Source organism: Lissotriton vulgaris, chromosome 6, assembly GCF_964263255.1.
Source record: "Lissotriton vulgaris chromosome 6, aLisVul1.2, whole genome shotgun sequence".
Lineage (NCBI taxonomy): Eukaryota > Metazoa > Chordata > Amphibia > Caudata > Salamandridae > Lissotriton > Lissotriton vulgaris.
Genome location: NC_141694.1, coordinates 126,354,309 through 126,759,510, shown reverse-complemented (window position 1 = coordinate 126,759,510; position 405,202 = coordinate 126,354,309). Strand labels below are relative to the sequence as shown.

Genomic DNA, 405,202 nt, shown 5'->3' with positions numbered 1-405,202 from the left:
GAGTGCAGCGGCCGCGCACCGCTGGCATAATTACTGCGCAGGGCCTGTGAATTGTCAGAGTGGCGGGCCGCCAGGCCGTCGATATGGAGGTGGCGACCGGCGGCAAGCACAGAAGTACCTGTGCTGCTCTAGCTGTCTGGGATGAGACGAGCCACCCATAATATATAATGTATTATATTATAATATAATATAATCCACATTTGTAAAGCGCAAACAATCACCCGTAAGGGTCTCCAGGCGTTGGGAGCCGTCGGGAAGATTAAGCAAGCTATTGGCCAGAGTCACATGGTGCTGGGCTAATCTGCCGACGGTGCTGGGGATCGAACCGTGATCCCCAGATTCCAACGTCAGTCGCCCTGGCCGCGGCGCCAGACCTCTCCCATAAGAGTCTAATAAGGCCTGTCACAAGCCCTGCTATCCCAGGTACCTGAGGTGCATTGCCAGCAGGCGGGCTAATTGACCCTGGGTGGTGGCACATGTGGATTGGGGCCTGGAGCTGGTGTCGACGCAGCAGTGCTTAAGCGCTTTGGAGCACAGCGGTGAGAGGCATCCTTTACACCTGTAAGGCGAAACTTGGAACAGTGATGTATTGATAAGACTGCCCAGGTGCCGGGCCTCTGTCGAGGGGAAGGTTGCGGGGACCATCGCGCTGCATGTAGCGGAGACGCAGCTGTGGTGCGCTGCGCTTGCAGCATCCGGCCCGGTCGGGACATCCCTTGGGCTGGAAACCGGAACATTGAGGGAAACACCTGAGGTGCGCTGCCAGAATTGCCCAGTAGACAACACATGTCAATCAAACCTCGGAGGTATTGTATTGCGTGAGGGGAATCGGCCTTTGCCCTTGGTGGGGTGCACCAGTGCAGGGTTGGCGGCCCCCTTGAAGCTAACTGATCAAGCACAGCTGTCTGCTTTGGAGTGGGGTACCTGAGCCTCCCAAACTATCTACTGCCATGGGGAAGGCAGACAAACAGCAAACAAAATGTCCTTGGATTCTCGGACGTTGACCCGTCCGACAGGCGCACACTCTGATACGGAACTGGAGCAGCCGCTGCCACAGTCAACCTCCTTGGAGGCCTCTCTTCAGGCCATTCAGCAGAGCTTGCAAGCAATCAATGGTAAGATCGACGATCTGTCCTTACCAATGGACAAAATGCAGGCCATGCTGAATAAGCAGGAGGAGAAACTCACAACGGCTGAGTTGCGAATATCGGCGATGGGAAATGAATCGCACGCCACGGCGGGGCAATGCTGATAAATGGAGATGGTTCTGGAGGTTATTAGAGCTAAATCAGAGGATTTGGAGGCGCGCTCTCGGAGGTGTAATCTGCGAATAACTGGGGTTCCCGATAGTACGAACACGGGACGCCTTGAGGACTACGTGAAGGCAATGCTAAAAGAACTCCTTGGGGTGGAGAACTTCTCACAGGTGCTTACAGTACAGTGCGTGCAGTACTCACTGGCGCCCAGGCCCCCTCCGGGAGCTCTTCCATGCCCTATTGTCGCAAAGATCCTAAACTATAGAGATCAGGACGCGGTCCTCCGGATGGCTCGGGAGACGCAGACCACGAGTTATCAGGGCAACGTGGTTAAGGGCAACGTGTTTTTTTTTTCCTGACTTCACTATCGCAGTGCAAACGGCTCACAGGGAATACACTGAGGTGAAACGGAAATTACGCGCTTTGGAAATAACGTACGCAATGCTATACTCAGCCCAGCTGAAGATTACGATGGACGGCAAGGTAAAAGTGTTCCAGTCTCTGAAGGCTGCCCAGGATTTCATCAAGCAAATCTCGTCGCAACGGAAAGCCTCCAGGAGCAGTGCATCCCAGACTCATTTGGCAGGATCGGACACAGAAGACTAGAGAACGACCTCTGCCCCATGGATTTTTGGACTAATGTTGGTGTGGGGCGGGACCTCCTCCCTCTGCTGTCGTCTGCTGACCGGTGGGATGTTTCTACTGGAGAGGCAAGAGAACTGTGGGATATGCCCGTGTGGCAGGGGGCTCGCTTCTGAGACTGTAGGTTCTTGTCAGGACTATTGTAACTTTCATAACAGCACAGGAGCAGACCGATGCCGGTTCCCAACACTCCTCTCATACGTTCCTGCCAGGTTTGATTAATCCTTTACAGGTAGGTACCAAGGGGGGGGGGGAATGGAGAAGAGACTGCCCGTTGGTTCGTCTGTTAGTTTTCTGCCTCGTCTTCTTCTTTCTTCTTATGAGACTCTTGGCAAATACATTTCTATAATAACTCTTATTTTATAACTAAACAGAGGTATGCATAAATGTAATAACTTTTCTTACCAGGAACCTTTCATGGGCTTGCTTCTCTTCTAACTTCTCTTGTGTTGATTATCAGTATTCATTGGTGAGAAGTTTTTATTTTGTGTTGCTTATCTTTATTACATGAAGTGCCAGGACTCTTCTTTCACTGTGTCTCAATATGGAAGAAGAATAAGGTAAGTTTTCATTTACTGTAACTGTTACCTTTGTCTATTCGTTTAACTCTCTTTAACTTACTTTTGTAGAGTACTAGCTTTCTTCTTGTTAATCTTTTTAGTTCCTACTAAATTTGGTTAGAACAATTGGCCCAGAATGATTTTTATGCTGGTTCTTAACAGTGGAGTCAAAACTTAACGAATTTTCATAAACCTATTCTTAACTCTAGAGTTTTAACACTGAGTCGCGTGATAACTGCTCACATGCACTACAGTTATGACTCGATTCTTAAATGCCGGGCCAACTGTTGAGGAATGCTCACAAATACCTAATGAACAAGTTACTTACCTTCGGTAACGATATATCTGTAAGAAACAGTAGTTCGTATTAGATTCCTTACCTTAGAATATCTCCAGGCGTCAGACTGGATCCAGAAATTTTTGCGTAACAATACCCCTGCGCGTCGTCAGGCGCCGTCTCTGGCTCCGCGTCCGTCGTCTGCGCCGGAATGACGTCGGAGTACTTAGACGCCGCCCATGCGCGCTGACGTCAGTTCTTAGCCACAGCTTTTCCGCGCCAGATACGCAGAGCCATGCTAGAACCAACACTGGTGCCAAGAAATTAGGGCCCTGAAAGGGGGAGAACCTTAACCCTAGGTATCAGTTCGCAGAACGGGGAGGATGGGTGGGGTGGTAAGGAATCTAATACTAACTACTGTTTCTTACAGATATATCGTTACCAAAGGTAAGTAACTTGTTCATCTGAAAGAAACACGTTAGTATTAGATTCCTTACCTTAGAATAGATACCCCAGCAATATCAACCCCGGTGGTGGGTCTGCGAACCAATACTCACACCAGGAAGTCCTGGAGGACGGAACGGCCAAAGAAGCCATCCCTCCGGACCTGACTGTCCAGGCAGTAGTGCCTCCCAAAGGTGTGCAGCGAGGCCCACGTAGCCGCCTGGCAAATGTCCTGCAAGGGGACTCCCCGACCCAGGGCAGTAGTAGCCGCCGTGGCCCGAGTGGAATGGGCCCTCAGCCCAACTGGAGGCTCTTTTCTAGCCAAGGAGTAGCATGCCTTGATGCATAAGATGACCCACCGAGAGATGGTCCGTTTATGCACCGCCCGTCCCTTCTTCGCACCCACGTAGCCAACAAAGAGTTGGTCGTCCACCCGGAACTGGCGTGTGCGATCCACATAGAAGGAAAGCGCACGTTTTGGGTCCAGCCGATGGAGCCGCTCTTCTTCCTTTGAGGGATGCGGAGGCGGGAAGAAGGAGGGCAAGGTGATGGACCGCCCGATGTGGAAAGCAGAGACTACCTTGGGCAGGAAAGATGGTTTAGTACGCAACACCACTTTGTCCGGATGCACAGACAGGAAGGGAGGTTTGCAAGATAGAGCCTGGAGCTCACTCACCCTTCTGGCAGAGGTGATGGCAACCAGGAAGGCTGTCTTCAAGGTGAGAAGACGGAGAGGACAAGAGTGAAATGGCTCAAAGGGAGTGCACATCAGGAAAGTAAGAACTAGGTTCAAGTCCCACTGAGGCATCACAAAAGGGACAGGTGGAAACATGTGCGTGATGCCCTTCAGAAAACGAGTTACTATAGGGGACTTGAACAAAGAAGGTTGATCAGGTAGCCTTAGGAAGGCCGAAAGGGCGGAAAGGTAGCCCTTGAGAGTGCCCAGAGCAGAGCCCTGCTGGGCAAGAGAAAGAAGGAAGAGAAGAACTTCAGAAAGAGGGGCAGAAAGGGGATCCACAGCCTTTGCTGTGCACCATGCCACAAATTTGTTCCACCGGCAGGCGTATACCGTCTTAGTGGAGGGAAGCCTGGCTGCCAGAATAACATTACAAACTTCAGGAGGCAAGTCAAATGGCCTCAACTGCCGCCGCTCAATCTCCAAGCATGGAGGTGGAGACTGGACAGGTTCGGGTGGAGGACCGTCCCCTGCTGCTGCGACAGAAGGTCCTCCTGAAGAGGCAGACGGATCGGGGGACCGACTGACATGTTGAGTAGCTCGGGATACCAGAACCTTCGAGCCCAGTCCGGAGCCACAAGGATGACCTGGGCCCGGTCGCGCCTGATCTTCTTCAGCACTCTGGGCAGAAGTGGTATAGGCGGAAAGGCGTATAACAGACCGCAACTCCACTCGCGACGAAATGCGTCGCCGAGCGAGTGCCACCTTGGAAATTCCAACGCGCAGAACTGATGACATTGCGCGTTCTTTTCGGTGGCGAATAGATCTAACCAAGGCTCTCCCCAATTCAGAAAGATGCCTTGCGCCACGTGCGAGTTCAGACGCCATTCGTGATCCATCGAGCAGCGTCGGCTGAGTTCATCCGCCCTGGCAGTCAGAGAGCCTGCCAGGTGTTGAACCACCAGGGTCACGCCCTGATATTCCAGCCACTGCCAGAGGCGCAGAGCCTCCTGGCATAGGGTCCACGACCCCACCCCGCCCTGTTTGTTGCAGTACCACATGGCAATGGTGTTGTCCGTGAACACCTGCACCACACTCCCACGGACAGAGGGGAGGAATGCTTTCAGTGCTAGACAAATTGCCCGCAGCTCCAGAAGGTTGATATGGAGCTGGGACTCCGCCGGAGGCCAGAGGCCTCTGATCTCCGCCTCTCCCATGTGGCCTCCCCAGCCCTGGAGGATGCGTTCGTCACAACTACGTGCTCCGGTTGGGGAAGGGAGAGGGATCTGCCGTTGACCCAATCTCCGTCCGTGAGCCATCACTGCAACTGTCTCGCAGTGCCCTCCGAGATCAGGACATTGTCGGACAGGTTGCCCTGATGCTGGGCCCACTGAAACTTCAGGTCCCACTGCAGAGCCCGCATCCGCCACCGGGCGTGATGCACCAGAAGGATGCAGGAAGCCATCAGCCCCAGGAGCCGCAGCGTCAACCTGACTGAAACCCGGGATAGCGGCTGGAAGATGGGAATCAAAGCCTGAATATCCCGGACTCGCTGCTCGGGAGGAAAAACCCGAAACTGCGCCGAATCCAGAACAGCTCCGATGAAGAGGAGCTTTTGGGAGGGGCACAGGTGTGAGTTCGGCACGTTGATGGAAAACCCCAGCAGGTGCAGGAGATCTGCCGTAATCTGGAGGTGGTTGACGACTGTTTGGGGCGAGCCCGCCTTCAACAACCAGTCGTCGAGGTAGGGGAAGACTGAAACCCCTAACCTGCGCAGATGAGCTGCGACCACCGTCATCACTTTCGTGAACACCCGTGGGGCGCTGGTAAGGCCAAAGGGGAGCACGGTGAACTGAAAATGCTCGAGGCCTACCGTGAACCTCAGGTAACGTCGGTGGGCCGGCAGGACGGGGATGTGAAAGTAGGCGTCCTGCAAGTCCAACGCCACCATCCTGTCTTGCGGGCCTAGGGCAGCCAAGACTTGAGCTAAAGTCAACATTTTGAACTTCTCCTTCCGGAGGAAGCCGTTGACGCTCCGTAGGCCCCCTTTGCCCTTCTTGGGTACCAGAAAGTAGTGGGAGTAGCAACCACCCCCTACTTTTGGCCCAGGAACGCGCTCGATGGCCCCCTTGGCCAAGAGGGCCGTAACTTCCTCCTACAGAAGTTGCAAGTGGTCCCCCGACACGCGATTCGAAGGGGAGGGAGTAGCCCCTTCGGACGATTTGCAGCACCCACCTGTCCGATGTGACTGTGCGCCAGTGGAAGAGGTGATGGCGGACCCTGCCCCCCACTGGCGTCACATGGGCCTGAAAACTTGGACTAGGAAGGTTTTGAGGCGGGTGCTGCGGGAGCGGGTGCGGACTGGCCTTGCATTGGACCCCGACCGCCTCCCCGGCGGTTCCCACGGCCGCCACCGCGCTGGACATTTTGCTTCGGCGTTATGGCTGACGGTCCGTGTGGGGGCGCCCCTTCCTTGGCCACGAAAGGAGCGAAAGGCACCCATTTGCTGGCGCGGGGCCGAGAGGCCCAAGGACTTGGCCGTAGCCTTGGAGTCCTTAAAGCGCTCAAGCGCGTGGTCTGCCTGGTCGCCAAACAGGCGACGGCCATCAAACGGCATGTCCAGAAGCGTGGCCTGGACATCGGACGAAAAATTGGCGCGGCGTCTGACCGCCACTGTCGTGGCCATCACTCTGTCTAGCGTATCGGTGGTATCCAGTCCGCACCGGATAGAGTACTGTGCCGCATCTCGACCCTCCGCTAGGGCTTGGGCGAGTTTAGCCCTGACCTCCTCAGGGCATTGTGGCAGCACGTCCGCAACCGTGTCCCACAGGGTGTGGGTGTGGTGGCCCAAGAGGCATGCGGTGTTGACTGACCGCAGTCCCAGACTAAGAGACGAGAACACCTTCTTGCCAAATTGTTCAAACCTCTTGGATTCCTTGTCGGGAGGGGCCGACGGGAACGCGGTCTGGGAGTTAGAGGCCTGGATAACCAGGCTCTCGGGGGTTGGATGGGTTTACAGGAAGCTTGGGTCACCCGGAGCCGGGCGGTAGCGTCTGGCCACGTTCCTGTCCACAGGCTGTCCTGAGGCGGGCTTGGACCAGGTGCCCAGCAGAACGTCACATAAGGCCTCATTGAACGGCAGCAGAGGCTCGACCGAACTTGACTGCGGTTTGAGGACCTCGGTGAGGAGATTAGTCCTCACGGCCGCTGAGGGGAGCTTAAGGTTTAAGGCCGAACTACGCTATAGGCTGCCCCCTCCTCCGTAGCCACGGTTGGAGGGGAGACAAAACCAGTGTCCGGAGAGAGATCCAGGCCGCTGGCTTCCCCAAGCTCCTCTGTCCAGTCCGCTTGGTCTTGACACTCCTGTGTCAGAGGGTCCTCAGACCCCTCCTAGTCCTCTTCGTCACCCAATGCCTGGTAGCCAGGATCAACAATTGGGGCCCGTTCATTAAAGTAGAATGTACCCAAAGCCGTCTCGTACGGCACCCAACGGGGCCGTGTCGACGGCTGAACGGGATTGACAGAAGAACTGGGGCCGGCGTCGGCCGAAGTCGGCGCCGGTGGTGACACCCTTGGGGACGGCGGCGGTGAGGTTGTAAGTTCGACCGGCGTCGACCCGGACCCGGATCCGGCAAGGGGCCTGCGGCGCCGGGACCGAAGTCGCCGGCGGCGCCGAGGCCGAATCAGTCTGCGGCGTCGGTGCCGAAGCACGCGACCCGCCAGGCCCCGGAGCCGGACCCACGGGGCCCGAAGGCGCCGTGGGGTCCGGTGGAGAAGACAGCGACCTCATGGCCATGAGGTACCCTCGATCTCCTCCGGCGTCGCACCCTGTTCAGGGACCCAAAGGTGTGGGGCACGATGCGGCGCTAGCGACTGCTGCGGAGCCGCATGGGTGGTGCCACCCAAAACCCCGGCCGCATCGGGGGCGGTCGGAGGAGCGATGACGCCGCTCCGATCTCTCATGCCTCTTACCTGAGGAGGAACCAGAAGACCGATGCCGACTTCCGGAGCTGCGAGGGCTCCATCCCCGCGACCGATCCCTCGACCTCCCATGGGCCCGGGACCTCGAATGGCGCGGGCCGACTGTCGGAGCTTGAGTCGCTTGCGGGACCGTTCCCGCCTAGCCTTCGACGTCAGAGCTCGACAGTCGGAGCAGGAACGGTCGTCGTGGTCGAGGCCTAGGCACTGCAGACACCGGCGATGGGGGTCGGTACTCGACATCAGTCGACTACACTTCGAGCAGGGTTTGAACCCGGGCATCCCTACCGGCACCTGAAGAGTCGAGAGCGACTGGAAGAAGATCAAAAATGATCAAAAAAGTTGTCGTCAAAAAGTGACTATGGGGTAGAGCTTCTCCGGATCTGCGCTAGCTGGCGCAGAAAAAAGAAGAACTGACGTCAGCGCGCATGGGCGCCGTCTAAGTACTCCGACGTCATTCCGGCGCAGACGACGCGGATGATGGACGCGGAGCCAGAGACGACGCCTGACGACGCGCAGGGGTATTGCTACGCAAAAATTTCTGGATCCAGTCTGACGCCTGGGGATATTCTAAGGTAAGGAATCTAATACTAACGTGTTTCTTTCAGATTCCTCCAATAATGTACAAGTAAGTGTTCGAAGGGACAAGTGAGGAATAGCTTAGAATATCCCCTAACACACTAGGAACACTACTCTAGTTCCTGCAACAAGTTTTACTTCTATTACACAGCGTGAAGTAAACGTCTCACAAAAGAGACGCTACCGCTCTAGACTTGCGCGCTGCTCACTGACTGTCTTCTGAGCATGCGTCTACAGAATTCACTAACTTGGAATTCAGGAAGCTTGGGAACCCGACGCCTGAGGAACGACTTCTGACTAACTTCTTCATGATGCTAAAAAGGTAGGTCCGAACTGGGGAAAGCTCTCGGTGAAGTGCACCATAGAACGTTTGTACGCGCTTCCCCTGAGCTTCTCTTGCTGTGGGATAAAGACTAGACTGCTAAACTTGCAGGTATGCTGGTGGCCATCTTAGATGTCCAGCGTCACCAGCATACTCGCCAACTGAAAGTACAACGAGGTTTAAATGTGAAACACTTTGTGGAAGGGGCAGACATGAGGGCTACAACAGGGTCACGAGGAGGAAGCCTCCCGTGAACCCGGACTGTAACCCCTCCCAACGGGGTTTCCTCTGACCGTGGCTTAGGGGGGAACTTAGCATAGAAGGCTTTGATCAATCTGGGAGCATGGACATTAGAACTGTGTTCCCAGGAACGTTCATCAGGTCCATAGCCTTTCTAATCAATGAGATAGAAGAGATCATTGTAAATTTTCTTGGATTCTAAGATTCTCTTGAATTTGTATTCCATTTCACCATTAAAAACCAGAGGGGTAGGTGGATTTGTCTGTCGTAGTTCTGGATGGACTTTCTTAAGCAGGGAGATGTGAAAAGCTGAGTGAAATTTGGCAGTGCTTGGAAGGGTTAGCTGGTATGTAACTAGATTGATGACCTTTTCTATGGAATAAGGACGATAAAGCGTGGCTGGAATTTGCGGGTACCTTTCAACTTTAAATTTTTAGTACAGAGCCAGACTCTGTCTCCTACTTGGAGTTCAGGGTGTTGTTTACATTTTTGATCAGGAAAGTGTTTGTAACGATGCCGGTGGGCACATTTTTAGCATTATTATGTGCGTACTCTGCTGTCCAGAGATAATCGGGCCAGTCACCTTCCTCATCCAGTGGATAGAGTCAGAGGTATTGCTCCAACTCCTGATTGGTTCTCTCGGTTTGGCCGTTGGTTTCCGGATGCAAACTAGTGGAACAACGATGGTCAATACCTAGACCCTTAGTGTAGGCCTTCCAAAAGTGTGCCAAAAACTGAGAACCTCTATTTGTGATCAAAACCTTAGGAATGCCATGGGGGCAAATGAAATTTTGATTAAAAAGTTAGGAAATTTGATTTGCTGTAGGTTTGCCTTTATAGGGTATAAAATGTTCCATCCTACTAAAGGTGTCTACGCATACAAAGATGGTATTAAACCCATGGGAGGAGGGTAAGTCCACTATTAGATCTAAAGATACCGTGTGCCTGGGATGTGGTGGAGTGAGCAAGGGTTGTACAAGACCCTTGGGAGTCTGTTTGTCGGATTTTCCGCGTACACAAATCTCGCATCCCAAAACATATTGGCAGGTGTCTCGACACATGTGGCAACCAAAAGCGACGCTTGAGTAAATCTTCGGTTTTCAGTACACCTTTATGGCCTGCCAAAGGATGATCATTACATTCTCTCAGTGCTTGTACTTGGAGGTCTTTTGTAGGCAAAAACAATATGAGTCCCTGATAAGGTAAGCCATTCTGAATAGCACGCTGTGGATCTTCTGCAGCCCATGTTTTTATTTCAGTAGTAGTCATCGCACTCCGAACTTGGTCCTTAAAAGAAGTTTGGATGAGGGCTCCAACAATTTTATCATCCTGAATTATTGGTTGATTGTCGACGATTACCTTCTGATTGTCCGTATCCAACCTAGAAAGAGCGTCAGCTTTTCTACTCATTGATCCTGGTCGAAAGGTGATAACAAATCAAAATCTGCAAAGTAACGCGCCCAACAAAGTTGACGCAGGGTAAGTGTACGGGCAGGACTTAAAAATGTTAGATTGCTGTGGTCTGTGAACACTGTCACTGTGTGTTTGGATCCCATTAAATAGTGCCTCCAGTCCTTAAAAGCATCCTTGATGGCCAAGAGTTCTTTTTCTGTGATTGTATAATTACATTCAGCTGGATTTAGTTTTCATGAGCGGAAGGCCACTGGATGTAGCGGCCCAGTGTCTTTGTGTTGTTGTGAAAGTATACCCCCAATAGCTGAAGCCGATGCATCAGTTTCCACGTAGAACTGTTCAACGGGGTTCACGTGCAATAAAACTGGTGCAGAAGGGGAGGAGCTAAGACGGCAAACAAGATGGCTGCTTAGGTTCCCGGCTCCGCTGATCTCCGTATTCCGCCTCAAGATCCTGTACAATATCCTGACCTTACGCCCAGCCTCTGCGTGTATGAAGTGTTCCTCACTTTGATGGCGAAATCCCGACGTTTTTATCTGCTGATTTAACGAACTTACACCGTGTTGAAGATTGTGGCCTGGTCCGACGGTGAAGCTGGGGCATCGAGTATCCGCAAGGCTGGGCTGCAGTACAACAACATCGGCTAGGAACCTTGGCAGGGTCCGGTCGATCGCAGTTGAAACTTCATTTCTGCCCGAATTTGGAGGCAATTGTTTTCCTATCTCAGCATCGAGATAGAGGTTACCTGCTTGCTGACTGAGGGTGGGGATCCCCGTCCCGCGGACCCGGCATAGATTTCTGCGGGGTCTCGGCGGGTCGGGACCCTGGCCCGCGTGTTCCGCCGAGTCACCGCGGCTGTGGATAACGGCGGGTCACCGTTTACGCCTGCCCTCTCGTGATCTTGTTCGCCCCTCCTGGAAATACCAGTTTTCACCCGGGGAGCTGATTGATATTGGTGCCGAACTTGATAAAATGGATCAAACGATATCTGGGCTAATGTTAAGATCGATACTGTCGGAACTTTGGGAGTTTCGCTCGCAAATGGATGTGTCCTTGACTAAAATGGATGCATGTCTGACTGGGATTCTGCTCGCGTCCCCGGACCCGGCCATACGATTGAATCAGCAATCTACAGCCGTTCCAGCAGCGGCCATTTTGCCTTTGTGTGAGGACCCCGTGAGGGAACGAGTAGAGAAGCGAATATTGGAACCAACGGATGGCGCCCTGGAAGATTGTGTCCCAGAGGCCGTGAGTGTGTCACTGTACCTTACATCGTCATTGACTTCGGACGTATCGTATGGCGTTCCCCCTCCGGAGACCTATGCCATAGACTCTCCCCTCATCGTGTGGTGGTCTCTTCCTCCTTTGGATATTCTACGATCCCGGGATGAGAAATATCGAGTCGGTCCAGCGCGGGGAAGGACACTTTTAGTGCTTGAACTTTTAGTAGAGTTATCAGCTACAAGTTGTAATGGCTTGACTTTTGATGGCTTCCGTCTTATTTCTGACATGTATATGTGCTCATGGGTCTCGTTGGGGAGGGTCCGTGTGCTGGTTCGGAGGGGTCATGTTTAAGTTCGTTGCATTGGGATGATTTGGAACTACTGTTATTGGCGCCTGAATTGCAATTGTTTGATTAATGAGGCTGGGCGGTGTATCACGGTACCGCCTGTGATCCTTTGTAGGAGTAGCTCGACATCCGTCCTTGCGACAGGGGGGATCTGTGTTGGGCGGGGGGACTAAAGGGTCGGAAACATTGTATGACTATGCCCTCCTCCGTTCTTCTTCTTCTTTTCCCTTCTTTTAGGGTTTAGGTTAGTGGGCGACAGGCACGCTGCTAGTGGGGCTAGGCTATAGCCATCGGCAGGGGTGCAGGGTGGGGGGTGTGGGGGGGGGGTTATTTTGCCATTCTTATTTTCTATGGCCTTTCTTTTCTCCCTTCCCTTTATTCCTTTGGATCAGTATGTTTGTGCCTTCTTTTGACTTATCGAGCTCTGGTATGTAGTGCCCTTGATTTACGTTCGTTCGAACCTTGGGTGGACAGGCCCTGAGTACTGGCATCCACGGAAATGTATATTGCACTGTTGTGTTCTCTGAATCTTAAGTCCTAACGCCAGAATCCCATTAATGGTTCTTGTATCTGCATATCCTGATTTCTTGGCCTGTCCCCCGTGTCCTATTGTTCATATTGTATGGCACCTGATCCGCTCATTTAAATAATATAAAATGAAACCTTTATTATCTCCTGTAATGTATCAATGCGTACTAGTACAAGATCCATTCTGAATCGCTGCTGTACCTCAGGGTTGTCGGCTGAGGAGCTGTGTTAAATTCTGATAAATCAGGTTAAATCAGGTTTCGCTTCTGTCTAGCGGCCAGTCCCCGTGGTTGTAGGCCCATACTTGTACCTTCTGAATGTTGCAATAAAGGTTTTCCCAAAAAAAAAAAACTGGTGCAGAAGTGAAGCTTTTCTTTAATAAACTGAACACTGTTTCAGCTTCATCCGACCATTTGAATGGTACTCCTTTCTTCAATAATCGTGTAAGTGGGAGGATTTTCTAGGAAAAATCATGGATGAATCGTCGATAAAAATTAGAGAACCCAATGAAACTTTGCACCTCCTTTATGGTTGTGGAAGATTTCCAGTCCATCACCGCTTGCACTTTCTGTTGATCCATTGTGATCCCTGCGGGTGATAGTACAAATCCAAGAAACTCCACAGTGTCGGTTTTAAACAGTGGTGGTTTTTCAGTTGGGGCGTTGCCCCACTAATAATTATTGGTCAATTTATTGAGCCCGCTGATTTAAATTAATACAATTTTTATTGTCTTTCAATGTTTAATTGTATTAATTTAAAGCGGCGCTCCGTCGCGTGTCCGCATTACATCACGTGACATTACCGGCAGCCTGCCCTGCACTGTCTATCAAGTCAAGTACGAGTACCATAAGCTTTGTTGTTGACAATAATGTTGCAATGCACTGTGCACAGTATTCGTGGATGCGCACTGTGTGTGGCACAGAGCGCACTGCGCATGTTGGGTTTGGCCGGCTGCCTTTTCGTGGCAAGGAACCCAACGTGCGCAAAGTGATCTTTGGAAAGTAAGCACCGAGTGACTGGGGGTTTGCCCAAAACCACAGACCCCAATGGGTACAAAATGAGCAGCGCGTTTGCCTGCTCACTCCAATCGTGACGCTGCTCTCTTCAGAGAGCATCTCTCCTCTGAAGCGAGCAGCATCAAGATTGGCTACTGTTGCTGCCTCCTGACCCGCATGTAGACAGTGCCTGCTTGGTTGCCAGTCTAGTCTAGACTTGGCAGGCACCGCAGTGGTGGGAGGGTCCACCTAGAATCCAACGTAGCAATGCCCAATCACTGTAATGGCTTATTGTTAAACCATGCAGTGATTGGTCATTCTGCTGTTGCTGCGCACATCGGGCGGGCCAGTCGCCCTTCCTCCTCCTCTCTGCACGAGAGCACGTGCAGTCGACTCAAGATCCTTCTACAGACAGCGACTCTCTGTGTGACTGTCATTGACGACGACGCATAGAACTTGGAAGAAGTCAGAAGAGTGAGTGACTGTGAGCTGCTTAGCACAAGGTTTGTGTCACTCGTGTCACACTACACCACCCCGGCCCGACATGTTTGTGTCGAAATTACGAAACCATGATTCATGGTGTTCCCTGATGATGTTAGTTTCCAGCCCATCTCTGCCACCTGTAGTGTCTGATGTTGTCATTGTTGTGTGACCCCCACCACACCGCACAACCCGGTCTGCAGCCCAACAGGCTTCTGTAGAAAGAGACATTATGTTCCCTTCCGGCTCACCTCCAGTGTCTGATGCTTGTGTGGCCCTTTCACTGCACAACCCCGGCTCAACATGTTTGTGTCAACAGCGACACCACCATGTTTCCTTCCAGCTCACCCTACCTCTAGTCTAGTGTCAGTACAGTGTCAGTGAGTCGAATTTGTGCATGATTGTGAGGAAATATAAATTTTATGGTCAAGTTGTGTTCCCTAGCGTGTACCCCACCGTCTCCATGTACCAGCTTAAAGTGCATGTAACTTCCCTCCTGTGCCAGCTATGAAGACGCAAATAGATTTGCGTCCAACGTTAACATGTCCTCTTTCAGACCCACCCTGAATGGGTTAAATAGTCCGTTCCTAAGTATGCTATGCCAACGTCTTTTTGTAGTGTACCTTACACGTTTTCCAGCTCTGGCAAAGTAGGCCCTGAATTTCTGCCATCGAGCCTTTTTTCTGGCTTCTGACTCTGAAAGCCTCAGCCCAGGCTGCCTCTGTACCCGTGAACTCTGACTTACTCCCAGCGCGGCCCACCGCGCTTAGCTCAGCCTGCTGCCTGCCAAGACTGACTACAACCTTCGAATTATCTGCTCCGCTCCTCGAAAATACATTCCTGCCTACTAGTTTAAGTAAACATCCCCCAGCTGCAGAGCCAAAGGGCCGGCCTGTCTCCATGCAAGTAATTCATAGCCTCTGTTACCATGCTCCCCTGGAAGGCCCATGCCCCCACGCTTCTCATGCAGACACTCAGGCGCTTATACACGCACTCATAGTCAGTATAGAATAGCTTCTGCCCCAGAGACCTTTTCCGTTCAGATAATATGGTTCCCAAACATCAGATATCAGATATGATAGAAGTACGAGTTGATCTGACATGCCAGACTTCTGTCTCTTTCCGTCAGTGTAAATGTCAAGCCCCCTGCACCCTCCAGTTTCATGTCAATGACACGTCATGCAGCTGCGCGCGCATCCAAGCTTCCGATTTCTGCTGACATTGCAACATTTCTGTTTAGTGCCATCCCCTTGTGACACCTACCTGTGACGTTTCTAGCACACACCTCTAGTTCACGCCTAGTCCACGCCTTCTGATTACGTACTAGTAACACGTGGATGCTGTTATCTTGTCTTCTCTCAGCTGTTACACCTTCTATATTGGTTTCTATGGTGTAAATTAAGTATATAAGCTATGTATTGTCAATAAAATATTGCTCTATCCCTTCCTGGACCCTGTGTGGTGCCAGGAACCTGATATCCAGTTCCGGAACGATTCCTTTTTAAGGAATAAAACCCCTAAGAACTCTAACACCACGGACTCTGTTTCTTTCTTTCCGATTGAGTTATTATTGATTAAGTACTTACCTGCATAGAAATTAAGACGGTAAATTATATATTTACAACATTTTGGCGCCCGAATAGGGACCCCTCCCCCACCTCACGCGCCGGTTGGTGCGTTGCAAGCTCTGTCCCCTGCCATCAGTTAGAAGGAAACTACGCGTACCGGCAGGATTTCCTGTATCTCCCTCTGGCCCACGGAGGTGACGAAGACTGCGATCAGTACCCAGACGAGGCGGTGAGGAGTGCGGAGGATCCCGACCAGAGCCTAACCGAAAGAAGCAAGGTCCGAGGTGTCAAGAGGCCCACCAGTTTTCCGAAGTTTTCCGAAGTATCCACGTGTCGAGTCGAGTCCAGTCCAGTCGAGTTTTCCGAGGCCTTCTGTTTCCGTGCTTCCCGGTGAGTACCATTGCTGGGACGTATCTAGACGGGTTTGGGTACACAAGTCCGGTCTGCACTGTTTTTAGACAGTGTATCTGTACTGTTTAGCAGTACATCCGTTATTTCAAGTTTCTGCACTGTTTTAGCAGTGTATCTGTGCTGTTTAGCAGTACATCCGGTATAGGGGGTAGTCATATATGTCTCAAATGTCTTCTTCATGTGATTAATGTCGTGGTATGAGTGTGACTGTTTTCAATGTGTATTATTGTGTTCTTGTATAAATAGCTGTATCCAGTATTAAGTAGCAAGGATTGAGCATTCCGTACTAAGTAAACAAGATGCCGTTTTTCAATAAGTTAAAGCAGATAGGAACTAGGAAAGGGATACTAGAGGAAGAAATTCCTATCCCCCCTAGGGACACTGCAGGAAATTTTATGTACCACAAGCATGGCATAGATGCCATATTATATCTAGACTTATGGGCCGAGTATACTAAACATCTAGACGAAAGACACAGATGGCCTGTTACCGGAACATGGGATGCCGAGTGCATCATGAAGGTAGAGGAAGCACTATGGAAAAAGAAAGCCAGACAATCTCAGAAAGACGCCATAGAGTTTTGGCGTAAGGAATCACATAAGCGTGCTGAAAAAGAATTACGTAGAGAAGATAGACTTAGAGAATCAGATAAGGCCCAAGAAAACGAATTAGTTACTGAAGGGATCCGAGTAAAATCAGAGCAAGTAGACCGCGCACAAAACAATCTCGTAAACGGTATGTATCTCGCGGCCGAGGGTTCGCCTGAGGCCATTTCAGAAATACCGAAAAATCTGCCGCCACCATTGGTTCCAACTAAAGTAACTCATAGGACCACTAAAGACATATTCCTGAATTCCTATCTAGAGGATGTAGCACCCGCTTACACTAATCTGCCTGTCCGCGCCCTGCCTAACGACAGGGACGGGGGTGGTAACCCGCCCCAAGATCATATTCCGCCAGTACCACAACAGATTCCTCCTGTTCCACCACCTCCACCACTTCCCGTACCTAAAATTGATCTACCGAAACCACGTCTACCTGACCCTACTAAAAGACAAATTCAAGTTCAAATACAGACTCCACAGAGAGATAATGTTCAAGCTTCCGCTTCAGGAGGTGCGATGGGGGGTCTCAGGACCCCGCCATTAACACACAGAGTAAACCTTAGGGATATGCAGAGTCCTTTCACGTTCAAATCACCCCGCCTTGACATACTCAAAGAAAACCTTTCAGTTTGCAGATATGATCCAGTACCCGGCAAAGACGATAGAATGATGATGGCATCACTACGGTTAAGATCTGCTACTGATTTCCTGCTGTACTTTGCAGGAATGAAGGAGCGCCTAGATAGAATATATGAGTTTGTTCAGACTGGGAAAGACCCTGACAGTATTAAGGATGCCATGGAGCATCAGAAAGTTGACGTTCAAGCACAGATACTACGTTTTTTCATAAATTGCGTAATAAGAGAACGAGACAGGCCTGGGACAGATCAGAGCGAATTAGATGCACTGAACAAGTGGGGTCAAAATATATCTGAAGGAAAACACGACAAGGGGACTTGCATAGCCAGTATGTACAGAAAAATAAGAAAAGAAGTGATAGAAATACACAAAGAAGAGAAAGAAAAGGCTCCCTCCGAGGAGGAAGAAGAACCTGAAGAACAAGAAAGAACTACAGACACTATAGCGTATGTAGGTAAGGGAACCTACCTTAGGAAAGGCACTTGTCCAGAAAGCAAGAGAGTTTTTCTCTCTGCCTTAACAAACCCGAATTCTTCTGAACATCAGTTCCAGGAGACTGATAAAAGGCTCCGAGAGAGAATGGGGTACCATGTACTCAATTCTATGGATGAACAAGAACTAGCCCGGTCAGCCATATTATGGACTGAAAATCCGGATATATATAATGAGGACACCGTAGCGCAGACATTCCTGAACCTTTCCCCAGACGAGCAGAAATTAGCAGGTGTATACATGATTCAGCACCTCCTCACGAAATACAGAAACCAACATTCTGATCCAGGTCCCTTACACGAAACATTAGAAGCACTACTCATGGATAGATGGAGAGGTCTCAGTACCAAGCTAATACAAATAATTCTAGAACGACATAGATATAACACTTTCATAAGCTCTGAATATGTTCCCGCTCCACCCCCAGAAAGAAAAATGTATCATATGGAACGCCTGAGTGGCATTGAAAGTCAGAACCCCTTACGAGAAGTGCACCCAGTTATGGGTGAGGATCATAACTTGAAACGTGTGTATGTACACACGCCACTGACTAACTTAGAACTGTTAGAAATGAAGAAACTAGTCCCGTGCCATGATAAAGACCCTGCAGGTTTTCACCGAGAGCTTAAAGACATGTTACTAATGGGGGATTACACATATGAAGATATCATGAAAATGTTAAAGGTACTGCTGCCCACGGGCATCTACGAGAAATTAAAGGAAAAAGAATGGGAGGTGGGAGACAAAAAGATTGCATGGGCAGAAATAGAAGACGAAGAGAACAAACGTGTCCCAGGAGTAGGCCTTGGGGACAAAACTAAAGCATTACCAGGTTTGATAGTACAGGTTCTGCCAAGATTATTGACAACTAGAAAAGAAGACTGGGACGCAATCTCAGCATGTAAACAGAAACCCGACGAAGATACTAGTGACTTCTATTCAAGATTCGAGAAATGTTTTATTATTAATAGTGGTCTTAAACCAAGTAGCGAGTCGTACCCGCATCTTTTTGTATCCAAGTTAGTTGAGAATTCCCTGTTAGCAGTCAAGAATCGTGTATACAAGGTTGAGAGTACATGGCAAGCAAATACGCCATCACAGATGTTACAAATGTTACAATACCATCAGAACAGAATTAGAGAAGAACAGGATCAGGAACAAAAATGTATGAAAGACACGAAAATGAAAATGTTAGTAGCCCAGTCGGTCCCTACCGACGGCCACAGAAAGGGTACGACCCAGACAGGTCACGCCGCAGCTCCCGTTAAAGGGACATGCAATTATTGCAAGCAGCCAGGTCACTACGTACATGAATGTCCAGTTCTGAAACATAACATATCAACAGGTAAAACTAAAGAGAGACCGCATCCACCAAGACAAGATCAGGTCCAGCAACAGACCTCACAGAATGTACAGCCCATGCAGAACACACAGCCTATGCATGCTTCACCTCATACAGCACAGACAGTAGCGGTATCACAGCCACAGCCCATTGCCGCGACCCAACAAGTTTCTCAGCAGATGTACCAGTATGCCCAAGGTGCTTACCCCGATTACCAACGATACGCATGAAACAGCCTAGAGAGGGAGATGGGTTTGCCTCTTATTGAAATTCCTGTAGATCAAGAAGGTCCTTATGTACACAGTCAAGTATTGGGAAAAGACAGAAAGTTTTTAATTGACACAGGGGCAAGCCGCACCACCATAAGCCATGACGAAGTCCCAGGGGCACCCCTCTCAGGCTCACAGAATGTTTCCCTTGGTTTTTCAGGACAGCCCATTGTAAATGAAGTATCAGAACCAGTCCCCCTGGCTGTGGGTCCATTATCACGAGTTACAGACTTGTTACTTACGAAATCATGTCCAGAAAATCTGTTAGGAATTAAAACATTGAAGGCTCTAGGAGCCATAATTTGCTGTTCCCCGGAGGGAGTTAGACTCTTTCTGCGGGACTTCAAGGGTCATTACGTTTTACGAGAGTTTGACGTCAGATTGAAAAATGTACCAGATTACTTGTGGGCAAAAGGCCCAACTGATGTAGGTTGTATGCATATCACACCATACCGTGTTACACTCAAGACAGGAGTTGTTCTACCACGAATCAGACAATACAAGTTACCACCCGATGCTGTAGTGGCTTTACTGGAAATCATTGAAGAGCTCATTGCCCAAGGAGTGGTCGTAGAGACCGACTCCAATATCTGTAATTCACCCATCATTCCAATTCTTAAACGTACTGATCCCAATGCACCGCCAGTATATCGGCTGGTGATTGATCTGCGAGAGCTGAATAAATGTATTGTACCACAGTACCCTGTGGTCCCTGATATCTCTTCCCTATTGACTGCTATTGATTCAGAAGCAACGTTCTTTACTGTAATTGATCTCAAGAACGCTTTCTTCAGTGTACCTATTGATCCAGAGAGCCAATATCTCTTCGGATTCAGTTTAAATGGACGAAGTTTCAAATTTTCCCGCGCACCTCAAGGATTCACAGAAAGCCCCAGCATCTATAGTCAAGCACTGAAAAGACAACTAGATTGTATTCAAATGCCAGTTAACACCGCTTTACTGCAATACGTCTATGATCTATTGATCACCGCACGAAGTGAGCCCGAATGTGAACAAGCATCACTGACAGTTTTACATTTTCTGGCAGACAAGGGACACAAGGTGTCCCCTTCGAAGCTACAATTCTGTGTTCAGCAAGTTGTGTACTTGGGTCACTTGCTGTCCAAAGTGGGGAGACAGCTCACTCCCGATCGCATTCAGTTAATTGTAAATATGCCACAACCCCAGACACAAAAGGAAGTGCGGGCCTTTATAGGCCTCACCTCGTACTGCAGACAATGGATTCCTCAATATGCATTTCTAGCTAAACCACTCATCCAGTTAACGACACAGGAGGCAGCGACTTCGACTGTCCTCCCTTGGACTCAGGAACACACACAAGCCTTTGAGGAATTAAAGAAAGCATTATGCCGAGCACCAGTTTTAGCAACACCATGTTACAGCAAACCGTTTACACTTTTTGTTACAGAACGTGATGGCACAGCATTGTCTGTCCTCACTCAAGACCAAGCAGGTTCACATAAGCCTTGCGCTTATTTTTCAAGTACATTGGATTCAGTAGCCCAGGCACTCCCTGCGTGCTTAAAGTCAGTAGCAGCAACAGCACTAGCAATTAGACAGAGCGATTCAATTGTTTTAGGCCATCAGTTAACAGTACAAGTTCCACATTCTGTAGAGGTTCTTTTAAACAGAACCCAGACTCAGCACTTGACCATAGCACGACTGACAGGTTACGAATTAACGCTATTCCAGCCACACATAGAAATCAGACGCTGCAGCATTCTGAACCCCGCAACACTGTTACCTTCAATTAGGACAGATCCAGCCCCGCATGATTGTATAGAAATCATTAATGCAGTAACAAAGCCCCGACGAGACTTAACAGATGTTCCACTGACAAATCCAGACCTGACACTTTATGTGGATGGTTCATGTATGCGAACAAGTACAGGAGAATTAGTGGCCGCATATGCAGTGACCACTGAAACAGAAATAAAAGAAACACATCGTATTGACACACTGTCCGCTCAAGCGGCAGAGCTTATTGCTCTGACCCGAGCCTGTATACTAGCCAAGAACAGAAATGTCAACATATACACTGATTCCCGTTATGCGTTCGGAGTTGTACACGACTTCGGAATGTTATGGCAAGAACAAGGTTTTCTGACCTCTCATGGTGCCAAGATCCAACACGGTCCCCTCATTCAAGCACTGTTAGAAGCAATACATCTGCCTTCAGGCATATCCGTCATGAAGTGTAAAGCACATACTAAAGTTACAGATTCTGTTTCCCAGGGTAACGACCTGGCAGACCAGACAGCAAAACATACAGCATTGACTCACACTCAGACAACTGACATGACAAAGACAATAGGACCGACAAATTGTATGACAGTCAGGGATCCCACACTAGATGTTATCGATATTCAGACACATGCTACCCCAGATGAAATAAAGAAATGGATTGAACTAGGAGGGATCCAGACAGATCAAGGTTGGATGACGAAGGGAAAATCTACATGGTTTCTCCCTGATTCTATGGTTCAAGTCATGATCAATACAGCACATAGTCCAGCACATCTAGGAGAGAAAGCGATGTTAGACAGTTTACAAAATCTTTGGAGCAATAAACACTTACGAGCAGCAGCAAAACAGAAAGTGCGTACTTGCATGATCTGTTGTCAGTTCAATCCAGGTAAAAGCGTCCCTGTAGAGCAAGGTTGATTTCATCCTCCCGATCACCCTTTTGAAGTCCTCCAGATGGATTATATCCAGATGGACCGTTGTCGAGGATTCAAATATGTCCTCGTAATTGTTTGTGCACTGTCCCGTTGGACCGAAGCATATCCAGTCCCAGATTACACTGCTCCGACCACTGCCAGGCAGCTGGTTCGTGAATTCTTCCCACGGTACGGCATGCCTCGTGTCGTGTACTCAGATAACGGTCAGCCATTCTCATCCGAATTAATGAAGCAAGTTTCCTTGCTGCTAGGATATCAATGGAAATTCCATTGTGTCCGACATCCCGAAGCCGCAGGCCTTGTAGAGAGGCATAATCAGACATTAAAGACCCGCCTTGGAAAAATATGTCAAGAGAAAGGGGTCGACTGGATAGTCGCCCTGCCAGTGGCACTGTTCTATATGAGAATGGTTGCCCACTCGAGATCAGGACTATCCCCGTACGAAGTGGTCTTTGGTAGACCACCGAATATGTGGGGGACGCCCATTCCTAAGAAAATTACTGATGCTGATTGCAATATGTTGACAGATTACCTTGCCTCCTTGATGTCTGCACTCCAATCATGTCGTTCACAGGTTGCCGCAGCCTTCCCTGACAACACTGATGTAAAGCCGCATGATGTCCGACCAGGCGACCTGGTGTTAATAAGGAACTTTGACAGGAAAAGTCCGCTGGAGCCCCGCTGGAAAGCGCCGAAGACCGTTCTACTTACTACGAGGACAGCGGTGAAATTGGAGGGCCGAAAGGGGTGGATCCACACGAGCCATATTAAACTATGCAATGAACTGAAACCCGACCCAGGCTCGTCCACCCCTACCAAAGACTGTATCGAGCCCAGTGACTTTAAAGTTTCCGAACGAGAGAAAAATCCACAAGAGGAGTACAGATCAAAGCTCCGATCTAGCAAGTCAGACAGTTTAATTGTTTAAGTCCTCCCCTAGGTGAATCGGTTAAATAGTTTCTGACATGTATCCCCTAGATCGAGATAGAGAGAGAGAGAGACAATTCAAGAAACGTACATACTGCAAATCACTGCGTAGTCACTGTATAGTGACATTGCTAATAATGTTTTTTCTAAGTCTTCTGATTATTGTTGCAAGTATACTCCTTCCTATCTATTGTCCTATTTTCAAGCGTGAACAGTCTGCTTACAATGTTTCTGCTCAACATACTTTTAGCGAGTTACCTCCACATGAACTCTCTTACAGACTTGCGCTGCGCAACAACACATTCATTAGTATGTTACATCACTCCCATCAGACTAATAATGCTACAAATTGTTGGATATGTGGCCGACTCCCTCCCTATCAGAATTACAAGGGAGCTCTGCCCCTCTTTCCGTATCCGTTCACTCACAACGGCTCCTGTGGTGCATGGTTTAAAATAATTAACTCCTTAGATCCTGATATTGCTGTTTTCGACGGGAGCTGGGTTTGGGGAAACTTGAACTTAGTCCTGCTCGACGTCTGTTACCCTGATAAGGAGGGACTCCCCATTAAAATAGGAACTGATCTAGAAAATGAAGTATATGGATTAAGTAATTACACAATTAACCTTATGATTCTTACTGTTGAATCCGAAGCTGCACCAGTTCTGCCCGCTATGTCAGTATTACCCGTCACTGGTGAATTATGTGTCAGGAAGAAAGGTTCAGTACACTTGGGTCATAGTAAATGTACTACTGTGGTCGAATTCAGTGATCATGGTAAATCGTCCTTTAAAGCTATCCGTCATTCCTATTTTGTTTGTGGTCATACCGCATACATACGTTTACCTCCAGATTGGGATGGTACCTGTTATATTGCATTCCTTCTGCCACCTGTTTTCCTAGCTCCTCCTGATTATCACAGAAATACAAATCTAGTAAAGAATAGACTCAGAAGAGATATCCCACTTGTCGACTACACAGAAACGGCATGGGAACAGTACACCGATTTTAATAAAGGATTCTTTTTCTTTTTAGGCCCTGTCCAAAATAGTAAACTAATACGCAGATTAACTAGAACACTTGAAGCAGTAGTGAATGAAACTGCCTCCGCCCTAGGTAACTTAACCGAAGAGCAGTCCGCCATGCGGGTTGTTGTCCTTCAGAATCGTCTTGTTATTGACGTCATCTTGGCAGATAGAGGTGGAGCCTGTAAGGTCATCGGGTCAAGTTGCTGTGTTTTCAATCCAGAAAACGCGCCATCTGTATACAAAGCTATTACACGTCTTCATAAAATTGCTAATCTGATACATCAGAATCCAGGCACCTGGACTTGGTCCGGTTGGTTCTGGACAACGTTAACCGCTTGGGGATGGAAGATCCTATCCTTCCTATTGGCCTAGTCCTAGTATTCAGTTGCTGCCTGTGCTTGCAGTGTGGGCCAGCGATTTGTGGACTGTGTGCCACTTCATGCATTGAACATTCCAGTTTCCTTTCAAGACGTAAAAGAAAGAAAGAAGAGCAAATGATGTTACAAGAACAAACTGATCGATTCATGAGGATCGATATATCATGAAGGGTCCGTAGGGAACAAGGAGGGAATGAGGAAATATAAATTTTATGGTCAAGTTGTGTTCCCTAGCGTGTACCCCACCGTCTCCATGTACCAGCTTAAAGTGCATGTAACTTCCCTCCTGCGCCAGCTATGAAGACGCAAATACATTTGCGTCCAACGTTAACATGTCCTCTTTCAGACCCACCCTGAATGGGTTAAATAGTCCGTTCCTAAGTATGCTATGCCAACGTCTTTTTGTAGTGTACCTTACATGTTTTTCAGCTCTGGCAAAGTAGGCCCTGAATTTCTGCCATCGAGCCTTTTTTCTGGCTTCTGACTCTGAAAGCCTCAGCCCAGGCTGCCTCTGTACCCGTGAACTCTGACTTACTCCCAGCGCGGCCCACCGCGCTTAGCTCAGCCTGCTGCCTGCCAAGACTGACTACAACCTTCGAATTATCTGCTCCGCTCCTCGAAAATACATTCCTGCCTACTAGTTTAAGTAAACATCCCCCAGCTGCAGAGCCAAAGGGCCGGCCTGTCTCCATGCAAGTAATTCATAGCCTCTGTTACCATGCTCCCCTGGAAGGCCCATGCCCCCACGCTTCTCATGCAGACACTCAGGCGCTTATACACGCACTCATAGTCAGTATAGAATAGCTTCTGCCCCAGAGACCTTTTCCGTTCAGATAATATGGTTCCCAAACATCAGATATCAGATATGATAGAAGTACGAGTTGATCTGACATGCCAGACTTCTGTCTCTTTCCGTCAGTGTAAATGTCAAGCCCCCTGCACCCTCCAGTTTCATGTCAATGACACGTCATGCAGCTGCGCGCGCATCCAAGCTTCCGATTTCTGCTGACATTGCAACATTCCTGTTTAGTGCCACCCCCTTGTGACACCTACCTGTGACGTTTCTAGCACACACCTCTAGTTCACGCCTAGTCCACGCCTTCTGATTACGTACTAGTAACACGTGGATGCTGTTATCTTGTCTTCTCTCAGCTGTTACGCCTTCTATATTGGTTTCTATGGTGTAAATTAAGTATATAAGCTATGTATTGTCAATAAAATATTGCTCTATCCCTTCCTGGACCCTGTGTGGTGCCAGGAACCTGATATCCAGTTCCGGAACGATTCCTTTTTAAGGAATAAAACCCCTAAGAACTCTAACACCACGGACTCTGTTTCTTTCTTTCCGATTGAGTTATTATTGATTAAGTACTTACCTGCATAGAAATTAAGACAGTAAATTATATATTTACAACAATTGTTTCGTACCGGCGACGTCAAATACTTTGATCTTCTCACTCGCAGCCACCCCTGCTGTGATGTCTACCGTTGGCTCTCACAGTCTGTGGGTACTGTATGTGAGAGTCTGGTGTGTTTGCTTCTGCAGGGTCACTGTCTTCGAAGGTGCTGCCTTGCACATGAGCCCTGTGTCCCACCTACCGTCCCCCTCTCCACCCCACACACACACCGAGCAGTACTCCTACAGCCTTAACTTTAACTTTTCTCAGTCTGCTACGTGGGCCACACATTAGGCAGGCAGTCTTGCTACTTCCAGTCGCATCTTCTTTAGGTCCCAGTTCCTTTCAGACTAAAAGGGAGGAGAGAAAAAGTGAGATGAAGAGGCTGAGAGACAGATGGAGGGCTTGTGTGTTGGCCCAGAGGAAACGCCAGTCACGTTATAGAATTGTCAAATAAATGCATGGGCTGGAACATTGTGCGCATGCAGAATATGCTCGGTGTGAAGGTGCCCATCAGTCCGCCTCAGGCAAAATGCTGACGCTTGTATGTTGGTGGCAAAATTCTGGCACATTTTGGGAATTCATGGCCTGACATTGGCCATCTCTTGTACAAAACGCTTGCCCACTGACCCTCGAACATTGCGACCTCACTTTAGATGCATCATGCATCAAATAACAGGAGGTGCTCTGAACCTCGGTGGTCTATCCCGTGCCAAAATTACCCAAAGTATAATTAAAAAAAAATAACAGACGTGCGCACGCCAGCTCACACACACACCATTTTCCCTACATGAAACACAATGAAATTCAGAAAGGTAAAAGGTTTGAGTTTTTAGTTTCCTGTGGGGTAGGCAGTGCACCCACACCCCCTTTCCAGGCATTACATTGCACTGTGTACTAGGCCTTCAAGTGCTTGTAGTTGGCAGAAGAATGCTTCTAAAACGGTACTTTTCAGATTGTGGGTCACGACCAAAAGTGCAAGCAATAACAAAGATGCCTTTAAACCCTGTATTCTTCACATTCGCTGCACTCCTGGACACCTCCCAGTCTGGCTTCCGCAGTAACCACAGCACTAAGTCCGCCCTTCTCGCTGCAACCGACGACATCCGCATACTGCTTGACCAGGGCCACACCACAGCCCTTATCCTCTTAGACCTCTCTGCAGCCTTTGACACCCTCTCACATCGCACACTAGCCGCCAGACTCCACAACGCAGGAATACAGGGGTCCGCCCTCTACTGGATCCGATCCTTCCTCTCCGGCAGAACCCAGAGGGTCAAACTTCCCCCCTTCCACTCCGACCCCACTGACATCATCTGCGGAGTACCCAGAGGATCTTCACTAAGCCCGACACTCTTCAACATCTACATCGCCGACATCGTCAGACAGCATGGGCTCAGCATCGTATCCTACGCTGACGACACCCAACTCATCCCCCCCCTCACAAAGAACCCAGAAAGCACTGGACTCCGCTTCCAGGAAGGAATGAGAAACGTGGCAGCCTGGATGAAGGACAGCTGCCTGAACTCAACTCCGAGAAGACCGAGGTCCTCATCCTCGGACCCTGCACCTCCGCCTGGGACAACACCTGGTGCCCTCCGCCCTCGGGAGCCCACTCACCCCGACAGACCACGCTCGGAACCTCGGCATAATCCTCGACTCCTCCCTCTCCATGAACCGCCAAATCAACGCTGTCTCATCTGCCAGCTTCAACTGCCTCCGCATCCTCCGTAAGACCTTCAAATGGATCCCCCCCAACTGCAGAAAGACCGTCACCTGAGCACTCATCACCAGCAGACTTGACTATGGCAACGCCCTCTACGCCGGAATCAACAAAACTCTTGTACCCAAGCTCCAAACCATCCAGAACGCTGCCACCAGGCTCGTCCTAGGGACACCGCGCCACGAACATATGACCCAACACCTGCGAGACCTCCACTGGCTCCCCATCGAGAAGAGGGTCACCCACAAACTCCTCACTCATGCCTACAAATCCCTCAACAACATCAGACCCAAATACCTCAACGACCAAGTAGGTTTCCACACACCCAAGTGGAACCTCTGCTCCGCCGACCTCGCCCTGGCAGATGTCCCCCGCATCCACAGAAGTAGAACGGGCGGGAGGGCCTTCGCCTACATCGCAGCCAAAACATGGAACGCACTCCCTGTAAGCATCAGATGCTCCCCAACCTTGCACACGTTCAGGAAAGACCTCAAGACCTGGCTCTTCGACTGAACTGGAGCTGTTTTTCCCTCCCCCCAGCGACTTGAGACCCTCGCGGGTGAGTAGCACGCTCTACAGACCACTGATTGATTGATTGAAAGACAGAGGTCAACTGTCAGGCTGTGGCTGCTTATGTTTTTAATGCAGGGATTGGGGTTTACAAACTCCTCTCAGTTTACAGTCGGAGAAAGAAAGAAAAGTAAAGTAAACTGTGTGACAATTGTTCTGGAGTACAGGGGTATTGTTCAATTCCTCGTTGTGGTTGACTGTTGTTTGTGCACTAAGGGCTGGGTAATATCGCAGTAAAATGTGCACTAAGATATTGCCCCATTTCTGACATGAACATAAGATTGGGCCTTTCGTTCAAGATCCTTCTGTGGGAAAGCCTTCCTAGACAGTCACTATCTTCAGGACTCCATTGGAGACGAAAATGTGGACTTCAAATTAGATATGGACTAGCTTCCTTCTTTTAGAGTGTTGGTTTGGGATATGTGGGTTGAGAGCATCGAGTGTTCAGGTTTGCGAGAGAGCTATTTTCAAGAAAGGATGCCCTGTGTTGTTTTTATATTATCTAGCAGCTATTTGTGCTTTATGTCTTCCCTGAAAGCAAATGTCTCATCTTTAAGCTAACAAAAGGTGGAAACGTTAAGAGCGGAGGATAGTAAATAATGAATTGATTTATTTCTGTATCTATAGTTCATGTGGTATACTTCGAGATCAGACATTTTCATGATTGATAGCCGAACCTATTTCTATTCAGTACTGTAGTAGCGAACTGTTTCCCTATTATTAGTAATTAAACAAGCTATACTTCTTGCAGTCACTTCCCAAGTGCTCTGTTTGTGTAAATTCACATGAGGTGAGTTTGTGTTTTTAGACCTAACTGTAAAATATAGGAGCAGTTTACAAATGTTCATGCAAAAATACAAAATTGATTTTGCCAAAGATGTTGAATAGTTTTTTCAGGCATTGGATATCATACGTCAGGTTAAATGTATGACATGGTTGCAGAGAGTGAGTGAGTGAGTGAGTGAGTGAGTGAGTGAGTGAGTGAGTGAGTGCGTGCGTGCGTGCGTGCGTGTGTGTGTGTGTGTGCGCGCGCGCGCTACGGGCTCAGGGGTTACCCAGATTCTCAATGAAGAGATTGAGAGGCGTATAAAACACCTTGTTTGCAGGAAGGTTGGGGCATCACCATACCTTGGCACCGGGGAAGGCCCATGAGTTGGTAATGTTGCAATATTTATAAAATACCTATGTTTTGTTTGTATGAAAATGCATTCTTTGCAAACTGTAGCGCACCCTTGTTATGAATATTATAATAATTTTTTAACAATAAGGCTGTATTGGGCTTTGTTTCAGTGACTGTTTTTTATGAGTACTGAATAGCTCAAGTCTTTCCAAGGCAAACCTCTAAAGTTAGTGCCTGAATTATAGTCCGAGGCAGGCACTAGTGAGGCGGCGGCACATGAAATGGCCATACTGTGACCAGAGCCGGTCCCACCTCACACCTTGATATAATTTGCTCACTTGGGTAGGTATTCAATATGCCCCTCTTCAGGGAAGCAAGCAGGACACTGGCAATCGCTTTCAACACCTTGTCTGGAGTACTAAGCACTATATAAATGCAATGTCATTTAATTTCACAAAAAATGGAATTGCAATTCTAGGTGTGTCACTGCAGCAGGCAGCAGCCATACAAAAGGAAATATTCCTACATGTACACAAGTGGAAAAAGCACTGTCTTGGACGTAGTAAAGTAACAAAGCCATTAAATGAAAGTGGACCAGTCAACTCTCAAACAACGTATCTGTAGAGCTGTAAAAACTGTATCTGTTAGTGAAATAAAAATTAAAGTAAACCTACATTCCCAGCACGTGTACTTTCAGTGTGATGCATGTGGTTCAACATCACTCCTCCACACATTGAGAGCCTAATTCTGAGTTGTGGAGGTATTGTTTCCCTGTCTCGCAGCAGGCCACACACCAGCCCCCGGTATCACATATCCTTTCCTGATGTCTATGCACATTAATACTGCTCTAAACTGCGCATCACTGCATGGCAGGTTCGATGACTCCTTAACTCCTGGGTTTTTCAAAGGCAGCAGGCGTTTGTTTCTGTCACTCAATCCAGGGTCATCCAGATCCTGTGTGGGCCAGAGGCGCGCACGCTTAGAAGCCTGTAGGCCTTGAAACACATCAGTGAGGGCAATTAGTCGACAATTTTGTCACTACGCTTCACTAGCAGTGTTCACTTCACAACTTTAGCAATTGTATACAAAATGCATTGAGCTGGCTTCTTCATGTCATCTGTATACCTCACAAACAATTTTAACGCATGCAACTGCTCAGGGAAGTTTACGTATTATGATAATGTAGGGCGATGAGGATTTGTTTTTGGGACGCATCCCGTTTTCCTTTAAGGAAAACGGGCTGCATTTAAAAAGGAAATGATTGCTTTATTTAAAATAAATGGGCATTGGAATAGAGTATAAATGACACCAAATTATAGCATATTTTTGGGCATCTGTTGCCTGGATTGATTCCGAAGCAGATTTCTTACATTTCAATTCCAAGAGTCACTAAGATCTTACATTGATTCTTCTCATACCTTAACAAATAAGACAACGTGTATTGTGCAATGGTGGGTAGAAACGTCTGCACAACTTGACTCTGAAGTCACAAGATTAATCTGTTTTATGTATGATCCGAGACCTGGGGTTCTTTATGATTAAATTAACAGTCTGTGTGTTTGGTTGAGACAACTACATTTTGTTGTAGTTGCTTTTCAGCATCTGGTAAAGCCTCAGGCTGCCTACCTGTACCTAATTTTCGGGTAAATAAGGCAAAGAAGAAGAGGCACCAACCTCCGTTGCTGCTACAACACAGTCAAAACCCCCAGCGTTTAAGGTAAGGAAACTGCTGCTATATTTTACATTCTAGTAGTTAAGGGCTATATAACTTGTCTACATGGTGGGTGGCTGATAAATGCACCAAACCTCATATGTTGTACTTTGATTATTGACAGGTAACATTAACATTGGTAGACACCATGAATACAGTAGAGCAACTACTTGCAAAGCCATTCATTGGACTGAAACGTGAAGAGAAACTAATTGTAAAACAATTAGGACCTCACCAGCTAGACCTAAACCTACAACAAGGTCCCGGAGACAGAGGGAAGATTTACACACGTTCTTTCTCAAACACCTGGTACACAAAAGTTGATTGGCTTACAAGGTGTACTTCAAACAATTCTCTGTTCTGCTTCCCCTGCTTTCTGTTTGGTGGTGAAAATCCTTGGGCAAAAAAGTAGTAAAAGACTTGAAGCATTTGTCAGATAAAGTAAAGAAGCATGCACACTCAAAATTACATATCGTAAACCTGACGAGACTTGGAATGTTGGGAGTCACACCAATTGAAGCCCACATAAGCGACGCATACCGCAAAACAATAAAGAAACATAATGAAGCGGTTGATAGGAATATACACATACTATCAAAAATCATTGATTGCATTCGTTTCTGTGGTGCTTTTGAACTGGCATTACGGGGGCATGATGAATTGGAAGGTTCTGCAAATCCTGGGATATTCAGAGGCCTTGTGGACTTAACAGCAAGCATAGACCATGAAATGGAAGCACATCTATCAAATGCTACAGTCTTCAAGGGCACCTCTAAAATAATACAAAATGAACTGCTTGAGTGCATGCTAGAGATTGTAAAAAGCAATATTGTACAAGAAAAACACTGACTTTGTGGCTATTCAGGCTGATGACACCACTGATGTGGACACTAAAACACAGTCAGTATTCGTTTTTCGGTACCTTGACAGTGACAGCAAAGTTGTGGAAAGGTTTTTATGGTTTCACACATTTAAGAGACTCTAGTGCAGAAAGCATTTCTTCAGCTATTCTACATGAACTAAACTTAATTTTTCCAGAGCAGCCGCAAAAACAAAAACTGATTGCACAAAGCTAAGATGGTGCTGCAGTAATGAGTTGAACCTCCGGTGGAGTACAAACAAAATTAGAGATGTGTACCCTAATGCCCATTATGTGCACTGTTATGCCCACTAACTTAATCTGGTTATGCAACAAGAAGTAGGAAAGATCTCCGAGGCACAGATATTCTTTATGGATGTAGGAGGAATGGCAGCATTCTTCTCACGTTCCCCCAAAAGAACAGAGGTACTTCATATGATTGTCAACAGAAGGATTCCAAAGGGAGACCCAACTCGTTGGAATTTTCACATTCGTACAATCAGTCTGGTATACCAATATAGGGGTGACCTTGAAAAATGTTTTGACACCATAGAAGCCAATGAAGACTTTGACTACAAAAGTCGGAATGAGGCCCATGGCTTTGCGAGAACACTGCAAGACAGGGAATTCCAGTTTTTGCTGTTTTTTTTGTTTTATGGAATAATGCATCATGTTGACGCACTATATGAAAAGTTACAAAGACGTGAAATAGATACTGTCTATGTGGAAACAGCTACCACTGACTTTGTCACCAGCATGGACAAAGTCAGAGAAGGGATTGACAATTTAGAAAGCAGACTGCCAAATGATTCTAGTTTCTATAACCGCAGAAAAAACGTCAGCAGTCTGGTCCGAAGTGCAAAAGAGATATGTGACACTATAATTGTGCAGGCAAAGGAACATTTTTCTTTTACAAAGCATTTGGTGAGTGCCACATTACAGCGAAGTGATCGGTTTGCAAAAATGATAATTCCTTCCCAGAGCAAGCACTGAATAGGACTGTGGATGCTTACCCTATGCTCAACAAAGAGGATCTGAGAACAGAATTAACCGTACTTTACGGAATGCATGTATACAGGCTGGCCACTGGTGCAATTTCTTTGCTTGCTTTAATTCAGAACCTTAACATGGAAAAGTCACTTACAGAGATAGTGGCTTTACTAAAAAATAGTCATTACCACTCCGATGACAACAGCGGAGGCGGAACAATGTTTTTCTACTTTGAATAGAATTAAGACATTCCTGAGGAACACCATGATTCAGGAAAGACTGAATGCTTTAGCGATGCTCCCTATAGAGAGAGACTTAGTTAAAAGAATACCAGACTTTAATGTTAAAGTTATTGAGAAGTTTGCTCCTATTAAAGACAGACGTGCTGATTTTATCTACAAAAAGTGAACAATGTGCTGAATGCTGAGAGACTTTTTCCAAACCACGGGTACGGGCGTTACGCCGCCAGGCTCATCACACTTGGCTGCCTCGATTTTGAACTTTGGTGGCTCACCATAGGCACTACAACCTTCCTGCTTAATACTGTTGGAAGTTGGGTTCCTCATACAAGTAACCCTTGTGTTTTACATGGATTGCAGACCTACCTCACTTGAAACTTATATGGACATTTATAAACATATTGCATCGTCTGGATACAAATCCATGTTACTGCTCTAATTTCTGAACAAATTTGGGTCTGGAGTTTTGAACTGGTTGGCTCTATCTATATACCGAAGTAACCCATTGCAGCGTTTGAAATTTGGTTCTTAACTGACTTTACTACATGGATTTTTCCAAAAATTGATTTTGTGATGTGGGTAACATCCTGTATTCTTGTATTGGTCTTGACTTGAACAAACCGGGAACTTCCAACTACAGTTTGTGAAATAGATGGTCAGCAACTTTGTTAAAACAACATTTTGAATTGGAATTCATTAGGCGCCATCTGATCCGATTGCCTATCGTTTGGAATCCTGTGTGGTCCACTCATTATACTATCCGCCCTGACGAAGTTCCTATAACGGGAACAAAACGCGTTGGCTGTTGTCCTATTTCTTAAATAAGAAGAAGAATAAAGAATATTGACAAAGGTTACATTTGGTTGTTCTGTGACTTCATCCCTGGTGCTGCCTCCACGCTTTTTGAAGTTTTGTCTCTGGATATCCAGTGGGACCCAACCGCAGCAGGTCCCGGAGGCTGTGGGAACGATATCTTTGTTTCAATGTACTGAATGCTGCTAGTTTGCGTCCTGTTTAGTTGTTTGTGAAATACAATACATCTGTGAGGTACTCAGCAATGCATTGTATTTCGAAGTCTGTTATGAAGCTCTGTGGTTATACTGAATAGGCAGCTACCTATGTTATATGACACCCTTATTAATGTAATAACTGCACTTTCACAATTGCTTTATTAACCTTCCTGCTTTCTCAAATTTGCTTGAAAATGCACCATTTGTCCACTCTTTTAAAAAAAGTCTCGGGGATAAACTGCCCCGAACTACCCTTAGGCGGTTCGGGCTCGCTCGCTTCGGTGCAGTATGACAATCACTTTACGCCCACCACTTTGAAATGTCACCAGCCACCACTGGTTTTAAATAAGCATTTCTCCAGTTTTACATAAAGAGAATTCTCTCTCAAACGTTGCAGTACAGCTCACACCTGTGTCTGATGTTCTTCATTGTTGGAATAGATCAAGATGTCATCATCAATGTACACTGTGACACATTGGTCGATAAAATTGCTCAACACATCATTAATAAAGTATTGGAATGTGGCGGGTGCATTGCAAAGGCCATACTGCATTACTAAGTATTCGTAGAGGCCATACCTAGTCCTAAATGCCGTCTGCCGCTCGTTGCCTTCTCTGAGCTGAACTAAGTGGTAAGCTTCCCGCAGGTCTAATCGCGTGTAAATCTTGGCTTCCTTCACTTGATCGATGAGCACAGAAATAAGGGGCAACGGATATCGATTTTTTACTGTTATTTTGTTGATTCCTCTGTAGTCAATACAGGGCCTGAGATTCCCCCCCCTTTCTTCGGCACGAAAAAGAGTGGGGATGAAACCGGAGATTGTGATGGCCTGATAAAGCCATTTTTGAGATTTTTCTTTAAATACTCTTAGCCAAGAATTAACTGAAATTGGGGGTAGTCTATGAAGTTGAATTGTAGGATCTCTTGATGTCCCTTAACAATAATCAATTGCACTGGTTCGGTATGGTTAATTATTGGACCAGAAGTTAAATCGGTACCATTCACAGCTCTGACTCTTTCACTTTTTTCCTTCTTGATGGCTAACAAGCCTATGTATTTAGCAAATTTCTGGTCGCAGAAATTGCCCGTAGCCCCAGAGTCTACCATGGCCATGATTTCTGTTAATATAACATTCCTGAATTTCAACGTCACAGATAAGGTTAGATGTGGTAAGGAGCCTTGCAATGTGTTGGCTAACTGATGATTTACTGGAGTTGCACTTGCATCCACCAGTCCAACTCCCATCACTGTTGGTGCTGCAAGTTTTCCTTCTCCCTCATGGGTGTCTTTGGTCTTTTTTTTTAGAGGTTTTAACGTAATGCCCACTTCCCCCACAGTACATGCAAAGTTTATTCTGTTGCCTTTTCTCTTTTCCTTCTTTGGACAATGGCCCTCGAATTGCACCAAAATGCATGAGTTCCACTCCTGGAGCACCTTCAGTGGCACGCAAAGCTTCTGGTTTTATCCGATCAAATCGAGGGACACTAGGTTTTTTGCTCTTCTGTTCGCTCTGTCGAAAATCTATTTCCTACACCAAATCTACCACATAGATATTTCTGTAGGGCGGTTGGGAATTTGCGATAGGGTATCCTTTAATTCTTCCCATAGGCCTCGGTAGAAGACCGCCGCTCTCTTGTTTTCTGGCCAATTTGTCAATTTGCCTCAACCACCAACTTGTTGAACTGGGCAAGATAAGCGACTAGTACTCGGTTTCCCTGTCTAAACTCCAGCAACTCATTGTCTGTGGCCTGCGACACTCTTCTTCTATTGAAAATCCGGAGGAATTCTTTTTTGAAATCTTCAAGATTGTATAAAATTGGATCATCCGTGGTCACAAAGGGAATCAACGAGGAGGCCGCGTCCCCACTGAGGTAAGACAATATAAATGCGACATGAGACTGCGCATCGGGGAAAAACTTTGGTCGACACATGAAATGTAGGGAGCATTGAGTTAAGAAGGTTTGTGCTTTTTGCGGGTCGCAATTAAATCGTTCAGGTGGGGCAAGGGGAATTACCGGAGACAAGAAATGAATGACTTGTGTAGGAGCAAAAGATAAGGAACTAGTGTTGGGTCCTTCGATTTCAAAGGTGGAGGTTTTATGGCTAGTTCCAGAAACTGTTTCTCTCATCTTGAGACTAATCATCTCTTGCCTAAGAATCTGGTTTTCTTCCCTAACTGCCTCTAAAATTCTCTGTATATTACCCAGAATGTCTCCTAAGTTTTTTAAATCAAATTCTTCTGTCATTCTGATTGCGTGCTTGTACCAACTTGGGCACTTCACTCTGTCAGGACTATTGTAACTTTCCTAACAGCACAGGAGCAGAACGATGCTAGTTCCCAACTCTCCTCTCAATACGTTCCTGAAAGGTTTGAATAATCCTTTACATGTAAGTACCAAGGGGGAAAGCGGAATGGGATAGAGAAGAGACATTTCCCATTTGTTCTTCTGTTAGCTTTCTGCCTCGTCTTCTTCTTATGAGACTGTTGGCAAATACATTTCTATATTAATTCTTATTTTATAACTAAACACAAGTATGCATAAATGTAATGACTTATCTTACCAGGAACCTTTCATGGGCTTGCTACTCATAACTTCTCTTGTGTTGATTATCAGTATTCATAGGTGAGAAGTTTTTATTTAGTGTTTCTTATCTTTATTACAGGAAGTGCCAGGACTCTTCTTCCACGGTTTCTATGGAAGAAGAATAAGGTAAGTTTTCATTTACTGTAACTTTTACCCTTGTCTATTTGTTTAACTCTCTCCAACTTACTTTTGTAGAGTGCTAGCTTTCTTCTCGTAATCTAATTTTAGTTCCTTCTGAATTTGGTAAGAACAATTGGCCCTGAATGATTTTTATGCTGGTTCTTAACAGTGGAAAAACGTATTTTCATAAACCTATTCTTAACTCCAGAGTTTGAACACTGAGTTGCGTGGTAACTGCTGACACGCACTACAGTTATGACTCGATTCAACTGTTGAGGAATTCTCACAAATACCCAATTCCTCAAATAATGTACAAGTTATTGTTCGAAGGGACAAGTGAGGAATAGCTTGGAATATCACCTAACACTCTTGCCGGAGTAGAAACACTTCTTCTATTTCACAGCGTGAAGTAAACGTCTCAGAAAAGAGGCGCTTCTCACTGAATGTCTTCTGAGCATGCATCTACAGAATTCACTAACCTGGAATTCGAGAAATTTGGGAACCCGAAGCCAATGAACCCGACTCCCAAGGAACGACTCCTGACTAACTTCTTCACGACGCTGAAATTCTAGGTCCGTACAAGGGAAAGCTCTCGGTGAAGTGCGTCATAGAACGTTGGTGCTCGCTTCACCTGAGCTTCTCTTGCTGTGGGATAAAGACTAGACTGCTAAACTTGCGGGTATGCTGGCGGCCATCTTAGATGTCCAGTGTCGCCAGCATACTTGCCAACTGAACTTACAACGAGGTTTAAATGTGAAATGCTGTGTGGAAGGGGCAGACATGAGGGCTACAACAGGGTTACAAGGAGGAAACCTCCTGTGAACCCTGACAGTTGTTTAGTTCTTCATGCACATTTGACAAGGGCTCCCTGGGCAGTATGGTAGAGACTGGTGGGCTACGATCATTGTGCCTATGTTAGAGCTCTGGACAATACGCTACCCAACTGTGTTGCCTTCTTATGGCTGAAGGGAGTAACCCAGGTTTGGGGGGGGGTGTCGCCGCTCATCCATGATATATGACATGTCTTCTCTCTTTTGGCTGCTGTGAGGGCATGACTGTTATTCAATGAACTATTAGTTAGGCAGATAGTGCATACATTTGAATTTAGCAGCTCAGTCATGTCTTCTCGCATCTCTGTTTTCATGACTGTTCTGCACGGGACATGCTCTGTGCTCATATTGGGATTCTGAGCCGTAGTGGTGTGTGGTCTTGATTATACTGCAGGGCAGAAAATGCGAAGGGGAGGGTATCACACATGATCAGTGTATCTATAGAAATGTACTATATATTGTGGTGGAGAACTCCGCATTAGAGTTGACACCTACCGCTTGTGTGTGAAGATTAAGGGGGGCTATTCTTACTACTGGGTGGAAATAGCTTCAGTGTTACCACATATATGTGCACGGTGGGTCCATGGTCATTATGCTCGACCACGCCTGCTTGCAGGCAGGGAAGGGCTCCTGGATGTCCCCCATGTGGGTATTACCAAAGTTGGTTTCTTGTTTGTTGCAAATGTTGATGGGGACATGTCTTTGGCGTGATTGGGATGCTAAAGTGGGTGGGGGTGTTTTATCCGTTTTTAAAGTGTGACGTGATAGATATGCCAGGAACAGCTGTTTTGGTAGTGCATGGCGAGCGCAACAGTACACATACATCATTAACGCACAACAACAACTGGGGATGACAGACAGTGACATTCGTCTGATGACGTGGAATGTCAGGGGACTGAACAATCCCCAAAAAATTAGACAAGTGTTTGCCTATCTGGACAGACACCATGTCCAGTTGGTTCTGTTACAGGAGACGTACCTGACACGGGTGGGGGAGAGTCGGTTGGAAGGCAGGTGGGCCATCGTAAGGGCGGCGGCTTCCTATTCTAGCTATGTTAGAGGGGTGATGATATTGGTTAAAAAAGGAACGCCTTTCAAGCTACTGTCGACGGAATCAGACCATCTAAGATGATTCACCTTGGTGCGGGGGAACCTGGCGGGTACGGTTCTTACAATTATAAACACATATGGCCCCAATGTCGATGACCCCGAATTCTTCATGCCCTCAAAGTTAAATTATTTCAAACACAATCTGACCTAGTGATATGGGGGGGTGACATGAATACATACCTCGATCCGGACGCTGACAGAAGCGCAGACACGCCCCAGCAGGGGAAATAGTCCAGTAATGTAATACATGACATTATGCACACATTTCACATGAGGGATATCAACCACGATAGACATCCGACTGTGAGGGATGTCACATATACATCAGCAGTACACAAATCATGGTCCCGGCTAGATTATTGGATCCTCTCAGAGTCGCTGACAACTTGGGTGACTGGGGTTCAGCATATGCCTCGAACACTTTCTGATCCTGCTCCGATGGTGTTGGATATCAATATCCCGACTAGGCATCATCGGCCATTCCAGTGGCGCGTGCAGCCCTCTTCTTTACTGGATCAGATCTTTCGGGAATGGGTCCATCAAGCCATAGAACTGTTCTTTGAGGAAAACGTCGTTATGGTAGAAGGGGCCGGTACGCTTTGGGAAGCCTTCAAAGCGACCATTAGTGGGACATGTATTAGCTTCCAGGCTGGGGTTTTAAAGGCCCTACGCTCACGTATGAAACTCCTGGAGGGAGAGATAGGGCGCCATGAAAGAGAATATGAGCGGACGTTGGACGCACACGCGTTGGCGGCGATCTGGCCACTCGTAACAGAATATAATGAAATAGGGGAGCAAGATATACGGCACGTCACGGCATTGGCAGGCTCACTCGTATGGTGATGGTGGTCGCCCGGGCCATACGCTGGCAGCTAAACTCAAGAGGGGAGATCTCAGGCCTATGTCACTGAAGTAGAGGGGATCGATGGAACAATGCATCATCACTCTCCAGATATCTTGGACTGCTTCAGAGCCTACTGGCCTCGCTTTATGGTCCAGGAGAAGACGCAGCCAATGTTACGCTGCTCAAACACGGGAAACTGGCAGACAGCAGCGCTGAATATTGACACTTATATTATCAACAACATTATTGCCACTAATCTACGTCATTTATTGCCGGTCATGGTGCTACCGGATCAATCCGGATTCGTGCCCTCACGTTCAACGTCTCATAATTTGCACAAGCTGTTTGCGGTCTTGCACTAACTGGATCCGGAGTGCAGAGTGGTGGCAGTGTTTCTCAACGCCGCTAAGGCTTTTGATTCGGTCAGGTGGGGTTATATGTTTGCCACTTTACGTAGTATGTGCCTACCTCTTCCATTTATCAGATGGATAGAAGTTCTATACACGGCGCCGACAGCGAGGGTGCTCATCAATAATTGTCACCCGCAACCCTTTAAAATTCACAAGGGAACTAGACAGGGCTGCCCGCAGCCCCCCATCCCATTTGCCATTGTGATGGAACTGTTGGCCTGTGTCGTGAGACAGCGGTATGCAAGGCAGCTCTGCAGTTTAGCCAGTGTCCATTTATCATTTCCCTGTATGCAGATGACATGGTGGTTGTATATTCGTGAGCCAGAGGAAAACTTACATGCTCTTATTCGAGTATACTTGAAGTATAAGCATCTGTCTGGGCTCCAAATGAACTGGGGGAAGTCCTTTATCTTCCCTCTCACACCGAACACACTGCAATTTCAGATAGAGTATCCATTAGAGTGGACGACAGAGCCTGTGAAGTACCTCGGGGTTTGGGTGCACTCGGACCCAGTGATCGTGTTACAAGAGAATTATGGCAAGGCTATGTCGGCCACGGAGGACAAGGTGGCTAGATGGTTGGGTTGCCCTTCTCCTTGGCTGACTGAATAGCAGTTACAAAAATGGTAATTCTTCCCCAGTTTTAGGTCTTGCCTAGGCAGCGCACAAGCGGTGCATAGGATGGGACCTTTTGCAATCGATCACCACTTTTATCTAAAAGCGTGCATGTTTTGCATTGTTTTCTATTGCAACGTGTGCACGTTGGGTATTTTCCTTGCGGGAGCGAGCAGCGGCGCCACCTGTTAGCAAATATCGCGCCTGCTGCTGCTCGCTCCTGTAAGGTAAACGCCTGAGCCTGGAAGCCGCTTCTTTGAAGATGGCTCACCCTTGCTTTTCGCGCGCGTGCCCGCTCTCTCTCGCTGGTTTTCAATCAGTGTAAATTAGGTTTCTTATGGACTCGAATTGCTTGCTCCCTCTCTTTGGCCCCTCTTTCCATTCACCATCTCTCCCCCGTTGTTTGTATTTTACTCTCCTTCCGCCTGTATTTGTAGATGAAGTCTGCAGTTGGTTAAAACTGATCTGCCCTGGAAAATTAGTTTCCTTGCTGCTTTTGCACGAACGGCATCACGACTCGGAAGTGCCAGGATCAGAGATGGCACGGTACCCCCGCCCTCCCTCGAGCATGCCGGCTGCTGCTGGGAGGATGTGCATTGTAAGTGAACCTTCTTACTTTTTTTTGGTGCAAATGGTTTGTTTGCCCCCCTGCTATTCAAAAGGTCAACAACCGCCACGTGGTCCGCTTGGGGTAAATTTGTCCTTTCTCAGCGCTGCAGGCAAGGCCTTTAATTGAATCACTGCTATAACTGTTGGGTGGTGTGGTTCGTGCACAAGTCTGGTGACATCAGTTATGTGGCTGCACTCGTATATATTGTCAATTGTTTAGGTTTTAAAGGCTCACGAAGTACTGACTATCGTGAGAGTGAGTAGTGTTGTTTCGCGCTCACGCATTTGTCAAAGAATGCTATTGCATCCTTAACCGCTGGCAACAGTATCGATGGAGGTGTTTACGTTTGAGGGTTTTAGCGGGGGATGAAATGTGGTGGAGGGGTTTAAGGGAGGTGGCCTGGTAACGTGGGGCGACTTGGGGGCTGACATGTAACGTTTCAGTTGGATAACAATAAATCTGGTACCTTCGCCTACTACCCAGTCTGGTGTTTTCCTTTGGAGAGCAGCACGTGTGTTGGATACACTTAATAAAAAAAATTTGTAAGTAGAGTTATTAACCTGCTGCCGTCTGCGTTGGCAGTACTACATGAACGCTCACTTGTAACTGCATGGATTATTGTTCGGAGAAGATGTGGAAACAAATACGTAGGCTATTGTTAAAGTGCATTAACGCTGCTTAACTTGCTTCCTCCCAGTGACAGGAGCATGCTGGTAGACACATAGCGGTATCACAGATTATTTTGCGTATTTACATTAGATTTGGTTACCGTGCTGCCTCGCCAGTTGGCATTGAGAGCAGCCGCCACTGCACATGAACCGGCACTCATGCCGTTCTGTTTGTGGTTCACGCTGTCATCATTGGAGAAGGGTACCCTTACACAGAACAGCACAGGAGAGATGAGTCAGCAAACCGAATTGGCCATCGGAATGGTTTGGTCAGTCTTGACGTGCATATCCAGCTGAAAGAGGGGTCACACCGACAGCCAACAGCAGCTCGTGAGTTGATATGGTAAAGCGGTAACAAAGCTGAATTCAGAATAGGGCACACTTAAATAATGTTACAGCTTACTTAGGGAATGGGTCACCTGATAGCTGCTTTGTGAACTTTTATGGCAGAAATGTTTCGTGAAACAGAATAAGTTCAATGGTACGTATGATTTTTCTGTAAAAAATATATTTTTGAGTTTTATATATAATTTTTAATAGTGCTCCATTGCTCATATTGCCATATGGTATTTTGATAGTGACAAGATGGATTTTGCTGTCAGAGAATTGACATTATAAATGGAGTGTGTGCCTGTTGACTGTATAGAGATTAGCGGGTTGTGCGCGTATAATGTGAGGTTATTTGCATTTACATTCTCAGTTTGACATTATATGTTAAATATGGAAGAGGCAAGCATGCATTTCTGAATTACACTGCATGACTCAGTGTGTAGTAATTGAATAGCTATCCCTAGCAGCACATGACCCAGCATAATATGCTGCATGACTAAACAATTATAGAATACCATAGGCGAGACCTATTGGCTATGCCAATGCTTGTTTATACTTGTTCACTAATATAGTTATCAAATTAACAAAGGTTTTCTTCGCTCAACTCCGGTCGAATGTTCTACGCTTGACTGGGCCGAATAAGGCCCTCAGATGTAGCTGGAGAACATTCACCAGGCTGTATTCACAAGGAGGATTCGCGGCTCCTGATTTCTATTTTTATTACGTATGTGCACAAGCTCAATTTTCACACTATTGGTTCTATCCCCATTCATTTTTTCCGCATGTGGCGGTAGAGGCAGAGGACATGGCTCCGGATCCCTTGGTTACCCTCATCTCGAAGACAACGCTCACCCACCCAATCAGACTTGTGTCCTGCGGATTACACAGCGCGAGCGTGGCGGGCGATGGTTAAGTGTGCGGATGGACAGCTTGTGTATGTCAATGCTCTTCCAATAGTAAATCATCCTAATCTCTCAGTTACTCAGGAAAAACAAACGCTGGACACGCTTACTAAAATGGGGCTGGTTACAATGGGAGATGTCTATCCAGAGGGCAATTCTATCCTGTTGTCAGACAAAGAATAATCATGGCTCCGTCCCAATGTCTGTATTCGCCTATTACAGGCTGTAGGAAGCCCTAAAAGTTTTTAATGACAAACACCCTGCTGCACCAGACACATTACCTCCACTACAGACCTTACTATCGGGGTCATCACGTGGTAGATTGGTTACACAACTGTATAACGCTCTGCAAGCTGACAGAGTGTCCACCTCTTGCCCGGCGCGTGTGCACTAGGAACAGACCCTTGGTGAAACGCTGGACGAGACCAGCTGGGTCTTCTGTTGTGATATGACCAGGCGCCTTACGGCCAACTGTAATCTGCATATTATACACTTTAAATACCACCAACAAATATATTACACACCACTTCCACTTCACAGGTATGGGCTGCGGGAGGTAGACCACTGTAGACGTTATGGGATGCGTGAGGCTGATTTTCGCCATCTGGCTTGGGAGGGTGTCAGGGTGCATGACTTCTGGTGGTTGGTGATGCAAGCTTCAACAACCATGGTACTGGAGCCTGTGGACTGCTCGCCCTGGATCTGTTTGCTGGGGCTAGTGAAAAGCTTACAACCAAAAAACAGATGGCTGGTCCTGATGGCCCTCTTGCTGGCAAAAAGGAAAGTGGCTCAAATGTTGGACGGAAAACGGGCGCCGCAGTTCAAAGACTGGATCACAGACCTGGTGTTCTGCAGGGATCAGCTTGCATGCTACGCGAGAAGCTTCCTGCCGTCTCCCGGCCAAAAGATGTCTGGTCACCCCTCACCCCTGACCGCTTACTTGCTGTCTAGCCTCAGTTTGTGACGGGAGGTCTGGATTCACACGAGTGATATTGATGTGTACTGTGCTATATGCTGGATCGCTATGTAAATTGAATGTATGCTGCACTAAATGATATACTTTGCGCATATTGTCACACGGGGGGGTTGGTTCTGAGTTTTGCACTATTGTCATATCTCCTGTAAAATGTAAAAATAAAATAATTTTTTTTTAAAAAGTGCTTAAGGGTAAATTGTCAATCGCAAATGCTGTTGCATGGGGCACTCCTTGCTGCCACCCAGCAGACACCTCAAGTTTGTCACCATCATCTGTATTTTTCAAAACTTTGCCTGCAAACAAAGCCTGTGACTTTGTAGGTCACGAGGGCTTGCACCCCTCCTTCTTGGTCATTAATACCAGAAATATACAACCTAAGTCGCTGCAAGTAGGTCTCCAGACTGCCCTGGGGGGCATTGGGCATCATTTGGGTGTGGGGGTAATTTCCTCTCATTCACCGTCTGAAGGGGCGGAGGGCTCTGTGAGAGCAGCTGCGCTCCCTCCTGCCCGGTCTCTTCTCCATGGTTAGAAGTGTAGCTCCTCAAAGATTACACTGCGCATTTCTTCTCTAGGGGCTGCTTGGGTGGGTGGCAATTCTCAGCAGACTGCTGTTACGATCACAGGTTTAGGCCAATGATTGACTTTGAGGCAGATCTTGGTCTTTGACAGTTACAACAGTAGCTGTTTGCTTGCTTTTAATAGATTTTTTTTCCTGGAGCAAGTCTAAGTGAAGTGCTTGGGACTCACTGGGCGCCTTCCTCAGCATATCGGGTGTGGCCTTTTTCGGTCGAGCCTAGCGGCAGCACACATGCACTGCTCACTCTGCGAGACTGCTGTAGTAAAGTATGGGAGAGAAGCTGCGCCCACTGTCCTCCCATATTTTTTACTGGCTTGTGTCATGGTCTTTCATAAATGCTGCCTTAGGATTCGTTAATAGGCTAGTCCCTACCTAGTAAGGCCTTGTCTTCATTTGTACCCTCCCATGGCGACTGGCCCCTTTACTTTGGTTGTTTCAATGAACATGTTATTTAGTCTGTAAGCACTATTTACTTTGAGTTTCTCTTACTGCGGGCCGGACAAGCGCTGCTTCAGCTGAAACCGCTTGTGTTTTTTTAAGCAGCACTTGCGCCCCGTAACACAGGCGCCTGCTTTCAATCATTTTAATCCAGCATTATCTCGGGTCTGTTTCAACCCCCCTCCCTCCCCCCCTCCAAGTAAAATGGATTTAGGAATGAACAGCAAATTAAGTCATGTGAATTCCAGGTAGCACATAATCCTGTGCTAATGGGCTGAAACTGACTACAGCACATCTGTGTTACATGTCAGCTGTACTAAATCCACCTGACAGGTTGTTTTCAAAAGCCAGATTTATTAATACCAGCACTGCCAATGCCACCACTGCCAATGCCACCCTTACCAATACCAACACCATCAATACCACCACCAATACCACCATAGCCGACAATATCAACCCCCACAAAAACCACTGCCGCCAATGCCAATACCACCCTTACCAATACCAGTACCACCACCAAAACCAGTACCACCACCACCACTACTACAACCTCAAGGCCTCTCGCTCACTAGTAATAGCAGGGGCACAGTACGAGGACGGAGCTGCAGCAGAGACCATCCCTCTCTACATCTCTGCAATAAAGCACGGCCCGCCCTGCACCAGGAGGTGAAGCAAGGGCCCTACTACAACTGGAGTGTCTTTTATTAGGCCAAGGATAGCAATGACATTACGCAATGCCACACTGCACCCTCAAATCACGGAAAGGGCAAGAAATAGCCCCCCTCCTGCTCTTCCACCTGAGCCGCGACAGTGTAATCACAGAGCGAAAGGTGTTGGAGGGCTTTGTTAGTGTTTATAGCTCGGATCATATGTAAGAACAATAGCTACTTACCTGTAATCTGTGATACTCCAGTATTGGTGTCTTTCATAGATTCACATGCCTGAATCATTCCCCGTCGTCGGAGTGGGAGTCCCCCGGTACATAAAAAAGCAATAATATGCCATAATAACATAGAAAAAACCTGGTAATAACCAACCAGGAAGTAAAGTAGCCCAAGCTACAGGAGAAAAAACTTCCACACACATGACTATCCTAGTCATTTTGTATAGTCCAAACTACTGCCAATCAGGTGACAGCACCCACCAGAAAGTTCTCCCCAGAGGCTCAGGCTCTCAGATTTTCTCGCGCAGGAGTGATGGTAAGCCGATCTAGCCTATGAGCCTCTGAGGGGAGGTGGGCGGGTTGCATGTGAATCTATGAAAGACACCAATACTGGAAAACCACAGATTACAGGTAAGTTACTATTGTTTTTCTCCAGTATTGGGGTGTCTTTCATAGATTCACATGCTTGAATCAGAGTAGATAGCAGTATACACCTATGCTTGGAAGATGCATGGAAGATGCTATTTGTAGCATCAGTGTGTACATATGAAAAACACAATCATGTAATAAATGCCTCATTTCGAAGCATGAAAATTTGCAGTTACATGAGAAACGTACACAAACAGTTCTTCGCCCCAGCAGCACCTTCCAAACTTTTCACAAAGCGGTGCGCTTGCACGGCGGAACGGACGTTAGTTATTCCTTACACATGTTGTCCAGAGACGAAAGCGCGACTCCACAGAAGATTCAAGACACAGCTTTATTGATTGCAGGAGCATGACTGTGCATTCATGTTCGAAATTCAAAGTGGCCTGATGCATTTCGAGCCTCCTGCTCTTGTTCACAGGCTTTGCTGGTAAAACAGAAACCATCATTTTCGGCATTCTAACAGGTAACTTCCTCTTGGGGCCGCGCACTCTGATCATTGAAGTGCCTACAATAGAAAACAACCTTTCAGTAGGTCGTTCCGTTTGTCAGGAATGTTATTCAACAATGTTATAGCCCTCCAGTGGGCCTCCAAACATGCCTGCACAGTCCATTAAAATATCTCCTGTGGCCACCTTCCAAACTTTTCACAAGGCGGTGCGCTTTAACGGCGGGACGGCCGTTAGTTATTCTTTACACATGTTGTCCAGAGACGAAAGCTTGACTCCACAGAAGATTGAAGACACAGCTTTGTTGATTGCAGGAGCATGAATGTGCATTCATGTTCGAAATTCAAAGTGGGCTGATGAATTTTGAGCCTCCTGGCTCTTGTTCACAGGCTTTGCTGGCAAAACGGAAACCATCATTTTCGGCATTTTAACAGGTAACTTCCTCTTGGCGCCGTGCACTCTGATCATTTAAGTGCCTACAATAGAAAAAAACCTTTCAGTAGGTAGTTCCGTTTGTCAGGAATGTTATTCAACAATGTTATAGCCCTCCAGTGGGCCTCCAAACATGCCTGCACAGACTGTGGAATTTTAGTCTGAACATCGTCTGCGCCAGCCTGTCACCCACGTACAACATGCACGACAGCCATTTTAGGTATCATGGTCTCCCTGTCCACGATCGATCGCCAGCGTGCTCCCCAGACCCTGCGAGCATCCTCCGCGCACCCTGGCTCCCCCCTCCTCCCTCACATGGGCAAGTCATAAACCTTCTTCTTCTGCAAGACTCTGTCCTTGGGAGTCACGCTCGCGCCTGACCAAACACCTCCTTTCCTTTCATGAATACCCCTCTGTTGGTAAACTCTCCCTATGCGCCTGATTGTCCACGCGGCATGAATACCTCTCCTTTGATGACCCCTTCCACCGAGTCCGATTGTCCACACAGGTCCGAGGCCATCGCCTAAGCCGGGAGATACAGTTTACTGCCCCCTATTGCATGGAGTCATTCCTCTTCAAAGGACCCACTATTGATCATGGCCTCCCCACCCCCTGGGATACGATCAGGCGCACACATCCTAAGAATCGGCGGAACACTCAGCTGCGTGATAGCCCCCTCCTCTTATCAGCAGGTTGAGGACCTCTATTGTGGATGTATGTGGGGGTGGGATTGACACGAGGATTACGGGGATGTCTTTTTCCTTACTTCACAATGTCTTGATTGTAATAAAGAGTGGTCACATGCCATAAACCAGGGTATAAGAGGCCAGGCCTCAGAGAGGCTGCTAGAGCACCTCGAGACGATACCTTGTTGTCTGATCTGATGTGTTCTGCTCCGTCGGAATAAAAACTCCTGTTTCCTGCCTTCCAGTCTCCAGCCCTTGTCTCTTTGTTTGGTAACCAGAGTGGTATAGAGGCGGTTAACGCCGGGCAATCTTGAAACAGGCCGTCAGCCCTACCGTTTTTTCTACAATTGGCGCCCACGTGGGGCCCATCAGCGACACGTGGATCCAGTGGGAGAGGTCCCGACGACAGAGTGAACGACTGCAACGATCGGGAGAGCTCCTGTCCGATAGACCCTCGTCTGACAGCCGATCATCCGAACTTCACTAGTTCTGAACAGACCTCTCTCGAGTGATCTACGGTCCTGACTGGGAACCATCAGGAGTGCCGCGAACATCACGAAGAATAGAGGACGATCGGGCGCTGGATTCGGAAGACAGGAAACTGTCCATGCGGTCCGGGTAAGGTCGTGTAAACGCGACAAAATTACGAAATGATTGTTTGATTTGGATTATACTAGTATTACGCTTTGTTGATTCTTCTGGAGATTCACCGTCTGCAAACAGAGAAACAACAGGCTCTCTCTTTGCAAGCAGTGAAGGATAGGTAACGCAGACTTTTGTCCCCGTTGTAACCCGTCGTTCCTATCTTCCTCCCCCACTGTTTTCCCGAACTGTTGTTCGTGGATTGTTGTCTGGAGATTCTCTGTCTGCAAACAGGGAAGAACAAGGTCTCTCTTTGCAGGTAGAGAAAAAGTAGGTAACGCAAACTTTTAACCCGTCGTACCTACTTATTCTCCCCACTGATTGTTTGATTGACCGTACATTAAGTGTTCGGTATTGGTTCTTTTTGAGGTATTCACCGCCTGCAAACAACGAAGAATAGAAATATTCTATCTAGTCTTTGCACGCCGTGATAAGATAGGTAGTGCAGACCTTTGTCCCCGTTGTAACCCGTCATGCCTATCTTCTCCCCACTGATTGGTAGCCTGTTTAGCCCGGACCGCTTATTAGAGATGAACCATCCAGCTCCGCTGGAGGGCACCCCTAATAAGGACATGTTCACTAAGCATGGACTAGTCGCTATAGCTTATACTAAGTTATGGCATAAATACACAAAGAAGAACCCTGAAAGTCAGTGGCCACTGATAGGTTCCTTTGATGATCATAAAATAAAAACATTAGAAATAGCGCTCCAGAAAAATAAGACTACGCCCACTATGCTCGATAGTATCGGCATGTGGCGCAAAGAAACGGAACAAAGAAGAAAAAGAGAAGAAGCAAAAATAGGGAAAGAATTACGAAAGGCAGCCCACCTAGCCGCTAAGCAACTAGAAGAAGAAATAAAAGAAAGAAAAGAAGCTACACAAAAACAAGAATCAGGGCTGACAGGTCAATGTCCTGTTAGGACCCCTTCTACGCTCTACCGTGAATTGCCCTCCAAACAACGGGCGAACGATGAGTTACTGCTAGGTCCCCCAATCATCTACATGCCCCCTCCATACGCCCCCTGCCAACAACACCTACAAGCCCTGGGTGCGAATGAGAGTGACCTTAGCGCTAGTGCACCAGCCCTCGCGGCCTCCGCACCAGGCGCATTCGCAACAACACCAGGTGACCCCAAGGCTAGCGAGCAACCACCGGTCAGATCAAACAGACTGAGTAAAGATGAACGGGATGGGATTGACAAAATAGCAAAGACACTAGTCGAGCGGAAGGAGAGCGAAGAATACACAATGAACATGTATAATTCACAGGCCGACAGCCACAGACGGCATTTCATTTTACGATTCAGCTACCACACCCTGAACGCATATGAGGATAGGTATCAGAGTAAGGGCCCCGCTAAACTGACAACGCTATATAGAAAGATTGATGTTGGAGATGGGACCGAACGTGAGGCGACGGACCTCTTCATGCAAATGCTTGAGGTCTTCCGCCACCTCACGGAACAGAAACCAGAAGTCAAGGTTACGGTCCCTGAAACAACCGAGTCCTCAGTAGAAGTAGCCAACTCTATGATGCCCATCAGAGAGGCGGCCCCTTACTGGGTTCCGCCACGTGGACAGGGAACAAACGACGATATTAACCATGAAGATGCAAAGGGGAGGGTTGTGTACAATTGGGTTTACCAACCATGGGACCGACAAGACATCTTAACCTTTAGACAAACTCTGCCCGATTTAAGAAAGAACCCAACAGCATTCTATACCGAATTAGGCACAGCCTTGGGTTCGACGATAATGACTTTAGCGGACATTGACCTGTTTTTCGGGTTATGCCTGCCAGCTGACGTGTGGAAGCAAATCCGGAAGGCTGACCACACGGATCTGTTCGGACATACCTGGAAGCAACTCAGTGATCTAGATAGACAGCGAGAGCCCGGAAAGAAACCAGTAAAAGACATATTAGAACTCCCAGACAAATTAGTTCAGAAGTTAAAGACACTGATCCCAGAGAAAAAGGTAGACTGGTCGATAGTCACGGCCTGTCGTCAGAAACCCCAGGAAGATGTATCAGAATACTTCTCCCGATTCGAGACAGTGTTCTCCGACTACAGTGGCCAAGATATGACCACCGCAACCGGACAACACTGTTTGTACAAAATTATGTAAAGGGCCTATCACAAGAGGTCTCCCAAAAGCTGCAGACGAGTGAGAGTAGTTGGGGGGCCTCCAAACCCGCAGCTATCCTTCAGATGGCTCAGTATTACGAGCACCAGAAGAATGAGAGTGATAGGGCATCCGAGAAAAAGAAGAAAGATTTGAAAGAAAGGGTGATGATAGCCCAGATACAAGGTATAGCGGTCGGACGGGAACCCCACAGGGGGAACTACCAATCGACCACCCCTAGAAATCCACCTCCCAAAGACCACACCCCAACACCCCACATTGGACGTAGAGACATTAGCGAGGACCAATGTGCCTTCTGCAAAGGATTCGGTCATTGGAAATCCCAGTGTCCGGTCCTATTAGAGATGAACAGAAATAGGGACCCCAAGGACGTAGCGGGTGGGCCGAGAAATAGGGGACAAGGACGAGGGTACACAAACGACACCACCAATGACAGACCAGGGAGATCGAACACATTTGACCGTCCCCGACAGAACCAGTATCAACTATCCGACGGTGAGAATGCCCCCGATTTTGCATAGGACTGCCAGGGGCAAGGGAGGGATCCAGTCGAGCTCTGTGTTGACCAGCAAGGTCCTTACGTCACTGCTAAGGTCCTGGGTACAGAGTCTCCATTTTTGGTAGACACTGGGGCGACACGTAGTGTGTTATCGAAACGACTGATTCCAAGGGCACCCTTGTCTGGCTCACACATTACATCGATAGGTTTCGATGGGACACCCTCCACTAACCCCCTGTCCATGCCTATCACCTTTGACCTAGAAAGCAACACCACTGACACAACATTTCTGCTCTCCTCCAACTCCCCTGACGCCATTATGGGCATTGACTTACTGAAGCATTTTCGAGCTACCATTAGGTGTTCCCCAGATGGAGTCCGAGTCATCCTGTACGACAACCCAGGCATGCCCAAATCCTGCCCTGCACAACACGTGTGCTCCATAACTGACGCTGATCTGTCCTTGCTCGACACCCTGCCCCCGTACCTATGGGCCAAGAATGACTCTGATGTGGGACGAATGATGATTGACCCCATTCATATAACTGTAAGACAGGACGCTATGCTCCCGAAACTCCCACAGTATCGGATATCGCCCGAGGGCGAGAAGGCACTGGTAGCAATCATTCAGTCTCTGGTGGATGCAGGAGTGGTCGAAGAAGTGGTTAGCAATGTCTGCAACAGCCCTATCCTACCCATTGTTAAAAAGCAAGGCGAGGGAGATGAGAAAGCGTACCGCTTCATCATCGACCTGCGAGAGATTAACAAAGTGGTTGTACCCCAATACCCCGTAGTCTCAGACATCACCACCATTTTGACCCTCATTCCGTCCACTGCCACCACCTTCACTGTTATTGACCTCAAGAATGCGTTTTTCTCCATCCCCATCCACCCAGACAGCCGTTATCTCTTCGGCTTCACCCTAAAATCCCGCTCGTACCGATTTTGTAGAGCTCCCCAGGGGTACACTGAAAGTCCCAGCATTTACAGCCAGGCCCTCAAAAGACAGCTGGACGCCGTCCAGCTACCAGATGGAGTGGTGTTGGTCCAATATGTCGATGATATCCTTTTGGCGGCTGACACCACCCCACTTGCAATCACAGCCACTATCCAACTCCTACACTTTCTCGCAGAAAATGGCCACAAAGTCTCCAAAAAGAAACTACAGTTCTGCCAGCCACAAGTGACATACGTAGGCCATCTCCTGTCCAAAGAAGGGAGGAAACTTACGCCCGATCGAATCCAGACCATCCTAGATACCCCCATCCCAAAAACACAAAAGCAAGTCCGCTCTTTAGTTGGCCTTACCTCTTTTTGCAGACAATGGTTACCAAATTTCAGCCTCATTGTAAAACCCCTACTTGCCTTGCTGGCCAAAGATGCTCCCTTGGACCCCTGAGTGTCAAGCATCCTTTAAGGAGCTACGGGATGCCCTTTGCTCGGCCCCTGTCCTGGGAACACCGGATTACTCCAAGCCCTTTTCCCTTTTCATCCACAAAAGGGAGGGGTGTGCATTGTCCGTTCTAACACAGTCTATCGGTCCTAAGCAGCGCCCTTGTGCCTACTTCTCTGCCACTCTTGACCCTGTAGCCAGAGCTTTGCCTGCCTGCCTTCGAGCAGTAGCTGCCGCTGCTGTCTCTATCCGTCAGAGCGAGGGAATCGTACTTTCGAACTCCCTCACTGTGTTAGTACCCCATGCGGTCGACACCCTTTTGAACCAAACCAAGACTCAACACCTGACTAGCGCACGACTGACAGGGTACGAATTGACGCTACTTGCACCCCACATCACACTAAAGAGATGCACGACTTTGAATCCTGCCACACTGTTCCCCTGCCTGAAAATGACCCCGACGTGCCTCCCATACACGACTGTGTAACCCTCACGGACGAACAAACTAGGAGTAGAGTTGACCTCCGAGACACTGCTTTTGCAGACCCTGATGGAGAGCTGTGGGTAGACGGCTCATGCATCAAACACCCAGATGACACCACTTCAGCTGCCTATGCAGTAACGACAGCCCGAACAGTAGTTGAGACAGCCCGCATCACACAACGATCTGCACAGGCTGCAGAGCTGATAGCCCTCACACGAGCATGCATCATAGCCACAGGAACCACCGCGAATGTATATACGGACAGCCAGTATGCCTTCGGGGTGGTTCACCATTTTGGGCTCCTATGGAGGGAAAGGGGATTCCTGACATCACACGGCACACCCATCCTTCACGGAGATCTGGTTTCTGCTTTGATTGAAGCAGTTCTCCTCCCCAAACGATTAGCAGTAATCAAATGCCAGGCACACAAGAAGGTGACCGACTTAGTCGGACAAGGGAACGCACTGGCCGACATCACTGCACGAACCACAGCTGAGAACAAGACGATGACACGCATATATGTGACCAGGTCACAAGCAGAGAAATGGACTGACGCTAGGGAAATGATTAGAGACATCCAGTCGGCCAGCACCCCTCACAAACTGACCGAGTGGTCACGGGTGGGTTTGAAGGACGACAAGGGCTGCTGGCGGACAAAAGACGCAAACAGATGGCTGCTGCCTGACTCATACCTGATCCCGGTACTGACTATGGCACATTCCCCCGCAAACATAGGATCTGCACCCATGATCGAACTCATTTCCAAAGTCTGGTACAACGACAAAATCCCTGACTCAGCCAAACGCCTGGTCCAGCAGTGCCTTATCTGTTTGCAACACAACCCCGGGAAGGGAACTGTGGTGCCCCGGGGAGGGTTTGGGATCCCCGATCACCCCTTTGAGGTCCTCCAGATGGATTACATCCAGCTAGAGAGATGCCAAGGCTTGAAGTATGTACTAGTCATTGTATGTGCCTTCAGCAAATGGGTAGAGGCCTATCCAACCCGTGACAACACTGCCATGACTACTGCCAAAGTACTACTGAAAGAGTTTTTCCCTCGCTATGGCCTTTGTCGAATTTTATGGAGCGACAATGGCCCCCACTTCATAGCTGAGGTTATCCAATTAATCTTAAAAGGGTTGGGGGTGAAGCAAAGGTTTCATGCGGTCTTCCACCCCCAATCCGCCGGTCTGGTGGAGCGACATAACGCCACATTGAAGTTGAAATTGTCAAAAATAGTGGCCACCACCGGACTTAAGTGGCCAGATGCCCTCCCACTGGCTTTGCTGTCGATGCGCTCCACTCCCACCAAACACCATTACTTGGGCCTCTGTTGGGCACATAGTGTTCTCCAGTTGGGTTTGTAGCGCTTGAGAGGGCAAGCGGTCCTCTGCTGGAGACACTGAAAGCTTGTCCATTGGGAGGTGGTCAAGTTGAAAGTTTTTGCTGTTTTGGACGTTACAGGAGGACCCAAATATGTAAAACTCTGAATGCTCAATTGCCCTCGCGATATCAGGCGCCCAATGCTGCGCCGGGGCCAAGTTAAGCGACCCGGATTGGGCCAAATTAATCGAGCCTGGTTGCGCCAGAGGAGTGGTTGTTGATGCCTCCGAAGACTGCGCTCTTGGTTGAGGTGATTCCGCGAGCTTAGATGACGTTTTTTTGAAGAAGTCCCGAATGCTTAGCGGTTTTTGTGTTTTTAAAATGTGGCTGGCGTTGGTCGAGACCTCTGCGACATCGGGTTGTGTGGCTTTCCTTTTTTTGGGTGCTGTGTACTTTCTCTCTCTTCCTTATCTCATTGTCCCCGAAGGCTTGGGCTAGGGCTCTTCTAGTTTCTCTCGGGCCCAACACCAGTGATACTTTGTCGCGGCTTTGTTACAGCAGCAAATTTTTCAGAGTTGTAGCTTCTGGTTTCTGGCTTCTGGGATAGTATGCAGGTTTGAGTGTTAGGCGTTAGGCGTTGAGCGTCTGTGTTGGTGTATGGCACCCCCCTGCTCACCACATCCCTCCAGAATCCTGCTCCTCTCTGAACCTGAGGAACCTTTTTGATTGCTCCTTTTTTTACATCAAATTGATCTGGGAAAACAACTCTTTGAGATGAGCTGGAGGTGGGCCCTTTGGGGGGACGTTTGGAGGAACATTTTCAAATTCGAGGGCATGGCCCTTGGCCACAATGTCCAAGACCCACCTGTCTGACGTTATTGAGGACCATTTTGAGTAGAATTTTGAGATCTTTCCTCCAATTTTTATGTGAGACTGCGGCAGTAGCTGTGATGACATTCATTGTCTTTTATCTTTTCCGCGGTAGGCAGGCTTTCTTTTGTTTTGGGAATAATTAGTGTTGCGCTGGCCGTAAGACTGGTAGCGTTGGGTTTGGTAACGTTGATTCCCTTGCCTGTAGGAGGACTGCTAATTATAGCCTCCTCTAGTAGAGGACGATCCACGTCCTCTCGCACCTCGAAAGGGCGTTTTTCGAAATTGTAAGGTGCCAAGGGACCTGGCTGTCTCAGTGTCCTTTTTGATTGTCTGCAAGGCTTCCTCTACTTGCGGGCCAAACAAAAATTCCCAGTCGTAAGGCATGTCTAACACCTTAGCTTGAACCTCCTGGGGGAACAAATTTGCTCTTAGACAGCCTTGCCTGCGCAAAACAGCAGCTCCTGCTAACTGCCTGAATCAAGTTGAAGCCACATCAACTGCAGAGTCAATCATCTCAGCCGAGATCCTCTCACCTTCCTGCAAATTTTCAGGGCTTCTGTCTTGGAGGGCTCTGGAAGCATGTTGACATATGGCGAGATGTCAGAACACATTTGCCGGTCATATCTGCCCAGAATGGCTAATGAGTCGGCAGCCCGGACAGTAGTTGCTCCAATTGTAGGCACACGCTTACCAATAGCATCCAGACGCCTGCCGTTTCTATCCGGTGGGGCTGCGATTGGAGAGGAAGGATTTCTAGATCGCTTCTGTGCAGCCTGTATGATTACCGAATCCTATTTCGGGTGTCCTATAGGGCAAGTTGGGGACTTTCAGGAGCCTTATATTTTTTATCTATCCTCAGCAGTACTGGAGGGATAGATGCAGGAGTAGACATAACCGTATCTCCCTTTTTCCAGATGAAATCAATAATAGGTATTGACTTAACCTGCCTCCTTGGCTGGTCCTTGAAATCATAGAGGAAGCATTCCTGCTGTGTAGTCTCCATGTCAATACGGAAGCGTTTTGTAGCTCTCTCCATTAGAAGATGGAATCTTCCAACATCTACTGGAGGTGAATCAGCAGTAACCGGAGGTGAAGGAGAAGGTGTTTGGACCTGATAATCGTCCCACTCCGACATCATGGAACTGTCATCGACTTCACCTTCTTCTCTCTCTTCTTCGTCAGAAGAATGTTGTTCTTCAGGCTGATGGGAAGCTACAGGCGGAGGAGACCTTGGAGGTCTGAATCAGATATGGGCGTTTACACTACAGGTGTAGGAGGCAGAGTCTGCTGACGGTGGAAAACGTCTGTAATAGTCATTTAGCATGTGCTGTAGATTTGTTAGCAATGCTACTGGCATCTGAGCTAAGGGGACATTAGTAACAGCTGATATCACATGCTCAGGCGAATGTTGGTCATCTTGATCGTCCTCTTAGTATTTAATGTTCAATTCTGAAGGGCTTGTAGCTGTCCCAAACCTTTCATCCAGTCAGGGACCTGTAGGGGTACTGTTTGAGGTGACAGGCGTAGAGGAGGTAAAGGTTCTAGACCAGAACCGCGTCTCTGAAGCAAGGATGGCTTTGGCGTTGACGTAAAAGCCGTAGATGGTGACCAAACCAGCAAGGTGGTACATGTAGACAGTTGCGGCGTTGACGAAGGCCCCGTCGACGGGCTCGTCAATGGGGGTTTGGATCCAGACAATGAAAAGGTCGTCGTTGACGATTGAGTTGTCTTCGCCGACGAGGAAGGTTGTCGACGACGGTGTCTTCCTCGACGATGAGGTCTTCGTCGACGATGGAGTCTTCATCGCAATCTAGTCGTCGACGGTGCAGGAGTCGTCGACGAGCTCGTCGACAACGGGATGTTCGTCAACGACGATGGAGCAACCGTCGACGGTGGCGTCGACGAAGCTAACGTTGAAGAAATCCTATTTAGCTTGGCCGCCGACGGGGCGCTGACGATGGCAGATGAAGATTCTTTGTTCGACGAGATAGGCCTGACAGCGACATACCCCAACATCGACAGTGTAGACGCTGTCGACATTATCATCTCAGGCTTAGGTGAAGTGAAAGTAACCGTAGACGTAGATGTTGCGTCGACAGGGATCTTCGTCGACGAAGGAGTCAACTACGACATCGTAGACAACAGGGTCTGTTTGAGGTAATGTCTTCTCAGAAGTCGTCTTTTGAGGTAATTTTTTGGTTGTTCTTCTCAGGGGTGTGGATGTCCCAAGTTTGCTCTTAGTAGGGGGAGTAGCCTTAGAAGTGGAAGGCGTCTCAGACCCCTTAGAAGACTGTTGCCTCTTTACAATCTTGGCCCCAGGAGAAGACAACACCTCTTCAGCAGCTCTCTTTCTAGAAGCTGTAGTAGACCCATAGGCAATACGGCCTACCTCAGAAGCAGGATAATCTTGATCTTTGAGCTTTGGAAGCCACAAAAGCAGGCGGCCCTCTCTGTCCCTGAGGGTCTTCTGAGGGCAGGTCCTACATATCATGCAGTCCTTTACCTGATGGTCAGTGTACAGGCAGTAAATGCACTTCTTGTGGGGATCTTCTTTGAAAAGTCGGAGCTTACCACAAGAGTCACAAGGCCTGAATAAAGATTTCTTAGATGAAGACATCTTCAAATCCAGATTCCTGAAGCAAAATAGAGAAGTACTGAGCAGAGCTCAGGGAGACTCCCTTCACACGACGTGCGGTAGAAAATCTGAGAGCCTGAGCCTCTGGGGAGAACTTTCTGGTGGGTGCTGTCGCCGGTTTGGCTGCAGTTTGGACTATACAAAATGACTAGGATAGTCATGAATGTGGAAGTTTTTTCTCCTGTAGCTTGGGCTACTTTACTTCCTGGTTGGTTATTACCAGGTTTTTTCTATGTTATTATGGCATATTATTGCTTTTTTTATGTACTGTGGGACTCCCTCTCCAACGACGGGGAATGATTCAGGCATGTGAATCTATGAAAGACAACCCAATACTGGAGAACTCTCACTTCACGCTTTGTGTCTGTGTAATTTACAACACTTACACATCATCTTCACTGCACTATTTATCACTACTTGAAGACGTCACAGGCTGGTCTCTTCCTCTGATATTTACATTCTAACAAGAGGTCGAGAAGATCATTTATTGCAATGCAATAGGTCTCGCATTTGCGAGCGTTTAAGCTATTAGTATTATAAATGACAATGCCTTTTATTTATGTTTTAAAACCCAAAACATAAATAAAAGGCATTGTCATTTACAATGCCTATAGCTCAAACTCGTGTGAATGAGACCTATTGCATTGCAAATGCTTGTTTAGGAGGTCACGGTGGGTGTGTTTAATGGCATCAGGAAGTCACTCCAGTGCACTTTTGCGCTTGGATGGCACGAGAGGTGGCCTTTCATCAGGTTTTTCTCCTTGCCTTTACTCACTCTCACAAGTTCTTTGCTAGCGCTATACAAGGGTTAGAACTATCTCGCAGCCAGGTTTCAGTTAGGATCATAATATCCCAGGCATTCATCTTTAGATTAAGCCAAATATCATCAGCATGTTTTGGCAGTGATCTACGGTTGATAAGGCATACCTTATAAGCCACTGGTGGCCTTATTGGTGACCTTACATAATGAAATACCAAAAGTACTGCTTACATCAGGAGGGATTCAGCATAATCTATTTGGATCCTAACCATGCCAGTCACTGCTTTTATAGGATTATGCTGATTTGCAATGATCAAAATAAACACTGTCCATCTCAGTTTTTGTGTCAGTGCGCAGAGGTCACTTATCTTTGATCCCTTTATACAATTTACGGTAATGTTGGATAAGTAAACATGTGATCCATTTCTTTCTGGTCGCTATATAAATGTGAAAGCACCCACTACACTCCAAACCAAAACACATAGGTAAAAGACATGGTAATTTACAACACCAATAGCTCTAACTCTTCCAATTGCGAGATCTTGTGCATTGCAAATGCTTATATTTACACTTCTTAGTTCACAGTCTGATAGTTACCTGGCTGCAGGTGCACCGAGAACCAGCAGAGATGGTGAGCTTGTCTGATAGATAAGCAGGGGTACAGGCTATGATAGCTTTGTAATTAATTCAACTGGTTTGAAGATATTGAAGGCCAATAAGGGGAGCCCTATGGAAATCCATCAGCCATCTTCTTCCTATTCCACCCAAACAATGACAAGAAAACAGCCCTAGTTACCCCATCTTGGAGCATGCTTTGCCAGCGGGAAGTAGGTTGGCCATTTTCTACCACAGTGGAGATCCATAACATCAGATCAGTGGGTATTGAAGATCTAAGGACTATGGTTTCCAGAGGAATGGTTATTGCATATCAATCTGTTGGAATTGCGGGCAATACGTCTGGCTCTCAAGGCTTTCCTCCCTTCCATTCGCAGTCATTCCGTACAAGTCTTATCAGACAATGCTACCAGTATGTGGCAAGTAAAAAAGAGAAAGGTAGGGTCGCATTTGCTCTGCAGAGAAGCTCTTCGACTATGGTCCTGGGCTGAGGACGAGTACAAAAGGGGGTGGTGATGGACGGAGCATCTGAATCAATCAAACACTCACACCCAGTCAAAAGATCTGGGTTTAATCCATCACCGTTCTTTAGCCCACTCTGCCACCCCAGTTCAGACATGGCTATATGCAAATCAGTCTGACCCTGTGCCTCATGGGAACAGTCCTAAGTAACAGAAGAAGATGCCAGTACTGATAAACTTAGTTAAACAATGAGATAAATCTTCCACAAACAGAAAATCAAATTCCAGAAAGGGAATGCTCAATAGTCGCAATTTTATTTTATAAAGAATTTCAACAATAAAAGGTTCTTTTTACATTTACCGGGAAACACAGTGGGACAAGATCAAAATTGAGAACGGACACATAAAAATACAATCACCTGGAATGAACCATCATTCAAAACCACAGTCATGTCACATTCGCCACACATTCAACGCATACACACACAAGGGAAAGGAACCAAAAAGAACATATATCTTAATTATGGGAAAAACACAGAAATGACAGTTTAAGGTAGCACTTTTACACATCTGTATCTAGCATGATCACAGTGACACAATTAGCGTCTACACCAAGACTCTCAAGACTCAGTGAGAGCCCACTAGGTCGATCTATTCAATGGAACAGTGGGGCTCTAAGATGGAAGGTGGTTTTGAAATACAAACTGAGTGGTAGGATTAAGCAGGTCTCAGGGAAGGAGCTGAGGTCATATGGTTGTACCGTGTGATCATGCTAGATACAGATGTGTAAAAGTGCTACCTTAAACTGTCATTTCTGTGTTTTTCCTATAATTAAGATATATGTTCTTTTTGGTTCCTTTCCCTTGTACAGGCGGTAGGGAGACGGTGGCAGTGTCTCCCAGACCGCCGCTGACCGCTGCTGTGCCTGTGGGTGCTTTGTTTGAACTGCTGTATCAGCGAGGGCTGCGAGGACCATCAATTTAGCGGATTGCAACTGTTAGCGCATTTCTTTTAAAATTCATTTTATCCTTAGGTAGGACAGCCTTACTTGTCCCAATATCCGCTTTCTCTCCCCCGCTTCACCTGTGCTCGATACCATCGCCTGCCCGCCTCGGTCCGACTCGGCAACCAGTGCCGTTGAGCGGAGGGCGGACAGGCAGAGCCAGGCAGCAGCACTTCCGGTAGTCCCGGAGTAGAGGTTAGCGCTCTAGTGGCTACCTCACTCCGGGCTATTTAGGCCGACCTGACCCTCGGTCCTGCGCGGTAGGGAGACGGTGGCAGTGTCTCCCAGACCGCTGCTGTGCCTGTGGGTGCTTTGTTTGAACTGCTGTATCAGCGAGGGCTGCGAGGACCATCAATTTAGCGGATTGCAACTTTTAGCGCATTTCTTTTAAAATTCATTTTATCCTTAGGTAGGACAGCCTTACTTGTCCCAATATCCGCTTTCTCTCCCCCGCTTCACCTGTGCTCGATACCATCGCCTGCCCGCCTCGGTCCGACTCGGCAACCAGTGCCGTTGAGCGGAGGGCGGACAGGCAGAGCCAGGCAGCAGCACTTCCGGTAGTCCCGGAGTAGAGGTTAGCGCTCTAGTGGCTACCTCACTCCGGGCTATTTAGGCCGACCTGACCCTCGGTCCTGCGCGGTAGGGAGACGGTGGCAGTGTCTCCCAGACCGCTGCTGTGCCTGTGGGTGCTTTGTTTGAACTGCTGTATCAGCGAGGGCTGCGAGGACCATCAATTTAGCGGATTGCAACTTTTAGCGCATTTCTTTTAAAATTCATTTTATCCTTAGGTAGGACAGCCTTACTTGTCCCAATATCCGCTTTCTCTCCCCCGCTTCACCTGTGCTCGATACCATCGCCTGCCCGCTTCGGTCCGACTCGGCAACCAGTGCCGTTGAGCGGAGGGCGGACAGGCAGAGCCAGGCAGCAGCACTTCCGGTAGTCCCGGAGTAGAGGTTAGCGCTCTAGTGGCTACCTCACTCCGGGCTATTTAGCCACGCCCTTCCAAATAGCGCGCAGCGGTTGCGCGCAGGGGGCGCCTTCGAGCGCGCCTAAGAAGCGCCGAAGAAAAGCCCGTCTGCGCCCGTTCCGCGACAGGACGGGGCGAGGGGCGATGGACGCTGATCCTGCCTCACGAGCTCTGACCGGTAAGGATACACAGAAAATTAGTTACTCGGCCCAAACGCTTCTGTCCCTTAGACCATTATGGACATGCAGCACGAAAATCCCATGGCATTGTGTAGAGGGAGGTTTTTCCTGCCTGCAATGCCACCGTCTATCTGGAAATAGTACATCCCCCTCGGATCTTAAATCCTTTCCCTCGGGCCTTAGGAGTTTCCTTCTTAATGTACGGTCATTACCCAAACATCAACATCAAGTTTGGGATTTAATTCACTCTATGCAACCAGATATCTGCTTCCTGGTTGAAACATGGCTAAAACCACATACAGTTACTGCTATTGCCATGGGGATCCCTGCTGGGTATAAGATTAAACATCTAGACCGAGAAATAAGAACCGGAGGCGGTCTCGCTATTATACACAAAGACTGTATAAAAGTCACTATAAGTGAGCAACACATGCACTCACAGCTAGAAATAATGATTTTTAAATTTACCTTCATGAATCACATAACCTGGAAAGGTGCTTTGGTATACCGACCCCCAGGATCCAATACGAATTTTGCTCTTCATCTTCAAGAAATCTTAGCCCCTCACATTAAATGTAAAGAAGATTTTCTTCTTCTTGGAGACTTCAATACACATGTTGATCTACCTACACTTTCTGATGCCACTGCCCTGATTACAGACCTTGCTAATCTAGGTCTGGAATTACAAAATCATGGACCCACCCATCAAGGAGGACATACGCTGGATTTACTCTTTTGTAATTGTGCTAAAGTAATTTGTTCCTCGGCAAAAGAAATAGAATGGACAGACCACTCCATGCTTGAATTTTTTCTGGTAACCCCTGTAAGAACTGTTAAGAGTGTTCCTCTTCCCCCTATTTGGCGACGAGAGTGGCATAAAGTCACTGCCAATAAAATTCAGGAATTCTGGACAAATCCTGAAATTTTAGCAACTGACACCGCTGATATGGCCTTAACTAAGCTCAATGTCTCTATTAAACAAGCAATTGACATTGTAGCCCCATTAAAAAAACACAAACAGTATCCTGTGCTTAAACAAGATAGCTGGTACACCCACGAATTGAGGGTAGCTAAGCAAAACTGTAGACGAGCTGAGAAAGCTTGGAGAAAAGGGAAGACCGAAAGCAGTAGAGTAGCTTTCTTAGACACTCAATCCAAGTATTATAAAAACATCAAGCAAGCCAGGAAACAACATTTAACGCAGCAGATAGCACAGGCTGGCAACTGCTCCAAAGAGCTTTTTAACATTCTGCAGAATTTCATTAAGCCAACTGCTTGTGACAGTTCTGAGGACTTCTCACAGGAGCTATGCGATGAAGTCTCGAGATATTTTGAGGATAAAATAAACAACATTTATGCAAAAATAGTAACAGCCAATAACGCTATAAAAACTACTAACACAGGCCACCCCCATCCTCAAAAACTAGTATCTAGCAACAAACCTACCCTTTCATATTTTCCTCCAATCACCAACACAGAGCTCCTTTCCCTCTGCAGCCACATTAAATCTGGATCGCCTAATGACCTTATTCCAACTAAAATGGTCGGCCCCATGATTTCTCTTATGGGTCCGCACATGCTGGATGTGATTAACATCTCCCTAAAGAAAGGTCAGGTTCCTGCAGATTGGAAAAGGGCGGTGGTGAACCCGATTAGAAAAAAGGCATCTTCTCCTTGGACGGACCTCTCCAACTTACGACCTATCTCCCTCCTGCCTTACCTGGGCAAGGTCACAGAGAGGCACGTGAACACCTATCTTTCTCAACATCTGGAAGCGACGGATGGCCTGGACTATTCACAATCTGGTTTCAGGCCAAACCACAGCACAGAATCAGCCCTTCAGACAGTGACCAATAACATCAGAATGGCACTGGATGAGGGCAGCTCCGTGATTCTGGTGCTGTTGGACCTTTCCGCCGCTTTCGATACGGTGTCTCACACGGTGCTTCTTGATCGCCTAGGTGAGGTGGGTGTGGAGGGAGAGGCTCTGACATGGATGAAGAGCTTTCTGACTGGTCGTGTCCAAGAAGTTAGGCTGGGCTCCCACAAATCCACGCTAAGGGAGCTCAATAAGGGAGTGCCACAAGGCTCATGCCTCAGTCCTACACTTTTTAATGTGTATGTGGCACCCCTAGCCAACTTAGCTAGATCTTTCGGGTTCACCCCGGTGTCGTATGCCGACGACACCCAACTCCTTTTCCCTTTCAAAACTCTCACATCTGCAATAAAAAGATCCTTTGCAGATGGCATGAGAGCCATTGCAGACTGGATGTCAACTAACTGTCTGCAGTGTAATGTGGGGAAAACGGAGGTCATGTGTTTTGGACAAGCGGCAACATATTGGTCATCCGACTGGTGGCCCGTGGAGCTAGGTCCTGTCCCCACCCCTAAGAGCTCTGTTAGGAACCTGGGAGTGCTCTTCGACCAGCAACTTACCTTTAAGGGACATGTTAATCAAGTTGCTGGCACCTGCTTCCGGGCTATTGGGATGTTGAGACGAGTCTTCCCCTACATACCAGACCATCACAGAAAAACGCTGGTGCAGGCTCTGGTCATCAGCAGGGTGGATTACTGCAATGGGCTGCTCCTCGGAGCAAACGAGGAGCAGCTCAGTAAACTGCAAGTAATCCAAAATACAGCAGCAAGGATTGTCCTGAACGCTCCAGCAAGGACCCCTTCTAATCCCCTGCTGCTGAGACTCCACTGGCTCCCTGTGAGGAAGCGAGTCCAATTCAAAACTCTATGCACCATACACAAGAGCATGATAGGAGAGGGCCCTAAATACATGGCTAAGATCTTTCAGTCCTACATCCCTGGGCGACCTCTGCGCTCCAGTCATCAGCAGCTCTTGCAGACACCAAGAGTAAAAAAGGCCAGACAAGGTGGCCGTGCGTTAGCTTATGCCGGACCAGCACTCTGGAATTCTTTGCCGGCAGAACTCAGATCAATCCCCAGTCATCTGAGTTTTCGAAAGACTCTAAAAACGTATTTGTTTCCTGACAAATAACTGCCTTCCAGCTTCTGCACCCTATATCAGATACACACTCGGAATTTAGCACACTCTCATGGTACAGCAATAGCGCGGAGATACCCCTTCGGGGGTTTAGTCTGGCGCTTTATAAGAATATAAAATAAATAAATAAATAAATAAATACAGCTGCCTGAGGCCCTGATGAGAATCTCCACAGAATCCAAGGAGATTCGAAACGCGTAGGCCCCCCTTTCTTCACTGGACTGCCAATTTTTGATTCAATAACCAAACTTGTGTATAGACCTCACATTTAATTGTTGGAGAGTAATAATCTTTATTCATTTGCGCAAAGCCTTCTTTATATTGTAAAATCCTTGGCATTGTATTTCCAGTTAATCAAAAATGTGAACATTTTCGTTTAATTAATGCAGTTCCAGTTGTGTATATATATTTCTTGTCCCTTGTATAAATTGTATATATGGTACGCTTGAGCTAAGTGTGTGTATGCGTTGAATGTGTGGCGAATGTGACATGACTGTGGTTTTGAATGATGGTTCATTCCAGGTGATTGTATTTTTATGTGTCCGTTCTCAATTTTGATCTTGTCCCACTGTGTTTCCCGGTAAATGTAAAAAGAACCTTTTATTGTTGAAATTCTTTATAAAATAAAATTGCGACTATTGAGCATTCCCTTTCTGGAATTTGATTTTCTGTTTGTGGAAGATTTATCTCATTGTTTAACTAAGTTTATCAGTACTGGCATCTTCTTCTGTTACTTATGATATAGGCCCAGCCTTGCTGATTAGGGCCAACCCCATTTTGTTTTCATGGGAACAGTCCAGCCCGAACTGCCAAGCCATGTCTTCCCTGGACCAGAAACAAGCTTCGAGGACCAGTTTCTGGCATTCCAGCCGTCTTCAGCCCGGCTTGCTTGAATCCAGTGGCAAAGTGAGCAAGGTAGCGCACACTTTATCTTTAATGTCTATCAGAAAGCCATTATTCTGATTTTTAAATGTTTCGACAGCGGAGGTGTTTTTGATAAATTTCACTTTCTTTCGGTCCAGAGGAAAAGTCTGAAAGCGTTTTTTAAGGTCAGGCTAAGTTTGAACTCTTGTGCTCTGGGTAACGTTTGGAATTGACCTTTGCGCCACTACGGTCATGTATTTACGATAAGCTGTTTTGTACGTTATGGTCTTCAAATCTTTTTGTCTGTTTGCTGCATCACGGATAGTTGTTCATTCTGGGCCTCACAGATGCCTTTAAATCTCACCTGTAGGGCTTCATTCCTTTTAGGTCTCGCATGCACTGCTCTGGGGAGACATTTAGTAAGCGGGTTTCAAAGTGCTACCCACCACAGGCTTTTGCAGGCCACCATCTGTCTGTTATGAGCACAAGCACGCTCGACGTGCACCGCTGGCATCTGCCCTTCTCACTGCGCAATGTTTTTAATCACTTTCAGCTTTCGTTAATCCCCTTCCCTACCCCCTCCGATCTCCCACTCCCTCGTCAGCCTCATGCACACAACAGGATTGCTGCAAAACTATAGAATTTGAGGGGAAAAAAGCTATTTGTTTACTTTTGGTATAATCGCGGCACCTTACCTTTTTCTACTTTAAAAGTAAAGCACAGGTACCGCGATTATAGCAAAAGTAAACAAATAGATGTTTGTTTTGTTTGCGCTCTTGTTGTTTTTTTAGGCTCTGGGAAGTAAAGCGATTTGGCCAAAATCACAGGATGTTGAGTCGGTGCAGACACTGGAGCCTGGTCCCCTGTTCCGAACTCGGCAGCTCTGGAAGTTATGCCACATCCTCCCTCCCACTCCCCCCCCGGTTCCAGTTGGGCTGCCTGCGAATGATATTCCAGAAAGCGCTTTGATGTGAGATGCACAAACATGAAATTCTGCTCTGCAGGTACAGCCCTGATACCATGAAATCTGTGTAATCTGCAAACCTGTGTTCAATGCATGAGTCTATAAAATATATGTAATATAAGTGATGGCTTTGCTGTCTGAAACTGACTGTGAGATCGATCTAATATGACATTAACAATCTGTCTTCAGTCCAAGGATCTGCAAACACTATAACCTGAATAGCTGCTCTAGGGCCTGAACACACAACATCCCTGCAATCTGTAGTTTGCTGTTAGAGCTCATAACATACATATAACCCAAGCAACAAAGGCAATGTATAAACTTCTGGAGACGGTTTAAAATGCGCAGCACTGTGCTTGCAAAACAAGTAATACAAGGGTGCAAAGTATTGTGCACCTACCCCAGCACCGCGAGTAACAGTTCTGGGATCCTGAGTGCGGAACAGTCCCATGCTATTTCTCTTCACAATACATTGCTGAGTCCCAGTCCTTTCCATTGGGCATAGTATTGTCTTTTCTCCTGCATCACAAATATATATGCTTGCTGATCACCCAGGAGGAAGGGGTCCCAGCGTGAGTGTGTGATAATACAAACAATTCACAAAAATACTCACAGCGACAATGAATGCATCCACATTGTTTTAATCACAAAGCGAGTACGTATATTAAATATACTGAACACTTGATCAATATGTAAATGGTTGTACAGTGCCCCAGGGAGGGAGGGGGGGATTGTGATCAGGTGAGGATGGTGTAATGGGAGGGAATTAGTGACAGTAAAATCAACCAATTAACACAACTTGGTTGGCGAGTTATATGCTATATACAAAACAAAGGACCATAGGTTCAAATTATGGATCAGAGCATATCATACTTCACATAGTACAATCAATGTAAAACTAATGGCGTGAAGTTGATGATGAAAACAGGTAGTTGTCGACATTTCGACCCTCGAAATTACGCAGGGATTAGTAGTACCCTTGCAATGGGGTCTTCATCAGGACAAAACACGGGGCGGGCAACCTCTGTATGTAAATAGATTAGCACAGGTTCGAAGAATGTAGTAGTAGAGGGATCACTTCGCAGTGTCCAATAAATGAGTGTGACACTCGATCATCAGTTTAAATCTGGAATATCACGGAATACGGGTCCTCCGGTCAAAAGACTCCGATGTGTCCGGCAGGAGTTCCTTGCCAGATTGATTCGGTGCCGGACACATCAGAGTCGTTTGACCGGAGGACCCGTATTCTGTGGCATCCCAGATTTAAACTGATGATCGAGTGTACAAACATGTATCCCAAAATAATGCTCTGATATACTTGTGGCAATGTACGTAACACATTAAATTAAGCTCCTCAGTAAACAGTAGATTCAACAAGGTATAGATTTTAATAAATGCTGTTATTTTAACATACTAGCTATTCTTTACTCCATTGACTTGTACCCGCAGACTTCAAAAGGTCCACATACATATTGTGTAGGCGCTTTTAATGGGATTGGAAGATTCATCATTATTTCATTCATGCTAAGTGTTCTTTTGCATTTTTATTGTACCAGAACAGGCATAGGCAAATTCACAAAAGGGATGTGTGCAAACTATGCTTTGTGTGCACAAAGAATTGTGCACAGATTTTTACCATGTGAATAATGGGCCTTGCTTTGCCGATGGCTCAAATGTAGGTATGTCCCTTATACACAGATGCTTTCAGCTCTGCCCTGAATACTGCAGGGTAAGGAGTAATGCAGAGGACGCACCATGCCATAGTGCTTGTATTCTACCTAGTGCTTAGTCAAGCATCTTTGTACAGAATTTCATTTACACTGGGCTGGTAAGGCAATGTTTGGGAGATGCACTCCTTGGCCTACTTGTATAGAGGCCTGGGGTAGGTGAATATCGCACAAGTTACTACTTGTGTAACAATATATCTGTAAGAGACATTAGTTAGTGATAGATTCCTTACCTTAGAATATCCCCAGGTGTCAGACTGGATCCGTAGCAGTACCCTTGCGCGTCGGTAGGCGTCGTCTGCGGCTCCGCGTCCATCGTCGGCGCCGTGATGACATCGGAGTACTTAGACGCCGCCTCCGCGTGCTGACGTCACTTCTTAGACACAGCTTTCTCGCGCCAGAAACGCAGAGCCATGCTAAAAACCAACACTGGTGCCACTGAAACTAGGGCCCTGAAAGGGGATGACCTTAACCCTAGATATTGGTTCGCAAAACGGGGAGGATAGGCGGGTCGGTAAGGAATCTATCACTAACTAATGTCTCTTAGAGATATCGTTACACAAGTAGTAACTAGTGCATCTGAAAGAGACACATTAGTGATAGATATCTTACCTTAGAATAGATACCCCAGCAATACCAACCCCGGTGGTGGGTCTGCGAATCAATAATCACACAAGAAAGTCCGGGAGGACGGAACGGCCAAAGAAGCCATCCCTCCGGACTTGGCTGTCCAGGCAGTAGTGTCTTGCGAACGTGTGCAGCGAGGCCCACGTAGCTGCCTGACATATGTCCTGCAAGGGGACTTCTCGGCCCAGGGCAGTAGTAGTCGCCGTGGCCCGAGTGGAATGTGCCCTCAGCCAGCAGGAGGTTCCTTTTTAGCCAAAGAGTAGCACGCTTGGATGCACAACACGATCCACAGGGAGATGATCCGTTTGTGCACCGCCCGTCCTTTCTTAGCGCCCACGTAACCAACAAAGAGTAGATCATCCACCCGGAACTGGCATGTGCGATCCAAATAGAATGAAAGCGCACGTTTTGGATCCAGACTGTAGAGCCGCTCTTCCTCCTTTGAGGGATGCGGAGGCGGAAAGAAGGTGGGCAAGGTGATAGACTGCCCGATGTGGAAGGTTGTGACTACCTTAGGCAGGAAAGAGGGTTTTGTCCGCAACACAACCTTGTCCGGATGGACAGAAAGGAAAGGAGATTTAGAGGATAGAGCCTGGAGCTCACTCACTCTCCTGGCAGAGGTGATGGCAACCAGGAAAGCAGTCTTCAGAGTAAGAAGGCGTATAGGACATTTGTGAAGTGGCTCAAAGGGAGCGCACATCAGAAAAGTAAGAACCAGGTTCAAGTCACACTGAGGCATCACGAAGGGAACAGGTGGAAACGTGTGTGTGATGCCTTTCAGGAATCGATTAACAACAGGGGACTTGAACAAAGATGGTTGATCAGGCAGCCTTAGGAAGGCTGAAAGGGCAGAAAGATAGCCCTTGATAGTGCCCAGAGCAGAGCCCTGCTGGGCAAGAGAAAAAGGAAGAGAAGAACCTCATAGAGAGGGGCTGAGAGAGGATCCACAGCATTTGCTGTGCACCATACCACAAATCTGTTCGACCTGCAGGCGTATACCGACTTTGTGGAGGGACGCCTGGCTGCCAGAATGATGTTACAGACCTCAGGAGGCAAGTCAAATGGCCTCAACTATCGCCGCTCAATCTCCAAGCATGGAGGTGGAGACTGGACAGGTTCGGGTGGAGGACCGTCCCCTGCTGCTGCAACAGACGGTCCTCCTGAAGAGGCAGACGAACCGGGGGATCGACTGACATACTGAGTATCTCGGGATGCCAGTATCTTCGTGCCCAGACCGGAGCCACAAGGATGTCTTGTGCCCGGTCGCGCTTGATCTTCTTCACCACTCTGGGCAGAAGTGGTATAGGCGGAAAGGTGTACAACAGACCGCAACTCCACTCGCGACGAAAAGCGTCTCCGAGCGAGTGCCGCCTTGGAAATTCAAACGCGCAGAACTGATGACATTGTGCGTTCTCTTCGGTGGCGAATAGATCTAACCAAGGGTTTCCCCACTGCTGAAAGAGGCCTTGCGCCACGTCCGAGTTCAGACGCCATTCCTGATCCATCATGCACCGGCGGCTGAGTTCATCCGCCCTGGCGTTTAGAGAACCTGCCAGGTGTTGAACCACCAGGGTCACACCCTGATGTTCCAGCCACTGCCAAAGGCGCAGGGCCTCCTGGTAGAGGGTCCACGACCCCACCCCGCCCTGTTTTTGTTGCAGTACCTCATGGTGGTGGTGTTGTCCGTGAACACCTGCACTACACTCCCCCGGACAGAGGGGAGGAATGCCTTCAGTGCTAGACAAATCGCCCGCAGCTCCAAAAGGTTGATATGGAGCCGGGACTCCGCCGGAGACCAGAGGCCTCTGATCTCCGCCTCTCCCATGTGGCCTCCCCAGCCCTGGAGGGACGCGTTCGTCACAACTACGTGCTCCGGTTGGGGAAGGGAGAGGGATCTGCCGCTGACCCAATTGCGGTCTGTGACCCACCACTACAGCTGTCTCGCAGGGCCCTCCGAGATCAGGACATGGTCGGACAGGTTGCCCTGATGCTGGCCCACTGAAACTTCAGGTTCCACTGCAGAGCCCGCATCCACCAACGGGCGTGATGCACCAGAAGGATGCAGGAAGCCATCAGCCCCAGAAGCCGCAGCATCAACCTGACCGAGACTCGGGATAAAGGCTGAAAGATCGGAATCAGAGCCTGTATATCCCGAACCCGCTGTTCGGGTGGGTAAACCCGAAACTGCGCCGAGTCGAGAACCGCTCCAATGAAAAGGAGCTTCTGAGAGGGGCAAAGGTGTGACTTCGGCACATTGATGGAGAACCCCAGCTGGTGCAAGAGGTCTGCCGTCGTCTGGAGGTGGCTGACGACTGTCTGGGGCGAGCCTGCCTTCAACAACCAGTCGTCAAGGTAGGGGAAGACTGAAACCCATAACCTGTGCAGATGAGCTGTGACCACCGCCATCACTTTCGTGAACACCCGTGGGGCGCTGGTAAGGCCGAAGGGGAGCACGGTAAAGTGAAGGTGCTCGTGGCCTACCGTAAACCACAGGTAGCGTCGGTGGGCCGGCAGGACGGGGATGTGGAAATAAGCGTCCTGCAAGTCCAACGCTACCATCCAGTCTCCTGGGTCCAGGGCAGCTAAGACCTGAGCCAGAGTCAGCATTTTGAACTTCTCCTTCCGGAGTAAGTCGTTGACATTCCGTAGGCCTCCTTTGCCCTTCTTGGGTACCAGAAAGTATTGGGAGTAGCAACCACATCCTACTTCTGGCCCAGGAACGCTCTCGATGGCCCCCTTGGCCAAGATGGCCGAAACTTCCTCCTGCAGAAGCCGCAAATGATCCCCCGGTGGTGTTGCGGTGGCATGGCTTGAGGGGTCGTCTCGAAGGGGAGGGAGTAGCCCCTTCGGACGATTTGCAGCACCCACCTGTCCGATGTGACAGTGCGCCAGTGGGAGAATGTGATGGCTAACCCTGCCCCCCAGTGGAGTCACATGGGCCGAAAAGCACAAACTAGAAGGGTTTTGAGGCGGAAGCTGCGGGGCAGGGTGTGGACTGGCCTCGCCGTTGTCCCCGACCACCTCCGCAGTGATTTCCACGGCCGCCACCGCGTTGGAGTCTGCGGTGCGTGGCTGGCAGCACGTGTGGGGGCGCCCCTTCCTTGGCCACGAAAGGAGCGAAAAGCACCCGTTTGCTGGCGCAGGGCCGAGAGGCCCAAGGACTTGGCCGTAGCCCTGGAGTCCTTAAAGCACATGGTCTGCCTTGTCGCCACAAAGGCGACAGCCATCAAATGGCATGTCCATTAGTGTATTCTGGACATTGGCCGAAAAGTTGGCGGACCTCAACCAGGCGTGGCGATGAATCGCCACCGTCGTTGCCATCGCTCTGCCTAGTGAGTCGGTGGTATCCAGCGCACACCAGATAGAATATTTTGCTGCATCCCGGCCTTCCACAAGGGCTAGGCCCGTATCTCCAACGGACACTCTGGCAGCAATTCCGCAACCGTGTCCCACAGAGAGTGGGTGTAGCGGCCCAAGAGGCATGCGGTGTTGGAAGATCGCAGCCCAAGACTAAGGGATGAGAATACCTTTTTGCCGTACTGCTCATACCTCTTGGATTCCCTGTCCGGCGGAGCAGACGGGAATGCGGTCTGGGAATTCGAACCCTGGATGACCAGACTCTCGGGGTGGGGTGGGTGGACAGGAAACATGGGTCGCCCGGGGCCGGGCGGTGGCGTCTGGCCACATTCATATCTACGAGCGAACCCATAGCGGGCCTGGACCAAGGGCCCAAAAGAACGTCGGTCAAGGCCTCATTAAACGGCAGCAGAGGCTCGGCCGAGCTTGACTGCGGTTTAAGGACCTCAGTGAGGAGGTTAGTCCTCACGGCCGCGGCGGGGAGCTCAAGGCCCAAGGCCTTGGCCGCCCTCATCAACACCACACTGTAGGTTGCCCCCTCCTTCGTAGCCACGGTAGGAGGCAAGACAAAGCCAGTGTCTGGTGAGGTGTCCAGGCCACTGGCACCCCCAAGTCCACCTGTCCAGTCCTCTTGAGACTGACACTCTCGGGTCAGAGGGTCCTCAGACCCCTCCCAATACTCTTCATCACCCATCCCCTGATAATAAGGGTTGTCAAACGATGGGGCCGGTTCATAGAAGGTAAATTCCCCAAGCGGCGTCGAAAGCAGCGCCCAGCGGCGCTGTTCCGACGCTGGAACCGGAGCGAGGGAGGCATCGGGGACGGCGCCGCCAGAGGACAGCGCCAGAGGTAACACCTGAGGGACCGGCGCCGGTAAGGTCGTTAGGTCAATCGGCGACGACCCGGATCCCGAAGCGGATCCAGTGGGGCCCTGCGGCACCAGGGGAAGAGAGGGACCTCATGGCCATGAGGAAACGCTCGATCTCCCCCGGCGTCGCATTCTGCCCAGGGGCCGGAGGGTGTGGAGCAGGCTGCGACTCCCGCGACTCCGACGGAGCCGTGTGTGCGGTGTCACCCGAGCCCACAGCCGCGTCACGCGAGTGTCGGGGGGAGTCAGAAGAGCGATGACGTCTCTTCCACTTCTTGTGCTTACCGGACGACCACTTCGACCCAGAGGAGTGATGTCGACTCTCGGAGCTGTGATGGCTCCTACCCCACGACCTGTCCTTCGACCTCCGGTGGGACCGGGACCTCTCGCGGCGTGGGGCCGACTGCCGGAGTTCGAGTTGCTTGCGGGACCGCTCCCGCCTAGCTTTCGAAGTCAGGGCCCGGTAGTCGGGGCAGGTCTTGCCGTCGTGGTCGACGCCGAGACAGTAGAGACACCGACGGTGAGGGTCGGTGATCAACATCAGTTGGTCGCAATCCTCACAAGGCTTGATACCGGGCATCCCTATCGGCACCGTCCGGATTCGCAAGACTCAAGGAAAATGATCACAAGGGATCAAAAAGTCTAGTCAAAAAGTGACTAAAGTACTGCTTTTTCCAGATCTGCGCTTGCTGGCGCAGAAAAAAGAAAAACTGACGTCAGCACGCGGAGTCGCCGTCTAAGTACTCCGACGACGTCATCACGGCGCCCACAACGCCGAAAGACGGATGCGGAGCCGCAGACGACGCCTACCGACGGGCAAGGGTACTGCTAGGCAAAAGTTTCCGGATCCAGTTTGACGCCTGGGGATATTCTAAGGTAAGGAATCTAAGGTAAGGAATCTATCACTAACGTGTCTCTTTCAGATACTGAATATACTAAAGAAGCAGACATACAAGCAACTGCTGGTAAAGGCTCTAAAGAAAGGACTTGGGTAACACACTGGTAAAATGCATGCTCACCTATCCGGATAAGCTGAGTACCATTGCGGTCTACTGCTAACTTAATGCTTGTAGTTCCAGGCAGCTTGCAGGAGATTTGGTTGAATTGTATTATCTGGGATAATTATTAGCTTTAAAGCTGTAAATAATGGCCTCCAGTTCACAGAGATCGAGAGTACAGATCCAAATGTCAACTTTGCTTGTATAACCATATCTAAGGAGAAGGAAAGCTACTTACGGTCTTTTCAACAAGTGTCCAAATAATCAACATGAAATTAAACTTTTCCGCAAGTTCTTTTGGCCTACTCTCTTTCTAAATCTAAAACCACTGCGTGCATGCTTGCCTTTCTGATGGTTAACCTATTTCACATGCTCAATGAGTAAAGTTATCAGTATTAATAATTAGATATAAAATACGTGCTTATACCACTAGTCTTTTTAGTGGCATGAAGTAGAACATTTCAGCAAGCGGTAGTGACATTGTTTCCCCCCCATCGAATGGTTTATTTTAAAATATGGAAAAAAATCAGGATGCCCCCTTAGTTAACAGATCTGGGACCAGGGGAAAAAGTGCAGAAGAAATAGAGAGTGTCCCTATGTCATATATCTAATGGACGGTTGATATGGTCCAGAAGAATATATGCGTCCGAGATCGAACTTATGAACACACCTATTCTTTAGGTCTACCTAACAACCACAAAAACCGTGAGCTTACTCATATAAAGGGGAACTGAACAATCAAGTACATAAATCAATAATGTTGGTAATTAATAGACACAATTTGACAGAACACAAGGTGTGCAAGTAATCAAAAAACCGTCTTAGACAAAATTATGGTTAAAATTTTTTTAAAAACATGAATATGTTTATTCTGCTTCATGCAGTTATTTTATACACAATAACAATTACATACATCAATAAAAAAACAGTACATCACAATATCCATAAAGAAATAAAAAGAAAAAAAAAGGATTTACACATCCATGAAAAATTGTTCAAGAGAATAAATGTCGACGCAGCGTTTCGGTGTTGATAATAAGCACCTTCTTCAGGACTGTTTCTCTACAAAGAGACACACAATTACCGTACAGAAAATATAACAATTCAAAACTTAACAATGCATACCTAAGCTGAAAATGTTCTGTCTAGTTGGTAATTTTTTACTCCAAACATTTCTATATACCCCCTCATTATGAAAGAAACAATTAACTGATTTTACACATTTCAAATGTTTAAAATGTAATTTATCCCCTATATTTTCAGTTCACGTCGTGGTTCTATGTGGTTTTCTAGTTTATCGAAATCTTATAGAATCATCAGTTCCATTCCATCCAGAGACAGAGTAACAAAGTTGCTACGCCTCTTACCTTAAATATAAATGCTCTGGGTTTACTCTGAGTCACCTTAATGTCGCGTCCTCATGTGGCGTTGCGACCCTGCTTAAATACCCTTATCAATACTTCTACGTGGTACTTTTGGTTCAATTTCTAAACGGGTGATATTAGAAGCAAGTATTAATACTGCTAGTGGCCCTTTATCTAAAATCAAATGTGCTCTTAATTATAAAAGAGTACCTTCAGTACCGGTTTTGGTTTTCTCGAAAAGTCTACCCTGCCTGGGGGGGGGAGCCACCGATCTTAATTCAGGTGCTGGATATCTAAGAAGAACATACACATATCACTTGCTTTGTTGTCCTATTACTCTTCCATTATCTCCACTAACAGTATGGGCCACTCACCACGTATTTCCTGTTAATTCTGTAATCACTGTAGCCGGGCCTGTAATACCGTAGTCCACGGCACTGTTAAACTCAGGGGTTGACCTCAGGTTTAAAAGCGATCTGTAGAATGGAAAATATTATTGTTGCTTTTAGTGTCGCCTTATATTCATGCAAAAGGACATAACTTGCACAAGAACTTCATTTATTTTTCTAACCTTATTGTTGATCTATAGGTTTTAGCATTTAGTTATACTTTATATTTTTATAAAACTCATTTCTGCTCCCGCTGTTACTTCCATACATTAGTGCCTGAGAGATAAAAATGATAGTTTATGGCACCCTTGCAATAGTGATTTTAAGTATATATCAGTTGATTTCCTGAGGTAACCATATGTCAGTAGTATCTCACTTATTAAAGATATAGGTTATTCATTAAATACAAGCGCACACTATTACAAGCATTATTAAATACCGGCCGCTCTCTTATATTGGCCTCCCGCTATGGTTATTGCATGCGTCGGAGATCTATTCAAGCGGGCATGTAACAAAAAGTTAAGACTGTCGCTATTTTACTTAAACTCGTTTGATTAGCGCAAAGCTTATTACATCCATTTGTTTAAATAAATCATTGAGCAGGCAAATATCTAGAGTGGCACCGTATTTTCTGCTTCCAGGAGTAATGGTAATCATATCTCTTTGATCACAGTTTCTACAGTAGTATCTACAGCGGTATAGAGGCAATGGTAACGGGCAAGGTGGCTATCTATATACTGGTGTCAGAAGCAATTTGCGAGACAATTTATGGGCTTCACTTATTTCAGTCGTTTGCTTGTGTGCGCCCACTCGCAGTAATTTTCGAATATACACAAATTCTATCCCAGATCGGAGTACAAACGGTATACAATGACAAGAGTACAACGTAAGAAGATATAGTTTATCTATACTCTTGTCTGTTTATCCAGCAGTTTACTGTATACTTTGGTGCATTTTCGTGTATCGCTATTAAGATGGAGCACATTTATCTGATATTAAACATACCCTGAACTTGACATAAACAAGGCTCCCTCTCAGTCACTCTTACCTCGTTACAAATAGTTGGTCTCCCTGCTCCTCTGCAGGCAGCGTGTATGGGGTTCTGCGGCAATCGGTATAATACCGAATATAATGCCGGCTCCTGTTCCCATTTAAATAGAAACATGAGCACGATTGGTCGCGACTAAACATCCCCCTCATTGGTTGGTTCTAGTCACGCGGCGCACAATTTGTCGTTTTTTAAAAAAAAATAGAATTTTGCACTAAGGATAGTTATCACTGAACTTTATTCAGTCAATATTTCGAGACGCACAATCGGCACCTTTGGAACATTATGTATTATAAAAGTGCGCTCGATGTTCGACGAAGCAAAATAGGTATTTTGCTCATACATAAATAGTGATTATGTCGCTGTAGTGACATATTTAATTTATGTTGATATGTTTGATAATCACACAATAATGAGAGCACAACTATTTATCGCATTATTAAGCATTTTGTTTATCTACTAACATTCAGGAAGGGGTCAACTTAATATCTCTTATAAGTCAAGAATTCCTTATACTTGCTCATTGGTTACAAGCCGGCCATACTGGTCGCTATGATCAGTCTAATATTATGTCACTATATGCTCTATAAACTAGGATTCATTATTGCCTATAGGCTAATTGACTATATCTTACATGGAGTCCAACCTTGCTTATGTTCATTAATATGAAGGATGACGCCCGTCCGCGCCTGACCGTCGCCTGTCGCCCCAACCCCTGGCTGTCAGGCTATCGAATGGCCCCTTACACTCGCGAGCAATTGATCGCTATTGGTACACAGGCTAGATGCACGGCCCACCTATGGCATCCAGGCTCTCTCTGCCTGTCATACAATCAATGTGGCTTTAAGGCCACGGAGACTAATCAGCTACTAGTACCAGCTCAGCCGACAGCGAAGTCTATTACAAAACTACGCCTGGTGAGCCTTAACTGTAGATCACTAGTACAACACCATAAGGATGTCCATGAGCTTCTCGAAGACCACTTCCCTGACCTCCTTTTCCTGACTGAAACATGGTTAACCAATGATACCACTGCCATTTCCAACCTGGCGCTTCCCCCGGGGTACCTTATATGTTTCCAGAATAGACCTAAAGGTAGAGGAGGTGGCATAGCAGTGATCTTTAGAGAAAACTATTCCTGTACCCTTAAACCTACAAACATAACTAATTGTGAGAGTGCGGAATTTAAGGTACGGGTTTCTGATACTTTTACCCTTACGGGGATATTGATCTACCGCCCCTCCGGACCAGCCATCGCTTTTCAAGAGTCGCTGGTGGCAAATATCACTGCGCTGGCCTTACAACCAGCAAACTTCAGTGTTTTAGGGGACCTTAACCTTCATCTTGAATGTCGAGAATCTCCCGCCATACTGAGGTTTCTGGGAGACATGGAGGCGTGCCAGCTCAACCAGCTGGTCGAGGGGCCTTCACACATGGCAGGCCATTTATTGGACCCGGTGTTCACGAACATCCAGGAAGCCTCTGTCTCCACTCCCAGCCCCCTGAGTTGGACGGATCATTTCCCGGTTTTCATCTCAATTCAGATACCAGTTAGAAGCAGGGAAAAGCCCCCACCTCTGCTGCGAAGACGCCCCTGGAACAAACTCGACAACATAGAGTTTGCAGCCAGACTCCAGACTTCGTGCCCTATTTGGCCGAGCAATCTAGATAAGGCTGATACAGCCTATAGAGAGTGGATAGAGGAATCTCTGAATCATTTAATTCCTATGAAATGCATCAGGCCTAGACGGGGCCAAACTCATCCATGGTATTCCGAGGCTCTTACAATAAAGAAAAAACAATGCAAACAACTGGAGCGTTTATGGAGGAGGTCTTACGACCACCTAGCTAAAACCAATTTCAGAGTAGCTACTAAAGCATACCATAAACTTATAAAACGATCAAAAGCTGAATATTACACAAATCTGATCAACTCCAGTACTAACCGCTCCAAAACCATTTTTCCCCTAGTAAAGGATCTGACCAAAACTCCGGAGGGTCCTGGTAATCTCATTGTATCTGATACACAATGTGAAGAGCTGGCCTGTTTCTTTGTAGACAAAGTCAAAGGGATCTATAAATCCCTAATGTCAGAGGGACCCATTGTACATCCCAATTTGGAGGGTCCTGCTGACATGCCTTGTGCACTACAATACCTACCACTTATCGAGCAAACGGAGATGGACTCCCTGATAAAAAAAATAAAGTCAGGGTCCCCGGAAGATCCTGTTAAGCCAGAACTGTTCAGACTATTCCAGAATCCTATTCTGCGGGAAGGACTGAAGTTAATTAACAACGCACTTCAGTCGACCATCATTCCTTCATCCTGGAAACATGCTAAAGTGGTTCCCCTGTTAAAAAAAACCTTCATTAGACTCCACCAGACCGGACAGCTATAGACCCATCTCCTTGCTTCCCTACCTTTCCAAGGTGATGGAGGCCCATGTAAACTACATTCTAACTACATATTTGGAGTCGAATGGAGTTTTGGATGAATCTCAGAATGGATTTCGTGCTAGGCATAGCACAGAGTCTGCTCTGTTAGCCGTCACAGAACATCTGAGGGAGGGGCAGGACCAGGGCATGACATCGGCCCTGGTTCTACTGGATTTGAGTGCGGCCTTTGATACGGTCTCCCACAAGATCTTGCTTGCAAGACTGTGGGAGATCGGAATTAGGGAGAGCGCCTTGGAATGGTTTGCGTCGTTTCTATCTGACCGCTCCTTCCAAGTGCATGCCCCGCCGTACTCATCCAGCATACATCCCCTGGAGTGTGGAGTCCCGCAGGGCTCCGCGCTCAGCCCCACACTGTTTAATGTGTACGTCCGCCCCTTGGCCATGTTGGCTCGAGATCGGAACATCAAATTACAATCTTATGCGGACGATACACAACTCATTTTTACCTTTTCCAAAGACATAGGGGCTGACCAAGCGAAGTTCCAGGAAGATATCTTAGCCATATCAAACTGGCTAGCACAGAACTATCTCCAGCTTAACTCTGCTAAAACGGAGATACTTCTGGTAGGGAAAGATACTCAGAAATGGGATGAACACTGGTGGCCGCCAACTCTGGGCCGTCCTCCCGCTCCCAAAGAGGTTGTCAAAAATCTGGGTGTGATGTTAGACAATTCACTCTCCATGGAAATCCACGCTAAGAGAGTGGCAGGCAACTGTTATGGTCGCCTACGCTCTCTGAGACCTATTCTTGGCTTCTTTGAGCCTTGTGTCCGTCAGATTATATTCCAGGCTTTAGTCTTATCCCATCTAGACTACTGCAATGTTTTGATGCTGGGTTCTAGTCAGGCAGTGATACATAGGTTGCAGAGAGCTCAGAATGCTGCAGCTCGCATTCTGTTTGGGCTGCCAAAAAGATGCCATATTTCGCCTATTCTTCACCGGCTACACTGGTTGCCGATTAAACAACGTATCCAGTTTAAGAGCCTATGTCTCACCCATAAAATCTTGTATGGCACTGGTCCAAAAACCCTGCAGGGACTCTGCTTCTTCTATGTCCCTACGCGTGCCCTCAGATCGGCTGATCTATCTTTGGCACGCATGACCAAGATCCATAGATGCAGAGCAGGCGGTCGTGCTTTTAGGTATCTGGCGCCGAAACTGTGGAACTCGATCCCACTTACGGTTCGGGCCACTTCTAACCACTTTCTGTTTCGCAAACAAATTAAAACTTGGCTGTTTTCCTCCATTTAATCTCCCTGTTGTGTTGTCTGGTATCTAGGTCTGTCCGCAGCGCTGGGACGCCCCATTGCTGGGGTAGCCATGCGCTATACAAGCAGATTTAACATAACATAACATGACTGTTGGTAAAACTCCTATTTTTAGTATGGCTGGTTTTCAGCAACTATTTGGCTATACTCACATGAAGTGGGACTTTATTTGTGCTAATATATATGTGAAGGGTAGCCAATGATTAGTATACCTCCTTTAGATGCAACCGGTGAAATTTATTGCAATTCTCAGTCTATTATTTGTTCCCAGTCCTCTCTGCTGTTAAGACCGTCCCTGACGCTGTTAAATCTGGACATGTAATATTGCTCGAGTTTTTTCCTTTTTTGATTCATGTCTCCGCCGCGGGCATTAATTATCACAGTCTCTAGGCAGCACCATTTGAACTCATTAATTGTGTGGCTAGCTTCCTTCCAGTGGTCTATAAGTGGAGCTCCTTTTTTACTATTTCTAATTGCAGATTTGTGTTCATTCATGCGTGTGCGTACCTCACGGGGTGTTTCACCTATATAAATACGGTCACAAGGACACCTGATCAAATAAATAGCATTTTTAGTGCGGCAATTCATGAACTTTTTTATTTTAATCTCTACATTCTAATTTTTAATGGAGCTTCCTCAAATAATGTCCTTACAATTAGTGCAACCTGAGCAAGGAAAAGTGCCGGTTGGCAAAGGTAATCTATCAATGCAGGGCTAGCTCGAGGTTCTGACATCTCTATATGTATGAACAAGACTATTGCGGATGGTGCGATTTCTCCTGAATGAGAATATAGGCTTTGGTAAATTGTTCTGTCGTTTACCAGTTGCCAATTTCTATTGATAATGTTTTTAGTCTATTGCTAACCTGGTTGTAATTCGTGACAAAAATAATAGGTAAGGAATTGGCCTCAGCTTTCTGTTTATTCACAAGCAGACTATCTCTGCTATAGTATTTAGCACGTTTATATGCATGTCTCCCCATTCTCTTCTGATAACCTCTCAATGAATTTTGTTTTAAGGGCTGTAGCATGTTGATCATAATCCTTAATGGTTGTGCAGTTACGCTTTAATCTAAGGAATTGGGCAAAAGGAATATTTTTTTGGCAGGGGGGATGGTTGCTATCGAAATGGAGCATGGTATTCCTGTCGGTTGGTTTCGTATAGAGCTCAACATTCAGGCATCCGTCCGTGTGTTTAATTATTACATCAAGAAACTCACAACTCTCTCTATCAGTATGTGAGGTAAAGTTTAAATTTTTGTCACCTTGGTTCAACCAGTCAATGAACTCTGCTAGAATATCCGCTGGTCCGGTCCAGATAAAAAATACATTGTCGATGTAACTGGACCATTCGGATATGTTCTCATAGATAGGTGCCAATTGGTTGAAGATATGTTTTTCTTCAAACTGAGACATATAGGCAAGCCAGACTGGGGGCACAAGTGGCCCCCATGCTGGTCGCTTTTATAGAGGTCTTTGCCTAACAGAAATAAATTATTCTTTAATACCAAGGAGACACAATCTACAATAAATATTTCATGGGCTGTCAAGTCTCTCCTGTCTACACTGAGCAGGGATTCAATCATTCTAATAGTGGCTTCTTGAGGAATATTTGTATACAATGCCTCTATATCTAGTGTGACAAGAATCTGATTATTAAATTTGAGGAACTCTACTCTCTGGATGATAGCTGTGGTATCCTTAATATATGCCTTTTGAGCTACCCTTGATTATAACAGGATGCATTCTCTTTTAGACAATAGAGAACACTATATACCATCCAATAGAAATGAACTTGAAATGAAGAGACCATTAGTAGGCTATTATGTGAGGCAAGAGAGAATGAGGTGATCAGTGACGAAGAACTGGCTTTCCTTAATAATGACAACACCACGATCGCAGCGCTCTATGGACTTCCTAAAGTCCATAAGGACATAGTTAATCCACAAATGAGGCCAATTGTTTCCAGAATTAAAGAATAATGTATTCCTGTTTGGCAAAGACATCTATAAACAAGTCAAAGGGACCAGCATGGGGGCCACTTGTGCCCCCAGTCTGGCTTGCCTATATGTCTCTCAGTTTGAAGAAAAACATATCTTCAACCAATTGGCACCTTTCTATGAGAACATATCCGAATGGTCCCGTTACATCGACTATGTATTTTTTATCTGGACCGGACCAGCGGATATTCTAGCAGAGTTCATTGACTGGTTGAACCAAGGTGACACAAATTTAAACTTTACCTCACTTACTGATAGAGAGAGTTGAGTTGAGTTTCTTGATGTAATAATTAAACACACGGACGGATGCCTGAATGTTGAGCTCTATACGAAACCAACCGACAGGAATTCCAGGCTCCATTTCGATAGCAACCATCCCCCCTGCCAAAAAAATAATATTCCTTTTGGACAATTTCTTAGATTAAAGCGTAACTGCACAACCATTAAGGATTATGAAAAACAGGCTACAGCCCTTAAAACAAAATTCATGGAGAGAGGTTATCCGAAGAGAATGGGGAGACATGCATATAAACGTGCTAAATACTATAACAGAGATAGTCTGCTTGTGAATAAACAGAAAGCTGAGGCCAATTCCTTACCTATTATTTTTGTCACGAATTACAACCAGGTTAGCAATAGACTAAAAAACATCAATAGAAATTGGCACCTGGTAACTGGTAAACAACAGAACAATTTACCAAAGGCTATGTTCTCATTCAGGAGAAATCGCACCATCCGCAATAGTCTTGTTCATACATATAGAGATGTCAGAACCTCGAGCTAGCCCTGCATTGATAGATTACCTTTGCCAACCGGCACTTTTCCATGCTCAGGTTGCCCTAATTGTAAGGAAATTATTGGAGGAAGCTCCATTAAAAATCAGAATGTAGAGATTAAAATAAAAAATTTCATGATTTGCCGCACTAAATTTTTTATTTATTTGATCAGGTGTCCGTGTGACCGTATTTATATAGGTGAAACATCCCGTGAGGTACGCACACGGAGGAATGAACACAGATCTGCAATTAGAAATAGTAAAAAAGGAGCTCCACTTATAGATCACTGGAAGGAAGGTAGCCACATAATTAAGGAGTTCAAATGGTGCTGACTAGAGACTGTAATAATTAATGCCCGCGGCGGAGACATGAATCAAAAAAGGAAAAAACGCGAGCAATATTACATGCCCAGATTTAACAGCGTCAGGGACGGTCTTAACAGCAGAGAGGACTGGGAATGAATAATAGACTGAGAATTGCAATAAATTTCACCGGTTGCATCTAAAGGAGGTATACTAATCATTGGCTACCCTTCACATATATGAGCACAAGTAAAGTCGCACTTCGTGTGAGTATAGCCAAATAGTTTCTGAAAATCAGCCATACTAATAATATGAGTTTTACCAACAGTAATCCTTCGTATTAATGAACATAAGCAAGGTTAGACTCCATGTAAGATATAGTCAATTAGTCTATAGGCAATAATGAATCCTAGTTTATAGAGCATATAGTGACATAATATTAGACTGATCATAGCGGCCAGTATGGCCGGCTTGTAACCAATTGAACAAGTATAAGGAATACTTGACTTATAAGAGATATTAAGTTGACCCCTTCCTGAATGTTAGTAGATAAACAAAATGTTTAATAGTGCGATAAATAGTTGTGCTCTCATTATTGTGTCATTATCAAACATATCAACATAAATTAAATATGTCACTACAGCGCCATAATCACTATTTATGTATGAGCAACATACCCATTTTGCCTTGGTCGAACATCGAACGCACTTTTATAATACATAATGTTCCAAAGGCGCCGATTGTGCGTCTCGAAATATTGACTGAATAAAGTTTATTGATAACTATCCTTAGTGCAAAATCCTCTTTTTTTTTAAAAACGACAAAAATTGTGCGCCGCGTGACAAGAACCAACCAATGAGGGGGATGTTTAGTCGCAACCAATCATGCTCATGTTTCTATTTAAATGGGAACAGGAGCCGGCATCCGGTAATATACCGATTGCTGCAGAACCCCATGCACGCTGCCTGCGGAGGAGCACGGAGACCGACTATTTGTAACGAGGTAAGAGTGACTGAGAGGGAGCCTTGTTTATGTCAAGTTCAGGGTATGTTTAATATCAGATAAATGTGCTCCATCTTAATAGCGATACACGTAAATGCATCAAAGTATACGGTAAACTGCTGAATAAACAGACAAGAGTATAGATAAAGTATATCTTCTTAAGTTGTACTCTTGTCATTGTATACCGTTTGTACTCCGATCAGGGATAGAATTTGTGTATATTCGAAAATTACTGCGAGAGGGCGCACACAAGCAAACAACTATAGCAGTGTGCGGGGCACTAATGAAATAAGTGAAGCCCATAAATTGTCTCGCAAATTGCTTCTGACACCAGTATATAGATAGCCACCTTGCCCGTTAACATTGCCTCTATACCGCTGTAGACACTACTATAGAAACTGTGATCAAAGATATGATTACCATTACTCTTGGAAATAGACAAGCCTTAGCATGCAGAAAATGCGGTGCCACTCTAGATATTTGCCCACTCAATTTAATTAAACAAATGGATGTAATAAGCGTTGCGCTAATCAAACAAGTTTAAGTAAAATAGCGTCAGTCTTAACTTTTTGTTACATGCCCGCTTGAATAGATCTCAGACGCATGCAATAACCATAGCGGGAGGCCAATATAAGAGAGCGGACGGTTTTTAATAATGCTTGTAATAGTGTGCTCTTGTGTAGGAAGGTACATCCTGACTATGGTTGCCCCCAACTTTTTGCCCTGTGTTTTAGCTGGTTTTTGACATAGTCGACGTGTGATCCTGCCAATCAGGACCCCAGGCCTACTGCTCTCTCTTTAAAATGGATTCCATGTACCCTAGGTACATTTCCAATTGGTACTGGGCCACCCTATCAGACCCTGTAACTCAGGGCATGGGTGTACCCAGGGCTGCCAGGGGCTGAAGCATGTATTATGCCACCCCTGGCTGGCCTCCTAAATTTGACACAACTGGCTGCATGACAGCTGGGGCAAAGTCGTGTAATCACCCTTTGCTGTAGGTGTAGTATACCTATACCTAACCCTAAAATGGGCACACAGATTCCTATCAGTCACTCCTATGGCAGGCCTTGACAATCCTGAAGGCAGAGTGCTTGGAATCGTGTGAGATGGTGCTCTGGCATGAGCTGAGCCTGTCTGCAGCTTGCGGAACCAAGTCCTAATAGCTGTTCCATGATATCGCATACCATATACTCTTAAGTGCATTATAATCCTCGCGGTTAAATGCTAACTTTGGTATTGCTTTATCAAAACATGTCGAGTAAGGTGTCATACGAATTGGAATACTAACCCCTCGCCAATTCTGGCGACGGGGTTAGCATTCCACCCTTCTAGAGGGACACGACATGTATGTAACTGTGAACCCCGGTTAAAGTTAACTGAAGCCTCAGCTCCACAAAATGGATGCTGCCACCACAGACACGAGTCTGCCCTCCTGCTGCTGGGAGTCCTTCCAGCGAGGGAGGCCTGGACAAAGGGTTTCCTGTCCAGGGCGGTGCTAGCACCGTCCCAGACATGGTTTTGTGTATCCTGGGTAGGCAGGGCTTTTCAGGAAGGTGACTGCTGAGTGGCACCCCGGTGCTCACTACGCATAGGCCGGTCTGAACCAGTTCCAGGGGCACACCAGCCCCTGGCCTGGGGAAGTCCGGCATGGCAGAGGGGTGTAACCACCCCCCTCCTAGTCCCACCCATAGGCAGGACCTAGTCACCGGGTCAGCCCCCTTTTTTAGTATAAAGATGGGAGCGGGCCCCCTGTTCAAATTAGATCATCTTTGGAATCAAGACACGACTTTCTGCGAAAGGACTTCAAGATTTCTTCCATCAAGATTCTCCCTTGTGGCTAAGGAGTAGTCACCCTGCACCCGCAGGCACCATCCTAAAGAACACTGCGGTCTGCTGCAAGTCCTTCATCACGAATCCGACGACCCAGCTCGACGAGACCCGGCTTCCCTGGCACCTCTGACCTCTACTCACCTCTACAGCCAAGCTGAGAACCGCGAGTGCGACGAGACCTCGAGGGACCGACGATCGCCAAGACTGCACGACATCTTTACTGCAAGCCCACCGTGTCCTCCACGGGTGAGTGCTTTGGGGTCCGAGAAGCCCCGACCCTGCGCAGCTCCAGCACCCAAGATCAGCCTCCCTGCATCTCCACGATCTGCGTGGGGCCCTTCTGCTGTTTGCTGTGCACCGCGTTGTTTGGCTACTAGCCGGCTGGCTTGTGGCCTTCTGAACGACGCCCGACGACATCACTGCTGCTGGTCTGGTTGCTCCAGACTGGCCCTTGCTTCCTTCTTGAAGAGAGGCACCCCGGACCCTCCTGGTCCACTCCAGACGCCATTTTAGGTCCACCGCGTGGGCTTGAATTTGCCAAGGCTTTGTTGCCCAATCCTGGGTCCAGCGACGCCGACAGCTTCTATCTTCGTGGGACAGCTCGATCCTCCTTCCTGGTCGCCGACAACGCCTCCTGGTCCGTGAGATCTCCGAGCCCAGCGTCACCCACACGCCTTGTCGAGGTGGCTACCATCCGGTGCCCTCCTGGTGCCCACTGACTACTGGCTAGTAGTCTCGAACTTGGTCCCCTCTGCTTTCAGGTGTCATCTTCCATCGATCCAGGCTTGGATCCACCGAACTTTCTTCACTGGTCGCCTGCCAGCAACTTCTTCTTCCAGGCTCCTGGTCCGTCAACGAGGATTCCCGACGTCTTTTGAGTCCTATGCAGCTGCAGCCCCTGGGCTAGGTAACTTCGGCATTTCGGTGCCCCAGCATAGCCTCAGTATCCAAGGGTCAGAATCTACTTTCGTTTTCTCCCTACCAGGTCGGGTTCGCCCGAGAACACTAACTTTCCAAATTTTAGCTACCATAGACTTTGTCCCGCATCTCGCGTGAGAGTGCACACACTGCACCCGAGTCCCCTGGGTCTCCTAGAAGTAATCTAACGATTCTATAGTCAAGTCCTAGCGATTCCAAAGCCTATTAGTACTGTACTTACCTGCTAGTAATTTCGCATTCCACTTTTCAAGTATATGGTTTTCCGTGCCCCTCGGGCATTTGTATATACTGTGCTAACTTAAGTATTTTTGTAAGAGTTTTGGTTTGTGCTTAGTACCCTGTCCTCATAAAGAGTACAGGGCTGTTGTGATTCTTAATAAATAACTGTTTATTTTCATAACACTTGTGTGGTGTCCTTTCACTTGGTGTTCAAGGGGTATATGTGGTATAACAGCTGGCTTAACACGCCCTCTCGAGTCTTTAGCCTTAGACTGCTCGTATCCACGCTACTAGGATAGCTGGTCTATAAGGTTGACTTACAACCAATCATCAATAAGGGTTGCTGGACTGATACATAGTGTTCACTAGAATAGTGAGCACTGCATATCAGGCCACCTTCTCACATTGGTGAGCAGCGGTTGGGATTTGAGCTTGCTGTTGTTTTACCACACGTATCCTAAGAATATCTTGTTGAAAGATCACATAAGTACTGGTAGTACATATAACTAAGCTTAGCACACCTTGGCTGCAACTCTTAGCAAGGGATCAGTAGGCAAACACATAGTGTAGGTAGGTGCATCACTTACACCACACTAGAATCAGCATGTCAGAAAAAGGAGGAAACTCTGAGTCTCCCCTTGTGTCAGTGGACCCTCCACAGGTCACTTCCAAATATGCTGCTCTTAGCTTCCATGAGATGAGACAGGTGTGTACCCTCAGGAAGCTAAAACAGGGGCCTAACCCCACAACTTCCTTTCTGATTGGTCTCTTAGAGGCTTATGATACCAGTAGGGCTGGTAACCCAGACCCTTCTAATCTAGATGGGAGTTTGCCCTCCTTACAGGGACCCTTTGATAGCACTGACCATCCCCTCCAGGAAGCAGATGATGCTGAGGATGAGGATGAGGATCAGTTGTCAGGGGATGAGGCAGATAAGGGACAGGTAGAAGTCAGTAGACTAACCAGGTCCAACTTAAGCAGACATGAGCTTGGTACTGGGGGACCCCTGGGCCCACTCTCAGGTCAGCTTAACATTGGGAATGGACGAGTTAGGTCTCTATCAAGAGGCTCTAACAGATCCCTTCGAACCAATGGCTCTCTCAACTCTTCTCACAGAGGGATGTCTTCCCCTAAGAGGAGAGTGTATGAAGCTGAAGAAAGGGCAGTCAAACTGAGGATTGAAAGGGAAGAACTTGCCCTGGCCAAAGAGAGACTTGCCCTTGCTAGAGAGCAAGAATTATGTGGGCTACAGCCCACTGGTGGCAGCAATAAACCTAGCAATAGAGAAAGGAGTTTTGATACAAAGCACCTGAATAAGATAGTGCCCCCCTTTAAACAAGGGGATGACATCCACAAATGGATAACTGCTTTGGAGAGGGCCTGCACTGTGCAGGGTGTTCCCCAAAGTCAGTGGGCAGCTATCTTGTGGCTCTCCTTTGATGGTAAAGGTAGAGATAAGCTCCTCACTACAAGAGTGGAGGATGCTAACAATTACCAAATCTTGAAAAATACACTGGTTGATGGGTTTGGTTTAACCACTGAACAATACAGGATGCTGTTCAGAGACACCCGGAAAACTCAGTCTCAAGATTGGACTGACTTTGTTGATTGTGCCACTAAGGCTTTTGAAGGCTGGCTACTGGGTAGTAAGGTTACTGATTTTAAAGGATTGTATAATCTAATTATGAGGGAGCAAATCTTAAATAATTGTCAGAACCAGTTATTACATCAGCACCTGGTAGACTCTGATCTGCCTCTCCACAGGAATTGGGTAAGAGGGCAGACAAATGGGTCAGAACCAGGGTTATGCCTAAAAACCAGGGTGGTGACCAGAAAAAGGAATCAACCAAGCCTCAAGAGAAGGGTGGGGATAAATCCACAGAGAAGACTTCCCAAGGGCCCCAAAACTCCAACAAGGGTGGTGGGTCCCAGAACACTCCTTCAGAACAGAAGAAACCTTATTGCCATACCTGTAAACAGGTGGGTCATTACAAAAGTGATGCCAGTTGCCCTAAAAATGGTAATAAGGGGAATGTACCCCCAGGTAATACTCCTAAACCTCCTGTTACCACTAGTGGTAATCCCCCAGGTGGTGGGAGTGCCCCCAAGAATGTGGTGGGCATTACTTTGGGCAATCAGGAGGACTATGGCTTAGCCAGGTTCCCTGACCACACTCTTGTCTGTGAGACTGGCATGGGGTTTGCCAACTTCACTACTGGACCCCACATTTTGGGAAAGTATAGACAAGAAGTTTTAGTGAATGGTCAGAAAGTTGAGGCATTCAGAGACACAGGGGCCAGCCTCACCATGGTGAGTGACCATCTGGTCCCCTCTGCTCAACTGACCCCTGGTTTTACTTATCAGGTGACAGACATTCATGGAGTGAAGAGAAGGCATCCCATGGCAGTAGTCAAGCTCAGTTGGGGTAATGTCACAGGGCCCATGAGAGTGGCAGTGACAGATAACCTACCTGTAGATTGCTTACTGGGGAATGACCTGGAACTCTCAGCATGGGCTGAGGTGGAGCAAGAGACTCACTCCAGAATGATAGGCCTATCCAGACAGGTTAGTGGGGCAGTAATAGCTACAGCCCCAGTCCAAGCACCATTCCTCCCTGAAAAGGTTGGAAGGGCAGTGGTAGCCACTGCCCAGGCTCAGACAGACTTTCCAGAACAGGATAGGAGGGCTGTGACAGTCACAGCCCAAACACAAACTGAGTGCCCTCCTGAAAAGTTTGGCAAGGTTGAAATGGTCTCAGCCTCTACTCAAACAGATAGTGAGGTTGTGAAGCCTGAAACAATGGATCACTCCACTCAAACAGAGAGCATTGAGGAGGAAGAAGAGTCTTCCCCCTCCCAGACACTAGGTGAGAGCCAGCCTCCTCAGGGAACTGACTCTACCCCTGTTGAAGGAACTGCCCCAGAGGTAGTCAGGCCTAGCCTGGCAGAGCCCCTGATGACAGTGGACCCTTCCCAGGTGGGACCCAGTCTGGAGCAGGTAACCTGCACCTCTCTACCCTGCCTCAGTCAGCCCAGGGCTGAAGAGATCAGGGAGGCCAGTGGTGGACCCCAAAGGGCCCCCTGTCCAAAAGAACCCCTTAATCAGCAGATTAGGATCACTGAAGCTGGTAAACCTAGCCAAGTGAAAATAAGTCAGACTCCTGAGGGATCCCCCTTAAAGGTAGTTAGGGAACTCCCACAGCTGGACACTGTTGGGCACAGCCAAACATGGGGCCTAAAAACCCCAGACCTGACCTGTCCCTCCAGTAAGCCAAACAGAGGGACTCAGCCTCCAGCTTTAGGTAGCCAGAGGCTGACCCTGAGAGCTCAGTGCATCTCAGCTAAAGAAAGAAAGGCACACATGATGAATGGTGATTGGAGGAAGTTGAGCCCAAAGGTAGAGGAGCCTCACTTCAGTACTCCATCCCAGCATCAGCCTTTTACTTTCCCAAGACACACCAGAGACAGAGATTCCCTATGGTGGAGACCCTCAGATACCCTTAGGGTGAGGGGTTGCCTAGTGGACCATGACACAGGGGGAAACCAAGCCAGAGCTGGTCCTTCCTTATATGGCCACTTAGGTAATGGAGGCTTACCTGGACAAGGATAGCCTTATCTCCTTTCGTTTGGGGGGGGGGGGGGTTGTGTAGGAAGGTACATCCTGACTATGGTCGCCCCCAACTTTTTGCCCTGTGTTTTAGCTGGTTTTTGACATAGTCGACCTGTGATCCTGCCAATCAGGACCCCAGGCCTACTGCTCTCTCTTTAAAATGGATTCCATGTACCCTAGGTACATTTCCAATTGGTACTGGGCCACCCTATCAGACCCTGTAACTCAGGGCATGGGTGTACCCAGGGCTGCCAGGGGCTGAAGCATGTATTATGCCACCCCTGGCTGGCCTCCTAAATTTGACACAACTGGCTGCATGACAGCTGGGGCAAAGTCGTGTAATCACCCTTTGCTGTAGGTGTAGTATACCTATACCTAACCCTAAAATGGGCACACAGATTCCTATCAGTCACTCCTATGGCAGGCCTTGACAATCCTGAAGGCAGAGTGCTTGGAATCGTGTGAGATGGTGCTCTGGCATGAGCTGAGCCTGTCTGCAGCTTGCGGAACCAAGTCCTAATAGCTGTTCCATGATATCGCATACCATATACTCTTAAGTGCATTATAATCCTCGCGGTTAAATGCTAACTTTGGTATTGCTTTATCAAAACATGTCGAGTAAGGTGTCATACGAATTGGAATACTAACCCCTCGCCAATTCTGGCGACGGGGTTAGCATTCCACCCTTCTAGAGGGACACGACATGTATGTAACTGTGAACCCCGGTTAAAGTTAACTGAAGCCTCAGCTCCACAAAATGGATGCTGCCACCACAGACACGAGTCTGCCCTCCTGCTGCTGGGAGTCCTTCCAGCGAGGGAGGCCTGGACAAAGGGTTTCCTGTCCAGGGCGGTGCTAGCACCGTCCCAGACATGGTTTTGTGTATCCTGGGTAGGCAGGGCTTTTCAGGAAGGTGACTGCTGAGTGGCACCCCGGTGCTCACTACGCATAGGCCGGTCTGAACCAGTTCCAGGGGCACACCAGCCCCTGGCCTGGGGAAGTCCGGCATGGCAGAGGGGTGTAACCACCCCCCTCCTAGTCCCACCCATAGGCAGGACCTAGTCACCGGGTCAGCCCCCTTTTTTAGTATAAAGATGGGAGCGGGCCCCCTGTTCAAATTAGATCATCTTTGGAATCAAGACACGACTTTCTGCGAAAGGACTTCAAGATTTCTTCCATCAAGATTCTCCCTTGTGGCTAAGGAGTAGTCACCCTGCACCCGCAGGCACCATCCTAAAGAACACTGCGGTCTGCTGCAAGTCCTTCATCACGAATCCGACGACCCAGCTCGACGAGACCCGGCTTCCCTGGCACCTCTGACCTCTACAGCCAAGCTGAGAACCGTGAGTGCGACGAGACCTCGAGGGACCGACGATCGCCAAGACTGCACGACATCTTTACTGCAAGCCCACCGTGTCCTCCACGGGTGAGTGCTTTGGGGTCCGAGAAGCCCCGACCCTGCGCAGCTCCAGCACCCAAGATCAGCCTCCCTGCATCTCCACGATCTGCGTGGGGCCCTTCTGCTGTTTGCTGTGCACCGCGTTGTTTGGCTACTAGCCGGCTGGCTTGTGGCCTTCTGAACGACGCCCGACGACATCACTGCTGCTGGTCTGGTTGCTCCAGACTGGCCCTTGCTTCCTTCTTGAAGAGGCACCCCGGACCCTCCTGGTCCACTCCAGACGCCATTTTAGGTCCACCGCGTGGGCTTGAATTTGCCAAGGCTTTGTTGCCCAATCCTGGGTCCAGCGACGCCGACAGCTTCTATCTTCGTGGGACAGCTCGATCCTCCTTCCTGGTCGCCGACAACGCCTCCTGGTCCGTGAGATCTCCGAGCCCAGCGTCACCCACACGCCTTGTCGAGGTGGCTACCATCCGGTGCCCTCCTGGTGCCCACTGACTACTGGCTAGTAGTCTCGAACTTGGTCCCCTCTGCTTTCAGGTGTCATCTTCCATCGATCCAGGCTTGGATCCACCGAACTTTCTTCACTGGTCGCCTGCCAGCAACTTCTTCTTCCAGGCTCCTGGTCCGTCAACGAGGATTCCCGACGTCTTTTGAGTCCTATGCAGCTGCAGCCCCTGGGCTAGGTAACTTCGGCATTTCGGTGCCCCAGCATAGCCTCAGTATCTTAGGGTCAGAATCTACTTTCGTTTTCTCCCTACCAGGTCGGGTTCGCCCGAGAACACTAACTTTGCAAATTCTAGCTACCATAGACTTTGTCCCGCATCTCGCGTGAGAGTGCACACACTGCACCCGAGTCCCCTGGGTCTCCTAGAAGTAATCTAACGATTCTATAGTCAAGTCCTAGCGATTCCAAAGCCTATTAGTACTGTACTTACCTGCTAGTAATTTCGCATTCCACTTTTCAAGTATATGGTTTTCCGTGCCCCTCGGGCATTTGTATATACTGTGCTAACTTAAGTATTTTTGTAAGAGTTTTGGTTTGTGCTTAGTACCCTGTCCTCATAAAGAGTACAGGGCTGTTGTGATTCTTAATAAATAACTGTTTATTTTCATAACACTTGTGTGGTGTCCTTTCACTTGGTGTTCAAGGGGTATATGTGGTATAACAGCTGGCTTAACACGCCCTCTCGAGTCTTTAGCCTTAGACTGCTCGTATCCACGCTACTAGGATAGCTGGTCTATAAGGTTGACTTACAACCAATCATCAATAAGGGTTGCTGGACTGATTCATAGTGTTCACTAGAATAGTGAGCACTGCATATCAGGCCACCTTCTCACAGCTTGTATATAATGAATAACCTATATCTTTAATAAGTGAGATACTACTGACATATGGTTACCTCAGGAAATCAACTGATATATACTTAAAATCACTATTGCAAGGGTGCCATAAACTATCATTTTTATCTCTCAGGCACTAATGTATGGAAGTAACAGCGGGAGCAGAAATGAGTTTTATAAAAATATAAATTATAACTAAATGCTAAAACCCATAGATCAACAATAAGGTTAGAAATATAAATGAAGTTCTTGTGCAAGTTATGTCCTTTTGCAAGAATATAAGGCAACACTAAAAGCTACAATAATATTTTCCATTCTACAGATCGCTTTAAAACCGGAGGTCAACCCCTGAGTTTAACAGTGCCGTGGACTACAGTATTACAAGCCCGGCTACAGCGATTCCAGAATTAACAGGAAATAGGTGGTGAGTGGCCCATACTATTAGTTGAGATAATGGAAGAGTAATAGGACAACAAAGCAAGTGATATGTGTATGTTCTTCTTAGATATCCAGCACCTGAATTAAGATCGGTGGCTCCCCTCCTAGCAGGGTAGACCTTGAGAAAACCAAAACAGGTATTGGAGTTACCTTTTATAATTAAGAGCACATTTGATTTTAGATAAAGGGCCACTAGCAGTATTAATACTTGCTTCTAATATCACCCGTTTAGAAATTGAGTCAACAGTACCATGTAGAAGTATTGATACGGGTATTTAAGCAGGGTCGCAACGCCACATGAGGACGCGACATTAAGGTGACTCAGAGTAAACCCAGAGCATTGCTATGTAGCAACATTATGTTACTCTGTCTCTGTATGGAATGGAACTGATGATTCTCTAAGATTTAGATGAACTAGAAAACCACATAGGGGGGCGTGGCTTGGACGCCGATCGGGATGGCGGCGTGAGCTCGTAGCTCCGCGCGGAATCCCGCAAATTCTCCTGATTCCTGCACCCCGAGCGACCCGTGGTCGATAATTCTGCCCTACGAAGTGTAAGGGGGCCACTGGGCATCGGTGGCTGGCTGCTGGGGGTTCGCTGGCCCCGGGGAAACCTCGATGAACGACAACCGAGGTGTCGCCGAGAGTGTGAGGAAAATGGCGGCGGGGCGGACCGACTACTCCGGACGACGACATTGAGCAGTCTTGGCACCGACTGGAGGGGGGACCCACTGCTGTGAGATCGGCGCTGTGGGGACTGTGGAGACGGTCCCGAAGATTAGGGGACCGGTAACCCAACGCGGCTCGGGCTTCGGGGACGATTACTTGCTGCTATCCTTCCTCCTTCCCCTCCTCCCCCCGGACTTGAAGAGTGCGAACCGGATAGTGCCAACCCGCTTTGTCCCTGGAGTAGCAGGCATCAGAGGGGGCACTTGATCCTGTACATTATTGGGACGCCTGCCCTCCACACGGCAACTGCCGGGACTAGGTGAATCTCTTTGCCTGTGACGCAGTTACCTAAGATGGCGGCTTCGGGAGGTACGGCGGCCTTGGAGCTGGGACAGGAGGACTTGATGGCACTGTCCCAGGTGGGCGAGACCCCCCCGCAGACGGACCAGGAGCAGCGGCTGAATCGGCGCCTGGATGCCATATTGGACGCTATCGCCTCGACCAAGGAGGCGTTGCGGCAGGACATTGCACAAGTCGCCACGGGGCTGGGGCTACTGCGAGCGGACCATGCGAAGTTGGCAGACAAGGTCAAGGACCATGATCAGCTCCTATCGGACCTGAAACCGTCGGTGGTGACCGCGGAACACAAGATCACGGATATCCTGGCCCGGTTGGATTCGCTGGAGCGCAGAGCGGAGGATGCCGAAGGCCGCAATAGGCGGAACAACGTGCGGGTAGTAGGCCTGCCGGAGCGAATTGAAGGGGAGGATGCAGTGGCCTACATGGAGAACTGGTTTCGAACTGTGGTGGCACCGGAGGGGCTTACTCCTTTCTTTACCCTGGAACGAGCCCACAGGGTGCCGGCCCGCCCACCAACACTGGGCCGCCCTCCCCGACCGATGGTGGTGCGGCTCCTCCATTATAAGGACCGGGACCTCCTCATCCAGAGGGCTAGGGCGTCGGGCCCGTTTGAGGTGGAGAACAGCAGGGTTACGATTTTCCCGGACTACACCCAGGCGGTCCAGAAGAATAGAGCATCGTTTCTAGCGGTGAAGAAGGAACTGCGGGAAGAGGGCATCCAGTACTCCTTGCTCTTCCCGGCCAAGCTGCGGGTCATCCTGGATGAGACCACGCACTTCTTTCAGTCCCCGGACGAGGCTTGGCAGTGGCTGGAATCGTACAGGGCCGGGACGGACAGGTCACACAGGAGTAGACGGGTTCGGCCTAAAACACCTCAGGTCAGACAATCTCAACGGATCCGGTCCCGCAACAGGCGTCAGCGGGAGAAACGGGAGGCCCAAATGGCTGCGGACAAGAGAGAGGCTCTGGCGGCGACGGCGGCCATTACGGGGTCCCAGCAGGGTAGTGAACTGGCGGAGACGGACTCTGGCGACGAAGGTGGCAGGACTGGGGAGGACCTTTCGGAAGCGGAGAGTTCGAAGGGGCCGGTGGTCACCCCCCAGACTTCTGATGGAATTTTTTGTGGCTGATGTATCGTTGGAACTTGGACACGGTTTTGGTAGGGTGGTATCCTGTTGGAGATGGGTGGGTTGCCGGGCAGGGTGCCACTTGGGCATGACGGGATGGGGAGCGCGGGGCGTGGGCTCCGCTCGCTGGGATCGGCGATAACTCACCCCCCCAGGGCCCTTAAGGCCTTCTGTGGTGGCGACCGCAGGTTAGACGGATGTGTGTTTGGTTTGAGGTTTGGACCGGGGCTGACGTTGGGTTTGTAGGCTCTGTCCTGGGGAGTGGGGTTTGGGGTGTTTTCTTTTCCAATGTTTGTTTCCGGGGGGGCAACTGCTATGGTGTGTGCACGGACTGGCACTGTTTGACTTGGAATGTTCACTATCAGTATGGGGACGTTACCTAACTTAAAATGCCTGACGTGGAATGTCCGAGGGCTGCGAACTATGGTCAAGCGCCACAAGGTACATGCGTATTTAGTACGAAGGGGGGTTCAGGTTGCCATGCTACAGGAGACCCACTTGACGAAGCAGGAATGTGCAGCACTGCAAAAAAAGGTGGCGGGCCAGGTGTTTGGTACCACTTACTCAGCTTATGCCCGGGGGGTACTGATATGGGTGAGAGCGGGGATACCGTTTCAGGTGCTGAACCATGTGGTGGACCCTGAGGGCAGGTTTGTGGAGGTGGAGGGGCGGTTGTATGGCCGGGATGTGACTCTGTTGTGTGTATGCGCCAAATGTTGATCAGGCCCGATTCTTCGATGGCCTTTCCGGGTCCTTGGCCTCCTTTCTAGCGGGCCCGGTGATATTGGGAGGGGACTTTAATTCAATTACAGATGTGGTCCTGGACAGGTCTCACCCTCCCCTTGTTGATTCCCCGGTGCGCAAGTTGGCCATGCACAGGAAGGATTGGCAGGATAGATGGGGGTTGCTGGATGTATGGCGGGAACAACACGGGGATGTCAGGGATTATTCCTTTTTCTCAGCCCTCCATGCGCTACATGTGAGAATTGATTCGGTGCTCTGTAGCGGCCCCCTGGCCCCATTGATCTCTCAAACGGAATACCTAGCTAGAACTATATCAGATCATAATCCCCTATTGATACATGTCCAGTGGCAACGGGAGCGCTCGGCGATTCCAACATGGCGGCTCCAGCCAGACACGTTGGTGGACTCAGTGTTTAGTGATGCGGTCCAGCAGGGCATTGACCAGTACTTCGATGAAAATGAGGGTTCCACTGCGTGTAGGTCCACTGAGTGGGATGCGATGAAAGTGGTGGTGAGAGGGGTGTGCCTGGGCAGGTTTTCGAATGCGCGTACGACTGTGTTGAATGCACTTGCCAAAGAGGAAGTGAAACTAAGAGACCTGGAGCGGCGCAGGCCGACCCGACCGGACTTGCAGGCCCGGTTGCTGGAAGCGAAGGAGGCGGTCGCTACCGAAACGGAAAGGTTGAGGGGCTACGATTATCGGCTATACGCCATTAAAGCCCATGCTGAACGGGATAAGGTGGGCACGCTCCTGGCCAGACTTGCTAATCCTGATATTAGGGGCTGCCCGGTACTTAGCGCCGGTAACGCATTGGGGGAAACGGTATATTCTCAGGTGGCGATACTGGAGTGCTTCCGCGTGTATTATGAGGAATTGTATCGGAGTCAGTTGGGGGTGGAGGCCCACGATATTGCAGAGTATCTGGGGGCGAGGCAGCTTCCGGTCCTTGACGAAGAGGACGCGGCGGCTCTGGGCTGTCCGATCACATTGGCTGAGATAAGGGCGGCCATCAAGCATATGGCGCGGAATAAAACGCCCGGTGTAGATGGGTTGCCGTTAGAGTTCTACCAGCAGTTTGTGGATAGTTTGGCGCCCAGACTACTGGTGGTGTACACGGAGGCTTTTGGTTCGGGGGGTTTGCCTAGATCCATGAGGGAAGCCTTGATAGTGTCTCTGCTTAAGCCCGGCAGGGATGCGACGGATGTAAGGTCCTATCGTCCATTGTCCATGCTGACGGTGGACTACAAAATACTGAGCCGGATCTTGGCCACCAGGCTGGCTCCGCATATGACTGGCCTGGTGCACAGGGATCAGGCAGGGTTTATCCCCATGAGGAATACGGCGTTGAATATTCGTCGCTTGGTGGGGGTGATGGACGCTGTGGCGGAAGTGAACGGGGCCCCGGCAGTACTATCGGTGGACATTGAAAAGGCTTTTGACAGCTTGGAGTGGGTTTTTCTGGATGGAGTGTTGGAGAGGTTTGGTGTAGGTGAGGGGTTCCGCAGATGGACGAAGGTGCTGTATTCCTCAGCGACGGCATGAGTGCGCTTGGGTGGATTGGTGTCCGCGGCTTACCCGGTCGGTAGGGGCACGCGACAGGGGTGCTCCCTTTCCCCCCTTCTGTTCGCCCTGGCGATGGAACCCTTGGCGGCCCATGCTAGGTCGGGAGACAGGTACGAGGGGATAGACAGCGGTGGGCAGCTACACCACATCTCGCTATATGCGGACGATTTGTTGCTGTATTTGGGCGACACGGAGCGGGCGTTGGAAGGGGCAATGGACCTGTTAGCGGAATTTGGCCGGTTTTCGGGCCTCAAGGTCAATTGGGCGAAGACCTGTGTGTTCCCGCTACGAGCGGAGTCGCCCTGCCCTGCGCGTGATCTGGGGGTGGTTTGGGAGCCGTCTTGCTTCACTTATTTGGGAGTCCGTATCTACCACGTGACCGCGGACCTATTAGAGGGCAATATCGGACGGTGTGTACGGGCGCTGAGAGGTAGTATGGCTTTTTGGGCGACCCTTCCACTGACAGTACTAGGTAGGGTTGCTCTTTTGAAAATGGTGGCGCTCCCGCGGCTCCTGTACTTCTTTCGAACGCTGCCCATTTGGATTCCTCAGAGGATCTTTCGAGACCTGAGAACAACGGTTATTGGTTTCCTGTGGGGACATGGCCGCCGTAGAGTGGCACTGAGCATGTTGTTACGCCCTAAGATTGAGGGGGGGATGGCCGTCCCTGATTTTGAATTGTATTACTTGGCGGCGCAGCTCCAGGTTCTTACGCAACACGTGGCTCGGGTGTTTCGGGGACCGGAGTGTGATCGTGAGCGGGGGATACAGCGACATGTGCTGGCCTATATCGTTATGCAGCAGAGACTGGAGTTGCGCGGCCTCACTATGGAAGAACGGACGCTTAGGCTATGCTGGCAGAGGAGTCTCAGGAGGGCGAAGGCGACCCGCCCGTATGCGCCTGAGATACCGATTGGCATGCTGACGGCCCTACCGCACGGGGGCGATTGGTCCCCATTGCTGGAATGGGAGGAGGCGGGACTTCAAGTGGTGGGGGACCTGTATGTTGATGGGACCTTGGCGCCCTTCGGAGTACTACAAGAACAGTTTGGGCTACCTGACGGGGGGGTTCCTCTTACATGCGGCGGTGGTGGCAGCTATTCAGAAGCACTGGAAGGGAGGGCTCATCGAACCGGGCACGACCATGGCGTGCCAGTACGTAGTAATGGCAGCGGGCACCTTTAAGGCGGTGACCTGCCTCCATAATAGGATGTTACACGAGGGACTGGAACCGCTCCTGGGGCTCAAGGCGAAGTGGGAGGAAAGTGTGGGTAGGCCCATACCGGACGCGACGTGGAGCCATATATTACGGCATACGTGGAAAGGCACGAGGAATGCGCGTTTCCAGCAGGTGCACTTCTTTGTGTTACATAGGGCCTATCTGACTCCGGAAAAGATAAAACGGTACTTCCAGGTGCAGGACGCGCGGTGCCCGAGGTGCTTGTCGCCGGAGGCGGACATGGATCACCTGTTCTGGAGTTGCCCGAATCTGGAGGCCTACTGGGCTGAGGTGGGGGACCTCCTGAACGAAGTGTCTGACAGGGAGGTGGACTTTGATGTGGCGGCGTGCCTGCTGCTCTGGTTCCCGCACACTAAACATACTAAGGTGACGAGCAAATTCATTGACCTGGGGTTGATACTGGCACAAAGAGAGATTTCGTGGCATTGGAAATCCAAGGGAGGGCCGTCAGTGCGGAGGTGGAGGAATGAGTTGCTGCGGTGGTCAGAGTGTGAGAGTACGCTCCGAATGAAGCAGGCTGTCAAGCTTGATAATGAGAAAGCCTTGGATACAGCGCGTGCGTGGGAATTGGTGGTGCAGGCCTTGCGCGACTCGTTGGTGGAGGATGAGGACTGAGTGGATGGAGCCTGAGGACGCTGCGAGGCATACTAGTTCGGGGTTGCCATTGATACTGTAGTGGGATATATACTACAATCGGGAATAAGACACACACCATTAGCGGTTGCCGGGGAGTGGGCACTAGGGGGTTGTTCGAGGGTGTTTGGGGTGAGTTAGGAGCCAGAAGTTAGCTTGCCGCGGTGGTATTTACGGGACTGGGAATGGGCCTGTGGGGCATAGGTTGCTAGCGGGAGGGGGCAGTGGGGCACGGAGTAGACGCGGTGGGCCTCACGGAGCACAGGGGTGGAACGATAGCGGCTTGGTAGCATAGACCTGCTCTTGTAGGATGGCTGATGTTGTTATTGGTTGGGGTTGGGGGGGTAAAAGCAGATACGTAAAACGTTCTTTTCGACCATTGTCCCATGGGGACGCTCACCATGATGTCTTCCTGTTCTCTGGGACACTGCGCCGCCCGGCCTCCGGGATGCGGGCTGAATGGCTGTGTATGGTATACATTCTTACGATTGATGCGGGGGGACGCCATGAGTGGACTGGTTGTGCAATTGTATACTGTGGTTTCTAATTCTGCAATAAAAATATATTTAAAAAAAAAAACTAGAAAACCACATAGAACCACGACGTGAACTGAAAATATAGGGGATAAATTAAATTGTAAACATTTGAAATGTGTAAAATCAGTTAATTGTTTCTTTCACAATGAGGGGTATATAGAAATGTTTGGAGTAATAAATTACCAACTAGACAGAACATTTTCAGCTTAGGTATGCATTGTTAAGTTTTGAATAGTTATGTTTTCTGTACGGTAATTGTGTCTCTTTGTAGAGAAACAACCTGAAGAAGGTGCTTATTATCAACACCGAAACGCTGAGTCGACATTTGTTCTCTTGAACAATTTTTAAACATGCATGTGTAAATCTTTTTTTAAAAAAAATCTTTATGGATTATGATGTACTGTTTTTTTATTGATAATTGTTATTGTGTATAAAATAACTGCATGAAGCAGAATAAACATTCAGGTTTTTAAAAAAAATTTAACCATAATTTTGCCTAAGACGGTTTTTTGATGACTTGCACACCTTGTGTTCTGTCAAATTGTGTCTATTAATTACCAACATTATTGATTTATGTACTTGATTTTTCAGTTTCCCTTTATAGGAGTAAGCTCACGGTTTTTGTGGTTGTTAGGTAGACCTAAAGAATAGGTGTGTTCACAAGTCCGATCTCGGACGTATATATTCTTCTGGACCATATCAACCGTCCATTAGTTATTTTAAAATATAACATTGCAATTGTGTGCCTATTACCTCTGTTTGATCATTCATCTGGACCAAACAGATAACCTACTTTCAACAAGCATTGGCATAGCCAATAGGTCTTGCTATTGGGACCTTATAAGTATTTAGTTATGCAGCACAATATCCTTCGTGCAACATCAACTGTTACATGGCTATGCACTTATGAGGTCACAAAGGCGAGACCTATTGGTTATGCCAATGATTGTTCTGGTTGATGCTGCATCTACTTGTGGATTCCTCACTGACCCACACGCCTCCCCATTGCTGGGTTTGCATATACCGAAAGGAGTGTGTGTGTGTGTGTGTAGGAGTGTGTGTGTGTGTAGGAGAGTGCGATTGTGAGTGTGTGTGTATCTCTATTAGCCCTACCCGAATCATGACAACCAGCAGTACCTTCAGGATCATAACTGGATTCAGTAGGCAACACAAAGCAATTTATAAGATTATCAATCGCAATTGGCCCACTATCCTCAATGATCCTGTTATTGTCTCAACCCTCCCTCTCTTACGTTTAGCAAGGCCCCCTCATTGAAAGACCGGCTGGTGGATACCAGTCTGGAAATCATTGAGAAAACATCGTGGCTGCAGACCAACAGCAGCTTCTTTAGGTGCAAGATTTCAAGTCATGTGTACATGGTATTAATATGAAAACATACAAGGACGGGTTCAGTAATATAAAACACCGCATTACCAAAGTACTGACTTGCAAGACAGAATTTGCAATCTATGTGTTGCAATGTCCATTTATGTTGAGGTATGTAGGAAGTACAAAGTTAGCGGTTCATAAGCGCATACTTCAACATTTGCGAGGAATAGCCAACCAGGATAATACTTATCCGATGGCTAGACATTTCAGAGACTTGCACCAAAGTGACAATAGGAGCCTCAAATTCTACGTTATTGATGCAGTCAGCACCAGTAGGCGATAGAGAAACCAAGTTTCGCAAACTCGAGACAAGATACATATTACACCTCAATACTAAGCACCCAGGGGGGCTGAACGTGACTGAAGACATGTTCACGCGTTTACCTTAGATCAGAGCAGTACGGAGGTCAGATAGGCATAAATTGGATTTTTATTCTAGTAAGGCAGGCAACTGGCATTTCCTTACTGACATTTATTTATGATTTTAGATATTTATTCTTGGATCTATTTATTAGTCACCTCTATAGCCTATCCCCCGCTTGTGCTTGGTTTCCCCGGCTGGGGTTACCATTTATTTGATTTGTTCTAGGGTATTTACTTCAGTAACCTATGATATATGTGTCTCTTGTGAAATTGAAAATGTCTGAAAACTCTGATGGGTGATATATTGTGACTGTTTTCAAAAGAAATTAATGAAGTACAGCTGTTGATAAGTTTATAGTACTTTTAAAAAAAACACTATGGATGTTTTTGCACATTTGATTTATCAACTTTCTTGCCACTTCACGCTTCTTAGGATGGTTTTTATCATTAATTAGGAACACTGGGCCCGATGTAGGTAGGGCATTACCGATCGGTATCGGCCGAAAATACTGATTTTTGGCCCTTACCGATCGGTAAACAGCCATCGCGATGTAGGGAACCAAAAACAGAACGAATCGGACAGAAAACCGATTCGGAATGAGTACCGAATGGGAAAGAATCCGATACGTACATACCGAAAATCGGATATGTAACGAATCGGAAAAACACCGATTCGGTTACAAAGACCGAATCGGTCCATGTACCGATTCGTTAGTGACACCGAATCGGAAAATCACCGATTCGGTCCTACTACCGATTCGTTAGTGACACCGAATCGGAAAATTACCGATTCGGTCCTACTACCGATTCGTTAGTGACACCGAATCGGAAAATCACCGATTCGGTCCTACTACCGATTCGTTAGTGACACCGAATCGGAAAATCACCGATTCGGTCCATGTACCGAATCGGAAAAAATACCGAATCGGACATGAGCCGAATCGGAAATCATGCCGATTCGTATGATTCTCCGATCGGGAAATTCCCCGATTCCGACAGTTGGGGAGATGTAGGGAGGCACAGAAACACCGAAATCGGCTCAAAATCGGTAGAATTCACTCGGTATTTACCATGGATTGCAATCAGGTGGTAACCAACTCCAACCCATATAAACAGTCCCAAAATGCATTGCAACTTGCAGGATGGCAGCTTTCTATGTCATTGCGAGGCGGCTACGGCTACAGCAGGAAGGACAGAGGGAATGGCTAAGAAATGAACAGGTCTACAGACAGAGGATAACCCTGTTCATGCTCACTGAGGCTGAGATCCTACAGAGATACAGGCTGGACTCTGACACCATACTTGAGCTCATCAGGGACCTTAAGCCATACTTGGACCACCACACCCCAAGGGCACACGCCATCCCTGCGCACGTCCAGGTGCTATGCAGCCTACACCTGGTAGCGTCTGGTAGCTATCAAAGTGGAGCAGCAGCAGCAGGAGGGGTGAGCCAGAGCAGCCTGTCAAGGTTCTTCCACATATTCCTTGACGCCATGATAGACAGGATGGAGCAATACATCTCATTCCCTGCAACCCACGCAGAACTGCTACAAACCAAAGCAGACTTCTACCAGATGGCGCAGTTTCCCCAAATCATCGGTTGCATAGATGGCACGCATATTCCGATTTGCCCACCAGCGGACACCGAATACATATACCGCAATCGGAAATCGACACACACCATCAACGTGCAGGTGATCTGCAATGCCAAGTGCACCATCACAGACCTGGTAGCAAAATTTCCAGGGAGTACCCATGACTCCTATATATTCCAACAGAGCGGCATATATGCACGGCTGATGGCTGGCGATTTTGGAGAAGGATACCTCCTAGGTGAGCCACATCATCAGACCCCCATAACACATAGTAGGTAGGTGTAATACATGTATGCATGTGTCTAATGTGACCCCTTTCTCTTCCAGGCGACAGTGCATATGCCCTCCGCTCATTCATACTCACCCCCTACCTCAACCCCTCCACACCCAGCCAAAGGAGGTATAACCGGGCCCACATACGCACCAGGAATGTTGTTGAACGGACCTTTGGCATCTGGAAAAGTAGATTCAGATGCCTGCACAAGAGTGGAGGTGCAAGGCAGTATACCCCCATCACCTGCTGCAAGATCATAGCTGTATGTGCAATGTTACACAACCTTGCGGTCAAGAAGGGCACTGAGGTGGAGTTGTCTGACTACGAGGACTATGACGACGACGAAGCTGTGCCACTGACACAGCCAGCTGGGGTGTGTACGCCATGTGATGGCAGATACAGACGTGAGGAGATCACTGAGAACTATTTCTGACTGAGTACAGATGCAAAGACAGCTAAATGTTGCTTGGAAAATTAAATTTTTAATAGTGATGCACCACAGTTACATCACTGAAGTGCATCAAAAAATGGAGTCTGTAAAAACAAATAAAGTCCAGGGTTCTGGTTTGCTCATCCCCCCTTGCCAGCCTATTTTTTGGCCCGCTTTCCAGACCCACTGGGGTGTCCCTCGGCCCCCTCCGAATGGCCTGCAGCATCAGCGGATCGCCTGGTGCTCCTCCTTGGCTCTGATGCAGCGCTGGCCGGGCTGCTGCGGCTGCTGCTGTCTCCAGCATCACCCAGGTCCAGGGCAGGATTGGAGGCGGCGTTTGATATTAACATGGCCTCCATGGCCGTGGTGATCCTGGCCATCCCCCTGGTCAGCTCAGCCGTATGCTGACTGAGCACCGACTCCTGATTTGAGCTTCGATGGCACAGCTGTGCGGTCGCCGCTGCAAGGCGGGCCATGGCCCGGTTGAGCACCCGGGCATCCCTCCTGCGCGCAACCTCATGCTCCTCCTGCCTGGCAGAGGAGTGGGTGATGGCAGTGGTCAGCCTGCCCAACCCTGCTGCCACCTCCTTGTTGCTGTCCACAACAGCCTGGAAACCCTTCACCAACTCCCCCATCTGCAGGTTGTGCTGCAGGAGCTGGCGTTGGCAGGCCATGGTGGATCTGGCCTGTTGGCGCTGGATTTTGACCATCTGGCCCTCCAGGCCCAGGAACACACTGCCCTCCCGTGCTGGTGCAGCAGTGGTGGTGGTGGTGGTGGTGGCACGGCGTCTGGCACTGCTGCCTCCGGCCTGCTGAGTGGGCAGGGGTGCCACTGGTGGGGGTGTGGTGCTGGCCGGTCCCGGAGCCCCTGCTCCCAGGACAGGTAGGACGGGTGGCAAGGCCACGGTTGTGGCAGGTGCTGTTGTCGGCGGAATGGTCTGCCTTGTAGGGGAGTTTTCAGGTGAAAATTGCAAGGGGGGTGTGCTGGCCAGTACTGGGGAGTGCACTGCTTGGTAATCAATCACCAGGACTCCCTCCATTCCAAGCCCTGGGGTGTCTCCTTCCTCATCCTCATCCTCCTCCTCCTGGCCAGGCTGGCTGGTGCTCGGCCCTGCCACTGCAGTATTTGATGTTGAAGCTCCCTCTGCTGCCACAGTGGTGCCGCCTGATGGTGCCCCTAGGTACAAAGAAGCATTTGTAAACTGAGTGCCGATGTATTACAGTCAGTACAATTATGGCATTCCACATGTCCTTGCATCTCCTTACACCGTGTCACACTGTTTCCTGTCTTGTGATTCTGCACTGACATATTTGGCTAACTTCTGCTGACTACATGTACCATGATGCTTGTCTCTTGTATGTTGGTGACAGTACAGTGCTGGTGTTTGCCTATGCATTGTGTCTAATGGGGAGGTGTCTGGTAGGGTGTGTCATGATGCGCATGCTTCTTACCTGTAGCTGTGGCCCTCGCAGTGCTGTCCAGGGTCCCGATCCCTACGATGCTCTCCCTCTCGATGGTGCTGGAGACAATTTCCTCCAGCTCGGTGAGGGGTGGCGCCGGGTTCTTGCCTCCTCCGGTGTGTCCAGCCTGCCTTTGGAGGTCGGCCAGCTTCCTCTTCGTGAGGCTGCGGAGGTCGTAGAACCTTTTCTTAAGTTCCTCAATGGACCTGGGGGTGACTCCAGCAGCATTGACCTTCTGGGCGATGTCGGCCCACAATCTCCTCTTGGTGCTGTCTGGCACGTTGAGGGACAGCTTGCCAAAGAGCTGGCGGTGCACCCTCACCACCTCCTCAACCAGCACCTGAAGTTCTGTGGTGGTGAATTTGGGCTTCCTCTTTTGGGAGGACTTCTGGCTTCCTGCCTGATCTGCCATTTTCTCCTGCTCCTGCTCAGTCTGCAACCTCCTTCTCCCACTGCTGCTAACTGTGTGTTGGGCTCAGGCAGGCTTTCCAGAAACTTCTAGAAACTTCTTAATTGGCTGCACCTGCCAGGGTTGCCACTCCCTGTTTGGGTGGGGGAGGGGGAGCCACCTCATTGGCTGAATCGCCTATTGCCGAGTCGGCTTTTACCGATTCGGTAAAATCCGAATCGGTAAAATCCGATTCGGTATTATCCGATTCGGTAAAAGCCGAATCGGTTCATGCAATGCATTCCTATGGGCTTTTTCGCCATGGGTCTATGATTGCCGATTCGGTTTTTACCGAATCGGCTTTTACCGAATCGGTATTCGCCGAATCGGAAATATCCGATTCGGTGGTAGCCGATTCGGTGTTTTCCGATTCGTTGTTGGCCGATTCGGTAATTTCCGATTCGGACCGAGCTGAATCGGAACGTACCGAATCTCATTACCGATGCCGACCGAATCGGTTTTCATTCGGTATTTTTTTCCTACATCTCGTTTTCCGATTTCAGAATACCGATTCGGCCCGCCTCGGTATTTTGAAATCGGAAAATCCCGTTTACCTACATCGGGCCCACTATCTTTTCACTATTTTAGACTCGGATGTATTTAATATATATAATCCAATGGAGGAAAGTATATGCCCATTGTCAAGATTGTAACAGTGGGTACTGGCATTATGCGGATATTGCATTTTTGCACAATGTTGCACCCTGGCACTTTACATATTGTTCACATTACCATTTGGCACTGATCGCACATTTGCAATTTAAATGGCAGGGATCACAGAATATGTGTATTATGTTTACAGTGCGCTCTTGATTTGGCAATTAACATGAATTGGTTTTTATATCCGATCTAGGTGCTACTAGCATGCAATGACATTTTTAAATATTTATATTTAATTTAGTTTACAAAGCTATATTTGCACTAGATGCTGGTTTGCACTTTATTTCATGTTAACATACTTTGGTATATCTTACAATAGTTAACCCAAGGAGGCATCCATGCCTTACTTCTCAGAGCTATGTGCAATAGGTTTGCCTTGAAATTCAAGGCAGGGGAACTTTTAATATCAGTTACATCAGTTTGCATAGATTACACAATTGCAGGTTTCAGGGTAGTGTTTACTGCCCATGAGCACTATGCTCATATGTACTCTTGTTCTGGTAATCCAGCAGGTCTTCGCTGTTATGTTACTACCTCTTATTTTAAGCGACTTGCATTTAACATTCGTTTATTACGCAAAATTTGCACTGGGGGCACTTATGCAATTTACATTACGTAATGACACAGATGAGGGTCAACAATACGAGCTAACATATGGAGGCATTTAAGCCACAATTGTACTGAACGGTAATGTGGGTTCTAGCATTCTAACAAATTGCTCGATACGAATGTGCATTTGTGATCACTTGTAGCCTCATGACCAACATGCGACCTTGATTAATGATGCTGTTATGTGTTCATCAACATACCAAATGCTATTTCAGCGATATTACATCTGATGTATATAGTGAAATTTATTATTTTCATTTTTTAATGTATTAGTTATATTTTTTGCTTTTTAATACAAATATGAGCAGTGACTGTTGTACTAAGCTGATATAATTAGTACAATTGCAGTATTTATATGCTACTAGTCAAGGGCGGTTGACAATCAGGTCACATAGTGCTCAAATCTTTCTTCCATGTTTATGCTTTTTATACATCACGGGGTTTGACTTAATGGAACACTTTCCCTTTAAATACCAACACTGTGATTGCACTCGCTGTCATGTGAACAAGGCTCCACGAAGCCGAAAAGTCATGCAACTGTTCTACAATTTAAATAAAACTGCACTTACCTGGAGGTCCGTGTTCGAAGTTTCTGTTCCAGCTGGGCAGGAATCGTTGACTGTTGGATGATTTTATATATACAAACTGAAATTGAACGAGAAGGAATCCAACTTACCTGTGTGGCTCTTGTCTCTCAAGAAGTGGGGGACTGTTTGGACTTGGTGTGTAGTGCTGGCCACAAGCACTCGAGCCCCCATCCCTAAAGAGTGTGGAAATCAAATGTGTGGTGTGTCTCAAAGTGCTTGGGAAACCGCCAAACCACCTGGTCCCACAGCGATCGACTGGCTGGATTACACAGGGTCATGACTTCATGATGGTGCCCATGCTCACTGAAGCGGTGGGCACCTTGTGGGCAGTGCAGGTGGGATGAAGGTACGGGAATCCCGCTCCGTTCCTGCATTAGAAATCCGGGCTTTGGAGGTAGAGGTGCAGCTGCGGACAACGCCCACTGGGGCATGGACTACCACATGATTTTCTGTGGCGAAAAGACTCGAGCAGCGAGTCTGGAACATTGGCCCTCCAAAGCAGGCAAGAATGTCTCCTCCAATCCATGTGAGACACTTTGATTTTAAAAGTAGACAGTTAATACGAGTGAAAACGATACGAGACATCTGAGGAAGGCAGTGATGCCAAAATGCATTATGTCATTCGTTTTTTCCTGCAAACTGAAATTAAACGAGAAGGAATCCAACTTACCTGTGTTGCTCGTGTCTCTCAAGAAGTGGGGGACTGTTTGGACTTGAATTCCGTATCTCAGTGACATTTATTATGAAATACACTTTTTATAATGAATTTTGACACTTTCAGGCAGATCAGAGCTGAAATATATGAAGAGTGAAAAAATATATATATTTTCTCATAACACAGATATGAATTTATTATTCACTTATTCACCATTTAGCACTCTGCACTTATTCTTGGGGTTTTCGATGATGTATACGAGTCCCTAAATAGCACCTATCACTTTAGAGCACCGTCATTTTTGATAATACGCGAACGCACTAACTTGGCCATTTTGTATGTTATTGCAGAAATACATTTTTTAGGACAATTCATTTTTAAAAGCATTTGAGCCTAGCATTGTTCTTAATGCCCGTCGCAAACAGCTATCATAATGAATCTTTATTATGGTCGTTCTAAATGATAACATAAGTATATACGTTTAAATCGTGTATATGTGTACGTAAACAATTCAACAAGAGGACTTAGATCACCTTCGAACAGAAAATTAGACACTAGCCTGAGGGGTTCACACTGAATGTGGATAGATTTGTGATATAGCTTTAAGTTGTCTCATTGAGATGAAGGTGACATCTCAATGTCATTTGAGATGTCATCAGTGATGTCATGAGTGATGTCACTGACCATGTCATAAGTGATGTAATATGTGACGTCATCAGCAGTGCATTGCACGCGCAAGTTATAGTGAGTCCAACTAACTATAACGTGGGAATTTCAATGGTTTTATGCGAGTAAAATTTCCACCTAACTATAACTGGTGTGAAACCTATGGTTTTTTCAGTGGATTTAATAGGTTTTTTAAATGCTAATTCCTAACTATAACTGGTGTGAAACCTATGGTTTTTTCTGTGAATATATATATATATACGTATATATATATATGTATATATATATATATATATATATATATATATATATATATATATTAAATTTCTATGGCAAAATGAAACCCCTCATTTTGTTCCTTTTCAAATTGAATGTATTAAGTGTTACCACTTTATTCCAATCAAGATGACTTCAGGTGTGCCATACTTTTGTCATAAGTAAGACTGTTAGCGTTCTAGTTGTTCTTTAGAACACTCTAGGACATTTTGTCATTGGGCTATAGTTGGGCTACATTTGGGCTCTTTTGTCTCTGGTGGCCATCTTGGGAGACTGCATATTATTATTATTATTATTATTATTATTGCATTTATTGAGCGCACAGCTACCCGGAGGTTTCCCGGCGCTTGCCTTGGGAACCCATCCTGGCTTTTCCCTGTGAGATAGCCCCTACAGGGCATCCCCAAGGTGAAAGCCAGGCATCCCGCCGCAGGGGGGCCGTTGTGGAGATTAAGCAAGCTTAATGCCCAGAGTTGCAGAGTGAGAACCCATGATTAGAGCAGGCACCGAAGCGAGAATTATCGAGTCCGTGGACATTTGAGCTCAAGACCCTGCCGCGTCGGGAATTGAACCCTGGTCCCGGGTCTGACCTCAGCTTCCGGGTCTGCCTGCTCTACACCGTGAGCCACACTTCTCCACACATATCAGAATTTTTTTAATGAAATCTAAGAGGATTTGAGAAGTCACTCAAAATGTGCCCTAATTTTTCTTTCTTCAGCACTAATCATAATTTCTATGGCAAAATGAACCCCCTCATTTTGTTCCTTTGCAAATTAAATGTTTTAAGTGTTAACACTTTATTCCAATCAAGATGACTTCAGGTGTGCCATACTTTTGTCATAAGTAAGACTGTTAGCGTTCTAGTTGTTCTTTAGAACACTCTGGGACATTCTGTCATTGGGCTATAGTTGGGCTACATCCGGCTGATATTTGGGCTACATTTGTTTTTTTTGTCTCTGGTGGCTACATTGGGCTACATTTGGGCTCTAACATATATATAGCCCAATATATATTTTTTCAAAGTTAATTTTCGAAAAAACCACTGGAGCACATATCTTGAGACATGGCAAAGACACATCGGGCTACCAGTCCCTGTAATTTTGCCAAGTTTGGTGGAAATCCATTCAGCCGTTCGGGCTAAAAGTGAGGTCGACCGCCCTATGGAAATTAACATGGGGAAAACACGTTTTGGGACCCCCTTTTATCTCGGCCCCCGCTTGACGAATCCCCCCGAAACTTTCAGGGAAGGACCGGAGCTCCGCGAGGCAAATTTGAGGACATTTTCAGGCAGATTCGTCAACCGGCTCCAAAGTTATTCACAATAGAATTTTGAGATTTTGCATTGAAAAAAATCCTAACTATAACTACCTACTGGCGACCGCCAGTAGGTAATATATATATATATATATATATATATATATATATATATATATATATATATATATATATAAAAATAAATAATCCTCCAACGTACCACTAGTGGAGCGTTATTGAGTAAATGCGCTTTATTGAAACAAGCGGCCTGGACGTTGCTTTTGTTGTTTGAAAACAAAAATCAATTTGGTGGATGTATTGGGATTCCCAACCCCGTCCGGGCCCGCCACTGGCAGTGGCAGGCGTTTGATGCGATCATTTAGCGTTTTGGATAGAGATATATATATATATATATATATATCTCTATCCAAAACGCCAACAAGGCTTGCCAAACGATGAGCAAGGCTACACTGTTAGCCGAAACGAGTCATCCTGTCTGTTTTATTGCGCATCTGGTTAAAATAAGTTACTGTTGCCAGCAGTGAGAAGACTTATTTGGAGTCCGTTTGCACCGGAGTGGTAATTGGAGATATATATATATATATATATACACATATACACACACACGTACATGTATACATTTTGGATTTAACCTCTTCGCCGCAGCAGGAATTTAGCCGTGGTGCGAGGGGGGGCAGGGTTGGGCATGGCGCTCCGGTACTTATGACAGCTCCCGGCAGTCATAAATCACGGTGGGCGTGTGCACATGATGGCCAGGAGCAGTCAGAACTCCACCCACTGATTAATTCTCCCGCACAGGTGGGGAATTAACCGCGCGTGGACGGAGCGGCAACTTCTGATGGCTCCCGGCCATCATGAGCACACGTCTACTGTGACTCATGACAGCTGGGAGCGGTCAGGAGCACCAAACGAGTTACGGCTTAGCATGTTATTGTAGTCATGATGTTAGTTTCACCAATTTGCCTCAAAGGAACAAAAAAGAAAAAGGGTGGAAACAGACATGCATTCTTTTTACGCAGCCTACACTTCTCCTTTCAGACCTGAGGGTTCCTGTGTGTTTTGCTGAATGTATTAGGGGAGTTCACCCTCACTGGTCTTTAAACCTCCTCTGGCCCATTTTGTGTTCCTGGAAACTGCAGACATCACGCCGACGAGGGTTTCTTATGGCTCCATTGACGTCACACGGAGCAGCATGCAGAGCCATGGGTATTGTGAAGCCCTAGTGGACGTGGGAGAGCCATCAAGAAAAGTTTGCGGATTACTGGCGCATTAGGATATTTAAAAGGTGAGGAGCCCACAGGTACATACAGTATCCCCCGGGAAAATTTAGTGAATATAAGTAACTTGTTCTTCTGCAGTACCAAACATAATGAAGTCGAAATGCAAAACAATAAAAAATCCAAATTGAATAGGAAAGAGTAAGATTTCATAAACAAAATACCACCAAAACAAAAAACCAATAAGGGGTGTGAGAAGTTGGCCTGATATGCAGTGCTCACTATTCTAGTGATCACTATGTATCAGTCCAAACAACCCTTATTGATGATTGGTTGTAAGTCAACTGATAGACCAGCTATCCTAGTAGCATGGACAAGAGCAGTCTTTAGGCTAGACTCTAGAGGGCGTGTTAAGCTAGCTGTTATACCATCACATATACCCCTTGAACACCAAGTGAAAGGACACCACACAAGTGTAATGAAAATAAACAGTGTATTTATTTAGATCACAACAGCCCTGTACGCCTTATGAGGACAGGGTACTAAGCACACAACAAAACTCTTACGAAAATACTTTAAGTTGCACAATTTACACAAATGCCCGAGGGCCACGGAAAACCATATACTAAGAAAGTGAAATGCGAATTTACTAGCAGGTAAGTACTGGACTAATAGGCTTTGGAATCGCTAGGACTACAATACTGAACCTTCAGATTACTAGTAGGAGGCCTAGGGGACTCGGGTGCAGAGTGTGCACTCTCACGCGGGATGCGGGACAAAGTCTATGGAGGCTAGTAAAAGCAAAGTTAGTGTTCTCGGGCGAACCCGATAAGGTAGGCTGAAAACGAAAGTGGATCTGGACCCTTGGATAGTGAGGCTATGCTGGGGCACCGAAATGCCGAAGTTACCTAGCCCAGGGGCTGCGGCTGCATAGGTCTGAAAAGACGTCGGGAATCCTCGTTGACGAACCAGGAGTCTGAAAGAAGGAGTTGCTGGCAGGCGACCAGTGAAGATTGTTCGATGGATCCAAGCCTGGATCTAAGATGGAAGACACCTGTAAGCAGAGGGGACCAAGTCCTGAATCACTAGCCAGTGATCAGATGGGCACCAGGATGGCACCGGATGGTAGTCACCTCGACCAGGTGAGTGGGCGACGCTGGGCTCTGCAGTCTCACGGACCAGGAGGCGTTGTCGGCGACCAGGTTGGAGGTGCGAGCTGTCCCACGATGGTTAATGCTGTCGACGTCGCTGGACTCAGGATTGGGGCAACAAGTCTTGGCAAATTCAAGCCCACGCGGTGGACCTAAAATGGCGTCTGGAGTGGACCAGGAGGGTCCGGGGTGCTCCTCTTTTGGAAGGGAGCAAGGGCCAGTCTGGAGCAACCAGACTAGCAGTGGTGATGTCGTCGGTCGTCGTCGGGAAGGCCACAAGCCAGCGGGCTAGTAGCCAGACAACGCGGTGAGCAGCCAAAAAGCAGAAGGGCCCCACGCCGATCTCGTGGATGCTGGGGGGCTGATCTTCGGTGCTGGAGCTGCTCAGGGTCGGGGCTTCTCGGACCCCAAAGCACTCACCAGAGGATCCCTCGGCAGTCGTGCTGGATAGAAGTCGTGCAGTTCTGATGATGGCCGGTCCCTCGAAGTCTCGTTGCACCTACGGTTCTCAGCTTAGCTGTAGAGGTAGGTAGAGGTCAGAGGTGCCAGGGAAGCCAGGTCTCGTCGAGCTGGTCAGTCGGATTCCGAAGGAAGGACGTGCAGCAAACCGCAGAGTTCTTTGATGGTGCCTGCGGATGCAGGGTGACTACTCCTTAGCCACAAGGGAGAAATCTTGAGAAGAGTCGAGAGTTCCTTTCGTGGAAAGTAGTTTCTTGATTCAAAGATGATCTAATTTGGAAGGGTCCCCGCTCTGGCCTTTATCCTAAAGAAAGGGGTGGGTGCGCGGCTAGGTCCTGCCCTAGGGGTGGGACCAGGAAGGGGGGTGGTTACACCCCTCTCCCATGCCGGACTTTCCCCAGCTCAGGGGCTGGTGTGCCCCTGGAACTGGTTCTAGCCGGCAGATGCATAGTGAGCACCGGGGTGCCACTTGCAGTCACCTTCCTGTAAAGCACTGCCTACCCAGGATACACAAAACCCTGTCTGGGATGGTGCTAGTACCTCCCCTGACAGGAAACCCTTTGTCCAAGCTCCCCTCGCTGGAAGGACTCCCAGCTGCAGGGGGTCAGACTTGTGTCTGTGGTGGCAGCATCCATTTTGTGATGCTGAGGCTCGAGTTAACTTTAACCGGGGTTCACAGTTACATACATGTTGTGTCCCTCTAGAAGGGTGGAATGCTAACCCCGTCGCCAGAATTGACGAGGGGTTAGTATTCCAATTCGTATGACACCTTACTCGACATGTTTTGATAAAGCGATACCAAAGATAGCATTTAACAGCGAGGATTATAATGCACTTAAGAGTATATGGTATGCGTTATCATGGAACAGCTATTAGGACTTGGTTCCGCCAGCTGCAAACGGGCTCAGCTCATGCCAGAGCACCATCTCACACGATTCCAAGCACTCTGCCTTCAGGATTGTCAAGGCCTGCCATAGGAGTGACTGATAGGAAGCTGTGTGTCCATTTTAGGGTTAGATATAGGCATACTATATCTAAAGCAAAGGGTGATTACACCACCTTGCCCCAGCTGTCGGGCAGCCAGTTGTGTCAGATTTAGATGGCCAGCCAGGGGTAGCATGATACATGCTTCAGCCCCTGGTAGGCCCTGGGTACACCTATGCCCTGAGTTACAGGGTCTGAGAAGGTGGCCCAGTACTAATTGGTAAATGCACCTAGGGTACACGTTGTAATTTAGTGAGAGAACAGCTAGGCTGTGGGTCTGATTAGCAGGCCCACAGCCAAAGAAAGTCGTAAACCAGTGAAACAAAAGCAAAAAATCTGGGTGATCATAGGATTGCAGACCCTACTCTCCTACATGACCCCCCCAAACTTTGGGACAATAAACTAACCTTGACCAGGTGAGTCTTCTTGCTCTAATTGGAAATACCTGGAGAGCCCATCTGCATTGCCATGATCAGTGCCAGGTCTATGCTCCACTGTAAAATCCATCCCCTGTAGGGAAATGGACCACCTAAGCAGTTTGGGGTTTTCACCCTTCATCTGATTTAGCCACAAGAGGGGCTTATGGTCTGTCTGAATCTTGAAATGAGTGCCAAACAAGTATGGCCTCAGTTTCTTCAGGGCCCAAACCACAGCAAAGGCCTCCCTCTCAATAGCTGACCAATTTTTCTCTCTGGGGGTCAGCCTTCTGCTTATAAAAGCAATGGGCTGGTCATTACCATCAAAATTCAGTTGAGATAGAACAGCTCCCACACCCAACTCAGAAGCATCTGTTTGGACAATGAATGGTTTGGAGTAGTCTGGACTCTTTAGGATAGGTGCTGTGCACATGGCCTGCTTTAGGTCATCGAATGCTTTTTGACAGCTTGCTGTCCACTGAACTTTCTTTGGCATCTTTTTACTTGTCAGTTCATTAAGTGGAGTCACAATTGATCCATAATTTCTGACAAACTTTCTGTAGTAACCAGTCAGGCCCAAGAAAGCTCGAACCTGAGTCTGGGTGGTTGGAGGAGCCCAGTCCCTGATGGACTGTATCTTGCTCTCCAGTGGCTGAACTTGGCCTCCACCTACAAGGTGGCCCAAGTATACAACCTGTGTCTGCCCTATCTGGCACTTTGTGGCCTTGATAGTGAGACCTGCCTTCTGCAGAGCTTCTAACACTTTCCTCAGGTGGACCAGGTGATCCTCCCAGGTGGAACTAAAGACAGCTATATCATCAAGATATGCTGCGCAGAAGTCATCCAGCCCAGAGAGAACTTGATTCACCAGCCTTTGGAAGGTGGCAGGTGCATTTTTCAGACCAAAGGGCATTACCACAAATTGATAATGTCCACCAGGGGTTGAAAATGCTGTCTTGGGCTTGGCATCCTCAGCTAACCTGATTTGCCAATACCCAGCTGTCAGGTCAAATGTACTTAAGTAGTTGGCAGAAGCCAATCTATCTATAAGTTCATCTGCCCTTGGTATTGGGTGGGCATCAGTCTTAGTGACTGCATTGAGACCCCGGTAGTCTACGCAAAACCTCAGCTCTTTCTTACCACCCTGGGTGTGAGGCTTTGGCACTAGAACTACTGGACTAGCCCAAGGGCTTTCTGAGGGTTCAATGACTCCCAACTCCAACATTTTCTGCACTTCTGTCTTGATGCAGTCTCTAACATGATCAGGCTGCCTGTAGATTTTACTCTTGACTGGCAAGCTGTCACCAGTGTCAACCTCATGGGTGCACCAATTGGTTTGACTGGGTGTTAGAGAGAACATATGTCTGAAGGATTGAAGAACCTGTTTACAATCCTTCTGTTGATGTTCAGAGAGGCTGCCACAAAAGACAACACCATCTACTGATCCATCATCAGGATTCTGAGTGAGCAGGTCTGGGAGAGGGTCACTCTCTTCCTCCTGTCCCTCATCTGTGGCCATGAGCAAACTCATGTCCTTCCTGTCAACATATGCTTTGAGCCTGTTCACATGAAGCACCCTGTGGGGGCTTCTGGGAGTTCCAAGGTCCACCAGGTAGGTGACCTCTCCCTTCTGCTCAAGGATTGTGTGGGGCCCAGACCATTTGTCTTTGAGTGCTGCTGGGGCCACTGGCTCCAACACCCACACCTTCTGTCCAGGCTAATACACAGTCAGGACAGCCTTTTGGCCATGCCAAGCTTTTTGGAGTTCTTGACTGGCCTTAAGGTTTTCAGATGCCTTTTCCATATACTCAGCCATCCTGGAGCAGAGACCAAGTACATAGTCCACTATGCTGGTTGCAGGCTTTTTGAGAGGTCTCTCCCATCCTTCCTTCACCAAACACAGGGGTCCTCTTACAGGATGTCCATACAAAAGTTCAAAAGGGCTGTAGCCAACCCCCTTCTGTGGGACTTCTCTATAAGCAAATAAAAGGCAGGGTATCAGGACATCCCATCTACGCCTGAGCTTTTCAGGTAGTCCATGAATCATCCCTTTTAGGGTCCTGTTGAACCTTTCAACAAGCCCATTGCATTGTGGATGATAGGGTGTAGTGAACTTGTAGTTGACACCACATTCCTTCCACATAGCAGTTAAGTAGCTTGACATGAAGTTTGCACCTCTGTCAGAGACAACCTCCTTAGGGAAGCCCACCCTGGAGAACACTCCAACTAGGGCTCTTGCCACAACAGGTGCTGTAGTGGTCCTAAGGGGAATAGCTTCAGGATACCTGGTGGCATGGTCGACCACCACCAGTATAAACTTGTGCCCTGATGCTGTCTGGGGTTCCATTGGACCAACAATGTCAATCCCCACTCTTTCAAAGGGCACCCCCACCACAGGCATTGGTATAAGGGGGGCCTTTGTGGTGCCACCTGACTTACCACTGGCTTGGCAAGTGACACAGGAGCGACAAAACTCCTTGGTATCTTCATTCATGTGAGGCCAGTGAAAGTGTGAGACAATTCTGTCCCAAGTCTTGTTCTGGCCTAAGTGACCTGCAAGGGGAATCTCATGGGCCAAGGTGAGAAGGAAACCTCTCAGAGACAAGGGGATGACCAGCCTCCTGGTTGCACCAGGCTTGGGGTCTCTTGACTCAGAGTATAGGAGTCCATCTTCCCAGTATACCATGTGGGCACCTGTGGCGTTCCCTTCAGCCTCAGCAGCAGCCTGCTGTCTGAGGGGTTCAAGAGAAGGGCAGGCTAACTGTTCCTTCCCCAGGTCTGCTCTGGAGGGTCCCCCTGAGCCCTGAAATTCAACTTGATCAAGTTCAAATTCTTTAGGCTCAGTTTCCCTCAGCTCCTGTAGGTCAGCCTCCTCTGAGACTTGATCCTCAACCTGGGGCAAGGGGGAAGGCAATGCCTTAACCCTCCTGCTCTTCTTCTTGGATGGTGTCTGGTCCATTGTTCCAGGATCCAGCACCTGTTCAGTGGGGCATTTTCTGGCCTGTGACCTAGTCACAGCAAGCACATGTGCTGGCAAGCCTAACATCTCCATGTGAGTCCTCTTCTCCACTTCTGACCATTGTGATGACTCCAAATCATTGCCCAACAAACAATCCACTGGGAGGTCAACTAACTACAACCTTCTTTTGGCCATTTACCCCTCCCCAGGAGAAAGCAACAATTGCCATACTATGACTGGTAGTGACGTTGCTGGCATTGGTCACCAGAAAATCTGTACCTCGCATGATCTGTCCAGGGTCCACAAAGTTAGGTGTCACCATTGTGACACTGGCACAAGTGTCCCTATAGGCCTGAGCCATTTTGCCTTTTATCAAAGGTGTCTGCATGAATTTGCCCAAAGTATTGGGACTGACATCAGGGGATATATCCACATCCCCTGTACAGACAAGGACCGCCTGAGTGAGTGTGCCAACTAAGTTGCCATACCCCTCAGAACCCAAGGTAAACCCAACTAATCCCTTGGGAGGTGCACTACCACTGCTGGCTGTACTAGGGGGTGCAGTTGCCTTAGGGGCTGCAGTGGCAGGAGTTTGCCCTTCTTTCTTGGTGCACTCACTAAACTAGTGAGTTTTACTTTTACAGTATTGGCACCACCTTTTAGACTGGCCTTCTTGATTCTTCTTCTGGGAAGCCTGACCCCCACCCTCTTTGGGTTGTTGGGGAACTGTTGGAAGACTTCTGGTCATTTTGTTCACCTTTGGTATCTTTACCCTTCTGGTCTGCTTTCTTCTGACCACCCTGGTTCTGGCCCTGGTTCTGCTTAACCCTTGTTCTGACCCATCTGTCTGCCTTCTTTCCCAATTCTTGGGGAGAGGTCAGATCTGAGTCCACAAGGTGCTGATGCAACAACTGGTTCTGACAATTGTTTAAAATCTGTTCCCTCATGATCAGATTGTACAATCCTGTATAATCAGTAACCTTACTGCCCAGCAACCAGCCCTCCAAAGCCTTAGTGGCACAATCCACAAAGTCAGACCAATCCTGAGACTGAGTTTTCTGGGTATCCCTGAACAGCAATCTGTACTGCTCAGTGGTTAGGCCAAACCCATCTATCAGTGTATTTTTCAGGACTTGGTAATTGTTAGCATCCTCAGCTCTAGTAGTGAGGACTTGGTAATTGTTAGCATCCTCAGCTCTAGTAGTGAGGAGCTTGTCTCTACCTTCACCTTCAAAGGAGAGCCACAAGATAGCTGCCCACTGACTCTGGGGGACACACTGTACAGTGCAAGCCCTCTCCAAAGCAGTCATCCATTTGTGGATATCATCCCCTTGTTTAAAGGGGGGCACTATCTTACTCAGGTGTCTAGTGTCTAAACTCCTGTCTTTTTCTCTTGGGAGAATGCTGCCACCAGTGAGATCTAACCGACTTAACTTTTGCTCTCTAGCAAAGGCAAGCCTCTCTTTGGCAAGGACAAATTCTTCCCTTTCAATCCTCAGAGTGGCTTCCCTCATCTTAGCTTCATGCTCCCTCCTCTTAGGGGATGACATCCCTCTACGAGAAGAGGTCTGAGAGCCATTGTTTCGAATGGATCTGTTAGAGCCTCTGGATAGTGACCTATCTCGTCCATTCCCAATGTTAAGTCTGCCTGAGAGTGGCCCTGGAGGTCCCCCAAATCCATTCTCATGCCTACTTAAGTTGGTCCTAGTGAGTCTACTGACTTCTACCTGACCTTTGTCTGCCTAATCCCCTGATAACTCATCTTCATCCTCCTCCTCAGCATCATCTGCCTCCTGGAGGGGGTGGTCGTGGTTATCAAAGGGACCCTGTAAGGGGGGCATATTCCCATCTGGATGAGAAGGATCTGTGTTAGCAGCCCTCCTCGCATCATAAGTCTCTAAGAGACCAAACAGAAAAGGAATGGTAGGGTTGGAACCCTGTTTTAGCTTCCTGGATGTACAGATTTGTCTCATCTCTTGGAAGCTAAGAGCAGCATATCTGGAAGGGACCTGTGGAGGGTCCACAACCACAAGAGGGGTCTCTGAAGACTCTCCGTGGTTAGACATGCTTCTAGTGTGTTGTAAGTGATGCACCTACCTACACTATTTGTTTGCCTACTGATCCCTTGCTGAGAGTTGTAGTCCAGGTGTGCTAAGCCTTGTTAAACTACAACAGCTGGTTCAGTAGAACTCAGAGTATTCAAAGCTAAGTTATATGTACCTTAACTTATGTGATCTTTCACAAAGATATTCTTAGGATACGTGTGGTAAAACAACAGCAAGCTCAAATCCCAACCGCTGCTCACCAATGTGAGAAGTTGGCCTGATATGCAGTGCTCACTATTCTAGTGATCACTATGTATCAGTCCAAACAACCCTTATTGATGATAGGTTGTAAGTCAACCGATAGACCAGCTATCCTAGTAGCATGGACAAGAGCAGGCTTTAGGCTAGACTCTAGAGGGCGTGTTAAGCTAGCTGTTATACCATCACATATACCCCTTGAACACCAAGTGAAAGGACACCACACAAGTGTTATGAAAATAAACAGTGTATTTATTTAGATCACAACAGCCCTGTACTCTTTATGAGGACAGGGTACTAAGCACACAACAAAACTCTTACGAAAATACTTTAAGTTGCACAATTTACACAAATGCCCGAGGGCCACGGAAAACCATATACTAAGAAAGTGGAATGCGAAATTACTAGCAGGTAAGTACTGGACTAATAGGCTTTGGAATCGCTAGGACTACATTACTGAACCTTCAGATTACTAGTAGGAGGCCTAGGGGAGTCGGGTGCAGAGTGTGCACTCTCACGCGGGATGGGGGACAAAGTCTATGGAGGCTAGTAAAAGCAAAGTTAGTGTTCTCGGGCGAACCTGATAAGGTAGGCTGAAAACGAAAGTGGATCTGGACCCTTGGATAGTGAGGCTATGCTGGGGCACCGAAATGCCGAAGTTACCTAGCCCAGGGGCTGCAGCTGCATAGGTCTGAAAAGACGTCGGGAACCCTCGTTGACGAACCAGGAGCCTGAAAGAAGGAGTTGCTGGCAGGCGACCAGTGAAGATTGTTCGATGGATCCAAGCCTGGATCGAAGATGGAAGACACCTGTAAGCAGAGGGGACCAAGTCCTGAATCACTAGCCAGTGATCAGATGGGCACCAGGATGGCACCGGATGGTAGTCACCTCGACCAGGTGAGTGGGCGACGCTGGGCTCTGCAGTCTCACGGACCAGGAGGCGTTGTCGGCGACCAGGATGGAGGTGCGAGCTGTCCCACAATGGTTGATGCTGTCGACGTCGCTGGACCCAGGATTGGGGCAACAAGTCTTGGCAAATTCAAGCCCACGCGGTGGACCTAAAATGGCGTCTGGAGTGGACCAGGCTTTAGATATAGTATGCCTAGATATAGGCATACTATATCTAAAGCAAAGGGTGATTACACCACCTTGCCCCAGCTGTCGCGCAGCCAGTTGTGTCAGATTTAGATGGCCAGCCAGGGGTGGCATAATACATGCTTCAGGCCCTGGGTACACCTATGCCCTGAGTTACAGGGTCTGATAAGGTGGCCCAGTACCAATTGGTAAATGCACCTAGGGTACACGTTGTAATTTAGTGAGAGAACAGCTAGGCTGTGGGTCTGATTAGCAGGCCCACAGCCAGAGAAAGTCGTAAACCAGTGAAACAAAAGCAAAAAAATCTGGGTGATCATAGGATTGCAGACCCTACTCTCCTACAAGGGGAATCCGAGAGATGATTTTTTTCTTTAACGTTTTCAGTAGATATAGTGCCAAAAGCACAAAGTGTCAACGATACGGAAGTGGTAGACCGGGACATAGGCGCAATTTAAGGCTAACCGTGATGGAGCCCTGGTCAAATACAAGTGAACTGGTCCAGATGAAAATCAGAAAGTCAAAAGGTTTGAAGAAAAACATTGATATTTTGTATGGCGACTTCAGAGCACACTTTCAACTGCTAGACACCTGCCTAATCCCTTACCAGCGAAAATACAAAGGCGCACCCTTCTTGTGTTGGCTCCTCTGTTTGTGGGCCTTGGCTATGCTGACACAAGTGCAGTGTGACAAGCTAATTAACATGCAGATTACCTCCCCATCCATTCCTTTCCCAGGAATTGGTTCAAGCAATGTTCATGGATCTATTGTGTGGGGAGGCTGTTGATACTCCAGCTGGAGAGCAATTAACTTTGCAGTGAGTCATGGAATGAGATTGAACACATGACAATTCTTAAAGTGCCATAAGAAGTGTAGGTATGATGTCAGGAACTGTGGATCTGTACTTGGGGTGTGCATGTTTTCCCCTAGACTGATATCTTGCGGAACCCAGAGACTCAAATGGGGCAAAACAGTACTTTAGTGAAGATTTCCCCTACAATGTGTAATACAGTTTTAGCACCCTAGACCTATGGTAAGCATTGCAGACTTAAAATATAAATGCACACTTATGTTCTACAGTGTTCAAGGTCACAGATGCGCAGATACCAGGCTGCGCAAGACTGTAGTCTCACGCGCAGTGCACGCATTTGCTCAAATGTTCACATGTAATAGGAGGCCACTAGTGGTTAGCACTATGCCCATTTACTGTAAATTTCTCCATAATTGCTTCTGAGTCAGTTAATTTCCTTTTCTCTGTATAAAATGTGTTATCACCTAGACACTGCCCCCCAACCCCCCGTTAAAGATGTCCACAACTCGGGCCTCAGGTTCAAAGCCTGGCTCTTCCTTTCCACCCAGATAAACAAATTAACTTAGTTAACGTCAACCTCTATGGCTTCGGAGGAGGGGGGCCTTATTTCTTCCTCGGCTTCTCATCAACTTGTCACTGTCAATCATTCTCACTTCGCTGGATTATTAATTCTACTGGAGTCTTTGCAAAATATCAAATCCATCGCCTGATCTGTAATCAACAGCTGGTAGCTAGAATAGTTCTTCATCTTCCTAAATTCAGGTACATCTTGACTTAACTTTCTAAGTTTCACTGGCCTCTGACCCTGATTGTTTGTGGCTGAAATCCACGTGTCTAGCTCAAAGGGCTTTTCACATGACTAGTTTCTAAAAATTAAAAATCACAACCCTATTTTTCACCATGTTCACCTGGGCCACACTAAGATTTTTCCCAAGAATTCCCACTTGTTGTGTAATAGGCAACACAGTATAAACGTTCCCTTTATCGATGTTCGCTCACCTATTATGCATGCTGCTGACGAAAAGCATGCCTCTAAATTCCAGATTCTGTTTGGAGGTTTCTCACTCTATATAACGAAATGCAAATTATTAAGTTAAAAAAAAGTATGCTTAATAGGGCTTTCAAGGTTCCAACTAAATACTCTTGTTGGTCAGACTGCTATCCGGAAATCACCTCACATCACACAAAGAAGATCACAATCCTACAGTATCCCAACACTAACAATTCAACCAGATCCCTGGAGAAACATCGACATAACAAAAACATGAAGTCTTTCAGCCGGTGACTAACGGTTGAAGAATAAAGAACTTGCATAGACATTGTATCCATCAGCAAGCCTTTTCTGAATAAAAAGAGGATCAGGCATTTTAAACTAGATTTTCTAATTTTTGGGTATACCAATATCAATAAGCAATAGTGTCAGTAAGATTTAAAGTTTTTTCTAAAGCAGCCAATTTGCAAGATGGTTCAATCAACCATTAGTCATAAAAAAATCGAAGCGTGTCACTTCTGTTAATTCAAGCATTTAGAAATCCAAACCAATAGGCATTTATAGGGCATGCAGACTGCAGGCCACAGACAGCGAAAAAGAAAAAAACATCCATAGGCACAACAGACACACATGCATTCATGTTCAGAAAACACATTTGTGCAAATGGACGGGTCGGCAGATAAAGGAGAGGTACATGGATGACTGCCTGGATACAAGAAATGGCCTTTGGCATTATAACTACGGATACATGGATACATTTGGTGGGCAATAGAGAACAAAAATCAACCCCGGAAAATGTAGTCAAACTAGCCTCATATGCAGGAATATACCAGTGTCTTTGAAAAAAGTAATGAGTGGGCTGGATACCCAATGACAGTACTGCACATCCGCCTATAAAACAAGCGCTCTGGTGGTTTTCCTTGTGCCCCATGTGAGCAGTCAAGTTCAAACAAATGCATGGGCACATTATGTTTAAATATTTATAATCTGATATTTTGGTCTTACTTGCGCTGACTGTTACAACTGCAATACCAAACCTGCTCAAGCAAACTGCTAGTATTTTATGTGCACTAAATTTGCCATTAAAAGTTTCTGTAGTGAGTCAAAGGTGGTTTGGCTAAAGGAAGTTCATAGTCAATAGGACAAATCTCCTCACCTCAATCGTCCTCATTTGTTTAAGAAACATGCAAAAGTTATTTACATCTCCCCTGCATGTATAACCAGTGCAACAGAACAAATCAATGCAAAGTGAGAGGCAAGTAACAGCACAGAAAAGGAAAATGCTACTTACCACAGTATGCATCTGTTCTCGGCATGTAGAGCTGTAGATTCACATGCTGTACATAGTTCGCCATCTAGTGTTGGGTCCGGATGTTTGCACTTTGTTTTTCCTCAAAGAAGTCTTTCCAGTCACGAGGTAGGTGACTCCTCCTTTCGGTGATAGTGCGCATGGGCATCTACTCCATCTTTAGATTGTTTTGCCGCAGAGGGTGATGATGAAGTTGGTAAGAGTAGTAAAGAGAGATGTCCATGTATATTGTATCTAAGTAAGATAGTACTACAACATGCATAGTTACCCAGGGAAGCGGATGGGCGCATGTGAATCTACAGCTCTACATGCAGAGGACAGATGCATACTGTGGTAAGTAGCATTTTCGGTTCAAGGCATGTGAGCTGTAGATCACATGCTGTGCATAGACTATATAGCAGTTATCTCCCAACACGGTGGCTGACCTGTAGGTGTTGCCGCGGTTTGAAATAGTGCATGTAAAACTGCTTATCCCACCCTAGCTTGCTGTCTAGCTAAGACATTTACACAATGGTGTATTGTAAATGGGTGTGCTGTAGACCATGTTGCAGCTTTGTAAATGTTATCTATGGGTATATTTCCTAAGAATGCCATAGAGGCCCCTAGTTTGCAAGTGGAGAGCGCTCTGGGGGGGATTGTAAATGTGCGTTTTGCTTTAATATAGCATGTTTGAATGCACTTGACTATCCACCGTGCAATAACTGATTTTTATATATGATTGCCTTTATGTGGTGTAGCAAAAGCAACAAATAGTTGCTTGGCCTTAGGGAAATGTTTTGTCTTTCAATGTAGTAAAAGACTTAACTTAAAAGAGGCTAGACGTAGGTTCATCATTAACCATATTGACAACGCCAGTAACTCTTCAAAAATACTGTTTGGTATAGTGCAGGACTTTGTTTCTCCTAAAGTTTTCAGTCAGGCTCCTATTGAATCTCTGGATTTATGCAACTCCTTGGCGCCCTATTTCCAAGAGAAAATATCAAAAATGTATAAACTTTTCTCCACCAGTTTCCCATGATGTTGCATCCTCCACTACATTGGAGGACTAAAATAAGACCGATGTCTGTTCGCTGAACAGCTTTGAATTGATCACAACGGAAGAGGTCATTAAAGGTCTTGCTTCGCTAAATCCAGATCACCGTCTGATCTTTGCCCGCCAAAAATAATGGCACTGCTAGCCACAAGATGTGCCCCGGTAATCCAAGATATATTTAATCTGTCAATCCAAACTGGGACTATTCCACTTGGAAGGAGGCATTCGTTCACCCAATATTAAACAAAAACCACAGCTGATCCTTCAATTCTCGGTAAGTACCGTCCAATTTCCTTGCTACCACTGTTGGGTAAAATATTGGAAGGCATTATCAATCGACAAGCCTTTTAATTGGAGGAAAATCATCTGCTGGATCCCTCGTAGTCAGCTTTCCGGCCAGGTTTTAGCACAGAGACCGCTATTCTGGCCGTGACCGATTCTCTCAGACTATAGACGCAGGAGGCTCAGTAATTCTGATCCTCTTAGATCTCTCCGCGGCTTTTGACACCATCTCACATTCTAAGTTGGTGGAGAGATTTCTTACCTGTGGCCTTAAGGGGGTAGCACTCAAGTGGCTGAATCACTTTCGGAGAGAACGCAAACGATCATGCTGGGTCCGTATAGATTGGCGAAAATGCATCTTGACAAGGGCGTTCCGCAGGGCTCTTGCTTAAGCTTAACTCTTTTCAACCTATACATGGCTCCGTTGGCAGGGCTAGTCGAGCGGCTGGGTTTTGAGATCATCTCCTATGCCGATGATACGCAGCTTATGTTTACCATCGGACCAAACCCAGAGCTCGACAAAAACCGTCTTTCCACGGGTATGCTTGCCATCTCCAACTGGATGTCAGCAAATTGTCTCCAGTTAAATCCAGAAAAAATGGAGGTCCTGTTAATGGGTAAAGCCTCGGACACCTGGTCAGAGGACTGGTGGACTGCTCAGTTGGGCTTGGCCCCCTCCCCTAAACAGTCAGTGAAAAAACCTGGGTCTAAAATTGGACCAGGCCCTTACTACGAAGGATACGAAGGATAACATCGCTGCTACCTCAAGCTCATGCTATTATGGCTTTCGACTTCCTAGGAAAATTCTTCCTTACTTGCCTTCCTCCCACCGCAGAACAGTGGTCCAGGCGATGGTAATCAGTCGCGACTATGGAAATGTCATGTTGGCTGAAGTGGGAGAGGCACTCTTGGCCAAACTCCAAGTAGTACAGAATACCGCAGCACAAACTATCTTAAATCGTCCTTCAGGCGCATCTTCGGCCCACCCTGCTAAGGGAACTGCATTGGCGGTCAGTGAAGAAGAGATCCTTTTTCAAGATCTGCTGCCTTACATACAACGCACTGAACAGTAGAGGTTCCTTTATATCTGAAGGAAAAAACCTCTTAAAATACTCCCCTTGCAGGAATCTTAGATCTAGCACTCAGGATCTTCTTCATGTCCCTCGCACGAGGGGCAGAGCTTTTTCATTTCTGGCACCGACTTATTGGAATCGGCTCCCTCCCTTTTTGCGCAAAATTCCAAGTTACAGCATCTTCAGGAAGCAGCTGAACGACTTTCTCTTTTAATAAAGTAACTAATTACTACAGCCCTTGCTACAATCTCTCAGGACAATTTCCTAGTTGGCGAAGAGATGCCCCAGGGTGATTTGAGCGCTTCATACATATTTAACATAACATAGTAGAGTAATGCTCTTTTCACAACTAAGGTGCGTATAGCACGTTCCTCCACACAATCTGGTTGAGGGAAAAACACACGCAACTTAACAGATTGGTTGACATGAAAGGCAGAAATAACTTTAGGTAGGAACTTTGGGCTGGTCCGAAGAACCACTATATTTTGGTGTATTTGTAAAAAAGGGTTCTTCTATGGTTAGTGCCTGAAGCTCACCCACTCTCCTCAGTGATGTGATTGCTATGAGGACAGCTACCTTCCAAGTGAGAAACTGCAGTTCACAGCTATGCAATGGCTCAAAAGGCTGACCCATTAGTCTGGTAAGGACGATGTTCAAATTCCACACTGGAGCAGGTGGAATACTTAGGTTAATGATTCTTTTAAGTCCCTCGATAAATGCTTTAATAGCAGGCCCTCTAAAAAGAGAGATGTTGTCTATTCTGTAGATATGCAGCTATTACAGCACAACGTAAATGTATATATGTGTACGCTAAATTGGTATGCTGTAGATAAAATAGATAGCAAATTGTGTTTTGTACTGAAGCATCAAGCGGGTTTATTTGATTGTTATTACAGTATATCACAAACTACTTCCACGTTGCTGCATAGCATGCTCTTGTGGTAGGGCGCCTAGCCTCTGATGATATTCATGCAGTCTGGCGGAAGATTAAGGTAGCCAAACTAAAATTTCAGATGGCAAGGTTGAGATGACTGGGATCTGGATGCCGTATGTCTCCATGACTCTGAGTGAGAAGATTGGGAGTAAGATGTCATTTTTCGTGAGGAACTACTGACAACTCCAACAGGGTTGTGAACCAGGGTTGACGGGCCCATGTGGGAACAACTAGGATTAGTGTCAGGGACTGCTATCGGAGCTTCCAAACCAATGAGTAGGACAGGTGGAAAAGCATAGGCAAACATGCTGGACCAATTCATCATAGTGCATTACCTTTGGACAATGGGTGTGGATACCCGGATGCAAAGTTTGGGCATTTTGTGTTTAGGTGTGTGGCAAACAGATGTATCTCTGGGAAGCTCCACATGTGAAAGAATGGGAGGAGAACCGGAGGAGGAATTCCCATTAGTGGATCTGTTGTCGTTGACGACTGAGCAGATCTCTAATCTGGTGGTTTACTCCTGGAAGGTTTTCTGCAAGGAGATACATTTTGTGACTTATTGCCCATCTCCATATGGTCTAAGCTAGTTGTGACAGCTGGTGAGTGTGTCTTTCCCTGTGTTTGTATGTAGTACATTGCTGTCATGTTCTCCGTACGAATTAGGACAGCTTTGCCTACTAGATGAAGTTAAAACGCTTTGAGCACTAGAAATATCGCTACCAGCTCTAGATGGTTTATGTGGAGCTGCTTTTGTTAGAGTCCACATGCCCTGAATGGTATGTTTTTGGAGATGAGCCCCCCAGCCAGTGAGCGTTGCGTCTGCTGTTAGCACTATCTGTGGAACCAGGTCAATGAAGGGACCGCCCTTTTAAAAGGTTGCGTGTATTCCACCACTGCACAGAGCAATGTGTGCGGCCGTCCACCAACACTAGATCTGATAATCGACCCGGACCTTGGTTCCACTGACGTGCAAAGCATTCCTGAGGGGATGCAATTGAAATCTTGCATAAGGTACGATTAGGATGCAAGACGCTATGATTCCTAGTAACTGCATGAACACTCGAGCTGGTAAAGTGTTGGGGCCGAAACTGAGAGATTAGAGTCTGCATGTTGTGGATTCTGGCTGGGTTGGAACACGCTAGAGCATTGAGTGTTTACTGTGGCTCCTAGATACACCTGTATGTTGGATGGTTGTAGATGAGACGTGGTCAGGTTTACTGTGAACCCAAGGCCGTTGAGTAGTTGCACTGTTTTTTAGTGTGACGTAGGCAGCTTTGTTGCTAGCTGGCTTTTATGATCCAGTCGTCTAGGTATGGGAAGATGTGAATGTGGTGTCTTTGTAGATGAGCTGCAACTACTGCCAAGCACTTTGCAAACACTCCAGGTGCATTAGTAACTCCGAATGGGAGGACCTTGAATTGGTAATGCTGGCCCTCTACCACAAACTTGAGGTATTTTAGGTGAGCAGGGTTTATGGGAATATGGAAATATGTGTCCTTTAAGTCCAGATTGGATAGGAAATCGCCTTGTTGAAGTAGTGGGAGCACTTGCTGTAGTGTGACCATGTGAAAGTAGTACGACTGAATGTATAGATTTAGTTCTGAGGTCTAGTATAGGCCTGAGAGAACTGTCCTTTTTGGGAATTAAGAAGTACAGGGAGTATACCCCTGTCCCTTGGTATAGCATGTTTTTCCAAGAGAGAGAGAACCTCCTGCCTAATGAGTGTGATAGGATCTTTTGGAGGAATGTTTGTAAGCTCTAGGCAGTAACGAATAGTTTACCTGTCGGTGTAGTGTTGCAGCTTGAAGATCTCTCTGGATTCACTACGCTGTGCATTATTCCGCAGTCTAGTAGTTGGGTCCGGAATCGTAGTCTTTTCTTTTTTTTGTAGCCCAGATGGGCGTCGACGTCGGCATGTTTCCTGCGGAAGCTCCCACCCTTGGGCGCCATCTTCGGATTCTTTTTTTCCCCGTTTGTGTTTTGTTTTCGAATACTATGGCAATGTTTGAATATTTGTTTCACCGCTTTTTCCTTCAAGTATGTTCAAGTCTTTGCCCCGTTTTTACCACCTCTTATTCCAGTCTCATCTTTCTGGCGGAGGTGGGTGGGTTCGCTAGTGAATCCAGAAAGATCTTCAAGCTGCAAAACTACACCGACAGGTAAGAAACTATTCGTTTTGCAGCATGAATCTTTCTGGATTCACTGTGCTGTGCATCGACTTTGTAGCGGTTTGTCATCATTGTGGCGGCTGGGTGGAAGATGAGCTTTGGTTCTTGAATATGTGCTGAAGCCCCTTCTGTCCTACTTGTGCTTCTTTGTTCATTTGTATATCCAAACAGTAGTGTTTTGTGAACGTGTGCACTGAAGCCCATGTTGCCGCCAGGCATTTGTCCTGAATGGGAGTGTTAGCCAGAAAGGCTATTGTTGCTCCCTTTTTCCTGGTTGAATGGGCCCGAGGCCCCTCTGCTAGTTCTTGGCCAGCTTGTTTGTGGCAGAATTGTATTGCTTGCGCGATCCATCGTGCAATTGTCCCCTTAGTAACTGCTTTTCCCATGAAACTGTCTGCGAAAGACACAAACAATTGTTTTGTTTTGCTGTGATCTTTATGTAGTGCACGGCAGCTCGTCTGGCGTCCAGAGTGTGCAGTGCCCTTTCTGCCTTTATCGTTGGTTTTTGGAAGAAACTAGGTATTTGAATAGTTTTATTGATGTGGAACTTAGACACCACCTTTGGCATAAAATGTGGGTCCGTTCTCATCACCACCCTATCGTTGGGAATTTGAATGTAGGGTTCTTGTAGCGCTCACCCGGCGCAGCGAGGTTATTGCCACCAGGAAAGCTGTCTTCAAGGTTAGCATTTGTAGGGAGGCCTTATGGATCGGTTCAAAAGGCGCTTTCATGAGTTCCGTCAGTACTAGGTTGAGGTTCCACGCTAGCTGGTGGCCTCTTTGGCGGTGCGATCCTTTTAGTCCCTTCCAAGAATCTTTTTACAATTTGTGAAGTAAAAAAGCTTTTCCCTGTCTCTCCTCTAGTGTAAGCGACCATGGCTGCCAGGTGTACCCTTAGCGAGGATGAGCTCAAATTAGCCTCCAGCAGGTGCGTGAGGTATTTAAGCACTGTTGAGTCTCTTGTCATCTTGTTGTGCAGCTTTTCGTTTCTGCACCATAGTGTGAACCTCTTCCATTTGGCCATGTAGCACTTCCGCGTGCTAGGTCTTCTTGCCTCTCACAGTACCCCAAGGGTGCTCTCAGGTAATTTAAGGTGTGCAGATTCTATGTCCTCAGGAGCCAGGCTGAGGCTTTCTGGTTCTGGATGCAACACCTCTCCGTTCTGCATGGAGAGTAGGTCTTTCCTTCTCCCAAATCTGTGTGGTGCACTCTGTGTCATCTCCATAATCTGAGAGTACCAGGTCTGCCTGGCCCACTGTGGTGCCACCAGTATCAGGGTCATGTTGCTCGCTCTGCACTTGCTGAGTACCTTGTGTATCAGGGGGATCGGCGGAAAAGCGTAAGCAAATTTCTTTGACCAGCTTATCCATAGGGCATGCCCCAGTGACCCTTCTCCTGGTTGCGAAGTGCTGGCATTTTGCATTCTGGCGTGTTGCAAACAGGTCCATTGATGGAGTTACCCACCTGTTGAACAGTCTCCTTGTCTCTTGGGCATTGAGTTCCCATTCGTGTGAAGCCGATGTCTGTCTGCTAAGCCAGTCCGCTTCTACGTTGTCCCTCCTGGCAGGTGGATCGCCAGTAGCTCTATTTTTCGTATTTCCTGCGCTAGTTCTGACAGCGGGGGTGATTGTGTGCCTCCCTGCTTGTTTATGTAGAACATCGCTGTTGTGTTGTCTGTCTGGATCAGCACGGTTTGGTTGTACAGCTTCGTCTGGAATGCCTTTAGTGCGAGGAACACGGTCTTCAGTTCCAGGTAATTGATATGATGGACCGCATCCGCTGGTGTCCACAGACCCCTCACTCTGAGTTTTTTCATATGCGCTCCCCATCCCTTCTGGGATGTGTCTGTGGTGATGGTCACAGTTGGTGTTGGTGGTGTTAGAGGCTTCCCCTTTGTTGTTTCCTTTGTTCCACCACAATATCTCCTCTTGCACTGTGTGCGTTACAACCAATAGATCTTCCCAACAACCTGTAGCTTGTGACCATTGGTCCTGTAGCCACTCCTGGAGTGGTCTCATGTGGAGTCGTACATTTAACACTACGTGTATGCATGAGGCCATCATGCCCATCATCTTGCTCACCGTCCACACTGTCAGAGGAGGTCAGTTCTGGTACAGGCACGCCTCCTTCAACAGTGCCAGCGTTCTCTTCTCGCTGGGGAACACCTTCTCCTGTACGGTGTTGATCTGTGCACCCAGGAACATTTTCACTTGTTCTGGGTTCACTGAGGATTTCCTCCAGTGGATGGAGAAACCCAGGGCCATGAGTATCTGTCACTCGCTGTGCCTGCAGTTTGCATGTCTTGTATGATCTTGCCTTTACTAGCCAGTCGTCCAGGTAAGGGTATACGTGGATCGCTTCCCTCCTAAGTGTGCTGCGACTGCTCAAGGCACTTTGTAAATACTCTTGTGCGGATTTTAGTCCGAATGCCAGTGCCGTGAATTGATAGTGATTTTTGTTGATGACCAATCTTAGCAGATGTTTGTGCCGCCTGTTCATTGGGATGTGCAGGTAGGCATCTTTGAGGTCTATGGTGACCATGAAGTCCCTGCCTTGTATTTGTGGAAGGACCTCTTGCAGGGACGTTATTTTGAATTTTTTGGTTTTTATGTATTGGTTGAGGAACCTTCGGTCCAGGATGGGTCTCATTGTTTCGTCTACCTTTGGTACCAGGAAATACGTGGAGTATACCCCCTTGTTTCTCTCTACAGGTGGTACAGGCTCGATAGCCTCCTTCAACAGGAGTTCTTGTGCTTCCCTTTGAAGTAGCTCTAGTTCCTTCTTTGCTAGTGCTCCTTTTTGGTTTTCTGTTTGGTGGTGTTTATTCCAACTCTATGCAGTAGCCATACTGTGTGGTGTTGAGAATCCATCTGTCTGCAGTTATTTTCTTTCACTCCTGGAAGAAACGGTTCAATCGTCCTCCCACCGGTGTTACGTGCTCTTGGATGTTTAGTCTGAGCTACTCCTCTTTGTTGCATTTGTGCTCCACCCCTGGAGTTTTTGAAAGGGTGTGCACTGGTAGTGCGGCAACGTCACTTGGAGGTGGGTTGTTGTCCACCTCTTCTGTTTCCAGGTCCATTTCCTCTCCCACGAAAGGACTGGCCCCTCTGTTGGTATTGCCAGTGTTGTTTTTGCTGGCCTTGTTGCGTCTGGGTGTCGCCAATGTGGGACTGGTGGAAAGTCTGGTGCGACGTTCCGGCTGGTTGCCCCCTCTCCCGCCTGGTCTCCGTGATTGGGTTCCTCTCTTGGTGCCTCGGAATTGCAAGGCCCCCATGGATCTTGCAGTGCTGTTGTCCTTTTTCAGCTGGGTGAGCTTTTCGTCCACTGGTGCTCCGAACAGTGTTTTGCCGTTGAACGGTGTGTTCAGGATATTGTGTTGCACCTCCAGTTTAAAGCCTGATATTCTGAGCCAGGATGGTCTCCTTTCCGTGATGCCCAGCATCATAAGTCTGCTGGCTGTGTCTGCACCGTCCAGTGCGGTTTTCAGGCAAGAATTTGCCACGTTCTTCCCTTCCTCTACTAGGTGCGTCGCTCTTTGCTGGTATTCTTGTGGGAGGTGTTTGACCAACTGGCCCAGGTCGTCTAGGATCTGGTGTTGGATCTTTCTCCCAGTCAGGTCTATCCTCCTGCTCTAACTGTCTGGGGGTGGCCCCGAGGTTGTCGGGACATTGGCTCTTTTCCTTGCTGTTGCCGCAATGATAGTCTGCAGTGACCATTCCCTGGATGTAGGGTGGGTCCTTGGGAGAGTGCTTGTAGTTTTTCTCCGTTCTAGGTTCAAGTTCAGAAATTTGTATTGCGCACTACTCACCCAGAGGGTCTCAAGGTGCTTGAGGGAGGGGGGCGGGGGTGCTTTACTTATCGAATAACCAAGTTTTAAGTTGCTTTCTGAAGGAGAAGTGGTTCTGTGTAAGGCAGAGGTGGGTGGGGAGAGAATTCCAGGTCTTGACCGCTAAGTAGGAGAAGGATCTTCCCCCCATGGTGGATCTATGGATGCGCGGAATTGCGGCGAGGGCTTGATTGGATGATCGTAGTTGGAGGGAGGGGCTGTGTGTGTGTGTGTGGGTGAGGAGACGGAACGTTATTCTCTTGTTGACGGGGAGCCAATGGAGGTCTTTCAGGTGGACGGAAATGTGAGCTTGTCGAGGGATGTCCAATATAAGTCTGGCTGAGGGTTTACAAGTCGCAGGCTCTTTGAAGGCCTCTCTCCCTTGTCCTTCAATGCTTTCTAGCATTGGCAGGTACTGGCTCCTAATTTGTATTGGGAGCAGTGTTTCCACGAGGAAATCCGCCTTCGGCTGTTCCTCCTCTAGTTTTACTTTGAACGCTGCTGCTGCGTTCTTGACTGGTGGAGAGGGCCTCGCCGGATATGTGTCCACTCCCTCTTCTGGACTCTCGGCTTCGATGTCCTGCCACTCCTGGTCCTGTGGGTCAGAGTATGACGAGCCCTGAAAAGTCCTCTGGTCGTCCTCTTCTTCCTCCTCCTCGTAGTAGGGGGTCTCTTCTCGATAATCCAGAACTTCCTGGCTTTCCAACTGTCCTTCGACCTCAAACTCCTCTTCTTCCTCGACAAACTCGACCACCGGTGGCTTTGGCTTCAACAGGATTGTATACGCTTTCATCCAGTCGTCGAAATCTTTCTTTCGCTGCAGGATGTTCTCCATCTCTGCCTCGAGTCTTCTCTTCTTTCTTTCCATCTCGACCGCCTGTTCGGCGTCGATTAGTTGTGCCGGTCTCTTCGTCTGGCTTGATGGTGTCGAGACGTGTTTCGGCGTCGAGACGGGTTTCGGCGTCGAGACGGGTTTCGGCGTCGAGACGGGTTTCGGCGTCGAGACGGGTCTTGCGTCCTTTGTCAACGTCGAAGAGGTCTTCGGCAATGAGAGCTCCTTTTCGTGGACGCTTTGACGACTTTCGCTGGTCGCCGCCCGTCGGCGCCTGGGAGTCCTTCTGTGAGGATCCGTTGGCCCTGGGTGTTGCTGCGGACGCCGGAGCTTTCGGTGTCTGCGCTTTAGGGGTCTTGCCCTCGTTTTTTCGAGAGTCTTGGGTAGACTGTTGAGTCTTTTGAGCCTTTTTGGGGCGTCGAGTCTCCTTCTTTTTCTGGAGTCTTCGTATTATCGGTCTCTAGAACCGTGCAGCAGTCTTCTTCGGCGATGTAATCTTCCTCGTCGGTCGATAGTCCCAGGTCTCGAAGGGACGGAGGTTGGCCCTTGCCCTGCATGGCTAAGTTAACTCTTCTTTGCCTCTCTCTCACTCGAATGGTCTTCGGCATGATAGCGGAGTAGGCGTTGCAGTCCCGGCTTTCGTGGTCGACCGGCAGGCAGAGGTTGCAAACTGGGTGCTGGTCTTTCTGCGAGTATTTGTGGTGGCAGTTCTGGCAGAATTTGAATGGTGTGTTGTCCATCTCTTGCGTTCAGGGGGCCCCCTGATTGCCCATTCTCTTCTGGACGTCGAAGTTCCTCGAAGATCTTCTTCCTTCGTCGTCCCCTTCGATGTTGTAGTCTCACTTCGTCTTCTTAAGTCTTTTCTTCCCAACACCTTGGTTCTTGGCTTCTCTATTCTCCAAATCTCTGGAGCCCTCTCGGGAACGATCCAGACCCAACGGCGGTAAAAAAGAATCTGAAGATGGCGCCCAAGGGTGGGAGCTTCCGCAGGACGCATGCCGACGTCACAGGAAGGCCACCAGAAGGTGGGACGTTGACACCCACCTGGGCTACAAAAAAAAAAAGACTAAGATTCCGGACCCAACCACTAGACCGCGGAATAATGCACAGCATAGTGAATCCATAAAGATTCACCCTGCAAAAACATATTAGATAATTTGTAGTACCCACTTATCTGAGGTGATTGAATTCCAAACAGGTAGGAATTGAGAGAGACATCCCCTGACAGGAGTGGAATGATTGGGGGTAGGAGGGGGGGGTGACGGAAGGAAGTCACTGTTTGTTTGCAGGGGAAAAGCATGTGAAGTTGCCTCTTCCTTACCGCTAGTTCCACGAAAACCACTCTAAAATAGCCTCTTGATGCGGGCGATTGGGTGTTACCCTTGTAAGAAGAGGAGGGAGTTTCTTTGGATACATTTTTGGAGCCACCCCTGTATAAGGAGCGACAAAAGCCTATTTTGTAGATGACTGCGAAGCCCCCATGGACTTTTCGACCTGTCTTTTTTCATTTTCTCCAGTGAGGTATCAACTGCTGGGCCAAAGAGATGTTCCTTATCAAATGGTTCATTGAGAATGGAGGTTTCCACCTCAGGCTTGAATCCTGAGATTCTCAACCAAGCATGCCTGCGTAGTAGTACCCTAGTGTTTACTGCACGAGCTACCATGTCTGCAGCATCAAGGGCACATCTGATGGAAGTATTGGTAATGAGTTTGCCTTTCTGGATAAGATCATTAGCCCTAGAACTATGCTCCTCAGGGAGGAATTGCACGAGTTTTTCTAGCTCACCATAATTAGCCCTATCGTATCAGGCCAACAAAGCTTGAGTATTTGCAATGCACCAATGATTGGCCGCTTGAGGCATCAATTAGCTTGGACTCCTTGTCAAGATGAGGGCCTCGCCTGTGGTCTGTGAATTAGCTCTCTTGCGAGCATTGGAAACCACAAGAGTCTAAGGGCAACTGATCTTTGATGTAAGGGGGTCAATAGGTGCAGGTTTTTACTTTTTCTCCACCCTAGGTGAAATTATTCTTGCCTTTACAGGATCCTTAAGTATTTCATCTGCATGCTTTAACACCCCTTTAAGCACTGGCAGTGTATGAGTGGCCCTCTGAGTGGAACTTAGGGTCTCAAATAGAAAGTCCTCTTCTTGTGCCTCCTTATGCAGCTCCACCCTGTGATATTGAGCAGTCCTGTTAAGTAGCTCAATATAACCAATATTATCAGGTGTGAGTGTCTGGATCAATATAGCCAATACAAAGGGAGACCCCTGGGAGCAGATGATAGGCAGGAGAACAAGGGGAAATAAGTAGAACCAACAAGCACAAAAATCAACTGCCTATATATAATAAGCTACAAAAAGGCCCTACAAAAATGGGTCCCAGAATTATACACCAAACACCAGGGCTGACAATTGCATGTATTCAATATTCAAAAAACCCCATGTTGATTAAACAAAAATATTTAAAAAAAAATATTTTCATATCAGACATGAGTCATAAATAATTAAATATTCAACAATAAAAAAATATATATACTATGTCCCACACATCACATTCAAAACTATCGATCATACCTATACACATTCAAATTAGCACACACAATCATTCTGCAAAGAAAAACACAAATTACAAAATATCACAAATCAGTCAAAGTGATAGGACTGCCACATGATGTTCAGATGAAGTTCTTGTGAGTGGTCCGGGTGGTACATGGACACACAATCGAAGGACACAAGAAGGGTTAAAGGCTAACGCGTGTTTCGTTGTAAAGCCCATGCCAGGGCCTCACCTTCATCAGGGCGAAGATGGAACAGTGGTGTGGGACAGACAGGCACACCTAAAGACACAGGCATATGTCATCAACACATAAGTTTGCATAATTATATACAACATAATATATGTTCTTTTTCTTCAATACAACAATGTAGCAAAAGTCAGCCCTAGTGACCTACTGAATTCATTGTTAATTTTATTCAAGATAGAAAGACAAAATAGTCTAGGACGTGGAAAAGAGTGCACCAAAGAAATCAAACATCAAAGTAGAGATAAAGGCAGAAAACACACCTGTGTTTATCTATACATCTTTTAATAGTTTATGAAAGCACAGCTAGGGATCTGTGATGAGAATTAGACAAGTGCATATAGAAAGCCCGGACATACAAAAGATTTGGAGAGACCTTCTCACAAGCTCAAAGGCTACCTGAAAAATGATGCTACTCAGTTTCACTTAGAGAAAAAACCAAATATTCTAAATGGGTTTCATCTGAAACAGAAGTCAGTAAAAGCCAGTTTCTCAGATCTGAGGTAGCAGCTATGCCTAAGACAGAAGTACTGTTTGACCAAACAAAAGCCATACGGGCCATTATACCTACGAGTGGTCCAGCGGGTTGCCAAAAGTCGAAGTAAGCCTAGTGCCAACAACGTTCAAAACAGCCAAGAATGCCAGCAAAAAAGTGCTATTGGAGCTGCACAGGAGAAGGGTCAGCAGATTCAGATGAATAGATATTTCAATAAGGGATACAGCATGACCAGGATGGAAGAGAAAATAACGATATAACACTCCAAAGAAAACTGGGGAGAGAAAAAAATTACTTTTTTATACAGCTCCTAAGATGCTGATTCCCCCAAACGGGGAGACGAAAAGCCAAGAAGTATCTTAAAGATTTCCACGTTCCGGGTGTTTCTCTTACTTGCGAAACAGTCACAAGAACATAAGAGCGATAGTCGTGGTAGGGCCAAACAGAAGATCTCAATCTACTAAGAGGGGAACATATATCCACCCTCAGAGAGGATGCCAAACGCGCTACGCTTCAACAGCGTACGGGGTCGCCGAGATAGCCCACAAGATAACTAACGGTGAAAAATATATATGTGTATAAACCAACCTAGCGTCCTTACACAAATTACTAAATGGGCACAGTCCCAGAGGAACAACCACCGGAATTAAACAGATTAAGCGGGGAGGAGAAGACTTACCAAGTTTGGATAGCAGCTCCTTGCTGAGTAGTTTTTCCTCCGGTATACAGCGGGCGGGAAAACCCTGCAGTTGAAAACACAGAGGGGCTGGTAAATTTCAATAGTTCTCGACTCAGTAGCCGCAAATGGAGAGGCTTAGAATTTCGTGTTGGGAGATAGAAAACGGACTAGGGTCAAATCAATTCTAGAAAAGCAGGTGGCCATCTTGGAGAGGCAAATACGAGTATCAACTAGAGGAATGAATAATTAAATCCTCACCGGCATAAGTGAAGAAGAAAACAACATGTAAAAAACGTTAAAAAAAATCTATCAATTAAAGGGGCCCAAAGATCATACAAGGCAGTGACAGCAATCAAGGAGTTAGCAAAATTACAGTCTATATATTAGACAAATGAGCAACCTGATTGCCAACGTCAGGGATGGGTAGCTAAGGTTTAAATTACTGCATTATCCCAGGGACAGTGTTCATTTAAGCCTTTGTTTTCAGAATTGAGAAGGTAGATCCAGAATACCTCTTTTCTTTCTTGTCAAGGTAGGATCCTTTCCTGGAGTTGTACACATTTTTGCCCAGGATAGACTATTTAAGGTCAGTTTCAGAGTGATCCTTCCAAAGCCAATGACTGACCAGGGGAGTTGAAACCTTTTTTGTTCGAATATTCGATTTGTGCTCCCCTACTCTCTGATATAGACCAGGGTCATTATTGGTGTTTGGGTCAATGTGAATCCTCCCAGGGGTCAGTGTCCAGAGCCCTATCCTGAACCTCATCCCCATCCCAGTCATCCTGTAGGTCAGGTCATGGTGGTGGTGAATTTGTGGGTGTTATAAGTTGAGATCAATGGGGGAAGGAGATCGAATGTATAGCGGAGAAGTGTTAGTACCCACACTTTTCCTTTTGAGAGGAATGTGGTAATCCTCTGGCTGGTCTAGTTTTTTTTATTGGAATTGTGGCATTGATATGTCCCGTATATGTGTTTATCACCAGCTTTTTCTGTTTCGGATCCAAAGGAGGGGCCTCGGGCCGAAGCTCTTTAGACGTAGTGTCTTTTCCCTTACTCAACGGTTTCGACTCCGAACCTTTTGGTGCCGAAGGCGAATTCTTCGGTAACAATGGGATTGTCAAAGAGATGTTTCAGTTTGGGTTTCGGTGCTGAAGGAGTTGGTTGGGCACTGATATGGGGCGGAAGAACACAGAGAGTCCGCCTACCACCGTACAAGTCAGAGGCCTCCGAAGTCATCTGCGGCGTCCCCCAAGGATCATCTCTGAGCCCCACCCTCTTCAACGTCTACATGAGCCCCCTCGCGGCCATCGTACGCAAACACAACCTCAGCATAATCGCCTACGCCGACGACACCCAGCTGATCCTCTCCCTGACCAACGACCCCGCCGCCACCAGAGCCAACCTGCACGAAGGGATGAAAGAGGTAGCCGAGTGGATAACGACCAGCCGCCTGAAACTGAACTCGGACAAGACGGAGGTCCTCATCCTGGGCTCCTCTCCCTCCGCCTGGGACGACTCCTGGTGGCCTCCCGCCCTGGGCACCGCACCCAAACCGACAGACCATGCACGCAACCTGGGCTTCATCCTGGACCCCTCCCTCTCCATGACCAGGCAAGTCAACAACGTCTCCTCGGCGTGCTTCAACATCCTACGCATGCTACGGAAGATCTTCTGGTGGATCCCCACCGAGACCAGGAAGACCGTCACCCAGGCCCTCGTCACCAGCCGACTGGACTACGGCAACGCCCTCTACGCCGGTACCACCGCCAAGCTCCAGAAGAGACTCCAGCGGATCCAGAACGCCTCAGCCAGACTCATCCTCGACATCCCACGAACCAGCCACATCTCCGGACATCTGAGAGACCTTCACTGGCTCCCCGTCAACAAAAGAATCACCTTCCGCCTCCTCACCCACGCACACAAAGCCCTACACGACCAAGGCCCGAGCTACCTCAACAGCCGAGTCAACTTCTACGCTCCCAAACGCCACCTCCGATCAGCCAACCACGCCCTCGCCGCCGTCCCCCGCATCCGAAGAGCGACTACAGGAGGAAGGTCCTTCTCCTACCTGGCCGCCAAGACCTGGAACTCCCTCCCGACCGACCTGCGCCTGACCCAAGACCACCTCTCCTTCAGGAAGTAGCTGAAGACCTGGCTGTTCGAGCAGTAGCGGCACCCCCCCACCCCCCAGCGCCTTGAGACCCTACGGGTATGTAGCGCGCTTTATAAGTGTCACTGATTGAGTAAGGCTTTGTGTTTCAGGGCTGGGCCAGAGGGTGGGGCGTCAAACGTTTAGTCAGTGCTGACCTTAGCCCGAGGGCAGGAGGGACCAGAGCCTTTTTCTTTTTTGAGTGGGCTAGGGGGTATAGTACGCTGACCCGGAGTAACCTGCTCCTCTTCTTCCATGTTGGATTCAACTTCGGACACAGATATGCTGTTATTTTTCCTTTGCACCCGAGGGTGATGTTCTGTGTTGGAATCTTCACAGAGGCTGTACGATGCGGAGCTCCTTTGCTATTGCATCTCCTGACGTCGATTCAGACTGTCACGAGGAGTTTTCTTCAACTGGTATTTTATTTATTTAAATATGATTTTGGAACTCCTTGGAGATCCACATATTACAAAAATACGGATTAAACATATTAAAATAAGACCACATGTTATCAACTTATTCTACGGTAATGTACAAACTGACATGCCCTTCAACTAATACAATTCTAAGAAGCATTTAAAAAAATTAAAAATTCTATTACAGAAGATTTCATTCGGAGGACAAAAGATCGCATCAATCAAAGATCTAGCAGATAAAATACCAAACTGAATACATACGGGCTTTACCCACAGCCGATGATAAGCCATTAGTGCTGGACAAACTAACAAGACATGTATGGAGTCTTGGACTGAACTGTTACAGAAGTTACATATATTGGATGTGTCATGCCATTTGGCCAGCAGCTTATTCAATGGAAGTAGATCATACCTGAGAAGTAGCCAAAAGCGGCGCAAGCCATGGGGTATATCCCAAGAGACATAAGGTTGTATTTGTCTTAGTAAACAAGAGTCGACAGCTTGGTTTGTCCCCCTTTTTTGTAAAATCAGGTTACGATCCCTTTCATAGCTCACTTTCCAAGTGGCATGTTTTAATGTGAGCTTTAGTTGTTGTGTAGAAAGGTCTAGGAGGGTGACTTCTTCCAGATCCAGGAGTATGAGGGCTTTCCTATAGTTCTTTATAAGCATTGAATACTCTTTTAGTGGGCCCATCAACTCTTTTTTGATTAGGGATCTTAATGTTGCTGGCTTTCCCATGATCAGACATATTACCCAGCGAATGACTCCTGCCAAACCCTGTGCCCAGCTGCTTCTTAGCCCGAATTCCAAACGAAGGGCAGCTGTACTACAGCTATTAGCCGAGTTTAAGCTTCTCAGGAGGGATCCCTCAACAGTGTCTAAAAAGCCCCATTCAACTAGGTCGATAAACTCTATGCCATAAAGCAGAGTTGGGGGGACTTTTGACCGGAATGCCTCCAACAGATAACTAAAGTGCCTTTTACCAGTCGATTTGTATAGTGCTCTTAGGCCGTTTCCTTGTGATTTTGCCTTGTGGGTGCTGTTTTCAATACGAGATTTATTGCTTAGATTACTATTCACAACCTTGCCCAAAAATACGTAAGATGACACTCTTTCTAATTTTTGACCTCCCAGCTCCCAGCTGAAGTTTTCTAACTTCAGTTTTTTTCTCCCCTCCATACACATTACTTTACTTTTAGAGATATTTATTTTCAGGAAATGCTCTTCGGAGAAAGTGTGTAATGATTGAAGACGGTTATTGAGTCCTTTTGGGGTGAGGTCTAAAATCAATATATCATCCGCGTACATTAGGCAAGAGATATATGAGTCTCCCAAGCGTGGGGCAATGCCTTCACATGCGGATATAGTATGAGGAAGGTCACTAACGTAAAGGGAAAATAAGAGGGGCTAAAAGACAACCCTGCTTGAGGCCGTTTGCAGATGGAATGAGCTGGGATAAGCCTCTTTCCCCCCCCAATAATACACTGCACCATGTGTTATCGTGTAAGTCTTGTACCAAACCTAAGAGACCATGGGGCATTCCCAAAGCGTGTAGCTTTCTCCACAGTAATTGTCGGTCGACCTTATCAAAGGCCGTGGAGAAATCTATGAATGCCACATAGACTCTCCCCTTTCTGGCTCCAATATATTTGTCTGTTATCACCTGAAGGGCTGCCAAGTTATCCAGGGTACCGTGATTTTTCCTAAAGCCCGTCTGCTCAAGTGGAAGAACACCCGCGTGCTCCACCCAGATGTTTATCCGCTTGAGCAGACATCTTGTGAAAACTTTGCCGATTGCGTCCAGTAGTGCAATCTGGCGATAATTCTGAGGGGATAGGCGATCTCCTTTTTTAAACCACGGTACCAGGATACTTCCCTTCCAGGAAGGTAAAACCTTACCTCTTAATAAACAAATATTAAAGACTGGACAGAGTAACTTGCACCATTTAGCCCTGTTCTGTTTTAGTACGTTGATGGGCACTTCATCCGGGCCCATAGCCCCGGAGTATCGCATTTCACTGATAGACAAATCTATGTCTTTTTCTGTAAATGGATCTAATGGCGCACTCATTTCTTTTCGCCACACTTGAGGGTTTGCCGCATTATTACTTGCATAGAGGTTGGAAACAAAATCCCTCCATATTTGTTCCTTAATAGCAATGGGGGAGGGGCTTGTTCTCATTCCACACCCCTCGCCTATGAGGGACCAAAATTGCCTCATTTCCCCATGGATAGCTTCTCTTATTTTTACCCAAATGGTATCCTCTTTTTCTTTGCGTAATCTGGACAATAGCCTTCTCCTTTTTAGCTTAGTTATTTTTTGTGCTGTATCCATCGATCTATTTAGGTATTGAGCCCTTACTAGTTTGTTTATTTCTGTATTTAGAGGTCTCAAAGGGCTTGGGGAAATTCTAATAAATTTTTTCCTGTTGAGCTTTTTTGTCCCTGCTACCACTGACTTCATAAAAGGGCAAAAATTTTCGATTTCAAGACCACACCAGGACGGGAACTCAGAAATTGCTGTATCAAGCATTACTTCCAAATTTCGATGCGCCCTCGCGTTCCAGTAGCACCTTCCTGATTTGGAATTGAAATTTGTTTGGTCATTATTCAGCGACCACTGGTCACAACTTGGAGGCTTTACTTTCATCGAGATGGAAAGGATTTTGTGATCGCTTAGCGGTGCATCAATAATATTGAGGTCCTTCAACAACTCGAATGAATGGATCCCCATTATTACGTAATCCAAAATAGATTTCCCTCTATAGGATTTATGTGTAAAGTTAGCCGGGCAATCCGAGGGGAGTCTCTTCAATCGAAACGATCGACAAGCGTTGCAGTCTTTTTAGTCATGTTGTGGGAACAGGCAGAGGTTGCACACTTCGTGCAAGTCGGTGCATGGAAATTTAACACGACACCCTGGGCAGAGTTTAAAAGGAGTCCATTTCATAGACTGCTAGCTCTGTCGGCTTGGGTAGGCCAGACGGCCCACCACGAGTTTTCTGACGATACGCGAATAGGAAACCGCGATCGATAATACTGTTGAGGGTAGTGGATTGCGCATCGAAGGGTTCTGAGAAACGGTGCCCGGAGGGCAGCAATACACATCTGAACCGGATAGCAGAAAAAGATGGAGTCGATGCCCATGCACACTATCACCAAAAAGAGGAGTCACTACCTTGTGACTGGAAAGACTTCTTCGAAGAAAAACAAAGTGCAAACATCCGGACCCAACACTAGATGGCGAGCCATGCACAGCATGTGATCTACAGCTCACATGACTAATATAGACATTACATTAACTGAATCACTAGGCTAAAAAATTCCTCCAAGTAGTAATTTTGGTTTGGCTTTCAAAATGTACACTTTTCAGACAGGTCCAGTTGTGTTTTCTAGATGAGCAATTACAGAAAATTCTTGTCCAGCCCCCCACCCCTCTCTAAAAAATAAAAATAAAGATCCCCTGGACATATTAACATCATAAGGATATTGCACACCAATGGTGCGCAATCTTAAAGTTCACAGGTTCTGAACAAAGTGAATATTTTTTTTCCAATAAGAATCACAAAGCTTACGATTATGCATCAAGACCAGGTTATTTCAATATACATTCAACAGATTTGGTATCCACAGCTTTAGTGCACCACAAAGGCAAAATGTAAAGAGGAAATAAGAGGAAGCAAACAAGAGTGTGGGTAGAACTGATGTTCTACCCAGATGTATGCCAAATACTTTTTTTCTGCACTGTCCAAAAAATGCCATTAATCCTACAGTCTAGAAATACAAGAAACTGGGCAGTAACAATACAATTTTATGATTCAATTCCAGTTGGAAATACTGCAGCAGGCGAATGTGGTTAGTTTGCAAATCCAAGAGGGCCTTTCAATCGTGTTTATTCTAAAATCCAGCTGCTTTACGATGATCAGTCCTTTTGATTGTAGAGTTCTCTGCCATTAGAACAAGGCAAAAGTGTAGCATTCTGTGACATCCTGAAAATATTTTAGAATTCCCAAACTTAAACCAACATAAAATAATGTTTAAAGGAACTTGAGTGGTGTGTATAGACAACTATTGAAAAGTAATCTGGACACTGCAATATTTCAAGACTTTAAAAAAAACATTACATCACATCAATTAGACAACCTTTATTAATGGAAAAAACTACATTTAAAAGATGACAAAAGAAAAACTGAATTAGAAAAGAATTCTCTTGCAAGAACTGTTACACCGCTTTTTATCTATCGCTTGCAGCGCCAACCATGCTTTTCATAAAAAGTAGCATTTTTATCCTGACAACAATGAGCAAGGAGTTTCACGATCATTGGTATACAATTGGAGTCAAATCTTAAGAACCTCCAAAAAAACAATGTTAAATAAAACAATTCTAAATATTGTATGCATTTTGCAACTTAGATCAACCTACAAGTGTAAGAAAAGTCTGTGCCAGGCCACTGTCAATCTCAACCCTTTCAAATGGACAACAGGAAAAGATGACTTATAAGCTTGCAAAAGAACAAGGATTATTGCAACACTAGTTAAAGCCGAAAACAGAATGTGTATGTGAATTGAAAATAATCCACAGAATAAAATCACAAAATTCCACAATTACATACTGACAGGACACGTGAAAGAATCTGCATAAATCCAAACTAAAGTAAACCTAACTTTCAATGGTCAATGTAGCAGTTCATCACTCTTCAGTTGTAAAAATTAAGTCGGAAAGGGAAGACTGGTCGGACATCAAATAAAATGTCACAGTTGGTTCTGGTCTTTGGCAGAACGTAAGTAATGCCTGTTTAACCGCATTGCTGCGGCGGCTTTTCCCTCCGTGTGCGGCAAAATTCAAAGAGCTGAGCTCGTCATCCGCAGCGAAGAGGTTATACAAACATCCTGGCGGATTGAGCGGCTGGGGTTGGGTGGGGGTTGAGGTGGTGGGTGGGTGGGCGGATACAAAGAGTCCTTGCCTGTTAGACCAAGATTAGCTAAAATGCAAACGGGCAAAAAAATCATGACAACACAATATTTACTAGAATTTAATTAACTAATACTTTGCCAGTTAACTAAACAAAAGTGATTTGCAAGGCTCTATTCTGCTCATACATTGTGAAATATTTTAGTATACAACATTGTTGCCTTAAGATAATCCCATTATTGAAGAGCAATTGACAGAAACAATACTTGTGTTTTATATGGTCTCCCATTATTAAATTAATGGTACCAACATCTTGGAAATACTTCTCTTGTATAGTGGGTTTAATCCTTCCTGCCCTCAAATCCAATTTAGAAACACCTCAGATATCCTGGTAGCCAAGTCAGCACAAAAAATATTTGTCACCTCGGTTGTCAGTATCGTGGTACATCAGAAACTTTAAGAGGGTTGAAAGTTAACCCCTAAATAGGGGGGAAAACTGTAAAACTGCTACATATTTAGAGAAAGGGACCACCTCGACGTGTGCTTGATGAAGTGGCCAACGAAGTCTCCTCACTGCTACAAGAAAAACTACAGTTCATCAACTTGAGCATTGGTTTTCTTAACATGTGGAGGGTGTACCCTGATTTCAAATTACTCTGCTTATTTAATGTTAGTTTATTAAAAATAGTCTGGGGAACCACCCAATAAAAACCAGTCAGACCTCACTTGCATGTTCTGCACACTTAATTCTTGAAAAAAAAGCCATCTATTAGGGGCAAGACAATGCAAAAATAATTGGACAAATCACAGGTTTCAACTAAGACATGGTTCAACTTTAAAGCAATGACAGTAGTGAATTTGCTAACAAATTCATTAGCAAATCTGTACTTCTGATGGGCAATTGAAATTCATATTTTAGAGTTATTACAATGCAGCATTGTACCCTTTTTGTTTGCTAGAAAAAAGCATAGGTTCCTTTACCCGTCTCTTTAAAGTTAAAGGTGTGACATTTTTAAGGGTGTCAAATATCTAGATGAGTTTACAGTGCACGCTTATGTAACATGGAGTTTTGTCTTTGACTTGGTGTTTTGTTCACGTCTTCACCTCTTCTTCGGTGGATTAGCTGTGCGTGGAGGCGTGACTGGACGTCCAGAATTCAATCCTCCATATTGATACTTTGCTTTCTTTTCAGATGGTTTCAGTATCTGTAAAACATTTAATAGGCATAAAAAGACATTTGTAGGCAATAGAAATTAACAGAAGTATGAACTCCTTTGAAAGTTGCTCAAGACAGACTCCAATGTCTACATGAATGCAATTTCTAATAAAAGTGACTATTTGTAATGTTACCAACATCTGAAAAACAATCAAAACAAAGATGAACATGACAGATTTTTGGGCTGTTTAGGACAGCCAACCAGTCAGAAACAATACCCAGAGAACGAGCTACTTCCCTTCAGTAAGGCTTTATCTGGTAGCGACATCTATTTGCAGATTCCTCATATGAATAATTGGGGGGGTGGGGAGGGGGTTATATAGTGCAAACTATATACCCATAAGTATCTGAGCGCTTTACATGTGCACCAGTTGCGTTGCAGACACATTCATTTTTCTTTTGTTAGGTACAAGGAGATGGAGTGATTTCCCCAAAATCACAGGATATTGAGCGTCCTTGCCGAGACTCAAACCCCAGCTTCGAGGTCGACCGCTCTAGCAGTTAGGCCACATCCTCCATGTCCCAAGGGTCAGACTGATCTGGAAAATCTTGAGCAGTATGTCTGCAGGGCCGTTGGCCACATAAGAAGTGCCATTGTGGTGCCCATAATGAAATTCCAGTTTGCGAACATCAGTTTTTTTGTGTGCATATTTCCGCAACAAAAAATAGAGCCACGTAAAAAAAAAAAAAATACATCAAACAATGTACACTGTTGACCGGTGTGCAGAATCCAACTAGACCTTTTGGGGAAGAGCCTGTTCGCAGAGCGGGGAGGTTCGGTGGGCTGGTGAGAACTCTGCGGTTAGTCTCTCTACCAGATAAAGCTTTACCGAAGGTAACGAACATGTTCATCTCAGGACCAAGCAGGCAAAGTGCTGGTTATGCAGACCTGGCTATCAAGGGAACAGAGTTTGGTAAAAGTATGCAGGGATGCCCACGTACCTACCTGGTAGATATCCAAAACAGCTACCCAGAGCGCTAGCGCAGTGGTGGTAGCCTTGACCCTAGTGGAATGGGCTTGTAAGCCATGAGACAGTTGCTTCTTTGCTAATGCATAGCAGATCTCTATACAAAGCACAATCCATTAGGACAGGGTACGTTTCTGTGCAGAAAGCAGGCAGAATGACCTCTGATAAGAGTTGCAGAAAGGGGATTCACCTGGCATGATTAAAACCACACCACTAACTTATTAACTCAATGGCAGGCGTAGATGGTCTCGTTAGAGGGGCAACCAACTGCCAAGATATCATCATAGACTTTGGGAGGAAGATAAACCTTTAACTGTCGCTGCTAAATCTCCATGCATGAAGGTACAGAGCATGCAGGTTCAGGTGCAGAACCTTGCACTGCTCCACTAGAATGACTTGGGCCCAGTCGGTCCTCATCTTCCTGTGAACGCAGGGCAATAGTAGTATCAGTGGGAAAGCATATAGGAGTCCCGAGGTCCACTAAGGAACGGTTCTCTATCCGAAAGCCACCTTGGAAACTTTAGCACACAGAAGTGCAGACATTGCATATTCAGGCAGGGGCAAACAGAGGGCAACGGCTCTCCCCACTCTTGGAAGACACCTTGCACCACCAACAAATGCAGACTCCATTCATGATCCACTAATGTAGGAAACTGGCTCTATATATACACAATACCAAAATAAGGTATAATGTATATAGAGTCCAGGTGACCAGAGGTAGGCAGAGGTTAAAGTTGGTAAGAACCTTACTCTCTATTTGTGGTAGAGTGGTCGAGCAGTAAGGCAGTATCAGAGGACAGTGTTAAGTATTTGATGTACACAGTCAGCAAATGAATTCACACACTCAAGGACTGAACCCTAGAGCAATTGTTTTTGTATAAAAAAACTTTTATTTTTACAACCAAGCAAGCCTAGCACAGGTAAGCATTAAATACTTAACAGTAATAAGCTGCTGGGGGAAAGTGGTGTTAAGGGTGCTGACAGACTGAAGTCTGAATCTCTTTGAGCTCATTCGGTTCTAAAGTGGCAATGTTTACAGGCCTTTCAGACCATTATTAAGGGATACTGCTATTTAAAGGTTACAGTGGGACTTCAAACATGAGTTGGGGACAGATTTAAGCATTTGAATCTATTAAGGATCTAATTTTGGAGAACTCTTTCTGAAAACCTTCGGACTAAAGGCCCACCTGTTCAACTCTCCTTTAGGACTTGCCACACATTCATTCCTGCAGTCTATCTACTTCACAACTTGCTTCAGCGCCTCTTTAGCTAGTCAAATGCTTAAGACAGGCTATAGTTCCATGTTAAATTGGTACATATGCAAGATACACGTGCTAATAAACTTTGAGAACCTAAATGGTTATTTACCAGTAGGAGCAGCTTTGCAGCTTGCAGTTTTCTTGATTCACATGCTGTGCATTATTCTGCCATCTAGTGTTTGGGTCTGGAATTATCTCTTTCCCATGTATAAGGACAGACTGCACCCAGATATTCCTGTGCGTAGTCGCATCGCCGGATTCTTTAATTTGTATTTTGGCATTTTTACCCCGTTTAGTCCCCATTGTTCCTGCCTGGTTGCATCATCTACCATTTCTGGGGAAGCAGGTAGGTTGCATGTGAATCCAGAAAACTCTGCAAAATGCCTCCAACTGGTAAATAACTAATTTGTTTTGCAGCTTGCATCCTTTTCCGGGATTCACGTGCTGTGAATTAGATTATGTAGCGGTATCCCTTTCCTTGGGTTTGTTGGGATGAGATGAACAGTTTGCAAACAGGTGCTACAGTAATTTTTGTCCCACTTGTACTTCCTTGCTCATTTGAATGCCAACCAATGAATGTTTTGCAAATGTGTTTGAGGATGCCAATGTTGCTGCCATGCAGAGTGCCATTTGGGTGTGAGGGCAGGGTTATTCCTTGCCAAGTCACAATTTGTGTTGCTTCTACAATCCATTTTGAAATTATTCCCTTTAAGGCGACCCTTTGGTTGATTTTACGAATGATACAAACAACTGGTTTCCCTTGAAAAACTCTTGTTTCTTACAAATAGTATATTAAACCGCTCCTTAAATCCAGCGAATCTGCGCAAACACAGAACTATCCGTAGGATTATGGGACCTTAGTATATAGGGACTGAGTCATCCTACTGCCTTAGTACTCATGAGCCCAGGACCGACTAGCTATAGTGTCTCACTTACCCTCTTACTCACTTAGAGGAATAAGTGATTAGACACCCCAGAACATAACACTCCTGACTCTCTCAGGAATCGTGGTTACAAGACACACCCTTTCGCTCACACTTTTGTACTTGTCCACAATAAGATCTGAGAGACAAACAAGTTTAAAATATTTAATTTAACTAACGTGCTCTAATATGCAGTATACAAGCAACAGTAAGCAGAAAAATGCATAACACAACTACGGTCAGCATAGCAAGTAATCCGTAGGTCATAAAAGGAGCTGTGTGAGAGACAGAGTAGCCTAGCCTCCCTTCCCTAGCACAGAACACAATAATTATATATTAGAAGATCTATAGGTGTTATCTGCAGACCCCGTACCTCAGTCTATAGATGGTAGTTCTACATCATAGGTGCCGTCATGGTCGGCTACCTGGAAAGGTCCCTCTCAAAGTGTGTGCCACCTATCTGTGTATTCCAATAAGACCAACGTACGTATTCCCAAACAGCTGCATCTGTATGTTTTGTCTAGGTGTTAGGGCCTGACCAGACCGAACAACAAGGGTCAATGTTGTTGAACCTTGTTGGCAATGTTCCGACTAATCCCAGGAACCTGCAAAGCGTGAACACAACAGTGGGATCTCATGTAAAAATATCAAAATAAGCATTTGCAAAATAAGCTTGTGTACTCATGCTAACCTAGGGAAGACTACATTGTCCCCGCAGGCCACGTGACAGGGTGTGTAGCATTTTCCACTTGAGTTTGTGGTTCCTTGAAAACTGGTAGCTGTGTTTTGATTGAAGTGAAAACTGCTTAATACCTTGGGTAGGATTTGAGGATTAGTTCTGAGAACCACCTTGGCTTTGTGCATTTGTAGGTATGGCTCCTGTGTAGTTCGTGCTTGCAGTCCAGTCAGCAATTGCAATAAGGAATGCAGTTTTAGAGCGAGTGACTTGCGATTTGCTTTATGCATCGGCTCAAACAGCTTTGTCATAAATTGTATTAATACTGTGTTTAAGTTTTAAATTGGTGCTAAAACTGATCTTGGCGGAGTTTTTTTTTTTTTAAACACAGTTTTATATAGAACAAACTCGACCCGAATCGGGTATCAGAGCGCTTTACATATCACCAGTTGCATTACATGAGTACACATTCAATTTTGTTTTGATCCCTCTAAGAACGTCGTCATTACTGGCTGCCAATAGATCTATTGTCGGCCTTTCCCAGGCCTTGAATATCCTCTCCAGTATTAGTTTCAGCTCCTATTCGAGTGAGCTGTTTTGTCTCCTTAGTCTGTCCGCCTCTGTGTTTTACTTCCCTGGTAGGTGAAAGGTGTGCAGAGAGATCATCTTTGATATTGACCCAGTGCCATATTTCTTGGCCTAGTTTGCTTAGGGTGTATGATTTTGTGCCTCCCGGTTTGTTTAGGTGGAACATTGTTGTGTAGACTGTTTGTATTAGCACAGTTCTTCCTGTGATCTGTGTTAGGATGGCTTTCAGGGCTAGAAACACTGCCTTCATTTCCTGGAACAGGATGTGCTTCAGCGCATCTACGTTGTTCCATTGTCCCCGTACTTTCAGGTTCTCTGTGTTTGCTCCAACCCTTGTGAGATGCATCTGTTGTGATGGTCAGTGTTGTAGTTGGTGTCTTGAATGGTCCTCCTAAGGTCACTGGTCTTGATTTCCACCATTGTATCTATCCTTGCTGTGACAACCATTTAATCCTCCCAACTCCCTGTGGCTTGTGACTATTTGTTGCAGATCCATTCTTGGAAAAGTCATACGAGTCATCCATGTGGTATGCATGATGCAATCATGCCCATTAATTTCATGACTTTTCACTGTCAAACTGCCCCTTCTGGTATAGGCGCACTTGATCTGTCATTGCATTTTATCCTCCTTAGGGACAGGGCATGCTTTTACTGTCCTTGAGTTTAGGGTCGCTCCCAGGAACACCCTTTCCTGTTCCGGTACTATGAACTGGTAGTGTACTCTTGTCCAGTACAAATCTGAGGTTATTCTTGGGCCCCCGATTCATAGAGATATGTAGGTAAGCCTCCTTGAGGTCATGGAAAGCCTCGTTTTAGACTTGGGATCAATTAGTTCCTTATTTGGAACCAGCAAGTAAGGAGAGTAGTTTCCCTAGTTTCTTTCCCTCGGTGTTACACTTGCAAAGCGTTCTTTTGCAAAAGTTATTTCACCTACTTTAACTGCATATCCTCGCCTCAAAATATATATTATACATATTATATATTTATCTTATAGACCAGCTATCCTAGTGGTAGCGTGGACAAAGCAGTCTTAGGCTAAACTCTTTTGGCATGTGAAGCCAGCTGTATTACCATATGTAACCCCCTTGAACACCAAGTGAAAGGACACCACACAGGATATATATTCAAAATATATATGTATTTATTACTACAAATAGTCCCCTGAACTCTTTATGAGCACAGAAGCAAACACGTTAAAACAATACAATTGATAAGTATACAAAAGTGGCACAAATATGGATAGGCCCGGGTGGCCCCTAAAACCTTATACTAAAGAAGTGCTATAAGTACCACACGTCGAAAGGAAGTAAGGCCTAGGGCCTTGGGAATCGCTGGGGCTATGCTAGACTAACACAGGTTAGGAACTAGGAGGCCCACAGGATCTGGTTTGCAGTGCGCAAAGTTAGAAGCAGTTCACATTGGAATCAATGGATGCGTAAAAGTTTAAAAGGTAAAGGTAGGAAGTCTTCCGATCAGTCTAGGACTTAACCCTTTGGAATCTGGACCCTAGGAGTGTTAAACTACTCGGGGGCACCGGAGTGCCAGCGTTACCTCACCCATAGGAAGCGGGTGCAGTGGAGCCAAAGTGTGTCGGGATTCTGCAGGAGTCCAGATGGAGCCTTGGAGTGTTGATGCTGCAGGCGACCTGATGGGAAGAGTTCAGGTGGATCCCAGGGTGTATCTGAAGTGATGAAGACCTGAAAGCAGAGGGGACAATGTTCACAGTCACTAGCCAGTGACCGGCGTGGAACCAGGAAGGACGAATATGCCACTTACCAGTATGCATCTGTTCTTGGCATGTAGGGCTGCTGACATTCATATCTGTGCATAGATCGCCGCCTAGTGTTTGGTCCGGATGATTGCACATTGTTGTCCTGGAAGAGTCTTCGAAGTATCACGAGATAGGTGGCTCCTCCCCTGGACTACAGTGCGCATGGGCATCCTCTCCATCTTCAGATTGTTTTCGCCATTGTGACAGAGATGGAGTGTAATACAGTGAGTGATGGCCATGCTACATAGTAATTCTGAATGCTACAGCTGTACAGGCGCCGGGGAGGAGGGTGGGCGATATTAATTTCAGCAGCCCTACATGCCAAGAACAGATGCATACTGGTAAGTAGCATATTCGGTTCGAGGCATGTGGGCTGCTGAATTCATATCTGTGCATAGATTACATAGCAGTCCATCCTGTTAGCGGCGGCTGCCCGTGCCAGCTGCAGCAGTCTGAAAAAGTTTTGAGAACAGCCTGTCCTACAGCTGCCTGCTGTTTGGAATGCACATCTACGCAGGAGTGTTTCGTAAATGTATGTGTGGTGGACCAAGTGGCTGCCTAACATCAACATCTGTTGTGGAGAAAAGGCAACAAAAAGCTGTTTTGTTTTTCTGAAATCCTTTGTTCTGTCTATATAGTACATTAGAGCCCTTTTGACATCTAACGTGTGTAGGGATCTCTCCGCGACATTTTCCGGATTACGAAAGAAAACTGGCAGTTCTATGGTCTGGTTCATGTGGAACTGCGAAATCACCTTAGGCATAAAGGTAGGGTTGGTGCGTAATACGACCCTATTTGCGTGGACCTGTATGAATGGCTCTTGAATGGTTAGTGCCTGGAGTTCACTAACTCTCCTTAGTGAGGTAATGGCTACTAGAAAAGCAACTTTCCAGGTCAGAAATTGAATCTCACAAGAGTGTAGAGGTTCAAAAGGTGGTCCCATCAATCTGGTGAGGACCACATTCAAGTTCCAGACTGGTGACGGTGGGTGTCTGGGAGGGATCACTCTTTTAAGTCCTTCCAGAAAAGCTTTAATGGCAGGCACTCTGAATAATGAGAGGTGCTGCCTGTTCTGAAGATAGGCTGCTATGGCGGATAAATGTATACAAATGGAACTGTACGCTAGATTACATCTGTATAAATGCAACAAATAACAGATTATGTTTTGAATAGATGCATCCAGTGGGTTAATGTCATTGTTGGTACAATAAATGACAAACCTTTTCCATTTAGCCGCATAGCATGCTCTGGTTGTGGGCCGTCTTGCCTCCTTGATATTCATACATTCTGGCGACAAGTTGAGGTAGCCAAATTCTAGGACTTCAGGAGCCAGATCGCCAGGTTGAGCTGTTGCGGATCTGGATGCTGAATGTCGCCATGGCTCTGCGTCAAAAGCCTGGGTGTGAGGCGTAGCCTTTGATGCGGTACCACGGATAGTTCCAGAAACGTGGTGTACCATGGTTGGCGTGCCCACATTGGAGCAACCAGGATGAGGGTCATCGAGTGTTGCCGTAGTTTGCGCGCCACCAGCAGTATCAAAGGTGCAGGGGGAAAAGCGTAGGCAAATTTGCCTGACCAGTTCATCCATATCGCATTGCCCTGCGACTGTGGATGTGGGAACCTGCTTGCGAAGCTTCAGCATTTTGCGTTTTCCCTTGTGGCGAACAGGTCTATCTGTGGATGACCCCACTGCTGGAATTACGGTTGGAGCACTGATGGATGTATCTCCCACTCGTGCATCTGGTGGCTGTGTCTGCTGAGCAGATCCGCCATATGGTTGTCCTTGCCCGGGAGGTGTTCCGCCATGAGGAAGACGTTCCTCTGAATGGCCCACTTCCACATGCTCTGAGCCAGATGAGACAACGGTGGAGAGTGTTCCTCCCTGCTTCTGTATGTAGTACATGGCAGTCATGTTGTCCGTCCGGATCAACACGACCTTGTTGCACAAGTGTACCTTGAAAGCTTTCATCGCCATGAAGATTGCCATCAGTTCCAGAAGGTTGATGTGCATCTTCTTTTGCTGTGCTGTCCGTAGTCCCTACACTGTGTAGTGGAGTACATGAGCTCCCCATCCCTGGAGAGACGCGTCTGCCGTCAGTACAATTTGTGGTACAGGCTCTTGGAACGGTCGGCCCTTGCAAAGGTTTCGTGGGTTCCACCAATGCAGAGAGTTGAATGCCCGACCGCTCACCAACACTAGGTCTTTTAACTGTCCTTGAGCCGGATTCCACCGACGTGCTAAGCACTCCTGAAGCGGACGCATGTGTAGTCTCGCGTGCGGGACTATGAAAATACAGGAGGCCATCATGCCTATCAACTGCATGAACACTTTCGCTGGAAGCGAGTGTTGAGGTCTGAATTTTTGTATCAGCAATTGCATGCTGTTTATTCTCGCTGAATTTGGCTGAGCTTTGGCTGCCAGAGTGTTTGTCGCGCTCAGGTACTGTCGCACGTGGGCGGGCTGAAGATGTGACTTTGGATAATTCAGTGAGAATCCCAGACTGTGAAGAAGATGAATGGTGTGAGACATGTGGCTGGCACACTGCTGGGCCGTCTTTGCTTGAATAAGCCAGTCGTCCAGATAAGGGTAGACATGTATGTGCTGTCTCCTGAGGTGTGCGGCTACTGTTGCCAGGCACTTTGTGACTCCGAAAGGGAGGGCTTTGAACTGATAAATGTTGGTGTTGAATAGTGAACCTGAGATACTGTCTGTGTGATGGGTGTATGGATATATGGAAATACGCATCTTTGAGATCCAGTGTTGCGAGGAAGTCTCCCTGACTGAGTAGCGGCAGAACCTGCTGTAAGGTGAGCATATGAAAATGCTCTGACAGAATGTAACTGTTTAGAGGTCTGAGGTCCAGTATAGGTCTGAGAGACCCGTCCTTTTTGGGTATTAAAAAGTACAGAGAGTACACCCCTGACCCTTGGTCTTTTACAGGCACAAGCTCTATGGCCCCTTTTTGCAGCATGCTGACGACCTCCTGCTGCAATAAGTGCAAGTGCTCTACGGACATAGGACGGTGTCTTGGTGGGATGTTGGGTGGAGTGGACGTTAATTCCAGACAATACCCGTACTGTACAATGTCTCTCACCCACCTGTCTGTGGTGATGGACTTCCAGACTGGCAGGAACTGTTGTAGTCTCCCCCCGACAGGTGTTATATGGTCGGGGCAAGTGACAGGGCGTCACTGTTTGGTATTGGCAGAGGATCTGGAACGGTTGTTTGCTCTGCCTCTGCCCTTGATGTTGTTTCCACGATATCCACCCCGGTTGTTCTTATTGTAGGTGGATTGTGTACCTCCCGTATTGTGTCTGTTGTGTTGACTGGCCTCTTGAGGGGCCCCTAGTATTGGAGCGACGAAAGGAGCCACTCCTAAACTGCTGTGACTGCAGAGCCCCCAGACTTTGCAGTATGTGTCTTTTTTAAGTTTTTCAAGGGTGATGTCAACCTCAGGTCCGAATAAGAAGTCTGGGTTAACTGGCTGATTGAGGATAGAAGTTTGAATTTCAGGGTTGAATCCTGAAATTCTCAACCAGGCGTGTCTCCTTAACATAACGCTAGTGTTAATGGCCCTGGCTGCAGTGTCATATGAGTCTACAGCACATTTGATGGAAGCATTGGTTATCAGTTTCCCCTCCTGGATGAGTAGTTCTGTCCCCTCCTTGTACTGATCAGGTAGGTGTTGCAACAGTGTCTCAAGGGTATCATAATGTGACCTGTCGTATCTGGCCAAGAGTGCCTGAGTGTTGGCAATGCGCCAGATGTTAGCTGCCTGCGCAGCTACTCTTTTCCCTGAAGTTTCCATAACTTTTGACTCTTTGTCCGGAGGAGGAGCATCACCTGTAGTCTGGGAGTTTGCTCTCTTACGTGTGTTAGAAACAACCAATGAGTCCAGTGGCAACTGTCCCCTTATATAAGGAGGGTCGACAGGGGCCGGCCTATATTTCTTCTCAATCCTTGGGTTTAACACCCTGGCTCTAGTGGTGTCTTTAAAAATGTCACCAGCATGCTTGAGGACCCCTTTGAGCATGGGTAGGGTTTTTACTGCCCTTCTGAAGTGGAAAAAGTGTCTACCAGAAAGTCTTCATCCACAGGGGCAGCATGTAGCTCGACGTCATGATTACTGGCTGCCCTTTCAATAAGGGCGTTAAAGGCAGTTGTGTCCTCAGTAGGAGACGTTTTCACACTGTACACATGAGTGTCCAGGCCAGTCTGCGGATCCCTTGAGTCAGCAGGGTCCGTCCATTGTTGGTCTTGATCATCAGGATCAGTGTCCACATGATAGAGGTCATCCTCATGTTCACCATCCCCTGCCTCCACATCGGAGTATGTTGGGGAAAAACTTTGAGGTTCATGTCCATAGTGATGGAGGGGTTCCACAAGAGCTGGAGAAGTTGTAGAAACTCTTCTTCTTCAAGGGAATCTTATATGATTCCATGGGAGTTTCTGGCATTAATTTTCTTTTGTATATGGACAGTCTACCAGTGTCTGAGTCGATGAATTGTCTCGGCTCCTGGTCTTCAGGCTCTTCTGCAGCCTCCATTTCCGTCGACACATGTTTAGTGGCGCCGATAGATTGTTTCGGCTCGAACATCTTCGGACGCACCGAGGGTGGTAACCCGAACTTGATAGGTGTCGACGCGGTCTGAACTTGTGCGACCAGCTTCGGCGTCGGGGCCTTCTTCGGTCCGACCGATGTAGCCTTTTCCTTGATGCGTTAGAGCGACTCAGACACTTCTTTGGCTATGAACGGACTGGGACGCGTCGACTCGACAGAGTCCTTGGAGCCAGTCTTCGACTTGTCCGTAGGCCTCGACAGAGGATCGATCCAGTCTTTCGGTTCGAGCCTTTTGTGCGAATCGACTCCCTTCAGCGTCGGCCTTGGTGGTTCGACGGCCTTGACCTTGGTCTTCGGTGCCCCAACCATCGGCTCGACGACCTTCTTGAGCTTTCCGGCATCGACAGCCATTTTCTTTTTCTTCGGCTCAGAGGGGTTTGAGGCCTTGGAGCTGACTAGGGTCACTTGCACTTCCGGTTTCGGCAAAGATTCTGTCGGTTTAGATTTCTTTGTATCGACCGATGGCGGTTTCGAAACCGAAGGCTCTTTAGTAATGTTCGAAGCCGGGCCTTTATGCGGGGCTGTAGAACGAGATTGTAGATCTCGGGTAAGGCCTAGTGGCGATCCCTCGATCTGAGCCTTATTGAGTGCGTCATCTTCGGCCCCCGTATAGCCGGTTTGGCCTAGCTCTTCGCCCGAGCTATCTTCTACGGCCCCAAGGGCCTCCACGTCGTCTCCTACCTCATCGACGACGTTTTCGTCTTCGTCCTGCACCTCCTAGTCTTCGGCGCCATACTCCGAGTCATGGCCCGAAGCCTGATCGGAGCAGTGTTCCTGATCCTCCAGATCAACGACCTCTTCGTCTTCGGTCCCAAAGATGTTCACGGGAACAGGCGCTGACTTCTTCGACTCCAATCGAGCCGCGCGTCAAATCATGAGTTTTCTTCGACCTGAACCGGGCACAGTCCATACAGTTGGCTTCGTTGTGGTCTGGGGACAGGCACTTGTTGCACACCGGGTGGACATCGATGTGCGGGTATTTTGCATTGTAAAGGGGACACCTCTTGAATGGACTTCTTTCCATTTGAGATCGAAGATCGGGTCGAGTGTGGAAAGAAAAACTTGTTGAGTCCTCGATGTCCTGCAGAAGAAAGGCACCAATACCGAACAAAACGTTACCAACGCTATCGAAAGCCTTTGGCTTTGTAGAAATTTTTCTCAACTTGAGCTAAGATAGTAATATCCGAACCCAATGGCGGAAAAAAACAATCTGAAGATGGAGAGGATGCCCATGCGCACTGTAGTCCAGGGTAGGAGCCACCTATCTCGTGATACTTCGAAGACTCTTCCAGGACAACAATGTGCAATCATCCGGACCCAACACTAGGCGGCGATCTATGCAGATATGAATTCAGCAGCCCACATGCCTCGAACACCAGGCGTTGTCGGGTGCCAACAGGTGATGTCGTGTAGCTTGTCTCTTCAGAAGTGTGGACTAGGCGACGATGACCATGAGTCACTCACGAGCTGTCCCACGTAGGCTCTAGTTGATGGCTATGTCGGCTTCTTGATCGGAGCAAACAGGCCTTGGCTAATGCAAGCCACGCAGGAAAGAGAGAAGGCTTCTCACTCTAACCAGCAAGGTCAGAGGGGTTGCTGATTTTGGGAGCAGCAGGGGCCAGTCTGGAGCAACCAGACCAGCGTTGGAAAGTTGTTGTTTGGACGCCAAAATGGCCACTAGCCAACAGACTAGTAACCGGAAAGGCGCGTCTAGTGGAACAAAGCAAAAGGGCCCCACGCAGATCTCGTGAGAGCTGGAGGGCTGGTCCTTGGTGCAAATGTTGCTCGGTGGTGGGGCTTCTCAAGACCCCAAGCACAGCAATGAGGGTGCACCAGGTGCTGTGCAATCAGCTTCTCGTGGACTTGTCAAGAGGTCCGGTCCCACGTCTCAGGTCGCCTCCACTCGTCTCAGCTTAGCAGGGACTGTGGATGAAATGCGTTACTTACCTGTAACAGCAGTTATCCAGTATTGGTGTCTTTCATAGATTCACATGCCTGAATCATTCCCCGTCGTCGAGACGGGAGCCTCCGGTACATAAAAAAGTAATGTCCTATAGACATACATAGAGAAAATAGGCCTAAGGGCCTACCCTTAGTAGCCTTTCCTTGTCCTTATGTAAAATGGACCGAACTCTCACAGTCAACCAATCAGCTCCGACCTCCCTCTAGGACCTCCCTGGGAGGAGCCTCAGTCCCTCAGATTTTCGTACGCACCCAGTTAGGTTGGCGTAATGTTGTTAGAGAGGGATGTGAGACCTTCCAGGGGAGGCGGGAGGGTTGCATGTGAATCTATGAAAGACACCAGTACTGGATAACTGCTGTTACAGGTAAGTAACGCATTTCTTATCCAGTATTTGGGTGTCTTTCATAGATTCACATGCCTGAATCAGAATAGCCAGCAATCAGATATGCACAAGTGTGATGGAAATTCGCTCTGCAGTCATGTTAGACAATGCATGTGTTATTATACAACATGTGGACAGCATAATTGGAACATCACAAAAGCAAAGAATGTGCATACCTGGATGGCGGGATGTAGGAAGGCTCACCTCACTGAAAGAGATGGCGAAGCACCGCCTGGCCCACTGCCGCACCCTTCTGAAGTTCGATATCCAGGCAGTAATGTCTGGAGAAAGTGTGCGGTGACTTTCAGGTCGCCGCCCTGCATATGTCCAATATTGGCACCCCCGCGAACAGAGCTGCTGATGTGGACATCGCTCTGGTGGAATGAGCTGTAACCTGGGCAGTTAAAGGCTGACCGGCCTTGTCGTGGCAGAATGCGATCGCTGAAGAGATCCATCTCGTAATGCTTTGCTTCGTGAGAGGCAGGCCCAGTCTTGGTCTGCTGTATGCCACAAAGAGTTGTTAAGATATCCTGAGACCTTTAGTTTTATCCAGGTAGAACTTTAGGCATCTCTGGAGATCCAAAGAATGCAGCGCTCTTTCTGCTGCTGTGGACGGATTTGCAAAGAAGGACCTGAGGACAATTGGTTCATTGAGATGAAAGTCCGAAGGCACCTTAGGTATGAATTTAGGGTTCGGTCTCAGCACCACCCTATCTTGTCTGAATTGCAGATATGGTTCCTGAATGGACAAAGCTTGTAGCTCGCCAACTCTCCTGGCTGATGTGAGAGCGAGCAAGAGCGCAGTTTTCCACGAGATGTGTTTGATAGACGCTCGATGAATAGGTTCAAACGGATGTCTCATGAGCTGGTTGAGTACCAGATTCAGCTGCCATGTCGGAGGGACTTTCCGAGGCCTTGGAAAGGATCTGTAGAGCCCCTTCAGGAATTGCTTGACCAGTCTACTGGACCACAGAGAAGGGCCTGTGAAAGTCCTGGTGAACCTAGAGATAGCTGCCAGGTGAACCTTAATGGACGCATGTGCCAGTCCTGACTGAGCCAGATGTAGGAGGTATGGTAATATCTGTTCAGGGGTGACGGTGAGTGGTTGTAGGCCTTGGTCTGCGCACCAAACGCAGAACCTTTTCCATTTGAGAGAATAGGTTTTGTTCGTACTGTCCGCTCTCGCTTTTGCCAGGACCTCCCTGCAGTCTTGCGGGATGTTTATGCCACAGAACTCTCTGTGCTCAGGAGCCAGGCCGATAACCTGAGCGATTGGAGGTTCGGGTGCTGCACCTGCCCGTTGGACATAGTTATGAGGTTAGGGTGCTGCCTCAGACGAATCGGAGACCTGATGGAGAGTCGTATCAGCTCCGAGAACCAGTGTTGCCTCGGCCAGAACGGGGCAATCAGGATTAGGGTACAGGGCTCCGCCTTCATCTTCCTGAGGAGTCTCGGGATCATCAGGAACGGAGGAAAAGCGTATGCAAACACGCTGAACCAGCCGATGGAAAAAGCATTTCCCAGTGACCCTTGTTGGAGATGCCAGCTTGCGTAGCTTGGGCATTTGGCGTTCTCCTTGGTGGCAAACAGGTCGATGTTTGGGACTCCCCATTGAGAGAAGATGTGATCCAGGGCGTAGTCGCTCAGTTCCCACTCGTGGGAGAGGGATCGTTGCCTGCTCAGGGCGTCTGCGATGGTATTGTCCTTCCCAGGTACATAGTCCGCCTTGAGTGGGATTCCGTGTGACACCAGCCAGTTCCAAATTTTCTGCAATTCGCGTGATAGAGAGAGCGAACGCGTTCCCCCCTGTTTGTTGAGATAGTGCATCGTCGTGGTGTTGTCTGTTTTGACGAGCACTGGGGAGTTCTGGATGCGTGGCAGGAAGGCCTGTAGAGCAAGATATATAGCCCTCAGTTCCAAAAGGTTTATATGGAGCAGTTTTTCCTGAGAGTCCCACTTGCCGCTGATTCGAAGGTCCTGAAGAACAGCGCCCCATCCTTCCAGTGAGGCGTCCGTGGTGATCACCAGAGGTGTCGCTGGAAGGAGAAACGGCAATCCTACTGTCAGATTTTTGCGACACTTCCACATGTCAGACCCTTGGACATTTTTGGTGTTATTCGTATAGTGTCCTCGAAAGAGCCAGTACTTTGAGTCCATTGGCTCGTGAGAGCTTCCTGCAACGGGCGCATCCTGAGTCTGCAGTGAGGGATGAGGAGTATACAGGAAGACATCATTCCCAGGAGGGATGTGTAAGTCCGGACTTTGAGGTGTGTCTTCGCCGCCACAGCCGTGGCCAGAGACAATATCTTGTCCGTCCTTTCCTTTGAGGGGAAGGCCCTCGCGCACTCCGTGTCTAAGAAGGCCCAGAGGAAGGTTATTTTTGTAGTAGGGATAATGCAGGATTTTTTGAGATTGAGGGTCAACCCCAGCCTCTGAAAAAGATTGGTGCAGGCGCTGGAGGATTCGGCCGCGCCTTCGGGTAAGGGTGCTTTCACCAGCCAGTCGTCTAGGTAGGAGAAGACTTGGTGACCCAGTTGGCGCAGAAAGGCCGCCACCGGTGCAAGGCACTTTGTGAAGATCCTCGGCGCGGATTTGAGGCCGAACGGCAGGACTTTGAACTGAAAATGCTGGCCTGCAACCTCGAACCTCAGGAACTTCCTGTGACGCTTGAGGATGGGGATGTGGTAGTAGGCATCCTGGAGATCTAAGGATGTCATGAAATCTGCTTGTTCGAGAGTGCCCAGAATTTCTTGAATCGTGACCATCCTGAACGATTGGCTCCGCAGGAAGGTGTTGAGCGTCCGGAGGTCTAGAATGGGCCTCCACTTGTTCTCTTTCTGTCGCACAAGAAAGAAGTGGGAATAGAATCCCTTTCCCTTCAGAGACGCTGGAACTCGTTAGATTGCTTTCTTCTGTAGCATCACAGAAAGTTCTTGGAGAAGTAGGCGTAGGTGTTTGTGCGCCCTTCTTCGGGGAGGTGTGTTGGGAGGGATGGAGGTGAATTCGAGAGAATGGCCGAATCTTATAATTTGAAGAACCCACCTGTCCGTGGTGATGTGTTGCCAATTGTTGAGGAAATGGGTCAATTTTTCTCCAATTTGAAAGGATGGACAGGGTGTTAGGACTGGCTGGAGTAATCAGTCACTGGCGGCCGCCAGTGCCCCTCTTGGGATTCTTGCCTCTGAAGTTAGACCTTCCGTATGAAGATTGACGACCTTGTTGTTGCTTGTGCTGGTATTGGTTTTTGTTAGAATAGGAATACGAGGATCGGTTTTGGTAGGAACCGCGATAGGAGGACTGACCTCTGGATCTGTTCCCCCGAAAGGACTGGTTGCGCGACTATAAGGTGCCCAGTGCCCTGGCAGTATTGGTGTCCTTCTTTATGGTCTGCAGCGCCTAGTCGATCTTGTCCCCAAAAAGATGCTGGCCGTCGAAGGGCATGTCCAGCACCTTCAATTGCACCTCCTGGCGGAACGACGTCGCCTTTAGCCACCCTTGACGGCGTAGAACAGCAGCTCCCGCAAGCTGACGGAAGCCAGTCATGGCTGCCTCGATAGCACAGTCGATGATTTCCGCTGCTGAAGACTGACCTTCCAGAAGGAGAGCCTTGACCTCACCTTGGACTGCGTCTGGCAGTTCCGTCACGTAGGGGGCTATGTCCTCCCAGAGTTGGCGATTGTAACGTCCCAACAAGGCAATGGAGTTGGCCACCTTGATGGTCATGGCCGAAGTTGACGTGAACCTTTTTCCGATCGTGTCCAGCTTCCTGCCTTCTTTGTCCGGGGGAGCGGACAGGGGGGAGGAAGGGTTACGGGAGTTCTTCTGGGCCGCCTGCGTAACCACCAAATCAGGCTTGGGGTGTCCATTGAGGCAAGCCGCCGCTGTAAGCGGGGCTTTGTATTTCTTGTCCAGGCGTGGAACAACCGCCGGTACAGAGGCGGGTGTCAGCATTAATTTCTTGCCCTGCTCCCACAAGAACTCTATAATTGGAATAGATTTAGTTGACTTTTGTGTCTGCTCTTTAAAATCGTGCAAGAAGCAGTCCGTTTCAGTCGATTCCACCACCATATGGAATCTCTTCGCCGCCCTTTCCACAAGTTTGTGGAAGCCGTCAATGTCCACAGGCGGTGAATCCGCTTGTTGTGGGTGTGGTGAAGCTGGGGAGGATGCCACATACTCATCCTCCTCGTCCGAGTGGACATCCTGGACCTCTCCTTCCTCTAATTCGTCTTCATCCTCATCCTCGTCTGAGGAGTCCACCACCTGGGGCTGGGTCTTGTCACGGTGGGTTTGATGGAGAGGTTGAGACTGTTGTGGGGCTGGCGTAGGTACCACAGGTGTCTGAATCCCCTGGTCAGCCTCCGGGAATCGTTGTCTGTAATCCTGTACAAGGAATCGTAGGTCATTGACCAGAGCCGCCGGTAGGCATATCATGGGGGTGACCTCCGTGCGGACACTAGTGTGGACGGAGTGTTCCTGATAAGTGAGCTCCTCCTGCTCCTCATCAGTGCTTTGGCATTTGACATTAAGGTCCGAGATAGAAGTAGCGGGGCCCATGTGTTCATCCTCTTCAGATTCTTCGCTTTGGAAGATTTCCTGAGGTGGCTGCATTTCCACTTTGCTCGGAGACGTTGTTTCCGGGGTAATTTGTAGTTTGGCGGTCTTGCCAGACGTCGCATGTGAGTCAGTCGTCGTCGACGGCGGTAGCATGAGGGTCGACACTTCCACGAGTTTGGATTTTTTCCATGGTTCAGACAGAGCCATATGTGACGACGAGTCTCCCGTCGACGGCGTCTTCGTCGTCGACGAGTGTGTTGTCGACGATGTCTTCGTCGACGGTGTCGTCGCTGGTGCACTCATCGACGGCGAGCCCGTCGTCGACGTCTTCGTCGACGGTGTCTTCGTAGACGGCGTCTTCGTCCTCGTCGACGACTCCCTCGTCGACGTTTGTCGTCGACGGTGGGTTCTTTAGCAATGTCTTTGACGACGATGGGCTCGTCAATGACGACGTCGTCGACGGTGTAGTCCTCGTCGTCGACAGGGTCTTCGTCGTCGACGACGATTTTAGTAGTATAATAGAGAAAACAGGTCTACCTGACGATGACGTAGTCGTCGACGCTGAAGGCGACGACGCTGATGTCGTCGACACAGTGGTTGTGGTTGAGGTAGTCCTCTGAGCATGTCTGGCAGATGACGGAGCAGGCTTCTTGAAGGTTTGATCCTCATGAACAGACACTGAAGATGTCTTAGATCTTGCCTCTGAAGACTTCTTGTGTGTCTTCTTAGGAGGAGTGTCTGAGGGGCCAGGGGAAGTGACCCTAGGCCTCTTTCTAGAGAAGTCTGAGGCCTTGGAGACACTGCCCTCAGATGATTCCAGAGTGTCTGTCCTTAAGCCTGTCCAGCCAGATGAGAAGGCGCCCTTCCCTGTCTCTCACGGTCTTTTTTGGGAAAGACCTACATCTTGCAAATGCTACTTACTAGTATGCATCTGTTCTTGGCATGTAGGGCTGCTGACATTCATATCTGTGCATAGATCGCCGCCTAGTGTTGGGTCCGGATGATTGCACATTGTTGTCCTGGAAGAGTCTTCGAAGTATCACGAGATAGGTGGCTCCTCCCCTGGACTACAGTGAGCATGGGCATCGCCTCCATCCCCAGATTGTTTTTAGCCATTGGCAGAGATGGAGTGAACTATGTGAGTGATGACCATGCTATGAGCATATATATATATATATATATATATATATATATATATATATATATATATATATATATATGAATACTGCAGCTGCTACAGGCGCCGGGGAGGAGGGCGGGCGATATGAATGTCAGCAGCCCTACATGCCAAGAACAGATGCATACTGGTAAGTAGCATTTGCAGTTCGAGGCATGTGGGCTGCTGAATTCATATCTGTGCATAGAATACATAGCAGTCCCCCTCTTATTGGCGGCCGCCCGTGCCAGCTGCAGCAGTTTGAAAAAGTGTTCTGAGAACAGCCTGACCAACAGCTGCCTGCTGTTTAGAGTGCACGTCTACACAGTAATGTTTAGTAAAAGTGTGTGTGGTAGACCATGTGGCTGCTCTACAAATATCCTCTAAGGGAATGTTCCCAAGGAAAGCCATAGAGGCCCCCAACTTTCTGGTGGAGTGGGCTCTTGGTGGAATAGTGAGAGTGCGTTTAGCCTTAGCGTAACAGATCTGAATACATTTCACGATCCACCTAGCGATACCAGCTTTGGAAATAGCATTACCCTTGTGGTGTGAGGCAAATGCAACGAAGAGTTGCTTGGTCTTTCGAAAATCCTTTGTCCTGTCAATGTAGTACATTAAGGCTCTTTTAACATCAAGGGTGTGGAGCATCCGCTCCGCCAGCGACTCAGGGTTTTGAAAAAACACTGGCAACTCAATTGTCTGGTTTATGTGGAATTGAGATACAACCTTGGGTAGAAATTTAGGGTTAGTGCGGAGCACCACCCTGTTAGCATGTACTTGGAAAAATGGTTCTTGGATGGTGAGTGCCTGCAACTCACTAACCCTCCGTAGCGATGTAATTGCTACTAAGAAAGCCACCTTCCAAGTTAGAAACTGAAGCTCACAAGAGTGCAGTGGCTCAAAAGGAGGACCCATCAGCCTTGTAAGAACCACATTGAGGTTCCATTCAGGTGCTGGTGGTGTCCGTGGTGGAATGACCCTTTTGAGTCCTTCCAGAAATGCCTTGATAGCAGGAACCTTGAAAAGTGAAAGGTGTTGCCTATTCTGGAGGTATGCGGCCATAGCAGACAGGTGAATGCGGATGGAAGAATACGCCAAATTGCATTGGTACAGATGGAACAGGTAACAAATGATGTTCTGAATGGAAGCATCCAGCGGGTCAATGTCGTGGTTTACACAGTAAACGACAAACCGCTTCCATTTAGCCGCATAACATGCTCTAGTAGTGGGCTTCCTTGCCTCCCGAATGATGTCCATGCAATCGGGGGGAAGATGGAGGTAGCCAAACTCTAGGACTTCAGGAGCCAGATCGCCAGGTTGAGCTGTTGCGGATCTGGGTGCTGAATGTCGCCATGGCTCTGCGTCAGAAGGCTGGGTGTGAGATGAAGCCTTTGATGCGGTTCCACGGAAAGATCCAGAAACGTGGTGTACCATGGTTGGCGAGCCCACGTTGGAGCAACCAGGATGAGAGTCATCGAGTGCTGCCTGAGCTTGCGTGCCACCAGCGGTATCAGAGGTGCTGGGGAAAAAGCGTACGCAAATCTGCCTGACCAGTTCATCCAAATCGCATTGCCCTGCGATTGCGGGTGTGGGAACCTGGCGGCGAAGCTTTGGCATTTTGCGTTCTCCCTTGTGGCGAACAGGTCTATCTCTGGATGACCCCACCTTTGGAAGTACGGTTGGAGTACTGATGGATGTATCTCCCACTCGTGCATTTGGTGGCTGTGCCTGCTGAGCAGGTCCGCCATCGGATTGTCTTTGCCTGGGAGATGTTCTGCCATCAGGAAAATGTTCCTTTGAATGGCCCACTTCCACATGCTCTGAGCCAGATGAGACAGCTGCGGAGAGTGTGTGCCCCCCTGTTTCTGAATGTAGTACATGGCCGTCATGTTGTCCGTCCGGATCAACACGACCTTGTTGCACAGATGTACTTTGAATGCCTTTAAGGCCATGAAGATCGCCATCAGTTCCAATACGTTGATGTGCATCTTCCTTTGCTGTAGTATCCATAGTCCCTGCACTGTGTAGTGGAGTACATGCGCTCCCCATCCCTGGAGAGAAGCGTCCGTCGTCAGGATAATCTGTGGCACAGGCTCTTGGAACGGTCGGCCCTTGCAAAGGTTTTGTGGATTCCACCAATGCAGAGAGTTGTACGCCCGACCGCTCACCAACACTAGGTCTGTTGGTTGCCCGTGAGCCTGAGTCCACTGACATGCTAGGCACTCCTGAAGCGGACGCATATGTAACCTCGCGTGCGGGACAATGGAGATGCAGGAGGCCATCATGCCTATCAACTGCATGAACACCTTCGCTGGAAGCGAGTGCTGAGGTCTGAATCGTTGGATCAGCGTCTGAATACTGGCGACTCTCACTGAATTTGGCTGCGCAGTGGCTGCCAGAGTGTTTATTGTCGCGCCAAGATACTGCCGTATGTGGGCGGGATAAGAGATTTGACCCACCTGTCCGTGGTGATGGATTTCCACGCGGGCAGGAACTGCTGGAGTCTCCCCCCGACCGGTGTTGTGTGGTCGGGGGGCAGTGACAAGGCGTCACTGTTTGTTGGTGGTGGAGGGCCTGGAGCTGTTGTTTCCACGCCCCCTGCCTTTGACGTGGTTGCCCCTGTAACCACCTCTACCCTTGTTGGTGTATGAGGTCTGGGTGTTGCTCTTATAGTACTGCGTGGATTGCAATGCCTGACCCCTTGAGGTGCCCCTGTTATTGGAGCGGCGAAAGGAACCACCCCGAAACTGCTGGGACTGGAGAGCCCCCATAGACTTGGCAGTGTCCGTGTCTTTTTTCATTTTTTCAAGGGTTGCATCCACTTCAGGGCCAAACAGGTGGTCTGGATTAACTGTTTGATTTAAGATGGTTGTCTGAACGTCTGGTTTGAAGCCTGATATTCTAAGCCATGCATGCCTATGCAGTAACACGCTAGTGTTTATAGCCCTGGAGGCGGTATCAGCCACGTCCAGCGCACACCTAATGGAAGCATTAGTGATTAGCTTGCCCTCCTGAATTAACATTTCTGCTGCCTCTTTGTACTGATCAGGTAAGTGCTGTAGAAGTGTTTCTAGGGTGTCATAATGTGCCCTATCGTAGCGTGCGAGTAGGGCTTGCGTGTTTGAAATGCGCCAAATATTAGCTGCCTGCGCAGCAATACGTTTTCCTGAGGCTTCAAAGATTTTTGATTCTTTGTCTGGGGGAGGAGCATCACCCGTGGTCTGCGAGTTTGCCCGCTTGCGTGCGTTGGATACAACCAAAGAATCCAGTGGCAAGTGTCCCTTGATGTACGTTGGATCAGTGGGCGCTGCCTTGTATTTTTTGTCAATCCGAGGATTGATGACTCGCGCCCGAGTGGGCTCCCTGAAGACCTCTGGCGCGTGCTTTAGCACTCCCTTGAGCATGGGCAATGTTTTGACTGACTTTTCAGCCACTGAGAAAGTGTCAAACAGAAAGTCGACATCCACTGGATCCGCATGGAGGTCGACATCATGATTGGCCGCAGCTCTCTCAATTAGGGCGTTGAAGGCTGCAGAGTCCTCTGTTGGAGAAGTTTTTGCAGCAAAGAGCTGCGGCTCAGGGCCTGACTGAGGGTCCTCAGGGTCGCCTCCAGCAGACCATGGTTCATTGACCTCCTCTGGATCCGAGTACGCTGGATAATTGTACTCGTCCTCCTCATCTATATCACCTTCCCCAGCGTTGGAATGAGTTGGTGAGAGTCCCAGATTTCGTGGGGATGCAGGCTCGATAGGGGCAGAAGTACCCGCAGAGTCCAACTTCTTTTTGAGTGGAATACGATAATGTTCTAACACTGGCTCCGGGGTAATTTTCCTCTTCAGGAGAGAGAGTTTGCCCGTGTTGGCGTCGATGACAACCTCTCGACGCTCCTCGTCCGCGAGTGGCTGGAGCCGAGGCTTCGGCACTACCAAGGACGCTTTAGGCGTCGACACCATCTTCGAGGGCGCCCCGAGCCCGTGTTTTGGAGCGAAAGCCTTCGGTGTCGTCTTCGGCGGCAGCGTGAAATGGATTGGCGTCTGCGCCTTTGCTGGTTTCTGTGGAGGCTTCGGCACCACATCCTTCGGTCCGGGAGCCAAGGTGTCCTTCCGAATACGTTGAAGGGACTCCGTGACATTCTTGGTCAAGGCCGGTGAGGGCTGGACCGGCTCAAGCGATTCCCCCGAGTCCGGAGTCGGGTCGGCGATCAAAGGCACGGTCTTCGGAGCCGATACATCACCACCCTTGGCCTTGTCGACCGGAATCGGCGCAGCCAGAGCTTCGGGGTCGTCTTGACGAGTCTTCGAGGCTCTCTTCGGGTCGTCGACCTTCTTCGGCGCCGACGCAGCCGCGTCGGTCGTCTTCGCCTTTGGCTTCGACACCGGGGTCTTCGGGTCGGCCATCTTAGCACGGCTCTTGATGTCGGCGGCCATTTTGGACGTCTTAGGCGCTGAGGCCTTTGGAGCCTTTAGTTTCACCAGTGCGAGTTTCACTTTCGGTTTCGACACCGTTGGTGTGGACCCTGATGGCTTCACTTTCGGTTTCTGTACCGGGAGTGGCGCATCACAAATGTCCGTGGCCGGGCCCGTAGGCGGGGCCGTGGGACGAGTAGTAAGGTCTTGGGTAAGGCCCGAAGGCGATCCCTCGACCTGGGCCGTATAATGGGGATTGACCCCTGAGTCAGTCTGAGGATGCTCCTCCTCCGAGCTATCCTCCACGGTGGCAATGGCCCCGTCGTCGTCCCCTACCTCACCGACGACTTCCTCAAATTCCTCGTCCCCGCGTCATAGTTGTCATCCTCCGACGCCGGGCTAGAGTCCGAAACTTGTAGGACGGTGTCGTCATCAACGTCTTCCTCAAAGATGTTGTCCGGCGGGGGTGCCGATAACTGGGCCTGGAGCCTAGCGGCTCTACGAAGCTTGAGAGTTTTCTTGCACCGGAACTTGGAGCAGGCCATACACCTGGCCTCATCGTGGTCCGGCGACAAACATTTGTTGCACACTGGGTGCACGTCGAGGTGTGAATATTTTGAGGTGCACACCGGGCACCTCTTAAACGGAGTTCGTTCCATGTTGAGTAGTCTGGAGCGTCGTGTAGGCCCGTCCGCGCCGACAGCACACGGAAGGGCAGCAAGTGTTCGGAGCCGATGAATAAACAAACCCGAACGATTGACAATACCGACGCAAATCCTAAAGACCTTTTGGTCTCAAGTTATAAAAGTTAAACAACTATCGATTCCGACAGAGGGAACCGAAACACATCCGAACCCAATGGCGGAAAAAAACAATCTGGGGATGGAGGCGATGCCCATGCGCACTGTAGTCCAGGGGAGGAGCCACCTATCTCGTGATACTTCGAAGACTCTTCCAGGACAACAATGTGCAATCATCCGGACCCAACACTAGGCGGCGATCTATGCACAGATATGAATTCAGCAGCTCACATGCCTCGAACCTTGCATTTGTCAGAGTCGTGATCCGGGTAAAGGCAATATAAGCACAGGTCATGCTTATCCACATGGATCCTTTTCTTCCCACATGAAGAGCAGGCCCTGAAAAGGGTTTTCTTCTGTGACTCAGACATGGAAGAAAGCAGTGGAAAGAGTACACTTACAGCAAAACAGTGTAGTGAAGTAATCCTTGAAGAGTTGAGAGTGAGGAATCACTTTCAAAGATGTTTTAGATGAGTTTGAAGGAGTCCTGAGAAGAGCTCAGGCTGGAGACTCCCTAGCACAACGTGCGGTAGAAAATCTGAGGGACTGAGGCTCCTCCCAGGGAGGTCCTAGAGGGAGGTCGGAGCTGATTGGCTGACTGAGAGTTCGGTCCTTTTTACATAAGGACAAGGAAAGGCTACTAAGGGTAGAACCTTAGGCCTATTTTCTCTATGTATGTCTATAGGACATTACTTTTTTATGTACCGGAGGCTCCCGTCTCGACGACGGGGAATGATTCAGGCATGTGAATCTATGAAAGACACCCAAATACTGGATAACGGGCTGTTAGACGTCTGGTTCTGGTCAGGCTCTGGGCTCGGGCTCCGGCGGCGGCAAAGCAGTCGATTGCTGGATGGTGCCTGTGTTCACAGGGTGGCCACTCCTTGGCCACAAGGAAGATTCTTCAGTCTTCTGAGCAGCAGAACGCCGAAGGTCCAGAGTTTCTTCTTCTTGTAGTTGAATTTCAGGGTAATCTGCCGTCTTGGAACTCAGCTCCTACTTTTAATTTCAAAGTATTTTTATTGAGTGTCAAAGCAGAAGAAACAGGCAGGGTATAGCAATAGACAATCAGCAGGCAAAATTGGCAAGCGAGACAGACAAGCATGTCTTCTCTAATAAGCGTCAGGAAAGCAGGTTGAACATGCCCAGATGGAAAGGCATTGCCTGGAGATCGAGAAAAGCCCCTAGTCTGAGCAGCATGTGAAGAAGACAACTCTGAAAACCCGCCCCACTCCCCAACTCCCAACTCTAACGCCCTCCCCCCACCCTTACCAGTACGCCAGTTTTCCGTAGTGGTCATGTGAGCCATAGCTAGCCAGAGTGTGTCAAGGTGCCTCGGGCAGTGTTTGGTCCACCATACTGCCTGTGAGGCGTAGGATGCGAAGGTACTTCGGGCAGGCGATTTCATGGAATTCCCTGGATAGCAGCGTCAAGAGCGGTTGCCAGGTAGTTCGGAATGAGTCAGAGGTTTGTGTGAGCGTGGCCTGGATTCGTTCCATGCCTAGCGTGAACCATAGTTTGTGTAGCCAGCCTGTGTGGGTGGGTGAGATAGTAGAGCCCCATAGTGATAGGATGTGTTGTGACGCTGCCTGCATAGCGATGCCCATCTGTTTGCCGCAAGTTGATCTCAAGGGGAATGTAAGCGCGTTGGGGAGCCCTAGGAGCGTGTAAGCAGGGATGCGCGGGACCTCAGTGTCAAACGTGGAATCGATGTCGTCCAAGACAGCCCTCCAGTACTCCTGCAAGGCGGGACATTCCCACAGAAGGTGAGTCAGAGTGCCCCGGTCGCCACATCCCCTCCAACACAGCGCGCTCCGAGTCGGGTTACCTTGATTGAGTCTCGCTGGGGTAAGGTGCCAATAGATAGCTAGTTTTATCGCCGATTCCCTAGCCTTGGTGTTAAGCGTAGTGTGGGCGGCTCTGTAGTGTATGTGGTTCCATTCTATTGAGGAGAGAGTTCGTCCGAGCTCGGCTTCCCATCGTCGCTTACCAGCAGTTTTAGCCGGGTCGGCAGCAGGGGAGCGCATCCGATAAAGGTCCGAGATAAGGTGCTTATCTGAGTCCTTGGACACAAGCCAGCGTTCGAACGGCGTCATTTGCCGGCTGACCAGAGGGGCGATGTCCGGCTGCAAGAGCCAGTGGCGAATTTGGAAATATTGAAAAAGGTGAGGCTTATCCACTCCATAGTCTCGCGCGATGTCGGCGAGTCAATCAATGACATTTATAGAGCGCGCTACATACCCGTAGGGTCTCAAGGCGCTGGGGGTGGGGGGGGGGTGCCGCTACTGCTCGAACAGCCAGGTCTTCAGCTTCTTCCTGAAGGAGAGGTGGTCTTGGGTCAGGCGCAGGTCGGTCGGGAGGGAGTTCCAGGTCTTGGCGGCCAGGTAGGAGAAGGACCTTCCTCCTGTAGTCGCTCTTCGGATGCGGGGGACGGCGGCGAGGGCGTGGTTGGCTGATCGGAGGTGGCGTTTGGGAGCGTAGAAGTTGACTCGGCTGTTGAGGTAGCTCGGGCCTTGGTCGTGTAGGGCTTTGTGTGCGTGGGTGAGGAGGCGGAAGGTGATTCTTTTGTTGACGGGGAGCCAGTGAAGGTCTCTCAGATGTCCGGAGATGTGGCTGGTTCGTGGGATGTCGAGGATGAGTCTGGCTGAGGCGTTCTGGATCCGCTGGAGTCTCTTCTGGAGCTTGGCGGTGGTACCGGCGTAGAGGGCGTTGCCGTAGTCCAGTCGGCTGGTGACGAGGGCCTGGGTGACGGTCTTCCTGGTCTCGGTGGGGATCCACCAGAAGATCTTCCGTAGCATGCGTAGGATGTTGAAGCACGCCGAGGAGACGTTGTTGACTTGACTGGTCATGGAGAGGGAGGAGTCCAGGATGAAGCCCAGGTTGCGTGCATGGTCTGTCGGTTTGGGTGTGGTGCCCAGGGCGGGGGGCCACCAGGAGTCGTCCCAGGCAGAGGGTGAGGAGCCCAGGATGAGGACCTCCGTCTTGTCCGAGTTCAGTTTCAGGCGGCTGGTCGTCATCCACTCGGCTACCTCTTTCATCCCTTCGTGCAGGTTGGCTCTGGCGGCGGCGGGGTCGTTGGTCAGGGAGAGGATCAGCTGGGTGTCGTCGGCGTAGGAGATTATGTTGAGGTTGTGCTGGCGTGCGATGGCCGCGAGGGGGCTCATGTAGACATTGAAGAGGGTGGGGCTCAGAGAGGATCCTTGAGGGACGCCGCAGATGACTTCGGTGGCCTCTGACTTGTACGGTGGTAGGCGGACTCTCTGTGTTCTTCCGTCGAGGAAGGAGATGATCCATTCCAGCGCCTTGTCCTGGATTCCGACGTTGCTGAGGCGCTGTACTAGGGTGCGGTGGCAGACAGTGTCGAATGCCGTGGAGAGGTCGAGGAGGATGAGGGCCGCTGTTTCTCCGTTGTCCATCAGGGCTCGGATGTCATCGGGAGAGAGAAACCCCTCTAAATCAAAGAGGTGTCCAGCCGATCGGCAAGGTGTGTCGCGCCATTGCAGGAAAGCTCGAGCGTCCGTGCCGGGCGGGAACGCAGGGTTGTCAAAGAGAGGGGTAAGTGGGGATGGGAAAGTCGTGAGGCCCCTTTTGACCGCCACCATGTCCCAGGCTGCCGTAGTGGTTCGGGTGATAGGAGAGCGGAGGAGATAACGCGGTCTGTGCTGGCGGACAAGAAACGGTATCTTCCACAAGGAGGTCTGAGCCATTGCTCTATCCTGGAAGAGCCATCTCTTCTCGGATTCGGGTCGGTACCACTCCACCAGATATCGGATTTGCGAGGCCTGGAAATATCGCAACAGATTCGGGATCCCGAGGCCACCCTCGTCCACAGTTCTGTACGCCACTTGCTTATGTAACCTGGCGCGTTTCCTCTCCCACACAAATTGGTGAATGTCGTGTTGGAGGTCAGCTAACACCCCCGGTGGTGGTGATACCGGGAGAGTCTGGAAGATGTATAATATTTTGGGTAAGACCGACATCTTTAACGCCGCTATCCTGCCAAGCAGGGAGAGGGGTTGCTTTGACCAACGCGCGAGGTCGGTCCGGATCTGGGAAGATAAAGTAGAGTAATTGTGATTGACCGTCGAGGTCGTGGAAGATGTCAAGGTGATCCCCAGGTATGGAAGCCTGGCGGTGGACTGCAGGTTGCATCCGAAATTAAGTGACGGGCTGTTAGGAAGAGCATGACTGCCCAGAGGCAGTATAAGGGATTTTCCCTGGTTAACCTTGAAACCTGACACCGCGCCAAAATTCTCAAGCTCTACCAGGAACGCCGGTATTGAGCTGGACGGGCGGTCCAGAGCAGCGATTATGTCATCTGCGTACAATCCCACCGTGTGGGTCAGCTCCTACTTTTAAACTAATTCTAGGGGCTGGACTACCTACTAGGTCCCTCCTATGGGTGGGACCAGGAAGGGGGTGGTTATACCCCCTTTCCCTTGTCCAGTTTCACACCAGAGCTGGGGCTGGAGTGCCCCAGCACCGGTTTGAACTGGCCTATGCACGGGGACACCTAGTGTGCCCCGGGCATGTCTGATTCTATTCAGCCTTACCTAGGCAGATACACAAAATCCTGTCTGGGGCGGTGCTAGCACCGCCCAAGGCAGGAAACCCTTTGTCCAAGCCTCCCTCGCTGGAAGGACTCCCAGCAGCAGGAGGTCAGACTTGTGTCTGTGGTGGCAGCATCCATTTTGTGATGCTGAGGCTCTGTTTAACTTTAACCGGGGTTCAGATTCTGTACATGTTGTGTCCCTCTAGAATGGTGGAATGCTACCCCTGTCGCCAGAATTGGCGAGGGGGTAATATTCCAATTTGTATGACACCTTACTCGACATGTTTTGATAATGTCAAACCAGAGTTAGCATTTGACCGCGAGGTTCATAATGCACTTAAGAGTATATGGTATGACGCTATCAGGAAACAGCTGAAGGACATGGTTCCGAAAGCTGCAGACAGGCTCAGCTCACACATAACCAAGCACTCTGCCTCCAGGATTGATAAGGCCTGCCATAGGAGTGACTTCTAGGTTACTGTGTGTCCTTGTATAGGTTAGATATAGAGATACTATACCTAAAGCAAAGGGTGATTACACCACCTTGCCCCAGGTGAGTGATCAGCCAGTTGTGTCAAATAGTAAGGCCAGGCTAGGGGTGGCACAATGCGTGCTGCAGCCCCTGGTAGGCCTTGGATGCACCTATGCCCTGGGTACCTAGGGTACACTGTACAGGGGCTCACAAGGTGATCCATGTTCCAATTGGTATGTACCTAGAGTACATGGAGTCCATTTTAAGAGAGAGCAGAGGGCCTGGAGTCCTGAATAGTAGGGTCCCAGGTGAACTAAGTCGAAAACCAGCTTAACACTAGGCAAAAAGTTGGGGGTAACCATAGTCAGATGTCCACCTTCCTACAAGTTCTATGCAGTATCCTTGACGCATCAAGTTTAAAATCCATTTATCTAATGTTATTTGTGGAGAAGTGTGCTCAATGGTTAGAGCGGCAGAACCTGATGCAGAGGTCTGGCCCGGGACCAGGGTTCAATTCCCGCCTCGGCGGCTCTTGGGACTCAATTTCCCCGGACCTGATAATTCTCGCCTCGGTGCCTTGTCTAATCATGGGTCCCACTCTGACTCTGGGCAATAGCTTGCTTAATCTCCACAACGGCCCCAGCAGCGCTTGGATTCCTGGCTTCATTTTGGGGGTGCCCAGGAGTGGACATCTCACAGGAAAGCCAGGAAGGGTTCCACAGCGGTATGAGTGCCGAGCCGGGACGCCCCATTGCTGAGGCAGCCGTGCGCTTTACAAGTACAACTACATTTACATTTGTTCCCAATCCCTTGGGAAAAATCTTATACTGCCTCCCATTTGTGGTATGTGGGGGCCTGGCTTGCTGGGCAAGTCACTTGCTTGTTGCTTCACCCCCCCTCAGGGGTTTATCCCCTACCCTGCATCCGAAAGGGCTACCTGGCAGTTTGTTGCCACTGTTGAGAAGTCGGCTGTTGCTGTGGATTGATGGGAACTGCCTTGTGGGTGCTGCTGTTGCCCCGGTGTGAAAGGTGCTCTGCCTGTGGGTCTTCGGGTTGTGTTTCCCCCCCGTTCGAACGAGCCTCTGAATTGGAGAGTCCCAAAGCTTTGGCAGCTTCGCGGTCCATCTGCTGTAAGGACTCAGCGACTGCTTGGCCGAATAGGACATATTCTGTAAAAGGCATGTTGATTATGGAGGCTTGCACCTCTGGTTTATAGCCCGACACTCTTAACCATGTAGGACTCCTCAGTGTAGTGCTGGGACACACCTGCCTGCTGACAGTGTGACTTCAAGCATGTATTAGCTATGTTTCATTTTGCAGAGTTTTATATAGTGCGAACCTGACCCGATAGCAATCTGGTGGTGGGCCCAGATGATTACACTTTGTTGTCCTGGATGAGTCTTTGTATGGTAAATGAGGACTCCTCTGGAGCATAGTGCGCATGGGCATCGACTCCATCCTTAGATTGTTTTTTTACATTAGGGAAAATGGAGTTGAGAGAACAGAAAAGATGGCCATGTATATTGTATCTAATTAAGATATTACTGGAACAGATAGAGGTAGCCGGGGCGGGTGAACAGATGCATACTGTTAAATAACATTTTCCGTTCGAGGCATATGGGCTGCAGATCACACACCAGTGCATTGATCGCATAGCAGTTCTCTCCCTTAGCGGCGAGTACCAGTATCTGTTGTAGTGGTTTGGAAGAGTGTTTTGAGTACAGCCTGGCCCACACTAGCTTGTTGTGTTGCTTGCACATCTACACAGTAGTGCTTTGTAAAAGGGGGCGTTGTAGACCATGTAGTTGCTTTGCAGATATCATCTAAGGGAATAGTGCTTAAAAATGCCATAGATGTCCCAAGTTTACGGGTGGAGTTAGCCCTAGGGGGGAGGGATAGAGTGTGTTTTGCTTTCTGGTAGCAAATTTGAATGCATTTAATAATCCATCTTGCAATCCCAAGTTTTTGAGATGGGATTACCTTTATGGGGAGGAGAAAAGGACACAAAAATCTGTTTTGTTTTACGAAATGGCTTTGTCCTATCAATATAGTAGAGGAGAGCTCTTTTGACATTTAATGTATGGAGAGCTCCTTCAGCAACTGTTTGAGATTGGGAGAATAATATTGGCAAATCAATAGACTGATTGAAATGGAATGGTGAAATGACTTTTGGAAGGAATTTGGGATTTGTCCTTCGAACTAACCCTGGACGTAGTTCGTGAAGTAGTGCTACGCGTAGTGCACTACGCGTAGCACTGCGTAGTGCGCTGTTCGCGATGATTGCACAGTGCCGGACGCTTGTAAGCACTGTGCAATCACTAAAAACAGCATCTTGCACAGTGCAAGCTGTTTTTTACTGCCGCTCGAGTAGATTTTTACTCGAGCGGTAGCTTTCTCAACGCGGACTGGTAGTTTCTCAACACGAGCATACGCTACCACTCACAATGAGAAACCTGACCTCCCTGCGTTGAGAATCTCGCCGGGAGGTTTATTTTCCACGCTCGCGATCGGTAACTTGATGTTGCTGATAGCGAACGAGGAAAAAGTCTCGCCGGGATGTCATTTTGCTTGCTCGCGGTCGCAAACTTGATGTTGAGGACCGCAAGCAAGCAAAAAATTACTGCTGCACTACGCTACGAATGTTTTGAAATGAAATGAAATTTGATTTGTAGAGCGCATGGCTGCCCGAAAGCGTCCCAGCGCTTGCTTAGGGAACCCGTCCTGGTATTCCCCTGCGAGATAACCCATTACTGGGCATCCCCAAGGTGAAAGCCAGGCATCCCGCTGCGAGGGGCCGTTGTGGAGATTAAGCAAGCTATTGCCCAGAGTTACAGAGTGGGACTCCATGATTGGAATTGGCACGAGGCGAGAATTGTCAGGTCCGGGGAAATTTGAGCCCAAGACCCGCCGAGGCGGGGAATTGAACCCTGGTCCGGGCCAGACCTCTGCATCAGGGTCTGCCGCTCCAACCACTTGAGCCACACTTCTTTTGCGTAGTTGTGAAGTAGTGCAAACTACGCAAGCGTAGTGCTTTGCCCAGGGTTACTTAGAACCACTTTGTTGTGATGGAGTTGCAAAAATGGTTATGAATTGTTAATGCCTGGATTTCACTAACTCTTCTGAGTGAAGTAATAGCAATTAAAAAGGCAACTTTCCATTAAAGAAATTGTAGTTCACACTTATGCAAGGGTTCGAATGGAGGACCCATACGCCTAGTGAGAACAATGTTTAGATTCCATACAGGGGAGGGTGGTACCCTGGGAGGAATTATTCTTTTGAGGCCTTCCATGAAGGCTTTAATGGCAGGAACTCTAAATGACAGATGTTGTCTGTTTTGAAGGTAAGCTGCTATAGCAGCAAGATGTAACTTGATTGAGGAGTATGGAGTAGTTTCTGTCCTGTAACTCCAGTTCTGTAGTAGGGGTATCGGTTATAGTCATAATTTAGAGAATAGTCCAGCCCATGTGCGTGGACCCCGGAGCAATCAAAAATAATCTCTTAAGATGTCGAAAAATGCAGAACTGCACAGACACTTAAGAGAGCAGCCTATATCACCAGGCTACACTGTCCAGTACTTCAACTAGAAATTCCACCAAAAATCCACAAACAGCAAAGTCCGTCCAGATTTCCCTTGCTTTAGCAGCAAAAACCCTCTGGAATGATAGAGAGGAAGACATAGGCTGCCATTATGTGGCTCAGAACAGGATACTGTGCCTTTAAGAGAACTTTCCAGAACTTCACAGTATCCCAGAATGCACTGCAGGTCCCTTTTAATTTCAGTTCTTTTTGAAGGCGTAACACGCCAGACCTGTCTTATTCCTTACATGAACATCTCTCTCCACCGGGGATGAGGGCGGGCGCTTATGACTATAACAGAGATACCCCTACTACAGAACTGGAGTTACAGGACAGAAACTACTCCTTCTGTAGTAGGGGATCTCGGTGTATAGTCATAATCTAGTGACTAGAATGGCAAGCCCATCCCCACACCAAAGCGGCGGTGGAGAACGAGAAATAACACCACTATTGTGCGAACAGATTTCGCAGCGAAGCCTGCCCAACCTGAGCGTCTGCCCTGGCATCAGTGTCCAGGCAGTAATGCTTAGCAAAGTTATGGACTGACTTCCAAGTGGCCGCCTTGCATATTTCTGCAATTGGAACATTACGGAGCAAATCCGTCGTGGCAGCTTGCCCCTGGTGGAATGAGCCTTAGGTTTACCCCCTAAGGTCTTATTAGCCTTTTGATAACACAGTTGTATGCAGGACACAATCCACCTAGAGATGGACTGTTTAGAGGTAGCAAGACCCGTCCTGACTGATCCATAATTGATAAACAATTGGTCTGACCTACGAATATCCTTGGTCTTAGCCAGATAAAATTTCAACACCCTCCTAACATCCAGGGAATGCAGTGACCTTTCCGCTGGAGAGGAAGGATTCTGAAAAAACGTAGGTAAAGTTACGGTCTGGTTAACATGAAAATCAGATAACACCTTTGGAAGAAATTTAGGGTGAGTACGCATAACGACCGTAGCAGCATGAAATACAGTATAAGGTTCCTGGCAGCACAATGCCTGAATTTCACTCACCCTGTGGGCCCATGTAATGGCCACGAGGAACGCCGCCTTCCAGGACAGGTGCTGCAACGAAGCCTTATGAATAGGTTCAAAAGGCTCCTTCATCAATTTGGACAGCACCAAATTCAATTCCCATGAAGGCGAAGGAAGCCGGACAGGAGGGAACACTTTCTTCAAGCCTTCCCAAAAAATCTTTGATCACAGGGATCTGAAAGAAGGAAGTCTGTGAAGGGCATTTCCTGTAGGCAGTCAGCGCAGCAAGGTGAACCTTAATGGAATGGACATTAAGGCCAGACTGCGCCAGAAGCAAAAGATACAGAAGGATGACATCTTCCTTACACGTCGTTGGGTCATAATTCTTGGACTTGCACCAGATGCAAAACCTCTTCAACTTGTAAGCATAGGAAGTCCGAGTGGAGGGTCTCTTAGCCTTCAGTATGTCCATGCAATCTTCAGGTAGTCAAGTCAAGTCAGAAATTTGTATAGCGCGCTACATACCCAGAGGGTCTCAAGGCGCTTGAAGAAGGGTGGGAAATTATTTGTCAAATATCCACGTTTTAAGTTGTTTTCTAAATGCTAGGTGGTTCTGAGTGAGGCGAAGGTGAGTGGGAAGTGAGTTCCAGGTTTTTGCTGCCAGGTAGGAGAAGGATCTACCTCCCATGGTAGTTTTGTTGATGCGAGGTACAGTGGCAAGGGCTTGGTTGGAGGATCGTAGCTGGCGGGAGGGGGTGTAGAAGGACAGTCGTGTGTTGAGGCATTCGGGTCCGATTCCGTAGAGTGCTTTGTGTGCGTGGGTTAGGAGCCGGAAAGTAATCCTCTTATTGATAGGGAGCCAGTGGAGGTTTTTCAGGTGACCAGAGATGTGTTCTTTACGCGGGATGTTTAGTATGAGCCTGGCTGAAGCGTTCTGGATGCGTTGGAGTTTTTTCTGGAGTTTTGCGGTGGTACCGGCGTAAAGGGTGTTTCCGTAGTCCAGTCTGCTTGTGATCAGAGCGTGGGTGACCGTTTTTCTAGTTTCGGTGGGGATCCAACGAAATGTTTTTTTGAGCATGCGAAGAATGTTGAAACAAGATGAAGAGACGGCGTTGACTTGTCTGTTCATCGAGAGGGAGGAATCCAGGATGACGCCTAGGTTCCGTGCGTGGTCTGTCGGGATGGGTGCTTTTCCAAGGGCCTCAGGCCACCAAGAGTCATCCCAGGCGGAGGGGGAGGTGCCTAGGATGAGGATTTCTGTTTTGTCCGAGTTCAGTTTCAGACGGCTGTTTTTCATCCAGTCGGCTACTTTCATTCCTTCATGCAGGTTGGTTTTGGCAGTGTTAGGGTCTCTGGTGAGAGATAGGATCAGTTGAGTGTCGTCGGCGTAGGAGATGATGTTGAGGTTGTGTTGGCGTGCGATGGCCGCGAGGGGGCTCATGTATACGTTGAAGAGGGTGGGGCTAAGTGAGGATCCTTGTGGTACGCCGCAGATGACTTTCGTGGCCTCTGATTTGAATGGTGGGAAGCGGACTCTCTGGGTTCTTCCGGCAAGGTGATCCAGTCCAGTGCTTTTCCTTGGATTCCGATGTTTGAGGCGTTGTAGTAGGGTGCTGTGACAGACTGTGTCGAAGGCTGCGGAGAGGTCGAGGAGGATGAGGGCGATTCAAATGGCCATATTCAGGAGCCATGCCGTCAAACTCAAAGACGAGAGGTTGGGGTGAAACATCTGCCCCCCGAACTTCGTGAGAAGGTCCGGCCTGCACGGCAGCCGTATGTGCGGAAGGAGAGACCGGTGAAGCAGGTCCGTGAACCACCACTGCCTGGGCCATTCCGGGGTAATCAGGATCATCCGCACCCTGGACTGGGACAGCTTGATGAGCACCGCCGGAATCAGGGGAATGGGTGGAAAAGAGTACAGAAAGCTGTTCGACCAGTTGATCCATAGCGCATTCCCCAGCGTCCCCTGCTGGTAGTACCTGGAGGCGAAGTCTCGGCATTTGCTTTTTTCGGCGGTGGTGAACAGATCTACGTTTGGAGTCCCCACCTTGCGAAGACCTCTCCTAGTACTTAGTCGTTTATGACCCATTCGTGGTTTTCCTGAATCAGTCAGCTCAGTGCGTCCGCCTGAACAGTCTGCACACCTGGTAGATGGATAGCCGTTATCGTCAGTCCTCTGGCCAGAGGCCATCGCCAGATCGCCTGCGCCTCCTGTGACAGAGTGCGTGATCTCGAGCCCCCCTGCTTGTTGAGGTAATACATCGTGGTCGTATTGTCCGTCTGTACAAGCGGAGAGTTGGTCTGGAAGGACGGATGAAAGGCCTTCAGTGCCAAGTGAACAGCTCTGAGTTCCGGAAAATTGATTTGATACGTGGACTCCATCTGGGACCATGTTCCTTGAATCTGTAAGTCTTCGGAGAGCGCCCCCCAGCCGTGGAGAGAAGCATCCGTCACGATAGTCTGAGTGGGAATGTCCTTGTGGAAGGGAACCCCTCTGAGGAGATTCTCCGCTTAACACCACCACTTCAGAGACTGAAGAGCATGCAGAGACAGTCGTATCTTGTCGTCCCAAGACCCTTTCCTCTGATCCCACTGATCATCCAAGCACTCCTGCAACGGTCTCATGTGCAGCCGTGCGTGTGGCGTTAGGAAGATACAAGAGGCCATCGATCCCAGAAGAGAAGACACCGTCCTCACTGTTGTAGATGGAGCGGTCATAAGAGCCTGAGCCTTCCGAAGGAGTGATAATCGTCGCTCCTCCGAAGGAGACACGCTTGCTGACAGCGTATTGATGGAGGCTCCCAAGTACTGAATGCACTGGACCGGAGTCGGGACAGACTTGGACATGTTGATGTGCAACCCCAGCTTGTTCAAGAGAACGCACGTCTTCTGGAAGTGTGCTTGAGCTTCCGAGGAGGAGGATGCCTTGATCAACCAATCGTCCAGGTACGGGTAGACAAAGACCTTGTTCTTCCTTAGGTGTGCTGCTAAAACTGCCATGCACTTCGAGAATGTTCTTGGCGCAGACTTCAGTCCGAATGGCAGTACTGTGTACTGATAATGATTGGCGCCGACTTGGAATCGCAGGAACTTCCTGTGTTTCTGTGCAATGGGCACATGGAAGTACGCATCTTGTAGGTCTATAGCACATAGCCAGTCTCCCTGTTGCAACTGAGGATAAATCTGATGCGACAGCATGAGAAACTTCTCTCTGCGAATCCACTTGTTTGCCTGTCGCAAATCCAGAATGGGCCTGAACTCGTTCTTGTGAACCAGGAAGAACCGGGAGTACAGACCTCTTCTTCTTTGAGACAGAGGTACGTCTTCTATCGCCCTTTTCCTTAACAGGATATCGGCCTCCGCCTGGCGCTCGCGCAGCTGACACTGCGAGCTGACCGGAGGAATTGATGGAGGCGGGCTGGTGAACCGAAGACTGTATCCATTGCAAACAATACTCAGCACCCACTTGTCCCGAGTAATTTTTCTCCACTCTGCCAGAAAAAATTGAACGCTTCCCCCCACTGAAGTGGGTAACGTATGCAGGGAAGTAAACGCTCAGGGCCTAGACCCGGCCGGGCCTTTGGTCGCTGCTGCAGACTGTTAGCCGCCTCTGCCTTTCTGGCGCTTCTGGAAAGGTCTTCGGAACTGCTGCTGCTGTTGTTGCTGCTGCTGCTGCTGCTGTCCCGAAGTCTGGCCACGCCCTCTGCCCTGTCCACCGAACCGTCTCTGGAACAGGCGGTAAGATTTCTTGGTATCCATGGGCTTTTCCAGACCCACAGCCGTGAGCATTTCGGCCTCCGCCTTCATGCGGGCCATTTCGTCATCTGCATGTTTTCCATACAGGGTTTCGCCAGAAAATGGTTAATTGGCAACCCTTTGTTGTGCGTCAGGCTTCAGCGACGTGAGGCGGAGCCAGGCGTGTCGTCGGTGGTTAACTCCATGGCAGTAACCATGCGCCGCCAGGAGGGAAGAATCGGCTGCAGCACTGATGACATGATTCGCCACCAACAACCCCTCATTCAACACCTCTTGGAAATCTTCTCTCTTGTCACGAGGCAGGTGTTCTACAAACTGCTGGAGGGATTCCCAGAGGGCTCGGTCATACCGCCCTAATAAGGCAATTGGCACTCGCCGCCTTCATTGAAGTCGCCGATGTTCAACAGACCTTCCTCCCCGCCGAGTCCAGCCATCTAGATTCCTTATCTGGCGGGACTGTGGATGACGGAGTGGTGGCATGCTGCTTCCGAACCGCCGTCACTATCACAGAGTCTGGCGCAGGATCCACCCTCAGAAAAGCTGTATCCGAATCGGGAGCCCGGTACTTCTTCTGGAGTCTCGAGGGGGCCACCTTAGCAACCGCCAGGATGAGGAACAGGTCCATGGCCAGCTCCTCCAAGCGGTAGTAATGGCCGAGACAGATGTTTCTGGTGCAGCGTCTCGAAGATCACCAATGTTTTGGGCGTGGGCACCGTCAACGTGATGCCCAACTTCGCTGCACCCCTCAAAAGGACATCATGGAAAGACACAAGATAGTCAACCGGTGACACCCTTGTCCCCGGAGATCCCGACAACGTTGGTGAATAGTCTCTGAAGACCCCGTATGCGAACGGGACCTGCGCCTCCTGAGGTGTTGTCTCGACCGCGTCGATGACCTGTTGTGACTCCACGATCGCTCCCTCCTCCATGAACGAGATCGCGACCTCTCAGTTTGCGGCGCTCCCCAGGCCTCTACGGAGGTGTCTTCCGTGGCCTATCCAGGGGCTTCTGCGTCACCTTAGACGGTGTAGGGTAACGAGGCAGCGACACAGGCCTCGGCGGAACAGGAGGTACGTGCGGCCGAGGGACGTCATGCGGAGGAGGAGGTGGTGGGAGCCGTGGCAGCGAAGGCGGAAGTGGCTGAAGAGGAGGAATGCTGGGAGGAGCCTCCTTAGGTAGAGGTGGGGGCGTCTTCGGCCGAGGAGGTGTATAAACGACAGAGTACACCAATCCCGGAGACTTCTTCCGGGAGGGGACTGCTAACCAGCCCCTCCAGTCGGTGATCGCCGTCTCCGGCGTCCTCCCCCAGATCCAGAGTGACTACTGGCGCCAGAACTCCATCTGCGCCGCTTAGGAGAGTTGGAAAGCCTCCGAGACGCTGATCTTTCTTCTCGACGCCGAACGTCGCCTGCGCGATGTCGAGCGTCTCCTCTCCGGCGTCGAACGCCGCCTCCGCAACGTCATACGCCTCTTTCTCGATGACAAGCGTCGATTCCTTCGACGTCGACCGCTTTCTCGAGGTCCGTCGTCGAGGATCCCCTCAACGGCGACCGGTGGTGTCGCCTAGATGGCGAGCGCCGATGCCTGCCGCTCTCTCCGACGATGAAGAAACAGCCGACGGTGATCTTGACGGCGGCCTACCCAGGCCCTTTGACGTTGATCCTCCACGCCGTCTCGACACAGAGCCCTGGGGAGATGGGGAACACACCGTCGTCATCCCTCTTGACGTAGTCGATGCAATCGACGCCGACGGAGACCGGGAACGTTAACTGGGCTTCCTGCCTCTGGGGAGCCCCCCAGAGGCAGCTGCTCACCCGCCAACTACGATCATCCTATCAAGCCCTCGCCCCAATTCCGCGCATCCATAGATCCACCATGGGAGGAAGATCCTTCTCCTACTTAGCGGCCAAAACCTGGAATTCTCTCCCCACTCACCTCCGCCTTACACAGAACCACCTCTCCTTCAGAAAGCAGCTTAAAATCTGGCTTTTCGATAAGTAATGCACCCACCCTCCCCTCAAGCGCCTTGAGACCCTCTGGGTGAGTAGTGCGCTATACAAATTCTTGAACTTGAACATGTGGTCTGGATGCATGATCTCTCCATGGTTCTGTGTTTGCAGATGTGGATAGAGTTTTAGTTTGTGATGTGATACCACTGAGAGTTCTAGTAGTGTGGTATACCATGGTTGCCTTGCCCACGTTGGTGCAATGGGAATCACTGTGAGGAGTGTTGCTGTAGCTTGTGCACCACTTGGGAGAGGCGGAAAAGCATATGCCCATTTTTTCCGACCAACTCATCCATAGCGCATTGCCTTTGGACAATGGGTCTGGATACCTGGCGGCAAAGCTTGGGCATCTGGAGTTGAGGTGTGTGGCGAACTATCTATTTCTGGCTGTCCCCACTGTTGAAAGGAAGGTTGAAGAACTTGAGGATGAAGTTCCCACTCGTGAATCTGTTGGCTCTGACGACTTAACAGACACGCATCCTGAATGTGAACTACTGGTAGATGTGCTAATAGTAAGATATTTTGAGGAATGGCCTACCTTCATATGCTCTGCGCCAGTCGGGAGAGCTGTAAGGAGTGTGTTCCTCCCTGTTTTTGGATGTAGTACATGGCTGTCATATTGTCGGTGCAGACTAAGACAGCTTTGTGTGATAGGTAATGTTGTAATGAATTTAGAGCTAGAAAAATGGCTAGCAACTCCAGATGGTTTATGTGGAGTAGCTTTTTCTGTGGTGACCACTTGCCCTGTACTGTGTGCTGTGCTAAATGAGCTCCCCAGCAGGTCACGGATGTGTCCGTGGTTAGCACTACTTGTGGAACTGGCTCTATGAACGGCCGTCCTTTTTGAAAGGTTTTGGTGTTCCAACATTGCAGAGAGCGATGGGTCCGGCCATCTACCACCACCAGATTTGTTAATTGACCTTGAGCCTGGTTCCATTGACCTGCTAAGCACTCTTGCAGGGGGCGCATTTGGAGTCTTGCGTGCAGTATTATGAGAATGCAAGACGCCATCATCCCAATTAGTTACATGAACACTCAAGCTTGTAGGGTTGGAAGTTTTGTATGATAGCTTACATACGTTGTATTCTTGCTGGATTGGGGGATGCAAGTGCTTTGGAGGTATCTATTGTGGCACCCAGATACTGTTGATAGGGATGGTTGGAGATGTGACTGTTTTGTTTATAGTGAACCAGAGTTTATGTAACAGGTGAATGGTCTGGTGTGTGTGCTGCACACACCGATGGTATGACTTGGCTTTTATTAGCCGAGATACGGGAACAAATGGATGTTTTCCCTTCTCAAGTGTGCTGCTACTACTGCAAGACACTTTATGAAAACTCGAGGTGCTGTAGTTACTCCAAAAGGGAGGACTTTGAACTGGTAATGCTGACCGTCCAGTACAAACCGAAGGTACTTTCTGTGAGCTTGGTGGATGGGAATGTGGTAGTAGGGGTCCTTTAGATCTAGGGTAGCAAGGAAGTCGCCTTGCTTTAACAGAGGAAGGACCTGCTGTAATGTGACCATATGGAAGTGGTCTGACTGTATGTTAAGATTTAGGGGTCTCAAGTCTAGTATAGGTCTGAGGGAGCCGTCCTTCTTGGGGATACGGATATATAGGGAGTAAACTCCTGTGTTTTGATGGCATACTGGAACTGGTTCTATTGCGTTTTTGTGCAGTAGAGTGGCAACTTCTTGTTTCAGAAGTGCAAGATGCTCTTGTGACATTGGACGCTGTCTGGGTGGTATTGACGAGTGAACTCCAGGCAATAACCGGACAACTATTTGTCTCACCCACCTGTCTGTTGTGATGGAGTTCCAAACAGGTAGGAACTGTTGTAATCTCCCCCGACAGGAGTGAAATGAGCTGGGGGGGAGAGGAGGGAAGTCACTGTTTGGGAGTGGAGGCAGTACGGTTGTTGTTACCTCTGCCTCTACCTTTAGTGTTGTTGCCTCTATATCCTCCTCTGTAATAACCTCTATTGGGAGAGGATTGTGTGGGTGATTTGTAAGAAGAGGAGGGGGTATCTGTTGGAAATTATTTGGAGGCGCCCCTATAAGAGGAGCGAAGAAAGGACGCTCTCGGAGTCTGAGTTTGTAAAGCTCCCATGGACATTGCAGTGTCCGTATCCTTTTTCCTAGTGCTGTATCAACTGTAGGACCAAAAAGATGTTGCTGGTCAAAAGGTTGATTGAGAATACTGGTTTTTACTCAGCCAGGCATGCCTACGTAAAAGTAGGACATCTTTATTTCTATTTATTGAGGCTTTATCAGCAGTATCCAAAGCACAACGAATGAAAGTATTAGTAATGACCATACCTTCTTGTATTAAGTCAGAAGCCCTAGTCTTATATTTGTCTAGTAAATGTTGCATAAGGGTTTCAAGCTCATCGTAGTGAGCCCTATTATACCTTGCTAATAGAGTTTGGGTGTTGGCAGTTATCCAGACGTTGGCTGCCTGAGAAGTCATGCGTTTAACCTGAAGCATCTAGAAGTTTTGACACTATCAGGGAGGTGGAGCATCCCCTGTTGTCTGAATTTGCTCTTTTTCTGGCGTTTGAGACTACTAAAGAGTCTAGTGGCAGCTGGCCTTTGATATATGCTGGGTCATTAGGAGCTGCTTTGTACTTTTTTCCCCAACCTGGGATTACCCTGGCCCCGACTGGGTCTTCAAATACCTCAGGTACGTGCTTTAAAACCCCTTTAAGCATTGGTAGGATGGTTGTGGTTTTTTTGGGATTGTAATAATGTGTCCATAAGGAAGTCGTCCTCTACTGGATCAGTGTGTAGATCGACCCCATGAAAGGTTCCTGCTCTATGAATGAGTTGTGTAAACCCTATAGTGTCATCTGGAGGAGATGGCCTAGAAGGGTATGCATCATCTTGTGGGAGATCTGGGGCATCTGGTGCATTATAATCTTCCCAAGGATCATATGGTGGTTCTGGAATATTATCTGGGTCATCTAGTGGTTGGTCATCTTCTATTCCCCCCCCTGAGTAATCCTACTCATCATATGATGGATCAGGGCTGTGTGGGGTGAATGGTGAATGTACAGGGAAAATATCAAGGTCTCCTTCTGGAAGTGGTAAAGGTACCCTTATCGGAGAAGTTTCAGCAAGCTTTTTGAGGGGGACTGGAGGTGTGGTGGGAGGGTCCTGCTTCCTTTTAGCAGGAGCAGTAATGACATGTCCAGTTTTTGGATGAATAAGAAGTCTTGTTTTGGATCTGGACGGAAGATCTCTTCTGTGGAAGCATGCTTCTTCGGCGCAGACTCTTCCTGCTTGGAGCAGAGTGGTTTAGAAGTTTTGGCAGTGTCTATTACAGTCTTTGGAGCAGATTTCGGTTTTGAAGACTTGAGGTCGGAAGCTTTCTTTGGCTGTAGCTTTTTATCCGGATCGGATGTGGAGTTTTTGGATCCGCAGCTCGTTTCGGGTCAACAGCTTTAGGTGCCGAAGTGTGTTTCGTGCCGAAGTGGACTTTAGTTCGACTTGTTTCGGTACCGGAGTTGGCTTCGGTGCGATAGTTATCGTGGAACTTGGTTTAGATGCTGAGCTTGCTTTCGGCTCGACTGATTTGGGTACCGAGGTTAGTTTCAGTGCCGGAGTTAGTTTTGTCTTAAGTACTTTGTGTTTCTCGGGGCCGACAGGCTGACTCGAGCCCGAGTCGCCTAGAGGCTTTTTGGTAGTCTTTGTTGTGGAGTCGGAAGGTGGGGCGTCAGAAGTTTGTGATCGGTGTGCACCAGGACCCGGAGGTGGAACCAAAGCCTGGCCCGGTGTGGGGGTGTGAACAGGGTCGACATTTGTACTCGCGACCTGTTGACCAGCTGGAATGGGATGGTCATCGTCTGCTTGATCTTCGGCTCAGGAAGCTGAATCCTCTGCTCCGGAAACAACGACTTGTTCCTGCTGTTCTTCTTTGGACTCTACATCGATTTGAGTCTCTTCGACAATGAGGTCTGGTGCCGATGGAGAGGATTGTGCCATGACTCTTCGCACTAGTCAGTCCCGGATAGTTTCTTGGAACGGAAAAAAGCATAGGCCTGGCAATCATGGCTCTCGTGCTCCTCTGAGGACAAGCATTTCACACCTCATGTAGATCAGTGTGGGGGAATTTGTGTGCACACTGAGGGCACTTCTTGAAGCGTGTTCTTTCCATGAGCCGAAGGCCCAATGGCACAGTTGGGCCCAAAGGCCCCCGGAATCAAGAGGTGCAGGCTTTTTCGACGTGAGTATGAAGAAAGTCACGATCGAAAACTATACTGACGGTAGAAATCAAAGAATGGGCATCGAAAGGAGATCGTAACGGGACCGAGCGACAAACACCTCTGAGCCCGATGGCAGAAAAAAACAATCCAAGGATGGAGATGATGCCCATGCGCACTATGCTCCAGAGGAGGAGTCATTTACCATGCAAAGGCTCTTCCAGGACAACAACAAAGTGAAATCATCCGGGCCCACCACCATATGGGGATCTATGCACTTGTGTGTGATCTGCAGCCCATATGCCTCGAACATACAGGTTCCCCTTGTTGGCCGCCATTAGTGTTTCCAGGAGGAAACAAGAGTCTCCCTTTTCTTCCTCGAGCTGTACTCCACTGGTTTTAGCAGCCCTCTTAGGCTATTGTACATGGAGAGATAATCTGTTGGTGAATGCCTCAAAGGGTAATGGTTAGCTCCTACCTCAGGGGAATTGGTGTTTAAGTCGTTAAACGACTCTTCTTCAAACCCTCCTACCACTTCTGTCTCTTCAGGTTTGTAGAACTCCTCTTCTTATTCTTCCTGGGGCTCTGATGTTGCACCAGCCTCTAAGACACTGCTCTTGGCAAAGCTTTTGGTGGGATCCGAAATCCCTTAAGGAGTTGTCAAACTCCTTTTTTCCCTCTTTAGGCGAGCACTCATTACGACCTCGAGCCTTCACTTTTTCTTTACGACCTCCTGCCCTTTTTGTTTAGTATAGAGCATCGGCGAAGGTCTCTTCTTGGGCGAATACTTTGTGCCCTCCTTCACTCCCTCTCGTCAGGAAGGCCTTGACTGGGTCATGCCTGCATCACTATCTCAAAGTCGATACCTGTGGACCACTTTGGCTTTCGGCTGAGTTTAGGTCGATGTTTACTTAAAGCACCGAAGTTGCCTTTACAAACTTTGTGTATGAGGGATTAGGTTTGGTGCTTTTCTATGGCTTGATTACCTTGTGGGCTCTCTTTTTGGCCACACTTGCTGATTTCTTTGCCGTCTGTTTTCTCTTAGCTTCTACCACATAAGCTTCGGCATCCGACTCTCCATAGTGCGCTGTTTTGGCATTAACATTGTCATAGTCGCTGGACATGCCTAGGTCCTTCGGATACCTGTGATCTCTGGCTGGCCATGGTGTAGTGTTCAAGTCTCCGGATTCGACGTACCCTTAGGGTCTTTGGTATGAATGCAGGGCAGGTCTCGCAGTCCTCAAGGAGACAGAGGTTACAGATGTCGTGGGGGGTCTCTCCAAGCAAACGTGTGGTGGCAGTTGGGGTTAGAATTCAAAGGGGTTATTTCCATGTCCTCTACCTGCCCTCATTCTCCAAACATGTGGTTGGTTCCTGCAAGGTCTCTCACTGGGTAAGGGAGAGAAGGGTCCCCTAATCTCTCATCCTTTTTTTAAACTCCTGTTTTAAAAAAAACTGTAGGAACTCCTACGTGGCTTCCAGACCAGACATCAGAAGAATTAATCTGAAGATGGGCGCAGTCTGCCATCACATGTGACAGGCATTCCACCAAATGGCAGTTTACGCCCACGAAAACAAAAAAGGACAGTTCCAGACAAACACTAAATGGCAGAATAATGCACAGTATGCGTGTCCAATAAAAGGATTCATGCAGCAAAACAAGGTTTTGCACTTGTAAGGAAAACACAAAAGTTCTTGCAAAGGATTATCAGCCAAATCACTGACAACATTAGGAGACAGTGACCAAGCCAGCCCTATCTGGAGAGCCTGAACAGTAATTTCCTTGTGAAGCCGAAGAGCTATAAAGCTGCTGCTTAACAGCACAGAGTACTTAATGAAGGCATCAAATAAACACAACTCAGCATAAGTTAACTGTAAGAATTTTGCACACTATTTGAGAAAAGTATTTGCAAAGAATAGTACAGGACTAAAATGTACCATACCTGAAAGGAGCACATCAGTGTTTCATCCACACTCATCATGCCTCCAGCGTTATCAAACTCTCCACAGTAATTTGGAGCTGAAAATAGGGTAACCAGCTGTCGTTTGGCAAAAAATTCATAGCCATCTTCAACCACCTGTAAATGTAAAGGAAACAAACAGCTGATTACAATCAAGTATCACCTCTACATCAGGGGTAGAGTGCATGGAAGTGATTAGATTTCAGAGTCTGCTGCAGCAACGTGAGCTTTCTTTGCTGATTCAGGGTGGTAAAGTTCTAAGTAATGTGACAGGTTATGAAAATAGCTTTTGTTTGGCACAAATGTTTTCCAAATTAGAATGTGGAATTACCCACATCAACAGTCCTACATAGAATAAATGTAGCTTGCAGTGTTCACTACAATGTGGGCCCGTAATATTCTTTCCTCAAGAGCTGTTTTTAGTTCGGAACAAACAAGTTATTTCCTTGGGAGCAAATGCATTATGACAGGACCCAGTCCTTTCAAAAGAAAATGCTACCTAGTAGTATGCATCTGTTCTTGGCATGTAAAGCTGTAGATTTATATACTTGTGCATAGGTCGCCATCTGGTGTTAGGCTTGGATGTTTGCACTTTGTTTTTGTCTTCGAAGAAGTCTTTGTAGTAACGAGATAGGTGACTCATCCTTAGGGTGACAGTGTGAATGGGCATCGACTCCATCTTCAGATTGTTTTTCGCCATAAAGGGTGATGATTGAGTTCGTAAGAAATAGAAAAGAGATGCCCATGTGTGATGTATCTAAGGAAGATAGTACTGCAACAAATAGTGGTATCCGGGGAGGCGGGTGGGCGTATATGAATCCACAGCTCTACATGCCAAGAATAGATGCATACTGACTGGTAAGTAGCAATTTCCGTTCGAGGCATATGAGCTGTAGATCATATACTTGTGCATGGACTATAAAGCAGTTATATCCTTAGCAGTGGCTACCTGTATCTGTCAAGTGGTTTGAAAACGTTTTCTTAATATAGCCTGGCCCACACTAGCTTGTTGTCTTGCTTGCACATCTACAAAATAGTGTTTTGTCAAAGTGTGCGGTGTAGACCAAGTTGCTGCTTTGCAGATGTTATCTAAGGAAATGTTCCCTAAGAACGCCATAGAAGCCCATAGTTTATGTGGGTAATGTGCTCTAGGGGAAACTGGGATTTCAACAGACTGGTAAATGTGGAGGGCAGACACGACATTAGGTAAAAATTTAGGGTTCGTTCTAGGAACCACTTTGTTATGATGGATTTGCAAAAATGGTTCTTGTAAGGTTAATGACTGGAGTTCATCAACTCTTCTAAGAGATGTGATAGCAACTAGGAAGGCTACTTTCCAAGTGAGGAACTGTAATTTGCATTTGTGCAGAGGTTCAAATGGGGGGGGGGGGGGGGGGAGGGGGGGGGGGGGAAGTCTGGAAAGGACAGCATTTAGATTCCAAATGGGAGAGGGTGGCGCTCTAGATGGAATTATTCTTTAAAGTCCTTCCATAAATGCTTTGATAGCGGTTACTCAAAACAAAGACAAGTGTCTGTTTGGAGATAAGCTGCTATTGCAGCAAGATGTAGTCTTTTAGATGTATATGCCAGGTTACATCGTTGTAGGTGCAAGAGATAACCAATCATGTTCTGAATAAAAGCATCTAGTGGATTGATTTTATGTGTGCAGTAAATCACAAATAGTTTTCACTTTCCTGCGTAGCAGGCTCTGGTGATAGGACGTCTAGCTTCTTTAATGATGTTCATGCAGTCTGATGGGAGATTGAGGTAGCCAAACTCCAAGACTTCAGGTGCCAGATCGCAAGCTTGAGTTGACTGGGATCTTGATGCCTTATCTCTCGATGGTTTTGAGTAAGAAGCTTGGGTGAGAGGCGTAGCTTTTGATGCAGAAGGAAAATATTACTTACTTGTAAGAATAGTTTTGCAACATAAGACTCTTCTAGATTCACAAACTGTGCATATTCCGCCATCTAGTGGTTGGAGTCGGAAAGTGCTTTGTATATTTTTTTTTGCTTCGGGGGTTGCGAAACCTGATCCTCTCTGGTGAGGCTACAACCCCCATCGTGTGTGTGCAGGCTCTCAGATTATTTTCCCCCTTATGCATTGCGATTTGGTCTGCTTGTTTAATAAGTATAATATTGATTGCTTATAGGGCTGAGAGTGCAGAGACACCTCTTTATACACACACATATATATATATATATACATATACACACATATATATATATACACACATATACATATATACACACATATACATATACACACACATATATACATATACACACACATATATACATATACACACACATATATACATATACACATATACACACATATATACACACATATACACACATATATATATACATATACACACATATATATATATATATACATATACACACATATATATATATATACACACATATACACACATATATATATATATACACACATATATATATATACACACATATATATATATATACACACATATACACACATATATATATACACACACACATATATATATATACATACACACATATATACATATACACACATATATACATATACACACATATATACACACACACACATATATATACATACACACACATATATACACACACACACATATATACACACACACACATATATACACACACATATACACACACACACACACATATATATATATATATATATACATATATATATATATATATATCAACACACATATATATATATATATATATATACACAAAAGGGTGCCTGTAAGGAAGGGCCCACAGCAGGTGAGGAGAGCTGGATATCTTTGAGAGTTGCCGTATTTCAGGGAAGTGGATGTCACTCTATTTGCCCCACAGTCCGACGCGTTTCATGCTCCTCGCATTTCTTCAGGAACTTGGGCTTATGACTGTAAGGAAGCACACCGTTGATTAAAGCACCTGTGTTAAGTTCGAGACACCGCCTTGGTGGGCGTGGCTACAACTGTAGCATTCTCGAACTAGTTCTGCTGCTATATTTCCCCAGTGAGTCGTGTGCCTTTTGCAGCAGCTTGAATTTAAAATCCAAGTGGATTGTGGCATGCAACCTCCTCTTGGAACCGGCATCGTAACTCCCTCAATTGCGCTCCTGCTCCCAGCGCCATCATGCTGATTAGCACGTCAGCAGGTCTGTAAGTACAGCAGGGCTTCATCCGCGGCTCAGGCAGGCCGCCAACATCTGAACACAAATCTATATTTATTAACTTAACACAGGTGCTTTAATCAACGGTGTGCTTCCTTGCAGTCATAAGTCCAAGTTCCTGAAGAAATGTGAGGAGCATGAAACGCGTCGGACTGTGGGGCTAATCGAGTGACAGCCACTTCCCTGTAATACGGCAACTCTCAATAAAGATATCCAGCTCTACTCACCTGCTGTGGGCCCTTCCTTACAGGCACCCTTTTGTGTCCACACACATATATATATATATGCTTCAATTCCGGATAGCCCCTCTGGCCTCCGATTTCTTTTCCTGAAAGAAATGTTTGCTGATATTTTCTGCGCCGGCCAGAGACCGCTCACCTTCAACTCTTGTAGCACCGCTCCCCAGCCTTCTAGTGAGGCGTCCGTGGTTAGAAACATGGGATATGGAGGAAGCGTGAAGGTTAAACCTTTTGAGATTTTTTTTTACCAACCACCAGCTGCTTGCTTTTTTCATTGCACCGTGATTCTGTTTTCGAACGAGCCTTCCGCTTGGCACCATTGCCTGTCCAGTTGCTCTTGTAGTGGACGCATTTGAAGCCTGCAGTGCGGAATCAATGGTATGCAGGATGATATTGATCCAAGCAGGAACTTGTAGAGACGGACCGACAGTAATTTCCTCTTTTGCAAGAGACGCGCTGACAGAACAAGTTTGTTCTGATGTTCCTCCGATGGAAAGGCCTTGCAGCGATTTGTGTCCAGGATAGAGCTTAGAAACTTTGCTGACCTGGATGGAAGAAGAACCGATTTCTCCTTCTTGAGTTGAAAAGTTGAACGCAGCTTGTGACCGCCCAAGAAGCTGCCTGGAATAATTGAGCTTTTATCAGCCTATCGTCTAGGTAGGGAAAGACCTCTAGAGATTGTTTTCTGAGAAACGCAGCCACCGGAGCCAGTACTTTTGTAAATATCCTTGGTGCGGACAGACCAAAAAGGAAGCACTTTGAACTGAAAGTGGCTCTTGCCTACTGTGAAACGTAGGTTTTTCCTGTGAGCTGGGTGGATCGGCACATGGAAGTATGCATCCTCTAAATCCAGAGTCGCCATGTAGTCTCCTGGATTCAGTAGACGTAGAATATCCTGAAGGGTGACCATCCTGAAAGATATCTTTATGAGATAGGTGTTGAACTCCCTTAGATCTAATATTGGACGCCACTTTTCCTTTGTCTTGCGAACCAGGAAGAACCTGGAATAAAACCCTTTCCCCCTTTGATAGTGAGGTATAGGTTATATTGCCCCCTTGATGAAAAGTTGGTGGGCTTCGAGATGTAGAAGTCCTACATGTTTCGACTCGTTGGCGCCCGGGGCTCTGGTTGAAGGAAGCTGTTTAAACTCCAAAGTGTGGCCACCCTGAATGATATTCAGAACCCACTGGTCTGATGTAATAACCTTCCAGCTGCGTAGACAATGAGAAATCCTGCCCCCTACTGATGTTATCGGAGGGGTAGGAACAGTAGAAAGAGCCATGAAGCCGGTATTGTCGCTTAGAATTGTCTCTCCCTTGACGCCATCTTGATGGCTGGCGAGAGAAAGACTCAGACTGGCCTTGGCGCTGTGTGTATTGTGGCTTGTAAGATTGCGAGGACTGCGAGTACGAAGAGTAGCGCTGTTGATTGCCACCTCTGTACGAGGAAAAACCTTTCCCTCTGGCACCTCTGAAAGGAACTTTGCGGTAATTCAATGTCCCCAAGGACCATGCCGTGTCGGTGTCCTTCTTGATGCCTTGAAGGGCATCATCTACATGCTTTCCAAAAAGCATCTTTGTCGTAAGTTAAGTCCAAGATCTTATTTTGAACTTCCTGGCGAAACCAGGTTGCCCGTAGCCAGCCCTGACGCCTTAAAACTGCTGAACCCGCTAGTGCACGGAAAGCTGTAGTTGCTATGTCCATAGCACAATCTATCACCTCTGAAGAGGAACGCTCCCCTTCCACCAGTATCTTCCTTGCCTCATCTTTCGCTCCATCCAGAAGTTGGTCCACAAACTGGGATGAATCACACCACATCTGGCGATCATATATGCCCAAGATAGCAAGAGCATTAGCAGCTCTAACCAGGAGGCTGGCCATTGTAGAGAATCTTTTTCCCACATTGTCCAGACGTCTCCCTTCCTTGGCTGGCGGTGTTGTAAGTGGCGTCTATGGATTTTTGGACTTGCTTTGCGCCGCCTGGGAAATAACTGAGTCCGGCTTCGACTGACCAGTCAGGCAAGCGGGACTGCCTTCTGGAGCTTTATATTTCTTCTCCAGACGGGGAAGAACAGGGATGACTTTATTTATTCAAAGTTTTATATAGCGCGAACAAGATCTTTGCAGATATCAGAGCGCTTAACAGAAACAGGGGGTAGGGGCAAACAGGAGGGTGCCTAAACAGACTATTGGGTACACTATAATAGTCAGTAGCATAATAGGACAGCAGTCATGTACAGATAAGATACCAATAAACAATCAAGTAACCAGTACTATAAGACGGCGCAAAGTCTTTGGTCCAGCTACAATAGAGTTAAGGTGAACTTTGGCTGTAGGGATGGCTTATATCACTTTCTTAGAATTACAAGGGGTAGGGGCATCAAGAGCATGATTCAGACTAATGTGTACAATATAGTAGTCGATAGTAAGTGAGTAGCATAATAGGATCACAATCATGTAGGAGTATAATACCAATAGACAATCAGGTAACCAGTGATACCAAAGCGGTGCAAAGTCTCTGATCCAACAGCAATAATGTTCAGGTGAACTTGGCCATAAGGATGGCTTTCACCTCTTTCTTGAAGAATGCAGTGGAGGAGATAAGCTTGGTTTCAGGAGGGAGTGCATTCCAGATCCTGGGTGCCATTCCTGAGAAGGAGCGTTTGTATGTTTTTTCTTTCCGGAATCTACGAGGTTTCAGGAGTAGACTTTTTGTACTTCTATTGGATCTCTATTGGACTGTTGCAGGATTCTGCATCACTTTAGTACCTTCCGACCATACATGTTTCGATGATTGGAATTGAACGAATGGACTTTCTGTAAGGTTCCTTGAAGTCGTAAAGGAAACAGTCGGATTGTACTGTTGTAATAGGATGGCCAAATCTCTTGGACGCCCTTTCCATAAGATTATGGAAACCTCCAATGTCAGCTGGAGGGGAGGTAGCAGTATCCGGCACTGGTGGATCCGGATCCTGAATGACATTATCGCCCCAACCTCTATCCGGGTCATGAGGAGGAGCAACCTGATTATCTCCATCAGATGAGACATCATCATCCTGAACAGTCACAACCTCCTGATAGCTCTGTCTGGGTTCTGGTTCCGAAACTAGAAAAACCAAAGGCGTCACTGCACTTGCAGGAGTAGTAGGGATGGATGGAGCAGGAGGACGCTATTGCTGCTCCTCAATTTGAGACGGAAACCTCTTTTTGAAATCTTGTAGCATCAATTGTAAGTCAGTTATAAGAGAGGACGGCATTGCCACCATATCCTGACGTGATTTTTGTGGAGGCCTTTCTTTCTGAACAGACTGGCGCTCTTCAGCATAGCACTCATCAGAATCCGAACCCTGATACTTTACTTGTAATTCGGATGGGCTATAAGCATCTCCATAAGGACCATCCTCATAGTCATCAGACTCATCAAGAAGCAAAGTGGGAGGCAAAGGTGTTACACACCGAGGAGATGTCATCTCTGGGGTAATTTGCTGCCTCTTTATAGATATGTGGACCCTTTGAACCGTCGACGATTATCAAGGCTGCCGTTGTCGTTGTCCTTGTCGTCGACACTACCTTCGTCGTCATTATCATCGACGTCGAAAATGTATACACCATCGTCGGCGAACAGGAAACAGGTACCTTAAACGTCGACAAAAATATCAATGCCGCCGTTGACGAAGCTGTACCTGAACCCAAGTCTTTTTTGGAAGTTGTCGTCGACGTACCAGCTATTTTTGCCGTCGACAGACGTGGCTTCTTGTCCGATCTTCCTTCCTGAGGGACAGCAGAAGGTTTCTTGCATCCCTTCTCCTTTTCAGATGGTGGAAAAGTAACAAACACCTTTCTTCACCTTCTTAGCTGTCTGTGTCTCCTCTGTCTGTCCCAGCCTCTCCTTTACACCTCAGTGAGGAGATTTTATGGGACTAGCCCTTTCAAACCTATCCGAGGTCTTTTGCAAGGCTTTCACAGGGGGCTCAGTAGATGTTGAAGGGGATGACCTACCCCTCTTCTTGGATCTTCTGGAGGACGCAACTGAGGAAGAATCCTCACTGTCAGACGACATAACCTCCTTACGTGACTTCATTTTCTGCAGCCAAGTCAACAACCTGCCTTCCCGGTCTCTCAAGGTCTTTGTAGAGAATGTTCTGCAGATTTTACAATCTGTGGCCTTGTGGTCCGGGTACAAGCAGTTGATACAGTCCTCATGCTTGCCCTCCACAAACTGCCTCTTAGAACAGGTAGCACAAGCTCTAAATAACACCTTTTCCTTGTCAGATATATTAACGTTGAAGAAATGGAAAAAGAGTCCAATCTGAAGAGAAATCGGAGCAGAGCTCAGTGGAGACTCCCTAGCACAACATGCAGTAGAAAATCTGAGGCTCTGAGGCGCTCTCACGAGGGTTCTACGGGGTGAGGCTGTTCCCGATTGGTTGTTGCAGAATTTTGGTCTCTTTTACAAAAAGAGGTGGATAAGCTCCAAAATGAGATGAGGCCTAAGCCTAGTTTTCTCTTTTGTACTTCCTGCTATGGTATTTTTTATTTACCTAGGCTCCCATTCAGACGACGGGGGAATGATACAAAGCATGTTCCAATACTGGGGGCAATTTGTCTTACCCACTTGTCTGTTGTAATGGAATTCCAGACCGGTACGAACTGTGAGAGACGTCCCCCGACAGGAGTGGAATGATCGGGGGGAAGGGAAGTCACTGCTTGGTGGTAGGGGAGTTGCGGGTTTTGCTACAACCCCTTCCTTTATCGTGGTTACCCCGTAACTTCCTCGAAAATATCCTCTGGAGAAGGTGGTTTGATTGAGAATTTTGTATGAACAAGAGGGATGCTCTGAGCCAGTAGTTTTGAAGCCAGCCATGGACCTGGCAGCCTCAGTATCCTTTTTCATCTTTTCTAAGGATGTATCGACTGTGGGCCGAAAATTTTTCTTAGTCGAAAGGCTGATTAAGAATAGTGGATTGCTCCTCCTGCTTGAATCCGGAGATTGGAGCCAGGCATGCCTGTGTAATAAAATGATGGTATTAATAGCACAAGATGTGGTATCGGCCGCATCTAGGGCACATTTGTAAGATGTGTTGGTTATTAACTTACCGTCTTGCATAAGGGTTGTTAGCTTTGTTCTTACATTGGTCAGGAAGATGTTGCATAAGCTTTTCAAGCTCATCATAGTGAGCTCTGTCATATCTGACCAACAAAGCTTGGGCATTGGTGATCCGCCAATGATTTGCCACTTGTGACGCAATACGTTTACCGGATGCGTCTATCAGTTTCGATTCCTTATCAGGATGGGGGGGTGTCGCCTGTGCTTTGTGAATTAAACCTCTTGCATGCATTAGACACCACAAGAGAATCAAAAGGGAGCTGACCTCAGATGTAGATTGGGTCATTGGGAGCAGCCTTCGTTATTATCGTCAGACCTTGTGTTGAGGATCCTGGCTCTGACTGGGTCCTTCAACACTTCTCGTGCATGTTTCAGCATGCCTTTTAGCATTTGGCAGGGTGTGTGTAGACTTTTGTGAGGGTGCAATTGTGTCTAATAAGAAGTCCTCTTCTAAGGGATCAGAGTGTAATTGCACCCCATGGTATTGTGCAGCCCTATTAATTAATTGCGCAAACCCAATGCTATCATCTGCGGGTGATGACCTAGAGGGATAAAGGTCCAGGTCCTTGTGTGGATCTGGATTATAATCATCCGAAGGATCTGTATCGTATGGGATTGTATGCGCCTTCTCATCCGTATCTGTATCTGTGGCCCCATACCCACCCATATCATCATCATCATCCTCTTGTGGTTGAGGTGAAAATGTAGGATGAGGGGAGAGTGCTGGAGAAATTAACAAATTTGGATAAGGTGGAGAAGGAGAGGAAGGTGGAGAAGTGTTAGTGCCTATTTCCTTCTGTTTAATGGGTATTTCAAAGTCTTCTGAATGGTCCAGTTTCCTCTTTTTAGGAGGTTTGGTGGTAACATGACCGGTTTGAGGGTCAATGTGTAGAGTTTTTTGCTTTGGATCCGAAAAATCTGGCACAGATTGTTGTTTGGGTAGAATGTCCTTTTTCGGTGCCGAAGGCTTAGGGTCAGACTGTTCTTTCGACTGTGTCAGAAGCTTTCTGGGGGTCTTGGACTCTAGCTTTGGGTGTAGGAGTTTCTGGCTCCGAGACCTTTTCTCGGCTCCGAAATTTTCGATTTAATTTGTTTTGGCTCCTAAGGCTTGTCCTTTGTTTCGATGCCGAAGGCTTTGTCATCGGGGCTGTTTCCGGTGCTGACGAAGAAGGGTGTGGGCACATGTTTACATTTGGGCTTCAGTGCCGAAGTGGACTTCTCGGCACTGGGATGCGGTTGGGCTTTTCTTTCGGTTTCATAATCGGGTCCAAGGGCGGGGCGACTGAAGTGTGTTGCCAGTGTCTACCTGAGCCCAAAGGCGAAGGAGTTACTGGAGCCTTTTGTTTGGGGTTGGTTAGGAGAGGGGTCTCGGTACTCAAGGACCGTTGAGCCACAGTGACGGCCCGGGAATCTCGGGGCATGCTGACACCATCTGAGTAATTGACTCCAATGCCTGCGACCTTGGTGCAGTGTGAATGACATCTTTATGTCCTCGCACCTTCAATTTGGAGTCTGAAGGGGTTGAACCCCAAATGCATTTTGCGTTGGACTTACCAGAGAACTTTAAGTGGGAAGTGGAGCAGTTGTGGGGATGGTCCAGGGACCAATGCTGGGCGTGAGACTGAGTGGGATCTACGCAAAGCCCACAGCAAAATCTTGTGTTAGCTGACATGCAACTTTGTCTCCTAATCCTCAATGTCCTTTGGGTGCATGAAGGCATACTTATCACATGACGTTAGTGTCCGATACCAGGCACCAAAAGGCACACCTTATGCGGGTTCATAACAGTCGCCTGCTTCCTGCAGTTGTGGCATAGCTTGAATTATTTCATTTTCTCTAGCACACTATGGAAAGTTTAGTTGTTGTAAGAAAACTGACAGGACGGAGTAGCATGTAGGAAGGAGCACAAGCTCCACGATTATCTGTGGCTCCAATGAGCCCTCACTTCTGTGCGGATTGGCATCAGTGTGGAGCCGCACGACACCACAAAGGGGAGCGCAGAACTACTGCAAAAAAAAACAAAACCAAGAAACCTTGCTGGCTCTAGCCTGGTACCTGTGAGATATTCTTTTGCATGTAATTTACGGTTAAAATTATCCATAAGTATGCAACATTTTATGAGAGCCCCAAATTCGCAGTGGATCTCGCATTGGTATGGGTTATCCAAATTGCCTGATGTTAAAATCAAATCATTAATATAGTGATATACTAGAGTTTCCACGTGAACAATTTTTTTCTTAGTATAATCAATTAAAACATTGCATGAGAGTTAATATCCTGCCAGAGTCCAGGTAGCCTACAATTAGCGGGTTTTTGGAAGCCACTGTGAATATAGTGAAAAATTGATGGAACAAGTATTACTGGATTGAGCAATGTGCAATGAAACTGCATACACAAATTGACCTTTGGTGGTCTCAAAACAGTAAGGAGTTTTGGAAGGAAGAACAATTTAAAGAACCTACTTTTGGTTCATTTATAAGTCTAAGGAGGACATTACCAATTAACTTATGATAGATGAAGTGCTAAAAAAAGGTTTGAGATCTAGTCTGCTGCCTTGAGATACTTCAAGACAAGGAATGTGGAGGAATAAATATTCATTTGGAAATAAGTGTTTTACATTCTTAAACTACTTACCTGATGAGCACGACATATCAAGTCCAGATCATGACGGTTCAGAAATTTGCTTACAACATCAGCTCCAAATGTGAAGGAAACACCACGGTCATTCTCGCCCCAGCCTTGCACATCCTTATCAGGATCAGACCATAGCAAGTCACAAAGCAGACCTGTAAAATAATTTTCATATAGCATTCAAAAGTAATTTTAACACTATTAACGTAGCAATATACGGTCAATGCTAGATGAACACAGCATTACATCTGCCCATACTGAAAAGCAGTTTGTCAGGTGTTTCCTCTGAATCCATGAAAAGAAGGTTAGCGCTGCACGTAAAGAGGATATGTGGAACACTTAAATAGTGTTCACATGTAAAACAAATTAAAGAAAACATGCCAGTAAAAGGCGAACATTTCTAATTTGTCTTCGTTGGTTTCAAATAAAATTAAAAATATATATATAAAACACGTAGGCTCTAACAGTCCGTACACACCCAGAGCCATCTGAAACTGTACATGCCACAATTCTATAAGCTGCCAGAATCACATCATGCAGTGCACGTCAGGCGGAAATTTCAATTTTCAAGACTACAGCTTAAGGAGCAAGACAGCTTTACACTTTTGACAATGCTTATGGAATACAGGCAAGTTTGTATATGGATTCAGAGAAAATATCTATAACAGAAGTATTTTGGCAAGTGTGATGGGCCCAAGGCGCCCACAGCAGTGCCTTGTTCGCTTTTTGATTGCATGTAACTTAGGAGTCAGTCCATCTAGCTAGGCTTTAAGTCAGGACGGACAGAGATATAAAACTAGACCAGTAGTTAACAAATAACTTATGCCTAAGGCATTTTCACTTGCTTAAACAGTGTCTCCGAGCCCTTTTTACATACATAATGTGGAGAGACGTTTCTATGGGAGAAGGAACGAGGAGTTCAGAGTTCAGAAAGTACTTTATTCGACTTTAAAAAATTCATAAAAGTCATATTACAGGGTATCATAAAATTCCATTAAAAAGCTTATACAAATTCCTTGAAGTTTAAAATCAAATAATTTTGACAATTTGAGACAGACTAATTCATGGGGTTTCCATCATTTCTCGAGTGCGCATAATAAGTTTCAAAAAAGTGCTAGTGCGGAAGACATTCTTCAGTATCCAAATTGAGCAGCATCAAATATGAATGTTCCAAGGAAATAAGTCTATGTTTCCTAAAGTATGGGGTTAAAAACCATTTAACATTTTAAATAAAATTTACAGAAGAAAAAACGTAAATCATTTTGTGTGCTCACTCCATTTATAAGGACAGAGATTGCAATGCGTTTTTGGGTAATAACCCAGGGGAAAAGATAACAGAACTCTTACATTTCCAGCCCTTAGGCGAAACAAAAGCGCCCTTTTCCACTTAGACATTGGTAGGATGAGGTAGAGGATACCTGTGCATTCCAATATTTACATATGCTGCCACGGTTGATTTGCTAAGTGCCTTAGGTGTCCTCTCAGCTTTATAAAGTGCATATAGTGCAAGTTGTAGCTCCCTCTTATCACTGGGCATAATTCTGGTGACATCCAAGAAAAGGTGACCTTTGCCCACGCTACATAAACTTTTGTAGACTCCAGAGAGCCATGGGATCTCCATGCCTTTGTCACAACCCAGACAATCACTTATGACTTCTTGAGTCAAGGAGGCTAAATTGTTCCTCCAAACGGAGAGCCAGAAAAGCGCAGGTCTCGACCCAATGAAATCACACATAAAATGCAGGCTCAATTCCCTGTGGCAAATATACTCAGAGGTGGAAAATGGTGCACCCAGAATTTTCCTGCAGAACCGGGTTTCTTCTAACTGGATGCAGTGAGTGTTTGCCTGGCCCCATATCTCTGCCCCATATGTGGCTACTGGGACACATTGCAATTTAAAAAAATGTAAATAGCCTTAGTGGCACCTATTTTCCTTGGGCGGGGTAGGCTGAGGATTGAGTTGATGGCCTTTGAGAACTTGCTCGTGGAGAGGGCCAAATGCCCACTCCACGAGCCGTTCGCAGCAAAGACCATCCCTAAATATGGAAATTGGCTGGTAGATTGTAATATATTACCCCCCACTGAAATGGAATTGAGCTGTTGTTTCCCTGACCCACATGACATAATAAAGGATTTTTTAAAGTTTACATGTAGGTCCAGGTCAGCCATGTATTCAATGAAGGTTTTCACCAAGATGCACAGAGAATTAGGAGTGCAGCCCATAAGGACCGCATCGTCTGCGTAAAGTAAAGCCAGGAGTAATTTCCCATTAATTCTTGGTACATCTGGTGACGCCTGCCTTAATGAATTACTCAGCCAGTTAATAAAGATGATAAAAAGCAGGGGTGCTAAGACGCACCCCTGTCTAACACCTCGGCCCATCTTAATCCTGCCCGAGGTTTCCCCACCCAGTCCGATCTTTTCTTGGGCATTGAGATCAGTGTGTAGGAATGCCAGGAAGTGAACTAGGGATTTATCTAGTCCATAATCAGTGAGAGTGGCCCAAAGTTTCGCCCGATTAACTAGATCAAATGCGGACGATAGGTCCATAAAAGCTAGGTAGAGCGGCGAGGATCGAGCAATATTATATTTACCAATTACTAATTTAAGGTTCAAACACTGCTCGACCGTACCGATCTTGCTTCTAAATCCCATCTGGCCGGGGTCCAATATCCCGCTTCCCTTTGTCCATTCCAATATCCTATTGTAGAGTACCCTCCCCAGAATCTTAAGCGTGTTGTCCAATAGTGAGATCGGCCTATAGTTAATCGGGGCTGATCTATCTCCCTTTTTGTATATTGGCACAATAATGCTAGTTGTCCAGGTATCTGGCATGGGGACCAGGGGCACGCTGTTAAAAACATTTAATAAGATTGAGGCCCCGAAATCCGGCTCCAATTTAATGATGTCTATTGGGAGGCCGTCAGGGCCAGGCGCCTTGTCATTGAGGCTCTGTTTCATGGCTACCTCTACCTCCTGTAATGTAACTTGCAAACAACTTAATTGTCCCAATGTATAACATGATTTCTCTCCTGTTGGGGCTGCATACATGTTAGAAAAATGGTTCTCCCATGTTTCACTCGAGATGGTACAACAGTAGTCAAATGTCGGCCCGTATTCCGCATATTCTTAACTGCGGGCCAAAAAGATTTACCATTCTACCCACTAGCAGAGTAAACTAAGGCCTCCCAACTCTCGGCCAGTAGAGTAGCCTTTCGTTTGCCCGTCTTAATTTTGTATACCATTCTTATCTCCAACGGGCACCTTGGTTTGGAAGAAAGAGCCTTACGTAGGGCCCTATTTGCCTGTGAGCAGCTATCATCAAACCATCTAGGTTCCTTCTCTGCCTTGTGTGGAGGTACTGAAAGAAGGGATTTTATTATTGAACATAGTTGGACAAACTCGTCAATTTTGCTTGTGTGACGTCTGTAGATATGCAGGAATTAAGTTCCTGTGTTCTCCTAACATGGTTTCCATTATGCCCCCTGTTAGACCTGTCTGCTTCTGGGAAGACTCTAACCACCATGATTTAGTTTTGTCCCCCTTAGCCTCCCAGAATTTCTATTTTTATTTTTACATGTGTCCATCAGGAGTTTTTTATGCTGTCAGGGGGCTAGGTGTTCCTTGGCGATGACGCCATTTTTCCCTCATCACTTGTGAGGCCTAGTCACCCCCTTGAAACATTAGGGATCTCCAGAGACCTAAAATGGTGTCCACCAACTGTCATAACGGACACCACTGGAGGACAGGTCCATAGGATAGCATTAGGGAACTTTCTGGAATCTACTAGAGACTGCTGCAGGTCTCAGGCCAGCCTATATAAGGCCAGTGACCAGCAGCCATTTTGTGCTGACCCTAGAGTAGAGGAGTGAGGCAGTGGTGAGAGGAGGTGGACATACTGAGAGCAGCTAGTTTGTCACTGAGGCTGACAGTTACTTCAGAGGATTGTTCCCCCTTCAGCCTTTGACCGATCCCTCTCTCAAAACATCAACTATTGAAAAAGAAATCGAGCTACTTGAGGAAGCAGCCACTCACATATTGGAATCCCATCAAATCCACTCAGGATACCCCTAACTGAAGATATTCCTGGCTACCCCTAATCAGCGCTGAGCTTACCAGGGGACGTGGAGTAGCTGAAGTGAGTGCGGGGGTCTGGGGCACCCTGGCGACCTGTGGAGCGGGGGCGCCGTGTGTGGACATCCTTCCTGTGAAGCCCCAGTGAGAGACGACTGGAGGGAAGCAGCGACGTTGCTCTGATCGGCATCGGGACCCCGGGGGCACCGGCCGCGTCAGAAACGAAGAGATCAGCGCTTCCGCGCATGACCGGCAACTAGACGCTTTTTGTGAGGCAGGAGGGGCCTATGATCGGGCAGGCCCGGGAGAGCAGCGTCACCAGAAGACCAGCGTCCTCCCTGTGAAGTGAGTGCAGAGGCGGGAGAAGAGCGAGCGCTTCCGCGCATGCCCAACGGAGTAGCGCGACTGAGGAGAAGCCGAGCGCGACGGAGCACCGGTAGCTGTTTCCCCAGCCTGAGGAGGCAGAAGCGCCACTACAGTTGACCCAGTAAAGAGCCGGTGGGCCAAGAGAAGCTCCCTCGATCCCTCCCGACCGCCGACTGCTGCCAGGCTTCAACGCGAGTGAGAAGAGCCCTCGCAGCACTTCCAGGAAGCTTACAAGTAAGCCGGGTAGAGTGGGGACGGGAGGCAGCAGCACCAGGGGAAAGGATTGAGACAGTGGGACTGCAATTGAGAGACACACTGAACTGCACACAGAGGCATAAAGGAAGAGAACGGGCTAGTGCTCAGCCCAAACCCTACTAAAATAACCCCAACAAGTAACTGAACAGTGGAAAGCCTAATTGAAGGGAAAACAAACTAGTGAACTGGCCAATAAAGAGTAAAACCGATCCAATAACGGTGCAAGTGGGAGAGAGGTGAAAGTGGTAAAGGGAACCACAGGGTTCCTGGGCTAAAGCCCTTACAGAGCTTTTGTAGCGGAGGGAGTAGATCCTCTACCAGTTAGGTGTACCTTGCTAATATTATTGTGTCTTTCCTTCTAGTCACATTATTGGTGGGAAATGCTGTGAGGTTCTACAACCAGGTCATTCTGTTGGGCTGAACAGTGCTTAAGAGCTGTGGGGTAATGTACCTGCAAATGTGTCTTTAAAAACATATTACTCTGCCAGACTGTATTTTGCCTTCCTGTAAAATTATTAGTGAAGTGTCTTGTGTCCTAAATAACTACAGAACCTAAATGTACCTTTGATTCTCAAATTCTGAGCAGGAGAAATATTGAAGAGTGATTTAAATTTCATGTAGATGTGTAATTTGATTGTCTTTTATCCCTGACTAAAAAGCATAACAAGAAGAGCATATTATTTTTATAAAAGGTAACGGTATTTTTCCAAACAGAGGTGTTGTGTCTTTATTTTAGTGGTTCATCACTGAGTTACTGTGGGTAAGATTTGTAAGTACTTAGCCAACGCTTGGAGTTAGCTGTAGACCACTACTGTGCCAGGCTACCATATGTAGGCTTGGGTAATCTAGGTCCAACACCCCCACTATCTACTCACCTCCATTTTAACCTTAGGTTATTTGTTGAAGGTGTAATATCTCTTGCCCTTTGAGCAGTTGCATGCACAGGCCTACTGCCTACGCATAACGCTGCTAACAGCGGGTTGTGATCGCCAAAGCATGTGGTAAGCACTTTGGCCTCTAGAAGCTGATCAACTAAGCACGGGGACATAAAGATGTATTCTATAGTCGATAAGCAGTCTCTGCCTCTAAAGGTTGGTATATAATCTTCCGATATATGAAACAAATCCATAACATTGGTAAGGATATGATCGTTAATAAAGCACTTTAATTCTAGACCCCTATGTGTAGCTGAATCGACTTGAAGTTTGTTCATACCTTAAGATACCCCTGTAATTTTAGCATTAAAATCTCCTCTGAGAACAATCCCTATTTCGTCACCCAAGGAATGTTGTTGTACTAAGTGATATAGTTTTGAATAATTCAACAAAATTCTTATTGGGGACCGAATTAAAATCATTGTTATAAAAATTAATCCAATATAATGGAACCCTTCTCTTATATTCTGTTATTTGGATATTTAAACTTGTAGTCGTTAGTGCCCTGATACTTCCTCCGGCCGTTGTGCTGATACCAGTCAATAGCCCTCCAGAGGCACGACCAAAATCGGGTTTGTGTGCCAGCACACTAGTGCAATGGTATCCATCTATATGTAGGTCTGCTGTGGCCCATGTTTCCTGAAACATTATTAGGTCTATGCCACATAGGGTCTGTAACCAATCTGTGTCGGACAGTGGCGATTCAAGGCCTGCTACGTTCCAGCCTAACCCCTTCGATGCTCATGACTAGCTCAGCTCGTCATGAGGCACGGTGCTCGTGTGCTCATGACGAGCTGAGATCGTCATGACCACACCCATTTACATTAGGGCCGAGCACAGGAGGGGAATGAGTCAAGCAGCCAAGGTGTTAAAATTTTGAGGTCTTGAGTTTTACTGGGTTCTTTTAAATTTCGGGCGCTAACTGATTTGTTAGTTGTAATGGGTTCTGTGTGCCTTGAGTTGGCCACTGCTACAGAGCAAACAGTTACCTCTGATGTTAAACATTCCAGTGTATCTTCCTTTACCATACTACCCTCTGCTAGGCTTATTTGTGCATTTTGTGGGGTTTGCGCTACAGATCCTTCATTTTGACATCTTACGCTAAATGGTATAGTTTGGAGTCAATCTTGATCACTTGATCATCCAGGTTGGAAAACGCTTGTTCAAAGCGGTTGAAAGTTGGGACATTATAATTATATCTCCCGGGATTATGTACGGTGGGTTGATTTTTATTTCTATTGGCAGGTGTTATCTGTTGGTTACGGTAAAAAGAAACCCAAGGGTAGGATGTGAATATCCTTCCTTCCCATGTATGTTGTCCCAGCCCTTTCTAAAATAGTTCTCACTAACTCTGGAGAGCCAAAATTCAAAACTATACAATCGCCCTTTATGTGTTTATTGGAACTACCTATCCACGACACCCTGCGCACCATTTTGAACTGTTCGAACAGATGGTTGCCTAATCCAGATTTAATGTTTAGTAAATGTAGGGCTTCATTTTTTTTAAGGAAAACCAATGTTCCTCCATGTTCGATTTGATCGTCGGGACGTTGGAAAGCACAACAGTGTAGGGTGTGGATTCTGGTGGTAGGCTTAAGTTTCCTTTTCTTTGCTTAGCAAATGTTCCTTCACCGTCTTGTCTCTAAGCCGTTTTTGCCCCCTGATGTCTGCCCTGCCCGAGTAGAACTAACAGCTGGCAACTGTGCGTTATCATTGTTGGATTTAGTAGATTTGGTGGTCTGCAAGTTCTCAACTGTTCTGATAATTCCTGGAGCTGTGGCAGTATGGACCTCTATGACCGAATGTGCTGTTTGTCTATTTAGAGTTGGGGGCCCCCTATTTGTCACTTGGCTAGTGGGATGCAATATTTTTTGATCCATGATTTTCAGGCGATTTTCAATAGCCACAAGTTTATCAAATAGTGGCTTCAGCAGAGCGTTTAGCCTCCCCTCTATTTTAGTCATGATTGTATCTTCCAGCTCGTTTTGGTGTTGTTCGCTAGAATTTGTTGATGTATTTATAGGAATAGTAATGGGGCTACTGGCATGCGTATGTGTGTTCCTACCCTCCTTTTCAGGTATATTGCCCGCAGTTTTTGCCATTTTGCAGCTTTGGTGTATGGTAAGTGGTTCCTTCCCGGCCTTTCTTTTCCTTGCTACTTGCTGAGAGGTGCCCCCCTTGGCTTTGTGCTGTGTCTGTCGTGTCACTCTAGCTACTACTGGGGAGGGTGTTGGTGACGTAGTCATAGTAATGACTTGTGGTGTGAAGAATATGCTACTTACCAGTATGCATCTGTTCTTGGCATGTAGGGCTGCTGACATTCATATCTGTGCATAGATCGCCGCCTAGTGTTGGGTCCGGATGATTGCACATTGTTGTCCTGGAAGAGTCGAAGTATCACAAGATAGGTGGCTCCTCCCCTGGACTACAGTGCGCATGGGCATCCACTCCATCCTCAGATTGTTTTTCGCCATTGTGGCAAAGATAGCGTGTAATACCGTAAGTGATGACCATGCTAAGAGTAATTCTGAGTGCTGCAGCCGCTAGAGGCGCCGGGGAGGAGGGCGGGCGATATGAATGTCAGCAGCCCTACATGCAAAGAACAGATGCATACTGGTAAGTAGCATATTTGGTTTGAGGCATGTGGGCTGCTGAATTCATATCTGTGCATAGAATATATAGCAGTCCCTCCATTAGCGGCGGCCGCCCGTGCCAGCTGCAGCAGTCTGAAAAAGTGTTTTGAGAACACCCTGCCCTACAGCTGCCTGCTGTTTGGAGTGCACATCTATGCAGTAGTGTTTTGTAAATGTGTGTATGGTAGACCATGTGGCTGCTCTACATATTTCTTCTAAAGGAATGTTTCCAAGGAAAGCCATGGAGGCCCCCAACTTTCGCGTGGAGTGGGCTCTTGGAGGAACCGTTAATGTGCGCTTAGCCTTTTGATAGCAAATCTGTATGCACTTAACGATCCACCTGGCTATACCTGCTTTGGAAATGGGGTTGTCTTTGTGTTGTGGCGAAAAGGCAACAAACAGTTGTTTTGTTTTCCTAAAATCTTTTGTCCTATCTATGTAGTACATTAGAGCTCTTTTGACGTCTAGTGTGTGGAGCATTCTCTCGGCTACTGACTCTGGAAGAACACTGGCAGTTCTATAGTCCGATTCATATGGAACTGTGAAACCACTTTAGGCAGAAACTTAGGGTTTGTGCGTAGTACCAACCTATTAGAGTGAATCTGAATGAATGGCTCCTGGATAGTCAGTGCCTTACGTTCAGTAACTCGGCGTAGCGATGTGATTGCGATCAGGAAAGCCACTTTCCACGTCAAGAATTGAATCTCGCATGAGTGTAGAGGCTCAAAAGGTGGACCCATGAGGCTGGTGAGGACCACATTTAGGTTCCATACAGGTGCTGGTGGGTGTCTGGGAGGAATAACTCGTTTGAGTCCCTCCTGAAAAGCTTTGATGGCAGGCACTCTGAAAAGTGAGAGATGCTGCCTGTTTTGGAAATAAGCTGCTATTGCGGACAAATATATACGAATGGAAGCATAGGCCAGATTGCATTTGTATAGATGTAACAGATAACAAATGATGTTGTGGGTAGATGCATCTAGCGGATTGAAGTTGTGGTCAGCACAATAAATAACAAATCACTTCCATTTTGCCATTTTGCCGCATAACATGCTCTAGTGGTGGGCTTTCTTGCCTCCCTTATGATATCCATACAGTCAGAAGGCAAGTGGAGGTAGCCAAATTCTAAGACCTCAGGAGCAAGATCGCCAGGTTGAGCTGTTGCGGATCTGGATGCTGAAGGTCGCCATGGCTCTGCGTCAAAAGCCTGGGTGTGAGGTGCAGCTTTTGATGCGGTACCACGGAGAGTTCTAGAAACGTGGTGTACCATGGTTGGCATGCCCACGTAGGAGCAACCAGGATGAGAGTCATCGAGTGTTGCTTCAGCTTGCGTGCCACCAGCGGTATTAGAGGTGCTGGGGGAAAAGCGTACGAAAATATGCCTGACCAGTTCATCCATATCGCATTTCCCTGCGACTGTGGAAACCTGGCGGCAAAGCTTCGGCATTCTGCGTTTTCCCTTGCGGCGAACAGGTCTATCTCTGGATGACCCCATTGGTGGAAGTACGGTCGGAGTACTGATGGATGTATCTCTCACTCGTGCATCTGGTGGCTGTACCTGCTGAGCAGGTCCGCCATCTGATTGTCTTTGCCCGGGAGGTGTTCCGCCATGAGGAAGATGTTCCTCTGAATGACCCACTTCCACATGCTCTGAGCCAGATGAGAACTGTGGAGTGTGTACCTCCCTGCTTTTGTATGTAGTACATGGCCGTCATATTGTCTGTCCGGATCAACACAACCTTGTTGCACAAATGTACCTTGAATGCTTTCATCGCCATGAAGATAGCCATCAGTTCCAGAAGGTTGATGTGCATCTTCCTCTGCTGTACTGTCCATAGTCCCTGCACCGTGTAGTGGAATACATGAGCTCCCCATCCCTGGAGAGATGCGTCCGTTGTCAGTATAATCTGTGGCACAGGCTCCTGGAACTGTCGGCCCCTGCAAAGATTTTGTGGATTCCACCAATGCAGAGAGTTGTATGCGCGACCGGTCACCAACACTAGGTCATTCAATTGTCCGTGAGCCTGAGTCCACTGACGTGCTAAGCACTCCTGAAGCGGACGCATGTGTAGTCTCGCGTGCAGGACTATGAAGAAGCAGGAGGCCATCATGCCTATCAACTGCATGAACACTCGTGCTGGAAGCGAGTGTTGTGGTTTGAATTTTTGTATCAGCAATTGCATGCTGTTGATCCTCACTGAATTTGGCTGTGCTTTGGATGCCAGAGTATCTATTGTCGCGCCCAGATACTGCCGTACGTGGGCGGGCTGAAGGTGGGACTTTGGATAATTCAGTGAGAACCCCAGATCGTGAAGAAGGTGAATGGTGTGGGACATGTGGGCGGCACATTGCTGGGCCGACTTTGCCTGTACAAGCCAGTCGTCCAGATAAGGGTAGACGTGAATATTTTGTCTCCTTAGGTGTGCAGTCACTGTCGCCAGGCACTTGGTAAACACTCTGGGCGCTGTGGTCACTCCGAAAGGGAGGACCTTGAACTGATAATGCTGATCCTGAATGGTGAACCTGAGGTATTTCCTGTGTGACGGGTGTAGCGGTATATGGAAATATGCATCCTTCAGATCTAATGTTGCGAGGAAATCTCCCTGACTGAGTAACGGTAGAACCGGCTGTAATGTGAGCATGTGAAAGTGTTCTGAGAGAATGTACTGGTTTAGTGGCCTGAGGTCCAGTATGGGTCTGAGGGACCCGCCCTTTTTTGGGATCAAGAAGTACAGCGAGTACACCCCCTGTACCTTTTTCTTCCATAGGCACGAGCTCAATGGCTCCTTTTTGCAGCATGCCGACTACCTCCTGCTGCAATAATTGCAAATGCTCTGTGAACATAGGACGGTGTCTTGGGGGAATGTTGAGTGGATGTTCACTCCAGACAATAACCGTATTGGATAAGTTGCCTCACACACCTGTCCGTAGGTGATGGATTTCCAGACCGGCAGGCACTGTTGCAGTCTCCCCCCGACCGGTGTGGTATGGTCGGGGGGCAGTGACAAAACGTCACTGTTTGTTAGTGGCAGAGGATCGGGAGCTGTTTCCATGACCTCTGCCCTTGGTGCTGTTTCCAAGCTAGCCACCCCTACTGTGTTTGTTGTAGGTGGTCTGCGTGCCTCCTTTACTGTATTGTGTCTGCTGAGACAACTGGCCTCTGGAAGCTCCTCTATTGTTGGAGCGACGAAAGGAACCACCCCTGAACTGCTGCGACTGTAGAGCCCCCATAGACTTTGCAGTCTGTGTCCTTTTTTAGGTCTCGCCTGTCGATGCGCATGCGCATCGAGCAAGCGAGACTATGGGGGCTCATCGACTCTTTATCTAACTTGCAAGGAATCGTGGCGATTCCTTGCAGTGCCCGTGACTTTTAAGCTCAATGCGCATGCGCATTGAGCTTAAAAGCGCGTGCACATGGCCCCAGCCGCCTGCCTTGCCTACTCTCCCGCCCCCTCACTTCTTGATTGCACGGCCGCTAGGCCGTGCCTCCCCTACTCCTCCTACTCTCCTCCCGTCTGTTCCCGCACTCCTCCCACACCCCCGCTCCGCCCCCTCACTCTCTCTGCCCCCTCTAAAAAGAAATACAAAACAAGCGCTACCCGTTCTAACATTGAAGACTTTCTAAAAAAATATTATATTATATATACGTTTCTGACTATTAATGCATGATAGAACGCAGGCCTCGTTTATCCGAGTGCAGTCGAAGATGTTCGCTAGGACAGATTTAAAATTGTGAATCAAAGTATGGACAGACTGTTCCAAAAATTATAAACAAAGTAGGTACGGACCATTTAAAATCTGTTCCAGCTGGAAAGTTCGCCAAAGTAGACAGGCTCTAGGACCTCGCAAGAGAGGAATGTTCCGTTCCGCCGCAAACTCCAAAGTGGCCAATCTGTGCTGGATCTAAAGTGCTGACTCCGCCCCGGGCGTGTGTTCTTTTGTTGCTATTGTAACGCCGAGTCAGGCCCCCGGCTCAGGGTTGATTCCCAGGCGTGGCTCCATGCAGTGCGGGGCATTGCAGCTCTTGCCGGAACCGACTCTTTAGGAAAGCCTGCCTTACAGCAACGTTTCGATCATCAGGTGCTTTAATTAAAGCTAGTCCAATTTTTACCATAATGTAAAGTGAATATCTCGATCGTATGCCTCCTAGTGTGTCTGTAACACGTGTTATTGTGTAGAACAAAACGATACATATATATTTACAGATTATTTTGAATGGTTACCCACCATAGAAACATTTTTTTTCATTTTGTTGTGTAGTTTTTTGCTATCAGTGTTACAACCTTTGCTGAAGACGGACACCAGCACAATATAATTTCATTAGATTTATTAATGTTTTCCAGTTCCATAATTAAAACACATGTACGCAAAAGTAGGCATCATCTGTCAGTCATGTACTAATCATCATTGTATACACGAGGAGACATATAGCATAACAAAAAGCTAAAATAATATACCCATGAAATGAACAGTCATGGGTTCTGGGGTAAAAAATACCAATTCCCAAACATGTGCAGTGCAAAGGTGGAAGTGCCGGAACTCATAAAAGCAAATGCACTTTGTGAAATTGTTTTAACTTGTATTCTTTATAATTTTTAGTATCATGCTTTACGGTTGTAAAAAAACAAATATTTTTCTGTCTCTCATATAAACAAACTCTGAGAAGTGCTGAAACGCGCTCATAAGAGGTACTGCATTCTTGTGTGGAGTGCTAGTGATCTAGGGAAACCAGGCATACCGGAATAACCGTGACAGTCCAAGGTTACCATTGGCTCACCCTCAACACCTCACCCTCAACCTCAACCCCTCACCCTCACCCTCACTCACCCTCAACCCCTCACCCTCACTCACCCTCAACCCCTCACCCTCACACAGTGCAATAGGTCTCAGACCATTTCAGTTAGAGCTTTAAGAAATGTTCATGGCTTTTTTTATTTGTAATTCTTTAGCATTGGCTACAGGAAACAAAAATGCTAAACATTTACAAAAAAAACCCATAAACAATTCTAAAAGCACTAACTCTAATGGTGCGAGACCTATTGCATTTCCAATGCTTGTGATTTTTTCCAAGGTGGTGTCTACCTCTGGGCCAAATAAGTGATCAGGGTTAACAGGCTGATTTAGTATGGTGGTTTGTATCTCGGGCTTGAAACCGGAGATTCTCAGCCAGGCATGTCGCCGTAACATCACACTGGTATTAATTGCCCTGGCTGCGGTGTCTGCTGCGTCCAGCGCACACTTATAGATGCGTTTGATGTAAGTTTCCCTTCTTGTATTAGCATCTCTGCGGCCTCCTTATACTCATCTGGCAAGTGTTGTAACAGGGTTTCAAGTGTATCATAATTAGCCCTGTCATATCTGGCTAAGAGTGCCTGTGTGTTGGAGATTCGCCAGATAGTGGCCGCTTGAGCTGCCACCCTTTTCCCTGATGATACTAGCACTTTAGATTTTGTCAGGGGGAGGAGCATCACCCGTTGTTTGCGAGTTTGCTAGAGAGTCCAACGGCAACTGTCCCTTGATATACGTAGGGTCCACAGGTGCTGGTTTGTATTTTCTCTCAATTCAGGGGTTTATCACCCTTGCCCTTGTGGTCTCTTTAAAAATGTCTCCAGCATGTTTTAGGACACCCTTTAGCATTGGTAGAGTCTTGACAGTTCTTTCTGAGGTTGAGAAGGTGTCAAACAAAAAATCCTCTTCAATAGGGTCAGCAGGGAGCTGGACATCATGATTTTTTGCTGCCCTCTGAATAAGTGCATTAAACGCAGCCGTGTCTTCTGTAGGCGAGGTTTTAATAGCATAAACATGACTGTCTGGGGCAGTTTGAGGATCTCCTGGGTCAGCAGCGTCTGTCCAGGGTTCAGTGTGATCTTCTGGATCAGTGTCTACAGGATAACTGTAATCCTCATTGTCACCATCCCCTACTTCCACATCTGAGTATGTGGGTGAGATAGGAGCAGTGTCTTGTCCATGCGGTGTTATAGGTTCAAACAGAAGAGGTGACGTAGCAGAATCCCTCTTTTTCTTTAATGGAATTTTATATGACTCCATAGGCTGTTCCGGGGCGATCTTTCGCTTAAAAATGGAAAGTCTACCCGTCTCGGCGTCGATGAATTGCCTCGACTGATCTTCTGTCGGAGGCTGTCGATGCTTGGTGGCCACCTCCGTAGTTGTAGGCTTCGGCCCTATGGACACCTTCTTGGTCGCTTCGACTGCCGTCTTAGGGGCGAAGGCCTTAGGTACCACTTTCGGCGGCAGTGTGAACTGGATGGGCGCCGACGACTTTGGAGGTTTGCTGACCGGCTTCGGGGGTGGAGTAGCCTTTGGTCTGACAGTAGTAGCCTTCTCTTTAATGCGTTTCAACGAGTCAGACACCTGCTTCGAAAAGGAGGCGGATGGCTGTGTTGACTCGACGGGTTCCTTCGAGCCACTGCCAGTTGTGGACTCGAGGTCTATACTGCTTTTTGCCTTGTCAGGTCGACACTTAGGATCGAGAACTTTCTGAGTTCCGAGTCCCTTGTCTGTGTCGATGGGCTTTGGCACCAACTTCTACGGGTCGACGTCCTTGACCAGTTTCTTCGGTGGACCCGGTCTTCGGCTCGACACCCTTTAGCGACCTCACTGTGTCGATAACACTCTTCTGTTTTGTCGGTGCCGATGGTTCAGAGGTCTTCGAACCGACTAAAGTAATACGCACTTTCGGTTTCGATTTAGTGTCCAGTGCTTTCGGTTTTGTAGACACCGATACTTTTGATTTCGGTTGGTCAACCGATGGCTCGTTAGAAATGTACGTAGCCGGGCCTTGAGGCGAGGCTGTAGAACCAAGCGTACGATCTTGGGTAAGGCCATGTGGCGATCCCTCGACCTGAGCCTTATCGAGTGTTTTGGGTGCGGCCCCCGTAGTAACGGCTGGGCCTACCTCCTCGCTCGAGCTATCTTCCACGGCCCCAAAGGACTCATCGGCGTCTCCTACCTCGTCGACGATGTCTTCAGTATCGACAATTCCTACATCTGCGTCGTAACTGGAGTCGTTCTCCGATGCAGGATCAGCCAGGTTTTCTTGAACTTCCCGCTCTACTCCCTCATTCTCGGCATCGAAGAAGTTCACCGGGTCAGGTGCTGTCTGCTGGGCCTCCTTTCACGATGCGCGTCGAAGGCCAATCGTCTTCTTGGAGCGGAACCGAGAACAAGCCATACAGCTGGCTGCATCATAATCCGGAGACAGGAACTTGTTGCACACTGGGTGGACATCGATGTGAGGATACTTGGAGTTGCAAACGGGACATCTCTTGAACGGGTCGATAAGGCCTCTGGCGTCGACCGTGCCTTCAGTGCCGAAAAGCCACACGGCTCCTCTTGACGTCCGGCTCAGGGACAGAGCTGGAACAAATACTGGGCACCGATCGCAAAGACAATACCGACGATAACTAAAGGCCTTCTGGCCAAAAAGAAAGTTTATCGATTCCGAACTTGAGTTACCAAATATACATCCAAACCCAATGGCGGAAATAAAACAATCTAAGGATGGAGTGGATGCCCATGCGCACTGTAGTCCAGGGGAGGACCCACCTATCTCGTGATACTTTGAAGACTCTTCCAGGACAACAATATGCAATCATCCGGACCCAACACTAGGCGGCGATCTATGCACAGATATGAATTCAGCAGCCCACATGCCTCGAACCCGGAGTTTCGATGACAGTTATTAAAGGCTCTAGAGGGACCTGTGGGGTGAGGGTTGAACTAGAGTTGTCATTAAGCCTATCTTGTTTCATGTTGATAAGGGATCCTCCCAATGTGTTACATTCTATGGAATTCCTACGTTGTTCTAAAGATAGTCTACGCGGTTCTAAAGAGAGTCTTCTCTGTGTCAATTCAATTTCCTTTATTAGGACCGACTCGGCTTTGAGGAAGGCATCAAGGGTGCCCACTACCCCTTGGCCCGCCCTTTCCTTACGAGTCCCCATGCCAGAGGGTGTAAAGGCCACAATTAGTCAATAATATGCACGTTTACACTTTAAATATTTCAAGGAACGTAGACCAATACTTATTCTGAAGACCTTGTGATTAAACCAAGATTTACACAATGCCTATATAGAAAACAAGAGAGCAAGAGTCACTGACCATTACAGGATATTCACAATATTCATGTCTCTAGTCCGTCAAAATCCCAGTGGATAGATGATAGTATTGTGGCTCTGCCCTGCCTCGAACAGCCCCGGACGGCCACAGACAGCCCTCCCTTTGCCCGGGATTCGCCTGGCGCGACCCTCCGCGATCCCGCGACGCATGGGCTCTGGCGGATTGGCGGCAACGGCCGCAAACGATCCCGGAAGTTGTAGTATTCTCCCTCCACCCGGCGGCCGCAAGATGGTGTGCTGTGGCGGCGGGAGGGAGAACAGGGAAGCCAGCGAGGGTCAGGAGAGCAGGAGGACAAAGGTGAGCGTGTCCCCATAGCAAAAAGACTGTTTCCAAAGAGCGCCCGAGGAGTTAAAAAGTGGTTAGAATGGAAATCTCACGATTTCTAAAAGAAAGGTAACTTCTCACGGCAAATTTACTACACTGTAAAACGTGATGAGTTAATCTATGTAGAAATATTTAAGCTCACAAACCCATCTGACTAGAGTTACCACAAAGGAAGCTATTATAACAAATGCTGGAAGAAATGTTTAATTACAGGGATAGTGGGGGAAAGAGACTGGCTTTATGAGCAGGGATCTAAACCAAATGTACTTTAATTTTTCACATCTTGGCTATCAGATGGGAAGCGGAGGGTTAAGATGAAAAATCTAAGCACGTGTTCCACTGGTCCAGTAAAAAAATACACATTCCCTTTAGATCGGGGTTATGAGAAGCAGGATGTGAAGACGTTGCATTCACAAACGTTTCATCATAAAAGTCTATTTTAGCAGTAGATCAGGTGTGCGAGATCTGCATTGTGTTGCCAATAGTTGTCAGTTGTTCAGGTCCTCTTTCTTTTCTGGAGTCCTTGGAATGCACAGTTTTAAGAGAATGTTTCTAGCAAAAGATCACTTCCACATTGCAAGCGAGTCTCAACAGGATTCTGGATCAGACTCCCAAGTTTATTTAGATAATAGAATCATTGCATAGCATGTTTGCAGTGGGATAAACAATGTGGTAATGGATAAAATTGATGTCAGGACTGGGCGAACTGCCCTTGATTACAGCATATTTATAGGTGCCGACTGTCTGTCCAATACCATCTGTTTTGAGTAGAAAGATTACATAAGTGCACCCCCACCTCCCACCATCCACTGAAGGTATTACTACAATTTTTGGTTCCTAGAATGTAACACCTTGCAACACGTTTAATCTCCTGCATCAACATAAAAGGTACTAAATGGCGTTCCAAAAAACAAAAAAAAACAAAAAAAAAAAAGGTAAAACCTTTCACCCTGGCATCTGAGGCCACTGAACCTCTAGTTATTCATGAAGTGGTTGCATATATAGCCATGTTTTGGGAAGCATGGGGACAGACATGAACATGCTACTAAAAAATGGGTTGGTGTTATCAACAGGTTTAGATTAAAAGTTTCATTCCAAAGGAAACACTATTGCTAGATTTGGTTCAACTGTGGCTCCTAGATAGTTCTATACTTTTTACAGGTTAAAATAATGATTCTGACAATCTAATCCATTACCTTGAGTCAATGAGAATGTCTAGAGAAGTCTTCATATCCTGTTGAAGTTTTAGAGTATTACAGATCTTGACTAAAAAGCAGTTGCAGTGCAAACAGATCAATATGGCATTTAATTTTAGAGACAATCTAACAGCAGATTCCTAACCTTAGAATATCTCAGGAGTCCGGCTGTTTTTTGGCACGAGCATAGCAAATTTTGATGCAGACGAAGACCCATTGCGACATAGTTCTCTTCTGCACCGCATGACCTTTCTTTGATCCAACATACCCCACAAAGACTTTGTTGGTTGTCCACCCTGAATTCTTTAGTACAGTCAAAGTAGAATGACAACAATCTTTGGGTCCAGATGGTGGATTCGCTCCTCTTTTTTAGAGATATGCAGTGGAGTGTAGAAAGTGGGCAGGGTGACAGATTGACCAACATGGAATGTTGTAACCACTTTAGATAAGAAAGAGGCCCTAGTGCAAAGCACCAACTTGCCAGGAAAGATGGTCAGAAAAGGAGGCTTGGATGACAGAGCCTGCAATAAGCACCCTCTTGGCAGATGTGATTACAACTAAAAAAGGCACTTTTTATGATAAGCAGTAGAAGGAGGCAGTTGTGCAAAGGTTCAAATGGAGCACACATCAGGAAAGTGAGAATCAATCAGGGAATTGTAAGCGCGCTACCCACCTGTGAGAGTCTCAAGGTGCTGAGAGGAGGGGGGATTTCGGGTAAGCAGGTCTCTTAGCCGAAGAGCCAGGTCTTAAGGGTCTTCCTGAAGATGTTCACGGAGGGGGCGCATATGATGTGTGCCGGTAGCTCGTTCCAGGTCTTGTCTGTGACGTGAAAGAAGGATCTTCCGCCTGCTCTGGCTCTGTGGTTTCGGCCAGTGCGAGGTTGGCAGAGCTGAGGTTTCTTCTGGGTATGTGGAAGTTTATTCTGTTGTTGAGGTATTTGGGTCAGTTGTTGTGTAGGCATTTGTAGGTGTGGGTAAGGACCTTGAAAGTGACTCTTTTGTCCGAAGGGGAGCGCGTGTGTGCGTGTGCGTGCGTGTGTGTGTGTGTGTGTGTGCGCGCCAGGGGATGCTGAGGAAGAGTCTGGCAGCTGTATTTTGTTTTGTCTGTAGTTTTCAGAATAGGGACTTGTTGATACCGGCTACAGTGTGTTTCCGTAGTCCAGTCTACTGGTGATGAGTGCATGGGTGACTGTCTTCCTCGACTCAGGGGGGATCCATTTGAAGGTCTTGCGAAGGACGCGGAGGGTGTTGAAACAGCTGGCGCTGACGGCGTTGACCTGTCGGATCATGATGAGTGGAGTACGATGCCTAGGTTTTTGACGTGGTCTGAGGGAGTAGGTGGGCTTCCGAGGGCTGCCGGCCACCAGGTGTTGTCTCATGCTGAGGGGGTGGTCCCGAGGATGAGTACCTCCATCTTCTCTGCAGGCAGCTGTTGGTCATCCTGACTGCGAAGTCTTCCATTCGTTTCTGGAAGTTGTTTGGCTGTGGTGGAATCTTTGGTGAGAGAGACGATGAGCTGGGTGTTTGCGTAGGATAATATGCGGAGGCCGTGTTGTCGGACGATGGCTGTGAGGGGGGGCCATGTGGATGTTAAAGAGGGTCGGACTCAGTAAGGACCCTTGTGGACAATTTTCGTGAGCTTGGAGAGGAAGGGTGGTCCGTTGGCTTCTTCAGGTGAGAAATGATCAGATCCAGTCCAGGCGGTTCCTCGTATGCCTACGGATTGGCCTTGGTCAAGGAGGGTGAGGATGTAGTCTGTAGCAGAGAGTAGGGCGGTTTCTGTGCTGTGGTCGCTTCTGAATGTGGATTTGGATAGGTCGAGGATGGCGTTATCTTCCATGAATCGTGTCAGTTCCCTGTTGACTGGAATGTCTTCTCTGCCACTTTGGCTGTGAAGGGGAGGAGCGAGATGGGCCAGTAGTTCTTGAGGTCGGTGGGGTCGACTGAGGGCTCCCTGAGCAGGGGCCTGACTTCTGCGCGCTTCCATTCATCTGGGAAGGGGACTGTTGTGAAGGAGGGGTTGATGGTCCGTTGTAGTTCTGGTGCGATGGCGGCCGCGGCAATATGCAACATCAAAGGAACCACTGGACTCTTTACACAGTGTGAGAAAGTGCCTCTTCCCATGGTTAGCCCCCACTTTTTGCCTGGTTTTGAGGTCGTTTCAAATGTAGTGCACATGGTCCTTGTCAGCCAGGAACCCTCCACTCCAATACTGCTGGTGCCAGCCAGGAACCGAAAATCCAGCACACTCTGCACCCTCTGATCCCGGCCTGTGTCTGAGTGGACAAAGACCCAGAGGACGTCCCCCCGGCGATTCGGACATGGAATACAGTGTCCAAAGACTCTCCTAGACGACCCAGGTGACGCCTGCAGCCTCAGAACTAGGGACCCCTCCAACCGCGACCAGCAGAGGGAAGGATTTCCTGACGTCAAAAGACACCCCTGCACCCCCCTGTGCCCAAATCCGGGGTGCCTACCTATCCTCAAAGATCCCAACTTACCCCTTGAAGTGTTGGTCGCTTCTGAAGAATCCCCGAGCCTGTGGCCTTTGTTCACTTTCCAAGATCTCCATTGAATAACCTTGTGCGCCAGACGGCTCAAACGCACCCAGCCGCCAAAGTGCCCCATGGCATAGCAACCGTTGTCCTAATCTACTTCCCCATTTGCCCTGAGCAAGTGACCAGGAGCCCAGCTCCCACAGCCGTATGGCCTGCTTGCCAGCAGCCACCAACCGAAGGCCCCTTGCCTCTCATTGGATAACATTGGTCCTAACTACCTCTGCACCCGGCTGCCCGTGTGCCGCTGAGGGTGTACCAACTGTACCTACCTGACCCTGGGAGACCCCTGAGTCTATGCCCAGAACTTTAACTCTGCCAGTCGAGTACTTACCCAAAAGCTGATAACTCACTTTCCTTCTATTTTTTTTATATGTTTTATTGCATTTCTTATTTGTGGTTACATAAAAGCAATAATTTGTACAGGATAGCCTTATTTTTCATTTTCTCTCCTTTGTACATAATAAATGAAAAGTGAAGACAGTAATTCGAGTCACAAGTGTTCAGGGGTTTACACCATCAACAGTTCGCTAAGTCATCAGTTTTTGCTGCACATATCCTGCAAATCAAACATTCGGATTAGGGCACTTTTTCCAGAAAACAAAAGATCCTGGAGTAAATGAGGTCCCCTGAAAACAAATCGGAGTATGTCTATCAAACCAGATCAGGCACATACCAAATTACAGGAGCCATCCCATTTGGGTGGAAGTGCATGCAGATGGAGATCGGGATATATAGTGCGGTGTGGTGTACTTGGTCGTGTGCGTCACTCGTCAATGCCCCCATTTTTAAGGGTGTATTTCCCATTCCTAAAAGAAGCGCACCCATCCTATAGGGTTGGAGTGTCGACTTAATCTGATCATATTTACAACAAGGGGTGGTGAGGGACAGAGTCTCTGAATTAAGCAGAAAGCTCTCACCCAGTCAAGAGATCAGGGCTAGATCCAACACCGTTTTTTAGCTCACTGCACCATCCCAGTTTCAGAACCTGGCTGTATGCAAATTAGTCTGTTCCTGTCCCAGTGCATGATGGGAACAGGGCAAACCAAACTACAAAAGCCAATTCTTACACTGGGAAGGAAACAAGCTCCCGGGGACCGGTTTCTGGCATTACAGCCTTCTTCGGCCCGGTTTGCTTGAATCCTGATGGTGCAATGAGCAAGGGTCTCACATCTGAGAATACCCTTCCACGCTTAGGGTGGACAAAAATATTTACAACAAGGGGTGGTGAGGGACAGAGTCTCTGAATTAAGGAGAAAGCTCTCACCCAGTCAAGAGATCAGGGCTAGATCCAACACCGTTTTTTAGCTCACTGCACCATCCCAGTTTCAGAACCTGGCTGTATGCAAATTAGTCTGTTCCTGTCCCAGTGCATGATGGGAACAGGGCAAACCAAACTACAAAAGCCAATTCTTACACTGGGAAGGACTTAATCTGATCAGCATCTGTTGTCACCAGGGCAGGTTGAAAGGAATCTGCATGTCATCTGATATTCAACACCGTATACGTGTTATATTGAACATAGAACAATAACTTATTAAACAGGGATTGAGAACATAAGGGATAACACATCAAAAGGGAAAATAGCATTGGGTAGGATGAGTGTGTGTGGCGTTCTATCTTCGATGTGAGTCGTCTGGTGCGGGGCTCACTTTCGTTCTATAGGATAACATTGACTGGTTTCACTTGAAAAGTCTTCGAAGTGTGGAGTGCTGGAACTGAAAAACATTCATCTAAAATTAGCCGAACAACAAATTCCGATTTACTCACCTGTTATCAGGAGGGAACCCAGTGCTGCATCTTTTAGCCCAGCACCGACCCTGAAAAGTAATTTTGACCGTACTTACCAGTAACTTGAATTTCCTTCCATAGGAACCCATTGTCTGGTTTGAACCAGAAAAGTTTCATAGTGTCGATTTTCAGAAACTACAAATATTTCTTAAAAATTGCCTGTTTGACTTAAACATTCTTTCAACTGTTTACAGGAGATTCACCAGTCCTGGATCCATGATCCAACACTGAGTAAGAAAAAGTAATCACAACACTACTTACCTGCTAACTGCATTTCCTCCCATAGGATAACATTGGTGATTCTATGTGAAAAGGTTTCGAAATGTCAACTTTTAAAATACAAGAATATTCCTTAAAAATCCCTACTATAACCAAAACGCTTTTACTTAACTGTTTACAGGACAGGTCCCAGGAGTGAATCTGGGATCCAGTCCTGTGGTTAGGAAAGTAATCTACAAAGCAACTAATTGCATTTAACTAGAAATTCACATTGAGCTCAATGCTGCATTTTGTCTGAAATTGTGTTGCCTATTGCAACAACTAACTATTCTAATCAAAAAGTCTAATGCCTATTTAAAAAGTATTTCACTAACGTAATTCATTCTGAGAAAGTATATTTCTAAAATAAAACTATATATTTTGATACAAAACAATTGGCCTAGAGTTCAGTTCCTGAGTGTGTGAGACCATTTGCTGACTGAGTGTGCACAACAAATGCTTTACACTGTCCTCTGATACTGCCTTACTGCTCGACCAAGCTACCACCTCAAAGAGTAAGGTTATATCTAACTTTAGCCTCTGCCAAACCTCTGGTGACTGTGGACTCTGTACACACTGTACCTTACGTTGGTCCAGTATATACAGAGCCACTTTCTTACATGTGTTCCATGTTCTGAAGGTAAGCTGAAGCTAAATGAAGTCTTAGGGAGGAGTAACCGAGGCCTAATTTATACAAGTGATGCAGCTAATGTCTTGGACTGCTGCTTATAGATGGGTGATGTTTCTGGTACACAGTAGTGTACAAACCTTTTCCATTTCGCTGCTAGCCGGCTCTCGCAGGATTGCAGACATCATGCAAGAAGGTCATGCACTCTGGAGGTAGATTGAGGCAGCCAAATACTAAAATCTCAGAAGCCAAATCACAAGATTTAGCTGTTTGGAGTTTGGGTTTCTTAGCATCCCCCGGCTCAGAGTGAGGAGGTTGCGTCGCTTGGGCAGCTTCCAATGAGGAACTAAGGAAAGGTAAAGGAGGGTGGCGAACAAGGGATGTCTGGCCCAAGTCGGTGCCGCCAGAATAAAAGTGAGCGATGTTTGTTAAAGCCTCAACACCACAAATGGAATAAGTGGGTGGCAAGGAACAGCGTAGTGAAATATCCCTGACCAGTTCACCCATAGTGCATTGTACAGAGGCGAAGTTTGGGCAGTTTGCGTTTTTTGGCAGTGGCAAAAAGGTCTACGTCACAGAACCACCATAACAGAAATACAGGAGTAGGACCTGCGGGTTTAGTTCCCAGTCATGGACTTGTTCCTGCATTCTGCTGAGCAGGTCTGCAAAATCGCTGTCCACTCTCGGTAGATACTCCACCAGTACAAAGATTCAGTGATGAGCGCCCACAACCAAATGCCCTGGGCAAACGCTGACAAATTAACGGAGTACCGCATTGCTTCTGTAGGCAGAACATGACCGTAATGTATATGCAAATGAGGACTACCTTGTGCTGGATGTGGCAGAGGAACGCCTTGAGCACTAGTTATATGGCAAGTGGCTCTAGGTAGTTGATGTGGAGCCTGCTAATGGGGTGCCCACGTACCTTGAACTGACAAATCCTGTAGGTGCATCCCTATCCTGTGAGGGTGGCATCTGTTGTGATGGTCACCTTTGGACCTGGGTTGAAAAAGGGCTGGTCTTGCAACAGGCATTTGCTGTTCCACCACTGCAGAAAGCGATGAGCGCCCCCAAACCAACACCACATCCTTCCAGTCACCCTTGGCTTGTGACTACAGTGCAACCAGGCACTCCTGCAACGGGCGAATGTTTAACCTGGCAGGTGGAACTATTGCAATACAAGAGGCCATAGTCCAGAGGAAGCGCATAATCACTGACCGATCTGGCTCAAAAAGGGGAGCAGTGACTGGAAAGCTTGAAACTTTGCTGGTTTGGGATAGGCTTTCCCAGAGGCAGCGTTGAGTAATGCCCCAAGAGGGGCTGAACTTGAAGGGGTTGGAGGTGGGATTTTGTAGCATTGATGGTAAATCCTAGACTTTATAGAAAGTCTATGGTGGCCTGTGTTTGAGCCAATCACTGATGTTCAATTGCACTCTTGATAAACTAAGTAATGGAAGGCATGGACACAGTTCCACCTGAACTGAGGAGCTACCACAGCAAGAAAGACACTTTGTGAACATCCTGGGTTCAGTTGCAACCCAAAAGAGCAGCATTTTGAACGGACACTGCTGGCTATTTACCACGAATGGGAGGAATTAGCGATGTGCTAGGTGGATCGGCATGTGGAAGTAGGCATTCTGCAGGTTGAGGGAGGTCATGAAGTCACTTTGCCGTAGTAGAAGGATGACATCCTGGCATGTCACCAGGTGACAGTACTCTGACAGGATGGATCTGTTGAGGGGCCTGGGAGGGCCACTGTTCTCGAGAATGAAAAAGTACACTCTTGGTACGGTAGTGTAGTCGTATAGGTTCTCTACTTCCTCCTGAAGGAGGCGCTGATGTTCTGTGGAGAGGGTGTGTTTGCAGAGAGGAATGTTTGGTAGTGGTGTTAGAATGTCCAACATTAACCCTTGCCTAGGTCACGGAGGACCCATTGATCTGAAGGGATTTCCACCAACCATGGCAGAAACCCTTGTAGTCTTGTGGTGGGGCTTGAGCGTAAACGGATCCCTTTGAACCCCCACCTTTGCCTCTGCACCTAGGGTTGATGCCTTTGTAGCCCCTTCTGAAGTTGCTCCTGGGGATGTTGTCTCTGAAAGAAGGTTGAGGTCTCTGGAGAGGTAGTTGTGGATCCTCTGAGGTACTGAAACCTGCAAAAGGAACCGCGGATAGCTGTTTGGAGTGTCCCCGTGGCATTTGCGGTTTTGCTGTCCTTTTGAATTTTTTTTTAAGTATCTAGTCAACCTGCGACCCAAAGATGGATGTGCTTCCCATTAAAGAGCAGGTTGAGCAGATGCTGTACTTCTAGCATGAAGCTAGAAGCTGCAGCCAGGTGCGGCAGCAAATATGGACACTTAATTGATGCTGCATACTCTGGTACCACAGCGTCGTGGACACAGTGGATAGTTGGGTTTGATATTCACTCCAGCTTCCTCACCCTCTGCCACAGCCGCCCCTCCCCCCCACAACCTACAGCCAGAGTGTTGAGAGAGCCAGGAAGTGTGGAGAGTGAGGCAGGACAGACAGGAGGTGGGGAGGAAGGTAGAGGGGAGGAGGTGACAAAGGAGGCAGAGGTAGCAAAGAACTGGTGCCTCCGTCTTAGCACCTCTTCATCTTTTGCTGTGACTCCGCTGACATGTTGAGGACTTTCTTGAAAGTCAGTTTTCTTTGGGAGGAAGGAAGACTTGTCTTCAGTGGCGTTTAAGTAAGTATCCAACACGTCTGGGGTGAACCATGATGCGCTTTTGCTACACATGGAGTTCATGTTGGAGCCGTTTGGAGAATTGTTTGTCTTGTTCCTTGGAATCCAAGGATGGAGCCCTGTGTGTAGTACACCAAAGGCACTTTCTGCGCAGCAGGAACTCAAATGTGTTTCGGCGACAAAGATGTTATTTTGTGCTGCAGGTGCTAAGGTGGATTTTGCAGCTGATGGTTTCGAAACTGAAGATGGCCTTTAAATGACGCTTGATCTTCAATGGTGGGAACATTGGAAGGCCAGTAAAACTTGTATTTCAGGTAAGCCCCGCAATGCGTCTTTTCGAAAACGCTTAAATCGAGAGGGATTTTAAAACGATAATTGGATTAACTAATTCTGTGGTTTTCCCACAGCTAAAACACTAAAAAGACTGACACTGCGGAACCGAAGCGCCACAGCCTAGGACCGCAGGTAAACTGAAACCCTTTTGGGAGAATACTTGTTGACTAGTAAAACGATCATAACATTAACATAACACTCTCAACCTTTTAATAGGTTGGTGAGGGCTGCCTAATAACAAGAAGGATTCCGAAACGTCATACGCAACAGGTACAACAAGAATTTGTCACATGTAAACGCTAAATAGACAATATTCCTGTTATTTTAGGAAATCAGATTGCAACCTTATTTTTTGCTTTTCAGTATAAACTCAATTAAACTGGCTATAAAAGCGAGACCAACGCATCACGCATCGGCTCGCAGGTAATCATTTTTAACCATTCTATTCTTCCTTTTTTAAGACCTGATAAATATGCTGAAGCAAAGTTTAGATATAAGGTATTCTTAAATATCTCGTTCAATGTCATCCCTTTTGTACGTAGGAATATCGTTTTGTTCCAAACAACCTGCTAGTCACGGTAGGTAGGTTCAGATACAATTTAAATGAATAATGAATTCAAAATAACTATCTGAAATACATTTAATGAATAGATCGTTTTGTACAGGGAATAACATAAAAGCAGAAAGGAATATAATTCCATTGAAATTAAAAAGACTCGAATCTCAAATTTTGAGATACAGAAACTATCAAGTAATTAGAAATGGCTGAGTAACTTGTAAACATCAAAGCAATAGTTTGCTTTACACTAATTTTTTCTTTTATTCTATTTTTTTCTTTTTTTCAACAGACCCCTGACGAAGGGGCCACGAAAGGTCCCGAAATGCATTGGGTTCTTATGTGTTCATATTAAGTAACATTATTTTGTGTTATCCTTATGTTTAGTTGATGACTCAATGATTTGTAAAATACATACTGTGATTTATTGAAAGAAAGCATGTTCAAGGAATGTGTTTAACATGATGAAATAATGGTTGAAATATAAACGAAAAAGTCAAACGAATTAAGAGCTTGCTCAGTTTTATGTTGTGCACCTTAGAGCCCTGGCAGCCTTTCTGGTGTCAGGCTTAATACAAGTTTTATATGGTGTGGCAGGCATCAATCAAAGGTAGCACACTATTTTGATTAAACGCACTCAAATTTGATTACTGTGTGCAGTACCCACACACATACATTTTCAACTTGCGAAGAACCGGCATTTTGTGTTCTGAGCCGTCGCAAACAGATCCACTGCTGGAACTCCCCACCTGAAGAAGATGCTTTGCAGTATTTCCTGATTAAAATCGACCCGCCACGAGTGGGAGATCAGTCTGGAGAGTGCCGCTTTGACGTTCTGATCTCCTGGAAGGTGTTCCACCTTTAGAGATACTCCATGTTGGACAGCCCACTTCCATATCTTTTGTGATTCCCAAGACAGGGAGAGTGATCTTGTATTTCCCTGCTTGTTGAGATAGTGCATCGCGGTAGTGTTGTCTGTTCTCACCAGAACAGACATTCCCTGAATTATTGGTAGGAAAGTCAGTACTGCCAAGCCTACCGCATCGAGCTCAAGCCAGATGTGAAGCTGTTCTTGCAATTTCCACCAACCGCTGACCTGCAGGTCCTGAAGGAATGCTCCCCATCCTTCCAGAGATGCATCAGTGGGAAAACTCACCAAGGTTTTTTTTTGGTTTTTTCCCAGGTGCACTATGCCACTGCTTGCACCATAGCCTGGGTGACCTTCACCTGGTCGTCAAAGGATCCCTCTACCTGGTGCCATTGGCAATCTAGTTCCTCCTGTAATGGATGCATCCTTAGTCGGCATAAAGGAATCAGAGGTATGCAAGAGGACACTGCCCCTAGTAGCGACTTGTACATGCGCACTGAAAGACACTTTTTTCTGTGAAATTCTTGGCTAGAGTCATGAGAGCCTGTTGTCTCTCATGAATCCAGAATCGCTCCCAGAAACGTGATCTTTAACGGTTGAAGGGACAATTTCTCTATATTTAAAGTCAGTCCCAGTTTGGCGAACAACTGTATGCATGCCGAAGTGGACACCTGGGCTGAAGTTTGACGGTGCTTTTATCAACCAGTCGTCCAGGTAAGGAATACTTGGTGTCTGTGCTTTCTGAGAAAAGCTGCTACTGGCACCAGACACTTCATAAAGATTCTTGGGGCTGATTTGCGACCAAATGGTAGAACTTTGAAGTGGTAATGGTCCCCGGCTACTGCAAATCGAAGATACAATCCAAGAGAAGGATGAATGGAGAAAATATGCATCCTGTAAGTCTAGAGTGGTCGTATGATCCCCTGGGTTTAAGAGTAGCAGAATGTCTAGGAGGGTAATCATCCCGAAAAATTGCTTCTTAAGGTAAGTATTCAGAGCTCTCAGGTCTAGAATAGGACGCCATTGGAGAGCATTCTTTCAGACTAGGAAGAAACGGAATTAAAACGCTTTTCGTTTTTGGAAGATCGGCATCAGTACAATTGCTCCCTTTCGGAGCATTGTCTGAATCTCCAAACGCATCGGATAGTTGTTTAATCTTTTGACTTGTCGGCGGTGTCTAAGAGGGAATTGAAGAAAATTCAAGAGAGTGCAAAATATATTTTATTGAAGGCCCGTCTGTCAGTCGTTATTTTCTGTCCACAATGCAGATGGGAAGCAACTTGGAGAGGAATCGCAACATGTAGCCAGATCCAGGAGGTTGTTATTGTCTTTTACCATTGTTTTCCCCTTGACGACCTCCTTGTCCTCTAGGAGCAGACTTTGTATAGCTATTTGCTTGTTTTTTACCCTATTGCTGACGATATGGTTGTGATGATGAGGAATAAAAGGGGTTATCCTCCCTGTTGATAACCCCTTCTGTAGGATGAATGGCCTCTTTCCCTGGTGCCTCGAAAGGGCACCTTACAGTATTGTAGTGTACCCAGGGCATTTGTAGTATATATCTTTTTTGATACCTTGAAATGCCTCATCCACTTGTTTACCAATAAATCTTTTCCATCGAAAGGGAGATACAGGATCTCAATTTTGGACTTCTAGTCTAAAGGCAGTCGCTCATAACCACCCCTGACGCCTTAACACTGTTGCTCGCCTCCTGTCTATTGTCCTCTGGGAAGAAGTCCATGTTTGGTGGCATATCGCACCACATCTGCCTGTCTTATCTGCCCAGAATAGCAAGGGCATTATCTGCTTTGACAAAGCGAGCAGACATGGATGAGAATCTCTTTCCTGCGTTGTCCAAGCATCTCCCCTCTCTGACAGGAGGTGTTGATATAGGCGCAGAGGGATTCTTAGATTTTTGTTGCGCCGCTTGCGAAAACACAGAATCAGGTTTTGGATGGCCCAGTAAACACGATGGTGCGTCTAAAGGAACTTTATATGGTTTCTCCAACCTAGCGAGCACAGGCGTAACGGTCGCTGGTGTTTATCACTTTTAAACCTTCCTCCCACACATGGCTAACAATCGGGATAGTCTGGACTGATTTTTGGAATGGCTCCTTGAAATCGTATAGGAAGCATTCTGTTTGTATTATAGCCATAGGAAGCTGGAATATTTTGCAGCTCTGAGGTAGATGCTGGAGATGGAATCAAGTAATCATCCCATTTTTTTGGTCATCATCATCCTTGGTGACCCGATTCTGGTGGTGCCGGCTTAACTTCTTGTTGTGGCTTCCTGTTTCCAACTGGAGTAGTAGGGATGGGATTTCCTGAGAAGCTGGTGTCAGTGGAAATCTTTCTATAGTCTGCCAGCATAAACTGCAGATCCATCATCATGGAGATGGCATACCAACCATCATTCCTGGTACTCTTGGCGATAGTGCTGTTGCTGAGAATATTGGTACTCCTCCACATCCCTCCTCATAGTCATCTGTCGTCCTCTTCTTCCTAGGAATCCTGCTCTTCAAGCAGGTGCGTTGGCACCAGAAGTGTAATCTTACTTCGGGGAGGTGATTTCTGAAGTAATGCGCCTCTTCCGGATTATTTTTAATCTTGGAATTTCCCTCGTCGACGAGCCCGATGACGAGATAGCTGTTGACACCAGTGTCTTCGACGGCGCAGTCGACGACGGTATCGCCGACGGCGGTATAGTCGACAGTGCAGTCGACAACAGTATCGTCTACGGTGTCGTCGTCGACTGTGGTAGACAATGGCGTAGTCGACGCCGTAGACGATCTCGTCGACGACGGAGAGACTAATAGGCAATGATGTTTTTGATATGAGTTTCACCTCAATCCTCGATGACTATGGTTTCTTCGCCAACTATCCCGTTGACTATGTTGGTTTCTTAGTCTTTACCTCAGGAGGTATAGAAGACGGCTTCCTGAAGGGTTCTTTTACCAATGGAGGTGATTTTTGACGGCTCAGAAGTCTTCTTTTAAACAGGTTTTTTCCCCAAAAGCATGTCCTTTACTCTCCTTTTCCACAGAGTGAGGAGATTTTTAAGGACTGCGCCCAGAAGACCAATGAGTGGTCTTTTTGAGGGCCTTCTCAGGACGTTCCCCTGAGGAATGAGTTTGAGGAGATTTTCTTCTCTTGAGATTTCTTAGATGTTGAGGAGAACGCCTCATCACGGTCACTGGAGATAACCTCCTTACGGGCCATAGCGTTTGACACCATATTAAAAGGCACCCTTCACGATCTTTCAGAAACTTACTTGAGAAAGTGCAACATACCTTACAGTCTTTGACTGCATTTACTGTCTATACCCGCAGGCCAGTGTGAGGGTCATCAGTGTAGAGCAACTTCTTGGAACAAGTTACACAGGCTCTAAATAATCCTTTTGAAGATAATCCACAGTATAACAGAATCCAGTAGAATTCCTAAGAACAAAGTTCTTTAATGAAGTTGAAAACACAGAATTTGAGCAGAGCTCAAAGGAGACTCCTAGCACAAAGTGCGGTAGGAAATCTGAGGGGCAAAAGGTTCTCTCAGGAGTGTTCTAGAGGGTGAGGAGCTCTGATTGGTTCAGGGAAAAATGTGGTCCTTTTTTGCATAACAAAGGCTATGGGTTGCAAAGGGGAAATGGGCCTAGGCCTCTTTTCAGTTTGCTATACTGCTAAGCATTGCTTTTTTATGTACCGGAGACTCCCATCTCGATGACTGGGAATATGAAAATATATATATATATATATGAAAATATATATATATATATATATATATATATATATATATATATATATATATATATCTATCTATACATATACATTTCCATATACATTTCCAAGGGTTCAGAACAGTTTCGTTTCATCCTTAGAAACTCTCCATAAGGTACATTCTGTTTCAAAGATATCGGATGAAAACTAGTTCCATGGAGGATGCTATTAGTAGAAGTTTTTTTCCGAAATGGAACAAAAATTCGCAGAAACGGCACATCGATTTTCCCAAAGAGGATATAGTATGAAAACAATAAAATTGGGAGAAACGAGAGCACGACAAAAGACAAGAAGTGAGACATTGATAGTAAAGAAAAAAGTGGCCAATACAACAACAATTGAGGAGAAGCCACGCTTAATCTTGACATATATTGGAAACGTGATAGGAGATGCACCACTGATCTCCTTTAGAAAAGCACCATCAATTGGTGACACTCTAGTCAACAGCCATTTCATAAACAAGAGAGGAAACCTGGCTAGAAAAAAGACAAAGGTTTTACCAAATGTATATCGTGCAAGGCATGCAAGATTGGTAGAAACCTCAAATCCATAACGGATCCGAAAGGCCAACCATTTGAAGTCCGGAACAAGATCACATGTGAGTCCCATTATGTTGTCTATCTTCTCGAATGTGATTGTGGAAAGAGATATATTGGATCGACAATATGTGCCCTTAAAAAGAGAATGTTAGAACATATTAGGGCTATTCAAAACAAGGACCAAACGTATGCAATGGCCAAACACCTCATGACTCACAGAAACAAAACCTGGTTAAATGTAAGATATTCGGGGATAGCAATGATACCTGAAAATGAAAGATGAGGCAATCGCGTACAAAGACTCAGACGTTTGGAATCCAAACTAATAATTAAATTCAAGACAAAGACTCCCCAGGGATTGAATGGGGACGAGGAATTATATGTACATTTATGAACAAACTGAGATAAATAATCCAAGACAATCACACAAAAGTAAAATGAAAGTCTCCATTGATCAAGACATCTATCTCATAAGACAAGTTTGATAGAAATATCGATAGACATATGATATGTTAACTTGAAGCTGAAACCAGACGCATTAGTTTCTTTGAGTACATATGGTCTAGATTTTTGAAATGTAAAATAGGTCAACGAAGAATATAAGGAGAAATTTAAGTTTGTTGTTTGCAGCGTTGTTTTAAAGCATGTCAGGTTCCTGGACTTCGACACAAGCCAATGACTTTGGGATATAGCACTCAGCTATCACCCTACATTATGTACACATAAAATTGTACATAATTCTGCAAGAGAGTTGAGACACTCAGCTTGCCTTAGAGTAATTCATTCCTCTAAGCTATAAGGCACTCAGCCTACAATAGTGATACTATTATACTGTCATCTAACAAATGGCTTGCAACCTGGGAAAAGGTACCTGACATTGGTTTTTCAACCTAAAACTACCCCTCCCACAATGCATCCTAACTGCTAAATGGGCAGGAGGGTATATATACTGAAAAGTAAAAAAGGACTTGTTACTACCGTGATCAAGAACAGTAGTCTGTTCGAAACGCGCAGGTGAGGAAGTTTTCTCCATGATGGAATAAAGAAGCTTGACAAAATCCGAGAAGAGTGCGGTGTTTCTTTGAATTGCTCGAAAAGTTACGAGTCTTGTCCTTGACTCGTCACCGGCACCAGCTGATCAGCCGCTCCTCCTCCAGCAAGGGACAATTGTTTTGATTATATATATATATATATATATATATATATACACACATATACACACACACACACACAGTAGAGTTGTGTACAGACTCTCTAATCATATCATAAGGCGCTTGAGCCAAAGCTGCCTTTGCATAGATTCAAAACCCAAGATGAAAGATATGTCCAATTCAGCTGTATGCTAATGTAGTGGATGCATCGATGGTAGGAGTGAAGTAGTCCTTAAATGTACAATTCTATGTAAGGAACGGAGGCTCAGATTATGCCTTCTTCCTTTGCTTTATTTTAACAGCAGCATATTTCTAACACAATAACCAACTACATTTCCCATCACAATAGGGAAACATAGTTCCAACAGGAGTCCCTTCATGCGGTTTCCTCTTCCTTCACTGCTCAGCAGCAGATAAGTTTTTTTTTTCTCTATTCTCGTGTTACGGGGTTGTTAGTTGGCTAATTTGGTGGTGTTTGCTAGTGCTTTGTATATTTTTCTGTTTGCACAGATTCTATTTAGTCACGGGACATTTTTAAACGTACCTTACGTAACTGACTCCCTGCGTTGTGGTCCTACCGCTGCAAGGGGGCGTAGTACACTCTCTATGGGCAGCACGAGTCGGGCACTAGCATTACAGTCCTGACTAATACTGCCCGGTGAGAGCTCAGCCATGCCTCCTGCCACCCGGTTTTACGTCCTGTGTGGTCTGTATTTTCCCTGATTTTCATTGAACGCCCTTTGAGGGACTGTAAGACATCTTTGAACACCCTGCTCTGCCCATTAATCGTGTGTCCTTGGTCAACCTTATTAGTCTAGGCTCCCTCCCAGCTTGTAAACAGAGTGCCTGTAGTGCCTTTAAAATAGTGCTTTCAGCACCAAGCTGCCTGTGCTCCTAATATACTTACCTGTACTACCCCTATATACTTACCCAAGACTATGCAGTCGGAGTAAGATCAGTACCAGGATGAGGATCCCTTGGCGTACCTCCCCTGGAATTACTACTTTAACCAGGCAGTGGAGGACTCCATCTACAGGGCTGTCAACCAAGCCATGGAGCCTTTGCAGCAACGCCTATCGGCGCAGAAAGCGAAAGAGTGCGCCAAGCGGGCTGCTCCAGCGCCAGTTACCCCTTAGTCCCCTACTGCGCCTCAACCTTCTTGTTCTCCCTCTGCTAAGAAACTATGTCCTCAAGGAGTGGATGTAGATGTTTTTGACAGTCTGAAACAGGCTTTGCCGCAGGTGCCCCCGCAGCCTGACCGGGTGCCACCCCCCCCCCCTTTCAGCACCAAGCTGCCTGTGCTCCTAATATACTTACCTGTACTACCCCTATATACTTACCCAAGACTATGCAGTCGGAGTAAGATCAGTACCAGGATGAGGATCCCTTGGCGTACCTCCCCTGGAATTACTACTTTAACCAGGCAGTGGAGGACTCCATCTACAGGGCTGTCAACCAAGCCATGGAGCCTTTGCAGCAACGCCTATCGGCGCAGAAAGCGAAAGAGTGCGCCAAGCGGGCTGCTCCAGCGCCAGTTACCCCTTAGTCCCCTACTGCGCCTCAACCTTCTTGTTCTCCCTCTGCTAAGAAACTATGTCCTCAAGGAGTGGATGTAGATGTATTTGACAGTCTGAAACAGGCTTTGCCGCAGGTGCCCCCGCAGCCTGACCGGGTGCCACCCCCCCCCCCCCCCCCCCCCGGACTGCACCCCAATGCCTCTGCTAACCGCTTACCCTGACCCGTTTGATAATGGTGACTTCCCACGTGACACTGACGAGGAAGCGGGTTCCTCTAGGTTGTGGCTCCCCAGGAGGGACTCCGATATGTTGGACCCGGACGACATTGTCCACCCCAGGTCTACGTAGTGGGTTCCCAGGGGATAAAAGTGGCCCAGTATGTGGCAAGCCGTTTGCGCAAACCAATGGACAAGGACGCTCGCAACCACCTTCGGGTTGAGTATTCCCGCTCCAGTTTGGAGGGAAAGGTTGCCCCAACACCCGAAGTAGATCCCAAGATGGCAACCTTCCTGAGAAAATTCGAACAGGACCCTAAAAACTGCATTGATCGCTCCTGGCGGACGTGACAGAGCTGTTAGATGCAGTGAGACCTGTCACCAAAATTCTTGACATGGACAAAGAGGCCAAGGTGTCCGGTGCTCTTAACTCCCAGGAGGTTCCCTCCAGGTGGACGCACCTCGCGATATTGTTTATTGGAAACACGAATTGAGTGCTCTCCACGGAGAGAAGGTGGTCGCTCTTACTTAAGGTGGACACAAAGTTAGGTGACCTGGCTTCCTCGGAGGCAGGCGCTGTGGCTCAGGGGGGGCTTATTTGGTGATCCGTTTGTCAAGAATCATTGGCACGGTTCTTCCAGACTTTGGGTTCCCTCACGAGCGATGCTTGGGTGCTGCAGACGGTCCAGGGCTTCCGGTTGGAGTTTCATGGTCGTCCACATCAGTTAACCAGGACCCGTCCCATCTCCTTCTCGCAATAAGATACAGAGCTGGAACGCGAAGAGGTCTCCACCCTCCTCAAAAAGGGGCAATTTGCAGAGCAGAAGAGCATTCCGGCGTTCCATCAGCAATCTTTTCTTAGTCGACAAGGTCAATGGCGACCGGTCATCAACTTGAAGAGTTTCAACGAGTGGGTGGTTTACCGCCACTTCAAGATGGAGGGGATCCACCTCCTCAGAGATGTGCTGAGACCACTAAACTGGATGGTCCAGCTCGACCTGAAGGACGAGTACCTGACGGTCCCTATTTTTCCCCCCTCATTGACGTTTTCTGCAGTTTAAGTGAGAAGGTCAGGTTTTAGAGTTCACCACGCTCCGTTTCGGGCTATCCTTCGCTCCGTGGTGCTTCACAAAGGTTCTCAGACCAGTGGGGGAGTTCCTGCGCACGGAGGGTGTTCGAATGATCGTCTACTTGGACGACATGCTCTTTCTGGATCAGTGCCTCAGGAGGCTGTCCAACCAGTTGAAGACCGCGGTCGACCTCCTCCAGAGGCTGGGGTTTGTCATGAACAAGAAAAGTCCCTGTTGGTTCCGGTCCAGTGTGCAACCGTTTTATGCTTCAATGTGGACTGTCTTCCACTCGGAGTCTCCCCGCAAGGAAGATGGCAAAGATCAGGCACGAACTGCACCGGACCTTGGCGAAGACGCAGATTTGCTTGCGCCAACTGGCACGTCTCGTAGGTCTTCTCTCCTCCTCCATCCAGGCGATTTTTCCCGGGCCTGTGCACTACAGCACATGAAGGCGAATCACCTCAGGAAGGGTTTGACGTATTCCCAATCGATACCCCTGACTGACAATGTGAGGGACGAGATGGAATGGTGACTCACTGCTCCGGTTGGGGAGCAAGGTACAGAGAGTTCGACGAGTGGAGCCTGGTCCACTCACAAACAGTCATTGCACAGCAACTGTTTGGAACTGCTGGCAGGGTAATTTGCGATGCAATGCTGGACGAAAGACAGGGTACAATCGTGTGTCCTTCTCAGGATGGACAACATCTCTGCAGTCCGGTACATCAACCACCTAGGTAGCACCAGAATCAGGATGTTGGTGAACCTAGCCAGGGTCTTTTGGCACATCTGCCTAGACAACCAGATCTCAGTGACTGCGTAGTACCTTCCGGGGTGGGAGAACGGAGTGGCCGACTGTCACTCTTCTGACCTCCTGGATGCCATTGTGTGGCAGCTTGACCCTCAGTTGTCAGAGAAATGGGGCCCCTTCTCCGTAGAACTTTTTGCATCACAACTAATCATCAGTTACCGTGATACTTCAGTTGGATGTCAGATCCGCAGGCGGAGGCAACGGATACGTTTCTCCAGGACTGGCAGCGGGAGCACAGTTATGCCTCATCTCCGCTCTCTGTGATCACTCAAGTGTCCGCATTGCTTAGCCGCCAGCAGGCAGAGGTGCTGTTGATCACACCCTGGTGGAGTTCTCATGTCTGGTTTCCGGTTCTACTGGAACTTTCTTGGGATTTTCCAATCAGACTCCCCCCACTTTCCTTAGATTCTCCTCAATCCAGATCTCGTTCTCCATCAGCTGGTAGTGGAAGGAACGTTGAAGATGATGGCCTGGCGGATCCCGGCATCGCTGGTCGCTCCCAGGCCTTTTGAGAAAAGCTGAGGAATTGCTAAGCAAGGCATGGGCAGAGATCATGACCAAGAGATACCGGTCAGCCTGGCACAGATGACTGTGTGCGACGGAGTGTCGATCCCATGGGGCCAGATGCAGTCCATGTCCTTAATTTGGTCTTAATGGTCTGGCTTATAGGTCAATCAATAGCTTCCACTCAGCGATTTTAGCCGGTCCATTCAGGGCTCTCTGGTGGGTTAATACCCTTTGGTCTGCCGGCTTCTCAGAGGGATTCGCCTCTCTCCCTCGATACTCGGTCCTTTGGGACGTGAATCGAGACTTGAATCTTTTTCTTTCTTGGCAACCAAATAGGTTTCTGTTCCGTAAGGAAATGGCAATGCAGTTATGCCTAGTCTCATACAAACGAGTCTCAGATGTGAGGGCTTTGGACATTTCAGCCAGAGAGTTTTCCCCGGAAGAGGTATCGTTCACGGTAAGTAGAAGGACTGAGAGTAATACCAGGATCATGTCGTACCCAGCGTTTTCGGACTCCCCTAAACTGTGTGTAGTGCAGTGCCTCCGTGCTTAAGAGGAATTGACTGAGGAAACTGTCCCTCCGGGTGAGAAGCAACTGCTCATTGCGCTACATAAACCTCACAGAGCAGTCTGGTCCCCAACCATCGCAAGATGGGTGTGCGGTGTGATGCAGGAGGCAGGGATCGATACACAGCAGTTTGGTGCTCACTTGGCGAGAGGAGCGATTGCCTCCTAGGCTTTTTCGTTAGGTACGCGCTTGTTAGATCTGATGCACAAAGCCCATTGATCCTCTGACTCAGCCTTTAAGAGGTTTTATTGCAAACCAGTACTGGAAGTGGCAAGGCTAGTAGTAGACAAGCCATGAACTGGCATAATCTGAGCCTCCGGTCTGGACATAGAAGGAAAATTTGCCGATCTGTTCTGGTAAGTTTCAATTCTATTAAGGACATGGAGGCTAGGGTTATCCCGCCCAATGACCTCTGAAGATGTGGACACTCCCCGTTCTAATACAAGTAAGCAAGTCATGGGTCTTTACAAAGTGGAAATGAGTTGTTGAAGTTCTTCATAAAGTGTGGTTTGCTGGTGTTTTACTGCAATTGGTTCCAGCACAGTCCTCTGGCTCTACCCATTTTGAAAGAAATGATGGTTCCAACCAAGAAGCATGAAAACCGACAAGAAATGGTTCCCGCGAAGGAAGAGGAAACAGCGTGAAGGAACTAAGCTGGCTGGTTGGGGTGCTGACAGCAAGGAAGGACTCCTGTTGGAACTTTGTTTCCCTATTGTTCATGGGAAATGAGGTTGGTTAGTGTGTTGTTGGAAATATGCTGCTATTAGAATAAAGCAAAGGAAGACAGCATAATCCGCGCCTCCGAGTCGTTAATAGAATTGAAACTTACTAGCACAACAGCTAGGCAAATGTTCATGGATTCCCAAACTGAGGATACAACCTCACGTAATCACACTTCTGGAGGAGATTACCCCTGACTGAGCATCTCACTGGGCAAATGCCAGAGAGAAGAGCGTTCCGATCGATCGGGCAGAAGCGGATGTTCCAGAAAAGACAAATATCCTACGATGACTGGCTTTAACCAGCAATATCTCCAGATAATATCTCATCTTGCTTCTGCATCGCAGCTGGACGGACGTGGGCAACCTTGTGGCTCTTGGACAGTTTATCCATTAAGAGGACTTCACGCAGGGCCTTCCGAGTCAGGCTGGCCTTATATTGTGTTTCCATGGTTAGGTCATGTCTTAAAGCAGGTACATAGATTCTTAATTCTATCCTGAGATCATGCAGCAGGTTTCCCCAGATTTAAGGCTGGAAGGAGAATGGGAACACAGAGGTTGCACACCTAGCTCTTGCCATCTTATCTCCTATACTGGTAAACAGATCCACCACAATACTGGCTTATTCGGTTGAGGAGGAAGCCATTCAACTCTGATTTCCAAGATGGGCTACCACAGCCAGATGGTGCGAGACTCTCAAAAGTTGAAATGCTTCTCCAGACCTAGGGAGTATTTTTAAACTGTTGCCGATTATGTTTCATAGGCTTCCTCTCCACTGTTAGGGCTGGAACAGTTAAGGTGTATTCACCTCCTGCGCTGTGTGGAGGACCATTGTCAGAAGCAATCGCCACAAAATAGAAAACTGAACAGGGGAGGGTTTTACTCTTGCTAAACAAAACTGTACTAAGGCAAAATAATTGGTGGCCAAATAAACCCACCAGGACCACCAGTTTTGTGGCACTGGACAGGACTGTATATACATACATAATGCAATAAAATGTTGGGATACAACGCACACACACAGCCATCATAGCCCAAATGTTCTGTACTCTCCGCTCCGGGGAATAGGCACAAAATTGCAGTGTGTTCCTAAGGATACAATGAAGAAGAGCGTTTGCTAAAGTAGAACATGTGCACCCCTGTAGCTGTGAAAGTTTTTAATGGCAAGACACCATGCATTTTATTATGTTTTGTGATCATTACTGTGTGTTAAGACAATATATATTGCCTCTGTTAAAAAGGAAATGTTTCTCGAAATTAAGACCACCCTAATTTACCTTCAGAAGCTGCTGGGTTCTTTAATTTGTGTTAATGTATCGAGCTTCTCAGCAGGAGCGCCCAGAATCAGAAAGAAGCAAATTGCTCTGTCTCCCGGTCCTATGATAAGCTGATTTCATTTGGCTGTGATTTGGTTTTATTACTGTAAACAATACGAATTTGACTATTTAGTTTTAATTTGTTTTTATAAAGAGAAACACATTTAATTTAATTGATGTACTGGAAGCAATCTAATATGTTTTGATATTGTATTTAACAGGGTGTGGATCCTTTATGGTTTTAGTTAACTCAATCAAGAACCTTTGACTGACTGGGTATAGCGGCCCGATAGATAGCTAGCATTCACTGAAAGGAGGGCTAGGCTGATGGGGGGGAAAAAAACTCTTGCCAAAAGTTTCAATTCTTTTTGATTCCTTGTCTAGTGGAGAGGTAGGGAACAAATACAGGTTCATCTTAGCGGCTGATGCCTGTACTACAAGGCACTAAGAAGCAGGGTGCTGACTCCAGGAGCTGGACGCAGACATCTGACGACCAGATGCTTAACCGGGGGCCCCAAACACGTCTTAGTCCAGGGTGTCTGCCTCACTAAAAGTGAGACGGGGCAGACAGGGTTCTCAACTAGTTTGGCCTGGCTGCAGAACCGCAATCAATGCATTGGTCTTGACCCGAGTAGTGAGCTGGAGTTCAAGCACCTCTGCTGCCCTTATTTTTTATTTATTTTATTTTGAAAGTTTTATATAGCGCGAACAAGATCTTTTCAGATATCAGAGCGGTTTACAAAGCAGGGAATATCAACACAAGAGTGAAACTCAGGTCATCAAGTAAAACAGGTACATGGGGGGCGTGGCTAAGGCGCCGATGTAGGTGGAAGCGGGACTCCGGAGCTCCTCCGCGCCCGCCTCGCACCATCACATATCCCGAGTCCCGACTCGGACCCCGAGCCCACAAAAGTGCCCAGGAGGGTACCAGGAGTGCGTAGGGGGGACCTGGAGGTCTGGGGGCCCCTGTATCTGCCCTCATTGAACTTTTTGCGGAGAACGAGGCACCCGGGGAAGCGAGCGCCCAAAATGGCGGCCGCCGTCCCGACTTGAGACGCCTGGCGGCGGAGCCCTAGAAGAGACGAGGAGCCCTGGGGCGCTGTGGCGGCTGGTCGTTTGTCGGCGGGGCTCCCCGGGCATCCGTCGGAGGTGAGGAGCGCTGGCTGGCGCCACTGTATGCGAGACCGGAGGGCGAGGGACGGCCGGTTTGCCTGACCCTAAGATGGCGCCGCCCGAGTGCCTGTAACTGCCTTGTCGCCCGTCTGCGGAGCCCCTGGGACCTCGTGGGGCACTAAGTCCGCCCTCCTGGTGGCGGATTAGACACGGATCCAACACCACCAGCAGGCCAGTGGCGCTCGGCAAGTGACGGCGAGGGGAGCAGGGGAGAAGGCACCGGCTGCCCGCTCCCGCGAGACGCCTGTTCTGAAGGCGGGAAGGGGCACCTGCCTGGCCGGAGAAGCCCGCGCATCGGGTGCCACATCGGGACTGGGGCTTGCAGGCGCGAAATCACTCTGAAGACTCCCGGACGAAGGAGGCCTCGCCAGACGACCGGACACAGAGCGCTGGTGCCCCACGGTCCTGGTGGAGCGGGACCTGACCCGTGGGCTGCTTCTTGATTTAGACCCGCGTGAAGCAGGCCCGGAGGTACGAGGGAGCGGAGCGCCTATAACGGAGCTGGTGCGGAGAGCGGGAGCGCCGGCGGCCACCGCAGGGACACACGACGCTAGCTGCCCACCAGCATGGTGCGGGGAGGCAGAAAGAAGGGCTTCGAAGCCCTGAAGCTGGATGACCCGGGACACCTCGTGGAAGACGACCCGCCGGGGCCTGGGGCGGGGAGCTCGACCCACCCGCGGGATCCTTCCCTGGGGGACATCATGCAGGCGATCGTGGCGTTGCGGGAAGCTCTCGAAAAGCGCATGGATACCATCGGATCGGACCTGACCCTGCTGAGGGACGACCATAGGAAGCTAAAGGAGCGGGTGGCGACCTCGGAGGTTACCCTGAAAAGTCTGCCTGGGGACGTCGCACCGCTAAAGACATCACTGGCAGAGATGGCACAGAAGGTCCGAGTACTGGAGCTCAGGGCTGAGGACAGTGAAGGGCGCTCTCGGCGCAATAACCCCCGCCTCATGGGGGTCCCCAAAAAAGTGGAGGGGCAGGATGCGGTCTCCTACCTGGAGGGCTGGCTGCGGACTGAGGTGACCCCGGACGGACTTTCCCCGTTCTTTGCCATTGAACGGGCACACAGAGTCCCTGCGCGCCCCCCCAAGCCGGGGGGGCCGCCGCGCCCGATCGTACTGCGTCTCCTGCACTTTAGAGACGGGGACCATATCCTGCGGAGGGTGAGAGACCTCCCGGACCTGAGAATCGACAACAGCAGGGTCATGGTCTTCCCGGACTTCACTAGAGACGTGCAAAAACAAAGGGCCTCCTTCCTGGCGGTCAAGCGGAAACTGAGGTCGCTGCAGCTGCCCTACGCTATGCTGTTCCTGGCGCGGCTGCGGATGGTCGCTGGGGAGGGCACCCACTTCTTCCTAACACCACAGGAGGCTTGGAGCTGGTTGGATGCCGGGGGGGGAGCCGGGCCCAGGACCTGGGCGTGCTGGGGGGGTCACTGGGAGGGTAGATAGGACACGGTGGACTCTACCATGGGATCCGACTTAGGCTACAAATGTCTCACATGGAACGTAAGGGGGATGCACTCGATGCACAGGCGACACAAGATCCACTCCTATCTAGTCAGGCGGGGCATTCACATCGCCTTCCTTCAGGAAACGCATCTGCTAGCTAAGGAAGGGAAGGCGCTGCAGCGACGTTGGATGGGGCAGGTCTATCAGACTGGCTACTCTGCTTATGCTAGGGGGGTGGCCATTTGGATACGGGCGGGGGTACCTTTCCAGTGCACACAACAGGTAATTGACCCGGAGGGGAGATACATAATGATACGAGGCAAGCTGGATGGGAGGGACCTTAATCTGGGTTGTTTGTACGCCCCAAATGTGGACCAGCCTGCGTTTCTCTCTCTACTGTCCAACAAACTGGCCCCGTTCTTAGTGGAACCCTTGCTCCTGGGCGGCGACTTTAATAGCGTGACTGACACTGCCCTGGACAGATCACACCCCCCCATACCGAATGCACCAGCTGGCAAACTTGCACTTGCGCGCTCCGCCTGGCAACGCCAGTGGGGACTGGTCGACTCCTGGAGGGCTAACCACCCGTCGGAAAGGGACTACTCGTTCTTCTCCGCTCTCCATGAGTTGCACGTCCGCATAGATGCCTTCCTGTGTTCCCAGGACGTACACGCAGAGGTGTGCCACAGTGAGTATCTCACGCGCTCGATCTCTGACCATAACCCGCTTCTCGTGCGGATGCGCTGGTCGCAATTCCGCCCGAGGATCCCAGCCTGGAAACTCCGCCCTGAGGCACTAGACGACCAGCTCTTCCGAACCACAATAGCCTCGGGCATCGAAGCGTACTTCCGGGAGAACGCGGGCACGGCGGGCTCAGCTGCGACGGAATGGGACGCCTTCAAATCTGTGATGCGGGGCCAGTGCATTGCGACTGCATCGGGGGTGCGGAGAACGTTACTAGAGGAAATCCCGAAGGAGGACGAGACACTGCGGGGGCTGAAGAGGTCAAGGCCTGAACGGCCGGACACTCACGAGGCCCTGCTGGAGGCGCGAGAGGCGGTGGTGGCGATGGTGGAGCGCCTCCGGTGCTTTGACTACAAGGCCAACCTTACGCGAGCGCACTCGGAACGCGACAAGTCGGGAGCTCTTCTGGCCTGGCTAGCCAATCCGGCTCGCCGGAGCTCGGTCATCCTCGAGCTCAGGGGCCACGCGGGGGCGGCGCGATTTGATCAACAAGGGATCAATGAATTGTTCTATGACTACTACACGGAACTGTACCGCAGCAGGGTCCTCCCATCGCTGGAGGAGTTCCAGGCCTTTATGGAAGATCTTGAACTGCCGGAACTGGGGGGGGGGGGGGGGGGGGGGGGAGGAGGACGCGAAGCGGCTCGGGGATAAGATCGAGGAGAGAGAGGTGCGAGTCGCCATCAAGAGCATGGCGAGGAACAAGACGCCGGGCACCGACGGATTCCCAACGGAATTTTATCTCACCTATGCTGATCTCCTTGCGCCCCGGCTGACGTGGCTATACGAGTCGAAGCGGCTGGGACGTCTTCCTGCGACCACGGGGGAGGCGCTGATCGTCCCCCTGCTGAAACCGGGCAAGCAACCGTGGGACAGAACAGCGTACCGCCCACTATCCATGCTCAACCTGGACTACAAGATTTTAAGTAAGATCTTGGCGACGCGATTGCTTCCCCACATGCCCATGCTGGTTCACGCGGACCAGTCAGGCTTCATACCGACCCGCAATACGGCGCTTAATGTGCGGCGACTCCTGCATGTACTGGAGGCTGACACCTACAACGGCGACGAGGCAATGGTGTTTGCTGTCGATATGGAGAAGGCCTTTGACAGCCTGGAATGGCCTGATCTCTTCCATGTCCTGCGCACGCTGGGCCTCTGCGAAGGCTTCGTGCATTGGACGATGCTGCTCTACCAGAACGCGACGGCGAGGGTCAGAACTGGGAGGGTCATCTCTGAGATGTGCATGGTGGGCAGGGGCACCCGCCAGGGATGTCCTCTCTCTCCCCCCTGCTGTTTGCCCTGGCTGTCGAACCCCTTGCGGCGCGAGCCCGGCTGGGCCGGGCGTATCAGGGCCTGGACGTCTATGGTCAGGTACACCACATCGCATTGTACGCAGATCTGCTGTTCCTGGCAAACTCGGCGGACTCCCTGCGTGGAGCTAAGACCCTCCTACAATCGTTGAGCAGAGTATCGGGCCTCCGAGTGAACTGGGCGAAGTCCCACCTATTTCCGGCCCGCCCACGGAGAATGTGCCCACAAACCACGGAGGGGGTGATGTGGGAGGAGAGGAGCCTACGATACCTTGGCACCTCGATCTTCCATGATAGGACGGATATCCTCGAGGGAAATATTGGGTCGGCAATCAGGCACACTAAAGGGAACTTTGACTTTTGGAGCACGCTCCAGTTGTCACTCATGGGGAGAGTGGCGTTGCTCAAGATGGTGACCTTGCCGCCGCTGCTTTACTTATTCGGGACCCTCCCGATCTGGATCCCGGCGAGCTACTTTCGGCGGCTGCGATCGATGGTTATAGGCTTTCTATGGGGGGCGGGCAGGCGCAGGGTGGCGCATGCCACACTATGAGCTCTACTACCTGGCGGCGCAACTGCAATGGCTAACGCAATGGGTGGCAAGAGCCAGAAAGGGAGAGGACGGATCAGGAGAACCGGCGGGCCCGGTCCAGGTGTTGTCCCGGATTGTCCTGGGACTGCCGCTGGGAGATTTCCACCTCATTCAGGAATTTGCGACGGTCCGGAAATGCTGGAACAGATATCGCCGAAGGTGCGGTATTACGGTTCCGTACGCACCTGAGATCCCACTTAAACTCTGCGGGGCACTTCCGCATGGGGGCTCGTGGCACGGGCTAGATGGTTGGGACCACCAGGGGCTGTCATCCATGGGCGACCTTTACGAAAACGGGGCGCTGTTGCCCTTCGATCTCCTGAAGGACCGCTTTGAGCTGGCGGGGACTTCCTCCTTCACGCGGCACTAACGGCGGCGATCCGCAAACACTGGAAGGCGGGTATGTTGGAACCGCCGCTGTCTCTGGGCTGTCAGTACGTCGTGATGATGGCAGGGACGGTCAAGGCTGTCACGTGCCTATATCGACGCATGGTCTCGGAGTCCGTCGCTCCACTGCTGGCGAAATGGGAGGCTGACTTAGCGACTGAGATCCCCGAGGAGGCATGGGATGGCGTACTGTAAAGGGCCCGAAACTGGACGCACAACGCGAACTTCTAGCTGGTGCACTTTTATATCCTACACAGGGCCTACCTGACCCCTAACAAACTACATAAATACTTCCCGGCCCACCCGGCGTCCTGCCCACATTGCCCGGCAGATCTCGCCGATTTCCAGCATAGGTTCTGGTCCTGTCCTGAGCTGGGTTCCTTTTGGAGAGAGGTAGTGGAGGTTCTGAGGGAGGTAACGGAAAGGGACCTACAACTCACCATGGCACACTGCATCCTACACTGGTTCCCACACACATCAAAAAACAAGGTTACTAGCAAATTTCTGGACCTGGGGCTCCTCCTGGCGAAGCGGGCCATTACGTCCCAATGGAAGGCGAACAGGGGCCCCACGGTAGAGCGCTGGAAGGCTGAGCTGCATAAATGGGCCCGGTGTGAGGGAGAGCTTCGTCTGCAGGCCGCGCTCAGGGCAAGCAATGACGTGGCTCTGGAGAGGGCCAGGGCGTGGGAGGGACTGGTCCTGGACCTTACGCTCCTGGACATGGACGAGGAGGACACCCCGATGCATAGCCCAGCTCCGGCGGTGCGCCCGCCTGACGTGGAGATGCCTTAGGCCCCCACTGCTGCTCCCCTATTTGCATTCCATTGTGATGACTTACGGATAGTTGCTGATAAATCCTGGTGCTTTGCTTCGGATCTGGTTTAGCCGGGAGGGATGAGGACTCGATTTGGTGGTACTCTAGCACGCCTGGGGTGGGTGGGGGGTCCGGGTGGGGGGGGGGGGGGGCGGTTCTGGGAGGTTCTGGGCGAGGGGAGGGGGGTAGGCGGGGATGGGAGAGTTGAGGGGGGACGGGGGGTTGGTTGTTCAGCAAGGGTGAAGAGTGACTCTTGGTTCACCTGGACTTGGGGCACGGAAGAGGGAGCGTGAGGACTGAAAAGCAGCACTGCCATTTCCCGACCGCTTGGTAGTTATGAACCAACACAGTATTCTTCAGCGCAGTTTTTTCCCCATGATATTGCCGCTCAACCTCCGGGATGTGAGCTGAATGGCTGTGTGACACGGGAGTGGGGAAGGCGCGCATTAATTGAGCGCCAAGGGAAATGGCTCGAATATACTGTATGTTTCCTTGACCTTGCTGCAATAAAAAGATATTTATACAAAAAAAAACAAGTAAAACAGGTACATCAATAATGCAAGTATTACAGATAGACGTGTGCATAGATAGTCAAGTAAGTCAATAATACAGGTAAAACACAGTCGTAGGGATCATGCAGAATAATACAGATTGGTGCAGAGTCTTTACGGATAACGTTAATAGGTCAAGTGTATTTGGCCATGAGAATAGCTTTTACTTCTTTCTTAAAAAGCGTGATGGAGGAGATGAGCCTGGTTTCGGGAGGGAGTGAGTTCCAGATCCTGGGTGCCATTCCTGAGAAGGAGCGTTTATAAGTTTTTTTCCTTACGGAATCTTCGAGGTTTTAGCAGAAGATGGTTAGTGCCTCTAGTGTTTCTAGAGCCGCCTGAGATTGACAGCTTCTGAGCGAGGTATCCGGGAGAGCTCAGATGTACAGCCTTGTGTGTCATGCAGGCGATTTGCAGGTGAATTCTAGCTTCCAAAGGCAGCCAGTTCAAGGATTTCAAGTCAGGGGAGATATGAGAGTGTTTTTTTGACCCCATGATGAGTCTCGCTGCAGCGTTTAGAGAAGCTCTTAGGGGTGCAGTAGTGGTTAACGGAAAACCGCAAAGGGCGATGCTGCCGTATTCAATTTGCGGGATTACTAGAGCTTGTACTGCATTTTGGAAGTCTTTGGCTGGCAGGAAGGGTTTAAGTTTCCTCAGGGTATTGATTTGGAAGTTTGCTCCCTTAGTAGCCTTGCTGATATGATCCTGCATGTTGAGATTGGAGTCGAGAGTTATTCCTAGAGATTTTGCGGAGTCTACTATGGTGGGTTGGACATTGAGTGCAGTTAACTGTTTTAGCCAGGATTGAGTGGTAGTGATCTTCGCGGGAGGTGAGATCAGAAGGAACTCTGTTTTCAGAGCATTGAGTTTGAGATGATTATTGGCAAGCCAGGATTGAGTGCTTCTGATCGTTGAGTTCAGGAGTAAAATGCCATTGGGGGATTGTAATTTGAGATATAGTTGGGTGTCATCTGCGTACATGTGAAAAAGTACATTGGATGCTTGTAGCAAGGTAGTGAGAGGTTCCATAACTAGATTGAACAAAGTTGGTGATAGGGAGGATCCTTGGGGGACGCCTAACGAAACAGGTATTGGCGAGGACAACAAGTTGTTACTCTTGAATTTCTGCGACCTGTTATGTAAAAAGGAGGAGAACCACTTGAGAACAGTCCCAGATATACCCATTCTTGTGTTCAAAAGTTCGAGTAAATTCTCATGTTTAACAGTGTCGAATGCTGAAGAGATCAAGAAGGATGAGGAGGCAGGTATCGTTCTGATCTAGGATTTGAAGGGCATCGTCAATTATGTGAGTCATAGCAGTTTCAGTACTGTGTCCTGCTCGGAAGCCTGATTGGTGCAGGTTGAGGAGATCAAACTTATCAATGTGTTTAGTCAGTTGTAGTTGCGCGCATTTTTCCAATAATTTGGCGAGAGTGGGAATATTGGTAATTGGACGGTAGTTGTTTAGGTCGGATGGGTCGGCCGTGGGTTTCTTTAGTAAAGGTGTGACTTGTCCAACTTTGAGGGAGTCAGGGATGGTTCCTTGTTGGAGCGAGCTGTTGATAATTTTAGTCCAGAGTCGGAGGAGCCAAGGAGTGAACTCTTTGACAGCGTTAGCGGGGAGGGGATCCGTGAGGTGATTGGATGGTTTCAAGGTGCTGAGCAGTTTGCCTATTTCTTCTTCGGAGTAGGTGTCAAAGGAAGACCATGTAGCATTGTTTTTTGGTTCGGTGTGGCGAAGAGGCTTGCGTCAGTGCGGAGGTCACTCTTAATGTTGTCAGTTTTTTGGGTAAAGAAAGCGGCAAAGTCTTCACAGGACGGTACTTTGCACGAGGTGCTGAGCTGTTGAGGTTGCTCCTTGGCTTGTGTTCTGATTAGCTCAAACAGTTTTCTTGGGCGGTTTTTTGCTTGGTCGAGCTGGAGGCTGAAGAAGTTTGCTTTTGAGCGCTTTATTTTCCTGAAGTAGGCGTTTCTTTTTTTCTTCAGGCTTTTCAGATGAAGTGCAGAGGGAGCTGTTCTCCAGGTGCGCTCTGCCATTCGCATGGCTCGTCTATCTTCATTGAGACTCCCGTCGTACCATGGATTGGAGCTTTTAGCGGAGACTCTTTAGTTGCAAGGGAGCAGCCTCATTAATTATTGAGGTCATGGCGTTGAGATAGTGGTCAGTCAAGGATTGTACATCTGTGGCGCCCGTGGGAGGGAGCAGGAGGTCGCGGCTGTTCGGGGGTAGAGAGTATGGGTTGAGTTTTTTCAGGTCTCTTTTCCAGACTTTAGGTCTGGAGGATTGACCCGTGTTGAGTTTGACTTTTACATTGATGTTGAATGTGACAATATGATGGTCTGACCAGTCACAAGGTTGGATAGACTCAAGCTGGATGGCGTCCTCTTTGGCGATGATCAGGTCGAGGATAGAGCCTTTCTCGTGGGTCGGGCTGTTGCATATTTGGGTGAGGTCTAGGGCGTCGAGGAAGTTAAGACTATTTACCACCGCATCATTGTGGTCGTTCCAGTGGAGGTTGAAGTCACCAAGGTATATTTGGGTGAGCTGTCGTCCGGCGTTGGTTGAAATCATGTCCATGATTTGTTGGACGAAGGGGAGGTTGTCTCTGGGTGGGTGGTAAATGCCGTGAAGAGAGCATATCGGTTTGCCCTCACTGATAATGTCAAGGCAGATGTATTCGTAGGCATTTGGGTAGGGACGTTGCGGAAACTTTCAGCACTGAAAGGTTGTTCCTGTGTATGCATGCGATTCCTCCACCTATCTTGCCGGACCTGTCAAGCCTAATGATGTGGTAGTTGGGGGGAACCAGAATGTCCATTTTAGGTGTAGAGGATTCGGTTAGCCAGGTTTCAGTCAAGATGATTAGGTCAAGGTCTAATGTTAGGATTAGATCGGCGATGGCGGAGGAGTGTCTAGAGGCCGATCTACAGTTTAGGAGAGTGCATTTGAGACTGGGTGTGTCAGGGGAGGTAGAGGGTACTAGAGAGATGGGGACTTTTCTAAGGTTCTTCGGGACGGACATTCTGTTTAGTGTAGAGGGTCTACTGGGATTTGAGTGTATCGTGGGAATGGGGAGGTGCGAGGCGGTTGGGTTGTTTAGAGCAGCTGGATCGTAGGAGCGGATGAGGGTGAGAGTGTCGAGATCCGAAAGAGGGTTGCAAGTGTGACGGGGGCGGTTGTTGCGATTGTGGGCATGGATCGCGGTCCTGTGTGATGGATGCAGCTTGGGAGCGTCATCCGGACGAGTGGAGAGCAGTTTGAGAGGGGGGTGGTGGTGAGTGAGGTGTGTCTGGGGGGTGTGATGAGTAGCTCTTTGATGGTGTGAATGTCTTCTTTGATGGTGTGGATGTCTTCTTTGACCTGAAGGAGGAAGGACATAATCTTGTCCAGCGTGGGATAGGTGTGAGTGCTAGGGGTGTCAAACGTGGGTGTGTGGCTGACCTGGGGATTATCGTGCGGAAGGGAGGATGGGTTGGTGTTTGCGAGGGGCTTCGTGTTGTCGTCGTACGGGATGGTGCTAGGGAGGAGAGAGTGCATGGGGGCGATGGGCGTGGAAGAGGTGCGGGGGGTTTTGGAGGCGTAGAGGGGGGCATTGGTTGCAGTCAGATAGAGCGGGGTGGTGGTGGAGTGTATGTTGGTGGTGATGGGGGAGCCTGAAGGGTAGTGAGGGCTGAGAGTGGGGGGGGAAATGGGGTCGGGGATGGTCCTGTCGTGGGGAGGGGGAGTTATGTTAATTGTTGTGGATTGCCTTGCATGGTTGATAAGCGGGTGGTAGTGGGGACTGAGGGTGGGGGGGGGGACAAAGGGTGGGATTTGTCGTTATGCGTGTCGTTCTGGTGCTGATCTAGGTTAGAGGAGTTGTGGGTGGGAGTTGTTATGTCAGGGGAGAGAGGGATGGGAGTGGTATGTGTGGGAGTCCAGGGGTTAGTGTTAGTGGGGCGGCGAGTGTATGAGGGGGGAGCGATTTGTGACTGATTGAGGTATGTGGGGTGATAACAGCAGGTAGGTGATTGACTAGGGTGCTGGGGATAGAGGTGAGGTGCGTGTCGTTCTGATGCTGAGCTAGGTTAAAAGGGTTGTGGGTGGGGGCTGTGACGTCAGGAGTGATAGTGCTGGGGGAGTTATGAGTGGAGGTCCGCAGCTTGGAAAGGTGCTCTTTGAACTTGGGGAACAGGTTGTCTAGTAGTTCCAGGTTCTTATCTGTGGATTGAATTAGGACAATCCCGTTATTGTAGATAGTAATGGTGGTTCTGCCAGGGAAGAGTTGGGATAGTGTGATGGAGAGAGTTAAGCCATGGGCGGTTTTCCTGGTGGTGGAGACGGTGAGTAGGGTGAGGAACGCTTTTCTCCATTGAGCTCTGCGTGCGGTGTGGAAGATGATATCAATGTTCAGGGCTCCATTGACCGGTGAGAAGTAGGTGTCGGCAAAGGGGGTTTCAGGATGGGACTTCAGGAAGTTGTGTTTGTAGCGTTTAGCAGCTTTTCTGGTGAGAGTGGATGGGTAGTTGATTCTATATGTGTGCTTGCCGATGAGACCCATGTTGTGGTGGCTGTATAGGAGGGTGTGGGAGGAGGCACGGTAGTAATACACATGTGCAAAAACAAGTGTCAACCGTAGGCTACATAGCGCAAGAGAGACACTAGTGAGTGGCTAGAAGGAGCCAATATGAGAGGTAGTAATCGGTGCAGTCCGGGAGTAAACAGTGAGTGGATGCAGTTTACAAAAATGTACAGGATATATGAGGTAGCAATCAGTAAAATGGAACCAAAGCGACGTTAGTGCATGGCCAAGAGTAACCAAAATGTAAGAGGTAACATCGGTGTAATCCTGTAATAGAAAGTGAATGGGTGCAGCTTACAGATGGGCAAAGTATATGAGGTAGCAAACAGTGCAGAATAGGGATAAAAGTGAGATGGGTGCAACTTACAAATTATACAATATGCAAATAAGAATGTACTACTATAGATCTACTGGAATAAAATGCAAAAGATATACTGGAACCAATATAGGTGCAAACATAAGGCTACAATAGACACATATGACTCTAGTGAGCAACCGGTAAAATATGAGGTCGCGATCTGTGCACTACCGGTGGGGAAAAGTGAAAATGGGTGCAGGTTACACAAAACTTATAAAATACCATGAGGAGTATAATACTGCAGTAAAAGGCAGACACTTAATCACACGAAGATTTAGATGCAATGCTATGTAAAGTCTGTGGTGGGAGGTATTGGTATAAAAAGGCCAGTTCTTAGGTTATGTTAAGATGGCCGCCCGAGTAGCACATGCAGAAACAGGCGTCCTTTGTAGTAGTCCTTTGTCTGTTGTTGAAGTTTTTTTAGAGAGTTAGGTTTCCCTTTCTACTCTAGGGCAGGTCGGGTTAGTCCATCTGTGTTAGTTGTTGGGGAGGAGAAGGTCCAGCTCCAGTGTTGCAAGGAGGAGAGGAGCGCGTCTTATCTCTATATTGGTGACCCCTGAGCTCATTGGTATGTAGCCTCATGGTCATCTGGTGGGCAGTAGAGGCGATTTATGGCTCTTCTTTATGGCCCCCGCCATTTTAGTTAGTGGAGAGTGCAGGGACCGCTTCGTCCACAGAATTAATTCTGCATGCCAGTACCACTGTGATAGTACATTCAGAGCATTCACAGTAGTTATTTGTGTGCATAAAACTTCAGGAGCCTCATGAACATAGTGTTCACCATGCTGCAACAGTGTTAATCAGGACAGGTGATTCATCAACTCGCCTGTGCAGACGCGGCATTTGGGAGCAGACTCACTTAAATATTGGGGGGGGGGGGGGGGGGGGGGGGTGGCAGAAGGGCATCCGACTGAGAGACACGGTGTGAACAATGATCCACAATCTCACGGGGGTAGGGTTGCCCTCGCTCACTTGCACTCGTTCAGACCGCTCTCCCCCCCCCCCCCCCCCTCCCCCCATCTGCAAAGTAACATCCCCGATCGCGGCTCAGAGAGTGGAGTGGGGGGGGGGACGCAGAGCTCAGCTTGTAGAGTGGGGGGGGACACAGAGCTCACCTTGGCAAACAGTGCGCTTGCTTTCACTGGTGTCCAGAGTTGTGTAGATTCCGTCCCGGAGCCCTGGAGCCCCGGTGCAGCAGTCAGGCAGGAGCTCAGCGAGCAGGACAGCCTGTGGAGAAGTGTGGCTCAATGCTTAGAGCGGCAGACCTCGATGCAGAATGCTGGCCAGGGACCAGGGTTCGATTCCCGCCTCGGCGGGTTTCGGGCTTAAAGTCCTCTGACCGGATATTCTCGCCTCAGTGCCGATTCTAAGCATGGGTCCCACGCTGCAACTCTGGGCAATAGCTTGCTTAGTCTCCACAAAGGCCCCCTGATACACAAAGGATGCCTGGTTTCACCATGGGATGCCCAGGAGTGGACACCCCACAAGGAAAAGCCAGGAGGGGTTCCCTTGTGGTAGGAGTACAAGCGCCGGGATGCCTCCGGGTCACTGTTCGCACTATACAAATACACCACATTTACATTTACATTTACATGTGGGGCACCGGGGGTCTCGGCGGTGATTGCAGCTCACCTTGGCAGTAGGGTGCTTGCTTCCCCTGGTGTCGCCGCGTTGTGTAGCATCCGAGCCGGAGCCCTGGGGCCCCGGAGCAGCAGTCAGGCAGGAGCTCAGCGAGCAGGACAGCACAGCTCCCAACGGGGCACCGGGGGTCTTGATGGTGATTGCAGGCAAGCAGGAACACTCCGCAGCGGGGTTCCCGTCAGCAGCCCGGCGTCAGCATTTATCCCGGTCAGGCTCTAATTCCACGATGACTGGCGCCAGCGGTAATGATTGCAGGCGGGTCCGGCACCACATCCTCGTTGACCGGCGCTAGCTGTGGTGATTGCCGTCGGGTCGGATACCTCTGTTGCACAGCCACAGCTCGTCACGCAGGCAACCACTGGCTCACAAGCAGCCACAACGTGCACCAGTCTAGCGCGGCGGGCTCCGGCACTAGGCATCCGTGTCGTGCTCTGCAAAACTGGCCAGGGGGAGCCCAGGGACCGCAGAGGAAGGTGTGAGTGGCTCGTCTTCTCCTGCGAGGCTCAGCTTCCAGGCAGGTCGGGGATCCTCAGCAGCTTTCGTCCGCCGCCAGGCATGTAAGGAAGTTAGTTACTTCAAATCCAATTACTTGTTCCAGTTACTCTTGCGTTGCTTAGCACAAAACGGAGGGGCTGCAGCTGGGTGCTGACGGGGATAAAAACCAAAATTGGGATCCCCAGCACTTGGAGCTCTCAGCAGGAGCTCCTACCCGGCGGCCATCTTGCGCAGACATTGGCATCACTACAGCAAATAAGGCATTTTCCTCTGTGGCAGGGACCAGAGGTGAACCCAGACTAGTCTGGAGAAAAGTCCTGGCCACCGACATCCTGAATATCCTCCTAACAGTGGTCTAGTAGGGAGAACTGGCTAGCGGAAGCCCAGTTTGAGAGGCCCCTCCGCTTTTTGGGGCTCTAGCCGCAACAGAGGTAGCTGGTGTAATGTCGAAAATGTGCAACAATGCCTTGAAACTCCAGGGTTTGTTGTGGAATCGCCTCAAGCCCTGGGAATTCAAGCTGCCACTGGCGTGCTCCTGAATCTGCTCCTAGGAAAGTGTGTTGAACGTGTTCAGAAGGCACATGGTCACCCTTGAGCCCTCTCAGGAGATAGAGAGTGGCAGGAAGGGGGTAGAGTCCTGCTTGGACTTTTCGTTTTTCTTAAACTTACCTTAAGACTGAGACCTAAATAACAACCTGTTTTGAGAATGGCTTCGGGAGCGGGACCTCCCCTTCAACAGATCATGGTGTGGAGTCTTTCGTTGTTTCATGACAAAGTTTCCCTTTTAGCCAAGGTGGCCGTGGAGTCGTAGTCCGAAACCCAGGCAAACTGCAAGACATCTGTTTGTGACATTCCCCACAAGGTTTATTGCCTGTACATTTGGGAGGTATTATTTTCCTAGCACACCAACAGTTATTGAAAAATTGACTGATGCATTCTCAAAAATGAAGAGGTTTAGATCCAGATTCACATCTTTTGAAGCGGTAAGAAAGAAACTGACTTTAGCGAGCATTGATGAGCCAGTATATGGTCCCACCCATCAGCAAAGCAATGCTAGAGTGCAAGCATACAGCCTAATATTTTTCCTGATACAGTGCCTGGAGGAATAATAAAAAAGTAAGGAATCAAAAGGTGAGGAATCAAGTCGGAGAACGGAACTGAAAACCACAGCCAAGTACTTTTCTACTTGAACTAGGTATATTACCTACGCAGGCATTGTTGCTTAGCATTTCTTTAAAATAATGTAAGCATCTGTCTTCGGTCGAGCAGACAATTTACTAGCTTTAAAGCCAAGTAATGTAATCAATTTTGAGTCACGTACAGCTATTTACAAAAAACAAAACAAAAAAGAGAGAAAAGGATAATTATGTGCGTCTGATCTTCAGTGTCATGAATTAGCATTTGGCACTGCGATTCTCAGTAAAGGATTCCAAAGTAAACTAGTAAAATGTGTTAAAGTAAAAGTTTCCATGTAGCTGCTTAACCCATCTTCCCGGACCCTTACGAGTTACTCTACTTGCCATGATATTCCAAGCAAGCAAATACAGTTCAAGACTTCATTGTCACGTGTACAATAATTCAAAGCAGAATAAATATACATCCAGCTGCAGTTTGAGATGAAGAGCTCTCCATGACTCACCTGTGTCAGGCACATCTGTTGGTCTCATAATTCTACGAATCTGTTCCATGGATTGCAGATCCGGCGACAACCCTTAGATTAAGCAACAGAAAATTGCACAGACACATTAAAAATATCTGGAAAACCAGCATAAACCACACTATTTAAATTAGAAACAATACTTTTACTGTTTTAGCAACCAAGGATAGAGGACACTGAACTAATATTCAAATGGGTTACACTAAAATACCTTAAGCAGGTGCTTTACCTCGGAATATTCATACCAAACGCATTACGTTACACCGAAAACAAATTCTTAACCAGTTAGGAAAAACCAGCAAGAATAAGTTAATGACTTTCGGTAATGCTCTTTCTAGTGGATACTCCAGTTACCAGAGCTGTAGTAATATAAGTTTATTGTAATAATCAAACAATAAAAAAGGTACAAAACATCACAATCAGTACAAGTATCAGAAGAGGGATAAAACACTTCTAAAATATTAGTTATAGAATCATGGCATAAGAGAGACTAGCTTCTTTGCATGTGAACTCAGAACATAGGCATATAGATTAAGACAGGCTGTATAAAAACAAGTTCGTTGAATCCAGATACCAAAGAGGCACATGAGGATATAGAAATGTGTGATAAATCGTGCAAATAAGGCTTTATAAGCCTGATCTAAAAATGTGTTAACATTATTAATGCACGGTCTTCTTTAACGCTGAAACTGTACACAACAGCTTCCACAGTTGATCTTAATTTTGCCTTGTTGAATATGAGGCATAAATGCTTTTTTCTTGAATGCAACAGTTTAGGGCAAACACATATGATGTGCAAAAAGGATTTGGTTGCATGCCCACAACCACAACAGTTTTATCTTTAAAAGCTGGGTTCCATTCCTTCGAATACATGAATCGGGATATAAAAACAATCTGAACCTTAACATTTTCTTTTTAACATAGCCAGGTAAAATTGATGCTGGGTGTTCTTGACTCTGCAGAGAGTAGGTATCAAAGAACAAGTTACTTACCTTTGGGAACGATGTATCTGTGTGAGACCTAGGTTAGTTGTAGATTCCTTACCGTAGAATTTACACGAGGCAACAGTCTGGCTCCAGAGATTTTTCTTAGCAGTACCCCTGCACATCAGTAGGTGGCATCGGTCGACTGCGTCGGTTTTCGGCGCTGCCAAGATGATGTTGTGGTGCCTACCTAGATGCCGCCCAGGTGCGCTGATGTCAGTTCTGGCAGGACTTTACACGCAAGAAGCGCAGAAACATGACAGTCAGTGGTCACTGTCTTTCATGGCTCCGCGCTTCTGGCCCTAGTTGTGGGGCACCAGTGCGCCACAACTAGGACCCTGTAAGGGAGCCTCTATCCCTAGAAATCAGTTCGCAGATTGGGGAGGATGGGTGGGGCGATAAGGAATCTACAACTAACCTATGTCTCTTACCAAAGGTAAACAACTTGTTCATCTGAAAGAGACAGTTGTAGATTCCTTACCTTAGAATAGATATCCCTGCAATACCATCCCCAGAGGAGGGTCTGCAAACCAAGTTCAGGATAAAAAGTCCTGGAGGACCGAACGGGCAAAATAGCCGTCCCTCCGGACTTGGCTGTCCACGCAGTAATGTCTGGTGAACATGTACAAAGATGCCCACGTTGCCGCCTGGCAGATATCAAGGAATGGGACTCCACATGCCAAGGCAGTAACCCGTGTGGAATTTGCACACAGCCCCAATGGAGGATCCTTCTTCGCCAAAACGTAGCAGATCTTTATACAAAGGACAACCCATCTAGAGATGGTACGTTTTTGAATATTAAACAAGCAAAGAGTGTCTTATGGTTACACTAAACCACATTAGGGAGCAAAAAAAAAAAAAAAAAAAAAAAAAAATTAAAATAAAGAGGGAACAGCCTCACTTAGGACGTTAAAGAAAGCCCTCACTCACCACCTGGTGATGACATGCTTCATCATTGGGCTCCACCAAAGAGACAGAGTGTCTGTTTGGTGTGCTACAACGCCAGGTCTACTGCGGAGCAGGTTAGTGAGATTTAGGACGTGTTTGTGCAAACTAAACTAATGGGTGGTGAGGGTAATAAAAATTGTCTGTAGTGTATCAACAAGGAACTTTATTCTATGATCACTAAAGACATTATATTAAAATCTATGTGTATGGAAGCAGTCCACATTTAGTTGAGTGGTAGATTCCTAGATATCAGTCGACATGTTTCTTGCCACGAAACGGTGTAATTTTACCAGGCAATTCTTCAGGACTAAAAGTGTGTTTTAAACCCTGGCGGTATGGACGCGCTAAGGCCCACCCTTACCTAGGGACATGAAAGTAAAACTAAGGAAAACAGTGAAAAAGTGCAAAAAATATTAGGAAGAAAGGAATGTCTCCCTAATCACTCCTGGTTTAGGAGGCTTCAACTTTACGGTTTCTGTACCTGTAAATAAAGGGGACAGACATACATGTAGTACAGGACATACATTTAGTATTTGTTCTGATGATAACCGTAAATCTATGGTGCACCAAATGTGGTTCAGAGACAGTAGTGGCGAAAAATAACCATATAGTTATCACCACCTTAGCCCCTGGGTTTTTAGCTGCTATTCAGAAGCAAGTGCTATGTGCTATGCGTGGTACGAGCTAGGTGTGTAGATAAAGTAAAAACGGAAGCTTAACTTCCGATTTGCGATCAAATTAATAGTGCAGATCGATCGCGTACAAATAAATAAGTTAAAATGGACCCCGAAGATGTGGAAGCGGGGCCAGGACGCCGCATATGTTAAAACAGCAACGAGGTGGGGATAGTTTCCGGGATAGGCGTGGTCAGAGGAGGGGCAGGAGGTAACGCCCTTGAGTGAGCCAATCACCGGTTTTCCCTACCGGTATTAAACTCTGGGTTCCAGCCTTAGCGTCTCTCACAAACCGCAAGCTGGTAAAACGCTCCAGGTTGCGGAGCAACGATATGCTGATCATGTGACTACACCGTCACTTCACGGTGATTGGCTCACTCAAGGGCGTTACCTCCTGCCCCTCCTCTGACCACGCCTATCCCGGAAACTATCCCCGCCTCGTTGCGGTTTCAACATATACGGCGTCCTGGCCCCGCTTCCACATCTTCGGGGTCCAGTAGAGTGTGATGCAGGTACACTGAGGGTGCCGAGCGTCGAGGGCGTGAGTAGTACCTGTGATTCAACGATCGGCTCACCACTAAGTACCGATTCTAATGTCAATGACTCACTCTATGTCTCTTTACCTTTTTAGGACAAACGCGCAGGGTGTGCCAATTACGTTCACACCCCCCTCCTGTGACCCATGGTGTTCTTCCTTAACACCAACAAAGTGAGACATTTCAACTTTTCTATTTTTACGCGATCGATCTGCACTATTAATTTGATCGCAAATCGGAAGTTAAGCTTCCGTTTTTACTTTATCTACACACCTAGCTCGTACCACGCATAGCACATAGCACTTCCTTCTGAATAGCAGCTAAAAACCCAGGGGCTAAGGTGGTGATAACTATATGGTTATTTTTCGCCACTACTGTCTCTGAACCACATTTGGAGCACCATAGATTTACGGTTACCATCAGAACAAATACTAAATGTATGTCCTGTTCTACATGTATGTCTATGTCCCCTTTATTTACAGGTGCAGAAACCGTAAAGTTGAAATATCCTAAACCAGGAGTGATTAGGGAGACATTCCTTTCTTCCTAATATTTTTTGCACTTTCACTGTTTTCCTTATTTTCACTTTTACGTCCCTAGGTAAGGGTGGGCCTTAGCGCGTCAATACAGCCAGGGTTTAAAACACACTTTTAGTCCTGAAGAATTGCCTAGTAAAATTACACTGTTTCGTGGCAAGAAACATGTCGACTGATATCTAGGAATCTACCACTCAACTAAATGTGGACTGCTTCCATACACATAGATTTTAATATAATGTCTTTAGTGAACATAGAATAAAGTTCCTTTTTGATACACTACAGACAATTTTTATTACCCTCACCACCCATTAGTTTAGTTTGCACAAACACGTCCTAAATCTCACTAACCTGCTCCGCAGTAGACCTGGCGTTGTAGCACACCAAAGAGATACTCTGTCTCTTTGGTGGAGCCCAATGATGAAGCATGTCATCACCAGGTGGTGAGTGAGGGCTTTATTTAACGTGAGGCCGTTCCCTCTTTTTTTTTTTTGCTCCCTAATGTGGTTTAGTGTAACCATAAGACACTCTTTGCTTGTTTATTGATCATAACCGGGGAATAAGAGTGTCAGTCTACTCTCCCTACCTCTCTCTACCTCTCTCTTTGTTTAAAGACGTTTTTGAATATACCTGCCTTTCTTGGCACCTACATATCCAAGAAAGAGTTGATCATCCACCGCAAAACTTTTGTGCAGTCAAGGCAGAACGATAGCGCACGTTCCGGGTCTCGACAGTGTAGTCTCTACTCCTCCTTGGAAAGTTGCGGAGGTGGGATAAAGGTGGGCAAAGTATAGATTGTCCTACATAAAAGGGTGTAACCACTTTAGGAAGGAAGGCCTTGTTCTAACCACCATTTTAGTCTGGATGCACAGAGAAGAAGCAGGGGGGTGGGGCTTGAAAGACCATGGTTGCAGATCACTCACCCTGTGAGCCGAGGCGATGGCCATAAGGAAGGCATTTTTCAGAGTAAGGAGCCTAAGAGGACAGTTATGAACAGGCTCGAAGGAAGCACACAAGGTATGTTAAAAAAAAGTTCAATTCCCACTGGGGCATTATGAAAGGAGAGAGAGGAAAGAGATGAGTAAGGCCCTTAAAGAATCTATTTGCAATAGGGGACTTTAATAAGAATGGCTAATCTGGCAGCCTAAGAAAAGCAGAAAGATAGGTTTTAAAAGTGCCCAGAGCAGAGCTCTGCTAAGCCAAAGAAAGTATGCACAAGAGGACTTCAAAGAGGGTCAAAAAGGGGATCTACAGCCTTTGCTGTGCACCATGGCACAAATGTGTTCCATCTACAGGCATATACCGATTTAGTGGAGGGGCGCCTGGCTGCCAAAATGACATTACAGACTTCGGACAGAAGGTCGAAAGCCGTCAACTGTCGCTGCTCAATCTCCACGCAAGGAGGTGGAGGCTGGACCGGTTTGAGTGAAGAACCGTCCCCTGCTGCTGCGACAGAAGATCCTCCCCGCAGGGGAAGTCTGATAGGAGGATTGATGGCCGTACACAGGAGCTTGCGGTACTAGACTAATCGCGCCCAGTCCGGAGCCACAAGAACTAACTTGGGCCCAGTCGCGCTTGATCTTCTTGAGCACTCTGGGCAGAAGTGGTACAGGTGAAAAGGTGTACAAGAGGCCGCAGTTCCACACGCAAAAGGTGTCGCCGATAGAGTGCCTCCTTAAAAACTCCCAAAAACGTGCTTTACTGCTGACATTGCTTGTTCAATTCGGTGGCGAACAGTTCTAACTAGGGCTCGTCCCACCGCTGAAGGAGACCTTGCACTACCTCCGAATGAAGGCGCCATTCGTGATTGACCAAGCACTGACGGCTGAGTTTGTCTGCCCTGGCATTTAGAGAACCCGCCAAGCGTTGAACCACCAGAGTCATGCCCTGATGTTTTAGCTATGTCCAGAGGCGAAGAGCTTCCTGACAGTCTACAACCCCACCCCACCCTGTGTGTTGCAGTACCACATGGCGGTGGTGTTGTCCTAACACCTGCACCACTTTCCCTTTGAGAGAGGTAAGTAATGTCTTCAGTGCCAGTCAGATTGCCCAGAGCTCCAGCAGGTTGATATGGGAGCCCGGACTCCGCCGGAGACCAGACACCTCTGATCGCCACCTCTCCAGGATGGCCACCCCATCCCAGGAGTGACGTGTGTGTCACCATGTTTAGATCGGATTGTGGAAGGGAGAGGTATCTGCCTCTGACCCGTTTGGTTTGTTATCCACCACTGCAATTGTCGGGATCGGAGTTTGGTGTTGAGTGAGATCGACCTTCCCCAGGCCTGGATAAGTGGGAGTCCACCGGGGCCAGAGCAGCTGACATCGAAGGCCTAGAACACGCGCTCGCCAGCGGAGACAGGCAACCCAAAGACGAGGTGTAAGGCCTCTGAGAACTGTCGAAGTTGGGCAGACGAATAGCCAGACAACCAGAGGGTGTTATGTTATGCTATAACAAATTTATAAAGCGCACGTACACCAAGATTTCATGGCCCTATTCTGAACTGGTCGCGGCTGAGACAAGTATTAATCGTGTGCTTGTTTGAATAACCATGTTTTGAGAAGTTTCCTGAACCGCAATAGTTCTGTGCAAGACCGTATCTCCAAGGGGAACGGAATTCCACAGCTGTGGGGCCAGATATGCAAAATGACAACCTCCATGTCGTTTCCGGTTGAATTTAGGAGTGACTAGCAGGTGGAGATGTTTGGAGCGAAGATCCCCGGTAAGGATATACCTAGATAGCAGATTGTTAATTAATATGGGACTGTGGCAGTTTAAAGATTTAAAGATTAAGCAGCCTGTCTTAAAAGCAGAGCGTTGAGGCAGTGGGAGCCAGTGTAGTTTTTTTATGAGAGGTCTGGCTGATTGCCACCTGGGTGGCCCCACTGGGGATGCTGGTCAGTGACAGAGTGTGACTGACGGGATGATGCAGCGATGTCCTGCTCCTTCCTGGGATGAACAAGAGGACCAGAGTCATGACTGCCGTGCCTTTCCACTGAGGATCGGTCTCTGAAAGGCATGCTCACAAAACAGTTGACCGTGGGGACACACGATCTAGACCCCCTCCAAGTGACACTAGGCAACAGGAGGGGGCAGGGGACACTGATGGCCCAGCCATGAAGACGTTCATGGCTCTGGATTTTTCCTTCCTCCAAGAGGACCTACAGACAATGCAGATACAGCTCTCTGCAGATTTGAAAGAGGTACGAAGGGACCTGGAGAACGTAGGAGACCAGGTCGCTGCATTGGAGGATCACAAATCTGGAAGGGAAGAAGAGATGGAGCTGATGCAACAGGAGACTTTCAGGAGAAACATATAGAGCTACAAGCACAAACAGAAGATTTAGAAATGTGGTCCCAGCGAAATAGCGTATGAATCAGAGGAATATCAGCTCACGTGGAGGGAGAGGATTTGTGGGGTTATGTCCTAGTAGTGTCTCGTCACATCCTGGAGCACGACGACTGAACAAATATCCAAATCAACCACATCCACCACGTTGGGCTGCCCAGAGGGGGGAATGCGCCCCATGCGGACATCTTAGAATGTGTGCATGATTTTCAAATCAAAGTATCACTTATCTGCCGGGCGAGGGAGACCCCACCCAGTTCAGTTTCGAGGTTATACTCTAGCGCGCTATACCTGGTCTGCTCTCCACAAGCATAGGTAATACCGCCCTATCACACCATCTCAGGGAGAAAGGGATAGACTACACCTGGAGCCCCCCTTTCGCATCATCTTCCGCTATGAGGGTAAGCTGAGATCCTTAAAGGAGGCACTAGAGATCCTAGGCCTTCAGGAGGCGACGACAACAGAGATGTGGACTAATTTCCCAGAGGGTACTCAACGCAAGCAACACCACTGGCATAAAGCTGGGAAACCCTCTGAGACACAAACCAGAAAGCTACAATGGCTAAGGAACGGCAGGAGGTGCTCACCACGCTGTCTCGCTTAGTGGGGTCGCAGGATCCCAACTAAACGGTTACGATGGACCTCGCAGGGAGGCTCCGGACGGCAGAGTCTAAGAGATGATCTTCTGCAAACGCTGCTTCTGAGAGATGGTTTCAGAAGTGGAGGAGTTAGCGACACTTGTGAATCCTAACAGGTTGACGTCCCACTCCGGATCTCGTATTTTGATGAACTGATGTCATTGTCTCAAAAATAGTTCTCATGAGTTGTTAATCCTCGAGTACAGGGATTTTTTTCCTTTCTTTTCACTCCTCCACACCCATTTCGTATACATCACTGCAGCAGAGACGCGTATGTCTGCCCCGCGGTTTGGACAGCTCTTATTTTGACTACTTCCATATTCGCTGCGCCAAGCAAAGAGCCCATGACATGAGCCAGCTTATGGACCTGAAAGGCCTCAATGTTCGAGGCCTTAATCACCCCGTGAAGCGTTCAGCAATTCTGTTACTTTTACAGCAATCAGGGGTGGGGTTGGTTACGGGAGGTATGTATGCTTACTACAAGAGACTCACCTGCTTCCCAAAGACACTGCCTGCATGCGCTCCTGTTAGTTTCCAGTCAGCTATGGTATTTAGGCCCCTCAAAAAAGAATGGGATAGCTATTCTATTCGCCCGGAAGTTTAATGGCAACATTTCTACAATAGCTGTATCCTCTTGGCAGTGAGGATACAGTGGGGCTCCGTTTCCTTTACCCAGTCAAACATTTATGCCCTCAAATGAACGACTGGAACCTTTTATTCTTAATGCCCTAGCAGCAGTGCTTGCGACCCCGGACTCAGCAGTGCTTGAAGGAGAGGGGCGGCTGGACTTTAACTAGGTCATGGATCCCGCCCTCGATCGCTCCTGTTGGCGCTCCGCATAAAAGGGGGCCTTTGTGACATCTGCATCCTGTAACAAGAGACTGCACCTTTTATTCGGCAGCACATAAATAATACGGGCATATTGACCACTTTCTCACATCCCGTAGCTTACGACTAGAGTTGGTGATGTACGCATCTTCGGACGATGTCATGAGCACGCAGACACATCAAGTCGACAACTTTGGCCTAGTGACTCCTGATGGCGACTGCACAATGGGCTGGTGCAGTCCCCTGCTAGACTGTCAGCAGACCCATTTCCCTCCTTAATATCGACGCCAAGCTTTTCACCAGAATCCTCGCTACCTGCCAGGACCCACTTATACCTGGCCTTGTCGATCCTGAACAGGCTGGCTTAATTCTGAGACCGGGGGTGGGGGACAATACCAAGAGGCTCCTGCATCTCACAGCTAACACCCAGAGGTCCCGCAAAGAGACGATATTCCTATCCATTGACGCTGAAAATGCGTTTGATCACGTTCAATGGGCCTACCTTTTTGAAACGCTATGCCACTGAGTTCAGGGAAACATTTATCAGGTAGATAGGCTGTATCTATAGCGCCCCTGGAGCCTCCGTCCGGGTCAATGGAACATCTTTGGCTACGTTGCCGATAACTTTGGCCACCCATCAGGTCTGCCCACTCTCGCCACTTCTCTTTGAACTCTACATGGAGCCAATGGTGTAGCGTATTCGGGACAATTCACAGATCGTGGGCATTCGGTTTGGAGCAGATACTCATACTATCAGCTTATATGCTTATGATGTTAATCTTTCTCTTGCAAACCCAATGCCATCTTTGCCAGCCCTACTGCACGAAGTGCGGATAGGTCTCAGGGTTAAAGGTTAATCTCACTAAATATCAGACGTTGAATCGGTTCGTTCCTCTCCCCCCCACGATGGGAGGTTAAGAGCCCAGTTTCCCCTGAAATGGGCGTCAAATTCTCTGCCGTTCCTGGGCATACTGCTCAGTTCCACTATACAGAAGCTCTGGTGGCAAACTACAAGGCACACCTCGTCCAGACTAATAAATCACAAGCCTCCTGGAGTAGCTGGAGGCTGGCCTGGTTGGGAAGTATTGTGGTTGTTAAGGTGACGGTGCTCCTGCATATACTTTATAGCTTTCAAACACTGCTGCTGTCCCCACCTCCCACGGTACTACGCTCACTACAACTTGCCATCAACAAATTCGTCTTGGGAGGGGACACCACATCTCCCAATTAAACAATTAGCACAGCCCAAAGGTGAAAGCGGTCTAGGGCTCACCCTGATACATCGATACTTTCAAGCGGCACACCCTGTTATTTGGTGGAGTGGAACCAATCTCCTTTTCGAAAAAACACATTGGTCCTTTATGGGCCAGACAGCCGCAGATGTGCATATATCTGGCGGTAAGCGTGGCTCCCACTCAAACTCAGTGTTTGGGGTTTGTACTCTTCCCCAATAAAAGCTCTGACGACGAAAATGTGGGAAAGCGTTGCCCTTAGACGTTCCTTCCCTGATGTTTCAGATTGTGGACAACCCTGAGCCCCCCCCCCCCCCCCCCACCCCCCCCCCCAAGGGTGCGGCTAGGTGTTGAGCCGATGGCGAAAGCAAGGATGGAAGTGGGTGGGTTCTCTTTTGGACCCTGATGGGATCATTCCTTTTGAACAACTCCAACAGGACTATTCGCTCTACAGAGCAGATTTCATTATTTGCAACTGAGGCACTGGGTGACATCTCCTGAGTACAAGACAAGTGCATCCTGGCCCTTGCTGTGTTTGAAAAAAGGCTGGTGCGCAAGGGAGGCAAATATTGCCTCATTTCTGAATTCCATGCTATGTTGTCAAAAGGGAGCAATAGGCACAAAACTAAGGGCCAGCTGCGTTGGGAGGGGGAACTGGGGCACTCGCTCTCGGAAGAGTACGCCAACATTTCTTATAGAGCACATCACACAATGTAACGGGAACAGAGACAACTTACAAATTAGCCTCATACTGGCACCTTAGTTTTACATTAATTTCAGAACAAAATGTATACATTTAAAATGTGTTCTGAGATCCTACACAGAGTTAACTAATCATTTTTATGAATTCCATCACAAAGAAATAACACCTGTTCATTCATATAGCACACCCAGTTAAGTATGAAATAAATCGTGCAGGTTGAAAGCTACTAAGGTTTTTTTATTTTGTGAATTCTTCCCCCAAATCTGCTGGTTTCTCTATATCTGAAACACCAATTCAAAGTTTAGAATTATAGTCAATAAAAACTTTGAAATCAGTACAAAACTACTAATTCACACACAATATATGTAAGCACATGCTTAGTTATAGGCTGTAGCTCCTACCTCCATGACAACAAAATATCTTTTCATCAACAATCGCTGCAATGGGCAGACAGTTGAAACAGTCCGTAAATGTCTTCCAGAGCTTGATATTAAACCGTCGTTTGCCTGTAAAAATAAAGGAATTTACCACTATTGCAAGAAGGAAACAACAAAAACTGTTTTTAGATGCAAATAAATCACTGATTCAGAGAGAGCTCAAAAGGACACTTGTCTCGTCATATACACTGTAGATTATCTTTCCAATCTTCAACAGACATTAGACCAGTTGTTAGTGAGTGGACATGACAGAATGGAGTTTTACAACATCTAGCCACACACTTGAGTGCAAACATTCTGGACAATAAAAAAACAATCTCTCCACGAAGTAGTCCACATCTAAATGGCACATGAAACAGTCATTTAACGTGTGACTTAAAGTTAATAGGGCAGAGCATTGAAAAATGCTTATAATGCTTTTAAGCAGTTTATAGACAAAAAACAGTGTTCACATTAGTCTTGGACAGACGAAAATATCTGTGCCAAAAGACTGCAGTCTGGCTCATTCAGCCCAACCTTAAACATTTTCTGCACGATGTAATAAACAAATGCTCCTACTTACATTCATCATAGAAGCCATAAATACGATTGATACTGGCACACTCATGGTTTCCTCTTAAAAGAAAGAAATTCTCTGGGTACTTAATTTTGTATGCCAAAAGAAGGCAAATAGTTTCCAACGACTGCTTGCCCCGGTCGACATAGTCACCCAGAAAGAGATAGTTTGCTTCTGGCGGGAAACCTCCATATTCAAATAATCGAAGCAAATCTGTGTATTGTCCGTGAATATCACCTATAAAAGATAGAGACATTAGCAGTACATCCAAGCAATATCCACAAGCAAGTCTACTGAACATGTGGTAACAAGGAATAGTAAGTAGAATAAGCAACATGAGTAAAGATTTTATTTTATATTTGTTTTCCTAACACAACACACACCACATGCATCTGTGGAAAGCATAGAAAAAACATTTGACTTTTCCAATGCCTCTTTCCATGGTTCTACCGTAACTTAATAAAATAAAGAAATGCTCAAAATATGCGAAACAATTTTGCCAAAGAAATGAAGAGTTAACAGAAAATGATCAGCAAGCATGCACACACAGGTGAAAATATTGGGGTGGTCATTTTAGTTTACTGAAAAGCCAGTCCCAGCACACGGAAGTACATGTGATCATGCCTCACAGTGACAATACAGCGGACAATTGTTTTCACATTTTTAGTTTACCACTCCAAGATGTTTAAATGAACCGCTCCAAGAGGGCCATTTATCAAGTGTGTGAAAGCACATTCTGAAGAAATCTGTAATCTGGTATCAAAATGCAATTGTCTGTGCCCTCCTAAAGAAAAAAATGGTAATAAAACGAGATGATAGGGAGGGTTAGGAGAGCAACGGCGGGATATGTAGCCATGGATGAATTGGGGATGGGGAGAAACAAATTAACAGTGCCGAGGAGAGTTGTGAAGGTGGGGAGAGCCACAGAGGAGCTGGGGGTAGGGACAAGGGGAAACAAACAAGAGGAAGGAAAATCACTGGATAAGAACCAAGAAAAGGAGACGGACTATAACCAACGATCAGCAATATGCTAACTTGAATCCCACTGTCAATATGGATAAGAACCAAGAAAAGGAGACGGACTATAACCAACGATCAGCAATATGCTAACTTAAATCCCACTGTCAGTACTGGTATCGTACAAAATAAACAGACCTAAGAGTAATTGTTTTCTAAAAAGATTAGTCGAGAACGAATTGTCAAGAAAAGACAACGCTGCAAGTCTACTCCCAAATTCCTCTTCGAGGGTTTCTACCGGTCAAATTATAATGTCCTGTAAAAGTCATGTGATAACAAAAAGTGCAGCTAGTCTTCCAACAAGACAGTAACTTTCTGAGAATCTTCCCTATTCCACCACCAACTAGGAACAATCTCATTGTAAGAGGGGGTGGTCTTAAATTCGAATCGTTGTTGCTCATCTCTGTGGAGATCAAAGTTAAGGGATAAATCTGTCTCTCCTCGGAATTTAACTGCACTTGACACTACTGTACTCTTGCCCAATAGTGAGACCCATCTCCTTGCTTATACAACCTTATTGGAAATCGGGGTGGTGATGGACGGAGCATCTGAACCAATCAAACACTCCCACCCAGTCAACAGATCTGGGTTTAATCCATCACCGTTCTTTAGCCCACTCTGCCACCCCAGTTCAGACATGGCCATATGCAAATCAGTCTGACCCTGTGCCTCATGGGAACAGTCCAGCCCGAACTGCAAAGCCATGCCTTCCATGGGCCGGATTCAAGCTTCCTAGGACCGGTTTCAGGCATTACAGCCTTCTTCGGCCAGGCTTGCTTGAATCCAGTGGCAAAGTGAGCAAGGGACTCACGTCTGAGCATACCCTGCCAACTTATGGCGAACAAAGCGGTACTAAAGGGGGTGGTGATGGACGGAGCATCAGAATCAATCAAACACTCACACCCAGTCAACAGATCCGGGTTTAATCCATCACCGTTCTTTAGCCCACTCTGCCACCCCAGTTCAGACATGGCCACATGCAAATCAGTCTGACCCTGTGCCTCATGGGAACAGTCCAGCCCAAATTGCCGAAGGAGAGCCGATCGATTTACTCTGAATATCTGAGGGCAACAAATTCCAAAGCTTGACAGTACAGGCAATAAAGCTACGGCCACCCCAGTTAGCTCTTTTGAATCTGGGTACCATCAGGTAATGAGCTACTAATTATCTAAGTAGTCTGTTGGGTGTGTACCATTGGAACCTTAGTTTGTAGTATTTAGGTCCCACAATATGTAGTGCCGTAAAGGCAATACAGAGGACCTTTAAATCTATTCATTAGGGCTCGCCTGCTGATGCGCTTTTGCGCATAGCTGGCGAAGCTCTATAGTGGCTTAACCAGAATTTAACTACTGGCGATTCCACTGGCGATTCCTTGCAGTGCATGTGCTTTTTAACTCATTGCGCAAGCGCAATGAGTTAAAATGCGCGTGCACAGCATCAAATCGTCAGCTTGGTGCCGCCAGCAGCTCTTTCCGCTCTGCCCCCTGCTGCATCAAAGGCCTTTTCACGGCCGGCCGGCCGTGCTTTCAGTTTCACGGCCCGCCAGGTCGTGTCTCTCGTTTCTGCCGTGCTTGTTTTGCTCTCTCTCTCTCCTCAAGTCCTCCAATGCATTTCTCTCCCTGCCCGCAGCGTGCCCCCGTCTAGCCTTTTTTTTTGCTCTGTCTCCTCAAGGCTTCCCCGGCGCTCTCGCGTATTATTCCGCCAGCTGCAGCAGTCTTGTTCTGTCTGAACGAGCAATAACAACATCTGAGACCAGCATTGCAACCGACCAGTTCTTATCCTTCCTTGGAAGAAACTGTAGCGCTGTTCTTTAACGTAAACGACAGACGGATGCCCGTGCACAGTATGTTCGCTGGGGAGCCTTGGGATTACAGTCTCAGGATTATCCCTCCTGGCAGGTTTTGCATCTGCACCCTTTAAACACAGTGTTTAAAAAATTGGGGGTTAAGAAGGGTCCTTCACTTCCCTCCGTGGGTTTGAGGTAGCCTCAATAACGTTCTGTTTACAGAGATGGGGCTCCTCCTCCAAATAGGGCAGCTGCACTATGCACGTGGGGAGGATGTTGACACTTTTCCACACCCTCCCCAGGCGTCAACGTTAAATTAAAGTGGTGTGGTAAGCAGCTGTTGCATTTTGTGAACCCGCTCGCGCCCCCAGTAGACAAATACACTTTTGATGTGAAAATCTGCACTTTTATAAATGCCATCCTGCGGGCCGGCTTCTGCCTTTGGGGCAGGGGAGCTTTGAAGTGTCTAGTGCTTGGGTTAATGAACACATTAAATGCTCCTAATAGGAAGTGGGCTCTGATATCACTCCTCTGACTGGCCCACCTGCCTGGGCGGCTATTGTCCCCTTCAGTCGAGCACCATTTGCACAATAAAGAGGGGGCCGTTTGATCAACAAGCTTCCCCTCCGTACCTGGCGCCAGGGAGTCACACACCTACGGGCTCATCCACAGACCCCTGGTGATGGCTTCTAAATACCCCTTAACACCTGCATATCCTACAGAGGGGTAGCGACTGCCCCATAACCATGCTTTTTGGCAGGGTAACGCTGCACGTGGTATGTTGCCTGTGAATTAAATCAAGCATACAGGAGTAGTTTATATAGGTCGTATGCGGTTTAGTCAGGTTCACAGCCTCCCGTGTTTCAGCAGATTAGGTGATTTAGGCGGAAGGTGAAAGCGATTCTCAGAATCACACACTTTCCCCAAGTGAGAAGCCAGAATTAAATTGTCTCTTCGTGGTTTCTGACAGCTTAATCACTTTACCTAACGCAGTCAGGCAGGTGTGACCTACTGACATTTAATGGTTAGCAGGGTTGCAAACTTTACTGCGCCTGGTAATTACCTGATGCGATAATCATCCTTCCTATTCTAATTACAACCCCTGTGCAAATAGGTGCTTGCCTAGTGTTCACAATTTAACGGGCACTTATAACCAGACCGGTAGCGCCTTGTTAGTACAGATGTAGCATTACTTGCTTGTTGAAAACACTATCCTTTGGACAGCTTTTACAACAAGATGGCACACATTCCACATAATATGCACAGCCTGACACAGCACATCATGTCGAGGTACATATACTTTATCAACACATTTTGTGGCTGTGAACTTTATGGTAAATGTGTCTCTTTGAAATCTGAATGGAGATGTAAGCCATGTTAGTGAATATATTTTATGCTACACATTCTCATACATCAAAACTGCTTAGTAGCACCTTATGTTGATGACGTGGACTGTTACAGAGCGCTGCTTGGACTTGGCGAGCAGATGTTAGCGCAACCTTCCTTTTTGGCAAAAAAAGTACAACAAACCCTTAATTTAGCAATTGATTCAATCAGCTGGTTTACGAATCGCAGATAAACACCCCATTAAACAAACAATGATCCCCAGTAAAAATACCATTGTCACTAACCTGCAGAAACCATTAACCGCGTCACATGAAACACATTAATGGCCCGATACATAAAGACTTCTGTACAAATGTATGACCTGAAGTGCGTATACAAGTTTAAAAAAAAATATATATGGTTTTAGTTTTCAGCGCAACAGCTTCCAATTCATAACATATACATTTACTATATGGAACTACTACACTGCCATGGACACCTGACACTACCATCATAACATAGTTGAGATGACCCATCCAAGGTAGCCAATTATTTCTCACGCCTGATGGCTCTACTTTATTTGTTCGGCAGCATCGAGAAAAAAATGGAACTGGGTATCAAACAATTAATTAAAAAAAGGTTTTTTCAAGGGCCCCAACCCAGTTGAAATTGAAGGGGTTAACTTGTTGAAATGGCATCCACCAGGAATAGAAAGAGCTAAAGCAGGTGTGTGCCACTACTGTGGACGCGTTTATAAGCAGTTGCACGCCTGAGCCCTCCACATAGGCACACGTGCACGCTCTCTCGCACTCACACACACACGCATACTCACATGCAGGCTCTGCTCTCTGTCTCTCCCCCTCTCACACATGTACACTCTCTCACACACACGCACTCTCTTTCACACACACCCACGCACGGACAAATGCCCGCTCTCGCTCTCTCACATGCATGCACGCACACATGCACGCTCTCTCTCCCTCTCACACACACACAGACATACACACACCCACACTGCCAGGACTCCAGAACTGGTGGCGTGGTGGGGGTAGTGCGTGGTGTGCAGTGCCGAAGCACCATTGACTCCTTTCAGGCCTCCAGCACTGGTGGTGTGGTGGTCTGGTGGGGGCAGTGTGCAATGCCGAAGCACTTTTGACTTCTGCTATGCATGGTAAGGTATTTGCGAGCGTGGCAGTGCCTAATCTGAACACCTTCACTGCTCTCTCTTGGAGCACCGAAACACTGCTGTGAATAGTCACAATATGTTCGTGAGTACAACCCCCCCCACACACCCACAACCCCCCCACACACCCACAACCCCCCACATACACCCACAACCCCCCCCACACACACACACACACAACCCCCCCCCCCCCCACACACACACACAACCCCCCCCCCCCCCACACACACACACAACCCCCCCCCACACACACACACACACAACCCCCCTCCCCCCCCACACACACACAACCCCCCCCCACACACACACCCACAACCCCCCCCACACACACACACCCACAATCCCCCCCACACACACACCCACACACACCCACAATCCCCCCCACACACACACCCACAATCCCCCCCACACACACACCCACAATCCCCCCCCCACACACACCCACAATCCCCCCCCCACACACACCCACAACCCCCCACACACAACCACAACCCCCCCCACACAACCACAACCCCCCCCACACAACCACAACCACCCCCACACACAACCCCCCCACACACAACCACAACCCCCCCACACACAACCACAACCCCCCCCACACACAACCACAACCCCCCCACACACAACCACAACCCCCCCACACACAACCACAACCCCCCCACACACAACCACAACCCCCCCCACACACAACCACAACCCCCCCCACACACAACCCCACATACACAACCACAAGCTCATAAGCTCAAATACATTTACATACATACACGCGCACACACACACACACACACACACACACACAACCACACAACCACACAACCACACAACCACAGTCGTCAGTGCACGTTTTTACCGGGCACAAACACCACCAGACGTTAGTGCACGCTTCCACCAGGCACACACCGCCAGACGTTAGTGCACGCTTTCACCAGCCACACATACCACCACCAGTCAGTGCACGCTTTCACCAGTACACACACTACCAGCCATCAGTGCACACATCAATTGCTAATGCATCCTCAATTAACTATTGTAGCAATCCCAGTATGGCACACTTTACTTTTAAACATTCATCTAAAGCGCAACATGCCACCATTGCTACAAAAATAAATTCACTTTTTTTGGCCTACAATTTATAGACTTTTGTTGCAATTGGTGTTGCAATATTTAGCAATGCCAATAGCTCAAACTTAATTAATGCGAGACCTATTGCATTGCAAATGCTTGTTTTTTAATGGGAAGCCAAAGAAGCTGGGAGAGTCCCTGGTCAGTAGACAAACTCATTTCCCAGGACTTTGTGCACGGTCGCATTCTGAAAAACTTGTTTATGTAAGCATCTTTCCTGGATGTTAGTGGCATTGCAATAATCAATGTTAGATATTACGAGGGAGGATACAAAATTTTTGCGAAAATCAGTCGGAATGAAAGGAAGGATTTTCCTAAGCATATGTATCATTAAGAAGGAGGAAGAGGTAATTGCATTAACATGCCCATCAAAAGAAAGATTACAGTTTGAGAACTCCGAAGTTCCTAACCTTGGATACAGGAGGGGGCACTCGACAAGACTGGATATGTCCCAATAGGCTTTCTGAAAAGCCCGTAAAACTTTACAAACCATTTTGTGCACAAAAGTAACTGGTTTGGACTCCTGAGAACAAGTGAGATTTGTCATTTGTGTGTGACTGCTCATTTGTCATGGACCTGCTTCTGAACAAGCCAGAGTTTTTCCAGTTGATTCTTGGGTCGCTCAAAAGAGGTCCTCATGCTGATCTACTGGATTAGCACGGTCACCTTAGATCCTGGCTGTCGGAAGTACATTTCAAGGGTGTTTTTTCTACCAGTTTGATCAGGTGAGGGATATTTCATTAGCACCCATATATTGCTCCTAAGTTTCTATCCGCGGTCACTGGACTATGGGAGAGTACTCCTAAAAGGAAGGCAAAAACTTTTCAGACAGTTCAGGAGCGGCAGCAAGTCAACCGTTTGCCAAGGGCTCTCTGGCGAGTATACAATAGTAACCAAACCTAATTCTGGGTCTGAACTTCCATTCAGTAGGTGAAGTGAGAGAATTTCCTCAAAATGACAGTTGCAGAATGAAAGTTAGAGGAAACAAGTTTTCCCCCATCTTTGTTAGATCAAAAGACACAAAACAGACTCCTTGGTCCCAGATTTCAGAGACTATCCGAATTTAGTACGCTGTGGGGTGGTAATTTGGAATATTTTCGAAGAATTATGCAATTCTCAGAGACTATTTCCAATTTATTAAATATTTGATTACTCCGCAAAGGCCTTTGATGGACCATGTGACCGAATAGCCAAGGAGCCTTTCTATCTTTGGAAGTCGGGTCAGGCTGGCTTCGAGGCACAATGAGATAAATGGACAGCTGTAACAAATATACCTTTCTAGACAGGGTAGAATATGTAATGTCATCCATGGCTAGACATCAATCCAACTCAGTTTTCATGTCTGTGGCAAGCGCACTATAATCACTTCTATGCAAACACAGGTAGTGGAAGATTAAAGCATCCTGTGAAAGATGGCTGTGCCCCACAGATGTTCCATGATTTTTTTAAATATCTCTGTGCAGAGTTAGAAAGGAGAAGGGGCTGAGGGTCAGGTGAGAGCCCCCACAAAACATCTGAGGCGCTGCAAGTTTCACCAACCTTCAAAGTGCACACCACTAGCTGTGACCCGCACTTTGAGCATACCACAGGATGTAGTAACTCTGCAGGCGACAAAGGCCTACACTCAAGCATTACCAGTTCTACAGGTGGTGCTATTGGCACACCACTGACTATACTGGCTCTGCAAATGTCATGGGCGTGGACTACAGGTAAACAGACTATTCCAGCTCTGCAGATCACACTCCGGGCACGAAAAACACTGAAATATCTATGGGTCTCGCTAATCACCTGGTGCCTTATACGTCCTATACACAAGCTAAAATCGTTGCGTATGTTTGAATTGATGTGATCTCTCGCTGGGAAGCCCTATTTAAAGGACGGAGTCCCATCACTCACCAAAGGTGACATGCTTCATCATCTGGGATCTCCTCCCGGCTGTAAAACCTAGAACAGCAGAGGGCTGCAACCCCTTCACTGTGAGGGAGGAGCTCAGTGATGCTTTCAAGAGTTCAGCTTGATACACTAAGATCCGTCAGTTGAGGAGCTCTAATGTAATGCAAAGTATATATCTTGTGGTGTCAGGGTTAAAAACAGTGCTAGTGCAGTTTGAAAAACGAACTGCCACTATAAAGTTTGTGAGGGTCGGTCTACATGTATCTGCTTTCGTGACCTACAGAGTGTCTAAGCATTCCTCAGGAGCTATAAGTGTAAGCTGCTGCAATTGGTTTAAAAGTAACTTTAAATAGGGCTTTGCAGCAAGAGATCACAGTCTCTCCTTCCCCAAATGTATAGTATTGCTGGAATCTCCTGCCTACCCTATGACCCCTCAATTTCTGTAAGCTCTATGATGTACAGGTCCTATAATATACTACGCTCTAAACTACCGTTTGACTATGTAAAGCGCTCTGATACCCTCACGGGTCATGTTCGCATTCTATAAAACCTTAGAATAAATAAATCAATACATTTAAACATACTCAACTATTTTGGCTTGTGTATAGGACGTTTAAGGCGCCAGGTGATTAGTGCGACCCATATATATTTCTGTGTTTTCCAGTTCTATTTGGGATCATATCTGTGCTGGTCGTTAAACTTTCCCCAAGGACCGTCTAACCCCCGGTTAAATATCTCGCACTCTGGGCACACCACAAAACGTACCAGCTCAGGTGGTTCCACAAGCCCACTTTCTAAGCACACCAATGCTGTACCAGCCCCGCAAGTGTCAACGGTCAAACAGTGCAGCATGCACGCACACATGCACGCTCTCTCTCCCTCTCTATTATTCAAGTTCCAATTATCTACTAACAGGACCATGTCCTGTTGCAAGATTGTGTGAACAGCAACCACAACTGACCATAGACCAACTGACCATAGAAGTTTGCATTTATTTTCAAATTCAGGGTGCTTTGTTTTGTGTAAGGTTTAACATGTACCATTAATGTAGATTTAAAAAGAAAGCCAGGCTTGTGTGCCTACAAGCCATTCTGTTCTAGCCAGGGGCCCGATGGTTAATTTTAGGACTAATAGAGCACCAACTTACGAACTGCATGCTGTTTACTGTTCAATCTGAACCCTATCATTCTGAAAATCACGTTTCCATCGCCAGCTACTAATGGCACAATATAACAAGCATTTACAATGCAATGGTCTCGGCATTGTTAAAGTTGGAGCTATTGGCATTGCTCATGACATTTTTATTTACGTTTTTGTTTTTAAAACATAAATAAATGCCATTGTCATTTACAATGCCAATAGCTTACTCTCTCGCAAATGCGAGACCTATTGGATTTGCAGCCACACACAGCCCCCCCCCCACACACACACACAGCCCCCCCACACACACACACAGCCCCCCACACATACACACACACAGCCCCCCCACACATACACACACAGCCCCCCCACACACACACACAGCCCCCCACACATACACACACACAGCCCCCCCACACATACACACAGAGCCCCCCACACACATACACACAGAGCCCCCCCCCACACACAGAGCCCCCCCCACACACAGAGCCCCCCACACACATACACACAGAGCCCCCCACACACATACACACAGAGCCCCCCACACACACACACACAGAGCCCCCCACACACACACACAGCCGCCGCCCCACACACACACAGAGCCCCCCCACACACACACAGAGCCCCCCCACACACAGAGCCCCCCCCACACACAGAGCCCCCCCCACACACAGAGCCCCCCCCACACACAGAGCCCCCCCCACACACAGAGCCCCCCCCACACACAGAGCCCCCCCCACACACAGAGCCCCCCCACACACAGAGCCCCCCCCACACACAGAGCCCCCCCACACACACAGAGCCCCCCCACACACACAGCCCCCCCACACACACAGCCCCCCCACACACACACAGCCCCCACACACACACAGCCCCCCCACACACAGCCCCCACACACACAGCCCCCCCACACACACAGCCCCCCCACACACAGCCCCCCCACACAGAGCCCCCCCCACACACAGAGCCCCCCCACACACAGAGCCCCCCCACACACAGAGCCCCCCCACACACAGAGCCCCCCCACACACAGAGCCCCCCCACACACAGAGCCCCTTCCTTTTCGGATTGGTGGGGGTTCTCTTTAGAGAAAAACGAAAAAACACGCCCCTCAATCCGAAAAGGGCGGGGCTTACAGCGAAAAGTGATCGTCACACAGACCTCTTCTCCAATGGCTGGCCGCCGTTTAGGAGGCCATCCAGTGGTGAAGAGGGGCGAGTTTAAGCCTCGCTACTATAAAACACAAGATCTCACCAGCGAGACTGGGCATGCGCAGCCTACCCTAGCCGAGACCTAAAAAGTAACTAAGCAAATGTATGGAATGATGGAAAGCTTCTTTCGAAAGTATTGTACTCAGCACGGCTCAATGGAGATGACACTAACACAGTCATACAGAGCAGACCACAGTTATAATTCAGCTACATTTATTCATACTATATGGGTACGTAGGACACTAAAATGTGTGGGACTATGAAATTATATCCACAGCATAATGTTCATACAGCCAACGTAAGTAGTTTTGTAAGAAGTATAAAGTTTGTGCTATGCAGACATACAGATATGGGGAGGAGGGACTATATGTTAATGAATGCTCATAAAAAGGAAGATTTGTGTATGACTGAGGAAAACTAAGCGTTTTATATGATGGGGTTGTGAGACCTTACTATGTAACATTTACCAGCCCCTATGGGACCAGTGGATTTCTTTTGTCAAACCTTCAGCTCAACCATGGATAGCGGTAACTGAGCATTAAGGCTTACTCAAAGGAAAAACTGAAAAGCATTCAAACAGCAACTAAACAATTGAAATAATCTACAAGACACTCAAGAAATCTGGCACCAATTTATAAAAATAGACGTTTTTAGACACCACAACAAAGAAGATCCACGGAATGCTCCGGAGATATAGAATTTACAAGGTACAGTAAATCAAAACATTCCACTCAACCTCAAAAAAGCAGTGACAAATGTAGATATTTTTCACACTCAAACTTGTTCATCAAAAAGTTGGGCTAGTTATACTGTGGTCACTTAGTCACTTTAGGTACCCAACTCCAGTAGGGAGCCAGTCGGGGGGAACCAGCAAGGTCCTCTGAATCAGTTACCTCCACACATGAAGCAGTCCCCAGGTACTTTATCCCCTTGAAATGGATTTCTATGGAAATGGTACAAGGGATGAAGGATGCTGAAGATGCTCATGGATGCAGAATATTTTATGTTTTCGAAGGGGACTTCCTGCGGCTGCTCCTTGTTCCACGAAGGGGTGAGCTGGTCCTGCTCACAGGATCGACGTCTCGTAGTCCTCGCAATGCTGGTACAAGTCCAGTCGCCTGGCATTGTTATGTTAATAACAATTTCTTAAGCGCACGTACACCCTTGGGTTTCTTGGCGCTATTGGTTCAAGACACTAGACACAATTCTAAGAGTAAGCCTGTTGGAAAAGCATTGTGTCACAGCTAAATCCTTCCCTGGCTGATAACTCTGCTTCTGGGTGACCAAGCTGCACTCCAATGTCTCTCTTGGGCTCAGTGAACTCGGGTGAAACTTTGAGTGCTGGGTCCTGGTCTCTGCCTTGGCATAGCGGCGATCAGACGATTGTAGACTACCAACCTGCTCCAGCAAGGCTTTTAAGCTTTTATGGCCATGATGTGAGCAGGAGGTCAGCCAACTTACCCTTGGAGTCTATCGGGTTTGGTTGGGCTCTAGAGAGGACTTCTCATCAAGCTAGATGCTGCCACAGCCCCTTCTTTGCTAGCCACCAGGTTCAGCATGCAGCACCGGTGTAGCCTCACTTGGTCGGCTCTACAGTGCAGCAGGGCAGTTCTGCGACCCAGAACTCAGATCTCGACTCCAGTCGAGATCTGGGTTCTGGGTGGCAGGGATGCTCTATGTTCAGAAAATGCACTACAGGTAGGATGTGGTTGGTAGCCAATGGGCTACCAGGTTTCCTCCCTCCCGATGATCACTTTTTGGAAAGTATGACATCTGGCTATCTTAAGATGTACAATTCTGCCCTCTCCCAACATGGCAGAACTTCGCTCTCAAGTCCAAACCAGATGTGTGGCTACCAATGCAGCTACACACCCCTGAAAAACGATTTGACAAATGCTTTATCCTCTCCTTCCCAGGTGCCAGCTAGTCTGCCTAAACAATGGGGCTGCCCTTCTCCCAAGTGATCCAATTTGCTCTTCAAAGGCTGCCTCTGAAGTCATCTTTTGGGCCAATACCGGTGTGGCTTTCTGCAAGTGGGATTTAACGCCTCTCTCCAGTGCGGGCCCGTATTTTTTCCTTTCCTGGAAGTTATCAGAAAGTCTCTTTAGGAGGGCAGAAAGCTATCTCGGGTTCAAGCTCCTTGCGTTACCGTTATGAGCGCAGGAGATTGAAGGTAACAAAGTGGCAAATTTGCAAAAGTTGCACAATGTAATTTGTCACATTAATTTTGACTTGAAAATTGAGTTGCATTTAATATAACTGGTTGATTGATACTCTGGAGTACCAAGTTTGGTTGCACCGCTAAGGAGTCAGTGTGCAATGTTGTTCTTGCCAACGGGGCGACCAAGTCTCGCCAAAATAAATACAGTTTTGCGTTTTTAATGCCAGAACAAGTAAAATATAGGGCTTGGTGGGCCTGTTATAGGGGTGACGTGCATGTTTCAGAGGGACATGTGACTATTCCAAGGCTTTAAATAGCAAAGTCGGGCTTGCAGTTCTAAACAGCACTTCCAAGCTGTATTGGCAGACTTGTTTTACCTTTGACACACCCAGGGTGGCACAACCAGTGCTACAATCCAGTTGGTGACCAACTTACAGGCCCTGGGTACCATATACTAGGGAATTAAATACAAGTTAGTGTAGGCCAATTGGGTAGAACCAATTTATTTAACATACACATTTTGGGATCAGGGTACTCAAATTTAGATCTGGTTAGTAGTCCTCGGTGCAACCAGAGTCGAAAAACCAGCATCAGTCAAAAAACCTGGAAGTGACCATACAAGTGACCATACAAAAAGAGCATTTCTTTATATGGCCCCCCTACAGAAGAAAAGGGATAAGGAACTAACCTTTATTCTGGCTATTACCATCTAAGTGAAATATCAGGAAATTCTAAGCCACTGGAAAGGTAATCTGCTTTAGCATGTTATGTCCCAGGTCTGTGTTACAGTGTAAAGTCCATACCTTGTAGAGAAATGGACCACCTCAACAACTTAGGGTTCTCTTATCTGCATCGACCATCTAAGAGGTCTGGGGTCAGTTAGAACTCTGCAGTGAGGCCCACATAGGTAGGACCTATCAGGGACCAAATAACAGCAAAGGTTTCCTTCTCAATGACACTCCAAAGTTGCTCTCTTGGGAGGAGTCACCTGCTAATGAAGGCAACTGGCCGATCCGGGCCCAAATCATTTATCTGAACCCATATCTCGTGTTCTGGGGCATCTGTCTGAACATTGAATTCCTTACTGAAGTGCTGGGCATAGTTTCCTTGAGGGTGTCAAAAGCCTTTTGACACTGCTCAGTCCAGATGACTTTTCTGGGCTGCTTCTTGGAGGAAGTTCATTCAGTGGCGCCCTTATGAGATCATAGCCTTAAACAAATCTCCGGTAATACCCAGTCAAACCAAGAAAGGCTCTGACTTGGGTCTGAGATCGGAGTCTTAGGAGCTTCCCAGGCCACAATTGTCTGGATCTTGAGTTGAAGTTGTTGAACAAAGCCTCCATCAACTTTGTTGTCCAAGTACACTACAGTGCCTTGCCTTATTTGGCACTTACTGGTCTTGATAGTCAGACCTCTGTTGCAGGGCCTGAAGCGCTTCTTTACGATGGACCAGTTGATCCTCCCAGGTGGAGCTAAGTATAGCTATATCAAAATAAGCTGCACTGAAACTCTCCAGTCCTGAAAGTGCTCTATTCACCAACCACTGGAAGGTGGCAGGTGCATTTTTCAAACCAAAAGGCATCAATTTAAATTGAAAGTGGCCTTCAGGTGTACAAAAAGCAGACCTCATTTGCTCCTTCGGTGAGAGTTAAGCAGACCTCTTATTTGCTCCTATGGCGAGAGCTATCTGCCAATAACCCAAAGTCAGGTTAAAGGTACTCAGATATATGGCTGCCATCAATGAGCTCATCAGCTCTTGGTATAGGGTAGGCATCAGGCTTAGTGAATGCATTAAGGCCCCTGTAGTCCACAGAACCTCATTTCAGGCTTTTCCACCTTTGGTACTGGGAACCAGTACCACTGGACTGCCCATAGGCTACTAGATGGTTTTTTTGTCTGCCTATTTGACAGTACCTCCTTAAGGAACCCACCCTGGTGAAGATACACAGAAGGCTCTAGCCACTGCCAGGGAAATGACTGTCCTAAGGGGAATAGCTTCTGGATATTTGGTGACATGGTCAACGACCACCAATATGAACCTGTGTCTCAGACCACTGCAGGGAGTCTGTGGTTGGCTGCCGGCCAGACGGATTTACGAGGTGGTGGAGGAATGCGGACGACACCCGACAAGATCTGAGCTGCTACCACTCCGCACAAGGAATGGCTACGGACGGAGCCCTGAAGCTTGTGCCGCAAGCCGAACATGGAGGAAGAAGCAGGGACTGTACAGGCGGATGGCCCATTTCAATCCAGCACAAGGTGAGGAAAGCGGGCGGAAGCTGGGAGCCCTTGGGTCCTGACCCCTTCCCAAGAAACTCCACTAGAGCCCCCTGATCTGTGTCGGGCCTGGTTGGGCTTCTGGAGAGTAGACTAGCACGCCACCTCCCCTGGGCCTCAGTGTCGATCACCTGACCACGCATCTGTGTGCCTGCCTAGGATCAGCCCTCAGACACCACCCGCAAGGCTGCAAATTGGGCCTGGGACAAAACCGGGAGCTCATAGGGCAGGAGCAGGACCCTCTGACCGGACCTGAGCATGGCACAGAAAGAAATAGCTCCCGACTCGATGAGGGGGCTGTCGAAGATGCCACACAGCCATAGTACACTCCCTGGGAAGAGCTGGAAAGTGGAGGGGGATTTGAATCTTAGTACTCCCTTCTTCTAGCGGTCACTGAAAAGGCCTTGAAGACTGACACTGCCTTAATTGATTCTCAGTACAGGAGCCCCCCACGATCTGATTTAGTTTATTGCTCCCAGGCGGGTACGGGGTAAAGGGCTGACATCCTGAGGTGTTGCGGCCGACTGTTTACACCGCTGCGCTGCTTGGGGGCCCGCAGCTAGCCTTACACCTAGAGTGCCAGAGCACCACACCTAGACTCTCCCAAGGAGGGTGGAGCCAGACCGCTCACCGCCCTTATGCCTGTCGCACACCCAGCTCACTGGGGGAGAGCTCCGGCAGTCATACGACATGGTAGTGAACCAAGGGAAAAAAGATCGGTCCCTCAAGGACATATTTGGAAAGCAGGCAGGACCACCATCAGATGAGAAGCAACCAGGAGCAGGAAGAGAGCACAAGACAGACCCAGAAGACGGAGAGGGCCCCCTCAAGATGGCCGTGTTGGAATCCCTCTTCTCATAATTAGAAGCGACAATCACTCACGCAAGAACAACGTCCACGTACTGGGAGTGCTGGCGCAGGCTGAAGGATCGAATCTCCGAAAGTATGTTACAGCACTCTTTCAACATATACTAGGCTACTCCGAGGGGGTCAAAACTGCATCTCTACGGTGCCCACATGGTGGAGACTCCTAGGTCTGACAAGCACCTGCCCGCCAATATATGGGTGTGCCTACACTGCTTTCAGACAAAAAAAGAAATCCTAAAAGCGGTGAGAGACCAACCTGATGCAGTTCCAAGGTCACTCGCAGGTGCTCTATCAAGAGCTCCGTCGGATCACTCTACAAAGACGCTAAGATTTCTGCCCGGTCATCGACCACTTACGGAAGGCAGGCATTTCTTACTCTTGGAGCGACCCTTGACCCTGCTCTCAGGCAGGTCGCTCCCCACGCTGCCGCAAAAGCACCACCGCCGCCCGTACCCCCCCCCCCCCTGCTGACTGACGAGAGTTGGAGGCCCTCCTCCACCCGCAGGCTACCACCTGCCCCTCATCCTTGGTGGCTAGTGGTTTGCTCTCTGCATTTGTATTTTGTATTGTTTTTGGCTGTTTTTCATTTGTTATTGCTTTAATTTCCTTTTTCTCCCTCCTGTTATTCTCTGTGCCCTGTTTCGCCTTCTGTTCCCTCTGCCGTCCCTCACCCGTTTTGTCCCGCCGCTACGTCTTTGCCCCCCAGCTCACCCATTCGCCACCCGCTCCCGCCTTCCAGCTGCTGCTCCTCCCTCCTATATGGAGGACGCTGCGCGCATCCACGTTCCGTGCCTTAACCCCTGGCCCCCGCGAACGCCACAACGCCTGTCTCCGCTACAATGCCAGCACCCTCCACGCACTCCATGCCGGACGATCACACAACTTCTTGGCCGCCCTGAAGCGCACCCAAGGACCCTTCTTCTGCCGGAACTCCAGCTTCACCAGCATCCGACCCGCCAACCCACCAACAAGGACAAGACGCAACCACCTCAGATGCATACTCGTTAACACCCGCTCCGCACACAAACACGCCGTCGAACACTGGGACCTGCTCGACACATCCTCCCTGGACGTCGCCTTCCTGACAGAGACCTGGATGAACGACTCGGCACCAGACATCGCCATAGCCATCCCGGGCGGCAACAAGATCACCCGCATAGACCGCACCAATGGAGTAGGAGGGGGACTGCCATTATCCACAAGTCCACCCTCAAGGTCTCAACCAACTCAGACGACAACCTCATCACCGCCGAACACCTGCACTTCCAGACACCAGAGTTAGCGTGCCCCATAAATTATATGAAATAACATTACGTATAGAGGGGGGACTAGGAAAATAAAAGGTCTCTTTTGGGAGAATCTATCTAAAGGCTATGATATCCTTCTAGCAGAGAAAGATTGGCCACCAGTTTGTCAGGGAGTGCCCCCACATGGCGAAGAAATAATTATGCCTGCCTTCTCAAATCACATTCCAATTCATAAAAAAAGCCCCTGCATTATATAAAAATCATGTAGGATGGGGTGAGGCTTCTCCTCACCATACAATCCAGTTAAAAAAATCAACCTACTGCACAGAGGCAGTATCCTGTTAAGCAAGAAGCTAAAAAGCAAGTCAGAGAGATCTTAGATCAACTTGAATACCAGGGGGTGATTGAAACATGCACCTCACAAATTAACATTGCTTTGTTTCCGGTCTCCAAACCAGACGATTCTTATAGTCTAGTTTTGGACTACAGACACCTATACTCTTGTTGCAAAACATTTGCAGTACAAAACTCACACAGTGCAGCACTAATGAATAATATCGTGCGCAAAAAATATAAAACGACATTAGATATTTCAAATGTTTTTTTCTGTCAAAACATTGCACCAGAAAGCAGGTATTTGACCGCTTTCTCCAGCAATGGGGCCCAAAAGCAATTTTGTCGTCTCCCACAGGGATTCAAGAATAGCCCAGGATTATTTTCAGCCAGAGTAACCGTTACTACAAATATATGATGATGAGGCATTATCTCATGTCAATGACATCTATCTTACAGACAATGACCTGGAGACACACTTGAAAAGAATGAACACCATCATACTTGGGTTCGCATCTGAAGGGTACAAATTTAACTTTAAAGTCACAAATTGCCCACCTCACTGTCCTATTTTTAGGATATGAATTATCAAGTGAAGGCAAAAGCCTAGGAGACAACTTCTTAGAGAAGTGTGCAGTACTCCAAGCTCCAAAAACGCTGAAAAACTTAATCAATTATAGGTTTCCAGAATTTCGGAAGAACTTACATTCTAAATTATGCAGATAGGGTTAAACCACTCTACGAATTAATAAAACCTGATTTCAAAGCAATTAATTGGACTTAGAAACACACAGAAATTTTAAGATAACAAACAGACATGTTAACTAAAACAAAACTGCAAACACGCGCAAACGAATGCAACGTTGTAATCCGAGTCATCCCAGGAAGATGCGGATTTACATACCTAACCTTGAATGAGGGAGAAATGGTACCAATAGCTTATAAATCACACTTGTACACACAAGCTGAAATGAAATTCAGTTCTACTGAAAAAATTCTAACTGCGGTTCAAACGGCTGTAGCAAAAGAAAAAGCCCAAGCTCAAGGAAAGAGAATATCTGTTAACCGCAGTATCAGCCCTTGAGGCAATAACAAGACCGAGCACTCGAAATGCTATGGCATTAGATCCAAAATGGATACAATGAGTTATTTCTCTTGCTGCAACTGACGTGATACACGCATTTGATCCCAAAATAAAAAAGCTAGAACATCTAGAATACGAACAAGATTGTCCTCTGTCGATCGAAATTCTACCTCTGGAAGAGTACACCTGTGTAATCTACACAGATAGATTTGCACAAAACTACGTTGTGGATAATAAAGTTGTCAATGCAGCATGCGCGATTGTTAAAGGTCGCTGGCGCATAGGTAAATTCAGACCAATGGTCACTAAAACTGAATCAATCAGAAACTGTACAGCTCAGCGAGCTGAACTACGAACTTTGAAGATGGCGCTTGAAAATGCTGATCGAGAATTCTCCACACTAATAGTGTGCGATTCGCATTACTGCGTCGAATCTTACAATAATTCCATGCAGACCTGGATTAAAAACGGTTACAAAGATGACAGGTGGCACAATAAAACAAAAAAGTATGGGAACAGGTAGTCTTTTACAGAAAGAACTACGAAAGACTCATGTGATACATACGCAGAGTCTTTAACGTGATGGCGTTCACGTTGCAGGGAATTCATTGGCTAATAAAGCCACAGCGGCAGCTGGTCACCCGGCTTCCGTAGCTACAAAAAAGCATTCTAAAAAACAAATAGATGGAGAAACGCTACTAACAGTAAAAGCCTCAATGGAAGGCAATCATGCGGTGTTACCTCTAAATTATCCACTCGGAAATACATACATAAGTGAGGTGAACTCCTTTCCGTTTGCTCAAATCCCTGGAGTGGGGGGATAGAGTAATTCCAAACACGAACCGGAGAGTCTTCTTGATTCAAGAAGCACACATGGGAATGGGTCTGAGGCACCAAGAGATCCTGAAATCTCTAACAGAATTGCAATCAAGATACTGGTGGCCGGGAATGAGTGTGCAAGTTTATAACTTTGCAATAGATTGTCAGGACTGCAATACAGATCGCAGTTATGAACCAGACCAGATATGCGATCCCATAAATATTAATACGAGATTCATTTGTATGTGGCCCCAGCGCTCTGCTGACCCCAGAACTATTATAAAAGATTTGCGAGTCTTTATCGGCACATACGCAATTGGCATGCAACATTCTGACCAGGGTCCTGCGTTTAACTCTCGAGCTTACAAGGAGGCCATGACCAGCTTGGGCATTGCATTGCAGTACTCTAGTTCATTCCATCCTAAGGGAAATGCGGTAGTGGAGAGAAAAAAACGTGACATAAAGCAATCTATAACAGCGAGGGTATTAGGTTCGGGTGATGGATGGGTCAAACATCTAATAAGTGTCCAATGTAGTCTTAATAATCTGCCAAGAAATTCTCTGGGTGGAATCACTCCGTATGAACTTTTGTTTGGTACAAGAATGATAATCGAAGATCTCGATTGTCCGACTTCAGTGGTGGAACAAAAAACTTTTGATATCAAAGATCGTTTGGCTGTTTTACAGAACTTGAATGAAACAAGAAAAAGTCAAAGTAACACAAAGCAAGAGCCAACGGCCACTGAAGAAAAACCATCTGTCCCAGCAAGACCTGTCTGGATTCCAAAGATTGGGGATCTGGTCAAGAGAAAAGATCGTGGTGAAGAAGGAATATGAGCCTTCTTACAGAAAAGTAGTACCGATCTTAGCTATCAGCGGAACAAGATCAGTAGTACTACCGCCCCTCGCTGGTAAAAAGGAGAACCGAGTTGTATCAATCGACCTGGTGAACCAACAACTATGGCCAATAATAAGTAGTAGGCCCAGTGGACTCACAAGAAGTAGCAGAAGACCAAACCTTGCTACAATCCAAGAGGTTCAAACTGAGAGACTAAATCACATTCGATAAACCTGCAGTGAATGACAAGCATTTACAATGCAATGGTCTCAGCAGCATTAAAAAGGTAGAGCTATTGGCATTGCTCATTTTATTTATTTTTAAATCATAAATAAATGGCATTGTCATTTACATTGCCAATAGCTTCATCACGTACATATGCGAGACCTATTGCATTAGCACCCACACACACAGTAAGTAGCAGAGTGAGTAGTCTTAAAAAAAAAAAAAAAAAAAAAAAAAAGGGACTATGCAACAAAGCCATGGAACTTGTACCTCTTGAAACCCAAATTGCAACAGTTCGTCAAGAAACACCGGTCTACAATGATGTAGCCTCGACTATACTAATGACAAAGGAAGAAGCAAATCCAAAGATTAATGAAAATCCGGAAGCAATTCCAACAATTGACAGAACTGCATCTGGCTACTATATCAACTTCAATGACTTTTCTGATGATCCAAGTGAACATGGAGACAAGCAAGCAAGCAAAACTTTAAAAAACAAAATTACAGAACTCTTTCATCAACTTGGAGAAACATATCGGATTTCACCATGGATTGAATAGTGGATTGTGTTAGGTGTACTTTTCCTCCTGCTCTGGCTCATTTTAGTTTTAAGCTTGGGAAGAATGATTGATGGAAAATACAGAACAATGGACACAGCAAGTCAGAACATCAACTTGGTTCTAAAACCTCACAGATCCTCTCACATTGGAAAAAAGAGAACTATCATCAGTGAACATCACAGCCCTTCCTATACCTGGTGGTGTAGCATGGGACAAAATTGATTACGAAATCTATGGCCCGGTTGAAATATCCACATCAGTTCAAGATTTCTTAAAGTGACTTTGTATCACCTAGTACTTTCTCTGATGATTGGGACTTTGAAAATATTAATATGATGTCAGATTTTAGAAATGTCAGCAAAATTTACAGAACATGATTTACAAGGTTCATCGAATTATGAAGAAATGTATTGCTTTAATCATTTTGGACATCACTATTTGCATAAATCTGCTAATCCTAGAAGTGTTTTCAGTTATAATCAGTGGGATCATTGTCCAACTCCGCCAAAAGGCAGCTCAAAAACATTTTATGAGAAATTCCCATACTTTTCATTGTTTAATATCACTGATCCAGAAACGTTTTATTTGAAAATTATGAAGAAAGGAATGAAAAACATGTTGACAAATACTAAACTGATTTATTCAGAAAAATGTTATGAAAAAATTTCTATGTTTGGTTATGAATTTTGGAAAAACATTGAGACAAAAACAGTCTGGGGTACAAAAGAATGGCACGTACAAGGTTTAGAATCATTATTCAGAGCCTGCATGATCCCAGAACAAATGTTCCTGAATGACACCATTCAACTAACAACAAGTCTTGGCCTAGCCAAGAGAAAAGATTTAAACAACCCGTCTATACCAAAGCCTATGCCTGATAGAAATAACTCTACAGATGAGGGGTTAGACGTCTCCTATATTTTAAAACAAAACAGAACTAATCCTGATTGGAAAAAATGGTTGATCTGGCCCACAGACATAAATAACTGTCAAGATAGATTACTGAACAAAATACAGGGGTTCAAACAGAACAGGCCAGATCCAAGATATTCCCAGAGACAACCTCGAGGGATAATAACAACATACAGTGTAGGGAAACTATGCCTGGAATGGCTACAGAAATCCACACTGCCTGAAATTAAGCAACATTTGACTTTACTTAAAGAAGGTGCTGACTTGCGAGATTTCTTACTGGGACCTCGCAACCATAGTCAAAAACGTTTCATATACGCCGGTATATACGCAGCTTACAACGAAGCTTGGAAAGTTACACAAATTGAAACTGCTGAAAAAATATGAGAAATTGATCGTATTATTTTGGAAAAATCACTGTCTGTAGTGGACAATGGGTTAACAACTCTGTCCTCCAGAAAGTATTCACTGGACATCATCTGCTACTGATATAAGAGAACAGGATATGTTAATGTTACAACATGGCCTGTCCCAATTACGTTCTACTGTACAGTTAGGCTGGACGTTACAAAATCTGCGTTCAGCTACGTGCCATGGCGTCTAATCAACACAACGTCATTATTTTCTATCTTTAACCTTACTGATAAACAAATCTCTTTGGCACAAAGAGGGGCAGACTATACGGTGCTGAGCATTGAAAAACTAGAAAGATTGCCATTGACAGTCTCCGAAAAGCCAGTCATTGAATGGATAATACATGGCACCATTACAATTCCGATAACAACTTTTCAGTTTCAATACTGCCAAAAGTATATACCAGCAGGCCTGTATGAAAGGTTGGGTAAGGGGTACATCAAGTCAACCTGGAATTTGCCCTACACACATAGATGTTGGAGTGGGGGCAAGAAAGAGGTATTTCTTAGTGGTAACAACTGTAACAATTCACTAAGCGGTACACTTGTGTGTCAAGGAATTAACTTGCATGGAGCCTGCGAAGGTTCATCAAATAACCTTTCCTGCCACCTGCACGGCACCCCTGCTACACAGATAGAGCCTTTCATGCAACGTGTTGTCCCCAGCGGCTACCCATTCTGATGACGGCATTCGTTGAGACTTCACCATTACGATTAGGTGGCGGTGAGGTACAACCTTCCTTGACCATTGCTGATCTAGACACCGATGATGGCAATACTTCGCACATATGCACTATTTCTACTTTTTCGGACCTGGTCCAACTTTCACCTACTGTTGTAGACAAATTTTTTACCAGCCTATCTGAGTTAATGTTTTCTCCTAACAACAAGAATAACTTTTGAAATAACAAGCCCACAGCGTTCCCTGAACTCTGAATTCAGCCTTCAGTTTTGATAAACAGAACTTCTAAAAAAAACATTGGAACTATCTTTCTTCCCGAAAGCGAAATTATTTTTTCTCCAGTTCCCAAAATATTTACCTATTTGGCACATGATACTCTGCTTAAAGTAGAACTATTCTTATTTTTAAAAATATCTAGAGACAATATTTTGACTTAGCCTCTAGCAGATGTACAGTCTTGTATAAATATGTGATGAAATGGTCTCGACCTTATCTTCTGTATTAAGAGCCATTTCATAAATGTAAATTTCGTGATTCATTCAGTCAACATTCTAAAAATGTACAATATATATTAGGAAAAATACAGATAGACGAATGGCTGGGTTAACAATTGCGCATGGTTGTAAGATTTATAATTTCAGTCCAATTAGTAAGAGCTCAAAGGATAAAGTGATGGCCATTCAACATTCACCAGAAGGTATGGAGAATCCAAACCATTTAGTAGGGTTCATAGAGACAAGATGATCTTCACAAATTTCTTCTTTATTCCAACGATTTATGTACTTCGTCAGAGAAACAGAATTAGCTGCCACTAGCCAACACGTGTTTCGTCCTGTGTTCAATCAACCACGGACTTCCTCAGGGCAATTCTTCATAAATTCTCATATCCATATGAAGTTGAAATGGTGAGTATCCAATCTCTAATAGTATTCTAAAAACGAACGTTGATCTTGTATTTTCTTCCAACTGTGCGTAGTAAAAGTAAGTTCAATGTCACCATGCCGATAGTAACTTTGTTTCTCGTACCGGTATTCTCAATAGATTGGCGCCAATCTATTGAGAATACCGGTACTTCATATGGATATGAGAATTTATGATTAATTGCCCTGAGGAAGTCCGTGGTTGATTGAACACAGGACGAAACACGTGTTGGCTAGTGGCAGCTAATTCTGTTTCTCTGACGAAGTACACAAATCGTTGGAATAAAGAAGAAATTTGTGAAGATCTTGTCTCTATGAACTTTTTAATTGGAATTTGAGCTCAGGATATACCCTATGTACAATATATATTCTCTGAATGATACCACTGCTTGCAAACGTACAGTATAATACTCATTTTTCGTGTATATACCATTTCAAATGCATTCCATGTATTTTGGGGTGGGCTGGAAAACACATGCATCGTTATAGGTTTAGTATTGCTTAGTATTTAGTAATTATGGATATTATACGTGGAGTGGGTGTTGTGAACGTATCTAGGACCCTATTTAAAACATTCCCGATTTATGCCCTTATGTGGTTATACCAAATCATATTCTTATAAAGGCATAAGAATCATATCCATATTAAGTCATAGCCAATGCAGTCCAAATACGGCAAGGGTACTCCCATAGACTCCTAGAAAGCACAACGCGTTCTTAAACAAACCAAGCCTCCAGCAGCCCGGGGATTCCCCCTGCTTCGGTATTGATTTGTTTTCGGCACCTTCCAGGTATAAATATACCAACATCTGCCTTAAGCAACACACGGTGGTTTGGAGCAGATCGGCTATCTACTTGCCCGACGCCCTGCTGATGCGAGTGCCAAAGGAAGCCGACCCTCCCTGCTGACGCACTGAGAGAGACGCTGTTTTCTCCTGCCGAGAAATCCAGCTCCAGTGTTTCCCACTCACCCTCGCGGGTTGCTGGGAGATCGAGTCCTGAGAGAGAGATAGAAGACCACCTTCATTCGATACCCAAGGTACGGAGCCGATTAGACTTAGAGAATTCTTGATTCAGATTCTTGGCAAAAACTAAAACTCATCTACTCCTTCCCACGTACTAGGATTAGGTTAGGTACACCGGGTTAGGTGTATCTTAGAAACACCAGTGGAGTAAGTTTAGTCATTCTTTTATCATTGTATGTATTATATCCATTTTAAGTATCTTATGGCTCAGAAACCATATAAATGCTTTTACAGTATTATTTCATAAAACTCATTTTACTGTACGCACTTTACGACAAGTATTGCAATTGTGGCAATTCACTTCTCTTGCATGAGAAAGAAGACTGCTCAATAAATAACCCTTTTATTGAAAACGCCAGTCTCTCTATTTCTCTGCACTTCTGGTAAAACGAAGCATGCACGATTGACTGAGTGAAATAGCAATCTATTGTTTCCGCGACTCTGGAGATATACTCCTTGATCTGGGGGAGCAAAATAGTCATGTTTATGCGGTTGTCAGTAACTAATCCCTTCTTGTCTATTCAGGAAAGTTAACACCTTATTTACTCGAGAACGTTTCTAGTGACCTCTGAGCTAGCTGGCACACACAATTAAGTGTAACATATTCAATAGAGACCTAGTCGACCTCAGTCCTACATCTACACTATCGTTTATGTTATTCCAATGGGCAGAGCCTATTGGGAATATAGGAACTACATACACTACACTGGATGTTAAATGCAAATGCTACTTACCAGTATGCATCTGTTCTTGGCATGTAGGGCTGCTGACATTCATATCTGTGCATAGATCGCCGCCTAGTGTTGGGTCTGGATGATTGCACATTGTTGTCCTGGAAGAGTCTTCGAAGTATCACGAGATAGGTGGCTCCTCCCCTGGACTACAGTGCGCATGGGCATCGCCTCCATCCCCAGATTGTTTTTAGCCATTGTGGCCGAGATGGAGTGAACTATGTGAGTGATGACCATGCTATGAGCATATATATGAATACTGCAGCTGCTACAGGCGCCGGGGAGGAGGGCGGGCGATATGAATGTCAGCAGCCCTACATGCCAAGAACAGATGCATACTGGTAAGTAGCATTTGCAGTTCGAGGCATGTGGGCTGCTGAATTCATATCTGTGCATAGAATACATAGCAGTCCTCCTATTATTGGCGGCCGCCCGTGCCAGCTGCAGCAGTTTGGAAAAGTGTTTTGAGAACAGCCTGACCAACAGCTGCCTGCTGTTTAGAGTGCACGTCTACACAGTAATGTTTAGTAAATGTATGTGTGGTAGACCATGTGGCTGCTCTACATATATCCTCTAAGGGAATGTTCCCAAGGAAAGCCATAGAGGCCCCCACCTTTCTGGTGGAGTGGGCTCTTGGTGGAATTGTCAGAGTGCGTTTAGCCTTAGCGTAACAGATCTGAATACATTTCACGATCCACCTAGCGATACCAGCTTTGGAAATAGCGTTACCCTTGTGGTGTGATGCAAAGGCAACGAAAAGCTGCTTAGTTTTTCGAAAATCCTCTGTCCTGTCAATGTAGTACATTAGGGCTCTTTTAACGTCAAGGGTGTGGAGCATCCGCTCAGCCAGCGACTCAGGGTTTTGAAAAAACACTGGCAACTCAATTGTCTGGTTCATGTGGAATTGAGATACAACCTTGGGTAGAAATTTAGGGTTAGTGCGGAGCACCACCCTGTTACCATGGACTTGGAAAAAAGGTTCTTGGATGGTGAGGGCCTGCAACTCACTAACCCTCCGTAGCGAAGTAATTGCTACTAAGAAAGCCACTTTCCAAGTCAGGAACTGAAGCTCACAAGAGTGTAGTGGCTCGAAAGGAGGACCCATCAGCCTTGTAAGAACCACATTGAGGTTCCATTCTGGAGCTGGTGGTGTCCGTGGTGGAATGACCCTTTTGAGTCCTTCCAGAAATGCCTTGATAGCAGGCACCTTGAAAAGTAATAGGTGTTGCCTATTCTGGAGGTACGCGGCCATCGCAGACAGGTGAATGCGGATGGAAGAATACGTCAAATTGCATTGGTATAGATGAAACAGGTAACATATGATGTTCTGAATGGAAGCATCCAGCGGGTTAATGTCGTGGTTTGCACAATAAATGACAAACCGCTTCCATTTAGCCGCATAGCATGCTCTAGTAGTGGGCTTTCTTGCCTCCCGAATGATGTCCATGCAATCGGGGGGGAAGATTGAGGTAGCCAAACTCTAGGACTTCAGGAGCCAGATCGCCAGGTTGAGCTGTTGCGGATCTGGGTGCTGAATGTCGTCATGGCTCTGCTTCAGAAGGCTGGGTGTGAGATGAAGCCTTTGATGCGGTACCACGGAAAGTTCCAGAAACGTGGTGTACCATGGTTGGCGAGCCCACGTTGGAGCAACCAGGATGAGAGTCATCGAGTGCTGCCTGAGCTTGCGTGCCACCAGCGGTATCAGAGGTGCTGGGGGAAAAGCGTACGCAAATCTGCCTGACCAGTTCATCCACATCGCATTGCCCTGCGATTGCGGGTGTGGGAACCTGGCGTCGAAGCTTTGGCATTTTGCGTTCTCCCTTGTGGCGAACAGGTCTATCTCTGGATGACCCCACCTTTGGAAGTACGGTCGGAGTACTGATGGATGTAACTCCCACTCGTGCATTTGGTGGCTGTGCCTGCTGAGCAGGTCCGCCATCGGATTGTCTTTGCCTGGGAAATGTTCTGCCATCAGGAAAATGTTCCTTTGAATGGCCCACTTCCACATGCTCTGAGCCAGATGAGACAGCTGCGGAGAGTGTGTGCCCCCCTGTTTCTGAATGTAGTACATGGCCGTCATGTTGTCCGTCAGGATCAACACGATCTTGCTGCACAGATGTACTTTGAATGCCTTTAAGGCCATGAAGATCGCCATCAGTTCCAATACATTGATGTGCATCTTCCTCTGCTGTAGTGTCCATAGTCCCTGCACTGTGTAGTGGAGTACATGCGCTCCCCATCCCTGGAGAGAAGCGTCCGTTGTCAGGATAATCTGTGGTACAGGCTCTTGGAACGGTCGGCCCTTGCAAAGGTTTTGTGGATTCCACCAATGCAGAGAGTTGTACGCCCGACCGCTCACCAACACTAGGTCTGTTAGCTGCCCGTGAGCCCGAGTCCACTGACGTACTAAGCACTACTGGAGCGGACGCATATGTAACCTCGCGTGCGGGACAATGGAGATGCAGGAGGCCATCATGCCTATCAACTGCATGAACACCTTCGCTGGAAGCGAGTGCTGAGGTCTGAATCGTTGGATCAGCGTCTGAATACTGGCGACTCTCACTGAATTTGGCTGCGCAGTGGCTGCCAGAGTGTTTATTGTCGCGCCCAGATACTGCTGTATGTGGGCGGGCTGGAGATGGGATTTTGGGTAATTCAGTGAGAATCCCAGAAGGTGCAGGAGATGAATGGTGCGGGACACGTGGTCGGCGGACTGTTGTTCCGACTTTGCCTGAATGAGCCAGTCGTCCAGGTAGGGGTAGACGTGGATGTTTTGACGTCTTAGATGCGCCGCCACAGTCGCCAGGCACTTTGTAAAGACCCTGGGCGCTGTGGTGACCCCGAAAGGCAGAACCCTGAACTGGTAGTGCTGGTCTTGAATTGTGAACCTGAGGTACTTCCTGTGTGAAGGATGCAGGGGAATGTGAAAGTATGCATCCTTGAGATCCAGAGTAGCCAGGAAGTCCCCCTGCCGAAGCAGAGGGAGAACCTGCTGCAGCGTGAGCATATGAAAATGTTCTGACAGAATGTACCAGTTGAGGGGTCTGAGGTCCAGGTTGGGCCTGAGGGATCCGTCCTTTTTGGGGATTAGCAAGTACAGAGAGTAAACCCCTGTTCCCCTTTCTTGCAGTGGAACGAGCTCTATTGCCCCTTTTTGCAGCATGACTTGTACCTCCTGCTGCAACAAGTGCAAGTGCTCGCCAGACATAGGACGGGTTCTTGGAGGTATGTTTGGTGGAGTGGAAGTGAGTTCCAGACAGTAACCGTATTGGATAAGAGATTCGACCCACCTGTCCGTGGTGATGGATTTCCACGCGGGCAGGAACTGCTGGAGTCTCCCCCCGACTGGTGTGTGGTCGGGGGGCAGTGACAAGGCGTCACTGTTTGTTGGCAGTGGAGGACCTGGAGCTGTTATTTCCACGTCCTCTGGCCTTGACGTTGTTGCCCCGGTAACCACCTCTACCCTTGTTGGTGTACGAGGTCTGGGTGTTGCTTTTATAGTATTGCGTGGATTGTGATGCCTGACCCCTTGAGGTGCCTCTGTTATTGGAGCGGCGAAAGGAACCACCCCGAAACTGCTGGGACTGCAGGGCCCCCATAGACTTAGCAGTGTCTGTGTCTTTTTTCATTTTTTCAAGGGTTGCATCCACATCCAAACAGGTGGTCTGGATTAACTGTTTGGTTTAAGATGGTTGTCTGTATGTCTGGTTTAAAGCCTGATATCCTAAGCCAAGCATGCCTACGCAGTAGCACGCTAGTGTTTATAGCTCTGGAGGCGGTATCAGCCACGTCCAGTGCGCACTTAATGGAAGCGTTGGTGATGAGCTTCCCCTCCTGAATTAACATTTCAGCTCCCTCTTTGTACTGATCAGGTAAGTGCTGTAGAAGTGTTTCTAGGGTGTCATAGTGTGCCCTATCGTAGCGTGCAAGTAGGGCTTGCGTGTTTGAAATGCGCCAAATATTAGCTGCCTGCGCAGCAATGCGTTTTCCTGAGGCCTCAAAGATCTTCGATTCTTTGTCTGGGGGAGGAGCATCACCCGTGGTCTGCGAGTTTGCCCGCTTGCGTGCATTGGATACCACCAAAAAGTCAAGTGGCAAGTGTCCTTTGATGTACGTTGGATCAGTAGGCGCTGCCTTGTATTTTTTGTCAATACGAGGATTGATGACTCGCGCCCGGGTGGGCTCCCTGAAAACTTCTGGCGCGTGCTTTAGCACTCCTTTGAGCATTGGCAATGTCTTGACAGTCTTTTCAGCCACCGAGAAAGTGTCAAACAGAAAATCGACATCCACTGGGTCTGCATGGAGGTCGACATCGTGATTGGCCGCAGCTCTCTCAATTAGAGCGTTGAAGGCAGCAGAGTCCTCTGTTGGGGAAGTTTTCGCAGCAAAAAGCTGCGGCTCTTGTCCTGACTGAGGGTCCTCAGGGTCGCCTCCAGCAGAGCATGGCTCATTGACCTCCTCTGGATCCGAGTACGCTGGATAATCGTACTCCTCCTCCTCGTCTCCGTCACCCTCCCCAGCGTTAGAGTGAGTGGGTGAGAGTTCGAGGCCCTCGGGAGATGCAGGCTCCATAGGGGCAGAAGTACCCGCAGAGCCAACTTCTTTTTGAGTGGAATACGAAAATGTTCCAACACTGGCTCCGGTGTGATCTTCCTTTTAAGGAGAGAGAGTTTGCCTGTGTTGGCGTCGATGACAACCTCTCGACGCTCTTAGTCAGCGAGTGGCTGGAGCCGAGGCTTCGGCACCACCAAAGATGCTTTAGGCGTGGACACCAGCTTCAAGGGCACCCCAGCCCCATGTTTCGGAGCGAAAGCCTTCGGCGTCGTCTTTGGCGGCAGCGCGAAGTGGATCGGCGTCTGCGCCTTAGCCGGCTTCTGTGGAGGCTTCGGCGCCACAACCTTTGGTTCGGGAGCCACTGCATCCTTCCGAATGCGTTGAAGGGACTCCGTGACCTTCTTGGTAAAGGACGGCGAGGGTTGGACCGTCTCGAGCGAGTCCTCCGAGTCATGATCCGGGTCAGTGATCAAAGGCACGGTCTTTGGAGCCGACACATCACCGCCCTTGGCTTTGTCGACCGGGATCGGTGCAGCCAGAGCTTTGGGGTCGTCCTGACGCTTCCTTGAGGCTTTTTTAGGGTCATCGACCTTCTTGGCGTCGACGCGGGCCTTCAGCGCGTCGACCATCTTCGGCGCCGACGCAGCCGCGTCAGGCGTCTTTGCCTTAGGCTTCGACACCGGTGTCTTCGGGTCGGCCATCTTGGCGTGGCTCTTGATCTCGGCGGCCATTTTGGACTTCTTCGGCGCCGAGGCCTCTGGAGCCTTTGGTCCCACCAGTGCGACTTTCACTTTCGGTTTCGACACGGATGGTGCGGATCCTGATGGCTTCACTTTCGGTTTCTGTACCGGGAGTGGCGCATCTCTGTCCGTGGCCAGGCCCGGAGGCGGGGCCGTGGGACGAGTATTGAGGTCTTGGGTAAGGCCCGAAGGCGATCCCTCGACCTGGGCCTTATGCTGGGGTTCGGCCCCAGAGTCAATATGAGGATGCTCCTCTTCCGAGCTATCCTCCATGGTGGCAATGGCCCCGTCGTCGTCCCCTACCTCCTCGACGACTTCCTCGAACTCTTCATCTCCCGCGTCGTAGTTCTCATCGTCCGACGCTGGCTCAGAGTCCGAAACTTGTAAAACGGTGTCGTCTTCAACGTCTTCTTCAAAGATGTTGGCTGGAGAGGGTGCCGATAACTGGGCCTGCAGTCTTGCGGCCCGACGTAGCTTGAGAGTCTTCTTCGACCGGAACTTGGAGCAGGCCATACACCTGGCCTCGTCGTGGTCCGGCGACAAGCATTTGTTGCACACTGGGTGCACGTCGAGGTGCGAATACTTAGAGGCACACACTGGGCACCTCTTAAACGGAGTTCGTTCCATGTTGAAGTAGTCTGGAGCGTCGTGTAGGCCCGTCCGCGCCGACAGCACGCGGAAGGGCAGCAAGTGTTCGGAGCCGATAAATAAGCCAACCCGAACGATGGACAATACCGACGCGAGTCCTAAAGACCTTTTGGTCTCAAGTTAGGAAAGTTAAACAACTATCGATTCCGACAGAGGGAACCGAAACACATCCGAACCCAATGGCGGAAAAAAACAATCTGGGGATGGAGGCGATGCCCATGCGCACTGTAGTCCAGGGGAGGAGCCTCCTATCTCGTGATACTTCGAAGACTCTTCCAGGACAACAATGTGCAATCATCCGGACCCAACACTAGGCGGCGATCTATGCACAGATATGAATTCAGCAGCCCACATGCCTCGAACACATTGTATCCAGCTTGGCATGTGTCATTGTTTCTGCCGGTGGACGCCAAAAGCCTTTGCAGAGAAACATTGTTTCCAGCCAGACGCTTGCCATTAGTTCGTTAGTGAACAAGAAACCGAACACATTGTATCTCAATTCCATTCATAAATGAGACGGCTCCATGATGCGCGCCACCTGGTGTGAGCATTCTCTTCTGCTGATGACATTTTCTACTATCCAGAACCCAATCCCCTTGATTTTTCCCTTGCAGCATACCTGTATTTCGTACTCTGCTACGCGTTCCCTTCCCTACTCTCATATCGCCCTTCTTTCATTGTCCTGCAGCAGTAATGCTCTTTTTGAAGTTTGACTTTTCCATTGCCTGGTATCCCGATTTCGATTACTTGACTTTATTTACTCACTGGGAAAGAAGTATTTACCGGCCTTTGGATGTACAGTGATGTTAACTCCACACATTTGCTACTGAGCCCCTTGGGAGAAAATATTGGTAAGAGGGTTCTTCTTTGTGTCTGGCATGCACTGTGATGCAGTGTTTTTGGTCGTTATAATTATACAGACAGACAACTGATTGCCTTTTTGCTTATCTTTTAGTTGTCACTGCCCCTGCATTTCCAGTGAGAGTGGCCTATTTTACTTACAAGAGTAGAGTGAAGTAGACAGTGGTTAACTCTTTCCCTTCTCTCCCTCTGAGCAGTGTTCCTAATTGAGAATCATTCACATTTCGTTGGGAAGCTGTTTTTTGGGAGTGTGGGGAGATTCTCTTCGTTCCTGTGGAATTCGCCTGTTACCAGGTTAGTGGGTGCCTGTGTCCTAGCATTAGTTATCAATCTTACAAGCTCATTTTCAGGAGTACTTTTACATTGACCACCAGGCCCTAGGCAAAATGATCAATTCTTTGTCTTCTCTCTCAAAACAAACAATTCTTAAACCAGCTAACTTTACAATTCTTGGTGCTCAGAACTGATATTTAGATGTTCATACATAGTCACTATCTCCCTAAGGGACTCTGGGTGTCACTGGATTTCCCCCTTACTCCCTCCCATGCAGCATGTGGGACAGTGTGGGATCCTATCCTTTCCTCAGGAAATGCAGGCTGAATTTCAGCCAAGGTGTCCCATAATGGATGGAGTTATGTCCCCGCAAACAACTGGCGTTGATGGGCCGATCTGTCATTGCAGACCGGTAGGTGCGCACTGGTATCTATCGTGGGTAAAACTCATGGAAGCAACTTGTCAGTGTAGGCCGCTGTGAGTGGCACCTGCACCTGTGTTGCCCATAATTGCACGTGCCACCAGCTAACACTGGTTAGTGCATGCGCACAGACACCTACTTGTGAAACAGGTGTCCAGTCTGTTGTGCAAACTTGGGTGGGCACGCTGACAGCACTGGTGCTGGAACTATGTGTCCCGCTTGCCACCGCTGGTTGGGGTGCGAAGTAGCGCACGAGTGCCAGGGTAGTAAGGAATACCTATGTGTTTTCCCTACCTGCTCTACCCATAAGTTAATACGGGGAAGTGATTGAAAATACTTCGCACTGCAATGGTGTATTGCAGTGGAGCATTCTCATGATGGTTCATATAAATGGATTCCCAGTGCCAACCCTAACCATTGGGTAGATGTGGTTTAGGCATAACCCGCATAGAAAAGACACAGATTATGGATATTTCTACGATCCAAGAGTCTCGGGGTACGTGGTTTCTGGCTTCAGTTGACACCAGGAGCGCGGGGAAGCACATCTGCACATTCCCCAAACGACAACCATAAAATATAGGCTCCCCACGATAATGGCAGACCTCTGCCATTTGAGGCCACATTGGGATGTACTGAAGATAGAGGTTGTAACTCCTAGCCTCTGGGGGCCGGATCATGGCCCCACTAAAGATTAAGATCGGCATTCCAAGGCCCCATGGCAAAGAGGCCTACAATTTAGGGGAGACATCTGTGGTTCAAAGGGAAAATTCTATAAACTAAGAAAGAGTGTTCAAAAGTGGTGTTAAACCACAGTCAGGAGCAAGTAAACAGCTTCACTTAAGATGTTAAAGAAAGTCCTCACTCACCACCTAGTGATGACATGCTTCATCATTGGGCCCCACCAAAGAGACCGAATGTCTTTGGTGTGCTACAACGCCAGATTTACAGCAGAGTCCTGATGAATGCCAGGTAAATTCATACCGTTTCGTGGCTGAAACATGTCGACTGATATTTAGGAAACTACCACTCAATTGTGGACGAATTTCCAACACATCATTTTTAACTTACCGCCCTTAGTGATCATTAGAATTAAATTAATTTTGATACACTACGGACAATTTTTTAACCATTCACCACTCACTAGTTTTTTCTTTGCACAACACCGCCTAAACTCACCAAACCCGCTCCGCAGTAAATCTGGCGTTGTAGCACACCAAAGAGACATTCGGTCTCTTTGGTGGGGCCCAATGATGAAGCATGTCATCACTAGGTGGTGAGTGAGGGCTGTCTTTAACGTCTTAAGTGAAGCCGTTTACTTGCTCCTGACTGTGGCTTAACACCACTTTTGAACACTCTTTCTTTGTTTATAGAATATTACCGGGGAATAAGAGTGTCTGCTTACTCTCCCTAACTCTCATTTTGTTTGGATGTTCAAAGGGAAAAGCCCGTAAACCACCCAGACTTCAAAGACAAACAGTATAACTACGTGTGCCATCCTTCAGCAAAAGATGATAAGCTTGTGGGGACATGGGGACCGAAGAACCCAGATTGTGTGGTGCACACTGTCAGAGGACTCTGTGTGCACATGGAGGATAACTGTCCAAATAGAGACTGGCCTGGGCAGAGTACATGTTGTAGTGTTGCACACTAAAGTGTGCTCTCCATTGGCCCGACGGCAGGCCTCCAATTCTCTAAGGAGATCTGAGACCTCAAAGATATTCCCTGAAGGACCTACATTCTCAACCTGTGACATCTGGAAAGTGGTGCCCTCTCAAGTGCCCGCCTCTGCTAATAAATCCAAACTTGTAGCGTGGTGTAAGCATGGACCCAAGCCTCATGTCTCGAGACTGCACTGCCTAATGCGGCACCCCAGAATCTGGCTCACATAGGAGGTGTGGTTCCTGTACCGTGGGGACTGGGACACTCCTAAATGTCTACTGGTGAGCAAATTCATCAGTTTTGGGACCCCGCGTGATCCGTTTGTTCGATCGTGCCGCATTTCTCTTGTGTGACACACCAACTGCATGCTCATTGCCTGCGGTGTCCGATTCACAGGGTGAGATCTTCGGAGGTGGGGGTGTACCTCAAGTAGTGCTCATTCTACCTCATGTGGCTCTAGTGCACTTGCATGTGTGAATGTGATAGTAAGAGTGAGTGTTTAAGTGTGAGCTGACCAGACTGGTGCAACTTGTATTATCGTGTACCGGATGTTGTGCCTCATAGTGGTGCAGAACTGCAACTCGCTGCGTGTGTAACCGGAACTGACTGGTGCAACAACTCTATTTGGAACGGTCATTGTGCCTTCTCACAAGTGAAGTGAAGAATTGGTAATTCGTGTTTGTAATCTGAAGTGCCTCGTGCGACTCATGTTTTTTCTCTACTTTTAAAAGTTGTCTGTGATACCTTAAGAAGCAAGAGATTGATGAACGGAATACCTATTATTGACACGGGTATTAAAGATAAGTAGCTTTTCCTCCTCTTCCACTATACTGGGCAAAAGTTCATGTGCAATAATGAGCTTTTTAAGCCTAGACAGACGCATTTCTAGATGATTGCACAGAACAAAAATCCTACTCTTGAACTGTATGTGTCTACTCGTGACATAAGGTCTAGGACTTCCGACAATATCTTAATAACAGACTGAGGTGTGGTATAATAAAGAATAAAGGGGCGGCAGTTGTGCCTTCCGTGCTCCTAGCTCAGATCGCCTTCACTTGGTGTGAAATCTATGTTCCACTGTCTTTCCAGGCAGAGAACCTAAGAATATATACAAGGGTGAAGCGGTTTATTAAAAAGGACCCAAAGAGATGCCGCACTCAGCTTTGAGTTTAAACTTAAAGGTCGCTCCATCAAGGAGCAACACATTGACTTTGTGTGCACCTTTTTACCATCGGTTTTATTTCTGGCTATGCATGTTAATCTGTCACGGTACTGTTTTGATGTTTACGTTAAGGATGGGGACTGAAAGCAAGACAAATCTTGAAATTAAATTCTTGAGGACACTAAAGATTGTTACCAGAACAAACATTACATAGGCTACAATGGGATGATTTAAGCTTGTCTGGAAGTGCACATGGTTAGAGTAGTTATGAGGTCTCTCCACATCAAGTACGGGATCTTAGAACATGAAGCTGGCTTTTTTGCTTCAAGCCAACTGAAGTATTAAGCCATCTCTTTCAGGTGCAGTAGCTAACTTACCCAGACGATTCTGAATTTAATTATAGCAGCAGGAACCTTCACAGGCACCATTAGCAAATAACTACGAAAAGATTAACACAATTAGTGCTGAGCTTAATGCCAAGGGATTGCTATTGGTACTCCTGTAGCACAAATCTAGATACATATCAAGAGAGAGCTATTAACTAAAAAATGGTAAGTGCTTTAACCTGATCTATTTGAAATGGAGTACATTTTTGAAAAACAGTGGATATCAAGATTGGCTAACTTATTCGTGAGGTTTCACTGCTGCCTATATAGTCTTGCTACATCGCCAACGTGAAGTTTAATTAAATAGGGAAGAAGCGTGCATACAGTAAAAAAATATTGTTCTGCTTCCATCTTTTAGTAAATATTGTGATATGCTCAGTTTTCTCAGAGTGAGTTTACTGACCCTTTCAACGCATTAACAGTATCAGAATTTTTAAAACTATTAAAACGCAGGGTTCAAACATACGTAAAGTGAAACATCGCCATGCCACTGGACAATCACAATAAAATCCTTAAAAGGTAATTGCATGTGGTGAATGGGAGCTTTGTTTACATAAACCTAGCAGAATTAAATGAAAAAGTAAAATGCAGTTGAGAGCTAAATTGGGAAACTAGGATAATTAGACTTACAACAAGCATCTTATAGTCGTATATCACAATCTGTAAGATTCTGTTAAGGAGGTACAGGGTTCAGTAGACCAGATACTTGAGGGCAGTGGAATCAAGGAACGATAAGATAATAAACAAAGAAAAATGCTATCACTGGCTGGCAGCTGTTTGCCCAAATCAATCTATCAACATTACTAAGCCACTTTTGAATCTTGCTTAAGCACATTAAAACGAGACACCACTATATTTGAAACTCTTTGTTCTATGTGAAAACTGTTCTAGTATTTCACTGCTCCTACAATGACTCAACTTGTAAAGACTTTAGGAAAAAATAGGAGCCAGATATATGCACTTTAGCGGCTGTCATTGCGAGAAAATGGATACGATTAAACCCTATGGCACAATATGAAACATTAAAAATAATGTAATTTAGGTTTTATTCACATTGTACAAAATTAGTTTTGGGAATGTACTGCTGACCCCATTTTCTAGCGCAATAAAAGAACGTTAAATACGGTGGGTAAGATCGGGAAGACAGTAGCACATTTAAGTTCTATGTACACTTTTGAAAAGGATGACCTGCACAATCCAAACTGAAGCAACAAAGTTCTCGATCAATTATGTACTCACCACAAATTTTTAAAGGAGCTTCCAGTTCAAGGAGAATTGGTTGGCTGAGAAAAATCTCTCGAGATTTTATACACAGACCACGAACCTCCGCTTCCGTCATCTGTACAATCTTTCCAGGGCGACATCCTCGCACTAATGACAAGAAACAAAGAAAAATGCTTGAAGCAGTCATAGGTCAGCAATGCTACAACAATGGTAAATAAATTACCGTGACTGGTATGGCTACAGAATGGGCAACAATTCTACATTTGATAAGGAAAACGAACCACTAAAACCAGAGAAAAAGAAAATACTTTTACACTGTTTAGGAGCAGGTGGGTTAAACGTGTACGACAACATCACAAAAAAAGTGAGAGAAGGAGGTGAACATTTATTTAATGAAGCCATAGATGACTTAGATGCCGTCTGTGTTGCTGTACACAGATATACATTTTACAGAAGGAAACAAGGTAAGGAGGAAAGCATAGAAGACTATGTATCAGCCCTAAAGAACTTAGCGCTCACGTACAAATTTGATAACATGCATGAGGATTTGATTAGGGATCAGATAGTAATGTGTTCTGCCTACCCTAATATACAGGACGCACTATGGGCCAAGGGGGGAGAAAACCCTTCATGATATTGTTAAGAAGGCAGAATTGACTGGCCGATGCGCTAAAGAGGTTATAAACGAGAATAAAAATAAAAATGAGGGAGAAAGTGTAGTGGCTAAAATAAGCGGAACCAAAAAGAAAGTTGTGGATTACAAGAAGGAAGAGAAGGAAGAGCAAAGAGTGAACAGGTATGAAAAATTAAGATGTTACCGATGTGGTAGCGAAAAACATCCGGCTAATGACTGGAAATGTCCGGCTAGGAATAACAAATGCACTCAGTGTGGTCGTATAGGGCATTTTCAAAAGGCTTGTTATAGGAAAATAAAAGCAAATGTAAAATATGTTGAGAATGAGGAAGAGGACGAGCAAAACTCATCAGATGACTGACTACAACTTGTGTGTACTGAATGTGACTGAAATAAAAGATAATGGAGAAAAAGAAAAAGACAAAATGAAGAAACCCATGTGCATGGTAGAAATAGGAGGTGTGAATATAGAGATTGTGGCTGTGGCTGACTGGTTCACCGTGCACGATAATCAACCGTGAGGTGTGGAGAGATAAATTTTAAAAAAAGTTTGGGATGCAAATGGAAAAAACAGATATCGCACTTTAAACATTCACGGGCGAACCTATTGAACTCATGGGTTTCAGAAAACTAACTTTTAATTCAGAGATAGAGATAGAAACTAGCAGCAAGTTGTATGTTGCTATCACGGGCCCCTCTGTGCTTGGATGAAAGGACCAAAGTAAACTAGGCATTACTCTTAACTCGAACAACTCAGAACCATGTGTCATTGAAAAATAAAGGGCTGTAAAGAATTGCATACAATGTGAGCATTCAGACCAGACTCCGGCAACTTTCAGTCCCCCACTGCAACCGTTGAAATGCACGAACATGCCATTGGAGAGAGTAGATGTCGATATAATGGGACCCATAAGATGAAAGGAGGAAGGGGTACACGTGATGGTATTAATTGAACAATTCCTAGAGTGGCCTGAAATAAGGGTTTGCAGGAAGGTGGATGCAACTGACCTAGTCACATTCGTGGATGGCATATTCACGAGAGAAGGTATACCAAAGACTATAGTTAGTGGTAATGGGAGTCTGTTCACATCAGACATTTTTAAGCAATTCATTGACAGGAAACCACTTCTGGCTGGAAACAGGGCTGTGGAAAGATTTATTAAGGTAATAAAAAGAAAAATTCAACTAGCTAAAAATGGCAAAAGTTTGGAGAAAGGAAGTTAACAAGATGATTTGGGGGTACAGAATAACCTCTTAAGTGCTGCTGACGGCCAACGGCCGTCACGAGCGCTACCTCCCCAGTGCTGCGCACGACCATTGGACGTCCATTCAGCACTAGTTCCAATGGACAGCGCAGCACTGGGGAGGGATATTTGCGAAGCAGCTAAGGTGATAACAATGGGAGAGAAAACATTAGTATGCCCTTTCGAAACCATGAGAGGAAGGACAACAAATGCCAAGGAAAATACTGGAGGGATCAAGACAGCTGGAAAAGTGAATGGTTGGCGGAAACGGACAGGAAAAGAATCCAAGAGACACAAGCACGGTACAAAGAGAAGCTTGACTAAACTTAACTGCAAAGAAATCAACATCAAAGAAGGAGATATCATGAGAAAGAGTGGACAATTTGTCAAGGGGCAGAACAGGCTTAAAGCACCAAAGTCGGATGTTATAAAATAAAATTAAAATAAAAAATTACAGAGCCTAAGCCCAGGGACGAAGTAAAGGATGTGGTAGAACAGGACATAGATGTTTGTGTTTGCGTCAAGGAACATATGAATCTGAGGGAGACGGCGATAGTATAATTACTTCAATAGGCAACAATGGCACCAGTGATGTTCAGGAGAACAAACTTATTGAGTCTCTTGATGAATACAGAAACCCAAGTACAGGTGCTCCAGAAGTATCACCTTGCACGAGTAGTTTTGCCACATCTGGGGAGGATCAAGATGCATTGAAACTCACATGCGATAAGAGACCTAATCATCAGAGAGCCAAGGGGCTCATCAGGTTCGGAAGCTAGCCCTTCACCTGAACACATGGCAGATAGAGACGCTATGTTAGAAGAGGCCACCACTAGTAGGGTTGGTCGCAGCTTGATTAAACCAAGCAAATACAAAGATTTTGTTTACGACTAGTTAATCTGTTCAGTACACTATGCTTCCCCCACTTTAGGTTCCCTTCCCAGGGACTTGAGGGAGGGAGATGTGTTGTGTTCCTGTTTATATTTCAGTACTTCTTCAATTATTGTTTCCTCCTTTGGGGTCCTTAAGGGAAGTGTTAGAAATGGGATTTCCGGTTGACTAAGGCTTGCGCCAAAGCCAGGCAGAAACCACCACTCTAGTCAGGGCAAGGGAGTTACACGCCAAAGATAACCCCTGCTCACCCTCTAGGTAACGTGACGCGAGCAGCAAGGCTAATCTCAGAGGCAATGTAGGTTAAGTGTTTGTGCGCGCACCCAGCAACAACACCCAAGGCCCACCACAAAGGAAACTCCACACAAGGTTATATATAAAATAGTCTTTGTATTGTAGCAAACACAATAGATAAAAACACACACTTTACAATGTGCCAACGGGCAGAATTTACAGGGGATATATGTAGAGGACAGGGCCACGTGGACCACTGCCAGGACTAAGCACTTTTAGAACTAGGATACTTGTAGGAATTAGCACTTTGTAGAACATAGAATAATAATCACTGTAGCACCAAAATAGAAAATGTAGCACACAACCAGTAACCACTGGTGAAAGGTAAGTACCACCTACGCAACCCTAACCACCTTAGGAAAATAACACGCAGGGAATCATGAACTCACTAGTAGGACCTATATTAGGAAAAACAACCTCCTAAGCATCACATACATTCAGAGGTATAAAACATTACACATGATGCAGAAATCACATTAGGCAGGTCATCACAAATTGCGCAAGATCACATAGGGCATAAACACTGTTAGACGGGAAACCTGAGGGTCGGCCGAGCAAGGGGGAGAGGCCTCCTGGCGAAGGTCCTCTCCTTAGATCGTACGGACGAGTAACCACCCCCCCACAGATGGACGCCACACAAAGATAGGTTCTTAACACTTTTATCGGTATTCTTAGGCAGGTTATCGTAACAAATACAGAAGGAACGGGATGCTGGGATCCCTCTAAACTTAGTCTCTGCGGGAAGGGGGTAGCGGGACAGTCTTGGTACCGGTCTGGTACAGGGGTGCCTGCCGCACTGCTCTCAATCCTTGAGCTGGAAGATTCTCCGGTATGGGCCGCGGCAGCGCCAGCAGGACTCCAAGAAGGTTCACGAAGATGAGCCGTGGCAGCGCCAGCAGGGCTCCAAGGATGGTTCACGAAGATGGGCTGCGGCAGCGCCAGCAGGGCTCCAAGGATGGTTCACGAAGATGAGCCGCGGCAGCGCCAGCCGGACTCCACGAAGATGAGTTCGTCTCGGTGTCTCTCGAAACCAGGATACAACTGCCTTGCTGCTCCAGAGCTGCCCCAGTTATAGGTCTGGTGCCCTTTGATGTCCGGACCCTCGCACTTGGAGGTCGGGGGGGTCCGGGATGTGAGAGTCCAGACACCCAGCAGGGGGGTGGAGCCAGCGCCCAGGGAGGCTGTGGGCGATCGAAACTAGGCGGATGGGGGACCATCGAAACTCCTTCCTCCATTGACTCGCCAAGTGGTCTCTTTGCCCCCTGGTCGGATCGTGGTGCCTCGATGTCGGGGCTTTGCTGGGCCTGCGGCTGGGGTCGGGCCGAGGCAACGAGGCCTGGTTGTGGAGGGTCCAAGATGGCGGCTGGGCCGGAGACGATGGTCCGGGCCAGCCGGGAGGGTTGAGGACATGAGGTCGAGTTCCGTCGGGGGAGAGCTGGGGGCGGCCCGGAGGGGCGGCACTCGTGGAAGGTGCCGCTCTTGGTCGTAGAACAGGGGTCGAGGTAGTCCAGGACCCGCCATGCGGGAGGAGTGGGGCCACGCCACGAGGCCCTGTCCAACACGCGTCCCCCCCAGCTGAAGGCAGGGAGAGTCACCCATCTTCTTGGGTATTCTCCTGGCCGAGGCGGAAGTAGCGTGACAGGCGTCTGCGTTGGCGTGGTCGTTGCCTGGGCGATGCTCCACGGTGAAGTCCATCCCTTGCAGGGAGAAGGACCAACGCAACAGTTTTGGATTCTCCCCTCGCATCTGCATCAGCCATTGCAGAGGTCGGTGGTCGGTTTGGACCCGGAAGTGGGTGCCGAAGAGATAGGGTCGGAGCTTCTTGAGGGCCCACACCACGGCGAAGGCCTCCCGCTCAATGGTGCTCCAGCGCTGTTCTCGGGCCAGCAGACGTCGGCTAATGAAGGCTATTGGCTGGTCAATTCCCTCTGCGTTGATTTGGGAGAGGACTGCTCCGACGCAGTGATCAGAGGCATCGGTCTGTACTATGAATTCCCGGCTGTAATCGGGAGCTTGGAGCACGGGGGCGGTGCACATTGCTGTTTTGAGGGTTTCAAAGGCGGCCTGACACTCCGGTGTCCAGTGTACCTTCGGTGGGTGTTTTTTGGACGTGAGTTCTGTAAGGGGGCCCACAATGCTGCCGTAGTCTTTCACGAAGCGCCGGTAATATCCCGTGAGCCCCAGGAAGGCTCGGACCTCTGTTTGGGTGACCGGGGGTTCCCAGGCCCGGATGGCGGCTATCTTGGGTTGGAGGGGGGCCACCTGGCCACTTCCCACCTGGTGCCCCAGGTAGGTCACGGACCCTTGGCCGATTTGGCACTTGCTGGCTTTTATTGTTCGTCCTGCCCGTCGGAGGGCGGCCAAGACCTCATGGAGGTGTTGGAGATGTTCGGCCCAGTGGAGACTGTACACCGCAATATCGTCTAGGTAGGCAGCACTGAACTCCTCGAGCCCCGCCAGCACCTTATTCACTAGTCTCTGGAACGTGGCGGGGGCGTTTTTCATCCCGAAGGGCATCACGTTGAAGTGGTAGTGGCCATCAGGCGTGGAGAAGGCAGATCGCTCCTGGGCGCCCGGGGTGAGGCCGATCTGCCAGTAGCCCGCAGTTAGGTCGAAGGTGCTCAGGTAGCGGGCGGCCCCCAGGCGGTCGATCAGTTTATCAGCCCGAGGGGTAGGGCGAGCGTCGGTTCGGGTGAATGCGTTCAAGCCCCGGTAGTCCACACAAAATCTAAGTTTGGGGGCGACACCAGGGGCGGCGGCCTTGGGGACCAGCACGACCGGGTTGGCCCATGTGCTGTCGGAGGGCTTGATCACTCCTAGAGCCAGCATCTTGGATACTTCCGACTGGATGCAGGCGCGTACCCGATCGGGAACGCGGTAGGCCCGGAGCCGTATAGGTGGGCTATACCCGGTGTCGACATCGTGGAGGCACCATGGTGTGACCCCGGGGGTGAGAGAATAGATCGGCAAATTGTCGTAATAAGTCTTGGCAGCTGTGGCGTTCTGCTGGGGTCAGGGTGGAAGAGAGGTTGACGCCTTCCAAGGAGCCGTCTTTTTCGAGGGTCTTCAGGAGGTCGGGCAGTGGCTCGGAGTCCTCTTCAGCCCCGCTGTCGGTAGCCATCAGGAGGCTAAGTTCTGAGCGAACAAAGTGAGGCTTAAGTCGGTTGGCATGGAGGACCCGGAGGGGGTTCCTGGGGGACTCCATGTCCACCAGGTAGGTGACAGGCCCCTTGCGCTCCACCACTTTGAAGGGCCCCGTCCATTTGTCCTGGAGGGCGCATGGTTCGACCGGGGACATGACCCAGACCTGTTGTCCCGGCTCGAACTCGATGGACGAGGCGTTTTGATCATACCACCGTTTCATGTCTTCTTGGCTGGCTTCGAGGTTGGCCTTGGCAAGTTCCCTGAACCGCCGAGTCTGGTTCCGGAGGGTCAGGAGGTACTGGTACACATCAGGAGGAGCATTCTGGGTGGTCACCTCCCATCCTTCTTTGACCAGACTCGGGGGACCCCGGACGGGGTGCCCATACAATAGTTCGAAGGGGCTGAATCCCAGGGACTTCTGTGGGACCTCCCGGTAGGCAAATAGGAGGCAGGGCAGCAACACGTCCCATTGGCGTCGTAAGGGCTCCGCCAAGCCCATGATCATACACTTGAGGGTGCGATTGAAGCGTTCTACCAGTCCGTTACCTTGCGGGTGGTAGGGGGTCGTGAATTTGTAGGTGACCCCGCACTGTTGCCAGAGGGATTTCATGTATCGGGAGATTTAGTTCGTGCCCCGATCACTGACGACTTCTCGGGGGAAGCCCACCCGTGAGAAGATCCCCATCAGGGCTCGGCCCACCACGGGCGCTGTCACGGTCCGGAGAGGTATGGCCTCGGGATAGCGGGTGGCATGGTCCACCAGGACGAGTATGAACCGGTGACCTTGTGATGTCCGGGGCTCCAGGGGCCCCACAATGTCAATCCCTACCCGCTCAAAGGGAGTGTCGATGACCAGGAAGGGTTGCAGGGGGACTTTTATTTTTCTGCCGCTCTTCCCGCTGGCCTGGCAGGTGGGGCAGGCTCGGCAGTGGTTTATCACATCGTTCCTCATCTTGGGCCAGTAGAAGTGGGTCACCAGGCGGCTGTAAGTTTTATCCTGCCCCAGGTGCCCGGCGAGAGGTACATCATGAGCCAGGTTCAGGAGGAAGTCTCTGAATCGGAGGGGGACTACCAGCACCCGGCTTGCCCCTAGCTCGGCAATCTTCTGCTCACTGTAGAGGAGCTCATGTCCCAATAGACCCAGTGAGCCCCTGAGGCATCCCCTGCGCTCTGGGCTGCGGCTTGCTGTCGGATCCCCTCGAGGGAGGGACACGTTTTTTGTTCTTGGCGGAACGGTTCTTGAGTGGGGCCACCTTCTTGGCGCCACTGGGCCAGCTCCGGGAGGTCGCGGAGTGGGTCAGGTTCTTCGTCGTTGGGCCCCGGTGGACCGGGTTCAGGGTCAGTGTCTTCAGTGACTACGGGCAGTGGAGGTTCGGGCCATTCGGGTTCTTCAGTGGAGGGGATGGTGCGGGCGGCCATGGATCGGGTCGTTGCACAGACCCATTCAGGGAGGCCAAGCATCCCCAGGTGCTCCCTCCGCTCAACGGCAGTCCAGGGGGAGCTCTCGAGGTCGTTCCCCCAGGAGGCAGTCTACGGGGGCATCGTCTTCGACGGTCACTTTCAGCATGCCTGACAATCCCCCCCCATTCAAAGGGGACGCGGGCCATCTGGCACAGGCTTTCGGAGTTATCCGCAGACCATACTGGGCATAGCACATTGGGCAGGATTTGATCCGGGGTCACCAGATGGCAACGGACGGCCGTTACGCTGGCTCCCGTGTCGCAGAGGGCTTCGGCCCGGTGTCCATGAATGGTGACCCACTGGCTGTACTTCTGCCTATTGGCCGGGATGGTGGCCCGTGGGACCAGGTCTCTTTCGCCCAGACATACCAGGGACATGGCTGCGGGTTCCCACTCGGGCTAGTACTGTTCACTGTCTTAGACTTCTTCGCCTTGTTTCTCCCCTAGGGAGAAGGCAGTGATCTGGCGGTTTAGCAGTCCTGTGGGGTTGGATGGTTGGTTTCTCGGGCAGTTGGGGTCGTTGGCGTACTGACCGGGTCGCTGGCTTTTGTGGCAGATAACGTTGGGGCGGGGTCCCGGCCGTACTGGAGGGCTTCCTCTCCCGGCCAGGGACGGGGGAGTGCTGGTGAGAGGCACCGTGGCGGTGTCCCGGCCCCGGCCATGGCCGCCTCGACGGTGGGATCCCTGGGAGGCTCGGCCTTGGTCTCCCGCCCAGTTCCGGGGGACCTGGGTGCTCTCCCATCGATCTGCTTCAATGGCGAGTTTCCGGGGCTCGGTCAGTTTACTGTAGAGGAGATGCTGCCTTAGTTCGACGAAACAGTTATTGGAGAGGTGTTCCCATACGATGAGATCGAACAACTGCTCGTAGGTGGTGACCTGGCTGCCCTTGATCCATCCTTCTAGGGCTCTGCTAAAAAAGTTCACATATTCTACCCAGGTGGTACCGGAGATCCTTTTACAGTCTCGGAATCGCTGCCGGTACATCTCGGGGGTGAGCCCATAGCGAGTGAGGAGGGCGGCTTTCATATGCTCGTAGGAGGTCATCTCAGCGTCTGGGAGCTGTAGCAGGGCATCTCTCCCTTCGTTGACGAATCTCCCCCACAAGCCGGCCCCCCCCAGTCTTTTCGCGGAACACGGTGGGAGGTCATGGCTACCTCGTAGGCCTTAAACCATTGCTGGATGTCGTCGTTCTTGTAGTACTCTCGGACAACATCTTTGGGGATGTGGACCTTGGTGTCCGTAGAGGGAGAGGAGCTCTGGTTCTCGGAGACGCCGATGTCTCCGTTTTGTTTCCTAATTTCTAGTTCCTTCAAACCGCGCTCGTGTTCGTACGCGAGCTTCTTCTCCTCCAGCTCCCTCTGGCTTTTTTTCTCTTCCCGTTCTCCCTGTAATCGTAGGTGATCAAGGGCTATCTTTTTTTCCGCTAGTTTCAGTTCCCCATCTAAGCGGAGTCTAGCCAGTTCCAACTCGTGGAGCCGGCTCCTCTCTCGTTCTCGGGCCTCCTCGTGAGAGAGGCCCGTGCTTCTCTCCTCCTCGGGGGTTGCTATGGTTTCCGTGGTAGCGATATTTTCGTTTTGGGGTGGCGACGCTCCCGTCTCCACCCAAGTCTGCAGGGCATGCTTGAGAGATAGTCTTTGGTGCTTAGTCCCGTGGTAGCGATACCCAAGTCCATGCAGAATTGCTTCAATTCCTTGTGACTGTAATCTTCCAGCCGTTCCATCTGGAATTTCGCGGTTGTTACGGTTTCTTTCGTCGTCATGGTCGTTGTGTGTTTTTCGTTTGTAGTGGGGCGAGTTACTCTCCGTACGATTTGCGTCGGCTCGAATCCTGCCGCTGGCCACCAATGTTAAACGGGAAACCTGAGGGTCGGCCGAGCAAGGGGGAGAGGCCTCCTGGCGAGGGTCCTCTCCTTAGATCGTATGGACGAGTAACCACCCCCCCACAGATGGACGCCACACAAAGATAGGTTCTTAACACTTTTATCGGTATTCTTTGGCAGGTTATCGTAACAAATACAGAAGGAACGGGATGCTGGGATCCCTCTAATCTTAATCTCCGCAGGAAGGGGGTAGCGGGACAGTCTTGGTACCGGGGTGCCTGCCGCACTGCTCTCAATCCTTGAGCTGGAAGATTCTCCGGTATGGGCCGCGGCAGCACCAGCAGGACTTCAAGATGGTTCACGAAGATGAGCCGCGGCAGCGCCAACAGGACTTCAAGATGGTTCACGAAGATGAGCCGCGGCAGCGCCAGCAGGACTCCAAGGATGGTTCACGAAGATGAGCTGCGGCAGCGCCAGCAGGACTCCAACGATGGTTCACGAAGATGAGCCGCGGCAGCGCCAGCAGGACTCCACGAAGATGAGTTCGTCTCGGTGTCTCTGGACTCCAGGATACAACTGCCTTCCTGCTCTGGAGCTGCCCCAGTTAAAGGTCTGGTGCCCTTTGATGTCCGGACCCTCGCACTTGGAGGTCGGGGGGTCCGGGATGTGCGAGTCCAGACACCCAGCAGGGGGGTGGAGCCAGCGCCCAGGGAGGCTGTGGGCGATCAAAACTAGGCGGATGGGGGACCATCGAAACTCCTTCCCCCATTGACTCGCCAAGTGGTCTCTTTGCCCCCTGGTCGGATCGTGGTGCCTCGATGTCGCGGCTTTGCTGGGCCTGCGGCTGGGGTCGGGCCGAGGCCACGAGGCCTGGTTGTGGAGGGTCCAAGATGGCGGCTGGGCCGGAGACGATGGTCCGGGAAAGGGTCCGGGCCAGCCGGGAGGGTTGAGGAGATGAGTTCAATTCCGTCGGGGGAGAGCTGGGGGCGGCCCAGAGGGGCGGCACTCGTGGAAGGTGCCGCTCTTGGTCGTAGAACAGGGGTCGAGGTAGTCCAGGACGCGCCATGCGGGAGGAGTGGGGCCACGCCACGAGGCCCTGTCCAACAAACACATGTAACCCACTCAAGGGCACAACACAGAACTGACCCCAGGCCAACTGGCCTCTCAGGGGTTTACACGCCCTCTGTCCAGTAAAGTCAGGGCAGGCTGCGCAGGCAGCCAAAAGAAGAAATGCGCAAGAGTTCCCCGCCTAAACGTAGCAGCTGCCCACTAAGTGCTGGGCAGCTGAATCACCAATGGGGCCAAACACACGTAGGCGCCTCGTGGACTTGAGGCCTCAACTGGGCCCTTGAGAGCTTCTGGGGCTCCAGAAACAATGCTGCCCGTTGTTGGAGTCCCCCTTTTGGGGACTTGAAATATCAAAAAAATGCCCCCTGAGCCTCCGTGGGCTCTAAAGAAACAAATGCCCCCTCTTGAGCCTCGGGGACTCCAGAACAACAATGCCCGCCGTTGGAGTCCCTCCCTGGGGGACTCGAAATCACAGGATGCCCCAGAGCCTCTCAGGGGCTCTAAACAACTGCCCCCTTCGTGGGAGCGGCCCTCTGGCAGGTGGGGCCGCTCGGGTATGCAGGCGCTGGTCCTGCGCTTCACCCTTGCTCCCCCTGTCAACAACCTCACTCACCGGTGAGACTGCGGGGCTCCTCTGGCGGCCTCACCGGGGCCGCGGGCAGACTCTCCTATGCCGGGGCTCTCCCTCACTCCTGGGAGGCCCGTGGGAGGTGCCGTCTGAGGGCGGCTTCTCTCTCCATCCCTCACCGGAGTGCGGGGTGGGCTCCTGTCCGCTTCCGGTTTTGGACAGAAGCACTTCCGGGTCGTTGCAGGCAGTGCGGCGGCCCGGAGGGGGAGGGGAGAACGACTCGCGGCGGCAATCCGGGGTAGGCTCCCGGTGAATTAAATAAATAAAGCAGGGTGGGCACCTGTTCTGGGATATGTAAAAATGCGGCAATAAGCAGGGTGGGCACCCGCGCCGCAAAGCTCAGCAAAACACGGGAAAATGCCGGGTGGGAACCGGCCTTGAAGACGAGCAACAAGGGGGATCCCCACACCGGGGAATCCCTCTAGGGAGGAATCGCCTGCACCAGCGGCCCAACGCGCTATTTGGAGGGGGAGGCCAGCACTCCCCAGGCACTGGCAGACCACCCAAGTCCCCCCCAGGTCCAGCAAAAGTCTTTAGGAAGGAAAAAACAAAGGAGGGGAGGGCAAAGGCCAGCTCACTGGGCCCTCCAGGCAGGAAGGCAGTCCTAGTGGCGGTCCTCCTGGCGCCCAGCAGCAGCAGGCCCCCCTTCAGTCAGGATCAGGAACAGAGAACAAAATTCATGGGGACACAGCCCCTTTTTATACTCCGGATTCCTTTGTCCTTAGGTGCAGGGTGAAGGTAAAACCAGATGCAACTGGTTTTGGAACACTTTATTGTGCTCAGCCACCCTTTCAATTCACTGGCCAGGCTAGGGACATTTGACGCACCACAGGGGGCGGAGCCAGCATTGTGTGGGGAAAGCCCAGCTCTATTCAGGTCCCAGGTGCACTCCTCCCCAGCCATCAACATGCAGATCTCCCATTCACCACTGGGGCAGACCCATCCTGACTCCTGGAGCCTGGCACACCACCCAGCTCCAGCCAATCACAAGCCAGCACATTCATTGCACAGGCACACCAACTTCTAGAAGTGGCACTTACACACTAGACACAATTGTGCCGCACACATCCTTGCACAGCATTTAATCACACGAGTCCGCACATACCAAACCCGAGATTGCACTCCCCACACATCAGGAACTAACATGGATACATACATTCCCCATGCATTCCTATGGGAGGGCAGGCTAATCTCACCACACGCACTCAGTGTGCACGCACTTTCCACTGGGACACAGGGAAAGTGCGCAGAAGCCAAAAAATAACTAGCACCATGTCGCAATTAAAAGCAAAAAGTTTAGGGGTGAACCTGCCAGAAGGGCCAAGTCCAACACAACCCCCTTCCAGCCAAAACGCAGGGTAGACTAACCACCCCTGTGATGGGCTTCCTTGTTATGGGCGATAGAACACTGACGTGGGACCGCAACTGCAGGGACACCCTACTGTTCAACGCCACGGTGAACCCAAGGGGTTCCTTCTAAAACCACTGTTTGGAACAACTGGGCTACCCCACTGGTACTCCCAAGCTGTCCGCGGCCAGGACCAGGCCCTAGGCCACCCAGGTGCCACTGGTCCTTGCCTATTCACAGAGTGGGGGGTAGTAACCCCTGGCACATAGTAGCCATTCTCCACTTTTCCTGTCTGTAGGACAGGGCTAGACTGCCACTGGTTCTCCAGGCTAGGGTCTACAACCTCAGGCGGACCAGGAGTCACAGGGGGTTTTCTTCCCCCCACCCCTCCTTCTAGGGTTCCTCCACCTCTGTACCCTTAGAACACCACTCTCCCAACCTAGGGTTTAACCCCTCAGGTTGCACCGGGGTCAGAGGCGGGCTCTCCCACCCTCTGCACCCCCTTCCAGAGTTTTGCACCCTTCAAACTGGAGCGGTACCCCTGGAAGATGAACCGGTCAGGACGCTGGTTACAGACGTCCTACCCTTCAGGTCAGGCAGATCCTGAACCTGGCCTCCCAACCTCAGGTCTAAAACCTTCTGTGGAATAATTGCATGGCACTCCAGGACTTCTGGGGACTTGCACGCCATCCACAAATGACTCGTATGTCCTGTGACCGTCTGCTTGGCGCAGATCTCCCTTCCCCTGTCCACCTGACAGTGCGGGAAGATCCCCCCTGAACAGAAGTGGTGTCACCATGGTCACTACACGGGAACTTAGCCCAACTGGGTAATCCCTGACCCACTGGTTCTTCCACTGGGGAACACATCCCCCATTCACTCCTCACTTCGGGCTGCTGTGCCCTCCCAACTGGAGTAGCACTGCCGGACACTGGAACCCCTGTAACTATTCACAGATGCTCTAGGTTCCCTAGACAGTAGGTGATCTTCCTCAAATGGACTAACAGATGCTCTAGGTTCCCTAGACAGTAGGTGATCTTCCTCAAATGGACTAACAGGACAGCCTAGGTCCCCAACCTGGTGCTCCCTAAAGAAACCAAGCAGGTTCTGAGCTAGGGCTTCGGGTATCTGGGGACTCTCAGCCACCCACTCACTCCCGCTCCACTGAGACAGGTAGTAAGCCTCTACACCCCCCTCACTATACTGGGACCTAGCTGGGCTACTCTGAGCCCCTTCCACCCCGCTGGGCTGGAAGATACCTGAACCACTACTTTCGGAATCACTCACCAATGACTCCTCAGAACCTCTAGCACTTTCCCAGCACTCTGCTTCTTCTGCAAGGGTGTCTGGATCAGTCAACCCACATTCAAACAGGTGTTGGCGCAACCCTGGCAAACAACTACTGAGCACCTGCTCTCTGAGAACCAGATCAAACAGTTTGGCAAAATCAGGTTCAGGGTGAACCTCTAACCAATCAGACTGTGCACCTTGACATTCATCCACAAAATCCTACTGCCCCTGAATCTCAACCTATACTCCTCCTCTTGGGAAACAGGTACCATACTCCGGGACCTGGGAATGGGATTTCCTGCATTGATGTCCATATAGCTGCCACCACTGGACTCAACCCTCCCTGGGGAATCCAGAAAATTATACCTGCGCTCAGGGGACAATCTACCCTCCTGAGCTAATTTCTCTCTGGCAAAGGCCCTCTCAGCCTCAGCCATCCTCTCCTGCATACCCAGCTGCGCTATCTCCTTGGCATGCTCTAACCTCAGCTTCTCCATAGCCAGCTGGTGCTCCCTTTCTTCTCTCCTATCTTCCCACTCCTCTGGAGACAGGGACCGGGAAAGGGATAGGGCGCTGCCCCCTACACTGAACCCAGCAAGTGACTCCCTATCTATGGGGTCTTCACTATCTGCTGGCGCCCAGGCACGGTCATTTTCTCCCTCCGCTTCAGACTCTTCAGGGCTCCCCTCAGACCCACCACCCTCCTGGTGTGAGACCCGGGCCCTCTCCTCACTGTGCTCACGTTCCCAGTCATCCTTCTGCCATTGGGTTAGGTTTTCCCTAAGTTGGGACTGGGTGTCTGACTCATTCACTGCAAGGTCTCTCTCTTCGCAAAACTCTCTCAACTCATGCATAAACAGACGTCAGACAATAAAAGCAGACTCCATTTTGGCAGGATGCTCACAGACACGTGCAACACAGGGGACAACTGTGAAGCAAGAGTACACAAATCACAAAGTATTGAGCAAGCTCCCTATCCCAGAGAACTCACACTCGTTTGTCTAGTGCCACACACCATTCATCCACACACAACCCCCACCTCGGACTGGTAAGACAGTTTCTACCGACCCGGATTTCTCAACCTGACCACATGTGACACAGGTACCAAACTCTGCGGGCGGGAAAAAATGTACTGGACACAATTGCGCTGCTACCACTGGATCCCACCTTCTGGTAAATCCAGAAAATTCAACTGCACTTAGGGGATAGAAACCTACCCAGAGCTAGTGACACCTAACTCACAGTGCACAAGAAACACATTTCCAAAGAAATGGCATTCAGAACAATTTAGAAACCATAATCCCCAAAATGTGATTTATCTAAAATTGCAGAGTTTTGTGGTGCAGCCAGTTGCCACTGCGGTACAGCGCAAACACAAATCCGGATCCCTTCCGCTGCCTACCAGTGGCGGTCCTCCTGGCGCCCAGCAGCAGCAGGCCCCCCTCCAGTCAGGAACAGAGAACAAAATTCATGGGGACACAGCCCCTTTTTAGGTCGAGCCTAGACGAAAGCAAAGCGAAGCTTTGCTGTCTAGGTCGACAACTTATGTAATCACTTTCAGGGGAATGTGGACAGCAGACTGACGCGCTTCTCCTGCCGGAGATGTTACCTCGTGAACGCCTACGCTTTCGCGTTGGTGAACAGGCACGCGCGCACATGCACGCAGGCACACACACACACGCAGGCAGGCACGCACACACACACACGGAGTCCCCCGTCGGACGCCGCCCCGCAGGCCGGAACACAGCACTAGTTCTCATGTGTTTTTCATAGTTGCTGCTCGTGATATAGAAGTCAATGTGTATCATCCTATGACCCGCCCTGTCCTATGAAGCTGCGCCCCGCCCCCCGGCTCTAGCCATGCATTTGAAGCCGCGTTGACGGGTTGTGGAGCGTCCCGCCTCCCTTCAGACCGGGCTGCGCACCCTGAATCCCCCAGCCAGGGTCCGGGTCCGCGAGACTCACCTAGCGCCTCCCCGCGCAGCACTGAGGAGGCAGAGGAAAAGCGAGATGAGGAGTGGAGGTACCATGGCGGCGGCTGTACCGGGATTCAATACAACATCCGCCTTCTGATGGGCGGAGAGAGCGACCAATCAGAGCACCGCACACATTTGACGGAAGAATCGCAGTAGTCGTGCAAATGCTAGGACAGCAGCGGTTCGTGCGCGTGACACACAGCTTCCGGGACAAACAAAGACCACGGGTGGACACGCCCTCCTGACCGGCTCATTCACTTCTACCGCGAAAACAAGAATGATGGGCCTGGATCTCTGCCAACGCTTGTCATCATCGCGCACATTTCACAACAGCAACAAGACGGGAATAAAAATAGAGAAATAAACGGGAGTTCCGACTCACAAAGGTTCCTTCTCAGTAGTATCGTTCTCGTACTTTAATGCAGCAACAACCAATTGAAAGGAGCCACTCCACCTGCACGAAGCACATTTTGTATTTATTTATTAATTTATTAATTTATTAATTTATTAATTTATTAATTTATTAATTTATTAATTTATTTGATGCGTTTCTCTCGCGCGGACTTTACCCGAAGGTGTCCGAGGCTTCACAATAGGAACGTTAATGATACATGAGGAGAACATTACAAGTGGGCATGTTACAAAAGCAAACGTTACATTATATGAGGCAAAGGTGACACTTGTGCAGGTATCAAGAGCAAACAAAATACAAGAGGAGCAAACGGTACATTACAGGAGGAAAAAGTGACATGTGTGCAGGCTACAAAAGCGAACAAAGTACAAGTAGAGGTAATGGTGTATTTGACATGTCTAACCTATATTAAGTTTGTGTATAGTATTCTAACTTATTTTCGATATTTGTGTTTATGTGGCATTTCTTGGCAAGTGTTTGAGGATCATACTACTAGACCATGTGAAATATCTGAGTTTTTATTCTGTGCAGTTTACATATGTTTAATGCGCTCCTGTAGATTGTTTGTTTGTGGCATTTCATGACGGAAAGGACCGCTGGGATTTGGGTATGGCCAACTATATGGTATGTTGGAGCTGTATTGGATGTATGACAGTTGTTTGTGTTCTGTCGGATATTTGGGTGACCTAATAATCAAAAGTACTGTTGTGAACCACAAGATAGCTTGTTGCACAGTGTACTTTGGGTAAATTTAGTGTATGTCATGTGCTGTGTTTAATCTGTGTGTTGGCAAAGGGTGCTGGTTGTTTTCTCTGCGGGCCACAAAGGTTTGCAATAAATTTTTGTTCAAATCTGTAAAAACGTGCAGCAGATGATGGATTATGTGGCAAATCCATAAATATGCGGAAAATGCCACAGAATCCCATAATTCCACCAGCCTAGCGTATAGTCCACAGGACCAGAGAAAGGGTTTTTACAGTTTAATCTATATGTAATAACGGTTGCCGTAATCTTGCAAAAGTCAATCTATTTATAATTATGGCTCTTTGTTTTCCATTTTAACATACAAAAACAGATGGAAAACAAAATTCTGTCCCATATCTCTATTATCTACTAAATACAGAAAATAGGTCTTCTGAGTGACTTCCCAGGCTGTCAATCATGAATCAATCCTGATTTAGCTATGCTGTACAGTATCAGCAAGATGCTGAGAAGGATGGTGAAAATCTTTAAAAACAAGCCTTTGCAATGCAATAGGTCTCGCAGTTACGCAAGTTTAAGCTATTAGCATTGTAAATGACAATGCCTTTTATTTATGTTTTATAAACCAAAATCTAAATAAAAGGCATTGTCATTTACAATGCCAATAGCTCAAACTTGCGTAAATGCGAGACCTATTGCATTGCAAATGCTTGTTATACACAGGATTCCTTTGTCCTTCGGTGCATGGTGAAGGTAAAACCAGATGCAACTGGTTTTGGAGCACTTTGTTGTGCTCAGCCACCCTTTCCATTCACTGGCCGGGCTAGGGACATTAGACAGACCACAGGGGGCGGAGCCAGCATTGTGTGGGAGAAAGCCCAGCTCTATTCAGGTCCCAGGTGCACTCCTCCCTAGGCATCAACATGCAGCTCTCCCATTCACCACTGGGGCAGACCCATCCTGAATCCTGGAGCCTGGCACACCAGCCAGCTCCAGCCAATCACAAACCAGCACATTCACTGCACAGGCACACCAACTTCTAGAAGTGGCACTTCCACACTAGACACAATCATGCCGCACACATCATCGCGCAGCATTTAATCCCACGAGTCCGCACATACCAAACTCGAGCTTACACTCCCCACGCATCAGGAACATGGACACATACATTCCCCATGCATTCCTATGGGAGGGCAGGCCAATCTCACCACACGCACACAGTGCGCACGCACTTTCCACTGGGACACAGTGAAAGTGCGCAGAAGCCATAAAAATAACTAGCACCATGTTGCAATTAAAAGCAAAAAGTTTAGGGGTGAACCTGCCAGATGGGCCAAGTCCAACAGCAAGAAGATGTGTTATGTTCTCTTGTACCTTCTCCCTCTGCTTCCCCCCTCTTCCCGCGCGCTTCCCTTCCCCTGCGCGCAACGGTGAGGTCACCAGCTGGAATGTTGACAGCTCGGTGTTCTACTGTGACAGTTTACATGACAGTTGCATCTTACAGTTATTCAGTCTTATCGCTTCCCTTGCTGAGCACACCTGCTTATGGTGTGTTGTCCTAATAACCTAATAAATAACTTATTCTTATTAACTGGTTCGAGTATTACTACTTTACAACAAATTCCAAGAACAATATTCTAAAATATCCTCGCACTAAGTACTTACTGCAGAGAGCAGTCATTTTGAACTCTATCCTTTCACCCATGCTGCTTTTTTTCAGGAATGTTAGGAAAATTAAGGGAAATAATTAAAGTAATTAAAGTTGCGGCGTACTGCAGAAGAATGCCTTGCAAACGATGTGACATAAGCCTCAAGATCTATTGATGTTTACATTTTGATCAGAACTACTGATTTGTTAGTGGACCCATACACACAATGAAGTACAAAATAATAAACCTTATAGGTGCTCCTGAAATAATTTCACATTTCTCACATTTCAATAAAAAAATGAGGCCCATGTCATTTAACATAACTTTTCCCGATGAACAATTAGGCCAACAGCCTTTATTCTTTGGCTTGTCACCATAGCAACTCAGTACCGTATTAGACACAACCTATCCCTCACCGCAAGTATACAGGCATGTAATTACAAATATGTAAAAAAAAATGACACTAGGCAAAATATACAACACTTCTAAAAGTGGCATACCAAGGATTTTCAAAGTGTAAATCTTTTACCCAGAGGGTGTGTCACAGGGGGGAATCTAACACCACTTTGAAACTTCTCTCTACCATGGAAATCTGAGATTACATTTAACAAAATACCTGTATATAAGGTTTAACCACCCTCCACCCTTAAAGCCCTATTGACTAACACATGCTTTCTTGCAATACATAATGGCCTACTGCTAGTTGTCATAACGTACGTAATAAATAGATCAGGCCAATAGTCCTGATCAAGACAGTCCCAAATAGCAACTAAATGCTGCTGTGTGGAGCATAACCATTCCCAAGAGGGGAAAAACGCAAAACTAGCAGAAGCACACATACTGTGTCCAATCACAATATGTCCTCAAGGCAATAATCTTTTGTAAGGAACAAAAGCCCCTCTCCCAGTAAGCTCCTAAAGCTCTTTTATTGCTGATCACAGGGCCGGCCGAACTAGACCAATTTAACCGCTTAACTGCATCTGCAATTCCGTTGCGGTGCGGTGGTTCAGCGGAGTGGGCGGGGCCGCGTCAGCCAACAGACGTGCGCAGCACTTCGAAGGTAGTGCGCAGCACTACGAAGGTAGTGCGCGCGACGGCCGTTGGCCGACAGAAGAACTCAAGGGAATAAAGTGAATAGTGGCCTATGCGGTCACCCCCATAACAAGTAGAACAGCTGTGAGAACGATGGAACAAGTATATGCAGGCAGACATGTCCACCATGATGAGCAGCATACATGTCCCACACATGAAGAAAAGAACACTAGTTATGGAGACAACATGGAACTTTTACAGTACAAGAGTCAGACGGCAGTCTCCATAAAGATCTTGGTGAAAAGTACTAAAAGTCCTGTGCCCCTGGATTATTAATTTGCTGAGGTCACTGCAATCTGGCCATCACTCAAACCAGGGAGCAATTTGGCTGTTCCCCAAGCCATCAAAAGAAAAAACTGGAGTACCTCAAGTGAACTAGCACACTAGTCAAATGTATCGGAGAAAACAACACAGGTGTAGTCCCCACACCTTCCAGTCCTCCACCCTAGAGAACACCGGTTATCCGAGGCATGCACACGACTTGGCCCCGCCAAACGTACAAATTCACAGTTAAGGAATTAAAAACAATAGATACAGCAAACAGGTTTGTTGGACTTGGCCCTTCTGGCAGGTTCCCCCTTGAACTTTTTGCCTTGTAGTGTTGGAGCCTACCCCTCATTTGATCTCTGTTGAACTTATTAGGTTTTTGCACGTGCCCACCCTGCTATTTATAATTTGCTCGAGGCAGCCTACCCCTCTATTCCTCTGAATTCACCGCCGCGGAAGTCAGGCGCCTCTCGCCCGGGACATGGGCAGGGCCTGGCGCACTTCGTTTCCGCTTCCGCCCCTCTGCCTGGGGGGAGGGGGTGCCGCGTGAGGGGACCCGAGGGAAGAGGAAGAAAATGGAGGATGGTGAAATGGCAGGGCTCCCATGAGTGAGGGGAGCCCTGCTGCTTCGAGAAGTGGTCCACGGGGAAGTGCTGCGCAGCGAGGCCCGACCAGGCTTTCTGGAGCGGGAGAGCCCCACCGAGAAAAGTCCTGCCACGAGGAGAAGCAAGGACGGCAGAGTCATGGCCTCCTGCGGCTCCTAGGAGTTAGGAAGAGCCCCTGGGCCGCCACTGCACCAGTGTTGCGGGGCTCCCATGCGGTGGAGGGAGCCCCGCCGGCCTGCACCGAGCACCAGGAGGAGCCCCGCCAGACTCTAGCGACCCGGTGAGTGTCCTGGGGGCTCAGAGCGTGTGTTGGTGCCTGTGTAGGCACAGCGTCATGGGTGCATTCAGGGCGTCCCCGGATTTAGTGGGCAGCCTCCACGTTTTATTAACCCCTTCCATGCTCATGACGGAATGGTTCCGTCATGAGCATAAGGTGGCCTGTGCTTATGACGGAACCATTCCGTCATGGTTCCATAGGCCCAATGGAACGTTCAGCACCGGGGGGAAATCCGCGCAGCACAGTAGGGGTTAATGAGTACTGAGCCTCGGATGGCTCCAACGATGAAGGTAATTCCCTTCCTGAGTGGAGTCAGGGGCAGTGTCGAGCCCCTCAGTTATTCCCCGAGCCGAGGGCTCCAACGTCTGGCCATACTTGTTTATTTGGGCCCATTCTTATAAGTTGAGGAGCCAATGTGCTCCATGGCTCCTGATGGTTGTTAGATCCCCGTGGCTCCCAGTTAGCGCAGAATAAGTTAAGGAGCCAGAGGGCCCATGGGGACATGTGTACCGTTAGAGCCAAGGGGCTCCAGCATATGGCCCAGTTTTATTCCTGAGGGCCAGTGGGAGCCTCTGCCACAGACTTGTTTCCCAGCTGCCCAGCAGTTAGTGGGCAGCTGCCCCGTTTAGGTTCTTTCTTTTAGGGGGACATATCTTTTTAATCCAGGAGCGAGACACTCTTTGCCCCCATTTCTGCCTGCACAGCACTTCGTGCCAGCTGCAACGTTTAGGCATTGAGACTCCCAGCTGCCCAGCAAGTAGTGGGCAGCTGCCACGTTTAGGTTTGCGCACAGTGCGCCCCCGTGACTGTCGCTGCTTAGGCAGCAGCCCTGACCATGGACAGAGGGCATTTGAGCCCCTTATAGATGGCCAGTTGGCCCAGAGGACGCCCAGGTTTATAGGGCGCGGAACCCCAATGTCATTTTTATGTAGGTGCTAGGAAATGTAGTGTTTGTAGAATGATTTATGCACCTTGATTGATGCTCCTAGATCTGCTCTTATGACTATTAGGTTTGCCTATTGCCTGATGTTTGATTGTGATTCTCTACTGTGGTCTAAGTGTGATTTATTCCCTACTGCAGGTTATTTAAGTAAGTGGTTCCTGATGCACGTGATGCTAGGAGATTATGGTCTACTACGTCTAAGCTTATGAGGTGGCATAGAATAGAGTTCTCCTCTTAGATGATACTGTGCCCGTTGGGATTTATATTACAGGTTGACGCAGAGTATAGTGTCTTGCCAGTGATTACTGGCTGTGTTTTAAGTTCATATATCTTCTGACTTCCACTAGTTCTTCCCAAGCGCTAATTCTAACAGTGGCCGACGTGGCCCAGTCCTGTGTAAATAATTCTGACAAGTGGCCCACGTGGCCCTGTCCTGTGTAAATAATTCTGACTGTGGCCCTGTCCGGTGTCCATATCCCCTTGTAAATATTGCCCCGTGCCAGATGGCACAGTGTACATGATGTGGTTACTACTCTAAGGTGTAGTGAGAATACACCTTAGAGTAGTAACCAGGACGGGGATAAGTAGGGAAGGGGTGATCTTGGGACGTCGGAGGGGAAGGCCAAGTACTCACAGTCCCCACGGAGCGGGGTGAGGGGGGGGTGTTGCTTATTCCAGGTCTGGTTTGGGGACCAGTTAGAATCTTCCCATTGTCACTGATGCGGAGGCTGACACGTACCTGACGCACGGCTCTCAATCCTCGAGCCGCGGGATACAGCGCAGCCTCCCGTGCGGGACTCCCAGTTTGGGTGAGTGGTACTCCCCGGCCCGTAGGTCTTCGAAGCGGGGGTCCCTGGGTTGCCCCCTCTTTGTTTACAGGTTCGGCAGGCACCGACTCCGGCTTGCACTTCACGGGCGCTGCGGACCCCCTGGTGATTGTCCAATGCGGGGCGTGCCGGGTCCGGCTCGTATTTCTCGAGCGCCGCAGGTCTCCTCCCGATTGTTGGGTGCGGGCGCACAGGGTCCGGCTCGTACCTTCCAAGCGCTACGGATCCCTTGATCATCGTTGCTGTACGGGGCACGCAGGGTCCGGCTCAAGCCACGACTAGGTGTCAAGGGCTCGGGCAGGGATAAGAACAGTGTCCTCGAGGTCCAGGGGAGCCGCGACCAAGTCAGCAGGGCTCCCGGGTTTCAGCAAGGAGGCAGTCAGTCCTTGTTCAACTGTCTGGGCCGCGACCAGGTCAGCAGGGCTCCAGGGGTTTTAGCACTGAGGCGATCGGTCTTTGTTACCGCAGGCTGGGCCGCGACCAAGTCAGCAGGGCGCCAGGGGTTAGAGTCGGAACATAGATTTTCTTCCTTTTCACGGGGCAGCCGCGACCAGGTCAGCAAGCTCTCTTTTTCCTTGATTTCACCAACGCCCTCTGCCAGCCGCTGCGGTTATACTCCTCTGTTCCTTCGAAGCTTGAGCCCTCCCAGGTGGTCTCCTCAGGCCTGGGGCTAATTGTCGGTCTTTCTGGCCATCTGGCACTCTTCCCCTTCAAAGTGTCGCTGAGAGCTCCAAGAAGCTCGGTGGGGAGTCGGGCCCATCGCTGGCAGGTGTTAACGAAACTCCTCCGCCCCATTCCACGGGGGAAGAGGCTCCCTTCCCTCAGCCGGCATGTCGCGTTGGGGGTCTAGGTTTCTCGGGGATCGGAGTGCGGTGTGGGGGTTATCAATAGGGTCTCTGGAGGGAATGGGGGTGCTACACGGGGGCTGCTACTTTCCTTCTCTGGTCAGGAGGGATCGGGGTGGACAGGGGACAGGGTTAATGGGTGCTGACCACGGACGGGTCCCTGGCTATAGGGAGACCCATGCCAAGGGGGCCAGGTCTAACAATTAAATACAAAAGACAATGGAAAAGGCAAAAATGGCTAAAAGCACATAAGAAAGATGTATGTAACTGGACAAATGTAAAGAAAATGGAAAAAAGTCTTTAAAAAAATAAATCTTTGCATTCACTTAGAGACTGAAGGGCAGCTACTAGAGATGAACTGTTAACACAGTTGTACAAGTGCAACTAATTTTCTACAGGCCCTGCTATCATGTAAACACTAAAGGCCTTGCTCGAGACAATTGAAGAGAACTGTCAGCAAGCATTTTTTGCAGGACATATACTTCCTTAATAAAACTGAACTATGCACAGAGGACCATAAAAAGCAAGCACTTTCACAACCTTACAGCTGCAAATATTGAATTAGATTCGGTCCGGTCTGCATTGGCCAGTTTAAAACCATGTGAAAAATCATCCCAGACGACTGACTGCGCTGTCATGGCACACTAGTGGCAATTTGTGTGCTATGCGAAAATGGGTAATCTAGGAAGCCTAGGTTTTAGTTGTTGCAAGGATCCCATTATACATTTCAAACCTGTTGCATTGTCGACATTAAGACTGGGAAAAAATTAGTCCATTCACTGGATATTATACACAGACCCAGTCAAAAATCACTGACTTACTATAAAAAAAGAAATCTGCAAGAATAAGCACATGATACAAAACAAACATAAGATGCTTTTCTTCAAGGAGGTGCCACCTTATCGCTTGGCATATAAAATCAATTTCATTCAATCTTGTTTTGCTGGATCGGAGAACACCACATATCTCCCTGGTACTTTTGAACAGGATAGGCAATACATCTATATTTATGTTTTCACAGAATCGCTTACAGTCCAGGAAGACTAAACACACTGTTGCCTTATTTAGTCACAACGCTCTCTCAGGTGGCGGCTGACTAAAATTTGGCAACAGACATTATCGCTGCCACATAAAGCAAGGCATAAAAGCCCTAGACTACACGTCCAATTTCTTAATTCACTGTGGGCTTGCCATAAATTTTCATAAACAGTACAGGGAGCGAAAACCTAGCTCAGTGAAAAGGGAAAGTTTAGAGTAAAACAAATAGGAGTAAACAGGATAATGTGCTATCAATTGAAGGTTGTGTGTGTGAAAAAACCCATTTAGGAAATAGATAAAAGAGGACCTAGGATAGTGCAAAAGCAATATAGGACCAGAATAGAAAGAAATATTTCAAAAATATATATTTTTATTATAAATTAGATGATAGAAAATGAATATTTTCATAAATATTAAATCATGGTTACATAAATGGCCTATGTAAGAAGTACAAAATGTTATTAAAGCTATTCATGCATACTGATCCATTCATACATGTCCTAATTTAACCAGTTGCGTGCTGGCATCGCAGCACTACCTCGCTAGTGTTGCCGTCGGCCAACGGCCGACGCGGCCCCGGCCCACCTTTTAGAACACCCGCACTGCGCCGAAATAACGGCTGCAGTTAAGGCGTTAACAAACATGATATTGTTGATATTAAACAGATTTTTGTACCAGAAATTGATAACAAAAAAAGCCAAATTGTTCATCACATATAATTTAAAGACATAAGAAGATCTGGTCAAGGCTAACAGTTCATATCTATGCGCGTTTCGGCTGGACGCCGTCATCAGGTAGCCATGATGGTCTAGAAAAATCTAAAAATAAAAATATTAGTGTTGGACCCGGCCTCGTGGCGTGGTCCCACTCCTCCCGCATGGCGGGTCCCGGACTACCTCGACCCCTGTTCCCCGGCCGAGAGCAGCACCATCCACCCTCCACGAGAGCCGCCCCTCTGGGCAGCCCCCAGCTCTCTACCGTTGGAACTCGGCCACCTCTCCTCCACACCTTCGGCTGGTCCGAACCCTATACCGGACCACCATCTCAAACCCAGACTTCATCTTGGGCCCTCCACGACCAGGCCTCGTGGCCTCGGCCCGACCCCAGCGAAGCCCCGACATCGAGGCACCACGATCCGAACAGGGGGTAAAGAGACCACTTGACGGATCAATGGGGGAAAGAGTTGATAGTCCTCCAGCCGTCCCCCGACGCCTGGTTTCGATCGTCCCCAGCATCCCTGGGCGCTGGCTCCACCCCCTGCTAAGTGTTTGGACCCGCACATCCCGGACCCTCCGACCTCCAAGTGCGAGGGTCCGGACATCAAAGGACACCAGACCTATAACTGGGGCAGCTCCGGAGTAGGTCGGCAGTTGTATCCTGGAGTCGAGAGACACAGAGACTAACTCATTTACGTGAAACCCGTACCACCTTGGGGTCCTGCTGGCGCTGCCGTGGCCCATCCTCGTGCAACCATCTTTGGAGTCCTGCTGGCGCTGCCGCGGCCCATCTTCGTGAAACCATCTTTGGAGTCCTGCTGGCGCTGCCGCGGCCCATCTTCGTGAAACCATCTTTGGGGTCCTGCGGGCGCTGCCGCGGCCCATCTTCGTAAAACCATCCTTGGAGCCCTGCTGGCGTTGCCGCGGCCCCCACCGAAGAACCCTCCAGCTCGAGGATTGAGAGCTGAGCGCAGGGTATCCCAGTAAAAGGCTGGTACCAAGACTGTCCCGCTACCCCCTTCCCACAGAGACTAACTTTGAGAGGATCCCGGGATCCGGTTGTTCCTGTATCGTTACAATAACCTGCCTAAAAGTACCGATAAAAACATCAAGAACCTATCTTTGTGTGGTGTCCATCTGTAGGGGGGTGATTGCTTGTCTGAACGATCTTAGGAGGGGAACCTCGCCAGGAGGCCTCTCACCCTTGCTCGGCCGACCCTTCGATTTCCTTTCTAACATTGGTGGCCAGCGGTGCGATCGAGCCGACGCAGATCGTACAGAGAGTAACTCGCCCCACTACGAACAGAAAGCACACGGCAACCATGACAACTAAAGAAACCGGACCAACCACAGACTTCCGGATTGTACGACTGGAAGATTACAGTCACAAAGAATTGAAGCAATTCTGCAAAGACTTGGGTATCGCGACCACGGGACTAAGCACCAAAGACGATCTCAAGCAGGCCCTGCAGACCTGGGTAGAGACAGGAGCGTCGCCACCCCAAAACAAAGGCATCACAATCACCGAGAACCCTGCATCCCTAGAGGAGGAGAGAAACACGGGCCTCTCCCACGAGGATGCCCGAGAACGAGAAAGGAGCCGGCTCCACGATTTAGAACTGGCTAGACTCCGCTTAGATGGGGAACTGCAACTGGCTGAAAAGGAGATAGCCCTTGAGCAACTACGATTACAGGGAGACCTGGAAGAAAAAAGCCAGAGAGAGCTGGAGGAGAAGAAGCTTGCGTACGAGCACGAGGGCGGCTTGAAAGAACTAGCGATTAAGGCGAAGAACGGGGACACCGGCGTCTCCGGGGACCGGAGCCCCCCTCCCTCTATGGACACCAAGGTCCACATCCCTAAGGATGTCGTCCGAGAGTACTATAAAAACCACAACATCCAACAGTGGTTTGAGGCCTACGACGTAGCAAAGACCTCGCACCGGGTGCCGCAAAAAGACTGGGGCGCCGGGTTGTGGGGGAGATTCGTCAACGAGGGCCGAGACGCCCTGCAACAGCTCCCCGACGCCGAGATGACCTCATACGAACATATGAAAGCCGCCCTCACTCGTTATGGGCTCACCCCTGAGATGTACCGGCAGCGATTCCGAGATTGCAAGAGGATCCCCGGTACCACCTGGGTAGAATATGTGAACTTTTACAGTAGGGCCTTAGAGGGGTGGATCAAGGGCAGTCAGGTCACCACCTACGAACAGTTGTTCGATCTCATTGTATGGGAGCACCTCTCCAACAACTGTTTTGTCGTACTCAGGCAGCATCTCCTAGACAGCAAATTGACCGAGCCACGGAAACTCACCTTCGAAGCAGATCGGTGGGAGAGTACCCGGGTCCCTCGGAGATGGGTGGGAGACAAAGGCCGAGCCACCCAGGGGTCCCACCGTCCGTGAGGAGGAGGAGGCCAGGGCCGGGGCCGGGAAACCGCCACGGTGCCCCCACCAACACTTCCCCCCCCCCCCCCCCCCTCCCTGGCCGGGAGAGGAGCCCCCCCCTGCACGGCCGGGGCACCACTCGAACGTTGTCTGCCACAAATGCCAGCAACCAGGTCATTACGCCAATGACCGCCACTGTCCCAGAAACCAGCCATCCAACCCCACGGGTCTGCAAAACCGCCAGATCGCCGCCGCCTCCCTGGGGGAGGAGCAGGGCGAAGAAGAAGCCGAAGACTATGAACAATACCAGACCGAGTGGGAGCCCGCAGCCATGTCCCTGGTATGTCTGGGCGAAAGAGACATGGTCCCCCGGGCCCCTATCCCGGCCAATACTCTGAAGTACAGCCAGTGGGTCACCATTAATGGACACCGGGCCGAAGCCCTCCGTGACACAGGAGCCAGCGTGACGGCCGTCGTTGCCACCTGGTGACCCGGATCAAATCTTGCCCAATGTACTGTGCCCCGTACGGTCCACGGATAACACCGAGAGCCTGTGCCAGATGGCCTGTGTCCCCTTCGAATGGGGGGGGGGGGGGGGGGGGGGGGGGGGGGGGGAAATGTCGGGCATGCTGAAAGTGACCGTCCGAGACGATGCCCCCGTAGACTGCCTCCTCGGGAACGACCTCGAGAGCTCCCCCTGGGCTGTCGTCGAGCGGAGGGAGCACCTGGGGATGCTTGGCCTCCCTGAATGGGTCTGTGCGACGACCCGATCCATGGCCGCCTGAGCCATCCCCTCCACTGAAGAACCCGAGTGGCCCGAGCCTCCACCACCCGTCGTCACCGACGACACTGACCCTGAAACCGGTCCACCAGGGCCCAACGTAGAAGAAGTTGCCCCACGCAGCGTCCTCCCGGAACTGGCCCAGTGGCGCCAAGAAGGTGGCCCCACTCAAGAACAGTTCCGCTAAGAGCAGAAAACGTGTCCCTCCCTCGAGGGAGTCCGACAGCAAGCCGCAGCCCAGAGGATACCTCGGGAGCCCACAGGATCTATTGGGACAATGAGCTCCTCTACAGTGAGCAGAAGATTGCCGAGCTAGGAGCCAGCCGGGTGCTGGTAGTGCCCCTCCGATTCAGAGACTTCCTCCTGAACTTGGCCCACGATGTGCCTCTCGCCGGGCACCTGGGGCAGGACAAAACTTACAGCCGCCTGGTGACCCACTTCTACTGGCCCAAGATGAGGAACAATGTGATCAACCACTGCCGAACTTCCCCCACCTGCCAAGCCAGCGGGAAGAGCGGCGGAAAACTAAAAGCTCCTCTGCAACCCGTCCCAGTCGTCAACACTCCCTTCGAGCGGGTAGGGATTGACATTGTGGGGCCCCTGAAACCCCGGACATCACAAGGTCACCGGTTCATACTTGTCCTGGTCCCCAAGGCCGCCGCCCCGGGCGTCATCCCCGAACTCATGTTTTGTGTACACTACCGGGGTCTGAACGCCGTCACCCGAACCGACGCTCACCCCTTCCCCCGGGCTGATGAACTGATCGACCGTCTGGGGGCAGACCGCTACCTGAGCACATTCGACCTAACGGCAGGCTACTGGCAGATCGGACTCACTCCAGGCGCCCAGGAGCGGTCCGCTTTCTCCACCCCCGATGGCCACTACCACTTCAGGGTAATGCCCTTCGGGATGAAAAACACCCCGCCACGTTTCAGAGACTGGTGAATAAGGTACTGGCGGGGCTCGAGGAGTTCAGCGCCGCCTACCTGTATGATATCGCGGTGTACAGCCTCCACTGGGCTGAACACCTCCAACACCTCCGGGAGGTCTTGGCCGCCCTCCGACGGGCAGGCCTAACAATAAAAGCCAGCAAGTGCCAGATCGGCCAAAGTTCCGTGACCTACCTAGGGCACCAAGTGGGAAGTGGCCAAGTGGCCCCCTCCAACCCAAGATCGACGCCATCCTGGCCTGGGAGCCCCCGGTCACCCAAACAGAGGTCCGAGCCTTCCTGGGGCTCACTGGATATTACTGGCGCTTCATAAAAGACTATGGCAGTATTGTGGGCTCCCTCACCGAACTCACTTCCAAACGACAACTACAGAAAGTGCACTGGACACCTGAGTGTCAGACCGCCTTTGAAACCCTCAAAACAGCGATGTGCACCGCCCCCGTGCTCTAAGCCCCCCGATTACAGCCGGGAATTCATAGTGCAAACAGATGCCTCCGATCACGGTGTCGGGGCAGTTCTCTCACAAGTCAACACCGAGGGAATTGATCAGCCGGTGGCCTTCATTAGCCGACGCCTGCTGGCCCGGGAACAGCGCTGGAGCACCATTGAGCGGGAGGCCTTCGCAGTGGTGTGGGCCCTCAAGAAACTCCGGCCCGATCTCTTCGGCACCTACTTCCGGGTACAAACTGATCACCGACCTCTGCGGTGGCTGATGCAGATGCGAGGGGAGAACCCGAAGTTGTTGCGTTGGTCCATCTCCCTGCAAGGGATGGTCTTCACTGTGGAGCATCGCCCAGGCACCGACCACGCCAACGCAGACGGCCTGTCCCGCTTCTTCCGCCTCTGCGAGGAGAATACCCAAGTAGATGGGTGACTCTCCCTGCCTTCAGCTGGGGGGGGGGGGGGGGGGGGGGGGGGGGGGGAACGTGTGTTGGACCCCGGCCTCGTGGCGTGGTCCCACTTCTCCTGCATGGCGGGTCCCGGACTACCTCGACCCCTGTTCCCCGGCCGAGAGCAGCACCATCCACCCTCCAGGAGAGCCCGGGCAGCCCCCAGCTCTCCACCGTTGGAACTCGGCCACCTCTCCTCCACACCTTCGGCTGGTCCGAACCCTAACCCGGACCACCATCTCAAACCCAGACGCCATCTTGGGCCCTCCACGACCCCAGCCTCAGACCCAGCGGAGCCCCGACATCGATGGACCACGATCGACCAGGGGGTAAAGAGACCACTTGACGGATCAATGGGGGAAAAGAGTTTCGATGGTCCTCCAGCCGTCCCCCGACGCCTGGTTTTAATCGTCCCCAGCCTCCCTGGGCGCTGGCTCCACCCCCCTGCTGGGTGTCTGGACCCGCACATCCTGGACCCTCCGACCTCCAAGGGCGAGGGTCCGGACATCAAAGGACGCCAGACCTATAACTGGGGCAGCTCCGGAGTAGGTCGGCAGTTGTATCCTGGAGTCGAGAGACACCGAGACGAACTCATCTACGTGAAACCCGTACCACCCTGGGGTCCTGCTGGCGCTGCCGCGGCCCATCCTCGTGCAACCATCTTTGGAGTCCTGCTGGCGCTGCCGCGGCCCATCTTCGTGAAACCATCCTTGGAGCCCTGCTGGCGCTGCCGCGGCCCCCACTGAAGAACCTCCCAGCTCGAGGATTGAGAGCTGAGCGCAGGGTATCCCAGTACCAGGCTGGTACCAAGACTGTCCCGCTAACCCCTACCCACAGAGACTAACTTTGAGAGGATCCCTGGATCCAGTTCCTGTATCGTTACAATAATGCCATCCAATGGTTTATGGACACCTTTGATATTGATTGTCCTAGATCATTAATCATATACTGTCTCAAACTGGTGCGCCAAGAAAATACTTTCGGGTTCAATGGGGCCCTATACAAACAAAAGGAGTCAGTATGGGGGCCTCTTGTGTCCCCACAGTGGCTAATATCTATATGGCTCTTTTTGAATCTAAATACATAGACCATGAGATCACTCAGTTTAGCAAATTAGTCAATATGCGGTCTAGATATATAGAAGATATATTCTTTATCTGGCCAGGAAATTCAGAAGATATCCCAGAATTTGTGTCACGGATAAATCTGTGATAGCAACATCAATTTCACAGCTAATTCCAGCAACAGCAAAGTGGAATTTTTAGATATCATTCAAAATAACGAGGACCACCTAGAAGTAGATCTGTACACAAAACCAACTGCTCGCAACACGCTGCATTTTCAGTTATCATCCTCAGTTCCAAAAGACCAATATACCCTTTGGACAGTTCCTGCGAATCCACAGGAACTGTACCAACCTACAGGACTTTGACCAGAGAGCCACTGAGATGAAAATAGCTTGAGCTATCCTAAACGTCTAGTACGTGAGTCGCATTAACGGGCTATTTTTTACGACAGACAATATTTATGCACTCTGCACTCACTACTCTGCGATTTAGCTCTCATAGTGCCAGAAAGACTTCTTACAAAGTGCTTGGTAGATGCACCACATAATCATACTTCGAAAGTCAAAGTCATTGATCAGTGTGTAGTAATGTTGTGTTTGAAAGATAACTATGCACTAACATTTTGCTGTTCCTGTGCAACTCTGGAGATAACCACTGTGGCTGAACTGGAAACTCTGATCATGATACCTGGGCTGAAAGCGGCATGTTAGTTAACTAGTCACCCAAACTGATCAGGAGAAAAAGGATTTAGCCCACTGTATTTCGCTTTCCGTAACTGCAAAATCTGCACGCATGTAGAAGCGATACAATTCAGAGTGAGCCCAAAACAAATAAAACATACGTTGTGTGCAGCTTAATAAGACTCAAATATTGTAATATTATTGACAAATTGTGCATACTAAAAATGTATGCCCCTTGTTTTACTTGAGACGAAGTGAGTTTGGTTAGAAAAATAAAAGATTGTCCCCGCCGCCACCCGGCCCGTTGTAGGAAGTCAGGCAGGCCGGGGGGTGGGACCGAGGGACAACAGGAACTCACCGAACTTCCTACGGAGGAGAGGAGCCCCGCCCGCGACACCAGAGCAGCTACCGGAGGAGTGCTGAAGGGAGCAAGGCTCCCGCCTGGAAGAGAGAATCTCGCCGGTGCAAGAAGCCAGGTAACGGCCTCCACCCGCAACAGGAATCCCGGTGAGTGCGAGCATCAGGAGGGGGGTCCCAACTCCACCCGCAACAGGAGTCTCCGTGAGTGCGAGCATCAGTAGGGGGGTCCCAAGTGTGATGTGTGTGCCCGTGGTCCCAAGTTAGCGCATGCGTGTGAATGCGCGACAGCAGCGGTGTGTGCCCGTGGCCCCAAGTTAGCGCATGCGTGTGAATGCGCGACAGCAGCTGCCCACAGCGAGCGCGATCGCGTTTCAAATCGCCTCCAAGGCGATGCGCGCGGCCAGGAGTGTCTCCTGGGAAGCACACACGCTAACAATAGTTCTCGGCGACAACGCGCTTCCGCGCGTTTAGCCGAGACCTAAAAAAAACAAAAGGTTAAAGTAATGTTATAGGCAAGTGAATGTCAACATTACGTTTTGAACTTGGAGCCAACTATAACTTGGGGAACCTGCCATGTACTTGCTTATGACCGCACATATAACATCACTCATAACATGTTTTATGACATTATTTATGACCTTACTGATGACATCTCAAATGACATAATTGAGGACATCATCCAATGAGTTAGTTTGCTTTATAGTTTACATAGTGACGAATAGCTACCATTACTTTTCTACCAAATTTTGTACAGCCTTCGTCCTGCTACTGGGTGTGTTTATAAAACGCATGTGATCTTAAAGCATCATAGGTGTGTAAAGTTACTGAACACATTATTAATCTTTTGTACAGAAAACTAACTTCGAGTGCATGTGACAGCAGATGACTTGTGTTCAGCAGGCTTCACACAAGTTTTTGGATTCTGCAGAGAAAGTTTTCATCAGGGCAAAGATTCTACGTAGTAGATATAGATACTAATTATTGTAAGGACCTTATTAGACAGGATCGTCTCTGCATTACAATTTCCACATAAAAGACCGGCTGCACATCAGGTACTAACCTGTGTACATGTGCTTATTTAGCTTCAAAAGATGGCATGTAAGGATTTCACAACAGTATGAATGCTGCAGGAGGTATGAACTCGATCACCTCCAAACCTTGGTTATTTTAAGCGAATAGTGTCTTTTACTAGTGTTACATAGCGTACACTGTTCTACATAGATACTTTTTACTCTGTGGTTTAGTTCTCATGAGTTTCATGGTCTACAAACTGTGGTAGAGTATAACTCTCCTACAGAATACGGTTTAAGTTCCCACTTTTCTATTCATATCCACTTCATTTCTCTATGTAGGTTCGGTGACGGAGGGGTTTGATGCAGTTAAAAGAGGTTCATTGTAGGGCATTCATTTTGGATGAGGTGTTTACTATTTTGAGGACCATGGCTTTCTCTGAACAGGTGTATACTGTTAGACCTTTCACCCTTAGAATGGACTTCACCTTAATTTTTTACCTCCTTTGCCTCATTTTTGGCTGTTCTGTTTTGTTGGGCATAGGACTCTGGGCACTTTACCACTGCTAACGTCCATGTGCTCACTCCCCTAAAACATGGTAACATTGGTGTAACCACAATTGGCATATTTAATTTAACTATAAGTCCTTAGTGAAGTGCACTATGTGGCTGGGCCTGTTAATTAAATGCTACTAGTGGCCCTGCAACACTGATTGTGCCACCCAATTAATGCAGCCCTCTAAACATGTCTCAGGCCTGCCACTGCAAAGCCTATATGCGCAGTTCAACTGCCATGTCGAACTGGCATTTAAAACCCTTTGCCAAGCCCTAACTCCCCTTTTATTACATATGTCACTCCTGTGATACGCCCTAGTTAGCTCACAGGCCAGAGTGCTGTGTAAGTAAAAGGCAGGACATTTTAGTTTTCCATGTACATGGTAGTGGAAAACTCCCACATCCTACTGTGAGGCCTACCCCTCATTTAATAACATTGGGGATTCCTTAATACAATAATTAAGTGTAATTCCAGATTTAGAAGGAGTTGAACAGTCACGTTTGTTACCAATGGACTTGTAATGATAAATCCTCTTAAAGGGTAAGGTTAGATTAGGATTACACTTTAAAAATGCCACTTTTAGAAAGTTGTCATTTTTCTGCTCTTACACCCTGTGTGCCTCTGCCTGTCTCCAATACAAGTCTGGTGTAGGTGACAGCTAGGTTTTGTGCATTCCCTCTAGACAGTCACACACAAAGGGAGTTGAGATGTGCCTGATGAACCATTCATATCCTAATGGGCCATTAACATCTTGATTGGTCATCCTGGGTGGGATGGGAGGGAGGAGCAGACACTTGCATCTGAAAGGGCTGTGCCTGTCCTCACACATAGAGCTTCATATTCCCTGTAGTGTTGTCTGGAGCCAGTGCAGGAAAGGGAGGACCTGTGTGCACTACAAAGCCCCTCTTTGAGGTCTAGGACACTTCAAAAGCACCACTAGATATAAGAACTGTACTTCTGACCTCACCAAAATCAGTACACTTCTGGACCTGTGGATACTCTGCCAGGAAGGAGAACTGCTGCTCTGGAAGAACTGCTTTTTTGCTGTGCTGACCTCTGTCTGGGTGAGAAGGACTGGACCAGTCCCACTTGAACCCAAAGTGACTCCAAGATATTGTCTGCTTGCTTCCTGTTCTGCATTCCCAGGGCCATCAATGACTGCATTCAACTCCCAAACCACAGCACTTGGACTCTGCCATATGCGAGTTCTACCCTGCCGAGTGGTGCCAATCTAGTCTTGAACCCTTGGAAGTGAGGTTTCCTGTGCAGCAGAATCAAAATAAACATTAACTTTGCACCGGCCGGAAGAGACTCATTGCAACCGATGCATTGTCGCACATCTTATCACCAGAAGCATCTGCCTTCATCGACAGGAACGCATAACACAACTGTGCGACCTTGAACCAATGCACCGAAGACAATCCTTCAGATCGCCGCAGACATCGCTTCCAACCACTCCTCGCTGCTTGCTCCTCAATGTCAATGTTTTCACTGTTTTCAGTGGGCTCTGCGTGGCTCCTGTGTCCGAGCCCACTCTCCATCGTTGTTTGCTAGGCTTTTCAGATTCGACCCGGTTCTGCAGAACTATATAGCCCTGGTTGGCGCTTTAAGTTTCTAAGCACTAGGTTTCAAGATATTCTTCAAAAATTCATATCACTGGTTTCTCTTATGGAGTTTCGGTCTTGTTTTGTTCCCTAAATTAAGCTCTATTTTTCAAGCCTGGTGTGGATTATTTTTCTGTGGTGTTTTCAGTGTGTTAAGTGCTGCTTAAATACTTTACACATTGCCACTCAAGTCTGACTGCCCTGTGCCAAGCTACCAAGAGGGTGAGCACAGGTTAAATTAGGGTGGGTATCTGATTTAACCAGACTAGGATCATGGTGCCTGCTGAGGCACCCGTTCAGTGGGGTTCTGCAGTTGTGTGGTCATTTGTTGGTTATGATATTATACTGCCAGAACTGCCGCAGCCCAGTAAGAAAGTGCAATGCCTGCTGAGATGGGACATTACTAAAACAGAAAGACAAGTGCTACAAAGCAAGTGTTTTCAGGGCTGTGCATTAAGAGGGTAGAAGCGGTAACGAGGAGTGAAGTGTGCAGCCTAAGGGAAATCGCGTTTATGGAAAAAGACTGTGCTGGCATTTTCAATTGAACTATCCGTGGGGCTTTAAATCCACCTAGGTCTGAATAGCTACTGAAGTGAAAAATGCTCGCATGAATACAGTTATCAGAACTGCTGTGTACATACTGGGATGACATACAGGCTGGCCACGGAGCATTGTGATGGCAGAGGTGTTTGTTTCTGCCATTCACGAAGGAGCAGCCAATGGGAGAGCGTAAGCTCTGATTTAAAGAGCAATGTTGATTTCTCGCATTTAATTTCAGCATTAAAAAAGGCCGAAATGAGTCTGGCTAAAGAAAAAGAAAGCTGCTATCCTGAGGAATTTGGTGGATATATATATATATATATATATATATATATATATATATATATATATATTTTTTTTTTTTTTTTTTACACTGACGAAGGCGGAAACGCCGAAACGCGTTTGCTAGCTGACTATCGAGGGAGTTTATTGAATAAAGACTTGGCTGACCTACGCTACATCTGCTTTGAGTGCTCTCATTGTTCGAAACCCGGGAGCTTTGGGGTTTCGGAGTCCTGTCTATATATATATATATATATATATATATATATATATATATATATATATATATATATATATATATATATATATATATATCACAAATCCTGTATTAGAAGCCACGTCTTCAATCAAGCGCAGGAGCCAAACAGGACACGGACCAAAGATTTTCGTGCTGCTTATTCCTTTATTTTAGCCAGATGTCAGAGACGCGCTTCGCGGCGCGAACGCCGCTTGTTCACTCGACAAATTCATTTAGACACAAAGGCTTTTTAAAGTGACAGTGCTTTCAAAAAATGTGAATCACGTGATAACAGTTTGCCATGGTCATGGAAAACATACTACAATCATCGTGTGATACTTGATTTATACCATTGGTTAAGGCTGTCAGTTGCTGTGCAAAATATACGTAAAATGCGCTTTTTTTCTCCTTCGAGATTTACATGCAACTTTAAACTTATAAAATGCAATTCATTTAGCTTTTTATGTTTGTTGTTGTTTTGAATTTCTGTAAAATACATTCGCCCTTTAACCTGTTACATTGACTAAATTGTTAATCTATCCAATTACCATGACAACATTCATAAATAAAGTGCTACTAAGTGATAGTGCTATTTAAAAAAAAAATTCATTTACTGTTTTCATATTGTACAATCCAAGTTATCTCCAGTTGCTTTAACTTCAATCTCTACGTTCCTCATATCTGTTACCACATACATAATATAATTTTACTCATTATTCACATTTATAAATAATGGAACTTCATTGCACTTGTTGTTATCTTTGAACATTATTCCTTGGTATGTATCATTGTATATCTGTCCATTTTGTTCCATTAATGCATTACCGCTACCCAGTACCGATCTTACTTGGTATCCATTTGAGCACCAGATAATTGTATTGAATCACCTTTATAAACATTTATAAACATTGTTTTAAAAAAACATTCATAAGATATTTACAGTTTTTTAAATCTTTTGTACCCCTCTTGTTCATAAAAATGCATATATACATTATTTACAACTTAAAACACCTTGTTGTTCCTCATATGTAGCTGGTGGTTTTAATTTGAGTGTATTTTTCTATGGGATATCAGATTAATCTCTTGTTCTGAAAAATCTGGTGACTGGTTGTCTTCTCACTATTTCAAAAGCCAATTCTCCTCATATTTGGTTAAGACAGACAAGTATATAGATCTTCTGTAAGATTCAATCCATTCGGATGTTTTGAATCCAGCAGCAAAATATACCTCGTCTCTAACTTCCTTAGTTTGTTCTCACGGTCCCCTCCTCGTCTATTGGGGGGAATTGCGTCTATAAGGTAATATGTTAACCCTTTGTTATTTGACCCGTGGAATGTTTTAAAATGACGAGCCACCGGGTAGGTGTTATCCATATTAGTGATGGCTCGAAGGTGCTGAAGTATTCAAACGTGTGCCTGTAGTTTACTAGAGCCCACGTAGTTTAACCCACATGGGCACGTTAACACGTATACAGAAAATTCTGTTTTACAATTCAGCATTTTGTTTATCATATAAGGTTTGGCTTTGAAGGGACTGAGGTATGTTTTCGTGTTCGTACCATGTGTATATATATATACTAGCAGCCCGCCCCAGCGTTGCCCGGGGCAGAAGGGGGCTGGGGACAGCATTTCAGGCTTGTGTGCACTCCCGCCCCGGCCCCCGCCCCCACCCCGCCCGCCACAACATTGTCTGTGTCCCGGACAATGTCGTGGCGGGCGGGGGCCGGGGCGGGAGTGCACGCAAGCCTGAAATGCTGCCCCCAGAGCCTGAGCCTTACCTCAGCCGCATTTGTTCAGGGCCAACCTCCCGCACCGGCTCCCTCGCGCCCTGACATTTCCAGTGTGCCAGAGCCTTACCTGAGCTGCCGCTCCTCCCCGCGCTCCTCACTTTACCGCCGCTCCTTCTCGTCATCACGTACGTTGCGGCTAGTGCTACGTCGTTGCCGGCGCTACTTTCAGGGCACTACTTTTTTTTTAAGTTATATTTTTAAATTTACGTTTTTTTTTTATTTCTATAGCCTATGTCCATCTGCACACCCTGAGGATTACAACAATGTATTGGGTGTGTGGATTGGCGCTGTGGTTCCAGAGTTTACCTTGCCAAAAGGTTTGTGTTCTCTCTTTATAATAGTAGTATAGATACAGATATATTAGGGATATAGATAGAGATATATGCTTGTTTTCATACAATATCAGTCTTCATGCACATTCATTCACAAACAAAGTACTCAAAAAGCAAACAACCAACACCAGACCTCTTGGCTTCGACAACCATTTTCCCCCCTTTTTAGGTCTCGCATGGCGTTGGAGCGCACATGCGTTCCTCGCCTGCAAGAGCTATAGTAATTAAGTTAGTTTCAAGAAGGGGACTCGTAGCCCCGACCCTCATTTTCATTGGGTAGCATCAGCGTTTAATAACGCTGGCTTCCCATTGAAAAGGAGGGTTTTCGGTTGCCTCCCTTTGGCTTTTTGTTCCGGCCCACCTGGACTGGCTGGCCTGCTTCACGCGGTCGTGAAGACTTATCTGCTTGTTTACTTAACAAGCAGATAAGAAAAGTCTTCATGACAGCTGTGAAGCAGGCACGGAGCTCAGAGGCGCACGATGTCACGGGGAGGACAAGGCAATGGCGAGCGCTTGATTTTTAAGCTTGAGAGACTGAAAAATATTTGCGATTTGTTTGGGGGGGCTAGTTTGCTCCAACGTTAGTACCCAAGACCAGGGACGTGTTAATCATGCAGCATAACACAAAAGGCAGACGCATTCTTCCCTGTGGTTTGTGAGGTTTTCCTTCTCCCCTCGTGCTCGTCTCCCCCTTGTTTATCTCCTCTGCCCTCATTCATTGGCTCCGGTTCATAGGTGTGTGTATGAGAGTGACACTGCACACGCGGGGACTGTTTACATGGGCCATGGGCGCATTTTCTCGGCAGCACGCGCAGGATTCCAGGAAGTGGCCTCTGCTTTTTCATTCAGGGTCAATGTGTCATCCCGAAACAGGCACTGAAAGATCACACAGGACACCAGCAGGCCCCGCCCCCTTCGAGGCCCGCAGTGAGGCCTTCGCCGGAGAGAGCAGAGTGGGCAGGGAGCCTACCCTGCGCCTCTACTAACCACGTCGCAGGACATTTATCTGGTGTTTTTTTTGTTACTGGACGAACAGCCATTCACGTGCCTCAAAATTGCAAATGGCAAAGCAAATTCGGTTTCTGTATACTAAAAACAAAAGAGTGTTTTTAACAAATTCAATGGTACTTCAAAATACGAACAAACTTTCTATTTCAGCAAGGAATACATTTCATTGATCAGTATGCTGACAATTACAACGCTTACGCTCATCTTATTATAAGAAACATTCATTCACAACGCCTGCATTTGATATCTAGTTTATGGTAATAGATTGAGAATTTTGAAATGCATTTTTCAAATTCAGCTACTTTTGTTGCCTCCATTATATCACTGGTGGTATTAACTAATTAAGAGTCTATTACAGAAGACAAATGTATTGCTGAGGTAACATCCACGTAATTGGCAGTAAATTACTGCCAGCAGTAATGCCTGTCTTCATGGTGAACATTCAAATAGGAAAAATATATACCCCCAAATGCATACCTCTCAACTGCTTGATCACGATGAGCACAAATGGATTTGGAGGGCTATTCCGCTAAAATTAACATTTTAAGAAGGATGAACAACGCTTTCAGCACAGAGTCTAATCTAGCCTATGAGAGGCATTTCACTAGATTGGCGGGTGAAAAAGAGTCAATGGAGAGTGAAAAAGAGCCCATGAAGATGAATCCATTGAGGGCCTACCTGCTTGCTTTTGTGAAGTGCCGGTACTCTCCAATTAAAAGTATTGCATTTCTTTTGAGAAGTGCTGGTACTCCTCTCTAAAAATAAAAAAGTGCTGGTACTCTGTACTGGACAGGACAGGCCCATTTAAAGTACTGGGCACAGGTCATTTAGAGTCCGTCAAATATACTGCAACAAGTGGAAGGCAGTAGTAAGGACATGGGGTGGAGAGCAGTATGGGAACCAATCAATATTTAACGGCATAACACGTGACACTGGATGGAAGGAAACAGGGCGATGCACTTAGCACACCGCGGAAGGAGGGAATACAAAAAGAGTAAGGGAAATACAGAAAAATGCGTTGTTGGTAAACCTGCTTATGTGTTTATGCCCGACCACCTTCACTAGGCATGCCATCACACTGTATTGTCGGTTCTATAGAACTTTCCTAGCCCTCAAGAGTCCTACAGTACAGAAATTGCAGAAAGGTTTCTTTAAAAAACATATATATATATATACACCTTAAGGCATTGAACCCATTGGTAACATAAGGCACTCCTAAACAGACTGGGGAAGGAGAAGGGCCACTGGCTGGATTGCACATGTCCCATCATACCTCATTAGGAGGAAGTTTCTATTAAATATTATGGTTTTAGGTAAATGCTTCGATCTAGGTAGAAGCCCTTACACCTAGCTACATTCAGCATTTATAGAAGGGGATGCACAACCTAGAGTTATTCATATTACATATGACTCACTCCTGTGGTAAAATGAAGGCAACACCAAAGTAGTCTGGTGAGATGCAAATAACACTTTATGTAGTGTTTTTTCCACTGTTGACATACAGTGCTCTTTTTTGTATACAAATTCCAGTTAGTCTGCCAACATGTGCTTTGTCACGCAGGATTTAAAGGCTGTAAATCAAGATGGACCACAAACAAGAGGGGCGAGAACAAGGATCAACAAAAATAAACAAGCATTGAAATGCAATAGGTCTTGCCTTTTATTTTTTTATTGACTTTTTTTGTCCTCATCTCACTAAAAGACAACTGCTGATTTAACAAGCTGTCATACTTTATGGGCGCCTCACGGCTAACTGCATTTGCCTAGGTCAGCCCGACCTGCCCCGGTTAGTAGAGGCTTGGTGTAATCGGGGGGGGGGGGGGGGGGCACCAGATCTCCTAAAAAGTTACCAAACAAGTCCTGGCCCGAGCTTAGCAGAGGATTCCAAATGCTAAGCAATTTTTCCTTGCTCTCTTCTTGTTCTGAGTGTGCCATACCAAACGAGGCTTTGAGCCAGCCCTCTGTTCAGAGGGAGGGGGGGTGGGGGTTGGAGGGGGGTGTGGTAGAGTCTTTTCACTTTATACAAATCCCCCTCCGAGCGAGCAATATAAAATATAACACTCCCCTGTGGATCTGTGATAACACCCGGTTAGTAAAATCATTACCCCAAAAAACACCAGAGGAAGATTAATCTTGATGTTAAATTCAAGAATGACCGATAAGGAGTCCCCACATCTTTCCAGTAAGATCTTCGTTCCGGGCATTCGAAAAAGATGTGGATGTCGTCCGCATTTGGTGAGTTACATCTAGGGCATTGCGGGGGGGGGGGGGGGGGGGGGGGGGGGGGGGACAAACTTTGCTATCTAGCCCGGGGTGTGGTAGAGTATTAAGAACAAAAAGATTATTCTTTTTTAAGCTGGCTGGTTGGATGTGTTTATAAAGTAGTTTGCAAGATGGCTCAAAAAAGTCTTCAATATATTGTGGCCAAGGGGTGATTGGTTCAAAACCGATGATTGGTTTGGAATATCTATATCATCCGCTTCAAGAAGCCTTGTATACCACATGAATATCTTTCTTTTTTGGCTGGACATTTTAGCCGCTCTAGTTCCCAATTCCCAGATATTTCACCCACTTCCGCCTCATACCATGATTTGAGTTGGAAATACTTGAACTTAAGAGTGTAGGGCCAATCTTAGGCCTACAGACCTCCCATGGAAGAATCCCATCTACGTCCAACAGATCAGACCATGTAGCCACACCCACACTCTTAATTGGTATTGCTAAGCTATCTCTAAGGCAGAGTGGGGTCATGGGAGAATACCATATGGGAGCAAAATCAGAGAAATATCCAATACCCCACCTGCGTCTTACTTTATATCATGTCTCTAGGGCGGCTTCAAGGACCTTGCCAAGCACACGTTTAAAGTATCTTGGAGCGCCAAACTTATATAGAAACCGTTCTCCTCCGCTACCCCCCTCGACCATAGCCATCTCACTCAGGAGCCTACCCCATGTTGTATCCTCTGGTATTGAGAGCAGCGTACTGATACCCTTAAATTGAAAGGCCATTAACTACCAACTGATGTCCGGGAGAGCCAACCCACCTTTTAAGAGCTTCCTCCTCAGCTTTTTCCAGGACATCCTGGCACTTTTATGCCCCCAAATAAAGCTCCCAATTTTCCCCTGGATCTTACCAATACTCTCACTGGGGAGGGTTAAGGGAATTGCATTAAACAAGTATGTCAGCTTGGGGAGAATACTCATTTTCACCAAATTGACCCTCCCATAGATCGTCAAGGGGAGATTCCTCCATCTGGTGGTCGATTTCCATTATGGTTTTCTCCAGATTAAATATGGGAAATTGTATTCAGGTCTTTAACAATTTTTATACCCAGATACTTACATTCATTACTAATGGGGCCTCCCCTATAGTCCATGTTCCAAAACATCACTTTCGTTTTAGCAGAATTTGCTAGATAACCAGAAATTGAGCTAAATTCCTCCAGCAGATTTCCAAGCCGTGGAGTAGATGCCTCCAGGTTGCTGGTATAGATAATATCATCATCAGCATACAGTGCTATTTTGCACGGATAATTTTGTGATTTAAAAGAACAGATTAAAATCATCTAACCTAATAGCTTGCGCCAAGGGCTCAATGTAAATGTTAAATAAAGGGGGGATAAGGGGCCTGTCTAGTCCCTCTCTGGAGGTCAAAACTGAGAGTCAAGTGTGCCATTCAGCAGGATCTTTGCGGAGGCTCCCTGGTAACAAATCCTTAAGAACTGGACAATGACAGGGTACATGCCCAGGCATTCGAGAATCCCCCAGAGATACCTACAACAGACACGGTCGAAGGACTTAACTGCGTCCAAGGCCACTACTGCTAAAGGATCCGCTCTCATCACAGCCAAGTTGATATTCCCAATCAGGAGTTGAGTCTGTTCCTGGATGAACCTCCCTACCATAAAACCTTTCTGGTTGTTGATAATCAGACTCTGAACCAGTTTCGCCATTTTCCCTGCAAGAATGCCCATAAAGATCTTATAATCGGGATTCAGCAGGGAGATTGTGCGGTAGGAATTAGTCTTTAGTGGATCTTTCCCTGACTTCAGTATCAGAACAATAGTGGCTTCCTTCCAGGATCTGGGAACCACACCTGTTTGACTATAAACTGTATTAAATAGAGTATGGAGTACCGGGGTCAATTCATCCGAAAGAAGTTTGTGAATTTCGTTCGGTAGCGCATCCAAACCTGAGGCTTTATTGTTTTTAGACCTCTTTATTTGATCCCTAATTTCTTCTATAGTTATAGGGGCATCAAGGGAGACCCAACTAAATTCAGTTAGTGGGTAGAGTTTTGTCCATTATCCAGGAAAGTATTTTATCCTGAGAAGGAGCCAAATTTTCCTTATACAGATCTACAAAAGTGTCTTCTTTCTCTCAGGTCTTCAGCCTTGCAGAATGTATCTCCATTGCTATTAATAATTAGTTCATTGATATTATTTTTCGAACGATCAGTCGTGGCTTTCCAGAATAGTTTGGAACATGGGGTGGAGTAACATGGCGGCCGCCGACTAGCGGCCGTGCTCCCTCTGGTTCCACGTAGGGGGCAGAAATTGAAGCCCAGATGATCCAATTTGTTTTTCCTAGCTTAGTTTTCCTTTTTCTCGCTTTTCCGGCTCTTGTGACATGCGGGGCCCACTCTTTTTCAGCCGAGATGATTCGGCGATTCCAGCTGTCCTCTGCACTAGTGGCGTTCGCAGAGTTCACGGCGGCGGCATCGGAGCGGAGACAGGAGCTCAGCGCTGGAGGTGGGGCGAGGCTGCGCATGAGCGGAGACATGGGTGTATTGCTTCCATGTTGCTCCGATTCGTAGGAGGAAGGGTCAGCACCAGTTTGGGTGCATGCCCGAGTTGCCGGTTTGAGTGGTAATTCAAGGAGGATGGAGAGCAGGTAGGGGGGCTTCTGCTGAGAAGCTTAATCACACCAGTTTTTGCTTAAACTACCTACCGGATGGTAAGTCAGTATTGGAAGCTTTGACTGGGAGAGTTTTATAAGCAGTAACTTTCCGGTGCCTTGCCAAGCGGGTGTATCTTCAATCCAGGAGGGGGAGTTACTTTCTTATTGTATGAGTATAGTGATGGGATTAAAGAGGGTATTTCCCACCCTAAAATAAGCATGTACACCCTGCGAGCTAGAGCAGCCCACCTAACATCAAACAGTAATTACTCGGTCAATCCTGCACCCACGAGTCCCCCCCACCCCCATTTCTGAAGTCAGAGCATTAATTAAATGTTAGCAGGGTGGAAACATAATTGATACTGGAATTCCACCAAAAGCGTGAGGGACTAAGGGCAAGGGGAAAAGCCGAGACAAGAAAACGCTAACTGTAAAAACCAAAATCACCCAGTCTCTAAAAACCTTCTATCAAGTTATGTCTTTGTCCACGACTACACCCATGTCTGCGTCTACGCCTATGCCTATGTACACCTCAACCCCCACAGTCTCAGCGAGTTTAATGAGAAAGGCATCAATCTCTAATGGCAGTGAGCCTTCAAGTAATACTACGGAGACAAGCCGGGTGGAATGGATTCTCAGGCTTCCTCCATCGCCAGCACATTGCTTGAAACCAAAACGGAGTCTGTGGTCCATCGGATGGTCAATCTTACTAACAGATACTCCGTTTTGAGATTACATGATGAACCAGAGCAGGAGCATGGACAGGAACAAGGGGTGGAAAAGGTTCACCAAGGCAGTAGCAATAGTTTTAACACTTCTGGCCTCAAGGACCATACGGTTTCAGCTTCAAGTACACATTCATTTGGCAATTTACTCCTGGCTATGAAAGAAGAGATGACCAGCAGGTTTATTGTGTTGGAGACGAATCAAGCAGAGTTGGCCAGTAGGTTCTCTTTATCAGAAGCGAATCAGGCTGCTACACGTTCATCGTGCGAGGTACTGGCTCAGAAGCTAGAGGAAGTCACCCTGAAGGACTGAAGCAAAGGAGTCTGAAAGTCCCCAACTAAAAGAAACGATTAAAACAACTTCTGCTGACCTGGCAAAATTATCAACCAAAACAAGGAACTGAAGGACCTCGAGCGATTGGAAAACCACTCTAGGAAAAATAACTACGTTTTTAAATATTCTGGAAGAGCTTGAGGGGGGAGGACAAAGGGGTTTCTGATATCCCTATTAAAAGGCTCTGTTTTCAAAAAAATTCCAAACATCGATCTAGCATATGAGATCCAAAGAGCCCATAGGGATCCCTTTAAGAGAAACCCAAGGAGATAGAAACCCTGGAAAATCCTTGTAAATTTTCTGTCCTATTCAGTTAAGGAGATGATTTTGACTGCCGCACTTAAGGAAGGGAGGATATCTCCCCATTCTCGATATCCCTTACTTCTCCATCAGATCCAATATCTCACATATAACGGCTACAAGACAGGGGGAGTTGGGGAAGAGGTTAGCAAAGTTAAATAGTCATGGGGCAAAGGACCAATTAAGGTTTCCCACCACACTACGTGTGATGTGGAATAACCACATGCATATAATTCGAACAACTGAAGAGGTGGACGCTCTTATTGCTAGGATACAACATGAAAAAGAGGATGGGAAATAGAGGAAGGATTAGAGGTTCAGGAGGGCTCGGTTTTGTGCTCCCAAGTCTCTAGAGTTAACTATTAGTAACATATAACCCAATGGAGTGGCGACCGAATAGGCTTAGCCTACTGGAAGGGAGGGTTCTTGAGGGTTCCTCAGGGTGTAGGGGGTGACAGGGGGGTAGTGTGGAGGCTGGGGGTGGTTCACTGGGTGGGGAGCAGAGGGTGAAAAAATATAAAAAGATTTCTCATCTCATCTGTATTTTAAGGAATGCCGTATAATTCAAAGTAGGAGTGCATTAGTTGATGGCAGGTAATACCAAAAGGGACAGTAAATCTGTTTTATTTCCTGGAATTTGAATGGTTTAAGATGCCAGTGAAGGCAAAAGTTGATATTCAAGTATCTAGAATTCTCCCCTGTTCAGGTCTGTCTTTTACAAGAGACACATCTGACTGCTATTGAATAACATGCAAATTTCTCAAAAATCCCTGGAATAAATTGTTTTTGCTATTCACAGCAATCAATTAACAGCAGAGGCATTGCAATCTTGGTGAAGAAAGGGACCCCCCTGTGTAGTTAAATCTGTACAGACAAACCAAACAGGGAGATGGATTATGGAGATAGATTTTGGTGGTGGTTTTGACTTGCTCTTCCTACTAGGGTCCCAATGTTGACGATCCTTCATATCAAAGTAAATTACAAGACAAATTGATGATGGCAACCCTTCCCGTAATAATAGGTGGTGATTTTAATGTCAGTCTAGATCCATCTAAAGATAGGTCTAATCTGAGCTGTGTAGTAGGGACGCCTTGATCTCGCCGAGCCATGAAAAATATGTTACTTGGTAGACCTTTGGAGGGCCAAGAAGTGAGATCTCCAGGGGTTCACTTTCTATAGTAAAAAGCATCATCATTCCTCCAGAATCCATGTTTTAGCCAATAGGGAGGTGTTAGATAATCTGTGATGTATCTGCTTTACCCAGCCATCTTTGGGACCATGCCCCTGTCCTGTTTTCATACTCCAAGGAAGGCAATAGTCCACAAATTAGATTGACTGAACAATACCAGGATCTGACAACATTATTCTGTTCAATGTCCATCAGATCCTCCTCCTCGGAATTGTTTTCACTTAACCTGGGTTCTAAGTCTATAGATTATGTATGGGATGCTTATAAAGCTAGTCTTAGAGGCATGCTACATGGTCTATTAAGCTCTAAAAATCGAGCCACGATTTTAGAAGTACATTCCATCGAGAGCAGGATAACTGAATTAGAAGGGGAAAGGAACAGTCGTAATCAGAACTTAGGAAAACTGACAAGTTTAGAAAAATCTGGAGGGGGCCAGGCAGGAGCTTAGGAGCTTGCTGGACGAGAAATGTAGGGCACAATGGTTAGCAAAGAATATGGAAAATGTTGAATACGGGGAAAAAGCAGGCGCTATATTAGCCTGGAAGGCCAGACTGATTGTTCGAAATATAACATCAATCAACTAATTATTAGCAATGGAGGTCTCGCCTTTTATTCAGTTAAAGCTATTTGCTTTGCTAATGGTATTGTATAGAAAAGCAAAAAGGCTTTAACTAAATAAAAGGTGAGACCTATTGCATTTTTAATGCTTGTTTTATTTGAAGCCGAATCAGTTTTCAGTCGGAAAATAACTTGTACTCTTGCCCTCGCTGGAGTAGATTTCCAACCTTCCCTAGATTGTAAATGGGATGGAGAGAATCTGGTGAATAAATACCATTGACAAATGCAAGTATTCTACCAACTGAACTACCCCTTTTTCCCTACTTACAGACCCCGATCAGATTTTCTGACATGAAAACAGTCTTGAGAGTAAATCCTTTTATGGGTGCAAAAACAACTTTTTGCACATAATAAACCAAACAGGCGTATTCAGCTTTAAGAATTGGGCCCATAATATTTTAACAGCCATTAACACCTGGCAGAGTCATGTAGTTGTAAAATGTAAACTGGTCATCGATGTAGGGCTTGGTATAAATAATGGAAACCAAAGGAACTGAGGTACAGAGAGATGAATTGATTTGCCAGAGAATTACACAATGTTGTCAGATACATATGCTCAGGCTAAGAAGTCTTGAGGCTCTTCAGTGGAGTAACTAGTCCACGTGTATAACCTTTCTTTATTTGCAGTAACACTGTGAAAGCAAGTCGATGCTTAAAAGTTAATGACAGAGCAATTCGGAAGATGCTTCCACAGAAACGAAACTAAAAATCTATGTTTTTCTTGCCCTCAGCTATAAACTGAACTGCTATAACGAAAGTGGTGGTAATATTCAGATATCTCCGGGGACCAAAAAGCTGCCCTGAACATAGCCCATTCGTAACTAGAGCCTGAGAATATTCAAATATTCGACATAAAATAGAACCTAGTAGAATCGGAGATGTGGCACAGTTTATGCCTTGGAAATTTCCAACCTATGAGGCTTGGCAAAGGTCGAAAGGGAATAAGAGATTTGATAAGAGTACACCATAACAGGTCTCTTCACTGCCAGGCACCAAAGGAACAAGAGGATGTCCTCCCGACCTAAATAAGATTTCTGAAGCATCCTTTCCCTTGAAAAGTAGATATTTTATCAAAAATCCACACCCTTAACAGCCACTGTGAATGTCCAATGAGGCCACAGTGTCATCTGCTAGACAGAACAGTTTCTATTCTGCTGTGGAAAAACAGCGCCATTTTATTCTTGCCCTCGCAAAAAAAGAAAAGAAAAAGATAAAGCAAAAAGTATACGAAGCTGTGCAAAAACACGAAGAGCGATTTTGAGGCACAAATGTAGCTTCCTCTACAACCCGATCACTGGTCCCACACCACTTTGTTTTTTACTTTATCAAGGAACCAGTATTTAGCTAGTCACAACTATACACTCGTACATCAATTATAGATAAAAACTATGGTATGATTGAGGAATGTAAACCGCAGCCAGCAACACAATTTTAAAATATATTTCATCTCCTGTTTGCAAGAAAAACCCGTCTGTAAACATTAACGCTAGGTAATATTGTTTTCATAGTAACAAAATAGATGTGAACATTACACTACCAAACATGCCCTGAAATCTACTATTTCGGACTCTCTGACACAGGAAAGTCGCAAAAGTTTTCCTTGGGGGTGGGGGGTCTAAAAATAGTGTAAGTAATGAAAAGGGTCAGTGCAGTGACGAATAGGACCCAAGAAGGATGCCTAAAAGTTCCCTGATGTTGCTGAGAGACGCAGACAGGATTCTAGCTACATTGTTCGCACTATTCACTATTTAGAAATCTTCCTCTACTTTTTCCCCCGCATCCTCAAGGCAAGAAAGTAATCCACAATTTCAAAAGGCACCAGAAAGATTGGCTGGATGCTAGGCAATATTAATGTAAATGCTTCAAACATGTAGTCGCTAGCTACAGTGCTGGAGGTGTACAAATGAAGTTCATTATTATGTTTTTCTTTTGACTTATTTATGCGTCTCATCCTCTCAGCACAAAAATGAGGGAGGAAGAAAACGATGGGAAATACGTGCTACTTTTTGGCCACTGAGCTCTTTTTTTCTAACTTAAATGCTACAGTATTTGCCATGGGAATATTTTTCCACGCTGCTCGTTTAAAAAAAAAAAAGTGACCCTACCAAGCACAGCCAAATATAGTATGCTTGCCTGTTGGAACATTCTGTATGGGACTGAGCCAAAGAGACATTCCTTTCTGCACTAAAAGAGCATCTGTGTTCGTCCGTCTTCAGTCGTTTTAATTTCTACAGGCTTTACGCGCTTAACTCAAACACCTATTTAAAGCAATGTGAACAATCGAGACAACAGAGAGAGCGAGCGAGCGAGAGAGGGTCTCGAACTAAACCCGCAATCTATTATTTTAAAGTCTCAAACAACGCATACAATTATCTTTCCAAACCCGTGCCAAGTAATTTCAGTTCAGTCAAAGCATTGTCGAACCACATCTGAAGCATCAAATAGCCTCCTTCCCCCATAACACTTTCTTTAGAATCTCCACTGTTCTGAAATTATCAGGAAAAAAAATCTAAAATCAAAATGAAGTGTGATTTCAGCCATATTAAGTTATCAACCAAGTAAGACAATAACACATTCAAAAATAATCTGCCAATGCGAAATTGCAGCAGGAGGGCACTAGGGTGTTAAATGCATCACTTGCGGGAAAAACATCTAGAAAAACAAACCTTTAAGTATCAGAAAGTTAACAATTGTTATGCTGGGTTTGTCTACCCGCCAGGATTAGAAACCCATTTCAATGAAGCGACCATTTTCAAATGGGGTTAATTACAAGGTATAACAGATAAGATCCTGGAGAACCAGGTCAACTGTGAAATTGAGGAGCTAACTACCGACAAACTATAGTGCATTTAGAACCAGACAGACTAGTCAGTGGCTTTCGTAGATATTACATTACGGAGCGTAAAAAAAAAAAAAAACACAAGAGCCTCATTAACTTGCTGCACCACAGTAGATCTCGTTAAAGAATCCCCATCAAGTCACTTTTCTCAACAACAAAATGTAGCCATGTATGCTTTCCATAATCTTTGTGCTACGCAAACAAATGATAGACAGAATGTTGAATAAATCATACATTCGCCCCAGTCAAGAGATCTGGGTTAAATCTATTGTTCTTTTGCTCACCACGCAACCCCAGTTTAGACCCAGAAGGGTGTACTCCACGAAGACAGTAAGCCTTACTTAAGCTTTGAGTGTGGCAATAAAATACATTTAAAGTTTTCCATTTTTGGAGAATGGAGAAAATGTAAATCTATTCCACGTTGCTATATAACAAATGCAGTGAAGGGCGACAATAGTGTTACCAGTATTGAGTTACTGGAGAATTCATATGGTGAGCTGAATTTTGGAGGCAGATTTTTCACACTAACTTCCATTACCGAAGAACAACTATCCCCAGACCCCCTGCTATCGCTCTTGGGATACACAAAGCCTCTCAATAAGGGTATCAGGAAACTAGTCTCTATGGGTCTATTATTGGCTAAGCGCAGGATAGCAATGTGCTGGATGCGAGCTCCTGTGCCCACAGTAACGGATTGTGAGCGGGATATGCTGTATTGTAACACCCAGTCTGATGTTTACAATGAGTTGATGCCCCCCCCCCCCCCCCCATAGTCGACCAAACAAGCTTATGGGCCTATACACGCAATACCTAGCATCTAAACTTGCCGAAAATACAGATAATGAACAGGCCCAGGCTCCTTAGATAACATCTGTAATGTAGCTACTGCATTAACAACTCCAACACAAAATCACCCCATACAACTCTCCATCATCAATAACCTTAAGACCAAGGATTTACCCAAGTGTGAATTACTAACGGGTAGCAAAGTGGTGACTGTAATAATGTTAGAAAAATGTATCCTGGTAGGAAATTAGGGCTAACTAGTGTGTGCCCTGGAAGTTATTTGGGAAAAAAGGTTCAGCTGGAGGGGTTCCTTTTGGTCTGATGTGGATTTTAAGAGGCAAGGAAAAGTGTTAATGGCTATAAAGGTGAAATATGTTTGGGTTAGCAGGAGGAGCTGCACGAGGTTAGACCCAAAGGGTGATCCACCAAAGTATGTGACTGATGCAGTTCGAGGGGGAAGGTATTCAGAGTTAGAAGCATGAGGGTGGGAAGGTATGCAGGAAGTGTTTAGGAACACCTTGGGAAATCTAAGGGCTTCAAAACATAAGGTTGATTAGGTGGGATGCTCATCGAGTGCAACAAAATCTTAGAAATGTCAATTCAAAGAAGAAGGGAAGATTTACGACTAAGGGGTCGATTACGATGTCGTCCGGAAACGTTCCGAATTAGATTCGGACCCAGTCTTTCCGACCGGATCGGAAAGCTTCATGAACTAGTGATTACGGTGTTCGGAAAGCGTTCGGACTTTCCGAGTCAGTCCCGGATGGCATTCCGAAGAACCGAATCGTTTGTAGCCGTCAAGTATAGGTCTACAGACTGCGTTTCTGACCGAATGATTAGAGATTTGGACAGCCTTTCGGAATTAGTTGTTCTGAAATGGATCGGCTGTTGGAATCGGAATTTGGGAGAAGGGGGGTCCTGCTGACCCCCCTTCTCCCAGAGCCTTTTGAATTGGGCCCAAGGGTGTACCCAAGGGACACCCTTTCAGGCCATACACAGTGTGGCAGGCACAAAGGGGTGCCAGCCAGAGGGTGCAAAATGTTCCCCAGCCACCCCTTTCTTCAATGGGAGCCAGTGTATTCGGTCAGAACAAAGGCTACCATTGAAGTCAATGGAAGTCTGATCAAATCTTATTCAGAACAAAATCGGTCGAAGTTCTTGTTAGACGGGACCTGGAGGGTCGGCCGAGGACAAGAGGAGAGGTCTCCGGAGAGAGCAGTCTCCAGCGATCGTACAGACAAGTAACTTCCCCCCCCACAGATAGGCACCACACAAAGATAAGATGTAACGTTCTTTATAAGCTATTTTGAGGTACGGTAGAATGGTACAGGGAGGTCTGGATTCAGGAGTCCCCTCGATTCTAGTCTCTTGGATGGGAAAGGGGGTAGCGTGACAGTCTTATTACCAATCTGGTAGTTGCGATGCGATGATGGGTAGCTCACAATCCTCGAGCTCGGCGTCCTTGAAGGACGGGCCGCGGCAGCGCCAGCAGGTCCCGGGGTGGTCGAAGGTGGCAACGGTCCGCGGCAGCGCCAGCAGGTCCCGACGAAGATGGTAGTTACAACGGGTCGCGGCAGCGCCAGTAGGTCCCGACGAGGATGAAGGTTGCAGAGGGCCGCGCCAGCGGCAGGACGACAGTTCACAAGGCAGGGCTGCGGCAGCGCCAGCAGTCCGTCAAGGATGAGTTCTTCTCGGTGTCTCTCGACTCCAGGATACAACTGCCTTCCTGCTCTGGAGCTGCCCCAGTTATAGGTCTGGTGGCCTTTGATGTCCGGACCCTCGCACTTGGAGGTCGGGAGGTCCGGGATGAGGGAGTCCAGACACCCAGCAGGGGGGTGGAGCCAGCGCCCGGGGAGGCTGGGGGCGATCGGCACCTGGCGGGGGAGAGCCATCGACACTTCTTTCTCCCATTGACCTGCCAAGTGGTCCGTTCACCTCCTGGGTGGATGGTGGTGCCGGGATGTCGGGGCCTGGCCAGGCCCAGGGTTGGGGTCGAGCTGAGGCCAGGCGGCCTCGTGGTGCAGTGTCCAAGATGGCGGCCGGGCTGGGCAATGGGGTTGACGGTGGCCCGGGCCCGTGATACAGAGATGTCAAGGAGTAAGAGTCCTGTAGGGGATGGAGTGTGGGTTGCTTCTGTGGGTAGCACCTGGAGAGCTGATGTCCGAGCTCTGTCATGCGGGGAGGGAGCGAGCCCTTCATGTGGCCTGTCCAACATGCGTCCCCCCCAGCTGAAGGCGGGGAGAGTCACCCATCTCCTTGGGGACTCTCCTCGTCAAGGCGGAAAAATCGTGACAGGCCATCCGCGTTGGCGTGCTCCTGGCCGGGGCGGTGTTCCACAGTGAAGTCCATCCCTTGCAGGGATATGGACCATCGCAAGAGCTTGGGATTCTCCCCCCGCATCTGCATTAGCCATTGCAGGGGGCGGTGATCTGTTTGCACCCGAAAGTGGGTACCGAAGAGGTAGGGCCGGAGCTTCTTGAGGGCCCATACCACTGCGAAGGCCTCCGTCTCGATGGTGCTCCAGCGCTGTTCTCGGGCCAGCAGACGTCGACTGATGAAGGCCACTGGTTGGTCGACTCCCTCGGTGTTCAGTTGGGAGAGGACGGCTCCAATGCCATGGTCGGAGGCATCAGTCTGGACGATGAACTCCCGGCTGTAGTCGGGAGCCTGGAGTACCGGGGCGGTGCACATGGCGACCTTCAGCTTCTCGAAGGCCGCTTGACAATCGGGAGTCCAGTCGACTCTTTTTGGCTGGTTCTTAGATGTAAGTGCCGTGAGGGGCCCCACAATGCTGCCATAGTCCTTCACAAACCGCCGGTAGTATCCGGTGAGCCCCAAGAAGGCCCGGACCTCGGTTTGCGTTACGGGTGGTTGCCAGGACTGGATGGCAGCGATCTTGAGTTGGAGGGGGGCCACCAGACCGCTCCCCACTTGGTGTCCTAGGTAGGTCACGGACCCCTGGCCAATCTGGCATTTGCTGGCCTTGATTGTGAGGCCGGCCTGTTGGAGGGCCTGCAGGACCTCAGAGGTGGTGGAGGTGGTCTGACCAGTGGCGGCGGTAAACCGCGATATCGTCCAGGTAGGCGGCGCTGAACTCTTCGAGGCCCGCCAATACCTGGTTCACCAGGCGTTGAAAGGTTGCTGGAGCGTTTTTCATGCCGAATGGCATCACTTTGAAATGGTAGTGGCCATCCGGGGTGGAGAAAGCGGACCGTTCTTGCGCCCTGGGGGTGAGGCCAATCTGCCAGTAGTCCGCTGTCAGGTCGAAGATGCTGAGGTAGCGGGCAGCCCCCATGCGGTCGATCAGTTCATCGGCTCGGGGAATGGGGTGAGCGTCGGTCCGGGTGACAGCGTTCAGGCCCCGATAGTCAACGCAGAATCGGAGCTCAGGGGTGGTGCCGGGGGCAGCAGCTTTGGGGACCAGTACGACTGGGCTGGCCCATGGGCTGTCCGAGGGTTCGATGACTCCGAGTGTGAGCATCTTGGAGACTTCTTCTTGGATGCAGGCACGTACCCGATCTGGCACGCGGTACGCCCGATGTCTGATGGGGGGACTGTCCCCAGTGTCCACGTCGTGCAGGCACCAGGGGGTGACCCCTGGGGTGAGGGAAAATAGGGCTGCGAACTGCAGCAGGAGAGCCCGACAGTCCTGGCGCTGCTCTGAGGTCAGGGCATCTGACAGTCGGACCCCGTCTACCGAACCATCTTTTTCACGGGTCCTCAGTAAGTCAGGGAGGGGCTCGGAGTCTTCTTCTGCTCCACTGTCTGTAGCCATCAGTAGGCTGAGCTCCGAGCGCACAAAGTGGGGTTTGAGTCTGTTGGCGTGGAGAACCCGGAGGGGGTTCCGGGAAGATTCCATGTCTATGAGATAGGTGACGGGGCTCTTGCGCTCGATCACCTTGAAGGGCCCCGTCCACTTATCTTGCAGGGCACAGGGTTCGGTGGGGGACATCACCCATACTTGCTGGCAGGGTACGAACTCTATGGAGGAGGCGTTCTGATCGTACCATTTCTTCATGTCCTCCTGACTGGCTTCAAGATTGGCTTTGGCGATTTCTCTGAACCGCCTGGTCTGATTGCGGAGGGTCAGGAGGTACTTGTAGACGTCTGGAGGGGTTTTCAGGGGAGCCATCTCCCAACCTTCCTTGACTAGGCTGAGGGGCCCTCGAACAGGGTGCCCGTACAAGAGTTCGAAGGGGCTGAAGCCGAGGGACTTCTGAGGGACTTCTCGGTAGGCGAAGAGGAGGCACGGGAGGAGCACATCCCACTGGCGGCGGAGGGGCTCTTCCAACCCCATAATCATTCGCTTGAGGGTACGGTTGAACCGCTCAACCAGTCCGTTTCCTTGCGGATGATAGGGGGTTGTGAATCGGTAGGTGACCCCGCACTGCTGCCAGAGGGATTTCATGTATTTTGAAATGAAGTTCGTGCCTCTGTCGCTGACGACTTCCCGGGGGAAGCCCACCCGGGAGAAGATCCCCATTAAGGCTCGGCCGACCACCGGTGCTGTTACAGTTCGAAGGGGGATGGCCTCGGGATAGCGGGTGGCATGGTCCACCAGTACCAGGATGAACCGATGCCCTTGTGCTGTTCGGGGGTCCAGGGGCCCCACAATGTCTATTCCCACCTTTTCGAACGGGGTGGTAACCACCGGAAAGGGCTGTAGGGGCGCCTTGAGTTTGCGGCCGCTCTTCCCGCTGGCCTGACAAGTGGGACAAGACCGGCAGTGGTTGAGTACGTCATTTCTCATTTTGGGCCAGTAAAAGTGGGTCACCAGGCGGTTGTAGGTTTTGTCCTGTCCCAAGTGTCCGGCCAGGGGGACATCGTGGGCCAAGTTCAGCAGGAAGTCTCTAAAACGGAGGGGCACCACCAACACTCGACTGGCCCCCAACTCGGCGATTCTTTGTTCACTGTACAATAGATCATTGTCCCAATAGATCCAGTGGGCCCCGGCGGTATCTCCCGCGCTCTGGGCGAGGGCTTGTTGTCGTAGTCCTTCGAGGGAGGGACATGTCTTTTGCTCTTGACGGAATTGTTCCTGGGTGGGTCCCCCCTCTTGACGCCACTGAGCCAGGCCTGGGAGATCCTGGGGCTGAGCGAGTTCTTCTTGGGTTTGTTCCGTGGGGTCGGCGGTGTCGGTGTCCCCCACTGGAGCGATCGGGGGAGGAGGTGCTGGCCATTCGGGTTCTTCTGGTCGGGGATGGCGCGGGCCGCCATGGACCGGGTGGTTACGCACGCCCAGTCCGGGAGGCCCAACATCCCCAGGTGCTCTCTTCTTTCTACGGCGGCCCACGGGGAACTCTCGAGAACGTTCCCCAGGAGACAGTCCACGGGGGCATCATCGCGGACTGTCACCTTCAGCATGCCGGATACTCCTCCCCACTCGAAGGGGACGCAGGCCATCCGACACATGCTCTCCGAATTGTCGGCTGAACGGACGGGGCAGAGAATGTTCGGTATTATTTGCTCGGGGGTCACCAGGTGACAGCGGACGGCCGTCACACTGGCCCCCGTGTCACGTAGGGCTTCGGCCTTGCGCCCATTTATGCTCACCCACTGACTATACTTTCTGGTGTTGGCGGGTAGGGGAGCCCGCGGGACCATGTCGCTCCCCCCCAGGCACGCCAGGACCATGGCGGCCGGTTCCCACTCTTGTTGCTCTTGTTCGTATTCTTCCTGCTCTTCGGAGACTTGCTCTTCTCCCAGGGCGGCGGCAGCTACCTGGCGGGGCCTCGGAGTCTGGTTCTGTGGACAGTTCGGGTCATTGGCGTAGTGACCGACTCGCTGGCACCGGTGACACGTGACATTGGCTCTGAACCCCGGGCGCATCGGGGGGTTGCCCCTGCTGGCCGGGGGCGGGGTGCTGGTAGCGGGAGCGGCCGGGACGGTGTCTTTCCCCCGGCCCTGGCCTCCTCCTCGGGGACGGTGATGGCCTTGGTTGTTCCTGTTCTGCCCGTTCGGGCGACCCCGGCCCACTCGGGTGCTTTCCCATCGGTCAGCCTCGGCGGCGAGCTGCCGTGGATCAGTCAATTTACTGTCGAGGAGGTGCTGCCTGAGCTCGACAAAGCAGTTGTTGGAGAGGTGCTCCCACACAACAAGGTTAAAAAGCTGCTTGTAGGTCGTTACGTTGCTCCCTTTGATCCATCCCTCAAGGGCTCGGCTGAAATAGTTCACATATTCCACCCAAGTTGTACCCGGGATTCGGGTGCAGTCGCGGAACCTCTGGCGGTACATTTCGGGTGTCAGCCCATATCGAGTGAGGAGGGCGGCCTTCATGTGATCATAGGACGTCATTTGATGATCCAGGAGCTGTAACAGGGCATCACGGCCTTCTTTGGCGAACCTCCCCCATAGACCGGCTCCCCAGTCACTTCGATCGATCCGGTGAGAGGACATGGCGATCTCATAGGCCTTGAACCACTGCTGTATGTCGTCGTTTCGGTAGAACTCTCGGACGACATCTTTGGGAATGTGGACCTTTGGTTCTGAAGTTCCTGGGGTGCATGGTTGCTCGGGCACCCCCAGGTCCTTGCCTTGCTTACGTAGTTCTATTTCTGCTAGTTTGCGCTCATGTTCATATGCCAGTTTTTTTTCTTCAAGCTCTCTTTGTCTTTGTTTTTCCTCCCGCTCTTCTCTGAGCCGTAAGTGTTCTAGGTTCAATTTTTGTTCCGCTAGTTTTAGTTCTCCATCCATTTTGAGCCGTGCCAACTCTAATTCATTCAGTCTGTTTTTCTCTCGCTCTTGGATCTCTTCCCGGGAGAAACCCGTTCTCCTTCCCTCGGAAGGAGCGGGGTTAGTTTCCGGTGCTTCGATGCGTTGGTCCCGGGGACCAGCGGTGTTTGCCTCTGCCCATGATTCTAGGGCGTGTTTAAAGTCATCTTTTGTGCTCAGACCGGTGGTAGCAATGCCCAGTTCCATACAAAATTGTTTTAATTCTCGATGGTTGTACTCCTCCAGCTTGTCCATTTGGAATTTCTCTGTAGACCCGCTCTCTTGGGCCGGCATTGTGGTTTAGTCGTGGGGTGAGTTGCTTTCTGTACGATTACGTGTTGGTTCAGATCGCGCCGCTGGCCACCAATGTTAGACGGGACCTGGAGGGTCGGCAGAGGACAAGAGGAGAGGTCTCCGGAGAGAGCCGTCTCCAGCGATCGTACAGACAAGTAACTTCCCCCCCACAGATAGGCACCACACAAAGATAAGATTTAACGTTCTTTATAAGCAATTTTGAGGTACGGTAGAATGGTACAAGGAGGTCTGGACTCAGAGGTCCCCTCGATTCTAGTCTCTTGGATGGGAAAGGGGGTAGCGGGACAGTCTTATTACCAATCTGGTAGTTGCGATGCGATGATGGGTAGCTCACAATCCTCGAGCTCGGCGTTCTTGAAGGACGGGCCGCGGCAGCGCCAGCAGGTCCCGGGGTGGTCGAAGGTGGCAACGGTCCGCGGCAGCGCCAGCAGGTCCCGACGAAGATGGTAGTTACAACGGGTCGCGGCAGCGCCAGCAGGTCCCGACGAGGATGAAGGTTGCAGAGGGCCGCGGCAGCGCCAGCAGGTCCCGACGAAGATGGTAGTTACAACGGGTCGCGGCAGCGCCAGCAGGTCCCGACGAGGATGAAGGTTGCAGAGGGCCGCGGCAGCGCCAGCGGCAGGACGACAGTTCACAAGGCAGGGCTGCGGCAGAGCCAGCAGTCCGTCAAGGATGAGTTCTTCTCGGTGTCTCTCGACTCCAGGATACAACTGCCTTCCTGCTCTGGAGCTGCCCCAGTTATAGGTCTGGTGGCCTTTGATGTCCGGACCCTCGCACTTGGAGGTCGGGAGGTCCGGGATGAGGGAGTCCAGACACCCAGCAAGGGGGTGGAGCCAGCGCCCGGGGAGGCTGGGGGCGATCGGCACCTGGCGGGGGAGAGACATCGACACTTTTCGCCCATTGACCTGCCAAGTGGTCCGTTCACCTCCTGGGTGGATGGTGGTGCCGGGATGTCGGGGCCTGGCCGGGCCCAGGGTTGGGGTCGAGCTGAGGCCAGGCGGCCTCGTGGTGCAGTGTCCAAGATGGCGGCCGGGCTGGGCAATGGGGTTGACGGTGGCCCGGGCCCGTGATACAGAGATGTCCGGGAGTAGGAGTCCCGTAGGGGACGGAGTGTGGGTTGCTTCTGTGGGTAGCACCTGGAGAGCTGATGTCCGAGCTCTGTCATGCGGGGAGGGAGCGAGCCCTTCATGTGGCCTGTCCAACAGTTCTCCAATCAGATTCAGTCGGAAAACCATTCTGAGACCGATATGGTTAGAGTGCTTTCTGACCAACATCGGAATTGCCCCCAAGTGTATTGATTGGCTTTCTCAAATAGTTATATTGCTGAAGACCTCAGTTAAATTGAATCTGTGCATGGACTGTTGATGACTGAAGGTAGTTATGTGGGTAGCCAGTTTTCTCCTTCCAACTTGTAGGAGTTAGCCAACATCCATATATGTAGCAAGGTTATCGCTCAACAAATGTAATGTGTACATACAACCAAGTGTAGTTGGATGAAGATTCCAAGCACTTTAAAGTATTTCACTCCAGGGGGTGCGTCAACAAACAAATATACTTCATGGATTGACACGTGCCTCTGCTACATTCCAAAGACTTGTGATATTTTGAAAGGGAACATATGGTGCAAGGGTGTTTCCAAATAATATTTTGATTGTTGGACATGATGTCACAGAGCTCGAATCAAATTGGAGGATGGTTCTATAAATTTTGAAATATATATTTATGTTTCGGTGTCCTGGCACTGGGAGGGAACATGTACAGAAGCCAAAGGAGTACACTGGACCTAGGAAACTGGCAACATCAACGATTTTTTATAGCTTTACAAAATAGAAGCAGTTGACTAGGCATATGGGTGTGGTTCGGAAGTGAATTCCAAAGCTTAGTGGAACTGTGGTGCATTGCTACATGCAGGATGCACGCGGAAAGATCCTACTCTGCGGGGCAGCTTGTAGTGAATTAACTTAGCTCGTAGTTGTGTGGTGTTGCTAAGACCAGTGTAGTTCATGTTTCCTACCTGTGCCCTGGCTGCATCGGATCACCGCTGGGCGGAAGAAGACGGAGCGGGACTGCGAGTCCCAGGAGTGTTTGCGGAGTGCTCATTAGCCGCACCTGGAGACTCTTCCCGACCGACCCCGCCACCCTCCTGGGCGTTCTTAACCACGACTCGCGGCCCCCGCTTCGCGGGAGCCGCTCGTAGTTGTGTGGTTTTGCTAAGACCAGTGGAGTTCTTGTTTCCCTCCTGTGCCCTGGGCTGCATCGGATCACCGCTGGGCGGAAGAAGACGGAGCGGGACTGCGAGTCCCAGGAGTGTTTGCGGCGTGCTCACTAGCCGCACCTGGAGACTCTTCCCGATCTACCCCGCCTCCCTCCTGGGTGCCCTGTCCGCCCATTGACTATAAGTTCACGCCCCCTGACGCGGAACGCGCGCGGGGCGGCGCCGGGCGAAGCCTGGGCCAAGGGCGGGCCCGTGTAGCCTGTTCGAGCCCGGGAGATACCGGACCGGTCCACCCCTCTAAGTCCGTGTCCAGCTGCCCTCGGTTTGCTTGAACCACACTTTTACAACTTGGTCTGGTCTTGTGCAAATCAGGAACTGACCAATATGGCAACGTGGGAGACGAGGAGTAAAGTGGCCACTTTGGTAATAGGTACTTTGGATAGTTCTCATTAAAGCAAATAGTGTGGTAAACAATGGACTCAAAGCCATAGAAAAACAGTTAGTAGAGGGGACTGAAAGTACACAGCGATCCTCCCTGGGCTCAACCGCGAATGCCAGATCTGTTGGATGTCACTCACCTATCCCTTCTGGATAGTATCGATCAAACAATCGAATCAGTGTTACAGCAGCTGAGGACACCCTCCAATTCACACCGAGATCAAGACTGTTCCTTACTATTCCCGAGACGCCCCCACCCTCAACATCCCATCCAGTTCTGCCTCGGGAAGAGGGGAGTGATACACATCTACGGGGTCTCCGTGAGGGCGCAGTCCCGAAAAGAAAGAGACCTAGGCAGTCAAAGGGTGTAAAGAGGACAAAATTAGATCACATCCCAAACACCACTGTTAACATCACTGATGTCACGGAAACTTCCTCTGCCGTGATTGTCAATGAAATGGTGAGTCCAATGCACCCTGCCCACACTCAGACGCCCCTACAGCCTGGCCCGTTTATTTTCGGAGAGGGGTCTTGTAGTATGGACCACTCCATCCACTTCTTTACTAGTATTCTTAAAAAACTGCTAGACCCCCTGTTAGTTAGGCTTGATTGTATTGTCGCCAGACTTCTAGCAATAAAAAAAGCAACTGGGGGTATGGATGATCAGCAGGGAATGCGGACCAGCACCCAAGGAGTAACTGCGATAAATACTGGGATTTCCCCTCCCCTTAGTGTTCCTAGAACTGTGATTCCGAACCAGCCTACTTCCACTGCTATTGCAAATGCTCCTATAGCTACCCCACCTCAACCTAACTCATCACCCCCTCCAAGGACACTTTAGTTGGAAGTCAATGTTGCCTATTCCGACTACTACAACGAGGCAGGAAAAGTTGCCCATTAGAATGGCCGACCGTCCTCATCGGACTGGCAATAGCCTAACCCGGCCAAATGTAGTAAATCTGCCTCCCGAGGCGGCGGCCCACACTGTAATCCTGACTGGGGTACCTGAGCTCTAACTCTGCGGTGGAATCTTTTGACTCCTTATGCAATAAAGTTATTAGCTGGTTCAACATTAACAGGCCACTACCATCAAATTTGAGAGGGGAAGTATTGATGGTTATGAGGGTTCCATGGGTTGGGCCCACTGTTTTGAAAATAGGGGGTGATTGTATCCTTGTAAGTTTTAGGAATTCCCAGATTGTCCCCCCATATCTGTAACTGGCTGGGGTGCACGGGGAATACATCCATTGAATTGGTCCCGCTGTCGTTTTTTTACCCAAGAAGCGATGACTCGCATCTTGGGGCAAATGACGGCTGGACTAGGGTGGGATTTGCCATTGATGGTTCAAGGTATAGGCCCCCACGCCATGACACATATACACATAGTAATTATGTTCATGCTAACAGATATAGCTGCCTTGACCAGGTTGATTGACTTTCAGGGGCTGTATGCACTGGGAGTAGCAAAGGGGTGGTCACTCATACTGTTCAGCTTGGGACAGGGATAGATGTCACCGACACTGGAAATTGTACCCCTGTCCCTCTATCACCAGAGCGGCCAATTACTATTAGTACGCAGGGCTTCCCTACTGATTAACCACCAAGAATACTACACCAGAATATAATACTCCAAGAAGTAACTGATTCGGGGGTCCAAGAGGGGCAGGTAATTCTGGACGGGTTTCCAGTGTCATGTACAGATATAGATGGTGAGAGAGTGAGGGGTATGGCATTCAAGCCAGGTCCGAAAAGGATGAAGGTCCTTTCATGGAACGTTGCAGGCATAGCCAATAAAGTAGATTCCAGCGACTGGGGGTCCCTAGTAGATAGTAATGACATCTGTCTCTTTCAGGAGACTTGGGCTAGGGAAGCTTACCCCAGGGTGGGTTATGCAACTTTCTATGTCCATGCTAGGTGGGGCGGCAAAGGGAGGCCTTCCGGTGGTCTCGCTATCTGGGTGGCTAGTCACATAGGTTGTATAGCAGAGATAATACCAACCCATTCGGTGGACATACAATGTGTTCTTCTCAAATGGTCAGACTCCTACAACCTGGCGATTGTCAATGTGTACTCGCGTCCAATAAGTGTGTCCATGGAATCATCCACCCTAGACGATCTATCTTCATTTCTGGGACAACTACACGCTGATTGTAAGATATTGATGGGTGGGGATTTCAACTGCCACTTTGAACCACTAAAAGGTTTAAAGGAGGGTGCCTTAGCAGCTGAGGAGGATTACTGGGGGATTCCCCCCTGTCAATCTCCACACCCGAAATCATGGTCCCCCTTCGCGCTGCAGATCACGTCCCTTACCTTGAACTATGCCCTGAGGGCCTGTAATGGGCGCACACCATCTGATGCCCCTTCAGTGTGTACCTTCAATAGGAAGGACCACGAATTGCGTCTGGACTACATTTTTGTAGATACAAGCATGTGGCCCACGGTTTTGGACTTCAGGGTGACTGAAAGAGCAGATAGCGATCATAATGCTCTCTGCTTGGATATGGTACACCCAGGGCCCAAAGAAGTCACGCCACTCAATGACCCAAAGCAAGACACGGGGACCCTAGTTTTATCTAATAACAGACGTAGGGTAAGATGGGGGAAATTAGTCAGTTCAACAGAGTGCATTACGAACATTTATGATTTGGCGCTCCCAAAGTTAGTTGAAATGGATGAACTGATTAATAAACCCAAAGCTACTGACTTTAACGAGACACTAGGTCACATTCATGTAGACCTAGTGGGAAGCTTAGGAGAGGTTTTCTACCCTGAGACCGTGAGCAGGAAGAAGGGGACACCAACCTCAGCTTGGTACAATTCCACGTGTAAAAAGATAAAAACAGAGTTCATCTTTATGGTCAAGTCTGGCACCGATAATAATAAAGTATCTGAGATGAGACGGAAATATAGGGAAGCCATCGCCCATGCAAAGTCCGAATGGGATTGGGATAGATGGCATGACCTATCATTGGCACTGGAAACCAAGGATTCAAGAAAATTCTGGTCACTAGTCCATACAGGTGCAGGGGAACCGAAATCAGCTGTGGAGCCAAACATCGCTGCCTCAATATGGGAATCCCACTTCAGTAAACTGTATCAAGCTACTTCAGTAATTTCCACAGAGCCAGTTCTTGATAGCCCCTCGGAGCTCAATGAAAAACTAGAGTTGACACTGGGTGAGGTATTAAATGCCATAGGGAAACTAGCGTCGGGTAAGGCTCCAGGTCTTGATAAACTCCCTGGAGATTTGTTCAGACACCAACCAGAGATCTGGGGTCCCTATTTGCTTATTATTTCCAACTCTATTCTAAGAGGGATGGAGATCCCCTGTACTTGGCTGGGGGCAGAGATAGTACCGATTTTTAAAAAGGGCTCTCCCCTGCTCCCAGCCAACTACAGGCCTATCAGCCTTATAGATGTACCTCAAAAACTCTTCGCCCGTCTCTTGCTGGACCACCTCCTGGACTGGATGGAGGACAACGCGATCTGTAGTCCACTCCAGGAAGAACACGTCCACCATGGACCAGATTTTTCGCCTCGTCCTTCTCTACTGGAAAACGCTGGGGACGAGGGGGGGGGGGGGGGGGAGGGAGGAAGAGTCTGTACATGGTGTTCGTGGACCTGAGGTCCGCATTTGACTTGGTACCACACAAGAAACTATGGGCGGTCCTCAGGGAGCTAGGTGTTCCTCCACAGCTTCTACAGGTAATATTCAGGCTCCACGATGGAAATTTTGCCCAGGTCAGGTACGGGAGGGAGGGGGCACTGTCATCTAGATTTCCAGTCCTCAGGGGGGTAAGACAGGGTTGTGTCCTCGCACCGACCCTGTTTTGCCTCTTTGTTAATGGTGTAATATCCTACCTTGACAATGTCAGGAACGACGATGCCCCCAGGTTGGCAGGCAGGAGGGTTCCGGCAATTATGTTTGCCGATGATACCCTCCTGCTCTCCAAATCCCCGATGGGGATCCAACAGATTCTGGAAGGGTTTGGGGATTTCTGCAGGGCGCATTACCTTGAGATCAACGCAGAAAAAACCAAATTCATGGCATTCAATCCCTCGACAACCACTAGGCCGAATCCAACCTTGGGATCTGATAGGCTGGAAAGGGTTAGAACGTTCCTGTATTTGGGGGTAACTCTACATGAAAATCTATCTTGGGGTCCACAGATAGCAAGATCCCGTTTAAAGTTATCCCAAATGGTGGGGGCAATTCTGAAGGTCTCGAATTCATCAACCTTCAAACCAGTTAGTCCAGCCTTGGAGATGTATAAAACCCAAGCAAGAGCAGCTTCATCCTATGGTGGTGAGCTGTGGGGTCATAATGTTGGGACAGAACTTGTCAAGGTGGAAGACAACTTCCTTAGACGTTTGCTGGCTCTACCACAAGGTACACCCCTGCTACCACAGACTAGATTTGGGGCTCCCTTCAATATGGGATTAACTGGCTCTAAAGCCACTGAGGTTTTGGCATAGGCTTTGGTCTACTAATGAACTCTCCCACTATAGGCAAGATCTGAAGCACGTTCTGAGTCTTAACTGCTGCGACAGAATTCCTTGGGTGGCATATGTAAAACGAGAATTCCATCGACTGGGACTGGCTGATCTGTGGGGTGATCCTGAAAGAGGCTGTCCCGCAAAACGCTCACCAAGACTTTCAAGGACAAGAGCCTAACTTCGCTCGTGTGTGCCTTGAAAATCGTCTCCCTCACTGAACAATTCCCGGCCACCAAAAGTTCTTTTTACTTTGAAGGATACATGGATATTATATTCTCTATCACTGCAAGGAAACTTTTTATCCAGTGGAGGCTTGGCACACTGCCAGTAAATGGACAACGCTGGACGACAAAATCTGTCCTGGGTGCAGCACGAATGTGGAGGACGAACTACACATGCTGTTTTTTTGCCCTGCTTACAATAGACCGAGAAAGTACTGGCTAGTGCCACTGTGCAGGAATCTGGGCTTCAGAAACTATCTAAAATCATACAGAATTCTGAAGACAAGTACCCTGCACTTTATTGTTTTTGCTGTAGCAAAGTATCTAATGGCTATGTGGCAGATAAGGGGAAAAATACTGAAAGGGTAACAACTTCTAAATGTGAAATGAACTGTAACGAACTGTAGTTAACTGGGTTTTTAGTTTCCCAGATTCTTATATGAATTGAATTAATTAGTCCTTCGCTTCCCTGCATTGTTTTTACATTGTATGTTCGCATGTGTTTTATATGTTTTTACTCTATCTTTTATTGTCTCAAATGGCCAAAATAAAGAATTTTTGGATTGGATTGGAATTAACTATTATTGAAGATTTAAAGGCCCTGGATAAGCTTTGAAAAACAAATGTGATTTTAAAGAAATTCTTTGTGCAACAGAATCAGTGTAGGGTATTACAGGGTCTTAAACTGATAGGCAAAATGAGTTTAAGAGTGGCAGCTGCATTCTGCATGTGTTGACAGTGTTTGGCCTGACATAAGATATGCAAATTTGGTCAAGAAGTTGAGTACCCTGGTCACAAGATATGTAAGAAGGGGATTCTACTGAAAGAGGATCACATTAAAGCAGTTGTTGAAATACCTGGACCAACTAACAAGGAACATCTGTTATTTTTTGGAACTTGCAGAACTTTGTTCAAGGTTCATTAAAAATCATTCAAGGAAATGTGAATCCTGGAACAGACTACTTATGAAAAATGACAGACTTGTTTTGAAAGAGTCAAAATAGAAAACGTAAATGCATCATGTTTAAAGTCATTTGTAGTTGGAAAGGTCTACTGTTGCTGCCAATGCAAGCGGTTATAGTGGGGGAGGGGGGGGGGGCAAATCTTCATACAAAGAGGCTATAGAAGAAAGGATCACATGCTTTGATTCCAGCCAAGAACTAAGCAGTGATTGTGTAGGAGGTGTTGGCATTTATGTGAGCAGTGGAACATATTTGTGGGGAAACAGGTTCTTACTTGGGACAGATGATAAACTGCTGGTGAATGTTTTAGCTCCAGGTGAGACTAGGCTGGGATGGTTGGCATCTAAGTTGTAAGCTTATCACTCTGATGTGGAATATGTGCGATGAAATCAAATGTGCATGCTGTTGGGTAGTCCAGATAGCCTTATGTACCGGAAAGGATTTGAGGAGTGGGGTGCTGTGGAATATGGAGAGGTCATGAGAAGTACTGGAAGACATGAGGGGTTGCTATCTGAAAGGGAAAGAAAGAAAGCCATGAAATAGAACAATTATATGTTATTGGCATAGTAGTAAATGGTTGGCCTCACAAAAGGAATTTGTATCTGAGCTAACATAGGTGCAGAAAGGTTGTACAGACGAGTTCATTTTGTGTGATGGCCTAGTTATTAGCTGTGATAAGATTGTACATCCTGTTGGCTTATATGGTAGAAATGTTCAATGAAGAGGATTTTGGCAGGTCACAAACCTGAAGAAAAGGGAGTACTTCTCATAGCCACAAATAGACAATACAATTGATAAGTGGGTGAGTGACAGCTTGGTGTACGGTAGTAGTGATAAGACAGCCAAGGGGTGTAGTGTACCATCCTTCCCTGTGGCATTACCAAAGGGTCCATGGGCAAGAGCAGCCATAAATAACAAGGGTGATTTTGCTCTTCTCCCTGAAAAAGTATGTTACATTCCTAATTGGTTAACTAAATAGGCACAGATACGATTTTTTTAAGTGCTAGCACTAAAGTAATTTAGTTGTTTGTTTCCTGGAGGATGCTTTTTTGCCATAACATAATGAATGACAACCTGGCGTCAGATGAAAGCGTCCTGTTTACAACAGAATGAGAGGACTTTTGACATTTTTGCTATGGTTGCTGATTAATCTCCAAGACAGGAAACCAGATGTTGTGAAAAATTTGAAAATGAGGGGAAAAGCCAAAAAAGTTATAAGGAAAGTGAGGTACTGTTAGCTAGGTAAGCAGTTGTTTGGTAGGTAAGCAGAATCTGTTGTAATGTATGTGCTGGCTTGTGATAAAATGTGCTGAGCTTTGGCAAAGGTTAAGACCTCAGGACATGTGTAGTTATAGTGAATGATCGTTACGGAAGCCAGTGGTCCTCTATTGTTCCTCACATGTAACTTCTTTTACTAAACTACTTACTCTGCCTGGATCCGTGATTACCAGATCGAATAGTTTTATAATTCCAACTCTTTTTGGCCAATTGCCTAGCCATCCGCTATTTAGTACTGTATTGAATTTCCCCCTTTATCAGTCTGGTCTAAGCACTAGGAAGCCCTTGCTATAAATGGCTGTACAAGGCCCAGTCAATCAATTTGAGACTAAAATATCAAGCATCTGCAGGATACTAATTTTCAATGGTATACTCTCAAGTATGCTTCATCTCCTCAACTAAACGATAATTAAAGCTAGGGACATTTTGGGTGAAAATGAAGGATGCATGCACAGTGCACAACACAGAGGGAAGAAATAACAAGCAGGGGCCACCTACACAAACACAATCTTCCTACGATGTAAACAGAAGCTGTTGTGGAATATAAGATAAAAGATGTTGCAGCCAGGAAACTTTGAGGAATTCAACACAAAACTACAAGTGGCCTTCTTTAGGATTAACAATCATTCCTCACTGGAAGAAGCCAACGGATCAGACTGCCACCCTTCCTCTCTGATCCAAAGAAAATCACCTGCAGAGGTCATCATTGAGCCAGACTCTCAAAGGCCACCCCACAGCCTTCGTCCGACAACACGGCCTCAACATCGTATCCTACACTGACGACACCCAGATCATCCTCTCCCTCACCAAGGACCCAATCACCACCAAACAATTTCCAGAAAGGAATGCAAGACGTCACAGTCTGGATGACCAACGGCTTCCTGAAGCTCAACGCCAAGAAGACAGAAGTCCTCATCCTTGGAACCACCTCCTCAGCATTGTACAACACTTAGGGGCCGACCGCCCTCTGGAGCCCACCCACCCGCTCAGACCACGCCAAAAACCTTGGCATTGTACTCGACTCAGCACTCACCATGAACAAACAGGTCAACGCAGTCACTTGCTTCAATACCCTCTGCAAGACCTTCAAATGGTCCCCCCCCCCCCCCTGAGTCAAGGAAGACAGTCACCCATGCACTCATCCCCAGCAGACTGGACTACAGAAAAACACTCCGGCATTAACAAGTCCCTAATCCACAAACTCCAGACAATACAGCACACCGCTGACAGGATCATCCGCTGCATCCCTCGGTACGAACACATCAGCCAACACCTACGAAGACTCCACTGACTCCCAGTGGAGAAAAGAGTCACCTTCAAAATCCTCACTCACGCCTACAAATGCCATCACAACAAAGGACCCAAATACCTCCACAAGAGAATCAACTTCCACGTACCTAAAAGAAACCTCCAATACTCCAATCTCGCACTGGCCGAAACCCTGCGCATCCACAGAGCCAAAGCAGACGGAAGATCCTTAGATCACATCGCAGCCACGACCCGAGCTACCAGCAGACATCGGACACGCCCCCTACCTGAACACCTTCAGGAAGATCCTGAAGACCTGGCTATTCGACTAACAGATCTGCAAAAAAAACCCTACAGCATCCAACATTTGGGGAAATAAATTAGAGTCGGGAAAACTTTCTGCTCAGGTGACCAGCAAATCATTCCTACTACCCGTCGCAACAGGATAACCATGTCCTAGCCATGGCACTTTGTGCGACATATCCTCCCAAATAAACAAAGATAAGACGTACGATCAAGAATCTGCATGATAAATGAAAGGTAAAAAGATGTTTTGCATCATAGCTAAATAAGAGACTGCTGCGAGGTAGTTCACTCTTTTCGCCACACTTACATCACAGCAAGAAAGCATTCAGGAGTTGGAAACGGGACAGCGGTTTCAATTACTCAGTTGGTGAGTGTGCTTACAGGTCCAGATGCAAGTCATCACTACAGCTGGATAATGCACTGTTTTCACATTTCTTTTAAGTGTGAATCGTTTGACAATGAAAGTATATGCCATAATAAAATTAAGACAAGTGTTCCTACTACAAAACGTCCAGAATGCAAACTTCTGCGTTGGTTTCGAGCACACTGTAGTCCCACATAGGTAGCTCATTCACAGTACCGTATTCTCTTTGTAGGATTTGCCATTTTGTTAGCGTCGTACCCGTGGTCGAAAGGTGCGTATCCAAATACAAATCAACAACACTTGACAAATGGCACTAGAAGACTGCCATAGATGGATGGATAAAGTAGAAATATTTTACACTAGAAATCGGAAAGTTACTAAAAGCTATAGTATACTTATTTACACATTTGTGAGCAAATCATAAAACACAGTACTGCCTACCACACTTCAAAAAATAAGGCGAGACTATTATCGCAAAGAATAATTGGATACATTTGCGCAGCAGATAATAACTACACATTTACTGACTGCTTAGAAACAACGCGGTAGCAGCTAAGGCTCAAATGTATGTATTTGTGCACAGACAGAAACTGAGTTACTGCGATTAATAAACATGGGAAAAACCGCACTGGGCGTTTTGCCATAAGCCTTTCGGGTCAATCAATGGCTGCGCAGACCGATAGTACGTTCAGAGTTAAAATTAAAAATCGTATATTTCCATTCATGTAGCCAAGGATCTGCCGACAGTAACTCCTCCCCTTTCCATTTACAATTGATCCAGATTAAGAACATCTCCCAGTTCTATAGCTCAGATTGACCCTCCATTCGTCACAAGAGGCCCATAAATCCCTCAGGCGCCCCATCCCCTTCACTATAACTAACATATGCTTCATCCCCGAGCTAAACATCCCAGGTCACCTGACAAGTGTCAGTCTACACCCCTCCCACCCAGATCCCCAAATCGGTCCCACATTCAAGGTGCCCTGCTACAACCATGAGTGGAACACTTCTAAGATCACTCTACTCTTTGCTCTGCACCCCCACGCTCTTCCATTCCCCATAGGGGGCTAACATCTAAACTTCTCGCCTCAAGAAGTCTCCCACCCCAATCCCACAATTCCTGCCCCCTACACACACCAACTCCCAAATATTTGCACTACACGTTAGTCCGGTGTCAGATGTCCCTGTCCAAACCTCCCAAGTTAACCCAATGCACTCCCCTATTCCCAACCCTTCCTTGTATCCCCCTAAATGTCTAAAGCTCCCGACATCTTCCAGATACCTACAGTCTCCACGGCTCCCAAGTGCCACTTGCTTCACATCCCAAAGAGTTACAAAGTAGAACTATTTCTCTATCGTTCGATCTTCTAAGTAAACGTCTACCTAGAACCTGTCACTTATGAGAAACGTCATTTTTCGGCTGTCAACGATCCGGAGCGCATTGTGGAGAGGGCGGGCGTGAAGGTCGAAAAAGCTATGAAAACTGCGGTGAATGCAATTACAAGTAAATGCAGAATCAAAACTAGAAAGTCTGTAACAGTCGAATGCATTTAAGAGCCCGGGGAATTCGTCCACTCTTCCGTGGATCCCCTCTTCTTACCGCCTTAGCGTAGACCGTTCACGTCCTCCCCCTGCAGATCACCACCCCGGCCTACACCCTTGCTCGCCACCCTCCTCCTCCCACCCCGTAAAGCCCCCAGTGCACTAACGTCCGTGACTCACCCTCCAGCAGCCGGGTGATGAGGCTGTCCACGTTCAGTTCTCCGTCCGCCATTTTGGGGCCCTTAACCCTGTCTCCGGGCCTCCCTCCGCACCAAACGAAAAACAGCGGCCGCGCGCGACGAGGCCACAGCAACAGCGGCCACGCAGACCACGCCCACTGGCGATGCGCGTGCGCGGTGAAACCCCGCCTGCTCAGGGTGAGCCACCATCATCGTTGATGCAGCTGTCACGCTGCCGCTCCGCCCCCTTTAGTTTTAACTCGCATTTTATTTTTTGTGCGCAAGCGCCTTATTTCCCGGCAAACTAAACCTTGAAAACACAAGATGGAGGTGGTAACTGCCATGTTTGAGTCAGGCGAAACGGCACGGCACTGGTTTCCCGTGTTTAAATGCTTTTGCCCTAGCTTAAATTTGTATTCCCGCCTAGAAGAGACAACGTGCATGCGTAGTGGGCTATTTTTTGTTCGTTCTTGACCCCTCAACGAACCGACTGTAAAGTGAGCGGGAAGATAGTGGCTTGAGTGCTGCTGATTGGAGCAAATTGATGACGCACGACAGTAACCCGTTTTGGTGAGGGTGGGAAGGGCGTTATTGTAGATATTTGTGTGCGTTGCATGGTTACTCCGTCCTCGGAAGGTATATACAGAATGCTTTTATATGTTATTCTTGTGCGTGTTCTTGATCGGAAATACAACTGAACAGGGGGGTTTCTAATGACGTTATTAGTGTGTTACTTTTGTTTTCCACTTTCGCTTCTCATTGGCACCGTTCAGTGTTGTTGATCCCTTCACCCTGACAACGTCGGATGGACTATCACCCGTGCAGCCCCGGGTTGGCCTGGCAACCGCCAAGTCATTGAGAAGCAAGCGGGCAGACTTGTGTCATTGATTGAACGAGAAAATAGGAACTGCCGCACCTCAGCCAATTATATTTCCCTCTCTAGATATTCAATGATAGTTGGTGACTGGTCTGAGCGACCCACTTTTTTAGGTCTCGCCTATTCTATCCCGCAGGGATAAATAGACGAGATTATAGTAAGGGGAAAAGAAAAGTCTACCTAGCTGCGGATCGCGTAAAGTTCATGTGAGCTATGCCAGTGCACATCATCGCCAGCCACATCACACACCACCATTTGTCTGTGCCTCGGCATCAGACTTCAAAGGCTGCCTCTCCCCTGCATCAGTCTTGAAAGGAATGCACTCCCCCGCCACACCCTGCAGCTTTGGGAGCAATTATGTGGCTGCTTTGATGTTCTCAGTGAGCCACAAGAACATCAAAGCGGCCACGAAATGCTCACCATTTGCTTCCCCCTCTAATCTGTTTAGTTTTGCTTGGCCTCAAAATCTCCTCCCTTCGGTTTCACTTTCTCGTTATAACAACTGACCATCTTTCTTTGCCAAACGGTTTCCCATTTACTGTTTAAACGTATATCTTTGTTCCACACTAAACTGCCCAAACACTTTCAAATACGGACTACTACGCTTTATTTACTGTATCCTCTCTGGCCTAAGGTTAATTTGTGATAGACCACTGCTCTCACGACTGACAAGTAAGTGTTGCTGCATTATTCCATGGCAGCCGCTCCCGCTAACATTTGTCGGAGGTTTTTTTGGAAAACGTACTACTTTTCTTTGACAAACATTTCTCATTCATTGCTTAAAGCGTATATCCTTCAGGGCTCGACTAATCTAAAAAATCTTACTTGACCTGCAGGTCGAGTGAGTAGACTTTTCTACTCGACCTAACAGCAATGCACTCGACCCACAAACTGATCGCATATGAATTTTTGACGTCCCATGCTGACAGATACTACTCCACATTCACAGTACTCTCATGCTCATGGGGCACAATGCTGACAGTACTCCTCTATGCTGACAGCTACCACTCACATTTGCAGTACTCTAATGCTGGGGGGGCACACCCTGTTGATGGTGGTTGTTCTCCTCCCTGCTAACAGTGCTCATATTCACCATACTCTCACATTATACACGCCCGTAAATCCATCAGTTCTGCACATCTGGGGTGTGTTACGCAAATACCACGCACATAAACACATACATACATGTATAGGTTTGATCCTTGTATATTGCTTGCCTGTAGCTAGTACGAAGTTGGCTTGATGCTGTCAGGCCTGTCTTTCTGTTTATTATTCAAGGGGCGCTGTTTTGTATTCGAGCTTCGTTTGGTGTTCTCTCTGTAGCTTCATAAAACTCGTTTGTTAATTAGCCCTGTCCCCGGCCACTCTGGGTCTCTACGTTTACTGGTTAACAGTGCAAGGTCGGTATTGGGCTAACTGTGCTGCTTCAGTTTATTTTCCATCACTGTTTGTGGCTTGTCCTTAAAAGTTCATGCTGGACCGTTATGTAGTTTTACCTTGTGTACCTAGTAACTCCTAGTCATCCCACGGTGGTACAAATTAATGATAATAAACACGCGCTGATGGGCACCCGAAGTGATAGTCAAAGAATGCACTAGGGCACTCTCAATTCGGGTCGAGGTCTTAAAACAGGTCTGGAACAACAGATGGGGAACTAAATTGTGCGGTGAGTGAGGCAGCTTGGGAAGAGTACATAAGGGAACTTTACGGGGCAAGGACTCCCAGAGAGGAGATAGGGATCGAAACATGGCAAGAAATCTCAGAAGATCTTTTACTCAAATTTAAGGAAGATCAAGTGGAGCTCACAATAAAAGAACTTAAGTTAACCCGGGCAGCAGGCCCAGATAATCTTCCTGCAATAATTTTGAAGACCGAGGTTAAATGGTGGGCAAGATTTCTTGCCAAATTGTTCCAGGTAATACTAAAAGAAGGGGTGATGCCTCCAACCTGGAAGGGGGCCGTAATTAGGCCGATCCATAAGAAAGGGAGCAAAGAGGAGCCAAAAAATTACCGGCTGATCAATCTCCTAGATACAGGTGAGAAAGTGTTTTCTAAAATAGTACTGAAACAACTGAATGCATGGGTAGACGAGTTCCAAATAATTCCCATAGAACAGGGTGGTTTTAGAAAGGGCCACTCTACAATAGACCACGGATTCGCTCTATGGGCGATGGCGAGGAAGTCGACGGAACAAAATGGCAAGTTATGCTGTTGCTTCGTCGACTTCAAGGCAGCCTTTGATTCTGTGGATCGGGCATGCCTATGGGAGACTCTAAAGAAGTTAAATATCCCGAAAGATTTACTTACTATATTAAAAGAACTACACAGGGAAAACTGGGGCCAAGTAATTAAAGATACGGTGGGCTCCCTGACACCAAAAATACCAATTGCAAATGGACTCAGACAGGGCTGTGTGCTGGCCCCCCAGCTCTTCTCTATCTTTCTGTCAGATCTCCCGGCTTACTTAGAGGTGGAGGGGAGTGCCAGCCCAAAAATGGATGGAAACAAGATACCCTGCTTATTGTACGCGGATGATCTGGTAATAGTAGATCAGACCGAGAGGGGCCTCCAAAGGAAGCTTAATGCCTTCAAGACTTATTGTACCAGCACATTTTTAACTATCAATCTGGATAAAACCAAAACCCTATGCTTCGGGAGAAAGTTAAGCAGACACAGTTGGTATATAGGTGACCTCAAACTGGAAACAGTTAATGAGTACCGATATTTGGGTATTTGGTTTGATAGGTCCCTAAACTGGAATACCCATTTGGAAACTCAAAAGGCAAAGGCACTTGCTTCCATATGTGGCCTAAAAAGGTTTAATGGGGACTATGGTGAGATGTCTCACCGACCACTGCTAAGAGCTTTTGATGCAATGATCCCCCCCCAAGTTCTATATGGCGCTGAGGTCCTTTATTTGAGCGGTAAGGGATCTTGGGACGTGATAGAGGGGAATTGCATAAAGAGGCTACTATCACTTCCTCAATCTGCCATGATACAAGCCATCAGAACCGAGATAGGTACAAAGTCATGGGTGATACTAACCCAGATGGCTGTGATCAGATTCTGGAAGAGACTAGAAGACCCTGAAAGTAAAAAAGTAGCAGACTGGTGTCGCAACGAAATTCAAAAAAGTGAGCTAAAATGGGCGAAGGCCTGTAGGGAAAAACTGATCGGAATCTGCAACTCACTAGAGATCGACTTGGATCTGGGAACATACCAAATCCCTTGTACCAAAGGTAATCTGAAACAAAGGGGTAAAGAAGTCTCCAAATCGCTGGACATAGGCTATTTAACAAAGAAAAAATCAGTGGAGCATATGCTAAAGGCTTGGTCCCAAGAAAACTGGTTCCCCTACCTTGATAGTCTACCCAATCGTGGACTCAGGCAAGAGATCCTGAGACTTCGAATTGGGATTAACCCATGGATTATAAACAGAGACCTTAAAATAAAAATGCTAGATCAAGAAGGTCGCTGTAGGTGTAATCTGGGAACTAAGGGTGACCTGCAGCACATCATGTTAGATTGTTTGACACTCATAGATCAAAGAAAACTTTGGCTGCGCCCAGTCTTTATAAAATATGATGTAAAAATAAGGTCGCAGGCGGCCAGCCTCTTAACAGAAATCCCCTACATTGATATTGTAATTGCCCTTGGGAAATTTATGAAGGCGGCCCTGAGTGCATTGAGAGCCAAAGAATAAAATGTTGTACTGTAGGGCTTTAGCGGAATAAATTCGCTTGGAGTAGTAAGATTGGGAATAGGTTTTATATACAAAAATAAGTTTTAAGATAATTGTAATTTTTACTGAATTTCGTACTTTTGATAATAGTGTATATGATTTTTTAATGGACATGTTTTTAAAAAAATAAGTGTATGAATTTTTGGCGCATGCTCCATCCAGTGTTTTGCCACTGCATTGTTTAAAGACCACGGTCATAATAAACATATATTTTGACTTGACTTGACTTGACTCGTCAGTGACTAGTGAGGTGTATGTGGTCACACAATGTTGGCAAGTGTGGAGAAATGGGAGCTAACCAGTTTCGTGTCAGTATTGAGGAGGAAACCGTGGGGAGTCCTGACAGACGGGTGGGGTGGCAGTGGGAAGCCCCCCAGCCTCACCGCAGGGCGAGGGATTCCATAAGGGAAAGTAAGAAGACGCCATCTAGTTAAATTATTTATTAGTGTAAATACTGATTGTAAATGGAAGTGCTTATGGAAGTGCTCTCTGCGCCTAAATTCAGATTGGTCCGCTTCGGAATGTGGCCAACGCCCTAATGGCACCTGATCCTCCCAGTTGGGGAGTGTGTGTTTGTACGATATGCGACATCCTTTATCTTATGAAAGTTGGTGTGCGCAGTTTGCACCATGGTTGTCTAACACAGATGGGAGTTTGCGCCTCAGTCATGAGTCGCGCTTTTCTTACAATAATGCGCTTAGTATTGCGAGTCTCGGCCCCTCACGTTGAGTATGCGTGGTGCCCGTTTTGGGGTCCCCAGCCACCTTCAGGCCTCACCCCAGCCGTCTCCAGGCCGCAGCCCACTCCCTCCATCGTCTCATGGCGCAGCTAAAGGCGGCTGGATTGAAGATGCCGATAGCCCACCCAACACCCTTTTTATTTATACACCGCCGGTAACACCGGGCACTGACAGCAGAAGTGACAGAGCTGTCTGCGTAGCCCGGGGCGGACCTAGCTCCGGCTCATTATGGCGCGCAGATGACCTCTGCAGGCCTGGGGCATGAAGGGAGTGTGGGGGGAGGTTTCTCCACATAAGGCCTGCAACAAAACAATATATAAAAACCGACTCACCTCCAAGTCGTCCTGCACTCCATCCAGACTCCACCAGAGAGAGCGCGCATGGTGGCGTGCTGCGTCACTGCTGCACTTTAAGCTGCACAGTGTGCTGGGGCTGGCCAGGGCCGTCATTGGTCGCGCTACAAGATTGACGGCCCTGGGACCCACAGAAACAAAAGGCAGCGCACCACACCACCACCACTATGTTAGGTGGTGCGTACATGCTGCCCCCTAGAGCCTTCAACGCGTGCACTTGATACTTGAATGCCGTCATTGTAATGCTGCCCCCTAGAGCCTTCACCTGCTACTGCAGTGCCAGATAAGCACTCGCCAGGCTGGTCAAGTAGGCCTTGAAACTGACTCGCCCTTCAGGAAATTCACTCGCATTTGCGAGCGGGCGAGTACATTTTTCGACCCCTGTCCTTGTTCCACACTAAACTGCTCAAACATGCTTAAATACGGACTATTACGGTTTGTTTTCTGCACCTTCTCCGGCCTAAGGTCAATTCCCAGTCTAGAGCGGTCGCGCTCCCTCACGCACTTCCTTGATGATCAATTGATCTATCACAGTTAAGAAGTAGTGTCCTCCTTCTTATTAATTTTTTTTCTTGATATGCCTTTTATATTGAGTTTGATTATGTAAACACCTCACAAAAGCGCTCAAGGGTCAGAGCTATAATGACCAGCACAGATTTTCACTATTGGTAAGTGCCTATTTAACAAGTAGTTCCTTGTGCGACACGGTCGAGGATGTGACCCATATACACCCCCTGAAAGTGACTAAAAGCCACTAAAACATATATCACAGAAAGTTGACCCGCACCAAGGTTTGTACACAAGTACTTGATTAATCAAATTTCTATATTTCACAGTGATGGTTAATATTCAGACAGAAACTTCCCACAAGTAAGAATTTCAAAACGAGTTGATTGAAGATTTTTCAATTTTCTTTATTTAATTTCTCAGTTAAAATTCACAGAATTGCTTGTTGCCAACGTGTTTCGTCACTTCCGTGACTTCTTCAGGGCTCAATAGTTAATATTCTGACAGAATTTCTAGTTAGCGTCAGCCACCATATAATCTCTACGTATTTCTGGTCTGTTATATTCACATTGATATGTCCGGCGTGTACCTCTCTAACCATTCAGTGCAATACAGGGAAGGTACCTCCTGTTCCTTTGTCGAACCTTAAGCAATTAGTGTCCCGTGGCCAGCGCTCATATGCGTATCGGTGGTTCCCCAAGCGTCCTGGACAATGTATAAGTCGATTATGTAAACATGCAGTAGGTTGATCCTTCTAAATGAAAAGGTGATAACTGTCATGTTAAAACCAGTTATTTATTTATATCTATTGCGTAAAATATATGCACTCTCTTTTCTTATTTTAAAGTTACAGTTTCCAATATATGTATAATTTAATGAATGTATTAGTTCTGACTTCACTCCAATATTCATTGGAAAGAGAATTACATCGCAATGGATACTGTTTTGGGGGGACCTCACTCACCCTCACCCCTCTCACCCTCAAACCCTCACACACACCCTCACCCTCACACACACCCTCACCCTTACACCCCCTCATCTTCACCCACCCTCACCCTCACACACCCTCACACCCCCTCACCCTCACACCCCCTCACCCTCACACCCCCTCACTCTCACACCCCCCTCACTCTCACACCCCCCTCACTCTCACACCCCTCACCCTCACACCCCTCACCCTCACACACCCTCTCACCATCACATACCCTCACCACCTCACACTCATACACCCTCACTCTCACACACCCCTCACCCTCACACACCCCTCACCCTCACACACCCCCTCACACTCACACACACCCTCACACACCCTCTCACAATCACACACCCTCACCCCTGTCACCCTCACACCCCCTCACCCCACACCCTCACAACCCCACACCCTCACACACCCTCACCCTCACACACTCTCACCCCCTCACCCTCACATCCCCCCAAACTCACATCTGCTCACCCTCCCCCCTCACCCACCTCCTTACCCTCACACACTTCCTCACCCTCACACATCCCCTCACCCACCCCCTCACCCTCACACACACCCTCACCCTCACACACACCCTCACCCTCTCCCTTACACCCCCTCATCTTCACATACCCTCACCACCCCACACTCACCCTCACACACCCTCACACCACCTCACCCTCACACCCCCTCACTCTCACACACCCTCTCACCATCACATACCCTCACCACCTCACGCTCACACACACATCCTCACTCTCATACACCCCTCACCCTAACACACCCCTCACCCTCACACACCCCCTCACACACCCTCTCACACACCCTCTCACAATCACACAGCCTCACCCCTGTCACCCTCACAACCCCACCCCCTCACCCCACACCCTCACAACCCCACCCCCTCACTCCCTCACCCTCACTCACCCTCACACCCCCTCACCTTCACACACCCCTCACCCACCCACACACACCCTCACAAACCCTCACCCTCACACCCTCTCACCCTCACACCCACTCACCCTCACACACCCCCACCCTCACTCACCCCCACATCCCCTCACCCTCACATCCCCTCAAACTCACATCGGCTCACCCACCCTCACACCCCCTCACCCTCACACACCTCCTCACCCTCACACACCTCCTCACCCTCACACACACCCTCACCCTCTCACCCACCCTCTCAACCTCACATACCCCCTCACCCTCACACACACCCTCACCCTCACACCCCTCATCCTCACACCCCCTCACCCTCACCACCCCACACTCACCCTCACACCACCCCCACACCACCTCACTCTCACACCCCGCACCCCCACACACCCTCTCCAACTCACCCTCACACTCACACACCCTCACTCTCACACACCACTCACCCTCACGCACCCTCACTCACCCTCTCACACACACCTCACACACCCTCTCACCCTCACCAACTCACCCTCACACACCCTCACACTCACAAAACCCTCACAATCACACACCATCACCCCCGTCACCCTCACACCCCTCACCCTCACACACCCTCACAACCCCTCACCCTCACTCACTCCCTCACCTTCACACGCCCTCACACACCCTCGCCCTCCGCCCTCACACCCACTCACCCTCACATCCCCTCACCCTCAGATCCCCTTACCCTCACACCACTCACCCTCACACACCCTCTCACCCTCACACACCCTCACCACCTCACACTCACACATCCTCACTCTCACACACCCCTCACCCTCACACACCCCTCGCCCTCACACACCCTCTCACAATCACACACCCTCACCCCTGTCACCCTCACACCCCCTCACCCCCACACCCTCACAACCCCACACCCTCAGACACCCTCACCCCCTCACCCCACACCCTCACAACCCCACACCCTCAGACACCCTCACCCCCTCACCCTCACACACCCTCACTCACCCTCACACCCCCTCACCTTCACACACCCCTCACCCACCCACACACCCCCTCACAACCCCTCACCCTCACACCCCCTCACCCTCACACCCTCTCACCCACCCTCACCCTCACACACCTCCACCCTCACTCACCCTCACCCCCCTCACCCTCACACCCCTCAAACTCACATCTGTTCACCCTCCCTCACACCCCTCACCCTCACACACATCCTCACCCTCACACACCTGCTCACCCTCTCACCCGCCCTCTCAACCTCACACACCCCCTCACCCCTCACACACCCCCCTCACAACCCTCATCCTCACACCCCCTCACCCTCACCACCCCACACTCCCCCTCACACCACCTCACCCTCACACCCCCTCACTCTCACACCCCCTCACTCTCACACCCCCTCACTCTCACACCCCTCACCCTCACTCACCCTCTCATACACCCTCACCAACTCACCCTCACCAACTCACCCTCACACACCCCTCACCCTCACACACCCCTCACCCTCACACACCCCTCACCCTCTCACACCCCTCACCCTCTCAAAATCACACACCCTCACCCCGTCACCCTCCCCTGTCATCCTCACACCCCCCTCACCCCACACCCTCACACACCCTCACAACCCCTCACCTTCACACACACCCTCACCCTCACATCCCCTCACCCTCACATCCCCTCACATCCCCTTACCCTCAAACCCCCTGACCCTCACATCCCTGTGGAGTGGTGTGGCTCACTGGTTAGAAGCGGCAGACCCGTAAGCGGAGAACGGCCCGGGACCAGGGTTCAATTCCCGACGCGGAAGGGTCGTGGGCCAGGGTCAAAACGGACTCGATAATTCTCGCCTCAGTGCCTACTCTAACCAGGGAACACACTCGGCAACTCTGGGCATTAAGCTTGGCTCATCTCTATAACGGCCCCCCACAGACGCCGGGGATGCCTGGTTTCACCTTGGAGCTACCCAGAAAGGGACCATCTCACAGGGAAAACCAGGACGGGTTCCCCAGCGGTCTTCAGCGCCAGGATACTCCATGGAGTCGCAGTGCGCTTTACAAGTACACCCACATTTACATTTACATCCCCTCATTCTCACCATCACACACCCCCTCACCCTCACACCCCCTTACACACCCTCACCCTCTCACCTTCACACCCCTCTCACCCACACACACCCTCACTCATCCTCACACCCCTCACACACCTTCACCCTCTTACACCCTCACCCTCACACCCTCTCACCCTCACACATCCTCACTCACCCTCACACCCCTCACCCTCACAACTCACACCCCTTCACCCTCACACCTCACACACCCTCTCACCCTTACCAACCTTCTCACCCACTCTCACACCCTCACATCCCCTCAAACTCACATCTGCTTACCCTCCCTCACCCTCACACCTCCTCATCCTCACACACCTCCTCACCCTCACACACCCCTCACCCTCTCACCCACCCTCTAAACCTCACACACCCCTCACCCTCACCCTCACACCCCCTCATCCTCACACACCCTCACCCTCACACACCCTCACCACCCCACACTCACCTCACACCACCTCACCCTCACACCACCTCACCCTCACACCACCTCACTCTCACTCCCCCTCACTCTCACACCCCTCACCCTCACACACCCTCACTCACCCTCTCACACACCCTCTCACCCTCACACACCCTCACTACCTCACCCTCACACACCCTCTCGCAATCACACACCCTCACCCCGTCACCCTTCCCTGTCACCCTCACACCCCCTCACCCCACACCCTCACAACCCCTCACCCTCTCACCCTCACACACCCTCACTGTAGCGATCACACAAGCAGGCACGATGAGGAGAAAGTGTATCTTTGTTACGCTTCCCAAATGGAAGAACTACATATACCAGAAGGCCGTGCGGCGCCGAGAACCAGGGAAGTGGGCGGACACTATATAAATCCCTCCCAGTGACCGGAACAGTGCTTGCCAATGTTGTTCCTGGACCTGTATCAGTTCCTATCTTGCTTATGCCTGTTTTCTACCTGCCGACGAAGAGCCTGCGTGGTCAGTGTTTTTGTGTTTACCCTCGCCGACGAAGAGCCTGCGTGGTCAGTGTCTGCGTGTTTGCAATCGTCGACGAAGAGCCTGCGTGGTCAGTACTTGCGTGATCCCTGCCCGCCGATGAAGAGCCTGCGCGGTCAGATCCTGTGTGTTCACCCTCGCCGAGGAAGAGCCTGCGTGTTCAGTCATTGGTAAATTCTGTCCACCGATGAAGAGCCCGCGTGGTCAGTACTTGCGTGTGCCAACGCCTGGGGAGAGCCTGCAAGGTCTAAGTCGCTGTGGAGCTGTTGATACAAGCCGTGCCCTGTAAACTGCAAGTATTCAGAGGAGTGCGGGATCGCCTCCTATTTGTTTTCAGATCTGTGTTGTTGTATGGCGTTTGAATTCCATACACGCTTGCGCATTTTCAATGTAGAGTGATCGGGGTCTTGCCTGTCTACCCTTTTATGTTACAAAGTACCTAGTAAGTCTAGGATTACGGATTTTGTCTCCTTCTTATCCACAAGAAGTATTGTGGTGATTACTAGATATGCTGCCTGAACGTCTCTCAGAAGGATAATCTGCTATCCTGTCATGAACAAGTCGAGGTGGATGTGAACATTGAGAAGTGAAGCAACTTCTCATACATATTGGCTATCCTATTTGCTTCTGATCTTCCTGATATCTTCACGGTGCTAGAAGAAAGGATATTGGTGAGTTCAGCGACAGGGGGAGTGTAGGACGGGCAACAGCAGTTAATGGTACTAATAGCCTGTTGTTTGTCTTCTCCTCCACTTGTAGTACTGCCATTACCTATGAATACCGGGGTAGCTTTAACCTGAGAATCTCGAGGAACCACAGACGTCCTCTGCCCATTCACCTCGCGGCCTCTTTCCAGACTCCCTCAGACAGTGGTGGACTTCCCAGTGTTGAGTGTTTATGGGGAGAGGCCTTGAGGACTGTCGTCTTGTCGTCTCTGCTGGCCATCAGAGTAAGGTTAGTGGCGCATGCATGTTCTTGCGCTGCTTGCAATCACGACACTCACTCACGCCCTCACCTTCACACACCCTGACACACACCCTCACAACCCCTCGACCCTCACAACCCCTCACCCTCACACCCCCTCACCCTCACATCCCCTCACCCTCACATCCCCTTACCCTCACACCCCCTCACCCTCACACAACCCCACACTGTCACACCCCCTCACCCTCACACCCCCTCACCCTGACACCCTCTTACACACCCTCACAACCCTCTCACCCTCACAACCCTCTCACCCACACACACCCTCACTCATCCTCACACCCCTCACACCCCTCACACACCCTCACCCTCTTGTACCCTCACCCACTCACCCTCACAAATCCTCACTCACCCTCATACCCCCTCACCTTCACAACTCACACACCCTCACACCTCACACACCCTCTCACCCTTACCAACCCTCTCACCCACCCTCACACCCCCCACACACCCTTACCCTCACATCCCCACACCCCCTCACCCTCACACACCCTCACTCCCCCTCACACACCCTCACTCACCCTTTCACCCTCACACCCCCTCACCCTCACACCCCTCACCCTCCCAACCCCTCGCCCTCACACACCCATCACACAACCTATCACCCCCACAAACCCTCACACCCCCTCACCCCTCACCCTCACACACCCTCTCACTCTCACCCACCCTCACACCTCACCCTCAACACCCTCACACCCCCTCACACCCCTCACATCCCCACACCCCCTCACCTCACACACTACCTCACCCTCACCCACCCCTCACACACCCTATCACCCTCACAACCCTCACCCTCACACCCCCTCACCCCTCACACACCCTCTCACTCTCACCCACCCTCACACCCCCTCACCCTCAACCCCCTCACCCTCACACACACCCTCACCCTCACACACACCCTCACCCCCACACCCCCTCTCACACACCCTCACCCACCCAACCCCTCACCCTCACACACACCCTCACACCCCTCTCACCCTCACCCACCCTCTCACCCGCCTTCACACCCCCTCACCCCCCTCACATCCCCACACCCCCTCACCCTCACCTACCCTCACTCACACACCCTCTCACCCTCACACACCCTCAACCCTGTCACCCTCACCCCCTTCACCCTCACACACCCCCTTCACCCTCACACCCCCTTACCCTCACCCCTCCTCACCCTCACAACCCCACACCCTCACGCCCCTCAACTCACACACCCTCACATCCCCTCACCCTCACATCCCCTCACCCTCACATCCCCTTACCCTCACACCCCCTCACCCTCACATCCCCTCATCCTCAACCACCCCTCACCCACCCCCTCACACAACCCCACACTGTCACACCCCTCACCCTCACACCCCCTCACCCTGACACCCTCTTACACACCCTCACCCTCTCACCCTCACAACCCTCTCACCCTCACAACCCTCTCACCCCACACACACCCTCACTCATCCTCACACCCCTCACCCACCCTCACCCTCTTGTACCCTCACCCTCACCCTCACACCCACTCACCCTCACAGATCCGAACTCACCCTCATACCCCCTCACCACTCACACACCCTCACACCTCACACACCCTCTCACCCTTACCAACCCTCTCACCCACCCTCACACGCCCTCACCATCACACACCCTTACCCTCACATCCCCACACCCCCCACACCCTCACACACCCTCACCCTCACTCCCTCACCTTCACACACCCTCACACACACCCTCACCCTCACACCCCCTCACCCTCACATCCCCTCACCCTCAGATCCCCTCACTCACCCTCTCACACACCCTCTCACCATCACATACCCTCACCACACTCACACATCCTCACTCTCACACACCCCTCACCCTCACACACCCCCTCATACACCCTCTCATAATCATACACCCTCACCCCTGTCACCCTCACCCCCCCCTCCCCCCCCCTCACCCCCACCCTCACAACCCCACACCCTCACACACCCTCACCCTCACATACCCTCACTCACCCTCACACCCCCTCACCTTCACACACCCCTCACCCACCCACACACACCCTCACAAACCCACACCTCACCCTCACCCCCCTCACACTCACACCCCCTCAAACTCACATCTGTTCGCCCTCCCTCACACCCCCTCCCCCTCACACCCCTCCTCCCCCTCACACACCTGCTCACCCTCACTCACCCCCTCACCCTCTCACCCGCCCTCTCAACCTCACACACCCCCTCACCCTCACACACCCCCTCACAACCTCATCCTCACACACCCTCACCCTCACATCCCCTTACCCTCACACCCCCTCACCCTCACATCCCCTCATCCTCAACCACCCCTCACCCACCCCCTCACACAACCCCACACTGTCACACCCCTCACCCTCACACCCCCTCACCCTGACACCCTCTTACACACCCTCACCCTCTCACCCTCACAACCCTCTCACCCTCACAACCCTCTCACCCACACACACCCTCACTCATCCTCACACCCCTCACCCACCCTCACCCTCTTGTACCCTCACCTCACCCTCACACCCACTCACCCTCACAGATCCGAACTCACCCTCATACCCCCTCACCACTCACACACCCTCACACCTCACACACCCTCTCACCCTTAGCAACCCTCTCACCCACCCTCACACGCCCTCACCATCACACACCCTTACCCTCACATCCCCACACCCCCACACCCTCACACCCCCTCACCCTCACCCTCACTCCCTCACCTTCACACACCCTCACACACACCCTCACCCTCACACCCCTCACCCTCACATCCCCTCACCCTCAGATCCCCTCACTCACCCTCTCACACACCCTCTCACCATCACATACCCTCACCACACTCACACATCCTCACTCTCACACACCCCTCACCCTCACACACCCCCTCATACACCCTCTCATAATCATACACCCTCACCCCTGTCACCCTCACCCCCCCCCCCCTCACCCCCCACCCTCACAACCCCACACCCTCACACACCCTCACCCTCACACACCCTCACTCACCCTCACACCCCCTCACCTTCACACACCCCTCACCCACCCACACACACCCTCACAAACCCACACCCTCACCCTCACCCCCCCTCACACTCACACCCCCTCAAACTCACATCTGTTCGCCCTCCCTCACACCCCCTCCCCCTCACACCCCTCCTCCCCCTCACACACCTGCTCACCCTCACTCACCCCCTCACCCTCTCACCCGCCCTCTCAACCTCACACACCCCCTCACCCTCACACACCCCCTCACAACCCTCATCCTCACACACCCTCACCCTCACCACCCCACACTCACCTTCACCACCTCACCCTCACACCCCCTCACTCTCACACCCCCTCACTCTCACACCCCCTCTCTCACACCCCCTCACTCTCACACCCCTCACCCTCACACCCCTCACCCTCACTCACCTCACACACCAACTCACCCTCACACACCCTCACCCTCACACACCCTCACCCTCACACACCCCTCACCCTCACACACCCCTCACCCTCACACACCCCTCACCCTCACACACCCTCTCACCCTCACACACCCTCTCACAATCACACCCCCTCGCCCCTGTCACCCTCCCCTGTCACCCTCACACCCCCTCACCCCACACCCTCACACACCCTCACAACCCCTCACCTTCACACACACCCTCACACCCCCTCACACACACCCTCACATCCCCCCACCCTCACATCCCCTCACCCTCACATCCCCTCACCCTCACATCCCCTCACCCTCACATCCCCTTATCCTCACACCCCCTCACATCCCTGTGAAGTGGTGTGGCTCACTGGTTAGAGGCGGCAGACCCGTAAGCAGAGAACGGCCCGGGACCAGGGTTCAATTCCCGACGCGGCAGGGTCGTGGGCCAGGGTCAAAACGGACTCGATAATTCTCGCCTCGGTGCCTACTGTAACCAGGGAACACACTCGGCAACTCTGGGCATTAAGCTTGCCTCATCTCTACAACGGCCCCCCACAGACGCCGGGGATGCCTGGTTTCACCTTGGAGATACCCAGAAAGGGACCATCTCACAGGGAAAACCAGGACGGGTTCCCCAGCGGTCTTCAGCGCCAGGATACTCCATGGAGTCGCAGTGCTCTTTACAAGTACACCCACATTTACATTTACATTTACATCCCCTCATTCTCACCCTCACACACCCCCTCACCCTCACCCTCACACACACCCTCACCCACCCCACACTGTCACACCCCCTCACCCACCCCCTCACAACCCTCATCCTCACACACCCTCACCCTCACCACCCCACACTCACCCTCACACCACCTCACCCTCACACCCCCTCACTCTCACACCCCCTCACTCTCACACCCCTCACCCTCACTCACCCTCTCACACACCCTCTCACCCACCCTCACCAACTCACCCTCACACACCCTCACCCACCCTCACTCTCACACCCCCTCACTCTCACACCCCCTCACTCTCACACCCCTCACTCACCCTCTCACACACCCTCTCACCCACCCTCACCAACTCACCCTCACACACCCTCACCCTCACACACCCTCACCCTCACACACCCTCACACACTCCTCACCCTCACACACCCCTCACCCACACACACCCCTCACCCTCACACACCCTCTCACAATCACACCCCCTCGCCCCTGTCACCCTCCCCTGTCACCCTCACCCCACACCCTCACAACCCCTCACCTTCACACACACCCTCACACACCCTCACACCCCCTCACCCTCACATCCCCTCACCCTCACATCCCCTTATCCTCACACCCCCTCACCCTCACATCCCTGTGAAGTGGTGTGGCTCACTGGTTAGAGGCGGCAGACCCGTAAGCAGAGAACGGCCCGGGACCAGGGTTCAATTCCCGACGCGGCAGGGTCGGGGGCCAGGGTAAAAACGGACTCGATAATTCTCGCCTCGGTGCCTACTCTAACCAGGGAACACACTCGGCAACTCTGGGCATTAAGCTTGCCTCATCTCTACAACGGCCCCCCACAGACGCCGGGGATGCCTGGTTTCACCTTGGAGATACCCAGAAAGGGACCATCTCACAGGGAAAACCAGGACGGGTTCCCCAGCGGTCTTCAGCGCCAGGATACTCCATGGAGTCGCAGTGCTCTTTACAAGTACACCCACATTTACATTTACATTTACATCCCCTCATTCTCACCCTCACACACCTCCTCACCCTCACTCACACCCTCACCCTCACCCACCCCACACTGTCACACCCCCTCACCCTCACACACCCTTACACACCCTCACCCTCACAACCCTCTCACCTTCACACCCCTCTCACCCACACACACCCTCACTCATCCTCACACCCCTCACACACCTTCACCCTCTTACACCCTCTCACCCTCTCACCCTCACACATCCTCACTCACCCTCACACCCCCTCACCTTCACAACCCTTCACCCTCACACCTCACAAACCCTCTCACCCGTACCAACCTTCTCACCCACCCTCACACCCTCACATCCCCTCAAACTCACATCCGCTTACCCTCCCTCACACCCCTCACCCTCACACACCTCCTCACCCTCACACACCTCCTCACCCTCACACACCTCCTCACCCTCACACACCCCTCACCCTCTCACCCACCCTCTAAACCTCACACACCCCTCACCCTCACACACCCCCTCATCCTCACACACCCTCACACACCCTCACCACCCCACACTCCCCCTCACACTACCTCACCCTCAGACCACCTCACTCTCACTCCCCCTCTCTCACACCCCTCCCCCTCACTCACCCTCTCACACACCCTCTAATAAAAATAATAATAATAAAGACATTTATAGAGCGCATGGAAAATAGTACGCCATCTCGGCGTGTACCCGCGCTAAAGAAGAGGCGATAAACTCATAAGTGGGGAGAAGACAGTACGAGGCAAGGGGCATTAAATAGGCTATAAGGAGAACAGATGAGTTTTTAGTTGCCGTCGGAAAATGGTTTCTGAAGGCTCCATGCGGAGATGGCTGGGAAGTTTATTCCATGCTGTTGCAGCCGCCACTCTGAAAGACCGACCTCCCATTTTTTCTCTCCTATAGCGGTGGGTCATAAGCATGCCCATACCGCTAGATCTGAGTGATCTGCGTGGTTCATACCTGGTAACCAGACCTGCCAGATATCTGGGGGCTTTATTCCAGATGATCTGATGACATATTAGGAGTACTTTGTACTGTATTCTTTTTTTCACTGGGAGCCAGTGGAGGGCATCCAGAGTGGTTTTAGAGTTGGCTCTTCGAGGGAGTCTAAGCACTAGGCGGGCTGCAGCATTTTGCAGTATTTGGAGTCTTCCAATGCTTTTACAAGAAGCTCCCAGGAAAAGGACATTTCCATAATCAAGGCGTGACGTTATCAGTGCCTGGGTCATAGTGCGCCGGGCCTCCAAAGGAAGGAGATCTAGGGTTTTGTTGAGAGTCTTTAAGACTCCAAAACACTTGCCTACTAGACGGTTAATGTGTGTCTCATAAGAGAGTGTGGGATCCATCCATATCCCTAAATTTTTGGCTTCAGTACATGGTGTAGGCATATCGCCTAAACAGCTTGGCCACCAATCACATGTCCAAAGCCGTTGATCACCACCAACCACCAGGACTTCTGTCTTGGATCCGTTTAGTTTAAGGCAGTGTGTGTCCATCCAAGTGGCCAGAGCTTGCATACAGGCTCTGAAGTTATTGGCTTCAGCAGCCGGCGTTTGGGTGAGGGTGAGTAGGAGCTGTGTATCGTCGGCGTAGGATACAATCTCTACGCCGAACGATTGAACTAACTCAGCCAGGGGGGCCATATATAAGTTAAAAAGGGTAGGACTTAAGGCAGAGCCCTGTGGCACCCCCTGTTCCAATGCCCACTCTTCAGACTGGAAAGAGCCACGTTGAACCTGAAAGCTTCTGCCTGTCAGAAACGATTTAAGCCAACCGAGTGCTCTATCAGTCACACCTCCTCTGTTCAGACACTGTAGCAAGGTGATATGTGCTACAGTGTCGAACGCTGCGCTAAGGTCTAGCATGACCAGTGCCATGGTTAGGCCTGCGTCAGCTCCTTGACGTAGAGTTTCGGTGGCTCTTAATAGGGCCGTCTCAGTAGAGAAGCCTCTTCGGAACCCCGATTGTGAGGGGTGTAGGAGATTGTTCTTCTCCGCAAATGCCATCAATTGCACATTTGCAATTTTCTCTGCAATTTTAGCGGTATAGGGTAGCAGAGAAATAGGTCTTAGGTTCTCCAGGACATTATGACTAACATTGGGTTTTTTCCTAATAGGTAGTACAATTGCCTTTTTCCAGTTTCTTGGCAGAGTCTGGGAGTCAAAGGATGTTGCAAGGACATGGCGGATGTATGGTTCTAAAGTAGCTATACTTGCGCCCAGAACCTTTGGAGGAGCGGGGTCACGTGGAGAGCCCGATTTTATGCTAGTACAGATGGTTGCAAGTACTTTACTGGGTGGTACGGTAAAGCATTCTAACCTTGGTTTAGAATTTGCCAACTCTAGTTCCTTCAGTTCAGTGAAGGTTTCTCCAGCCACAGGATGTGTGGAGAAAGAGCTGTATATTTTCTTAACCTTGTTGGCAAAATATTCTGCCACCTTGTTACATTCCATGACAGAATCAGCTTCCGGAGAATTGGAGAGTGAGACGACTGAGATTTCTTTATAGATTTTGAAGAGTTCTCTAGATGAGCAGTCTGCTTCGCTAATTCTGTTTCCGTAGAAGGTTGCTTTAGCAGCTCTGACCTGTTTTTGATAGGTTCTCTGGGCTGTTCTGTATTGAAGTTTAGTGCAATCATTCTTATCCTTGCGCCACAATCTTTCTAGCTTTTTGCACTCTGATCTGACCGACTGCAGATCTATATTGTACCATGGTGCTGATCTCTTTGCTCTGTTTCCTCTTTTGGCTGTAGATAAAGGGGCTACCTTGTTCAGGGCTTCAAGGATTCGGGTATCTAAGTTTAGATTTGCACTTTCACTATCTGAGCCTCCCGGCATCCCACCTAAGCTTAGCGTCTCGTTAAAAATGGGTTGGGAAAATTTTTTCCATTTGCGGTAAGGATAGCTATTATTGCCACTCAATTGGGGGGAACGCTTGCTTACCGTATTAATTTCAAAAGGGACTAGAAAATGGTCTGTCCAGGGAAGTGGATTAGGATTATTCGTGGTTATGCCCTCCCAGTTGGCGAACACCAGGTCCAATAGATGGCCATGAATATGAGTGGGTGTTAGGTTTTTTAGAATCAGATTCGTATTTTGTAATTCCTGCTTCATATCGGTGACTTCCTTTAACTGGATATCATCAAAGTGAATATTTAGATCGCCCAGGAGGAGGACCTTCCTGTGTCTCAGCGCTAAATGGGCAAGATATTCTTGTAAACTTGGTCTAAAATTTCCCAGGGTCCCAGGAGGTCTATAAAGGAGGACACCCGAGATATGTTCCTGAGGGCCAAGTTTCAGTGCAAATTTGCCAGCTTCGCAGTTTTCTATACCAAGAGGTTCAAGGGAACAAACCAGGGGGGCCTTGCTGATAATCGCGATGCCACCTCCTCGGCCTAACGGTCGATCTACCCTGGCTATGCTAAAGTCTGGTGGAAGGGATTCGATGATCTCAGGGTCAGAATCAACCCCTAACCATGTCTCCGTCAGAAAGAGTAGATCAAGGTCCTCTTCTAGGAGCAAGTTCCAAATTTGCATTGCGTGTCTCGGGAGGGAACGACAGTTTAACAGACCTCCTCTCACCCTCACACACCCTCACTACCTCACCCTCACACACCCTCACCCTCGCACACCCCTCACCCTCACACACCCTCTCGCAATCACACGCCCTCACCCCGTCACCCTCCCCTGTCACCCTCACACCCCCTCACCCCACACCCTCACAACCCCTCACCCTCACCCCTCACCCTCACACACCCTCACTCACTCCCTCACCTTCACACACACCCTCACACACCCTGACACACACCCCCTCACCCTCACACCCCCTCACCCTCACATCCCCTTACCCTCACACCCCCTCACCCTCACACCCCCTCACCCTCACATCCTCAACCTCGAACACCCCCTCACCCTCACACACCCCCTCACACAACCCCACACTGTCACACCCTCACACCCCCTCACCCTGACACCCTCTTACACACCCTCACAACTCTCTCACCCTCACAACCCTCTCACCCACACACACCCTCACTCATCCTCACACCCCTCACCCTCACACACCCTCACCCTCTTGTACCCTCACCCACTCACCCTCACACATCCTCACTCACCCTCATACCCCCTCACCTTCACAACTCACACACCCTCTCACCCGTACCAACCCTCTCACCCACCCTCACACCCCTCACATCCCCACACCCCCTCACCCTCACGCCCCCTCGCCCTCACACACCCTCACTCTCCCTCACACACTTTGTCTGCTCAAAAATCACTGCAGCTTTAAATCAAGCTAAAACACTTTTCAAAACAGTCAAAGAGTTAGCCGGCTCAAATACCTCACCAACTCCACCTGATCTAAATAAAACTCAATGTAATCAACTTGCCGCATTTTTTGTTGACAAAGTTGATAAAATCTATCAGACTATCCAACTTAATCAGGACAATTATGAGGAAGATCATTATGACGGTAGTGATGATAACAGATCAGACAGTGAAGAGACCAATTATGCCACCCCTTCTGATAAACCCCCTACCCCTTCCCTGAGTACTTGGCCAACACTCAACGTTGACATTGTCATCGAACTTCTAAATACGATAAAATCAGGTTTGCCACGAGATCCGTTACCCTGTTCCATTTTAAAATTACTTAGTAAGAAAGCCTTATCTACCATCACAGACCTTTTAAATAAATCCTTGCAAGAAGAGTACGTCCCACAGGAATGGAAGCAGGCCATGATCCATCCCCTTCTAAAAAAAGCCAATGCTGATCCGAAGGTTCCCGCAAATTTCCGACCAATATCTCTCCTACCTATTTTTGCAAAAATCCTAGAAAAGCATGTCCATCGCTGTCTTTCAAATTATATAATGACACATGACCTGTTACCTCCCCATCAATCCGGCTTCCGAGCAGGTTTTTCAACAGAAACCACGCTCCTAGGTGTAACAGAAAATATTCGTTCAATGATAGACAAGGGTGAAACAGTGGCACTGGTGCTTTTAGACCTTAGTGCCGCATTTGACACTGTTTCACATGCGGTACTAATAAAAACTCTTCGTTCAATGGGCATCTGTGGCCCTGCCTTAAATTGGATCACATCCTTACTTGAAAATAGAACCTTTCAAATTTTCTCAAATTCCGTGTACTCTGATACATACACTTTTAAACATGGAGTCCCTCAAGGCTCAATTTTAAGTCCATTACTTTTTAATTTATATATGAGCCCTCTTGCCAAAATAGCTAAGGATACCGGACTGATAATGTTCTCCTATGCTGATGACTCTCAGCTTCTCTTTTCCCTTCCACCAACAGGCAATAATGATCCTTCCACCCTGAGAATAGGGCTTACAAAAATCGCTGGATGGATGAAAAATAATTTCCTAAAACTAAACGGTGAAAAAACCGAACTTATAATCCTAGGAAAAAACAAAGAACTCTGGGGACCTCAACATTGGCCTCAGGAAATGGGCCCTCCTCCGATTCCATCCAATCAGGCCCGAAACCTTGGCTTTGTTGTTGATGACACACTCAATATGCACCAGCAGGCCATAAAAACATCAGCCACCTGCTTTGTCATCTTGAAGTGGCTAAAGAAAATCTGCTGGATGCTACCAGATCATACTAAAAGAACTGTCATTAACGCCCTAATAACATCTAGATAGGATTATGCCAATGTATTATACTTAGGGTCCAACAAAGCCACAGTTCGCAAACTACAAACTGTGCAGAATGCTGCTGCAAGACTGCTAGGTAAAATCCCTATCCATGCACCCACTACCAAACTCATACGTGAATTGCACTGGCTAAAAATTGAGAATAGAATTAAATTTAAATCACTATGCTTTATGCATAAAATCTCTGCAAACAAAGCTCCTAAATATCTGCAAAGTCTGGTACAACGCTACCGTCCATTTAGGACGCTGAGATCTGCAACAGCGAACAAATTTGCTGTGCCCAAAATAAGACTATCACGTATGGGAGGCAGATCCTTTGCCTACCTTGGTCCCTCTCTGTGGAACTCCATGCCACAATCTGTGCGCTCAGAGGCTAATTACATCAGATTCAGAAAAGCCATTAAAACCTGGCTTTTCAACATCTAAGCCAGCTGTCCTTCTCTCTACACTGAATCACAAGCGCCGGGAAACCCTTTGTTGGGTAGCTGTTTGCGCTATACAAACTAAACAAACTAAACTAAACTAAACACACCCTCACTCACCC

The 405,202-nt window shown here is 48.3% G+C and overlaps 1 protein-coding gene across 1 annotated transcript; it reads right to left on the bottom strand.

The window, feature by feature from the left end:
- Positions 1 to 146,693: 146,693 nt before the first annotated feature.
- PPP1CB (protein phosphatase 1 catalytic subunit beta) lies at positions 146,694 to 381,934 on the bottom strand. The gene is made up of 8 exons (XM_086926133.1): positions 381,694 to 381,934; positions 310,097 to 310,228; positions 272,384 to 272,614; positions 271,786 to 271,890; positions 260,942 to 261,013; positions 205,434 to 205,585; positions 194,241 to 194,375; positions 146,694 to 148,680 (listed from the first exon to the last, which is right to left on the bottom strand). The coding sequence occupies exons 1-8, from the start codon at positions 381,743 to 381,745 to the stop codon at positions 148,576 to 148,578; spliced, it is 984 nt and encodes a 327-aa protein (XP_086782259.1). The 5' UTR covers positions 381,746 to 381,934; the 3' UTR covers positions 146,694 to 148,575.
- Between the last annotated feature and the right edge of the window lie 23,268 nt (positions 381,935 to 405,202).

What these genes read in the sequence shown, in the direction of transcription:
- PPP1CB (XM_086926133.1), bottom strand. Translation starts at nt 381,745, where the DNA reads ATGGCGGACGGAGAACTGAACGTGGACAGCCTCATCACCCGGCTGCTG. An exon ending in GATATTTTGTTGTCATGGAG is followed by an intron (nt 261,014 to 271,785) that starts GTAGGAGCTACA and finishes GCTTAATCTAAG; the next exon opens with GGTTGTCGCCGGATCTGCAA. An exon ending in TGATATGTCGTGCTCATCAG is followed by an intron (nt 194,376 to 205,433) that starts GTAAGTAGTTTA and finishes TTACATTTACAG; the next exon opens with GTGGTTGAAGATGGCTATGA.